The 576,716-nt window shown below is 38.5% G+C and overlaps 3 protein-coding genes across 5 annotated transcripts; 2 read left to right on the top strand and 1 right to left on the bottom strand.

The window, feature by feature from the left end:
* Positions 1-82,752: 82,752 nt before the first annotated feature.
* On the bottom strand, positions 82,753-90,184 carry CCDC59 (coiled-coil domain containing 59). Its single transcript, XM_074902783.1, has 4 exons — positions 90,014-90,184; positions 88,394-88,616; positions 85,907-86,006; positions 82,753-83,434 (listed from the first exon to the last, which is right to left on the bottom strand). Exons 1-4 carry the CDS (start codon positions 90,135-90,137, stop codon positions 83,273-83,275), a joined length of 609 nt encoding a protein of 202 aa, XP_074758884.1. The 5' UTR covers positions 90,138-90,184; the 3' UTR covers positions 82,753-83,272.
* A 16-nt stretch (positions 90,185-90,200) lies between these two features.
* On the top strand, positions 90,201-159,786 carry METTL25 (methyltransferase like 25). Of its 3 annotated transcripts, none has more exons than XM_074902781.1 (12): positions 90,201-90,483; positions 96,943-97,107; positions 101,880-101,980; positions 107,506-108,039; positions 110,763-110,907; positions 136,069-136,163; positions 138,660-138,689; positions 139,803-139,876; positions 142,342-142,435; positions 157,214-157,288; positions 157,908-157,979; positions 159,517-159,786. In XM_074902781.1, the coding sequence occupies exons 1-12, from the start codon at positions 90,201-90,203 to the stop codon at positions 159,613-159,615; spliced, it is 1,767 nt and encodes a 588-aa protein (XP_074758882.1). In that variant the 3' UTR covers positions 159,616-159,786. The 3 variants fall into 3 exon arrangements, with proteins under 3 accessions (XP_074758882.1, XP_074758881.1, XP_074758883.1); XM_074902780.1 differs by having other exon boundaries at positions 107,506-108,138; XM_074902782.1 differs by lacking the exons at positions 157,214-157,288; positions 157,908-157,979; positions 159,517-159,786 and adding an exon at positions 152,142-155,364 and having other exon boundaries at positions 107,506-108,138.
* Positions 159,787-224,311: 64,525 nt separating this feature from the next.
* On the top strand, positions 224,312-516,467 carry TMTC2 (transmembrane O-mannosyltransferase targeting cadherins 2). Its single transcript, XM_074902779.1, has 12 exons — positions 224,312-224,670; positions 333,201-333,771; positions 389,181-390,009; positions 410,431-410,545; positions 422,246-422,331; positions 423,184-423,368; positions 425,422-425,500; positions 436,653-436,774; positions 458,193-458,274; positions 472,061-472,175; positions 484,024-484,087; positions 513,467-516,467. Exons 1-12 carry the CDS (start codon positions 224,588-224,590, stop codon positions 513,644-513,646), a joined length of 2,511 nt encoding a protein of 836 aa, XP_074758880.1. The 5' UTR covers positions 224,312-224,587; the 3' UTR covers positions 513,647-516,467.
* Positions 516,468-576,716: the final 60,249 nt, after the last annotated feature.

Below are 576,716 nucleotides of genomic sequence, written 5' to 3'. Positions count from 1 at the left end.
TAATAAAACTACATTTGGAAAGAATATGTCAGACCTGAGAGTCTAAAATGACTAATTTGAAACAATTTGATGCATTACATGTGATTTTAGGCTTATCCTACAGGTATTTCAGAATGTATTTTTTATAATTCTCGGGTATGAAAAGTGTTATGAAGCTACTTTGAGAAATAACGGTAAAGCAAGTTTGAAATGTATCCTTTAACTAAGACCTGTAGAATTCTAGGCACTCCAAAAATACACAATGGACACTGAGATCATTGAAAATACAGTCTTATCTGACCAAAATTATCTGGGAATAAATGAAGAAAAAAGGGCCTAGAAGTCTCAAACTAGGTAGTCAAAATTAAAGGGGTACCTCCCCACTTGGAAATGTAAAATGTAACTTCCACCAGCTAACTCACTAGTGCATTATGTAGATTAACTGTTATTGTAATTTACTGTTGTGTTTAAAATAGTGTTCAGTAAGCAGAAAAAGGCTACACATTTAACAGTATTAATAAAACAAGATATCAAGTAATTCTTCATTCAGATATCACCACCCAAATAGTTCTCTGAAAGTAAAGAACTTAGTATGAGATCATGGGCTTTATTTTTAACAAAATTCAACACGGAGCCAGTACTGTACTTGTGAAAGCTTAATTTCACAACTCTGGTCTTATAATATAGATTTAAAATAGTAATAGGGTTAGTTTTATTTAAAAGCAACTGCTATTTTGATAAAGCTGTATGGACTGGTTTTTACATCAATTAATACTTTTGTGTGTGTATGTTTATGGACATTAGGCAGAGCCTACTATTTTCATCTGTTTAGCTGTATTTTTATCAGTTTAGTCAAATAGATTCAGTAACATCGTTAATAGATGCTAACAGAAGCTGCAGTTAGTTTGCCAAGCAGTACTCAGCTGAAAGTGTATACAGGCATAAGCAAGACCTTTTGGAAGAAAGCAACTAAAATCAAACAAAATCATAACTATATTTTTCAGTTTAATTCTACTGCCAAGAGCAACAATGAAATTAAGTGTAAATTTATAAATATATTTATTTTATAAAGGGTTATTAAATGATTACTATTTAAATGATTTTTAGATTGTAATAGTGTTTACTTCTAAGTAGCTTAGAACACTATAGATTAAAATATCCTAGTTATAGTTTATTTTATATCTTTGAAGATTAACCTGTAAAGATATTTAACTCATTCCACTGATACACTTTGAGTAATACAATGCAAATGGTTTGTCAAAAATTAAAGATCCACCTGAGCTTTGCTGGTCCGTTCAGAGAATACTTTCTTGTAGCTACAGCTCAAATGGCCATTATCACATCTATAACAGCTTTTGTGTACCCAAACCAAATGACTAAATTTCAGCTTAATGAATTAAGTTCAGCCTGTAACAGAAGTCCAGCGTGTGTCTCAAGATGAGGCCTCTGAAGCCAGAACAAGTTTCCTTAACAGCTCAGCCCACGTTATGCTCTTACAGCTAGTATTAATAATATAATAACTATTTATAAATTATGTATAAGTGTCCTCTTACTACAGAGTATAATCTTTATGGATATAATGAATTTCACATATATATTGGAATTCCAGATTAGGCATTTACCAAAAAGATAAAGTATACAAATAATAAAATGGCTATTGCCTGGCAGCACCCTCAGTGAGTACAGGCTGCACGTGCCTGATGGGAGCACCAGGGAACGTATTTCATGGCAACTCCATGACGGGGTAAGGGCTGAAACAGACTGACTGCACAAGTTGCATGTTCCAATGCTGGCAGTGCAGGGATGTCCCTGATCCGGACGCATTCTGCAAACAGACAACCCCAAGCAGAACCGGGGGGCCAAAGGTGTTTTCCTGTGACTCAGTGACACCACCAGATGCTGCACATCATGTCTGTGATGGAAGCAGCTGTGATTTCACATGAGGATTTTTCTTTGAATTCTCTGAATATTCTACTATGGTCGCTTAAAAGATATAAGCAGTACATCTTTCTCTTAGAGGACTTACCAAGATTATAATTTCAAAGTGGCTGTAAACTAATTCAGCCGTGTGCCCTGGCAGCAAAGATCTTCCCCTTGGGCTGTGTTGGCAGGACTGCAGCCAGTAGGTTGAGGGGAGACATCCTTCTTTTTTATTCAGCACTTGTGACACACATTTGGAGTCCTGTATACAGTTCGGGGCTCCCCAGTACTAAAAGTACACTGGCAGACTGTAGCATGTCCAGTGAAGAGCTACCAGGATGGTGAGGGACTGGAGCACACTAAGTACAATGACAGGCTGAGTGAGTTGGGTCTCTTCAGCCTTAACAAGAGAAGGGTAAAGGGAGACCTTACTGCTGTCTTCCACTGCTTAATGGTTAATAGAGAAGACAGAGTCAAATTCTTCTCAAAGGTAACACAGTGGTAAGATAAGAAGCAAAACACACAAGTTGCAACATGTGAAATTCTTTCAAATATAAGGGAAGACTATTCTATTATGAGAGTGGTCAGACACTGGAACAGGTTGCCCAGGGAAGTTATGGAGATTTGAACTTTGGACATATTTGACTTTGGCTTAGACAAAGCACTGAGCAACCTGATCTGACTAAAGCTGCTTTGAGGAGAATGTAGAACTAGATGACCCACACTGATTCTTTCTAGAATGTATTAATATATGATTTCAAAAGAATACAAGTACATTAATAGGCTGCATCAAGAGAAACGTGGCCAGTAGGTCAAGAGAAGTGATTACCCCCATCTACTCTGCTCCCGTGAGACCCCACCTGGAGTACTGTGTCCAGCTCTGGGGCCCCAAACATGAGAAGGACGTGGACTTGCTCAAGTGGATGAAGAGGAGGGCCATGAAGATGATCAGGGGGCTGGAACACCTCCCTTATGGAGACAAGCTGAGAGAGTTGGGGTTGTTCAGCCTGGAGAAGAGAAGGCTCCGGTCAGACCTTATAGTGGCCTTCCAGTACTTAAATGAGGAGGGACTCTTTGTCAGAGGGTGTAGAGATAGGATGAGGGGTAACAGTTTTAAACTAAAATAGGGTAGAATTAGACTAGATATAAGGAAGAAATTCTTTAACGTGAAGCTAGTGAGACACTGGAACAGGCTGCCCAGAGAAACTGGGACTGTCCCCTCCCTGCCAGTGTCCAACGCCAGTTGGACGAGGCTTTGAGCAACCTGGTCTAGAGGAAGGTGTCCCTGCCAATGGCAAAGGGCTTGGAACTAGGTGATCTTTAATATCCCTTCCAACTCAAACCATTCTATGAGTCTATGGTTCAGAGTTTCAAATACAGAGAAACAGTCTCAAATGGACAGATGATATCCATACATATGCACAGAAGTAATAAAATAGAAACAAAAATTATGCCAGCCGCTTACCATAGGTAAAATATCTACCTCATTACAACTGAAAATAATCTCACAGTTTGTCTATTATTTTATATAATATTACTCAATAGAATGCAAAAAAGTAGCAACAATATAATTTGTTATTATTTTGAAAATATGCAGATTTCTGTTTTGAATGGCTGCTACAAAACTGAAAATTAGGGCAGTCTGTAAATTCCATGGCTAATATAAAGTATTAAATTCAAAGCCAAATTCAGTTTAATCGTCTTAAAATGTTGAACAAATAAGCGTATTCTGAACATCTGTCATCATATCTAAGCCAGATGTGTTATAAACTTGCAGCCACTGAGGACTCCTGTAGAGTTTTTCCTTTGCTAGTTATGCAATGTTACACAGACCGAACCTCTCAAAGGTGTATATGTATATGGCCGGTGCACCCGCACAACGGGAGCAGAGGTTCCTGGCTGCTGAGGTGCGGCAGCTCGGGGCTGCCTTTGCTCTCGGGGCCTCGCGGTAGTTGGGGCCTTTGGTCAGTGGGAGCCGCCGTTGACCACAGGTCAGATCGGGCCTGGGCATCAGTGGAGTCCCTGGGGCCATTCTGAGCTCGGCCCCTGGAGCAGCAGCTGCGGTGAGGACTCTCCCCTTGGGTCAGGACGCTGCCCAAGGAAACTCCTCCAGGGGCCTTGGGTCGGGACGCTGCCCGGAGCGGGTCCGCGAGGCTGAGAGCCCTCGCTTGTCAGGTGAGTGATACAGTGCTTTGGGTTGCCATTAAACCCCAGGGAGTGGGGCTCTGTTCTGTGTTTTGGGTTGCAATTAAACCCTATAGAGTTCTTTGTTATGCGTTTTGGGTTGCCGTTAAAGCCTAGCAAGTTATTCTGTCCTCTTCTCACAGACATTTGAACCTGTAATTTACAGAGAGCTAGTTAATTGTATAATTAGAATTTTGGTAGTCAATTGTTTAAGAGCCTTTGTAACAATGTATGTATATACAAACATTTACACTGATAGACACCAGACTCTTATAGAAAAGTTGTGAGCTGGAAAACAAATTGCTTGCAAGCTGTCAGTATTCCATATGAGCTTGGAACCATACTCAGGGGGCAAGTTTCTTGCAAGAGATAAGTTGTGCTCAATTTATCACAAGTTCTGAAATTACTTACAGTCACTAAAGACATAATTCAATAGCCATCAATCAAGAAAAATCAGTGAGAGATTCCTCAGTGTTGTGTCCATTGCTTTTCAGTTACATTAATGGAAAGGTGGTTAAGTAGTCATGCAGACTGACCACACCCCAGCAGCAAGGCCAAGGTAGACCCCCATGTTGTCCTGCGTGGCAACACTTCACATACTTCACTGTCAACACTGGAGCAGATTTATGCCAGTTTTCAGTTACACTCTTATCCTCTGAATGTTCTGGATGTTGGAATGATCCATTCCTAAATCAAGAGTCCAGGTGTCATTATAGGACAGCACTGAGAGGCTATCCAATGATGAACAGGTCTCTCACATGTAATGTTGCAGCTCCTTCTATAACAACCACCTAAATTATGGCATGTCCCTTAATAGGAGATTTGCAAAAGGGACATTGGGAAGGAAAATCATACTACATCTCCAACATAATAGGCTGTCTAGCACAATGAGTCCCAGTTACCACATTGAGAAAGGAAGCGAAGAGTAGAAGTAAAGTAAAAAAAAGTGTCTTTTCAGTCTTGGTATTTAACCTTAAAGCTATTTTCCTGTAATAGGCTTTCTGTTAAATATGTAAACTGGACAAAGATATAGCTAAGGGTTGGAGAGAAAAATGTATTGCTAGTTCAATCTATCCTAAAAGGAAATTGCAATTTTCCACAGAAGTGGAAGCCTGTCAATAAGTAGTGTACTGGGTCTGGCTGAGCTGGAATTAGTTTTCCCCTATAGCAGCCCTCACAGTGCTGTGGTTTATGCTATGAGCTGGCAGGGTGTTGATAGCACCCTGGTGTTGTGGCTGCTGCTGAGCAGTGCTTACACAGCACCAAGGCTCTTTGCAACATTTTTTTCCCCCCACATGGGGATGGGGTGGGCAAGATCTTGGGAGGGGACACAGCCAGGACAGCTGACCCAAACTGACCAAAGGGATATTCCAGACCATGTGACATCTGCTCAGTACAAAGCTGGGAGAAAGGAGGAAGGGGGTGGGGGCACCCTTGGTCCTCCGAGGCAACCACCACGCGTATGGGAGCCCTGCTCCTGACATTGCCTTTTCATGGGGAGGAGAGAATAAATCTGTTTTCTTTTTTGCTTCCATGCGTGGACCTTTGCTTTGCTTATATTAAAACTGCTTTTGTTTTACCCACAAGGGTTGGTCTATCTTATTTTCTTTCCCCTCTTTGCCCTGTTGAGAAAACAAGGAGAAAGGGGGGGAAGTGATAGAGTAACTTGGTGGGTACCCAGCATTTAGCCAAAGTCAAACCACCACAAGTAGCTATGCAAATCTTTAAAGAACATATCAGTATTTGAAGCTCAAGAAAAACTCAGATGCTTAAATATCTAAAAAGAAATTACAAAAGCCAAGTTCTGCAAAACAGCAATCAAGTGCAGTAAACGAAGAGTGGCATTTTCTAGACCTTTCACTAGATTTACCATGCCTATGATTTACCCTGCAAAAGGGATGTCTTTTTACTTCATCATCAGTTTGGCAAGGGAGTAGTGTGAACTGTCATAATAATTTCCAAAACCAGCTTCTTCAGCTCTGTAATGGGGTAAATATGCCACATCCCTAGGGAAACAATGCTAGGATTATGCCGGTCCTCTACAAAATTACTCAGCTGCCTGGCTTTATTATAGACATCTGCAGAAGAGTACAGCTGAGCTTGCTGAAGGGACTTCAGAGTGCTACTAGTCTCCTTTAATAGAATAAACATTGCTTAAATGAATATGTGCACGCAAATAAGGAAAAAATGAGCTCTGTCTCTTCCCTACTCCCATCCCATGGTATGGTGAGTGCATCACTGATTATTATGACCTGATGCAGACAAAAGAGAGATTGGTGATCCATAAAAGAGTAAAATGAAGATAGACATCAGTAGCAGGCTCAGGACCAATGTTCAGCACCCCAGACAGGACCTCCATCTCTTTAATGTGTGGGCAAGGCTCTACTGAAGCTGATATGCTATCTGGGAAATGTGCTGCATTGTCCAGGTTTTTTCCTGTTTAAACTAAAGGCAGTGGGAATCTGTGAATGGATGTCTGTAAAGCTGAAAACATAAAACTAACACATGTGAAATTGGAAAATTTCAATTTTCTTTAGTAAAAGACAGACTTGTAATGGCACAGACAAGTGTGGGAAAAAAACCAAAACAGTTGTATGAGGTATAGACTGTCTCAAGAAGCTAATTTAATCTTAATATGAGCCATAGACATCTGTCAAGCCAGTAAAATTGGAAACAGACGCAAGTTCTAAAAAATCCACTGTAGGATGAACAGCTGGTTTACGTGACATTGCTCCAAACACACAAATTGAAAAGCAAAAGGTAACCAGAAAAATTAAATGGATGGATTAGGAACAAAGAAAATTCTTATTTCCTGATAGGCTCAAGACAAAAAAGATAAAATGGAAAATAAAGTTTTGTGGGATGTAAGGCATTTCTTTAACACCAAGACTATTTCTTCTCCAGTGGAAATATTAGCGCAAGCCTCAGATGTGTTTTTTTAAATGGGTACTATGATGAGATTCAGAATGGGTCTGTAAAACCTTCATTAAAAAAACCACATACAATATCCTGAAGCTTTTTTCATATAGTCAAGTGAAAAAGCAGACAAAATACAGAATAGAATAGGGTGGCTCAGGAACCAAAGCCAAGGAGTATATTTAAAAAATTGCTAATTTGGAGCTCCACGTGTCTAATTTACTAAATTTCCATCCCATACTGATTATGTTTAATCCCACGCTTTCATATGATCGGAGATTTTCCCATTTTACAGTCTTTTAGAGAAAATGGGATTTTTAGCTTCATGCTTTAAATGGACCGTGAAATGTCTTTATTTTTTTTACATTTTACTTCTAAATAAGTTGGAGCAGGCATATAAGTCCAGATACCAAGACATTCTATTTATTAAAAAACTGTGTTCAATTTCTTCTAGTTTCCTTCAAAAGGTAAGGCTGGAAACAAAAGATTATATAGCTCTTCTCAGTGCTTAAAAATGTGATTTCAGGGAACAAGTAAGTTGTGTGGTACATCCTCATTTGTTCTCACCCTGACATTATGCTAACTCTTCATTCTTGCAGAGGTTTTTAATTTGTTTACCTTGAAGTCGCCTGCTACTCTTTCAGTCACAGATTTGTGTGGGTAAAACCTTGTCTGTTTATTCCAGTTACTCCAGTTAAGCTAATGATGTGTACTGCTTTGCCCCATTGCTAAATCTGACATTTTGTAACTTCTGGGTGTTTTATTCTCTACTTTTAATAACCTTCTTTTAAGATAGGGTTCCACATGTACTAATCAGCAGAAATTCATGTTAGCAGTTTAGGTTAACCATTATAGTAAAGCAATAATTCTGTGGGTTGCACAAGAATATCATACAAAAGCAAGTCCTTACTTCTATCACTGACTGCTCTTTATAGATTTTATGACTGCTTATTTACATGCACATCTGTGCTTGAATGTCACCCTATAGCATTGTTACCCTGAGCTCCTAACAAACAATGGAGCTTTGGCAGACAAACTGAAATCGGTAGTTTTCTACATTGCCATTTATAAAATGATAGCTAAAATAAAAAACAAATCTTTAATAGACCTAAAGCCTTCCATACTCAAGCCTGCATCTTCTCTGAAAATATTTTTTGGAGTAACTCAATTTTTTTGAAGACAAAACAAAAAATTATACAATATAACACAGGAGAATACTCTTTGTTAAAATAAAATTAAAATTGAAAGTATATCTTTATAATTAATAGATTAAAGAATACAAGATATGCATAATTATGCAAAAAAGTAGCACTAGAAAACCACAAATCTCAAAAATACAAATACTCTTGAGTACCATTGTTAACTCTGACATGGATTAACATCATGATGGGGAAAGTGTTTCTAAGATCCATTGTTGTTTTAAATTAATCTACTTCAGAACTGTCTACAACAGATGTAAATAATTGAGTAAAAATATTATATTTTGTCACTGCATGGAAGATTTATGGAACGTTGATGTGTTATCAAGCATTGATATAATGATATTCGTCCTTGCATAAATTCTGTATTTAGATTTATATTTTGCCTAGAAATATATTCATTAATAGCTTCTGAGAGAATACAGGCAATGGAGGGTGGTACCCAGTGACAGGACAAGAGGCAATGGGTGCAAACTGAAACACAGAAGGTTCCCGCTGAACATCAGGAAACACTTTTTTACTTGTGAGGGTGACAGAGCACTGGCACAGGCTGTCCAGAGCAGTTATGGAGTCTCCATCTTTGGAGATATTCAAAAGGCATCTGAACATGGTCCTGGGCAACTGGTTCTAGATGGGCCTACTTGAGCAGAGGGTTTGGACCATACACCCTCCAGAGGTCTTTGCCAACCTCAACCAGTCAGCAAATCTATGATTCTGTGAAATCACACACAAAATGGCAATTCCTTGGATGCATTAAAAAAAATAAGTACTTAATGATATTGTAATTCAGTGTTCAATTCTGGTCTTTGTAACTCAGAAGTAATAATCACTGAAACTAAAAATAGAAAAACAATAATAAGAGTAATGGAGAAAATCTGGATACAAGGGTCAAAATGATTCTACTATTTGATCCATAGAAAAAAGATAATAGGAAAGTGATAAAGGGGATGTTATTTATATTTTCATGTAATACAGGTCCAGAGTTCTCAGGCACCTCTTTACATGTTGTAGAGGACACTGTTCCCTCAAATATAAATTCATGTTTGGGACATTGAGTGCAGCTGTTGTAACCTTAAGTGAACTGAACAGCTTTAGGCAAATAACTTGGATAACTACAAAAAACATGACTGAGATTTCCACAGTTAGGTGGATGTTAAGAAAAAGCAGTTAGATACTACACATCTGTATGTATAGTATGTAGGTATGTGTGTATTTTTATATATTTAATATGTGTGTATATTACATACACACAAGCATGTACTCCTTTGCTATGGGTATGTAAATTGACTTTCCAGGGATCCTAAAAAAATCTGAGAACCTTCAATTAAGAAAGTGAACAGGACAAAGAATATAATTTATCCTGAAACAGACAAAAACATGGGTAAAATAGAAGATAGATCTAGGTTTGACTATAACTTGGATGAAAGAGTATGTGGAAATTCTCCATGAAATCATTGTAAGAATACTTAGCAGATAATGAATTGTGAAAAAAGAGTAAAATAGATGTGGTATACAGTGGAACATGCAGCAGCTGAAGTGAGTTGACAGGAAGACTCGAGGGCAGAAGGTGTCCACTAGAAAATTTCTTATCATTCAAATAAGTAGAAAACATGATGAGATTAATTTTCTCCAAACCATTCTACTAGCCTTTATAAATAGGGCAGGCTTATTAAGAAGACTGCCTGTAAACAGGCATCCTGATGTCCGTTTCAAATTAAAAATCTAATTGTCTATCAATCATCTAGATGATGTAAATTTATTTTAAAATCAGAATAAATAAAAACTCATTTACAAATTCACTGTATGGTTCATTGTATATTCTCTGTCTACATTTTACTGATATGATAGTTGACAAAAGCAATTTTTTTTATTTCCACTTACCAGAATACAACTCAGCATCAGTTATGATTCTCTTCTCAGGGACAAATGGTGCCTTTAACTTAAAAATGATATGTAGAATAACAAATATTGGTAGCTCTGACTCCTCGTTTCCCTTCAAAGTCTTTTTAATATAATTTAGATAATCTACTTCATGCAATCAGTTTTAAGCCAGCGCGATCTAGTTTATTTACACTTCACCATTGTCACCCTTCACAGTGCTCTGTAAATGCTCATGTCCAGCAGCTCATTAATGTAAAACCGGCAGCCAAACCCTGGGAGTTAGACCCACATCACTCTCCCATTTGGGTTGACGGAGTCACGCTCTTTCTCTTTTTCTGGCTTAACAAAGCTACCTTCCCTCTGACATGAGACTTTCCACAGGGAAGTTGAAACTCCCCTATCCTGCCTTTTCACCTGGTGGTTATGGCACTTCATCAGAAACAGAAAAATACAGATTCAAATTCCTGAAGCTTAGAGGTTATAAAATCTAAACTTACTAGTAGTGCCTATTGCCGCAGCCTCTAGAGCACAGTAATTACGGACAAGGAGTAAAAAGAATTAGATCAGCCCATTTGCTAGTCTCTCCCACAGGAGACTTGTACACTACCCATATTTGCAGTACTGCGGTTTTGCTCTGACTCCCAGGCGTTATTTACCAGATTAACAGAGCCGGAGAAAAGCTGCAGAAGGGCTATGGAGATGTAAATGCGGCAATAAAGTGGCAAGGGAGGTGGGGGATGGAAAGGGCACAGAAGACTCCCACCAGGAGGAGTGCCTCCCTCCCACCCACCTAAAAGGCAGCCTCTTGCTGTGTGCCCAGAGGGAGCTGGGGAGGGAAGGAAAGGGAGGAAAGCAAGCTCAGCACCCTCCTCCCTCCCACTCCATTAATATCAGGATATTTTTGTGCCCACAGCTGTGTTACTATACTTGCTCTTTCTTGTGTTGAGTCTAGGGAGAGGCACATCTCCTGGGACATGGGAAATTTGTCATGTAAAATTAGCAGGGGCATCAAAACCTAAAGCGTCCTGATTTGAAAAACCACAAATATTAAGCTACTCAGTTTTAGAAAAGAATGGTGAATAAAATGTCACATATCTACTTTTTGGTAAAAGTCCTCAGACTAGACCTCCATTCTGAACCTTACTCCTTTATACAAATTTATCTTTGCAGTGAAAGAGGAAAGACATCTTCCAATGGCCACCTTCATGCCTTCCTTATTTTCTTCACTGCAGATTTCACTCACTGTTTTGCTAGTTATTAGGCCTAGCATAAAGGACACAGCCAGCATAAAGATAAACCAATAACCAAATTGTATTGGATACAAAAGGGTTAGTACATGGGTGAGCACTGGGGGTACAAACAAGTCAGTCAGATTATACATAATCAACATCAACCCCACTGACCCCAACAACAACACCACACAACCAACAATGGGTGGAATAAATGGTGAAATGCAGTCTCCCATAGAAGGGACAGGAGACAACTGAGTCAACAAGCCAAACACATAAGACCAAGGAAGCCACATACTGAATCTCTACACAGCCCACATTTACAAAAGCCAGACCTGGCTGGAGCCCAGTCCCAGGGAGGCAGGAGGTCCTTCCCCAACAGGGAACTCTGCACAGGGCATCCACCTCACAGACAGACACTGCCCCTGCCTGCAAGTGGTCCCAGCTTTTATCCCCAAGTGGGACACCTGACCTTTGCTTACTCAGTGCAGACACCTGGGGCTCATTTACCCAATGGCTCTCCCTGCAAGGCCGGCACCACCCTGGAGGGAAGCCTAAAGGTCAACTCACCCCCCCTTTGTGAAGGGCTGTGGGAATCACCCATATGTCAACCTTAATTTGGGGCTTGGGGTTGAAACCCCAGCATTTCACTCACTCAGAAAGTCCATACTATGTTTTAAGTACTAGATCAGTAAAGATTTGTATAACAGTATGTTATAATCATACAAAGCCAATTTTTATAAAAATATATATATAGTTTTATTTGGGTTCAATCGATTTAGGGTGGGAAACAATAGGCAAAGCAGCGCTGGGTGCGTGAAGAACCGCAACTCTGCCACACGCACACCGAGTTCAAAAAATAGTGGTTTTTTTATACTTCTGTGCCACCATCTTTAACCTATCCTCTCTTGTCAGATGATTGTCCTGCTCTTTCTCCATTGGGTCCTTTGAGATGCTTGGGTCTTTGTCCTCCTCCTATGGGGTCTTTTGAAAGTCTCAAAGCCTTGGGCTCTTGGTGCGCTTTTCTCCTATTGGATCTTTTAAAAGTCTCATGATTCCATCTTTCAGCCGGCTTTTCTTCAAGCAGCAGTTACATGTTATCTCAGGGGGGGTGGGAGTACATACTATCTCTAGGTGAGAAGCGATTGCATACCAGCTCTAGGTGGGGCTTCTGAGAAGCGATTACATTGTTTCAAGCGAATAGCACACTTTATATTTTATCCATAGATATTCAAACGTTCATCATAATTATAATATAGGTTATAGTGATCACAAATCATTTCAGATCCACACAGGGTACCATATTCTATTTTTACAATATTTTAGACAGCAGGATATTATGGTTTAACATTTACAAATCATTTAAGCATAACGTACGCTCCTTGCTTAACTTAGCAAATTAGTTACAATAGTTTATTACGAGTATTTGCAGCATGAAGTATAAAAAATTAATCTGTGAAAAAGCATATCAGTCTATCCTGTTTTACAGGAAGTACATACCATTATAAGTAAGCTGTGGGTTCTTGGTCTGTTGTCCTAAACATGAATTCCCATCATATTGGATACAAATCATATTTCAGTAATCCAAGAATACAATTTATTATGGTGAGAACTAAATTGATAATTATTGTATGTATAATTCAATATTTAAAGCCTTATCCACATATAAGCACAGGTTATATGCTTGTGAATGTAAGGAGCGCTCACAGATGTCCTTAGTACACATACTGATGTTATTAGTTTGCTAAATTAAGGAACTACACGGTTGTTTTCTTTCAACAAGTACCTGTGTGCACCTGTCACCAAACTCCCTTTGTAAATCTTTCCTAGACTACTTATAGCTTTCCAGCTTTTAAATTATGCCATATATCTAACAGTACTTTTCATACAGTTGTCAAGACTGTAGGTACTCAGAGATATGAGTAATCTTCAGGAAAAGTCCCCACAAAGCTTAACCTTTCAAACCACTACTTAGATTTAATAGGTGCAGAAAAAAAGCAGAAAACAGTGGAATGAGAATTATACCATGTAGAAATGAACACGAATACAAGTATCCAGATTATGCTCATGCATATATCATATATATATTCATAGATGCATATATAAATATATGTATGTAGATATGCATGTACATGCATACATTCTCACTTTCTGTGAGTTATGATGTACAGTTATGAAGCTGATGTACTATTCATGCAAAAATATAACTGTCATTCTAAAGCCTAAATTAAAGGTTTTAGTGATTAATGAACTGGTTTTATTGATCATACTTACATTTATCTATACAGAACATTTTTAACAGGAAAAAAAAAAAAATCTGTAGAAGAGGGTGAAAACCATTGCTACATTGAAACAGCCACGATGTGAAAGGAACCTTTTGTTTTCTGCATAACATCCTTTAACTTCCATTGAACCAACCTTCAGTTCATGCTTGACCCATTTCTGACAGAATTTCACATCACAGGATGCTTAAAATGGCTACAGCCCAGAAAGGCGCTTTAACTGCAAAATCTGTATCACATGTCTACAGTACTATGAAAATAAAGGAGAACGTATGTAAACAATATAAAGACTAACGCTTGTCATTTATCTACAAGACTTTTACCCTATAGAATTTGACATCTTTCATGTATTTGGATTCTGTCAGATTGAGGAATATGTTTGCTGCAACATCTAGGACCACTTTTATCCTATATATGTAAATATCCTTGGAAAAATGTAGGGAAGATCAATTCACTGCACTGAAGCACTGATGAGATCTTAAAAATACTTCATTATACTTATGTTTTTGTCAAGGTTAATATTTTGTTATTTGATAGAGAATGCTAAATTCAACACAAATTTCTCATCAAAGCTGTGTACTTCTAAATGTATTCCAGTGCCTGCTTTATCTAAAACTTTGCCAAGTGCAAGCAACCTGTCAAAGAGCAACACACAGGAATAAGCGGGCTTTTCATTTTCTGCCTAGTCGTACTGCATCTGCATTCTGCTTAGCTGGTGTCAATTAAGCCAGCTTCCTTTAAAGTTCCTTTCTAAAGCAACTTGATTCAATTCCAGGTTTTTCTGTGAGAATGTTTTAAGATGACATCTTATAACTTTAAGCTGAATTTTTTAATTTTTTTTTTTTTAACTAAAACAAGAGCAGGCACTGGAGCATTAATTGTCTGTTTACAAATTTTGCAACTTGCCTTATCTCTTTCTGAAAGAGATATATAAAGCATGGACTCTTGATACTAATAAATGTTTCACTTCACTATTAGCTTCATGTTAACAAAACTTTTCTTTGCTCCATTTCTCTTTTTAGCTGTCCTGGCTGCGTAACTAAAGTAAAAATGCCTTTGAAGTGTGAATATAATATTGCCTCACATTAGTTAAACATTTTTAAATATCATAAAGTGACTCAAAAAATTAGTTCTGTAATATGTTCGCTTCCGTGATCTTTTAATGTGAGAAGCTAAAGTGTTTAATCACTGTGAACCACACTGAGAAATTATCCAAAGCTTTACTTGTACTTTTTGCAAATCATAAAAATAGAACTCGTGTAAACATGGGGCAACTTCTGATTTTGCTTAGTAATTGTTCATTGTATTAATAAGAAATACTTAAGAAGCTGCCCAGCTCCTCCACTCCCAATCTATACTTGAAAGCAAAGAAAAAATTGCTGTTGTAAGTTATTTGAAATCCAAACTGAGGTGTGAATTGACAAGATTTTAATTCAAATGAATGACCAATCAATTAGCCTTCCTTACAACTGTCCGTAATATGAGCTATGTTTTAACATTTAAGTAACCAAGGATTAAATAAATACATTGAGATAAACACTGAGACCAGAATAGTTATGACGGAGTAAGAGATTATCCAATCTGGAGGGAAAAATAGGGAGAACCTCTTTTTTTGCAAATATCACAGATTCACAGAATGGTTTGAATCGGAATGGACCTTAAAGACCATCTAGTTCCACCCCCCCTGCCATGGGCAGGGACACCTTCCACTAGACCAGGTTGCTCAAAGCCCCGTCCAGCCTGGCCTTGAACACTGCCAGGGAGGGGGCAGCCACAGCTTCTCTGGGCAACCTGTGCCAGTGTCTCACCACCCTCACAGCAAAGAATTTCTTCCTTATATCTAACCTAAATCTTTCCTCTTTCAATTTATAACCATTACCCCTCATCCTATCATTACACTGCCTGATATAAAGTCCCTCCCCATCTTTCCTGTAGGCCTCCTTTAAGTACCAGAAGGCTGCTATATGGCCTGTCCCAGATCCTTCTCTTCTCCAGGCTGAACAACCCCAACTCTCTCAGCCTGTCCTCATAAGGGAGGTGCTCCAGCCCCCTGATCATCTTCATGGCCCTCCTCTGGACCTGCTCTAGCATGTCCATGTCCTTCTTATGTTGGGGGCCCCGGAGCTGGACACAGTACTCCAGGTGGGGTCTCATGAGAGTGGAGGGGAGAGTTACCTCCCTCACCCTGCTGGCTACACCCCTCTTGGTGCAGCCCGGGATACAGTTGGTTTTCTGGGCTGTGAGCGCACATTGCTGGCTCATAGTTATTTTTCATTCACCAGTACCCTCAAATCCTTGTCCACAGGGCTGCTTTCAATCCACTCATCACCCAGCCTGTATTTGTGCTTGGAATTGCCTCAACCCATGTGCAGGACCTTGCATTTGACCTTGTTGAACTTCATGAGGTTTGTATAGGCCCACCTCTCAAGCCTGTCCAGGTCCCTTTGGATGGCACATCCCATCTCTCCAGCGTGTTGGCTGCAGCACACAGCTTGGTGCTGTCAGCAAACTCGCTGAGGGTGCACTCAATCCCACTGTCCATGTGTCCAACAAAGATGTTAAACAGTGCTGGTCCCAACACCAACCCCCGAGGAACACCACTTGTCACTGCTCTCCACTTGGACATTGAGCTGTTGACTGCAACAATTTGAGTGTGACCATCCAGCCAATTCCTTATCCACTAAGTGATCCATCCATCAAATCCATGTCTCTCCAATTTAGAACCAAAGATGTTGTGAGGGACTGTGTCAAAAGCTTTGCACAAGTCCAGGCAGATAATGTAAGTTGCTCTTTCCTTATCCATCAGTGATGTAACCTCATCATAGAAGGATATTTGTCTGGCACAATTTGCCCTTTGTGAAGCCATGTTGGCTGTCACCAATCACCTCCTTTTTTTTCCATGTGCCCTAGCATATTTTCCATGAAGAGCTGTTATGTGATCTAGCTGGGCACAGAGGTGACACTGACTGGCCTGCAGTTCTCCGGGTTTTCTTTTAGTCCCTTTTTAAAAACTGGGGTTATTAGTCAGTACAAACTTCACTGAACTACAGCACCTTCTCAAACATCAAGGATAGAGGCCCATGGATACATCTGCTCAGGTCCTATGGACTTGTGCACCTTCAGATTCCTTAGATGATGTTGATCCTGATCTTCTACAGTGGGCAGTTCATCATTCTCCCATCTCTGACTTTGCCTACTGTGACTTGGGCGGTGTGGCTGCAGCACTTGACGATGAAGACTGAGGCAAAAAAGTCATTGAGTACCTCAGCCTTCTCCATATGCCAGGCAACCATGTCCCCCATTTCCTTTCAGAGAGGGCTCACCATTTCCCTAGTCTTCCTTTTATCACTGACATACCTATAGAAACTTTTTGTTGCCCTTAACATCTCTGGCCAGATTTAATTCTATCAGGGCTTTGGCCTTCCTAACCTCATGCCTGGCTACTCATATGGTTTCTCTATATTCCTCCCAGGATACCTGTCCCTGCTTCCACCCTCTATAGGCTTCCTTTTAATGTCTGAACTTAAGCAGGAGCTCCTTGTTCATCCATGCAGGGCTCCTGGAGTTTTTACCTGACTGTCAGAATGCATCACCTCTGAGCTTGGAGGACGTGATCCGTGAATATTAACCATTCTTCCTGGGCACCTCTTCCCTCCAGGGTTTTATCTTATGCTACTCTGCCAAGCAGATCCCTGAAGAGGTCAAAGTCTGCTCTTTTGAAGTCCAAGCTAACAAGCTTGCTGTATGTCCTTCTCATTCCCCGAAGGATCTTAAACCACCTTTTCAAGGTCACTACAGCCAAGGCTGCCCTTGAGCTTCACATTCCCCACCATCACCGCCTTGTTGGTAAGAACAAGGTCCAGCATAACACGTCTCCTCCTTGGTTCCTCTATCACTTGGAGAAGGAGGTTACCATCAATGTATTCCAGGAACCTCCTGGACTGCTTGTGCACTGCTGTGGTTGAAGTCCCCCATGAAGACCAGGGCTTGTGAATTTGAGGCTGCTCTTATCTGTCTATAGAGAGCCTCATCCACTCATTCTTCCTGGTCAGGTGGCCTGTAGCAGACCCCCACTATAACATCTCCTGTCCCTGCTCTCCCTTTAACACATAAGCTCTCCGTCGACTCCTTACCCATCCCCACGCAGGGCTTCATGCACTCCAGCTGGTCATTGCAACAGAGGGTGACACTGCCTCCTTGTTTCCCCTGCCTGTCCTTCCTTAAGAGCCTGTATCCTTCCATTCCCACACTCCAGTCATAGCAGCCATCCAACCACATCTCCATGATGCCAATAAGATCATAGTCCTGCAGGTATGTGCACGCGTCTAGCTCGTCTTTCTTGTTCCCCTTGCTACATGCATTTGCATAGAGGCATTTAAGTTGGGCCCACACTGAAGCTGACATACTGCCTGGAATTCCTTTATGCTGCTCTTCAGATGCTCTCCTGCTGACCTGTGATCCCTCTCCGGGCTCTGGGCATCTATTGCTGGCACTGGCATCAAACTGGTAAGAGTGGGATGGATTTAGGTTACCCTCCCCTAGAAACTTTGGTTTAAAGCCCTCTTCACTAGCCTGGCAAACCTATGACTAAAGATGCTCTTCTTTTTCTCTGACAGATGGACCCCATCAACCCCCAATAGGCCAGGCTTCTTGAATATACCTTGCTATAGTGGCACAAAGTGTATTTCAGTTTCATGAAGGTATTTTGAGGATCTTATTTTAAAATATCGGCTCTACCTCTCATAGGAGCCACTGTTTTTTCATAAAGAGTTTGGTCTAGAATTGTAAACTATAACTCTAACAAATTGCTCATGAACAGTTTTCCCAAGTCATGTCAGTAGGCATTTTGGTAGACATGCTGATGACAGCTGAGCAAAGACTTTTGGTCAGAAACAATTTAGACCTGAAGAAGTGAGTCTGCTCTACAAGTTTCTTAGCCTATCCTGAGCTGTTACCATTTGATACACCTGCTCATTTAGCAGCCTGTCAGCAAATCTGCCTAAAAAGCGAAATCCTGCAAGTCCTGGGAAAAAAAAAAAAAAAAAAAAAGCGCCCCTATCTCTGAGCTTCCTAGTGTGAAGCCTAAGATCTCTTAATTTTTGTCTGGTGATAAAAAGAAAATTATATTTTAAAGGGTGAAACTAATGGTATCATCTTTTTTTTAGTCTCTTAAAACAAATTCTGACAGTATTTTGTGTCCACTCAGTGCCCTGATACAAATAGTGCAGATACTGAATAACATGCAGAATAAATTCTGACTATACCTTAATTTCATAACTCTGAGCAAGCATTGAACTTTGGATGAGATTTGCTTCCATCTAACTTTAATATACTCCTAAATTACAGAATCACAGAATCATCTAGGTTGGAAAAGACGTTGAAGATCATCCACTCCAACCATTAACCTAACACTGACAGTTCCCAACTACACCAGATCCCTCAGCGCTATGTCGACCCGACTCTTAAACACCTCCAGGGATGGGGACTCCACCACCTCCCTGGGCAGCCCATTCCAACGCCTAACAACCCCTTCTGGAAAGAAATGCTTCCTAATAACCAGTCTAAACCTTCCCTGGTGCAACTTGAGGCCATTCCCTCTTGTCCTATCACTTATCACTTCGTTAAAGAGACTCATCCCCAGTTCCCTGCAACCTCCTTTCAGGTAGCTGTAGAGGGCGATGAAGTCTCCCCTCAGCCTCCTCCAGACTATCACCCCCAGTTCCCTCAGCCGCTCCCCGTACGACCTGTGCTCCAGACCCTGCACCAGCTTCGTTGCCCTTCTCTGGACACGCTCGAGTCATTCAATGTCTTTTTGTAGTGAGGGGCCCAAAACTGAACACAGGAATCGAGGTGCGGCCTCACCAGTGCCGAGGACAGGGGTAAGATCCCTTCCCTGTCCCTGCTGGCCACGCTACTGCTGACACAAGCCAGGATGCCATTGGCCTTCTGGGCCACCTGGGCACACTGCTGGCTCCTGTTCAGCCGGCTGTCAATCAGCACCCCCAGGTCCCTCTCTGACTGGCAGCTCTCCAGCCACTCCTCCCCAAGCCTGTAGCGCTGCTGGGCGTTGTTGTGGCCCAAGGGCAGCCCCCGGCATTTGGCCTTATGGAAACTCCTCCAGTTGACCTCAGCCCATGGCTCCAGCCTGTCCAGGTCTCTCTGCAGAACCTCCCTACCCTCGAGCAGATCAACACTCCCACCCAACTGGGTGTCATCTATAGAGTGAATGAGGGTGCACTCGATCCCCTCATCTAGATCATCAATAAAGATGTTAAACAGGAGTGGCCCCAAAACCGAGCCCTGGGGGACACCACTCGTGACCGGCCCCAACCGGATTTAACTCCGTTCACCACAACTCTTTGGGCCCGGCCATCCAGACAGTTTTTTACCCAGCAAAGCCTGTGCCCATCCAAGCTATGAGCAGCCACGTTTGCCAGGAGGATGCTGTAGGAAACAGTGTCAAAAGCCTTACTAAAGTCAAGGTAAATAACACCCACAGCCTTTCCCTCATCCAATAAGCAGGTCACCCTGTCATAGAAGGAGATCAGGTTTATCAGGCAGGACCTGCCTTTCATAAACCCATGCTGACTGGGCCTGATCCCCCGGTTGTCCATTATATGACTTTTAATGGCACCCAAGATGATCTGCTCCATGACCTTCCCTGGTACCGAGGTCAGACTGACAGGTCTGTAGTTTCCTGGATCCTCCTTTCTGCCTCTCTTGTAGATGGGTGTCACATTTGCCACCCTCCAGTCCAGTGGGAGCTCCCCAGTTAGCCATGACTTCAGGTAAATCATGGACAGCGTCTTGGCGAGCACATCTGCCAACTCCCTCAGCACCCTTGGGTGTAACCCACCTGGTCCCACAGACTTGTGTGCATCCAAGTATTGTAGCAGGTCTCTGACCACCTCCTCTTCAACTGTGCTGACCTCAGTCTGCTTCCCCTCCCCATCTCCCAGCTCATGAGGCTGGGTGTCCAGGGAACAGCCAGTTCCACTGCTAGAGACTGAGGCAAAGTTGGCATTGACCACCTCAGCCTTTTCCTTATCCTTAGTTACCATGTTTCCCTCTGCATCCAGTTAAGGAGGGAGATTTTCCCTAATCCTCCTTTTGCTGTTAACGAATTTATAGAAACATTTTTTGTTATCCTTAACAGCTGCAGCCAAGTTGAACTCCAGCTGTGCTTTGGCTCTCCTAATGTTCTCCCTGCATAACTTCAGTACAAGTTTTCTTTATAACATTGTAAAATTGGATTCATCTTCCCTAATGTTTACCAACTGAAAGCATAATTATAATTTTTATAAAAAATATATATAACTAAGTTGTCTAGTCTCCTACACAGTAAATGGAGAGGAACAGGTGCTTCTGAAGGACAATTCATCCCATACTAAGATATGTAAGACATATTGCACTATGGAAGTTTTTTTCTGCTCCACTGCAACATTTTTTCTATCTTTCAAACTACTGGAAAACTAATTAGAATCAATTTGGGCTTGATAAGCATGAAGATCCTACAACATGTTTTAAAATTCTTTTTCAATAATCATGTACACATTATTTGTATTAAATGCAGAGACATTTCAAGTCATCTTGAGAGATCCACTGGTGGTGGCTTTGAGGCTATGTCACAGAAGCTTATTCTTGAAAGGTTTGCATTTTGCTCTATGCCATATAGTCATACAACATGAAAGCTTCATCCCAGTAATGAAGAAGATCCAATAAAGAATGCAGTTAGCTAATCATAATTCAGGAATTTAATTGCCTATGAGCAGCTGGGGTTAAAGTGGAAGAGTCATTTAATGCAAATAGTCTTCTGGTGACAGGATGACTTAGCTAATGTTAAGTGAGAGAAAATATACCTCCTTACAGATCAAGAGCAAGTTCTAAAAATATAGAAATTGTGGCATTAGTAGCTTAATAAAATACTATTTCTAACATAAGTCCTGTCCCCCCAGTACTTTAAACAACACGTCAGAAACCTTCTTAGTGGTGTAGACAGATACGTGTGTACCTATGCATGTGTAGATTTACCTCATATTCATCTTTCAAGACCAGGCATCATTTTTTTTTTTAATGAGCCTTAAACTGCAATTTATGGATCACATTAATTCTATTTGGGTATATTTGTTTACATACAAAGTAAAGATTTTTCTATAACATGACAATATTTTTTTAAAAATGAAATCTTCCTCTTGACAAACTTTTCTGATGTTACAACAAAAATGACAGCAGTGATGGGCATTTATTTTAATGCTACATGATTAAACAATCCCAGAAACTGTGACAACAAATGAAAACCATATCTAGCAGCTTCTGAGATAGCCGTTACTTCAATTCAATGCAGTTTGAGACCTATGCATGATTAAATTGCCTTACCATGCCTGCAGGAGCATGAAGGGACCATTCCAACACAGCTGAAATGAATACTGATGAAAATTATTAAACTTCTCTCTTTAAAGATCAGAAGTAATTTATGTGTAAGTTCAATAGTCACTGAAAATTTTGGGTAAAGATTTAGCTTTAATTAACACTGGTGAAGTAGTCAGGACCGTATTAACTTCTAAAAAACCATAGTTATTAATTTTTATCAAGACAGGTACATACAATTTGCATATTATACATGGAGCATGCATATATGCAAGGACTATAACATTTGGCAGGTGATTTTAATTTAACTATTTATTTCATAATAAACATGTTCGCTAAAGTAAAGGAAATATTAATCTGTAAAAGGAATCCTGCATGGAAAATAAATCATTAAATACTTGAGGTCAGATAAGTTTTGGTTGGTGCTAAAATTGGCAGAGGCATGATAGAATTCTTTACTATTCTCAGAATGTCCAGGTAGATCCTGGGTAGCTTCACAGTAGAAGTACTAGGAAATTAAGGAAGTGTGAAGTTTCACCGTGCCACTGAGAAGTGGGGAACCTAAGGACATATTCAATAAAATGACCTTTTTAGTATGTCAGCCCTGTCCCATGTAAAAGACTTAAAGACTGAGGTGAATCTTATTGGTATGTTGAAGATAATTAATCTCCAGAAACACATATTACAATACTCTTTCAAAATGGTTTAATTTTCTGATCTTACTGTACTTAAATGAAAAATGCCTGTCACATTAATTTAATAAAATTACAGACTGCTGTGTAAAATCTATCCTCTTGTCTATCCAGTCACGTATATTAAGTTCATTTCAGAAATGTTTTAAGTGCCTATTTTTATTTAGATTATGTTATTTACAGTTTATAAGATGTTCAGGTAAAATGAAATGTGTTTAAGATCATTCATTTCATGTCTTTTTTCACCCAGAACAATCTTTTTGGTCACACAGAATTATGTTACTTTTTGTTATATATCAGTGTAGTGATAGGACAAGGGGTAATGGTTTTAAACTGAAAGAGGGTAGATTTAGATTAGACATGAGGAAGAAATTCTTTAATGTGAGGCTATTGAGACACTGGCACAGGTTGCCCAGTGAGGTTGTGGCTGCCCCCTCCCTGGCAGTGTCCAAGGCCAGGTTGGACGGGGCTTTGAGCAACCTGGTCTAGTGGAAGGTGTCCCTGCCCATGGCAGGGGGGGTGGAACTAAATGATCTGTAAGGTCCCTTCCAACCCAAACCATTCTATGAATCTGTGATATCAACACATAAACCAATTAACTTCCTTTTATAAGGTGTTTCCAAATTACATATTTTTAGTAATATAAATATTTGTTATTTCTGTTTTTAAACATTGTGCAAAGCAAAACAGTAAGTTGATTAAGTAGATGATTAAATAGATATTTGAAATTCTGTTTTAATAATCATATACACATTATTTGTATTAAATACAATGACATTTCAAGTCATCTTGAGAGATCCACTGGTGGTGTCTTTGAGGCTATGTCATAGAAGCTTATTCTTGAAAGGTTTGCATTTTGCTGTATGCCATATTGTCATACAACATGAAAGCTTCATCCCAGTAATGAAGAAGATCCAGTGAAGAATGCAGTAAGTATGTACAGGAAAAAAGGCCTTAATTTATGAATGAAGACACGTATGCTATGCACACTGGAAGATATATTGCAAGTTATTTGTGAAGTATATACTAAAGTATATAATACTGATATGAAAAAAACTTGTATTAATAAAAGGTTCAAAATAATCTTTTAACTTAAGTTGGAGTCTAAATTTACCATCATTAGTACAAGCAATTACAAATGTACATCTCTCTATATGATCCTGAACTTGCATCCTGCCTATGTTTTAAATCATCACTCCTTCCTAAATTTGAAGGCATGCCAAGCTTATATGCAGGCACACCTAATACATGCATAGGGTATGAACGCATGCATATGTATAGGATGTACATGTAGATGAGGTTGTAGACCATGTGTTTTTAATATCTACATATAGCAAATATGTGAAGTATCTTTTAAAGGAAAACTCAAATGAAACACTACGGTGTGGGGACGAGTTCCTGTGCAGGCCACAGGAGACAAGACCACAGACAATCAATATGATTGGAAGTCAAGCCCAAACTTTATTAGCAAGTCCTTATATATTCTTGTGCATCCTAAAAATAGTAGCAAGCCCTTATATACCTGTTGTGCATTCTAAAAATAGCGGCAAGCCCTTATATACTTGTTGCTACCTTGCATTACTCTTGCACATGCTTATTTCAAAAAACAGCTCCCCTCAGTACTTTCCACAAACATTGCTACCCGCACACAACCAGTAGATAAGTTTCTGCTTTTGTAATTCCAAAGAGTTCCTTCTCTTAACAAGCACATTCTTTTCTTCTGGCCTTCTTGCTTTTAGACGTCGTAAATCTTCTGACCCTAACGCTGGTTGTACTTTTGCATTGTCAGTGTGAGTGAAAAGTTCAGCAAGCCAGCATACGCACCTACAGTGCAGTATATAAATGTCCACCATCTTCTAACTTAGATATCCCACTGATAGCCTGAAGTTACAGAGTGAAACTACACAGCACTGACAGTGAAGCTGCTACAAGCCTACGCTAAACTGTACATTGTGTCAGCCAAGGGACCCACCGATGTCTGCCATAGGACAGTAAAGTTGTTTTTGAAAACAATTAACCTTTCCAATGAGAACCATACAATTAAAAGTTCTCTGTCACAATGTTCTTATCATCACCTGATCTCCATGCTTGTCCTTTACAGCTTCCAAATGGATTTTATGTCCTGTGAAGAGCCTGAGTTTGCAGATTTTTTCCCAGAAAATATATTTGTTTCTTATATTAATAATTCCTGGAAATCTAATGCATGAGATGAATGGGAAAATATATGTTATATTATAATGGAAAGCTTTTTTCAGAGTCTATAAAATATGGATAGCTAAGTATTTTATGACTATAGTTTTGTTTTCCAAGAACATTTCCACATAGGTACAAATCCATTTTATTTTAAGATCTCTTCCTAAATTTTCTGTCTTAAGATTCACAACATTTATGCAGAAAGATATATTCAGCTAAAAATATGCCAGAGATAAACCTTCAGGTATATATAAATTCAGTTAAATTGTATGAATTTTATTGACAGGACAGTAATATTGGTTGTGCCATAAAGCTACTAAGGAAGCAGAACTTTTAACAAGTATTTTGTGAGCTTCTGATGGAGTGTGAAGGATAAGTATTTCCAGTCTGATGACAAAACCACTATGTCTGATGCTGAAAAGTAAATAGAATACAAGAATGTAGTACTTTCAGTTACAAATATGCGTTCAGGTAGATCAAGATTTACTGTCCAAGGTGTAGGGAGGAGGTAGCATCATCTATTTGCCAACAACTGTGTTTATATCATTCTACATCTCTTCCAATCCTTACCACTCTGTGTCCTCATCATTTTTCAGTGTAATATACTCAGTGCATCTTGCATTGCTTTAACTGTAATGATATATACAAAGAAATATAGTCCTCTTTGCTTTCATTACAGCTACAATTTCACTTATATTAAAATAACTGTCTCGGCATAGTTTATTGCCCTGTCTGAACCACTGTACTAATACATAAAGTGTCTATTAATGTAACTACATTATTAAATAGAAAAAAGGAATATAAAGTTCCAGTAGTTAAATGGCCCAACATCACTATATTCAAACAAAAACAAACTTCAGAAATTGTTCTGGATTAGTACCTGATTTTAAAAGAAGGAGGAGGAAAGGTGGAAAGAGACATGAATATATCTCAGTTCTGCACTAGTTAAAAAAAAAAAAAAAAAAAAAAAAGCTATAACTCTCTGGTGCTGTGGACAAGTTGTATGGCACTGCTTGCTTGTACAGCCAGATTTTTTTTTTTTTTTCCCAAAATGGGTTAGTTTCCTCTGTACTGCCCACTAGTCTGAGCTATTACCCAAACTATGCCCAGGCATTGCCAGCAGCTTTGGCAGCAGCCTGAGCAGAGCCAGGCTCAGCAGCACTAAACCACATGGGTGACAACAGGACAGCATCCCCTCATGTGCCACAGCCCTATTTAGTTCACTAGTATGAATGTAACTTACTACTATATAAGGGCCAATATTTACAAAAACTTGCATACAAAATTGTTTTTTCTATAATCAGAATAACTTTAAAAATCATATAGTTTACCCTTGTGTGAAGTTTTTAAATCAATACAACCTAAATCAAAAATATTTAGGGGAGATTCACATTGCTTTATTTTGACTATCCAGCTTCAGGGCCAAAATTATGCGCTTAGAATTATGCAGTGTAACTTGTTTGAAGTGTCTGAGTGGGGGATTGCATTGATTTAAAATAAGTTTATTTAAAAACAAACCAGCTCAATGACCTTGTGCATGGGTCACCTTAGAATCTTAAATTCCTGTATAAGGATCAACCTATTTCTTCATTCTGAGCAGACACCAGTTTCCTTCCACATCAAAAGAAGTAAGAGTGATTGAAATCTGACGCTTTGCTATTGCTACACATGCTTTCAGAAATGTGATACCAGTTGCAACTGAAAAAAATGTTACCCTGTCTTCTTCATTGTATACCTAAGGACAAACCAGATTCATCACATGCCCGCAAAATTTTATTTTAGTTTTCAGAGTGTGGTTCATCTGAAATCATGTCTGGGAGTCCCTCAGACTGCAGGTTATTTTTCATTCTCTTAAACCAGATGTTTTAGCTCTGTGGTGCACTGCACCCAGTTATGTCCTTGCACAAACTGACCGATGTGACCAGACAGAACTATCAAAGGGAATGACTATTGAGCCTGGAAAGTCTAAATACAAACCCAATGCAGACATCACCCTAATTTCCTGAGGATGTAAACAGAAGAGATTGCAAGAAGGAATAAGAGTTCATAAACTAAAATTGGTTTCTTTTTTGTATTGCTTTAATCATTGAATCTATTGCTTTAATCAAAATTTCTCCTCTTAAATAGCAAGAAAACAATTTTTGTGGAATTACCTACTTAGCATCAGTGATAATATGTTAAACAAGCATTGATTATATTTCCTTAATGATAAATTATTGCAAGGTTTTGCAATGCTTTTTCTTAAGTCTCATTCAGACCTCTTATAAAGCTACATCTTCCCAAGCTTAAAAGAAAATTTTACTGAAACATTTACAGAATGACACAATGATTTACTGAAAAAAATGCCTTGTATTATGTGTTTGAAATGCATCCCTCCGTGTACAATGATTATCCATACGTCTATGGATTTCAGAAAATGTAGACAGTCATGCTTCAAGTAAGCATGATACTGAAAAGGAAATCAGAGTATGTAGTTTAGAAAAAAAAAAAAAAACCACTGCGTCTACTCTGGATTAAATACTCCCCCCTGAATCTCTCTCTTCTACATACACATAGAAACATTCTCACGTCCCAAGATGAACAGAGATCTTTTATGCAACAACCAGCAGAGCTTTGAGACACGTTTTGAAAAGCAACAAAGTAAATAAGGCCTAAGGACAAAGATTGATATTCTGCAACAGTTTTAAGGTATTGCTGATCCTTCCTACCTGCCATGGCTGCTTCATGATACTGCTCCCTCAGACACCCCAGCACAACTGTTTGGGGGGCTGCGCTCTCAAACAAATTAGGCTCAACTTTAAATCCAAACTGTCTGACTTACAAACATTATCGTTGATGAAAAGAACGATTCTTATTTTCTTTGGCTGTATTTTGGCTTTGGAAATGAGTTCTTAGAAAGCAGGAGGAATAATGAAACCTTTTAAAACAGCACTGCCACTGAAAAAAAAAAAATGCATGTGGAACTATATTAAAGTCCTCACTTAAAAGCTAAAGTGCACAGCTAAGGACCAACTCTTAGAGACATTTGAGCACCTAGAGGCAAAATTTTCAAAGTGCCACTAGGTATCTACTGACATTTTCAGGTTATTAAGTAGCTTTACAAAATCTGTCATGGTGTGGTCATGGAAGTGAATGACACTTAAGCTTCTCACTGAAGAATTTTTGAAAATTTTAGAATTGGTGTAACCTATGAGTAATCAGATATCTCCTGTCAATTTCAGATGATTTTAGATCAGGACTGCATTTCTTGGCAAAGCTTGATTTTGATGGCTAGTTTGAAGTTCTGCCCTCATATTATGAAGTCAGTCTTTGTCCCATAGAAGCTGACAGATGTTAGAATTGTACCATAAATTTGTCATTGATAAAACTATGGCATAAGCACTGAATACTCCCTAGTGTCCAGTTACTTTCAAGAAAAAACAAACCAAAATAAAAATACATCAGTACTTCTGCAGTAAAGCTCTTTCAAAGTGTTAGTTTCGATAAGCTTGAAATACACTGTTGCACACTAATCCTTCAAAAGTGGATATATTTAGAGATGCACAAAATTAATAAAATATTGTTATTGGCACTGGATATATTAAATTTAATTCATCTAGAAGTTCCGCTGGGCTTTTTATGTTAGACAAGATTATGAAGCTGTACTTGAACCGACTTGGTGAAGAGAGAGTGTGGTTGTCATCCCCGCCTTGCGGGGTACACTGGAGAGCAGCCTGAGCCTCCTATATCTATAACACTCATTTAGGCCATTCCCTAAACACTGTGAATGTTTCTGGGAGGGCAGCTTGTCAGGAATACCTGCTCCACAGGTCCTCGTTACATGGCCTCACTGGCATTCACATGGTATCCAGCTTTTCAAGACACTGATGGGCTGGTGATTCCATCAGCTGTTCTGTCATTAGGGAAGACATCATCCCCTAGGTCACCAGCTAGAAACATACATGACATCCTCACATCTCTGATGATTAGGAACTGTCTCCAGCTTCCCTGTGACCTCTCTGAGCCTGTAGTGCAGCCCAATGTGAGTTGTTTGATGCCAGCCCATGGGATTGGATTGAAGCATAGTGTCAAGAGCACCCTGTGACAGGACCCAGTGAAATGTTCATCTTCTGGTCTGCTGCTCCTCGTGAGTAGGCATGGCTCCTGGAACACTAGAGATACCAGCAACCTTCCAGAAGGCACAGCACACCCAAACCTGCTTGAGCCACAATAGCTCAGCTCATCACAAGGTTGAAAGAGCCTATCTATGGCCATTATTACAGCCGTAAGATATAGCCTATCTTCCATGGAAGAGTATAAATCTGTGTGAAATAAAACATGCTATCAGATGGGTGACATAAGTAATTTAACTACATCAAAGAGGCCTTGTATTGTTATTCAGAAAAATTATTCTGGCTCCTATGTTTAGACAAGAATGTTTAACCATGAAATGTGTTTCTGTGTGGTCATCCATTATAGAGGTCAAAAATGAATGCCTGAATAAGTTAAACATTTTCTCCTTTTATATGACAAATTTGAATTACTTAGTTTCTTTACTTAAGAAAATTAAGAACAAATTCTTCAGCATCTATATATACATTCTGTATAAATTACTTACTGATTCTACTTTGGAAGCTACTTCTGTTCACAGTAATACACTAAACAGTGAATTTATGTGTTTTACTTTATGCCTTTTTATTCTAAAATTATGTTCATAATCTTCTATAAGTCTGTGCTTCAAGTGATTATTGAATTTATGAAGTGTATGAGTTTGGAGCACTTTCAAACTCTACATAGTAATTTGACATGTTTTAAGGATCCAGATACAGTTCCTGAAATGTTGACTTCTAGGCACTAAGATGTTTAAAAGAAAACTTCTGTTGACTCCACTGACTAGAGAAATTATGACTTAGAATTTGCAGAATATGCCACAGCACAGGGAATAAAAAGTTTATTTTTATAAACAATTATTTTTGAATCTCAGAACACATCTTATGCTGGTGTTTCAATGAATATGCTTTGCTCCAGCTTCACTATATAGTTTAGCATATGACCTGCAATACACTAATTATACATGTCAGTATATAATATAGGTACAAAGTCCTTTACATGTCTAGCTTAGACGATTCAGTCACATATGGATATAAAAAATTTCCATGATTGCCCCCAAAAGATATTATGTCTTGTTTGGGCAAAAAGACAGAAAAGTTTTTCAACGGTATTTTTCTATCTTTCTATTTTTGTATTAAAATTGCTTGTACAACATTGTTTTATAATTATTGTTTGTTTCTATCTCATATAATTTCCAAACAAATTCCTTTGTGGTTAGGAATAGCATTGCAGTCATCATTTAAGAGCCAAGAATGTAGGTTACCACATCACAACATTATTTCTTAATGGGTTGCAGAAGCAATACAATACAATAAATTAATTATGAGAAGTTACTTTAGGGAGTAGAACCCAAAGTTTCCTAAATAACTCCATTAGCTGGAGCCAGCAACGTGTCTTTGTAGTACTCAATCAATGCAGACTTCCTTTTATTCTGTTTCCTCTTTTCAGTCAGTGTAATTGATAACAACTACACTTTGTAGTCTGATACACTCCTTGATCTGTTGTGTATTTTGCAGCACCCTTGCAGTTCTCTTAAAGCCCAGTAGCAATTAAAAGCAGAAATAACTAAAAGTATGGGTAGTTCTTTGAATATCCACGTAAGTTTGTTAGCATTTCAGACAGAGGAATCTGAAAATCTTTCTTATCTGTGGTGTATTCTTCTCCCTTGTTCTTTGTGGAGGAGATGATTTGTATGTTTACAGACTCACCCGCACCTGCTCACCCAAGAGAGCTAAACTGCTTCACGGCGTTTGCCATTGTGCTTCTGTAGCTTTCATCTGTAGAAAGAGCCTTGCTCCACAGAGACAGGTTTTCCATGTCCATTCTGCCTCTTCCTGTCTAGCAATAGTGAAGTCGATCACAGTGGTGGAGCTTACTGTGGTTGTACATAACACCTCCACAGGCAAGAGCATCTATCACATTTTAAAAAAACAAAACAAACAATTTATGCAAACTATTCTTAAGATTAACCAGATCTAAAATGTTCCTTAAATCTGTCAGATGGTTAACAGGTGACAGTGCATTTCTGTATTTCTTGCAATAGAAAGAACGTAGATATAGGTAGGCACCTTGGGCTGGAAACTTAACTTTTAGATGGCTGAAATTACATGCACTCCTCTCTCTCTTCTGTTCAAAGATATAAATCCAAAGTGTACTGAAGTCAATGCACTTCTAGCTGTGAAAAGTACCTATGCAACAGGGGTTTAGAAGCAAAAAACCCCAGGCAGTCACTCCAAAAGATTCAGCACAAGATCAGGAATCCATCTAAATAGGAAGTCTTTAAATAGTTCAGATTAAAATGACATTGGATCAAGTAATATTTTGTATTTATGGATTCAATGGACTTGATGCAGACTTTTGATCTGTCAGAATAAATGCAACCAGAGAACAGGGTTTGGATGTCTGTTTCTCAGTGTTCAGTGTTGTTTTATTAGTACTACAAACTGCATTTCACATCATCCTAGTTTTGAACAGGTTTTCATCGCATGTAATCTCTTTTTTTTTTTTTTTTTATTCAGAGGTTGACCCTTAGTAATTAACAGTAATTTTCTTCTAACTAGCACATCAGCTTCATTAACTCGGTTGGAATTAATGCAATCTGTCAGTTACTTACCCTGAACCTTCTCCTCCTAGCACAAAAATAAAATAAGTTTCATTAACTGGATTTATTATACACCAAAACCAGAAAGTAAAGTTTCCTTCATTTTACAATTATGCAAGCATAACAGAAGTTATTTTAAAGAGATCAGTACTGAATATATATAACACAAAAGTACAATTTCATAGGTAATGAAAACTGTGGAAAAGGTGAGTTGACTTTGACGTTCCAGCAAGGCCTGCAAGGGAAAATGCATGAGGAGTGAAGAAGGCAAACAAAAATACCCATTACAAGTAATGTATTGATTACAATTAGAAATGTTTCAAGTGAGAGTTGCTAGTTTAGTTTTCTTGGAAACCAATACATAAGAAGTAATAATGCAGATGGTTAAGACAAGTATCAGAGCAAATTATCTGGTGAAAGGAAGGAGACATCCATGAACTAGCCACTGCGGTGATTGTCAGAGTCTTCATGGTTCAGACCTATTTGCTGCCTGTCACATTTGCTGTTTGGTAGCTATTACATTAACCCAGAATTTACTTCTGTTTTTACATTCTATTTTGGTTCAACCACTGTATTTCTCACTGTCTTTCTTGATATTTCTCAAAGGATTCTAATTATATCCACGCATCTCTAGGTATTTTTTCTTTTTTTCTGAAGTTGTTTCATCTCATGCCAAAGTACTGTTTACATGGTACTCTATTTTGTTAATTATTTCATGCCAGTAGTTCTGATTCTTTCAAATGGTTCTGAAGCTGAATCTTCTGATCCTGCTTTCAGCTGATGCATATGACCATATTTCCACTAACTTTGATGGGCTATAGTAATTTTTGGCAGCTGACAGCAGCAGCTTTTCTATACTGAAAAATACTGTTGATTTATAAGAGAATCACAAATCCCAAGCGCTTACAAAATTGAGTTATCCCTCTGAAACTAATACACTGCTCACTAAAATAGTGATATCATTGCAAATCTTTTTATCTATTCATAAACAAGGACAAATAAAATGGTTAAGTATAAGGTGTATTTTTAATCTGTTTTTAATGGTACAAAGAGTACTTTCAAAGTTAACATAAATAACTTTTCAGGATGAATTTTTCTGTTTAATGTTTAACAATAGAATGTGATTAGAATTATTGTCTAGCATGCTTAATAGCCTGATTTTTGCCTAATCTGCTGCAATGTATAATGAATAGCTGCACTGACAATAGCAGCTTATTGTATGTAAGATGAGAATCAGGCCTGAAAACATCAGTCTATGAATGTCCTATTCTGACATTTTCTGTAACCCAGTGTATTAAACATCACAAGTCAATTTGTGCATTAATTGGATTAATTTACTTAACTATAGTTGATCCTTTTATTTTTTAAGGAAAATCTTGATAACAATGTTATTTACACACACACACACACACATACACACAAGAAGCATTTAGAAAAGCATGGCTAGAAAATAGTATCTAGTTTAAAAACAAACCACAGAATTTCAATAATATACTATGTCATATTTTTGAGCATAGATTTGGTTTGCATGGCAAGGTGGGGGCAGGGTGGGTAGGCTACAGAGGTGGCCTCCGTGAGAAGCTGCTGGAAGATTTCCCTGTGTCTGACCGAGCCAATGCCAGCCGGCTCCAAGATGAACCCACTGCTGGCCAAGACTGAGCCCATCGGCGATGGTGGTAGCACCTCTGCGATAACATATTTAAGTGGGGGAAAACCTGCTGCACAATACCAGTCGGAAGAGAGAAGTGAGAAAATGTGACAACTCTGCGAACACCAAGGTCAATGAAGACGGAGGGGGAATAGGTGCCTCAGGTGCTGGAGCAGAGGTTCCCCTGCAGCCTGTGGTGCAGAACCAGGTGAGGCAGGCTGACCCCCTGCAGCCCATGGAGGTTAACACTGAGCATGGGGGCAATCCCATGCTGGAGCAGGTGGATGCCTGAAGGAGGCTGTGAACCCATGGAGAGTCCATGCTGGAGCAGGCTCCTGGCAGGACCTGTGAACCCGTGGAGAGAGGACTCCATGCTGGAGCAGGTTCCCTGGCAGAACTTGTGACCCCCCATGCTGGAGTAGTCTGTTCCTGAAGGACTGCACCCCGTGGAAAGGACCCACATCAGAGCGGTTCATAAAGAGCTGCAGCCTGTGAGAAGAACGCACGTTGGAGAAGTTTGTGGAGGACTGTCTCCTGTGGGAGAGACCCCATGCTGGAGCAGGGAAATAGAACGAAGGGGAAGAAGCAGCAGAGACAGTGTGTGATGAACTGATTGCAACCCCCATTCCCTGTCTCCCTGTGCCACTCAGGGGGAGAAGGTAGAGAGATCAGGAGTGAAGTTGAACATGGGAAGGAGGGAGGGGTGGGGAGAAGGTTTAGTTTTATTTATTATTATACTGCTCTGATTTGATTGGTAATAAATTAATTTCCCTGAGTTGAGTGTGTTTTGTTCATGACAGTAATTGCCGAGTGATCTCCCTGTCTTTATTTTGACCCACAAGCTTTTTGCTGTATTTTTCTCCCCCTGTCCAGCTGAAGAGGGGAGTGATAGACCAGCTTTGGTGGACACTTGGTGTCCAGCCAGGGTCAACCCACCACAGAGGACTTCTGTGTGGAAAGTTGAAGTTTTTTTATTTCCAAATGAACTTTTTAAATTAAAATAACTTTTACTGAAAATTCTTAAATCTCAGGGTTTTGTTGGTTTTATTTTTGTTTCATAGAGGGTACCATAGTATGGTGGGGTTTTTTAGGCTGGACATGCTAGTTCCTAACCATCTCTATATTCAAATGCAGTTTATCTAACTGAACTATAATTATTTCTATAAACTGTTCTGTGTATCTGCAAATATCTGAAAGACTTATTTCTGAACTACTACCAGTGAAACCAGTTTTCATAAACAGCAAAGCTTGATAATTCTGGCAAGAGTATCTTGACAATAGCTAGTGTCCTTTCTTCAGTAGACTAACACTGAGCACTTTTCATAATATGTTACTGTTTTGCCCTTTCAGGTCTGTAAGTCAGCCAACAGTAGTGATTCTGAAGCAGGTAAATTCCCTGGTTTTTGATCAGTATCTGCTCTCTGTAATAGTACCAGTGATCTCTCAGAGACTCCCTTAGACAGTAGAGGTCTGTCCTCTGTAAAAGTTCATTAAATACTCTGCACCAAAGCTTGGAAGCAAACAAGCCAAATTAAGCTGGTAAAATACAGCTGAGAAATGTTTAAAGAAACTGCAGGTGTCTGCTTACCATTTTCCTCAGTATTCCTCCATTGTGTCTGACCCAGGCCCATATCTATTCCCATACAACTTGATACCAAAACTCCATGGCAGAATAGAGTCCACAGTGTTTTATGAGAAGTAAACATGATCTATATTTAGACAGTCCTGTAAGTAACAGTTGACAGCACAAAGTAGTATGATCATGCATGTAAAGCACCAGGGACCCGTAAAGTACGAACCATAGTTTGCAGGCAGAGCTTCAGTGTGAACACTTAAAACATCACAGTGAAATCCTACTTTAAAAACTGTTATTTATTGTGACTGCCTACCACCCATAAAGATCTTTACTACGTAGATTAACAGAAGTATGTTCATCTTTTTATTGCCGGGACAACACTCTTAACAAGGTAGATAAGTGGAGTTGTAATACCTGAAAGGAGCTGTAACAATTTAAGCTCCTCTTTCCCTGGGAAAGCAACTATGTGGTCAGATTGTTTCTGTAGTTATAATCATTAAGTATTGTGGGGAAGCAAAGCCTGGTATCAACTGAAGGGATAAGGCTGGTGTAACAGTTCTTCATAGCTCCTTGTTCGGCTGGCTGTCCCTTGAACAGCTAACTCTTCCAGCACTGGGCTTCATGCCATCTTGTACTCTGTCCGCCAGTCCTGCAGCAGTGCCTTACCACCATCCTGGCTTTCTTGGTCATGTCTTGCCTCACTCCTCTCACTTGCTTTTTCAGCCACTGCTACAAATTTCTCCCTCCCCTATCTGCTCCACTACTGGCTGAAACAGAAATTCAGTTTCAAAGGATGTGAAAATACTGCTTTTGACCTTTGAGAAGAATCCAAAACCAGCCTTAATAGGTACAACTTTTTCCAGTAAGAAAGGTCAAGTGATAGTGAGTGTGTCATTTTGTTTACTGACCTTTTTTTTTTTTTTTTCTGTGCATATTCATATCCATTGGATGTAATCCAGAGAGAGAAATAACTTCTAGTCAGTTTTTATTAATTTTCTGTTGGTTAAGCAGTTTAGTCTTCGAAGAGTAAGCAATACAACCATGCTACGGCCTTCAAGCTGAAGAGCACACTCATTCTTTCCTAAGTTTCCATCTCAAATACGTAATGCCATGCCTTGTTGGTGCAAGTGTGACTACCATCAAGTTTGTGATATCAGAGAATCAAACTTACTAAGCATGATCTAAAATTACTCAGTTCCTGGAGGCAGCACATGCTGAGTGTTTTTTCCCCAGTGTACAAGAGCTAAGTTCAGTCATCCAACAAAACATTCTGTTCCAAAGACGTGCTTTTGATGCCTTCTCAAATGGTCAACTTGTGTCTCAAACACCAAGGGAGTCCCTCAAAGGCAGCCAGCAACCAGCTGACTATAATTCCACTTGCTCTGCTCAAATATGGGTAGTTATGTGTTTAGGGCTGTATGTGTCCTAAATCTCCACCATTCAATCCTCTTCTTCCCCTGAGCACGTCATGCCCTTAAGTAGTGGAACACAAGCAAAGTTTTCACACAAATATAGATTGAAAAAATACAAAAGGTAGCTGAGATACTATTTATGTTAACTAGCAATAGTTAAAATAACACCTATAATATATATCGTTCATATCCCATTCAGAATCAGTTATTTTAAGCAAAGTCCCTAGTTAAATTGGTATTGAGTTTTGCTGTGACAAGTAATATATTATGGAATTTGACAAACTGATAGTGAAAGTTCATAGCTAAAGCTTGGGCAATTGGGGTTTAATAATGAGATAAATAGGCTATATTCTGTCTAGCTATGGGAGATTTACTGAAGAAAAGGGTAACCTAGATCATCCTACTTTTATTCTAACGGAAGCACTGTAGCACAAGCTACTTAAGAATAATTGAGCTTGCTGCACATTAAGAGAAAAATCTTTGTGGCTAATGAACTAAAACACAATAAATTAAATTATTTCATTGCAGGTTTAGTATAAAAATTCTTACTACATGCATTTGGTTTTGACAGCCTATTTTAACTGTGTGATTTGGTGGTGTTACTAAAGATACAAAGGCTATGTATGGCTAACAGACAAATGTGGTTTTTTTCAGCTGTTAAACAAATAGGGCCATCTTTCTTTTATGTCTCTTTTAAGACCATTAAAATGGCAGGAGGCATTTATCTGACTCCAATGTTCGTGGTTATATGCATTATTGCTAATTAATAGCATTAAGTGTCTGAGCAGTAGAATTGCTCTTCCAGTGCAAAGTAAATAGAATGAGAAAATCGCTAAATCAGGGAATTGAACACATCCAAGCAGAATGAAAATAACAAGTGGAAGCAGTTATTCTTCTCTTGTGAAGATTTTTTTCTGTAAAACAGATTTTTGAGTACTGAGGATACAAATCTGTAGGACTGTGTTCCAATATGATGATCTCAGTGGTTTACTTAGCATGCTACATTAGTAGAAAGAAAGCAGTATGAGCAGTCTTTAGAGAGGTGGAACTGGCTAGAATGATCCCCAGTAGGTTAGAGACAAGGAGCTACCAAATTCAGGTTCCTAGGGCTAAATCAGATGTCAAAATGTAAGGCATCAAGTGAAGCCTGTGCTCAGCAATCAAAACCAGAAGGAAACACACCTATTAGCTGTAGGTAATGTTCATAGCAATAGATATTTTACAGCAATAATAAAGGGAAAAAATTGAAGAGTATTATGTGCTATAGAAAATCAGCCCATTACAATAGAATATAATTCATTACTGAAAAGACAATTTTAATTTCAGTTTTCACTCTACATTTTAAAAATTGTAACAAAATATTTATCTTCAACCTTAAACCTTAAACTTAAGATTTTGAATATTTAGATTTATAGAAACGTAGCTTTGCAATTCTTAAGCACACAGTTAATTTTGTGTCTTCTGACTATAAAAAAATAAAAACCTAGGCTCTTAAGACAACTATGTCTCTCCTTCCTTCAAGCTACTTCCACAAGAAGTTCTGTGTTGGATGTTGGTATTGCCTACAAGAGAGTTCTCATCAAAAGGCCCCAAGAATTCCTGGTCCTTTCACTACTAAGTTTTAGGAATACTATCTCAAAGAAATTGATTGTGACTGCTGTGCCAGATTATGGATATCAAAGAACTAGTGATACAAAATCATAGTGCAGCAAATATTAGAACAAGTTTAATGTACTTGCTTTGTGAAGTTTCACCGAGAGCATTACTTTAAAAATTAATTGGGAATTCTGAGATATGTTGCAGCTCAGATGCACAGACAAAATTTCCTATTTGAAAACCTAGCTCAAATAACCTAAATCCTTCCTTGCTCTTTCATCTCTTTCTCTAAAATGTTTTATTATCTCAACCTCAAGATCCCCAGTTAGGATACTTTACCAAATATTATCATAGCTATGTACTTCAAGTGACTTACAGTTTCTCTCTTCAAAGTCAGCAGTACAACTTTTAAGAGTCAGCCTGTGTATTTTAAGAATGAGCTAATTTAAAAAGTATAAACGGCTTTAAAGCAGATGCCAGATGTAATCATTAGAACAGCCAGCTCCTTCCAGAGAGCGTATGCTTAGCAGCAACGTAACCAAGGCACTGTCTCTTAAGAACATGTTGATTTTTGATTTCTGGAGCAATACATTCTCAAGTTAAGGCATCAGTACCACCTTTTCTTTCTTGTTAATTATATATTTATCTATAAGAACCAGTTTTCCACAAAGACCACACAAAGTCTGGATTATATCTCTCATTCAGCAGGAACATTTCTTGTCTCTCATAAAGCACTGTTTGAGAGCATAAACAAATTTCTGTGGCTTTCCCTGTGGACCAATGTCTATCACATAGAAACATCTGCTGAGAAATATGCTGCAAAGCTATCTTCATATTTTTCCTTTCTTCCTGGAGATAAGTTTGTCCACTTCTGGGAAATTCATCCAACATCTTCACCATCACTGTTACATTCACAATAAACATTTGAAAGTGTCATGTTACAAACAGGCAGCTGGCATGTATTTTGTACAATACCCTGACTAATATAACAGAAATGGAATCAATACTGAATATAAATTCTCTATTATTTGCAAGTACAGAATTTAGCAGGAACAACCTTAGAGCAGACTTCTTAAAAGTTTAGTCTTGCTAAATGTATCATTAGAAGTTCAAGATACTAACAACTTGGCAGAAAGTCTTTAGTACCTAGAAAATGTCTTTACCTTGTAAAATATGGCAAACCAGATTTAAAAAAAAAATAAATAAAAAAATCAGCAAACAAGATAAAACAGTGGGATTAAACTAATCTGACTCCCTGATCTGTTTTTTTGCATAGTGAGCAGCCCTCAACACAGTTACAGTAGTTAAAGCCACACTTTCATCCTCCTTAAGGATAGCTGGTATGGCATTCATTCAATGTTCAGTATAGAATTACTCCTCAGAACTCAGTCCCTTTCTCCTCTGCACCAGTTGTGTAATTCCAGTATCCTCAAGGGAGTTTTTTGTGGTATACATGCATTTATGGGACCAAAGAGAATTCTGATTTCAGAGTGCTTGCTATTACAAGACAGATTTGTCTGTAATTGTTTTCGTACTTCAAGCAGACACTTCTCTCTATTTACTGAGAATTCACTTCAGAGGAAAATAACCATTAGGTTGTGTTTGGTATTTACAATAAACTTTCAGTCATGTACAGAATTATCAAAATGGTTAAATGATCATGCATGAGATATAGGAGAGCCAATTGTTCTACTGCAATGACTACTATCTGAATCAATACACTAATGAATGTATATATGCATTGTTTTCCAGCAAATCCACTTTCTTTGTGGACGTTAGAGGAAGACACAAGCCATGAGCTACATCATTCTCATATAAAGCTATATTTTGCTCTGTCATTTAACACCTTAACACCTCATAAAGTGGGGAGTAATTAAAAATAACTGCTAATAATCAAAGCACTAGAACAAAAAATAGTCATTCATTTCATAAATATATGTTATATAATTAAGCTTATATCTTTAAGACAACATTGAGCTCAGTCTTATCTGACCATAGCCCAGTCATCTCTCAACAGATGTTTAAGGAACAATTAATAGCCCAAGAGCCACCTATCTAAAGACTGAAGTCCAGTCTGTGAATTAAGGACCCAGTTCTGCTCTCCTATGACGCTTCCAATGACAGAGTCCATATGATGGCAGTTAATAAAATGTTCTTGACTGAAAGGGCTGACTCAAACAAAGCAGAAAGAGTTCAGTGATTATTTACATCACAGAGTTCTGAAAAAATATGGTCTGTAAGGTGTAGTGACTTTAACTGGAGTTTCACTGGAAAGTATAGAATTTTAACTGGAAAGTATGAAATTTTAAGAGAGGAAAGAAAACATTATATTACAGTCTTTGACTTAATACTGTGCAGTCTGATTTCAATTTTATGAAATATATTAGAACAAATTATGAAAGCAAGAAAAAATAATACCTGGAGAAAAAACAAAATAACATGCAGCAGAGGATATGTAGAATTGAATTATGCCAAATTAATCTGTGAGATGCTTTTTAGAAACAAAAGAAACATAGTGAGTCCTTTCTGTCTGAAGTAAGCCATGGAAAATATTTCACATTACTTTTTAAATCTAAAATGTATATTGAATTGTAAAAGTAATGAAGGTAGTTAAGGAACTACCTTAAATAGTGACTGCAAGTAATGCTGAAAGGAGAATTTTCCTGGTAGATGTTAAGAGGATACAACACCTTAAATTTATTATACAAGTCCCATTGAGTATGATGTCCAGAGTTTCTAAGATTTAGGTAAAGGGAGAAACATTCAAATGAAAGAAGGTAAATCTAATGCACTGTGCTTTGCAGGAAAAGCTACAAAATCTTTCTTGAGAAAGTTTTTCAAACAGAGCAAGACAGTTTTTGCAACATGACTATCTTGTATATGTTACCCACTAAGCCTGAAAAACTATCAGTAAAAAGATAGCAAATCAGTCAAACTAAACATGTAATCCTAATACAGCAAGACTATAACTTGAAAAAGAGGCAAGCTTGAATATAAATATAGAGCAAATGCCAACAGAGTTATAACAAACCAATTTGCAGTGGGAGATAAAGGCAAAATCTGGTAGCAAAAAAAGCAAAATCAATTATAAAAAATCCATTACTATTTATAATTATCAGTTCTAAGCAAGGAAGAATAGAAAAAATCCTTTACATTTATTTCTGAAGAAACAACACACCCTCCTCTCCAAAATGACTAGAACAAGAAATTTTTCTACACTGTGCACCATGGTTATAGTCAAACTGAAATGTAATGAATATAAGTTAAAAAAAAAAAAAGTCTAAACCCCTGTCATTTTACCTCTTCCACCTCCACTAATAGCAGTACCCATTTCAGGGCTTCATAAAACCTGAGAATTTAGGACTATCTACAGCATAGAAATATTCTGCTCATGTGCATCTTTGTTCCAGCCATATTCCCTTTCCCGTGTTATGACAGATAAAACAAATTTGTGTGTTTCAGTGTTGGTTTTGATCTATCAAAACAGAAATTATTTGAAAGTGAGGTCGTTCTATCAGTGATTCAGTTGTGGCCCTGGCCAGATTCAAGAAGCAGTTTAGCACACAAGAATATAAGCTTGTCTTCTTGCATACAAAAAAAATTAACCGACTATTAAACCGAGCTACATCGTCCTCAGGAAGCCCCTGGAAGGAATTTTGCCTCTAGCATTTATTTCTTCAAGAATTACTATAAACTGTCTTTGGCATGTTCCTGTCAGTGACAGCATGTCTCACTGTCCCATTTCAGGAAGTTATAGTGCTGACACATATATATGTGATAAAATATATAGCAAAAGTCAACAGAACTGTACTGAAATAGTTTTAAAGCAAGGAAAATACAAAAACTGAAACATAAATAGTTCTATTTGACTAGTCATTACTTCATTATTTTTCTGGAGTTTTATTTACTTTTTAAATAACATGTTTGTGTTAAAAATGTAATAATCAAGAACTGGTCATTAAAATTCTAAACCCTCACAGAATTACAGAATCATAGAGTCGTCTAGGTTGGAAAAGACCTTGAAGACCATCTAGTCCAACCATTAACACTGACAGTTCCCAACTACACCATATCCCTCAGCGCTATGTCGACCCGACTCTTAAACACCTCCAGGGATGGGGACTCCACCACTGCCCTGGGCAGCCCATTCCAACGCCTAACAACCCCTTCTGGAAAGAAATGCTTCCTAATATCCAGTCTAAACCTTCCCTGGTGGAACTTGAGGCCATTCCCTCTTGTCCTACCGCTTGTTACTTTGTTAAAGAGACTCATCCTCAGCTCTCTGCAACCTCCTTTCAGGGAGCTGTAGAGGGCGATGAGGTCTCCCCTCAGCCTCCTCTTCTCCAGACCAAACACCCCCAGTTCCCTCAGCCGCTCCCCGTACGACCTGTGCTCCAGACCCTGCACCAGCTCCGTTGCCCTTCTCTGGACACGCTCGAGTCATTCAATGTCCTTTTTGTAGTGAGGGGCCCAAAACTGAACACAGGAATCGAGGTGCGGCCTCACCAGTGCCGAGGACAGGGGTCAGATCCCTTCCCTGTCCCTGCTGGCCACGCTATTGCTGACACAAGCCAGGATGCCATTGGCCTTCTTGGCCACCTGGGCACACTGCTGGCTCCTGTTCAGCTGGCTGTCAATCAACACCCCCAGGTCCCTCTCTGACTGGCAGCTCTCCAGCCACTCCTCCCCAAGCCTGTAGCGCTGCTGGGGGTTGTTGTGGCCCAAGGGCAGCCCCCGGCATTTGGCCTTATGGAAACTCCTCCAGTTGGCCTCAGCCCATGGCTCCAGCCTGTCCAGGTCTCTCTGCAGAGCCTCCCTACCCTCGAGCAGATCAACACTCCCACCCAACTTGGGGTCATCTGCAAACTGACTGAGGGAGCACTCGATCCCCTTGTCTAGATCATCAATAAAGATGTTAAACAGGAGTGGCCCCAAAACCGAGCCCTGGGGGACACCACTCGTGACTGGCCCCAACCGGATTTAACTCCGTTCACCACAACTCTTTGGGCCCGGCCATCCAGACAGTTTTTTACCCAGCAAAGCCTGTGCCCATCCAAGCCACGAGCAGCCAGTTTCTCCAGGAGAATGCTGTGGGAAACGGTGTCAAAAGCCTTACTAAAGTCAAGGTAAACAACATCCACAGCCTTTCCCTCATCCAATAATCAGATCACCCTGTCATAGAAGGAGATCAGGCTTGTCAGGCAGGACCTGCCTTTCATAAACCCATGCTGACTGGGCCTGAGCATCTGGTTGTCCCGCATGTGTTGTGTGACGGTACTCAGGATGAGCTGCTCCATCAGCTTTCTGGGCACCAAAGTCAAGCTGACAGGCCTGTAATTTCCTGGATCATCCTTCCAACCCTTCTTATATTTGGGCGTCACATTGGCTGATTTCTAATCTGTAATCTTCATCACTGGGGAATATTAAGCACGAAATGTTTTAGTGCACTTTTTAATTGTGAAGAACCAAGATTAAACAAATAGGTCATAATAACTATAAAAAACCCACCAGCAACAACAGCCAACAATGAAAACCTTTTGAGAGCTACGTATTTCCACGGATCCACACAAAATACAGATGGTAAGAAACTACATCATTAAGCTATACCTGTCTGCAACCAAGATAAAGAGAATAAAAATCACATTAGATGATCATCCAGAAACCGACCAGCTACTCACAATGAGAATACTGCAATGTGGTCCTTCAGCTGCTTAAGGAATGCTTTGCATACAACTTTACATAGAAGTTATTATATTTCATTGGATATACAGGAAGGCAGAGTACAACATATGGAAATCCAGTCAAGCAAAGAGAAACATTGAAGAAGGAATGGTAAGTGTATGGTGGCATCGTGAATGCCTGTATGTAAAGAAACATTCTGTGTCCCTTACTGTCCATATCAACAGTGCACAGGCAGGTTAGCAGTGCTTATACATCTGATGGATTTTTTTGTACATCTGTCAAGTCCCAGTTTCTTGTGGCAATCAGCTCATGCCATTCATTATTGCTGCTCTGAAGATGCTGGTGGAAAGTTGTTTGACTGGGATATTTTGTTTTCCTTTTCTCCTCTCCCAGCTTTTCTCTCTGCTCTCTCCCTCTTACTCTCCACTGGTAGCAGCTGCCTTTCCTGCACCAGTCTTTTACCCAGACAGTCCCTATCCCCACACTCGCATGTGCACAAAAGATTTGAGGCATTTCAAGCAGACATGTTTTAATGAATGTCTTATATGTGTGATAATGCCATGTTATACTTTAAAGAATTTCAGCTTTCAAAGTGAACTGGTTAGATATTTTGCAGGTCTTCCCTGCTCTGTCACTGTCTAAATAAAATTTGGTTTTATTTTAAAATGACACTTGTAAATATTGAAGTGTCCACAACCAAAGACTGCTGTTTGAATACCTGTGAATATGAATGTTATTGATGAAAATGTAAGCATTTTAATTGATATTATTAAGAATGTTTACTAAGATACTGGATATAATATGTATTTGAGTCTGGTTCTTGAAGCTATCTTTATTGAAATGGAACTTCATACAGCTGAAAAAACCCAGTTAGAAGACCACTGTGTAAGGTAAAAGTTCTTCTGTGCAGCAGAACTCTGTTGAAGACAGTGTAGTGAATAAATACATTATTCATATTATGATAGCATTGAAAAGCCGAAAGTCCATCCACAGCCAACAAAGCTTCAGTTCCTGTTGAAGGATTTAATCATGCTCACTCATACGAAGGATGAAATATAAAAAAATAACATAACATATAAGCAAAGTGTCAGTAGTGTCAAATGGAATGCATTTTCTCATATTTTTCCAATTTCTTTAAATACAGTTTTAACAAGAAAACAAAGAGAAACAGAAAGAATTAGAAAGTAAGGAAAAATTATATTAAAAAAGAACAAGTTTGATAAATGGAACATAGAAAATTTTAGCATAAAGTAATCAGGTGATATATATTCTAATAAATCAATAAAATGTGCCACTGGACTTCTTTTGGCACTGGAAATTATGTCCCTGATTTATTCAAACATATAAACATTTGAGCAGTAGAAATCATCCCACAATGTGTGATAAAATAGAGAAATGTGGATAATAGAGGGTAGGAAGGAGGGAAAGGATTGAGGGAGAAAGGGTGGGAGTGGGGAGAAGGAAGGAAGGATGGGAAAAACGGACAGCAGGAAGGAGGAAGGGACAGTCAAGTATGGATCATTGGTCCTGAAATATGTTCTTTTTAGATTTGACTTCTTTAAAAGCAAAATATTTACATGGGCAAACCTTGACCAGATTTTTTAGCCATAAAACTATCCATAGGTGGCAGAATCATATTTTTCTCATGTAAGATTTACAGGAACAAGATCTCAAAGTCTATTTGAACAGCCCAACCTATTAATTTTTACAGTTTGGAGATTAGCCAGTTCCAAAGATTGAACACTATATGTAGGGATTACCTCACCCATGTTGACAAGTGGCCAGCACTGTTGGTAATAAGCCACTTCATGACTGCAAAATACTTTTAAGATGGGAAAGGAGAGTAACCTTAAATCTGAAACAAGAAACTCCTTTTCTATATTGGCAGCTCATAAGTACCTTAGTTTTAATTTTGTCCATACCATTTGTGGTTCAAATGAAGAAATTAACTGTTGCCAGGTCCACATTAAAGAAATGAGGGAGAAAAATATCCACAATCAGTGATTTACACTTCTGGTTTTCCACAAGCATTCAAATACCTCTTTTTCAGGATCAGGGGAAAATATGTACAAACAACAGCAACACACATAGGAAAGCTCATTTTGAATAGAGGAAGCAATAACACTGATAGCAAGGACTTTACCATATCTCAAATTGTGAAATAAATACTGGGGATCCATGATGGCTTTTATCTGCCCTCTCTGCAGACTCACCTTTCATTTATGTTGATGTAAAAAATAGTTAGATAAAAAGTAGTCCCGCTGTGTCAACTCAGACTACAATTATAATTCCCATATCTATAAAAGAGTTTGAGCTTTTGACTGACAATTATTTATTTTTAAAAAAAAAAAAAAGTTCATGGAGTGTTGGTAATTGAAGAATGGAAAGAAGTGAAACAGCCACAGCCCAAGAGAATATTTATTTGCTCTCAAATCTCTGGTGGGTTGCATTAAAGTCTGGAGGTAGCCCCCAAAGAATGATTGCTCCTGGCTTTCTGAAACTGGTGTGTCAGCTTCGCCTGGCTGGGTTCTGGCCAACCATCTGTCAACAGAGTTTCCTTTGTTTAGACTAGCAAAACAAAAGCTGAGAGGGAATACAGTCACCCTCTGTAAACACTTTGGGGATAAACAAAGGAGAGGAATAAGAACTATTTAATCTAAGGGACAATGCTGGCATAAAACCAAATAGAAACAAACTGGCCATGAATAAATTTTGCTTAGAGTTTAGAAGGCCTCCCTCAGAAGTACAGTTCCAGAACAGCATTCCTACAGCTGTAATGGGAGTTAAACAACTTCAGGATTTTCAAACTTGGATTTTACTCCATTTATGAAGGAAATTTACAATATTGTCTCCAAAACTAAAGCAAAATACAGGGGCTTCCTTCTAGTCTGTTCCTTCAATAACACTGGCTACAAATGCAAGCTTATAAAAAAAAATTGTTCATTCATGAAATAATGATGCCTTCTCTGTACCAAAATATTCACCACTGATCATTAATTTCATTCATACTGTCACAAAACAGTTGGCTTTGCAAAGCCATATGAATATTAGTTTCATAAGACCATTAACTGGATGCATTTCTGAACATATAGCTTTGAACTTTGCATTATCTATTTGTTTTAGCACAAATTCTGGGGAGCAGCTGAAGCAAAATTACTTCAACTGCAAATATGAATTTTGTCAGGTAATCAGAGTTCTGGTTTTCCTCGTGCAATTGGTGGTGTTATCACAACTAAATATCACCTTTAATGCAAATCCTGTGGGGCTTTAGATGATCTTCTATGTCATATGACCAAGAAACACATGCAGTATGATCCAAAATAATGATTATGAGGGACTGGAATGAAGATACATATTCCATTAACTTTCTAGGTAAATCCTAACTCAATTATATGAAATCTTGATCTAACTCAGTAGGTAAATCCAGGCTTGGATAAATCTGCAATTAAGGTAGAACTCCAGCACTCTTTTCACAGAAGTTGGCTTTGGCAAGGCTGCTGATAGACTCACATTGCAGAACTGAATGCATCTATTAGTTTTGTGCTGTAGCAATAGTGTTGCTGTGATAAAGGTTGCTGCTGCTTCTCGGATTTAACAAGGATTTGAGATTATTTCAACTAAAATTTTTTGTTTCAGGTTTATTAATATTAAATTATAGCATTTGTTTTATTTGTATGATATCTGTGTGTCTGTTACTTTCTGTACATGTCCAGACCTTTCTTTTGCTGTGTTGTGCTTAGTGTTGAAGAAAGGAACTCAGTATGCAGGTAACTGCACAAAAAAATGTGTAAAAGCAGAGGATGACCAACACATCATCTTAAGAAAAGATGTTATTAACTCCACAGCCATACCCTTTTTCTTCAGAAATCTTTTGTTATAATATTAATCTGAATTAACTAAGATCAGCCTTATGTCTGTATTTTACTTTCACTGTGCATGATTTATTTCTCTAACAGAAATGTGAAAGTACTAGTTGGATTATTGTTACTAGGAGTTTCAAACTGTCATCCCCAAAGCTTAAATTCCTAATGTCCTATCCAGTTATACTTTTCTGTATTTCTTACAGAGGAGAACCACTGCTATTGAATCATATATATTAATAATTTATATTGACAGGACATGACTAGAATAGATTAGCTATGGAGATTCTACCTTAAAGGTTATGATGAAACCTTATTAGGAAGCCAGTTATTTCCAGACCATGACTGAATCATCATATGTATCACATACATACACATACTTGTATATATGAATCCAAGTACACATGCAGACTCTATTTGTATATAAGTATAGTTGAGAGCATAACACCCTTGACATTAAGAAATGCAACCAAAAACCAAAATGGCCAGATAACAAATAAATGTTATGCCAAGTTCTTCCACTTAATAAGCTGTGCCATTCGCTCCTACACATCTTGCCTCCATTCAGGGAGACCCTGAATGCATAATTGTTTAGGTGAAGAGAAATGACTGTTTATAAACATCTTATAATATACCGGAGCTTATTCCACAATATGAAACCTATGTTAGAGGGAAAAAAGGAAAACCACTGTACTTTCTTTAGGGAAATATAAATAGTAATATTTAAAACCATTTTAACATACCTGTTTTGAACACTACTCACCAAAAAAATCCAGTTTCCTTAAAATTTAGGAACTCAAGTGGCATGTATTCAAACAATCACATTCCTTGAAGTAACATAAAATGGCTTTCCACACACAGGACAATCACCATCTTGCGGGAAAGCATGGACATTTCTGGGTAGTTTGGGATCTCTACTTCCAGCTACGAGCCTCCTTCAGAAGATACTCTGGGTGTTCTTTCTTTGCCTTGGAAAAAGTGATAACAGATGCAGACCTAAATCTTGCCTGTTCTTGGCATTAGGCTAGAACAGGAAGGAAGGAAGTTTTACAATTAGTAATGAATGTCTGAAACCGTTCAAAGATTTGGGGTGCTATGACACATCCAAATAAGTTATATTTGTGTCCAGAGACAAATAATTAACTTTTCTATTATAAGTGTCTGTGATCTTTCATATAGAAATCATCTTCATGCATAAGCTGCTTATGATAAATTTGTATCTTTCTTATTTACTCAATACAGAGGTGTGGAAGAACAGAAGACTTGCAGATTTCATGAAATTAAAAAATAAAGTGTTCTTTATTTGTTTAAACAGTTTTATACCTGTCCTTTCCAATCTCTTGTTCTGATCCTGAAAAGGCATTTTCATAGAAAAATCTTTCACCTGACTAGATTTCTTCTCCTACTTTACTTACTGTGACAGTAGTCCTGCAAAATTCCATTTCATGTACACATAGCACTATTCTTGAAGGAGGCAGCAGCCACCAGTTAATACTGATGTAGACAGCAATAAATGTAGAGAGAAAATGATGGCCAGCATTTCCTGGGCCAACCTTAGCTCTTAATGGAAATCTGTAATAGTTCTTCAGAATTTAAGTTTAAGCCAATGTTTCTCTTTAGTTATCAGATCAGATATACTCCAGAAAAGTCTTCATCTGCTGGACTACTACTGATTACTTTTTCAGTTGGCAGGCAAAAGTTACATTGCCGACACCAGTAAGACTCCAGCTAGAACTGCAAGAATAAAAAAGATGAATTAGAGTTTGACCAAAGCCCTTTCAGATACGAGTAACTCAATCCAGCATGACTGTTTTGAATCACATTTGTAATTTGTAAGACATTTACTGTTGAATTTCATCAGTGAGTCACAAAAAATGCTTTAATTAAGCACTGTGGACCTCATAGGAGCTAAAAGAGTTGGAAGGTGGGTTCAGTGATGACTTCATACTTGAACATAAGTGAACTTGAATTTACCTATGGATTTCCCATTTGGAAATACAAGGGAAATCACTTTTTGTTGTGTTAATTAACATGCAGTTATTTGAATTAATTATAAAAATTTAAAATATCAGATAGAAAGCAGGTGTTTAATGGAGCTAAATATGCTATGTGGAGTCAGTTTAAAATGTCTGACATTTCAAACTGACTGATGAAAAGGTTAAAATAATCTTTAGAACTGTCATGTGAATCTCATTTTTACCTATCTGTGGATTTCACAAAAATACTCTCATTTTCCCATGGTGATGAGGTGCTGCTGACAGTCCCAGATTTGGAGAACGTGCTCATTGTTAATGAATACTATTTTTTTTGCTTGCACAGTCATCACGTAAAGAAAAAAAATGCAGACTCTGCATACAGTGTAGTAAAAAAACCCTATTTTTTGTTTAGAAATTCATTATTACAAAATAATCCAGACACAGTAGTGAGAACATGTGACTCTAACTATAGATGTTTACCAACATCACTGCCAGGGTCTTGGGGAGACCAGGGCTTCCCCACTCTGCCCATGGCTCAGGACTGTGTGTCAGCCCCCCAGGGCCATCAGACCCCTGCTCCAGCAACGCCACAGCAGGGCCAGTCTCCAGCTCCCCATAGCCCTGCCCTAACTGGCCATGAGCCCCACTGAGCTAGGACAAGCCACATCCCAGCCTGGCTTCAGCCCATTGCCACCCCATGGCCTTGCTCAACCATCCTGGGGCTGTGTTTGCCCCTGGCCTGATGTCCTGGCTGACCCTGGATCCACACCATCACCATTTTATGATGTAGGCCCTTGGTTAGGTCATGATCTCTGGTTCTGCCCCTCTCCCTTGCTCAGCTGTGGGGCTGAGTCCTGACTTTAAGCCCTTGCCTGGCTGGCACAGGGACCTCTGGGCTCCCTGACCTCATCCCTGCTCTGGCTGCTCCCTGACAGCCATGTCCTGTCCCTAGCCCAAGCTGTGTAGGAAAATACAGAAAATTTACTGCTTGGCAGCTCTTACTTTTTAAACAGAGGAGATATTTTATATGGTCATTAAATAGTTAAGACAGTTTTCATTCTACATTCAGTTTAATCCATATGTACAAGCTATGTACACACAAGAAACTGGAAGGGACAAATGCCGTTGCTCAGCAACAAGAAACTGGCAAAAGCTCAAATATTCCACATTTTCAGCAGACAATGGCTCTCTGAGCTCAGCAATCAATGGCATTTGATGCAAAGGAAATGCCCGGTTTATCACACTTGCCATCTAATAACACCTCAAGTGTATTTGTGGCTGACATGCATAAAAACATATCTGAACTCCAGCTGTTTGAATAATGTATTGATAATTTCACCCTTTTTTGCTTGAAAGACAGTTACAACAAATGAGTTTGTTATTTGTAGGTATTCAGTGAATAATTTATGGAAACAAATGTCACTCTATAGGTTATTCAAGAGATTCACTTTAACTATTCACCAGCCAGGCTGCCCAAAGGTGACTCAAGTCTGTTATAAAAATAAAATCTGAATTATGTCTCCTTCTTTGTTCCAACAACCTCTTCCTCTGTTGTTCTTTATATATCACCTTGGTTTTATGCATACACAGTTAAGCTCCATATTTTATTTCTTCAGCTACAGCTGTCCCCTTCTTGTTTCTACATTTCCCTTCAGCTTTTTTCCTTCAGGTTCTCTCTTGGCCATTCTATAATTTCTCCTCTCCCCTTAGGGACTACTAATATCTCCTTAGAAGCTGAATTTGTGCAATCCCACCCTCTCTATGTAGCAAGCTGCTCCTTTGAGGCACAAGTTTCTCGCTTGGCACCTGGCAGAGGCAGGCATGTCCCCACAAGCTGTGGCAGAGGTGGATCTGGGAGCTGCCGGCCCGCAGGGAAGAGAGCAGGTAGCAGCACCAGCAAAGAGCCATGGAACTAGGAAAGGTGCTGCTACCAGTGCCACGATACAGCCCAGAAACATGCTTTACAGAATCTGAATTCCTTGGTGTTAGAATACTATGGTGATGATAATTTCACTACAAAATGAGGTTTAATGCCCTTCATTTTACTGATAAAAACTTAGGCATCATCTGCTTAACGCTTGTCATCCAGATGCAGTCTGCAGACTGCAATCCACAGTCAACTCAGGGGGAGAGAGGGAGAGGCATTCCTAGAAAGCACACTACCTGTCCTGCCTTAGACAACTGTCTTATAGCAGGAGGACGCCCTGTGTGACATCTTTATGGGATATAGAGGGATCCTAAACAATTAACTTAGTTTAAGTGCCTAAATTTAAGAAATTGAAGGTTGGATAAGATTAATCCACTCCAGTTTTCAGAACTGCACTAACTGTCTACAGGGTTTAATTAATTTTTCCATCCAATCACATAGTACTATTTGAACAAGAGTATACATTTAAAAAAAAAATAAATCTTGAATTCAAAATGTTAATTAGTGATGAAACGGAATTGCAGGTATTGAAAAAGATATTAAATACAGGGATATGGAGTAATTCTTTCAGGGATCCTCCTGGAAACTTACAATGGTGAAAAATGAGCTTTTGCAAAATGTTCCAGTGCTTACATGTAGATCCCTCATTTGATCTGAGATATGCCAAGATACATTTATGATTAGATGTATTGGTATATATTCAATTTAATTGCACCCCAGAATAGTGGAAATAGTTATGTCCATGAAAGAAGAAACATGGAGAGTAGAAGGTTGGCCTTGTAGGGATTATATTTTCATGTTGTGCATAGAATACTCCTTACAAATATCTTAATGTCTAAAAGCCTACTTGTTCCTTTTACTTCTAAAAAATATAAGACATCCAAGTCATTCAGCTTTTGGTCATTAAATTATCAATATTAGAGATAATATCATCCCGTTAAACATAAATATATGTGGTCTTAAATCAAGCACATTTTGGTTTGTGAATATAGAGAATGCCTAAAGTGAAAAAATATCTTTTAAAATTTGCTACCTTCATAAATTGTCTGGAAAGTGAAAATTATATGCAGGATGTAGCCTAAGTTAGCAGTCCTTATGTCTTCATTCTTCCTAAGGTTAAACAAAGGTCTTGTTTCCTTGTTTTTATAATGAAAAAAAACCATCCATATGTAAGACTTGGGGAGCTTTTTGTTTCCTTTCACTGAAACAAAATTATATCTGTCTTGAAAAACATAGTTGTTTCCTACATATGTCTTGAGTTTTGGATGCTATAACACTGAAGGTATAACCTCAAAGAGACTGGGTCACAAAGAACTGCTATAAAAAGAACCCTTTAAGGTTATTTTTATTTGTTTTCTGGAATGTGTGCCTTTATGGGCTTTTTAAGTCATATTTTCTAGTTTTTATCTGCTTCTATAAAGACAGGATACTTAATAAAGAAGGCACACAGAAAAACCTTGCAGCTGACACTTAACTACACAAATCCAGGAGATGGTTCTGGAAAAACAATGGGATTAAAGCAGGAGATTTGGCAAAAGTATGATTTAGGGAAAGCACTCGAACATGTCCTTCAAGTAATCCTGGCTCTAGGTTTCAATGACAGAGTTAAAGTTGAGCATGATTTGAATCAGGATGAACAACTCTGGATAAAGTCAAAGTAAAGTCAATGAACCTTAAAAAGTAAAATCCCAGCTTCTTTGAAAGCTATACAAAACTCCAATAGGTATGAATTGATTTTTCTTTTGCACTTGGTATATTTTTCATTCATTTTTAAATCACCTATCCTTTTTATAAAGAATGAATGGAACAGTTTTATTTTTGCACTCTTGTTCCTATGTTTTATCTGCAAATACTACCACTTGCATTTTAATATGAAATATGATTCTCATGGAGAAATGCATGAGAATTTCATGCATTAAAATACCTTTTAATGGATTTTTAGTTTATGGAAGTTATTTTTAAGATTCAGAAATTGAAATTATACATTCTATTGTATTGTTTTATTTATTCTTATCATTTTTTCTTATTCTTATCATTTTTAGGGCAATCATTTATTTAGTACTTGAGGGGAAAAAAAAAAAAAGCTTTGAATTAAGCACTTTGCTTATAGAGTTGCTGGGATGAGTCAGACACCTGAGATGGCCAGTGCAAATTTGCCACAGTCAGCAGACAGCTCCCCAGACTAATCGGGAGGCAGAAGGCACAAACCCCAGCATAGCAACCAGAAAACAGAGGTGTACCTTGTTGCTAGAGCCCTCCTCTCAGAAATGCTTCTGCCATACATTCAAAATCTTTTTAATGAAAAGTTCAAACAGTCATAGGAGTAGAGGGTAAAAATCTTTGATTACTCGTTCACATGGGAACACTCAAACCATCATGGTCTTGCTGTCCATTGATTATTAAGAGAATAGGTTAATTGCTACAGAATGCACAGCTTCAACAGAAAAGCTGAGGGTATTTTCACCCAGCCTCTAAAGAAGTTCTTAAATGACTTTCACAGAATGAATCTTAGTTTATATTTGCAATTACTTTACGTGGAAGAGGAAAATTAACCCAAGATGTTAGATATATAACCAGTGCTCTAAACATTAATTTATTATATATAAAAGGGTATCACGTTTTAAAAGGTGGGGTTCATCATGACTGATTTTTAACTACTATGAACTATATTGGTTTGTAAGGTAATGAAAACACATAACATTACATTTGTCAAAACAGATAGTTGACAGTACTGTCACCACCAACTTCAGAATGCCAGTGCTTATGCCTGGACTGAACTCTCCTTCCTTCCTTCCTTCCTTCCTTCCTTCCTTCCTTCCTTCCTTCCTTCCTTCCTTCCTTCCTTCCTTCCTTCCTTCCTTCCTTCCTTCCTCCCTTCCTCTCTCTCTTCCTCTCTTCCTCTCTTTCTCTCTCTCTTTCTTTTTTTTTTTTTTTTTGAGATGTACATATCTACTTAAGTATTAGTTTATAGAATAATTGTAAAGAATCCATGGACAAATCCCAGATTCTTTAAGATTATTAAAATAGCAATTGCAATGAACTACATTTTGCTGGTAGTCTTTGTGAGAAGTCTATGAGGGTTGGAAGTTTGTTTTCATTGAAGGAAACAAAACTGAGATGTCCAATATTTGCTTACAAATTTTCCTTTGACCAACAGAAGATAATATTTGCCTGTCAAATCGCAAGAAAATATAAGCTACAGTTAGGATTTGAATTGATGCCCAACAAACATCTGTACAGATGTGAAGTACCTCTGATTTGAGTGCTTCCCTGATGATACAAGATAAGTTGGTCTAGATGATTACCAAAGTAATATGCCCATGTTAATGAACTGTAGGAGTACCCTAAAGGATTTTTTCCAGAAGCCAGTTATAGATATAATTAAGGCCATAGCTCTAAACTGGCTAGACCAATTGACCCAGAGGGTTTTGTTGGGCTGATCCCACAATACAGCTCTTTTAAACAAAATACATGCTTGATTTTGTTCAGGTGATTCATGTTGTAGGAGACAGTGTATTGCTTTTTTTCAAAATAGTTTTATACACTAATCTTGTAGAAACAACAGCTGAAGAATTTTTTAGTCCTATAATAAATGTCAGTTAACTTTTAGAAAGATATTAATTCCCAATGGTAGAAACTTACAGGGATTTGTGGAAAAATAATTTTTCATCACTTAGATCAAATTCTCTTCCTACTGTTTTCACTGGTAAATTTTGAATAATTTCACTGGGATTAAGATGTGTAATATTCTTCTGTAGGATACTGATTAACAAACATTAGTATGCTCCAGTTATGCACATAACTATTCAGTTAGTCTTCAGCAAAACCCCATATTGTTCCATCCTTTGCTCTGAAGTATTTACAAATAATTATCTATGTTAAGGAACATTAACAACTCCAAGAGTTATAGGAAAACTATGGGAGGCATCTTCAGCTTCTTTCATTCAATTTTTCATAACTTTAGTTTCCATGACAACAAAGGAGGTAATTCCACAAATCCAGAGGCTCATTATTTGAGAGAGTTTGCTGTTTTCCCTGGAGAAGTGAGACACTTTTTTTAAAGTCTCTTGTAAGAAATTCATAATTCAATAGATGAAATCTGAAGCAAAAATAATTAAAGTCAAGCCTCTCTTTGGAAACAGGGTATATTTTGCGAAGAACACTTACTGAGCCTTATACTGATTCTTTCTACACTCCCAACTCACTGACTTATGCTACTAATATTTTTTTCCATTCACTTTCTGTGACAAAATCTGACATAATTTGAACTCTCACTAAGAAAGAAATACTTGTAAAGTCAGGAAGAATTTTTTTTTCTATTTTTCTGCTAAAACACAGCATCCAGAAGAACTCCACAGTTCTCTGGTCAGTGACTGAAAGTACTGTTGATCTCAAATCATGTGTAAACTGTCACTATATTAGGAAATACAACCTTTTAAAAATGCAACTTTATTGCTGAGCAAGGTCCAAAGTTCTGCTAAGAAATCTTTCTAAGAGTTGTTTATCCTTCTCTGTTACGTTTAAGGAATCCACGTAAAGGAAAAGGTGTCTAAAGAAGGCCCAAATTAGGTTTGTTATAAAAATACAGACAGTGAAAGATTTCTTTGTCAGTGACCTGGTTCTATCACTGGAAAAATGCCCTTTTAGGAAGGGCATTATTGCAGTGAAGAATCTAATATGCCTTCCATATTTTCCACTAGTTCTCAACATGTTCCTCATGCAGGCAAGGCAAGAGGAAATATAAACCAATGTGAACATTTGAAATGTATGCAGAAAATCTTTTAAGAAACATTTTTTGTTAGTAACCCCATATAAAATGCAGAATCACAGAATCATCTAGGTTGGAAAAGACCTTAAAGATCATCTAGTCCAACCATTAACACTGACAGTTCCCAACTACACCAGATCCCTCAGCGCTATGTCAACCTGACTCTTAAACACCTCCAGGGATGGGGACTCCACCACCTCCCTGGGCAGCCCATTCCAACGCCTAACAACCCCTTCTGGAAAGAAATGCTTCCTAATATCCAGTCTAAACCTTCCCTGGTGGAACTTGAGGCCATTCTCTCTTGGCCTGTCACTTGTTACTTGGTTAAAGAAACTCATCCCCAACTCTCTGCACCCTCCTTTCAGGGAGCTGTAGAGGGCGATGAGGTCTCCCCTCAGCCTCCTCTTCCCCAGACTAAACACCCCCAGTTCCCTCAGCCGCTCCCCGTACGACCTGTGCTCCAGACCCTGCACCAGCTTCGTTGCCCTTCTCTGGACACGCTCGAGTCATTCAATGTCCTTTTTGTAGTGAGGGGCCCAAAACTGAACACAGGAATCGAGGTGCGGCCTCACCAGTGCCGAGGACAGGGGTCAGATCCCTTCCCTGTCCCTGCTGGCCACGCTATTGCTGACACAAGCCAGGATGCCATTGGCCTTCTGGGCCACCTGGGCACACTGCTGGCTCCTGTTCAGGCGGCTGTCAATCAGCACCCCCAGGTCCCTCTCTGACTGGCAGCTCTCCAGCCACTCCTCCCCAAGCCTGTAGCGCTGCTGGGGGTTGTTGTGGCCCAAGGGCAGCCCCCGGCATTTGGCCTTATGGAAACTCCTCCAGTTGGCCTCAGCCCATGGCTCCAGCCTGTCCAGGTCTCTCTGCAGAGCCTCCCTACCCTCGAGCAGATCAACACTCCCACCCAACTTGGGGTCATCTGCAAAATGACTGAGGGTGCACTCGATCCCCTCGTCTAGATCATCAATAAAGATGTTAAACAGGAGTGGCCCCAAAACCAAGCCCAGGGGACACGACTCCTGACCAGCCGCCAACCATATTTAACTCCGTTCACCACAACTCTTTGGGCCCGGCCATCCAGACAGTTTTTTACCCAGCAAAGCGTGTGCCCATCCAAGCCATGAGCAGCCAGTTTCGCCAGGAGAATGCTGTGGGAAACGGTGTCAAAGGCCTTGCTAAAGTCAAGGTAAACAACATTCACAGCCTTTCCCTCATCCAATAATCAGATCACCCTGTCATAGAAGGAGATCAGGCTTGTCAGGCAGGACCTGCCTTTCATAAACGCATACAATATCATAATACATGAATATCCAGTTTCAGGATTTGGTTTCAAACAAATTCTTCCATGGGTTTTAAAAGGTCACACTAGCTGTGATCAGATCTTGTAGGAAATTATTATATTCTTCAAAGTCTTCATATGAACACTGAACAATCCTTTTTATGGCGTGAAGATACCCTTATTATGACAACGTTATAAATACTGAAAGACTGACACCATTGTTGAGCAGTAAATGTATTACTTGCTGTTGCCTGCATTTCCTAGTTTAGAATAAAACCAGATTAGTTTCACAGAAGTTTTGGGTCTGTTAAATCTGAATTCATCCACAGCTTGTGTTGTGTTTCCTGATACTGCACAAGGTTCTTGGATCCTGGAAATTTTAGTTAGGTGCCAGAAAAAAGAAATCACAAGCTTGTCCAAAAGAGAGGAATTGTCAAGTATCATGTAGTAGCACATCAAGGTCTTTCAACAAATCAAACAGACAAACAACCATTTAGTAAAGAAAAATGGCCCATTCAATTGGCAGGATGGTCTTAAGTGAAGTAGTGCAGATGTATGTATGAGGGAATCAACTCTTCCCCTTCTTCAGCAAAAATATACATGTTTCCCTGTAAGCAATCCCAGACTTCCCAGATTATTTCCTGATGTAATGAAGGACTGCTAGAGCATAACTGGTTCTTCTTCCTTAGACTGTTTCTTATCTTCCTCATGTGAGTGTCCATAAATAAATCCTCCTACCTGGAAGTGACTCTCTCTGGACTAAGTGACCCAAATGTCCTCTCCTCAGAAAATCCTGCCTATTGTTCTAGGGAAAAATGTTGTTTATGAAAACACTACATTAAGAAAGGCTGATTTAAAAGGGAGCCATCTGGAAAGACTTCTAGTTAGAAGTCTGATATATTTCCCTGACACTTTCTTTTCTGTCCTTCCTGAATGTGATTTGTAGCTGCTGGCTTCCAACCCTCACCTGCTTTTGACTTGACTTTGGCATCCAGATGCCATTTATGAGGAGGATTGCTCAATAGTAAAGATTGTTTTTTGAATTGTGATCCACCCATTCTGGAGGTTCCATCAGGAAATCTGGATCCATATGATTTCTGCTAAGATTGTATTTCATACTGTACTTCTACTTTTGTATGTAAAGGATACAAGAAGGTTTCATTCATCTGCCTCTAAAGTGAACTGAGAGCATCAAAACTCAGAACTGAGGAGTTGTTGGAATTTATTTTCTTTTCAAAATGCACTGAAATACCCTCTGTGTGCTGCATGAAAGCAGCAAGTTCTAAAAAATGCTTTCCTGTGCAGCTGCCACACCACCAAAGACATGACCCTGGGTACCCATGTGAGGTGAGGCATTTGCTCCTCCACACCAGAGGGGAGGTGACTTATGATTGTTACAGGACGCACTGCTCCCTGTGCACAGATATATGGTATTTCCAAGCAGAGGAAGAAGTCTCTAGCTATAGCTGGTTGAAAAGGGGGTAAGGGGGGGTGGGGTGGGTGAGTAGTGAGAAATCAGTGGTTCAACATCAATTGACTGCATTTTTCTTTGAGGTCACAAAAATCTTTGTGTTCTCTATCACAGAGAAAGGAAGGTCTTGAGGGACTGTGTTGGTGTTACCATCCTCATACACGGTCAAGAAGAAAAAAAATATGATGTTCATCTGGAGATCTATCAAGCTTGCTTTAACCGCTGGAAAATTACTGACACATCAAATTAAGGGCTATGGTCCACAAGATCTGTCAGGTCTTGTGATCTGATTTTTGAACTCTATCATTTCAAGAAATGAAAGACTGGAATAGGGTCAAAAAAAGGTTAACAAAAGAAATAGAGGGGAGAAAATTTTGCATGCTGAAGATACAAGGTGAAAATCCAATTGCCTTCAGTAGATCAAAATTTTATTCCAAGGATCAATTAAATAAAATTAAGTTAATACAAGCTGCTTTAATTATGACTAATCATCACACTTAAGTATATACCTATTTTTTAAATATTAAAGTATCGGGATAATTTTACCACTACTACTACTACTACTACTACTACTACTGCTGCTGCTACTGCTACTGCTACTGCTGCTACTACTATGTTTTTATAAGATAAATTTCATTTTCTTTTAGCAAAATGAATTTTTAAAATATCTGATATTTTCTCATCAGAATAGTTCTAGTGAGTTTAAAAACAATGGAATTATTATTTGTTACTTTATTTTCTAGGAGATATCATAATTTTTATATAACGTGATAAACAAGTTGCTAACTCCACTGGGCATTACTACCTAGTATGACTTTTACAGTGTTTGAAATCTACCCATTATGAGTAATGGCCTGACCTTACATTAAGACTACAGCCACTACAGACTCCTCTCTTGCTCCATGTGTCTATAAAGAGGAGCATTGGTGGATCTGGCAGTGGTGGCTGAAGCCAGGAGGTTACTTCACAGCACTGTTTTTTCAGTCACATTTTTTCAAAGATCAGGCTGTACGCCAGTACATTGCCAAGCTAAAATTGTAATAGAGATCGATTTCAAATGAGTCTGCCTCATTACTTAGAGATTTCTCTTTATTCCATGTCGAAAAAAGGCAGAGGCCAAGAAGGCAGGCTTTGTTGACTTGAAGAGGAACCAAGAAGAAAGCTGTTCAGTCTGGAAAAGATGAATTGTTTTAAGTCTCTCTGGGGAAAATATTATTGCAAAGCTCTGTGGGAAAGGGCTATTATTAGGAAAAGTAGAAAAAAGTTGGTGGTCCTTCTCTTTTACTTTGAAGGCCAGTAAAACCCCAAATCAAGAAGCATAAGCAAGATACTGACTTGGAAAGAACTCTCTATTCAAGAATGTTGGCCAGCTACCAGAAACATCACATAAGATTATTTGGTTTTTTTTTCTGTTCCCAAGGGGCTAGCCTTAGTTTGACAGTTACTTTTCCTCTGGGACAGGCTAAGAAAAGGTTCAGACTAGTTCTTCATGTGATGGTCAGAGTGGAAAAGCGGTATCTTCAGTCTTAAACACCAGTTCTCCTGATCTCCAACAGAACTATTCCAGTCTATGACAAGCCCAGCTGAAACAATCTTACCTTCAATTTTCAGGTAATGAAATAATATAACCAGTATAGTATTAGAGGAAAAGGAAAAAGTATCTGAACATTGCTAGTATTGAGTAGCGCAACATAAATAACAACAGCCTTCAAAATAGATGGGCAAAGAAGGAGATCAAGTACTTCAGTGGTATGGCTTCAACTCGCAGTTTCTTAAGTTCTGTTTTAAAACTTTATTTTATCCCTTTGTGTAAAGAATGCGATTACTTCTCTGGAAATGATCATTCTTGAAACAGATTAATTTATACATCCAGGGTAAAAATCAGACAATGGAAAGTATGTAACAATACAGAATATGTAACATCTTCACATTTTAAACTTGTACACATGCACACGTGAAGCATCTTTTTAATCCGTCTGTCTCTCTCTGAAGGTCAAAACTGCAGAGATGCTGAAGACCAAAAGATGCAATGCTACCAATAATCCTAAAATACTCATATTCATTTTATGAAGGTACACCAGAAAAAGAAGAAAAAAAAAATCATTGCTACCTACTACTTATCAATCATTCTGCTGTTGAAAATCTTTTGGTAGAACAATCAGATTACAAATATAATATCAGATTCAATTGCACTATGAATGGAAGATGATGTGCATAATGTGCAGGGTGAATTGTGTTTCCATAAACCAGTGGTAAACAGTGATGGATAACTAATATAACAGAAAAAAGAAGAGTCACTTATTATTTGCTCCACTGCTGCCCACTAATGGGCTGGTTCTGCTGGATGTTGTTCAAAGACAAAAAGGGTATCTACATCACACAGGAGAGAACAGTGCAGTCAGCATCATTCCTATTATGCTCATCCCTTAATGTTAGCAGGTGCATACTATCTTTCAGGGAGGACAGAGATGGCAACAGAAAGTCCCCTTACAGAAAGGGACTGAGATGGCAACTACCTTAACCTCTCCCCTGTTCAAACTGAGATGACCCTTCAAGCTCCACATGACAGACACAGCACTGCTAGGTTGGGTGGTCTTTCACCATTCCTCACACTAGTTCCGCATGAGTTGATACTTTACTTCTTCAGGTGCGGCCCTAGCCCAGAGATCCTGGCCACAAATAAGCATAATTATCCTGAGTTGGTGTCAAAGAAGTTGCAATCTTTAGAATTCAAATTCAATGGTCTACCAGGATACTGTTTTCAAAAGCCATCTGGAAAAAAAATGACATTTAAAAAATGCTCACCATTATATAAGATATTCCTTGTTGTACATATACTGCTGCTGTTACAATACTGCTCGAGCTCCAGCAAACAAAATACTCCGATTATGCTTTTCGCCTATAACTTATCCATGGTATGTAAGTAATTGTACCGAGGTGTTTCTCAATCAAATACTGTAAACAAGCTCTTGGTGATGCGTTCACTTGGAAAACAGCCATCTATCCACAAAACTCATGAAAAAAATCAAATTTGTAAGTTGCCACAATTTCTGTATACTATACATTTTGTCTCAGGAGAAGAGTGGTCAGGAAAAAAAATCTGCAGATATGCACAAAGGCACTTTTTCTTGTAAGTTTCTGGATTGGCTTAGTTCATCATACTTCTACAAGATAAAACTTTCAGAAATCATAAACAAGCTATCTAGCTATTTTACAATGTTATACTTTAATAATCTTATATTATTTTGCTAGAATTGAGAGATCCCTGAATAGGAAGTGTATGCCATGGTAGTACTGTATCTTCTGAAGTATTGTAAGCTTACTGCCTCCTCAGTATGCATCTTGCATGTAACAAATAGAAACAAGTCATGATCACTGGAGCTAAGCTACAAAAATTTATAATTCTGTGATCTAACTCATCATTGTCAGGATGAAGGATAACACCTAATATTACTGAGCTGAATTAAATTATTTCTAAGCTAATTATATAAAATTTTTAGAATAATCTTGGTAGAGCAGATAAGATTGGTTTTAAAATCTTCAGTTAAAAAGTCTCTTTTTTTCCCCCTGGATACTACACATTTCGAGTTCTCCAGAATGACACAGTGGATTTTAGAAAACAGTGAAAAATACTCCTGAAAATGTTTTTGCACTTTAGGATTGTGAGGTGTTGCATGTATAACAGGTATTACTATTTTTATGTAGAGTATCACTGCCTCTTTTATGATTTAATTATTTGGGGTTTTTTTTTCAGTAATACTAAATAAGCTGAATTTATGCCCATAAATTAGTACTTCTACATTTTCATTTTATTACATATATACATCACAGAGTTATACATATTTTTAAAAAAAATCTTACTATGTTCAAGAGAGCAGAAAAAAAGAAGGATAGTGAAATGAATATCAGTAAGAAATTATAGAAAATCAATAGAGGAAATTAAAGGATAAAAGGAAGCTCTATAGCTGGCAGTAAGAAAAATAAAACTAATTTAAGGTCTATTTAGGACAAAAGGAATCTTGTCACTGTTATTTCAGGAACAAACTGATTTTTAAAAAATCATAAAGGGCCCAAATTTTCAGTAAATATTTCTACTCACTATCTAGGAAAAAATGTAAATGAGATACACATTGCATATTTCCCATTCAAAAAATTGTTACTAAACAGGTTACTAGAGGGGTAAAAAGCTGCTTGGTGACTGCACTCAAAGGGTTGTGGGATGCTACACCTGGAGCCACTGACAAGCAGAGTACCATAAGGGTCTGTCCTAGGACCTGTCATGTTTAACATCTTTACTAATGACCTGGACACCACACTGAGGATACCAACTGACACACTCGAAGGCAGGGCTAGGATTCAGACCTAGGCAAGCCAGAGGAATGGACAAAAAGAAATCTTAGGGGCAAGAACAAAATGGGAGTCCTGGACCTGGGCTGGAAGAACCTGATACCACACTGTATGATCCACTCCTGAACTTGAAGGCAGAGCAACCTTACCTGGATGAAAATGTTGCTTCCATGATTCAAAGCAACTTCAAGCAACAAGAACTTCCCCATCTTTTTGTAATTTACACTGGGCTGTGAAAAGCAGCAGCAGAGTGGAGCCACTAATATGATTCATTCTCCAGAGGAATGAACTCCTGTCCACCTTCCCCTGGGTCAGTGCACAGGCTGAAGTCCACCTCCATAACCCCATCCAAAGGCTGCCCCCACACCCCCCAGTGGACCAGGCACCCAAGACTCAGCTTTCACGTGACACAGCAGAATAACGTGGTGTCAGACTGCCATGGAAGTGCTGTGACTCCCATGAAAGTGTCTGTAAAGAGTGAGAAAAGATAAAAGTCTCACTCAGGGGTAGGATTGTTGAGACAGCATCATTGGTAGCTCAAAGATCCAAGAGAGAAAACACCAGCATAACAAGGTTTAAAGTCCTAATGGGAAAAAAGCAGAAAGGCTAGTCAGGCTGCTCAGTTGGGAACTAGCTGTGAAGCATTGGGCCAAACTGCCAGTGTCCTCAGGGCTGAAGCAGCTGGTGTCAGACAGCAACTTGAAGCACAGAGGATGTGTGGTGGTGTCCAAACCTTTCCCCCTCCTGACTGATGCCAGCTTCTCAGCAAAGATTCTTCATACTAGAGGTGATAGGCACACTGATGCTTAGTCTAACAGCTCATTAACTCCTAGCTATCTCTTACATGTGAACCAATAAATTCTTGCTTTTGTACTTTAAAGGTGCATATATTCTGACTGCAGACTGTCTTTGTGCCTGGCTGAGGATGTCTGAGTGAAACCAGCCCAAAGAAGAGCCGTAACAACACTGCAGCAGCACAGCAGTCACTTGGGCTAAACTTGGGACACTGACTTGCCTCACAGATGGGTCAATAATTGCCAAGACTCCACTTACTAATTGGAATCTCTCTAGAGACCTCCTCCAAGCATTTTGCAAGAAGAAAGAGCACAGAGTAGGCATCTAGAGGCAAAATGATGAAGTCTGACCTTGTGGTACTTGTGCCTCCATTAACTAGAGCTGACTATGAGGCTATTTGTCAAGCCTCTAACTAGGTCTCATCTGACTTTGGGTTTTTTCTTCCCACACAGTTCCACAGAGAAGTTGCTTTGAGATACATCAACAGAGGAATAATTAATGACAGATGTCACTATCATTACAGCTGACAGATAGAGGTCCTGGTCTGAAGCGGCGTCCAAGGCTCAGGAAAGCAGATTAGGTGGAGATTAGCAAATCACAGCACCTCACAGTGCTCCATTAAAAATCCCTATGTATGTATGAAATGGATGTCCATAGACTGCTTCTGGCCCTGCAACCCCAGCTCTGCCTGCAAGGTCACCAGCCCTGTTGAAGCAACTCCTCCAGCTGAACCACCACAGGAGGACGCAGGCACACCCTCTGTGTCATTTCAGGCTAGTCCTCAGGAGCAGAGACTCACCTGGCTAAGAGCACTTGAGCTGCCTGTGACACTGGGGCCACCAGAATGTGCACCCACAACTGGCAGCACCTGTGGGAGAAAGCTGATCCGTGGGAAGTTGCAGAGTTATACTTCTGCTACTACTCTCATTTTCTGTTGCAAGAAAGATTGTTTATTGATACTATTAGCTGAGCAGCAAATTCAGACGAGAAATTGAGGGGTTCTGGCCAAGTCTCTTATTTAGCATGGGATCAGTGTATAACACAGTGGAAAACAAGGTGTTGTGCATCTTACAGTGGCTTGTGGAACAGTTAGCCTTGCAGAACAGCTAGCCTTGCTCAGCTTTGGTGCCCCTACTAAGAGAAAAATATTGATAAATGGGCAATTAGCTCTCAGAAGAGCCTAAGACTTACTGAAGCAGACTATACTGCAAGATTTCAGGGTTTCCTTCTATGCAGATTAGGAAGTGTAAATACCTATGTAACTATTACATTGTTCATGTAACCAACAAAGCTAGAACAGGATATGGCCAAAACTGTAACTGGACAGCATAAAATTAAAAACAAGGGATACATCTGAGATGTTCACAAAAGTTTTCCATGGATTGTTTAATGCCAGAAATAATTTCAGACTTTAATCCGTAGGTTTTAAGGAAGGCGTGTGCAACTTCAAATAATGATCAAGTCTTACAGACTTCATTAAACAAGTCTACCAGTTTATCTCCCTTTTTTTACAGTTATTAATTTATAAATTGCTGTCTCCTCATGAAATTCAGCTCTATGCCTCCACCCAGTGGGCTTTTCTTAACCACGAACATAAAGAGCCCCTGAAAAGTGCTTGCACGCATGCAATACCCGTGGAAGCATGGGTGCTACAAATTATTTCTTTCCATCTCTTCTGTCGTGTGGCTTAGCTGAAATGTAGACAGGTGTTTGATATTACCTTCTGAAGCTAGGTAACCACAAATGTGAGATGTTTAAAAATTATCTTCATAATATGTTTGATGTTGCTATAGAAACAGTCATTGGGAAACAGCCAAATCCAGTTGGCACCAGGGAAAACTTACATTTCAGAGGTGTTGTTTTTTTTTTAACCTAAAAACCTGAAATTAGTTTTAAGTTTTAAAATAAATAGAAAACATACTACAACACTGGATTTTTGTAGTACTTACTTTCCACACTTAAATTAAGGAAAAACATTTTCTAATTTGGTTTTCCCCAAATAAGATTGTTTAGCTACCTGCGACAGCATCCCCATTTTAAACTGAAAATAATAGCCTGGATATATACTCTAAGAAGCTTATAATAAAATAAGTTCTGTAGATGTGAACTTCTCTGTTGAATTACATGAGTTATTTCACTACATATAGGCACTGATTTCAGTGGTGGTTCATAAGTGGTTCATATGAACCTGTATTCTGAATAGTGGTTATATTAACAAACACACAGTTGTTGCGAGTTCTCCCAACTGTCTGTGTCTTCCATCCTTTTCTATTGGGCTCCCAACTTTACTGTGATGTATCACTTTCCATTAAAAAATACAGGCTATGAGGAAGTGCACTCTTAATACATCAAAGAAGAAAAAGTTTAGGGAATCACTTTTGTCCCAAACCATGAAGAAGAACAAGATCTCTTCCTCCATGCTGGTTAGAGAAGTAAAAAAACCCCACTTCTCTGATCCCTGATCACTTTAATGATGGCATCTTCGTTACATCTAATACCAAAACCACTCCAGAATAAACCTCTTCTTTCACATACAAAAGCCTTGCTACTATCTGCAAAGAACTGTTTACGATTTATTAATACTGCCATAGAACTGAAAATAAGACAATGAAATTAAAGGATAATGAAAAGCTTTTCAGCCTGTAATTAATCTGCAACCGTTAACAGATGCAAAAGTCTGCAGTCTTCACTGCAAATTAGATTTTGGTGGAGTAGGAATAATACCCCAGACATATTAGATAATAATTCAAACTGCAAACAAGTCATACCCTAATCATCTACCCTGATATTTTTTTATAGCACAGGTCAAAGAATTATTTCTGTATCAAGTTCAGGATTTTTTGGAGACTACAGCTTTTTGAGAGACACCTAATGCAACCTGACTGACAGAGATGCTTCTAGCTGTTTCTACTTTTTTGTAGCAGTATGATGTTTTGTTTCGTGGTGGTGTAGGGTTTTTTTTACATCTGTCTAAGGCCCAAGGTAGCTTAATTTCACACTAGCCAAATGACATGCAGAGGAAATAAAAAGCTATGACAGTCTTACCTGCACGTTATAGTTTCAGGTTAAGCTCACTTCTGATTACTTTTTTTCCTTTTTTTGCTTTTCAGTTACAAATTTTTCCTTAAATAGTAAATATTCAAACTTCACTGGACCCATGTTTTTGTTTTGCAAATTCAAATCCAAGGAAGGTCATAACCTGTTGTAAAAGAGTTTACAATGCAACCCAAGAACCTTCAGAGAGTTAAAAAGATTAAAAAGTTTAAGGTGCTACTGTGACAGTTGTGCCTATATATTACTTTTGCAAAATACCTCTACTTTTCAGACCAAGGAAATTGGCAAACAATCTTCATTTTCATCATATACACAGCATTAAATATATGTCCACTTTCTAGTCAAAAAACCTTTAGATTTCATCAGTTGTGAAGGTTGAAGGTATGAGCAATATTCAGAATTTATGTGACATTTAAAACTTCTATGAAAATTCCTCCTGCATGCTATTTACTGCCTGTGCTAGCTCAGGATTCCCACAGAAATATGCTTAATTCTGACATCTTCTGACAATGTACTCAAAAATCTGGTGTTTCAGAAAGTTTCCAACGTGGTACTGCTCTTAATGAGCTCCCACTGTGCCTGCCTACCACCATGTAACTGCTCATTTGCTTTTATGGTGTAGTCAGGTCTGATGTAATGAAAAGTACTCTGCCAGAAATAAATACAAATCATGAGAATTAGGTTCCAATTTAAGGAAAAAAACCCACACAACACAGAGGTGAGAGGATGGACAAGGTAGCCTTTTATTTTCCTTTTTAGTTTCTCTTACTTTGTATGATTAATGTCAAGCATGGGCTTAAGCCCCACTGATTTAAGATGAAGCCCATTCCTAATTGAGCTCATTCTGATCAGAGATGGGAAGTAAGAACATGGGTTAGAAGAGCTGTCCTGCCCCCACTTATGCAGCTGAAAATTTGACCACAGCTCTACTACTAAGTACAGTAGTGGAAGGTGTTCATGTGTGTGTTGTAACTGTGCTTTGCCCTCTTCGTGCACTTCCAAAGAAAATAATTTGTTAAATACAAAGTATTTGCTGGTTTTGGCATGATTTATTGCTCTTATTGCAAAGGCAGTGTACCTCCACACATTATCTCTGTGCATTAAAGAACAGATGGCCTTCAGAGCACAATACTGTAAAAAAGGATAGAGGAGCAATAGCTCATACACTTGCAGGTTCAGAAACTGAAATTACCACAAAATTATGTATATAACTGGTTTTAAAATAACGCTGACAAGAGCAATCACTACCACCTGAAGAACAAGACATAGTTTTAAAATAAAAAATTACCTTCTTAAGGAATTGCTTGAAAATCAGACGAGTGTTTACAGGTACCTATGTGTGGGTATGGATATGTAATATTCATTTGCTTTAATCTTAAGCACAGTGCATATGAAATACTGTTCTTTGTTTTCAGATCTGCAGTGCAATTCAACATGATGACACCTATACAACAACTGTAAAAATCATACTTTGAATAAATTGATACTTTAATGTGTATTCACTTGTCAACCACTAAATGTATTTTAATGCATAGGAGACAATTTTAATAGGAACTCTGTCTACCTCATTAAACCATTTTCCACCTAAGGTACCAGCTTTATTTATACTATCTATAAGGGAAGAAAACAGCAAAAAAAAAATCAAAACAAAATGAAATAAGTAGCAGAAAAAATAATTAAATATCTGTAGAAATTGTCACACACCATGAATTAATTATTTTTATACATGTAATTTATACAGATGAACCTTTACTTGGAGAAATCAAAACAGCATAAAAAAAGCTTTTACTGCATTGTCTTTGGAGAATAAAATGCATGTGCTGTATTCAAAAGCAGAAATTATATTCTAGCATATTTCTCTGAGATGACAAAAACACACAATAAAGATTATAGTGAAATATAAAATATCATATATTACAGCTTTATATCTGAGATGTCCTACCTCCAGCAGATATATGCTGCATGATCCAAAGTGCAGAATGTTGCTTTTTTTAGCTATCATCAGAAAATAAGATGCAAACTGAAAAAGAACACTGAAGCAAAAGCAACTGCACTTTTGAAAAAGAAGAGTGGCTTTAAATTATTAACAGACAGGGTTATGAAGTATTTGGTGTTAGTGGACTTTTTGTATCCTTTCCAATGAAGTCTGATGACCTAACATTTTCACATAACTTTTAAATACCCAGTAGCGTGGATGCAGATTTGAGTACTGTTGCCAACTGTCAGGGATGCTGAGCAAGCTAGTTTTGTGTCATGTATGTATCCATGCAGTAAAATTTCTAGAAGCTTCAAATGCTCAATATCTGTACAGATCAGCTGTAAAGCTTCCTGCCATAAATCTGATGAGTCTGGGCCAGATCAGACATACTGCGTGTGCACTGAATAAAGACTTTGTATGTGCACAGTAAATCCTAAACGCTGAGACCAGATGAATTTCCTGCCAATGAGACAGTCACCGGTGGAGGGCAGCTACTCCCATTCCTCCCTGGAAAATCCTCAACAAAAATCCAGCAGTCTTGTCATCAGGGAGCAAACCCAACACTGGTGTAGGTAGGAAACATAAATTATATCAGCCTGAAGACTGTTTTAATTATAAACACTCAATTGGTGTATGCAGCTCTTGGGGAAAGAACACTTAACAGCACCAGCCTGACTAGTCTTGTGGATATTTCTATATACAAAACTACAATCAGTTCTTGAAACTAAGAACAAATTAAGAAATTAATTGTTAAGTATTTAGTTTAGGATTCTATTCTGGAAAAAAAAAAAAAAAAGAAAAAGTGTATTTATTTTACCTTATATTCAACCTAACAACTGGACAATAAAAGAAACTGAACATAAATATTAACAATTGACTGACAAAACGTGAAAGCCTTACCATAATCCAGCATTATCTTGCTACTGTACACATTTCACCACCTGGGTCTCCTTAAAGCAGTATAAACTGTATGTGTAACTGAATTGAGTTTGCTGTTGACCTAAAACATACTACACATTACGGTACACTTTTAATTTTTTAACTGTTAAATAGGAGGAGAATTGTTTCTAGTTTCATGCTAGTATGCCTTTGACTTTTAAATTAGGATATCAGCAATTGTAGGACATACACTTTCCATCTGCTATTAGCAGTCAGTTTAAGTCCTATTACTTTATTATATCACATAAGGAATAAAAAGCAAAAAAAGGAGGCAAAAAAGGAGGGAAAAAAAAGAAAAAAAGAAAAAAAGAAGAAAAAAAGAAGAAAAAAAGAAAAAAAATCATACCTTGTAGCAAATCATTACAGTTTAACTAAAAAAATAAAAATCAAGAGACAGAGAAACCACTATAACAAAATTAACACATCCCTGCTCAAAGGAGCTGTCCTGGTCAGCTGTGTGTGATACATTCAGGACTGTTTTACTGTTCTATTGCTCAGAAAGCATTTTGCACTATGTGTCCAGATTTTAACAGAACTGCACTGTGAATCATGGACTTCTAATTAAGTGCTGTTGCCAAATGACCTGTGCAAAGGCTTCTTCAAGACACAAGAAGGGATTCATCTCACCTACCTCTAGAATTCTTGATGTTAGAACTAGTCACCATAAACTCCCTGTGGACAGGTATGGATGTCTGGGAGTGATACCTGTGATTTATGTTCAGATTAGATTATTTGCCCCTTGATGGTATCCCCACTGACTACAGAAAACCTTAAGAACATTAGAGTGTTACATTTATATTCTTAAAACAGGGCAAATAAAACCACCTTCAGTTTGTCAAAAAATATTTCAGGAATTCCCCAATTGCTGTTTTTACTTACTACTTTTCATGTCTCGGAACACCTTTCACTACATGGCAGGGTCATCAGACGTACAACTGTGATCTCTAAAATACACAGAAATAATAAACAACACTCTTGCAGCTCCCTGATGCGTTTTGTGTGTTGTTTTTTGGTTTGTTTTTTTTTTAAGTAACAAACACAAGAACCATGAAAAAAGTGCATCAATGTCACAGAGCAACCCAAGCCCATACTGTACTATACTCCTCTTTTTGAAACCTCCCATGAAGTTAAATCTTCAGTGCATGAGACTACTACATTAGTCAGCCCTGTATGCTGTATGTCTCAACACTTGTAATGTTAATGGGTATTACAGAATAATTAACATCCATAGCTTCTGAATGCATGTACCTGCATTTATTTCCATAATGTTTTTATTTGTTCACTGTTTCCCAAATAATTAGTGACAGTTACTTCAAAGTGAAACACTGCTGGTAGCTACAGAACCACTACTTTTATTCATACCCATTTTGTAGTTTCTGTCATCTTCAGCATTGTCTGAAGTCACTTCAGATTAAACAGATTATTCCCTTTCTGTGCCCTTCTGTGGACTTCCCAATCAAAAGCTGTATGATTTTATGACACAGGGCACATTTACCACTAAAAATGTCTAGCTAATGCATAGTTCTCAGGAAAAAAAGGGTTTAGTTACTGTGGTCACAATAAATATAAGCACAGGCCATAAATGAAAAGTCAGACTCCGACTACTAATCTCTAGAACTCTCTTAATCCCCTGAGCTATCCAAACATAATTGATAAAAGCAATCATCATACTAAAAAGTACATAAAAACTGGTCACCTGTAGCTTGCTGTTACTTTCTACTATAAATTTATGGTAACGCAGAAGAAAACAAACTAAATTACTTAATCAAATAACTTTATCTAGATGAATTTACCATTTTTCCTCTTGGTACTGTCCTTGTAGCTAGGTATCTATGTTCAGTGATGTGTATATATGTAACAAATAGTACTCTTCTTCCTTTTTTTTTTTTTTGTTTCAAAATAAAATGTTTCTTAGATTAGAGGGACAGTCTTAAAACAATATTAGCTCTCATAATCTGGCAACTATCAACTATCAAGGGTCAAAATAGAAGCATTTCTCATTCAGTTCCAAAGAACAGCATTTATGCAGTGAGGAGCACATCAATGGGGAGTTTAGCCGACTCTGATGCCCCATAAGCAGATCGGTGCAGCAGGCTGTAACCATTTAATCTGCAGATCCTGGATTCCAGCACCAGAGCACCTACTGTGAGCAGAAACCAGAGACTCTCCTTAGGCAAACAGTCTTTCTGCTTTTAACACATGGGGTTTTGTAACACAAATTGTCTCATAGCAGTTAGAAGACAAAATAAAATTCAGCATTTTTGTATCTAAGTAGTTTAAATCTATGAGCCACTTCTTATCACATTATCTAGTGTGCAGTTGTAGACTGAATAGGTTAGCAAAACATTAAACTACCTTAGTTTATTTCTATGTCTGTTTTCTTTTTTAATTTGTGAAGTGAAATCCTCAGTTTCTCAACAGACATGTTTCCTCAACTAAGTTGATATCAAGCTATTAAAAAAACTAGATACAAATGTGGGGATAATTTCTCTCTTTCAGGAAAATATATAAATCAATCCAGACTTTAAAGTAATGATCCAAATTGCTAGTAATCAAAAACTACATAGAAGACAACATTCATGACAAAGCTATTTATGAAAGGTTGAGGAATCAGTGTGTTGTAGGTTCAGTTACACAGCAGCTTTACGAATGGACCAACAATTACTTTACCAAGAGTTCAGACTGAACTGCTTCAGACTTTTTTCCCCTTTTCACATCCCATAAAGGTTTTCTTTAGATGAAAGTCAGCAAACTAGCTACATGGCTCTCAGTTCATTATTAACTACCTACTCAGCAATTTCTAGAAGGCATGCGTGAGTTAATAAAAATTCTACAGGAAACTGCTATTTCAGAGCTCTGTCCTCTCCTCACTGATTTTATTAAATGAAGTGTACTTCCATTTTTCTTATGCTCACAACACTTCTGTCCATTAATCCATTTAGAACTGCTTCTAAACTCTTTGATTAATGATTTAAAACATTACTTTGTGAAAACAGAAATAGATACTAAGATTACTATCAGGTTTTTAACTTCATGTTCTTTACCTAATTCTCACTGCAGGCATAATTTATCAGACTGTAAAAATTAAAAAATCCAAAGTCTACATTGTCCCACATTGCCAAAGCTGTAGTATCTTAACAGATGAATGGTTTTGGTTTGTTTTTCCTATTAGTGGCAGAAAAAAAAAAAATCTTGTGAGGAGTGTATGTGGTAAGTCACTGTACTGTCAAAGCCAGCTTAATGAGATGATCCATTTAAGTTACTATTATGATTTTCCAAGTTAACTGCAAAAGGAGCAAGGGCATCTTCACATTCTGTTCCTCAGAACCAAAAAAAGAAAATGAATGTATTGTACCTGATGCTTTCTTCCCTCCCTTATTTCTCATTCACAGCTTCACTGATCTATAATAAAAGGAAAAAAAAAGATGCCTGAAGTTGCCTACATTCACTGACTATCCAACTTAAAAGAATAAAGTTTCAAACTGTGCAGCCCTATCCCTTCTACTTCATCTTACTCAGAAGATGTATTGGAAAGACATGACTAATTGACATCTGCGGACTTTCAGAGAACAGGAAACAAACTGCCAAAGAGAAGTTAAGTGTGTGACTAGAAAAAGAAAAAAACAACAGCAACAGGACTTACGCTTCTCATTTTCGTATTTCAGTATCTTCACTACCTATTCACAGCAAATTTTAATAACAAAACCAGTGCAAGTTTAATATCCCATTGGACTAACTTCTCATATGTTTCAAATTAAAAGACATAGTTGAAAGTAGCAGCTTTTACAGGCAGCCTCCATAAACTCATATAATTGCTATTGAACTGTCTTCCTAGTGATCACCAGATCAAAAAAAGTAATTAGATCTTTATTTCCTTCCTTAAAACATTCCTCCCCTCCATTCTCCACACTTCTCTCCGTAAAAAGATGATGGGTCAGTTGTTACAGTGCTACTCTGTAAATGAAAGCAAAGGTCCAATTCCCTTCTCTGCCTGTATGACCTTGAGCCACCCAGTGTCATCACTGCTGTACCGCTGCCTTACAGCCTTAATTTCAGAGGCTTGACAGCACAGGAATGCAGGCTCAGGAAGCAGCTAAGACACTGGACTGCACAGGGTTCTCATGACTACTGCCCTGGGCTGCTACTTCATGGGAATCAGCAAAGGACAGTGCGAGGGAACAGGTCATTTTAACTTCTTCCTTTTAGAACTGTTACATCAAGAATTAACTTCTGGTGGAAAAAAAAAAAAAGGTCTCTTGTATGAGAGTCAGTGAGAAGCTGGACTTAGTAATAACTCTATCTCCAAATCAAATAAAGCGATGGAGGTGAAATGCTGAGGTTTCAAGCCCAAATTAAAGTTGACATATGGGTGATTCCCACAGCCCTTCACAAAGGGGGGGTGAGTTTGCCTTTAGGCTTCCCTCCAGGGTGGTGCCGGCCTTGCAGGGAGAGCCATTGGGTAAATGAGCCCCAGGTGTCTGCACTGAGTAAGCAAAGGTCAGGTGTCCCACTTGGGGATAAAAGCTGGGACCACTTGCAGGCAGGGGCAGTGTCTGTCTGTGAGGTGGATGCCCTTTGCAGAGTTTTGTGTTGGGGAAGGACCTCCTGTCTCCCTGGGACTGGGCTCCAGTCAGGTCTGGCTTTTGTAAATGTGGGCTGTGTAGAGATTCAGTATGTGGCTTCCTTGGTCTTAATGTGTCTGGTTTGTTGACTTGGTTGTCTCCTGTCCCTTCTATGGGAGACTGAGTTTCACCATTTATTCCACCCATAGTTGGTTGTGTGGTGGTGTTGTTGGGGTCAGTGGGATTGATGTTGATTATGTATAATCTGACTGACTTGTTTGTACCCCCAGTGCTCACCCATGTACTGACCCCTTTGTATCCAATACAATTTGGTTATTGGTTCATCTTTATGCTGGCTGTGTCCTTTATGCTAGGCCTAATAATTGGCAAAACAAAATTGGTGATGAGGATGGCCCTGTCTGAAGTTCCTGGTTGGGAAGATCCTGTGTATAGTTTGCTGGCCCTGGAATGGATTAAATTTGGGGACCATGTGAATGGTGGGAGAAGCAGTTGGCAGAGGCTGAACTGCAGGATGGATTAGAAAATATTCAAAAAATCTCCAGTAAGGCACAGGATGGTGTAACCTGTGAGAGACAGGGATGGATCCTGTTAACAGCATATAAGAAACAGCACCAGCAAAAAGATCACTTCCTGGCTGAATGTTCCTGTATGTGAGATCAGATTATGACATTAGAATCTATGAACACGCTCCTTACTGATAAACTAGACACTTCTCAAACTGTAACTGAGAAGGATACAGTAGAAGTTGCCCAGTGTAAATGTGGGAAGAGATGGGGACAGTGAAGTCATAAGAAGGTCCACTCAGAGGTTATACAGGTGGATGTACACCGTAACCCTGATGACTCAGATGATGATATCTGGTACCCTGCGGAGTCCAATGGGGCTGGTGCCTCAGATGACTCTGCAGATGTGAGACCAGTCATCAGGAGGAAAGTGGAATTTTCTGAGGGTGAGCCATCAGTAAACAGACGTACAATGGAAGATTTCACACAGCAAGTAATCAGTGATATTCTTGCACGGTGCAGTCAGAGACCAGGAGAGCCCCTGCTTGCTTGGATGGTACATTTATATGATCAGGGAGCATCAGGGGTTAGCCTTGATAATTTTGACTGCAGAAAGCTTGTATCTCTGAGTTCAGACCCTCTGGTGCAGGAAACGTTTTTGACTAATGATGACAGTACTAATCTGTTGGCTTTAGCTGCTGTGGGGTGCAAGGCAAAATACCCCCTAGAGAATTCCTGGCCAGGTTCTGACTGGCCACAGTATACTCTGTGGGATGGTATACAGTGATTGAAGGCAGAAGGAATGAAACTGGCCATTCATGTAGGCCATGTGGATGTGTTGATGTGACTTCGATTGTCTGTGCCTATGAGAAATGCAATCGTTAGAACTGCTCCACCGGCTTATAAGAATGCTCTTGTGACTCTCTTACTGAGTGAAACAGGGAATCCCATTAGAGATGTACTTGAGAAAATGCATCAGCTAGGTGACCTTAGAGAATGGACTCACCAGGAGAGTCAGGGCTATTGAGAATTCCAATGTCAGTGGGTCCCTGGGAGTATACACAGAACTGAGACACACAACGCAGTAAAAATACTGGATATCGGCTATCTTGAGGACAATTGTTTAGAGCTTTATTGAAAGATGGCATATCTCTTGCTAAAATTGATAGTCTTGACACCAGTCAATTATGGAGGTTGTACAAACAGAGGGTTATGGAAACCCCATAGAAAAGTGCGGAATTATCAAGCACACTGGTCAGAAACTGTTCAGCTTACAGCACCCCTTCTGGATCCTCAACGGGATCCTGCCTTTGCTCACGGTGTGCCCTCTGGGAGCAGTTTGGTTGTTCCGGGCAAGAACCACAAATGGCAGCAGTATTCTGACCTGTACCCCTCAAGAGACAGTAGGTACTGTAATCCATATTGAAATATTGGCCAAGCTCTGGTACATTGGGCACAGGAGGACTGACGACCCCATATGGAGTTCCAAATATTCTGGAAAACAAGTCCTCTCAAATAGTAAAGGCTCTAGTAGATATTGGAGTGGAGGCCTCCTTGATTTATGAAAATCCAAAGAAATTTAAAGGTCAATCTGTGATTATTACAGGACTGGGTGGAAAACAAATTGAAGCAGTACAAACCCAAATTGATATGAAAATTGGAAATCTTCCAAAACAACAGTATACAGTCATGATTGTTCCGATCCCAGAGTATATAATCAGAATAGATATTCTAAAGGGACTTACTTTGAATCTTGTTGATGGTTGTTATCAATTTGGGTAAAGTTATATCACTAACCAAGCAGTTATAGTAGGGAAGATAAAGATGCCTCCGGTTCAGATCCCAACTGCGACCAAGGTAGTAACCATGAAACAGTACAGGATTCCAGGCGGTCGTGAAGAAATTTACCAAACAACCAAAGATTTACTGGCTGCAGGGGTTTTAAAACTAACTACCACAATGTGGAATAGTCCAATCTGGCCAGTCAAAAAGGCTGATGGATCCTGGAGAATGACTGTGGATTACAGAGAACTGAACAAGAGCACCTCACCTCTTGCAACAGCTGTACCTGATATGATCACTTTAATAGAAAGAGTTCAGAGGCATCCTGGCATGTGGTACGCTGTCATTGACCTGGCCAACGCATATTTTACGATTCCAATTGCAGAAGAGCACTGGGATCAATTTGCATTTACATGGCAAGGACGGCAGTACACCTTTACCAGGTTGCCTCAAGGATGGGTGCATAGTCCAACTGTTTGCCATAGAATAGTGACTGAGCACCTGGATGAGGTACAGCTCCCTTCTCATATGCAAATGATCCACTGTATTGAAGACATCCTGATTCAGGGGACCAATGAGGGTGAATTACAACAAATGCTCAAAGTGCTACTAACGCATATGAGGCAGAAAGGTTGGGAGATTAATCCTACTACGATCCAAGGGCCATCTCACAGTTAAATTCCCAGAAATACATTGGAACTGTGGTCATTGGAAATACTACCTAAAGCTCGGCAAAAGATTCTTGATTTTGCTATACCATGGAATAAGGAGGTGCAGAGATTTATCGTAATGTTTGGTTTCTGGAGACAACATAATCCACATCTAGGACACATTCTGGCCCCATTATACAAGGTTACTCACAAAAAGCATGAATTCGAATGGGGAAATGAGCAGCAGGCTGCCTTTGAATTGGCAAAAGAGGCCGTTCAAAGGGCTTTGGACTTACGGCCCATGCAGGATGGTCAAGTAGAATTAAATGTATCTGTAAATGGGTCATATGCTAATTGGAGCCTCTGGCAGAAACAAGGGAAGAGAAGAGTCCCCTTAGGATTTTGGGGAAGAAAGTAACCAGAGGCATGTTTGAGAAACAACTGTTAGCCTGTTACTGGGCCTTGATAGAAACCGAGCAGCTCACAATAGGCCACGAGGTGGCCCCGTGCCCCCAAATCCCTATTATGCAGTGGGTTAAAAGCTCTCCAAAGACTCACTGAATAGGGCATGCACAAGAATTGAGCATTATAAAATGGAAATGGTACATCCAGGACAGAGCAAAGGTGGGACCTGGTGGTGTTGCTGCCCTCCATGAGCAAGTAGTGCCTGCCCCCATGCAGGATCAAGAGATAAAGCCTGATCCTATAGTTGAACAGGAATCCCCTGTGCAATGGGGGAAGACCCTGGATCAGCTGTTACCTCTTGAAAGGGAACACGCATGGTTTACAGATGGGTCAGCTAAATATATAGGAGGGAAAAGGTTTTGGAAGGCAGTGGCTTATCCTCATTCAGGGAAATTTCTGGAGACCACAGGAGAAGGGGAAAATAGCCAATATGCTGAGTTATATGCAGCATATATGGCTTTAAAGCAAGAGGATTTAGGGGAATGTCACCTATACACCAATTCTTGGTTAGTGGAAAATGGGTTGGCTACTTGGCTGCCAACATGGGTAGCCAAAGATTGGAAAATTTATTCTAAAATGGTCTGTGGAAAGGCAATATAGAAAGATATTTGGGAATTGGTTCAAAGAACCAAGGTGACAGTATTCCATGTAGATGCTCATAGTAATATAAATTCACTTGAGTGTCTTTACAGTTCTTTCACTGATAACCAGCTAAAGATTTCCCAAGCCGGACTGGAGTTCCCTCAAGAAGACCATGAAGGCTTGGCAAAATGGCCACACCAGAAATGTGGGCATCTTGGGGAAAAGGCCACTTACAAGTGGGCCCAAGAGCGTGGCATAGTTATGTCACTGGATATGATCAAAACAATAATTGCCCAATGCCCTGTGTGCCAGCATACTCATAACCGCCTGGTACCAAATATCGTAAAAGGAGAATTGGGAAGAGGGAAATTGCCAGGACAAATCTGGCAGATGGACTATATTGGCCCTTTACCCCAGGACTGAGGGTGCAAATACAACTGTACTGCAGTTAACACATATTCAGGATACTTGCTTGCTTATCCCTGCAGAAAAGCCACACACCATAGTACTACCTCTACCATAGATATAATAATCCTATACTATGTCATCCCTTTACAAATACAAACTGATAATGGGTCCCATTTCTGAAATAAATTTGTACAGCAATATGCAGAGCAGCATAACATTCAGTGGATCTTCCATATCCCATATTAGGCACAGGCTGCAGGATTAATTGAATGAATGAATGAATGGGCTTCTTTTAAAGGAGCAGTTAAAAAAGCTGGGAAATGGAAACCTATCCCGATGGAGATCTAACCTCATGGATGTGCTCCACACCCTCAACAATAGACCCATCGGGGAGATGGAGACACCCTTGATGTGTATGACTACACCCAATCTGCAAATAAAGCCTCTAATGGTAACTGAAACTTTAACCTACTGGGAAATGGTTCCAGGTGCAATGGCCCGCTGCTGGGCTAGATCTTTATGTATCAGAACTGGTAAAGATAAATTGAGGCCAGACAAGGGTTATTAACACCAGGATAGGAATCCAAATTCCCCCAAGACACTTTGGCTTAACTGCTTGCTCAAACCTAGCCCTAAAAGGCGTTCATGTAATGGGAGGAGTGACTGATGCAGACTACCAGGGAGAGATCAAAGTAATCCTGCTGAATAATGGTGAACAAGATTTGGTTATTCAACCCAATGATAGAGTAGCACAGACATTAATAATACCAATTTTGAAAACAGTGGTGAGGAGGGGGGACCCACCCCAAGTCACTACTGTTCGTGGAGACAGAGGATTTGGATTCACCAACTCTAGTAATGGGGCAAAAGTATGGGTCCAAGGGCCGAGTGGCCCCCCTGAGCCAGCTGAAGTAACAGCTGTAGGAAAAGATAACACCATCCTAATCATGGAGCCTGGACAGAAAAAATGGGAACATGTCCCCACAAATAAATGTTATTTGAGGGAATAACAATGGTCTCAGATTTTGTCTTCTAGGTCTTGTGTGGCGCTGCCAGGAATATGAAATCATTCCTGTGACAAATTGTGTTTGACCTGAATGGGCAGCATACAGACTGGAATACAAGTTGACGCTCAACTGTGCTGAGCAGATGACATCAGCTTCAGATCCACAGTCACACTGATCTTCCAATGAAAAAGACCACAACAGTGAAGAATATGAAGAAACAGCTGAGATGACTGTGGTAGTGTCTGTAACCAAATAAAAGATAAAGATGTCACACTTAGAGATCGTGTGAGGGCTGTGGTCCACCCATATGTGAAGGGGCTGAGTGAAATGCTGAGGTTTCAACCCCAAGCCCCAAATTAAGGTTGACATATGGGTGATTCCCACAGCCCTTCACAAAGGGGGGTGAGTTGACCTTTAGGCTTCCCTCCAGGGTGGTGCCGGCCTTGCAGGGAGAGCCATTGGGTAAATGAGCCCCAGGTGTCTGCATTAAGTAAGCAAAGGTCAGGTGTCCCACTTGGGGATAAAAGCTGGGACCACTTGCAGGCAGGGGCAGTGTCTGTCTGTGAGGTGGGTGCCCTTTGCAGAGTTTTGTGTTGGGGAAGGACCTCCTGCCTCCCTGGGACTGGGCTCCAGCCAGGTCTGGCTTTTGTAAATGTGGGCTGTGTAGAGATTCAGTATGTGGCTTCCTTGGTCTTATGTGTTTGGCTTGTTGACTCAGTTGTCTCCTGTCCCTTCTATGGGAGACTGCATTTCACCATTTATTCCACCCATTGTTGGTTGTGTGGTGTTGTTGTTGGGGTCAGTGGGATTGATGTTGATTATGCATAATCTGACTGATTTGTTTGTACCCCCAGTGCTCACTGACCCTTTTGTATCCAATACAATTTGGTTATTGGTTCATCTTTATGCTGGCTGTGTCCTTTATGCTAGGCCTAATAATTGGCAAAACAGGAGGACAGAATTTGATGGTGAAAAGTGACAAAAAGGACAGATACTGCACTGGTTTTGGTTAAGTGCTCTGCCTCATCAAGTGATCTGAAGCCCTGGGGAAAGAGAGAGGCATTTTCAGGTGCCTTCAGGAAAATCAGATAAACCTGGTCTTTTTCATACTAACTATCACCAAGAACATAGAATAAAAAGACTAAATAGAGGGCAACAATTAAAGTTAGAATGAGGTATGATTAAATTATCAATGCTATGCAACAGATATGAATCTTGAATTTCTCTCAAAATTCTAATTCTTAAAACTAGAGAATAATGCAAGGAAAAAAATGAAGATTTATTTTCAGAGCAGAAATCTGTTCTTTTGCACTGATCAACAACTGAGAGTTCTTGTTGCTAAGGAATAATGGGGGAAAAAAAAAAAGGGTAGTTAACTTACTAGCTCATATTACCTAGCTTAAGCTCCAGGAAGAATCAAGCACATGGAATATTTTGATAGTAAAGTTTTCACTCAGTTTTACACAACAGAAAAAAATCTGATTTCAAATGCATTATTCAACTTTATCCAAATACTTTATAAATAAACACTGTATCTGTATTGTACTGATATAGAGAGATGTGTACTGAGACTGTATACCAGTATTCACAGCAATACCAGTAAACCAGGATGGCCACTGATCAATAGAATTACTGGTCTAAGACACGTTTTTCTGAAATCTTTCCAGCCAGCTGACATCATGGCAAACATCTGCCCTGTAGGTAAGTGAACTGATTGCAAACCAAGGTCTTAAGAAGACAATTCAGAGTATTTGTGTTTAACATTTTCTTAGCCAAAGAATGATAAAAGATCATATAGACTGACATACACAAATAAAAATGGAAGAACTTCAACCATTAATTCAGATGGAAGATGTTTTGTTATTCAGAAGTTACATGAAGCTAGTATTTGAAGTCTTTTGCACTACTGATAAAAACTAGTCACTGAAAATAGAGGTAGTTTGCATTTTTTGAAAATAAAAGCTGACAGCTTAGAATGACAAGAATTGAAATAGACTATGTATACTACAACCTTTTGCCTTTCCTACTTTCTGGGCACTTTGCAGACATGATCTATAATGTTTCAGTGCAGAGCCACTCAAAGTTTGCAATTACAGCAATTACCAGAAAAAAAAAACATAAGGACAAGTGTAAAACAGAATAAAAGTATGCCAAATTTATACTCTCCTAGAATGGACACACCCATTTAAAGAAAAGCTCCCACATTTTCTGCTGGTGCACCACCTTATGACTTGTGTTTTTTCCTAAATGACATCACTGGACAAGGATTCAAAGCCTTGCAAAAACTCTAACAAGATGAGGTGGAAAATGCCTCATCATACTGTCACAAGAAACTTTTTATCCAATTCAGACTTCTAAACTATTCCTCATTTAACAGCACTTGTCATACAATTCCAAACTATCTATTTTTCACATGTATTTTAAATAAGGAATTTTTTGCAGATGACATCAACTTCTAAATAATACTGTAAATAATTTAACACTAATACTGTAAGCATATTGCAAATGGTAGAGCGCATGTCCTGAGAAATTTCTTCCAGGATACTTCTTAATGTCCAACTAGTCTTTATTATATGCAGAAAAACCCTATTCTGTCTTGACTACCACAGCACACTGAGGTAACTATTATCCTGTATAAACTTAAGGAAAATAGTTAACTTGATTTATTGCAAACTTACTAGTTTTACTAAGAATGGGCCAAAAATGATTAGTTGCACCTCCAAATCAAGGTTTAAAAGAATTCTTTTTGTACAGATGTTCTGAAGAACAAAATTAGAAACCTGATATGCTCAACATACAACCTCAACCCATCTACCTGCTCCTTCACAGCTAGAAAGTCTACTTGTTTATGAACAAATCACCAAAGTATAAATCACCAAGCACAAAGTATATGTTAAGTCTACAAGATCTTTACACTCAAACCGTTTTGCTTTATTTTATTGTGAAGACTGATAAATAATAGTCATCCAAGTACAGTTTGTTTTCATGGACAAAACCCTATCCAACATCACACAAAACAAATTCCTACCCTTGGCAGTTCTTGAGATATCAATTATATTGCATGTATTATTTTACTCCTCTCAAGTAAGCCTAATTTTAGTAATCACAACTGTAGGAAGTGTTAGAGCTAGAAAACAAATGCTTTAGATTATGTAGATTCACGTTCATATGGTACTAGGCTCTAATGATTTGGAATTCAGGACATTACACAGCTAATAGAATTTAAGTTTAGAAATACAGACCATTTGTTCTCAAGCTACCAGATCTCTCTCCCTCTCAGCATAGAACACATTTTCAGGATAAATATCCTTCACTATTGGACTAATGAAATAAATCCAGCCAATGACAAAAGTTATATAGAATCAAAAAGACACTATTTATTAAAAGTAATTTAATAAAATGTCACAGGTATCTCAAAACTTGCAATTAACATGTATACAGAGGTTTATGTATTTTGCTGTATTTTCTGAAGAAGAAAATCCATTTGTAAGTTTAGATTTGGCTGTCCTCTTTTTGTCTTCTTACTCAATATCTTATAAGCTTCCATTTTCTTTTGCTTGTACAACCGTTGAGCTGCTTCTCTTTGTTGTTTTCTTTTCTCTGCTTCCTGAAATAGATAAGATTATGAAATAATTACCTACATTCTATAACTATGAAGCTATCTATAAGCAATAAAATTTATTTTGTAAAGATACTGGCACTTAGGTTTTATACTGACAGTAGAAGCACCATTAGTCAGGATGCTCTTTCAATGCATACAGCAATCAAAAGATATTATGTTGCCTAAAGCTTCAAGAGCTAAGTTTTCTTTGGTAGAACATCCTACGATAAGGTTTGTGTACTACTTCCTTCCTGTGAAATGAGCTCCCTGACTTTTCTCAAGTGACAACATGACAAAAATTTCCCACTTTCTCCCCCTGAGTTCAAGAAAGAAAGAGTCTGATCCAGCAGTCCCCATGTAAATGTCTAGCCAATCCAGATGTGCTAGGACACTGGACACATCTGCATGGGAGTGGCAGATAGGATATGGGACACATCTGGAGCTGAAAGTTGGGTGGGTTTGTGATACTGGGACAGCATCACAAGCAGCGTTACCTACAGCAACTTAATACCAAACTATTAGTGATCTGTCCTCTTCAAAGCAACACAGACTGCTGTCTTTACTAAGAAAAAAAAAAAACCACCCTAACTGAATTTTCAACTGTACAAACTTTCTGTGTTGAGGGGACAGCACACATACAATGAAAACATTAATGGAGGCACTTAAGACTACATGGATAATCATGATGTTATGTTCAGTTTTTACAAAATAGCTTACACCCCCTTCTCTACTGTTGTAAAGTAATTTGGGTAAACATCCACAACAAGCAATCTAACTAGCTTGGTTCACTTACATCATGTCTTATCAAAATATGCAAGACATCACAAATCAGGCTGAAGGCCTGCTTCAGTTCACTTGGATGATTTCTTCTCATAAAGCTTATTCTTTAAAATGCTGTGCCATGCTGCCCACAAAGGAAGATGTTTCTGCAGAATGCTCAAGCAAATGATAATTTATCAATTATGTTTTTGTTTTCCATGGCATAGATTGCTTCTGTGATGTACAAAAATTAGTAAGAATGCTCTTTCTAAATAGAAATCTAAGAGGCATGGAGGTGTGGAGGGGAGGAAACCCCTGCAAAGACAGCATCTCTCCATTCAGAATGCTTCACTTATTTTACTGTAACAATGATCAATATTATTAATTCCTCTCTTTTTTTAACCACAGTAGCATCAACCTGTAATTCACTTCCTACTTAATAATTTTACTGCTAATTTTACTGCTGTTCAGCATACTGTTATAAGCAACATCCATTTAAGCTACCGATCAAAGGCTTACTCAAAGCAAGTATGAGATTCTTACTTAGGTGGTTGTTACTTATGTTTTTATTTTTTCTGATCTCTACTAAATCCTAGCTTTTTTATATAGCGTGGAGGCCAAAACTGTGCCTTTAAGCTTATTTCTTTTTCCAAAATAAATACCAGCAAATCCACAATTTGCTAACATATATACATGACAGTAAAGTATATGATCATTGTATCAGCATTCCACACAAATGATTACTGTTACTGTGGCACGTAGCTGCTGTTTGCTTTGTCCAAGTATCTTGAATAAGACCTAAAATGCTAACAACTCCCTCCAGGCAACTCTTATGTGCTGCTGAAAGAAAATTCCTTTCAGTTTTGCTGGGTATTCAATTGTTCCTATTTCCTCTAAGGTAGTCATAACATGCATTTCTTAAAGCATGATCTGAATCTAACATGCAAAAAGGCAGCTCTCAGTTGAACAACCATGTAACTCACCTAGAATCATAGATCAGCTTGCATAAAAATTACTCTAGTTTTCAATACAGCTAGAGTTAATATGTTTTATCCAGCTATATATTTATGTAATATTTATACAGTTACTGAAATTTAGTTTGTCAGCAGTAAGTTATACAACTTCTACAATGTGTGCCATTTTACAAGGCAATGAACCACCTACAGGGAAAGCACACAGTTAAATAAGGCTGTCTCGAATAATTCAACAATGACAATATGAAGATATACCCTGAAACAGTAAGAATTAGAATGAGGGGAAAAAATTACTAAGTATTATGGCCGTGGATACTATTACATTTAATTGTTTCACTGTTGACTAAAGCACATAAAGTAAAATGAAGACTGCATTATGGTAACACCATAAGAAATAGTATGGATATTTCATTTTTCATCACAAGATGACGGTATTGTTATTACTTTCCCTTCTACAACATTTAAGAGGTCTGGTATAATCCACTGGGATATGCAGATCAAACTCAAGTTTTTCTTGATGTACCAACTGACATAATAAAATCCTGCAAGACAGAAACAGTCAGAACAAAGAGAATGATAACTTTGAACACTTGCATGCCTGAATATCACTGTCAAGTTGAAAAAGACTAAAATACTAATACCTGTGTTCCTCTCCCATGGTTCTATTTGGGTCCAGATGGAAGACAGACAGGTAGAAATGAAATCTAGTCTTTGTCTACAATCAAGATGTCTGTTTAAGATTTACCTCTTTTTTTCTAGCACGCTCAGCATTTATTTTCTCATACTCTTCTTTTGCCTTCTGATTGGACGTTTTCTTCTTAAACTTCCCTTCAGGTGTAACGGACCTGTAAGAAAAAATACATGTACTTCAGATACAGACGATCACCAAGCAGACATAACCGTATATCCCACAACCACTGCAGAACCAGTCTCTTCCACTCTTTTTTGCATATTTGGGGAAGTATATTAGAAACACAGATTTCAGAAGGCTCATCCTTGTACACTGAATGGATACCTATTTACACCACTCTTCCATGATACACAATACCATTACATGTAACGTCACGAGCAGCTAGCGTGAAAACAGACCAAACTAAAACTCCTCCAGTGCCAACTGTACCGAAGGCTGGACTGCACACAACTTTTAGTAACACATATACCTTACCTACTGAATCTTCACACGGATTATGTTTCATGAAGTTTAAAGAGTGCCTAAAAGAGGGGTTTTTTCCCCCCATCATACGAGCTCTTCAGATAGAAAAACTGAACACACTAGCTTAGAGCTGTATTATCTCTTTCTAGTTTTGACATGTGGATGCAACTGCAGAGCTTTGAGGACAGCTAGCCATTAGCAGACTGCCTGCCAGAGAAGTCAGGCTGACATGGCAAGGTGAAAAAGCACAGTGGTAACAATGCCTTTCTAAAAGTTTCTTCCTGAAGGAGATGGCATATTATTGTCCTTAATATTCTGAAATTAGGAATTGAAATTACGTTCCTTCCAAATTTCAGTATCAAAAACTGCCCAGGTATTTTTCACTAAAGAAAACAGTAAAAGAAACCAGTGCCATTTGTCTGGCATTTACTGTCACACTACTCTGAGTGGATTTTTCTGATTATTTACTTTTACATTTTTTTTTCTGATTCACAATAAAGCCATTACATAAGCAGTGTGGTAGCACTGTGGTAGCAAAGATATTTCACACTTGAAAAACCTAAGCCTGGCTAGATGTTTAAGTTGAAAAATAGCCATCATCATCTAGGAGACTTCAGGGAGACAATCAAAAAGGAATGAGAAGGTATTTGCTTACACTTTCATTTAAAAAGACCACTCTTCTGGATGGAAAAAACCCCCAAATCTTTGCTTTATTCTCATCTCCATCTTGTGGCAATACTGCGTAATGACACCTCACCCTCTCGAGTACAAAACTACTTAAATTGCAATATATGCTAAAAATATTTACCTAATCCAAGTCTTATTTTACATTCCCATGAACACTGAAGTTCTACCTAACTGGCCCTACACAGCACACCACCTCACAGATTAGCAGTCACATTTTTTCAGAATTATTAATTCTGATTTACATACACAATGACCATAGTTTAAGCAAAATTAAAACCTCCTCTTGGTTTAAAGAAAACATCTGTCCTATTTCAGACATCCCCACGAATTAACTGCCTATTCCAGACAAAAATCTACCTTTCTCCTACTGCTGGGCTTCGACCTGACTGCCTTTCCCCCGCCCCCTCTCCAGCATTTTTCCCAGGAAAATGTAAATTTTGATACACTTCGGAATTCAAAGACTTATGACACTCCTTGTACTGAAGACAAAAGGGCATTATCTCAACACCATACTGTTTAAAAACACTGCCATGACAATGTTAGACCTGAGTGACTATGTTTTTTGTTTTACTGCCATACCTCACCAAGATTTCAGGGGGAATTGCTATCACACAGGGGAAAAAAAAAATGGTTTAAGTTGTCTGACATTTATTGGACTGCAAGTGAGAAACTCCGTTTGACTTCTCCCAATTATAACTAAGTTTAAAACAAAAAAAAGCCAAAAACCCCAAACACCACTGGCAAACTACTATGACATCTTTATTATTTAAAATTATTACTTTGATCAAGAACACTTTATTGCCTTAAGGTTTTATCTTTTTTTTTTCCTCTAAAGTTCACAGTTAAAATCTCCCCCCAAAATAGCCACACCACAAAAAGGTAACTGCATACAATATCCTTTTAGCGGAAAAACAGTGCAATATGAAAATGACAATTTATCAAATTGGGAACAGAAACATAACGCAAAAAATGTTTCTAAAAAGTTACACTAATTTAAAAATACTGAGAATCAATTGAACGGAAAACTGCAGACTCAAAAGCACACAACCTGAAAAGCAGGCTCTTATCTTTATAAATATGGTAAGAAATCGGCTACACACTTAGTGCTCTTGGGCTGAACCTTATCCTTAAAGTACAGTGGTAACTGTCAGATTATTTCTGTGGAATCAAGCCCTAAACATCATCGATTTTGCTTTCTAATTCTGATGCAAACACAACAAAACTCTATGTTTAAATTTTCTAACAATTAGGAAAAAATTTAAGACCTAATGGCTTTTTTTTTTAGTAAAGCAATTCAAGGTACTGAAGTCCACATAAAGTGTGAGATCTAAAATATTTCTTTAATGATGGAAACAATTACTTGGTTTTAGAGACATATTTTTAAAAACTTACTCTACTGCTTTGTTAAGTTTTTCTTCTGATAAAACAGAAACATCTGGAGCCCTGCGCCGCTTCTTAAGCATTTCTTCTTCAGCTAGATAAAGATGTTTCAAGTGCTCTGGATAAGTATCAGTAAATTGATTATCGTTTTGTGAAGGGACCTTTCTTCCCTTTTTCAATAATTTCCTGTATTGTCTTTCAATCTTTTGTTTTCTCCGAAATGCAAATCCTCGTCCTGAAAACATAAGAAAAATGGAGTTAAATACATCTGCACTGAAGTAGTATCAAACCATCCAATTGCTGCCAGGACCATTTCAATCCATTTTCTTCCCAAAACAGAAAAAGCCACTATTTGTGCTAATTTCAATAAGGACCAGTCAAAAATTCAAGGAAAAAACACCGTTAGAAATCTGTTCCCTACTGTAGCACTGCAGCTTGTACAGATTTACTGAAAATTATTGCCTAAACCCTTTAGATGCCATTGCAAACATATTACTTAATGCACATTCAAACATTATACACCTTTGCCAATATTTTTCAAATCCAGTGAAAAGATATACCGACATTTCACTTCTCTCCTACTTTTGACAGCTTCATAAGCAACATCAAAATAGTTTCCTAAAGACAATCTCAAGGCACTAATAATAGCAATACTAGCTGCTTAAGTATATACTTAAGCAATAATAATAAGCAATACTAGCTGCTCTGCAGCTGCAAGGCCACAGGGAAAAAAGTCACCAAATCACCGTATTACACTGTATTTATAGCTTGTCACACAAACAGAAAATTTATCGCTACTACTTTCTTTCTACATCTTCCAGGAAGAGCTTTTCTACAACTTCAAAATTAGGCTGTGTCATAGAATGATTTAGCCTTAAAGGAAACATCAGGTAATGATTTTTTAATTCTCAATCATGATATAACCACTTAAGTTAAACATGTTTTTTCCCTAATATGTTAATTTTTATTGCACTAGTCTTAAAAGATACTGACTTTATAATGTTCATTAACAAAATACTTTCTAAGGGCAGAAAGTCCCAGTTAGTCTCAACTTTTCCTCTGATTCTTTCTCCAAAGTTGAAATTTCAGAAAAGCGATGCAAAAGCCAATTCTCATTTTCCTATCAGTTCACTTTTACATTTACATAACTACCTGTCAATGGTCTGAACCTGCTTTTAAATATGCTTCTATTTTAAATATGCAGCTTCACAGAAAACTAAAAGCGAGTCCTAAAACCGAGAACTATCAGTACGCGGTCTGAGCGTGCCACTGAATAAGAGCAGGCTGGGCAAACCGGGCTCCGGGAGCTCCAGCTCACACAGGCCGTCCCCCACCTGCCTAGAGCCACCGGCCCCGAGCCGCTGACCGACCACTCCCGTACTCCGCGTTTAACCACCCCTCGGGCAGCGGACGAGGACGGGTCTCTGCGCTCCGCAACGCGAGGCCCTTCACTGAGGCAGGCAGGTAGGCCTGACCCCGCCGGGGCCCCAGGCGCAAGGCAGCTCGGCGGCACGGCCGGAGGCCAAGGGCCGCGACCAGCGGGGCCAGGCCGGGCCGCGCCTCCCTCAGCACCGTCTCTCCCACCACGAGATGACCTCGAGCCCGCCGCGGCCGCCCCACCACCCGGCTCACCCTCCTGGACGCTGCCCAAGACGCCGCGCAGCAAGACGGGCCTCCACGGCCGCTTTCGGCGGGGACCGCGGCCCGCGGCGCCCGCATTTTCCGCCTCCGGTCCCGACCGGCCGCACCGCGCCATCACCCTCCCGGCGTCACGCGGCGAGAGACGTCACCGCGCTGCGCCGCCTGCGCTCGGCGCTCGATGCGTCCGCCTGCCGGGCCGCAGCCTCGCCGGGCCGAGCGCAGCGCCATGTCGCGGCCGCCGGGCGCGCTCCCCCCGCAGCTGTCGCCGGCGGCGGCGGCGGCGACGCTGCGGCGCGTGGCGCGGTTCCTGGCGCACGCGCTGCCGCTGTGCCGCGCCCACACGGTGGAGTTCTACACGCGCGGGCTGTGGGAGCGGCTGGTGGCGCCGCGCCCCGCCGCCGTGCTGGAGGCCCTGCGCCGCCCCCTGGGGGAGGCCTCCGGCGCCGCCGCGGCGCTCTGGGGTGAGTCGGGGCGGGGGGCGCCGCCGGGGAGGGGACGGGGCTCGGGGCGCCCGCAGGCCCCGCGGGGGGGCCCCGCTGGCGGCGGGAGCCGCCGGGCCGCGAGCCGGGGCCAGCGCTGCGGGGCGGCCCCCAGAGGTGCTGCGGCAGCGCGGGCTCCCGTGGCTGCAGGCGGCCGCCTGTTGTGCGTGGGCTGCTGGGGCCACCCGTGGGCTCCTCAGTGCCTCCCCCTTGCAGCCACCTCGTGCGCCGCAGGTGTGGCATCGTTTCTTTTCTCTCTCTTAAGACCTCGTTGTCCTTCTGTGCTTGAAATTACTTTCCTTGCTTTAATAAAACAGGAGCTTTTCACACCACTTTGCTGAGCTGCCTTTTTTTTTTTTTTTTTTCCGTGGCCGTTCCCACATCGCTGCTCTATTAGTCTGCCCTCACCTGAAGCCGTTTCTGCTTTTTCTTGCCCGTGTCTCCACCAGCAACACTCATCTTTTTCAAGTTAATATATTTGGAATATATTTTGGTTAATAATATTTGGAACCGTCACGGTTCAGATGAAGTATAGCCGTGGTGGGAGGAATTGTGCTTTAGGAGGCTCTTGGTAGTGGTAGTTATAATGACGGTCTCATAAGTTTCACCCGGTTTGTTTAGAAATGAAATGAAACTCCTGACTGTCATACTCCTTTGCTCTGACTGAGTTCTGAAGAACAGAAGTAAAATTAGCCAAAAAAGATCCCTCCACGTAAGTGGAAAGATGTAACGGTTAATAGTCCTCCAAATGTTGAAACTCTGGAAATGTGGAGGACAGCTGGAAAAGAAGCTTAAGCACCACTTTCCTCTGTATCAGTAATGAGTGTCTGGCAAAGGAAGACAGAAAGCAGTTTTATTTCTGACAAGACCAGTTTAAGAAGCACTTCATATTTTCAGTAAATTCCAAGCAATTCAAGAGGAAGCCAGCTGTGAAACTGTATTACCTAATTTGCTGCAGTCCAAATAGAAGGGAGACATACCAGTAACCTGCCTTCGGGCAGAGCACAGAAATGAAGATAAAGAATCTGAAAGGTACGGTATGGTATTTGGGGGGACTGAGCCCAAGCAAAGAGATCAGTTTCAAAACTATGGTGAAATTTTTGACAAAGCACTTGGCTGAGAAAAACCTGAGTTATGCCAAAGTTTATGGAGCATAGATAGCTCTCTGAAATGCTATGTTAAATGACACGTGAGACAGGAAAGCACGTTGAGTGTAATAGAAGGGTCCACAGAAAGTAGCATGTGGAGCTGTGTGCTTTTTGGCATAGAAGACAAGCTAAGATAATGATTTGGATTTGGAGAGAGACTGAAGAACTGGGAATTGCTTCATCACTTGTAACATTTCTCTCTTGGATCTATAGACCTTCAAAACATTAACTGTAAGACTAATTTTTAAAGGGTTGCGGTATCTGGGAAAAAACCTCACAGTCTTTATTTGTTCATGAAAAAGACACTGGGTTATGAATTAACTTTGAGAGCCAGATGGAAACAAGACAGTGATCCAGTCAGCAACGAAAAGTGTGGGGAAGCATAGAGGGAAAACTCATAATTTGGACAGGTAATGTCAGAGTCACAACTGATTCAGAGCAATGGGACATAAAATTAAATGTAAATAGAAGCTGGAAGAAAACTAATTGTTAGATAAGTCATCAAAAAAACCCTAAAAAACAACCCACTAAAGGAGAATTGCCCTGAACTTATGTGTTTCTATGGGAAAGCCCATGAAATGATTCGTACATTGAAGTGGTGGCCTGTAGAGTAGAAAGAGAATCAGGAAAGCAGAGTATTGTTCATTAGATTTTAAAATCGGAAAGTTATTTAATGATCTGTATTCAAAATGTAAGTTACAGAATCTGATCTAGAAGTTACTGGAACAAAAGACAATTTATGGTTAAAATTAAGCACGTGTTCTAGAAGGGTATGAAGCTTTCACACTGCGGCTAAAATATAAAATTTCTTCTTTGATTTTTGCAGGGATTATTTCTGCTCATTAGAAGGAAACCAATAGAGACTTGCCCTTTTTTTCTAGCCTCAAAATTTTGGTATGCTATTTAACATTTGGAAGGTTTTGAGACACTCTAAAGATGTCCCCAGTATCATGACAAAATTGGAGGCACTGTAATGGAATGGGCATGTGCTCGCTGATTTTGTGGTTCATGCCTGAGTCATTTGACTGCATTAGTGTCTGTCCATCCAGTCATATGATGAAAATACATTGCAGTAGAATCTGAGTCTCTCAGTGAAGATACCTGCAAACATCTACGTATATTTGCAAATGAATGCACCATTAACCTGTATTAAAATTAGGATTGAGAAGCTTAATATTGTAGTTTATTTAAGTACATTAGTACAACTTAATAATGTTAGGAATCAGAAAGCAACCATTAGAGATCTTGAAACTTAAGCAGGAATGACTCATCCTTATATTCCTCTAAAATATTAACTGTATGTGTGGTGGTTCTTCAAAATTATCATAAACATATTTAAATGTTATTTACATTTACCTTGAAATGAGTACTAAAAGGTTTTTATAACATGATATCATTCATAGAACTACCTTTTTTTGGAGTGTGGCTATGAAAATAGTTTTACTTTGCATGCTCAAATGATATTGTGGTTATGTACCCCAAGTACCTTACTCAAAATATGTGTAAAATGACCTTTTGATTTCACATGATAAAACCTTTGCTTCCAAAGAGTTTGAGAAGTTTTACATTTGTACATTCACAATCCCAAAACTATTATGAAAAGTTTTCTTGAATCTGTTCCCATAGAGATCCGAAATTAAATTATAGGGAAACATAAACTGCATTAGACAGAACTGATCTGAAAATGTGAAGTTGTCAGTTCATACTCACATAGCTCTGCACACTAAAAAGTAACATTATTGCAGATTGGCACAAAACATTTTCAGCACAATATTTTATGTTACTATAGGGATTTTGACAATTACATATGCTGAATTGTAGTTTTAGAAGCTAGCAAGCAAGAAATTACAATTCTGTTGTATTACACGCAAGAAGATAATCATGTTACTACAGAATACATCGCATGTTCTGTAAAGCAGTTTCAAAGAATATTTTCGGATACTCATCAGATGATAATGACTGTATAAAGGGTGGAGCCCTTGTTTTCAGTTGTACCCTATAGAAAAGTTTCAGATCCATTTTTAGATCTAGAAAACTGGTTTATATTTTTACACATAAAAAGCTGACATTTGCTATATTGCATCTTGTTTAATACGTCATTGCTCTAAATTGGACATAGGCAGAGAAAAATTTGTGTTTAATTATTTTCATATTTTACTGTAAATTACTGTTTGTAATATAATTCCCATTTTTTGGCCCATGTGTCTTTCCTCTGAAGATTTATTTGCAAGTATATGGACTGATTGGTTAAGAGACCCCCTAGATTTCATCTTGTGAGCAACCAAAGTAGAAAAATTTTGAGAAAACTAACATTTTCAATATTTATAGATAATACATAGTTAGACAACTGCCATTCCATAGTTTGAAGTCATGTGTTCGATACCTTAATATTGTTGGGTTTTTAGTTTGAGTTGGCAATCCGGAACAACGATTTAAATTTGGTATGAATGTTATTACAGACGATATACTAGTGATCCTACTACTTCTGTTTGTGTTCTTAATCAGATAGCCGAATTCAGGATTGTTACAGAATATGGGTATTACTAAATTTAATTTCATTTAAGTGAGGTTTGTCAGGAGTGTTAGTATCTTTTACTGTGTCAGATGCTGAAAAAGAGAAAGTCATGCTTTGGGTTTATAAGTTTTTATGAGTTCTGACAAAGAAGCAGAAAACTGTGAATTTCAATAATCAGTCTGTAACCTAGGCAAATTATGAAGTTTCAGTATCAATTATATTTGTGCGATGTAGTGAGATCACAAGGAGGTAGGGTGAAAGAAGGATTAGGTTGCTAAATATTGTAAACTCAATAGATGTATTCTTTTATACCATAAAACCAATTTACTGAGTACACAGTTTTAATACGCAGTAGAGTTCTGAATATTATTGTTCATGCTTGTATCCTGAAGAAATTAAATTGGCTCCCTCTAAACTCAAAACTGAGAGGCTGGTTTTGGTTCTGTGAAATAATTTATCTCAGTGACGCTGATTTTTCTTAATTGATGATGTGAGTTCATTCTGATGTGTTGTGACAGTTGTTTTCACTTACATAATTTCCATGAGAGAAATTTGAGGAATAGGAAAAAACAGTTTGACGTTTGGGATGAGTGTGAGAGGGTCAATGGATCTTCATACTCCTTTTAGTATGGGGAGGGTCTGGTTGTGAGGGCTGCAGAGATGTGTTTTACTTCTTAGCATGACAGGACATGGTTTCACTTGGTATTTGTTAATCTGCAAAATATTTGCTGATGTTGTTGATCTTGGTGAGCTATTTGAAAGTTAGATGGGAAAATTAAGGAAAAATTTCTTCAAGGGTATAGGTTTAATGATTTTCCATATCACTGTCAGGGTACTGTGGTGTAAGGTGGGTATTTGTATGGTTGAGGATAGTTTTCTGTTTGTACCGTAGCAAGTTTGTATATGTAATTCACATGATGTTTATTTCCACAGTGATTGTTGGGTGGAAGTTGTTAGTGAGGTATATAATATGTATTCCTTACAGAGGAGATGAGAGATACTGGTTTTGGTGTGTTTTGGATGATGCTGCAGAAGTGAGGTGTCTTAGGTCATTGGCATTACATTTGGTCATTTTGTAGATGGTAAGGGTATGGCCATTACAGTATCCAAGAGGCTGATGTTGATTCAGTTTGAAGAAAGGTGACTATAGACCTTGCAGTAGATACTGATGAGAAAGCCCTAGCTTTCATTCCAGATACAGCTTCAGCACGGTATTGATGTAATTATCTAAAAACCAAAATATTTAACTTGTGGTAGCTTGTGCAGACATGTCATCCTCGTGTGCATATTTGTGCCCATTTTTGAATTAGCTGTTATCTGATCAGACTGACTTTTCTGCATGAAGAGATATATATGCTGGCTTCAGCCTTGTAGAAACTTCTGTTGGGCCAGGATCCCATTCTGGGTTGAGGTGGTAGGCAAGTCTGATACTTTGAAACAAACCTTTTCAGTTATCTATTTCCATACATGCCTTGGAGGGCTGGTGTTAACATTGGCATAGTGAGGTTATTTCCAATAAAGGAAACTAATGCACTTAAAAGATGCTGCCTGTTGTAGTTAAACAAATGTATCTCAAGTATTGAAATAAATCATGTTTGTAAACAACATATAGGTACCTAATTTGTCAGTAACATTTGCATTATTTTCTTCCTTCTGAACTAAAGCAAATACATAAATATAGTATCTGTGACACCTATATTAGGTGTCAATATTAGGATATTTCAGGTTGGTTTATATCTTTTCTGTTTATTTTTACTAATAATACTAGAAAGTTAAGAACAATGCTAAGCTGCTTAATATTACGGAAAGAATGCATATATTTGTACACTGGGAGTCAACAAAGGCATCTTCTAATAGACTTGTTACATGAAAGTGACATGTTTTTGTGAACTTTATTCCTATTCAGTTATATGGAGGAAGAGTGGCAGTATTTCTTGCACTCCCAAGTATCTGATGCTACTGTAATGATAGAAAGCACTTTTTTTCCCACTAGTGATACAATTCATGTATTTAAAATATAAAGGTCAATTAAAAACACCCAATATCTAGCCACAGACATTTTGAAAAAATACTGCTTGTAAACCAAAATGCAGTTAATAGATCTGTAATACATATGTATGAAAATGAAGATTTTAAAAATCAGATTTTATTCTGATGTTTCTTATGCATCTCGCATATGTTAAAGAAATATTTTGTAAGAGGATAACATTCCAGTCTATTTTCAAATCTTCTTTATTTCGTATAATGCATTTCATCCCGAGTCAAACAAAGTATGTGTTGGAATCTAACTTTGGCACACATTTGATTGGTAACAAAAATTAATTTAATTCTCCCAGCAGATTCAGCAGTTACAAAGCAGCTAGAAAGTATGTGAATATAGTGATTGTAAATCAAAACATTTCATATATTGAACAGCTGCATTTCTTAAAAAATGTAGTAGTGTATATTGTCAGATGGGGGTGGCTAGGAAATGTATAATGAGTTTGTCAGCAAAAGAGAAGTGATAATGTTGACTGAATTCTCTTGTCGGTTATACTAAAGTAACTCTGCTAAAACAGTAGATTTTTCTGCATTTAGAGTAGCTCAGCTAAGAGCGAAATTTGACCTTGGTTCTGAAGGGGGAATACAGCTGAAGAAAAATTAGTTTTCCCACTTATGAAAGCAAAATAAATGCTTACTTCTTCTCTAAGTATTTATTGCTCGTAGTTCTCTGTCAGCTCTATTACGGACATGTTAAGCACTGTTTACAGAAATCTTTTCTTTTTCTTTTCTCTACAGATGATGACACGTTTTCCAGTGTGTTTTGTGAAAACTCTAAGAAGCTTATCAATGTACATTTGTTTGCCCTAGCTGCTAAGTATTATTCTTTCTCTAATGTTGGAGTATGTACCCCATTAGAAGACCTGCTTGAAGCATTGAGAGGAGACAATCAAGGAACAACAGGTATAATTAAATTTGCATTTAAATTTTTACTTATTTATTATAGGACCTGCAGAGTTTTGGTTTTGGAGGGTAGTTTGTTGTCTTTTTTCCCTACATGCTTCTCACTTCGATTTTCATTTGTTCCTAGATTCTTTGTTGCCTTTGTTTGGAAGATGGATTCTCTTGCTAAAATTTGAACAGAGAGGTCACAGCATTCAGTACCTATAGTCCCTTCCTAAGATTCAGTTTTAAAGGAGATGAGATAGACAAGCAGGCACATCATTTTTTGAGATTTCTTGTTCATTCCCTTTGTTTTTCTTCTCCCTGAACAGCAATCATGGTTGCTATTCTTGCATTTTTTAAAAAGTCTCCCCCTAAAAACTGGCAAGTGGGTTTTCTTGTTACATTAACATGTGCTTTGGTGTTTAGCTGAATATGGCCCAATAAGTGTTTGATGTCTCAAAAAAAAAAGATATTTTATTCATTCTTTATGTTTTGGACCAATACCAATTATATGGCATAAAACTGGAGTAATTTAATTTTCTGTAGTTAAAGAAATTGGATTAAAACACTCTCAAGTTGGCATGAAGTTGGACACTGGAAGTCTTACCCCTGATTATATTTTTTGTATCAGATAATAAACTGGCATTTGTACTTACTTGGATTGCTGTCATTTTCACTGAAAATGTGCTCTTCATGGAGTCCTCAGTCTTTATAGATTTGTCACTGTCTTTCAGATTTCTCATTAGTTTTTCAGAGACAGAGCAGCCTTTGCCTTTTAGTGTGCGTTTTATCTCTGTAATACGTTAAAACTTTTACATTTCTTATCCTAAGTGATAACACTGTTTTATATATATATATATATATGTTGGGAATCTCCCATTTTCTATAACAATCTTCTCGTTCCAACTTTGGCATTTTCCATGGTTGGCTCCCCAGTTTTTAATTTCTTCAGAAATACTAAAATTCCATAGCTAAGATAGTCTTAATGCTTTGTTGTGCATTGTTCTTGCTTTCTGGCTTCTTTCCTCCAGCTCTTCATTTATCTGAAGCCCTTTTTTCTTGTTGGACAACTGTACATTGCTTTTTTTCTGCTTGCTTTTTAGCTCTTTTCATTTTCATTATGCTCTCATTCCTTGTGTTCTGCATAATTTTCTGTAATTCTCCAGTTCTACCTTGTTATAATCCTATTTGAGTTCATACCTGGATTAGCTTTCTTAAGCAAAACTACAAGGATTCTTTCATCTTCTTGTCATGCAGAATGGAGCATCAGGAATAAGGTAATTGCTGACTATTTTGTTCTGTGTCTTGCAGGAGAGCTGCTCAGTTGAGTGACTGGGGCCTGGGTTTGTAATTCTAAATCATACTTCATAGGAAAAATAAAATGTGTTCCAAATGTATACAATGGTATTATAATTCAAAACCTTTATGTTGAATTGGCAATAAGTATCAGTTAAATTAACTTAATTGAAGTTCCTGGCAATCACTTGGCAGAAGCAAAATACCAAATTATGGATTCAGAATGTGCAAGTTGCCAAATAGAAGTTGTGATCTTTTAACTTTAAGCAATTTTAGATATTTTGGACTTAATTCTGTATTTCAGAAAATATGTTAATTTCCTGACATACTAAAGCTTGCAAGTCAGGAGAAGTGTAAGTCTGAGAAAACTGGCAACTTTACAATGGCCTTGCTCATATTCTGAAACGTATGCATCCGGATAATTCCATTTACATTTCAGATGTTTTTAATACATTTTCTTGTTCTAAGACAAACATGCTTACGAGCCTATTCCCACAGTTTGCATACTTGCATAGTTCTCTAATTTCTTTACCATCTTAATGTAGACATCTTGCTATCCTGCCTTGGAATAATTGGCAAGCACAGACATTTTAAGTGTATTTTGGACACAGCTACGCAGAATGGAGTTCTGAGTCTAAAGGGCTTTCTCCACTGCTTCCTAACAAAGGTCACTGTGGTCCTTACCACACCATCAGGTTGCTTGCACTGAACACACTGGGTCCAGAAGAGCTTGGCCAGCAGGGAGAACTTCTCTTGTTACAGGCTTCATATCTGTTGTAAGAAGTGAGGGTTGCTCTAGAGTACTGGATTAAGAGTACTCTCTACCTTTACCAATGTGTTTATGGCCAAGGTAGTAGTCATGCAGTGACTGTTAATGAATCCAACTTTAAATTCTATGTGCTGGAGTATCACTCTGCCTCAGTGTCTTTTTAGTATATGGTTATCCCAGTCCCTCACTCTGGCTTATGGAATTAAATGTTGGCAATGTAACTTCCGTATAGGTGACACTGAGTTTCTTTATTTGGTGTGTCTGAATTTCCACAGATGGCTGGGGTATAAAATCCCTGCACCTTGCTCTAGGAAATTTTAGGGAGATCTGCATTAGCACTGTGTAAAAGACAGTTTCTCCTCAATTTGTTCAGCTTCCCAACTAAAGATATAGCTGTAAATGGCATTATAGAGTTGAAGCAGTTTTTCAAATGGGAAACAGCTACCTGTGGTAGGGGTTCACAGTGGAAATAAGTAACATTTCAGTACCAGCTAAAACTAGTAACATTAAGCTTTCTGTTACTCTATTCTACCCAGGGTACTTCTGTGAAGTATTCGAACCACACTTTTTCTTTTCACCACAAAAGGAGATGGATCTCTACATTTCTTACGGTTTTTGAAATTAGAACTTGTTCTGCTTGCATCATAATGAGATCTACATGTATAATTATTTGTTTCAAGAGAGTAATTTTGTGATAGAATGAATTTACAGTTTGTTTAAAATTAGTATAGGTATTTTTTCAAATTTGCAGTTGTCTTGGCAATATAAAGTCACCAGTACAGTTAGATTGTAGTATGTCTGCTTGTTTTTCAAAATAATGTAAAAAAATCTATCAGAATTTTGCAGAAAATGCAGCAGCAGTAAAATATTAAAAAATCCTTAGATTTTTGCAAACTGTATCATCTTCCCTGAGCTGAAATATAAGCAGAGTGTTCATTCTGCAACAAGTAGGAAAAGAAGTCTAAAAATGGTTAAGAAACTTTTAAGAGCTAAGGTGATAAATACATTATATATGTAGGTATAAGCAAACTGTGATTTTTCTACATGTAACCTCAGCTTTTGTAAGTTATGTCTTGTTTCTGCATTTCTTCCATATTGGAAATACTTAATTTGTTTTAAGTGCTCTCTGAAATGGTACTTCATACAGCGCTACCCAATTCAGTCTTTGAGTTCATACTACAGCAAGGAGTAAAAGGTGCATTATGTGGTGATAGTTCAAAGTGACAGGGCTGCATTAGAGAACAGTCAAACAACTTTTATTTCTGTCAAGAAGTTAAATGTCTGTTTCTTTCTGTTCCCATTCTGCTGCTTCTTCTGATAAGCCTATCCAGACACAAAAATGTTCAGATTTAAACAAAAAAGGAGACCTTATTTTAAAAAAAAATATTTTTGTTGTTTTCAGTTTTTTTCTATTTTTCTTTCATTTGAAATGCTTACAAATGAAGAGTTTTTTTAGGACACCATGTAGATCTTCACAATTTTAAAACTGAGGAGAATCTGTAGTGAAATAACAGACACTTGTTTCTGCACTTTGTTTTGTTTAAAAGTATTTGAGTATTTTTTCTTTTGTCAGTTCATAGAGTTTATATTAGATTTCAAGTATTGTCATAACAATTTATTATAAAAAAACAGATGTTTAAGAAATAGAGAGATCCTGTGGGTTTTATGAAAAATAGAGAAAACACTAGGTTTCTCATGAGCTCAGTTAAATTCCCCACTCGCTTTTAAAAGAAGTAACACTCTTGGCTTCATTCCCAGCATGATCTGATCAAGGAATGAGCATAGTTTTTGCCCAATGGTCAGTTTCTGGACAGATGAAGACATACTGTGCAAAAAGCAGAGAATGGGGAAGTTTATTAATCTGCCTAGATGTGTAGAGAAAGTCTTGTTTTCTAGGAGCATGCTTGTCAATAATGGTACAGTTTCTTCTACCCTCATGCAAACTTAGAAAAATTTCCATCAATTTAAGTAGAGCCAAATGTCCTGTAGTATTGGTGGTGTAGGAGAAATGTGCGGGTTTTCCCAAGGGAGCAACTTCTAACTACTCCTTTGGTCTGATGATATAGAGATGAGGAAGTGAGTGTCTGGTATTCTCCACAAGCAGTAAACCTGTGGTAGAGATTGACTGCATCTCATTAACACATTCTCCAGCAACACTGAAATGAGTGATTTTGTACCATAAAGCTGTAGCAGTTCTATAACCCACCCATAGGGTAAAGAAAAGTGCATTTTCCTTTGAATTTCCCCAACATCGCTCATATCTTTCTTTTGAGGTATCTCCCACTTGATGTTGTGAGCAAATCTGTAGTATTAACAAGCTGTACTGTGTGATTATTAATTGTCCCTGCCCTTATATTTCATATATGTAATAAATGTGATAAACAGCGCAAGAATAAGTATTTTTTAATGGGCAGAAAGACATAGCCCAATTCTGTAGTGGTAGATAATGCCTAATGCCTGGTCAGGTATTAGATATGCTACATTTTTAAAAAACTACACCAAGAGTACTAAGTTTTACAGTGTGTTGAATTTTCCTGATCCATCTGTAATTTAGAAGTTAGTCTTTTAATAATTTAGTGAGTTTTTAATTAAAAATTACTATCCTTATAATATTAAAATATTAAAAATATAAGCATTTTTTAGGCTGGTATTTTTTCTGTTTGATCTCAAATCTTTATTTTTATGGGTTGTGTTAATGAGTACTTATTTTCTTAAACTGATACAGGTATCAAAACTGATGAGTTTATGAATAATAAGAAATCACATGAAGTGCAGATGATGTCAGAGCTGGTAGACAACATAGCGAATTATTGTGGTGTAAAGCAGGTAAGAAAGCTTCTTACTGTGCTACTGTGTACCTTCCAAATTATTCTCCTTATTGTGTTTGAATACATCATTCTGATATTCTGTCACTGCTGTTCTTATTTTTCCTGTAAATATTTGTAGCTAAAGAACAGCCTTTAGGGCCAAGCTGAAGGACAATTTTGTTTACAAATGTATTGTTTCAAAGGAGCTGCCTTTCAGTGAGTCATAATCATTTTATGACTCATGAAAAAATCAAGAAATTACAGTCATCCTCCATATGTTGAGCAGCTAAAAATTGCACTGCTTTTTGCTATACACAGGTACTTCCTTGTTTATCAGTATTATATTGCTGGCAATTTACCATAAGCTTCAGTAGGAGAGCAAAACTTGATTCTTCTTCTGTCAGGCACACAAGAGTGCCGCATAGAGACCAAAGCAGAAAATCTGAGAAATTTTGAAAGCTCATCTTATTGTGGCACAAGGGATTTAAATTGTTTCTTGTTGTTTAATGCTGTTCACCTTTATTTAACATGGGTTGAGATCTATCAGTTATGACCTTTCTATTTTGAAGAGAGACCAGATTAAGCAGAGTCTTATGTAGCAGAGTGTGCATGAAGTACATTTGGTAGAACACGCATAGGATCTGGACACCTGACACCATTATCACCCAGCAGTTACTTTTGAATTGGATGTTTCATACATCAGATGACAAGTTCATCCTTGGAAGGTGAAGAATTGCAGGATTCCTTTATCGAATTTGATTGTAACTTACCCTTGGTTTTTTTACATGTAATTATGATTACACAGTGCACTAGATCACTGTTGGATTAAAACCTTGTAGATATTTGCTTATGGATCTGTTGACAAAACAAAAGCATTGCAACAATACTTGACTTTTTTGAGTACTGTATTTCACATTCTATTAGACAAAAGTACACCAATACCATTTCCTTGGTTTACATACATGTAATTTTTCTTTTTCAGTGTTAAACTTTCCGTTATATTCCTTTTAGACCTTCGTTGCAGTGAGACTGAATTTTTAAGTATCTGGGTGAACGGAGTTGGTTTAATTATTTTAATCTCTATAATGCTGGTGACTGGCTAATGTAGCTTCATCCGCGCTTTAAACTGTAGATGACTAGTAGCTCTGGACACTGCATTTGATTTCTTTCTACATCTGAGCTGCACTTGCTTTCTGTGCAAGGGGCTGTAAGTGTAAATGGAGACTAATTTTCACCAGCCTAATATTAATTCCCACAAAGATTTGTGGAGAACAAACTATATTTGTTTAAAAACAAAGCTTAGTAAAGTATCTACCCAGATTTTATGCTGAACATATTCCCTCTGAGCCTGTTTTTTTCTTAAGTAAGTATGTCTGAGCATAGTTTAATGTATCAGGTGTGGGCAAGGGGAAAGAGACAGCTGCAGCTGGGCAGGCTGAGTCTGTATTAACTGTGGTCTCTGGTATCTCTTGAACCCCATATTGTGCCTGGCCTTTGTCATGGGAGAGTGCTAGCTGGCCTGCTTCATATCTGCATCAGGGGCATGGCTAAAAATTAATGGTATGGCCAGTCCTGTGCCAGGGTAGAGTACATTGCCATGTTCTGTTCAGTTTAGTGGTAGAGACATAACTGCAGTGTCCCGAGCTGCTGCTGCCATAGATGAAAGGGCAAGCCCCAAAACTTGGATTCAGCTCTGAGTTGCTGAAAGTGAACTTTGATTTAGAAGTTATTTGGCTCAGACTGAGTTTAATTTCGATAATATAAATGATGCAGTACTCTTGATAAGTTTGGGTCAGGCCTGTGGCATCCTTGGAAACAGAGATCAAAACTCTGAATCCCAACCATCTGTTTTGTGAAGAACAACTGATGAAGGCAAAGTTTTAGGCAGTCTTCTCTTTACAACTGGGATTACCAAGTAAAAAGAGAGCTGCAATTAAGGCCAGCTATTACTCGATGAGATGCAATCATTTTGTGAGCATCTGCAATCGCTTACAGCAATGGAAGGCGATCTCTCCACCAACAATTTCAAGAGCCAGCCGCAGTTACAAGTATGGGTGCCCTCAACAGTTGTAAAGTGGATGCACTCTGTAAAGAACAGAAATACAGTAGCAGCAGATTTGTGAAAACTAATTTCTTCTATCTTTAGCATGGTTTTATCCTTGCTTACCTTTTGCTTCAGGCAAGTATTAGGTTTTCAAGTGTTGAAGATTTTAATGTACAGAAAAAGCTAGGAGAGTGTAGTTAGCTTATAATGCAATACTAAATGTTCTCTGCATTTGCTGGAAGGTGGTGTTTCATATAGCATTTTCATTTAGATTTTAAATAGTTCCTGTGAGATTCAGGAATGAAAGGAAAGGAAAACCCATATTCAGAGAGTAAAAAAGTAGAGCCACCTTAATGATACAACCTAAGTCCCGATGTAGCAGGTTACTAGTAAAATCTCAAACAGATCATTATTAAGTATGTGTCAATATGCTGCAATTTCATTCAGTGATTATGCACTTTTATCAGATGGCTTGGAGTATGTGTAGACAAAGGATTATTTTCTGTTTTTTTTTTTTTTTTTAATGGTGCCATTTAATGAAAAATATTATTGCAGTATATCACTGAATATGAAATGCCAACTGCTCTGTATTAACTTTTTTTCATCTTAGTCATACACTGTAACAAAATTTATTTGTGCAAAGTTACAAATCCCTAATATATGAAAAGAGCTTTCCAGTTACACTTTAAAAAAAAAAAAAGCCTCCTTCTCAGTTATTAAAAAAGCAACTCCTTTTGTTTTGGTTCCCTTCAACTTAAAAAAATACAGGAATTGTAAAGTTTTAGGGGAGTTTTTTTCTTATTGATCTTTTCTATCCTCACAAAACAAAATATATGCAGCATTTAATTAAAAAATCTAGAGCTCTGAAAACACAACACATGTTTTACAACAGCACATGTCCTCAGGGTGTTTCTTTCAGATATTACAGATCACTGACAGCTTGAAAAATGCCCTCCATTTCACCTCCATACCCATGATGTGTAATGGGTGGTAGAGTATATTACTTTCTTGCGGTATTTCATAATGTAGTATAATAAATAGTAAAATGAGAATAAAAGTTAAATTTATATTACTACTGTAATCACTTCTAAGTTAATGATTTGAATTAAAACATTAAAGCAAACTACCTAAAGTGGGTTTTTTTCAGTTGTTACTGCCCCCTTTAAGCATTGTTCCTATAGTAGAAATGGAACTTTATTTTTTAAAGAAGTTCTTGATTAAACTCTGAAAAGAAGCCAGTTATGACTCCTCTTTGCTTAAATGCATATTTGTTTTCTTTAATGTATTTGTGAAAGTTTTTCTTGGAAATTGCAGCATGAGCAGCAAGAGTTGCAATGTGTAATTTAAGTGTGATACAATTCTGCATTCAGCATCCATTAAATTTGTGATCTGGTGCTGGGTAAACTTCTGGAAGCATCTTCTGGAAACAAAGTTCTTGATTGCACTATGCCACAAACTGTGTTTAAACATAGTACCCAACTCACTATGGACAAGACCTTTGGAGTTCATTATATCATGGAAATTTCATTTTAAAAGTTCATGCTTGGCAGATACACTGTGGATTCCTGATTACTTATGTAATCAAGGAAAGGTAAAGCAGGGGTTAATTTAATGCAATCTTTTTGTTTAGCACAAGATCATTGCCTGGTTATTTCTACTAAAATTCTCCTTTTCGTTTTAAAACTATTCTCCCCGTGCTAATTTAACAATATGCTGCTTTGTTTTCTTTTTACTTGGAAACAGCTAAAGAAACCTTACCCAAACAGCAGTTGGTCCTTACAGCCACTAGAGGTCACACGTAGGAGTTAGGAATAGTTCACTAGCTGACTCTCATGTCCAAATGCTGCCTTTCACAGAAATAATTTAAAACCTTGTAGAAGTTGAGGTGTGCATATTATGCATAATAGTAATATCTGCTACATAAAATAGTGGGTAAAATTGTTCCTTGAACATTTTTTTTCCTTCACTTTTAAATAATTTAGGAGAATATTGGTGATGTGACAAATAAACAAAATTTTCAGAAAGTATGCTTAGATTATATCTATGCTATTTCACTAAATCCACTCCTGTACTGATTTCATTCAAGAAATTTGGATTGTGGCATTACCTAGATGGCAAATGTGCAGCAATATCACATGACGCGTGCTGATGAGAAAGCCACGTGCAGCCTGGGTAAACAATTTTTACCTAATAGTGTATGCTCTCCACTGTTTTATGTAGTCTTTAGTGACATTGGTTCAAATTTTTATTTCTAGTTCCATGGCTGTACAAATCTTTAACTTTCTTAGAATAAGGAATAAATCTTTCTTTTTCATTTGAGTAAGAGTATTGTTCTACTAAGCATTCTTACCTGATGAAAAACATTGCAGTTGAGTTTAAGATGGATCCATGTAGTATATGCTACTATTTTGGCTTACAAATAACAGTGTAAGCTTTCTTATGAATGTGTGACAGACCAAGAACAAGACATAGATGTTTTTGAAGCAAACATTTTCAGGAACATCTACAAGGAAGTCATTATATCTAGTCAGTATAATTTTTGGTAGATATCTGAACAGAAGCAAACATTATCATTTTCTTTCCTTACAGAAATGTCACTCTGCCTATTCTTGTAAAATATTTTATATTTTTATTACAAATTCAAACACACGATATAAAGCTGTGATTATGTAGTTGTAGTACATAATACTGTACTACTGTAAAGGTCTCAGGTTACCCTTGATTCTGCTACTACTCTGTATAATGTTTTTCCTCCTGTGTTATATCAATCAGTGGACTAGTACATGCTGTCAACTATGAGACACACTAAACTGTCACATAGTTATCCCTTCTGTTCTATCAGTCCTCCAGAGCAGGCAGTGGAAAGCACGTGGCATATGAGCCTCTGTTTTACTACAAAAGCATTCCCATGTTAATCAAAGCTGTATGGAACATTTTCACAGAACAGAAAAGTGTTATAAATGAGCATTCTGACATAAAAGAGGGTATCAATATCACCTGTCTTTAGGTCACATCTGAAGGGATTAAGTTGGGCACTGAATCTGAAGATACTCATATCTGTACACCTAGTGTCTGTACACCTAGACACCTTAGTATGGCAGTTGGGTGCCTAAAGCTCAATACTGTGAACGCTTTCTTTGCTCTATATCCTGACCCAGTTTAGCAAGGGCAGGTGGTGTTGTTAGTGGCTTATGGTTATTTTCTTTAGCAGAAGGAAGTTCTGTGTCAAAAAATACACTGAAAGTCAGGACAGGTACATTGCGTAAGCGTTGCAGTGTCTGTTTTCTGGACCAGATCAGTTAAGACTTAATTCTGTGTTGTAGAGTCAGGAAGTAGACCAACAAAGCAAAAGAATTAAGTGTATTAGGAGGTATGATAATGATAAAGTAGCTATTAAATCCATGCTTAAATATTTAGGGAATTATTTTGCACTTGATTGAAGTGTGTCTTGTTGCTCATTAATATAGCAAATTTTATTTTCTGTTTTCCCTGTTGTCTAGGTGATTGACATAGGTTCTGGAAAAGGCTACCTGAGTTCATTTTTGTCCATGCAATATGACTTAAAAGTTTATGGAATTGACTCCTCAAACACCAACACTAATGGTGCTCATGAAAGGAACAGAAAATTGAAGAAACACTGGAGAGCGTATCAGAGTCGAGGAAGAGCAAACCTCAGAAGACAGATGTTGGAAAAGGCAAATGACAGGCTAGTGGAAAGTGAAATTAAATGTAAAGCAATCAGTGAAAAGCTCTTAAATAATGACAGCAGTCTTCAAAGTCAGGACCAAGTGACTATTCAGGATTTAGTTCCTTCTTGTGGTTTCACAGAAATAGCTACATCTGAAACCAACAACCAAGCTGGAGTTGATTTGGTGGCTCAGACAAAATCTGATGAGAGCAAACTTTTGGAAGAGGTTCTTGCTATTCTAAATGTTCTGCCTGCTGATGCTGTAGAAGTTTTCTCTTCGTCTCCATGTAACTGTGGGGAACTCTGTGAAGAGGAAAAGGTGCAAAGAAAAATGGCATCTCTCAAGGTGAAAGAAAGCAAGTCAAGTGAATCAAACCTGTATTTTCCATTGACCTCTTGCATCACTGCAGAAACAGAACTCAGTGACATCATAACAGATTTGGAGGTTATTTCACTTAATATTTGAAGTAGATTGTCTATTGTCTTTATATTGCTATTTTCATATGTACATAATATTTGCTGAGTGTACATAGAGTGCTGTCAGGGGTGTGAATGAATATTCTGGCCCAGTAACGTTTCTCAGACAGCAGAACTATGTCTAGCAGATACAGAATGTTTTTCTATTTTAATATATGTGTTGGGATTAGTTTGAATATATAAAGCAGCCTTTAGAATTTATGGGGTAGCTAATAATCAGCTGTAAAAGTTGACAGTATACATATTAGCACATTCAAATATTTTACAGTTGTGGTTATAGATAATATCTAATTATTATGAAAATATTTATATTTACCGTGTAGATGGATATTTTAAGCACTGGAACTTCAATTTGCCTGAAATTTCTTGGGTTTTAAGTTTCATATTTTTGTAATTTCAGTTTAACTTTGAAGGCATTTGAGAATTTATTGTGTATAGTACTCAATATAAAAGTACTATAAAAGTTTGTAAAGAGCCCCGTTTGCAAATAATGTTTTTATATTTTGACTTTTCAGAGTTACTTTAAGTTTGTCTAGTAATTTACTAGTGGGCAGGAATTGTGTCTGCACAAACAAGCCCAAGCTCAGCTGCCCAAAGACAGTGACACAAGTCTAGAAACTCTGTGGCTGTTTAGTTCCTATGCCTGAGCTAACGCACATTGATTGAGTAGATACATTCAGTCTTTTATGGAAAGATAAAAACTTGTCTGTGTTCAGCAGTACCTGAACTATTATATTCAGGGGTGTAATTCATCTCTGATTCAAGACCATAGGTTTGTGCTGATGGCCTTCTAACTTGAGCTCAGAGATACTACTGAGTATCTGAGAACATGTGGAACAAGCTCATGTCTGTCTGCAAAAGACACGCTGAGCAGCAGGGTTTGTTGATGAAGCATACGCCTTTACATTTGCAGAGTTGGATCTTGTATCCTCTTAGTATGTCATTTCTATGACGTAAAAGGTAGAAGAGATTCTATATTACTGACTTCATTAAAAAAAAATAAAATGACTGTCAGAAAAAGTAAAAGCTTCACTGTGTTAAAAAATAGTAATAACTCAACTGCACATTATTGTGATGAATGTCTGTAATTAGAAAACATTAACATGTGCAATCATTTACATGTTTTTAAAGTATTCTGAGAATTTTTAGAAATAAAATACTTTTTAGAAATAGTTGTATAAATATTTAAATTTTTTCTTGGAACCATAAATTGATATTTTTTCCACAAATTTTCCTAAGCTGGGACAGATGGGGAATGACTAAATTATTATTTACTGATTTATACTGTAAGTTCTTTTCTTGTGCTGGGGTTTAAATGCTGCCCTTGCAAATGCATATCTTCCCTTAGCTTCCAAACTTCAGTCTTCTTCCACTATTTCTCTGATTGCTTGTCGGAAAAAAGCTTTGTGTAATGCTGACTGATACAGGAAAAAAGTCTAAAAATTAAGTTGGACTGAAACTGAACTTTTGCCACCTAAAAATTTTGCATCCTGAGAGAAGGAGGGGGCAAGCACAGAGAGGCAGCACAAAGTGGAAGGTGAGAAGAGGGACAGGAAGAATTAAAAAAACAGGAAAAGGGAGGTTTTACTGTTCTACACATACTGTATAATACAGATGGGTGAGAAAATCAGATACAGAGGAGCAAAAATAGATGTGCATATAAAGTCAGAATGTTTATAGAAAATCCCAGTTGAATGTCTTGGGGCTAATTTCTTGTTGATAACCTTGTTAATAAATAAGGCTGAAATTCAAAGCAACACCATGTTTACTATGTAGATTCCAACTCATAAAGCCAAAAGGGAAATATCTTATTATGAATGGTGAGGGCTAATTTGGATGGAGATATAGAGGGAAGGGGAAATTGAGGAAAAAGGAAATCAGGAAATAGAACAGACAGAAGAACAGAGCATCTGAAGCTGAAATTCTTTTTTTAGTTCTCACTGAAGTTCTTACTTGAAAGAAAATGTCCATTTGTTGTTGAATAGTAGGGGGCACATTGCAAAACTGCAAGCAGTACTACAGTTCTGGAAATAACAAAGCCTGCTGTTCACATTACATCTATATTTAGGAAGCGGGTTTTATTTCAGCAACTTAACGTAGCAGAAATTACATAGATGTGTCCAACCAGATTTACAGCAGTAAATCTGAAGTAAGAAAAGAAAGTAGCAGTAGTAGTAATAACAATAACAGGAAAGCTAGAAAAGACAAAAAAAATGGCCCATCTCCAGTCACCATGTAGATGTTCCCTTCCGTGCAGGTAAACCAGCTGCTATCCATAGTCTGGAACTTCTGGTTCCTCACAGCTGGTGAAGGTAGAGTGCAGAGATGTATAGTTCCTTACATGAACAAAGTGATGAGCAGCCTGCCTCTCCACAGAGGCGACGTACCATGTTTTCTTAGCACTGAGTGCTTTTATTATGCATTGAAAAATTCTGGAACAGAACAGCAGGAGTCCTCACAGAGTTGTGTGTTTAAACCTTAGAGCTCAATAACCATTTGCAGCATGTTTGGGTTTTGGAGTTTGTTGTTGTTATTCATGCTCCTTCAGTTGAAGAGGGACATGCTTTATTGTTGCTTTTTTTTCCTTCTTAGGACTGTATGATGGTGGGTCTACATACATGTGGTGATCTTGCTGCAAATACACTACGAATTTTTACAGCCAAGCCTGAAATCAAAGCAGTTTGCAGTGTAGGGTGCTGCTACCATCTGTTGTCAGAACAGTTTGAAAACCAAGAAGGTAATTCTGAGCTTAACTTGTGGCTGCCAGTTTGCATGTTGAGAGTATTATACCTTTTAATTAATAACCTCCTTGTGTTTGTTCTTTTCCATTGGCTTATTTAGTGCTGGTTTTAATTACATCATGTGGGTCATTCACTCCCGGATGCCCTGTAGCTTTTCTGTTATGCCATATATTCCGAATATTCTTACTGAAATTAGGAACATAAATGCAGAATGTTTTTATGTGTTTATGAATACAGCTGGTTTTATTCCATTACTTCATTTGTAAAATGGCCTTTTTAGTCCAGTATGTTTTCATCCTTTTGAAATATTTTATACCAGATTTTGCCCTTGGCTGTCACCATGCAACATACATTTATGTTGAGTTGTACATATACAACTATGAGCAGAATTCAGTCCGTGTAATGTATGTTATTACTCAAAAAACCACTCATCTGAGTACTGTGCTCTGGGGCATTGCCAGTTTAGAAGATGATGGAACAGGACATATATAACAGTTTTTCTTGGAGAGGCAACCTGAAAATTATTTGGGGATTCACACTATTGGCAAATTTTCCTTCAAATGTGTTTTTTTTTTCATTTTTGATAGAAAGTTGGTATCTTTACTTGAAAGGTAAATTCTGCATAATGAAAATCATTAAGTAGCTGTCTTTCTTGAGACAAGAAGCTGAGCTGTCTAAATGACTATCTGCCAAAGTCCTAGAACCTGATCAGCCAAATCTGAGAGAGAGGTGTATGGGCAAAGTTTATTTCAACTTTTTCAGGGAACTTCATAGACAGAAAGGTGGGTGAAACCCAGCTGCTGCTCTTTAAGTTTGCTGCTCAGGCAGCTAAGGCGCAGCTCCAGACTGACCATGACACATGCTAGCTTTTGCTTGGTTTAATGATCTTTTAATGTTTTTATCTTGCTCTGTAACAATTTTAAGAATTTTTGCAGTGTATTAATTTCAGTTATTTCACAATACTCCAGATCATCACAAAAACAAAGAAGTACAGTTGGAATTTCTAAGTTATAGAAATGTGATTAGTAAAAACCATAAAATTCCTTTTACATCAAGAGTTTTAAAAAATTATGAACTTTTCAGGCTTTTATCATTAAGTTAATGTGTCTGAAGCATTTGGTTGTTTCTTACTGCAAAGAGCACACGACTTCCTGTTCTAGCTTTAGGATTCTGGAAAAAGAATGTGCATAGGGTTTTACTAAATTATTGTTACTCAGACACCACCAAAAGATCAAGTGTGATAATCTAAGTTCAAACAAACAGATGTACAGGCACAGTGGTAAGAGATACTGCAGTTTCACAGCAGTATGGAAATGAAGCCAAATTGCACGTTGGAGTTTCTAGCTGTTTGATTTTTCTCATCTTGAAGGATAAAAATTATTCTCAAAGAAGAACCTTTAGGCAGAATAAAAGAAAATTACAGTATTCTTTTTTGGGGAAAGAACAGGTAACTAGTTCCAGTGATGCTCAAAAAAAAAGATTTTTTTTGCTATTATTATGAGGGTATGTATTCTAAAATCTATAATGCTGTTGTATTCCCCTGGAAAAGTCATCTACTATATAGTTTGTCCATAAATGCATAGTCGAGGGGTAAGAGCGCAAGGACTGACAATATCCAAGATCTAAAATTTCTTGAAAGGGAAAATTCAAGAGTTAAAACAATAGCTTGTGTCTACACTTCCTATGCATGGATTTCAAACTGACAAAGCGTTCTAGAAGATGCTAGAGAATTCTGTAAATAATCAGATGGTATGGGTCCAACAGTTCACTTGTACTAGAAGTAAATTAATTCCTCTTGCATCTCTCTGAGGCAAGTGAATTTTGGTACTGCTCCCAAAACAGACCAAATCATCGAACTGGGATGAAATAATTTAACTTGTAAGTGTCTTCTGGAGGTCATCTGGTCCAGCTCACAGTGCAAGGCAGGGCTAACTTAGATCAGGTTGTTCAGGGACTTGTCTAGTCATGTTTTGAGTATCTCCAAGGGCAGTGATTCAGCAACCCATTCCAGTGTTTGCCCTCACCACAAAGTTTTTTCCTCATATTCCTATTGTCTTTTCATTGTGCACCTCCAAGAAGAATCCAGCTTAATCTTTTCTGTTCTCTTTACCTTAGGTAGGTGAAGACAGCTGTTAGATCCTTCCTTGACCTTCTCTGCAGCCCTATAGTCCTCTTTCCACCACTAAACTAATTTTATTAAGTCAGTGTGGCGGGCTGGAGAGCCCAAAGAAGCATTCTAAATACTCTCACTCACACTTCCTAAAAAGGGGGAATAACCGCATCCCTTAACTTGCAGGCTTGACTGCTAAGCTTCAAAGTCCTATCGGTTTTCTACAAAACTGTGGAGGTTTGATCTCAACTGGCAGCCAGACACCGGCCCTTCACCTCCCCATCCCCCCTCTGCTAAGACAGGGGAGGGACAAAAGAAGAGAATTCGTGGGTTGAATAAAAAGAAAGAATTTACTAAATATAACAAGAGAACAACAGTAACAATAGTGAGTTTAAACAGAAAACAGATAAAACACAGCAGTGGCTTACCGAACATAGCAACTGCCCCCCACAGCAACAACAACCAAGTAAGCTCCAAAAAGAGGAGGCAAAAAAAAAAAAGCGCCCCAGAGCGAGACTGCCCACCTGGGCATGACATCACATGGTATTAAATACTCCAATGAAAATTAACTCTATCCTAGTCCAAACCAGGACATCACCCTACAGTCTACCTGTCTAAGCCTCATCTTTCCAATTTGACTGTAAAGATACTAAAGAAACTTTGCTGAAAACCTTGCTAAAGTCAAAGTAATCTATGACTATGCTCTCCTCTAGTTCATGGAGCCAGTCACTGCATCACAGAAGGCAATAAAGTTTGTCACTCCCTGTTAAATTCCTGCCAGCTCTTCTTAATCTCCTTCTTGTTCTTCATGGGTCTAGGAATGATTTCCAGGAAAATTTACTCCATAATCTTATAGAGAATTGCCATTAGACTGAAGATGGGTGTGATGTTTGCCTTTTTCTTGTCATCAGGAACTTCCCTTTATGGATGTGACCTTTCAAAGATGATAAAGTGTGGCCTTCATGTGACATCAACCAGTTGCCTCAGCTTCCTGTAATGCATCCGATTTGGTCACATGCACTTGTGTATTTCCAGTTTGCTTGTGTGGTCCCTGAACCAATATAATTTCCAGTGTAGGTACTCCTTCGCTTGCCCAGGCTCTAACACTATGCTCAGGGAAGCTACTGGCTAATCTAGGCATCAACCAGGGATTGCAGAGACCTGTAGAAGCCTTACATGGAGTGACTAATTCAGGTATTAGGATAGAGACTCAGAGCTAGATCTCTGCAGGGATGGATTGAAGATCTTCCTAAGAAGCAGAAATGATTGGACAGAATTTGCTGCAGCACAAGAAATCACTTATTTGTTTGAAATCAGTCCAGTAACCAAGGGCTTGCCTGCAAGGACACAGTGTGAAGTTCTGTTATAAAGCAATTTAAAGTTGTCTTGACTTAGTAGCTTCAAGGCTTAGAAATTTTTAAAAATGTGTTTTTGAAATGTCATTGCTTTTTTTTTTTTTCTTCCATAGAATCAGAGAATGATTTGTGTTGAAAGTGACCTTACAGATCATCTAGTTCCACCCCCCCTGCCATGGTCAGGGACACCTTCCACTAGCCCAGGTTGCTCAAAGCCCCGTCCAACCTGGCCTTGGACACTGCCAGGGAGGGGGCAGCCACAGCTTCTCTGGGCAACCTGTGCCAGTGTCTCACCACACCCACATGAAAGAATTATTTCCTTATATCTAATCTAAATCTACCCTCTTTCAGTTTAAAGCCGTTACCCCTCATCCTATCATTACACTCCCCAATAAAGAGTCCCTCCCCATCTTTCCTGTAGGCCCCCTTCAAGTACTGGAAGGCCGCTCTAAGGTCTCCCCTGAGCCTTCTCTTCTCTAGGCTGAACAACGCCAATGCTCTCAGCCTGTCCTCACGAGGGAGGTGCTTCAGCCCTCTGATCAAATTCATGACCCTCCTCTGGACCTGCTTCAACAAGTCCATGTCCTTCTTATACTGGGGGCCCCAGAGCTGAACACAGTACTCCAGGTGGGCTCTCAGGCAAACAGAGTAAAGGTGGAGAAACATCTCCCTCTACCTGCTGGCCACACTTCTCTTGATGCAGCCCAAGATATAGTTGACTTTCTGGGCTGTGAGTGCACATTGCTGACTCAGTCAGTTTTTTATCCACTGATACCCACAAGTCCTTCAATCTTTGCCTAGCCTGTATTTGTGTATTTTTTCCAGTTTAAAAGCTTCTTTATTTTCTTGAGGTGTGCACCCTTAAGGACAAGGTTGAAAGAAGTTCACTTCAACCCTTTTCCCCAAAGTAGCACATTTTCCATCTTTGCTGCTTCTTTAATGTAAATGCAGATGGTTCTTCTCATAAGCCTAGTTGAAACAGATATGCCAGCTTACAAAAAAGATGCTGTGGGCTGATGGTTGCTGTAACTTGTGGTGTCTGGGCTGCATGTTGTTTGGCAGTTAAGTTTTATTTAATACCAAGATCGGTCTTGTTTGAGGACAGTGAAAAATTGCTTTTTCAGTTCATATTACATGGAATTAGCTGATATTAATGGAACAAAATTTTACCTGTTTTGATGCCTAACGTAGTGTTTATAAGTCTGATGTGGTAACGACAACATATCAACAAAGTACATTATTTTTGGTGGGCTATTGAATCACCTTGGTTACTGCAAGTTTGGATTTTTTGTCTCTGAGGAGCTGACTACAGGGAATAATGCCTTTTCTCATATATTCTAAAAATAGTAAAGATATTGAATGTTTGCTTGATTCAGTTTGCCATTGGACCTGCTGTGAAAACTTTGGGAGTATTTCTGATGAAATTAGGTGCCATTAGTCACAGTCTTGAATATTGCAATCAGTACACAGTGTCCTATATGTCTATAAATAAGCTAAATTAATCTTGAAATTTTTATAATGGGACCACATTTCCAATTATCCTGGGAATAATTTTCAACTCCTAAGACTGTGAAAGCCTTTGTTTTGATTTATTAGTAGCTACAACAACCAAGAGGTGCTGTGTAATGTCAAATTTCAATTCAATTAAAAAAAAGTTGAAGCCTGTGACTTTTAACGTGTCTTTAAATTTCTCTGCTGTTAGGAGCAGTACCAAATACTAAATTTCAGTTAATAAGGAGTATTATGACAGCTCTTCAGAAATTCTAAGTAGTTTTACTTTGGCTTTCTCTAAGGAGAATTAGCTGTTTATACAGAGATTCTTCTATGGATAAAATGCACTTAGCCATTAGTATAATTGATTCTTTTGGGGTTATTCTTCACTGTTAAATTATCAGATAGTCAATAACACCCAGGTAGTAAGTATTTTACTATTTATTAGAGACTTTTTACATAAACCTATTTACATAGTGAGCCATTATGGCACTTTTTTCTAGAAAAAAAATCAGTTTGCTAATGATTTTTAGGATAAAACAAATTCTGTGCTTCTGTTCAGGAGCTGTCCTTAGGATTTTAGAGAGCTGTTCTATCTTACATTCAGCTAATACATTTCTGGGGCAATGTACCAGCTGGACTATGATTACAGACAGTAACTGAAAATTTAAGATATTTAAAAAAAACTTGACTTTCCTTAAAAAGAAACTGATGTGTTTCTGTATTCTAATTCTCTTCCTTCCATCCTCCATACCACCAAACACATCCATACCAGTCTGGAAGCTCTTCAATATGGTATCTTGTTTTGAGGAAAAAAACACATAAACATTACTCTTGCTAAGTATTTAGTAATGGGAAGTAAGATATAGGTGTAGTTGTATAGGTAATTTCAGTGATAGCTGTCTGATAGAAACTCTTCTTGAGGTTAACTTGAATACTGTAAAATGTGAACGCCAGCTTTTGTAAGGATTTCCAATGTCAGGTCACTTCTCTAGGAAGAAGATACAAGCTGGACAGAGGAGTTCTAGAGATGTCCTGGAAGCTGTGGAGAGCAGCTTCTTGATAAGGCACTCTGGAAGAAGTCAGCAAACCTTTTGCAGAAGAGTAAGAGTCTTGGATCCTCAAGTTTCATAAATATAAACTTTGACTACATTTGTTAAGCTCTAACTTTTAAAAGCTAGTGAACATAATTAAGGGAACCAAAAGGGATACAAAAGGCAGTCAAAATTCACATACAGAATTTTGTCAGATTTGTGAAAACTGAAAAGGCCTTTGTGGTGGTTTAGGCCCTGATTGGACCCGAGACCACGCCGCTGTTGTCCCTCCCCCACCCTCGGACCGGACGGGGCAGGGAGTGAGATACAAACCCCGGGGTTGAGATAAGGAAAGATTTAATACAACGGTGTAACAAATAATAAACCGAACAACAACAATAGCAATAACGATAAACAGTAATAACAATGAACAGGACAAGAGATATACAGAGATATATCGCAAGGATACAGCAGCAAAGGGTAAAAGCTGCCGCTGCCCTTTTCGCCCTTGGGTGCCCGGACCTGACATCAGCATGGTATTGAATAACTCCCCCCACCCCCCCACCTCCCGCTAGAGCTCCCTCCACACTGCTGGGGAAACTTAACCCTATCCTAGCTGAACCAGGACAGCCTTAAATAAGGTGGATTCAGTGGACAAAAACTTCAAAATTGAATTTTCTGAAGGATTCCTTACACAAACATAATGGCTTCATATCACTCTGTTCCACTGAAATATGGAAATATCGGTCACTGTTTTAGAAGTATTAGAGTACAGCTGATTTATGTGTTGCCTAGGTATATTTTCAAAGATATTCCACAGCCAGTGTCTTAAAATAACTATCACTGATACCATGATAACACAGGAAAACACTTCCAAGCAAAAGATCAAAAAGCTTGATTTCCTTTCCGAGGCATCTTTAGATATTGCTGCACAGAGCACATTTTCATGAATTTGTGACAGAGCTAACTAGTCGCTAAAATCCAGATGTTTTCTATCAAAATTGGTCCTGAAAAAAATATGAAGCTTGAAAAAATATTATCTAGGTAAGTTTTACAGATGTTAAATGACAGCATTACCTATTTAAGTTATTGAAGTATGTTTCATTAATAAATGTAACAAAAATGTATTAAAACCTGGAACTATCTTACATTTATAATTTTGTGTGTGTGTAAACAGTAAGAGATTATAATAGAGAAAGCCAAGGTTTCTATAATGTGCAGTACCTAAACCGTACCCTACGTTTGGGTTTTGAAAATTATTTCAATGACAGCTGATTCTGCTTCCTGAAATGGAAGAACATTTTTCTTCCCCCCTGCTCCCTGTTCGTCCTGGAAAAATCCAAACTCAAGGAACTGTGAAGTCTTTACGCCTTAAAGATTTAGTCTTTTCCATGAAGGAAAAAAGACAGTGTAAGTAGTTTCTCTCCTTTGTTTGGAATCCTAGAAGTAGACTGAGATACTACAATGTCATGGAAGATAGATGCTATGGAAGACCTGAAATAGGTTAGGTTATTTGTATTTCAGTACTGCCTTGACTGAGTTTGGCAGTGTATACAAAGAGACAAAGTAGGCTGTGCATGAAGGATTTTGATGAGGGTAATAGAGATTACTTTCCACTGAAAAATCTCAGGAGAAGGAAGAATGACATTTAATACCATTTAATTATGAACTCAGAAGATGCTATCAAGAATTCTATATCATTACTTGGAATTACTATTTCATCTTAAATAATCTTCACTCCATAATTATTCTGTGTTTGTCCTAGTACTGGAAAGTGCATGCAAGATTTTGGTATCACTTTGTAATATGAATCCTCTAGGATTTCAGAATTGCTAAAGATAAATAATTGTCCCTTGGTTATGATCCAAGCTTAACACTTCTGAATACAGATTTGTTGTCATTTCATTAGTATTAATGGCAGAATCAAAAAGTTGAGTGATTATTTCCATGTTATATTTATGATTGAAACACACCATGAAACAGATCATCTATTAGTTTAAACTGGCATGAATCCACTGAGATAGACCCAAATTTGAAATAAGCACCAAACTTTCATCATATTCATGATGTTATATTAGAAGCATCTTTAGCTGACTTTTTCAAGGTACTTAAATATCTGAGAATTTTGCAAACTTATTTCTGTCTCCCACTACTACAGGTTATGATATCTGTAATTCTTTGCTGTGCTGTCAAAGTACAGTTTCATATGGTAATGAATTAGCTTGCTTTCACACTGTCTGCTGCATTGGTAGACCTGAGAATGTAGGGGTTTTTTGACAGATGTGACATCAATATGTGAAAGAAGACTAAGCCATTTTTTTATAAAATAATATTTTGATAATAAAGTAGAATGAAGATACAAAATAAACATACAGCCCGGCTTCAGTATCCATAACAGAGACATGGAAATCAGGTGATCTGTTAACATCCTCTATTCCAGTATCTTGTCTTCCATAGAGGCCAATAGCAGGCAAATACAAAAGAGTATAAAATCATAGGGAGAACACAGCAATACTTCCCCCAGATACTCTCTTTGCTTTCAGCATGCTTTGCTTATGAACTTGGAACAAAATGGTATATTTCCAATAAATAACCCTTGATGAATTTTTATTCCTTAAATCCTTCAGGTTACTTTTGTACATATGTAAACTTTTAGCATCTGTAGCATGTTACAGTAAGGAATCAACTGCATGTTGTTTGAAGCATTTCCTTTTAATTGTTTTAGGGCTGCTAACTTCATGGAGTTTTTTTATACCCCTTAATTTTGGGTGTAAAAGCCAGTAAACATCTGTCCCTATTTATTTTCTCCATCCCATTCATGATTATGCAGATTTTTCATTCCCCTTTTATCTGTTTTACAGCTTTAATTTTTTGTATTACTTGCTCCTGTTATTAAAATTTTCCTTACTTAGGTCAAAACTGTTTCTCTTCTCTGCATCTTTTTGAGTGGTATTACTTGTTATCCAAGGTGAATAATATCCAAACAAGAATTCAAGATTCAGGTGCAGCATGAATTTATATAACAGCATAATAGTGTTTCCTGTTTTTTTTTTCTTAGTGCTGGACTGATCTTTTCATTGAACTGTCAGTGCTCAGTTCAAAGCCATTCATTGTGTGCTTTATGTTAATATTTTTCCCATTTTGAATCACTTTCATCTACATTGAATTTATATGCCATTTCATCTCTAGTTTTTATTAGAAATGGCTCTGATTTTTATTGCCTATAGGATCATTGGCAAACTTTGTTCTACTCTTCATTAACTTTTTCAGATCATTTGTGAATTTGATCAACAACCTGTTCCAGCACAAGTCTCCTTAGGCCTCTGCTGGTGATCCCTGTCCTCTGTGAAAAATGGTGTTTTATTCCAGTCTTTTGTTTCTGTCAATTTCTTATCCATAGGAGTACTTTTTATCTTACTCTGTGTTTTAATAGTTTCTCTAATGGTCTTGTTGAATGCCATTTGGAAACCCACTATATCATGCTTGCCTAAGTGTTACTTGAAGCCTTCAAAAAAAATTCCAGTATGTTTGTGAGATATGACTTCCCTTTAAGAAAGTCACACTGACTTTTCCCAAATATATTTGCTCATATATCCAGTGACTCTATTCTTTAAAATACTTTCTCTCTGTATAAATGTGAGGCTTCCTGTTTGGAAGATCCCTGGACCTTCCCTTGAGCATTTCATAGGCATTAATATTACATTACCTGCTGTTCAGATCTCCAGAACCAAAGACTTTTAATCAAAAAGTTTCACACTGCAGCTTGGCAGTTTCAACCTGGTTCTAGTTTTTTGATTAATGCCATATTGCCTTGGCAATTTTTTTCTATTTACAACTTCTGTTTTTCTATAGCTTCTTCTAGGGATCCTTCAATTTTAGGTATTTCATCTGATGAGTTCCTTCTGTGAAGCAGGACTGTGGCTTAAGAACTGAATTTACCATTTCTTCCATGCTTTGTTTCCTTGAGCAATCCTTTATAGCTCTATCATGCTGAAGTGTGTCTTAAGAGCAATTAAGCTGATGAAGTATGTAACTACTATCTATTTATAAGAAATTCTGTAGACACTCAGATTTCTGCAAAAGATCAAAGAGATTTGAAATTAAAGTTAAAGAAAAATTGAGGCCTATACAAATTATTATCAAAGAACATGCAGAATTATTTACTTTTATAACCATTAAAAGAAAAATGTTTTTTTGCCTGTGCCAATTACACTACTGATCTAAGAAAGTTATCTGTTAATAACCTTTTTTCGTCTCTCACCATGCAGAACACTGTTAAATAGCTTGTGCTCTCTCAAGGAGATTCAGAATAATACCCTAATAATTTTGTGCTCTGAAATGGGGTCAGAATATTTAGAACATAATAAAAATTACATAGCTGAGAAAAAAAATCTTCACTTTTTTTAATAATTACTATTATTTAGAGCAAGTGCAAAAGGACTAATTGTACTGAGAGCAGAAGAATTACTAAAGCTATAAATCTGTGGTAAGCAAGATTAATCTGTTTAGATGGTAGTATTTATAACATTGTTGAGGCACAATGTCGCTGTATATTCTCTGCTGGTCTGAATAGGGTAATTCCTTCCCTGACTTCTGTTAAGAAAAGAGTCTGTGCATAGTGACAGCTTGTTTCTCAAGAGCAAAGAGCTTATGGTAAGTGAACTAATGCCTGTTTCTCCAGCAGTTCATAAGGCCTCTAACATGAATTCTCTGAAAATAAAATATCATGAAAATGATGGACTACACATGTTCAATATACCACTTATTTCAGTAACATCTACAGGAATGTAATAGTAGTCTTCTGAAAAAAATAAAGTATCAAATAGTTGTCTATTTGCCTTTTTTGAAGTAGAAAAAAATGGGTTATTTCAACATAAAATCCCTTACATTGTGCATTTTATACCAAACTAAGCAAATAAACACACTGTCTTATTCAACAAGGGAGAGCAAATAAAAAAGATCTTTCAAACTAAAATAAGACAGAAAAAACTTTCTTTTGAAAGAAAAGGCCATTTTTAAATAGAGAACTAAAGAAAACTTTTTCCCATCTTGAAATACAGTTTCCAGTAAGTCATTTAATATATCTTCCATAGTTTTAGTGATGATGATTGATTTTTATAAGTATTAGGATATTGCCTTTTTACACATCTTTGTAGCATAATGTCAACATAAATATACAATTTTACATGCTCTGATCCTTCGGTCTACAGCATAAGTAGGCTACACAGTTTGTAATATTTGAATGACTTCAGCAGGGTTCCTTTTAAGAACAATATTCTGCACTGAGTATTGCAATTTCAAGGCCTTGGTGAGAAAAAATCTAATGTACAGTGTGACGAGTGTTGATTCCAACTTGGATGTTGCAAGGTTTGTTGTGCAGAAGACCTCTGTTGCATTATAATAATGGTATATCCACTTCTGCAGTTCTTGCATAGTCATGTCTCATGTTTGTTACAGAAGACATGTTTCCACTAAGATAATGCATAAATTTGCCAGCTAATAATGACTGTGCTAAGGAGAATAAGAAGTAGGACATATGAAATATATTTCTGTTAATATTTCTGGTTACCTTAAAAAATATATAAGGATAGCTGCATATTCTGTCTATGTATATATTATACCTCTTTCTCCTTCTTTGGAAATGGGATTTGTCTGATTTAGGATATAAATTCTTTTCCTTTTTAAAATTTGTGTCATGCCTTGCTAACTGAGTGCTGTGAGAGGTGTCCAATAGTATGGAAAGGTGGTAATTGAGTTCAGTGACAGTTTTCTCTAAGTGAAAGAGGTAGACAAGTTTAGTGTATAAAATAGCCTTTGTCAGTGTTGAAATTCATCTCCCTTTTGTTTGGAGTTTATTAAAAGCAACTCCAGGATATTCCATTGTCCAGTCTAAGAACTAATTTTTTATACTTAAGAAAATTCAGAAAAATATTTGATCACAGTATTAACAGTTTATATAAAAATACTCCTCCTTTAGCTTATACATTTTTAGGGCAGTTTATAGATTTTGTATCCTATAATTCAATTCTGGTTTTGCACTAATGAGAGTTTATACATTTACAATGTTTACCAGTAAAGTTGAGATATTTTCCAGGTAATTTAATTTACAAAATAGGGGTCATTTTCCTTTCCAGTTAATACAGGTGTAATTAGCACTTTGCAGAAATGTAAAATTTTTAATATTAAACAATTTTGAGTACCAGAATATATATGTTCTTTTTACTGGTAAATATTTTGTTTGTGCATTTGGAAAATGACTACTGTCTCTTGAATCATCATATAAATGGAAATGGCATAGTATTTAATACACTAGCTATATGTCCAAATCAAAGGCCATCTTTATATCTTATTCACTGGGTGTTTGAGTTGGAGTTTCATGTTTCTGTTGTTGATTTTTAATATGGCTAGTGCTAAGTTTTTAGAATTAGGTAACAGGTCTAAAAAGCAATATCTTAATACAGTGTGGGCAAAGGATTTATTTTAATTTCCTGTTACTAAGCTCAACTGTTATGGCAGTTCCTGGGTTTGTTGGTAGTACTAGAATGAACTGTTTTCTCCTGGGAGACCAGGCTGCTTCTTCATCTCAAGTGCATGTATACCAATGCACACAGCATGGGTAACCAACAGGAGGAACTTGAAGCCATGATGCAGCAGGAAAATTACGATGTCGTGGCTATCACAGAAACATGGTGGGATGTCTCCCATGACTGGAGTGTGCCAGTTGATGGCTACAAGCTCTTTAGGAGGGACAGACAAGGAAGGAGATGTGGTGGAGTGGCTCTGTATGTTAGGGACTGTTATGATTGCTTTGAGTACAAGTGTAGTGAAGACAGGGTGGAGTGTCTTTGCATTAGAATCAGGGGAAGGCCAACAGGGCAGATGTTGTAGTAGGAGTCTACTGTAGGCCACCCACCCAGGACAGAGAGGTGGATGAAATATTCTATAGGCACTGAGGAGAAATCTCATGATCACTTGCCCTTGTTCTTGTGGAAGACTTCAACTTCCCAGACCTCTGCTGGAAATACAACACAGCAGAGTGGGGCCAGTCCCGGAGATCCCTGGAATGTGTGGGAGATAGCTTCCTGACACAGCTGGTGAGTGAACCGACCAGAGAAGGTGCCCTGCTGGATCTCCTCTTTGTGAACAGAGAAGGACTGGTGGTGGATGTGGCAGCTGGAGGCCAACTAGGGCACAGCAATCATGAAATACTAGAGTTCCTTATTCTTACAGAGACCAGGAGAGGGGGCAGCAGAACTGACATCCTGGACTTCCAAAGGGCTGACTTAGTCTTGTTTGGACACCTGCTTGACAGAATCCCTTGGGAGATGGTCCTGAAGGGTATAGGGGCCCCAGAAGGCTGGACACTCTTTAAGAAGGAAGTCTTAATGGCACAGGAGCAGATGTCCCCAGGTGCTGTAAGAGAAGTTGGCACCAGAGAAGACCACCCTGTCTGAGCAGGAGGGAGCTTTGGCTGAAACTCAGAGAGAAAAGGGGAGTTTATGGCCTTTGGAAGAAGGGGCTAGCCACTCACAGTGATTACAGAGATGCTGTGAGGGTATGCAGGGCAGAAATCAAAAGGTCTAAAGCCCAGCTGGAAGTTAATCTGGCTTCAGCAATCAAGGACAACAAGAAACTTTCTTGTGTCAACAGCAAAAGACCAGGGAGAGCCTCCATCCCCTGCTAGACACAGGAGGAAACATGGTAACTAGCGACAAGGAAAAGGCGGAGGTGCTTAATGTCTTTTTTGCCTCAGTCTTTAATAAGAAGACTAGTTGTACTGAGAGAATCCAGCCTCCTCAGACAGAAGACAGAGACTGGAAGAATGACCACCCCGCAATCCAGAAGGAGACAGTCAGTGACCTGCTGCATCACACAGACACACACAAGTCTACGGGACCGGATGGGATACACCCGAGGGTGCTGAAGGAGCTGGCTGGGGTGCTCGCCAAGCCGCTTTCCATCATTTACCAGCAGTCCTGGCTGACCGGGGAGGTCCCGACTGATTGGAAATTGGCCACTGTGATGCTCATCTATAAGAAGGGTCAGAAGGATGATCTGGGAAATTACAGGCCTGTCAGCTTGACTTCGGTGCCTGGGAAGCTGATGGAGCAGCTCATCCTGAGTACCATCACACAACACATGCAGGACAACCAGATGCTCAGGCCCAGTCAGCATGGGTTTATGAAAGGCAGGTCCTGCCTGACAAACCTGATCTCCTTCTACAACGGGGCGACCTGCTTATTGGATGAGGGAAACGCTGTGGATGTTGTCTACCTTGACTTTAGTAAGGCCTTTGACACCGTATCCCACAGCATTCTCCTGGCAAAACTGGCTGCTCGTGGCTTGGATGGGCACAGGCTTTGCTGGGTAAAAAACTGTCTGGATGGCCGGGCCCAAAGAGTTGTGGTGAACGGAGTTAAATATGGTTGGCGAACAGTCATGAGTGGTGTCCCCCAGGGCTGGGTTTTGGGGCCACTCCTGTTTAACATCTTTATTGATGATCTAGACGAGGGGATCGAGTGCACCCTCAGTCAGTTTGCAGATGACCCCAAGTTAGGTGGGAGTGTTGATCTGCTGGAGGGTAGGGAGGCTCTGCAGAGAGACCTGGACAGGCTGGAGCCATGGGCTGAGGCCAACTGGAGGAGTTTCCATAAGGCCAAATGCCGGGGGCTGCCCTTAGGCCACAACAACCCCCATCAGCGCTACAGGCTTGGGGAGGAGTGGCTGGAGAGCTGCCAGTCAGAGAGGGACCTGGGGGTGTTGATTGACAGCCGGCTGAACAGGAGCAATGGCATCCTGGCTTGTGTCAGCAATAGCGTGGCCAGCAGGGACAGGGAAGGGATCTTACCCCTGTACTCGGCACTGGTGAGGCCGCACCTTGATTCCTGTGTTCAGTTTTGGGCCCCTCACTACAAAAAGGACATTGAATGACTCGACCGTGTCCAGAGAAGGGCAACGAAGCTGGTGCAGGGTCTGGAGCACAGGTCGTACGGGGAGCGGCTGAGGGAACTGGGGGTGTTTAGTCTGGAGAAGAGGAGGCTGAGGGGAGACCTCATCGCCCTCTACAGCTGCCTGAAAGGAGGTTGCAGAGAGCTGGGGATGAGTCTCTTTAACCAAGTAACAAGCGATAGGACAGGAGGGAATGGCCTCAAGTTACACCAGGGAAGGTTTAGACTGGATATTAGGAAGCATTTCTTTACAGAAGGGGTTGTTAGGCGTTGGAATGGGCTGCCCAGGAGGTGTTGGTGTCCTCAGTTCTGGAGGTGTTTAAGAGTTGGGCTGACAGCGCTGAGGGATCTGGTGTAGTTGGGAACTATCAGTGTTATGTTAATGGTTGGACTAGATGATCTTCAATGTCTTTTACAATCTAGATGATTCTGATTTACTGAGATACTTCTAAGCCTCAGCTTGTCATCTCCATCCTCACTCTGCTTCTCTGATTTTTCTAAATTGTAAGTCATTCAGTTCCTTCCAGCTAGTAATGAGTCTAGAAAAATGTCCCTACCATACTGTGGCCCCTACTGAAATGCCAGTACTGACATAAAACTGTCAGTAACCATTTATTCATCTTTCACTTAGTGTTGCCCTTCAAGGTTTCCTTTTAGTTTTCAGTTATATGTTTGTATTATTAATCATGTTTTACTGTGTTCGGAGTAATAGATGCAAATATCCCTTTCTCTACAAAGAGTATTTTAAGAAGAATATTTTTAAATAATATGATTAATGAAAAAAAAAGGAGAATAAAAAGAAATAGTATCACCAGCAGGACTAGGGAAGTGATTGTCCCACTGTACTCAGCACTGGTGAGGCCGCACCTTGAATGGTGTTTTCAGTTTTGGGCCCCTCACTACAAGTAACACTGAGGTCTGGAGCGTGTCCAAAGAAGAGCAGCGAAGCTGCTGAAGGGTCTAGAGAGCAAGTCCTGTGAGGAGCAGCTGAGGGGACTGGGGTTGTTTATTTTGAATTAAAGGAGGCTCAGGGGAGACCTTATCACTCTGCCACTTGTAGCGAGGTGGGTGTAGGTCTCTTCTCCCAAGTAACAAGCAATAGGAGAAAAGGAAATGCCTTCAATTTGTGCCAGAGGAGGTTTAGACTGGATACTAGTAAAAATTTCTTCACTGAAAGGGTTGTCAGGCACTTGAAAAGGCTGCCCAGGGAAGTGGTTGAGTCACCATGCCTGTGTAGATGTGGTGCTTAGGGACATGGTTTAGTGGTGGACTTGGCAGTGTTATTTATAGTTGTACTTGATGATCTTAAATGTCTTTTCCAAAGTCAATTTCCATAGACTAAATGAGTCTATGTTTCTATGATGAAACTGAGATCAAAAAATTGAAGAGAGGGAAAATTAGTTTACATTTATAATGCCATTTTCAGTTCTCCCATGTGCCCTGCTTTTTCTTTTCTTTAATTTTACACTTCTAGGAATGCTGGCTATATTCCTTGGAAGAAGGAAGGTTCTAGTTAGACAGAAGGAGATCCTCCCAAGGCTTTTTAGATCACAGCTTTTTATATGGGTAAAGATGCAGTTTTGCTATTTACCATATACTCTTGAGGATACATTGATTTTATAACAACTTCAAATACTAAAATAGGAATGAGGGGACAGAGGATAACTAGGAACAAGAGGAAAGGGAATAATTTAGTCCTGTCAATTATAGCATTTTTTTATCCGACCATCAATATGTCAGGAACTACCCAAGCAAGGACATGACTCCTATGGTTGTTATCTCTCAGATACTGCTTTTTGAATTAAATAGCTGAAGAGCAGATCTTAGTGTCAGCCTTGTGGCTTCATCCATGTACAGGTTTTAGGTGCCATGTTGTTACCCTTATCTACTTTGGTGAGAATCCCAAAGCATTTTTGGTCAACAGGTATATGATTAATGAAGAGATTTTTCAATGTGCTTGGCATTCCTGGCACAGTTACCTCACATGGACAGCTTGTCTGATCTTCAATGAATTGTCCTTTTTCTGTACAGTTGGTACTCCTTTTATTTTAGCCTTGAGTATTTTCTAGCTGCCCAGGAGTGGTTCAAAATGGAGCCTTCACATAGTCTTGCATTTCTTTTATTTTTATGTTTGTTTTTCTTTCATGATCACAAAAAGATCATAGACACTCAATTGCTCTGGATGTGAAGTACAAAAATGCAACTGATGTTAATAAGTTAATAAATGTCGAACTCCAGGTTTCTCATGCTTTAAATTGAGAAAAGTGGAAAAAAAAAAATCAGTAAAAGCTTTGAAAAAAACATCTCCATGAATCAGGGAGAATTATCATCATAAATACCTAAATCATACACTGAAGTAGAGAGGCAAATTGGGGAATTATATACTTCATAACTGTAGTGGAATTTGGAAATTGGGGGTAAACATGAGTCACTAAGATATCAGTAAGGAATCAACTGAAATAGATATTAATATCAAAATAATAGCAAATGAGTAGGAGTTGTGACTGTTTTAATGTTATTAAAAATGTTAGAAACTATAAAAAGGAAATTGAAGTTCTTTTAGAAGTACTTCTACATTAACCAATTATATTGCTACATGCAATATTTTACGTGGGCTGATATTGATCACACTTCATAAATAAATGTAGATGTAGGTGTTTTTATCCAAAGCAGTTTTTAAGTGATAAGAGACAAGGATGTATTTAAGCATTTAGAACTGAGAAGATTATACTGCAGTGATAACTCACTGAATGATATTATTAGGAACTACTGCTAATACTATACAATTTTGAAATACATTTCAAATAATATTTTAATATTATATTTTCAATTCATTAACACATTTCTATATTAAATGACAAAAAATGATAGGTGAATTCAATAGAGAAACTGATTTTAGTCTTAATGGTAATTTTTAAAGGAAGTTTAAGATATCTGTCACTAAAAACTACAGTGTGAGTGGTTTCATACAGCACTAGCTGTGGGTGTGCTATCAGCATAACTGTACTAAATTAGAATAAGCTCTCTTTCTCTTGAAGCTTTGTTCTCATGCCGAGAAATTTGAGACTGATGTTTCACAACATTTCAATAATAAATTGCCTAAGTAAAGATAAAGTTTAGGAATGAAATAAACAATGCTTGTTTTTCTAAGGAGAAGTATGATTTCTTACACAAAGTACAATGAGGAGAGTGGGAACTTCAGCCTGTTCACTAAAATGATATTTCTGTCTTTGCTTTGCCACATACAATCTGATGAACTTCATTATTAGAAAATAAATTTCTTCTGTTGCCATTATGTATATAATAGAAAATCTTAAAATCTTAGAATAGAAAGACAAAGTTCATCTCAAGAAAATCAGAATCCTCTATTTTATAGTACTTTGCCATTTTTCATAACTTATTTTTGTTACTTTGTTTTTAAAGAGCAGATGAAAAATTTCAAACAGACATTATTATCATCTATACCGTACCACAAAAGTCAAACAAAACCTTGGTGGTGGTGGTTTGTTTTTGGTTTTTTTTTCTACCAGGATGAATTTAACAAGTAATGTTCAATACATTCCTTCAATAAAACTATCTCTTCCAGAAGGTAAAGCTGAAAACATAACAAATTATTTGTCATATTAGTATCTGCAGTTCAGAACAGTTGGGAATTGCAAGGAAGTAAAAAGATTAGAAGTGTAGATGCAAATGGGTTTTCATGAAATGTTAGCAAAGGAAGATAAACAAGAAGCTGCAAGACTACATGGAACCCTAGTTAAGCTTATTTGTCTAGTAACAATAAGACCTGTTGGTCCTGTTTCATAGAAACTATATAGTGCCGTGAAGCTGTGTAAATTTTAAATGTTAACACACTAGAAATTGTAGTATCTTGCTTAGAGATTAAGAACTATGGAAGGCCTAATATTAAAGATAGCAGAGAAGCTTGTCCCATTCTCTTGAACGTTGTTGGAAACCTCTGTGCACATACAGAAGGATTAGCTAGTAAAATCCTTTCCTTATAATTCTACTGCCAGATATTTTTTCTATAACTACCAAAAAAGAAAACATAAATAGAAAACATTCATTATTCTATATTTTGAAAATCCTGTTTCCTAGCTACACTTAATTGTTTTGTTAGTTAAACAACTCTTTTAAATAATGTATTTGACACAATGCTGAGCCAGTAAGAATCTTAATATACCTGTGAATAGGATGGTAACAACAATAAGGCTGCCTGAAGCTTTTCTTTGTATCCAGACAGAATTAAAGCATGATGAGGGAAGTTGTAGTTGATCTAATTATTAATACATATTTATTGTAATTTATACTTTTTTTACACTCAGTATAATGTTTTCAGTGTATCAGATGTCCATATGTATTGCCATTTTTTTCATTTGCAAGTTGAATAGAAAGGAAGAAAATCCTTTACAAACAAAGTTCAGCATTGTCCAGATGCTCCAAATGGTATATGCTGCTATTATTGCGGTATTAAAAAAATTACACAAAATGGAAGTCCAGTTCCTCTACAAAACTTAAGAGCAATTTACTGAAGGTCTTACAAAAAGGTCTAAATAATTAGAGGACAGGAAATAACATGTGGCTTCCAGGGCTAAGTTAAGAATTAAGAACTTAATTCTGAGAAAATATTAAAAAACAACAGTTATACTGGGTTTCCAGAGGAAGTGGAAAGGTAATCTGACATACTTTTTAGAAAATTTAGCCTTGTTCAGTTGATGATAAAGTATGAGACTTTACATTTACTTAAATATAAAATGTTTTACCAGTATAGACCTGTGGCTTTGTATGTTCCTTTGCTAGACAGCGTCGAGTGAAAAATTCTATGAATATTTTTCAGTTGTGGCTGGCATCTGGATGTATTTGCACTTGTTTCCCAAAGTGTTAATCTCCTCCACAGGATTTCAAGTATGTAATAAACCAAAGACAGCTTTCCCATATAGTATAGTCTCTTCAAAACATATAACATTTCTGCCTGTTAGAGGAGTGTGAGAAATTAGCTGCTGAAGGGTTAGTCATGAGACATCTATGTGGTCACAGGAAGTTAGTAAATCCATTGAAGGATTGCTTAAAGTATGTGAATATTTAAAAGGACTCTCCCACCTATGTTTTAAGATCTATAAAGTTCCTTTTTTTTTAGAGAGATGAAAAAAATTGTGATAAAAAATTTGTATGGAAAAAATCAGTGAAAATTTGGAAAGTTCTTATTAAAATCCTTTTCTAGAACAGCAGGTGTTATGGCTGTCAGAAAAAATTTTCTTTAGTATCAAAAAAAATGGTAAGGACAGGAGTAGTTTGTTTAAATACATATATTTAAACAACTCTTCCATGAAAATATGAATGTTACTAAACTCAAGTCAAGGGGAAATAATAGGAATTTGTTCCTTGGCTAATGGCTGGAATTGTTCTTTTCTGTTTTATTCAGCATTATACATTTCTGTGTAATCTACTCTTTCTCTTACCCTGCTATGTGCAACGGGGTGATTTTGATGAGAATGTTTTCTGACTTCTGCCAGATGTGTCCAATTTATGGGGACAGTGAACAATAACAGCAAGTATCCTCAAGCTGCTTAATTGGTATTTTTCTGCGTAGGTTTCCAAAGATACATATTGTTCCACAAAGTTGAACTAGGATACAACTTTTCAAGTTGGACACCCAGCCTTATGAGCTGGGAGATGGGGAGGGGAAGCAGACTGAGGTCAGCACAGTTGAAGAGGAGGTGGTCAGAGACCTGCTGCACCACTTGGATGCACACAGGTCTGTGGGACCGGATGGGTTACACCCCAGGGTGCTGAAAGAGTTGGCAGATGTGCTCACCAGGCCGCTGTCCGTGATTCACCTGAAGTCATGGCTAACTGGGGAGCTCCCACTGGACTGGAGGGTGGCAAATGTGACACCCATCTACAAGAGAGGCAGAAAGGAGGATCCGGGAAACTGCAGACCTGTTAGTCTGACCTCAGTGCCAGGGAAGGTCATGGAGCAGGTCATCTTGAGTGCCATTAAAAGTCATATAATGGACAAACAGGGGACCAGGCCCAGTCAGCATGGGTTCATGAAAGGCAGGTCCTGCCTGACAAACCTGATCTTCTTCTACGACAGGGTGACCTGCTTATTGGATGAGGGAAAGGCTGTGGATGTTGTCTACCTTGACTTTAGTAAGGCCTTTGACACTGTTTCCCACAGCATTCTCCTGGCAAAACTGGCTGCTCGTGGCTTGGATGGGCACACGCTTTGCTGGGTAAAAAACTGTCTGGATGGCCGGGCCCAAAGAGTTGTGGTGAACGGAGTTAAATCCTGTTGGCGGCCGGTCACGAGTGGTGTCCCCCAGGGCTCGGTTTTGGGGCCACTCCTGTTTAACATCTTTATTGATGATCTAGACGAGGGGATCGAGTGCACCCTCAGTCACTATAGATGACACCCAGTTGGGTGGGAGTGTTGATCTGCTCGAGGGTAGGGAGGCTCTGCAGAGAGACCTGGACAGGCTGGAGCCATGGGCTGAGGGCAGCTGGAGGAGTTTCCATAAGGCCAAATGCCGGGGGCTGCCCTTGGGCCACAACAACCCCCAGCAGCGCTACAGGCCTGGGGAGGAGTGGCTGGAGAGCTGCCAGTCAGAGAGGGACCTGGGGGCGTTGATTGACAGCCGGCTGAACAGGAGCCAGCAGTGTGCCCAGGTGGCCAAGAAGGCCAATGGCATCCTGGCTTGTGTCAGCAATAGCGTGGCCAGCAGGGACAGGGAAGGGATCTTACCCCTGTACTCGGCACTGGTGAGGCCGCACCTCGATTCCTGTGTTCAGTTTTGGGCCCCTCACTACAAAAAGGACATTGAATGACTCGAGCGTGTCCAGAGACGGGCAACGCAGCTGGTGCAGGGTCTGGAGCACAGGTCGTACGGGGAGCGGCTGAGGGAACTGGGGGTGTTTGGTCTGGAGAAGAGGAGGCTGAGGGGAGACCTCATCGCCCTCTACAGCTCCCTGACAGGAGGTTGCAGAGAGCTGGGGATGAGTCTCTTTAACGACGTAATAAGTGATAGGACAAGAGGGAATGGCCTCAAGTTACACCAGGGAAGGTTTAGACTGGATATTAGGAAGCATTTCTTTACAGAACGGGTTGTTAGGCATTGGAATGGTGTTCTGGTTCAGCTAGGATAGGGTTAAATTTCCCCAGCAGGGAGAAGGGATCTCCAGCCGGGTTATTCATACCATGCTGACGGTCAGGTCCGGTGCGGCAGCACGGGAAGTTTTCCTTTGTGGCTTTTGTCGCGGGAAGCACACGCGGCAGGCTGGCTGTGTTCACTGAGGTATTTCTCTGTGTATCTTTTGTCTTGTTTACTGTTTATTGTTGTTATTATTGCTATTGTTGTTGTTCAGGTTGTTTATTACACTGTTGTATTAAATTTCTCCTTATTTCAACCCTGGGGTTTGTGCCTCACTTCCAACCCTGGACCGGCTGAGGGTGGGGGAGGAACCACGGCAGTGTGGTCTCTAGTCCTGGCAGGGCCTAAACCACCACAAATGGGCTGCCCAGGGAGGTGGTGGAGTCCCCATTCCTGCAGGTGTTTAAGAGTCGGGTCGACATAGCTCTGAGGGATATGGTGTATTTGGGAACTGTCAGTGTTAGCTTAATGGTTGCACTAGACGATCTTCAAAGTCTTTTCCAACCTAGACAATTCTGTGATTCTGTGAAGTTGTTCAGGATGCTGCTTTAACTGTATCTTGTTTCCTATGTTCTGTTCCTCTGTGTTTCACATTAAAATTATAGTTTGGTTTATACATTTTTTTCTAGAAATATCAGAATTGCTTTTTTTTTTTTCAGTGATTTATTTTTGTGCAATGTTTGCAGCAATTAATTTTATTAAATGTGTAATTTAGTCTTTTTAAGTGGTTAGCTTAGAGGTAAAGTCACAGCTATTTAATAGGTTCTAGGATTATGTCCCAGCATAGCTTCAGTTCAGCTCATCAAATGATTACCTAGAATTCCTCATTTTGTGAATTCCTCATTCCACCTTTCATGGAAGGAATTTTGTCAGATTGGCTCCTCTATGCTGAATTATAACATTCATGAGCTGTTGAACACTTGAGCTGTTTGCTGTCAAATCTTCCATAGAATACCCATGCTTAAAATGTTGCTTGAATGTTTTCGGAGATTTATACAGTTTAGAACAGCTGCTGTGTTGTCAGATAGAAGCTCAGTATGGTAATTATCAAGCTATATAATATTAAGTATATCTGAAAACAGTTGCAGGCTTTGGAAGAATTTCCAGGTTTTTAAAACGTAGCTGATAAATAAATGAATTTTACAGCAATATATTTATCCTACATTATTTTTTTTTTAATCAACAATGTGCTTAAGAGTGGACATGATATGAAAAATACATAGTATTCAAGGCAATATTGTAGATGTGTGGTCAACTTCGGATATACAAAAGAAGTTCTAAGAGCATTAATGTTTCTCCCTTTTTCTCCTACTTTACAGTTTCTATAATTTAAATGAAGATGGTGCTTTGCCTGATTATCTTTTTCAACGGTGTCATAAATTCTTCAGAATTATGCATGAGTACAGTGCACTAATATTGAGATTGCAGCTCAGCAGGTAGCACCTTTAACCTGCATGGATGATTAGGTTGCCTAAAGGACAGGGTGTAAATTAGAAAGGATTACTTGAAAAGATCAATTATTTAATCTTTCAGATTCAGTTTGCAAATTTTTTTTGGAAACATTTTAACATATGTATTAGAAAGACTTATTAGTGTGAATCATATAATAGGAACCATGGCAGTCACTGTTTCCTTTGCAAAAAATATATTTAATACGTTATTACCTTCCTTGTCTAGAAATACTCAATATTATTCCATGTACTCAATAATCAGACTTGAAGTTAACTAATGTTTTATAGCTTGTCATAAGGGACTCAAAATTCTTAGTACATTCCTAGTGCTGAAACAGGTTGCAATCTCTTTTGTCAAATTTCATCTTTATATCTTAAGGAATTTTCTTTCTCCTCTGCTGATTATCCAGGATTAAAATCATATTCTTAAATCACGGTCCTCAAACCAGTGTTCATCCCCTAAGAGGATGAAATAAGAGCCTTATTTCTTAAGGCTAGAAGGAGAACAAAGTGTGAGGTTGCCTGCAGTAGATTAGCTGCTTGCTGTTACTTTCTAGAGGTCAGCAAAGGCTGGGGACTACTGCTAGATATCTGAGGGCTTTTGCTGTGGGGAGAAGGGTCGTACCCTTTATAGTTTCCTGTTTCCCTTTTTCATTGCTTAACTTCCATGAAATGAAATCTGCTTACATGTATGTATCTCAGACTGTTGGTAAATTTGAAGAATCATATTTCTGCTGTCCTTTTTTTAACCCCATTACATGATTTATCTTTAAATATGCCTGAGTCATCTTTCTGTGCTAAAAAGCCAGGATCCTAGCCAATTTTATTTTTTTTTTAAAGAGTGATTTTTATTCGGCATTCTAAAAAATCAGCTGACAAATGTGCTAATGAAAATTCAAAACATTATAAAGTTTGTCTACATTTAAAACTGGGTATTATGAACATCTATAACGTAATCCTTGTACTTTAGTTTTCCCACATTTGCATTAATATTAAATAATGAAGAATTGTGTTGTTATTCAAAATATAAATTACACTGAAACAAACTGAGTGCAGACTGTGATGCAAATGCTTCTCTGTGTTTTGAAGAAACAGCAGGAGCCTTTGCAGCTGCTCTTTTCTGGAAAACAAACATTCTGCAGTACAGCAAAGTGTGGGCCTTCAGAACTGAAATAAACAAATACACATTGTTCTGTGTGATGTTTAAAAGATGTTTATGGTGGAAGAATAACCCAATGAAAAGCAATATTTAAGTCCTGCTATATTGAGCAACTGCCCATCTTACATCTTGTAATTCATGGCATGGCAGGGGGTGCCTTGAGTGTCTGCAAACTCTTGTCCCTTGGAACTTTTTTCAGTGGCTTTTCATAAAAGACATTCACTTAAAAGCATTTTGGAAAACGTGAAATTATCAGAAATTCTGCATTAATGCAAAACATCAGTTATGGGGAAAATACATCTTTTATAACACTGGCATGGTTTTTGGTAGTAGGCTAATAGAGGTGTTTCTGCTACCTTTAACTCCTGTTCATCTTTCTCAATACACTGTGCATTCTGTAAGTAAAGAGAAAAGTACACAATGAAAGCTGTGCTATTTTTTTTTTCTCTATTTTGCAGAATGCCTGGAGGAAGTGTGGGGGTTTCCCATGTGTCAGTACTTGAAGGACATGGGCTGGTGCTGTGGTCGCAATGCTAGAATGTCAGCATGCTTGGTATGATTGTCCTTCTTTTCCTACTTAGAGCTTTATCCAGATGTTATAGAATTCATAGGTTTTGGCCTCTAGTCCTAGAGCCATGACTTTAATCCAAGACTCTACAGTATAACATCCTTAATGTTGTAAGCATGATGAATTACATCATAAAAAAATAGTACTGACCTTCCAGCTTTGTATATTTTATACTTGCTGAAGGCATGAAAAAATGAGTATTGACAGAAATGTATTTTAAGAGTGGACAGAAAGGCCAAACCTTTCTTGAAACCTAAAGGAGGTAGCCCCTCAGGGTAGTAGTTCCTGGCCAAAGACTTAGTGGGGAACGAGGTAAGTGTAGAAGGATTGCAGTAAGTAACTCCCCCAACACCTTCATGATTCATAATATTGAATGTTCTGACTGTTTAAAACCTAAACAAACCTGCCTATTCCAAAAACTAGAAGAGCTCTAAAATCCATGTGGCTTAAGAGGCTGGAAACACCTTTTTAACATTGCACCAAGAGATGAAGTGCTTTTAAAGACCTAACCTCGTCAAGACAGGATGATGAACTGTTGTCTAATTTGAAAAAACAGATATGTACTGAAAATTTCAACTGTTTCGGTTAGAAGACCATTACTACTTTCCTCTATTAATTTTTAATTTCTGGTATCAAGATGAATCACATCAGGTTCTGGCTAGCCTCTGCTGCTAACTCTGTACCTGTGTTACAGAGAACAGTGTAGACTAAAGACTTGGTATAGGCTAACATACCAAGGTTATGTAAACTTGAACTAACATGATAATTAAATGCTATCAGGAGAAGGTATAGGAGTACAGTTGTTTAGTATTCATAAGGCTTAAATGTATTACCTTTGGCAAAGTACAAGAAAGAAATTGCTCCTTTTAGAGATGTGGCTGTAAAACTTATCAAAAAGTGCTTTCTAAAAGGGATTTGCCTTTTCTCTTTTTCTTGTCACTGTCATAAAATACCAATTCTGCTGACACATTAGCTATTTCCTTTCCCATTCCATTTCTTCTGGAAAGGAAAAGTTCGGACTGTTTTTCAGCAATGGTAGGAAGATAAATTTTGTAAGCAAATGACCCCCAAGAGACAGTACTGATCGTGCCATATATCTTATTTTAGATTTCGCAGAAATCACAGCAATTTGGCAGTTCAAAACTTTTTTTTGTTTAAACATTCATGAAAGGCAGAGTTCTCCTGTGTCATTAGATACTTTTACTATTATTATGTTTGTAATTCTCTATTCATTTTTCATTACTAGGATTTTCCTTGCCTTCTTAGAGGTACAAGGGAGACAGCACAGTGAAGCTAGGCACCCATCTTCCTTGGGGAAATGGCTGGCTAGAGGAAACTGAATCTGCTGAGCTATGGCACTCAGCATTGTTACTGAGGTTCATTAGTACATGTCATTCAAACTGGTTAAAGTGCCAAGGGCCAATGTTTCTGGACAAGAGTTTCAATTTCAGATCCTTACAGTACATGTTAGAACCCATGTTCATCTGCTAAGCAGCAGCAGATATACGCTGGTATTAGACCTAGAGCTTATACAGCAAAAGTCAAACCTGAGAGTTGGGCAAAGCCATAAAATGGAGGAACTGCAACTACTTGGATGTTGTTTGAAGAACAGTCTGAAATACAAGATCAGTTCTAAAACTAGGAGAAGGAGAAGTGGGTGGTTCAGAGACAAGCAGTCCTGTTGACTGTAGTGGAGTCTGGGGGCTAAAGGTGCTGATGTCCTATAAGTGGTGAGGCATTTTTGGTTTGCAGTCTGATTTGTTGTAGTGTCAGATAATTTATTGAATTTCTATCTTCATTTCTACTTCTGTCATTAATATTCAGCTGAAATTTGTATAGGTAGAGTATCTTTTCAACTGTGGAAAAATATGCCATGCTTCTAATTATTTGTCATTCTATGTCAATATGGATCATAAATATCAAGTACCCTCACACCTACATCAGAATTTATGGTATGAAGAATCTAGTGAAAGATAATTCATAGCATTATCAACTGCAGTCCCTCTGACATCTTTATTTTATTTAACTTTACATGTGGAAGTTCATTTTATCTGAACACTAGGGACTAAAAGTATTTAAATATGTGGTATGTAGAACTAATATTTATTTTAAAATAGTTGAATATGCAAAGTGAATTATTTGTATTTCGGTAGGAATAGACTCAAGAATAATGTATTTCTTTTTAGCACTTTCACAAAAAGTAATCCTCTGAAATTCTTTTACAATACTAAGAAAAACAAACAAATTTTGCGTGCATGTTTCCATACAGTTGGTTATCATTGCTTCTCCTATAAATAAACCAAAATAATAGTGAGCTGATATGTCCCTAAAGTTATTAACACTTTAAAGTGTGCAAGCTCATGTTATGTCACACCATTAATCTTTTAAAATATCATCTCCTCTGACTTTTATACAATGTGTTTATAAAATGTTCTGATAAAGAATAAACATATCAGCAATTTAATTCCTCCACTCTTAAAGGCTTTGGAGCGAGTTGCAGTTGGCCAAATGGTAAGTAATATTGTTTATTTTAGCCATTCTAAGATAAAATGTGTTCTTCCTCCTTGAATGCACTTAATCCATGACCTTTTATTGAACTTCTGCATTTCTGGAATCTAAAATACTAGCATACGCTATATCAAAGCCTGATAGATAACATGTGTCATCATGAAATCACATTTTTATTGCTGTAATTGTAGTTAGTGAATCTATTTTCTTTTGACAATTAAAAGTCTGGGAAAAAGGACAACTTAAAATTTAAGGCATTAAACTGCCCTTTCTAACTTCTTTTGCTATCTTTCAACTAATACATAAATTCAGTACAAATGCCCTTCTGATATCCCTGGTTTGGATCACTCTATCCCAGTGTTTTATGAACTAATGTAAAAATAGCAATTGTTATGACAAAAGCTTGAACCTTTTAGGAACATCATCATTCTAATTTTTAATCCCTGTATATTTTTTCCCTGTGAATACTTTGAATTATTGTTGTGCAAGTTATCCTTTCAGGGTTGGTGGACACTGATTGTGCAAATATTTAAAAGGCAAGGCTGAGAGACCTCTACTTTCCGTGTGTAAGCCCACTGCCTCAGCAATCTTTTACTGTAAATGCATTTTGTCCTGAATTTTTAACTGGCAATCATTAACTTTTTTTATGCAAACCCATCTTTCATATGCAAAGATATGAAGTTTTCAGTGTTTTCTGCTTTTGCGAGCGTACGGCTCTATGCACGGTTCAGACTACAGTGTATGACAATTCAGCTAGAGAATTACTCCGTTTGTCTTTTAAACAGCTTAGATAAATTGTTATATTTATTTTCCATAGTAGAATTTGAATCATGATCAGTACGTTTTTCCTCTGTTCTTTTTCCCTCTGCCAACCTTTGAACTTCAGAGTTTGGGGTTCTTTTTTTTTTCCTTGCGTTTGTGATATGTTAGAATCTGGCCCAAAATGTAATTTTAACTGGATGCAAGAACATTAGTAAATTGTCCTCTTAAACTTGTTATGACTGATTGTAAAGATACAAGCCAATAAGTAGTTAAGGAAACCAATATTCTTTTTGTTACTCTGATCTTAATTTCAATGCCAGTTTTAAATCCTTGCTGTTGTAAAAATTTTTGCAGCTGCCTACAGAATCATTGTTTTATCGAGCTGTTCTTCAGGTTATTATAGAAGAAATTTATGGTGTCACCAAAAGGTAGGAAGCTCTGAATTCACAGAGTATGAACCAAAGATCTGATTCTCATCCACCTCTATTCTGTAGAGAAAGTATTTCTTAGAAAGCAGAAGGGTGTAAGAATCAGTCTCATCAGACTGTATATACATATTGATATTAAAATGAAGGACAGATTTGTTTATCCTAAATCCACATCACAAATGTACTGCCTTTCCTTTACCTATAGTTGAAATAGGTCCTCTTTGGTACTGGATGTGTGGATAAAACATATCTTCACCAGAGAACTGACAGCAAATTCACTAAGAAGTCAACACAGTCCTGGGTTACCCTGTTATGCGGAGGTCCTGGCAGCTTTAATACTGCAGAAGACAAAAAGACGTTTCCATTTGTCCTGAGAAAAACTGCTGAAAGCCCAATGGCCAGCATGGCTGTGAAGAGCTACTTCCTGCCCATGCCCATGCCCACACTGACAAGTACTGTGCCCTTCTGGGGTGGGATTTGGGGAGCTGCTGCTTAGGACCTGACAACTGCACTATACTCTCTTCTGGAGTTGTAGCTGGATTAGATTTTGTCTAATTCTGTGGGTTGTATGCCTTTTAGGACTTGGAGCACACCCAGAAGCACACCTTCCAGTTTAATTTCATTTTTAAAATAATCCCTTTTTTTGAGCTCTGATCTTATTCCACAGTGCGAACCAAAGCATGGGAGGTGGGCAAAACCAGAAATTTCACTTCAAAAGTATACTCCTGATCTAAAATAATTCCGATCTATAATAATGCAGATACACCCAAATCTTTTGCTAGATGTAGAGCCAGATATCTTACCCTTCAGGTCAAATTCATGGAAGAATAAATGCTGGTTTATTTTAAAATGACATAAAATATAACACATAAAACCATGGCTACTAAATTGTAAAAGGAGAAAAAGTGTGAGACAGGTGATAATATATTTCATTTGTTAAAGGAATCATAATTTAGAGGAAATATTTAAGATTATACTTTTGATGTAAAGCAATGGCTACCTTGGAAATACTGCACACACACACACCCCCCAGTTTTATTGTTGAGCATAATGTTACATGTTGTGGAATATCTATATGGCCCATTTGGGTCAGCTGTTCCTGCCATGTCCTGTCCCACTTCTTGTACACCCCCAGCCTACTCCCTTGTGTGCAGAAGGAGAAACAGAGGCCTTGATGCTGTGCAATCACTGTTTGGAATATCCGAAACATTTGTGTGTTACCAGCATTGTTTTATTCACAGATCCAAAGCACATCACTACATGGGTTGCTGTGAAGTTAGCTCCATCCCAGCCAGACCCAATCAATATCTTTCTCCCAGCAGCTTGTGATTAGGACGACAGATGCCAGTCTTCCAAAGAATGACATAATGACATCATCATTAACTGATTTTCAGACTGCATCAGCCCAAATGTTTAAGTCCATCTGAATATTAAATATGACTACAGAAATTAATTCTTTCTTTAAAAATAAATGTCACTGTTGATTCTCAATGAGTGGGAATCCCTGACAGCGAAACAGGTTTAGAACTGGCACTGAGTGACATCTTTTTGTTGACCTCAGTATATGTTAATGATTATGTTAATTAAGGAGTAAGGTGTTTTATTAAGAATAAAGAGAGAAAAAAAATTAATTATATTTCTATTTAGTATTTCATGGGGGAAAGGTAATTCCTCTTAAGTAATTGCATACTCACAAACAGCTACTGTAGCTGAAAATATAACTCCTACACTACACAGCTAGAAGAGGAAATACATCAAGACATAGTCAAGAAAGAGCATTCAGACTAACAAAAACTTTACATGTTGTTTCTCCAAGATATTTTAAAAACAGAAAAGAAAAAGAATGTAAGTGGCCTGTTAGGATTCAGTCTTCCTATATATTTTTTCGAAGTTTTTGTGCATATTTTAGCATGTTTTCTGGAACAACCCACATTTTTGGCTGGCTTCAAAAGTAGGCCATTGAGTTGTAAACAGGAGACAATTCTGGCATCAATTAATTAAATAAAATTATGAGGATACGAACACAAGGTAACAAGTGAAAGTGAAATCTTACTCCAACTTGGCATTTGCTCAGTCCAGTGGTTGATGATATATAAATTACAGCAGTATTATAGTAAATTATTGAAGTATAGAAGGAAATATCTGTCAGCAGAAATAAGAATTTTGTCATTCATATAGGGAAATAAAAATATTAGGGAAGAAATTAAAAAAAAGTTTCAACTCTCAGGTTTTTAAGTAAATATAACCATAGTACAATTGTACAGTTGCTGTATCTAGAAATTTCTTCAAGTATTAGCTAGCTTGTTTTGTTTTAAGTAGAACTGGGAAAAAAGAAAATTGTTACTAACTTGGCAGTAGTAGCTCTCCAACTGATTTATTTCTTCTGAGTTAAAAACTAAATTAAAAATGTGTAAATTTCTGTTGCTGGATGTATAAAAGCCTGAATCTCAATGCTGTATTTGCAGTGATCGACATGTTGGAAAAACTTTCTCCAAATCATCCTCCTTCACAGATTATGTCAGAAAGTCTCTGAAAAAGCTGGAACTGGATGATTCAGAGGTGAGTCACTAAATAGAGACTGCATGAAATTCTTATATCTATGTAAATTCTTGAAGTCAGCACCACAGTGCAATGTTTAAGCCACTGAATTGATTTGGTGGCTGTATAAATATAAAGCTTTCTCATTTTTATTAATAAAGCCAATCCATACTTATTTTTATGTATTAAAAAAAACCATGTAAAAGTTGTGGTTTTGGAAACAGACTTCCATGTATAAATTCTTTAAAAGGTTTTGCTTTAAAATTACTTTATTCTAATGACTTTATATAAAATATCCCTTTTTATACATGGTGCTCATGATCGGACTTTTTTTAAGCTTTTACAGTATTTCTGAAGTTAATCCTACAAATGTCGTTTGAGGCAAAAAAATTTAATACATATTCTATTTTATATATGCTGTCATTTAGAGGTAAATATACTTTTCAGATAGTGAATGAAACAGTCATGAAGATCTTCTTGCCTGCACTGATACTATACATCCTGATAAAAGTAACTCTTGCACCTTTTAAATCCAACTGAAATGCTATCCTATGCAAACATGTTACTTTTCTGTCTGTACTTAAGTTTATACTGAAAATGATCCAAAACCCCATGAATAATAAATCACCTAGTAAATACTCTGGCCCTTTCGTTTTCATTTTTTTCTGCAGCAATATTATCTTGATCCCTTTGGACACCTTTTGAAACTGAAAAATGTGACATTATAGCAAGATAGACAATTCTGCCCATGCAGTATGTTTCCCTTATAATTTAGTTCCCAAAGTATTTTAGCCTTTAGACAGTCTCCCTCAGTAGACTTTGAAGATATTTGAAGGCCTAATATATTTTTTCTTTAAATTAATAAATGTTAAAGATAAATATTAAGATTTTTAAATCACTTTCCTAGATAAAGAAAAAGAAGTAAATACAAAATTGAGGTTTAAACTTATAAAATTTTCCAGAAATTTTTGAATGTTTTTGAATGTCTTGTCTTAGTACTACAGCTGCTAAATTGGTCAACAGATGGCAACATAGCATTAGGCATGGAATACAACTGTGTGGCGATCACAACCACTCTGTGAGAACAAGTTGTTCAATGCAGACGCTAGAGAATGATAATTAGAAAGTGTAGTACAAATCAACGAAAAAAGTAGAAGTAGCAAGTATGTGAAATATTTGAAGTAAATGTTGTAGCAGTCTTTGATAAAGCAGCACTTAAAATCTGTAGTCAAAATGTCAAATCACTTAAAATTTGCCATGCACATCAAACCATGAACTAGGACAAAAATGCAAAATCAAATAAAGTAAATGCAGATGACACTGGAATCATGCTTATAGCATTAAGAAAAAGACTTATGCCTGGAGTTCACTGTGGTTTAAAAGGATTATATTTAACTCTGTTTAAAATTTGAGTTACCTGTTTGTTTTTCTGTATAAACTGGCACTAACATGTATTTACACCAGCTGAAACTAACTACTAATATGGTGTCTTCCTCAGTTTGTGTACAGTCACCCAAAAGAAAAAGTTTATTGTTTGTGCAATAGTCAGTTTACTAAATCATTTAATAAACTCTACTGGTAGAGAGTTATACATTCTTTTCTTTAAAACCACTAAGCATAGAAACTTTATGTCAATATGGCTGATTTTAGACATGCTGCCTTTTTCTAGAAAGGGCCTGCACGATCGCAGGTTTCCCTGAGATAAAGATGTCTGTCGACACTACTTCAAGCTGTATGTGTTTGTGTCGTTGCTAGAGACCTGACTCAAGTAAAGTGCTCATTTTTGCTTATATTTCTCCTCATTTTCATGTCGAGCTGGCTGCATACCGAAGACTGAATTTTATGCTGATCTAAACAATATTATTTTTTATTTCCCAGCTATGTTGAAATCTGCAGCAATACAAAACTGTGCTATTTTGATACTACTGAGAGGAAAGTTGTTACTGCTCCCTCAACAGTGGTTCTGACACTGCAGTTTTCATGGTGGAATCAGCACTATATCTACACAATATTGAAGATTGTGTTAAATTCCTCTCTTCAGAAAAAAAAAATACTTACATAGCTAAAAATGTGATGAAGCCTAAACATTTGCTCTCAAAGACAACAAAAAATCAAAGAGAAATGTATGCAGAATTTGTTTTCTAGCTCTCTTTTTTTAAAATGAACAAAAGAGCAGCTGTGCTGCATAGACCAAATGTCTACTCTGTCTCCGGCAGTGGCCAAAAACTAATGCCTTGGGAAGAATATAAGGCAAGAGTAAGCATTTATGAAATATACTTCCAGAATAATCCAAAATGTGCCTCTCATTCACAAAAAAAAGGAGGCAATCATTGTCTTCATGCATAAATTTATTTAGTTTATGTGAAAAAAAAAAAAAACCCAAACAACTAGAACTTAGTAACACAGAGAACTATGAGAAAAAAACAGTTTGCATATGAATCTCTGTTTTACTTGTGCAAAAATAGTTTCTAAAGAACAGAAGTCAAGAAACTGCGAGTCTTGAGTCTTTTACTGTGCTTATTCAAAACCTGAAGAGAGTTTAATCTCTGCATGATAATAAATATACTGGAAAGTAGAGGGATAGCGACACCAAGTTTTTAGGATTCACAGCCAGGGTTTGGTATCTTGGCATGTATGGAAAAGTCATGGATGTTTTTGATTACTGTGGCTGAATCTGGACTGTGGGACATAAACATCCTCCCAAACTCATGGTTCATGATGAGCATCATAGCTGCACCTACGCCTCTGCTCCTGTTCAAGGAATAGCCCTGGTGCAATCCAGTCTTTTTCCAGTCTGGACAAATGTGGAGTCAGGATAAGAGTGCAAGTGCAAAAAACACCTAACCTGCCTTGATACTAAATTTTGTAAGTGTATGCTTTTTGCTAGATGTAGAACTGATGAAGACTCTTACCAGGTATAAATATCCAAACAGTATGTTCATTTTTGCTATTATTTTTCAGTAAAAATAAGTTCTTTAACCCTGCCAATTCTTCATGTGAACACATACTGCTGCCTCCTTTATTTGTGAAATAGATGTAAAGATATTTGCTTATTTGAAGAAAGAACCAGACCCTTTATGAAAAGATTGTCAATCAGAAGTGAGTTAGAGCGAGACAAAATAATAAAATAGTTTTTCTACCAAAAAAAATAGCATTTATCAGCCATTTAGGACCATTCATTGTTACAAGTTACTGTTCAGGGACTGAAGTTTCCAAGTAGTAACCAAATAATTGAATGAATGAAGTAACCAAAATAATTTCCTCCATTGTGTTTCTTTTCGGTATGGAAGTGCCTGTCAAATCCAGATTAAACACTTAAATGCAAATGAACTATTTTTTAGTGCCTTTTGGTACAGGACCATTCCTTTCACACATCTCTTCACCTCAGTAGTAAACCTGAGACATGCACCATGATTACAGAATGTCTGACAAAATATTCTCATTTTGTGAGGGCAGAGAGAGGTCTTTTAGTATGAGCTTGATACTACACAGGTATAGTTATATTGCTTCTAGCTTCAGAACTAATGGAATTGCTTTGTGAGCCATGAATCCGTGTACAGGGCTTCAGTAATTGGTCTGGATACACACCAAGGCGATATTTTATTCCTGGTTGTTTTCTTTGTCATAGCTCACTCTGTTCCTATACAATCCATGTTGTATGGGCAGAGCATTCTGTGTTGTGAGAAATTCTTTCTATCAGAAGATAGAAAAAAAAAATTGTTTAAAAAGCTTTTGACAGTGTCCCACATGGCATCCTTGTTTCTAAACTGGAGAGACATGGATTTGATGGGGGGACAACCCGCTGGATAAAGAATTGGATGGATGATCAAATTTAAAGAGTTGTGGCCAACAGCTTGATGTCCAAGTGGAGAGCGATGAAGAGTAATGACTCCAGGGGTTGGTGTTGGGGCTAGTGCTGTTTAACATCTTTGTTGGCAACATGGACAGTGGGATTGAGTGAACCCTCAGCAAGTTTTCTGACAACACCAAGCTGTGTGGTGCGGTTGACATGCTGGAGGGAAGGGATGTGCCATCCAGAGGGACCTGGACTGGCTTGAGAGGTGGGACCATGCAACCTCATGAAGTTCAACAAGGCCAAGTGCAAGGTCGTGCACAATGGTCAAGGCAATCCCCAGCACAAATACAGGTTGGGCGATGAGTAGATTGAGAGCAGCCCTGCAGAAGACTTGGGAGCAGTAGTGGATGGAAAACTATGAGCCAGCAGTATGCGCTCACAACCCAGAAAGCCGACTGTATCCTGGGCTGCATCAAGAGAAGTGTGGCCAGCAGGTCAAGGGGGGTGATTCTCCCCCTCTACTCTGCTCTTGTGAGACCCCACCTGGAGTACTGTGTTTGGTTCTGGGGGCCCCAACATAAGAAGGACATAGACCTGTTGGAGCAAGTCCAGAGGAGGGCCATAAAGATGATCGGGGGGCTGGAGCACCTCCCTTATGAGGACAGGCTGAGAGAGTTGGGGTTGTTCAGCCTAGAGAAGAGAAGGCTCAGGGCAGACCTTAGAGCAGCCCTCCAACACTTAAAGGGGGCCTACAGGAAAGATGGGGAGGGACTTTTTATCAGGGAGTGTAATGATAGGATGAGGGTTAATGGTTACAAATTGAAGGAGGAAAGATTTAGATTAGATAAAAGGAATAAATTCTTTCCTGTGAGGCTGGTGAGACACTGGAACAGATTCCCCCCCCTCCCTGGCAGTGTTCAAGGCCAGGCTGGACAGGGAGTTGAGCAACCTGGTCTAGTGGAAGGTGTCCCTGCCCATGGCAGGGGGTTGGAACTAGATGATCTGTAAGGTCCCTTCCAACCCAAACCATTCTGTGATTCTATGATTATATGTCTTCTTTCCCCTTTTATTCACTGATTTACCTAATTTAACATGAATGTGGGACTCTCACTTAATGCAATCAATCCTTCATCCCTGTTCCTTCTAGAGGAGCCATCCACCTTTACACTGGCTAGCTTTGCTTCTTTCAAACAGCAAGAGCAATCACTCCTTCCTCTTCATCAGAACATGTTTCATCTTTTTTTGGAGCCATATTGCAGATGTATTTAAAATGGAGCCTCTTTATTTGGTTGCTACTTAAGACAATAAGTGCTACAAATGGCCTTGTCACAGCAAAGAGTCCTTCTACAAGTATTTCTGTATTTCTAGTCTTTGAAGAAAAAAAAAAACCAAACTTTCTTAAATTGCCTGGTGTCCTGTACTTATTGGAGAAGATTAGCATAAGATCTTTCATAGGGCTTGGGTTTAAGGTGATTAAAGAGATAAAGTGTTTACAAGGCTAAGTAAGGCCTGGATGTGTGTCTGGTAGACTGAGATCAATGACCCACCTAGGATCCATTTCTGCTAGTAAGTGAGAGCCTCAGCGGATGGAGCTGTTTAACAAAGAGAAGCTGGCCAGGATTCATGTGCAGTCTGGGAATAAGGAGAGAATACTATTTAATGCCATGTCCGATTGCATGAAGGCTGGAAACAGGCTGGAAACACTCCTGACACATCTGCATAGAAAAGCTATTAGTCACTTCAATTTGAACTCCTGCTATATTTACCCTATAGTTATTGCTTGGGCTAATGGCATATAAGGTAGTTACTTTGTCTTAGTCAAAATACTTTCCAAATCACTTAACCCTTTCAGATGCAGACATATTCTGGGGAGTTACAATAGCAATTCCAGAGGTACAGTCACCTTAAGCTTTCACACACGAAGAGAAGTTGCTGTGCCTGTCAGCAACTGTGTTGTTGCAGATTTACTTGCTTTTGTTTAACTCAACTTCCAAGTCTCCTGTGACTGGTGTGTTTCAGTTTCAAACAGTCTAGTGACTGCACATAACCTGAAGTTGCTGGGGCTCTTCCCCTGGCAAAAGACGTTTATTTGGCAGGTGCCCCATCTAACAACCCAAGATGAGATCTGTGATAATAAATGCTCAGTTTCCACCATCCCAGTTTGCTGTAATCCTGACCAGACTTCTTAGAAGCAGCTGCTCCCCATTTGTCTTTTTCTGATCCTGTGCTTCAGGTAAAGCATACAAAAAGATTTACACCTGTCAGATCTCAGCTGGTGGATCAGTAAAGGGCACTCGACCCTTCTGTGAGGCGTTGTACCCATCACAGTAGCATTACATTAATAACACAATAAGATAAACTCATGTCCTGTAAAAAAGCTCGTTTATCATTTTAACTAATTTAAACAACTTTGATATTTGATATATTATGTCTATCAATTCTAGACTCAAAATATTTCAGAGACTTGATGTAGCTATGTGGCTAATTTTAGATATGTCATATTGTCCTGTATATTCTGCAAATGTATGTATTTAGAAATATATTTATTTAAATAAGCATGTTAGTGCATTCTTTCTCTACCATAAGCAAAACTCTTATGTTTATTTATAATTACTGTTATATAATTTAATCTTATTTTTCTAATACAAAAATATTACATATATTAAAATATTTCTAAAATAATCCTTTTCCTATATTAACATAATTTTATTGCATTTTTAACGTAATTAAATAAATCCAAAGATATCTGATATATATTGAGCTTACTAGATCAGTTTTACTGGAATTCCTAAATTACTTCTCTTTGCTACATTGACTTTGTGTTTTTGTAAATTCCAGCCTGTTTAATTTTGAGTGATAAAACTGGTAGATAATACTGAAATCAGAATTTGTGTGAAAATATAATTTTTTTTCACTAATTGCTTATTTTTTGTCAGATTTTTTTTTTCTTATGTCTTTGGACACTTTTTATACAGTTAGTGTGAATAGTTGATATATTTTTCATATAACAGTAGTGATTTTTTAAAACAGTGCTACTTTTTAAGAAAACACAAGAGCATGCATATGTGCCTTTTTGCTTTAATTTTGATGATGCATATGCCTACTAATATCATTAGTATACATGTAAAGCCTGAAAACTAAGAAGTTGAGCTGAATGATCCCTCAGTGATATAACTATCAAGTAAAAAATAAAGTCAAAGGTCTGAGTTTTTAAGACAATAATAAATAACTGATTTTGTTGATTTTTTAAAAAATAAAATAAGGTTATGTTAATTTTAAAGATAAGTGGTTTTACAGTTCAAGGATAAATATAGTTGTATTACAGGTTTCAGTGATTTATCACTGGTTTAGAACTGCAGTTTTAATGTTTCCTTTTTATAATTGCTCAAATGGCAGAGTGAACATGGATTAAGGAGAAGTCGTCTCTTATTTTAAGATGAGGCAGTTATTCATGTTAGCTAAATCTATATTTAATTTATTGGGCTCAGTCCTGAATAAATTTTCAGCAGACATATATTATGCTGTGCTTGCTTGCATTTATTTATGTGAAAATAGTGCTCTTTTTTAAATGAATGTAAAAATCGTTCCAGTTTGCTTTGTTCAGATTCCTATAGTGTTAGTTGGAAACACTTTAGTTAAAGCACTGCAAAGCCAAGGACTTAAGGATGGGACTTTCAAAAACTCCTTCTAAGAGACTCAGATGTCCTGATTCCATTAATGCTTTGTGAAAATGCAGCAGTAAATGTACATTGCAGATAACTTCAGAGTCAGTGGCTGGGAAAATGTTTGGAAACACCTCTTGAGTTTCTTGGGATCCATTCCTAAGACCATATTTTCCCCCTTTCCACACCTAACCAGGAGCCATCTGACAAGCCATTACAAATGTTGTAGTCCCTCTGAGGAACATGCAAGTGGAAGCTCAGTCCCTCCATGTTGGCTCTGAGTCCAGCCTGTGTCGTGAGCTGTACTGGTTTTAGTCACTAATCATTTTCTTTTCATGTGATGGTGAGCAGGCTTTGAGAATATTTCTTCCCATTTCCACATCTGTGCTTCTCATACAATACTATTTGCAATTTATCACATGTATTTCCTAGTTTGGTCCTACCGCAGCTGTTTTAGATGTTTTCATGTTCTTCCGATTCATTGAATACGACTATGTCAAGATATGTTGAACAGAATGTTTTGCATATTTTTTCATCATTTTAAACCATATAATTAAGAGACACTGTGCTCTGTACACATCATTGGCAAGCAGTGTTCTAATTGAATGAGCACGTAAGCTTGAGACAAGATAAAAAGAATCTGTCCTTATGGAGTTTGTCAGGATAGGCTGCATTACAGTAATTAGAAAGCTGCTCTTCTTTAAAACAAGGTGTTTGGGCAGTTCCATTCTTCTTAGAAAATGCTTAATAAGGTTTCCATGGCCATGTGAGAACCTTCTAATATAATACACTGATCTTTATTTCTTCTACCTTTAATATAGATGATAGGTTTAAATTTTTGCAGGCAAAAGTAGTTTTTCATATGAATTTCTGATTTACCGACCTGACAAAATTTTGACCAAAGGAGTATGGCGTTCTCTAAAACATATCCCAAAAGATCAGCTGAGTGAAGAATTTCTAAGCTTAAATTCAGCACTGATATGAATTCTTTAACTAAATGGATTTCTTTCACTTCCTAAATTCAAATGGCTTAATATTTTATTATTTCTTACCTGTAATTTTTCTCAGTTTCTAAAAATTGAGTCTTAACTAGAGAATTACTACTGGCAAATTCTTAATTTCATTTTTTTTTTTTAGTGTATGCTCTTTGAGATACCAATGGGCTAAACCAATTTTGTTTTCAAATAGATTTCTTGAAGAATGCTAACTGCCACCAGAATGTGTTCTGAGAACTTGGTGGGCTTTGTGATGGTCTTTTTTTTTTTTAATTTAATTTCTGTCAGCTAAATTGCATTGAAAGAAGCTACATTCTTGGAATTGAAATATTAAGGTAGACAACACTGTTGTTACTGTGAAAAGAGTGTAACTGTCTCTTTTGCAATGACAAAGCATTTAAGAGCACCTTCTCCCTTCTTTGGCATTTGTCAGTGTTTTTTAAAACCATCATTGCACTGTGTTCTATTATGAAGTTAATAAAATTGCCGCTTTGACTTAATATGTTACAACCCTCACCACTTGAATCCTCCCAAACTACGGTGCTTATAGGAAGTCATCCCAGGGTGATACTGAAAGAAAAACATACACGTAAACTGGCGGTGCAGTAAGATTGTGCCACGTGTCCTGTGGGATCTGCACTGGATTTTTCTGAGCTTCTGTAGATCACATAGTGCCTCCTGTTTCCATGCATGCCTGAGAATTTAAATACTGATATAATGTGAAGTAATGATCAGTGTGCTGAATGAGAAAAGATGCAGCCGTCATTTTGGTCAGCATTTCACACAGGACAATTCTTTATAACTTCTTTCAATAAGACAGAAAAGAGGACACTGGGTAAATGGAGATGTGCTTCTCTTAGCTTACCATAGAGTGTCCCTTGACTTATAATATCGCCTCAGCAAGGACTAGTGGAATAGCATAACATGTGGTTTTTAGATGAAGGGAAGCAGGAGGAAGAATCTTATTGTATGGCTTAATTTTACTGTTGTTTTAAAAAGTGTTGAAAAACTACATATCTAAGACTGCAGAACTGTCAGTAGTGGAATTGTATAATACATTAAGACATGAACTAACCTGAATATCTGCAGCTATCCTGGAAACTAAAAAGGAAAATTTCGGTGGAAACTGGGAAAGAGATGGACTTTTAACCTGAGATTTCTTATAATCTTAATGTCTACCCCACACTAAATTCAGTATTGATATCTTTAAATATCTAAATTGATTTGCCTTTGCTAAGATTACTTCTAACTTTGATGCTTTTTATTGTGTACAGCCATTGGGCAAACATGGAGCCAAAGCCAAAACAATTCTCTCCACTTTCCCATGAATTCTAACACAGCAATTAGCTGAGTCTAAACAGACAAAAAATGAAGGCGCTAACTGGATTTACACACATACTGCATTTTATAATTGTTGAAGAGATTACTTTCTCGACTGCTTTCTTGGACAGAAGGAATTTCAGCTCATGGATTTCCTGTTTCGTATGTTAGTTGGGGAAATATTGAATGAAGGCTCAGGTAACATTACAGCCTATAAAGTGTACGTGCATAATGCTGGTTTCAAGTATAATTGTTTTTCAAACTGAAAAAATACTATCCCAATTAATGGTAGCACAACATTATAGTCTGACAAGGAATCTTAAGAGATGTGACTTTTATTTCAATTAGATATAATTATAAATAATACAGATTGCATTCATTTGAAATGCATTTTAAACAAACTTCTAAATAAACTTATGTTTCTCAGTAATTTAATTATTGGTTTTACATTATTTTACACTGTATTACATTACATTATTTTTAACTACCTTGGTCATGGGAAAATTGTGAAAATTTGCTGTATGGTATGGTCTCCCAAGAGTTTTGAACTAAGACACTGCTCTGCTAAAAGGGCTGCCTTACTGCTCTCTTATACTCTTGCTAGCGTTCAGGATAATGCTGGTAGAAGAAGAGAGAGGAAATATGGAAATGTGCAGTCAGTGCAGGGCAAAGCAGTCCTTTTGAGGCAGCAAAAAGGAATTACAGCTGTTTAAACAGGCTGTGGAACAGCATCCTTAGGCTCTGTCTCTCCTCTGTAGGGCATGTGCAGCACTGGGCAGTAAAAGAGACTATTTTAGTCAAAATACTCAGTCTAGAGAAAGACACAACTCTGAAAAAGTACTCTCTGGTGAAATGTTAAGTGTGGTTGTCACACACCTTGTGCCTGAATGTTTTCAGAGCATGCTCAGTCAGCATGTTTGTGGGACTGCAGTCTAACCTGAGTGTGCTCAGGTGTGGGGTATCTCCTGCGCTCTCTGCGTGCTGTTGTCAGTCTCCTCGTTCACAACAGATGAGTCTAGCCTATGGTATAGTTTTAGTGCCACCTCCAGCATATGGTATAGTTATAACTAGGTCAGTGGAGACCTTGCTGCCCTCTAGTTCCTCTAGTTATTTCAGCTATTTGAGCAACTGTACCAATCCACAAAGAAATTAAAGAAAGCATGCACCACCATCACAGTGGAAAGAGTCGAGGTGCTTTTGTTCACAACTTGATAAAGACCAGGAGACATTGTAGCTAAATCTGCAAGAAATACTGGCCAAATCCTCTCTGTATGTACTGAAGGTTACTTGAATATCAGTAGCATAAGCTAAACCTTTGGGTGCAGAAACATTGTTAAGACAATTGAATATGTATTTAGGCTTTTTCATGCATTTTCACTCAGGGCATAAGTTCACAGTATCAACATCATAATGTAAGAAAAAAGTTCAGTGCATGAATTGAAAGAAATTTTTTTGGATACACAAATGTGTGGCAACCCTGCATTAGAGACAATTTGCATGGACAACTCCAGTGGGTAAGTGGGGCTTGCTTTGTATGTGTAAGTGCAATTCTGTTCATGAAAATACAAATAGTTTACTCCTACTTCACCTTGGAGGGATAGCTGAAGATTGTGTTAGGTACCTTTTAAGAACTGAAGCCAGATGACAAGCTGTTTGTTGCATTTTCAGACAAAGAGCGACACCTGGATTTTAGTCTTCCAATAAATTGATCACATAGCTAGCTACCAGTTACCCTTTTCTATCAGTGCTTTTTAGTGGACACTTTCTCTCTTTTCCGGCTGGGCTGTTGCATTAAATTAGTTCACTCACCAAACTTTTAACGGAGGCACAGTTCAGAATAGTACCCAATCTATCCTTAAGAGTAGGATGTGTTCAGTCAGAATGTTTAGTAAGGAAGGAAGGAGAGTAAAAGCATTTGGGCTTAGTACTCGAGTATGCCAACATCCAAGGGTCATTTTTGACCCGGCTTTTTATTTGCCAAACATTTCACAGCTTGTTTTCATTTAATTTGAATGCTTCAAGTTGAAAAATGAAGAACATAAAAGAAGCAAAAGCAGAAAGGTTTCATGATTGCATTATTACAAATGCAGATCTTTGTATTTTAATTCCAAATAGCTTGTAATTTAAAAAATCCATTATACTAAACCCCTTTTAATTTTCATTTGAAATGAAAAGCTTATAGGATAGAGGTAAAATAAACTATTTTGTTTATCTCATGACTGGTATATTTTAGTTGGTTTGACTCTTTAGAGAGGAAAAGGAAAAAAAAAAAAGGTCCTCAGATAGTTGCACAGCTTTACTGAAAATAAACCCCCAAAAAATCCTGTTAGTCCACACTAGTACTGCCAGATCAGCTACTCAACCTTGCCTCTGTAGTTGGGAAAAAGAACTTCCTAAATTAAAAAAATATGACTAAAAGACTACAAAAGTTTTTCTAGCCCATCCCCTTGTTTTAAGGCAGAGTTAGAATTTTGCATCATTCCTGAAAAATATTTGTCAGATCTTTTTAAAGTTTTCTGTGGTGGAGACTGACAACCTCCTCAGTCCTTCATTAACCTCAAAGAGAGAAAGTTTCTGACTGATTTTTTTCTGATGCAATGCAAGCCCAATAGCTTTATCCTATCCACTATAGACACAGTGAACAAACTGTTCTCTGCTTCTTGGTGATAGCCTTGTAAAAACTGTTATTATGCCCACTCTCAATTTTCTCTAATTTAGCATGATCAGCTCCAGTTCTTGCAGTCTTTCTTCAGAGGTCATGTTTTCTAGATCTCTGATCTCTTTTCTCTCTCAGGGCTTTTTCAGACAGCTAATTTCTTTCTTTGAAATCTGATGCCCAAAAATGGATGCAGTATTCCAGCTAGAGCTTTGCCACTGCCAAGTAGAGTTGAAGGATTACTTCCTGCGCTTTGTGGGCTGCTCTCCTATAGATGTTGCAGAATGGCGATTGCTTTTTTTTGCAGTCACTCAGTTGTGATATGCTGTATCTCCCTGACTGTCATTTTGTGTTCCCCATCCTGAACAGCTGATTATTTCTGCCTGCGTGTAGTCCCTTCTGCTTTTCTGTACAGCATTTCAAACTTCTTTTCTAAGCAGTACTCCAGTTTCTGGAAATTATTTTAAGTTCTAGCAATGCCTTCCTGTTGCACATCTGCAGACTTAGTTAATCTGGTTTCTGTTCTATTGTTTGAGTTCTTAATTAAAACATTGCATTTTGTAATAGACCTCCAGTCAGCAAGTCTTTTCAGTTGTTCAAAGACTCATTAATAACTACTCTTTGATTATGGTCATTCAAACAGTTTTTGCTTGCTTTATAATACTTTAAACCTTGCTTTTTAAATTTGCTTATGAAATTTTTATGTGAAATGGTGTCAAAAATGTTGCTGAAATAAAAATATATGACAACCAGTTGTTTTTCGCTGTTGTGAATCCTTCTTACAAGCAGACTGACTTGTGATTTGTTCTTGACAAATTCATGTTGACTATTACTCATCTGCTTATCTTTCATTGTTTTTAAATTCTTTATTTATTCCATTTTTTTCAGTGTACTGAATTTGAACTGACTATAATAAAACACATACATACATCTACTAGCCATCTAACATTCCATCTTTGAGAACTACTCAGTGGCAATGAGTAATAGTTCTGAGGTCACTTCATTCCCTTCTTAGCTATCCTAGGATGAAGTTCATAATACTTATAAAACTTATAATTTGTGGAAATGTTCTCTAGTTTGTTTCCCTATTTTAGGCTGGGATTTTACTTCTTTGCAACTGGATTAGCCCCATGCTCTTAGTTGATTCTTCTAATAAAAGTGTACAAAAATTTATTAAACACTTCAGCTTTCCTAACCTTTTGTCATAGAATCATAGAATTATTTAGATTGGAAAAGACTTGTAAGACCACTGAGTCAAACTGTAAACCTAACACTGCCAAGTCCACCATTAAACCATGTCCCTAAGTGCCATATCTACATGTCTGTCAGTACCATTACTGTTCTGCTAAGTTGTGGACCAGCTTTTTCCATAGCCACAACAGAGTAGACATACTGCAAACTCCCGATACTGAAAAAGCACATCAGGCTCGCTCAGCTCTGCTCTTTCCAGCAGCCTCCATCACCAATAACACTGGAAACCTACTTCCCACTCCTCTAACAGCTTTCTTAAGTGGCCCAACTGTCTTGTTTAGCATCCAGGACTGTGAACAGCAGAAGAGTAGTGACATCATGACCTTTAAAAACTGAAAAATGTTGCAGTCTGGCTGTCCTATAGAGAACATACATTGTGAAGAGCAGTTGTGGTTGTAGCTCTAGCTACTCACTGTGGTGCACTGGCCACTAAAGGCTGAAAAGAGAAGTGGCATTTGTCTTAGTCGAGTTCTTGAGCTGTCTTTATATCAAGTTCAGCCCCACCTCACATCATTTCCAATCATAGTGGCAGTGCTGGCAGTGTTGCATCAAGTGATTAGGAGAAGAAGAAGGGAACACGTACTAGTTCAAAGTAAAATAGCAAAAGTTTTATTTTAAAGATGCGTAACCTGAGGCACAGAGAAACAAAGTATTATTTCCAGAATCTGATAGTAGGTTTTGTAATGTGAAGTACCATCCAGGAGTCCTGACTGAAGCGTGTTACTCTCACATCAGAATTCACTCCTCAGCTGCTTAAACAAATCCCTTAGAGATGGGTGTGAGGAGAGGATAAGATATATGGGAAAGGAAATGAGAATGTCATCTCCACTTTATTGTGTAATACTCATTTAAGAATGGCTAGAGCTTTCTGAATAATGAATGTATCTCAGTATTTCATGTCAGTGCAGAATGCTGTCTGAAGAACAGTTATTGTAAATGAGAACTGAGAAACTGCTACTGGAAAATTATTATAAACCTTAGGAAAGTGCTAATTTCAAAAACAAAACATGGATTTCATTTTATAGTGTGACTTTCCATTAGGAAAAAATATTTTATTTTAAAGTTCTCTTGAAAAAATAACGAGAATAACTCTGATATTTTTTTTTTCATCCCTTGCAGCTCCCAGACAGCTGTATAATGGATTACTATGAAAAATACAAGCACAGAATGAATGAGCTTGAAGCATTTAATATGGTAAAAATTATAGGATTAATACTATTTCGTTGTATATATGTGCTAGTCTAGAACAAAGCCCTGTTAAATTTTATGTGGAGATGGACTGTCTTACGCTATAGTATGCAATCTCAAAAACAAAGCAGCTCCCCCTTCCAAACTTTGGAGCATATCCTATTCCCAAACTATATTAGGTGTCAGTAAAATAATAAAGTGAACACATGGAAGATTCTTTTTCAAGAGGGACTATTACCCTGGAAAATGAAATGTCAGTCTCCTTTTAAACCTCGACTGGTCTCCGTGCAGTTATTCCATAAAAATTCTTTTTATTAAAATTCATTATTTCCCTCTTTAAAATTGTTCTGCTTCATATAATATCATTTTCTTGTTGGACAATGTCTCAAAACCAACTAAACAACTTAGTTTCCTGGCCTTATGGCATTCCATGGTTTTTTGATCTGTAATATAATCTGTTCTGAAGATGTCCATCCCACAGGGAAAATGGGCCAGGTGACATTTGTACAACAGAACCACTAGAAAATAATTGACCTTCCTGGAATTGTTCTGTGGAAGTGTAGCCATTTGCAAGTATAGTGTCTCTCTTTCCCAAAATTGTTATAGTATCTAATCTTTCTTTCAGTTGAAGGTTGTTCTGGCTCCCTGCATAGAGGTTTTGATACTTCTGGATCGTCTTTGCTACCTCAAGGAGCAGGTATTTTTACATTATATTTTATGATACCTAAAGGGTACATCAGTGAAATGAGACTATTTCAGCCAATTTATTACTGTGTAGACCAAAAGTCTCTGTTGCAGTATTATTATTCTCATCATATTTGCAAAAGTATAAGCATTCATTCCATTTAGTATAAACATATGCCCAGCAGATGTTTTTATTTTCAGCAAAGCAGCAACAGTAAAGTTTATGTTCTTTTAATTGTATGGTAATTACTAGTCAATAGACAGTAAAAATAAATTAATTAAATATGAAAGAAATCTCATTTTATACAGCATATTGAGATATTTAATAATTAAAAATAATATTGGAAACGCTAAAAAACATTGTGCTGTACATGCTAGAGCTTCTATTGAATATGTTTTAGAATATATAATTCAAGAAATTTTGAATTAGGTCCAAAATGTTTACAATTTCCTTTTATTGTTTCTTAATTAAGATTAATGATGAGAGAGGGTGTACTTTTTCCAACTGTATGGGTCAACTGAGGTACATTTGACTAACATACAGCCTGAATATATTTTACAAGTATAGACCTGGGATATAATAAGCAAATGCTACTACATTTACTCCATAATGATTTACGTTACAGTGTTTCTTTTAACACTAATTTTGAGCTTGGCCTGATTAACTCAGAAGCAGCAGTCATACTTTCTCTGTACCAGTAAACATTTTTCAGACAAATAATAATTTGCTAAGGGGAAGTGATAGTATCTTCCACCTTCTGCTCTGGGCCATGGTCAAAATAAAATTTTAAAATAAAAAAAACATTCATATGGATAACTCTGTTTTTCCACAATAAACCTTTCATTTTAACAGCTCCATTTTGTCAGTATACTCTGCCACAGTGCACTTGGAACAACTGAATTGTAGTAAATGCATGCTTTTGTTCTAAAGTGGTATTTTTACAGAGAGGCAATTTAAAATATTTTAAATAATGATGTATTTTCCCAAATGCCAACCAGTTATAAATCACAGAGATCTGAATGATTTCCAAGACGGGAGATCAGACTTGCTGTATTTAGCACCAATTTACCTTTTCTAAATGTAATATACGCATTGATTTCATCTTGTACTAGTTGATTCACAAAATGTGTTTAGGAACAAAAAAGAGAAATGATAAAAGCCATATGCAACATGAAGACCAGATCCAGCTGGCCTGATTCATTTGAAAAGTCAGTTAATTAGCTTCAGTAGTAGAACATGCTGCATAAAATGAGTAGGACATGTCCTTAATTTCTTTGCAATAGTTCAACTGAAAAAAAGCTTTATTGATGAAGGGGGTGGTAATAGTGCTAGAAATAATTTAATGACTTGAAATACATCCTGCTTTGGATGTCCTTTTTTTTCCACAACAATCTTTCCGTGATTTTCTTTTTAGATAAGTGTTTTCCCTGCTTGGCATTAAGGACTTTTTTTTTTTCAATTTTGTATTTCAGAATGTGAACCTATTACAATATCTTAGCTTTTAAGTCAAACACGTTTTTATGTACTTCAATCATATATCATTTTACAGGACAACATTGCCTGGTCTGGACTTGTGAAGTTATTCGATCCTGTGAAATCCCCTAGATGCTATGCAGTCATTGCTCTGAAGAAACACTTGTGTTTTTAAGTGGAAGCAAATTGCAGATAGGTTGAAAACTCTGAACTGATAACTGCCATTTCCTCACTTTTAATTCTGTTACTTTTAAATGATTCCTCAAGTACACTGCTTTTCAGCTGCAAAAGTAAAAAGTGTAGTACCTCTTTAAATCATGAGAAATAAATATCTCTTTTATAAATACCACTGCTTCCTTATGTCAGTTATTAAATAATGTTGAACATCTGATGTTATTGTGAAAGTTATGACCTGTATTATGTGATTGTTGGTTTTTATGTTTCTTCTTTTTAAGTCATTATACTCGGTATACTATGTATCAATACCACTTCTCTTGATATTTCTAATCACAAAATCATACCTTCTCAATTCTTACCAGTGGCTGGCATCAGCAGTCTCAGACTAGCCTCACCTTTTCTTTTACATAGAATAAAGAGAAGAACAACCTGCACTGTAAACAAGAGGTTCATAGACTAAATAGGATCTTTGTACTTCCCTGTTCAGGTCATCGGGACCAGCTCATTTATAGAGCAACTGAGAAGAGCCTAGACAGTAACAACCTGCAAAGAGCACTTTTGTATTATTAACCCCTTCTTCCTTCAGGCGTGTTCCTGGTTTGCACTTGTTTGCCTGTCACTCTGAAAGAAAAAATGTGAGTGCTTGAATACAGTGGGAGATTTCCCAGTGCTTAAGAATCAGCTGCCCTGCTGCGGTTCACTCTGTAATCCTTGGGTTGTATCAGAAAGCTATTATCTGGCCCAAATGTGTTGGGTACAAATACTTGGTACCCAAGTGAATTGAAACTTGCTAGGCCGTTTCTTGTTGGCTCTACTGCATTCATGAGTGGGAAATTTATTTGTTGATGCATTTATCTCAATGGGTTGCCTAATTAAACTTGCAGATTTTCCACCAATTATAAAAGAGAAAAGTTTCTATTCTAAGTCCTAGTGCTTTTATTAGAATTTTCCAGCATATGTAAAACAATTAACTACCAGTGCACGAAAAAGGACAACAAATAAATAACAAAATACAGCATTAAAGGAGAGAATGCAACTTTGGTGTGCAGAAGATAAACAGTATTTTTATATTAATTGTATAGTGACAGTGATAGTCATGGGAATCTGATAGATTCAGATGTGAGTAGGAACATATCCTACTCTGTTTCAGTCTGCAAAATATAATGAGAGCTTGTGAACATGGCCATTCAAGAAAAGAGAATTAATGTATTTTTCTAACAAGTCACATCTATATTGATGTGTTCACTTGGAAGGAAAACTTTTATTTGGTGGTGTAAGTTCACTGCTGTGTATTTTTAGGACTCCCAGTACTTACTAGCTACATGGATCCAGTGTGAGCTTCTCACATTTGTTTGGTCCCACTATGTTCAATCCTTAGAGCTGCTGAACACCTGCAATATTCATGGAAATTAACAGAAGTTGCAGGTGCTCACAGCATCTTTGGAGTAGAGCTAAGAAAATGAGGCCTATATGTGCCATTTTTTGTTATACAGAGAGTATTGAGGAAACTAACAAGCTGGTAGATTCTTTTCCCAGGAGAGGAATCAAAAGAAAGGAAATATTTTCCTAACCCCTAAGCATCTGGAAGGAAAAAACTCACCAATAATATATGATGTAAAGAGGCAATCTAAAGTACATGATATTAAAAAAAGGATAAAAAAAAGTCTTAGAAAAATAGAGTTTATTCTATTTTGTTCTGCTAAGACATAATGACTAATTACTAGTAAAGTGTTAAGAGTGTTGTCATCACAATCTTATGTGCTGCTGGAAAAATTTACCTGGGGATGAAATTGCACTTTTTGTGTTATAAGCTGATTCTTCAGCTTTTTCAGACCAAATACTAAAAATGGGGCATATATGATGTCTAAACAAAGATGACAGTTTCTCACTGAGAGCAAGTGCTTAAGAGTACCCTGTTATGGCCCCAAAATATTTTTAGCAAGCCCCACCTGGTTTAATGTGAACACAGTCAAAATTGCATAGGGTATACATACTATTGCTAATTTTGTGTGACATTTTAACACATGTAGTGCTATCTAAATTCTAAGTTAAATTCTTATTACTATCTTAAGAGGACATTTGCAACAGTTTAGGATAAAAAGCACATCTGTAGGATCAGCACAAATGCTTTTCTACTGATTCAAAAAGGTCTGAATAAATTTGCATGCCCCCCCTCCCCTCAGCAACTTCTCAGGCTCTTTTAGTAGTGTTCAGGCACTTTGTAGTCTGTGCAGGCAAAGACAGACTTAGAATAATAACTATCAAGAGGTTTATATGACAAGTTTGCATTCAACAAAGTCAGTTGCTGTCTGCTCTCAAAGCTGTTTCAAAGCTCTGGATGCCTGAATACCTATGAGCTTTTGTTTACATGATGGAAAAATCCCTGACAGTAATCAAGATGAATAAAATTATTTTTCTTCATGGTTATTGCCAGAAGTTCTTCCATAATGTAAACCATATCCTAAGTATGATGCACTCTTGTTTTGACAATTATTAGGCCTAGCATAAAGGACACAGCCAGCATAAAGATGAACCAATAACCAAATTGTATTGGATACAAAAGGGTCAGTACATGGGTGAGCACTGGGGGTACAAACAAGTCAGTCAGATTATACATAATCAGCATCAATCCCACTGACCCCAACAACAACACCACACAACCAACAATGGGTGGAATAAATGGTGAAATGCAGTCTCCCATAGAAGGGACAGGAGACAACTGAGTCAACAAGCCAAACACATAAGACCAAGGAAGCCACATACTGAATCTCTACACAGCCCACATTTACAAAAGCCAGACCTGGCTGGAGCCCAGTCCCAGGGAGACAGGAGGGCCTTCCCCAACACAAAACTCTGCACAGGGCATCCACCTCACAGACAGACACTGCCCCTGCCTGCAAGTGGTCCCAGCTTTTATCCCCAAGTGGGACACCTGACCTTTGCTTACTCAGTGCAGACACCTGGGGCTCATTTACCCAATGGCTCTCCCTGCAAGGCCGGCACCACCCTGGAGGGAAGCCTAAAGGTAAACTCACCCCCCCTTGGTGAAGGGCTGTGGGAATCACCCATATGTCAACCTTAATTTGGGGCTTGGGGTTGAAACCCCAGCATTTCAAGTTTTTTGATAGAAAAGAATCTCTATTTTCTTTCAGTGTGATAGAGAGCTATCTATCTTGATGTGCTCCTTAAGAAATAGTGGGTATACCTGCTTTCCCTCAGGTGTTTGCTTGATTCCGTTCGTGGCACACCTATGCATTCTGTAGCAGATTTGGAGTGGTTTATTTTTCTTAGGACTGAAACCTGTTCTTGGATGGATGCAGGGTATGTGTACAACCTTAATATCCAAGAGTATGTTGTAGCCCTAAGATCTCCAAGCCTGCTTTTATGACAATAAACTTTAATTCTACAATTCAGATTCATGTCTTAGAACATCACACCACAAAAAAATTTTGCACTGTTTTAGTTTCTGGGATTTTAGTTTCAAATTTTTTTCTGATTAAATATTAAGGGGTTTTTATTATAAATTATCTTCTTCATTGGCATGATTTGTTAATTTACTGTTAAAAACAACTATCAGCTTAGAGGTAAAATGCTTTACTATGTCATGATGGAGTTAAAATCTTGAGACTCAAAATATGTATGTCGTATGATGGTGTAAAATCTGCACAGGGGAAGCATGCTAAATATATTTGGCTTGGTAGCAGCTATATGTCTTTTTGATGATTGGAGTATTCTTTCCTATCAATATTTATTGGTTCAGATATACTTTTTTTCTAAAAACCATCCTAAGTGTGTCATTATATTGCCAGAGACCACTGATACTAAGGGCAAGTGGTAAAATAAGACCAGCACCAAGGATGTCTTTCCTGCTTATGTGTGAAACAGCCAACTTAGTATGGTGCTTCAAGCTTCCTTTTCTTTGAGAAGTAGCCAAATATGCAAACTTTGTTAGCATCTTTAAATCTCTTTATCCCACGCATCTTATCTTACTGATATATGTCCTCCTTGCTGATACAGCAAGATTTTCTAGTGCTCTGAAAGGAGAGAAATCCATGCTAGCCTATGAGCCATTTTTAGTGTCCATAATCAAATCAGAACAGAAATATAGTTGCCCAGACATTTAAATTGGCCACCTAACCCTTAGAACTGTGACTTTAGCTTCCTTGGTTTCTGAGATCTATTCAAATGTTGCAAAATTCCCATACTTCCTGCTGGATGGGTCATGGCCTAAATCTCTGGGATCCAGCTGCAGTTCCCTCACCATCTGAAATAATCAACTCAGTTTGGTGGTTCTATATTCTGTATCTCCAGGCAACTGCTGAATAAGTTTGTTTCTTTGAATGTGCTTATCCCTGGTTGTTATCTTTGTCAATGTAGTATTTCAGCATACCATAAGAAAAGGACTAAAATCTTCCTGAGATTTAGAATGCTTCAGAGAAGTTGCACTGCAGTTATGCTTCTTGTTGCTTTCTTCCTTAAAGTCTTGAAATGAATTCCTGATGATCAGACAGATTAATAAGCACCAGACAGCCTGAGAGGCATAGGTTATTAAAAAATACTAGGAACACAAAGATTTCTCCATGTATAACTATTGAAATCCATTTATCAGACGTCTTCAGTCAGTTCAGTCTGTAGTTACTTCAGTCAATACTATCATTAATAGGTCTACAAAATTTTGTCCAGTGGTTTATGTTCCGCAGGTGGATTTTTCTCATAAAATAGTTTTGATACTCATCAAAACAGTAAATGACTTCAACTAATTGCTATGAGTGGCAGCTACTTCTAGATTTATTTATTTTTGATTTAACAATTTTAAGTTGTTTTATCCAAGTGGAATCCTACTATATACCATAATTTCCTCAGAACTGTGGATTTGAAAGAAATCAGAAAATGGTTTGTAGATTACCAATGAAACTTAGAAGAAATTGAAATTGTACTGAATAAGTGTGATCTTGGGTAGGAAAGCACAGTATTTGTACTGATTACATCATGAGGCATACAGTTGTCCAGAATTTGTTAAACTCACAAATACGAAACACACAGGCAAGATTATATGGGCACAATATCTCAAAGATTTGCAGTTACTGTAAAGTATATTACTATTCTTTATAAACTGTAGGAAGAAATGTAATTATCTTATTCAATGGAAATACAGGAAAGCAAGAATTTTCAGCGGGTAAACAGGAGATTCATATTTTAAACTTTCCTAACAATCTAGGAACTAGCTGCAAAGGTCAAAATTTTTTTGAGGGCAACAACATGATATATTTTTCGCTATAGGAAATTAAGTTCTTTTCTACACAACATTTATTTTGTACCTATTGTATATTCCATAGTTTTGGTCTATGCTTGCTTTTTTTTTTTTTTTTTTTTTAATAGTTTATCATTAAATTATCTCTTTCAGTCTTTTGCATTTACAGTCACAGTGGCTATGTATAGTAAGAAAGGACTTTTCATTTCCTCTTGTAACATGATAACAAGATACAATTATTTAATAACTTTGTTTAAAATTAACAGACTGTCCAAAAGCAAAATATCACTTCTAAATTTAACTGTGGATTAAAGAATTCTGCATGTGAAACCTGCGCAAACTTTTAACTTTTCGGTACAAAATTCTTAGTTTTATGTAAGTCTCTTTCTCTTTGCATCTGGACCAATATGAACTTACTCATGTAGATAAAGATGTTGTCAGGGCAGCAGGTACTGAGTTTCACATGGAATTTATCAAGAAAATCAAGATGCAGTAAATCTACTGAGCCAACAAATCAGACTGTTAGACGAAACCTCAGATTGCCTTAACACACCAACTGTCAACTCTTTCATGAATCGCTGATGAAAAGAGCAAAGCTGTCTGCTTACTGAATAACTCAGTAGTGTTTGGCACCAAAAGAGAAAATTTCAAAGAAGAAGAAGCAACAGATCACCTCTCCTGATTATGTAAACCTTCAGAAACAATAATTAAAATGTACTGTTGTAAATCTATGTTGTTTATTACACCTCCTATTATAAGAGTAATGAATAAAGACTGACAGCAGAAGCAGCCATGCTGTTTCTCAACTATAAATCCTAAATTCACTTAGAAAGGCTGAAGTCATCAAGAGGACACACGCAGATTTTAGAAAGTGTAGAATGAGCTGTACATTCCTTGGCTAAATGTGCCGTTTTCTAACCTTTTTATGCTGTAAGGCATGGGTATCAATTCAAAGAACACAATTCACAAAATATTCAGTGGACAGCATATAAACCAAGTTTTATCAATTTTAAGCTCTTCAGTGGTTATTTATTAGCAGACTATTCTTAACTAGCAAGGGTTATAAGGTTGGTTTCAGCAAAATTCTTGCTATGCTCTTTATGATTACAAATTTTAAATAAAAGCAAATTAAAAAATGTAAACCCTTACCTTCCCAGAAATTTTAGTTTTAATTTGAAAATATGAATAATGGTACAGTCACCTAGTGAAAATGTATGTCATTAAGATTAGCCCTAGACAGATTCTTAAGTAAAAAATATCTGGCCAACAAGAGCTTTAGAGAATTGCTCATTAGCTTGTCTTAAAAGTCACACTTCTTTTTAAAGCCACACTTCTGTAGTGATGTTGAACTTTTTTTTTTTTTTTAATAAACAGAATTCTATTGAGTTTATTTAGAAAAAGAAGGTATTCAAAGAAAAAAACTTTGAGAAGTGCCACTTTGTTTCTGTGTTATCCTCAAACATTATTGCAGGAGCAAGAGAAAAATGTAACAAGTGTATATAAAAGGTGATTTTTTGGATAACCATTCCATTTGCACAGTTAATCACATGAATCAAGTTTAGTGTCATCTATCAAAGCACCATCTATTGAAATCATGAGTTATGGAGAAAAGATTCTAAATCAGACATTTAAATAGCATTGAAATTGAAATAATCAGTTTTCTGAAGACATCCACGTCCTTTGAATAATTGTAATTTGTCTATGTAGAAAAGAAGGACAAGTTCAAGCATTCAGCATTATACAAAAAGTCCATAGATAAAACATTAACAGATATTAATATGAAACAATCCATTGCGTACACTTACATGTGAAGACCTTGTTTTCATCTGAGTCACTGGCAAATTTCTGTTGATTTCCATGGGAGCAGGCTTGGATACAAAAGCATCTATTGAAGACAAACAATGTGAAAGATCAAATATCTTTTGTAGAAAGACAGTTCCAAATTTACATTTGTGAAGGCAAAGAGATTATGTACACTTCCCTTATCTATAGGTGTTAAAGTTGAACAGTATAGAAATTTATCGTGAACACTGGTTCATCACTGAAATCTTCCTGACATATAGTAAGAGAAGGTTAAAATGGCTTTTTGCTTATTTTTAATTTCAGATATGTTTTTAATACATAACAATTCTCAGGATTTTATTTTCTCCACTCACTGGCCCTTTAACAATGGGAGCGCTGATTACAGAGTTAAATGGCAGTTATTGTTCCTAAGAATAACTCGTGTCACAGCTTGTACTTTCACTGAAGCCAATGGTAAAATTCCCATGAACTCTGTTACAGCTGTTTTTATGAATAAGGAAAGTAAGATTTAGCCTTAATTCTTCAAAAGGCAACATTTGTTACAGTACCTTAACAGAATATCTTCATAGCAAGATTTGACTGTAAACCTATATTGCCCTTCGTTCCCTTCTTGTGTGCAGAAATTTTATATAATGTTGTAAAGCAAAGAACTGAATTTATAAAAATGGTATGTTTCCCCAATTAGCCTCTTCTATCAGCACTTTGCAGGAAGTGCATCCCTTATTCATGAACTACGTGTTAAAGAAAGTAATGTTAATTACTAACTCTTTCTGCACAGTCCATGAATTCAATACAGAACCTATAAATGTAGACTGTGAGATGTAAATTTTGATTGATTTTTACAATTCCATTTAAGATGTATTTTCAGAATGGATTTCTACGAAAAACATTTTAAAAATATTATTTTACTGAAAATATTTTCCAGCAGGACTTAAAAATTATGTAACTGGAAGTAGGATCTCAGTGAAGAATTAAAATAATATTTCAGGTTTTCAGTGGGAATAATTTCTAAAAATTTACCTGTTTGTTATAATCTAGCATTTAGCCTTAAGACAACATAAGTTAAGTGTAAAATGTATCACAGTTATTAATTCACCTCTAGCATATTATTGAAATATTGCAGTTTCATATGTTGCTAATTTATTTTTCCTTGGCAAACTGTACCTAAGTTTCTGGAAGAGTAAATCTAGGAACATTCAAGTTTTTACACATTAGTGTTTTACAATTGTATTGAATGAAATAGGAGTATTGTGGTATGGTAAATAATGTAGTGTTTCTCTGTTAAAACAGCTGCCAAAATAAATCTGAATACATACAAGAGAAGATTACAGTTAACAGTAAGCACTTAATTTCTTACCAGTTTGTCACCAGAAGTTAATGTCAACTTAATTCACTGCTTTTTAGTCAGTTAAAGTTTGAGACCAGCTTTACATTCTGATTCTCCAGCTCAGGAAAGGAAAGACAGATCCACTCTACACCATGTGAAACTTCAGTATTATTACCTTGGGTCCCAAAGGACACATAAGCCTGTTGGTATGGTATCACCCCAAACTAATTCTATGCTTTGCGGTATCGCCAATTGACTCTGGTGAAGTGCTGCCTTGGTATGCCTGTACTCCTGCCTAGTCCAGGGTACGAGCAAGTGTATCCTCTGAGAATCAAGTCCGAGTTTTTGACACAGGAGCATGATCTAAAGAAGTACAGAAGGAAGAGCTTTGTTGCTTCTGTTTTCCCACTCACTGCTTGTGTTACACGTACAAGCACTTTGGGCTAAGAGTTTTCTCTTACTAACAGTAGCATGAACAGCGATGCTTGTGGCTGATGAGCAGGTCAATCATGGCTCCTGTAGAGCTGTTTCATGTAACTAGTGTCTGGGACACGCTGCCACCAAATGCTGGGTAATTCCAGTTATGGAAGTCAGCCTGATTTGTACCTGATGTGTCCAGTCATTGTAGTGAGTAGCCTTATTAATGCAGGGCAGTGGTCTGTCATTAAGGGAACTGTTGTGTTCTACAGTAAATTTCTCCAGGCTATACCCGTCCCCAGCTTATGTCAAGGATGATTTGCTTTTTGTTCATCTCAGCTCCAGGAAAGTTTGGGCATGCAGTTGTTAAGGTCCTGAAGACTGAGGACTTCACTCACCTGCTGATGTTGTGGGGTTTTTTCTATATTTTCTCTCTATGCACACCAGTGATTGGGTCCAGATGGTGAGAGAACAGTAAAACACTGTAGACAGAAACACAAAAACAGTGTAATCAAAAAATCTGATGATCTAAAGGCTCCTTGTTTTATTCAAATATCTTCAATTAGAACACTTTCCAGGTCTGAGTATCAGATCTCTTTTCCGTCACTAAAACTAAAACAGTGTTATATCGGAAAACAATTCTGTTCCTGCAACAGGTGGTTAGGATTCAGATGAAATACACATGCTTTGGTGTATCCATTCGAAAATATGGGTCTGAGAACTCTTATTTGAATTTTCATTGTGGAGATTGTTTCTCATTCATTCTCCTTTCTTCCTCCATATTTCTTCTACTTACTTTCTTCTTCCACCTTCATGGAAGGCTGGGGAAGGATATGAGCACTACTGCGTATCAACAGCAACAGCCAAGAGCTCAGTGTGCAAAATGCAAGTGACATTTTCTGGAAAGGCCCGTGTATCATGTATTATCAAAACTAAAGTGTGTGCACAGGCCTCTTCTAGGAGCTAAATTACAATACTGTCTAAAATTATTAAGTTTTCATGGCAAAGAATGGATGATTTTTCATTTTCTTTAATTGTCTTTTTCTTTCCCAAGAATATTTTTCCAGGACTTCTAGGAGAAGTGACACTGTGCTTTGCAATACAGTGGGGCATACTATTCCAGACTGTTCAGAGCGTTTTTTTATTGAACTATAGTGCTTCCCTTGAACAGCAAATTCACAGGCTTGCCATTGGACATTGCAATGCATATTATCATTCCCAGGTTGCCTGGAGGACGTTATTAAAAAGAACCAAAAAATAGATAAATAAACCCAATTTCTGTTCAGACAGGTGAGTATTATTATGTGTGATAAACCACAAACATCCTTCTTTGTTGGCAGAAAATCACCTTGGATGTACACTATCTGCATTATCACTACATTTGCATTCTGACAGTCCTCTTTGAAATGAAATGTTCTTTAAAGTGTTTTTCAAACATTGACCTCTCACTTGAAACATCTCCTCAGGGAAACTATCCTTTTGTATTAGAAATGTCATTTTTATCTTTAATTTTTAACTTCCATGGACTTTTCACCCATTCTTTCTGGTTAATTTTCTTTAGCTGTGTGATAATGGAGTGCTGGAGAGAAGTAGCATTTTCCAGTTGAAGTTTGCAACATATACTTTCAAGTAATCTAAATAAGCTTTCATATAGAGAAGAAATCTGAAATTTATTTTGTAGATGCTGAGAATGTCTGCACTTACTACAGTTTTAGACTTACAAAGTTCCAATGACAATATACGCAATCACTTCCTTCAGTTTGGATGGCATATGAAAACAAAACAGTGATGTACTGAGCAACATGAATTCCAGTGGTCTGCTCTCCTAAAAACTGAGACAAATTATTCTAGACAGGCAGTTTTATGTAAGACACAACTTATCAATGAAAACCTGAAAACCCTAATGTTTGTTATGAAAGCTAGCTACAGCCCCATCAATATTTTAAAGTTCTCTCTCATTCTTTTTGTGTCTAATCAATGTATCTTCTGTTGAAAGTGATTTTAGAAGTGTTTACATTCAGTTCCTGAAAAATTCCGTATTTGTCTTGGGTCTTAAAATGCCAGGGTTTTTTACTCCTGCAATTTGTTTCTGAGAAGATGCCCTAAAATGCACACAGGTAATAAATTACTGCCCATAACAAAACAAAACAAGCATACTTGAGTAAACACTATCAGAAGAATACTACAAAGCATTCTCATTTTCTGGACAGAATGTCATCTTTCTTTTTACAAAGAATACTTTTCATTGAGTGTGTATGTGCTACACAGAAGAATAGAAAAACAATGTGACAGATGAATTGATTTACTTGTTTTATGTGAATTCTGCTAGTAGGTGTAAAATACACAAATTACTTATATCTAATTTAAACCTTATTTGAAGAGCTAAAAATCAGCCTGCAAGATGCCTACCTGATCCTGCCTCGTTGCTTGCTGCTGAAGTCCCCCTGATGTGAATTGTACTAGCAGATCATATTTATCTCCCATATTTGTTGTCTTGAAGTATACATTAATTTCTCCAGGGAAAAACTGTTGTCTTGCAGATGGTTCACAAATGGCATGGAATGATTATTTACATTTTCCACTGCTTTGTTTTCTGACTGGATAATTTCTGCAGCAAGGCAAGATCTGTTTCTGAGACATTGGTTCATCTGCTTAGCCTCACTACTCTAGGCGTGTTTAGGCCACAAGGCATTTCATTGTAGTAAAAATAAGTGGAGAATATCTTAGAGGATCATGAGGTAGAACAAGAATGGTAAATTGAAGAAGAAGATTATGATGGAACATGAATTATGAACTATACTTCTGGCAACTATTAGAGCATCTGATCAAAATTAGCGGTTGTAACTACTCGTTTAATGTAGATAATTTATGAAAGTATTTATGGAACATGTACACAAAACAGGCACAAACAAAGCCAAAGAAATCTGTTCTAAAAATCAAATCGATAGTTAAAGTAAACATTTCTGAAACATATTTACCCCATACTTCTCTGCAAGATAAATGTGGTATGCGTAATATACACATTTAATATTTATACTCATATCATGATCAAATTAGTATGCCATGAACCAATAACAGAGGCTAGGAAGGAAATTCAGACATTTGATGCCAGAAAGAACATTGCATGATATGCAGATTGAACATTCAAAGCAAGCGCACGAAAAATAGCCAAATGTATAGTGAATCGGACATACCACAGGCTGTTTTGGAAACACAGCAACAGCAACAATGGAAAATTTTTAGACTTTGTTTAGCTAGAACAGAAAACAAAAGCAAGACTAATTTAATTAATTAATGAAAAAAAGATGTTGACCATTTGGAACATAGCAAATGTAAACCAAAATAATTGAATAGAATGGAAAGGAGAATTGTTTCCAGTTAGTGTATCTATTTTTACACATTGTATGCTCAACACACACAAAGTTTTATAAATAATTATCTCTAATGGGAAAACTCTAAGCCAACTCAGTGGGCGTTAAAGATGTGAGGCAACATGTCTGACTCAAATGTGCTTGAAGATGACTATTTGTTTTACAAAAATTACTGTGCTTGTACTGTCATGGTGTGTAGATACATACCTTGCAGCATGGTGCTCTGAACAGCACAGAGTGGTGAATTTCTGTCATTGATTCTACTGTGCCTAGATGGATATTTCATGGTTTTCACAAATGTGTGAGGATTTGATGAAAGTTGCAATTTAGACAAAGTCATAGTAATGTTTCCATTGAGTTTTCCCGTGTTTCTCTCTTTTCATTTTCAATTTCATTTTTCATTTCTGGAAAAGAAAGTCATCTTGTCTTTTTGTATTGTTTTAGTAAATATTCCCACTGCTCTCTATTGAATATGAGATGAGGTAATTCTGCCATGCAAGGAGTATCTTCTCAATTTCGATCCATTATATCAATCATTAATATGAATCTAAAAGTCATTACATAGTAACCCCAGGAGCCTTTTTCTTCCCATTTCCCATCCCCTTATGCAAGCCTGTTTTAACACTGGAATGCTCAGGGAAGGAGCAGTGTTGAAAATCTTTGATGGGATTTCTTAGAATGCATTTTCTGTCTGCTGTTTTTCCTAATAACTCCTGTGATAAATCCAAGGGTAATGTCTGTGCATGGGGTTTTTTTGTAATTGATAGAGAGCCCTTTTGGATTATCCTTCTGCACTAACAGTGTGAAACACCTAAGGAGGATCTGTTCCCACTCACATCTGAACTGAACAGAGACTGCTTCATCCTATCCTCTCTTTCTGGCTATCAGGCATTCAGAAGTCAATATTTTTAATGGTGAGAACAAAGATTTTATTTATTTATTTGTTTATTTTAATGTACCTTCTGATTTCGGAACTGCATGGTTCAGCTGAGTCACCATTTAAGGAGGGTGATACTTTTTTAAAAAGTAGAAGAGATTCTCTTGTAACCTCTTGACTCCAAGTACTGGCATTTGAAGGAAAACTGCCAAATGTGATTTCATAATGCTGCACCTTAATGCAGAAAATACTGGCAAAGGAAGAAAGGATGGAGTTCACAATGTCTATGGCTCTATCTGCTCTTGTGCTAAACAACTTAAAGTCGCCTTGACTTTTCTGATGTATGAAGTGTTGTGTGTTAGAAAGTTGCAGACTTATGGTAATATTTTATAACCACTTCTACAAAGGATACATGAAGGATACACATTAGTTTCAAAGTTTTGACCAGTTACAAAGATTTTTGTAATTTTGGGGGGAACAGAGATAAGCAGTTGAATTCTGCAGTTCAGGTTCTTTCTGTAGTTAGGTAAGTACTGAAAGGAGATTTTCTGAACTTTATGAAAGATGTTCATTTCATGTAGTTCTGTATGCATACTCTTCTTCAAGAATTTGTCAGAGTTTTCGTGAAATATTTTTAGATTTTCCTTTGTTAGTGTGAAAATTAATTACCAGTCAAATAATCAACATTCCTACCTGTATTCCTACCAGTCCAGGATTTCCTGTACAGTCTACACAAAAAGAAAAAATGAATCAATGAGGACATAATTCTTCTCTGTGTGACCTATAAACTCCTTTACTCAGTGTTAAAGAAAAGGAATTTTCCTGACCTGAATACCTTTTATGTGGAAAGTAGCAAGGACACCAGTACATTTTCTATTAAAAACAAGTATCAACAATCTAGTCTAGTTCTCATGCATTTTTCCCAGGAAGTTATATTAAGGATTTTTTTTTTTATTTATTTATTTTTTTTAATACAAATGCTCCTTTTATTGTAGTAGTAAGTATAAAAAAGTAGAAAATCAATCCATTGGCACAATATCTTTTTCACCATATAAAACAAATCTTGAATGTCAGAGTATCAAGCCTTCAAGGCATCAACTTTTAAAGTCACCACCCCACATTAACTAAGGAATGTTACAGTTATCTTAAAAGAATATTAAAATCCTTACATCTGCCAAGAAAAGAAGCTTAGATTCTGTCTGCTAGGTTTCCCTTCTTTCAGACATCACATTTGTGCCTATGTTATGTAACCATGTGTGGTATTATTATATATTTTTAAAGTCCTACCTGGACTTTAAAAGTCTTACTGGAAAAGAAAACTATGAATTCAAAGTATTGTACTAGAGGTTGCTCTTATTCCACTGGAATTTGTACAACTATGGTCTCAGGTTCCATGGAGCCCTCTGTTAACCTCGTGGCTTACTCCAGTTCAAAGCACTGTCTACATTGCAGCTTTCCGAAAATGGAAGTGCTTGACAGAGGCTTATTGTACAAGCTCAGTGTGGATTGTTTTCCCCTCAAGAAAACTTAAGTTATGTTATAGCACTGTAATTGCAGAATGATGATGACGTCACCTTGCCATGTTTCTGGCAATTTTCCAGTCTTCTAAACTTGCAGACCTCGGAAATCCATTTAGCTCCCCACAGAATATAAATTTTAGCATTTGCACATGGATTTAGTTCGCAACTGAAAGTTTCCTGTTCAATATCCACAAATTCTCTCCCCCAGATCCAGGCAGAATACCTGTGAAGGTTCAGAGAAAATATGCAGAGCTCTCCTCTGAGAGTACGGAAGGGAGATGTTACAGGACCATCTAACAGGGGTTGGAAAGAATGTTTTTTACAGTGATGTGTGCAGTAGATCATTGATCATCATAGATAATCAGCTTTCTCTATCCTACCCTCCAGGCCTCCCACATGTCTATATACAGTCTGGCTCCAAAGATGTGAGGTTCCACACCTCTCATCCCGTATTTTGTAAGATTGTCTTCCAGGCCTGTCCACGGTAACTCACAGTTTACAGCCTTTCAAAGAATACACTACTGAGCACAAATCCAGTGGGAAGGTGAGCGTTAATATGGGATACTTCACCGTAATCCAGTTCACACATTCCACTCATTCTCTGCTCCCTACTTGCCACTTCCCTTCTATGCATGAGACCGCCACCCTTCCATCCTCATCCCCCACTCAATTCACTACCTACACATCCAAGGGCACTCAGACTCCACTGCATTAGGATGCCTTTATGCAAAAACAATGGCACTGAAGGTGACAAGTTCGGACAGAGCCAACACAGCTCTGGGGAAGCTTGATATCCTGTCTAATAGGTGACTTTTCCAGACCCATATTTTCATGTCTCTGTCCCAGTGTATCACCTTCCAAAAGTTTTACTTTCCTTGTCGAAATTGGAAGCAGAGATTTCTCCAATGTGATCTTTCAAATCTTCCCAATCCCCCAATCAACTACAGGATTTTTGCAATTTATGAAATAAGGTTAGTATTGGAACTCATAGTGACATAAAAAATATACTCATAGGTGTTTCCTTCCAGATTCTGATTATTAGCATATTCAAATACATTTCCACACCTGTTTTGTAAATGAGAGAATGCAGACAAATAAACTCTGCTCTGCAGAAGAGACAAGAAATAGACACTTTCCTCCTATCTGTCAGCTTGTTCACTTTGAGGACAATTACATTAACCTTTCCATGACAGGATTTCTAAAGTAAGGTGTTCTTTGGTTAACCTGCAACCTTCTCTCCATCTACAACAGTAACTTCGTAGATTAAAGCTACAATGTACGTTAAAGGCACACCTCACAGGAAAGATTGAAACAGTAATATTGGAAGAGCATTTTAATTATTTGGGGTTTAAAGCCAATTTACATACATACGGACATGCATTTAATGTATATTTAAATTGTCATTCAGACCCAAAGCTTATTGTGATGATACAAATCTGGACTCTGAAACATGCAGGCAGGGAAAAAATTGACAGACTCATGAGAAACACAGAAGAGGATAAAACAAAATGTAGAAGGTTTAAGTTTAGGATCAAAATGTCCTTTATCATTGTCTATGGACAAAAATACATGGTTACACATCTTCATCTTTGACCATGTTCCTTTGTGTAACTCACCCGAACTAGCTGGGAGTTACATCCTTCAGCTATCTTTGCAGATGCTGCAGGGAATGCATTGTGCTCTGCTGAGGCTCACATTATGTGAAGCTGTTAGCTTACAACTCAGGTGCTGAGGTCATGGCCTGACTACACATTAAAGACAGGTTTAGAGACTATAGTGCAAGATCAAAAATCCCACAGTGTAAAGATAGCATTAACACCATATTGTGTACTCTTAATTTTATGAAACAGTAGTTGCATTCCCACACCTGATCTGGATCAAAAGTATATAACTAACTGGGTGATCTGGAAGTGCACTGATCAAGTGTTAATGACTGAGATATTATAGCCTAAACCAGATTTTTGTCAAGCACTTTGATTCTGATGATTCCTGATCAATGCAGGATGCCAGGAGGGATGCAAACTAAAAAAAAAAAAAAAAAAAAAAAAAAAAAAAAAAAAGCCTGAATGATAAATAGAATGATTTTAAAATATCTGAAATCCTAGTGAGTTGTGGAGTACTTTAAGCAGAACTTGAATGTCTTCACAAACACTGGGACAGAGAAGGCAGGCTCTGAAACTTTCACAGAGATTGGGGAATACTCTGCTCCATGTTACATGAAATGAGAGAGATGTTCTTAGTCACAGAATGAAAAGAGAAGATACAAAACTTTCTGATTTACAGAGGGCTAAAACACCTCAGATTTCAGAGGTCAAGTTTCTGTATAGCAAATCATGTTTGAAATCTTAATTAGAAGACAGTAATTAATCAGAGATCCAGTTTCATCTTTTTAAAAATTTACTTAGATTTTTTACTTTGGCAAAGCATGCAAAGCTATCATCCAGCCTGGGCTGAGTTGCATGAAGGGGTGAAGACAATTTTCACACAGAAGATACAAAAGAAGATGAATTCCTGCGATAAGGGAGAAGGAAAGCATGTGGAGTTGAAAATCAGCATAGGTGAAACAGTTCCATGCATTGCAATAAACAACACAATGCCTGGCCTTCAGAAGAAAATGCAGAAACTGTAAGTTATTACATCACTTTCTAAGAGTTAACCTGTGCCAGGAGAGTCTGAAGATAGAATGAAGAAACAGGAATTTTTGGACATCATTGCAACAGAAGATGAATTAACCACCAGTCCAAAAGCAAATAAAACATTTATTCATTTTAAGTTGGACAGAGGTGCACAAGCCTGTGTGCTGCCAGAAACCACAATATTATCACTGAAAGAAAAGCCACAGTTAGTAAAAGGTAAATAGTTAGATTCAGGGTTTTATAGGAGTGATCTTTCCCTTATTAAGAAAACTAAGTATGTCCGTAAAAATAACTTGGAAATTTCAGTTTCTGAAAAAAAAAAAAAAAGTTTTTCCTTTTTTTAAATGATCTTCTCAAGAAGATTAATTGTTGAGAGAAACAAAATATTGAGGAAGAGTTTAAGGATGTTTTCCAGGAGATAATGGATTTTGTGAAGGAGTACGTGTCAGGCCTGGCAGAACTAACAGTTCACACCTCCAGCAAAGTTCTTCCTACTGCTAGGGATCCATGCAAGACAGCCTGCAGAAATAGACATGTAAGCAAGACCAGAAGCTTTGTACTGTTCCAGATGGTTCCAAAGATACAGATCTAAAACCCCTCAGTTTAAATTGAGCATAAGGAACAGAAGCAAGGAATGAACACAATAAAGCATACAGGCAGCCGCTTGCAAGGCCTTGTGAGACACCATGGGTCTCCTGTAACTCCCACAGGCGTGTGGGGATCAGAGGAGGAATCTGTGCCTGCTCGGCCACTCAGAGCCACAGCCCAAGGGCACAGCTATGCCATACTACCCAATGGCCAAATGGAAATCTGATCTCTACAGCAGTAGAGATTAAAAGCATGGTGTTTGAGGTGGCTATGGAAGAGGCACATCTCAATAATAAGTTAGAAAAACTATTAAAGACCCTGGTGTAGGGTGCTATGAAACTAAGGGCAAAAGCCTTTCAATTGCCCAAAGATGCTTAAGAGAAGGTCATTTGTTCACATGTATGAGAGGATAAACTTACAACAGGCAACAACTGTTGTCACAGGACATGTCCACATGATCTCCTGAACTATGTTTATTGTTCATTCTAGTCAAAAGGGGGAGCTCAGACCTGGGGAAAAGAAGGTTTGCAAAGCCTGGAGCTGCAAGTCTGGCTTCTCTTCTGCCCCAAAAGAAACAGCCGCATCCATTCTTTTCTATCTGGAATGGTCCATGGCCCTGTTTCAGGGTCCTGAGGGAACCAGAATCCTCCGGGTCATGACTCCCTCCCCAGGGCTGCCCCCACCCTTCCCATGGCCCAAGACCCCATATCAGGCCTCCAGGCCATCAGCCCCTGTCCCAGTCATGCGGCAGCAAGGCCGGTCTCCATCTCCTCACAGCCCTGCCCTGCCCAGCCATGGGCCCTTGTCCCCACACCCCAGCCTCAGCCCCATCTCCAGCAAGGCGCCCGATGCCTGGGGCTGGGGCTGCCCCGGTGGCCCTGGCTGCCCTGCTCCTGGCTGAGGGTGGGATGGGGCCTGGTGCCAAGGCCCTGCCCTGCTGCCCTTGGGAGCCCAGGCATCCCACTGCACCCTGGCATCCTCAACAGTAGCTGAAACCATGACAGTTGGCTCAGTCCAACACTGCCCCAGGGCTACTTCATTAAGAGTTTAGCCTGAACCTATGTCCTCTTACTGTTTCCTATTAATACAAAGATGGTCTCAAGTCTAGTTGTGCTCTGCTGATAGTTTACAGATAGGCTGGACAATAATTGGAATTTTTCTGCTGCCTTAACATGATTTTCAGTTCTTCAGTTTACATTCAGCTGGGGAAGAAGAGATGTGAGAAATTAAAATTTAAGTTAACTCTTTTATAACCAGAATCACAACCTCTGGGCACAGGGACTTGGTTCATGGCTTGCTGCTTGGCTCAAAATGGGGCAGGAGTGAAAGAGCTCTCTGCCAGAATTCCCTGCAAAATCAGAAAAGGACTTGTTGAGTAATGGATCTCTGTGAGAAACTGAGCTGTATTAGCTGGTACCAGAGCAGCTGGAGTTGGAGTTTCCTTTTCCCAAAGGCGATCCTGTTGGTGTCACATCTGAATTCTAGGGACTGAAATTTTGGCTCATGAATGTCTGTCTGGTGTGCCTAAGCAGTACTCGAGAAAGTTAAGGGATGCCTGAATCATACACTCATATGCACAGTGAATCATCTAGAGGTCACCAGTGTGAAAACTCCATGGACAGGATTTGCTTTCCTTATTCTATCTTATTCTTTTACTCATACTTCCCCCTTATTCGTTTCAGATACACCTCACAAAGTAAGTCTACAGTTTTCCTTGCAGCAATTAGCAAGGGCTGCTGCTGTTTTTTAAAATGCAAATAGCAGATGATATAATCATGTAATAATTTAGGCTGGAATCAACCTCTGGAAGTTTGCCCCCAAAGCAGTGCTAAGGCCAAAGTCAGATAAAATGAAAGACAAAAAAGAAGCAGCAGTCTCCATTTATAATGTGAGTGGCCAGAATGCTTGAGTTCTGCAGGAGGTGGTGAGAATTCAGTCTAGCTTTCCTCACATCTGCAGGGCTTCCACAATTGCCAATCAATGGCAAAAGAAGAGGAAGGGGAGAAAATCAAGCACTTCTTTCTCCTAGCCATATTCTGAGCGGGTCTCCTTCTTCATCTGTGTGCTGTGCAGAGTGCAGGCATTTCAGATGTGCTCTAAGAATGCCTCCCAGACCAGTGCTGGAAAGGGCAGGGTGTCCAGATCCCATCCTTCTAATCCTAATTTAGATCTAGCACCAGGCACAGGCAACACTGCTCAGCTCTGCCAACATGAGATACATATGCACATGCCAAGAATAAGAGCTACAGATACCGATGGAAAGTCTGGGTTGAAAACAAGAGTGCCTACAGAGTTTAAGCAAGTCCAAGGTCTGTTAGCAGCTGTGTGGAGATTGACAGGATTATATTTTTGTATATTGGCACTTGATTTCACGTGAAATTGTGCCCTTTTTTGGTGCTTGTGGTGCTGCATTTTTACTGCATGTGGGAGCAGAGCCCTGTGTTTGTGCAGATTTGTCTCTGCAGGTCATTAGCAACACTTGAACGCTGCACTTGCCCTTCCAAATTCGGTTTTCAATATATAATTTACAAAATATCTTTCTGACCTAGTACATGCTGAATCATTTCTGTGAAATACTACAAATAAAGACTGCGGTTTCTCTTATAGTCGTCAAATTGCTTGAGGAAGATGTTCTCCATTTCTCTTAATTATTTTATCATTGCAAAAATTTATATCAGTCTTTATTGGAAAACCAGTAGTTGAAATCTTTTAAACTGCTTCTGCAAAGGAATTGTATATTGCTTTCTACACCTCTACCACCTGATTTGTGCGCCCAGAACACATGCTTCATTAGCCCCTTTCACAAGCTAAATGTCTGCTGTTCCAAATGTAATGCAAATCACTTTTTAATGGTCACATTGACTAGATAGGAAATGCTTTTGTTGGAGCTATGACTTGTAGTTAATTAAGCCAATTAGCATGTGATATAAGCACTTCTCGAAAGATAAAGCCCAAGAATAGCTCTCTAGAGATGGTGGAAGACTTTCATGTAGATAGAAATGTTACAGAAGGGAAAGGGAATGAAGAAAAAAAAAATTTATATATAAATTAAAAATAATTTATAAATATATTTGCTACTTTTTCTAGTTTATAGCAGTCTCAGCTGAACTTCTGTGAGAAACGTGTTTGTGGAGGGAAAAATCGACTTACTATATCTTTGTGTAAGGAGACAAAACTGGACTTTTGACAATAACGTTTCTACTGAGACCCTGATTATATCATTAAATAATCTGTTTTATCAATTGCACTTTTGACTTCCTTCCAAGAGAAGATATTTGTCTGCTTGACGCCTGAAGAGACAGCAACTCCTTCTTTGTAGGCTGGGTCTCAGAGTCTAGCTGTGAGAGTCAAGACTGTCCTTTCAGCAAGTTAAAACCAGAGATTCTTGAGCCTTTAAAATGGAAATGTATCACATTCCTTCTAGCACTGTTTCTCAAAGAAATGGATAACACGGAAACATTTTATAGTTTAACTGTGCTAACCTAGAAGTGTGCAGTGTATATAAAGTCTCGGGAATAAGTTTTTTCAGTCTTTCAAAAATTCTACTAAACTGGCTCCATCCATGATGTGAAGCATGTAGGGACTGAAGAGTAAGTTATGATACATTCATTTCTGAGTGCATGATACTTGACTTTCGTTTGCCAGGAATTTCTCGATGCTTTTAGGGAAAGCTGTCATTACTCAGTGTAAAATAATAAATCTTTTACAGTCTGTCCTAATACATTTTGAACCTTGTTATTTTTTTTTGCCACTTCCTTCTCTTGTATTCTGGAATTAAATATTATTCTCAAACAAAAATAATCTTATTTTCTCAGATAAAGTAGAACTTGTTTAGGATACTAAACTGTTTAATTGCTATTGGTAGTCTATTTTTTTTATTTCTAATTAAATTAATAAGAGGAAAAGCATTAAATCAGCTGTGAGAATTTTGAACAAAGGAAATGAGATTTTATGTCTACATTTCACTCTTATGTTTACACTGGAAATTTGCTAACTTCTGTTGCAAACTTCAGTGTAGAAAATTGCTGCAGTATTCTATTGTATCTTTCCTCTTTCTCTCTGTTTGTACTCTCTCTCCCTCCCAACCTGAATATACACATTACAGTCTAGCTTAATTAATCAGAAGTTTGCAATTGGCTTTATGAGACTGGACCTGACGTTCCCTATCTGCTGTAGGATTTCATGCAAATATAAATGCTTGTTTGTGTAACAGACATCTTTTCCAAGAGGAAAGCTCGAGCAATTCTAGTTCTTCCAGTCTTCATCTCAAAAAAAAAAAAAAAAATAGACTCTGCTGTGGTTCTTACATATATGTAAGGATGCTTGCAAAGAGATTTTTTTGGGGGGTCATTTATCACACCATGCTCCACAGTTGCTTCACTATTTCTTTATATAAGGATGCCAGAATGTCCATAATCTTTTGATCCATAATATTATAGTACTCAACAATGTAGTACAATGTAGTACTTCAACAATGGCTGAAGGAGTTGCTGTTTCTTATGCTTGATTTGGGTTTAGCAAAGGGGTGTTTCTGTTTCTCTGACAGTAAATAAATAATTATTTATAAGAATATGTCCTCATCAAAGGGTTTACACTGAGTGAAAACACTTGTAAGTTTTAAACCCTCGAAACACCTCTATGTTTATTATGCAACAGTGAATTTTCTTTCCTCACAGAATAATCCTTCACCTTATCATTCAGTACTGCAAGGAGCTAAATACTCTTCACTTATATTGACTTGAACAAAAATGGAGGTGACTTACTGCATTACGGAATTGTGACCAATATTTGGAAATTCACAGCTGCTCTCTTAAACTTCACCTATACACACAGTTAAATTGGTTTTAACTTTAACTCAAGTTAAATTCAGTAGCTGACATGGTTCTATCCATCAGCATGATTTATTGATGTTCTGATGTACTTTATATTATCTACTAGATAAAGTCTTTTCATTTTTAGAATGATTTTTAGTCTACAAAGTACTAAGCTGAACCTCCATTCTTCACTAAAGGATCACACAGTGCAAATGAGTTTGGAGATTCTTCCCATGGTGCAATTATGGTGGCAAAGCAGTATGCTAAGAAATATTGTATTTATATCTGGTCTGTACCTATTGACAATGCTACTGTACAAGCAAAGATGTTTGAGAATACTAATGATCTGCATGAAATTACATTAAGGAAGAAAATTATTTTAATATCAGCTTCAATTAGAAACAGATTTATATAATTAAGGAGAAGAAAAGACTGGAAGAAAATATTTCAGCCTGCTGAGTGGGAAAATAAAATCAGCACAATGTAAACATCACCAGCAAAATAGCTCACAATATTCAAAAATACTAACTTTTATGTTGACGCTGTTGCATATCCACACTTAAATTCTTGCAGTAGCCTATGCCAGCTACTGCCATAGTGCAGCAGCTGCACATCCAGATGAGATATGCTGTAGGATTTGTGTTGGGCATGAGTGGGGAGTAGGCATGGGCCACCCTCATGGAATCATAGAATCACAGAATCATCAAAGTTGAAAAAGACCTTGAAGATCACCTAGTCCAACCATTAACACTGACAGGTCCCAACTACACCAGATCCCTCAGCGCTATGTCGACCCGACTCTTAAACACCTCCAGGGATGGGGACTCCACCACTGCCCTGGGCAGCCCATTCCAACACCTAACAACCCCTTCTGGAAAGAAATGCTTCCTAATATCCAGTCTAAACCTTCCCTGGTGCAACTTCGGCTATTAGCTCTTGTCCTGTCGCTTGTTACTTGGTTAGAGGCTCATCCCCAGCTGTCTGCAACCTCCTTTCAGGGAGCTATAGAGGGCAATGAGGTGTCCCCTCAGCCTCCTCTTCTCCAGACTAAACACCCCCAGGTCCCTCAGCCGCTCCCTGTACGACCTGTGCTCCAGACCCTGCACCAGCTTCGTTGCCCTTCTCTGGACATTCTCGAGTCATTCAATGTCCTTTTTGTAGTGAGGGGCCCAAAACTGAACACAGGAATCGAGGTGCGGCCTCACCAGTGCCGAGTACAGGGGTCAGATCCCTTCCCTGTCCCTGCTGGCCACGCTATTGCTGACACAAGCCAGGATGCCATTGGCCTTCTTGGCCACCTGGGCACACTGCTGGCTCCAGTTCAGCCAGCCCCCCAAGGTCCCTCTCTGACCCTGCTGCTGGTTTCCTTCCTGCCTCTTTCAGGCCCTGCAAGAGGCTGAGCAAGAAAAGGCTCATGCAGATGTCAAAGATCATCAGCCAGACAGAAGAGGTTCAAGGATTATGTGAGTGATCATGTGTATTTACCAGCCCTCCCCACACACATACACCTCCCCTGGGAACGGGTGCTCCGACAGCTTAACACACCCAGCACCTGCTGTTTTGGAGAGTTTGCAAACTAAATTGCATGCCTCTTCTGCACATAAACAAATGTGTGCCATTAAATTGTTGGCTCTCTTTCCCTATTGACTGGCTTTAGAGACAAAATGTTGAATTAAATAAATGTTTTATTCCACTGTGGCTTACACCACTATGATATCTTTACTTCCAGATGTCTGTGTTTTCTAAAGCTTCCTACTTGCCATTAATCTTTCTTTTACAGGCTTTCCAGAAGAGGAGGTTTGAGTCAATCTGAAATGTGGACCCAGCAGGATAACTGGAGCCATTTGACTGTTCATAACATGTATCTATATCTAGCGAAGAATCTGTATTTGTATGTAACAACACTTAAGGACCAGAAAAAGATGTAATGTTCCACTCAAGCCTACCTATCTTATCTGTACAGAGGCTGAGATGAACTCTTTTCATGCTGACTGAGAAGTCTGAATGTGACAGTTTCTCAGATTAAGATTTAAGAATACGACAGATGAAATTTTTTAATGGCGTTTTTCAGTTTATTAGCAACAATCCTCATCCCCAAAGAGGAATGCTTCACATACCTATCAAAGATCAATGCTTGATAAAGAATTCTCCTTCTGAAGAAACTGGATAGACTATTAGATGTTCTGACTGCTGTTTTCTGATTAAGGACACCAATTAAACTCAGACACCAGCGTGAAAAGAGTAGGTGTATTTTACTGGTGATAACCAATGTAACAGTGTAATACAGAAGACATGCAGTAAGAAAGAGCAGGATAGCGCACTTAAAGCAGCAAACAGGAAAATACAGGGTAATGCATCAAATCATTACTGCACGAGAGAAAGAATAGTGATTAAGAAAGATCCATCACCACTTGCATACGTTACCATCACCCAGACCCGCAGTGGCTGGGCAGCCCCGGTTACAGCGAGGGTTTGCAGAGCCTGTCCCGGCAAGGGGGAAATCCTACACGGTGCGTCCACCGTAGGTGAGGCTGCCAAAGTCGCTGTGAATAATAGCTGGCACCTTTGTTTTGAGCGGAAAATTTCTGTTTTCATTCTCCTGTTGGATTCCACCCAAAACCTGGCCAGGGCTCAAGGGGGGAAACCAAGGGAGTTTCTAAAAAGGCCAGATACTTGGGTTCTCAGCCTTGAACAAGGCTAAACAAGGGAAGCTGGATACATTCTCTCAGCATTTCGTCCTCACTACTGATTATATTCTAGGCCGCATCTTTCACTAGCGAGCTTACATACTTTGGTAATGATTTCATACTAAGTTAACAGTGTTGGCTTGGGACCTGTTGTTCAGGCTTCAGTACTTCAATGCTTTAGCACTTCTTACATCAGCATAGGTGAGTTGTTATAACTTAGTACATTACCTACTAGCACAATGGTTGTCAGTTATAAAATATACAGGATTCATCTATAGGTCAACTCTGGCTTGGGCCTGTTGTCCAAGCCTTAGCACTTCAACTGCAGAAACACAGAGTAGAACACAATAATACAAGACACAGTTTGGTTTTAAAAAAAAAAAAATCAAACAAAACAATCACAGGAAGACTATTTTTTAACTCATGGACATATATTTTCAGCAAAATTTCTAATTGCTCATAGAAGCTTTTTGGTTCATCACAGCCTATGAAATGAAATCTTTCATTCTACACAGACAAGTGATGAAAAGTGTTTCACTGTTCTGTAATCCTGTGCCTTCTGCCATCATATTTTATATACATATTTATTTACATTTTATAACTCTGTACATTTCACTTTCCATTAATCCTGAATTTGTGAGTTCTCTCAGGAAAGATTGACAGCTGAATGACTGACCTTTAATTACTGACTCACTGCACATTAGCAATTGAACTGCTAAAAGTCAATAGACAAATTAGAGCTTCTTTTTAACTGTTGGGTGAACCTACTTTTAAAGAATTCTATATAGGGTAGGAACATGAGACATGCAGCTCACTCAGGACCAGTTTAACTTCCAGTTATGGAACTTGGGTGTTGTACAAATATGCAATTCTTTACTTTCTGTTATAGCCCAGAAAAGAAAAATTGGGAAGTGGTAAGTTGGAAGAAAAGAATTATCAACACTATTTATGCTTTTACGTGCAAACAGTGCAGAGGAACAAAGTGACCAGAAGGTAAGAAAGTGTGTTGAAGCCACGGAGCAAAATGCTGTTCTGCTGTTCTGGACATGTAGCTTTGGATAACGCATCAGCAGATGAGATTTTCAGGTATACATATGCACACCTACTTTTGGGAAGAATGTTTTCTAGCTCATAAATCTTTTTAAGAGGGTTAACTGGGAACCAGATGCCCAGAAAGATAATGTGGTCAGGTCCCAGGTGATTATTTTCTTAGTCTTCACTAGAAGCGTTCATCACTGAACACACCTCACACCATGAAATTGTTATACCATCCTTCCTAGCTATCGTTAACTAATTGGTTTAGATAAGATTTCTACCTTAAGGAACTTACAGTTTAGATCAGATCTTAATTTAACTGAAGGTACAAATTTAAACTTGTGGGACCTGTCACAAAAGGCTAGGTGTTAATTTAAAATGGTGAATTAAGTTCACAATTTTGAATTAATGTAAGATGAGCCAAAACAAAGAGTAGGAAGCTGAAATAATAAAGTTCACATAGGTTACAAGTGATCATTAAAGGAAGGATGGTGGAGTAAATCAGTGTGACTTTCTCACATGACAAGCCCTGCCACCTCATCTAACTCAGCTGGCCTAACTGGAATTAAGAAATGCCATATTGAAGGGGAATTTTAATGCAGAAGGTGGGTTTTTATATGTACTGACAATCCCAGATACAGTTTACTTTTTTCTTTTACTTTTTTTTTTTTTTTTTTTTTTTTAAGAGGAGTGAAGGCTGCAAAAGGGATTCACAGACTAAACTTCTATTTCTATTTTCTGGCAAGGTAGGAAGTTTTGGCTGTGGGCTGAGAGGCACTCTGCTTACATTTCTGTTCCTGCAGGATCATATGATATATACTATAATTTTTTAGGGCCAGAATTCAGACTGTGAAATCATCTCTGGAGAAGATCACAAGGGAAAGTTTCTCTTTTGTATATAAGTATATATCCCAAACAAAGGAGTGCAAATATCTTGCTAGTACTCTACCACTGATGTTACAAGTGATGTTTATGTTCATGAATATTCATTGCCTATACAGTAGCAGACATGAGCAAGCCTGAATGAGAAGCTTAACAGGAACAGTCTTGGTATCTTTTTTAAAAAAATGTTTATATAAGAAGTGATTTTATTTTAAAAGTTACTTAAAATTCTCTTTAAAACTATATATTTGTTGAGTTTAACTATGAACACTTGTATTATGTTTTTTTTAAATTATTGTTTATTAATGAGTTTTTTCCCCAATTGATGTGCAGATTATTATTAATTAAAAGTAACTGCAGTGTCTTAGAGCAGTGCTTTTACACTACCTTGTACAATGTTTCATGGAAAACCTGGAATAACTTTGACTTATATTATGAAAGACAGAGTCAATAACAATCATGCAAAATTTTGCTTAGTATTCTGGTTAAACTATCTATCCTCTAGTAGTCATACTGCATGTTTGCAGTATGTTTGACTAAAACAAAGTTTTTTGTCAGTTTTCATTTTCATTTGCTGCTCAGAGGGTATCTTGATATGAGCAGTTTCTTCCCAGTTATACCTCTGTACCAGTACAACAAGCCTTTTTTCCCCCTGTACCTCTCACGACATGATATGCCCTGTATATACCCAATCTATGGGCAGAAAGAAGTGCTGCAAAAGCACTCCTTTCTTTCACTAAAGCCTCTTTGCAGGTTCTTTAAAGAAAATATTACTTTATGTCTCTCCTAGTGTGAACATTTTCTTTTTAAGAAAACAAAACAAACTAACAAACCCACAGGCAAACTCTGGGTACAGTACATGCCTTGAAATTTTGTCTTTATGTGCTCTCATCCCTGGGTTGCTCAGTTATGCCATAGCACACAGAGATTGAGTAGGCTCTGCATAGCACACACACGGCTAGGACCCCTGGGCCAGTCTTTCTCATGAACCATGGTGCAGCCTGGAATCATCTGTGAGATTCAGTTTTGTCCCAGACACTGATAATTAGATTTTTAGAGGTGCTGCCCATTTGAAATCTCCTTTGGGGTCTCAAAAGAATCTTGAGGTGCCCTCGGTGTAATCCTTGAGGATTATTTTACACTGAATGAAACGAGGTTGGCATTAAAGCACAGACGAAGGAGTAACCTGCAACCAAGTTGTGGAAATGTGCACACACCTCAAGCTCTTAGCCAGGCTGGGAGTTTCAAGATTTAGAAATGTTCTCGCTTTTTTCTGTTTCTTTCCCTGTCTCCCTTGATTTTCTGTTTTTTCACTTGAAAGGGGGAAAGAAAAAGGTAGAAGAAGAAAGCTGGCAAATGTCAAATCTAAGAATTTAAAGGGAACATCATTTCTTCACAATATTTTGATCTGAATCAAATTTTATTCAGTTCTTTTTATTCCTAGGGCTCTACCAATACCAGATGACATTGTCCAGGCCTTGCATGACATAAAATGTGCCTGAAAAAGATACAACATGTGAGAAGATATTTTTAATCTTGAGTCTATCAAAGGGTCCTAGACATATGTCACAGTCCCAGCTACTGAATCTGACTCAACATTGGGTAATGTCATACCTTCTGTAAAAGGATATAAATAACTTTACTAACTGGACAAGAAAAAAGAAAGATAGCTTGGGAAAAATCTCTTGTTCCAGGAAAAGGGTGAAAATGGCAGCACTGTTAATATTGACTAGAGTACTCCCATCTTCTAATACAGCTGTCATTTTAGGTTTAAAAATAGAAGTCTGAAAGTTGCAACAGAACATATGTGAGTGCAAGTCATGGATCTGGCAAGAGTCACCTTACTATGTGTTGGATTTTGTATTGGTACTTGGTGTCCTACTGATACAGTTTTCTTTCCATGACAATATTGTGAAGTGAAAGTGAGGGTTGTATGAAGGATCTGTGGGTTGTGGTTAAGGTGCTGGTAACATTTTGCACAGAGAAAAACACTTTCTAGCATGCTCCTATATCTTATTGTATGCCAGATCTTGGCATATATAACTTAGAAATTAATATTTTTTTTCCCACAAAATTAAATTACAGATAGTATATTTCAATTAATGTGCACAGCGTTCACCCAGGTATAGGGTGTTCACCCAACACAATAGATGGGGCCATACATCTGGAGTTATAAAGAGCATTTTCAGCTGAAATTATATAACACCATTATAAATCTCTGAAAGAGACACACGCCCTTTGATATATGCTGTTTTTTCTAGACTCAAGTGGTTTATTGTGCAGCTGGTTATCTGAGACTGACCCAAAGTCCCCCAAGCTAGAATTGCAGAGGAAGTATTCTGTCTATGTTTCCAAAAGGAAACATGTACAGCTGTGGTGCCCCGCTTTTTCTGAGCCTTCCACGACTATAGCACTGCACAAGCAGCAGAGGTCACCATGCACCAAGCTCCACCAGCCTCCAACGCTTCCTCTAGGAACCGGGCTGGGCATCAGTTCCCATCATACTGGCTCATTGAAGAGTTCTAGACAGCAAATGGCCGCATATGGTGGGAGGAACATTATAAGTGTTGCAGCAATAACTGGCTTCATGAAAAAGAATACAGACATTAAAGTACTTGTAATTAATGATCATTTCAAGATGCTTGCCATGAATTTGAAACTTTTTTGAAAACTACCCTGCTTAACTAATCATTCTATACTAGTCCCTGTAATTTGTCCAGTGCCTCTGGAAGGAATTGTAAAATGACTGATCCATGCCCTTTAAAACTCAATAATAAAATGAAATCGAAATGTGTTCATTATATCTCTGAAGTAAAAAAGCTCAAGCTCCATGCTGAGCACAATTACAAATAATATATGAACTAGCATGATCCTAAGTACAGATGTCCAGCTGGTGAAGAAGAGGGTAAACTATGTTCGCCAGCACATACACTTGCAAAGTTTAAGACTTATGACATCTCCTGTTGTACCCTGACTTCTGAACAGTGTACAACTTCCCGCTGATACCATGATGTACTCAGCTGTTTGGATGTTTCCATGGATAGTCCATAGAAGAAACGTTCTCAGGCTAAGGGGCAACAGTAACCATAGGACTTTAATATATCTACAAATTACAGGGAAAATTCATGCCTTCATACCTTCCATTGTAAATTGTACCTTGATGCTTTCACATCTGTAACAATGGCAAAAGAGTGTAGGTTATTTATAAAATTAATAGGATGGCACATGGAGCTCCTCTGAACTTAATAGAAGCTTTATTGACTTAACAGAACTGTAACTTGAACTTTATTCTTTGCATGGATCATAAATTTGTATTAAATCTTTTATCTTCTCATTTCAGAGTCATTTCAACATTAGAACATTTTTTTGTTGTGGACTGAAACACATAACAGTTTTGAGCAAGTTTAAGCATAGAAAGAATTTTTCCTCTAAAATTAGGTAAAATGAGTTTGGCAATTTTAAGAAAGAGTGAGCAGAAAAAAAGAAGGTTAAATCATTGTAGCTGTGATTTATTTCCTTTAGTCTTATGTTATGTAATAATTCCCGATTTTGATACTATGCCAGTTGTTAAGGTATAATGTCCGTTATTCATTATGTTTTGTTTGAGGGGGTGAACTCAATAATTTAAATGCAATAGCCACGAAACACTATATTATCCAAGTGGTATGTTGTCTGAAAATACTGGAGTGAAGCTTTTTCTATGTAATCTCTTCTAATTCTTTTGATTGAAAAGGCTTCTCTATTTGTCTTTTAAGCAAGCATAAAATGAAAAATGATCTAGCTTGAAAATGAAGTCAAGGTGCAGCTTCATCTCATAAAGACGAGGAAATTGCAAGTACAGCTGAAATTCTGTCCTTAGGTTATGTTGTATTTTGACACTGGCGCAGAAGCACAGCAGTCAGGCTGAGGAAGAGGGAGTGACCAAGCAATGCGTCAGCGAGGAGCCTTGAGGAAGTGGTTGCAGAGACACAGAGATTAATTTTGAGATTTGTAGCCACGGCTAATTTATGGCTTATTTTTTGTTTTAAAGACTTGTGTGTGATGTGTTTGAACAAAGACTGCTGAGAGTGGAAGGATGCAAAACGCAATGTCTACTAACAGTTTGCTTCCAGCCTCTCTGAACTTCTGTCTCCAGTGTTTTTTGTTGGCCATTGCAGTAACTCCAGGTTGCATGCCGCTGAAACATTCCTTCAAATGAAGGTACAGCTGGGATCAGCACAGAGCCTGTTAACAGTTTAGAGTTCTAGAAATTAGCTAGTGGGATCTCTCTTCTAAAAAAGAAAGGCGAGCAACATGTCTGTTTTTCCACTGAAAAACTCTGATTGGATACCTACCGTAAGTACGTGGGGTCTCCATGGGAGGTTTTCTTCTTTAAGTGATAGGTTGTCCTGCACACTCATTTGCTGGCAGGGTTGACAGAAGGAGACGGGATTCCTAGATGATGATTAAAGAAAGATAGGACAGGCTAAAGGAGGAGTGAACTGGATGGGGTTTAGGGAAACGGCAAACATCCATTCTAGCCACAATTTCTTTAGGGTTCTGGTATTGTTATTTCTGCTCTGCCTCTTTCGGTGTTTATTAGGGTCAGGCAGAGCCAGAGGAAATCCCATGCAGCACAGGTACTATACACCAACGTTGCCAATAAGCCAGAAGGCTTGCCTGAGGCCAAAGCAGGCAGGAATAGACAAAATCAGCTGCTTAAGAATCAGAACAACTTAATAGTACAGTGCCCTTTTTGGACAAGAAAACCTGGGCCCTCCAGTGGGAAAGCATGCGTCTCTACAAAGAGGTTCTCGTCAAGTCTTCTTCTAGAACTCTTTCCTGAGGATTGTAGCATAGAAGGGGATTATGTGGTCCAGATGTTGTACGACATAATTAAAAAAATAATTATAATGAATCTAATGGGACAAATGCAGTGGAATTACATGGAAATTAAATTACTCCTTCTGATAGAATTTTAAAATACTATAAGCTCATTTCTAAAGATATCTAAAATCAATCTAAAGAATTTAATGGAGAAATATGCCCATTCTCTAAAAGTATATGCTAATTCTACAGACTGTAACAGGACTTTTCTATAAATAGAGAAAAAAGTTAATTCATATCTTAAATGGTCCTTCATCTTTATGACAGTTCTTGTAGCTGCCTAGAATTTCCTACAGTTCCACCCTTTCTCCCCAAACTAGACAATATTAATGCAGCTTGCGTTCATGTACTATACACTCTATCTCATATATACACATTATATTTACAGGCAGAACATTCTACTTAACTAGAAATCTAAAGTTTCACAGCTAGCCAAGAAAACGAAAGGTTTTTGAGTAGCAGAGATTAAAAAGAAGAAGAAATCCCAGCACTGTAAATTGTAAAACTTTACACCTTACAGCTGCCAGCTGTAATCCACAAGGAGACAGTGTTCTTAGGCTCCTAGGAACATAGACTGGGCTATTGTTTTGCAAATACTCGTCTTGTTCCTTCAGAAAGGGAAGGAAAGACAGACAAAAGAACCCCTTACATACAGAGTACATAACACTGATGAGGAGTTTTTTTGTCCTTGAGTGTAGAAGGATTGTGGTGATTTGATAAGATCTGTTAAGATTACATTTTGCTTGTTATTACAGTTGAAATATAACAGCTGAAATGTTACACAGGCTAAATCAGACTAAGCCTGAGAGGATTTTCACAATGTAACATTTACATAAGATAAGAACATGGTGATTTCTGGTTCTTTTTAACTGGAATACCTTCATCTTAAAATTATCACGTTACCTTTATCTTAAGCCATTTTTTTTCTGTAAGATTAAATGTATCTGTTTTAAAGACATAACAAGGCAATTTTAATAATGCAGTTTCTTAATAATTTTAATAAATTAGCATCAGACAGAAACTGACGTGCAGTAACTATTCCTGAAGTTACAGCTAACTTGTAAAGGTGAAGTAATGCATTTAGTGCTGAGGGATGCAGGGCAGCACACTGTCATGTTGAGACCTTCAGAAAGGACAACTACATCCTCTTCTGAGTAAATGAGAGAGAGGTCCAACAGCTGCCACTTTTTTCCTCTAACAAAAGAAGAAACAATGGAAAACCATTTTGGGCTGCTCCAGGAGAGCCTGAATTTAAGAATTGTGGCAAGGAGAGGATTTGTCACATGTGTGCCTGCCTGTGTCTTTGTAATCAGAGAGAGGAAAAGGGAAGAAAGAAGCATAAGAAATACTAAAGAATCAGTCGAAGGTCAAATCTGAAGATGAAATAAGCTCAAGTGCAGAGCTCTGAGGAAAAACTGGAACAGGAGAGAGAAAAAAATCCTCTCCTGAGCAAACCTGGGTGAGGGCATGCTCCTTGCTACTGGCTATTGTTTATAAAGAAATATCTGGATCCATCATGAGTTTGTTTTCCTAGTACAAATATCCCAGAGAAACCACTATACGATCTAGCTACTCGAGGCAAGCAGCATAACAGTATGAACCTAGTTTTGTAACCCTTACAGTTCATTGGACCTTGGAAAAAAAATCTATATTCTTAACAACATTAAATACGTTCATTAGACAGGATAGGGGTTTATTTATCTATATGTTCACTTGTTTAAAAATGGTGGTTATTTAATTTATTCAACTATTTATTGATTGTGCCTTTTAATTGCACCCATGTTTTTAACTGATTTTGATTTTGTTAGAGATTTCTTCCGTGTAGATTTCTATGGGACATACTTAGGTCATCTCTCTAGTCCTATATAGGTGAATAGAATCACAAAAGATAATAAATTATGTTTGCTATATTTGTGCTAAGTTTGCACACACTACAGTACTCTTCTCTTTCACACTTATTCTCGTCTCAGTTGGTACTATAAAACACATCTGCAAAATGAAATAGAAAATAAATCCCTTGTATTATGGAAAAAACATTAAATCCCTGGACTTTGTCTGCTTTAATTCAGATTCACATAGGTAGGTTTAGTGCTAGGCAAGTCTGTGAGTAGAATTAGAAGAGAGATATTTCCTTAAACCACACTTAAAAAAATTATCATCTCCTCATTTATGATTTTCAACATGACTGTCACTTTATGACGATTTCTTCTAGTTAGGAAAGGGAGGCAACAGTCATATGGAAATCTACTCTTACTCTGTGGTTCTTTTGGTCTGAAGCAAGCCCCGGGGAAATGGAAGTAGTAAACACAAGAGAAATTGGTGCCTGGAAGTCGTGCTTGTATTAAGGATGCATTTACTTGGTTTGACCCAGGGATAAGCACATGAAATGTAAGATCCAAAGGAGACTTGACTTGATAATTCTGGAGACAGGTCATTAACAAGAAAAAAAGTCTTCACTGGACATGGAAGGCGCTATTTTCCCCTTTTAGCAACCCATATGGTGTGGTTGATAAAAGGTGATTCCACCATCAGGAAGCCTGGCTATCCATAGCGCCAGCATTTGGCAAAAAATATTTTCATTGTAGACAGTGAACTAACCTGCAGCAATGTTCTAATGCTGCAGTGCAATACTTTCCAGAAGTCAGATTTTTATACTAACTTCCTATCACTATCACTCTAAGAGAATGTACAGTGCATTTAGTGTGAGCCCTAAAAAGCATGAGCCAAAGTATTATTTGAATCCCATGTCAAAGCCAGTGACTTAGTGAGGAAGCATCTCCCAGAAATAGTAAAAAGAAATATAAGAGAGACCCGGATTTCAAAACACTTCAGGATAGTTATGCTTTTCACATTTTAATCTTTTCTGACACAACAGAACCAACCTCCCTGCCATCACATTTTATCACTGAGTTTCTATGGCAGGAAAACTGCATACAGAAGAGCTCTTATGCTCTAGCTGAAACCATGGATAAAGGGGCTTAGTTGGAATCTCTTAGACTATAAGTATTTTCCTACTTAGATATAGAGAAAAGCTCCAGCAAATGCATTCACTTTGAAATAATTTTGTTAAGGAGCTATATGTGTTTTATAGAAAGCATTTTTAACAAGTTAACTAGATTTGTGAGGGTTTGGGAAAATATGCTTTTCTTAAAGTTTGCCAGGCTTACTAGTTCAGCAAGAGCTGTTGAACATGTTGCTTTAATAAGTGACCACTCCTGCTCAGCTCAGTAAAAAAGAAAGTCATTATTCCTCCCTTTATATTTTGTCTCTAAAGTGCAAAATTCTATCCAAGTTTAAAAGATTAATTAATTTATTATTATTATTACTCTTGACTGTTGTGACTATTATTTACACTGGCTACATAGAGAACTTTTACACTATTGAGGTTCATGGTGTAGAAAACTGCTATTAGTTGAGACACCTACAGTACTTTGAGTGATGAAGAGCTAGAAGAAAAGAGGTGTGACATACAAGCATGGTCAAAGGAAAGGAGACTGATACACTCTTTCTGATTTATGCATTCAATATAATTTAAGGGTTAATTTGCTCATGTACCAATAGTTTTTGCATATTTTTCAAATACAACCTTATTCAAAATATTTTCAATTTGTCAGTAACTATGCTTCTGTTTCATTTGCTTGATCACCACAAACTGATATCATATAGCTACATTTTAGAAGTGACCCTGTTATCAATTTTTCTTCTTTTCAATAAGAAGATATAAAAATTTACATATATACATTCTAGAGAAGTTCAGTGTGACACACACAAAAGACAGGTTACTGTAGAAAGAAGAGCCTCACAGCTGGCTCTCTCTTTAATAATCTTTATTAGGGTTTCCAGTATGTGAATATTTCTTGGTTTTTTTTCAAAGGAAGCATGTTGTCATGCTAATTTCTTTTAACATTTATTGTTAAGGTTTCTTCATTAGGTTTTCTGGGGTCATGTGTTTCCTCTTTTCCTACAATTTTTGTTAGTCACAAGATAAACTTGCAAGTTACCACAATATCCTGCTTGAGTCCTGGTTAATTTGTTTTCTCCAGTTTCGCAAACTGGGCATGGATAGTTTAAGAGCAGTCTATATATCATATCTTCTTTGAAAATTTTCTTCTTTCTTTGACTTCTTTTCCTCCTGTTCTTAACACTGTAGTGGTCTAACATTGTCAGCTTTATAACCATTTTGCGCATGGATGCCTCTTCCTCCTTTCTATTTCATCATGTATCATTTCCAAATGCTTTGGAAGCACTCAGTAAAGCTGCAAAATATCCCTTTTATGAAGACTTATTACATGCAGGTTCTTGAGCTGCACATGTTTTATATGGATGCTTGAGTGCTTTATTACATCTTCCTCCCTTCCTTTTTCCTCCTTTAGTTCACCTGTGGCCCAAGCTGTCTTATTCAATGCGCATTTGTTGGGCCTCATTACATTGACATTTGTATTTTTATGGATGTTTTCCTTTGATGTTGACTGTGAGGTGAGTAGGTTTCCTAATGAAAGGTACATCAAAGAATTTGTTCAGTCTTTCACAGATATTCTTTGGAGAAAGATAACGGGGACAAGTCTTGAAAATTAAATTTAAATTACTCATGAAAAGACTTAAGCTGCAGGCTACTCATCTCAGTAAAACTTCTGGCCAATGCAAAAGGCCAGCTGGAAGAGAGAGCCAGGATCAGCCCATGCGAGTGGGAAGATGGAAGGGGTTAGTCAGGCCCTTCCACAGCCAAGAGTTTTAGCAGGAGATTTTCGCGCCCATTGTCATCACTCTTCCCTCTACCCACCTCCTCCAGCTATCCCACCTTTTTCCTTGGGCTCTTTCCAGCCACTGCCACTTTTTCCTTGAGCAGCAGAAGCCAGCAAGCCTTAGCCATTTGTCCCTTCTGGTTATCCTCACTCTCCCTCGGCTCACATGCATCATCACCTCTGTGGAGTGCTACCTCCCTTCAAAACTCACCCTTTGCTTCAGGCTGCCCCTTTATTAAGTTTCCCCTTCCTCCCATTCTTTTTGCCCTGCACTTCATATTCACCAAAGATTTTATTCTCATTGACACAAAGTCTTCTTTATGTTTCCCCTGGCGAAAAAAAAGGATTCACTGTGTGAATAAAAATGAGTATCTGAATGCATGTACATGAGATACAGTGAGAGGAGAAAAAGACAAGTAAAGAACAAGGAAAGGTAGAACAAGGCATGATGGAAGAAAAATACCCCCTAAATCCCTTTTCTGACTTCACTAAGCTAGTGTGCAGGAGACACTGAAATAATTCAAACTGGGAAGCAATAGGAGAAAAACTTCAATATGAAGGGAAAAATTCAGCACTTCGTTGTCCCAGAGTGGTGCATAATACTACATGGAGGACTGAATCAGGGATTTATGTTGAGGGAACACAAATTTAAAGGAATATTTTTAAGGGTATATGAATATGGGAAAAGGGAGCATGATAAGTGCATTATTCACCTGGAAGAATAATGCCTTTAATAATCTGCCATTAGACTCTGATCTAGTATGTAACACATTATGGAAAAATCAAGAATATTGCTAGATACAGAGTTTCAATAGCATTTTTACAAGGATGCAAATATGTTATCTGAAATATACTTTCAAAAGAAAGTGAAGAATTGTGCAGGTGATTTAGATCCACCATTTGTACTTTATAGATAATTGTTTAATTACCTGATTACAAGTGACATGCCTGGTAATTTTGTTATGTTAAACTGTAAGTGCTTTATAAATCTGTGGAGTGAATTATAGTAATGCCATTCTCCCAAAATTATAGACTGGGAGACTTGCAAAAATTTGTAAAAGTTGTTTTTATGAGGATCTGCATCAAGTATTAAAAACCAGTTGTATCACACATTGCAGCAAATAACTTCAGTGAGAATTTATAATTTAGTGGTGAATACTGTTATTTTTACACGTGGAAATTAAAGCTCTTCCATTTTAAATCTGTTTAAAATAGGCCGTTCACAGTATTGTTCCATATAACAAGCTGGACAGTCCAACTGTGTTTATGGAGAGCCTCTCAGTGTGTAAAAGCCTTGAAGAGAGAGGTCCAAATCTTGGGACATGTTGAAAATTTTGTGCTGTTCCATTTGCAGAAAATTGCCCCAGCAGTGCTAACTACTGGTTTTAACTAAGTTTTACAACTGCTCCTGTCTGTGCTGCTCTCATTTGGATCATATCTGAGTGAAAGGTACTCCATCAGTCTCCTGACTTTTACACAGACTTTGATAGGCTTTAGGAGACAGAGCTGTTGCTGAGGAAGGGGACCAAGCTGACACAGGCTGAGCTATGGTTTTGAAACAAAGAGGTTTTGTTGCTTCAGGGTACTGACATGTGATAAAAGCACCTTAGCAATTGTGCATTTATAGTGACAGTAGCATCAGAATAAAGAAAGAAGTAACGTATAATGGTCAAATGCTGGGCTAGCCTAACACCTGTAAAGGAATAACCTCCTGTGAAATGCTGGTGGCCCACAAAGAGATGCATATAAAATGCTTAATTCAAAATACAAGCTTCAGATAATGGCTGAAATATGTCCCCCAAGGATCTCCTTTCCTAGAACCAACTCTGATAGCCTGTGAAAGGGAGGAAAGAAACACAGATCAATTTTACAGTGCTGGTTGTGAGCTGAGCATCATCAATGCATGAGACCGTTGCAGACCTACTGTTGTTATAGGAGGATCCAGGACTCAAAAATGTTAGCAATGGCACAAATGTATCTCATAAAATACATTTTACTATTAAAGGCTTTGACACAAAGGTGAAGTAATTCCAGCTGTCCTGCTGGACCACATGAAAGTGATATGTGATAGCTAACCAAGATATTCATACCAGGTGCAAGTAACAGATGCAACCAACATGACGACAGATCAAGAGCTTTTGTAAATCTCATCAGGAGGGTCCATTTATTAAGGGCTTCAGCACCTCCAGCTGTTTCATGTCAGCAGATCTGACTGAGTTGCTCTGTTAATAGACCTTATAAAGTTTCTGTGATTATCTTACTCAGTCTTTATTCTAAATTTTTGGTTGTCAGGCTGATGTCTATAGGAAAGAGAGTTTAAAAGTTCCTTGACATAGACCTGATTTCCACCCCCACTTTGGTTTCTATTTGGCTGTATTCAGACGTTTTCTGAGGCAAGTCTTTTCCAGCTGAGGAGTAGAACACAACACAGGTACTTTGAAGACTGGCAGGAAAGGAAAGTATATGTGGAACTGCATTTATGACCGTGTGTCCCTTTCCACATGCAATAGTGATCCCGGAGAGCAAGGTGATGAACTTAGATAAGCTGCATGAATCATCTTTTTCTGAACATGCAGAGAGTAGTCTGAGACATTAATTCATATCTTCCCCAGTGAAGTTGTACGTGGGAGCTGTGGGCTGCATTAGTTATTAAGTGTGCCTCCACAGACACTTTCTCATAGTCTCTAGAGAACAAGTTTCCTCTGACCTGGGTATGACCTAAATATCCACTTCTGTGTCACTCAGTCATCTTAAAACATGACAAATTAATGATAATCCAAGCAAAATTTAGTAAAGCAACCAACCCAGTATAAAGTGCACAGCTGGGTTGAAAAATTGGTTTCTCAAATGGTATTCATATTATTGTTATACCCATTATCTGAGTATTATATTATACATGACACTATTTATATAGAATGAAACAAATTTGTTTTGTTCCCAGTGTTCAAGCCTGTTCTGTGTTCTCAGTTAAAAACCTTAGTTATGAGAGCATGCATGAAGCAACAAGGGCTGACACTGCCCAGGACAATGCAGGCTTATCTGATGTGGATGGCACAACTTGGTATTGTGAATCCACACTGCAGTACCAGCCATGACTGGGTTATGCCAGCTGTAGACCACCAGATTTCCCTAGGCACAGGCCTGGCATGGTATCTCTCTAGGGCTACAGAAAGCAGCTTTAAGGGCCCAGTGAGAATGCCATAGCAAAGAAGCAGTAAAGGCTTCAGATGCAGGAGGAATAGCCCCATTGGTCACCGTGAAAGTCAGTCCTTCAGCTACACTGAAGTAGCTCCACTGACAGCTGAAAAATAAAGGTTAGAAAACTAGGTTGCATCTCTAATGCATATAAATTAGTATTCTTATTTATTTGGAGTTTTTGAACAAAGAGTAAAAGCATGTTGGTTTATATACATGAGGCTGTAACATGTGAAGCAATAATAAAGGAAAGCAACTGAGATGCAAAACTAGTCCATTATGCTGATTTTATTCTAACCTCCTCTGAGTCTGGTGGTTCTTGACTAAGGATTTGTTTGGAAGCTGGTGATGCTTCGCTCTCAATACTACTCCAGTATCTGAGATATTTAAATTAAAGTTAGCTTGCCTACCTCAGCATTATCTTGCAGTCTCGTCTATGATGCCAGTGTAGACATATACATCTCAGGTCTCCAACTTTCATGGTCAGTTATGGTTTGTCTAGGAACTGCTATAAGAGAATCCACAGTGAAAGAACTGTCTTAAAAATGTCTTCTTTCATTTCTGTTTTTCCTTGCACAAAGTTCAGCCTTGTATTTTCAGTCTGCATAGCCTCAGGCAATTCAAGCAGTTCAGAATAATACTATTCTACTGAGAAAAGAATTACAGTGAGACATATTGGAGGGCTCTGTAACCTCAGAGAGCATCAGAAAATCAGTGTTTCACAGAGGCATTTCAAAACTCCAGGTGTTGAAAACCACGGTTACACATCTGTGAAGAAACTTTCTTATTATTCACTGAGTACCTCTCCAGGCTATTCAGGAAGGACACAGGCCCATGATCATATCTGTACTGAAACCTCAGAACTTGGGAATGGATCTAAGTGTATCAGGACCCATTACCTGCATGATTTCTAGCCACATTAGTAGCTGTAGCCCTGCTTCTGCTCCATCTTAAAGTCTTTTTGCTCTTGGGGTCTTCTGCCCTCCTTCCTTTTTCAGTGACTTGAACATCTTTGTCTGGGGAGAATGGGAGGGCAGGTGTTCAACTGCACTGCTGTTAAGCCCTAACTTTGTGCATCTACTGTCTTTGGCCAATTAGGGGCATGATCATCAGGACACCAACTGTGTACTCAAAGCCTAACAAGGATTTGTGGACCATGCCTTCAGGCATACTGCTAAGGGGTGTTAGTGATGCCATCAACACTGGCTCAAAACCAGCTTGGACAAAAAACCACGATGTGACCACCTACAACTGTTGTAGACCTTGTGCAGATTAGTGGGGAGCTGTTTCAGACAGTTTCACTCTAGGAGGGTAGATGATAACTTTGCATAGCTCTCTTCCAGATGACTCACAGCTCTTTGCTGTTTCTATACCTGGCAGGTATGCTTTAGCCTTGATGCACTTCCCTCTTAAGACTTTGATTTTTTACTTCTTATAACTAGACTCTAGGGCACACCATGATATTGCAGAGAATTATCCTATTTCTTTTTCATTTTTATTTTCTTCCTTGCCCCCAGTTCCCAAAGCCCTCTGATTAGCATTTTAATGTATTCCTTTATAAACCGTATTTTGCACATTATAAGCTTTAGACTGCGTTTCTCACTTGCAGCCTTCTAAGTCACACCAATAACACCTTATGCATTATATCATGAAACATAATAAATGAATAACATTCTTATTTGATTGACAACTGTCTTGATTAGCATCATATAAAGGATATTTGGGCAATAAAATACTTCTGATTAATTCATTGTCCCTCCCCCTGATACCCCCTGTTAGTTTTACAGGGATTTCTACTGCAGAGTCTTCATCAAGGACCTCTTTGGGCAAGGCTATGGACTAAGGTGTCTTGCAATAATTAGGCCTTAGCCTAATGTTTTCACAGTCACAGACTCTCCTCCCCTCTTTCTGTGAGTTCCTAAGGTGGATTCACCCTCTGAGAAATCATTTGTATTTATTGTATGCAAAATATCTGTCTAATAATCACCTGCAGATGAACCTGGAATGTCCCTGACCCATTAGGTCATTGTCTTTCTCCAGCTGCTGCAAACAGGGATTTTCTTCCTCTATCATCACCTACAGCCATTCTCTGTCAGGGCTACCAGATTCATCCCTTTTCCTAGTTCTGTAAGAATCCCACTGGAAAAAACAGTGACACTCTTCTCTTATCAGTCAGGATTGTCAGTACAGGAATAGCTGGTAAATATTTTAATTTATTGTAGAATTTTTTGAAAGTGTTTCTTAGAAGAATCTCTGATCAAACTGCCATAGGGCTTCTTGTCCCCAAAGCTCTAGTTTGTTTTTCATTGTCCTTGCTAGTGCCAAGTTTGAGTGGCTGCAGTGGTAAGGCAGAAGTGATGTGTTGAGGTAGCTGCTAGCACACTTTCAATCTGTAATGCAACCCTCAGCACTGATAGCAGTCATATGCTCTACTTTCAGCTCCAACAGCGCTTGTACCTGCAGATGTCCATCCCCAGGCTCTAGGACAGACTGTTATACTTGTCTACATACTTAGTTTCTTCATGGGCCTATCCTAACTGGCTTCTTCCATGTCTCTTAGGCCATAGAAAGGGAGGAAATCTTAGGCTGTTTCTTCCATGGGAGAATGGTGTACAGAGGCTAGCACCTTCTGTCAGCAGCTGACAGCCCAGGTAAGGACAAAGTCCTGACAAGGGGCTGCCAAAAATAGGCAGGATAAGTCCTTACTGAGCATATAAAACCCCCAAAATGTCAGTTCCCATCATTGCTCCATGCCAAAGCCGGAAGGGTCTTTTTTCTCCACCCTCCATTACAGGGCCCAAGAGCCCAACACTGTGATTGAACAGACTGTCTCTCACTATCCAGACGTTCGCCCACTCCTGGGCAGGGACATAGGAAAATGTTTCGTGTAGCAGGAACTTTAGTGGTTCCTGCACATTCCTGAAAGCTTGTAATGAGGCTGAGACTCATTAAAACACACCCAGCTCTCACACCATGGGAGCTGAAGTGAGGGCATAAAATGCCAGAGCAGCTTTACTGTGAATAAGGAGGGTATACCAAGCCTGGTCTGGAAAACCAGGTCCCATAACCATTCTGGCACTACAGCAATTAAGAAGTCTGGCGAAGCCCCACTTGGCTGCGTACTCGGGAGAGAGAGAAGTATGATGGAGGCCATAAGCAAGCAGCAGTACGCCAATGAGACAGCCTGGCTGTCTTCTCCTTATGCACAAAGTGCAATATTTCTTTCTTCTCCCCTTCCATCAATCCTCACCACCACCTTTAGCAGATGAGCTACTAAAGTCTACAGATCATTCACTGTGACCCAAGTACACGGCCCCTCTTATCAGAAATGATTACTCTCCTTTTTTTGTCTAGTCAACATGTGCAGAGATCAGCACAGAAAAGAAATGCTTCTTTCAGACGCTGCTTCCTGGATGAATGAGTTCAGAATAGGAATATCAGTTCACAGGTCTTGTCCAGAAGAAGGACTTCAAGGGAAGTGGATAAGCAAACTATTCTATAAAGACTAGGAGGTCCAAAAAGTCTACAGATGTAGACTTGTGTCAGTTATTTTCTACTCAGAATCTGCTCCACATGGGATCCCCTCTTAGGCCTGCTCTGGACCTATCTTTGTGCCTGAGACAGAGGAGCATGAAGGACAGAAAATACCAGGTTCTGGAGTGAGGGAGAGGGCTGAGAACTTCCACCATGACACTTAAGCCCTCTTTGTGACGGAGGTGCCACGTTGGTGTACTTTATATTTCACCAAGGATAACCAGGTGTTCCTGTCACAAGAGGTTAATGATAATTAAAACTGGGAAAATATTTGCAACCACATTTTTCTGTCTTTCCTACAGTGCCTGCAATACCTCCTCCTGTGCTGAAAGGGTACTCCTCAGCTGTCTTCTCGTCTCCCTAGATTGTCACCATCCTGCACCTACAGACTGTAAGTGATCAGCCATATATATTGTACTGCTGCAAGCATGTCCAAACTGAGGGGGTTCATACCACACTGATGGGGTAAGCGTAGAACTATCCGTTGCTTGAAAATCTCAAGCTGAAGACCTAGATATTGAAGGTTAAATTTTAGAGGGTGTGCAGCCTTCATTCCTGAATCTTCATTCCTGCCCTGGAGGACACAGTGGACTAAAGTCACTTATTAAGTCTTGGTTTGTTTTGTTTCTGAACAAATCCTAGTGCTTTAAGCACTCTTTTTGTCATATTACTTTAAACAGTAAGACAAAAGGGGCTGTTTTTATGTTCCCTGTATATCTTTCAGCATTTTGCCTAGCCCAAGCAGGAATGCTAGTATTTGTATTCTCTATATTTCACAGAGTATTCTGTGGCCAGAGGGTCTATGTATTATTGTTATTTTTGGTCCAGTTTTCAGGGCCTGCATATTGCCAACAGCTTTTTCTGAAAGGAGACAGTAAAAAACTTTGCATTTGACAACATGTCTGTGTCTCTTGACTCAGTGCACTTTTGGAAAGCCCTCTCCTCTGGTATTCACACTATATCATCCCCACCACAAGACAATTTAAAGTAAGATATTCCCACTCCTGCCAGTTTTCTCTAAACAAAGCCTATGAGCTGAGAATGAGCTCAGTATATGCATTACGTGTATTGACATAGACATGCCAAAGGGAGGGGAGCAGTTATGGTAATTTGGGATATGCTAGGACACTTTGGGGAGAACTGTGGATCTCCCCCTGTCCTCCAGCTGGCCTTTCTTCAGGGATCTTTCTTCCTTCTCCATTCATTTCAATAATGCACTTTCACCCTCAGATCATCAGCCTTCACATACCCCAACATTGAAACAAAATACCTGGATAGCAAGATTTCTCGACGAGCTGATGGTTTGAGCTGCATCTGCCTCTGGAACATCCAATGCGTGTCCTCTAGCAAAGGTACAATCGGGGTTCTGATGCAGTAGGGAGGGAGCTTCCTTTTTTGTTTATACCCAAAGCTGGCCCTGAACCTGATAAGGATAAATGTGACATTCTTGGATCTTTAGAATGGATAAAATCTCTATTTATTGAAGATATGAGTCAGCTAATGTGAATAAAATCTACGTTAGAACACACAACTTGGAAAAATCACTAATCAGACACTTTTAAAATGCACGTAAATGAACAACAGAGGAACCTGAAATTCTTATTTGGAAGTGTCCATATAACATAATTTAAATGCCATTTAAATAGCACTAACTCTTTGAATCTTGTATGATATTTTAGAAGCATTCAGGTGCTTAATTCCCTTTAATATCACAGACTATGAGGCACACAAATATCTTTGCAATTTGTGCATAAGGTTTCAAATTTATGTTATCTCTGAAAATAGAGCTTCAGCTTGTGGTTTTGTTGTGAACTTTTATTCACAGACTGCCTGTCTTTACCAAAAATTTGTCTACCAGTTGTTAGCTTTTTTTATGTTTAAGCATTTTGAGAAGTTTTGTTTGTCCTCAGTGTAACTCATCTCACAGATGGATTATTAGGGTTGAAGAATTTATTTACATTTATAAATTGTTTCTCTCATAGCTAAAATATTTTTTGAGGGAAGAAGAAAGTTTATGCTGAAAAAAATAATTTTCTTTATATAAAATGTACTTCTGTTTTGTTAGGAGGCCATATGCCCTGGCTAGGCTGGCATGAAGAAGTGTATGTCTGCACATACAGTACACAATGTACTTTTTTTGGTAATTTTCTTAATCTCTCCCAGTCTCTGCTCCTTTTATACACACAAACTTTAATGAACTGAAAGAGAAATCCTGTGAAGACTGGAACTTTCAAACCGAAAATGCAGTGCTTGAAATGAAACAGAATGATCTCATCCGTCCCTAATTTTTAGTGCCTTTTCTATGCCTCGTAGACAGCTTTACTTTTACAAAACTTGAGTCCTTGTCAGCCTTGAAAATACTACTTATTGACTTTAAGTCACTTGTATTTACTTTAAGCAATTGCCTCCTGTGTATGTCCTCACACAATAACTTTCCAAACAAAATGTCAAGTATTTTTTATGTTGATCGAGATCTAATTTCAATGTCAAGCTATTCTCCAACTGTGCACAAGTGAAGGAAAAGTTTTCAATGTACAGTTTTGCACTCCTATACATCTGACATTAGAATAATGCACACTGGACTTGATCCAACAGACAATGGCTTTTGTGACTGTTGATCCTGGACATTTCAAGGGCCCCCCAGGCTCTAGTCAAAAAGTCTACTTTTGATGGCTGATGGGAGAAAAGTTCTTCCTTCTATGGCAGCACACTGCCAAATTATTCATCCCATGCTGGCTCTTTCTTGACTGGCACTGCATAATAGCTGTGGTAAAGATTTCAGTCTTTACCTCTAAAGCCAATTTGGCATGAAAGACTGATAAGCAGATGACTCAAAACCAAATGTTGTATTTCATAAAAGAACATATGCAGGAAGAGCTGCTGAGTGTTTTCCCCTTTTGCACAGTAAATGAACTAACTATCTAAATGCATTGTTAGGTATCTGTTAAAGGGCTTTTGTTTTCCCATAAATAACCCCTGCAAGTTTTGAAAATGAAAACAGCCATCATAAGCAAGCTTTTGAAAATGTCACCAGAGCTGAATGCCGTCAGCATGCTCATGAAATCATTTATCATGATTCGATCAATGTGCCAGAGCAAAAATCTTAATAAAGACTGCAGTAGAATAAACCACCTTCAGGTTCCATGCATACAATCAATTCAAAACATGATTAGTCCATCAACAATTGCATATTTATAGTGCCCTAAACATTAAAGAAAAAAATAATTACTGAAGTGAGAAGAATATTATATTTATCAAAATAAGCAGAGCATAGCTGCAGCCAGGGATGTAGGCAGCAACAGGAAATTGCTGAACTGCCTCTGTAGATACCTTCCAGTGCTGTGGATCCAAAGCTGGAATAGGTCCCTGATTCATTGAAGTACTTAAGCATGTGTTTCCTTCCCAGTGAGTTCAAAGAGACTTAATCTTATTCTTAAAGCAAGCATCTGCTTAAATATTTAGTTGAATAAGAGTCTACTACCTTGATCCCATTTTTATTGGAAACATCCACTGACTTCTATGACTGCAGAATTAGACTCTTAAACAGAACTTGAAGAACTGTGGATCTGGGCCTTAGTCATTCACCTATTTTGCTCTAAGCATCCTTCCTGAGTAGGGGATGTCCTGTCCATCAGCAATACATGCTTATCCAGTCTTGGGTTAGTTAATGGATCAAGAAATATCCTTACCAGAAATCTTCTCAGGTGATTAGGATGCTGGAGCCTAACTCAGCAGAGTACATGAGAACAATTCCACAAACTGGATAATAAAATGAGGTTGCTGTTGGTCTAGGAATGCTCTGAATAAATAACATGGTTCCCAGTTACCTCCAGTCCCTTTTCCAACACACCAGATACAGCTACCAGAATACAATTAGGTGGAAGAAGGTCATAAGGCTCATGGAGTCACAGAGCAAGAGAGGTTCTGGTGTTTTGGAAAGATTCAGACCAAAGGCCATGCTACAGGGGTGAGCGAGGTGGAAGCACTCATGAAAGCGTCATGCACAGCACACAAGATTTGACAGGTCTATGAGTATCCCCATTAAAGTCAATGAGAATGAAACACACATTTTGCTCTACAGAGATGGGATTACTCATGCGCCTAAAATTAAACATGTGGTTAAGTGCTTTGCTGAATCAGGGCCAGAAAGATGGAAAATGAGTACTGCCAGTACTGATTCTCCCCCATCCTCTTTTCCACACAGCTGCCTGCTGACGCCTGCTGACTTTTTTGGTAAATAAGTACTGTGGCTGTAGTACTTTATTAATTACTAAAATAAACTGGGCCATATCCAAAGTCCTGGCCTCACTGAGATCCTACTTAGACAAAAATTTCATTAATGCCAACTTAAGATTTGACTCCATGATCATAAAAATGGGATTCTATAGTGTAAGAGTGGAGTTGTTCTTAATACAATGGATCGAGATGAGATTTCCTATGGTAGAACAAAATTGGTGGGAAAGTATAACCAGCAGACAAGTCCAAAGGAAAAGTAAATTTTCTATTGGGAAATATACAGTAGACAGCTTCCTCTACACTTCTGTGTACAGTTACTCAGTTAACTCATCAAATCTTTTAGCAGGAATTGTCTTTTGTTTTACCATAAATACTCTTATGATACCTGAGAAAATGACATGTTTGTGCACAGAAGATTTATTATTAACACATTTGCTCATTTAACAGGTCTGGTAATAATTACTAATTTGATTCATCATACAAAAGATTTGTGGTCACATCAAATTGTTTTGTTGATAATAAAACAAAAAATGCAAGCTAGAGTGTGGAATCTCTGTTTGAATCAGAGAAAATATCGTATGTGTGTTTGACATAAAAGACTGTTCATATGACAAGCATCTGGAATTTATGTTACATAAATCTGGCAAATCATCATATTCTTACATTTTCTTACCACTTTCAGAATGATATTACAAGAGTTACATTCAACCTTTTTTAGAATAGGCTGTATTTCCTCTGTCCATGTAAACATCCCATGGGAAAACAATTGAGATAAAGTATATCATATAAGAATATAAGCAGTACTGCAGATATTGTAGCTTAATAAACTAGGTGTTTTATTTTTGTGTAATTTATAAAGCTGTAGATTTTCTGATAAACACAGAAGACGGGGCTTTGATGTACATTTATTACCTTTGGAAATGTGTGTATTTGATCTTTCTAATTGAAATAGGCAATGAAAATAGACAAGATCTAAACTTTTAGAAAGTGTTGTCTTCCCCTCTCACAGTGCAACTAAGTTAAAAAGATTTTAATACTGCATAGCATGTGATTTGTTCTGTTAAGTTAAATTAATATTAGAGTTAAGACTGAAGAATTCTGAGCATTTTTGCACAAGTCATTGAACTTATGTTTCTCACTTGTCAGTCTATAAAATAGTGTATTACTAATAACTGCTTTTGAACCAATGCAGTAAAATGGCATTAGAATTATAAAAAGTTTGAAGATACTATATGAAAAGTTATATGTAAGTACAAATTATTATATCTAAAATACATAAAATACATAGTGGACAATATATAAAATCAATGTTAATAGTAATAATCTCAATAATAATAATATGCACAACAACCTTTTGAGAAGATGGTATCTTTCATTACTGCCAGTAGATCTGGTGTACAAGAGGAGATATTACAGCTACTTGCTTTTTAATAGAAAAAGCAAGTTGCCAGGCTGGAAACTTATCAGTAAGGTTTTGCTACATATGGACTAACCCCAGGAAATACAGAACTGGACACATCTGCCATGCCATAAAGCCTCTACAACCATACTTCAATGTTTAACTCCTTCTTTCTTGGTTCTTGCCTTGACAATTGTCATGGAAAGAGCAACCCTAGATAGTTGGTCAGGTCTGTTTTTTGTAAATCCTCATACATTATTAAGTGCACAAGTATTAGGTCTATGGTGCTTTAGGTGTAAGGAAGATGTGTGCACATACCATACACATCAGAAGAGAATTAATGGCTCTTCTCAAAAAAAGGACAGCCCAGCTCTCACAATGTCCACATCTCGCAGAAGCCACTCATAATTAGCCTTTGTGCCCATGCTTACACTTTCCCACTTGAAATCTGAACATGGAGATAAACAGATCTGTGTTAAACCTTTTGCCTCTAACTGGTAGCTGAACAACTCGGTGGCTAAAAACCTAAAGGGCTGCTGTCTATCAGACCTCCCTGTGGAAGAGTAGACCTGGGAGCTGATGTTTGCTTTTTTGGCTGTCAAAAATCCACCTTAAGCTGAGGTCAAGTAAAATGCAATTTAAAAAAATACACGGTTTTTGCTGCATTACTCTTTGTGAGGAAGAGTGTTTAAGGAATTTAGTCCAGGAGAGATGGCAGAGGGGTTTTTGTGATTGTTTTTGACTAAATTAATATTAAAGTGACTATAACTTTTACATGACCAGCTCTGGAAGACAGTGATTTTTGGACGAATCAGCTGAAAGGCCTGGAAGGAGATAAAAGGGAACAATGCTGCACGGTGCCAAGCAGCAAGGGATGCCCAGGCATATCCCAGTGGAAGAACTCACCTGTGACAGCTTACATCTGGCACTGGATTATGTAATTTTTCTCTGCCTACATCACCATCATCTTCTTCCCCACTTCCCCTAATCCTTTTACAATGCTGGTGTGATGATCTGAGAACAGTTTTTGGAGTCCTGGGCAAGGACATCCCAAAGTGGCTAGGCAGGACCAGCATGCAGTGGGAGGTGAGGTGTCACAGTAGGTGAAAATCTACTGCATGGTGGCCAGGATCAAGAAGCCTGCATGATCTACCCACCCCACCAGGGAAGACTGGAAGCTGGAGCACCTCTGCCTGTCAGTACTTAGAGCGGTTTCAAGAAGAAGTGTATCTAATCTAAGCTATCTAATGTAGCTGAAGAAGCCATTTGGCCTGCAAGTCAAAAAGGATATGTCGATTAAGAATGACTGAGTTTCAATGGACTGTCTGGGACTATGGGTATTCTCCGAACTATGCTGGAAAGCAACCGCAAGACATAGGGCTCTGCTTGGGAAAACTGTCCATGGAACAGTGAGCTTAATTTTGGCCTGAAAAATGAAGTTCTGACAGTTTGGACTGCTATTGCACAGAGACAGTCTAGTCTGTGCCTGTGGCAGCCTCAGCCTACCCAGTAGTAGGCGTTGAGCTGAGGCATCACAAAGCTGGATTCAAATAATAGAAATAAAGATAGTTTCACGGCTGGTCACTTTAGCTTCCTGATGAGGGGAGAGCAATACAAGAGCAGGAAGCATGAGGTAAGACCCACAAACAAAGCCTGGGGGGATGATTTGTTACGGTTTAGGATCATATGAGAAGCCTTGAAAGAGTGTCAAGAAAATCTGGGTGTGGTAAAAGTGCATCCTAGCAGAAGGTCTTAAAACAGGCAACAAAACAATAGCAAGAGTTCATGTCGTCTAGACCAATGGCCAAATATAGGAAACCACAATGTTTGCTTGCTTGAGCAGAAGCTGGCAGAGAGGAAGAAGTGCCTGAGAGTGGAAACTCACTGCGACAGCCAAGCGATGTCCAGGAGGGACCCAGACACTTCCTGACATAGCACCAGGAATTGTGTGGGCGACCCTGGCTCTGTGTGCTAAGGATGGACCAGGAAAGATGTCAGCAGTGAAAGCAGCATCCTTAGGGGAGTATATGCAAGGGAGGAAAAACAGAGTGGCAGGAGGGAAAGTCAGAGTTAGACAAAAATATCTGTTCCACAGATCCCATCACACAAAATGGTCTGTAAGATCAATTGGAGACTGAAAACAGCTTGTCCTGCAAATGACCTTATGAAGGAGAGCAGCTGGCAAAGGGCTCTCTGTGTTAAAGAAAAAAGTTCTTGGGATTCTGACAGAAAGCAATTGGAGTCTGTAGATGGTCACCCCTGGAGAACCTTCACCCAATGATGAAGAAAAAAATCCGAGGGTCACACTGGCCATGGCACATGACTTCAGGTGAGCCTGATGACCCAACACCTAAGGAAAGCACAACCCTTCCTGAGATGTCCACAGACAGCAGCGGTCTAAGAGCTGCATGAGGCTGAATGGAAGGAATCACTAGGTAGACCGGCACAAGATAAACTTATAGCACATATGACTTGCATGCTTTTTTGGTAAAAACTGGCATATTGCAAAAATGAGAAAAACAAGAAACATGTAACCTTGTTGTACAAGTTTTAGGTAATCCCACTGTTCCCAGTGTAGGCAGTATATGAAGTTAATCTAATGATACTACTTCTAGTTGGCTTCTCTGAGGGGGCTATGGCTGGCAGGCTGCAGTGTGGGATCTGTCAGAACATCCCTACAGAAAAGCATTGCCTTTTTTGATTGCCACTAGCAACTTAGTCTTGCTTGAAACCATGTGCAGCAGAAGCATTTGGTATTTCGCCAAACCAAAAAGGAACGGGTGTTATACCCAAACTGCTTGGAAGAATTTACCTCTCTTTGTGTTTCATGCATACCTCTACAATGTATCCAGAGTGCCATGGAGGCAAAGGAAAATCTGTATGCGAGTCAGAGAGGAGACTGACACTGAAAAATTGTGGAAGCTGGCTGGATTTTGCTGTAAAAACGAGGTGGAAATGGAAACAGACACTAGCACCCGGTCATGTGTCAGCCATCAGTGATAAGGAAGAAGTGACCACCAAGAGGCAGCATTTTCCCAATCGTTTTGTCATGTTGCTTCTGAGAACTGCTGCCCTACCATCCCTACATCACCATTCAGGTATCTGAAAGTAAAGTGGCATTTGTGGAAATGGCCCTGAGAGCCTGTAAATGCCAGTCAGCATGAGAGTGCTTAGTACTGGCCTCTTCTCTAGGGGTAGGACACAGTGGAGAAGTCATGGAGTCTGGAGAAGATTTGTAAAGTGCCCTGACTAACACTGTGAAGTTTGACCAATGGAGAGTACCATTGATCAATATTTTATACTTAAATGTGATGAAGTGTAAAAGTGTGATTAATGGGGCAATTAAATTCCCTTGTTTCCAGCAGAGACCTGAACCTGCATTTTGATTGTTTGGTTGGGGTTTTTTTTCAGTACCATAATGTTTAGCTAGTTTAAAGGTACTCCTTAATTTAATTTTGAGCTTTTATCCTAATTTTACAGAGGTATGGTAAAAGATTTTGTCACATTGTCAGCAAAAGTTATTAGATTATGATCCTTTAATCACCCATATTGAGCATTAAGGCCCTGATTCAGCAGTGCATTTAAGTGTGTGCTGCATTTTAATTATGTGTGGAGACCATTGTTATTCAGAAAAGTGTTTAGGCGTGTGCTTATATGTTTTGCTGAACGGAAGCTTGAGAGCAATAAGAAGGCATCTGGCACTTACCTAAGAGCAGTCACGGGTGAGTCATAGTAGTGAAACTGAAGCTGTGACCACAGAGAGTTATTACATAGAGCAGTCTCCCAACCCTCTACTTTAATAATCAGGGAAGGGGCAGATCTGCTTATCCCAGTTTTCAAACTACTGAAGTGTCTTTTTTTGCATTATTTTCCCAGGGTCCTTTCATTTCTTGTCAATCAAGGATGATGAATATGGTTATTTTTTTTTCATTGCACTTTCTGCTGGACAAATAATTCCCAGCATGTGATGGTGACTGTTGAACAAACTCCTGCTGTAAAACCAATTGAAAGGCTCCCATTGATTCTAAGGAAAGCTGCTTCAGGCCCTGGGTGAGTCACTGCATGGGCAGCTCTGACCTTAGCAGTTCTTGTCTTGCCTCTGTAATGCAGCAGCAGATCAAGGTCTCCCAGACAGTGACTAGCAAATGCTTAGATATGAGAATCACTTCCCGACCCTAAAGTCTGCTGACAGCAGGCTGCTCTGTCTTTCTAGATGTTTCTTTCTTTATAGAAGCTGTAGTCATCAGTGCAAGTTACCCCAGGTAACCCCCAGGATGGCAGAACTGTGTCTGACATCACCTGGCACAGCCTTTGGGGTAGACTTTGCTCTGGCAAGAACTGTAGCTGGATGCAAGGCACCACTGCTCCACTTGCCTTAGCCATCATGACAAGGGAACAATTTAACCCCCTGTCAACTCAGAGTAATAAATGAGATAACTCCCCAACTGATTATCAGCTGTTTTACCTGCAATGCCCAGAACTGTTTAACTCTTACTATGACTGATTAAAAAACATAATGGAAAATTGATTTTTTTCTGCTTTATAGGGGGAAAATCAATGCAGATTAAGAACAGGATAAACAGTGAAAGGGAGGAAATATGACTGCAAATTCCACTGCACCCAAACCCAGATACAAGGGTGTATATTCTAAACTACAGGAAAACATGCTTTCTAAAGCCTCCTAAGTCTCTGCACCGGTAACATAATCTCAAACAAACTTGAAAGCAGATTGAAAATAGATGGGGTGTCTCTAAGTGAAAAGAGACCGTTATCTTCTGCACCTGCTAACAAACAGTCCCTTTTTGTTATGAAATGTCTCTAACTTAAAATACCTCCTGAAGGTAAACTACTTCATCAATTCATCACAAATTCTTCAAAGGCATTTTTGAAATCTCTCTAAACCATTGGTTTTATTTAGGATTTGTGGAGAGAGAATGCTGCAATCAGTAAAAAAGAGAGACAGACAGAGGAAATTATTACCTTTCAATCCCTGTGACTTAGAAAGAATAACATGCTTCTTTCTTGATCTGTTGTATTATATACTCTTACAGAATAAGATTTGACAGTGTGACATTGAACTGTAACTCTCTACTGAAGTGGTATCATCCTGCATTGTATACCAGGGACTTCTGGACCTGGGACTTTTGTGTCCTTCCTACAATGTCATACTCCCACTGCTTTTGGATTAATCACTGTATGCTCCCCTCTGTACCTTTCCAGCAGAAGTGATTAATGCAAAGGGTAGGCAGCCATTTCCTCACTCCTCTGTAGTCACTTTTCTTCATTTGGAATAAAGGTTAGTTTTGACAGCAATACTAAATTTTTTTAAATATTATTATTTTTCTGTGCTGTTTTTAAGTTCCTCAAAGTCTTTCAAAAAAGCCTACATAAGTTTTCCTCCTTTCTGAAGTTGTACAGCCACACATATTATTCCTTATGTAAAGGAGAAAAAGGTTGTTGCTGCAGAGCAGTGCTCCAGTCATTAAAGATCTTGTACAGCAGCAAGTAGCTACATTTTCTGGTGGTGGTGAGTGTACATGTGTTTGGGGATGAAGAGCTGAGCTTGCTGTTCAGTTTTGTAAGCCTTCTCAAACAATTCACCACCTCACCTCATAAAGAAAGTAGGCTGGGAAAAATGCTAGGCATTAGTTGTGGCAAGGATGTTCCTGGCTCCATTTTGACAACAGGATTAAGAAAACATAATTTCTAATAGCTACACAGTAAATTAGGGACATTTGACACTTGTTTCTGTAATTCTGAGCTCCCTAAATGCTCCCCAAACCATCCAGAAGCACTGGTTCCGTGACAGGAACATGAGAAGACATACCTTAAGAGGAATATAACTGGGAAACTGGGTATTGGGTATAATGGGTATTGGTCCCATACAGAGCTGCCTGCAGCTGGAGGACCCTGAGCTCAGCATCTCAGGAAGCCCACTCCAGCCCTGTGCTCCCTCTTTTTCAAATCACATCCTCTTCTAGGTGTGTGTTTTTGTCTACCCAGTTCCAGACTTTGAACATCAGAAAACTTATAAATTCAAACTAAACTATTTGGCTTAAAAACCTGCAATAAAAGTATCACAGGAGAATATGAAACAGATAAATGTGTCCCTGCAACAAAAGTTTATTTTTTCTACTGAAAAATAATTTATTATTCCATATGTTTTGCCACTGAAGGTTTTCTTTTAGAATGCACGTTATACAGACTTTCAGAATTTTTCTCCGAAGCCGAGTTCAAATATACGCAAAAATGAGACATTTCTCTTTGTTGTATAAATACTGCTACAGCAGTTTCCCCACAGAGTATATGGCAAAGATGGAAAGAGATACATTTATAGACATCTTATGTGAGACAGCCAGCTTAATTGCTGTGTCTTTGCACCAAAGCAATGCTGACTGAAGTGAACTAAGGATTTGACCCTGTGTTCACAAAATCAGGCCCATGACTCAGTTCCTTCTGCTGGTAAAGCTCTTGGGTTGCTATCAACATTTTTGGAGCCTTGTGTGGTAGCTGTTTCCTGGCTGGTGCTGCCCTGTAGCCCTGGGGCAGTGCTTATCTGGCAGTATTCATGACTAACTTTTGTCAGGACTCTAAAACTTAAAGAGAATTTTTTATTTAAGGAGAGTTGGAAATGCAAATAGAGAAACTTCTTATCTGATTTCAGCTGTGACCAGAGGAAAAAAAGTACTTTGTGGGTTATTTGTACACACAAAGTATTGTGTCACAGGAACATTTAAGCCAACTACCATCTGCTGCTGCTAATGGAAACTGTCCAAATCGGCACAAATTAGGCAAGTTGCTGAGACCAAACCGGATGAAAAATTAAGGGTTTGCAGTCAGTTAAATGTTCAAGATGGCATTCTAAAATGTCTGGTTTTCTCCGTAGCGTCCCCTAAAATACGCCACAACATACAGCAGTGCAATGTTGAGCGTGAATCCAGGGAAAGAGGGATAATTCTGAGGTAATGGAAAAGGCAGTTTCCTGGAAACAGTTGGAATATGCCCTAAACTTTGGATGGGTCTATGTGTTGTGGGTGCTGGGAATGGGGTGGAGAGGCAGGAATCACTCGGGGATATGTATTTCAGCAATGGACTGATAAGAAATACTAGGCCAGAACAGGGTTATTAGAGCCTTTAATAACACAAGAGAACAAAGCAGAGACGGAACCCACCCCTTGCAAACAGCACTTTGCAAACAGCACTTTGCATGTGCATGTGATTAATAGCTGTGGTGAAGGGCTAGTGAGTAACAGCCTGATGCCAAATGGATATCAATGGGATCAAACCATGCGTTTGGCAGATATAGGAAGGAGTATTCATTGTTGTACACAGAATAAAGGAGAGTGTGCAGCAACTCCCTGAACCCCTGGTAGAGCTCTGGCACGTGGACAAGAATCTGGCTGTAACCCTGTACAAGGACCACGCATGTACACATGTGCACACAATTACATGGCATGAACGTAACAAGAGAAAATTGAATATAAAATATTACAGAAAGCCAATAATTCTGGTTTATATCTTTCTTTCTCCTTGAGGCAGAAAAGAACCTGGCTATTTTAAAATCTGGGATCTATTTACATAGCCAAATGTAATGCTCTTTCTGGTGCAAAATAGCGTAGGAAGGAATTTAAAATGTCAACATTCCCTAGACCTGTTTATCTCTTTTCATGCCTCCCTCTGTATTAAGCGTTAAGGAATAAACACTAGATGATAGAAACTGTGACAGTTCTGCTGAAGCTATGACAAGTTATAGCAGCTGCAAATATGATCCAAAATCTCTGACAATGTACCTACACTAGAAAATAAGGCTTCAGCCACATGGTAGCTAGCATATGGGAAAATCCTTTTGTTGATAGAGCAGGTTGCGTCTTTCACTTGTTAGCAGATTTAGGAAACCAAATGAGAGCTTTAACACAGAAAGTCAGTATTTTCCATGAGATGTATTCAGTAGCATATCTTTGTTTTCCAAAAATTCCCGATGGAAATGGAAAGTGCCACATGCTTTTTATCAATGTTATCTACAAATTATATTTAAAAAAAAAAAAAAAAAAAAATCTCATGATGCAAAATTCTCCTAAAGGTCACTAGAGAGTGATCAGTGTCCAAGTTTGTTGTTACCAGTGCACAAAGACCTTGGTATAAATGGGCCGGTATGGTGATGGTAAAGTTTATGGGAGCTAAAGCAAGGTATATTTTCCCAAGCAAACAAAGTAAACAAACACTACTAGAAAAAAATTAGGAAAGATTAAAAAAATAGAATGCTGCTATTTGGCAAAACACAGGGAATTCTCTCCCTTGTGCCAGTGGGAAAAAAGGTGTCCTGGGCAGGGTCTCCAAGGAATTTTATTTTTGGTGTGTACACTGGAGATTATAACATACCCTTCATTGTATCCTATGGCACATGCCAATGCAACTAGAATCCGGCATCTGTATGTAACAGTCTGTAGCCAAGCAATTGTCTCACCGATCACAGAAAGTATACAGTCCTACATCTATCTGTTTGTGTGACACAGCAGGGGAGAAATCTGGGTCACCTGCATATTCTGAGTCAGTGCAGTCAGTTAAAAGCTGTGAATGCTCCACTGAACTGATTAAACTTCTGCTGCAAATCTTGTGTACAAAAAAATTCCCAAACAGTCCATGTTTTGTATTTTTCCATACTTGCAAATAAAAGAAACAATTGCCTTAGCTCTAAATCAAACTAGCAATGTCTTTAATCCACTAAAAAGAGTAGTAATATCTTTAATCCACTAAAAATTAAATTTAATGCGACTTTATTGCTGGCATGTGTTAATTATATTTTAAAGTATGGAGACAGAGGCCATCTGAGATTTCCATTCAAGATTTCATATATACAGAGAAGAAATTTCTCAGATTGAGCAAGCAGAGGAGAAGAAACAATTTAGTTCCTGCTAATTTAGTTGCTGTTTCTGCTTTATTGTTCATTAAGAACCTAGAACTCCTGGCTATCCTCTCTGGACTTGTCTACATTACAGTACAAAACGTCATTTGGTTCCAACATTATTATGAAAAATCAAACTGACTCTGTTTAGAGAGATTCAAAGGTTTACTCCTTATAATAATTTCCCCTTGTTTATTTAACTCTTGAGAATTGTGCTTGTGCTGGTGTTAGATATGTTTCAGTAATGTTGACACATTCTCTCTAAAATAAGAGTAATCATGGTTTTCCTGGCTTTACTTCATGCTTGTACAGCAGGAAGCCAAGATTGTACTGAAGTAAAGAAGTAAATTAGGTTATTCCGTAGAAAATCTGCAGGGATTGAGGTGGAAATTACACTTGCATCTTTGGCTGGTTTTGCTCTACTGTGGGACGAAGGTCTGATGTTGCTGCCATAGAGACATATCATTTTTTTGTCCAATTTTCACAGTCTGTATCCCAGGTTGTACATTTGAAGGACAAATGAAGTAGAAGTAGACAGATCTAGACTAAAATTAAACTGTCTTTCAACATCTGCATCACAGGGGAAATGTCAGTACCCTGAAAAGTAGAGGACTGATGGACAGCATGATGACTCACTTCTTTCTGTGGGAAGGAAGATGACAAGAAACAGATTTTCAGCTGTTGATGAAGCTTTTCCATCTACTGGGCAGTACATCTGCCAAGAAATGATGAGAGGCAGGATATGATATACCACTCATACTCCCTATCCTCCACCTGCACAAAATCCAGGCTGTGTGCCATAGACTTCTTGGTTATGTTGCAGGCATCCATCAAGTAGGACTTTTCTCAGAATTAACATTTTTAGGCCAAATTAATCCCTGGGATAATGCCATTGTGTTTTGTCTAAGGAAATATCAGTTACCCTGAATGGAAGGATGATCTCATGATGAAAGCAAATGAATGACTGGGAATCATGGCTGGGATCTCAGATATATTCCTCTTCTTCTGTAGAGTTCCCATATGATCTGGATAAACCCACAAAAATGCCAGTTGCCTTGATTTCCACTTGTGTAAAATGAGGTTAATTCTAACTTACTTCCAGAGCCATCTTTTAAGGATCTGTATTTCTTTGAGCTGTTTTGATAAAAGGAACTACCAAAAAAAAAGAAAACTGGTATGTTGCTATTTTTATAAAATGTGAAAAAACAAACAGTAAAGAGGCTCATGTTCTGGGAGATGACAAGTTGACATGTCTGCAATTAGTAAATTTACACTGTCAACTTATGCTGAACAAGAAGGATTAAAAACTCTTTTCGATCTCACTTTGAGCTATCTCAAAGGACAAGGGAGATAAACATGTAAAGCAGACTAGGATTAGTCTAGAATGGAGTAACATTAAGAAAATCATCCTTGAAACTTCAGAAGAGACTAAAAACTACCTTTTGCTGTGTCATTGCTCTTTTACTTCAAGCAGTAATGAGCATACCACCAAAGATCAGTAAATGAGTCATGTGTCCTGCAGCAAATTAATGGACAGTTGGTACAGTATGGAAAACTGGATCATCCTTCCAAGATGTGAGATGCATCATTGTTTCCTGCTGCACATGAGTGAAGAGAACACAAATTGTCAGTTCAGTAGAGACTCCTAAATGGGAAGGCTCAGGTGTCTGAAGATGGAATGGGCAGAGGACAGCAAGTCTAGACATCTGGAGCGCTGGGTAGGAAAAAAAAAAAAAGTTTTTTCATTAAGTGTCTGGAGTTTTTTAATCACAGCAGAGCAGAACCTAATCTGACCATTTACTTCTTGATTATAACAGGACATTAAACCAAAAACTTCACAAAAATGGTGGAAATAGATCATATTCAAATGTTTAGCTCCAAGGAACTACCCCCTTTTCCTTACATTTTTTACCAGTGAACATATTTTGGAGGCAGGTGACTATATACATTTTTTTCATAAAAATAATCAGCTAGGACTTAGCCCTCATTACAAATGTTCTTTACAAGAGCTGTCAGTGTTCAGAATCTGCCCTTCCTGATTTGGAGGATCTGATCTGTGCATCTGATTCCGAATTGCACAAATGCTACATGAATGTCCTAATTGCCAGTGTAGAAACAATTACTCTTACATACAATGAATAAATGAATATTGTATTGAAATGAAATAGTTTGGATGGGAAAGCATTCTGTCATAGACTGCCCGATGTTGGTGCAGTGAGTTCACTGTTACAACATTACAGCTCAAATACATTCTCCAGATTAGGAAAAAATATCTTGTGTCTCCTGTGTCCTTGGTTCAGGTTCCAGCTGAAAGAGAATCATCTGTGTATTGTTTTGCACACTCCTGCCTCAGGTCTCACAGGCGTTGTGAGTCGAGAAAAGGCTTGTTTTGCTAACTATGATACAGCTTCAGGATATGCTAAAGCTTTAAGTGACACAACAGTGTGGGTTTTTTGCGTGGTTCTGAACGCATCAAGTGACAATCTAGATGCATAGGGACTTTAACTGTGTAGAATTAGGTACTTTGAAACTTTAGGTTGCCTGATGTCAGCTGAACACAAACCCCACACTGGCATCTACATCTAAGACATGCAATAATTTTCTGAAGAATGAGATATCCAAGTCCCTTCACAGATTTAGGCTTTAGTCTTAAAATTTTCTATAAAACCTGTTATCATTTGTAATCACAGCCATTTGGAGTAATCATCTTCCTTGAGATATGCTCACCTGTGAGTTACACAAATGCTTGCATGGTTTGTGCATATAAGAAACTTCCCTATAACTATCTTTTTTTCTTCCTAAAGAGAGTGCATAATTAGATTAGGTCAAGTTAAAAAATGCGTTGGTTCTCTCTCCCCCCCTCTCTCTCCCCAGCTCTGCAGCAATACTCTAGCTCCACTGACTGATCTAAAGTAGGAACTGGTGCCTCCTGGAAATGTACTTAGGAAATGCATTCAGTTAAAATCTCTTCCAAGTACTGATGCAAGTCCTGCATGTACTTGGTTTTTCTGCATGTGTTTAGTTTTTACTGTCCTATTTCATGCACATTTCCATGAGATTTTACTGTTTTACCGTTGCAACTGATTTTTACTTTGGTTGTCATTGTTGATGTTATTATCACAGCACTAGTAAAAGGAAAGAAAAACAACCCAGCAATTTCTTAGAGAAAGAAGAAATACTGGTCTCTTTGAGAATTAATATGATCTTGTCAGCATGACAGAAAACTAACAGCTTAGATCCTAGTCCACAAAATCAAACAACTTCATGAATTAGTGAGTAATTCTGAAAGAGGCACTTGGCTAAAACATTCTTCTCCGCCCCCACTTTCTCCACTTTTGATGAAGTAAGGTCATTGTTCATGTATGTGTTTCACTAACTTGATTTCCTTCTTTAGATAACACCAGCTTATCCTTGATTGTTAACAACAGCAAATGTGTGGGTGTTTTGAAATATACCAAAGTTTACATTTCTGAGGCTCATTTAGTCACATCTTTGGATATAATTTAGGTCGCTCAAAATTACGCACAATGTATTATGACATTTATTTGATGGTATCTGAGTGTAAGAACTGGTGAAAAAAAAATCTCACTTGATTATTCCTATAGTAACATTTAATATCCAGTTACCTAATTCTAATAAAAAATCCCAGCAGCTTTCAGGGCGTTAGCCTTTCTCTTCTCAGAAGCTTTGAGGAAGTTGGCACAAATATTTTCTACAATCTCCAGCAAATGAACCCAGTGTACAGAAAGTGAAGTGTCTAATCTAATCTGTTGAGAGATCTTCACCACATGCATCACCCTGACATTTAAGGTCTCATAGTCAGTGACCAGTTAACCAAATCTGTCACTGTGACAGACATGTATTTTTACATGCTGTTCCACAACTTAATCTTTCAGGCACAGTTTAGGTGAAGTATATTGTACCACTGATTCAGAGTCTATTAGTCTTTAATGACGAAATTTCCAGACCGGTGTTAAAATAGATCACTTTTGATTGCCATATTTGCAATAAAGCATGTGAGTTTGTCTACTAAGCTATACACAATAGATCAACTGTCAGACTGCATAACGCTAGTTATCTTTACAATTACTCTTATTATTATGTGTTGTTACACCTGTCCACCTCTTCCCTTTTCCCTGATAACCAGAGTCTGTGACAATGACTTTCTGGAAGTGAAGGTTATTTTGGAAATGGCTGCTCAGTGACACATCTGAACTTCTAAATTACATCTTTTGATACCTTGTGATTACTGTATGTCACACTGTAAATCTGCTATGAGTCAGAATGTTATTGGACATCTCTGGATGATATAGTAACATGTACTGTTGTTCATAACTCCAGTGCATTAATTACTTTTAACTAACTGAGGAACAGAAGGAATTCCTCTGGTACGTTTTGATTTCTACCCTCTTGTTTTCTTCTATGGTGTTGTTTGCTCAACAAGGCCGATAAGTTTTATGTTGAACTTGTCTCTGGCTCTCTGCACTGGCACTTTCCACTTGCTGCCCCCAGTTTGGCCTCAAGTGCCGGGTTCCAGGGCTGCCAGGTGGGTTGATACTTGCACATGTTGCCATCTGTCTCTTTCTGCAAAGCACGTTTTCTGTATTAGAGAAAGGTCTTGCTGTTGGGACGACCTTTGTTTATATGGAGAAATGTTTTTGCAAGATGCAGACTTTGTAGACTCCTGTGAGTGTAGCTAAATCAACTTGGACAGGCTGGTGGAGCCCTAATGCTACCTCCAGCCACCCTGGAGCACTGAGGATATGCAGTGGAGCCGGGATTCTCCGCACAGTCTACACATTTCATCCCAACCTTTCTTGACATTCGTTTTTACTAGCCAGTGTCAGGCTTTGTTAAACTTTTTCCCGGGAGGACTTGTTTTGTTTCTAAAGCTTTTCTGCCAGCCCTCATCTACCTCAGTCAGTAGTCCTGCCTCTTTGAAGAAAAAATCCATATACTTTTTATGGAGAACAAGAGACTTCTGCCACCGTGACTCAGCAGCAATTACACTGCTTTTTATGCAGAGTTTATTAGGATGTTCCAGGGAAGGAGCTGTGCAAACCTGGTGCGTAAACTCAGCAGTTCCGCTGCAGCAAGGACTAAGTCACGATGATTGGGATCTTGGCAGTAGGTCCAGGAACACATTGAGAATCAGCATTTGAAAGGATCAGAGTTCTTCTGACAAAGCCGACCAACTCTTTAAAATCTAGGTTACTATGTTCTGTGCTTCAGGCTGAAAACTTTAATGCCAGATCAATGTGCTCCACTAATGGCTTCAATAAGGCCCCTCAAAGCTTTAATATTCTGAACAAAATGCACCCTGCCCCCATGTCTGCAATTACTGCCACTGATGGTGATAACACACCCCTCGAATCTAAATAAAAGCAGCTGAGATGTTTGTGACACTTGGGGCAGCCTTAACAGGAGCACTTTAAGCTTTCTTGAAAGAGGTCTTAATGCACTTAATATATTTTGAGGTTGCAAAGAACAGCATTAAATGATCACATAGGGGAGAAAGAAAACCTGTTAAAAGCTCCCCAATTTATTAGGCACAGCTTGAGGTACAGACTCCCATTCTTCTGGGACAGCATGATGTACCACTTGAGGGAAATCATGAGGAAACAGTTATATGAAGGGCTGGGTAGCAGAAACAGGAGGCAACATATTAAAAATCCTCTTAAGAAAGGTAACAGTCAGCTTGATGGACTCAAGCCCTTTCCATAACTTCATGCCTCTATATTCCATGAATTATTGAAGATGGTTTCAGTGCATGATTTCCCACAGCTGGGTTTCCTGCCCAGGCCATTTTTTTGTCCCACCCACATCTTGCGACTCAGGCTATGCCCACTTCGCCCCTTGTGGGCAGCACAACGTCGTTGCAGGGCTGCCCTGAGGGAACCCCAGTTTGCAGCGCTCCTTGCCTTGGGGTGTGTTTGTTTTCAGCCCCCTCTGCCAAGTTTCAGTGGTTGTGCTTTGGTATTGCTTAACTGGAAGCTGAGCTAAGAGCTCCCCATGGATGTCCATGATGACAGTGAGGGGAAGACCAGGCTCAGGGAAGTGGGAGTGTGGAGCCCCCGGCTCTGGCACCCCAACCCCAACAGTACGGGCCTTCTCTTTCCTACTGAAGAGTTTCCATCTGACCTATTCTGGCAGGCACGGTCAAAAGAAGAAAAGGGGGGAGGGGAGAATGGGAAGAGGAAAGGAAAGAAAAGAGAGATGGGAAAGGGAAGAAAAGGGGAACAGGGAAGAGGGGAAGAGACACTGAAAAGAAGAAACTGGAAAGAAAGAAAAGCGACAGAAAGAAGACGGAAAGAGAAAGAAAGGAGAAAGAAAGACAGGAAAAAGGGGAAAGAAAAAACCCCTTGAAGAAAAGGGTTGCGCCGAGCCAGCGGCAGTAGCGGGGCCAGCCCTGCCCAGCGCACGAACCCGCCGGGGCCGGGGCCGGGGCCGGGGGGGCAGCGCCGCGCGGGGGGCGCGGGGCGGGGCGGGCCCGCACGCAGGCGCGGTGGGAGCCCGGGGCGCCCCACGCGGGCGCTCCCAGAGCCTCGGCGGCGGCGCCCGGCTCGGCAGCGAGGGGCGCGCGGGCCGGGGCCGGAGTCGCGGCAGCGCCGAGGCGCCGCGGGAGGAGGGCGGCAGCCGCTGCCGCCGCGCCCCGCTCAGCCGCGCTCTCTCCGCCGCTCGCCCCGCTGCCATGGGGTAGGGGGCGGCGGAGGCGCGGCGCGGTGGGGGGGGGGACACGCCGTCAGGCTGCGGCCGCCGGCGGAGCGCGGAGCGGCGCCCCGCGGTGCCGGGGGACGTGAGGGGCAGCCGCGGCGGGGCTGGCGCGGGAGGCCGGGCAGGGGGGGCTGCCCCGGTGCGAGCGCAGCGGCGTCGGCGGCAGGCGGAGCGATGATCGCGGAGTTGTTGAGCAGCGCCCTGGGGCTCGCCCTGTACCTCAACACCCTGGGTGCCGACTTCTGCTACGATGACAGGTAGGGTGGGGAGCGGCGCGGCAGAGCGGACGGGCGGGCGGGGGCTGCCCACCTGCCGGGAGCGGGGCGGTGGCCGCCCCACCTCGGGGTGCCCGGGGCGGCGCCGGAGGGTCCCGGCGGCTCCTCGGCTCCGGGTGGCCGCGGTGGCGCCCGCCGCTCCCGGGGCTTTGACAGCTCCCACGCGGGATCGGTCCCCTCCGGCCCTTCCCGCAGGGCAGGGACCCGCCGCTTTGACTTCGCCCGTCCTGGGCTGATCCCTGACGCGCGGTGCCGGCGCGGCGGCGGGGTGCCCGGCCGCTTCCCGCCCCCCCCCCCCCGCTCCGCCGGGACCAAGCCCCGCGCGGGAAGTTGCCGCGGGCTGCCGGGTTCCTGCGGGCGGCCGCGGGGACCGGCGCCCCGTGACGGGGAGGGGAGCAGCCGCGGCTGGGCTGGGCTCCCGCCCCGCTCCTCTCCCGAGCGTACCTGCCTTCAGAAGCTGCTGCGAGGCGCGGTTAGCAGTCGGGGGGAATTCCGATTTGTGCCTTTTCCGGTGACTTGATCTGATCGCAGTTAAAAGAGATGCATAATTAACATGCATTAGGGAGAACGGCACGCCTCGCTAAACTTATTAACCGTCCTGGGGTGTTTCATGCTCCGCTGGAATTAAACCATCCAAAAAGTGAGCACGGATTGACTTTGACAGGTTTTCCTCAGCCTCTCTTCTCCGTGGCGAGCGACCGTCTTCCCCGGGGCGCGGGCGGGCAGCTGCCCGCGGGCCCGCGGCGGGGCCGGCGCTGCCGAGGCGGCGCCGGTCGGATCCTCCCCGGCGGTAGCGACCGGCCATCTCGCCGCCCGGCGCGGCGGAGGGGAGGAGGGGTGCGGGTGAGCGGTGGGTCCTTGCCTCCCGGCTCTGGTTGGCGGCCCTGGCTCCCCCGCCGAGCGACTGCCAGGCAGGGCTAGCGCCGCGGAGGGGGGTGTGCGAGAGGAGGGACGCGGGGAAACACCGTGAGGTGGGATGAGGAAGACGTTACTGGAGGAGCTGAACTTCTCGGCGCGATGATGGGATGGGGAAGGGTCAGACGAAGCATTTGCTGTGGGGAATAACCTGCCTGTCCCGGAGTCCATTAGCTACTAAACTTGGAATTTTCCTCCCTTATGCCGTATTACGGTGCACCTGCCGTGTCTAAGGATCTGTCACCGCTTCCAGAATAAACCCCCCCGTTTTCAAGGGTTGCTACTATTAAAGCAATTATACTGGAAGTAAATGCCAAGTGTTAGTCCAGGTTCAGGTCTCCGACTGGGAACAGTGTCGGCTGCAGGATGTGGCGATTCAGGCTTCAGTCCGTCGAGTCATTTACATGCACTCGAAGCCTTGTGAAGCTATTAAGTGTTTTTAGGTTTGTGTGAGCCTTTCAATTATCTCGAATGATTTTTCTTAAACCTATTTTAACGTTTCAAAACATCTTTCGCAAACAGTAAAGGGAAAAAATTTGCTACTCTGAAATGCAAGGTCTGAGTTGTATCCATAGAAAGTAGTGAGTATACTGACACACTGACACTATTTTAAACCCGCTTGTTATAGTTAAGAACTGCAGGAGTTGTGGAATATTTATGTGACCCCAAGTAGCACATGTTGCAATATTTAGGCAAAACTGGGTTGTTTAAGGACATGCTTATAAGCCTGTCCTGCAGGCCAGTTCAAATTGGCTAGGCATAGAAGGCAATTTGAAATACTACCTGGTGTTATTGTTGTGGAGGTCAGGGTTACTCTTGCTCTTGCCTGAGCGCGCTTTAATGCGGTTAGCAAATAGTGATATTTGAGTGTCATCTCGGTAAGAGTGGAAAAGATAATCACATGCTATCTTTGCCAGTACTAATCCCAGACTGTTTAAAAGGTGTTCTACAATACTGTTTCATTTGTGTTTACCTCTGAACTAAATAAACTACTTGGTATCGTTGTATCTAAGGTTTTGGCATTCACTAGGGTGTTCTGAAAGCCAGTTAATGACATTTCTGTACGCAGGGTCGTCTAATTAGGATGTTTTTCAACTGCAGGACTGGAAGGGGCAAGGCAGAAATGGCTGTTGCATGCTAGTAATTGTTGAACTAGAAGGGGTTGTCTATTCAAAGAGGCAGGCTCTCAGACCCAAAGTATTCTTTTAACTGTAATCACAGAATCTTGCTGCCCTGCAGGAGCCGGCTTGAAACCTAACACTAGAAAAGGAGGTCGATGCTAGAGCTGCAGGACACAGCCCTCCATGTGGGAGATGGATCATGCTACTAACTTTAAGTGAATCAAGATTGTGCAGTGAAGCTGGGAACCTGCAATGTTTTGTTTCAGGAGGGCAGCATATTGCCATAGCTTTTTCTGCTTCCTTTGCCATTATATTGAAATTACATCAGACTGTTCTTTTTTTAATATAGTGATCAAGCTTACTATATAAAGGGTGTCTGTAATTGCTTTCTGTATTTTTTTTTTTTTAATGTGGGTTGGGTAAGATTAAGTGGCATCGTAAAAACTTCTTATAGCAAAATCAATTTCCCAATGGTAAAACTTAATATTTTAGCAGCAGCATGGCACCAAACCAAAGACTGTATGGACAGCGATATAACAAACTTGCTTGTAGTCTGGGATTTATGACTCAATATCAAAGGGTTCAATATTTTATTTCCCACCTTTCACCCAATTAAACTGAAATTGAATGAATTTAAAGCCTGAGGAAGTTGAGTAAGCAAATGTATACATTCTTACTTTCCATCATTAGTCTTCCTGGCTTCTTGTTTCTTTCAGGCTAGACAGATATGTGGTACGCATGTAATCAGTGCAAACACGTGATCTTTTTGATCAATTGACTTATTGATTACTTTGAAAGTGACAGACTCTAAACCTGAGAGCCAGTGTAAAGAAGCACTGCTTTTTTTTTTTTTTTTTCCTGTGGACCTATAAGACACAAGCTTTTGCTGCCCTGTTCCCTGCTACTGTAACTCTGAGACAGCTGTGTAGTTCAATGTGTAGATTATTAGGGGGAAATTCTCCTTCCCTACTCAAAACCTCCTTCATCTAAGAACAAAAAAAATACACTTTTTTTCCCCTCTTTTTGCTTATTTATTTTATTTGAAGCTGGATGCAGCATGAAACCTAAAAGAAGAGATAAATGCAGAAGGGCTGGGAATGTTTAGATGTTGGTCTAATGCCCCAGTGAGCTCAAATTGCTGTTAATAAATGTTTGTTTATTGCTGAGCAAAATAATCTTGGAACTCATAACAAGGGGTAGGGAGAGAGGTAATTTCCATTTCTGTAGATGTATTGAAGATCTCGCTTGTTGTACTGTGTTAAATCCAGTTTCTTGCCAGATTAAGAGGGGCTGATCTCTGCGCATGCAGTTCATGTTTCATGCTAATATCTAGCGGTATTACAGGAGGGAAACCCATGGCTGCAATTAGCCTACACATGCACGTAATTACTTTTCCCTGCTGTTTAAGCCCCCCCAAAAGCAGGCAATTTGACCTGTGGGTGCCTTGCCTTGAAGTTGTAGCCATTCATGTGACCTGTGCTAAATAGGACAGGTCACTGTCAGTTTATGGCTGGGGTGTGGAAGATTTAGTGCTCAGTGTATCTGAGGTCATGCATTGCTACAGTGAGCACATCAAAAGCTACTCATCCATTGAGGTATTCCTTTCTTCTCCCAAATGTCAGAAGAAAGGCGTATTTTAAGGAGAGTATTAGTAGGAAACTTTAACCTCGAGTGATACATTTTATCTGTGGCACACTGACAAAATAGGTGCTTGTGAAAATAAGTACTGATTTGTCTGTATCTGTGTAGGACTCTTCTGTGAGATTTGGTGGCACTGACCAACTTTCTTTAGCTTGTGCTGCATTTTATTTAGCAGGCCGTTAATGGGGCAGCCTTGCTGATGGGAGAAAATATTCAACAGCCATGTTTCAAGGTCACAGGGCAGTATTGCAAACTGTGTTAAAGAAATCCTGATAAATGCCTTCACCCTGTAGTGTCAGACTTGCATCATTTAAAAATAGGCCGAGCCCATACACATTCAACAGTACCTCTGTTGGGTCTGTCACATGAGATTTAATCTAGCAAGTGACCCAAATACATGCACTAGAAGAACAAGTATAAGTACACTGGGGAAAATTGCTTGCCATCTGTCTCCTTGTTGTGTGTGTGTATTTGATTATTAATTTACATCTGTGTTTTTTATGGCCCCTTTTTGTCATTATTCTCAATTTTTCAGCTCCAAGTGCGCATCTCCAGTAGCTTTCAGTACCTTCAGTTTGCAGGTGGCTTCAATCTTCTGAGTTCAGCAGTGAGGCTGGTGGTGGGGAAAAGTGGGGAGACAGGGACTGGTATGCTTTCTCTGTAGTGTTTTCCCTTTGTCCTTCCTGTTGCCTCTTCTGTGTGCTAATTTCAAACCACCATAAAGATAATTTGTATATGAAACGGGAAATTTAACATGCTGATAAAGAACAATGTAACCTGGAGAAGATGCCTAAGTAACTGGGGCTATGTAGTTTTCAGGTTGAGTATTAGTCAAGTGAACCAGTAACTGATTATCTAATGGCATGAACCTGGCACGATAATATTCTATTTATATGATAAGACTTCCATTTTTAAATGCTGAACATAATCTAAAACTGTATTTGGCTTTTGATTTAAAAAGCGTTTCTACATAAAAAGTTGTGTTGAATGAAATGCTTTGATCAAAATGTGAAATCCTAGTTGCATCAAAATAGTGAGGATTTTTTTGCAGTGGAGATGCTGTACTATAGAGAATTTTGGAAGCAAAAAAGAAATTATGCCCCTGCAGGCTTTATTTTAAGATTCTTGTTGCATATATAGCACTAACATAAACCATGTCATTTCTGGTAGCTGGTTCAGAGAATAAATTCATGACTGTTAGCAGACAGAGAGTCTCCCTGAGTCACTGACGGGATGCGCCTCATCTGCAGGAAGTTCTTCCAGCACACAATGGAGTTACAAATTCAAATGATCCACTTTCTCCAGCATCTGCCATATGTATTCCAGCTGCACTTCTGAATCCTTTAAGTTTGCCAGAGTGAAAGTCTCTCAAAAGGCTTAGAAGTCTCTCATCTCAATTTGTTAACCATCTGATAGCTGCAAGAGTGCTGGATTAGAGCTCCTTTGCCTCCCTCATCTGGAAGTTTGCCTTTCCGTCACTGTTGGCTGCTAGGATTTTTTTTTCTTTTTTTCTGTGAAGTTGACTGAATCAGACTTTGCTGTTTGTTTATGGAATTTCTTCCTTCAGCTGAAATACTTGATGCTGAAGTTGTAGATGCAAGTCTGCTGGCAACCTGTGTTGAAAGTTTCTCCAAATACACAGCTGGAGAAACAGACTAAATCTGAAGAAAGAGATGCTTATTCTTACTGTAATTTATGTAAAAGTAAATCTGTTCTTTGGACCAATGTTTTAGGTTAGATTTTTAAAATTTTAATTTCTAAATAATAGGCTTTACATAGCATTTGAGTTAACTGTTTTTGAAAAAGAAACCTTTTAAACTGTCTGTTTCCCTCAATGTTTTTTTAATCCCTAATTTTTGTCCAAAGTGGTTATTTGAAAGATTTATAATTTTATCTGGACACCTGAGCTTTCTGCTGGAAGTACTTCGTTCTCCAATGCTTTGGCCCTCAGATTTTTATATTAATTTTGGAATTTCTCTTGATTGTGGGAGCCTACTCTTTGCCTTTGAAGCTTGGTAACCTTTGAACTCTCTGTGTTTTCTCACTTGGGGTGACTGATCATATAAGCTCTCCTTATCTTCCTTTAAAGTGAGGGCTTGTTCTGTGTGCAGGTTAAGTCAGTCAGGATGGCAGTAGGATTTCATTTCACTTCTAGATCAGGTTCTTAGGTTGTATTCCTGCAGTCTCAGGGTAGTCCTCTGGACCTGAGATATTTGTTACTGCTTGCATAGGCAGTCCCTGTCCAGTAAGAGGGAGAGGGTGTAAATCCTGTAATTTCTCTCCCAGTTTCACCCTTTGCAGAACTCCATAATAAACCATTTTCCCCTGAAGGCCAGCCCGTTACTGAATGAAACTCAAAGAGCCAGAGGAAATTGATTTTTGGAATTGCACTTAACATGTCGACTCTAGTGCTCAGTTTGCTACTTCAGGACAGTTGAAATATCTTGCAGACCTGTGAATGTCTTGTAACAGGCATCTCCAAAGAGCCCTGTGTGCTTTGTCTCTGTCTTTGGAGGATGCTTCAGCCTAGCACAGGGTTGCTGTTGTTTGTATATGACAGTTTACTGTGAAACAAAGAAGCATGCTGGATCATGGGGGCAGCAACTAAGGAACAAGTAATCTGTCAATCTCTATTTCACTTCAAAGAAAAAGAAAACCAGTAAATCAGATCGTTTGAAGCTGATGAAACTTGGCCACCCGGACTCCATAACTGGGGATGGCTAGTCGATGTGCTTCGATGCTCTGCCACCCCAGCCGTTCCTGGCCTTGTTAAACTTCAAGGGGGAGAAAAAGTAAAAGTGATGTCCTTGAATACTAATCCTTGTGTTCCCTAGGACACTGTGGATTACTCTGTTAGCCTTCGTTGTCCTATTGGCTTTTCAAGAATAGCGAGAGGTTTCAATTGGGTGTAAATAATGCTCATTTGCTATCTTCATGACCCTTTCCTTCATTTCTTCATCTTTTTAATTGCTTTTTGTTTTATTGGAAATACTGTGCTTTCAGCATGAGCTGTTTTGTCTTTTATGTGTTAATTATTTTGGTATTGTTTTTTCAGTTGGCTCATATTCATGCTTCAGAAACTGTTAAAAATCAAGGTAATCTCTAAAAGCACATGTAGGGGAACATATCATCACTGCAGTAAATAGAATAGTGGATTTTTGTTGTATGCCTAAAACTTGAGTCAAGTCTTTTGGCATCTGTCTTCCAGCAGAGAGCTGGACAGGCTTCCCATTAGTCTGACACAAAGGCTCCTTAATTTATTTGCGGGGGTCACTGTTGACTGCCTCGGAGCACTTCCTTCTCTCCAGGAGTTAAGCACATCGGCCTCAGCAACTTTCCCAGTACCAGCTGGCCCAGGAAGCCAGAGACTGACAGGTGGTTGAGGATTTTCCACATGACGGTGCAAACCATTACTGCTAGATGACTGGACTGGTCTGTGCCTTCCCCTGTTATTCACCAACCTGTCAGTAGACCCAAAAAAACCTGCCCTCACCTCTGACCTGTGGTTCTAGGAAGGGCAGGTTTTTCTGAATTTAGCATCCTGTTTTCAAGGTGAGTTTTTATAACCTTAGAATTATTCTAGACTGTTTTGCTAATGAGAAGATTGTATGATTTTAACTCCTGCATGCTTTAGTCAGCTAGTCCAGTATTGGTTCAGAGGAACAACACAGTAATTGGTAGCAGAGCTATTGCTGTAAAGTCTCTGCCAGTGCCTGGATGCTATTTTCATGCAGCTTGGTAATTTGCGTACTTAAATCCTAAAAAAGGACTTGAACTCTTGAAACAAGGTCACGATTCAGTGACCAAAATTGTCATGGAAACAAACCCACTGAGCAGCAGCCTAAACCATTCCTAGATCTCTGACTTGTCTACCCTTCGCAGCTCTGTGGCTTTTTACATAAAACAATTAATAACTGGTGCGGGCCCAGGAACCAGGCTTCAGTGTGCCACTTCCCCATGATTGCTACAGAATGACCTGCACCCTTCTGGTGGGAAACCAGTCTTTGAATCCTTTCAAATACCTAAATAAAAGGTAGATACACCCCAAGTGTTTGTGGTCCCAAGTTAGAGATAGCATTTAATTCCTATATGTAGTGTTTCCAGTTGCTTGGCTACCTGCTCCATGTAAGTGTGACTTGAGTTTTTAATTGCTTTTCTGAGAATTTTCTCTCCCTCTGATGCAAGGAAATGTAGGTTGGAGTTGGATGGCTCTGTGTGAATCAGATACTTTTCTTTAGGAGGCAGTGCCTGGCTGATAAGTACGTAGGCTGCCAACATTGTGGTGCATCAGGAGTACCTTCACAGCATCTAGCCTCCAGCTTCTATGTGGGAATATTTCTCAGCTGATGCTGTTTGAAATAGCTCTTAGGTTTTGCTCAGTGACTATTGAAGCTGGTAGTGGTTATTCTTTGGTATTAAAAAACCCAGCAAATATGAGTTCTAGTGTATGAGTAAAGCACTAAGAAATACTCTTCCACTGAAGGCAGTCTCCTTAAATTGATGTTTGCAGTGGTTTTAAGATGACAAAATTACTTAGTGGGGAAAAAACCCCCAAGGCACTGGATGTTGTCCAGTATAAAGATCTTTAAGAATTAATACTGGTATCAGGAAAATAAACCTTTCTGTACATAGGGGTCAGTCAAGGCCCTTATTGTGGAGTATAATCGTTAAAACCAAGTCCCAAAATCCACCCAACTAGCAACAGACTTGACGTTATCAGAACCCCTGGATACAGTTTGATCCAAATTCCAACAGGAGATGACAGACTTCATGAGGAGACAAGCACCTGTGTAAAAAAAGATTGCTGTTCTGAAGTTGCCTCTATAAGGTAGGCAAATGTGGTCTGCCCCATCATCCTTTAAACTAAATATTCAGTATGTGTCTGGTCTCTGTTTTGGACCCATGTGTCTTGCGGCAGTTCCTGTGCCTGCCTTCCAGCCTGAGGTTTTTCCCTGAGGTGTGTTTTAGCACACTCAGAGTTTAAGCTGCTTTAAGTGAGAACATGAGTTGTCCAGTTGAAGTTCTTTATAGGTCAATATCTTGGAGGCAGCATGGTAAGAACTAGAACTCCTAATCCAGAATAATTTTATTTTCTGCAAATGATTTATTTGTTCCAGGTCTTTAAACATGAAACCTTGAAGTGGGAGTTAATTCTGAAAATCAGCCACGTCTAAGACTTTGACTTTGGTGTCTTTGAGTCTTTTGTGTGTGTGGCTTCATTTCATAATTTTCAGAGTGTGTTTTCGGTGGTGGACCTTTGAGAAGGCACAGGAGGATCTCACTGCCCAATGTGCAAAGCAGCACATTAAATGATACACTTAAAAATCTGCTTTTAAAGCACATAATGCCTGTGCCTTTTAGGCAGTTTAGTACTGTGTCATTTCTCTTCCGCAGGCTGATCCTCTTGGTGCATATTCCTTTATGTGATATTGTAGCCCTGTGATAACATAGGAGTGAATGCTCTTGCTTTCATTTTGCAGCCTGACAACGTTCCTGGGCCGGGATCATTTATATTTGGCTGGCTCCTTTGAGTGGACTTGTACTGGGCTACTTTGAGAAGGGGATTAAGTCCAGTTGGAAATTCAGATGAGATGCCTGCAGTCACTTCTGGCCATTAGAGTAGTTTTCCTAACCCCAAATAATACTGAGGATTTTTTTTACTGAAGTGGAAGGAGTCCACACTACGTTGGGTATGACTCTGTGGGTAGAAGAATTCACTTGTAGCTGTTGTTCTGTTGGTTATGAGCCTTCTCCTAGATACTCTTTTTTCATGCCTCACACACTTTTTAAAAACAGGGTTTTTTTTATTTTCAAGTAAAAATATATTTGAAGGAATATTTTTCCTCGTCATACCCTCTCATTTCCAACAGTTACGTGAAGATGAAGGTGCTGTCATGTCTTCTTTTGTACTTGATACTGTATCTATTTGGTTAATTATTTTAATGTTGATTGTTTTAATGATTTTAATAAGAAGGTAGAGAAATTAGGCTCATAAATGCGGCACAGGCTCAGATGCCACTAAAATAGAAAAAATATTTGTCTTGGATTAAGCCTCTCTGTATTGGCCTAGCTGTCCTTGTTGGTGCCAGAATTTGATCAGTGAATGATCTTGGGCAAGTCTCTGAAATAATTTGTGCAGCTTCATTTGGAAGTTTGGTTTATGAGTCTAGCGAGGTCGCTCTCATTCTACCATCCTTTCTTTGGCCTTCCATGCCTCTTCCCAACTGCCATCCCGTAAAGAGCCACTATAGAATCCCTGGGAGGATACTTCTAGGTATGGTATGCATCTGTCTGTATCTTTTTGCTGTGTGTCCTGGTTCAGCTAGGATAGAGTTAAGTTTCCCCAGCAGAGAGGGGGAAGGGATCTCCAGCCGGGTTATTCATACCATGCTGATGTCAGGTCCGTCATGGCGCGGCAGGCAGCGCGGGAAGCTTTCCTTTGTGGTTTTGGTCGCGGGAAGCACGGGGCTGTCTGTATCCATTGCGGTATTTCTCTGTATATCTTTTGTCTTGTTTACTGTTATTACTGTTTATTGTTGCTATCATTGCTACTGTTGTTGTTCAGATAGCTTATTACACTGTTGTATTAAATTTCTTCTTATTTTAACCCGGGGTTTATGCCATACTTGTGTCCGAGGGTGGGGGAGGGACAACGGCAACGTGGTCTCTGGTCCCAGCAGGGCCTAAACCAACACACTGTGAAATCTTGAATTGTAACAAGAATTTCCTTGTAATAAATTCCATGAAGATTTGGTGTATGTGCTTCATTTTCTTCAAACAAGTTCAGTTGTACTTGAGGAAACTTAAAGGTTTTTTGTGGTGGGTTTTTTTTGTTTGTTTTAAGGAGTAAAAGGAGGGATTGGTCTTGCAAAATTAACGTTAGCTGCAGCAGAAAGGTTTCCTTTTTTTAATTAATTATTTTTAATTAAACTTCTGATCTTTTGTGTTTTTATAATTAAAGCAGAGAAAACTTTTTTAAAGGCACTTTGATCTGAATTAAGCTTCCAGTGCCAAAAAAATAATTTAAATGCTGCATAGCTGTATAAATAAAGCTTGCTGAAAGAAAAAGTGCTAAGAGAATGATGAAAAAAAATTAATCAAATAAAATAGCATTTTTCTGTGTGGCAGCTTTCATTTTGCAGCACAAACAGTTCTTTATAGCTTCTTTGTAACACCAGTATACTTGAATAAATTTTCTATTTGTGTGAAAAGACATAGCTGTATGTTCTATTCCATTTCACAGTACATTACTCATCTCTTGTATGTAAATCACTTGGCTTGTTAAAAATGCTAGTTTTTCTCTTTAATAAACATCATGCTTCTGGAAAGTTCTCAAGATGCACTTTTTTTTTAGAAGACAGAAGGTTTAAGTATGGGGAAAGGCCATAAAGAAAATGGTTCCTCACATTGTTGGCCTCATGCTAAAAAAGCAAAACCTAAGCTGGATCACCCCAGAGTACAGTCAAGGCTGCTGTTTGCTGCCAGATATGTTTGTGCTCTTCCTGGGCTTGAAATGACTGCTGAAAGCAGCTCTGCACCAGCACTGTGTAGCTTCAGCTAGCCTTATGGGAGATGGTTGTGGTGATGTCGTTTATGGAGTATTGCTGACAGGTGGGACCCCGAGATGAAAGCCTTCTCCACCTGAATGGGCCTAGGAGCTGTGTGTCTGGATGTGCCCCGAGCTACTGTGCAAGTCATTACATCTCTTACCGATTCTGATTTCTCTCTCCCTGTTCCACTTGCAATGTTATTGCAAGCTCCTGGAAGGCCAGATTGTGTCTTTAGTGGATCTGTTGCACTGGTTGGTTTAGTGTGGCTTGAGCCTTGATAAGGGCATCTGGCTCTTTTAAGATGATGACTTGGACTTAAAGAAGGTAAGTTTAATGGAAGTTGTTTTATATAGTATCCCCTTCCCATAAAAATTCTAGATATCTACATGCTGTTTAGCCAGAGCAGGTTGGCAGTGGTTTCTCTTGAGTGTGATCTGATGTAGCAGTGTACTTGTTTTTCATTTAAAAAAGTCTCACTAATTCTGTTTCAATTAATGTTGAATGAGTAGTTTTGTATGCATTCAAAGCAGAACCCTGAATTACCCTGATTTATGATAGATTTAGGTGTTTGGAGCTTCATGCCTGGCTGATACAGGGTTAAAAGCAAAAGGAAGAATTGGAAGTCCAGGGAGCAGGAAGCTAGTTGGTCCTCTGGAATTTAGAGCCTGCTTCTAGCACTTGGCAAAGAAAATCATGTAAGGATATTAGTTAAAAAGTTGATGTTTATAAGCAAACAAAACTGATCTGCTGAGGTACAGTAAACCTTTGAGAGATTTTGCAGGAAACTCCTCAAGGGGACAGTCAGCTCTTTCATTTTTTTCTAAATGTTCCAATTTCAGTCAATGTGTGCAATCCTTTCTGAAAACAGTTAAAGGCTGCTTCGTTTAGGGGCTGGGAGAGTGTCTGGTGAGGTGTGGACAGAATCACACAAAGAGAAAGGCCTTGAGGAATACTGGCTTCCACCTGGTTGTGTGCTGCATACCTAATCTGCTAGCTTGTAATACTAGTAAGTGTTAATATTTAGTATTTTACTCTTTTGAAAAATGATAAAAATACTGTCCATACAGGAATACCTGTAGCATTGTGTCCATCTGACACTGCGATGTGTTCAACCAACTGTAATTCTGAGCTGTTGACTTGATGTGTATGGAAATTGGCTAGTTTTGCAGGAAAATACAAGGTTTGCTGCTCTTTATGTAGCTCTAGATCTCAGTGCTCTCAGTGTTGGTGAAGGAGTCATGTCTAAGCAGGAAAATTGAATGGTACAGGTCTGCAGGTACCATGGTGATGAGTATGAAATATATATCTTGAAAGGCTCTGATGCAGTAGCTTGAAGCAAGGTACCACCCTGTTATGCACCAGTTTCCAGAAATCACATGCTGTGTGTGATATTTAAATCGACCAACTTGGCTCTGTGCTTGGCTTGTTCTGAAGATCTTGCAGACTGAAATTTGTAGATTTTGTTAAGGCTCTACTTGTATTCTAGCTTATTATAGGCAGGGAGTTTCAGTTTATATTTGCACTATGCTAATGATGTGAAAAAGTGTATGAGCTTATTTTACACAAAAAGATGTAAAACTCACTTTCTTATTACTGAATCCTAATGTTATGGTACTGTTGTCTGAATGTAAAATTACTCTAAAGCATGACAATAAAGAACTAAGACACAGATAAATGTTAAGTATGGAAAAGATTACAGGATTCCAGAATAAAGACTATTTTATTAATGCCTATGCCTCATTCTTTCTGTAAATATTTAAGGAAAAATGTAAATGACATGGATGAGAATTTTCAGTAATGGGCAGGAATAAAAGCAGTTTACTGAAATTTTATTTCCTTCTGGTGTAGTGTAATTTAAACAATTCTGCTTAAAAGTATGAAATGCACTGGATCCTTAGTGTGGGCAAGAGTGTAGGGACATCTGTTCATTGTGTAGCACAGTGGGAGTGATGGCTGAATGTTTTTTGCTTGAACAAGGGCACTGAGAGCACTTTGTTTTTCATGCCTCTCTCAAGATAAGAAATTGTGGGGAAACATTTGTGTGTAGAGTATGAAAATGCACAATATTATATGCTGCTACATATGGCTGAAAAGATATTAGTGAATGGAGAGTATTTGTCTTCCATCCTTGTGTTTTGTGAACTGAAATCCTATATAAAATGTGTGAGGTAGCAGAGCATAGTCTTGTTAAGAAAGAGCAGATATTGTGATAATTCTTAGGATGAATGTGAAATTGTACCAGTGAGTCCTTTGCCATGAGTGAGCACACTTGTAGAATAAGCTGCTTAAGGAAGACTGCTTATCATGCTGTATTTTGTACTGTAAAATACAAAATAACCATGTTCCTAACAGGATGGTTGCATTTAATACGCATATTTTATTGCACATATAGCAACAGACATAATATTTCATCTTATCTGTACTTGCAATACTATCTTTTGTCTGCACCAGCAATGCAGGTCATGGAGAGAGTGAAGGGATGACCCTGCAATCAGTGAATCTTCCAACAGAGTGATTAAATTAGTATCAAATTATGCCTTTGGGAATTTCTAAGATTATAAATATAGTAAGCAGTATGGTAATCAGAAACTGCAAGTCGGTTTTTGTATTCAGGGAGTCTTCATTTCTTTAGTCATTGTTCTGAATTTCAGCAGGAGCTCTAGTACAGCAGGAACTTCTACAATTTTACCTTCTGCAGCAAAAGAATCTGTTGACTGTGTGATTTTTTTTATTCCTTTTTTTTTTTCTGCTGATGGTCAGAAGTTAGGTACTTGAGTCACCTTACAGTATCCATGCTAAATAAAACTAAATGAGGAAGCAAGTGCAGAGTTTATAGTTCAGCTATTGCTTCAGGAACTGACTAAACCTTGATATAATTGAATTCAGTTTAAATTGGTTGAATACTGCTGCTGTTGTAATTAAAAAAAGAAAACTGCAGCTTACTAATCTGTTTTTCTATATGTCTCTTGTACCTGCCTGAAATTTATTTTTTTTGAAGCACAAATGGAAAAGTGGACTCTCCAACCAATCAAAGTCAGTGTTTGTGCCTAGATGATTATGCATTAACTATTTCATGCTTAGTGGAATGGAAAAAATGAGCAGATTGGAGAGGATGAATAGCCTGTTTAGTAATACCCAAAAAGGAGGAATATTCCCTAATAGTCTGCTTTAGTGATGATCTGTTTATTGTGTCCTAATTTAGTTAAGGTTAAGATAAAAGCAAAACATTTATAGGTTCTGTGTGCCAGTAAGAGAGAAAATGGCAGTGTATGCCTTGGTTTTGCCGCCAAGGCTTCAGTTTTACAAAGGTTGGACATGTGTTTAGCCTTTCAGATGTAAATAGTCCCATTAGATGAAATCAGGGTCCAACTGGAGTCAGTGGTAAAATCTGTGGCAATTTAAATAAGGCTAGAATTTCATGAATGAGTTCAGTGAGACTGCTTGTATACATAAACACGTGGCTAAGTGTTTGCAGGACAGAGGGCCTGCAAGGATATGAGAGTAAGGTTCTTGTGACTGTCTGACCTGTCTTGCTGTTGCATGATGGAGAGCCACAGTGAGGAAGTAGGTGAACTTTTTGGGCGTAAACAAACACAGAGTATATAAAACACCATAAATAACTACAATTCATAAAATTCTTGGTTGGTCCTAAATAATGAAGCAGTGAAAATGTTTATGGGCTGTGCTTGTTCTTGTAGTATATTTTTATTTTATCTTTTTTGGCACAAATGCATGTAAGGAATTAGTATCATTATTATGTTTTGTTATTCAAAAGAACTTAGTAGCAGGAGATGCTTTCTTTTGAAAGGGGGAGGTAAAATAGAAGTTACAGGCCAGCCCCTCTGCCTCCCCCCTCAGTCCACTACTCAGTCATAGGACTCATGCAATTATTTCATAATTATGTCGACTGTTGTAATCATCATGTATATTAACTACTTAATTTCATATCACGCTTGGTAAAGAAGCACTGTGGGTATTACCATAACCGTGATGATTCTCACCATCTGAGGCTCTCCCCTCCAGATGTTTCACCAGTTTGCAAATTTGATTTGGAGCTGCACATGCAGCAAAACAACTGCCATATACACTAACAGTTCTCTGTCTCTTTGTGCAGAACATCTTTGCAGGGCCTAGTTTCACATTTCTTGGAAAGAAATACTATTTGAACAACTGCCCCCTTAATCCTGTGGGATTTAGATAAGTGCAGTTTTCCAGGTTTTTGGGGGAGTCTGAATTTACATTTCATAACACAAACACAACCAAGCAATTAGCATTGCAGCCTGACAGTCCTTTGTGCCTATGGAAACAGCTACACCATAGTGCATGTGCAAATAATGTTATCAGGTGCCCTTTGTGTGTGCTCACTCCTTTTACCTGGAGCATACTAAAAAGCTGCAGCCTAATTCTGGTTTAAACTCAGCCTGCCACAATGAGCTTGTGTACAAAGAGAAACATTGAGGTCTTAAGAAAATAATAGTTACTATTCATTCTTTTAAATTACTTCATTTTGGCATACTGTTGAGGCTGTTTTTTCCTCTGTGCATGGCTTTAAATGCCAGCAGGAACATGACCCCTCTGGTGAGGTTAATTACAGGCTCCAAACTTGCCTTTTGTCTTTGCTCTCTCTCCTTACAGGTGGGTGCAGAACCTTGTCCCCTTTCCAAGTTGGAGACTAATATTGCCTATGTGTTTGGGGAATGGAGGAGAACATACCAGCTCAATTATCCTGCTGATTGTGCAGTCCAGTTTTTGTTGGGAAATAGGGAAGACTTGTTGGCAAGTAGGAAAAAAAGTAAAGCAGCAGGAGGAGGTTCAACACTAGTACGAAGCTCTTCAGCTGTTGTGTGCCCAGATGTCTGGGGCATCTCACTCAGTGTTTGTAGTTTTTAAGGTTTAAGGGGGTTTTGTTCTGGTCTGATAAGATGCTGATGCAGTTCGAATCATTGTAGTCTCAACTGTTTCTGTTGTAGCAAGCCAGACTGGGTCAAACTGCTTAAGCCAAGGATGTTTGCCTCATTGAAACAAACCCGAGATGGATCACACCATCAGAGAGCCAACAGGTCTGAAAGGGATAATGGCTAGTACTGTAAGTGGGGACAAGCAATGGGTGCTGATAATTTGGTCAGAGGGTACCAGTGCGGAGAGTTCTCTATGGATTTCACTCCTGCCTTTCACAAGTTTTCAACTTGCTCTTCCAACCTTTTCTCTCTCCATCTCCATGGGTGGTTTTCTCCTCTCATGTTTCCTACAACGGAAGGCTAGTAAGACATATACAGAAAACAGATGCTGGAAACAAAGTAGGAAAAATGAGCAATGGCTTAGTTAATAGAGTTAGGCCCATTCAAGGAGAAAGACACAATGCAGACTAAAAAAAAGAGATAAATTGTTTGGGAAAGAAAAATGGATAAAACAATGTTGCTGAAGACACTTAGCTGTTGCTGTGCTAAAACTAGATTGCTGAAGAAGCTACAGTTTTGTTGCTGCCTTGTTTGGCTATTCCTCACACTAAGTCCTAGTTTGGGACAGACGGCAACGATGTGAAGCACTGCTGCTTTGAGCTGGTCCTTGCCAAGGCTGCTGTGTGGCTAATGAAGCGCTAGATTTTAACCTATTCTTGGCAGTAGTGGTTTGGATGGAAGGCTGAACTGAACTATCAGCAGAGACAGTATTATTTTTAGGGCTATGTATATGAAGAAATCATTGATATGAAGCTATAGAAACGCTTGGAAAGTGGCACTGTGCCTTGTGCTTCGAGTACTTTACTCTGAAGAAGTTTTTAAATTTCTCTCAGTGGGACAACTGACTGTGAGTTTCAAACAGCATTGCACAGCATGTGGCATTAATTTATTACCCCATTATTAGATGTTACAAATCAAACAAGTATTCTTTTCCCTGTGTTTTCCTAAGTTATAGAAGACAAACAGACATCTTTAATTCCAGGTAAATAGGCTTTTCTCTTTCTTTTTGGACTTCATATTTTCTCCTATCCATATCTTACTTTAAAGGACAAAGGAAAATAATTTTTACATTAAAGATGAAATAATTTGTAAAGACACATAATACTACCAGGCCTCCAAGACTTGTGGTCTGAAACTGGAAGTGTAGCCACGTATCTTCTGAGATCACCTCAATGTGGAGTTTTACTGAAATGTTTGGTGGATGCTCTCAAGAATGTTGAATGAAGCTTTGAAAGCTTTCCTGAATATTACTTGACTTCTGATGTTGGCCCAAGTTTGGTAGAAATGCATTATGTGATTAGACTGTTAACAGTTTATAATGAAAAACAGAATAGTGGTAGATCTTCCCATGCCCACTTACTAGTTCATCTATGTCCCTCTCTCATCCTAAACCAGGAAGAAAATATTCTGAGATTTTGATGTTAGCATTTTATTTTTTTTTAGTATACCATTTTCTTAGATGGGAGGAAGTGCTTGGATGGCTTCAGAAGTGCTAATGGCTATGGCCTGTGTTCACCTTTAGCTGATACGGCATTCCTTATAATATGTCTGTATTCTGTGCATGGTGAGATCGGGCTTTGTGCACAGTGGCAGAACAGGACTGTAATTGTCATGGGACAGGCTGCTCATTTAGCTGAGCCAGTAACAACTACAGAGAAAGTTGCCTTGTACCTTGGCAATGCTGCTCTCACCACAGCTATTGGTCAAGGTGGTATTACAAAGCTTATTCAAGTGGTAGGTATATAATGGCAATATTCAGAAGGCAATAATAAGACCTATTATATGTGAAAGTAAAAAATGTATTGTGAGCATTCAGAAATGCTAATACCTTTCATAGCAGGAATTCATCACTCGCTTTGATAACTATCTTAAGTCCATGTGGCAATAATAATCCTCTTTTCAAGGGAATTTAATTGGAGTTTTGGAGACCATGCAAATATGAGGGACAACTGCAATTTCTGTCCAAACTAACAGGAGACTAAAAGCAGGAAATCGTCCAGGGTAAGGCTGATATGGGCAGCTCATACTCTTTAGTTCCTCTGAGGTCTGAATAGCTCAGACTCTGCGACTGTGTATTTTTGCCTCAATGTTCATCTGTGTAACTTGGATTTAGATATTTCTGGCGTATGCTAGGGTTGTGTCTCTGTCTTCAGGGCAGACATAGCCAGAAAGCTGAGATGGTGACCAGTACCCAACTTAGTAAATGGCTTATCTGCAATATGGGTGGTTCAGAAGTATAAACTGTATCCTTTCTAATTTATTATCATGAGTTTTGAAGCAGTCAGATCTTTCTAGAGTTGGGTCCTCGCTATCTGAGAAACTATACAAATAGAAACTGTCCAAGTGCTAAAGTGCTTGTTGTTCAGGCCCGTATTCTGGAACAAAAACCCCAACCAAAACTAACATACTTCATATCTACCCCTGCCCATTTTTTATTTTACTTAGTAGGATTGCTTATATAAACCTAAACATTGGTATGACTATCTTATTTTTTTTAAGAACACAAAAATCTTAGAGATTTTGCTCATGTTTTATTTCTGATTACTTCATGCTGTGGGTATTGATGAGGTAATGAAAATCTCTATCTGGAACTTTGGTGTGGGGAAAACAAATTCCATGCAGTGTTTTTCATCAATGATAATTAAAGGAATGACTACTACAATCAAAGTTAATTGCATTTAATAAAAGATTGCTTTTTTTTGATGATGTATCCAAATTGCACTCATAATTTTCCGTTCATGTTTCAGAAAGCTGTTGGAAACTTCTATTTTGCTTATTCAGTGTACCTGTCTCTAGGAGAAAAGGGGATTCAGTGCTTTCTGAAGGTAGTTATATTTCTTAAATCACTGAAAAAAATGCAATGATTAATGTTAATAAATATTTACTTTGGTTTTAAGCTTGGAATGATCAGCAGTGCCATGAGCTAATCTGGATTTGCCTGAGGTGATGATGTGAGTCTTCAGAGTGATATATTTGAAATTGAGCCCATCTGTTGATTTACTGAATAAAATTTGCACCTTTAACAAAGACCTGCCTATAGCCTTAGCTAGGTAGATAATTTTATGCATATTTCTGAAGTGGTATTTTATGAAGTCTTCTCCCTTTTAATTGCTTTAAGATCACTTCCTTCCTATGTTGTTTTGTTTTTTTCCTTATTTTTTATCTTCCCGTCCTAATCATCTAGTATTGGGAAAACTGTTTTTTTTTAATATCATTCAAAACCCAAACACCACCAGGAAAAAAATGTTGGGAACAAAAGCAGTTCCATATCATCATCATCACATGAACTGTGAAAGTGATATAAGATCAGCTAATCTTCTCACATGTCAACATTAAATTTGTTCTGTTTCCTGTTTGGGTTTCTTTGTTTTGTTGTTGTTGTTTACTTTGTCCATGTCAGCTTGTTCTTTCCTACCTCACCCGTAGATCACACCTTCTGTGAGCTGAGGACAAACTTGCTTGGAGTTTGTATATTGTCTTGCAGGAAGGTGTCTTCAGTGATAGGTTTGATTCTTCGAATGTTGTTACCCTGTTCTCTGAACTTGATCTTTTTTTGTTGATTCTTATAATTCATGTAACCTGCTACCTCTTGTTTATATAAATATTTGGTAAGCACAAGTGTCAGGATTTTATGTTGGTGAATACCAGTAACGATGTCTCTTCTATATTACGTGAAGTTCTTGAACGCTGAGAGTGTAAAATAGAAAAATAATAGGAAATATGCATATGTAATAGGGAACATGCTTATGTAAAATACATGCTACTCTTGAATTTTGCTCATGAGCTGCAGTATACCCTTCAGGACACCTTTGCCAGCAGGGCAAATCTGTGAGCGTCTTCCCCTTGTCAGGGGCCAGGGCCACATTTAGATCTGGGGCATTGTCATGGCAGTCTTGAGGATAGGTTGGTTTTCCAAGAGTGGTTGCTGCAGGTTGGGCAGGATGGCCTCACTTGAAGGCCTCTGGCTTTTCCTCCCCTGCCTGTTTTGCTTGGAGCTTCCCTTTGATGCCTCTGGCTTCAGCAAAGCTACAGAGGCACTAGAAACCTGGCTGGCCCTGACCCCTGCTGAGCTGATAAAGATGAGAGCAGCACCATCCCCAATGAAACCTATTTGCCATTGCCCTATATCAGCTAAGTGAACCCTAGACATCTGTTGTTCGAGTGATAGGCACTCCTCCCCACATCGCTGGTCCCAATGATGCCAGCTGTGTGTACCCTGTCCCTGGTGACCTCACAGGTGGGGTGTGGTTTAGTGATGTGCTGTCAGCGGTTTCCCGTGATTGCATTCTTGCTAGGGAGACCTGGAAGGAGAAAAGTGGGTGTTTGTAGGTCAGATTATGCTAAAATTTGATTGGGACCTGCTGTCTGTGTTGTTGTGGTCCAAAAAGTGTCATCAGTTGATGTCTGTGGGCAAGCTGGGGGCTAGTCAGCAATGAGATCAGAAATACAGAGCTGCCAAGTTGGTCCTCTGTTATTTGGGGCTGTTTGCCGGGCTCAAGAGAACAAACATCCTTTATTTTAGATGATGTCTCACTATTGCTGAAGCAAACGTGTCTCTTAAATGTCCCTCTTACTATTTCTAGCTTCAGCATGGATTTGTGAACGATCTATGCATAGGAAGGGTGCTCCGCAGTTGATCCACTTCTTGTCCTACAAAGCACCCCCAATGAACAGATTTGGAAATGGCTTAATGTGTAATTTGCAGTGTGAGGAGGCTGGCAGTGAGAATGGTAGGCGTCATTTCAGGTGATTAAATAATTCCCTAAATACTGATAGACAGTTTGAGCATGTACTGCTCAGATTAACTGCCTCCACATTGTAAATGTACCTACTTATCTGTTAAAATAATTTGTTTTCCTACAGGTAAAAAAATTAATGTTCGAATTCTGAATTAATCTGGATTAATTTTTATTAGCACAGTCTACATTCTTTTTTTGTTTTGCTTTGCCAGGTAGATTCAATAGTTTTTAGAAGGTCTCACATGCCAGGTTCAAATCCTAAGTGTATAGGTATTGCTGATTTGCCTTTTCTAGAGTTTCCATGTCACCCTGTTTAATAATAACATTTTTAATGCTTAGAAATGTAGAGGGGTGATACAAAAGGTGTTATCCCTTATTATTTCAACCTACAAACACTCTTCTTTGAGGAGCTGAACTTTGCAAAAAACCCCTCATCCTACAGCTCCTCTAACCTGCTAACATGCAATATTAATCCCAGCATAACTGCTGAAGTGTACGTTTAGAAGACTTACAAATGTATTTCTGCACAGATTTGTGATGTCATGAGATTAAAAATGTTTTTTTTTAGGGTTTTTGCTGTTATCAAAATGTCAAGATCATGGCTTTGTCACTACACGGGAGGTGTAAGCTTAGCTTTGACCCTTCTGTGAGGTGTCAGAAATGACTTTCTGAAAACATTATTTAAGCTCCAAAGTCACTTAGTCTCAAAGTGTTTCTCTTTGTCCTGATGCTGCCAGTGCTGATCTGACAAGTGTGGGTGAAGGCAGCAGCCAGAGGGTCCCTGTTTGTGGTGTGGCTGCGGACTGTCTCTTGTCTCGCTGCCCAAGAGCTAATCCAAAATCCAGGTGTGGGAGCTTGCGTATAGACGCCTGATCTGCTGGTGCAGCCTGTAAGAATTAGTACATAAGTGATTTTTGCACAAAGTTTTATGAATACCGTCATATCAGTGTTTAAAAAGCAGAGTGAAACAGAGCCCTTCCTGACTGTTGGCTCCTTTGTGTGCCTCATGGCTTCCCAATAAAAAAACCCCTACCACCTTAATGTGTCTGTTCTTTTTCCTTTTAAAGCAGTCGGAAATCTGCATTTATGTGTTGGAAAGGGGAGTCTGTCTTTTATCCCTTTTCTTTTTCATCTCCAAAAGGTTGTAGGAAAGAAGGAAATACATATGCAGTGTTTAAATGAATTTTTCCTTGTTTTTGAAAAGGGCTTATCTCACTTAGTGACTGCTCTTTGAAAAGTGATGTTGTGTGTGTAACTTCTAGCGTGCTGCACAGTGACTGTGGGAGTGCTGGGCAGGGACTAAAATCAAATCCTTTGACCATTCTTTACTCAGCCTAGTCAAGCTTTGCTCTGCTCTGAGTTCATCTCTGCAGACCTTCCAGATTTACAGCCCCTAATCCAGGGCAACTTTAAAGAGTTCCAGTCTGTAGTAGTCCTTTTTTTTTTAAAAAAAAAAGTATTTTTCCTAAATGTTAAACTTTTATATTCCTATAAATTCTTCCTGTTTGAGGAGATAATGTAGTGGTGAAGAAGGTCTTTTTAGCCTTAGTAAAAAGCAGTTTCTCTAAAGCTTTGCATCCTGGTTCCAGTCTGATATTCCATAATGTTTGGTTGTGGGTTTGGTGGTTTTTTTCTTTTTTTTTTAGCTGAGTTTATTCAGATTTTTCAATTGTGTTGCGTTGTGTTTTTCTACCTTCCTCAGATTTTTCTCCTTTACTGTAGAAAAACTAATCGATAATCCCCTCTTTTCTACAACAGCAAATGACGCTAGAACAAATGACTCAAATGATACAGAAGTTCTTTTGTTAGGCATATTTGCCTGAGTCATTGATGTGGCTGGGCAGTGCTGGCTGTAATGGAGGCAAATGATCAAGGGCAAGATTCCCCCCCCCCTTCTTCAGGTGTTTTCTAGTTTTGTTGTTTACTCAGACTCTACTCAGATATTTCTTCTTCGTAGTGGTTTTAATTTTGGATTGCTGAGTAATATTACTGACAATGTAATGCCTGAAGAGGTCTGCTTAGTTTCTAAAGTATTGTTGTTAATAATTGACTATATATTTGCAAGATCAGCTTTTTGCAGAACACTTCTGTTTGTTTGTTTATTTGTTTGTTTCTTTTACCTGCCAAGACAATAGGCTAAGCACACTGTCAGTTTTAAACTAGTGCTAAATTGAATGCAGAGATGGAGAAAATTTATTGGGTGCCTATGCTTCAGGGTGGGTGTTCCCCCAGTACAGATGTGTTTAAGCAGAAGCCACATTTGCATTTGTTCAGTTTGAGCTTTGTTTCAAATTTCCTTCTGTTTAAGGGCCTTCTCTCTAACTCTGAAGTGTTTCTCTCCTAAAGAGGTGTGTAGAAGAACCAGGAGGTGAACTACTGGTTTCAGAGTAATGTAGTTTTAACTTAGTGGTGTTGTAAGCTCTTAAATTGTGTATGATCTGTTTGGTCTTTCAAATCCTTTTGAGAAGAGAGATTCAGCAGATGCATTATAGCTAGATTCTACTGGAAAAGGTTACAGTCTGGAGAGGAATGTCCACTCTGTACTTTACATCTCCTTCCATTAAAAGTTTCCTTTGTTGCCAAGGAAATAAAGCAATGATTATGTTATAGGGCTGACAGTTTTGCTAACAATTCTTATTCCCAGAACAAAGGCTAACCTTGTTAAACTGTTGAGGATGATGTAAAATTCGAGGACTGTTATTAAAGTTTTTGATGGGACTAAAATATAAATTTACACCCCACCCCCCACCCCCCATTCCTTTCTCAAGGGGATAGAGGAAAGGACCCCTTATTTTATGGATTTTGGTAACTGTAGCAAGTAATTAGTCTCTCTTCCCCTCTGAGGTAAAGAGCTCCACAGATTCTTTAAGCTGGGCTGCCTTTCCTGAGGATTAAATTATGTTGAGGTTCTCCCTGCTGCATTTCTTGCTACTTTTTACTGCTTCTTTAGTGTTGTAGGTCTTCACTAGGAGAAGGAGCTATTACCCATGCGTCCATAACCATCTTGTTCCTACTTTATCTCTTCATAGTCAGAGGTGTTATTTTCATCCTCTTTTTTTTCCTTTGGTCCATGTACTTGAGAAATAGGATAGAGACTATGGTTGCTCTCTCTCTTGCAGTTACTGATGCTTGTTTAAGGGCACTGGACTTAAAGTTTTACTGTGTGCACTAGGAAGGAGGAGGAAGCAAACAGATAGCCATGCTCCTGGTAAAGTGATGTTAACCCAAATACCAGTCACTTCCTCTTCTAATTGAGAACATCAGTTTAATACTCAGGAGTGAGCAATCTCCAGTGAGACCATGATGATGCATTTTCATCATCTTCTCCCAGCTTTTTCTGAGAAAGAGGAAGTGATGTTTTTCCTTGCTTTTGAAGTTGGCAAACTTGGTGATGACTGTTTTATTGAATAAAGAGGAAATGCACGTGGAGGCAGTCTGAATTCCGGTTTTTTTTTCCTGCTATGCTTGTTCTTGGTGCATGTTTGGGCAGGTGGTCTTCAGTGGTATCAAATACCAGAAGCCTTTGAGATTAATGGAGAATATTGACATGTATTAAACTCTCTCAACAGAGCATGTTACCTGTGGTTGTGTGAGGCAAGAGGAACCTTTCTCTCATTATGAATTATGCCAACCTGAACCACAATGCTGTTTTTGAAGCTATGGACAACTGCACTGTCTTGCTGTATAGCCATTTCTGATTTTAAAACTTGAGCCTGAATAACATACTAGTAGTATGAGCAAGATTAATTTTGCATAACTGTTGTCTTAAAATATTTAGGTCTAATTGAAGGTATTTATGGGGGCAAGAACATTTCTCAGAGGGCATGAGGATAAGCAGTTCCTGCAGACTCAGTGAATTTCCTTATGAGAAACTTCTCTCCTTCTGTCTCCATTCATAATGGTTAAGTATTTTAAATCAAATGTTTTAAAATGTTTGCTTCCCCTACATGTATGATAGGATTCTCTCCTTTAACTTGAGCATAGTTGTTATTAATAACCTTTGAAAATAGTCAACTTGTGGTAAGGAGTAGATACTGACTTCTTAGTTTAGATGACCAAGATATCAGAGATGACTGAAATATGCAGAATGTATCAAATTAACCTTTGTTTAAAGAAATCTTCCTTTGCCAGTAATATTTCATTAGAAGACTGTCATGCAGGAAGATAAGATAAAGAGACTGTCATTATTGCTAATCTATTGTATATACAAATACCAGTCTTTTTTAACCAGGATTACTAGAATATAGTTACAAAATCAGTGGTACATCTTTTATCCTTCTTCTCTTCCCCTGTTTATGTTTTAAAAAAACCCCCAAAACCCAACAAAAAAGCCAGTGCTATTAGCTCTGAGCTAGTTTCAGCTGATGTAAGTTAATATATAGCTGGTAAACAGAATTAGGCTGACTCACAGCAAAGAAAGATGTTCTTTATTTCAGTTTTCAGATGCAGGAAGAAGGCAGACTGATTTTTAAAAACAGCTACAATTATGACAAATTAGAGAAATCAAAATATTCTGTAGAAACATAGAGAATTCATGGAGTTGTCCTGTCCTAGGCATGCAGGAAGAGAGAGACATGATGCAAGTGATGTGGTTAAATTAGATCATGGCATAAGCTTTGGTGGGGATTGCTAGCAAATAATTTGCACAGTGGAGGAGGAGAGCTTCCTTCCTTAATTGTTTCCACCTGATAGCAAGCTATTGTCAGACCAGGGACCCCTCTGCCACTTGGAACAGCACCTTGAATGAAAAATATACAGCGGATTGTGAGTAAGTAGTGTTTAGGTAATAGCTAATTCTGTCTGGCTTCATTTTCTAAAGCTGTTTGGAAATGTGATAACAGCATTCTCCTTTAGGAATACATGCTTTTCCCATTGTAATCTCACTTGGGAGACTGTTTTTCTGGGTTTATGTTTTTGTGTTGCTGCTACTGCAAGAACCATGGTATGATTTCAAAGATCGGTATAAAAATGTTACATCAACCTGTTAAAGCATTGTGACTTCTTTTTTTTTTTAGAAAAATGCACCCAAAAATTGTTTAGGACTATGCTGCCTTAATAGAAGACAAATGAAGTAAAGGGCCCTTTTCTATATTCTTAGTTTACCTACTAGGAAGGAGATGAATACATTAGTTTTATTCATTTGCCTTGCCTAACACAAAGAAAGGAAGGAGATGGCATGTGTGTGAAGTGATATCACTACCCTATCTTGAAAAAATTGTAATGAATTCTAATGATAGCACTCACTCTTTGGAAATTGGCTTGTCTCATCTAGTGCAGCTCATGGAATTGCTCAGAAATTCAGTCCAATTTTAGTAGCTGAAGGCTAGAATATGAAAGTCACTCCTTTTGTAATCTATGCCTCTTTAAAAGTGTACTTGATTTCTGACTTCAGATCTGGAGGACTTAGATGAAGTGAAATGAGATAAGCTTCCATCAGGAATCAGCTGAAATGTGGTATTTCAAGGCAAGTGTATAGTATATAGGGTTACTGGAGACTGCCTGTTTACGCGTATTGTAGTTTCACAGCCTCATTTAATTTCTCTGAAATTATGATACTGTAGCCTAATTAATAGTTTGTTATATTTGTTGATGGGCTTGGGAATAAAAAATTCAAAATTAAATTACAGCAATTAAAAATGTACCAGCAATGAGACTTTTGACTCTCTAGACGTATTAATAAATGCAATCACATAGGTTACTGACAGCCCATTGCTCGTGTTGGACAGATAGCTTTGTCATGATTGAACACCTGCATTCACTTGTATGCCTTCCGTCCCTGACATGAAGCAGGAGGCAGACAAATGTGTACTGCTGTGGAAGCATCATCTGCCCAGACTCCCCTGGCTTCTAGGAGCTTCTTGGTATTAGCTGTGGAATATTAAGCAGGGGCAAATCTGCCTCAGTATGTTGGAATGAGATTGCATATTTCATTAAAGCCTTACTTGTTTTTCATGGGGAAATACGAGGCTTTGGCATGTTACTGATTTTGCTATCAACTGAAATTATGTTTGATTTTAATATGAATATAGAATTAAGAGATATTTTAGTAGAAATTATTTGTTCACATTTGTTGCATTTTATACCAGCAACTGACTGCTACTCTAAAATCCCCTGCACAGCCCCGTACCAAGGCTGAAGGGATTGGTCAAAATTAACTAGTATGAGCATTTGGAACCTAGGTAACAATCACAATGTGATTTATAAACTGATTTATGAGGCATACATAGAACAAGAAGAATGCGTGTGGCTGTCAAGGTCTAGGATTAATGGGAACTGAGGAAAAACGACTGTAACAGCTTGCGAGTACCTACCAAGAAACCATGAACTTAAGTAAAAGGTCATTCCGGCAGGGGGAGATTGCAACCACCGACTCATGGACCACCTACTCACATTACACCCCAGACCCATTTCTAAACATTTCTAGCTTTCACTGCGCATAATCGGAAATAGGGGGAGAGTATGTTGATGATTTCCAAGAAATTATATGTTTATGCATGAATACTTAATGAATATGTATGAGCAAGTTCTATATAAGGTGTATGATTCTGGTGCCTGGTACGTGTTGTTGGTGAGACCACTCCCCTGCATGTCCAGCTGTTAATAAAGAAGTGTCTGCTTATCTACATCACATTGGTGTCGATAAGTTTTTATCCTGGTTTTCGGTGACAGGCAGTTATCATACTTGTAAGACTGGGAGAAAGATGCTTGGATGAAATCCAGCAAACAAGACTGTCAGTGCTTATTTAGTAACTCCTTTGTGAATAATTTTGAACTGAATTTATGTGATTGTAGCGGACCCAGAAAACCTTTTGCAACAATTATCCAGTCATATCACTATATAATCAGCTGGAGATAATGGGTATGCTTCTTCTAAAGCTTTTTCTGCTTCTTCAGGCCCTCCCTCTGTCTCCCTGGGGGAATTCTGAGACAACCTGGTGTTGCCCCAGAGAAAATGTGTGAAGGATGAGTAGGTAGGAAGGAGGAGGGCTGCTGGCCTTTTGACAGAAGGGTAAGATTCTAGTTGTTTAGATTTGACCCTTCATTTCTTGAAATCAGCAAGGACCAAAATCTTGCAAGGGGCATAAATTCCTCATATGGGAGCCTGGACTGAAACTGCTCCATACGTCTTGGGTTCGTGATCTAATCTAGGAACTGAATTGAGCCCATGCAACTGGCATACTAATTTTTGGAATATTTGCCAGATGAAAAAAAAAGGAAATTTGGGAGTAAGTAGTGCCAAGCAAGTTCTAAAGTTGTGGCACTTTTGTCTTTATTTCAAGTAGTGGAGTAGGAAGCTGAGTCTTGAGCTATAATGAAAAAGGAATTTGTGCCTTACAGCTAATATTGTTGGGAAGGTTATGGATTTGTAAATGACAGTTCAAGACTGACAGAGAAAAATACCTTAAATCTGAAATAGCAGTACAGGCATTTTTGGTGGTGAGGGAGTGATGTGGAAAGTGTGCAGGAGCTCTGTGGGACAATGTAATTTCTGTTTCCAGCCTATGGAAGTGATTGGCAGCTGCTTACTGCCCATAACAGTTTGTTTTTAATTGACAAGGTTTCCATCTTGAGAGTTATCAATCATATGCCTGTATCTCATTGGGCTTGGCTTTCTCTATACCGTGTAAGAAGCCTGGCATATTTCTTCCACCATGGTGTCAGAAATCAAATTGCATCAGTTCAATCAGACATTGTGAAGTGAGTTCTTACTGAAGTCTCTTTGCCTGAGACACAGCTGTTTCTCAACCATATGCTACTGTAGTGGCTACATGCCTTGGTAATGCTGCTTGGGAAAGAAAGAATTAGCACTGAATTGCTATTTGAAAGAGGAATAAAATCTAAGTGAGCACCCATCTTCAAAGAAGTTGAAGTACGGCTTGACTCGCACTTACTGCTTTTTGGGTGTATTAGGTTTTTTCATTCTGCAACATAGATAGCCTGAGGAAAAAACTGTTAAATATGCAAAGACTACTTTCAGAGATGGTATTACTGGACTAGATAGTCTGTTCTATGCAGATGCAATTCCAGTATGCCACTGTGCATGTTTGTGATCATGCATATATAAAACTGACTTCAGAAATTTAATGCAGTTCTTAATCCACAGTTGGTATTTTAATCACTTGATTTGATACTTGGTATCAAAGGTGGAAGTAGCTTTGTCAGTGTGGTTGACTAAAACACTCCAAGTGACATATTTTATTTTTAACATTTCACAGATAATAATTTTTAAAGATCTCATCACTGCTATTTAAAAAAATGTGTTGGCTAAGCTAAAAGATAAGGGAAACATTAAAAGTGTTTTTGAAATGTACATTTGAGCACTGTCTAAAATGTTTTAAATGATAATAACTCTTTACCTGCAGTACATCAATTTCCTGAATTTCAATAGCCTTTGGTTTGATCCCTTCATGAACACCCAAGCCCTGCTAGCATCAGAGCAATCTTTTCAAATGCATTGCCATGCTGCATATGCACTTCTGTATTGTGATACTATTGCCTCCAGTAATTTTTCTAAAACCATACTTCCGTATCTAATATTCTTGGTTAGTAATTTAACCAACCTCCTCTATAAATGTGATTTTTTTTTTTTTTTTTTTTTTTTTTTTTGGTTCCACTTCACTGGTGTTGTGTGTAGCTGTGCAATTGCATGGTCTACTTAGCTTTATAGTTTATGGACAATCTGTCTTCAAAGGATTTGGGAATCCCTCTACCAATTAGATTACATCAATTTTGCCATTACTCTCACGTAATTGTGTATAATAACATAGAACTAGACTCCTAAAGCAATTTGATTATTCATTCAGATAAGAAGTCTTACCATAAATCTTTGTTGACAGTGATATGGAAACGGAGTGGTTTTAGCAGCTGAAGTGGATGTACAAGTGCTCCTGCATTCTCTGAGTGTGCAAAAAATGATTTCCTGTAAGGGAGTTCCTATAGAGTCCTGTATGGCTATATGGTCTTTCTTTTTCCTTCTAGAAAAAGATTTCTTGGAAAGATAATGGCCTTGTATTTCTTGGATGAAACTAATTGTTGTTGCTTCCTGGAGAGCAAAGATGTAATGAAGGAACAGGGTTTGTGATGAGGCCTCTGCCATTATATTGTGTTGCAGAAGAGATGGGGATAGGCAAAGTCATTTAAGTATTCGTGTTCTGTAGTGAAGGAAAAGAAAGGTTGCAGTGTATAGCATGAAGAGTGCACTTGGCCTTAATGATGCTCATGTTGTTGCAGAATAAGACAATGATGCCTTTTTTGATGGAAACATCTTTCTCTTGAACCTTTAAGTTTCACATTTGGTGGAAAGGGAAGGAAGCTGCATGTGACTGCTTAATTAATTAGCAAAGAATGTAATTATGACTTGTAGCCTTGATTTGTCATAAAGGACTAATATTGAGTGGCAGCCTGAAGAGTGCTCTTACAAACATAGCCTCTATAAAACTTCATGGCTGGGCTTTAGCTTGTTTTTAGCATCTGTGTTATGAGTGTTGGGTGCATGCCCAGGTTGTCAGGCGTGTTGACTCTGTTCTCTGCATCTTCATTGCAGCATCAGGAAACTGAACTAGAGATCAGGTGACCAACCTGGATTTCTGTCTTCTCCTCCTGCCTTGCCTTTGCTTTTGGTGACTGAAGGCATCCTTGATTACAGCTGCAATTTATGCTCTCTGCTGTCAGAAGAGATGTGCTTGGGTAGCAGGGAAGGTAGTAGCCCGATTTCTACTTGCTGCGTCCTGGAGGTGGGGTGGGACAGAAGAGAGTCAGTTAAGTGATGAAAAGTACTGTTTAAAATAAACTGGCTAGATAAAACTCACAAAAGAATGAAACTATTTTCAGGACATGATGAAAGTTTCAACATTTACATAATTACATTAATGTGTAAAACAAATGCATTTCTTGCCTCACGGTGAGAGAGGCTGGTTTCAAATATTCTATGAAATTTTTGTTTACTATTTGATAGTGAAAGAATTTTTTTAGAGCATGTAATTGAGTTGGATTCATGGATAAACAATTTGAAAGTGATTTCCATCTGTGTTTCTTGTTCCACATAAATCCCCAATTTTCTATGCTCTCTTGAGTACTTTTAGCACTTGTCATGTAAAATAAAGGTTTTACCTGTAATCAGAACTGCTTTCTCAGTGAAAGCAGAATCTAATCATTCCTTCTTCAGTAAGAATATTAATTGAAAATACGGTCTGTAAATACTAATTCATGCTTCCAGGTGACCTCCAGGTATGCTTCTAATCTTATTGTTAGTATAGAAGAAGGCTTAAAGACCAAAGACAAAGAGCATTTCTAGAGGGACCACTTTCTCAGCTTAGTTACCTGAAGATAATTTCTTCAAGTGTCCTTGATATACGATAGTAATATGTTCTTCCAATTTTGTTTTTTTTTTTTTTTTTTTTTTTTTGCAAGACTGTTAATTGATATATTCATGCTAGGCATAGATCTGTTGCATATTACACTTTTACAGGCTTTTACTATTTTGACAGTATTGTTGCCACCAGTAACATAAGATGGATTTGAAATTTCATCTGTATTATGCCAGTGGGTAGTGCATCCAATTTGAACACAAGTAGCTAATCCATTTTTGTTCTGAACACAGGGAAAATACAGCCTTTTCTGAAAGAAGACCTCATCTCCTAGAATGTTAATTACCTTTAAAATATCTTGCAGAGCTGCATGAACACAGCTTAATAATTATGCAGATTTAATCAGAAAAAATAATGTTAACTTTCTTCATCCAGGAAGCTTTGCATAGTTCTTGAGCAAAGAGATTTATATCACACTCACTGTCCATCAGGCTAGGCCTGGATTGTTCTGAGCTGCAAGCACAGGGATCAGCTTTGTAAAGGTGTAAGTTTCACAGTTGCTTCAAAGGTAGATTGCAAATGAAGTGGTAAATTTTAGTTAAGGAGGGTACATCAGAGGCTTACTTGCTTAAAAGAATCTTGAAATTGCTAAACTCTGTTGTTTAGGGATAAGTCCTTGCAAGTGATTAAAAAGTTAACCCTTACTAGCACTTTGGGTTGATAGGCAAGCCCAAATCCTTGCCAGTGTATCACATTGCCACTGTTCAATGTGGAAGTATTGGAAAGTGCCTTGCTTAAGAATTAGTTGGTGTGGTGTAGTGTCTTTGGAAATTGCTCTTGCTATGTACAGTAATTTTCTTGGTGAGGAGAAATGATGTGCTATAAGGAAGTAACTGAAGAAAAGTATATAGTATACCATATAGAAATTGTAGGAGGAGGCAAATTCTTGGCAAGAAGTTTAGGTATGTTTCCATTTAAGACTGTAAAGATCCAAACAGTTTCTGTTTTGTTGTGGTTTTTTTTTTTTTTTTTTTCCTCTCCATGAGGGGAAAGAAACGGTTCTCAAAAATTGTTAAATGTTTTGTCCCATTTTTTTAAGTAATGACTGGTGTTGACTCTCAACTGGTGAATGTAAGATCTTGCCTCTCATGGATATGGTACTCAAGATACTGTGTACTCTACATGTTAGTCACAGTTAGAAGTTCCTATCAAGGCAACCAGCAAATGAGGAGATAAGGCTGTGCTTAAAAGTGTGCAAAAATTATTATAGGCTTATTTATCTGACTGCTCTGGTACCTACTGCATTGAAGTACATAATGAATAACTACATCATGGTTCATGTAGGGTTTAACATTCTTAGGTTAGGCTTTTATCAAAGGCATTAAAAGAATGAATAGTTATCGTATGTATAAATCATATGGGTAAGCAGAACATAGAGCAAAAGTGAAGTATGCTGCCCCCCTTAGTGGCTAATCTGCAAAAGTAAGACAATACTTAGCCAGGAGGATTGTATAGCTACCCCTTCAGTTTGCATAGGTCCTATGCTGAATCTTCAAGCTTCAAATCCTAATTGTTTATTTTTATTTATTGTCTGAATTTGAAATTATTATATGAGAATAAAATCTTTCTCTGTTAATGGCTTGTACATAGTTAGGAAGAGTAGACTACAGTGCTGTCTCTGTATCTCTGTATTGATTTCCCCCCCCCCCCCGCCTTATTTTCCTTCTAATTTTGTACTGGGTGAGAAGAGATCTGATTAACTTGTCTGGTGTATGCTTGGAACATAACCAATTAAGATACTTCTCTGGTAGAGTTTGAAAATAAGAGAAAACACATTAAAAGTATGGATGGATGGTTAACTGATTTTCCAAGGCACACTGAGAACAATGAAGAGTAGTAGCTGTAGTAATGTATTTTCTTTTCCTTCGCTTTGGGTTAGGGAGCCATGACCTTCATTTTTGACCGGTGACCTTTCAGCTGTGCTTCATGGTTTGGTCATCAACTTTTAATCAAGATCTATATTTTGGTCTTGATTTCTCTGTTACTGTACTGCTGTACTGAGCCACTCCTTGAAACTCTTGAAAGAGTGAAGATAACTGCAAATATAATTTATTTGTTAATGGTGTTCCTTGCCATTTCTAGGTGGTCCCTACTACTATGTACGAGTGCAAAAAGTAGCTTGTATTTGTTTGTGCGGTCTGCAAGAGAATCTGCAAATCAGTTCTCAGAAGCAGGTGTCTTCCACTAGCCATTACATTGAATGTGTTTTCAAGAGAAGCACCCAAAAATCACTCTGCTTGGAAGGGGACCAGGCAACTTGATTCTGAGATTTTCTTCACCTTGGAATTTACTTAGATTCTTTTTCCCTTTGACTGGTGTGAAATAGTCCAAACTAGGATTAGCTCTGAAGCAGGCTGTGAAGTTCTGTTTTCCCAGGCTTTAGGAGGAGATGGTTATGTTGAATTTACTGCCCCTAACCTCTGTTCTCATCCATGGCCAGTGTATTCTGTGGGTTTCTGCCAAGCAACATACCTTATGGAAGAGAATTTATTTAGCCAGTAACCTTTTTCATGAAATGCTGAGCCTCTGGCTATGTTTAAATATATATTCTCATACTTTATCCTACCTGGGGCAATGTCTGTCTGAAAATTACCGGGGAAAAAAAATTATCTTACAAGTCATTGGATCAGGTTTTGATGATAATAGAAAGTGAATTATATTGAAACAAAAAGAATATAGAACTTAAACTGAAAAAGGAAATAAATTAATCAAGAAGAGTGGTATTCTTCCTTCTGCCTCTGATTTTAAGATTAAGGATTAGATGATATGAGGCTGTGGGTTGTCTGAAGAATGAAACTGTTTTCTCCTGTACTGTCATTTTTCTCCTGTTTCAGTTAAACACGTGAAATGAAGACTGATCAAGTCTCTAATACTCTCTCTGTAATCAGTTTCTCTGTTTGGATTATTGCAAATGTCATTAAGAGGCATCTGTGACTGTGCTGATATTTTGATAATATGGAGGTGCTTACAATTTGATTAACACATACATTTTTCTTATCTCCTGCTGGGAGTATAAGTCAGGGGCTAATAAAATGTTTCGTGACCTTGGATAGGAGGGTATAGAGTTTTCTATCTTGATAAAGGTGTAAGTATGAGTGCTAATTTTTCCAATAAAATTTGGGAGGCATAGTAAAAAATACGATTTTTTGAGAAAATATCTATAATAAATTTGACCCTATCTACCCTTTTTTCTTTAGAATTGTCAGCTATTTGTTGCTGTAATTGCCCATGAAAGAGTAAGTTTAAAAAATTTTTTTTTCCTTTCTACAGTATGTAGTTATGAAAATAAAAAGCTTGTTTTGGCTTAAAGGATTCTTCTAGTCAAAGATAAGTTATCTATCTTTTTTGTGAATACAGCAGCTGGGAATTCTACTTTGCAGCTTCTTAACACAGGTAGTAAATAAAGACCATAAGGAAATTGAACATGCCTGGCTTCAAAAGTTTGCTAAAAATGTATCTAAAATATTTGAAAACTGTTTTTTTGTCCCATTGTGATTTCCCAAATACTTCATTTAGTGGTGCTTCCAGTCCTTTCGGGCTGTTTCCAGTTAAAGTGCTTTCCTTTTGAACTTGCAGTGACAACATAATGAGGGTCTGCCTACAACATAGGTTCAGTTAGGAAGTGTTGATTCAGTTACAGAGTCAGGAGAAATGCCCAGCTGAAAGCATTTGAGCTAGCAGATTTTTAGCTTTTCATAACAATTAAAGGAAAAAAGTAAGTCATGGTGTGTTCTTCCCTACTGGTTATGCAGCTCAGATTCCTTAAAAACAAAGGTTATCCTGGTGTAGCTAAGGTCCCCTCCTAAAGAAACAGTCAGCTGCAGATGGTAAGGGATGGGGGTGGATGGAGATGCAGATGCAACTTGAGCTGGGGAGCTGTTTGCCAATTGCTCTGGGTTTTTTTACCTCCCTCACTGGCATCCACTTCTTTGAAGAGCTGGCTCTAGATTCTGTCAGGAGTCCCATCTGGCCTCCATTCAAATCTGATCAAATGAAGATGAGAGAGAAATTTGTCTGTTATATCAGACATTCTCTTGCATGTATTTGTTTTAGTGGTTGGGATACCATATTTGTCAGGAAACTGTCTATAAAATGGTATTTGCACTGAGTGCTTGACATTTTCTAGCACAGCATAACGTGAGTCTTTGACAGTGGCCTTTGAGCTCCTACATGGAAAGTGGGGGCATCTTCCATGTTTTGTGAAACAGTAGGACCTTCCCAGCCCTAAAAAAGGGACTAGTGCAGTAGTCACTGCTTAAAAACATCAAAAGTGTTAGCTAGTACAGCCTCATGGCAATCTTAGAAGTGGGAGAGTGGTGATCACTGAAGGGCGAGGCTTGAAAGGTAACTGGTTTTGTTCTGATGTGTGGGTGTGTGGCCGGTGCACCCGTGCAACGGGAGCAGAGGTTCCTGGCTGCTGAGGTGCGGCAGCTCGGGGCTGCCTTTGCTCTCGGGGCCTCTCGGTAGTTGGGGCCTTTGGTCAGTGGGAGCCGCCGTTGACCACAGGTCAGATCGGGCCTGGGCATCAGTGGAGTCCCTGGGGCCATTCTGAGCTCGGCCCCTGGAGCAGCAGCTGCGGTGAGGACTCTCCCCTTGGGTCAGGACGCTGCCCAAGGAAACTCCTCCAGGGGCCTTGGGTCGGGACGCTGCCCTGAGCGGGTCCGCGAGGTTGAGAGCCCTCGCTTGTCAGGTGAGTGATACAGTGCTTTGGGTTGTTGTTGTGTTCGGGTTGTTAAACCCTAGGGAGTGGTGCTTTGTTCTTTGTTTTGGGTGATCCTTAAACCCTAAGGACTTGTTCTTTGTTCTGCATTTTGGGTTGCTAAACTCTATTAAGTTGTTCTGTTCTCCTCTCATGGACATTCAAACCTGTAGTTTATGGAGGGCTAGTTAATTGTGTTGACAATAAATTTTTAAGTTTTGATGGATGTTTGTTTATTTAAGAGCCTCGGTAAAAGGAGACATGGCTTGTGGCCGCCTCAGAGATGTTTACTGTCTGTGGGTTAAGGAGGGCAGGATGAGAGTAGGAGCTCTGGAAGGAGACTTTTGTTCCCAGAGTCCTCTGACATTTAAGGTTATGGAGAGCACATCTACACCGGAGATGGTAACTGAGAAGGAATTATGACTTTTTTTTGTTGCTATATTGCTTTTAGGATTGGTGGAGGAAGAGAGGAGGCATGCTAGTAAAAGGTGTTTTTCTCCTAGGGAGTATGTTTTTCCTGTCTGAACCTGTGACTACAGCAGGAGGGAAACAGCCTGTAGAGCTTGTAACAGCCATGTTTCTCCAGTAGAAGGAGCAGATTTTTAGGTTCTGATGCAGTTACACTAATATGCAACTATCAGCGGGGCCTGATATCTCCTAAAATGCTGTGATTCCACTCTGATCATTCCTTGTTCCCAGCTATCAATAGTTTGGTGCTCAGCTTCTGTTGTCTATAGGTAATTGTAACTAGCTTGGCTTCTCTTCCTGGGGTGTGTGGGAGATGCAGGTGTGGCCACAGCAGTGTCCTGCTCATGTTTATTTAAACAGTTGAGTTTTTGATAAGGGAGGTCAACATTTACCAGGAAGTTCAGAAAGAGTTTGCCAAATGCCATCAGCTGCCTGTGCCTGGAAAGTGGAGGGAGGGATTATAGAATTCGCTATGGGTGATGCAAACCTGTGCTTCTAGCTGGTTTTGCTAAGGTGAGGGTCAAAGGTTATTTCTGGACACATTCTGGGGGATTTGAAATGGTGGTATTACTTGAGTCGGTAAGTATTGCCCATGTAAAGGTTATGAGTCAATCATGTGACACAAGACTATGTAAATATACATTATTTTATATAACGATGTTATGCCTGGCTTGCTCTTGCTCTAGTCACTGAGAAACCTTTGGTGATAGTCTCGCAGCCTGTTCAGATAAGAAAAATTAAGCCTTTCCTTGCCTCTTCATGGTCTGACACAGTTAATCTGTTTTTTAACCTACTATTATTATACACACCCACAAAAAAAATTCAGATACTTAATGATATGTCTTTGAAAACAAATTTGTAATCATTATTCAGGTCATCATTTATGGCTCTGAAGTTCTAATGTGTTGTGTATTAGAAAACATTTTAATAGTTTAGCACTCTTTCAAAAAAGATATTTTTTTGTGCTTTTCAAAGGCAGTTTTTAGCAGATTGGTAGTTCTTTAAAATCATGCCCCTGATTTCTTGACTCTGATAACTCCGTGCTCACTTATCACCTAACTTTCTGCTGTGTCTTTGAAATAAAAGGTGTTGGGATGGGAGTTACTCTCTGCAAACATAGTATTTCTTGTAAAATCCTCTGAAGTGGTTAAGTGGTTTAAAACATTGACAAGAGGATTGTTTTTCTCATGAATACAGAAAGTAGAAGTAACAATTTTTTTATTTGTAATATTCACAGAACAGTATCAAGGAATTTGATATGTGTTTAAAAAACAAACATACAGAAGAACAAAAATACAGAAGACTTTGGGCTTTTTTTTTTTTTCCCTGTGCTCTTATAGTAGTAGACAGAAACACGGCTCTGGGCCTTATCTTGTGGGGATTTACACCTGATAGGAAACCAGAGTGCATTTTGAAGGACAGAAGTACATTGTTGTCTTTGGAATACTTACTAAGCCTGGTAGCAGTATGACTGTTCACAGGGGATAAATGCCTCCAGGCTTTAGGCAAAGCAGTGTGGAGGCTGTTAGAATAACTGGCCCTGGGAGACACCAGAGAAAGCTGGAGCCTGTCAGATAGACTTCAGCATCCCAAGGCATCTGATCCACAGTGAAATCCAACAGAAATACTAGTACTTTGTAACTCAGGTAACAAGAATTTAGGATTCAGTGTTGCTGTTTAGTTTTTTCCTGAAGTGGTCTGTTGACATTTATGTTGATTCTTCTGTGTGCAGATGTAGCTCTCTGGGGCTATGGAGAAGGCTGGTCCTAAGATATAAATGTGTGCTGTTTACTGTGTCTTTGGTTCTGACATTATCTTATTTAACCCTTTTGAAGTCTTCTAATGGGAATTTTTCATATGAAAGATATATTTAATTTCAGAAATTCAGCTATACACTTGCATTAGCCTTATTAATGTTTGTGCAGTTGTAATGCAACCTGATTTTAATAACAGTGGGATTTGCAGCTCTGGGCTGTGGATTTTAGTCCTGTTGCACTACTTGGAAATAAAGCTACCTAAAATGGTTAGCAAAATTATTTATATATTCACTAAGCATCAGGCCAGAGCCAAGATTCCTGTCTTGTGGACAAGCACCATGCTCCTCAGGCACATGGCTCTCCCAGACGGCCTTCATAGCGCTCCCCCCTCCTTTTCTTCTTCTCCTGACTTTGCATGTTTAGTATGTTTTGGTGATAGTTTGAACAGGAAAGACTCTGTCCCCTGCTGACCCCTGGAAAGCCTTTGAAGCTGAGAGTTAGAGCAGTTTGCTGAAAGGTAAGAGATGGTATTTCGAAATTGGAAAAAACCAAGGTTGGAGTCCAGCTGTGATCTGGGAAGGGAGCACTGGCAGCCCTGCTGTGCCGTGTCCTCCCTTGTGTGTCTCAGCCTCCATGTGCTAGGCAGCCAGGGTGGTTGCCTGAAGGGATTAGTTTTTGTGTAAACTGAAGGAGTTAGACACAGTATTTTATTTAGCCCCCAGTTTATGTTTATCAAAAGTGTGAGGGAAGAATCCAGTTTATGCTGGCCTGGAGTAAAATTGGATGGGGGAAAAATATCTGTTCTTAATTTTCAGTATGGCTCTGCCACTGAATTTGAGTTATGATAGAACCTGCATCCCATCCTTTCAGCGGACTTGAGCTCCTTTGAAATAATAGGCTTTTCAAGTTGATAGCAGTAGTATACTTTAATTCTCTCAGTATTCTGACACCTTGAATTCTCTTGCACGGAATGGAAACAAGGAACAGGTCAGGTAAAGATTTTGATATAAAATGACTCACAGAGACCTTTTACTGAGAAAGCATTTTGCTTTGTTCAGGGGTGTGTGCAAGGTGATTTCACTTCCACCTTGTATTTTATGTAATCTTGTGTGTTTTCACATGCTGATTCCACTGCTTCTTCCTTTTCAACTCTGAATACGTCAAAGTGATGTTTCATTGATTTATCTGTGCAGGTAACACAAGAGTGCTGGTAGGCCTGACACCTAACACTTAAATGCATTCTTTCATACAAAAATGACACTAATGTGAGAATAATATTAATAAGTAAAGTCTTTCTGAAACACTGTTTTGAAATTTGTTTGAACCTATACTTAAGACGAGTATGCTGAGAAGCTCTATGGTTTGGTACACAGCTTTGAACTAGTAGTTATACGCATTCTTCAAAAATAGCTGTGTTATTATTTCCTTAAAAGTAAACCAAAAATCTCATTCTTATCTACGTAGAAAGAGGCACATGCTTCTGTAGCAATGTAAGTCAAATAAAGGGGAGTATAAGGCTGGTTATGCTTTCACGATGGCATTAATTCAGAACTGCATAAAAATAGGAGTGTTTGGGAGCCACCAGAAATTTGTATATTTGAGATGGAAAAGGTCACCTTTCTGCATTTGAGTAGGTAGGGATGCTGAGTACATTTAAACACAGGGTCACTAGTTAGCTGGTGATGGAGAGTCTGATTCTGATGTTGAGTTCTACTGCTGTAAATTAAGTTTATTTTGAGGGGTGGCAGGGTTGAATTTGCACTTGTGTTAGTGAAGGAAACTTCTGGCTCAGCATTTGCTTTTTAATGCCAAAATCTAGCCCACAGGGGGGAAAGCTTCTGTCATTCTGTAAGTCCCCAGATGCTAGTTTCTGGAAGAAAGTAATATGCAGATGCAAGAGAACTGTTCTTGGAGTACCAGCTGCAAAAGTTTGTATGTCAAAAAATGTTATGGTTATCTAATGTATAAAGAAAAAGGGAGGCAAGTGTTCTGTTGCCTGCATGTTCTGCTAGAAAATATTAAACTGAAGCGCTTTCAAAGCAGAGAGAGACTATTTGAGTAAAATCAGAGTAAAAATATATTTTTCACATAAATTCACAGTGTAAGACCAGAAAGGAATGTTAGGACATCCTATGATCTGAAGTATACTAGACACTATTAACTTTCAGTTTTCCCTTTTGTAAGACATTAAATTACTGGACAAAAATTTAATATAGATTTATACAACACTGCTGCTTGAATACTTTTCTATTTTTCTCAGTTTTTATTTTTAATCAAGACTTGCAGTCTGGGCATCTGTGGCTCCAAGAAAGTTGAAGACATCACTACATCACTTCATGCATAATCTCTGCAGTTATGATCATTCCCACCCACCTCACTTATCAGCTTTTTTTCCTATAGAGTGTAAAAGAGGGGAGTAGTTTTCTTGAATGTTTTTCTGTTAAAATCTGGTCTTGGAGTTTTGGATGAGCTCTGCATTCACACTAAGGGACATTGGTGGTTAGGGAGGTGTCTTGACAGGGTGAGAAGTGAGTTTAGGAGGTGGGTTGTGCTTATGAGGGCTCTCCCTGCAATTCTGTCCTCCAGAGGAAAGTCAAATTTTCTTCCAGAGAGAAGGACCAGCTTATGCCATGGGAAAAGTTGAAGAGCTAAATTCTTTCCTCTGCTTCTCTTGGAAGTGCCTGCTCCTCAGTGTTTACTTCATCAGCTTTTTGGGGGAGAGGGAGCAGGAAAGTTAGATTGCCTTATAAGTATAGCTAGTTTCTATTTAGTTGGAGTTGCAGTATCTATAGCACAATTAATTATTATTAATTGAAGTCAAACAATACAGTTAGAGGGCAAGTTTTCACAATCTGACTCTATAGAGGAGAGTTAGTACATCAGGTAACAAATTGATCTCATGCCACATGAGGTTATTAGAAGTCCTACTGATATTTGCAGTTTATTTATGGCCAAAACAAATTCAGCTAAGTCTGGTTTCCACAGAAGAGTGTCAGACTCTAAAAGCAGCACTCGTGTGTAGTTTTGTTGCCTCTGCATTTGTATGGTGTCTTGGTGTCCTAGGAGTTTCTGACATCAGACTGTTTCTTGTGTGGTGATGCAAAATGCAATAATCCTACTGAATCCTGAGAAGGTAAAATGCAGTATTTTATTTGCGTTTACTTCCTATTTTTTTTTTTTTTTTTTTTTTGTTAACATACAGCTGTAGAGTGGGAAACTTAGTGGCTTTCATCAACACTTCTGTAAAGGTTGCTTTCAGGGTGGCTGTAGAGAGTAGCGTATATGACCTCCTGCCTGGGTCCCTGTCAGCTTTTGCTGCTGGAGGGTAGAGCAGGGAGTGTGTGCCTGGGGGCTCTCAGGGTACATGAGCTCTGTGAACCTGCAGGATGTGTCCTGGCTGTGTCAGGGCAGGTGGGCACCTGGTGGGTGAGGCTGGTCAGGAGACCTCTGGTCCACTTCCTTGCTCTAGAGTGTTCCGAGTGTTTCTTGGGAATAAGGAGAAGAGGGAGGATGCTTTGAAAGACTGGGAAAGTGTATATGTGTTGAACTACCCAAACTGGTGGAGGAAATCAAAAGCTGGTGTTATCAGCCAAAGTGGTTTCTAGCTCATTTCCTTTTTTATTTTTGTTTTAACTGGGTTTTAAGATTACTATGTCTTTTTAGAAGATGAAGGGAATCTCTTAGTGATGAGATTCAGCATTGCTGCATAAGTAAGCACTGCAGTGAGGTGTGTTTTTGCTTGTTTTTGAGTAATCTACATTTCTCTGTAGCTGCTGACTAGCCTTCACTTTAAATCACACAGGAATAAGGGCACATCAAATACTATGCAACAGAAAAGGGAAAATAGAAGAACTAGTGTTGAAGACATGATATATATGAAGGAGGGAGTTGCCTCTACTGTTTTACAGTATAATTTTGTGTAGACCTGTTTATTACAAGATATGTTTTTAGCTCTTGACAACGCAGGTTGTCAAAGGCACTCAGCTGAGATTGCCTCTCATCTCTCTATTCTGAAACAAGAGTCTGTTAAAATCACTTGTAATTTTAGACAAGAACTAGAATTATCTATTATAACAGAGCTTTCAGCCAGAAGTGGCCATGGAGCAGAATCAGTGCTTGATACTTCATGTTTCATGAAAAGTAAAAGAAAAATATTGAATAAGAGCACAGATCTCTCAAGATGTGGAAGACAGCATTTGCAACTGTCACATAGCCCAGTGTCTTATTCTCCCAAATGCCCAAAATAATTTACATCTAAGGGATAGAAATGTTATTTTTTTGTATAATGAAAAATGCAAAAAATGTCTAGGAACATTTGTTGTCAGAAAGACATGGTAAGTATTTTTTGCCTGAGTTATTGAATAAATGTTGCTGCACAACACTCAGATTTTACAACACCTAGATTTTACTGATAATCCTTTAGTACATAAACTCTGTTGTGGATGTTTCTGGAATCTCAGCACAAAATCACTGATGTGTGTTGCATTATCTCTATCAAACACTAAGTTAGTCCACTGGTAAAAACTCATGTGACTTGCAGATGAGTAAACAGACTGCTTTATTATCTTGCTAAATAAAAGTTTTCTGTAAAACTGGCAGAAATGCCTTCTGACACTTGCTTAAAATAATCTTTAAAGGTATTTTTCCGATCTTCCTTTTCATCTTGTTTCTCTCCTGGGACAGTACTCTAAGTGATGGTCTTTATTCCTCACTGATGGTGATAAATTCATAATTTGTATAGTGAATCCCATCATCCCGAGCTCAACCACTGGCAAAATGCTGCTTTACAACACCCAAGTGCTATTCTTGTGATCTCATGAAATAAAATCCCGTTTCATTTAATCTCATCAGGATAGATTTTTTGAGTAAGCAGATGGTTTAGTCTTAGCTCTAATTGTCCCTAAGGAAGTGCCTTGCCAGAAATATTTTGCACCTCATGACACGTAAATTTGCTGTGATTTTTGGGTTTTTAAAAGTATAGTCAACTTTTTTGTGACATTTGTCAGGAGGATTTCATTGCTGATCATCATACTCATAAATGGAGACCGCAGTTTTGTTGCCAGATGCCTTTCAGAGCAAAGTCTCTTGGGCAAGCAGGGTGCTGGTTCCATGGGTGCCGTTGCTCATGTTGGTCTGGCAGTCTCTTTGAAAGCCTAATCCTCTATCTGTTTTGAGGATGTGGATATATCTAGTGCAGCTAGAATGAAGAAAAATAGCACAAAAAAGCAACCTGGATCAGCAACACTTTTTTTTTTTCCACACAATGGATTAATTTATATAGAATGATTCTGAGATGTTATTTTTTAATTGCCCAAATAATTACTTTAAAAAATCAGGAAATACTAACTGTAAAGAATGTTGCCTTCTTTTTGACTGATGACTGTTAAGATATATTGGATAGTGACGAAGTATATAACTATTTAGTATCAAATTTAACTTTTTATTAAATATGATTGTTCTTATTCCAGTGTTTGCTAATGTACAGTCTTAATTTTTCCTTTGTTACAAAACAGGGAATGACACTTCTAATTGAAAAAAATTTAGGAAAAAATTTGCAGTCTTTTATCAGACTACTTTTAGTTAAATGTTGTTGAGTTGCAGTATTGTGGATATTTTTGTAGTGTGTTCTTGAGATAGTGAAGACCAACCACATACTGTTCTGTATTAGCAGAAGTGCAGCCAGAAGATCAAGGGAAGCAATGGCTCCCCTCTACTCAGCACCTGGGAGCTTGCATCTAGGGAATTGCATCCAGTTTGGGACTTCCCAGTGCAAAAGAAGGATTATGAAGAAGAGCAAGTTCAGCAGAGGGTTGTTGTGATGGTTTGGGGGCAAGGGTGTAAGTGTAGGAGAAGGCTGAGGAATCTGGATTTGCTCAACTGTAAAATCAGAGGACTAAGTGGGATCTGATTGCTGACTTCAACTGTCTGAAGGAGGGCATTTAAAGGAGATGGATCTTCTTGGAGGTGTGTAGTGAAAACAGAAGACAACAGTCACATGTTGTAGCAGGGAAGTTCTGATTAGGTAAAAGGTTAAAAAATATCCACAGTGTGAGCAGATAAGCACTGGAAGAGGGTTCCCAGGCTTCTCTGTTCTTGAAGCCTTTAGTAACTAGACTGATCCAAGTATAGGGTAAACTGTTCTTTCTTTGAAATTAGCCCTGCGTGGTGCAGGAGCTTGGACAAGATGACCTCCAATAATCTCTTCCAACCTAGGGTACTTGATGATTTGATGAATGACATATGAATAACAGAATATATTTTTTTGAGTTCCAGTTGCCTTGCATATACTGAATAACTCAGAAAAATTACATTTATAAGAATTTTCCCTCTAAAGTCTAATTACCAAAGGGGAGGTATTTGTAGTGAAGGGACTAGGTCTAATTGATTTTTGCTTACCCATGTCCTTCCAGATTTGTTTGTGAAACTAGAAGACATCACACTTTTATTTTGCTGATAACTGGAAAATAAGATCTCCTGTTTTTCCAACTCCCTGTGGGTTCATCAGTTTTGAATAAATGAGTAAATGAATGGAGCTATTTGCATGAAGCAAGATTAAAAAAAAAAAAAATACCTTGCTGTATTAACAGAACATGCTATAGCTGTCAAAGCTGGTTTATCTCTTTAACGAACTACACATGCTTAGGCAGAAAGAAATATTATGTGGGTTTTCTAAGAGCTCACTATAAAGTTTGCTCTCTTGCATCACCATACAGAGAATGTTGTTCTTGAGAGTGTTGGTACATTTTTGCATGCATAAAAATTCATCTGTCTTGGTCTTTTCTTTTTCCTGGGCAGACCAGGTGCATTCTGTATGTAGAACAGAAGTATGAAGAATATGTATAAAGAATAAAAAGTGAAATTGATCTCTTTGGAGGAAAAGCAGCTTAAGACAGGAATTTGGTTCTGAAAACTTCTAGCATCTAGTGTAGTCACTATTTCACTTGGGCTATATTGTTGGATTTTATTATTTTCCTTCTGGGTAGCTTTTTGCTTTGGAAGTTTGAATGTTCGCTGAGATGGAAGAAAAGTTTTAAAATGGTGCCATGAGTGAGGTTGCTGTGCCTCAGCAGTACAGCCATTTTGTTTTTCAGTTGATTGTCAACTAAATGTAGGGAAACAAAACTGGGAAATGTTCTTGGACAGCATTTGTTCGGCAGTACATCACCTTTGGAAACTGATAGGTCTGATCATCAGCTCAAATTAACTGTAATTGGGTTTGGTTGAATCTGTTCCAAATCTTACCTTTTTGCAGCGACTTCCCTGGCAGACTACAGAATATTAAGGAAAGAAATGGGATTTTTTTTTTTTTAGGTGGGGGTGGTTGTGTGGAGGGGAGTGAGGGGTAGAATTGGAGGAAAAAATGCTCATGAATTATTTTAGTATTGTCTGCAATTCTCTTCTATTTTGTCTCTTACCTGTCAACCCTGTTGGTCTCCCTGACCCAAACCAGGGTTTATGTCCTTTCATTTCCATCTTCCACATTCTTCCTACTTCTCCTGGATTTGGATCATCCTCTTTCTCTGAAATGCTGATCAGAGACAATATATGTAGCTCAGACTATATACTATGGCTCAAATGTGCTATCATCATTACAAGTGATTTCCATGGATGGTGGGAATTAGGAGACAGGCATAGTGAAAAATAGTTCCTCAGAAGCAAGTATATGTTGGTTTGTTTCTTATTCCATTTGCACCTTGTGTGCTTCAGAAACAAAATCTGGGGGGAGTGGGTGCAAACAGCACTCCTGGTTTCTTACGTGGACTGTGAGATGGATCTTTAAAAGTATCAGTGTGTACTTAGAAATGTAATAATAATAGAGTCACTCATTTCTGTCTTAACATGAGTAGAGAATACTGGGCAATATCATAAAGCCCCATCTCATTTCTTTCTAGTCAGGCTATTGCCATATATACTCTGAAGATACTGGACTTTACCGGAGAAAAAACCCAAACCAAACCAAACCCTGAAAAACGACAAAACAAAACCTCAAACAAACCCCACCAAACCCTCTAGAAACCCCAAACAAAAAGCCTGACACCAAATCTTTGAGTAGTTGTATTGTGAGTGTTCTGAGGGTTCACAATCTGTTGAGAAAGGTGTATAGGAAGCGGGGTTTGGGTATGCATTGATGTGTGTGGTCACATTCTTCCCAGCCATACATGTGTTTCAGCAGCACGTTTTGCCCTCTGGTCCTGCTCAATGATTCGTTCAATGCTGTTCGTCATAAATGCTCTTTACTGTTAAAAGGTAAATCTTAACTGTGGATGAAACATATTAAGGAGAGAACAGGTCAGCAGTTTCACCCAGCACTGTTTTAGTAAGATTGTACATAGTGGGCTTTTTGTCTGAGACAATCTGTCATTTCTGTTTCCTCTTAGTATAATTAGGAACGGAGTTCTGTTTTGTTTTATCTGCTTTTGGTATATATTTAAGATATATTTTTAATGGAGGTAAATAAACTACATTTGCAGGGACTGATCAGACCACAAGCTTAGAAGCAATGCAATTTAGGTTATAAAGCATATAATGAATTTAAGGCATTAGTAATAGCAGTATTTTTCTGGTATATAGCTTCACAACAAAATGGGAATAATCACAACTACAATTACATTTTTCAGATGCCTCAGTGTTTGTCTTTTAATGAAATCAGGCAGATGCTATTCTGTAGGAAGAAATGGGTTAGGCAGAAACAAAGTATGCGTTACTGTTCTTTGCAGGTGTCTGGAGGGCATTAAATTACAGGCACTGGCCTTGATTCTGGCTTTAGGGGTCAGCAGTGGTGTGACAGGCATGGCTTTGGTACTGTGAGATTTGTATCTAGCTCCACCATTAGTCTCTTTCTGTATGCAGTGGGGGTGGGGGATAATGTAGCTGAAGGTCAGCTGAGAAAGATGCAATCTGCTGGAAATGTTAGCTTACTCAAAAAGCATTTTTATCCTATGATGGCTAAAATTATGGCACCAGATGCAGAGTAGTGGTTTTAAGGTGATTTGTGTTGATCATGTTTGCTGGTCTCCTATTTTACTACTAGGTACTGCTGAGCGTTTTGTCCTAGGTTGATTATAATATATAAGGATTGTCAATAGCTTTTATTATTATTTTGAATTTGTATATTAACACACACACATCATAATTACCCCGTTCGTTATGGCTGTTTGCTGTATGTACAAGGGGAAAGGAAATTTAAAAAATCTGTATTTTTTCATTTTGGTCTGGACAGTAGTCTTGATGCAGTAGCATATAATCGTTAGAAGGGGCTATAGATGGCAGTTTTAGAAACTTTTTTTTTTCCCTTTGTTGTAACGTGTGACCTTTTCATCTCTTTGATCCCTTAAACTGTGGACCGGGTAACCTTGAATTAGTAGAAACAAGAAATTCTGTGCATTGTCTAATGACATATTTCTTCTGACTATATCAAAGAAGGTTAGATAAGATCTGTTGTAGGAAATCTTCTGCATAGTCTACAGGAGTGAAGGTTTTAGCCAGGGATATTGTGACTTCCTTTTGCAAAGAAGGATAAAATTGAAATGGACTGCCATGCTGGTTTATCTTAAAAAGCTTAGGGAAACCTTGAACATATTTTAAATAATGTTGACAGTGCAAGAACAGATCTTCTTAAGTGAAACTTCCCTTCCTACATGCTGACATTGGAAATAGTAGTAAGAAGTTGCTGAATGTTCATATGACTTGTAGCCAGTTTTAGATTGAGCTGTTTAGTTCACTTGTTTCTGATACTGTAGTGTTCAAAATTGTCCTCAAGCAAAGGTGGTGAACAGTATTTTTGTCTTCCATGTGAAAGTGAAATAGCAGTAATATTACTTTTCGATACCTGTTGCTGTTGTTTAGCCCTGAGGTTAAACAGGTTTCATTATATTATGTAGTATGAATGGATGACAAATCTGGCTTTGTTCTAGCCTCATCTGTAAAATGGGAGTAATGTTTTATAGTTCGGAGTTTGTGAAAAACTGGCAAAATGAGTTCAAAGATGCAGTCAGTGAGCCTTCTTTTAACCATATATGGTGCCTTAATCTTGAAATAAAATCACTTCCTCTCTTGAAAGCTTAAAAACGATTGCATTTTCTGCGTAACCTGGCAGACAGGAATGTGTAGGCATGGTGCAGAAACATTTGGTATGTGATGATTTCTTTTAAAAATCATATGTATGGGAGGAGAAAGGGCATTTCCTTTTTATGTTGAATTTCCAAGGTTCTTGTAGTTGGTTGGAGTTACTGTGTGTAGGTACAGCATAGGCAATAGCTGGCTTTGATGTCAGGTTGCATCTTCTGTCCTGTGTTCCCAGCTATTTCCTCCTACCCCTGGCAGAGGGCAGCGTGACACCCACACTGAGCAGGTGTCTCAAGGCTTCATGAAGTGTGGCTAACAGCCCCTCAGTGAAATGGCATTTTGTATCAGTCATATGTTGGTCAATATTATTGGGTGCAACAAATCTATGGTGATGTTCACATTTAATTGATGGCTTTTAAGAAACCTGTGCAGAAGTACATTTTTCAGCTGTACCATGTTGTGAATGAGATACCATGTTCACAGAGATGTTCAGTTGCCTCACTTAAAAGGTAGACTTGATGAAATACAAAGGAAATATCAAGGTAATAAAGTACTTAATATTGGCCAATGAAATGGATAAATTTTGAGTATTTTCCATGATTATAATGGGATGTAACAGGTATTTTCTTTCTCTTATTAAAAAATGTGTAGTGATTGTAATGAGTAGCAGTGAGATGACATTATGAATGTTAAACTTCCTGTGCATAAAGTTGTTTGACAGCTGGCCTGAATCAGCATTTTCCTTTAGTCTCTCAGAGTGTATAAAAGGTATTTTGCTCCACTCCCCCCCCCTTCCCAATGACTAAATGTCTTATCAGAGATCAGTCTTTGCATCTATTAGGAAGAAAAATAACCAGCATGGGAAGGAAGTGACTTTCCTATAGCTGGGCCTTTAGAATAAAAAGAGACAAAAATAGCTTTTAGATGAGAGAGGTATCCTTCAGGATATAGAGGGAAAAAAAATTGACTCAGAAAAATTCAATCATGCAGCCTAGAATTTTTGTAATAAATATTTCCAGAGGTAAAGTAGACAGGATATCAGCTAAAGATTTCAGTTTGAAAGTGTTTTTGCAAAGCTGCTTGTGGGAGAAGTGAGGACGGACTGCTATTTTTGCTCTGGCGTTTTAGCAAGTACAAATCTTTAGCTTTGGCATTTTTTTATCTTGAAAATCTATTCTTAGTTTAAACCTAAATAATGAAACTCTCACACGCTGAAGTATTGGTTGTATATGACAGCTAGTGTGTAAAAGTGCCTACAGTAACAAAGGATTTAAAGTAAATATTTCAGATTTTTTTCTTGCCATTAGAACTGTTACCTCAGAGCGATACCTTTTCATCTCTACTCATTGTGGATGAAAATGCCTCTGATTCTGTGCAATTCATTTCTGAAGTAGAAATTCTCAGTAGCCAAACTGCAATCTAGATATCTGCGATGTGACATCAGAATTTTTTAACAGTTTTTTGTGTCCTTCAAGAAACTGAGTTATAAAAATGATGTGGTGATTCTTCAAAATTTGGCGTTTTGTAGAATTCAATGTCAAACTGTAGAATTTGAGTCCAGTGTACGCTATTTAGTAAGTCTATGTAGAAGCTAATCACATTATGAAGTATTTCTAATTGCTCAAGATATTTGGATTCTTGGTTGTAAACATAAATGGTATTCTTAATCTCCAAGCTAGATCACTGGGAAGAACAAATCAAAATACAATTAAGACTGTTGACATTTAAAGCCTCTTTCCAATGATACTTGTTGAAATGGTGCAAATGGTTGCAGCTGTTGCAAGTCAGCACTAGTTGTTTAGGACAAGTTCTTCATCAGTTTTGGCTGGGCAAGGAACTTACAGCTGCTCAATGAATCTGACTTCAGTATTTCGATTTAATACAGAATGGAATCAAAAAATATTTTGTAAAATACATATACCAAGAAAGGAATTCAAGATGGCTAATAGAAACCAATCTCTGAAAAGACTTCTGTAAATATAAAAAAAGCCCCAAAGACTTAAGAATGGGTTTCTTGGGTATTTGTTGAGATAATTTAGACAAGTTTTGTCTAATGTCCTGTAAAATATCTTTGGCACTTCCTAGTTCACTAACTTTGTACCTTTGCGATACTTGACATGATACGAACAGAACAAAACTTTTGATATAAAATCTTGTAATAAAAAAATATATTTTTTAGCATGAATAACCTTTTTATTGTTCCATTCCCTTTTTTCAGTCTAAGTTCTCTTTGTAGTCTTTCTTCCTTCAAATTAGCACAGAATCACAATTTGATAATTTACTTTCTGAGCCTCTACTGTTTGTTTAAACAGATGAAAAAAAGAAAAAGCAAATACAGGTCTTTGCAGCAGATGACTCCAGCCGGTATGTTTAGAGGGAGCTTAGCTGCCCGAGAGTTTGTTTGTTAGTGATTTGTGTGGAGCAACTCTGCCTGAAGCAATCGTGATTGCTGGATTTGGCTTGTGAGCCTTACTGGTTTCAACTTTTTATCATATACACTGGTAACCTTAACGTGAGTTTTGCAACAACAGGAACCGTAAAAAAACATATGTGCCGCTAATCAGAAGGGTGTAGAGGTACTTTGAGTGGATGAGACTGAATCAAGCAGTTTTAAGAGAGTGGTCAGGGTCTTCGGATTTGCAGATGTCTACCCTTATTGTTACTGAGTGTTATTGATTTGTTATTAATTTGAGCTGATTTTAGTTATTTTTGGTGGTTTTGATAAGGAAATATTAGGCCTGTTCAATTAAATGGAATTTTACAGGAGTATTGGTTTTATAAAAAGATAGTGGTGTGATGTCTTAAATAGTCATGGAAATACTGTATTTAATTTAGAGTAATCATACAACCAGTTATGAAGCTACAAAGTCATTTGTAAGGTTCCAGGCTAAGGCCACATAGGCTGGTAATAATCATTAACCTGATTTCTAGTCAAAGAATAAGACTTATGATGAGGTACCATTGCTAGACTGTTCGGTAAGGGTGATTTTTTGCCCTGTAGACCAGATGTTCTAAAGGTTACACTGTGAAAGGGCTTCAAAGCATGTTAAAATTGCAAAGTGAGCCAAAGTCCTTGAGTCAAGGACATTGTAGGGTTTTTCTTTTAGGTCAGTAGTCAGTGGTGGTCACAAAAGCAGCCCCCGACTCATTTTAGGACTCACGTGTGCATGACTGGAAACAGGTAGGAATAAGAAAATGAATTATGTGAATAGCATGTTTATGTATGAGAACTTGATTAATATATATTACTGTATCCTATATAATACGGGTTGACATAGCGCTTAGGGATACGGTGTAGTTGAGAACTATCAGTGTTAGGTTAATGGTTGGACTAGATGATCTTCAAGGTCTTTTTCAACCTAGACGATTCTGTGATAATCAACATGCTACACGAGTTGCTGAGACGACTCGCCTACCCACCCGGCCATTAATAAAGAGTGCCTGCTTATCTACATCACATTGGTGTCGATAAGTTCTTTTATCCCATTTTTATGACATTATACCCTTATAAAACTGAAGAAATGAGACATAGGCTGTGAATATTTGCAGTAGTCTGTGGGTATGTTTAAGTATGTTGTCAATACAAGACTAGATAAAAATTCCTGGTTATCTTGTGTGATGTTTAGTTGGTTTAATTAGAGCTGGCCATTTACTGATCTTTGGCTGGTAGTTTCTCATTGTGGAGGAAGCCTGCTCACAGCTAGTTTAGGAACTTTGCTTTAAAGTGTGTGTAGGAGTATTTGCCTTGGAAGCTGTGGCCCTCTGAAGGCTAGCACTAGATGATGACAGCATAAAGCCTGTGAATCATGCTATATTGCTCTTAAACATGATACCGTAGCCTGAGTACAGAAACATTCTTTAGTGACTGAGATGAAAGCAAGCATAGGAAATGTTTAATTCTTCTAAAAAATGCATTGCAGCAAAACTCTTAAACTATTCTGTAACTTCATTTTGGAGATTTACAAAGTGATTAACAAACAGGACTGAAGGACTGTTATAAGTCATAGTGATGGAATAGGTTGTACCACTTGCTGTGCAGTTTGCTGACAGGGATGGGTAAGATGCCATTCGACTAGAAAGCATAATTTTCAATATCAGCAGCGTTACTGAAGGCTTTTTGACCATTTTGCTGTCCTAAACAGTCTACCACATAGTTTATATCTTAGTCTTTGGACACCAGGAACATAGAAAAATGTAGTAACAATAGTGTAATATTTCTGAGTAGCACTCTAAAAAATGAAGTTCTAAAATGAGTTCCCATTTTTAAATTCTTAATTAAGAAAATGTGCTTAAATTCTTTCTGTGATATAATTATTTAAAAATTTTTTTCCTCATGGCAATGAGTGAGCTGCTGTCAGGTTTCTTTCTTGCTTTGTGACTTGTATCAATGTGTGGCTACTGACTAGAGCAACTTGCAGATTACCTGCAGAATGCTTTAGTTATGGATTTTACTTTTCTAGTTGACAATAACTTTTAGTTTGTAGCCGATTTATGCCATGAGGTTCTAATGTGGCATGGAAACTCTGATTAAATACAAACTGGACAACTAATTCTCCAAAAGAGGAAGAAGCAAGAGCTTAGTAAAGCTTGCAGAGTCCAGAGCAGATGAGTCTTACAAGCCGAGATATTTAATTTGCAGTTGCAGTGAAGTGACTTCCACCATTCATGGCTGTTCTTTCTTGCTGGAAATGTTGGCCTAAAATCATGGTTACTACAACATTGTGTGGTATGTGGCTGGTCTGGAAGGATTCATCTGCTTTGCATACCAGTATGCAACCACAAACCATATGCTCTTAGCTGTTCAGTATATCTTTTATGGGTTCCGAGAGCTGGGAAGGAATTGTTAGGCTCAAGAAATGAGACTAAAGTGATGGGAAATGTCTCTGCAATGGTCCATTTCATCAGGGGGGTTTTGCTTAGTAAGCATACATACCATCTTAAAGATATGGAAAGATATGTACCTATAAATCTCAGTGCCTCTCTGCCAGTCTGACTTGGGGAAGAGTTTTATCATGACTCAGCTATGGCAATTTGATCCGATATTAAGTGTTTGAGCAGGGCACATCAAACTAAAAATTTCAGGTAAGTAGAAACTTAAGGAAGGCTGGGCGCTCTTCAAGAAGAAAGTCTTAATGGCTCAGGAGCAAGCTGTTCCCAGGTGCTGTAAGAGAAGCTGGCGCCAGAGAAGACCACCCTGGCTAGACAGGGAGCTTTGGCTGAAACTCAGGGAGAAAAGGAGAGTTTACAGCCTTTGGAAGAAGGGGCTAACGACTCACGGCAATTGCAAAGAGGCTGTGAGGCTGTGCAGGGTGGAAATCAGGAGGTCTAAAGCCCAGATGGAAATTAATCTGGCTTCAGCAATCATGGACAACAAGAAATGTTTCTAGAAGTATGTCAACAGCAAAAGAAAGTCCAGGGAGAGCCTCCATCCCCTGCTGGACGCGGGAGGAAACATGGTAACAAGTGATGAGGAAAAGGCTGAGGTGCTTAATGCCTTCTTTGCCTCAGTCTTTAATAAGAAGAATAGTTGTACTGAGGGAATCCAGCCTCCTCAGCCAGAAGACAGAGACTGGGAGAACTACCTCCCCTGCCTTCCAGAAGGAGACAGTCAGTGACCTGCTGCATCACACAGACACACACAAGTCTATGGGACCGGATGGGATACGCATGAGGGTGCTGAAGAAGCTGGCTGGGGTGCTCGCCAAGCTGCTTTCCATCATTTACCAGCAGTCCTGGCTGACTGGGAGGTCCTGACAGATTGGAAATTGGCCAATGTGACGCCCATCTATAAGAATGGCCAGAAGGATGATCTGGGAAATCACCGGCCTGTCAGCTTGACTTTGGTGCCTGGGAAGCTGATGGAGCAGCTCATCCGGAGTACCATCACACAACACATGTGGGACAACCAGATGCTGAGGCCCAGTCAGCATGGGTTTATGAAAGGCAGGTCCTGCCTGACAAACCTGATCTCCTTCTACAACAGGGCGACCTGCTTATTGGATGAGTGAAAGGCTGTGGATGTTGTCTACCTTGACTTCAGTAAGGCCTTTGACACCGTTTCCCACAGCATTCTCCTGGCAAAACTGGCTGCTCGTGGCTTGGATGGGCACAGGCTTTGCTGGGTAAAAAACTGTCTGGATGGCCGGGCCCAAAGAGTTGTGGTGAATGGAGTTAAATATGGTTGGCAAACGGTCATGAGTGGTGTCCCCCAGGGCTGGGTTTTGGGGCCACTCCTGTTTAACATCTTTATTGATGATCTAGACGAGGGGATCGAGTGCACCCTCAGTCAGTTTGCAGATGACCCCAGGTTGGGTGGGAGTGTTGATCTGCTCGAGGGTAGGGAGGCTCTGCAGAGAGACCTGGACAGGCTGGAGCCATGGGCTGAGGGCAGCTGGAGGAGTTTCCATAAGGCCAAATGCCGGGGGCTGCCCTTGGGCCACAACAACTCCCAGCAGCGCTACAGGCTTGGGGAGGAGTGGCTGGAGAGCTGCCAGTCAGAGAGGGACCTGGGGGTGTTGATTGACAGCTGGCTGAACAGGAGCCAGCAGTGTGCCCAGGTGGCCCAGAAGGCCAATGGTATCCTGGCTTGTGTCAGCAATAGCGTGGCCAGCAGGGACAGGGAAGGGATCTGACCCCTGTACTCGGCACTGGTGAGGCCGCCCCTCGATTCCTGTGTTCAGTTTTGGGCCCCTCACTACAAAAAGGACATTGAATGACTCGAGCTTGTCCAGAGAAGGGCGACAAAGCTGGTGCAGGGTCTGGAGCACAGGTCGTACGAGGAGCAGCTGAGGGAACTGGGGGTGTTTATTCTGGAGAAGAGGAGGCTGAGGGGAGACCTCATCGCCCTCTACAGCTCCCTGAAAGGAGGTTGCAGAGAGCTGGGGATGAGTCTCTTTAACCAAGTAGTAAGCGATAGGACAAGAGGGAATGGTCTAAAGTTGCACCCGGAAAGGTTTAGACTAGATGTCAGGAAACATTTCTTGTTTGGCATTGGAATGGGCTGCCCAGGGAGGTGGTGGAGTCCCCATCCCTGGAGGTGTTTAAGAGTTGGGTCGACTTAGTGATGAGGGATCTGGTGTAGCTGGGAACAAGGGCTTTTCCAACCTAGATAATTCTGTGAAACATTAATGCATCCTCTCTGTAGTTGTGATAGATTGCTGATGCTTCAGAAGGTGAAATCTCCCTGCTTCCCATTAATCTAAATTAATTTATCTTCCTTGCCTGTTAATAACAAGTATAGTGGAGCATGGAGGGCTGCCACCTTCCTTTAATGTCTTGGGTAGTGGTTTTTATTGCCTTTAAGTTCTGATCTGCCCCTTCTGTAAATCTTCCCTCTGTTGTGTGTTGGCTGCTTAGGGCTCATATTACCATGTATACCTGAAAATCCTTCTCCTTCCTCTGTTAATAAGTGCAGGGCAGGTGAGCTGCACTTTTCTTTCCTGTACAGCTTAGGAGAGGCAAAATGGGTTCTATATAGCAAGAAATACCTTTAAGAGTAAGTTCTCTGAACTTCTAGTATGTTCCTTAGTCTTCCTGGTGGTTGATGGAGTAGCTTGGCCTGTGTGGAAGAGGTAAAAATAGATGCGACTTTACCCATTTAAATATTTTTAAATGTGATCGGTAGTTCATAGGTGCGCTAAGTCTTAGATACACGGTTGTATTCTTATATTGGTTGCAATTTCTTTACTATGTTTTGTTCAGTGTACACTATGTGCTCTGTTGTGCACACAAATCTGAAAAAACAGGTGCTTACATAAGTATCAGTATCTCCATGTTTTGAGATGTTTAAAATGAGAATTTATAGACAGACTTCTACCTCAAGGTCACCTGTCAGACAAAGCAAATGGTAAAAATGAAGCATTGAGAGATGGCAGAGAAGTGAAAAGTTTGTCTTCATAGCACCAGGTTTTTGTCTGCCTCACAGTGAATGAAACTGTTGTTGCTGAATTGTATGAGTGTTACACCGTACTGTTGCTGGTCTGAATTTTTCCTGGCATATTATAATTTTCAGATTTGCTCTCAGCATGGGCAGAAGGAAGAGTGTTTAGAGTTTTCTTTTTCTTTTTTTTTTTTTTAACATCAGAATGGGGAGATCTAGTGGCATACATAATGTGACTAAAATGAAATATAGGTGGAACAAAAATAGTTATCTTGTACTCAATCAGCCTTTTCTTGTTACTGTATAAAACCAGAATGTTTAACTTCTTTAACTCCTTTTTTTTTAGTTCCTTTATCAAATGCTCACAGTATACACTATTGGTTACGCAGTTCAAAGACTGCATAATCTTTGTACTTGTGTGGGAATATCTGTTCTTGGTTATTGACTTCCAACTCCTGCTTCAGTGTTAAAATGTAATGTCACTGTGATTATCAGGCTGTGTCAACATGGTCACTGATATATGTCAAGATTTGTAAGTAACTCTGTCAGACAGATCCAGGAAAGAACACCTGAGTCGAGTGACTGCAGAAAACAAACATTAGAGGTATTCAATGTTGCCATCTGATATCCATAGTGAGCGAAGGTTCCTGGTTCTTGGTATTCTGTAGATGAGCAATAAAATAAGCATTTGACTAAAAGCTGACAATGGAAAGCATAATGGTTACCAGTTATGAAATATACAGGATTTATCTATAGGTCAACTCTGGCTTGGGCCTATTGCCCAAGCTTTAGCACTTCATTCAGTCCTTTGACCTATAGGTGAATCATGACTCTCAAACCATTTCTATGGTTAGTGACATTAGTTTTAATTCATCAATTGATGTCTTGTCAGGCATGTCCTGATCCAATATCAGGGAGGAGACGTCAGTTTGCGTTGTCCTCAGCGTCCTCACGCCCCCCTCATCCTCTCCACCTGGCTCCTGCGCAAGCGCAGCTTGGCAGGCACTGCCAAGGATGTTGTTGTTCTGGCTTCAGGTGGATATGGTGGTTTCTTTGGTGACAGTTCACCTCCTTCAGAATGTACTCCTCCAATGCAACAGGATGTTGAGGCCAGGTAGTGGCAGTGGTGCAGCAACAATGTTGAGACAACACAGTCTTTCACACCACCCCATGGTCCAACATTGCTGTTCCCGTGGTGGCATGAGGGAAAGCGATATAAAGAGAGAGAGAAAGAAAGGAGGGAAACAGCATGCAACAGAATAACCAACAATACCTCTGGCTAACACATAACCAATAACATCTTTAACAGATGTATAATTTTTCCTTTAATAAATATGTAATTAACAAATCTTTAACTAATATTAATATCCTCAGTTAACAAGCATGCAGCTAATAACATCTCCAACACACACGTCATGCTTAAAACCAACTAATTCCACAAACCCAAAACATTCTACACAGGTTTTAAGGTTGCGAGGAATTGGTAGAAGCACATGACAGCAGTTTACATGGTGGACGTTTACAAGGACAAAAAAAGACATATTAGAAGAGCAAAGTTAAGGTTATAAAGTGAATTGGAATCCCCACTAACATGTGATTCATTATTTTTCCGTGGTTCTGGCAATGTACCACTGAGTGTTTGTGGCCTTTGGCAGTCCACGGAGTCTATTGCCCTGGTCTGCTGAAGTTGGGTTCGGTTTCCACACCCCCTTATCCTAAAGCACATGCATCGTCTAAGCTTAGAAACTTCTATTCCAGATTTAAACAAAGGTAAGTGATCAATAACACTACAAATAACAAATAAACCAGTATTAACACATAACTATGGTTAACAACATTCTAACCAAACATATAATAAAGGTAATAGTAACAGTAACATTGTCAGTTAACAATATTTTAACGGAACATATTTAACCAAAATGTATCTCAGGCCAAGCTGAAGGATGTGCTCCCGGTCCTTGGGGATTGAGGGGAGAAGGTGGTTGTCTACATGAACAAGTACAATTATAAGACATTTTACATGGACATTTACAAGCCCAACACATAGATATCTTAAGGGAAAATATTCTGGGGTTTGTTGTCAATTGTGGAGCTGAAGATAGTGGTCTGACTCACTGGAGTTGGGGGTCTGCCTGCGCAGCAGGAAAAAGGATTTCCGTGCCCCCAGCCCAGAGTGCATGTGTGGTTTAGGCCTTGGTACCTCCATCTCGCCCCAGGCCCCATTAACAAAGAACCTTCCTCTGATTTGGTGTCTGTTGTTTGCTCATAATACTGGCACCAGAATGACCTAAACCTACAAATACATTACATCAGGACAGGTGGTTTATTATAACTTAGTATAATACCTGTTAGCATAATGGTTATCAGTTATGAAATATACAGGATTTATCTATAGGTCAACTCTGGCTTGGACCTATTGTCCAAACCTTAGCATTTCCAAAGAGACGATGAAAGCTGGGGGATTGCTGGAGTTGGGTAGCTGGTGAAGACCTGGGCAGGCTTTGGTTAAATCTGTGTTTCTGTGAGATAATAGCACAACAGACCATAAAAAGGACCATTTCCAGCTGTGTATCTTATAAATGAATCTTCTATACTGCCAGATGTTTAATCAAAATAAGCGGACTAGGAAAAAACTTTTTTTGAAGGTGCTTGAAGACTAAAACTTTGAATATAAGTGTTGAGCTTCAGTGTCTTGAAGCTTGTCAAGTCTTAGGCAGTTTTGAAAATATGCCTTACTAAAAAGCTGCTGTTATGGATGCAGATATTCCTGATCAGCTGTGTTTGCTTGTTAAAACATCATTTGTTATTTAATTAGGTAAGCAATGTATTGTATTTAGACACTTTTCAGTTAAAACCTCTTGTCGTTTATCAGACTCTGATAATTCTGGTAAGTCTGTTATTCAAGGCTGATATTGCTACCTTGAAAATCAGTTCCTATCTTACAGATGCTCCTGTTTTCCCCTCTACTTGACTTAGTCTTAATTTAAGATTTTTTTAATTGCAGGTGCAAACATAGAATTTGCCTAGTATATTTTTTTGTTCTTCTGGAATTTGGGAAAATATATTTTTATTTATCTCAGAATACTAAAAGATATTTCTATGCCAGAGTTGACATACAGTATTTAAAAGAATTGCCATTTCCATAAAATGTCATTCTTTTTTTTTACCTTCCCCCAATAAGATTTACTTAACCAATTAAGTAATTTTCTTCCTGAATAACTGACTTATTTAGTAGGAACTGTGCAAGAATTGCTGACTTCCTAATTCAGTAACTTTTTATTTTTATGTGATTAACAGCTAATCTCAATGCTTAAAAAAAAATATCAAATGCCTTATCTTCGATTTCTATAGGTCACAGAATCTGTTCATTCATCTCTTAAAATGTAGATAACCATGATATGCCTCCTGATAGGCTGAAGACTGCTCTTCCTCCAGATCGAGCTAGTAGACTTTGCTATGACTTCTTATAACTAGCTTCCACAGTGATATACCTGTAGTATTTTGGTGTTTTTAATGCCAAAACCAGAAGCAAACAGTTGGTTCTAACAGTGCTTAGCTTCTTAAAAGTTTCTGGTTTGATACCATGTAATAAATTCTGATAATGTTTTGAACTAAACAGAGGCCTGAGCTTTCTGCAGTTCCTCTTCATTTTGCGTGATTTGCACAAAGAGCTTTGCTAAGTAATTGGTTGAAAAATTTGTGTATACTAATTCTTCCTGAAATTATTGAATGGAATATTAATTGGGTTGTTTCACTTTGACACATGACTTGAATCACATGTGTTGAGCTTTTGTGAGTGTAAGCAGGTTTCCTATGTCTGTAACAGCTTGCTCACAGTTTGTGTGAATTGATGTAGCTTTTGGAGACTATATTTGCCTATAGGGTTTCAAATAAAATTGGTTTTCTACAGCTGTTGGCCTGCTGATGCCAAAAGTCTACAGATTAAACTGTTCCCTTCTGCTGTAGAGTAAGATCTGCAAGCCTACTTGTAATTCCCTACCCCACTATCCCCCCAAATATCCCCACCCTTCATAAGGGTGGTATCTGAGAATGAAAGCAAAATCTGTTAAATTAAAAATACGAAAATATGATCTTCGCCAAGTTAAAAATATATTTGAAGTTGAAAATTGATGTTGAATGTACAGGTTGTGTTCTCATCCGCTGTCTATATTAAATCATGTAGCAGTTTTAGCTTTGAATTTAGGATGGGAAAAAATAGTTCTGTTAATATCAGCATTTATTATATAAATATCCTATAAGCAGGTGCTGAACTTTTTGAACCTTAAACTTAGTTGGGTCAGCTTCTGGTGTTCACTGTGTAAACAGGCTCTCAACAGGAATTTAGGATCCCAGAGTAAGAGGGTGGGAAATAATTCAACCTTCCTGCAGACACCGCTGGAGTATGTATGTGCCAGTGTCTTACAACCCTTCCAAACCTTACAAGCCTTTATGTTAATCTTTTTCAAACTACATGTGCAAGTTAAGGCAGAATAAAATGCGTGTACATGCGCATGGGTGCACATACATTCACTCTCCCCTATGTGTACTTCTACAAAGAGGTTTTGGCAACTAAAACCTGTGTAGTATTTGGAGCAATTTTTATTTTATTGCTGTGTCCAGGTATACAAACCTGCCTTATTAGCAGCTAGATGACTAAGAGAGGTGATACTAAATTTATGTATTGCAAAAGGAGACTCAAGTTGTCTGGTTTCTAATTTCTGCTTCTTTCTCTCTTTATATGGATTATTTTAATACTCTTCATTTCGCAAGTGGGGAAAGCAGCATTGCTTAATACAGCTCACCCATGCTATTGAAGTTGGCAACCAAAGAATTTGCATGTTATAATGAGGTGCTTGTGTACAGTATGTTTTAAAAGAAGAATCTGTTATGAATTGTAATGGAAAAAAAGTATGGTAGGAACAGATAATGTAGTGAGTATGCAGTCTGTAAAGACTGAAGAATGTTTTCACTCTGAGGATGGTACAGTTTCTTTGAAAATTTTAAATTTGCTGTTTTGTAAACTCAGAGTTCTTATTTCTTTGCTGCTTGTCATGTGATTAAATGCTAATCTGTGTTGTATTATATTTCATTACAACAGATTAAACTCTCATGTAAGGCCAAGAAACAGGTTACATCCCTATTGACTTAATGAATTACATTAAATATCAGGAAAAATGGGTTAAACTTCAAATTTGCTTCAGGGGAAAAAATCTTGTGGGCTTCAGAATTGATGTTGTTTGTGAACAGAAGGAGCAGGCAAGTTCAGGAGGAAGATTGCTTCAGCAGAGGTAGCTTGTTCCAGGTTTAAACTTGTTGCAGTAATGTCCAACCACTATTCATTAGAAATCTGAACAATTATGTTATGATAATTGGATGAAATGAAGAGCGATATCATATTGTCTGGGAGGATCTCAGCAAAGCATGGGTGCAAGTCCAAAGGATTTAAGTCTTCATTATGTGCACTTTGCAGAGAGGAGTTCATGCTGAATGGGCTTTCTGAGAGGTGGATGTTCTCCAGGCCAGGTTGAGCCAGGCTGCCTGAAAGACTGTTGTATGCTCATGTTGTAACCTTCTCATTGCTTGAGTATGAGTAAAGCAGAGAGAGCTTTCAGTGTCTTATCAATACTTCTAGACTGAGTGGTAACATTTCATTTGTTTTGTTGGTTAAAAAACCCCTCAAAATAAACAAAAGGGCAGGTGCCCTTGGGAATTGTGAACTGGTGGTATTCACCAGATCATATTTTTTTCTCTTCATTGATCAGTAAATTCCTCAGATCAATCTTGTTACATAGAGTTCACAAGGTTAAAAGAAATGTCAGACCTTGAAGAGGAGATAAAGGTTAGAAACTCTGGTAATGTCTGAAATAGAAGTTTATGACAATGATTTTGATGGTAGAGGTAATACAGAATTTGAAGCCTCATGTTGATGATGCAGAATTCCCTACAAGTTGGCAAGTCTCTCTTGTTTAGGGAAATAAATACCATTTATGATGATATCTAAGTCTCAAAGCATATTGCGTGTTACTGGGATGTCTTCTGATATATCTACAGAGTATCTGAAAATTTGGATACATATATTACATTCTTTGCTGTTACTAAATTAATAAGAAGGAGCGAACATAAAAGCAATTAGCATCTTCATGTCCCCAGTCTAAATTCAGCTATCCAGAGGAACTGCTTTGCATAAACAATATGAATCAAAACTTCTTCGTGTGTGAAGAAGATGACCTGTCAGTTAAATTAAAAGACTGTGAATGCTGAACATACTGGTATGGAGATTTTTGCTCTCTTTGAGGGTAATGAAATGAAATATAAGCAGCTGCAAATACATTTAGGAATTCAGTGAAAGAATAAAATTCTTACTTGCCTACTTGTAAAAAAGAAAGAAAAAAAAAAAAAACCCAAACCATAGCTCCTCATGCCTTACCTTGGTGCAATCTATTTTTCAAGATGTCTTGAGAATTCTGGATATGTTCTGTCATGCAAACATTTCTCATTTTATAGCTTTATTTTGGGCCTGCTCTACTTGGATGCATAAGAAACTTGCCAGTTAAGTTTCCTTCTTGGGGTTGCCGTCTGTCTTTCAGACCTCCTTGTGATCATACTCACCTAGTCTGAATTGAATTGAATTTAGAAGGACAAAGAATTGAAGCTATTTGCTTCCTCCGTAGAGACCTCCCATACAGTGAGGCTGATTTTTGCTTAATCAAAATCAGGCCTCATGAATTTAAGCAAATACTGCGATTTCAAAAGTGGATGCTATGTTGTCCAGAAGAAAAACATGAGTGAAATACTAGACTGTGTTTTCTGTCTTTGAGCTGTAAGATGTAAAATAACAGTTCAGGAAAAGGGTGGGATGGGGTGTGAGCAGTCACAAGGTCAGTTTTGTTAAATAAGTTAAATTCTATTATGGATATTCTGTTGTAAGCCAGTTTCTTTAAGAAAGGAATGTGTTGAGAAAGCTATACCAACCACAAGCAAAATCACTTGGCATTTAAAGAAGTAGAGAAGAGCATTTTCTTGCAGATAAGGGAGAGGTACAGCAGAGTCGTGTTGTCTCTCAGAGGAAAATCCTTCACCACTCAAGTTGTCCATTGCAATTCTTGGTCCTGGAACTCTGGAAAAATGAACTGTACATTTTCTCCCAATAAGTGGCTGAGTGGGATTAATACAGTATTCATACTGTGGAAAGGGAAAGGCGTCATTGAACCTCGGGAAATAACACCTCCAGTATGATATTCTGCAGTCCCAAGAAGTAATCTTGTCATATTGGAATGCATGTATAATCATACATAATAAAGGAAGACAATTTAGGGCTGCAGTAAGGACATAGAACTACCTAACAGTTACTTTCTGTAGCTATCAATATATAAATTGTTTTGTTGATATCTATAAAATACTATAAAAATAGAAAGGGATTTTGTAGTACTGTGTTAATTGACCAGTTAATAAAATTCGCCACTTAAAGTCCAGCTGTAGCTTAACTTGAGTTCTAGGAAGCAGTGAAATGTTTCATCTTGAACCACAAAACGTTCTATTTCCAGTAAAATATACAAATTTTCCCTTTTTTTAATTTAAAAGTGTTTTTGGTGTTTTTCTTTATTTTTTCACTTGTGATGGATTTGATGTGTATTTTTATGGCATGGACAGCTATAGAAACATAGCAAATTCAGACATACTTTGTCTTGGTAGCTATTTGGGTGAAATGGACAGAACTGCATGATATTTAATAAGCTATTGGAGAGGCTGCAATGTGTTGCAAGGCATATTTTCAGCGTGATGTGCTATGAACTCTTGCATGTGGAGATTGTGTGCACATGCCAGCAGTGGAGCTGTCTTGTTTACTTAGATGTACTTGAAGAGTAAGGATAATATATCATGTAAAGTAGAAACCAGTCAAGGTAATGTTACACATCACGATCATCAGTATCCCTCATCTCTTGTATATTTATATGCTTTTACTGCACTTCCCCCCCCCCCCCCAATAACAGATAATCTTGGTATCCAACAGTGCCAGTGGCTTCATTTGTCATCCATGTGATTCATCCTAGTGGGTCCTCTAGCTGCTGGCTTTTCCAGAAATGTTTGGTGATTTTGTGGTGTGGTACATGTTGTTTTGCAGTGCCTGAGCAGTGACCAACAGACTTGTTTCAACTTTTAACCAGAGCCTGATTCAAGCCAATTACCCCAGAGAACAAATCCTGGCACCTTGTGTCCGTGCTGTTACTGCAATAGATATCAAGAACAGATCCAGGCAGCTCTGCAGCTTCAGAGTTAATATTGTTGCTTTCTTGTGTAGCACTGCTATTGCTATAGATGGCATTCTTGTTCCCTCTGCCTGCTGAATGGAAGAAAGGTGAGGACTACTTACCTAAGACTAGAGGAAACATTTTCAAGAGAAGCACTCAAAACGTGATTCACCTCCAGCTTGTTTGCCTCTCATAATTTTGAGTGCTCTTCATTAACTGAACGTGGTGTGCTGTTTTTTCCTGTGTAGACCTCTAGGGAAAACTTAATTTAACTAAGAGAAACATGTTAATACAAATTAGATACTTTTTTTTTTTTTTTTTCCCCTGGATGACATGCTGTCTGCTAATTGCACAGGGGTATAAAGAGTTTCCAAATTCTAACTGTTGATTTATTTTTTTCTTTAGCAGTGAAAATGCTTTTCAAGCTGTTCTGAAAAGTTGAGCTCCTGTGTTCTCTCCAGAGTAGCTTGTGCAGTGGTGGGTTTAACTTTTAATCAACTGATGGCTTGTTCTTGCTTTTTGCTCCACCTCTGGCACTTCAGCACTTGCAAGTTTGACAGTGTTTTGGCGGGACTTCACATGCATATTAGTTCTGTGTGGTCAATAGTCTCTTAGCTGTGTTAAGTTACCTACAGTATTGCCAGTTTCACAGTATCACTGGATGTGTTCCTTGCTGTCTTTTGCTTGCTTTCTCTCCCTACCTGAAGTGATGTACAATGTAAAAATTTACTTGGAAAATACAAACCAAACTTCAAAGTTTAACAAGAAATCCGTATTCCAGAAATAAAACATCTGTAGTCTTATTACGTGTCTGTCTTGTGATATACTACTGAAGACATTTATCATTCTGTTTTGATAGTTACTACATTTCAGTGATGTCATGAGCAACAAGTGTTCTCTGTGCTTTTTTTCTGGCAGAAGTGGCATTCTGGGAAATGTGAGCTAAGGAATATTCATTCTAACATACTAAAAAGCTTTGTAGGGACTTTTTAAATGTGTGAATGCTTACTGTTTTTTTCTGCTCTGTTGGATTGATCCATAGAAATTATGATTCTAAGTCTAAAAAGCAACATATAACTGAAGCTTTATATAGCACTGCCATTGGTATTGTGTGCCACTTGATTATGAAAGCAAGGAGAGAGTAATGTTTGTCCAAGTTTACTGAAGCTGTGCCTTCACTTAAAGAAGGGAAAGTTAAAAATGATCAGTTCTCTTGCCGCACTATGATGACAGACCTTGAGTAAAATGGGAGAGAGTTCTTCCTGGAACTACCCATGTATTTGAACTTCAGATGCTGGTGGTGCCTGAGAGCCTCCTAAGAGAGGCTGGAAAGGAAGGAGCTTGTCAGATGTAAAAGAGCAGCCCTACAGGTCTTCAGAATTTCATCTCTGGATCCTTATTTCCAGTTTTAGAGTCATGGATTTCCCAGAAGGCTAAAAATACACCTTCTTTGTAATATACACATTAAAAGGTATACTGGTAGTGTCAACATTTCCCACTGATCTGCCATTGCAGTAGCCAGCACCAGCTTGTCCTTTCTGTTTGAGGAAAGACTGGAGTTTGATAAAGGATGAGTGTCGTTCCCAAAGTCTTACATTTTGGAAGCTGTTCTTATCCAGGCTGGAACAGATGGCATTATGATAACCATCTTGAAGATTCATTGCACTGAAAAAGGATGTTGTTTTTGTTCTTTATTGTGTTAAATTGAGAGCTCCAACTGAGGTACCTGGGGAGACCCAAAAAGTAGAGGGGGAAGAAAGGGAAACATTTTATCTGGTCATGAGGATGTTGAGTACCAGTCTACCTAGTATAACTTGGCATCTGAGTCTGAAAGTAATTGTGATGATTCCTCCTTGAAGTGAAACAAAATCTATTTTTCTCAAGAGCTTCAACAAGAGATTTGTCTCATGTATTTATTTGCTCTTTAAACCCAACTGAAATGGTTGAGCAACTGAACTGCTTGATACAGTGCTGATGTTGGAACTGTTCAGTAGCTTAAAGTAGAAAGCCTTGTGGGGTCAGGATTGAAAATGAGGGGGCTGATATATATTTCTGCCAGGTGTGGATGAAATAGGGGGCTGCAACATTTTCTGTGGAACACCAACCTCTTCTTGGTGGGTGTTGTGGTTTGACCTTGGCTAAATGCCAGGTACCCACCAAGTCGCTCTATCACTTCCCCCCTTATCCCCCTTTTTTTTCAACAGGGCAAAGAGGGGAAAGAAAATAAGATAGACCAACCCTTGTGGGCAAAACAAAAGCAGTTTTAATATAAGCAAAGCAAAGGTCTGTGCGTGAAAGCAAAAAAAAAAGAAAACAGATTTATTCTCTCCTTCCCATGAAGAGGCGCTGTCGGGCCTTCTCAGGAGCAGGGCTCCCATACGTGTAGTGGTTGCCTCGGAGGACCAAGGGTGACCCCCTCACCCCCTTCCTCCTTTCTCCCAGCTTTGTACTGAGCAGATGTCACATGGTCTGGAATATCCCTTTGGTCAGTTTGGGTCAGCTGTCCTGGCTGTGTCCCCTCCCAAGATCTTGCCCACCCCGTCCCACTGGGGAAAAAATGTCGGCAAGAGCCTTGGTGCTGTGTAAGCACTGCTCAGCAGCAGCCACAACACCAGGGTGCTACCAACACCCTGCCAGCTCCCAGCATAAACCACAGCATCATGAGGGCTGCTACAGGGGAAAACCAATTCTGGCTCAGCCAGACCCAGGGGGACAGATATGAAACACTGACAGCTGTTGGAGTGTCTTCTTGTTCCCCTAGTGATTATCTGAGAAGCACATTTTTAATATCTATAATCATATGTGACTCTAGGACTGGACTGTAATTTTTTCTCTGAAGTATAAGGACTTTATTGTTATTGTTTTATATTCATGGCTTGTGTTATTTTTGAAGTGTGGAATTTTTGGCTTTTGATGATGTGTGGTTTAGGTTCTTGTACACTTACTGGCTAGAATCTGTTTGGGTAGTTTAAAAAAAAGTGTGAGAAGGAACCTTTCTGCTTCCTCCCGTTTGGCTTCTGGGTTTTGGAGTGGTGCAGAAGAGAAGGAAAAGAAATGTTCTTGTTAAAGTTTTTAGCATTGAACAGCTGCCTTTTAAATTATTGTTATTTATTTATTCTTACATGTGGATTCTGGCGTGACTCACAAGTGAGATAGAGTTCATAGGATTCATCCTGTTCCCTCAGGGACATTTTGTCTGCATCAGAGAAACATCACACATTGTGACAGCATTGGCAACCTGTCTACTGCAGAGACTCAGTGCTGGAACTGATGGGTAATCGTAGATCAAGAGTGAGGCCTATTGGCAAAGCTTTCTCATGCTTACGCAGCACCTGCCTTTACTGTGCCTTGATCTATCCCAGGCCCTTAGTCACAATAGCAGTATAGAAACCAAATTAACATTCTGTTTGGCATGAGGGAGAATAGAATTGAGTAATTATTGCACAGTGCTTGTAAACTCAGCTACAGAACTCCACTGGTGACTTTCAGAGTTAAATCTGTGAGCACCTAACATGCAATGTGAGTGCCCTGATGAAGACACTGTAAGGACAGTTTAAAAGGCACAGTCAAGAAAATACTCTAGATGGCACCCAGGAATCCATTTACTCCTTACCTTAATAGGTCAACATGGTAATGAATGAGTGTTGTAGAGATTAGTGTAGATACCTATTACAGTATGTGACTTCTCTGAAAAACAGGCTACCCTTGTAGTAAATAGTCATTTGAATTGTTGTCTTTTGCCACCAGAGCTACATTTCAGAGGAATTTACGATACTGACAGTCAGCGCACTGGCAGGTGAGAGGTGAAGAAGTGCTACAGTCAGTGTTCTGATATTCAGCTTGCTTGAGCAAAGCAGGCTTCTATCCAGATCCATGAAGTCTTTTGGAAGAAAAGTCTCAAACTTTTGGAGGGTTTTTTATGTAATTGCAAAATACTAAGCCTGGTTTTCGTTTTAGAGAATCTTGCTAAAGGCTGTCTTCGCTCTGGTTTGCAGCTTCATTCAATCACATTCTGGTTTTGCTCTTTTAAAGGTTTGGTTTCACTGCAGTATAACTCTCAGCATCTGTAAGAACTCTCTGTGGATCACTGAACAATAGAGGAGAATGAAACCATTGCCAGCTCCATACGAACTGAAGCCTATACTTGAAAATCTTCTGGGCCTTAATGCATCCATCTAACTTCGAGGTTCTGATTGATCAGTGGCTGGGAATAGCATCAAATTCCAGCTGGCTGTGATGTGCCAGGTCACGATTAAACTGTCTTGTTTGGGAAGGGGGGAGGAAAAGGATATGAATAAATCTATATTTTGCAATTCCTTAAAAAGGCAGGAATCCTGTAACTCTACAGGTGTGGAATAATTTTGGCCACTTGTTCCTTAGTGCCTCAGAGCTTTTCTAAACTGAAGTCAGTGAGGAATGGCCTTACGGGATCAAGCTGTTAGAGAAGCTGGGGTATGGTGCTACCTATGATTTTTGTGTATGTTTGAAGCTGGTTTAGCAAAATTCTGAACTTTTGTCAAAGCTGTGCCCTTTCAAACTGCACGGTAATAATTGCAAATAAGTTTTTGTATGTAACTTAGAAAGCAGAAGGATTCTGTTTTGCTTCATGGGAGTAGACAACTTACTTCTTAGTTAAAGAAGAGGCCTGTCCTAAATGAATCCCTCTCAAATGAATTGCGTTAAGGTATTGAGTATGTTAACTCAAAAAATGTTTCTTCAACAAATGCTTTTTTTCTAAAATACTGAAGTTTGGAGTTTAGATATGTTAAATGCAGGTGTTGTGTAGTGAAATTTTAGCTCAGCAAAAAATAATGCATTTGTTTGAATTTCTCCATAGGCATAAAATCTTTAAAGATGGGACTACAGATTAGAATTTGAATTTAACATAATGTTTTGGTGTGGAGATGTGGTGTGACTGAACTCACCAGCAAAAATAGAGCAAGTTTGTAGGTTTCTAAATTACACTTCATTATAAAGATGGTCACTACTTGTGTAAAGTAATAGAAAATAGGAAAAGCTATTATAAAGAAAATGAACAAAAAATATTTTCCTTTATATTGATAGGCTTATTTCTGAAGTTAACTTAAAAATCTGTGGTCTTCCTTTTTGATCATATCCCAGACTGCTATTTTGAAAGGTGCTGATGAATTGCTAAAACCACGGGGTGGATAGTCTGCTCTTGTAATATTTGTTCCTTGATTTCTTTGACTGGAATATTTAACACAACTCGCTACTTGCTTATCATAGATAATGGTAGAGTTAATTGCCACCTCTGTTCTCTTGTCTTTTCTTCCACCTCAGCTTTGCTTAACTTTCTGGTCTAAAGATTCATGAAAATAAATCTCTCTTGAGGCTTCAAAATAATTAGTCTTTTGACATGAATTGTAAGATTTTGTGAAAGGGACTTAGATGGGCTTTCCCTGAAGTTTATTATTCTCCAGAGAGGAGGAAAATAATATATATAATAGCAGAATAGTATGATGTTGCACATAAGCAACCAGAAAACCATATCTTTTTGCCCCATTACATTCAAAACTGCTCCGTAAGGAGAAGCTATTAAAAACAAATTGCATTTAAAAGAAACAACTTTGTTTTTCAAGACAAAGAATGTGCTTCAGAATCTGAACTCTTAGTGACATTTGTATTTTTTTCTTAATTCTAATCTGTGACTGAAATGAGGACTGAATGCATGTTTAACATATTATACATATGGCATGTATTAGGCATATATAGTAGTGTAAGAGTAAGCTGTTTTTTTTCTCCTTCTTAGGAGAGAATTTCCTGAAAGGTTCAATGCTCTCTATTAGTAATCACTCTTAGATGTAGTATTAGACATGTCCTAAATTCTTAACTTGAACCAATAGGAATATAGATCTACATTTAAATGCTACAATCTCTAGAGCATTCACTGTAGTTAAAATAATATGTGAAATATGCCAGTTAATAAGCAGTTAATGTACAGGTATTATTTTAGAAGAGGCCCTATTGCATTGTTCTGTTTGGCAAGGTTATTCCCTTTCCAATTCATCTATCTGTAAACAACATGTAAATATGAAAAAACTGATTTGTTTTAAAAACTGTTGTTCCTGATCTATATTACTCTTGAACATCTGTTACCCTAAAGTTTCAGATTTTGAAGTAGTCTAAAGCCTAGAATATCTAGTCAGGTCTTCTACTGACTTTGAAATTCCTCTTTGATGTTCATTTTCCTTGAATGATTACTTCAGATTTGACTCTTAAAAACAGGTCTTTCACTGTCCCAGGGTTTCTGACAATTTCCTGCCTCCCCTTGTGAATTTAGAGTTTTGTAATTATCTCAGTGTTTTGGCCTGTTCCTCTTGGTCACTCCGGCTCAGTTCATGTGTATCCTACCATCTTTGGAACAGTGACCACCCGTTTACTCTTATTAGTGCTCTCATATTTTCAGGATTCTCATCATGTAGTCACTTGGATATTTTGGAAAACATACTGAGTGATAATTCCTGAAGCCTGCAAAAATTTGGAAATACTTTAAAAACACATTCTTTTAATTACTTTTAACCTAAAATAATTTTTTCCCATTTGTTTAGGGTTTACCGAATTAGCAATGCAATGCAATGTATACTTCCTTAAATAAAATAATTATGTGATGGCTTGCTATTTAGTCATTGCATTTCAGCAAAGTTCCTTAACTGATTAGGAAGACTTCAGTCCTGTGAAGTGTTTTCTTTCTCCAGTTAGCACATGAATGATAATTTTTATTCTCATATGTTTTATAATAGTCAGTGTAAAACACTGAATATGGGAGGACTCATAATCCCTTCTGGATGTCATTTGGTTTCCTATCCATTGTTGGGGTTTTTGTTCATTTTTTTTTTGTTGTTGCTGCCCTGTGTTCTGCTGCCCTTCACTGGTCCAGCTCTCCCCTTGGTTTCCTATTGCCTCAACTCTTTTCCGCTCCCCTATGTGTAAACCTGGTTTTTGCCCTTCAAATCTCCCCAGCATAAGTTTGTTTCCCATTGCCATTTCCTGCCTGTGCTATGCATTATATTGAGGTTTGGTCCACTGGGCTTAGAGTAGTTGGACTTGGTGCCAGGGAAGCCATGAGAAGTGATGGTCTTGCTGGCTGCTGACAGCTCATTCCTGAATGAAGCAGCTGAAGGTAAATTTGTTTCTCTGAGAACAACCTTTTATTTTCTTTTTTTTTTTTTTTTTTTCCATTGGGAAATTTAACCTGTTTGAAAAAGGACAAACGTCTCATCAAAGTTTAAGGAAGATGTGAAGTTTATACAATGCCCTGATTGTAACAGCTTAGCAAAAACAGACAGTGGTGTATTTACCCCACTCTTAAATGAAATTTGTAAAGGAAAAAGAAATACAACAACACAGAGGTCCGATATAATTTTTTAACATCAAAGCTAGTGTTCTGGGCCCCCTTCAAAGCCGGTGGAGTAAAATAGGTACTCTGGGCATGACTTGCTTAATGCTGATGTCAAAAATGAGCAGATGAATGCTCTCAAAGGTAGACACCTGAAGTCTGGAATGTGTTATCTCACTGGAGAATCCCTTCAGGGATGTGGAATGTTTACTCCGGAGGAACAATCAATAATGATTTTGTTTTTGAGAAACAAACCTTCTGATCTTTACTCACTGCCTTTTTTTTTTTTTTTTTTTTTTTAAAAAAGCATCAATGCTTGTAATAAATCAGAGTGGTTGAATAGGTACAATTGATTCTCCTCCAGAAATGTTTCTTTATATTTTCTATCCTCTGTATGATGGGAAGTGTGGAGTTTCATGAGGGAATGTTTGTACTTTCTTAATGCTCAGCTAATTGGGCCCTTATATACAACATAAACATTTCTGGCTGCAAGTGATGTGGATTTGGCCTCTGTTTATTTGTGTTTATTCAGAAAATTGTAACTGCTAATTAGTGATCATGTCACACTGACAACAGAGCCATTTAATTTTGTTCTCCCCCTTTGGAAGGGGGAGGGAGTGAGAGGGAGGAGGAGGATTTAGAGATTTTAGCATAGCTTATTGTCTACACAGATGAGAAGCTTTGCTGCCCTGTAGCTTGTGTATTGTCCCATAGAGTTTTGGTAGCTTGACCCGCTCTTCAGTCTGTTGACCCTTGTCTTTCTGCTCAAGCTTGTGCCTGTCGGATGCTAATTAGAGAGCTGTTTTCAGCCATGTCCTCCTGAAAGCAGGATCTTGTCCAAAGACGGCATTGGTGGTCCCAGAGTGATGCAACGCATTTTCCCAGTTGCCTTAACTGCCTACGCTCTGAGCATTTAGCATATGAGACACATTAAGTTGTTATTAAGGGGTGAGGTTAAGATACCAAGTGCTCTAACACTTGGTAGCATTGGCAAGCTCTCCAACTAGCTAGGTAACACATTCATAAAGGACTACGCTGGTGTCCAGCTTGTCTATGGTCAAATTCTATTTTAATTCTTTTAAACATAGCTGTTGATTCAAAACACTGAGAGTGCTAGATAAAGGACTATTATACTGGAGATTCAAATAGTGCAAGACTTTTTGTGTGCCAGGATGCCTTTGCATTCCTCTTAAAAGTACTACAGAGGAACTAATAGGCATTTTGGTGTCAGGATTTCACAGAATAGCTTGAATATTTTGCAGCAGCTGGATGAATAGACCAAAACCGATGTATAAATTACTCTTGAATGATCTGTTTCTATTCTCTATTTGTCATGGAGGACTTGGTTAAAACTATGAATATTGCCAATAGAATTCTTAGTTTTTGAATAATTACTATAATGTTATGTTGCACCAATCCACTAGACTATCCCATAAATGTATTGTCAAATACTTTGCTAGAAAATGAACTTGCCCAAATCCATCTCAGTAAGATAAGTAGTCTTTACAAGTATGTCCTGAGATAGCTAGGATGTCTTGGAAAGCATATGAACTAAAACTTCTGTTTGTAGTTTTCTGCCCTTTCATTCTGTTGCTATTTTGTAATAATTTGAGTAAAATCTATGATGGTGTTGTTCAGAAACTGCAGATGCTTTGTTGTGTGGGTTCTTGTTTTCTGTGTTTTGTTTTGTTTTTTTTTTTTTCCCCCTGTGGATTTTTTGTTTTGCTTGTTGGTTTTACAGTTCATGGTCAGTATCAGAAATGAGGTGATAAAGTTTGCTTACTAGTCCATCACAGATTGAGAACCACTTTTAAAATCCAAGCTACTTTTCAGTTAGGAAAGGCATAAAAAATAGCTTCTGTGATGTTGAAGATTGTATTATGTATTCATCAAATGAGTAATTCAGGAATACTTGTACTCAAAACCAGCTGAAACTGATTTTTATGCACATAGTTACAGGTGTGTAAAGTTTACTTGATCATGGAAATAGTTTGCAAAGAGTTGAAAAATTTAACAAGTTTTGCTTCCAGAAACTGTTAGTGAGACCTCAGTGCTTTTTTGAGTGAAGTTTGTGAGCAAAGAGTGCACAGTCCCATTTTAATTGGGAGCTGTGGTCTTTATTATTTGGAACTGATTAGACAATGCTAAAAGATCCAATCAGCTAAGATGGAAAACTTAATTTCTTGCTGATTTTTTTGTAAAACTGCAGATAGCAACCTAGAATGCAGCAGACTAAGGGCGATTATTATTGTGTTAAAAGTTGGTTGGTATGTTGGAATATTTAGAGAAATATTATAATAATTAAATTGCCAGTGGGATGAAAAAAGTAATCTCCTGGTCTTGATTAATTTTGTTCATTCATCAGATTGAGAAATTAATACATAGAAGAAAAATTATAGGAGTAAAAGCTTTTTAGCACGTCTATCTGTGTCTTGTAGGAACGTGGATTTCATGTGTGTGCATTTTGTTTCCAGTATCTTTGCTGTGAGTGATTACTGCTGAGCTCTCTGTGATCCTATCACAGCCCCAAATTACTCTTAAACAGGAAACTTGGTCTGATTGTTTTTAAAAAAAGAGTGCTTTGACTTGACTGATGTATTTGGTGTGTACTTTGTCTGTGACTATAGTTGTAAGATACCTTATTAAGTGAACAAGAGGAAAAACTGTAATAGAGCAAAAATGTCATGGCACACAAGGTCTCTTCAGGTGTTTTTAATCACAGCACTGCTTTCCTCTTCCTAGAGCAGCATGGAGTTTTCAGCCCCTTCATCACTCCGGTTTATAGATATCTTCCTGAATGTTACTTTGCTTCCAAACAGCTTCATTTTTACTCTGTTAAAGAACAAAGCAGACCTAGACTCCTCTGCTTAGAACTTGTAACTCTCTAAACTTGGTTCTTCTGTTACCTGAATATTTTTATAAAACATAAAAGACTTCTTAATGTTGATTTCAAAACTAGTATGCTGATGTCAATTGATATAAGGCCTAGCATAATAGCTGATTCGGAAATTTTATGTGCTACTTATGGGGGAAATATAGTCAAATATTTTTTCCCCTAAAAGTGAGCAAACCTAGGTGAAGACTGGTGTGAAAATATTTGGTTTTATGAGGTAAATATGAAGTTAGATTACTTGGAGGTTGTTTAAACTCAAATACTAATAGCATTTGTAATTTTTTTATTTTACTGCTACTGTGGATGTTGTTCTTAGCTATGTTGCTAATTTTTTACAGTCTTACTGAATTATTTGAGTCAATATCTTCCAAGAGTTAATTCCACCTGCTGCACTTTATTGCTTCAACTATGACATTTTTTTTCTTTTAAATTAGAGAGCTCTCTTCCCCAGCTAGTTCTGTGTAAGAGTATTGTTTCATTATTTCTTCTGAATGTTTTATTTACTTATGTATTTCTCCAATGGAGTGGGGTTGGAAAAGGTCACTAAATAATTGGGCATTTTCCATCCCCTTTTTCTTACAGTAAATCAGGTCTTAATGCTCAATTACTCTGTAGCTATTCAGGCTATTACAGAGTAGGTATAAGCCACTACCTTCTAATTTGGCAGTATTTTAGAATTTCTCTGCTTTTTTACTGATGTTTCTGCAGTTAGTATAAATGACTGCATGATGCAAGGCAAAGAAACTTGAGGTGTAACAACCTTTTCACAGAATCATCTAGGTTGGAAAAGACCTTTAAGATCATCCAGTCCAACGATTAACCGAACATTGACAGTTCCCAACTACACCAGATACCTCAGTGCTATGTCGACCTGACTCTTAAACACCTCCAGGGATGGGGACTCCACCACCTCCCTGGGCAGCCCATTCCAACGCCTAACAACCCCTTCTGGAAAGAAATGCTTCCTAATATCCAGTCTAAACCTTCCCTCACGCAATTTGAGGCCATTCCTTCTTGTCCTACCGCTTATTACTTCATTAAAGAGACTCATCCCCAGCTCTCTGCAACCTCCTTTCAGGGAGCTATAGAGGGCAATGAGGTGTCCCCTCAGCCTCCTTTTCTCCAGAATAAACACCCCCAGTTCCCTCAGCCGCTCCCCGTACGACCTGTGCTCCAGACCCTGCACCAGCTTCGTTGCCCTTCTCTGGACACGCTCGAGTCATTCAATGTCCTTTTTGTAGTGAGGGACCCAAAACTGAACACAGGAATCGAGGGCCGGCCTCACCAGTGCCGAGGACAGGGGTAAGATCCCTTCCCTGTCCCTGCTGGCCACGCTATTGCTGACACAAGCCAGGATGCCATTGGCCTTCTTGGCCACCTGGGCACACTGCTGGCTCCTGTTCCACCGGCTGTGAATCAACACCCCCAGGTCCCTCTCTGACTGGCAGCTCTCCAGCCACTCCTCCCCAAGCCTGTAGCGCTGCTGGGGGTTGTTGTGGCCCAAGGGCAGCCCCCGGCATTTGGCCTTATGGAAACTCCTCCAGTTGGCCTCAGCCCATGGCTCCAGCCTGTCCAGGTCTCTCTGCAGAGCCTCCCTACCCTCGAGCAGATCAACACTCCCACCCAACTTGGTGTCACCTGCAAACTGACTGAGGGTGCACTCGATCCCCTTGTCTAGATCATCAATAAAGATGTTAAACAGGAGTGGCCCCAAAACCGAGCCCTAGGGGACACCACTCGTGACCGGCCCCAACAGGATTTAACTCCGTTCACCACAACTCTTTGGGCCCGGCCATACAGCCAGTTTTTTACCCATCAAAGCATGTGCCCATCTGAGCCACGAGTAGACAGTTTTGCCATGAAAATGCTGTGGGAAATGTTGTCAAAAGCCTTACTAAAGTCAAGGTAAACAACATCCACAGCCTTTCCCTCATCCAGTAAGCAGGTTGCCGTGTCGTAGAAGAAGATCAGGTTGGTCAGGCAGGACCTGCCTTTCATAAACCCATGCTGACTAGGCCTGATCCCCCGGTTGTCCATTATATGACTTGTAATGGCACCCGAGATGACCTGCTCCATGACCTTCCCTGGCACCGAGGTCAGACTGACAGGTCTATAGTTTCCTGGATCCTCCTTTCTGCCTCTCTTGTAGATGGGTGTCACATTTGCCACTCTCCAGTCCAGTGGGAGCTCCCCAGTTAGCCATGACTTCAGGTAAATCATGGACAGCAGCTTGGTGAGCACATCTGCCAACTCTTTCAGCACCCTTGGCTGTAACCCATCTGGTCCCACAGAGTTGTGTGCATCCAAGTGTTGTAGCAGGTCTCTGACCACCTCCTCTTCAATTGTGCTGACCTCAGTCGGCTTCCCCTCCCCATCTCCCAGCTCATGAGGCTGGGTGTCCAGGGAACAGCCAGTTCCACTGCTAAAGTCTGAGGCAAAGTTGGTGTTGAGCACCTCAGCCTTTTCATCAACCTCAGTTACTATGTTTCCCTCTGCATCCAGTAAAGGAGAGAGATTTTCCCTAATCCTCCTTTTGCTGTTAACGAATTTATAGAAACATTTTTTGTTATCCTTAACAGCTGCAGCCAAGTTGAATTCCAGCTGTGCTTTGGCTCTCCTAATGTTCTCCCTGCATAACTTCACTACATCTTTATAGTCTTCATGAGAGACCTGCCCCCTCTTCCAAAGGTGATAGATTCTCCTTTTGTTCTTGAGATCCAGCCACAGGTCCCTGTTTAGCCAGGCCGTCTCCTTCCCCACCTGCTTGTTTTTCAGCACACGGGAACATCCTGCTCCTGTGCCTTTAGGACTTCTCTCTTGAAGTATGTCCAGCCTTCCCGGACTCCCATCTCCTTCAAGGCAGCTTCCCAAGGGATTTTGTTCATCAGTCTTTTGAACAGGTCAAAGTTAGCCCTCTGGAAGTCTAAGGTGGCAGTTTTACTAACCCTTCTCTTTGTTTCTCCAAGGATCTAAAACTCAATCATCTCATAATCACTGCACCCTAGACAGCCTCCAACCTTTACCTCCCCCACAAGCTCTTCCCTGTTCACAAGCAGCAGGTCCAGGAGGCACCTTCCCTGGTTGGTTCACTCACCAGCTGTGTGAGGAAGTTACCCTCCACGCATTCCAAGAACCTCCTGGATTGTTCTGTCTCTGCTGTGTTGCGATCCAAGCAGATATCTGGAGGTTCAGGTTCCCCACAAGAACAACGGCAAGTGACCACGAGATTTTTCCCAACTGTTTATAGAAAGCTTCATCCACCTCACCACTTTGCTTTTGGGGTTTATAGCAGACTCCCACAGCAAGATCTGCTTTATTTGCCCTTAACCTAATGCAAACACTAGGTGTTTCTTTTTTTCTTTAATACTAAATTTCTAGATGTGCATCTCTTGCTACGGTGCCTGTGTCTTCAGGTTGTCGTTTGCAGTGCCTTTTGTATGGCTGTGTATAAAATTATGAATAAGCTTTTTAAGTTAAGTAAGTTCTGTGATGGTAATTGTCAGCAACATTTGACTTTTAAACATTTCCCATGTTGACATTGATTTTCATATAGCACTTAAAAACCAGAAGGGCTATTGTATGTGGCAGTTTATCATTTTTTGATGCTAGCTCATACCAATTCTAACCCCCAAGCTGTCATTTCTTTAATAATATTCCCAGCGTTCTTTGTTCGTAACCTTTTTTTCTCCATAATAAGAATGTACAAATGGTCATACTAGATCAAATTGCTTATTCATCTAGTATACTATTTTGTTTACAGGAGTGAACAGCAGGTGAGTGGAGGTATGAGAGCAGAGAACACAGTGATACTGCCCTGTAACCTTAATACCAACAATCTGCATTTTGAAACTTCACTGAATACCTATTAGAGCATGTGTTAGAAACAGTAAAGCAAAAACCTCACTTTGTATTTCACTTACTACATACCATTGAATGTTTACACACTTCTGTGGCTTTTTTGTGGTCTTTTTTTCCAGTTTGAAGGATGTCAGTCTGTTTAGCTGCTCCTGGGATTGAATATGTTCATCTATTTCCTATCTGTATGATTTCTAGTTCCCTCTTTAAGAAAAGGAAAACAGAACTGAGCATGGGGCCTCAAAATAACTAAATACCTAAATGAATAAATACAATAATTGGGTGCACCCAGAAGTACATAGGGTGAGGTGATGATAATAAATTTCAATGTCAGAAGGCTGCTGAGAAGCTGAAGACCTTGTCTTTTGGCTTCATTTCCATAATTCTTCATAGAGACTGTTCTTTTGGGATAATAAGCGAGCTTTATCACATTAGGACATATGTATTAGGACTTGTCTGTTTTAGTGAGACCCCACCTGGAGTACTGTGTCCAGCTCAAGACCTCGAGATGGGTGCTAAGAATTTATTCTGAACCTTTCATAAGTCTTATGTGTTTCTTCCAGCTGCCATGCTTTAAATGAAAATAACATTTTCTTTCAATTCCATCCTTACATGTCAGCACTGACCTCTTGATCTTTTTTTCTAAACCAGTGAAATGTAGTAGAAATTGACTGTCTTTTTAGAAAAAAAAGTCACCAAAGTTGAATCTGTTAGGATGAAAACAAACCTTTGATTTCCTTAGTAGTGCTATTATACATCTATTTTTCTATTTTAATCTTTCTTCTGTTGCATTTAGCTTCATTTGAAAGTATTAGAAGATCTGATTCTCATTTTGTTGAATTTTTGTACTGTAATTTTCACCAACATAAATGGTACTCCCATATTATACAAATTCAAGTGAGATGACTCACTATCTTACTTGCAGAAGACATGCTAGTGAACATGTGAACATTTTTGCGAGATAAACTCTAGGCCTAGGAGCATACAGGCAGTTTGTCCTTCATTAAGGTACATGTGCTTTATTTAAATATGCCAGCAGTTTTACCTCCAACTTAGTTTTGCTATGCTGCTTGGGAACTTCTCCTAGTGCTGTTTCATCTTGGCTAACCTACATAATTTCCTGCCATCAGCATTTTTTCCATCTCCTCTAGGTCATTATTAAATACATGGAACAGTATAAGTCTCAGCACAGCTCTCCAGGGTACACCACTGTTAAATTCTTTCTGTGCTTGAGAGTTGGCCATTTATTAATATTCCTTTGCTTCCTACTTGTTGGCCAACTTTCAGGCCATGACAGGACTTTACTACTCACTCTGTGGTTGCCAAGGTTGTGGGTTTTTTTTGTTTTGTTAAAGCGGCCTCTGATGAAGGACATGTAACCTACATTTAGTGCTTCTTCCTTATCTGCTGTTTCCTTAACTCTCCCGAAGAGCTCTAACAGCAGAGAGGGGCAGTATTTAACTTGTAAGCGCTATACATCTTTTCATCTCTGTAATGCTCATCAAAATGCTTTATATCTCCATGTAGATTCAACCTCATGGTACTCAACATCCAGTTATTTTTCACTTTTAAGTATGCTACATCTTACCCTTCAATAAAAGAGGCTAAGCAGAAAATCATAATTCAAGTTGACGGTGTGTGGTAATGATGCAGCTAGATGTTTTCCAGTGAATGTGTAGCACTGCTGTCCTTTTATTCTGATGCCTACTAGCAGAGAAACTGAAATTATATTTACATAGGTTAGGGGTTTTTTTTTTAGTTACTTTTTTTTGTAAAACATACACATTTAATTAGTTGAAAGATGACTGAAATTGCACCCTAAAGGTAACTTACAGAATTTTATTCTTACTGAATTAAAAAAGCCTCCTTCCTATATACCAGAATTAGTTCAGCATATTAAAAACTTTAAAATTTTTTTTTTTTTGGTGTTTACAGTAGCATATCTCTTGTATGGTATCATCTGTTTGGCTTCCAATTTACCTTCTTTTGCTTTTCACTTCTTTCAACAGTTAACATAGTTATTATTTTTTATTTTGGGTTCATTGCCCCATTTCACACACACTCCTGATTCTCTCAAATGTGAGAGCTAAATAGGCTGTTTGCTTGTTTTATTATAAAAAGAAAAGCTTTTTGCTTAGCAGCAAGCATAGATATAATAAGTTCCATAGCTGGTGTGTAGAAAAGCAAAGCTGGGTTTATCTTTGTCTAAAACATTTCAGGATGTTGCCACTGTAACTTCAAATTCAAAACTATCAAAGTTCTGTCTTCAGTCTATTCTAATTTAATGTAAACTGTTGTTTAAAAAAAAAAATAAAATTTGCAATGACATCTGCCATGTTGGTACTTCAGTGATCATGGACAAGAGCTCTGCTATCACAGGATTTGTGTGTATGCATAGACTAAAAGTTGCCACATGAAATCTCTTACTGGCTTAATATGTAGAAGTTTGGATTATTTTGGGGCAGGCCCTGGATATTTTAAAGCATGATGCATGTGTGGCATACTTTATTTTCTCAACTGATGTTATTTAGATTATAAACTTTTTGAAGTAAGAAAAAATTCATGTGGATGAAAGGAAGATTAGCTGCAACAAGATGATGTGCTGGTGTACTTGAACATATCCTTGTGTTCCAGTATTTAAGGACGTTGTTGTACTAAGTACATGGCTATCTATGGTGTTACAAGTGTGTGTATCACGCAAAGCTTGCTTTTATTTAGAAAAATACTTCAAAATCAGAAGAAAAATGATTGTATACTAAATATTATGATTAATTCCTCCCTGAAGAGTGTGTGTGTGGAAAAATAGCTTTGAAAAGGGGGGTGTCTAGCTCTATTAATAACCTGATAACAAATTTCAATGTCAGAAGGCTGCTGGGAAGCTGAAGACCTTGTCTTCTGGCTTCAGTTGCTTAATTCTTCATAGAGACTCTTCCTTGGGGAAATACTTAGGTAATACCATTTATTTGTGTTGGAGGTAACAAAGTAAGCACTTATAGCTGACTGCTTTGATTGATGATGAGTGCAGCTGCTTTTATTCTTGACCTGCCACTTGAGCAGTGAGATGGTGTCCTGGTTCAGCTAGGATAGGGTTAAGTTTCCCCAGCAGTGGGGAGGGGGCTCTAGCCAGGTTATTCAATACCATGCTGACATCAGGTCCAGGTGCTCAAGCACAGGAACAGTTTCTGTGTTGCTTTTGTCCCTGATGATACCCGCGATGGGACTGCTCTATCCTTGTGGTATATCTCTGTGTATCTTTTGTCCTGTTTGCTGTTATTACTGCTTATTGTTATTGCTATTGTTGTTGTTCGGTTTATTATTTGTTACACTGTTGTATTAATTTTTTCCTTATCTCAAGCCCGGGGTTTGTATCTCACTCCCTGCCCTGTCTGGTCTGAGGGTGGGGGAGGGAAAATGGCGGTGTGGTCTCGGGTCCCAGCAGGGCTTAAACCACCATAGATGGACAGAGATTCATAGCTGTGCTTTTCCACAAGAACTAGTTTCTTAAAGCTTGAAGCTGTTCCTTGGCACCCTCTCTTGCTTCCTCTTAGGTCAGGTACCATGTTCCAGCTGAAAACATCCAACCTTCTCACTAATTAAGAAGAAAATAAGAGAGGTGCTGGGTCTTCTGTCACTTGCAGTTTGCTCTGGAGTTGAGGGGTTCTATTTGAGAGCAGGCTTTGTCGTGTAGCATCTAGTGTGAACACACAAGAGAGAAAGACCTTGTGCTGAAGAGATCTGTCCAAATAGAGAAAGGGATGGATTAGTGCAAACTAAATTCCTTCATCTTTTTTCCGGGACATAATGCTGTTCCTCAGCATTTGGAGATGACAAACTACCATCTACATCCTGTGAGCATAGTCAGGAAAGGGGGTTCACCTTGCAGGAGAGCTAGTGCTTGAGGGGGTTGCTACATATGTATGGAAGGTGTGAATGTTAGGTATAAGCATTGATGCTCTCAAATGCTCCTTCAGAAGACCCAAGAGGTAAGCTAGAGGAGGGTGGTGAGATGTTTTTTTCCCCATTGTGGTGGGAGCCTAACAGTAGGGTTGAGAATCCCTGTGGCCTGCGAATGCTGAGCTGCAACACATGAATGATAAGTCTGGGACACCATGTTCTTTTGGACAGGCACATTTGCACTGCTTATGTCCTGAGAGCTGTTTTAGCTCTTGTTCTTCCTTCATCCTAATTAAAAATAGATTTTTCTCACTTGCTTGCATTATTTAAGACAATTAATGATTATGACTGTGCAATGAAACCATAGTTAATGTCTCAACCATCTGAAAAGTGTGGTCTCACCTCTGCTGGACTTTCCTATCCTGAGTGACTCCTCTTGCTGCACTTCCCTTTTCTCTCCCATTCTTACTCTGTATCCTTGCATATAAAGCAAGGCTTGTTAAGTCACGTTTAAGGCTTATGGGGTATGTTATAAGATCTGCCACTAGTCTGTTTAAGTTTAATGCCTGTTGCAGAGGTCGCAAAGGTTACTGACAAAGTTTCATGCCAGTTTTCTGTTGTGAGTGAATAAAAATTGTTTTGTGAATTGAAGAATTCTTGGTGTCGTTTCACCTTAATCCTGACCTGGGAATCAGTGAATCTGAGTTATGGTTCTGAGAAACTGGGATGTGACAATGATTCCTACTCTTCTCCCTCCCTTGCCTTTTATGGTTTTATGGTAACAAGGAAAGGTGGCCATGCAGGTCTTTCCAATTGTCTGGGCAGTCCTTGTTGAAGTAAGATAATTGGGCACATGTGGTTCCAAGTAAGTGGCGATTTATTTTGAGCTGTGCAAGGAGGTGTCTGTGTTGAGGGGTGGTACAGTGCTTCATTTGTTCAGCTGTTAAAAGCTTCTAGGATGGGCATGCTTTCTGCAAAGCCTTTGTCTGTTGTTTTTCACTTGCTGTCGCTGTAGAATTTGCTTCATAATTTTGTTTCTCTGAAAGGTCTCAATAGGATATGCTCATTCACGCCTAAATCACCCCATCTTTCCAGCCAAAAAGTAATTCTGCATTCTCACAGAAAAATATAAAAAAGCAGCAGCATATAGTCCTCTGGATCATTTGTTAGAGGATGACATCTTATAGGTCAGGGCAGGAAAAGAGCTGCTGCTATATTGATTTGGAATGCCACAGAGTATTTCTTGAAGGCTGGAAGTCATTACTTTTACAGACCTGTTATGTCTTATGTGCTGAGCATAAGCTTACTCTTTTGGCCCTCGTTGTATGCTCTCCTGCTGTGGTCCAAATGTTTCATACACTGGCTACACAGCCTTGCTTCCGCCTCATATCAAACACAGCTGATTCACAGATCTGTGACCTTTCACTGATCTCCTGGTGTATAGTCCAGAAATGTGGGAGGGACAGAGGAGCTCTGTTATGCTTTGGAAAACGTGTTATAAGAAACAGATTCTCAGTACCAGCTTTAGAAAATAGGCATTCCCTTTCATAGGGTCTAATCTGCCTTTGGTAGAACAGCCTCACAACTCTGTGCATGGGTCGTGTTGTGAACCCATGCATAAGTGCATGTTCATCGTGTGAATAGATGCCTTTTTCCCTGGATGCTGCTTCTATGGAATGATGTGTTAGACTTTCATGTCAGACTGCTAAGAACTGGAGACATTTGCTTTTGTATAAAATCATTTGGGTAAAAGTCCTTTAGGTCTAATCTGGGAAGGAATTGAACAGAGATGTCTTTACTGCTTATTCAGAAAGTACTGAGCTCCAACTTCTTTCATAGTCTGAAGAGAGAGGTAGGGAATAAACTTCAGAGAAAGTTTAAGAAAACAAAGCAGGAATTTTCAGAAGAGTTACTGGCATAATTCAAGCTGATTAGCTCAAAATTGTGAGAAATTAAGGGAGCTAGTACTGATAGCTTCTGCTTACAAATGTAGATCATTAGGATAAGTCGTTATCTGTGTGCACTCTGTATTGCTTTCATTACATTTAATTTTGATGACTTGAAAGCTTTTGCATTCCTCCACCTGCTGCTTTGCACAGGCAGTCTTTAGACATTATGAAAAATTCAGGTGTCATGTTTCATGCTTGAAAAGATTTTCATGTGCCATCTCGCTTGGGCTGTCATAAAAACTTTAGTGGATAATTTCAGACTTCAAGTTACTTCAAGTAAGCATTGAAACATGAACATTTCAGATAGCTGGCATGTAAAGGAGCAAACAAGATATGTTTTTCTAACAGTAAAGGTGACACTTTGGTATTCTAAGTAATGTACAGTCCAATATTTACAAATAAGGTGTATACGTGTGAATAAAGACTACTTCCGTACATACAGGCAGGCACTGGACATATTTGCTCAGTAGCAGCCACTTCCACATTTCTGTCAAGCAAACCAGAGTTCAAAGACATTCATGGGTAACATACTTATATTTTGTTTTTGTATTGGTCATAAGCACAGAACAGCAACTCTTGCATTATATATGGTATTTTTAAAGCCTATAGCCTACTTTGTGTCCTAAGAGGACACAAGGAACCTTTGAAAGGAGAAGTGGGCATGATTGTTTGCAAAGCTATCTGATTCATTGCTGATCTTTCATTTTTCATACTGCTAAGGTTATTCAGATAAATCCAGATCTTTCTGAAGCTAATTCATCATTAAAATCCTATTTCCAGCAATGCACTTTCACTTAAATCTTAAAAGCTCTTTTACATATCTTTTCAGTTTCTCTGCCCTGAAAAGTTGTTCAATGAAAATATTAACACCTAATATTTTTCTTCCAGGACTATTATATTTGCTTAAGTAATCAGTAGAATTTTATTCCTTCCACCCACAACAGAAGAAAGAAAATTCCCAAATGGGATCATCTACAGTGATGAATGACTTCAGTGCAGAGCTCAAGCAGAGGCCCAAACACTGAGCTGCTATTTTTCTTTTCAACTGGAGAAAAACGTGTAATGTCTTAGTGATATTACTTGTACACTTCTCACTAGTGATGTAATCCCTCTCCATTCCATCAAACTATTGTTTTCCAAAGAAAATATATAAAGGAAAAAAAGGAGGAGGTGGGACTATTTATAATTATTTTCATTTGTCAAGCAAGTTAGTGCTTGTTCTGCCTTTATTTTAAATAACTTCTTATGCTTGAAACAGAGTTCTCCATTAACAGAATCTGTGTACCCACATCGCTGTAGTATTTGAGTTCCTCACAGTCTTTGTAATATTCATGTTTACAGCAAGGTAAATAATTTTTTTCATTGCTTTTCTACAGACAGGGAATTATGGGGTAAGAAGTTTTTTAAAGTTAGATCCCTAGAGATTTCTCTGTATTTCAGTGATTTCAGGAGGCATTAGATTTCTAGTAATTTGAGTTATGTGATGCCACCAAGGCTACAACTGCATCCCCTTTGCTTTGAGGTGAGCATGGCAAACAGTAGTGATGGGTACTGATCCTCTAAGCTGTGTTTCATTAGACCACAGAGATAACATGTGTGGCAAAGCCAGCTCAAAAAGCTCCTCCAGCTTGAGGCATCTATTAGTCTTTGGGACATAGAGGCATAATTTCCTGCTTTTCCAGATGGTTCAATGTGACCCAGAGCTGTAGCAATCAGTTAATGTTAAGAGACAACCTTATTACCCATCTCTAACAAAATGTACAGCACGCATTATTTAAGCAGTGAATCAGCAATACATTAAGTAGTTGTATTAGTCATCACAGAACCTTAATTAATAAAGTCTGAGTTAAAGTAAGCAAGTCTGCCCCTAGGCACATCAATGTGATTAGATATTTGAAAGAATCGTGCTAACTTTTTTCGTATGTTGTTGTTACTATAATTACATATTTGGTCCTGTGATTCTTGCTTTCAAGAGTACTGAAAGTCTAAAAACTTAGGGAGGAAGGAAGGAATAGTGTACTGTTGTGTGGTAAAGTATTGCCCACGTTGTTCTTTCTGTCTTTAATTCACAGGAGTTTTATTTATTCCACTCTGGTTGCTTACTGCTTTATTCCATGCCTGTTGATACTTTCAAAGGGAGGCTGAGGGTGAAGTAAGCATTGACTGAGGATAGATAAACTCTTTCAATAGGAATCTGAAGTTTTTTGACTTGTCTCTTTGGGGCAGGCCTTGTAAAAAGCCCGGGGAAGGTGCACTGAACTGTCGCTACTGCCAGAATAGTAGCATTGCTCAATCAACTTGAAATAAAATAAAATATTTGTATTAAAATGCAGAGATTCTATAGAGATCTTAAAATATGATTTTTTTTAAAAAAATGACATTGTAAAATGAACTTATTTTTAGCTTAATGAGATAAAAGCCTTATCATTGAACGGTTAGCTTTCTGTGTTCAAATATCTTCAATTTTTCAAGTAATTTTTTTAAATTGTGAAATTAGAGTGGAAAGCTTTTGAGTAATGTAGTATTGTGGGGAGTATTCTAGAAGTAGTCTAATTGCCATTGGAATATGGCAATGACTGTATTTTCAAATTGCTTAGATGAGCAATCTACTTTATCCTTTTTTAAGGGAAATTTTATTCTGAAAATGAATCTGGCTTTATTAAGTTCTGTTATTTGCCATTTTTGGCTCTCTTCTATCGTGGCTATAGTTAATAGTGTTCCTTTTGACAGGCTGTAATTTGGACAGAAATGTGAGAAGGCCCTGGAGACTTAGAGGTGCCAATAAGATGGGACCCATCAGAAGTAGAGGACTTAGTTGGGCTGTAGAAATCAGGTGTGTAAGTAACGTTGCTATTGGGAACAGAAAGCAGTGTGCATGGCTTGCCTGAGTTGTGATGGCAAGACTCCCGTTTGTGTTCAGATGTCTTTTTAGGTATGGGCCCCTAAACCAACATCTGACTGACTACTATTGCTTCTTGTGAATATAAAACTCACTAGTGATGAAAGTTGCTACTAAAGTCTTAAGAACAGAACTGATGTTCTGAAATGAAGTCATGACTCTTTGAATGTTACTGTTGAAGCCAAGCATCTGGAACTAGAGATTTAAGTGAAATGTGAATGCCAGGAACCCTTTTCTTGTGGATGTTGCATCAAATTTTGACATTGCTGTAGTAGTAGTACCAGACATTTGAACTTTGAAATTTATCAACTTCTGCAGTGTAAAAAGGCCTATTTGTGTAGTCTGGAAGTGGTAGAAAAGTGAATTGTGTTGATTGCCTACTGATCTTATGAATGCATATACTAGTTATGATTTTTCTTTTTAATGCTGTTTTGAAAATGTGAACTGTTCAGACCAGCTTGTTCAGTGAAGCTTATTAATACACAGGTATGAGAGGTTTAAATTTAGGTATGTTTCTCTGCAGACTACCAGTACATTTACTGATCTCTATGCAGGAAATATGATGACAAAGATCAGTAATACTTCAAACTTCTGTATACATATATAGAACAAAAGAAATGTTTTCAGGTCTTTTTGGTTACACAGGTATTAGTATGACTCTTCCCCTTGTGGCTCTAGCAAAACAGTTATATTTGGATATCTATTCTTAAGTAAGTTCACCTGGTTTTAGTAGACCATGTAAATTTTAATGGAGGCTATTTTATTTTGGAATGGAATAAACTATCCTGCTAGAGGGTGAAAAAAACGTTGTGTAAATAGTGTAGATCAGAGTGTTGGTTTTTAATCTGTCTGTTGGAAGCATGGGCAGGTGGAGGGCCATTGACAAGAAAACAGGACAGTGTGTTTAACATCCAGTGTTGGTCCTCTTGGCCACAGCCATTTCTTCTGTTGAAGAAATGTCAGTGCTGTTCAGAAATGATGTACTTCTCAAACTGTACCATTTAATGAAAAGTTGATAAACTTAATTCTGTTCTTGATTTGATTATGGATAGCAGGATCTATTTTTGACATCGGTAATGGTTATGTAGGTTGCGTATAGTAGGGTAGGTGCAACACGACATGTGCTTATTCCAGGTGGCCTTTCATGCTTCAGAACCTAAAAATTTTTACAGTGTAGTGTGAAAACAACACAACATCATGTTTTACAGAAAATGAGGGTAAGATGGAGCTGTTACATGACCTGCTTTTCTACTGCAGTGAACTTTTCAGATAATGAACGTGCCAGCTTTTTTTCTTTGTTACTCAGCTAATAATTGTTGACCTTTACACCGTGATTCAAAGTTCGCAGTAGTTAAAGCAATCTCATTGTCCTCTATGCGTTTTTGGGGCATGGCAGCAGAAAAGGCACTCAGACTCCTTGCCCTTTCATTTGGGACTTGTGACTTCATGTGGGCTTCCTGTTTCTGAGAGATGATTGCTTTGAGCTGACTTCATTCAAAACCGATTACAGAAACAAGTTGAGGCTGTCTGTGCTTTTAGTGTTCTCTTCAGTGCCTATTAAGTATTTGTCAAGCTTTTCATAGACGGTCTGCAAACTTTAAAAATATAAAATGCTTCCATTCAGTTTTGTGAATAGGGATTTAGCTTAACTAATCTTACTAAGATTAACTGAATGCCACTAATATTTACGTAGTATTTTATACTTTTGAGGTGCTGTACTAACATTCATTAATTTCAAAACAACCCTGTGCAGTAATGTAGGTGAGAAATTTGGGGGCTAATCAGCATTACTGAGAATGTCCCCACAAGGTTACAGCAAAATGACTGAACAAGGGCATTCTAAATTAAAAACCAGTTTAATTATCTTAACCTAATGTGCTGGCTCTAACTTTTGTTCATGCAGAACAGTAAATGACTGTGCTTGCTCTTAAGGCTCCTGGCCCTTCTGGGCATAATGGGACAGTAAGATGAAAGAAACAATTCCATGTTTCTTTGTTCAACACCCCCCACCCCACCCCCAATTATGCTGACTGTTTTTTTCACAAATATATTACCGGGTTTGTGGTGCCTGCCTAGAGGGACATTAGAAAGTGTGAAGTTCATATGTATGTTAAAAAAACCCACAAACATAAAACAACAATGTACTTGATAGACCTGTTGATGTAATTGGAGAAAAACAGAGGGTGCATATTCACAACAGCTCACAGTCAGATTTAAACGTTTTCTGATCTTCATTTAGGAACAAGATTTCAGAATTTGGCATGAAGAAATTCTTAGACTGTTAAAAGCTGACATAATTCAAAAAAGGCAAATTATTTGAAATCTTGATCACCTGCTTAATAGAATGGTTAAGTTCCTAAAAGCCAATGCTGCATTGCAAATCAACACTTGGGAGAAAGTGAGGGCAGCACCTGTATCACTCCACCTATCAACAAGGAGAAAACATTGTTTTCCTGTAAATTGTTAAATTTCTGGATTATACCATCTGTTAAAAACGAGCCCACCCTTACCCCACCTTCAGTTGTCCATAAACCCACCACTAGCACTAAGTAGAGTAAAAAGAAAACATGAAGAGAACTTAAAAAATTGCTATTCCTTTTAGTTATACTAAAATGTCTTTGCTCTTTTTTTTTTTTTTTTTTTTTTTTTTTTTTTAAGGAAAATATGGGGCGAAAACTGCCTCTTAGTAGTGGAAACGAAAAACTGTCCAATGTTTAGTTTCAATTAGTCAAGCCCTTACTCTTCTTAAACTATACTCTTTCTAAAATGAAGTCTTTTTCCTGTAAATACTAAAAAAACTACCATACTTTGTAACTCGCTGCAGAGTGAGGTGATAATAGCAATGAATATCAAAGGCAGTTTTGTTTAGATTTATTTCTAAGCTCTTGGGCTGAGGAAGCCACTGTGTAATTTATCAGGGAAAGGTTTTCTGACACACAATTTCTCTTCTGTCCAAGCTCATCTGTGACTTTTGCAGCCACTTCCTCCTCTGTTTCTGAAGGTGCACAGGAAAGCTATGAAGTCTAGCATCATTTTGTTGACTAAAAGGAAGTTTATACATAGTTATTTCTGAATGGTTTTGCAAGGGAGGAAAATGGCATAAAGGCATCTTCCCCCGCTTAATTTTGCCCATTTTAAAAACAAGCCTTAGCTTCGTAAGTGCTGTTAGAAGCTAAGGGCTTATGCAGAACAGCTAAATTGGGAAATCGTGCTCAGGGAAAGCAATACGTGTCTGTGACTGCATGCATGTGGCTTTTTTTTTTTTTTAGACCAGCTAATTTCACTCAGTGGGGTATTCAAAGCTGAAAAAGGGAGGTGGAAACCTTCTTTTAAAAGTACATAATTTGAAAAAAAACCCTAAAACACTTACTGGCTGGAGTTGATGTTTCTGACAAGGACTGTCATTTTTGGACCATTTAATGCATTTTTACTGAAATTTTATTTCTTTAGCAGGGGGAAGTAATTGTATTTGTTACTGGGTGATTTTTTTTCCCAATATGTTTTAGTAATTCCGCATTCTTAGATGGAAATGGGAGAACACAGAAGCCATGAGAGAAAAAAAAGTTGGAGAAGGGAGAAGTATCTTTTAATCTGATGTACAACTGGAGAAGTGTTAAAAGTTTTGGCTACTTAGAGCAGAACAAATCTAAAATCTTATAGCAGCAAAATACTTGAGACTCAAACTGTAATTCTCAAAATTACAGTGCTGAAAGCCAGTTTGTGCCATTAAAGTATTGAATGTTGTCGTGCATGAAAGCATCACTTATACTAGAAAAATGTTACTGAACGTTAGATTTCTGCTGCTGCTGTAATTATCTTCCTTTAGATCTTTGTTTGGCTAGAGGACTCTTAAAAGAAGAAAATCATTCAATAAAGGATCATTCGTATAAAATAAATTATTTACAGGAATATTTGTCTTGAAATGGCTGAACTTTTTATTCTTACCACTTTATCCCATCAACTAAAGATCTCTCAGAAACCTGATCATTTAGACTTTTTCTCCTGAACACTAGTTTCTAGTGGCTATTAACTTATTGTACCTTTCCCTAGAAATCAGAACTAGGATATTGGTGACTATTTTAGTTGTTTGGATTTAAAAAAAAACAAAACAACAAAAACCAACAAACCCCTACAGATGCATTTAAATTATTTTTCTGTAAGACAAGATATCTTTTACTGTTAGAAAGAAGTTGACAGATTAGACAGTGTTAATGGCAAAACAAGGAGATGTGAGTTTGCATCATGTTATCCCCTTGGATGTGAATACTGAAATTCAAAATACGATTCCTGTCATCTGACTGTAACCATGCTTCCAAAAGGGGTAAGTGGTTGCTTAAAAAATAAACCATGTCACTTTATTGAGGGTGTTGAAAAGTGGTGTTCTCTATGATTCTAGCTGTTATGTTAGTTTTGCTACTGCTAGCCCTGCAGAACAGGTACCGTCATGGGAGGCTGAACTGGTTCATACATCACCTAGAGAACTGCTAATGAAGTTCCAGCTGCCAAATTCTGCCTGGACATTAAAAGCATAGCACAGTTTCACCTTGTTTATGTGGCTATTTAATATTCTGCTTTGCCTTTTAATTTCTAATGGATCTGCTTGATTCTCCAAAGCCTAGCTGTTGTTTTTATGTTTGTCTCAAGATGGTTGCCCTGTACATTAATTTTGAATGTAACTCTTTTGGGCACAGTAGATATATTCTTATACATGTCTTGTTGAGATCTGTAATGATTAGCTCTTCATTATATAAAATGTTACTGCAGTTGGAATTAGCCCACCAAACTTTTGCTCCTAAGTCATGGCAATATAAGCTTCAAAGGGCAACAGTTTGATTTGAAGACCCATGGCTGATTTTGTGGAGCTAGCAGTTAGACAGTGGTAGCTGCTTTTTTTTTTTTTTTTGTGAGCACACTAGATCTGGATTAGAAGAGTATAAACCTAGAACCAAATAGTCATTTTCACACTTGCTTTCACAAAAGGAAGTGCTCTTTGACAGGTAATTAAACAACTCTGACAGATGAGAGGATATATCTATGTCCAATTATGAATTCCTCTGTTTTCTGAATAGGAGCTATGATTGCAGCCATCAGTGTGGATTAGAATTTCCATTTTGTAGCAGAAAAACAGGCCATGCCTCAGGATCTGAAAAAGGGTCACAAAGGGAGTTGTCATCAGTGGGTATCTGTAAGTTTTTAGAACATGGATTGCTCGAGGCAGTCACTCATTTTTACCTAATTTCTGTCCCTATTGGGCTCCAGCATGGGAAATCCTAACAGAAGGGCAAGAACAATGATAGGTATGTTAGACTGTTTTTAAAGAGGGATACTGTCATAACACAGGTGTTCTAGGGCTGGAATCCAGCAACTCTCTAAGAGAAATAGGAGCAGACAGAAACTGGCATTCCTGAATTGTAATTCTAAGTAACAACTTCAGAGTCCCTTCCCATCTTGTCTTTCCTTCTGCTCCCAAATTAATTATGTGTTTGATGAAGGGAATGGATGAAGTTTGAGTGATTCAGGATTAGTTCTGGGATCAGGGATGGGATTACATAGTTCAAGGAAGGATGTGGGAACTAAGCAGTGGCTGGGTTCTGCCTTGGCCCAGCCGATAGGAACATGCAAGATTAGTTGCACTTGTGCTGTTCTCCAAAATTAAGACTCTCCATTAGAAAGACTGTAAGAAAAATCTTCTCCTGCTTTCCCTCCCTAACCTCAGTTCATAAAATGAGTATCAGTGACGCTAGGTAGCTGTTTATTCAGAAGAGCTTAAAGTACATGGCTTTAGGAAATTAGTCGCAGTACAATACTTTTATATGAGGACCTTCTTAATGTATGATCTAATTAATCATAATAACTTCTGGCTCTTTTATCTCTGCGATATAGAGCTTTGCACCATCATCTTCACTGTAAATCCATACCTGTAAAAATAATTCAAATGTTATTATTGCTAAGTGCATTGTTCTTTCTCAGTTGCAGCTTCTCTACTGGACTATTTCTGGCTATATTCAAAAAACGGTTCATCCACTTCAGGTGGGTTTTTTATGTTAATGCTAAGTAGACAAGCCACTGAAATGCCCATGATATATGTACAAAAAATACTTGTATAATATTATATTTAGAGAGACATCTTTCTGTATTTGTGAGAGTTTCAGAAGTGCTGGGGGAACATGCCAATATTTGAATACTCTTTTTATTTTTTCCTATAAAATCACTCTCCTAAAGCCAAGGAGTAATTTTTTTGTATATCAACGCCAGTGACCAACTTGCTTTGTCTTCTTTCCAATCACAGATATCTGGGAGTATATACTTAGACCTGATCTGAATGGTAGGGATGAAAAGGGCTCTGCACTCACACATCCATTTGTATAGGAGTTTGTACATCACACCCATGAAGTTCATCTACCACAATTGGAAAAAATAAAATCTATGCTTATAATTTCCTAGTAGAAAAAAAACCCAGAAGCCTAAAACTAAAAAGCCTAGTTATAATTAATTGAAAAGGTTTTCTGAAGAAGCTTGTGGCAGTGATTTGCATAAATTCTCATTAAGGTGAATAATATATTTTTTTCAAGATCCATTAAACAAGCTTTAATCAGTTGAGCTTGAAAAACATCACTTTAGTTTAAAAGTAATTACACAGCATCTAAAATAAGTTCTGAAAAATACAAAAATCTGTCTAAGAGACATAAGCATCCTTCAGACAGTAAGAAGCCATGTAATAAATATCAAGAGGAAGGGTGGATTGTTGTTCCTGGCTTTAAATTAATTCCACAAAGACAAAACATGCCTGGTGGGAAGGAAACCTTGTGTCGCCAGCACAGTGGGGTGTTGTACCAGAGTGAGGTATCTTCAAACTAGTTTTTGTGCTAGTTTCAAGAAGAGAACACGATGGACTGGCAGGTATGCTACAAGCTGCAGTTACCTACCACCTTTACCTTATGTAGTGGACATCAGGTTTGGTTTTGGTTTTTTTTTAAGCAGTTAAAGTGAGCTGGCCATTAAAACATTTATTTATATATGCAACTGAAACATTTTTGTATATTTCTATCCACTTTTACTTTTCAGGATTGAGACACAGTCTTTCACATCACAGGTTGAATGCACTGCCTTTACCCTGTGTTTACTGAACAACTTTCCTTTCTGAGTTAGTCCATTTAGTGACAAGAGCTGTGCGAAATTCAGTTTAGAGCAACCATTATCTTTTAGCAATCTTTTGGGTGCCAGGAAAAGTGGAGTGGTAGAACTCAAGAGTTCCTGCTGTTCTTAGCAATGCTTTCTGCTCTCTGAGACTGTAAAGGGATGAGCACTTTAAAAAAAATACTCTACCAATAAATAATAATTCTGGTTTATTAATTTATTTTTATTATTGCTGAGAGGTAAACTGAATTCTTTCCTTGGCATTTAGTGAGCAGTCATGCTTTTGTACCCTTTCCTGTTGCAGGAGGCAAGTTTAAAGCTTTAGACATTAGCACTGAATCAACTTTCTAAAGCAGCAGTTCCTATATTGCGGTGCATGTATATACGCACTTCTATAAGTTATGACTCTTCAAAGTGGTAGTTGGCCAGGCTGGAACTGGAACCACTGGAATTGGTACGTGCCAGTCTTTATTGTGCTTCCTGGTCAAACTAAAAAAAATCCGTATTTGGTCCTTATTCTAGGACATTTTGCTTGCTACTTTCGTTTGATGTTTACAGTCTAAAATATAGACATGGGGCCATGAATTCCAGGATGGATCAGGACAACTGCTATTAGCGAGTTCTAAAAACTTTGTTCTCTTTATCTGTATCAATTTAATACTTGTTGTATTTGAGAGAGCAAAGTTTTTTATGGTAAAAAGCAGTACCAGCAGCGAGAAAACAGAGCAATAAGTATAGCTTTTGTGTGATGTATGCTAGCAGGTTTGACTCATACCCTGCTCATCATTAGGCGCAGCATTTTTTCCCTTGTGAATTTGTGTTATTTGAGAGAGCTCAGCTGTACAGGTGGAAATAGGATACACTGATGTTTTCTTATATTATGGAAACCTCCCTCAATATAAAAAAAATTAAATTTTGAAGCTTCTGAATCAAAATGTAATTCATGATTACTTTTGTGGCTCTGGAGCCAAGACTGAGAAACTGATTGTTTATTTAGTAGCAGGGTGTCCTTAAGACTACAGGCAAATGCCAGTTATTTTTGAATGTTCAAGTCTGAATTCCTGATTGTGTGAGTTAGCTGTTACACTTTCTTTTTGTGACCCTGGAGAAGAAAGAAAGGTTCTTTTTTAAAAAAAATAAATAAAAATTACAGTATGGTGACTTGAAGTACTTTATTTGTTTTCTGATAATTGTCTCCATTATTTCTTATTATATTATACTCGATAGTTTGTATTTTAGTGTGTATTTCTTTTGGCTTTAGAACAGCATTTAGGTTCCTTATTATTGTAATTAAACTGCACCCAAAATGTTGCACGACTCATCTGTAGAGGAAAATACACATTAAAATATCCCAAATAAACTCTCTTTAAAGAGCTAGTACCCCAAGGCTGACTGGTGTATGCTAAGATTCAGCTGAACAGTTCCATTAAATATTATGGGAGGTCTGTAAGTGATGGGTGGCCCAAAACCCAAAGTCACCATTCTATTCAAATAAACACACAAAGAAAGTATGTGCAAGACCTTTAACTCTTACAGAAGCTTGGCTGTGTGCCATGCTTCTGACTTAATGGAATGGCTGATTCCAGTGTTGCCTGGGGCCACAACCACAAATAAGCATATATATCTCTGAGGTCATTGAAACCAATTTTTTTTTTTTTTCATAGCTATTGGAATAAGTCACCTGGCTTGATTTATAGGTAAAATTGCAGAATATCAGCCCACAGGAGTGGGCTTCCATCTGTTTTGTTGGCCTGTAATACCAAAATAACATCAGCTTGTGTCTTTAGAAATACTATTTTACCTTTCTCAGTAGCTGCCTAAGTTGGGATTCAAGTTGAATGTCTTCGTATGAAATGATCCTCATACTGCTGCAGTTACCAGTTAGACTCAGTCCAGTTTCCAGGGTGGGAGTTCCAACTCCCAGCAAGTTTGAAAACATGATGGTGAGCATTTGGGTTTCCTGTGGGCTCCCAGTGCCTCTTAGGGAGAAGCTGCCTCTGTTCAACACTGATTTCTACAGGCTTTTATCCTACAAGCCTAGAATTGAGAAGGAACTACAGGGGGTAATGAAATTGATTTGAATGAGGTACATATGGCAGATTACATACATCATTAAGGTAACTTTTTCTAAAATAGTTGGATAGCAATATCTTACTATCTCAGTATTTCTTCAGATTTCATTAGAATATGGCAGTCTACACTGAAATCTTCATATACATCTTCATATCAGTGCTACATTGTCTTAGTGGATGGGACGTGTAGGTTGGATAGCTGTATTATTTATTGGCTGTATGTCATAATTAATTTCTCAGCCTCTTTCTGTGTACCACAACATATTAAGAACCTGAGAAGTTTATGATGCATACACAGGACTGTATTATTCCAAACAACTAATTTTCTATGAGGAGAAATAAATCTTGAATTCACAGATACTTTGTAGCGAGAGAAATATAGAGCCCTAGAAAAAGAAGTAAGCTTTGTATAGCAGAAACTGCTTATTCCTTACATTACCGTAGGTTGGTTTTAGTATACAGAAATAAATGCATCCTGCTATTTTATATGGTCTGGCAAATTATAATTTTCTTCATTAACCTTTTGGGGGCCTGTAATGACATGGGACACAGCAAAGAGGGAGCCTGGACTCTGAAGAAGTAACCTTTCTCAGCTTTGTAGGTAATAGGTATGAGCTGTAGTTTATGTAAAGATTCAAATGGACTTGCTCTTTGGAAGAAAAGAAGGGTACTACAATACTCTTAAATATATAAAGCACATGTAGTTTCCTAGTGGCAAACAGACTCGGTTCAAGCTCAGGCATGTGAAGTTGAAGCTTTTTCTCTCCAAGGTGAAATTCTGTATTTCTTCCATCCTTATGTGAGAAGCTGAGTTACTTGAAGATAATATGCTTGCCTTGTCAACATATGCAACAACACAATAACCAATGTTTTACTCTTTTTGAAGTTTGAAAGTGCTGAAAGATCTCTCCAGGCAGTATGTTCTCTGGTTCATCTGGATCACCTTCATTGCACTGAGTTGCAGGTGTTTCTCTTAATCTACCCGTGATGTTTCCCCATGTTTGAAGTTTCTTCGTATTGTGATCTCAATCAGTCATCCTTCTTTGAATAGAGAAGGCAGAATTATCTCGATCCTTTAGCAATGCTGGAAATTTGAAAGACAATTTACAATTTCTGTCTTAATAAAATACTACACACGAATTGTTTCCCTACAAATAATTTCTGTGTTTGATGTACGCTACTGGAAGAAGTAAACTATTCACTTTTTTAAAGCTTTGTGTTCAGTGAGCTTTCCTCTGTGGGTCTCCTTAGGCAGAACTTACAGTTGTTATTGTCTAAAGGCCAGAGTTATAAAATATCATAACTTTTGTGGCACTTGGGTTTCTCAGCTACCAGGAAAAATGCAGTCCTTCATTGTGCTGCTGTCAAGAATGGTTGGACTTAAAGTAGGGGCATTAAGCCTAGCAGTTACAGATTGGTTTGATCTTCCAGTAGATCTTCAGACCTTAGTTTTTTAGAAGCATACTTTTTCTTAGGAAAGTTAAACCTGCTTAAAAAAAATAAAACGGTACACAAATCACTAATGGAGAAAAGTGCATGTGGTTGGCTAGCATAGAACTGGAGAGACTTTGAAACCTGGCAGTTTCAGTTCGATGCTTTTTGTAGTTCGTCTTGACTTGATGTAGCTGTAATGTATCGTCAGGAAGGCTGATCAGGTATGTGATTCTGGTAATGGCTTCAGTTTACCTGAATTGCTATCTGAGATCCCTTTTACTTACTGCCTGCCTTCCAACAAACAGCTGCTCTAAAACATAGAAAGCAATGGCTTCTGGTTGTTTTGGTTTTATGCTTGAAAGTCTAAAAAGTCTACTGAAAGGCTATAAAAGCTCATGCCAGTTGCAGTTGATTATAAAACCCAACTGGTTTCAGTGACATAAATTGGAGGCTATTCCAATACAAATGTGGATTAACACTAATGTAGCAGAAATCAGAATTTGATCCTGTGTGTTCTGATAACATAATTCAACTAATTTGTGATTTCCTGGCTTTTTAGCTCAATCTTTGACAGCATCCAGTAAAATCCTCAAGGGTGTGCTTGGTGCAGACTTACATATAATGGCAACTATAAAGCCCGTATTTTCTTTTACAAAGTAACTGTGATTAGTCCTTCCGATGTCACTCCCAAACAGTTGCCTACTAACTGGGTGCTTTTAACCAAGGAATTAAGAGAAATTAAAATTTATTTAAAATGCTGCTGTGGTTTCGATTTCTAGTGTTTCACAATTGCTATGGCATGCCACAGAACTTGGTTTACTCTAGTGGGTTCCCGCATTTAGATAAGCTATTGAGATAGAAAGGTTAAACAAATTAGTAAAACTCATTTAAACCTCTTTCAGTAGGATCAACACCTTCCAAATGGGTGGGTGCCAGTCTGCTCTGTTATAAAGTATGTTTATGAAGGGCATTCCAAAACCTTCCTGTTAAGAAGTTAGAGAGCTGGAAAGACAGTAATTGTTTCATCCAGGACTATGCTGAACAGTTACTCTATTCACTAGAAGTCATTACACATCTTTGTGGGACCAAATATTGTTTTTAATTATTTGGGTTGTTTTACTTTTTTTGGTAGGATTTAGCTTTCATAAAAATTGGTTTTGACAGAACTTTGTAGCAAGTTCCTTTTTTTTTCCTAAAAAAAATTTTAAAATATATATAAAAAGTGTTTCCAGGAATTTGTCTGACATGTCTATGGCAAGGCTTGAGGATGAAGTCTAACTCCCTTCATCACAAATGCTTTCTAGCCAGATTTTAGCCCCTATATATATTCTGGAGGAATTTTGTTTAATAGGAATCTGAGAAGAAGTGCTGCACTATTTTTTCATTTGGAATCCTCTGAGAAGGTATACCAAATATTTTGCTGCATTCACTGACGAGTAAACTATCACCACAGAGAAGTGTAAGCCTTGGGTTTTATCTTAAGTTTATGTTAACATTTCTTGCTGTTTTTTCCATCAAGTTAAGCTTTATGTGCTTCCTCAGACTATTTCAGTGAAATGGCAGTACACTGGCTTTGGTTCATGATTGTGTAGCTGGACTTTGGAGCTAACTCAAAATAAATTAGCCTTTTCTAATCCTCAGGGAGTATTTCCTTGCCCTCCTAATATTATTTAGTATCTGGCTGTAAATAGTGCTGTGACCACGGTAACCTGTGACTGTGTATCAGAGAAGCTGGTGAACTAGACTAGGAAGATAGTAATGATTTTGAAGACCAGTGGCATCTCTTGGGTTCCACAGACCACACTGATTTCAGGAAAAAAAAGAAAAAAAGTATTGTGTTTTCACTTACTCCTTTATTTGGAAGTTACTGTCTAAAAATGGTGCCTTTTATAGTGTGTTAAGTTTTATATATTTGTAGGTAATCTTTCATGTACATAATTGGGCAACCTTTGAGAGCAGTTATACTAAAAATGGGCAACGCTACAAGAAAAAGATACCCAAGAGTGTTTTAAGGCCTCAGCATAAATATTTGTAAGGTACCAAAATATGCTTAACCTAAATGGAAAATGCTTATTCTGTACAATATTATTTTAAAGAAACCACCCCACAATCTGCTAGCATGATATCCTTTGGGTAGGAAAAGTGATGAGGGGTGTACATTGCTGTGTGTGAACATTAGTTTTATGCATATATACATCTTATGGTGGGGCTTGAAAGGAGGGAAGAGGAGACTTTTTGGAAACAGGAGAATTTTGGTTGGACACAAATTCCACAGCTGATAGTTTGTTGCATGCTGGGTGTCTCTGCTTGGTGGTTTGGTGGATAATGAAAGCTGGGGTGGGTCGGACTGCTCTCTGAATCACTTGATTCTTACAGTGAAAAATGTGAACATGACCAATGATAGCTGGTTCTGGGATTGTGGGGGGTTTTTTGTCCTCTCCCCCATTAAGGGCATTTCTTCAATTTCTAAAGCCAGTCTGAAGGTTAAATTGACCTCTGTGGATATGCATATACCAAATTGTTTTCACTAAAAAGATTTTGAATAACACTTTTCAGTTAAACCAGTAAAACTTTAAGTTTAGACCAGATCTTGGTTAATGACGGGGTTTTTTGGTGCTTAAATAAAAGGCTTGAAGAAAAGAACTTGCACAAAATAACTTGATGTTTTTCTTTATTCTTCCCCCCCCCCGCCCCAATATATAAAAAGTGTCTGCATGTTATGTTGTGGTTCAGTAATTTCTCCTCTACTCATTATTTCTATATTTGTGCATGTACATGTTCCGGGGCATTCTCTTCAGTGATTCACTAGAATGCTGCCTAAAATTCTTTCAGTCTTTAACGTTAGAGTGCACAAGACATTTGGGTTTAGGCACAATTATGTACAATCTCCTTGAACTTTCAGAAAATCCTGTGTCAAAAAATAGATGGAATCGAAAAAAAAGAGTAATTTTAAAAAAATTAAAATTACTGAGGTTTTTTTCCTCTGTATAGTCTGCCATGTACTGAAAAGAACAGAAAAATGGATAGTCATGGGACTGAAACTCTGTTCTGTACAGTATGTGGGCCTCCATTTTCAGAGAATGGCTTAAAATGTGTGTCCTTGGAAAGGCTTTATATGTATATTCAGAAGGTGGCTTGTCAAAAATGTAGTTTAATATCAGTACTATTAATCTGGTTAAGAAACTCAACATGTCTACTTTACTGTTATTCTCAAGCCTTAAAATTTCTTCCTTGTACTGTTGTGAGCTGCTATATGGTGAAATGGCAAAATTATTTATGTTTTATTTTTTCAAAGGAAAGTGGGGAAGAGAAATAGTATACTGCAATATTCTACTGCAGAACAGTAAATCTAATAAGGCCTGCTGGGCCCACTTTTATCATCTAAAATAGATTTGAAAAGGGCAGCAGAGGTTCTAACTATGAATTTTGACCGTGCTTCAGAAGCTCATATTACTATATATATATATATATGTAAAAATAAAAAAACAAATCTTGAGTTATTTCCAGGCAGTAGTTTGTCACTGAAGAATATTTTAAAGGATAACTTTGAATGTGTATTTGAAAGAACATGTTATCAGGTAAATAGTAAGTATCTTGAAGTCTTAGAGAAACAGAATTAGCAGTTTTGTGTTGTATGGTGTAGTTGAGAGAGAAGCTAGTTTATGAAAAAGCTGTGAGAATTACAGAAAGCATTTTCTGGTTTAGGAGTTGAAGGGGTTTTTTAGATAAATGTTTTTTTAGAGACCTGCCATACATGCTGTGGTGAAAAAACTCAGGGAGCAGACACAAATACAGGAGCTCTTTTTCTCTCTTTGTTTTCATCTGCTCCCTCCTGAGAGGAAACTGATGGTATCCCATTGCTCAGCATCAGAAAATATTAATTATTTCTCTTGCTTCCCTCCAGTGTGCATTTTTTACCTGTGCATGAATAATCAAATCATACTATGCCAGGCAACTGGTATTAATTAGGGTTTCAAATTTCACATAGTCCATCTTTTACTGTTTGTTATGTTAGGCGAAAGCTTAAACAGAGAGGGAGTGAGGTGCATGTAGGGTTAATATTAAGGCCAGATTCTTTCAGCATATGAGGACACACTTAGAATTGAAAGGCTTATACTATGGAGAAAGATACAGCTGAAAGCCTTTATAGTTAGCTTTTGAAATATTTGTGTTCCAGGTGGAAAAGATTTTTCAGGCCATCTCAACCTTCTTGTAACCAAAATGTTTTGAACCTTTAGTTACTTAAAATTTTCAAAGCACTTTTAGTCAATAAGAAAATCAATACATGCAGCATACTTCAGTGTAGCTAAGGCAGTGCCCAACAGCATTCAGTGCTATGTGTAACTACTGCCACGGCTTCGTCCTTCCAAATAACATGGTGTATCTTCAGTCGCAGAGGTATAAAGTCTAGAAGTCTGCAGCTGATGGGCTGCTGAATCACAGCCTAATGGTGGATGAAGTCAAGGAACAAGTTACCTTGCTTAGATGTCTCTTTTTTTTTTTTCCCCCATTGCATTCTGCAAATTTATGTTGCTTATTTTAAAAGATCAATTCCTTTAAAAGACATTGTGAGGCTTAGAAAATCTTACACAGTCTGTCTTTATATCGTGCTACAAGACCATAACCTTTCTCTGTAATTTTGTTTGTTTTCTGGAGGTGGTTTCTTTGTTTGTTTATTTCTTGGTCTTAATTTTTGGCAGTGCTTGCAGTTATGTGAGGCTATAGTTACAGTTGTCTCCTCCATCTTTCCACTCTGTTTATCTAATCCAGGAAAGTCTCACTCAAAGCTTTATGCATGAAACAGTACTTAACAGTCCTGCTACTTGTAGTTCCTCACTGAAGTTGTATGAAATTACTGCTATAGGACAGTAATAGTCTGAAATCTATAAATAATATTTGTGTGTATATATATATTATCCTGAGGCCCTGTACTAAGTATTCAGTTAATAGCTTTCACCAGAAGTTACATAGGATAGGAATATTATATTAAAAATATATATTGTCTTCAGTGATTGAGCGCTAAGTTTGATGCATTCAAGTATTTCTATACAGTTAGAAAAGGGCCATATTAACTAGCCACTAGTTCACTAGAACTTTGTTTCCCTTTTGTGATACTAAGTTTTCCTTTAATTTAAAACATGATTTGAACCTAGGTATTTCCTTCAATCTGTTTGGTATGTATAGCCCTATTCTCAGAGCCTAGCCAGCAGCTCAGGATCCTATACATCACCTAGCTAGTTGTTACCCAGTATTTCCCATCTGAAAACAGCTGAGTTATTAGCTGTTCCTTAGAGATGCACTGAAGAAAATTTGTTCTTAAGAGAAACTGAAAGCTGAAACTTGAAACCCAGAGGATGCAAAAATTTGGTCTCCTGCAGGTGTCCCTAGTTGATACACAATATAGAGATATTTTTTTAGAAGGGGCATGGATACAACTTTACTGCCTGCGGGATTTGTAGATAAATTCCACTTTCACAACTTTCAGAAGGAATGAGCTTTAATATAGAACATGTAAGACATAACTGCTACCAGAAACCTAACAGAATGGCAACTAGTTCCTTTGAGTCTATAATTAAACATTTAAATGAATGTGTTTTCATGTACTTATGCTTATTACGTAAGACATCTCTATGTACTAGACATTTTTTTCTGATTTTTCTTTATCCTATCAGTACAGACTGCACGAGACTACATGTATATTGTAGTCTGCAGGCAAGTATGAGACTTGTCCAAAGTATGACAAGCTCTACTTGCCTGCTTTCTGACCACGCACCTGCCTAACTGATAGCCTGTAAGTAGTCTGGAGTGTTGATTCAACTGCTGTATGTTTTGGGGTTGTGAAGCTGTTTGCACTCCAAAAAGTAGGCTCTGGCTGTGTTTTCAGGCTTTCTGTCTATACAAGTACATATAATCTTGAAAGCATCCTTAAGATGACTAGGTAAGATCCACTGTAAAAATACTCTAGGGTGCTTTCCCGTTGCTATTTATGAAAAAGGAGTAAATGAATAATATTCAAAAATGATCTTGAGGAAGCACAACAAAGAACCTCCAATTAGAGACCTGCCAGTCCATCACTGCCTATCTCTTTTTGAGAGAGGGCTGGTCAATGGCTTCCTGTGTGCACATCTGGGAGTTCTCCTTTTTCCTTAAAATACGTTCTCTGCTTCAAATGCTGATGTTCATTTTCAGCATATGGGGACCATTAGCAATATTTGAACCTGGACATAAGGCTTAACATGTTAAATCACTTTAGAATGTTGCATCTGTTTTTTTTACCCTGGTGTTAACACCTGGATCAGTTTAGCACTAGTGCAGAAGTTTAGGAATAAATAGCTGTAAATTTTAAAAACATCTGGGATTTTTTTTGTGTGTATATGCACGTATATATGCATGTGTGAACTGCTGAATCTCTGGCATTTTTGAGTTTGATGAAAAAAATCTTAGTGAAGTGTGCTTGAGGTGTGTACCGACCTAGGCAAACAAGTGCTTATGGCAGGAGGCAGAAGGATTCTTTCAAGTGGATTAGAAATTATGATTTTGCCTTTATGACTTTTTCTTCAGACTTCCTGAAGAATTGATAGCTGGCTCTGATTCCTTTTTTTCCCCTACTCTCAAACCCATCCATTTGTTCTACACTGAGTAAGAAGATATCCTGCTCTCCCGGGATGTGTGAAATGGGCAGGCATTAAAAATTGAAGAAAGCAAGTTCCTTGACTGAGTCTGCAACCCTTATCTGAGGCTGCTTGAAAGTAAAAATGCCAGTTATGTTGGAGCTTTGAAAAATTACTTTCCCTGGTGACCCGCTGCCTTTTAGCGAGAGCAGAGTTTACTGCTCTGTTTTGAGAGTGATGAGTGCAGTTGTAGAGTTTCTCTTGTTATGCCCATTAGCAAGATTGGAGTAATCTGCAGGATGTAACCTGAAGGTAAACTGTGACTGAAGGAGAAGACAAGGCTAATAAGGCGTTTTGTAGTTTTCCTTATCCCAGAGTCTTTCCCGGAGCCAGCAATTAATATTATTTTCTATCTGTGGAGAGCCAGGGTGGCTGCCAGCGCAGCAGGCTGTGTAAAGGACACATCAGTGCTACCTGCCAGGCCGTGAACAGGGACTGCCTTCAAACTTGCTGTTGAAATTGGCGACTGAGCATCAATACTGCAGCAGAGTTAACAGCTTGTTAATTTAGTAATTAAAGGAAAGCAAGGTCTTGCCCCAGGCAGGAGCAGGGCAGCTGGGGGCAGCCCCAGCCCCGGCACGTCCCTGTGGAGGGGGCTGAGGCCGGGCCATGGGCCCAGGGGTAGGCCCAGCTCGGCGGGGCCCATGGCCGGGCAGGGCTGTGGGGAGCTGGAGACCCGCCCTGCTGCCGCGTCGCTGGGGCAGGGGCTGATGGGGGGTCTTGGGGCCGTGGGCGGGGCGTCAGAGCTCTCAAGGCTTATTTTAGTGCCCTCAGGGCCCTGAAATGAGCGATTTAGTACTATTTTTTTAATTCTTTTATTTCATTAGATACAGAGCTTCAATTTCTCTCCCCTTCACAGAGAAACATTTCACTTCATGTTTTTCTTGCCAGTGCTGTTAAGACAGCCAGGCTGGGGATGCAGATGGGCACAGCCCCGGCTGGTTGTGTGTGGGCTGGACTCAGCCCACGGATGGTTCTGGCTGACCGGCAGTCATGGTGTCCACGGTGATCCACAGTATTACTGAGACCTTGTTCACTTTTACTTTTGAGGGCAAAATGACACAGAGCTGCCTGGCTCCGGTATCTCAGACCCTCATATTCCTGCATCCTCCTCTGCAGTCAAGTCTAATGTTGGCCAAGTGTGTTTTTTCTTAACATTTTATAATGCAAAACAGTAGTTTAACAAGGAACCAATGGGATACTTGCTTCTTTGCTGTAAGAAATATAGCTTTGCTCTTGTATTTGACTAATATCTCAAAGCATTAGCTAGACTTTTTTTTTTTTTCCTTTTCCTTTCAAATATTTAGCGAAGAAATAACCATATGAAGAGAACTTTCAACTGTATTTAAAACCTGACCGAGCCACTCAGTAAGCTGGAACCTGGTAGTTTCTGTATTTTTCATGCTAACTGGCAGGTACTAGAATCTGTTGCCTTGACATGCATGAGAAACTAGGAGCTTTTCAGAATTACCTGCTGAAATCTCTACCCAAATACAGGGTGATCAATACTGTATCTTCAAGGCTTTATTTTGATTTTTTTTTGCTTGTTTTGTTTTGCTGAGGTATTTTTTAGTATGAAGAGGACAACAGAAAAGAATAACAGTTGCATCAAATTTGTGGCTAAGGCTGTGAATAAAATTTGACTGAATTAATGCCTTCAGAATGTACAATAGGTTTCTTCATGATTTAGAGAAAAACAGTTTACTTTTGATGGGGAATAGTCCAATATTAGTATGTGCTGCATGAAAATGCTTAGAGGGAGAGTGCTGGTCTCTTCGCAACCGTATCAGTGTACTGTGGAGGTGTACTGATAGCTGCAGTTCCATTTGTGTTTTTTTTTAAAGTTGTTGCATGGTTTCAAGTATTGGAAATGCCCACTTTTGCAAAAGATGTAATAAAAGCTACCATTTCCTGGGAAGGACCTGTGCCCCATCTAGGCTCTTTGTAGCAGAAGGATCTGCCTCAGGGGAGGGCAGTTGTGCTGGCAGTATTACTGCCACTTATTTTTTTAGTATTTCCCCTAGAAAAAAACACTTTTTTGCAGTTCAAGATTTCAGCTCTAAATCCTGACATCTGATAGCCATTCTTAGAGTTTGGGAGTCTGTAATCTAACATATTATGTTTTTCTTAGAGAAAGGATTATTTTTAGCCTAACACCTGCTTTATTCTTGCTGAATTCCTAGTTTTCTGATAGTGGTTCTGAGAGTGATACTACAAACTGAAATCACAAACAGAGGAATTATATTTCAGGAAAGGACTACATGGAAGGACAAGATAAATAATGCGAAAACAAAGATCTTGTTTTGTTCCAATGTTCTTTTGTGACTGGACTAAAATGAGAAAAATGTGTAGGGGATTGGGAAAACAAATACAAGCAACCTGATCCACTGCATAAGCGGAAGTCAAACTGAAAACTTTCTAGCGTTCTAGAAAGCATCATCAGATCTTTAAAGGATGTAATCTGACCTCTCCGTAACCTCCATATACTCAGAGACAAAAGGACATACTGAAAGGAAGCATGTCTGAAAGCATTACAGCAGTGTTCTCTGGACAATGGAAATGCTGAGCTGGGTGGTATTTAGAGTATTTGCATGGAGATTCTGTGGCACACTATATCAGCATATGAGCATTTTTCTTAACAAGACAACATTCCTGAAAATAATACCATACAAAAAAAAAGGGGGGGGGGGGGGGGGATTGGATACAGGTTCCAAGGGAATGGAGAATGTGATGAGAGGCTTGGAATATGAATTAGAGTAGTGCATTTCAAACATAGGCCTGAATTTCATACTTTTTTTTCCTTCCTCGTATGACTTGGAAAATCGTTAATTATGGGAGGATATTTATTGGAAAGGCAGAAAGAGGGAACAAGTAAAGAACTGGATATAAATCATCTCTCTTGTTTAATATTTTTAATAGAAATGTCTTGAGCTGGATTCTTAATTACCCTGATAAAATAAATGCTAAATGAATTAAGCTCAGTAGTAGCAACAGTGCAGCTTTAAAGAATTGCTTAAATACAACTTTGGTTATTAAGGCAAGTAACTAATTAAATTCTCGTCATCTTTTTGCGCTAAGCAGGTCTCACACCTTCTCCCACAGCATAAATTTTAAATGCGAATGATTGGATTTGTACAAACATCATAGAGGACAGATTTTTACAGTACTGAATTAGGCATGGAGACTGCTAATGGCTGGCACCAGTCCTTGCCAGGTTGGTTGGAAACACAAATGCTGAAAGCTGCAGTGTTTTTTTTGTTTCCAGTCAAGCTGATAGATACTTTAGTTCTTAAGCTAATATAACTTAAGGATGGTTTTTCCTCAATTGTAAATATAGGGAATTTAAAGAGAAGCTGTATTTTCATCTGTAAAATATTCTGCTGTCTTAGCAGAAAATGTTGTCGTATACAAGACAGTTGTAGGAGTGCCCCATACAGCACCAGAGATATGCATGCTCCTACCAACTTCTGTACTTACTGTTTATCCATGTCAGTGAGATTCATTCCAACATCTAAATTAAAATTTCAGTATAAAAGGCCAGTTGGGGTTTTAGTTCTGAATTACTGGAGGATGCATTGTTTCAACAATAATGTTTGTAAGTTTTTCATATTTCTTTTACATTTTAATTATAACTCATCAAATCTTAACTGATTATTCCTGGGTTAGACTCAGAAGAATGTCACTGAAGGGTGTTTTAATTTAATGGAAGCAGTGTAACAGCTGTTTCTAATGTTTTAAAAGCCAATTTATATGGAAATTTTGCTTTAGCAGGAAGTCAATAGATAGGTAGTTTTCTAACACCTCATGTAAAATTTCAGAACTTGAATTAAAGCAGCACCAAAGCAATGCCATTCTTTCTTGTGGTGTGTGATTGCATTTTCACAGCCTTTCATTTGTATCCTTTTCCTTCTGTTGAAATGAAGTTTTTATTTGTCTTTTGTAGTCGAGCTATCAAGACAAACCAGGACCTTCTACCTGAGACGCCGTGGACCCATGTCTTCTACAATGACTTTTGGGGGACACTGCTCACTCACAGTGGGAGCCACAAGTCCTACAGACCTCTCTGCACGCTCTCCTTCCGCATTAACCATGTTGTTGGAGGGATGGACCCATGGGGCTACCACCTTGTAAACATCCTGTTACATGCTGCAGTCACAGGCCTTTTCACAAACTTCTCCAGGATCTTGTTTGGGGATGGGTACTGGACGTTGATATCAGGCTTGCTGTTTGCATCTCATCCGATCCACACGGAAGCTGTAGCAGGGATCGTAGGGAGGGCAGACATTGGAGCCTGCCTCTTCTTTCTGCTTTCCCTGATGTGTTACGTGAAGCACTGCTCTACCAGAGGTTCCTCACCGAGTACATGGGGCTGGATCTTGGGAGCGGGGCTGTGCGCGGGATGCAGCATGCTGTGGAAGGAACAAGGAGTGACTGTTCTGGCCATTTCAGCGGTGTATGATGTCTTTGTATTTCATCGACTGAAGATGCATCAGATCATTCCTGCTTTATACAAGGTGAGTTGCCTTTCTGTAAGCTATTTGTAAGGCACCAAGCACTGTTACACAGGTGCTAAATGAGTTTTCAAGTACACAGTAATTCTTAGTAGTTTAGTCAACTCCCCAAAATAAGCACAGATGTCTAATGCTGAAAGCACATTTTATTTAAACAATGTGTTGTTATCTATAGCTATTGCTTCACGCTGGGGATATATATTTTTTAATTACTTTCCTGGCTCCCAGCAACTCCCTCCTCATTCTGTGCTCATCGAGCACTGGATATCTGACTGTCTTTTGCAAAGAATTCATTCATGCACTTATCCTCTTGTATCTTGCAAACTCAGCTTAGTTTGGTCAGGCCTGCAAGTGCAGCAGTTTGTCATCTACAGACTCCCTGAGGCAAAGATAGGGATCTTATTTTTCCAGTTCAACAGAGATGCGTAGGACCTGAGTGCGTGTCTTTGGCATGTATTTTTTCTCACCCTAGTAGGAGCTATGACTCAAATGTATTATTGCCTTAATATTTCTCATTTTTTGACTTCCTACCCAAGAGCAAAAAAATAAAATAAGTAAACAAACAAGCTCACAAAACCCCCCTAACTTCCCTCTCCCAAACCCATGTGTATTTTAGTGGTACCTAGAAACGCCAGCCAAAGTCAGGACTCATTTACATCAGGTGCTGTACAAATGAGTAAGCTGAATGTATGTAATTTTATTTTCAGTGAAATGTCTGTCTTCCAGAACAATACTGACTAAACAGAATGAAAATGTTTCACAGGGATCTGTTGTCACATTTTCCAATGAGATATAACCAAGAAAAGCAATAGAGCAATATTGCAATATTGCAATCTTTCTCAAAGACTGTGATTTTAACATTTTGATTTCTTACTCAAATGAATTGAAATGAATTGAAAAGAAATTGTAGATTTTGATAAAGAAGTGATGATTTCTGCTTGTATACAATATGTATCTGTAGTATACAAGGAAAATAGAGTGAAAAAAACAAGTAGTCTCTGGTGCTTCTCTCTTAAACTATTGTGACATGTTGACTTAGTTTTCATGTTATTTTCTGACAAAAGTGGAAAGAATGATTTTTTTTTTTCCCATCGTATATTGGAGTATGTAAGACCTCTGTTGAGTATCAGTAGCCAAATACTGTATGTTACACTGTGTACCTAAGGCTGAGCGGAAACAAACAGTAAATGGAGTAGTGTGTGTGTGTGTGGGGGGGTTTGTGTTTTTTTTTTTTAAGTGCATCTGTAAGAGCAAGCTTTATTCTGAAAGATACAGGATGAGGTTTTGTAAAGTGCTTCAGGGAGTTTGGTTCATCGCTCCAGGGTTAGCCTATTCTACAGAATTAAACAGTGGTAAAAACATTCATATGACACATACAAAATTCTGAACATCTTGTGTGTGACTTCACACCAAATCTGAACTAGTGTTCCTCACAACCTCTCACCATTGCAGCCTGCAATGGCCAAGATACAGTTATGGAGCGGCTAGGAAGTTAATACAGAACATTCATGTCTCAAAACCAAAACCTTTGCAGATGTTTCTGATGAACTTCTTACAGAGAAAAGCTTTTTCTTCCCTTTTTTGCCCTTTTCCACTTCAGGGCTATGATATTATTGGTCTGGAAGAGACCTAAGTGACACAGGTCAAATCCAAGCTTCCACATACTAACTCTTTGAACACGAGGCCTCTCATTCTAGGTGTGGAGCTTTGTATTTGGACACCTTGGCTTGTGTGGCTTTTTTACCCAGCATCAGACTTGTCTTGGACAGCAAACTAGTGTCAATGCCTCAATTTTTTTTTCCATCTGTAATGATAGAAATAATAATTCTGTGCTTTGTAGATTGCAAGCCTTTATGAAGATTGGATTTTAGCTGGAAGGAATTTTATGGGGAGAGACCACAGTGAACAAAAATATGAATATTTAGCTTAATCTGCCAGGAATGTGTTTCCTAATTCACTGAATTACTAGGCTACCTTTTACTTGTACATCTGTTCAGGCTGAGTGCTGCTGACCAAATTTTACCTGGATACTAAGGAAGCCTCTGTTCATTTGCAGTGATATGAAGCTCAGCTGGGAGTTTCAATTATAAAATATCTCAGCTTCTTTTTTACTGAAATTTTACAAAAATAATTCACAAATTACATAATTTTTTATAAGAACATATCATCCTGCAGGGCAGGAATATCTTCATTGACCTTGCCTGTTATGGAAAGTGTTTCTTTCTGAGTATTTGTCGGTATACTCTTTTGTCCTCAAACTTTGCATGGCCTCTGCCTTTAGCATCGCAATTTGCTGTTCCCAAACACTCCATGGGAAGAAAATGAGTGAAATACAAGCCTTTTGTAAGGATTCATTTCGTAAGTCAAAAATAAATATAGATAGACAAGCATCTCAAAGAGGAACAAAGTTAGCACCTTAAAAGCAAATTAAAGCCAATGCTTCAGTCTTCTGGAAAGCTTCATACTGTATAATAAGAACATTTTAGAGCAATAAAAATATTATGATTTTCCTCAAAAAGATACTGAAAATAGTTATTCTAGTGTACTGCCTTTTTTTCAGTTGGTATTTTCTGAAGTACTTTCTCACTGTGTTTGTTTGCTTTGGTCTTTGAATTTTACCTTTTCGCATAAAATGCTGTTTAGAGAATGTTCAAGTTAGTGAGGCTCTCTGGCCTGCTCCATCAAAGACTAGAAATTGTTTTCAGAGGATACTGTTGATTGGTATCAATGGATAATTTGAGAATGACCAATGCACTTGGAGTTGATAAATTTGGATTTTCTTTCTAACATGCCTGACCAATGTTTAACAAGTACTGACCATGAGGGCAAACAGGTGTTGTCCTCTTGATTTGAAATTACTTTTTAGATTGATTTGCAAATAATTTCGAGATTATTATGCTGTAACATTGGCATTTTGAAGTGATAGCCTGGCTTTTCTGAATCATTATTAAGAACAGAGCGAAGTTTTCTTACTAAAAGCCTTGGTTTTAGTTTAGTTTTGTGTGTTTATACATACAATGATAAAGACAAGCGGGTTGGGTTGGATTTTTTTAGTGGTTTTTTTTTTTTTTTTAAATTTAAAGTATGTAGCTAACATTAATTTCTGCATTGTGCAGAATTAAAGCACAGGCTCAAAAATGGAGAAAGTTTTCAACTCTTTGGGATCATTTGGGTGTTGCCTTTTTCTTGCTGCTGCTTAGGCATTAAATAAAATGTGTCCCTAGTAAGAACTGACAAATTCTTTCTTCCTAGGACAAACTGTAAAATCTCCTTAAGCAAACAAAATTAACTTTTGGATTAGAGATTTTATTTATTTTCTTTAATGTCGTTGCCCACACTTTTTCTTGCTTGAAAAGACATTCCTGCATTGCAAATTGCTTGAGACCGAATTAACCATCTACAGATGAGTCATCCTGTGTTATCCAACTGGCTTGAGCATTTAAAAAACTGGAGTATGGTTTAAACTGAAACAAAAAACCTCCCACTAAACAACCCCCCATCTCAGCAGAGGACTCTTTGTTGGAATGTCTGGGCAATTAGAATTATGTCCATTTACCTGCTCTGGAATAAGTGCTTTGTATTTTTGCAATTTATATCCTGGGGGAGGTCAACTACAGGAGGAAGGTGAAAAAAAAGGATACCAAAAAGGGCAGTCTCAGAAGAATTTAGGGTCTTTTGTAGTGCATTGGAGATGAAAAATGTAGAATAGAGCCAAGGAAGAAAGGAGAATAATTTTAAGAGGTGGTTAGCTCAAATCTGCACTAAATAAGTAAGCAGTAACAATATGAAACCAAATGCTTTGTAACAGAATGTGAGAAAGGAACTATCCCTTAAGCTAAACTCTGTCCAGCTGAGCTGACACAGCTGTTTCCTAGGTTGCAAACTGGAACCAAGAGGAAAAACGGTAAAAAGTAACCCTTAAAACACTCCCCCTTGTCTTCCCCGATATATCCCAGATGTATCTTTAGGAGTTATTGTAAACCTGATTCAATTCAATTATATCCTGTCCTCATCATTGTCCTGCCCAACAGCTGTACTGGCAAATATTGAGAGGAAAGGTGAGGTGTGAGGGCAGAAAGAAGGAATGGAGAGTAAGGGGTTTGGGGGAGTGGGTGGTTAAGGATGTGGTCTGACTTGGTGCTAGACTATGGCTTTCGGCTTTATAAGCTTTTTCGTAATATACCACTGGGAAAACTGAGACGTGATTAATTATGCTTAAAGAATAGTAAAAGTACTGACCACCTTCAGGATGGTCAGTGAAGGATGAGCTGGTAAGAGCAGCTTTAAAAATGCTTCGGCAGATGGTAGGATATGACATTGGGGTGACAAGCCTGTTTTTTCCATTTTGTTCTTATCTTTGGGCTGAGCTTCCAACAAACGAAACGGTGGCTACTACACAAGACCCGTAGCTGTCTACTGGACTCACACCTATTATGTGAGTCCTGATTTGTCACATCAAGTATATGATGGCATCTCAGTGCAATTTGAATAGATTTGCAGAATTTATGAACAAGGCAGCTGCAGAGCAGGACCACCAGCAGAGCAGATGAATATTACCCCTTATTTCCAAGCTATTCTTAATGCACTTTAAAAATGTACATTGTAGCTACTTATTAAACTATCCAGCCCTTTCCCCTGTCATCTGCATATTGGTTATTCAGTAGAACTTGGCTGCTGATTTTTTTCTTTTGCCAAGTCTTGTATTCCTGTCTGCCTGTGATGTTCTCACTCTGGCTGGCAAAGTTGTCGGTCTGGACCCCATTTCATTTCGTTAGCTCTATTTTATTCTGTCTGACTGGCTGACAAGAATGTATTTGCTATCTTTAAGTCAGCAGATTTTGATGGAAGTGTATTTATTGTGGTTGTAAATGAGTTGTCTGAAATGAGAACAATTAAAAAAAAGTGGTGCTGTGATGGGGCAAAGCATTCCTTATGGAAGAAAGTCAGGCTTTTGTTTGATTTTTCAGCGGTTTAGACCTTGAGTCATTTCCAGTGTAAGTTGTGTAGCAGGTATGCAGGTTGATTGAGTTGTCATGTATCATAGGTATCAGATGATTGTACCCATCAGCAGCTAGATTTGTGCAATTAAACCACCAAAAGTGTAGGGGTGGGAGAGTGGAACCTGAATATGGGAGAGAGCTGTGATCAAGTTTGTAATTATAGAAAATATGCTAATTCAGAGGCCTAATTTTTTTGTATTTGCAATCTCCATGTTGAGAGTAGAACCATTAATCAACATTGCAGTACACAGTCTTCTGTCCAATTAGTACTACAAAGCTAATATAAACGCCACTGTGCTGCCCTTCCTTCTTTTTTTTTTTTTTAAGTGGGAATGGAGATGGACAGCGTTAGTAGTTAAAAAGATGGGGCAAACACATTTAAAGCTCATTTTTAATATAATGGTAATGACAAAACATTTATTGCTCTGTGGTTTCTGTGTACAAACTGCCTTACAGAAATAACTAAACCAGATGTATATTCTACTAATGTTCCACTGCTACAGTACAGTAACATTTTACCAGATCAACATATTGTTAGAACAGGGGTTTGTTATACTAAAATAAGAAAACCTTTCTTTTCCCATCACTTACTTGATTAAAATATCCCTCCAGGAGGTCTGTCTCACATGTGGAATTAGTTATTGATATCTATAGCTTAATGTGAACCACAAATTGGATTGCAGCATGCATTATCTAACCTTCTGTGCTATTATAACAGTATTGGTTTTGTAAAAAGGAATTTTAATGGAGGTCTATATTTTATTTAAGGTAATGATGTAAACCTGGGGCCTCCATGGATGACATGGTCAACCACCAAACCAAGTTTTATAAAACACTACTTTCCTTTATGGTCTTGGAACAGCCTTAGTTGTGGGTGATATGTATGATTTCTGCTCAGAATACTGAGCTACTGATTTTTGAGAACACTCTAAACTTGAAATAAGCCACTTCCTTCATTCTTTACTCTTTGAAGTCACTGCTTTTAGAACTATTGTGCTTTGGAAAGCAATTTCAAAATAAAATGCTGCTCTTGATTTGTATTTTCAGTTTTATCGTTCCGAGGAGCTCTAAAGCTTTAGCAATGCGGTAGTTGGTCTTGTTGGTTTCTTACCTCTTCTCCATCTACAGTTATGCCATTTTGCAGTAGTGTTTTATCACTATTTAAAATCTAGCTTGATAGTTTATTTTCTGCCTGTTTTCTACAGTCTAGGGAATGTTCATTATGCCTGAACATGCCCACAGGCCTGGATGTTTTGGCAAAATCGGTAAGCTATTATTTTGTACTTATTTCTCTCAAACATTTGCATGGGTATCGTCAAGCCTTAATTCCATGTCTTTGAAATGCAGTGTATGACTGATAAGGCACCAGCTGCTCCCTTGCAGGACGGACTTCATTCTTGGAATCAGATATTTAGTAAATGTGCTTTTCCTTGAGACTACTTTTGTCCCAGTTAAAAATATTAAATAACGTACAGCTTCAAAACATGTCCTGATCTCTTGCAGGTTCATTTTGTCTAACAAGAGCTTCATATTCAAGTGCACTAAGCTGTTAAATGTTGCGTTTGTGTGTCCTATATATAACCTTTTGAATTTCAAGAGCTGAAGAAAAGATTGAGACCTCCATTGCCAGCTGGGGCTCAGTCTGTTCCCTAGCTGTGATCTCTTATTCTGTGGTGGTCAGCTGGGGGTTAATTTTTCTGGCAGCTTTAAGCCTCTACGAAATTGTGGAAATGATGAGATGAATGTGCCTGCACATACATTGCTCATATTTGTGGATGAGCAAGCCTGGTGCTTTTCACTCTGTTGGATGGCAGCAGCATGAGGCCTGTACGGTCTTGACCATCGCTCCCCATCCCCCCAGCAGATACTTTCTAGACAAAAGAAGCTTTTTGCAATTTACTTCTTTCTTGACAATTTCAAGTAGCTAATACTGCTGTTTCCTGTAGTTTCCACAGCTCCTTGCTGCTTTTCCTTTTGATCCTGAAATAAAAAAAGCAAGATTGGCTTCCACTATCTACTCAGAGTTACTGTTCTCCTGCAGGTCCCTGTGATGTTACTGGAGTGGTACTGAATTGGACATGAATATGTATAAATATCTGTTGTTTCCTGAAAATATTTTCATGGGGTGATTTAAACCACTGAAACAGGTCGTATATGACAGAAATACATCATCATAAGGCAAATATAGCAAATGTATTTTTTTTTTTAAATGAGGAATCATAAGCTATCTTGCCAAGTCACTGACTTAAAATGGATTATATTTTAATATTAAATCTGTAATGTCTTTATTGAAATTGCTACTAAAATCTACATTGCTCTTGTCTACCCACTTAAAGTCTACAATAATATTTTGGAGACTATATTTGAGAATTCCTCTCTGGAAAGAAGGAAAAGGCAAAAGATTCTTTGGTAAACAAATTGGTAAATTTAAAAAAAAGAGAAGTCTTTTCATATTTACAGAGACTGAAGACATGAAGAACCTTCAGTTTAACAGGTTAGTTTGCTAGAGAAAGGTTGTCAGTGTCTTCAGTCTTGCATAAGATTTATACTGCATGGTAGCATGCAAAGTATGCTGTGTTCTTCCATTCTTCCCCCTGGCTTGAAAGGGATCTCCTTTGAGGCACAGGGTGAAAAAGCTTCCAGGAGCTTTGCACAGTTGGTGTTAGCACTTATTTTTCATTCTGAGATTACATGCCATGTACTAACATCAAACAGAGTGTGAATTTTTCATGGTGTTTAATTATAGGGTGTTGGTGGGCTTGCTGCTTGCCAGTTTACAAAACCTGTGCAAATAATATCAATCTGACAATGTTACTCTCCTAGCTTTTAATATTTTCAAAATATTTAACGATTCAAGTGAAAGCACCAAACTTACTATGGTGTGTAACAACTGTGTTTCAGAACATTAGGAATTTTTGCAGGTGTTGGTTTTTCTTCATCTTTGTGATTACTTTAGCTGTCTAATTAATTGAAGTGGCTTTGCAAAACTGTTGTTTTTCTAACAACTGACAATTTTCCTGTTTAAAATACCAGTATCAAAAGCAGTTAAATTTCATGCTTTTTGGTAGGGATGGTCAATGTATTAAGTAACTTATGCTAAGGGACTTGGCTACCTGTGAACTTTGAGGGATAAGAAATATATGTAGCTTTGGCCCATCTTCAATTTTCTACTTGCTCATGAGCTGAAAAACCATGTCCCTTTTTGCTCTAGCTCTGCTTCTCCCATGAGTCAGTTGTCTGGGTATTGGCCACAACATGAGAAAAACAATATACAGTGCTAAAGCTAAATAGTGTTTTAATGAATTGAACATCTCCTGGTGTAAATCCTTTCCTGTAGATTTGCTTCAGGAGTCACACCTTTGTACTTACGCTTATTTTGGCATCTTGGCTAAAATGCATGCATTCATGTCTGTCAAGTATTTATCCCTTTTCTTTGTTAAATGCCAGACAGAAAGTTTATACCTGTGCGTTGCCTGCAAATCTTCAATCATGAGTATTTTACATGAGCCTCCTAATGTCATGTATAGGCACCTAAATGATTTGCTGAAGTGCTGAATGCTCGTAGGTCCTGGTGGGCTTTGCTGAGTGAACTCATTGCACTTGGTCGATCACAGCTAAATATCAAACTAGACTGTCTGCTTCTAGCAGTCAGGGGACATGCTAATAGTGTCAGAAGAGAAAAACCTGTAAGTGTGTCCCCAGTCAGAATCAAATAGATTAGGGAGCAGGTGCAGCTTCTGGATGCTCCGAGTTCTGACTCCCAGTAGTGCATTACAGCACCTTTGGGAAAGATAACACAGCTGAGAGTATGTGAAGATTAGGCTCCAGGTTGTTTTGAGCATCTTAACTGTAGTCACCTAACTTTGAGAACTGTAGTGCTGGGAAATCATTGTCTGAGTCTGTTCAATAGAGCTGTATTTTCAAACAGTTGTCTTCCTAGAGTCCTATGCAAGAGAGCCATTCCTGGCATGTGAGCATGACCTCTGATTCCAGGCTCGGGAGAACGTGTTTTGAAGGAGCAGGAACGTACACAAACCCTGAGCCATGAGGGAGATTTTTCTCTTGGTATTAGGTTTAATTTTGAATTTCCTGGCTTATGCTCATTTTTATTCAAGTTGTAATGATTTAATGATTATGTGCACTCTTTTTCCAAGCTGAGTGTTTCTAAACATTAACCCAGGTAGACAGTTACAATATTAAAAAGGGGGAAAATACAAGTGTATGAGACTTAAAGTAGAAACAGCCAGTTGGGATAGAAAGCAGCAAACATTTTATGTCATATTTACTGAAGGAACTGAACAATATTTTGTGTATATGCCTGTATTTTTTTTTTCCAGCTGTAACGTAGATTGCGTACGGGGAGGAAAGGAACCCAGGCTTGCAATCCCGTAGCTGACTTTATGGATCAGTTGTTAGGAGGTAAATTTCTCGCCTCACTGATGTTGAATGTCTCTTGGAAAAGAGAGAATCCCTTGATGCTAAGGGTAGTTCACACTGGGAAGAGGGGGAAAGCAAAATAGTTTTTGTTTCTAAGTTTCTAGAAAACTAATTGAAAATGCCCCTGAGGAAATTATGTTAAAATTATCCAAAAGCTTTGGGGGAAGGGAGAGAATTTGTGTACCTGGCTTTAAAAATGCCAGGTAGAACATATGTACCTTTTTATGATTAGAATGGCAAGACTTTCAGACACATACACAGATTACTTCTGAGGCTGTAGACTTGATTGGGTTGTGCAAAAGTCAGAGCTTCTGTGACATTTAATCACAAAAATATTTTTTTTTTTCTCCTTGACAATAAAATATAGAAATAAATTCCCATAGCAACAAAATCTTCAAAGTGAGTGTAGGGGCATATTGAGATAATAAAGGCACTGAGGAAGCAGGGGAAAACAGAGGGTAGATTTATATTGAGTCTCTGTAAACTCTTTCTCTCCCAGAAAACAGCAATTTTGGGGGTTATGGATAATTTTTTTGCATGTTTTAGCCTGCATGTTTTAATCTACATGTTTTAAAAGTATCTTGGGCAGTTTGTACTGCTGTGGAGCACAATGAAGCCTGCATCAACAGCAGTGTTTATTTAGTAGGGATTGTGAGATTACAGTTTTTTAACTATACCTTTACTGTAGTTCTATCTCTCACTTGGAGACTTTTTCTCCTTAGAAGATATTATTAGAAGCGGCAAAACACCGCCACAAAATAGCTTTCATGAGCTTTAAAATAAAAGCAATGCCATTTTTTTTAACTTCAGTTCTTGCTTCTTTGGACTACTTTATATATAGCATTTTTGGTTTCTTGTAATTTGAAATATGTGGAAAGCCAGCATTAGCAATTTTGTAGAGTAATTTTTTTGTTGCTTTTATTTTTTTTTTGTTTAAACCATTGCATATTTTTACCTCTTCTGACCTGAGCTGTTAACCAGTAACTTGATTTTTTGTGGGTAATTCTGCTTGAGGATGTGGATTAAAAAATACCTGGTTCCATGATTATGCAATCCTGTTTATTTACAAAAAAAATCCCAAGTATAATTTCTTCCAGAACTAAAAATATCAAACTATGTATCTTTATCCCAGTTCTAAATCCCTTTCAGCTAACACTGCAGAGCAGTCTCTTGCATCTTATTCAAGGGGAAGTTATCTCCATAATGTGTATTTTAACCTCGATTCCTTTGCACCTTCTCTGATTTCTTACTGATTCACATACATATCTCTCTAGGGGAGGTGGGGGTGAGAGGTGGATAAAAAAAATCCACCAAACAAGCTAGACAGAAAAACCCGCCGTAACACAAACAAACCAACCATCCCAAACAAAAACAGGAACCCCCCTTAAAACAGAAAAAAACACTCTACCTTCTGGCCATGCATCTTTGTTCTGGTAGCGACATCGTTCCTTGGAAGAGGAAATCGACTGAATATTTCAATCCAACTTCTGTAAAAGATTGGATCTTAGTAAGATACTCTTATCTCACGTTAGAGCTGTACCATACTACGCATGATAATGGTATAGTATGAAAGTATCCAAGCTAGGCTCAAGGGACCTCGGTATAAACTGCAAATATAGGTCTAAAGACAAAGTAAGTAGATGGGTTCCTTGTCTGCCTGATACTGGATTGGTAGTAGTTTGAAGTTGGCCAGGGAGATACATATACACTGCTCGCGATTTGACCTGAGTATCTATGATCCCTCTTTTTATCAGGACACCATGTAGTCAAAATAAGTTAGCACTGTCATTATCTGAGGCCTTCCAAAATTGTAAGTAAGTGTTAATGATCAGGAGGTAAACATTAACTTTTCATTTGCTTTCTGTTTTGCGAATTTACAGATGAAATCCCGATGAGATTTAACTTTATAATCCTGAAGTTTGAAAAGGGGGAAGAAAAGTTCCTTGCATGATGAAAGTTGTGGTTCCTACTTGATGTTAGGGTTCTGTAAGACAACTGTGACTGGCTGCAGTTGTGGCAGATTCCTTGATCTCTGAATAGTCCCACTTTTTACCTGCAATTGCACTTGTAGGTATGCAGAAAAAAAAAAAGGCACAATTCATCTCTGTTGATATTTGGTAGCTCTGTGTGGATGTATTTTGAAGATGTGTAGCTTCTAGATACAACTTTAAAAAACATGCCTTTTAAGTCTATCAATTTCAGTCTAGAAAAGTATTTTCACTCCATCATAGATCATGACATATATGGTACTACATGAGTGCTAGATACTTGCAAATAACCATTTCTACCTTGGCACTGCCCTGCTCATGATATGGGGTGTTGTCAGCAATCTGTGATAGCACAGTAACATAAAGGTCGATGTGTCCTTGTGCTCTCAGGTTGGTCTCCAAGGCTCTGCAGTACCCAGATGGCTCCACTGTGCTCTGATAATCTGATAATAACCCCCGCTATCATCAGGTGAAATAATGAAGATACAGGTGTCAGCATAGCTTCTTCACAAATATCTGCCTTACTCATATTTGTGACTGCAAATCTACATCCAGTAAGGATTTATTTGTGTAATAGCTACATGGCATAGATCTCTCAGTTATAGCCTGGTTCCATACTAGAAATAAATTTGGTCTGAAATGATTCCCTTACTCTGAAGCAGCAGTGATTTAGTAGGTTTATTAATGAAAACAGTGCTCTATGACATAGTCCTTAATGCTCAGTGTTTTTACCTTCAATACCAATCCTAATTAAAGTGCTTTTTTTTTTGGTCTCTATATTTGAATGAAAAAATTTCAGTGCCTGCTTAAGTCCAACTCTTTGGGCTAGCTGCCTGAAGTGTAAGGAAGAAAGGGAGAAGTAAATAATGATAATGAAAAAATGTAGAATTGCTTCAAAAGCTGGGCATGTGATACAGAAACCAAAATTTGGCAATCTATACAGACTAACTATTCCTATATTAATCAACACAGCTCTTCTTATCAGCTGGAAGATGCAGCACCTGTCCTTTATCCTTATTGTAGGCAATGTCTGTATGTTTTCTTACAGTTTTGGCAGACTAATGAAAAGTGAAATTTTATAAAATCTTATTTGATATGTGACCTTGCATTCTGTGGCACTTAATGGTTAGGAACCAACATACTGCCTCACTGGGGTAGTAAATTAATGTTTTAATACAGTTATTTGTTTTACTTTTAGTGTAGCAGACAGCTTCAAACCCTCATGTGGAGGTTTTTAAGTCTGTCTGTCAAATGGTCTGCTTTGCTATTTCATCTTCTGGGTTTGATTTACAGTATTTTGATTAAATGTTACATTACCGTGATACACAAATAATTTAGAATACTCAGATTTGTTTTTAAAAAAAAGTATTTTAAAAAGCCTAAACATACATGTCTAAAAACCCACTGCAGACTTAAACTTTTTGTGAGTCTCAGAGCCATGCTGCTCGGCATCAACAGACTTCTTAAAAGCCTGTCAACAGAAGACGTGTAGCAAAATGGCTTAGAAATTTTCTCACTAAAAATCCTAGAACAGCTTTTTAAAATAATGCATATTTGCATCTTGAATCATAACATGTCTTAAGTTTTTGTGGACTCCTTCCAGGAAACTCAATGTTTAGTGCAGTAAAGGAACTAAGAAAATTGTTTTCCATTTTTTTTCCCCCTGTTGATAATGTTGATGGTTGTGGAAGTATATCATGTTTTCTATGTGTAGTGTTTTGGCTAGTACAGGTAACTGTTAATGACACAGGCTGCTTGCAGAAATATAGAGTCCTTATGAAAGTACTAATTAAGTGTGAATGTCCAGTTAACATTATCACAACTCCAGCAATTCTGCACTTGAATATTATATCCTTATTCTGTGTGCTGTCTTTAAGAGTGAAGGCCACATGTTTTGAAAATGGGACTGTTGACTTTTTTTGGGTGCAGTGTCCTGTGAAGGTCTTGCTGAACCCTGAAGCAGGGCTTCACGTTCAAAAGGTGTTTTTTTCCATTGAGATATTTGGTGATCTAATAGAAGCTGCTTTTGTGATATGCTTAAACCATGATGGGTGCAGCTCTACTTGTATGAGGGAAATTATGATGTTCTTCCTGGTTGTGAAAATAGTTTGAAATCTATTTCTGATATGCTAAACTTCTTATTTGAATGAACAAACTTATTTGCAAGATCATGAAAGTTCTTAAGATTTGCTTCACAAATTTTTCTTTGGTGGCTGTTTGACCAGGTTCTCTTGGTATGTAGTCCACAAATGACAGCCTGAAGAGGGAGCATCCTGATCCACTGTCAGTGGAGGTTTTGACATGATCCCAAGAGCGAGATTAAGACACAAACCAGGTCAAATGCTATACACACAAAACAGTTTTTACTATTAAAAGTGAAGAGGGATAGCGATAGGACAGCATGGAAAGAAAGAAATCAAGCAAGCATCCAGAATAGAGTCAGAAGAATAGTCACCACCACGGACCCAGCAGTGTCCAGTTGGTCCTCAGTTTTTTGGTGGTGCGTGCACACAGATCTAGCAGCATCCTGTTGCTCCTCTTCAGTGCAGGGTGCACACACGGCAAAGTTCTCTTTTGCCTTTTAAGCTAATTTTATCAGCTGATTTGCATACTAGACAAAGAGAGGCAGGTATTCCATGAATTTATTTCCATGAGCAATTGAGTCGGTGGTTGTGCTCGCCCTGCCCACCTTTTTTTTTGCTTCAGTTCCCATCTATCTGCTGACTTCATGCTTCTTGAGCAATCACCCAGTTTCTCGGGCAAAAATGATCACCTCTTATCAGTTCTTATAATCTCCTCACTGGTGAAGTCACAAAGTGGTTTGCAAGGTATGCATGGCATCCAGTGTACACAATACAGCCACAAAGTATGGGCTTACATAATGGATCAGCTGTCCTTCTGCTTAATGAGAAACACCTGGTTTCACTCAGGCCACGTTTCCCCCCCTTTGAGGCTGATCTAAGGAGTTTGTCAATACAACTGCAAGGGAGTGGGAGGGTGCTTCCTTCCATACACTCCTCCTTCCTTGAGTGACATTCCTTAGACTAATTAAAAAGGCCACAGCTGGTTCTTGATGAATGTTCGGGGCATTACTGACACCACCCCATGACTCAAAGCACTCACACAAAAAGCTTTGAGACAATCATTTGACATTTTTGTCTCTTACAGGGAGTATTTAGAGATACTCCCCCCAAAATAGGAGGCTGGTTAAACAAGATCTAAACTGGCAAAGCATTGTTAAAAAGGCTTTTTGTTTTCTGACAAGTTAACGTGTGGTGTTCAAAACCTGTCTGCAACAAAGTTCTCTTGATTATTTTTCAAGTTATTGGAGGAATAGCAGAAAAGGGAAAAAATGTTTGTGTTTTGGGTAGCTTTTTTCTATCATGCAGAGACAAAATCTTTCATTTGTTGGAAACTAGCGTGTCGTTTGGATGGTAGAAAATTTGGTGGTGGGTAGTACAGGTAAATAAATCCCAAATATTTACCACAGTTACTTCAGATAGGAAATGTTAATGCAGCTATGGCTACCACTCAATTTCGACATTAAGTATACCATTTGGGACCCCACTGGACAACAAGAACTTGCCATCTGAAATTAACAGCAGCAACATGACTTGTGGAAACAGGACTCCACAATCTCTAAGGTTATAAAGTAGGTATGTTTATTCAGTGCTGAGGCTCACCGGGGATCGTTCCACCACAAACGTGCACACCTCTTGTGGCACCTTGTCTTGGTTTTATGCTACAAAGCATCACATATTCATAACATGCCTATACGTATGCATGACCTATCCCCGCTTCGTATTATAATGAGCTTGAAAGTCTTTTTCATATGTTCTGCCCTGGTCTCTCTCCTCCTAGTTGCGTCTGCGCAGTGTGTCCCAGTGGTCATGGGCTGGGGTCGCAGAGATGAAGTAGCTCCTCTTCCTCACTGTTGAACTTTTGACCTCAGTTTCTTGCACAGTCTCTGTAGCCTTCTGGACTCAGGCCAGACCATAGGGTTGGTTTTGACCCGTTTTTAGGGCTGTCCTCCTATTCTATCAGGAAGCATTCCCTCACAGCTTCTATTAATCAAGGTTTCCATATTGTTCTGCTCTCTGGCCCATCAACTATGATTTATTATCCTATTTAATCTTAGTTATCTTTTAACGAGTGGGCCTCGAGCCCCTAGCCTCATCTCTAAGTCTTCCATCTTTATTTCTAAACTAAGTTATACCTTCATTTCTTGAGTGCCTAATTTCTATATCCTATTTTAATTTCCTAGCTCCTCATCTCAAATGGACTTTAAAAGATTATAGTTCTACTAGAAGATTTCTCTGATACCCAAGTATGGGATTATTGTACATATGCCTTAATCTACGAGTTTAGATTAATGCAGATCTATTTTATGTATGTTGTCCTTTTATTACAACAGAGGATCTGAACAGGGTGCTTTTTTGGTTTTGGCCTACTAAACTCAACCCCTCTGCCTCTGCATCTTGTCCATCTGTTGCGATTTTTATGTTGCCAAGTGTTTCTTTAATAGGTGCACTGTTGTGCTCAAGTATCTGTTTGGAACTGGACGGGGGGACCTAAACTTAATGATGTGAAATTTCAAAGTGGCTTTAAGAGACTGGTGTGAATTTGCTTGTAAAAAACGATAATCTAAAACTAATGATCACAGATGTTCACTCAGGTAAGAAAAATAATTACCATACCTAAAGTTAAGATTCAGCTTTGCCCTTCCTATCTTCCGCTTATCATTTCAAAGTATTGCTAATTTATGCTATTAATTATTACTTCAGAGGAGTGTCATTGGGATTGAATTAGAGAGTGTTTAGAGCCATGTAATTTATGAGGATATATTTAACCATTTAGGAACTACTAAAAATGGATTAGAAATGTGCATATGAAAATTTGTTTGAAAAAAATGATAGTAAATGCAGTGGATTTGTTTGAAAAAAGGCCAGCTGTGTAAAGAAATTTTGGGTGGTGATGTTATAAAATACAGACCAGATGTTAGTAGAGGAATAATCTGGAGATGCTAATTGTGGGTGTTTTACCTCTTCTTCCTAAAGATGATAAGTGAATTCAACCTCAATGTCTCTGTGCTGTGGTATGAGAGAAACCATAACTGAAATAGATTCTGTGGGCTATGTCATTCTGTCATAATGCAAGAAGGAAGCTATTTCTTGTTATTGTAATGTTTTAATATTTGAAAGCCCAAACTTTTTCAGAATTTTCTTCACATGAGATAATTATGGGTAAAAAAAGTTAGAAACCAGATAAGAACAGCAGAAAGTCAGGGGCTAGATGCTTTGATATGTTTTTAATAAGGGAAGCCAGAAGAGAAAATATTTAAGTTCAGCATAATAATGACTAATAGTTGACTGTTAACTTTTAAATAATTAAATAATAAAAATACAGTGCTTTGAAGGGACTTTTTTTTTCATGTCCTCTAGCAAAGTATGAGCCTCTCTCATATCAGATTGTGGGAATATTCCTGTAAGTTAAAGATGGAAGCCTATTATATGGTATGAACAGAGCCAGGTTGGAAAAGTTTATAATTAGGAGGAAAAAGTTAGATAAATTACATAAGTAGAAGGTGTTATTAATTCATGTGAATTGTCTGATATCTTAAGATCTTGGTTTTACCTTCATGATTTGTCAAAGAAACACGACCTATAAAAATGTAAATATTAAGAAGAGAAAAGAGAAAATACAAGTTGGCTGTGTAAGCTTATTGGCAAGACAGGTCAGTCCAGACTCTGCCATAACCACACAACAGATTGGGCCAAGACTTGAACAAGACTTTTCTTCAACTATTTTCTGTGAAACAGTCCTTTGCTTTAGAGCACCTTACATACCAAACCTAAACACAATTCATTTATACATACGAAGACAGTATATTTGTCTTGGAAGGCTTTCTTTTAGTAAAAACAAACAGAATTGCTCTTACAATACCTCTGTACTGTCCCAAGGACATAACTGTTTATTGTTGTTTTAATGTGACCAATGATAACCTTCAAAAATTCAAATTTCAAAGTCTTACCTAAATAGATAATTTTTTATATTTCAGCAAGAAAATGAAGTAGCCAAAAATCGCTGAACTTTAAAGACCTGCTAATTGCCCATGCATCTTTATCAACCATGTTGAAGAGATACTTTGCCAGTGAGATTGAGTGGTATGCATGTGTCTCTAGGTCTAGTAGAAATTTTTATTATGAAGAAGGATTTTAAAATGCATGTGACCAATCTTTTTTTTCTAATTGTCAACTATTGTTTAGATAAATGTTAAGCAGCAACTAATTAGCTGAGACATCTGAGTGACAACAGATCTTTTGAGTTCATCACATAAGGGTGAAGAGCTTTTAGCATATTTTAACATTTTTTTTGTGTATCTCTGGAAAATACCAACCTCTCAGAAGGTTATGCTGTCATGTCGCTCCCCAGTCAAGTAAACAGTCATAAAAAGGTGTGTGAAGCACCAGGGGGTTCTCACTTCCTCTATCCATCAAACCTAAAAGGGAAAATATAATTCATCCAAATTAGTGAATGTTATGATACATTTTTACAGAAAGCTGAAGTCCCCTGCCTTCTCTTTTATAAACTACTTTATGTATGATGCCACCAAACTTGTCAGTCTGAAGATAACATCACTTAATAAAAGTTGATCAGTCAGTATATTTATAATGAGTCTTCAGACCCCAGGGTGCTTCTCAGTTATTAAACAAGAGTAAAACTTGTTGAGATCTACATCACTGAGATGGCTTAGGAGAAAGCCATCTCAGTGATGGGAAAAGACTTAAACTGACAGTTTTAGCATTTAATCCATAACTGCACAGATGACTGCTAGTAGCACATTCCAGGCATGAACCAGGGAAGTACAATCTCATCAGCCTAGCACTGTAGGGTGTACCAGGGTATCTATCAAAGCCAAGGAATAAGGCTGCAAGAATCAAGGGAATGGGCTGCTTCAGCAGCATTGTCCCTTATTCAGAGGGGCGAGGAGAAAACACATTTTGGATCTCACTGCACCCAAATCAGAAACAAAGACCTGATGCCAAGTACTGGAAATGGATTGATTGTTACGAATCTCAGAAATAGAAATATATCAAACCCCTTGTCTGCTAGTTACAGGTGATTAGTGCAACATTTTTTCCTTCTGTGTATATTCCTTTTCTAATTCATATTCTATTTTGTACTCCAGAGGGAATTTAATTTCAGAACTCTTCCTGTTTACTCAAACCTCAGCATTTTTAGCCATCTCAGTGTTAACTTCTCACACACCCATTCAAAAAAAATAACACCGTTAATACTTTACTCCCAGTATCCTCCTAAACTGGCTTCAGCAAGCAGGTGCTACTTCCAAACTTATTTCTAGAATTTATAACCCAGCTATAAAAATTGTCTAGGTCAAAATTTATCTCACAGCATAAAGTATGATTCTTTGGAAAGTGACAAAATACAGGTTTAGTATTCTTAAATCATAGATATAAAATTAGCAAGTTTTAGCTCTCAAAAGATTTTTAGCAAGTTAACAATCTTTGGACAGTGTTGTAACAAAAAATGAGTAGTGGTGTCTTAGCATAGGCTTTTTCTAAAAGACACACAGCTTGCATTTCCATGCTTGATATTTCTGTCCACCTTTCTACTCATTTACTTTAATGTCTGTCAGTTGAGGAGAAGGGAATTTGACAGAGGAAGAACGCTCTCAAAGTTAGAGCACCTACAAGCTTCATTAAAGCTGTGCTCAGAATAGAGAGGGGACATTAAGTTGCCCTGAGAGAAAAATAACTCAGTAGCATCTTGTTAGACATTGAATATCCAAGTAGCAGCAACATGTTCTGTGTTTTGAAAAATAGCATTGTAACAGGCATGAAGAGTCTGGTCATGGGGTGTGCATTTAGTGGAAAGCAGGCTTCATTAGCGCTAAGGCTTTCAGGCTAATTGTGTGTAGATGTCTTAATTTTTGTTTTCTGTCCTTTCTTTCTCATTCCTCCAGAAATACAAAAGCTTTTAGATTTGGTGTGATATTGATATGTATTCCTGTTGTTATCAGGCAGAAGTAGGAAGGGATTCTGTAGGAACATCTGAATTGGGTCAGCACAGTTGAAGAGGAGATGGTCAGAGACCTGCTACACCACTTGGATGCACACAAGTCTGTGGGACCAGATGGGTTACACCCAAGGGTGCTGAAAGAGTTGGCAGATGTGCTCACCAAGCCGCTGTCCATGATTTACCTGAAATCATGGCTAACTGGGGAGGTCCCATTGGACTGGATGGTGGCAAATGTGACACCCATCTACAAGAGAGGCAGAAAGGAGGATCCAGGAAACTACAGACCTGTCAGTCTGACCTTGGTGCCAGGAAGGTCATGGAGCAGGTCATCTTGAGTGCCATTACAAGTCATATAATGGACAACCGGGGGATCAGGCCCAGTCAGCATGGGTTTATGAAAGGCAGGTCCTGCCTGACAAACCTGATCTCCTTCTACGACAGGGAGACCTGCTTATTGGATGAGGGAAAGGCTGTGGATGTTGTCTACCTTGACTTTAGTAAGGCATTTGACACCGTTTCCCACAGCATTCTCCTGGCAAAACTGGCTGCTCGTGGCTTGGATGGGCACACGCTTTGCTGGGTAAAAAACTGTCTGGATGGCCGGGCCCAAAGAGTTGTGGTGAACAGAGTTAAATCCAGTTGGCGGCCGGTCACGAGTGGTGTCCCCCAGGGCTCGGTGTTGGGGCCACTCCTGTTTAACATCTTTATTGATGATCTAGATGAGGGGATCGAGTGCACCCTCAGTCAGTTTGCAGATGACCCCAAGTTGGGTGGGAGTGTTGATCTGCTCGAGGGCAGGGAGGCTCTGCAGAGAGACCTGGACAGGCTGGAGCCATGGGCTGAGGCCAACTGGAGGAGTTTCCATAAGGCCAAATGCCGGGGGCTGCCCTTGGGCCACAACAACCCCCAGCAGTGCTACAGGCTTGGGGAGGAGTGTCTGGAGAGCTGCCAGTCAGAGAGGGACCTGGGGGTGTTGATTGACAGCCAGCTGAAGAGGAGCCAGCAGTGTGCCCAGGGGGCCCAGAAGGCCAATGGCATCCTGGCTTGTGTCAGCAATAGCGTGGCCAGCAGGGACAGGGAAGGGATCTGACCCCTGTCCTCGGCACTGGTGAGGCCGCCCCTCGATTCCTGTGTTCAGTTTTGGGCCCCTCACTACAAAAAGGACATTGAATGACTCGAGCGTGTCCAGAGAAGGGCAACGAAGCTGGTGCAGGGTCTGGAGCACAGGTCGTACGAGGAGCGGCTGAGGGAACTGGGGGTGTTTAGTCTGGAGAAGAGGAGGCTGAGGGGAGACCTCATTGCCCTCTACAGCTCCCTGAAAGGAGGTTGCAGAGAGCTGGGGATGAGCCTCTTTAACCATGTAACAAGTGACAGGACAAGAGGGAATGGTCTCAAATTGTGCCAGGGAAGGTTTAGACTGGATATTAGGAAGCATTTTTTTCCAGAATGGGTTGTTAGGTGTTGGAATGGGCTGCCCAGGGAGGTGGTGGAGTCCCCATCCCTGGAGGTGTTTAAGAGTCGGGTCGACTTAGTGCTGAGGGTTCTGGTGTAGTTGGGAACTGTCAGTGTTAGGTCAGTGGTTGGACTGGATGATCTCTTTTCAACCTAGATGATTCTGTGAATTTGAAGTAATTCTCTTTTCATCTTCATCACTTACATGGGATCTGGTTTTATGTAGCACAGTATTAGCTGATATGAAAACCCTTCCTCATTCAAAATATTCAGAAAAAAAAATAGGATTTGTCAGGCAATGTGTTTTAGGTGTCACTGGGAAAGGATTACTACCGAACTAGTCCTCTCCATATACACCTGTGTCCACTGTGACCCATGTCATGTTATTCTCTTGTCATTTTGCTTTCCTTTGATTTTGTGATGGGAATTCCAAAACCCTACTCCATGTACAGTTTTTAGGAGAGTCTGGATGGTATGCATATATAAAGAATTTCATTTTAATATGGTATCAAGAGAAACGCACATCAATTAACTGAAAGATTATTCAGTTTGTGGCCTAAGTTTTAAATATTTTCACTAGCTATTCAAATGTTCTTCAGGTTTTCTGTTATTTATTAATTGCTGTTAAGGAGTCATACTTCATCTTTCATTTGACAGAGTCACTTAATCTTTTGGTTTTGCTAGTCTGCTTAAAAATGTTACCAAGAAGATAATTGGCAATTCTTTTTCCCTCCTTTTCTTCCCTCCTTCATAATATTTAAGATATTCTCTTTGGGTACTTGATCAAAGTTCTCAATCCGTTATAGGTTTTCTAAAGCTACTTCATAAAATCATGGAATGGTTTGGTTTGGAAGGGACCATCTAGTTCCAACTCCCCTGCCATGGTCAATGACACCTTCCACTACATCAGGTTGCCCAAAGCCCCATCCAACTTGGCTACCTAAGAGCTTTCAAAGAATATGTGTTTATTTTTTTGTTTTAAAAGTAAAACAGATGGAGTTGCAGAAAATGATTCTTAAAAATGTTCTGCAACAACTTAAATGCTTTAATATTTAAAAATATTTAATTTTGTTTTCTTTCCTCAATAGTTATACAAAGTCTATAGAAAATGTGACTAGGAAAGGACTATACAATGCAATTACTATTCTTGCAACTGGTTATCTTACAAATGGTTCAGAATAAGGAACAGAATGTTTATCTCACAAGGCAGTGCCTCAAAGTCTAGATTTTGTTCCCAGAAATCCGATAATATTTACCTTTTCTTTTTTTTTTTTTCCTTTTTCCCTATTAGTATTCTCTACTAAAATATTTCCCACATACTGTTTTTACCAACATGTATCAAAATCCTGGTGTGGCAAGAGAAGTAGGAGTTTTGGGTGTGTTGGGGACTGGCAGGCTCTAACATTGAACCAGTATTAACATAGAAAATTTCATTATTCTGTCTAGATTCTTTTGTGGATTAGGAATAATAGTAGACTGTTTCCATGATTTTCATGTGCTGCTGTCCTCTAAAAAGCTTCATTTCTGTAGGCTGGTTTGCTATAACTTTATTGATGTATTTTTGGAAGTAGTCGATTTCAGGGTGAGAAATAGAAAGGAATGAGATTGTCTGTAGATGGTATTGTCAGCAAAATGGGATAAAAGAACTTATCGACACCAATGTGATGTAGATAAGCAGACACTCCTTTATTAATGGCTGCATGCGCAGGGGAGTAGTTTCACCAACAATGCACACCTAACTCGTATAGCATACTGATTATATCGGATACAGTAACACATATTAATCAAGTTGTTATACATAAATAAGCTAATTCCTGTAACTCATTTTCATATTCCCATCTCTTTCCAGTCATGTGCACTTGAGTCCTGAAATGAGTCGGGGTGGGGGCTGCTTTTGCGACCACCAGGGACTACTGACTCGAAAAAAAGACCCCCCAAATGTCCTTGACTCAAGGATTTGGCTCACATTGCAATTTTAACATGCTTCTAGGCCCTTTCACAATACAACTTTTAAAGCACTTAGTCTACAGGGCTATAAATCATCCTTACCAAACAGTCTTAACAGTGGTACCTCGTCTAGCAGCGTAACTGATTGTATGGTTACTTTAAACTAAATACAACATCTCTATGACTACTTAAAACATTACATCACTATCTTTTATAAAAATTGATATTTCTGTGTGATTCCATTTAATTGATTAGTCCTAATAATTTCCTAATATCCTTAATAAACCTAATAATTGAAATCACCAAAAATCATCAACTCAATAACAATTCAGTAACAATCAGTAACAGTATTTGTGATGTAAGTTCTTCTTCCTTGAAAGACATACTCTATTTGTAGTTTCAGGTTTCAAGTATGATTGGAGTCCCCTCATAAAGTTTCCAAGAGACCAGCAATTTTGGAAGACAGTCTCTTTTGTCTGTGAGATTCTTTTACTGAGAAACTTTCTAAATAAGTCTTAATCAGAAAAAAGATACATGGAATATCCAGTCTTAAAATTTTGAAGATTAATTTCTGTCAAGAGAAGGCCTGGTGTTAGAATAATTGCAGAATATGATCATTTTGTCTAGTGGCAAAATTGCAGCTCTTCAATTTGTAATTTTACATCCTGAATTGAACTCCATCAGTGGAGATGTTCAGTAACTTTTCTCATCTACCCCTCTATCAGAGTACATTAAGCCTTCATGTCTTTAAGAGGAATGCCAGTTAAATTAAGTGGTAGATCTTCCCCTTTTATGTGTGTTAACTTTATCAGACTAATCAGTTCTGTCACGTATTATTTACAATGGCTGTGAAGACAGCAGTGTAAAGATAGGAAAAATACCTTAGTCTTTAGAGAAATGTTGTGATTTGCATACGGATCTCATAGTTTATGGAGGAGATATCTATGCTATTAAGTGGTAAGTTTCTGCATTCATGCTTTAACTGCTTCACTGGCTATCATAGCAATATGAGAACTTGCTCTCCCTCCCTGTTTCTGTTAGCAGGTCCTGCAGTTACTCATCAACAGTTGACTGTTCACTGCATCTAAATTAGTTTGGCACAATGGAGGTTTTCTCTTAGAGAGGTGGTCATTTCCCACCTGTGCAGGTTTCATTGCTGGCCTGCAGATTCGTGGCCTCATGTGAGTTGTGTTTGCCTGTTATGCCAGATGTGCACTCCATTAGGAACTTGCACTGAACACTTACTTAACAAAAGATTTCTATAAAATAGCATGACTGGCTACCTGGGACAAGGCCAAAATCCAAGGAGGTGCCCAAAGCGGAAGGTCAGATTCCACAGGTTTGCCCAGCACCTCCCCTGCTGATTCCCTCCTCTTGCTTTCAATGAGTGCTACACCTGATAAAGCCCCACCCAGCATTTCCCAGCAGGGTCATGAGTGCTGAAAACCTGTCAAGAGATGAATGACAACTTGATGGAAGTGCCCCAGCTGGACCATGATGTCCAAACCAGGCAGAATTCCTCCTAGACATATTTATCTAGGAATTAATACAATTAATCCATTGGACAAGTCTGATCTCATACGTTTACATAGCAGAGAAGAAGGTGCCCATAAGAATGTCAGTATTGTCAGTATGATTACCATATGCTGATGATTTGCAGTAATTGTGGAAAAACTGTGTGGGGTCAGGAGATCACTTCCTAAATAATTTCTGAAAATCTTTTGCTAATCTTTCTAGGCTTTCACACAAGACCTTGTTTAGTGCTTACAAAGTGCTTGTTAAATGATGTGGAAACAAACATGTATACCATTGCTTTTAAGTTATTAATGAAAGTTTTTCTCCAGTAGCAGACTGTTATAAATTTTTGGAAGGTAGCGACTTCTTGTATAAGCTATTTCTACTTGCCCAATGGCTGTACAAAGTAGCGTCCAAGACAGACATGAGAAGGTAAGAAAAACTGAGCTGATTGCTAAAATAGGCTTTACACTCCCGGAGATGCACATACTATACTTTCCAGGCTCATATTCCTATTTGAACTTTGCTTCCAGGGTAAAGCACTATGAGTTGTCTATGAACATTGCTCCATGACCCCAGTACAATGTGCACATCTCTGTCTAGGTATAAAGGTGGACCCATCTCTGTCCCAGAGATCTTGGCCTGTAAGAACAGCTGACTGGTCACGGAGAAGAGAGATGCTGCCTTACAAAGTACAACTCTTATAAACATTCAGTAACTTTGTTTGCATATCAAACACGTATTAACTGTACCCAGTTTGCTTTTCATATTCTTCACTGATTTCTTCTAGATGCAGTGGAGGAATGTGAGGGGAATTTGAGATCAACTGTATGTTTGGGTGAATGATGGGGACTGCTCTGATTTTTCAGTTGCTCAATCCTCTAACCACTTTTTTATGGGCGAGACTGTTGAAAAGGCATGTGATTATGGCTGTGAAAACTGCGGTTAGGCGTATTCAGTAATACTTTTTATTTATCAGTCTGTTTACAGTTCAGACACACAAACCAGTGAAGGTTTAGGAGAAGTTTTTTACTTCAGATAACATAAAGTTGATTAGGCAATCAGAAATATCTCCAAGTAGCTTCCTTCATTCTTCATTTGTTTATCCACTCCAAACACAAAGATTGGATTTCTCAAAGCTGTTTTAACCCTCTTTAGACTCTGCTGGAAACTTTCAGGCTTATCCCTAAGCAGTTAATGTTAATGAAGCAATGAAGGTAGTTAATTCACAAAAGGAGATCGGTTTGTGTAAGCTGGTGGTTATTGTCAGTTGGAAACTATCATGATCATCTGAAGAACAGTTGATTTATTCAACCAAATAAATTTACTGTTGTAATGGTAAAGAAGAAAACAAAAAACAACCAAACACACTGAAATACCCTAAGTCTATGAAAAATTATGCAGCCTCTTTATGTGTTGTGGAGACTTTCCATATGTCTAGCAGGATGGGAGAGGGTTTAATTATTATCCAGCTGAGTCCCTGCCCATTCACTGTATGAGTTGTGCTCTCTCTGCCTTTAGTATTTGAATTTTTTCTCCAGTCTGAACAAGGATAGTGTATGAGAAATGTCACTGCTCTAAACACCACACCTTTAGTCCACTTACCGGCTCATTTTTCTTCAGGCTCAGTTCAGGCAGTGTTGTTTCACTGTCTCACAGGTGCCTTGCAAAACTCCTTCTGCCTTGTCTTTCTTCCTACCTCTCTTCCCTGCTCTTCACTTACTCCCTGCTGGTCTGCAAACAAAAGGTGTCCCAGCTGGCTGGTAAAGAGGGAGTTTTCAGGTGGGATGGCTGGTGGGAAGGGTGAGAAGAGGGGTCTGTATCTCACTGAGTCAAGTTGGACAGATGAGGAAGAGCTGGGGCTGACATGGGGAGGGCAGAGAGGGAAAGCAGAGTTTGCTGGAGCAAGCTTTTAGCTGCTGTTTCTGCTCAACGGGAAAACACAACGAGTCTCGGGAGGAAGTTCCTGTACACCCGTGTTTTCTTCAGTGATGTTTCTTACTCTTGAGAATACTCTTCCTGAAATGTCTTGCATTGTCCTTCGAGAAACCTGACTATTAAGCTATGGGTAAAAAGCTTTACTAAGTATGTGGAGGGGAATTAGTTAAATTTTAGCAAAAGAACAACATAGGGACAAAGGGATTAAATAGTGAAAGATTATCCCACAGGAGAAGTAGAGAGTAAATTTATTGCAGAATTATCTAGTAGCTACATACGACCTTGGTACAATGTTCCACAACCTTCTACTTTGTGCTTCTGCAGCTTCTTGTGTTTTTGTTTTTTTGCTTGGGGTTTTTTTTGTTTGTTTGTTTGTTTTTTTGTGTGTGTTTTTTTTTTTTTTTTTTTACTTGACTAGCTGAGTTTTGGAATTGCTGGGTTTTTGTTGTTGTTTGTTTTGTTTTGTTTTTTGAGAAGGGTATTGATTTTGCATGCTCTTACAATCTGTGATCCAAAATGCAGTTACTGTGTAGTGGAAAAGAAGCATGGTTTTGGTTAGGTATTTATTCTTTTCTGAGATCTTTCAGTGGCATGACCCAGCAGGTATATGCTGACTATTCAGGTAGTTTGAAGAGGTTTGAATGGTACACTTTCAAGCACAAAGACTTAAAGCTGGGCCATTATGATTCAGTTATGGGTTTTAGAGGATATAAAAAGATATTGCTGAGTCAAAAGAAACCATTTTTCCTTCCATCTATTTTGGGCCGGAGTGAGAAGTGCTAAAACTGTCAAATTATTTTAATCTGGAGAATTTTCATTAAAGTTCAGAAAGAGCTTGCACATATTTAGTTGGTGTTAATACAGTCACAATGACATGGTCAGGACTGCAAATGTCTTTTATCTGGAAACCATTCTATGGAGGAGGAGGCAAAATGAAATTTGAGAGGATTTAAAGCAGTGTTCCACTCTTCAAAATATGTTCTTCACTTGCTCTTACAAATTTATTTTCTTTAGAAATCAATACTTTTTCCATTTATTAAAACAAACTGAAATGGTCTTCCTTCTTTGCTCTTCCTTTTTGTCTCGACGCTTTCACTAATGTATGGCTCAGAAAAATTGAACAGAATGGTTGCATAATGACACCGAATATGTTTATACTTGAAAGAACAGTATTTAAAGTACTCAGTCATGTGGATCTGTCCAGATCAAGAGCTCAGTCACAGCATAAAGGGTTTTGGGGTTACATTTTTAACATTCCTCACATAAATACATCAAAGCTCAAGTATTTCAAGAACAACTCATGGTTTTTATGCTTCAGCTTGCTGATGGATCTGAAGCAAAAGCAATGGGCCACTTCTCCATTTGTTTTTTACTGAAGAAAGGATATTTGCAAGAAAAAAAATCTCTGTAGTGATGCAAGTTACCTTGAGTGTTAGCTAGATGGCACTGAAACATACTGCTGCTGCTGTATTGAAGTGACTTGTTTGGAGCACAGTCTTTGTTAAATGAAATTTCAGGAATAAAGTATCTCTTAGCTGCTTCTTTTCAAACCATACATAAATATCTGTAGATCTTCATCTCTATGTATTTTTCTTTAAAGCATTCCCTTGATTGTACAAGACTTTTCATATCAACTAATTATGTTGTCACAGAAAGACAACATGAGACAAACTGCTGGAATTTTTGCAAGCCATATTACATTTTTGAATCTCTATTTCTTTTCAGAATTTGAAAGTCTGTATTTTGACATATGAAGGATACCCTTTTGTTTCTCACTGTTCTGTAGAATAACCTTTTCCAGGCTACAGCTATAGAAGGACAACATGCTTAGCATTAATGACATTTTAAAATACAAATTCTGTATGAATTGCAATTGTGGGATAAAAGAGAAAAAATACTCTAAAAAGTTACCAAATGTTCCAGTAATACTAGCTGCATCATCAGAAAAGGTTAGCTACTACTCTACTGGGGGACCACTGTTGTCTGGCTTTGTAAATAGTTCGGAAATACTCAAAAGACAGGCGAATGGGCATAAAATACTGCTTTCGGATAGCTTCAGAGTACAAATGAACAAATCATAGCATTCAAAAAGCAAAGCTCAAGCACTTTTTCCTCATCTGTGCTCCATTCCAGGAAAGAACTTTGTTCCTGCAAAATCATTAGACATCCTGCATTATTCCATACTCATTGATAGTGAGTTAAAGAACCTTAATGCATGCTTCTGCTATCTCCTACCTATCTCCTCATTGAGCTGCCACTGTGTCACCCTCACATTTTTAGAACTACTCTGATATGCTGAACCACTTGTAAACACATTTACTTAGAGATCTTTCTAGTTGTACTTTTTTTTTTCTTTTTTCTGTATAGCTGGATTTTGCATAGCCAAATTGGTTATCAGGTTCCTGATCTCAAAGGAACTGATTAAAAAGTAATAATTGAATCTGGTGGGGAAGTGGCAGGTCGTGAGCAAGCGTACTTAACATGCTGCACACTCAAGTTTCATCCTTGGGCTGGAGGAAACCCCTCTGGTACTGTACCCTAGCTTAGATCACAGGCAAAAACATCCCAGCTTTCTGGGCACTCTTTAATTTCTTCTATGGAGCCAAATTTCCTCCTAGGTTGGTCATGCTCCTGACCTTAGAGAAATGCTAGATTTTTGCTGTTATTTGCAAAATGCTCTATGCTGGTTGGTCTTTTCCATTTGGAAAATCAGAGTTAATGCAAAGAGAAGTTGCCCTTTTATTCAATAAGGTTTCTTTCTGTCAGGATCAGTGATATTTTTTAGAGCAACAGTGAACCTTTGTATGCAAAGAATAATCTATTGTCAGTACTTTCAAAAAGACATCTTACACAGTTCCAATTGATATGTTGGTTTTCTCAGCTAAATTTTAAGCGCTACATTTTAGGCCAGTGAGGCCGTCTATGAACTTTTGAGATGTGTCCTGTCTGGATCTTCTCCTTAAAGAGGAATACACCAAGAATGTTTAAATCTTTTATGGTTTTTTTTTTTTGAATACAAATATTAAAGCAGAATCTCATTAAAGAGAGAGACAGAACAGATTTGCTGGGTGATGTATGCCCAAATAGTTGTGTTTGAATGCAGGTTTTGCCCTTGCCTACTTTTGTCCTTGTAAGGGCAAGGCCTCTTGTTTTTCCCTTGCTTAGATGGATCTTTGTGGTCTCCTGCAGGTCTCTAGGAAAGTCTGCCTGTTGTCTCTGAGACCTGTTTCCCTACTTTTCTCAAGCCTCCTGTTCTTATCCTCATGGCTCGTTGCTTCCCACAGCTTTCCCTGTTGTTCCCTACACTGCAGCAGCAGTTCCCAGTTTGTTGCTCTGTGAGAGTAAGCTCTCTTCTCCTTCCCAACATCTCTCTTGAACCAGTGGGAAGCTGTCTGGTAAGACAAGCGGTCAGCCGAAGGCTCTTCGGACAAGCCACAGCCCTTTAGCAAAACATATGCATACTGTAAACTGTGAGTAATGAATTACACATTTATAACATCTGTCCCAGTGAGAATCTCAGCTTTCTTGGAAAAAAAACCCCAAACCAATATACATAGTCCTCATGGTTTTGGATAATGTTTAAGAATGTAAACCTTTTTAATCTGGGATTTCAGAAAGCAAATAAGAATGAAAATGAAGTGGGTTTTCTGGCCTTCCAGTTGTTTTTGTGATAAGATTCAAAGGCTGACTGTGGGTTTGACAGGACTGAGGTCAGCCCCAGCTGTTAATGTTCTTGTCTGAGGGAGGTCTGTTGCAGGTGGCAGGAGGTGTTTTTCATAATAAAACTGTTGGTTTAAACCCCTCTTCATTTATACTTGTAGTATGTGGAAAGCATGTAAATCTTTTATACAAGCACTCGGCCCAAGATAAGAAGGAGGAGCTAGGGGCACAGTTCATTCTAAACTATCATATTTGCCCAAGTCCAAAAGGTGAGTCTTCGGATCCTGTTCATCTGTTGCCTGCAGTTAAGGATGGTGTCTAGGGACCCTGTTCAAATCCTTAAGCAGCTGCTTTTAGGCATACACTCACAAGTTCATTTGCAGAGCACTTGTAAAACCTATGCAGGTCTGCATATACCACCCACTTTCTGTGCTGTCAGGATTTCAGAGTGCTTTGTCCTGCTTGTGCTTTAGCACACTAGGGCTGCCATATACACTGTGAGCTCTGAGGAATGAGTGTGTGCTCAGACAGATACTAAATTAAATACTTATTCAATGAGATACCAGAGCTCAGGTCTCCTCCAAAACAAAGGACTCAAGTCGTGTTTACTCACGCTTGGTGTTGTCAACTGGGAACTTAATCATTACATTGCGTGCAGGATTGATCAACTTTGAGAAAAGAAAAGACAAGACAGTCTTAGGAAGAGAATATCTGTGTAATCTGGAGTCTATCACAGGTAACAAATACAGACTGACATGTGGAAATTCTGATTTTCTCTGGAAAGGAGGGCATTTCCATGATTTGGGAAAGTCATTGAGCAAAAGGAAGGAAAATACATTGTCTTTTAAAAAAAGTTCAAACTGCCCAATTTCTCCATTTGTGAAATTGAGACTGGAGTAAGGTTTCTAAGGAACTTAAAAGACTAGCCTAGATAAAACTTCATCCAGAGTGCTGGTTTCTGTGAAGTCCATGCTTTAAGACATTCCACTTTCAACCATTTCATGTTCATCCTTCCAAGCTGGTAGGTAATTAAAAATGGAGTCACTGGAGTTTTCAGCATTGTGATGGTTTTATCATTTTCATAATTTTCATAATTTTAATATTAGAACCATTAATCTCAGAAATCACCTCAGACAAACAACCCAGCAATATTGAAACTGTTTCAGAGAAGTAAAAATACCACTACAGGGTAGTTTTTACAGTTTAGTTCCCATTGAAATATGTGAGTTGTCAAAGATGTAATTTTTAATAACTGGAAAAAGGTCTCTTCAGAGGCATTCCTGAAAAATTGAGTGGTTGTCATTTCTGTCCCTGCATGTATTTTTGTTAATGATTTTTATGTTCTTGCACAGATAAGAAGGAGTTTTAATGAAACTTGGAGGTGTGCAATTTAAAAATGTTAGCCTTTTCAGTCATATTTTTCATCACTGAAATGAATATTACTAGCCAGATAAATCTATAATACGTGAGTACTCCTAGTCTTTAAAGGTTATCCTCATTTTTTCTCTAAGCAAGGTCAAGAAATTTATTTGCTTCACTGATTGGCAAAGTTGAGAAGTGCATAAATGATTAACAAATTCTGACTTTTTTGCAGCCTAGTTGCTGTCTTGAAAAACAATTGGGTATGGTCAGTCCATTTCAGTGACATTTCAGAATGCATAATACTAAAAAATCCCAGATAACCTGCCATGCTGTTTCTTCCTAAACCAGAATTCCATGCAGAAAAGGAGGTTTGGAATTAATTACATGGAAATTAGTCTTGTTCTCCTTAGGCAACTGGAAAAAAAAGAACAGGCTATAAACCCTTGGCACACCAAAGGATGCATGTGGCACAGCATGTGCCCCACCCACAGGAGGTGTATGTAAATATATACACGTGTGTCTGTATATTTATATATGTGCAATGTTGTCTAGGAGTCTTGGCATTTTAGTACAAATTGTAGTAGTCCTTTTTAAGTTTTATGTTCTCTTTTAGATCTCCAATTGTCTTCTCTGGAACCACTTTTTTAGAGACTGTACAGATTTACAGCCTAGTAGGTGGAGAGGAGCTGGCTGTGGAGCTGGCAACAGGAGGATCTCATCATGTTAAGTGCTGCGGTTACTTCTGTTGCACCCTCCCAGGATAGGCAGAGTTTGGGTCTATTTTAAAAGACTGGGACCTAGACAAACTGCAATTGCTGGCAACCATTCTGATAGCAGATATTTTGCAAGTTCAAAGACAAGAAGGGAGAAAAGAAGGAAGAGAGGTCATGGAAGCGGTTCTCAAAACAAGAAAGTTGTCCTAATATTTTTGTTCCCATGTTCAAATTTATGTCAGTCTCTTTTCCTTTACTTAGTGATTTATTTTCAATAACTCTGCTATTAAAGATTTTTGTGCACCCTTCCACTGCACCCCACATTTTTTTTTAACTTCATACCTTTTTCTTTGGGAAAGGACAGGATAAAAACTTGAATGTCTTCTTATTTTAGCTGTTACTGTTCTGTATATCTGTGTCATCACGCTTTCCTTCTCTTGTTTTATGATCTTTGTTTCTCTCAAATTATTGATTTCTCTATTTGTGATATTTTCTTCTATTCCCATTGTATTCATAGCTTTTTACCCCATATCTTCCTCTCACTAAAGCAAAAACAGTTGTCTGAAATTTTCCCATTCAACATTATTTTATTTTAAAGGAAAGAGAATTCTGTGATCATTTTGGCTATTCCTGTGTGAGGCAAGAATTTCATAGAAGTCCTGTGTATTAAGAAGAGAGCAAATTCCTTGTGTCTTTTGGCTGTATTGTGCTAAAAGCCTTGTTTCTGCTTTGCACACTTTAGCTGAAAACTGTGCAATGATGAAGAGACTTTTCATAGCTAAAATTGCCTTAACTTCTATAGGTTTTTTTCTTCCTTAATTAGCAAACAGCACTAGTATAATTGTCATTGTGATGGTAAAAAATATAGCAACCTTTATTAGAAGGAGGATAATATCTTTTATCAGACTAGATGCCCAGTTTTGGCCTGTTTTATACAGTTATAACATGTATGTTTTTCTAGCTAAGCTGATTGCTCTAATAAAAGATGCCCTCTCTCCCTTCATAGCTTGCCTCATATATATAAGTACAATAAGTCTTTTGTCTTTTTTCATAGTGAGATTCTGGCAAACAAGATAACTGATAAAGGTTCAAACCTGATTAATTCTTTCAAATAGATTTCTGTGTAGTAGAGAAATTTCAGCTAAAGGCTACAAAACCAGTTTAGCTGGACTTGCTCTATATCTGTCTACCTCAATATTTAAATTATTCTGGAATAGTAAGTGGTAGACAAAATCAGATGGGATGCCATCCAGAGGGACCCGGACAAGCTCGGGAATTGGGCCCATGTGAACCTCATGAGGTTCAGGAAGTCCAAGTCCAAGGTCCTGCACCTGGGTCGGGGCAACCCATGGTATCCATACAGGCCAGGGGATGAAGGGATTAAGAACAGCCCTGTAGAGAAGGACTTGGGGGTACTAGTGACTGGAAAGCTGGACATGAGCTGCTGATGTGTGCTAGCAGCCCAGAAAGCCAACCGTAACTGGGGCTGCACCAACAGGGTGTATCCAGCAGGTTGAGGAAGGTGATTCTGCCCCTCTACTCTGCTGTGGTGAGACCCCACTTGGAGTACTGCATCCAGACCTTATTGAAGCCTTTCAATACTTAAAGAAGGCCTACAGGAAAGATGGGGACAGACTTTTTAGCAGGGCCCATTGTGATAGGATAAGGAGTAATAGTTTTAAACTGAAAGAGGGTAGATTCAGACTAGATATAATGAAGAAATTTTTTACATTGAGGGTGGTAAAATACTGGAACAGAGAAGTGGTAGGTGCCCCATCCCTGGAAACATTCAAGGCCAGGTGGGATGGAGCTCTGAGCAACCTGATCTGAAGATCTCCCTGCTTATTGCAGGGGGGTTGGACAAGATGACCTTTAAAGGTCCCTTCAAACCTGAACTGTTCTGCGTTCTATAAATATTGTACCTGGGCTTCCCAGGATGCAGTGTTAGTTCACGTTAGATTTTACAAGATACTAGGCATACAGGTGGACACCACTATTTACAAAGACAGCATTGCATTTGTGTGATACTTGGCAGAAGAAATGATAAAAGAAGTTAAGGGTGAAGAAAGATGAAAGTCATTGAAAGCTGTTACTTAAGTTGGGTATATGTGCAGCAGAAGCATTTTAGAAAAAAACTTCCAGATTGCATAGTAAGAGGTCACTACTGTCTGTAGTGCTTAATTATTTGTATGATACTTACATGTTTGATACTTACATGGGAGGAGAACCTTCTTCACCATTATTGCGGATGAAAGTATTGACATGGTAACGATTTAGTAAAAATAATCTAGATTTATTAATAACTAACAACAATTAGTCCATACAAAATAATTCAGAGAAGAGATTTATTCAGATTCTAAAATGACAAGATTCACTCTAACTTACTTAACGGTACCTTAATTTATACATATATATGTGCGCATACACAAAACAGACATATACATACAGAAACAAAGGTATTTGGATTCAGTAAAATGAACACAAAAGGGACAAACACACACAAGAAGAAAGGGCAAGGATACATACCCACACACACCCACCAATAAACAGGTGAAATAGAAGCTAGCTCAAAGAAAATTTCCCTCTCAAGTTTAGAGCAAATACTCACAATGCCTTGGCATTCCTCAACTGGCGATAATTGAGACTCGAGCGGGTGGACTTCGCCCTGGCCTTCCGTCTGGAGCAGATGACACCTTAAGGGTTTTGGTACCTGAGAGGCGTCCCAGCTCAGGGGAGATGCTGGTCGCAGGCCTGCTGCGATCCAGGAGAGCTCAAAGGGTCTCTGGTGGTCGCGGTTTATAGGGTCCAAGATAAGTGACCTCTGTCAAATACTATCTGGTGCCGTCCAGCAGTTGCACAAGAACTTGATGAACATGCAACCCTGTTATTGTTCCATCTGACCACATCCCAGGCACAGGTGTGCCAAGCCATCAGGCGATGTTGGGCCATAATAGCCTTTTCCGAGCAATCAGAGAGGGGGCAGGAGCCAGGCTCGTTAACGTTATCAGTCCTTATCTCCATAGATTGGTGTATGGCTTGGGGGAATGTGGACGGAATCACACCTAGCACCAAGCAGCCCAACAAGGAGGGCAGGGAGGGATAAGAATTGCACCACCACAACCATATAAAACATCATTACAAACTCCTACTTTTACAAATATAACATCTGAATTCAGAGGCAGTAGGGAAGGATTAAAGCAAACAGAGACAGAAGGTGGTTAAGCAATCTGCTTAATATAATTCAGCATATCTGTGTCAGGAGTGGTGACAGAAGAAGCATCTTGGTCTGGTATCAGATGCATTTCATCATAGCACTTGTAGCAAAACCTTGGAAGAAATCTCCGCTTTTTGGAGTGATTTGAAGATAGTTATTCCATCCATGAGGGAGAGATGGAGAAGGTTTCAGAGGGGAGTCTTAAGGTGCTTTTGACAGGAGAATGATGAGCTGATGGTAGATCTGGGCAGATAGCTTGAGGCAGTGAAGTTCATCTTACTATCTGAAGGTTATCAAAGAGCTGAAGATGTGCATACTTCCAAGGGACAGTAAAATATGTCACACAACTTTCTGCAAGACTGAGGAGATTGGACTTTTACTAGCATGACATCTAGGTAACATGTACTGACTGCCAGGAGGGAGGGAATTTTGTGGCCATGTAATACTTACTTGTTCATGGTAGCTCAAGGACCTCTTGTTTCAATGTAAGCAATGTATTTTATGCTTAGTGGAATTTAGGGTTTCTTTCAAGACTTAAAATTAAATGTTTCTACTTAAGGTCTAATAGATGTAACTGCTTTCATGTAAGTATTACCATTACCAGTCTCAGTTTGATGAAGCAGGGATGTGTGTGTTTTGCTACAGTGCATGGCAAGAATACAACTGTCCTAGTGATGTTCTTGGAAGTGACAGTTTGATAGTCATCTTTGGTAGAGCTTAACAAAGTAGCACCACTTCCTTCAGTCTTCCATCTCTGTATGCGTTCCCTCCTTTGGGCTGACACAGTATCGCTTTGTGGAAGGAACCAATCACCCTGAAAACAACAGGAAATAAATAAACGAAAAATTCCTAAAGCGTCATTACTGTCTAAGTTCACACAAAACATGTGGGACAACCAGATGATCAGGCCCAGTCAGCATGGGTTTATGAAAGGCAGGTCCTGCCTGACAAACCTGATCTCCTTCTATGACAGGGTGACCTCCGTATTAGATGAGGGAAAGGCTATGGATGTTGTTTACCTTGACTTTAGCAAGGCCTTTGCCACTGTTTCCCACAGCATTCTCCTGGTGAAAGTGTCTACTTGGGGCTTGGATGGGCACACGCTTTGCTGGGTAAAAATCTGTCTGGATGGCCGGGCCCAAAGAGTTGTGGTGAACGGAGTTAAATCCAGTTGGCAGCTGGTCATGAGCGGTGTCCCCCAGGGCTCGGTTTTGGGGCCACTCCTGTTTAACATCTTTATTGATGATCTAGATGAGGGGATCGAGTGCACCCTCAGTCAGTTTGCAGATGACACCAGGTTGGGTGGGAGTGTTGATCTGCTCGAGGGCAGGGAGGCTCTGCAGAGAGACCTGGACAGGCTGGAGCCATGGGCTGAGGCCAACTGGAGGAGTTTCCATAAGGCCAAATGCCGGGGGCTGTCCTTGGGCCACAACAACCCCCAGCAGCGCTACAGGCTTGGGGAGGAGTGTCTGGAGAGCTGCCAGTCAGAGAGGGACCTGGGGGGGTTGATTGACAGCCGGCTGAACAGGAGCCAGCAGTGTGCCCAGGTGGCCAAGAAGGCCAATGGCATCCTGGCTTGTGTCAGCAATAGCGTGGCCAGCAGGGACAGGGAAGGGATCTGACCCCTGTACTCGGCACTGGTGAGGCCGCACCTTGATTCCTGTGTTCAGTTTTGGGCCCCTCACTACAAAAAGGACATTGAATGACTCGAGCGTGTCCAGAGAAGGGCAACGAAGCTGGTGCAGGGTCTGGAGCACAGGTCGCACGAGGAGCGGCTGAGGGAACTGGGGGTGTTTGGTCTGGAGAAGAGGAAGCTGAGGGGAGACCTCATCGCCCTCTACAGCTACCTGAAAGGAGGTTGCAGAGAGCTGGGGATGAGTCTCTTTAATGAAGTAACAAGCGGTAGGGCAAGAGGGAATGGTCTCAAGTTGTGCCAGGGAAGGTTTAGACTGGATATTAGGAAGCATTTCTTTCCAGAAGGGATTGTTAGGTGTTGGAAGGGGCTGCCCAGGGAGGTGGTGGAGTCCCCATCCCTGGAGGTGTTTAAGAGTCGGGTCAGCATAGCGCTGAGGTATATGGTCTATTTGAGAACAGTCAGTGTTAGATTAGTGGTTGGACTAGGTGGTCTTCAAGGTCTTTTCTAACCTTGATGATTCTGTGATTTTATAGGGGGAGGACTCAGGTTTGTTTGTAATTGAATTTGAGTCATAAACACACTTGGTGCTTCCCTGAAGGACGGAGTGCTGTAAGGATGCAGTAACTTCCACAGGCATCTGCTGAATTTGTTGAGGAAAGTTACCTTTCTGCTCTTCTGTTGTTGCTTTGCTAGGCGGTGTCTTGCTTTAGGGTATTATTTTTTCTTGTTTGATCTATGGAGTGCCTGACCTTAGGCAACCTACTTTAGTTCGCTAAATCTTGGTAACTTTTTTATACTATATTATGTCTGTCTAATCACTACAAATCTGTGTTTTACATTTGAAAGTGCTTATTAAAAAGAAGCCAAAAGCTCAGTATAGGAACAACTTGAGAATTTTTATTTTGATGGTTTTACTGTAGCAGAAAATGTTAGTGATGTGGGTATTTGCATAATGTAACACATCCTCTTCCAAATCCTGCATTTTTTGAATTCTTGAAGAAATCCCACACTTGTTAAATAGCTTTCTATTATGATAACTTGTAGAGAGAACTTCTGTACTTTGGCCTTCCCACTGAGTGAAGTCTCATTATAGATCATCTCTTTATGGCTCCAAAATGCTGCACTTCCAAACTTCACTTGTTATTGAGACTGGAATGGATTTTATAATGGCTGGCTGTTTGCACTGGAGCCATGCTAAGGAGAGACTGTGGCGTTTACTTCCTTGATGTCCAAAACACGTTTGCAGTTCATTGGACCTACAAACCAGGAATTAATAAGGAAGGCTTGTGTGTGAATATGGGTAAGTATGTGCAGGCAAAATGATTTCTATTTGCACCACTTTTATTTCTTCCTCTTTTGTTTTGTCCAAAAAGCCAAGAAACTTATTTAAAATAAATATTTTGATAATGGTACTTAATGTATTTAACAGTAAATAAATTTGTTTCTCCTAAAAGAATTCCTAGCAGGAACTATTAAAGATCTTATTTTAAGCTAAACAAGATAACTGTGTAGGCTTTCAAGTAAGTTCAGTGTAATTGGTTAAGGGGCTTCATCATACCTCTTACAGTAGTAGTAACTGACCTCTTTTAAGTACTTCACTCCCTAATTGTTTGAGAAGCATCTTGGTACTGATTCGCAGGAGATTGCTAACTGCCTCAATTTTTCACATTAGCTTAGTAGAGAGTAGTGATATCCCATGACATGAAGTAAGTTTTGTCATCCATTTTCTGCTTCACCATTTTTCATCTCTTTATTTGGTTTTTTAAGGATTCAGTTTTGCTTTACTGAGGTCAGTAAGTGCTTTACTTTTAACTCTGTCTCTGATTCAGACCCTAGTAATGCAGTTTGTGTTTTTAAAAGGGCTGTGCTTAACTATCTTTTACAATACCCCTTAAAAAGGTATCTAGACTAAGAGTAGAAGAAATTAACAGTAATTTTAAAAAAATATTTTCTTCATATTTCATGTGTAGGGAAACAAGATAGAGGACATCTTATTCAAGGTATTCTATTATTTTTATCAAATGTACTTTTGTGGTAATTTTCTATTGAAGTGTTTGCAGCTTTTATTATTGGCTAAATATTCTTATATTTGTGCGTTTCTATTTCTGTGATATCTTTGCAATCATTGGGCAGTGATTATGTAGCTAGCCAGTTCTATTTGCTGGAAAAAGTTTAATTTGTTGTCTCTATTCATTTTCTAATAGGTATTAATTCTCATTTCAATTTAGTATATTCAACAGGGAACAAATACAGAAATTTTCCCCGGTAATTAAGATAGGACATAGCAAACTTTTTCTTTCTCAAATTAGTCTTTGGGCATAACTTATTCTATAAGAGACTAACATGATCTAATGAAAAAGAAGAACAAATGAAATCGTTATTAGAATGTTAATTTTCCCAGTCTTCTCTGAGATCACAGTACTTACAGATCAGGTCTTACAAAGGTTGCTCATTTAATTTCTTTTATAAAGTTTTGGGTTTTTTTTCCCCCTCCAATTGAGCATATATCTGCAGAATGTTATTGTCAGTGCTTCATAGCTATCTGGTTAGCTATGGGAGGTAAGACTAGGTTAGATGGCAAAGAGTCATGTAGATGTTCTTCAGACTATTTGTTTTGACTAGGAGTATGAGAGCTGTTCCTGTCAATATACTTGGAAACCAAGCTTTTCATCACTGGTGGTGACCTACTGTTTGTTAGCATTCTCTGTGAATTACCTGTTGTCTGCTGTTGGTAGTGACTTTGAACCTTGAAGGTATGTAGTTCTCACTGTAAATCACTTTTCTGAAGGCTTTCTGAGACTGATAGTCATTGCTGCATTGCCTTCATTTTCAGCAGTTCTTTGTGGTTACCATTGTTTGAAATGTGGTGCTGGTGTAGCATGGAATAAGTAGAAATTATACAGAGATTGCATCCAGACCACAGGAGATATCCTTTAGGCTTTTATTTATAATAAGCACTGCATCTGAAATAAATAGCTAGGAAGTGGCTGATACTGTGAAATTCATTCCTACTTCTGAAGATCCTGACTTCAAGCATAACAGTTGTGCTTCTTGTGAATGTCTTTCAGCCATCATCTTGTATCACCTCATAAATAAACGTATTTCTTGGGTGGGTGGGTGTAGAAGGGGAGGTGCTTCGTTTTATTTGTTTTTAAATAATTTTGTTAGTGACAACATAGCCTGTATTCAGCCATCATTCAAACAGCTTCTGAGTTACTTAAAAAATTTTTATGCCTATCTTGCTGAACCTGTGGATCTAAAAAGAAAATATCTGCACCAAAACTGACTTTAAATGTTATTTTTTTGAAAGTAAGTGGCTACTTGTATGATCTTAAATGAATCTTTCTTGATAATATACAGTGCCTTCTGAGTTGATAAGCAGGTTCTGTATTTCACATGGACTTTCAATATTTTCTGATTTTCTCTTTGAAAATGTTGTAGGTGTTTAAGCTTTACTTTGCTAGAAGAATTACAGTTAAGTGTTCAAATTTGTAATACATTTTCTTTCTTATGGGTATAGTTTCAAGATAACTTTGCTTTTTCTTTTGCTATGTTTTAAAGGTACAAATAAACCAACACCTAAATTTTTCAGTTGGCAAAGGGAAAAACAAAAAACCCACATAAGATGCTGCTTGTTATCTGCTGTAGAAACTGACTTCTGCAGCTCAATGGGCTTCCAGCTGATGGATTTCTATTATACCTAGATAGGTTGCTCAGTCAAAAATAGAGCCAACTTGCTATTTATCCCATGTACAGAAATTGATTATTGATTACTTCCTTCTGCTGGATTGATGAACTTGCTTAGTCATTGCCAGAGGTGTAATCTGATACTAATGACATTTTTGCTCATAAAATTCATTTTTATTTGCATTAGTCAGTTAAAAAGTGTGTGTCTATTGCCATTCTTATAGTGTGTGTTTTTCTCCCACTGCATATTAAACCAGCTCTTAGGCTTCAATTTTCCATTATTGCCATCTTATTAGTGTAGGAAACATGTGAAATGTGCTGTAATAATTTCTGGTGGTAGGTTTATAGGTATGTTTGCTTTTTTCATTAAGCATACCTGTACATTATACAGAAGAGCACAACAAACTTCCTTTAGAAGAAAAAATGCATATTATCATAGAATGGTTTGGGTTGGAAGGGACCTTAAAAGATCATCTAGTTCCAGCCATGGGCAGGGACACCTTCCACTAGACCAGGTTGCTCAAAGACCTGTCCAACCTGGCCTTGAGGACATCAACAGCCTTTCTGGTTAACCTGTTCCATTATCTCACTACTCTCACAGTAAGTAATTCCTTTCTTATATCTAATCTAAATCTACTCTCTTTCAGTTTAAAACTGTTACCCCCCATCCTATCCCTATGCTCCCTGATAAAGAGTCCCTCCCCATCTTTCCTGTAGGCCCCCTTTAAGTGCTGGAGGGCTGCTATAAGGTCTCCCCAGAGCCTTCTCTTCTCCAGGCTGAACAACCCCAACTCTCTCAGCCTGTCCTCATAAGGGAGGTGCTCCAGCCCCCTGGTCATCTTTATGGCCCTCCTCTGGACCTGCTTGACCAGGTCCATGTCATTCTTATGCTGGGGGCCCCAGAGCTGGACACAGTACTCCAGGGGGGTCTCACAAGAGTGAAGCAGATGGGAAGAATCACCTCCCTTGCCCTGCTGGTCACACTTCTCTTGATGCAGCCCAGGATACGATTGGCTTTCTGGACTGTGAGTGCCTGTTGCTGGTTCATAGTCAGTTTTCCATCCACCAATACCCGCAAGTCCTTCTCTGCAGGGCTACTCTCAATCCACTCATCACCCAGGCTGTATTTGTGCTTGGGATTGCCCTGACCCATGGGCAGGACCTTGCACTTGGCCTTGTTGAACTTCCTGCGGCTTGCATAGGCCCATCTCTGCAGCCTGTCCAGGTCCTTCTCAATGGCACATCCCTTTCCTCCAGCATGTCAGCCGCACCACACAGCTTGGTGCTGTTTGCAAACTTGCTGAGGGTGCACTCAGTCCTATTGTCCATGTCACCAACAAAGATATGACACAGCGCTGGTGCTTATACAGACCTCTGATGAACACCACTCATCATTGCTCTTCACTTGGACATCAAGCTGTTGACCAACTCTTTGAGATCCATCCATCAGATATTTATGTCTCCAATTTAGAGACAAGGATGTCATATGGGACAGTGTCAAATGCTTTGCACAAGTCCAGATAGATGATGCTCTTCCCTTATCCACCAGCGATGTATCCCTGTCATAGAATGCCACCAAATTAATCAGATAGGATTTGCGCTTAGTTGTCCTGGTTTTGACAGAGTTACTTTTCATTGGAGTATTTCATACCATGGGATGTCATGCCCAGGTGGGTAGGGCATGCTCTCTCTCTCGTAGGTCCATGTTGTTGCTGTGGGGGGGTGGTCGCCACGTTCGGTAAGCCACTGCTGCTTTTTACCCGTTTTCTTTTTGTACTCACTATTGTTACTGTTGTTCTTTTGTTATATTTAGTAAATTCTTTCTTTTTATTCAGCCCACGAAACCTCTTCTTTTGTCCCTCCCCTGTCTCACCAGAGGGAGGAGGGGGAGGTGAACGGCCGGCCATGTGGCATCTGGCTGCCACCTGAGTTCAAACCTCCATAGTTTTGGTGCCCAATATGGGGCACAGAGGCTTTTCTTTTTGTTTGAGATAACAACAAAACAGGTAAAACATGGATTGCTTGGCTCTTTAAGATCTTATCACCTCATATGCAATACGTGTTTCCCATGCTGTTGCTCGCCTTCCATGAGAGGTGGGTTAAGGTTTGGTTTCTGTTGTACTGTGTGATGCTCAGCTATGATAGCATGTGGTCATCGGTCCTGGGGCTATTTACAGCTGTGTTTGGGAAATTTGGAGGGTTCAAATATCTTTGGAATGTTGACAAAAACATGTTTGCCATGATGTTTGGAGTTAGTATTTTCCTGCATGTGGTTCAGATTTTGTTTATGGTTAAGCTACTATTTAAGAGTAACCAAGTAACAAAGACTGCAGCCACTACAAGCCCGGGGACAGGCACTGCAGTTGAACCAGAGAACCAACCCATGACAGTGTCAGTTGCTCCCATAGAGCAGAAGAAATACACAAGGAAATCCCCTGGCAGTGTGCAGGGTGATGATGAACCAGGCCCATCAGAACAGAGAACAGGAGGAGGCAGAGCCAGTGATAGTCACCCAATCCTTGTCCTTGAGTGAGTTGCAAAACATAAGAAAACATAAGAAAAGATTACAGCCGCCAGCCAGCTGAGCAACTCGATATCTGGCTGCTGCAGTGCTGGGATAGAAGGCAGGGAGGCGAGGCAGCTGGAATCCCTGTCTAAGGAAAGGGGCACTGACAAAGCCATTGGAAAACAGACACAAAATCTTGGTCTCTGGAAGTGATTTTGGTCAAGTGTGAGGGAGAGGTATCCCTTCAAGGATGACTTGACATGTCGACCAGGTAAGTGGACCGCTATGGAAAGAGGCTTTCAATGCTTGAGGGAGCTAGCTGTGCGGGAGGTAGTTTGCTATGACCCAGATAATGCACAGCTACCCACAGATCCAGATGACGTCTGATGCACCCGGCCCATGTGGAGGGCTTTTCTATGGAGCACACCCCCATCATATGCCAGTGCATTAGCACTGATGGACTGGACAGATGAAGAGAGACCAACAGTGAATGAACTGGTTCGCTGACTACAACAATATGAAGAAAGCGTCTCTTCCCCCATCATCGCGGCTGTGAAACAATTATCTCAAGATGTCCAGCAACTTATGGAGAACATGTCCTACTCCCCACCTGCATGGACCAGAATCTCGGCTATTAGGAGCAGTCGTTTCTCTACTCAAGAGCACCAGTACACACCACAGAGGAAGCTGTGGCATTGCCTGCGTGACCATGGAGAAGACATGAAAAAATGGGATAGAAAACTACCTCCTAAAAAAGGGTTATGTGAGCTGGAAGGAAGAACAAGTACAGAACGTCATCCTTTCAGAAGAAATGCTATCTGGTTGCCAGTAATCAAGATGAGGCTGAAACCCATCCACACCACACTAACCCATTTGTTGTTAGCGAGTATTATGACCCACATTAGAGGGGCCCTGCCTCCAGCCAGGTGGAGGACAGGGACAACTGACTTTACTGGACTGTGTGGATTCAGTGGCCTGGCATGTCTGACCCCTAACAGCATAAGGCTCTAGTGGACACTGGTGCTCAATGCACCCTAATGCCATCAAATCTTAAAGGAGCAGAACCCGTTTGTATTTCAGGAGTGACAGGGGGGTCTCAGCAGTTGACTGTGTTGGAGGTCGAGGTGAGCCTAAATGGAAAAGAGTGGAAAAAACACCCCATTGTGAGTGGCCCAGACGCTCCATGCATTTTTGGCATAGATTATCTTAGAAGAGGATATTTTAAGGACTCAGAGGGGTATCAGTGGACTTTTGGTATAGCTGCCTTGGAAACAGAAGGAATTAAACAGCTTTCTGTGTTGCCTGGTCTGTCAGAGGATCCTTCTGTTGTGGGATTGCTGAGGGTTGAAGAACAACAGGTGCCAACTGCCACTACAACCGTGCACCGACGGCAATATTGCATCAATGGAGATGCTGTAATCCTTATCCATAAACTGATTTGTCAGCTAGAGACCCAAGGAGTCATCAGCAAGATGTGCTCCCCCTTTAACAGCCCCATATGGCCAGTGCAAAAGTCTAATGGAGAGAGGAGATTGACAGTGGACTATCATGGCCTGAATGAAGTCACACCACTGCTGAGTGCTGCTGTGCCAGAGATGTTAGAACTGCAATATGAACTAGAGTCGAAGGTGGCCAAGTGGTATGCCATGACTGATATTGCCAGTGCATGTTTCTCCATCCCTCTGAAATGCTGGGGTTTCAGCCCCAAATTAAGGTTGACATATGAGTGATTCCCACAGCCCTTCACAAAGGGGGGGTGAGTTGACCTTTAGGCTTCCCTCCAGGGTGGTGCCGGCCTTGCAGGGAGAGCCATTGGGTAAATGAGCCCCAGGTGTCTGCACTGAGTAAGCAAAGGTCAGGTGTCCCACTTGGGGATAAAAGCTGGGACCACTTGCAGGCAGGGGCAGTGTCTGTCTGTGAGGTGGATGCCCTTTGCAGAGTTCCCTGTTGGGGAAGGACCTCCTGCCTCCCTGGGACTGGGCTCCAGTCAGGTCTGGCTTTTGTAAACGTGGGCTGTGTAGAGATTCAGTATGTGGCTTCCTTGGTCTTATGTGTTTGGCTTGTTGAGTTGGTTGTCTCCTGTCCCTTCTATGGGAGATTGCATTTCACCATTTATTCCACCCATTGTTGGTTGTGTGGTGTTGTTGTTGGGGTCAGTGGGATTGATGTTGATTATGTGTAATCTGACTGACTTGTTTGTACCCCCAGTGCTCATCCATGTATTGACCCTTTTGTATCCAATACAATTTGGTTATTGGTTCATCTTTATGCTGGCTGTGTCCTTTATGCTAGGCCTAATAATTGGCACAACACACTCTGGCAGCAGAATGCAGGACACAGTTTACTTTTACCTGGAGGGGTGTCCAAGACACCTGGAGTCGGCTGCCTCAGGGTGGAAACACAGCCCCACCATTTGCCATGGACTGATTCAGACTGCACTGGAACAAGGTGAAGCCCCAGAACCTTTACAGTACATTGATGACATCATTATATGGGGTAATACAGCAGAAGAAGTTTTTGACAAAGGGGAGAGAATAATCTAAATCCTTCTGAGAGCCGGTTTTGCCATAAGGTGTAGTAAAGTCAAGGGGCCTGCACAGGAGATTCAGTTTTTAGGAGTAAAGTGGCAGTATGGATGTTGTCAGATTCCAGTGGAGGTGATTAATAAAATAACAGCTATGTCTCCACCAACAAACAGAAAGGAAACACAAGCTTTCTTGGGTGTTGTGGGTTTCTGGAGACTGCTCATTCCAAATTACAGTCAGATTGTAAACCCTCTCTATCAAGTGACTTGGAAAAAAAATGATTTTGTATGGGGCCTGGAGCAGCAACAGGCTTTTGAAGAAATTAAGCAGGAAATAGTTCATGCAGTAGCCCTCGGGCTACTTTGTACAGTACAAGATGTTAAAAATGTGCTCTACACTGCAGTCGGGAAGAATGGCGCTACCTGGGGTCTCTGGCAGAGAGCATCAGGGGAAACTCAGGGTCAACTCCTGGGGTTGTGGAGTCGGGGATACAGAGGATCTGAGGACCACTACACTCCAACTGAAAAGGAGATACTGGCAGCATACGAAGGGGTCCGAGCTCCTTCAGAGGTGATCGGGACTGAAGCACAGCTCCTCCTGGCTCCCCGATTGCCAGTGCTGGGCTGGATGTTCAAAGGGAGTGTCCCCTCTACACACATGCAACTGATGCCACGTGGAGTAAATGGGTGGCATTAATCACACAGTGGGCTTGAATAGGGAGCCCCAGCTGTCCAGTCCAGGGCTATTGGAAGTGATCACAAAATTGGACAGAAAGCAAAGATTTTGGAATGGCACCAGAGGAAGAGGTAGCATGTACTGAAGAGGCCCCATCACATACTGAGCTACCAGATAATGAGAAGCGATATGCCCTGTTTACTGACAGGTCCTGTTGCATTGTGGGAAAACATCGAAGATGGAAAGCAGCTGTGTGGAGCCCCACACGACGGGTTTCTGAAGCGGCTGAAGGAGAAGGTGAATCGAGTCAGTTCACAGAGGTGAAAGCCGTCCAGCTGGCCTTGGATATCGCTGAGTGAGAAAAGTGGCCGGTGCTCTACCTCTATACTGACTCATGGATGGTGGCAAGTGCGCTGGGGGGTGGTGGTTACAGCAGTGGAAATGGAGCAACTGACAGCTCAGAGGCAAACCCATCTGGGCTGCTGAATTATGACAAGATATTGCTGCTCAAGTAGAGAATCTGGCTGTGACAGTACCCCATGTAGACGCTCATGTACCCAAGAGCCGGGCCACTGAAGCACATCAGAACAACCAACAGGCAGATCAGGCTGCCAAGATTAAGGTGTCTGAAGTAGATCTGGACGGGCAACATAAGGGTGAACAATTTCTGGCTCGCTGGGCCCATGACTCCTCAGGCCATCAGGGAAGAGATGCAACATATAGATGGGCTTGTGACCGAGGGGTGGACTTAACCATGGATGTTATCGCACAGGTAATCCATGAATGTGAGACATGTGCTACGATCAAGCAAGCCAAATGGTTAAAGCCCATTTAGTATGCAGGACGATGGTCAAAGTATAAATATGGGGAGGCCTGGCAGATTGATTATATCACACTCCCACAAACTCAGCAAGGCAAACACTATGTGCTTACAATGGTGGAAGCAGCCACTGGTTGGTTGGAAACTCATGCCATGCCCCATGCCACTGCCCAGAACACCATTTTAGGCCTTGAGGAGAAAGTCTTATGGCGGCATGGCACGTCAGAAAGGATTGAGTCAGATAATGGGACACATTTCTGAAACAATCTCATAGATGCCTGGGCCAAAGAACATGGCAGTGATTGGATATATCACATTCCCTACCATGCACCAGCCTCTGGGAAAACTGAGTGATACGATGGATTGCTGAAAACTACACTGAGAGCAATGGGTGGTGGAACTTTCAAACACTGGGACGTGCATTTAGCAAAAGCCACCTGGTCAGTCAATACCAGAGGATCTGCCAAGCAAGTTGGCCCTGCCCAATCAAATCTCCTACATACCGTGGATGGGGATAAAGCCCCCATAGTGCACATTAGGAATATGTTGGGGAAGGCGGTCTGGGTTACCCCTGCATTGGGTAAAGGTAAACCCATGCGTGGGATTACTTTTGCCCAAGGACCTGAGTGCACTTGGTGGGTGATGCAGAAGGATGGAGAGGTCTGATGTGTGCCTTAGGGAGATTTGATTTTAGGTGAGAATAGCCAATGAACCAGACTGTCAATAACCCTGTTACTGCATTTAGTGCCTTGCAGCATCCCTGTGCCACATCCAAAGCCTCAAGCTCTACTGACTGTGCCTACTCTGCCTCATTCCTCCAGCCTTATAGACTTTCATAACAGATGGAGCCTAAAATTATGGACCAAATGAACTCAGCAAACATTGTGGAAGGATGTGCCATAGACTAAGGGGATGATATCTGTGAGACCTGAAAAAAAAAAAAAAAAAAAGATGGGGTGGTGATTCTTTAAGATGTATTTGGAAAAGTGACCATAATGTCAATGATATGGAATAAGGGGTGGAGACTGTTCTGGTTTCGACTAGGATGGAGTTAATTTTCATTGGAGTATTTCATACCATGGGATGTTATGCCCAGGTGGGCGGTCTTGCGCTTGGGCTCTCGCTCTTTCACGCGCATGCCGTCTGCTCGTCAGGCCGTGTTGTTGCTGTGAGGGGCAGTCGCTGCGCTCAGCAAGCCACTGCTGCATTTTACCCATTTTCTTTTTGAACTCGCTATTGTTACTGTTGTTCTCTTGTTATATTTAGTAAATTCTTTCTTTTTATTCAACCCACAAATTCTCTTATTTTGTCCCTCCCCTGTCTTACCAGAGGGGGGAGGGGGAGGTGAACGGCTGACCATGTGGCATCTGGCTTCTGGCTGAGTTCAAATCTCCATATTAGTGAAGCCATGTTGGCTGTCATAATCATCTCCTTATTTTCCATGTGCCCTAGCATAGTTTCCATGAACATCTGTTCCATGATCTTTCTGGGCAGAGGTGAGACTGACTGGCCTGTATTTCCTTATGCATTCCAGTGAGCAGGGCTTTAGTAAGCTGCCAATACTTTATATAGGACGATTAGTTCAAAAGCATTGTCAGGTGAGGTTTACTTAATAGTGTGTAGGAGATACAAATGACGTGGTGGGCTTCAGCCTTGGGTAATCATTTTCAGGTGTGTTTGTTACTCAAAAGGACAGCCTGTCTATACAGCTGCTACAGCCTTTAGTTTCCCAGTAGAACCAGGAAAAGTCCTTTTTCCTTGGGCCTCTGAAAGCCTCTGCATCAAGTTGCTCAAGCACAGTGCCAAGCCATTCTGCCCACCTCAGCCATGCCACTCATCTGTAAGGCTGTCCTGCTTCCTTGTAATCCACAGGGCAAAGTTAATCTGTTGCTGTTTTCCACAACTGGAATTTTCCCTTGGTTTCATTTGAATTTATATGAATTTTTCAGTCATGTTGCTCTATCTAGTTTCTAAATTTATTTCTGAAAGTTCTGTGCTGGAACCAGACACTTTTAGGATTTACGGAGAGTGGAAAGACTATTTCACAGATCTTGAAGGGTGTGCTTTCATCTGTAGTCTTGGTATACTGTTTACCTTTTTAGCAGTGGTTTAAGAGTTGCTTGTGGTCTGATAATCCCTGATGCTTCTCTGAAGATAAGCCAACTACTTGTTCCGTGTCTCAAACTCATGAAGCTTTAAGCAGTTGGAGTTGCCCCTGCCTTTTATACACGTTTACTTTTGTGAACACATCTCTGTTTTTTTAAGATCATTTTGAATTCCAGTTCTGCCTTCCAACATACTTGGACGTTCACTGAACTCTCAGTGTTTTGGCTAGTGCAGAAAGTACAGTGCCTTCACTGTACCTTCCTTCGCTGCAAAATCTCTTGAATGAGACAATGCTTGTTGAATGAAATGCAGGTATGACAGTTGGACCACATCTACCTGTGTGGTGGTAACAGTAGTGCTGGACAGCATTTCTGAGCAGTCTAGCTGTTCAGGAATGTCTTTTGGTCCCAGTTGGCTTCTACCCTCCTGTGGTAAGTTCTTGCTGCTGCAGATAGATGTACTAACCCTGGGTAGGTATCCATAGTGTCACCATTGTCACGCTGCATTTGACTCTGTAGACTTATCCTCAGATAGCGCCTTTTCTGTTACACTGATCATGTGCACAGATTTATGAAGCTAATATAGTCCCTTCTGCCTTTGTACTACCCCCACTCATTCATACTGTTTCTGCTCTTAATGCAATTTATCTTTTCCCCCTCTAGTCCTTATAACTATATTTTTTCATCTGAGAGATTTGAGGTTTTGTTTTGCCCTTTTTAAAAAAAAAATAATTTCAAGATTCATATTAAAGAATTAAATATTTTAGAGGAAGACTTTGGGCAATTTTAAATACCAGTATTTATAACTCAATTTAAATTGAGTTATAGTAAGGCAAATCAACAGCAGTAAGGACTGTTTAGCTTGTGTTACTTGCTAATTGCAATAAAAATATGTACACATAATCTCCAGCTGTTTTATGAATGCACTGACTTCTTTGTTGAGGAAGAATTGTGTGGGTTCATAACACTAGAAATTAAATAATTATGTCATTAAATAAATACAGTTGTTCACAGTATTTGATAAGCTACAGAGTTCCAAGTCAGACGAAAAACAGACCTTCAGGCCAGCTGTTGTATCACCAGTGTAAATGAGTGAACCTCATTTAATGGGTCATGGAAGCAGGAACAAACTGGGCAAGTGGAGAGGGAGCTGTAGAGGCCGCTTCCGGCTCAGTACTATGACCCAGCAGGGGTTGTGGCAAATAGTTTCATCCCTGGTGGAGACACATTTTTTGAATCCTAGTTCAGCTAAAACTTGGCTGAGCTGTGATCCAGGAGCCTCTACCTACCATGGAAACAAGATACTGCTGGTCTAGTGATTTCGCAGCTGGTTTACTACTTTGGGAAGCCTTAGTTCTGAAGCATACATGCTTTCAAGGAGATTGAAATTGGAAAAGAAATTCCTGTGAGTAATGCCTGGTGAATTACCCGTTTTCTTTTCTGCATTTCCTGAGTTCTAAAAATAACATTTTATGTGTGGTTCGCCCCCAGTGATTTTGATATCTGGACTGTCTCAACCATGTGCCATATTTAATACTTCTTTGTGAAATGGACACGGTGAGGTTAAAAGAATAGTGTCTTTTGAAACTGCTTTGGATACCGCCTAGGTGATGATTGAGCTTTGGCAGGGGCTGCCCAATCAAGAAATCTGCTCCAGTGCCTTATTTAAGAGCAGTATAATGGAGTGAGGAATTAGGATTTAATGCAAGGGAAACGTGCAATGTGGGTGGGTCATGCAGATAGATTTTGGTAGGGAGATGAAAAAGGTTTCTGTAGTCACAAACACTAAAATTGCAGTGGTGGTACTTGACTGTTAGCAGGCAGGAAAGATGTTAAATCTGATCTAAATCAGTGCTCATTTTTTACCCAAATGAAAATGACTACTTATGAAAGATTAGAGGATTTATGGGAGTGTCAAAACATATGGCAGATGGGCTGGATTAGGACTCATGAGTATAGTAATCTAAATCCTTTCTGCCAAGCATTACAGAGGATCTCTTCCTGCTGCTGGGCTACACTAAATGTACCCAGTCAGAGGAGCACAGGCTGTCAAGAGGCTCAAAGGAAGAGTTGCTAGTGAAAATGCTCGTCTGAGTAGAAAGCACTTTCTTTGCAGGCAAAAGTCTACTGGGGAACTGATTATATTATTTAATTTTAATAAATTGCTGTAACCAGGTTGTTCGGGGTTTTGGGTTTTTTTGTGTGGTTTTATTTGGGGGATGTGTGTTCGTTTGTTGTTGGGTTTTTTTTGTTTGGTTGGTTGGTTTGTTTTGGGGTTTTTTTTGTTGTTGTTTTTTTCCCTTTGGTTTGCTATACAAAGCCTGGAAGAAAGTAAAGCCAAAATGTGACTTAAACCTTTCTAATTATCTCTGGCTATATTAGTTGTCCTGGTTCAACTAGGATAGGGTTAAGTTTCCCCAGCAGAGAGGAGGAAGGGATCTCCAGCCGGGTTATTCATACCATGCTGATGTCAGGTCCAGCGTGACAGCACAGGAAGCTTTCCTTTGTGGCTTTTGTCGCGGGAAGCACACGCAGCAGGCTGGCTGTGTTCACTGCAGTATTTCTCTGTGTATCTTTTGTCTTGTTTACTGTTATTACTGTTTATTGTTGTTAATATTGCTATTGTTGTTGTTCAGATTGTTTATTACACTGTTGTATCAAATTTCTCCTTATTTTAACTCCAGGGTTTGTGCCCTACGCACTCCAAGGGTGGGGGAGGGACAACGGCAACGTGGTCTCTGGTCCCGGCTGGGTTTAAACTATCACATAGTACAGAGTGATAAAAGCTGTGGAAAAGTCACAAATGTTGAGAGAAGAACAAGGGAAATTAGTTTGTCATTCCCCTTTTGAGCCAGTGCTGTGTGTGATTTAAAAAAAAAAAAAAAAAAAAAAGGAAAGAACAAAAGACATCCTACTTCAAATTTTTATGACAGAATTTTAAGTGTTATGGACAGTTTTGTCTTGGTTTTAGACTAAGTTCAGAGGATCTCCTCTGAAATCTGAAAATTCACAAGGGCATTTCAGGGTTCCGCAGGTTATTGGTAGCTGTAGTTAACATGTAGTTAATTTCAAAAAGATGTAAAGCTACTGGCTTTTGAGAAGATTCATGTCCAGAATAGTTTCTGAGAAGGATGCAAACCATTTGTGTCTGAGTCAGCAAGATGATATTCGCACTCCACTCCTGTACTTAGTTAATTAAACTAAAGAATCCACCAGAGATCCTTCTCTAGTTAGCTAGTATTTTACAGCATGATAAATTGATATCCTGGTGTGGAAAACCACCCACTCAGTATCTCAGAGCTCCAGAAGTGAATGCTTAGATACTTCATTTGACACTGCAGTAAAATGTTGTGTTTTTTTAAAAAAAAAAAATTAAAAAATTAAAGCATCAAACGCAATACTGTATATAGATAGATAACCTTTCTGCGTTCTTTATAGAACCAAGGAGTGTGAGGATCCGGACCTTACAGATCTTAAATTTAAGCTTAGTAGAGACTGCATATAGTTACTCTAGCAGTGAGGATAGATTATCTCTGGTGTACAGATTGTTTGCATTTTTAGGGCTAGGAGCAAGAGGTGAGATTTTAATAGTTACTGTTTTATGATGTATGAAGAAGATCTGAAAGTTTTTAGCAGGTTTCGCTATTGTCCATGAGGAGTGGCATATCTGCTCTAGCATGGTATTGTCAAAGAACTTTGTAATGTGAACTTTCTCAGCATTTAATTGAAAAGTGCAGTGGTCAGATCTTTAGAAAAGGGAGATTTGCTTCCAGTTGTTAGGTAAGTATTAAAAAAATAACAAAGCAGTCTAAGCAATCCATGAGAACTCACTTCTCATCTGTTAATCAAGTTTCACTTGCTTAGTATTTGGGATGTCTTAATCTTTTGAGTGGTATATAGCCTTCCAGCCAATATCTGCTCTGAATTTCTAAATAAAACAAACAAAACCCCCCATCTTCTACTTCCTAGCCTCTTTCTGTCTAAGCAGTGTTCTCTTAGAAGACAGTAGAAGGGTGTATAAAAAGAGCAAAAAAGGTCACATTTCACATTTGAGAGTTATTTATATGCATGTTTAAAGGAGATGATTTTGAAAATAACTGAGCCAGAGGGGTGGGCAGAAAAATTTTCATGTAGCAAAATATGACGTGAGTGAAAGAACAAGTTGAACCAGGAACAAAAGATTTTACTATGAGGTCATACAAGCAAATTCATGAAATCTGAATAATATTTTTATTCCAAATATAATTTAGTTGGAAGTTTCAGTAATTATCAGTTTACACATCTTTATAACATTAAAAGCATTTAAACAATCCTGGCAGGCAGGGATGAAACGGTATCTGAGATGAGTTGTGAAGTATTACCAAGGTTACAAATAAAAGTAGGTTGTTGCAGTAGGCTTTCCAGGGAATATATTCATCATAAAGTGTAGATGTGGGTTTTGATTATTACCAAAATAATTTTTGATTTTTCAGGATATGGAAATAATCAAAAGCTAATAAACTGGAATTAATATAGCAAATGAAATATGTGGGCTCAGGCTCAGCTTCATGTAAAAAGAAGTGCAAGCATTTTTTAGGTGCTTCTGATATGATATGTAAATATTCTCATTATAAATTTGTTCCCTACTAATGCCTCCATTAAATTCTTCCCTATTTCCTCAAAATGGAATGAATTAACCTAGCTGCCATTAAATATTTTAAACTTCACAAGGAGAAACTCTATAGAAATGTGAAAAGGAATAAATTTCTTCATGAGATAAGCAGGTAAGTTATGGCTAGACCATGTCTTGTTACTGGAACATCAGTAACCTGGTGGTAGAAATGTATTAATAATTGACCTAAAATGGAGGAGCACAATCATTGGTATTTAATGATATCAAGGGAAGTCTCCCCACAAAGGAGAAAAATGAGCTGTTTGAAAGAAATAAGATAAAACATTCCAGTGTGAGGTCCTACTTCTGAATAACTGAGGAATCACTGAATAACCATCTCAGGCATGTGTAGTGAGAGACAGAAAAAAAAGACCTAATGAAAAATGATTGACAAATAATTCCTTGTAATAATGGGGGGAAATATTATCAAAGTGCTTACACTGTGTCTGGAGCCATTTGGCAAATAGTTTTTTCTTTTCTTACAAAACGCATCAGAGAGATTGAAAGTGAAAAATACACATATTTCAGCTTTTACTGATTCTACTGCAGAAAGAGAGTAATCCAACCCAGCTTTCATTTAGGGTGCCTGTGTAATTGAGAGCAGAACTTAAGTTTATCAGTCCTACGAATAGGTGAGAAAATCTTGCTTCCTGATTCTCATTTAGGCAGAAGTGTTATATTTTTGCAAGCATTTGAATAAGTAAGTGCTTTCGGATGCAGCGGGGGGGCACCCAACAAGCAGCTCCAGCTGGGAAATGTTGAGTTATTCCATAAATAAGTGGGGGTTCTTCAAGTTGCTAGCATGATGACATGGGTAGGGGGAGGCAGCTGCATGCTTCACATAATATTGTTTAGATGGTTATGAAGATGTGAAAGGTTTTAAATATGGTGTGTTTGAATTACCATGTTGTTTGGTTGTAAGATACAAAATGAAGTGGGGCTTTCAACAGTAGGCAGATCTGAAGGCTGCCAATGATCACTGTAGTTAATAGGAGCTGGAAGACCTAAACATGGAATCTGTGTCTGTTTTGCTCTCTTGCCTTCTTGGAAAGTTTATTTAGTTGGCAGGTGAAATACCTTAGGAGAAGGACCTTCATTAGGGAAAATGGAACTGGAAAGTTCTTTAAACTTTAAATCTAATTAAGGCAAACGTGTTTTGGTCACAGCCAGGAGCAAAGAAAGGATTTGGGAGGTTATGTAAGAACCACTGTAAGATTTCATAAATTCCTCTTAAAGGGTTACAAAACTAAATCTTAAGCAAGGACTGTCAGCCTTCACCTCTCTAAAAGCTTGACTCTGATACAGGCTTGATATGGCTTAAATGAAGAGCCTGTTCTTTAGTCTATGGTCAACAGCATACCCCAACATTTTGTGATCCGAATGTCAGAGACCAAAGATCTATAGTGCTTGTTTTCATTACAAAAAAAAAAAAAAAGTTGTATCAAATATTTCTTGGTTCCTTTTGTTTGTAATTTATAGAATTAAACAGCTGGTGTTGATTTATGCTGACATTTTATTTTTATTTTTATTTTTTTTTTTAGAAAAAGAATTTGACCCTCTTCTTCAGCATTGGTTTACTGACCTCCTGGGGGACTACACTGCTGGGTGTCCGCTTATACTGGATGGGCAACAAACCCCCAAGTTTTTCCAATTCTGACAATCCAGCAGCTGACTCAGACAGTTTGCTCACACGTACGCTGACCTTCTTTTACCTGCCAACCAAGAACATCTGGCTGTTGCTGTGCCCAGATACCCTCAGCTTTGACTGGTCTATGGATGCCGTGCCTCTTCTGAAAGCAGTCAGCGACTGGAGGAATCTACACACTGTGGCCTTCTATGCTGGACTCCTCCTCCTTGCCTGCTTTAGCTTGAAGGGCTCCAGCAATGAGAGAGAATGCAATGGGAAAACTGTAATGAATGGCAAGCAGAACACTAATGGGCATAGCTACCACTCGGAGATGGAGTACAAGACACTGGAGGTGAAGTCAAGCTTTGTATCAAAAGAAGAGAATGGTATAAAAAAGCATGAAATGCAGAAATTGCAGCTTCCTTCAACTGAGAACATTGTCATTCTGTCTTTGTCTTTGTTAATAGTGCCCTTTGTTCCTGCCACAAACCTATTTTTCTATGTTGGCTTTGTAATAGCAGAGCGTGTGCTGTATGTTCCTAGTATGGGCTTCTGCCTGCTGGTTACAGTAGGTGTCAGGGCCCTTTATGTCAAAGCCCAGAAACGCTTTCTGAAGAACTTGGTTCTTTGTTCCACTGCTGCATTAATTGTTTTCTATGGACTCAAGACTGTTGTCAGGAATGGGGACTGGCAGAATGAGGAGATGCTGTATAGGTCAGGGATAAAAGTAAACCCTGCTAAAGGTAATTTTTGCTCTTTATGGTGAATGCTTTATTTACTCCTATCTGTCTTTGCCTTTGAATTCTCTGATTTTATCAGCTTTATCTAGAGAAGATACTTTAGGAAGTGTCCTTTTAAATTGCAGTAGAATGTAATTAGTAAAAAATGAGGAAAAGCAGAAATGTGTTTTGATTAGGTGTTACAGGTTTGGCATTAACATGGAGAAAATGAGACCCTAAGGTAAGAGGATACTTTCTTCTTCATTGATCTTAGTTCTGTATTTTGGAATTAAAAATGCATTATTAGTATTACAGACCCCACCCTGGTAATTTTCCATTTGAAGTCTGGTATCTGTCATGCTAATGAAGGTTTTTGATATGTTCACTTTATGTTCTGTTCTCTATGACTAGAAAATAGCCAAAATAGAAAAAGACAGCATCAGGGAGCTGCTGGTTTTTTATTTCATCTGATGCAAATAACGTCAATACTACATAATAAAAATGAGGAAATGAGGTCATATTATTCAGCCGAGGAAATTACTGTAGTTCCTTCTGCATACAAGTACTGTAAAGAGTTATTGTCAAGTACTTATACCTTCCTGTTAATGTATAAATGTCAGATATTCGTAACATTGCCCAGCTGCTGCTCTCAAAGGTTGTATCTATGCTGTAATGAAACGTGACTACAGCTAGTATAAGCACATCCAAACAGGCAGTAAACTGGCTAGTTTAGGGATCAGTAACAATGTTTAGCTGTGGGTCTGTGGTTTCAGCAGATCCAGCTGGGATCCTGAACTCCGTGGTGCCTGGCTGTACTGCTCTTGGCACATGAGCAAGTTTATATGAGAACGGTCAAAATACCACCTGTGAGTGCAGTGTAGTCATCAAGTAAGCCTTCGTTATTCACAATTCATCAGAAGTGAGAAAGGATCACTTGATTGCTTTGCCTGTCTGTGAAAGAAAAATTTGACAGCACTTGAACATACTGCACTTGAGTTTTTCTAGTTGTCTACTCAGAAGCCCATTATATGATGCAAAGTCACCTGCTGACAGAGGTGTGCTTTTTGGTTAGACAGTTATATCATGCCATAGTCTAAAAGCTGTGATAGAGGCAAATGCAGGTGTTACTGTGAGCTGATAGAGAGCAAAAAAGTAGATTTGGCAGATAAGATGCCTTGCAAAGCAGCATTATAGTAGCTTGTCAATCGCCAGTCTGCTTTTGTAACTCTTCTTCATATAATTTGTTGCCTTAGGTAAAATTATTGCTGCAGTCAGTGACTTTCTGTTAACTGAACAAGCACATCCCATTTCTTTTACTTTTTTTCAAAACTAGTGCAGGAGGGCAAGAAATGAAGTAACTGAACAGTGAGACAGCACACCAGAGTGATTATATGATGCTGTGAGATTTACCAGTTTAGTGGCAATGTAAAGCTTGGATTAAAACGTTGACATTCCTTGGAAAGAAAAGAGTGTGTTTGCACTTGCTTAAGTAATTAATGTCTGTCCCATTTTTGTCCTTTGTGGAGATCCCCAGATATCCCAGACTATATTAATTGCTCTCTGCTTGCTTTGAGCCAGTTTTGTGACTAAAAAAAATTTAAAAATTCTAGTTTTTGTCCAATAGTAAGATTGGCTGCAGTGTTGTCTGGAAATTAGACTACTGGGTGTTATGTTCCCAGGACACAAGGCAAGCTATTTTCATCATACATGTCTCCATATGCACAGACATTTATATATGATTGTCTGTTTTCTTGCTTTATAAGCTGACATTACATTTCTTGTAAGATATGCAAAAGCAAAGCCAGCCTGTCAGTGTGGTGATATAGACATGACTGAGCTGACTGTAAATCTCCTTAAACTATCCTGTTAAAAGTACCCCTGAATATTTACTAGCCCACACACATTGTAACAAGGCTGGGTATCAGAGGCTCCCAGCTAAAGCGACCTGTCACCCAACTCTATTCATTATTGTGAATACTTCCTAGATTATCCCTGGCTTTGACTATGCTAATTTTATTTTCTGTTTCTCATACAATCAGGCAAGCCTGACTGGACTAGACTGGCTGCCAATCCTGCCAAAGCATTAGGAGATCAACAATTCAAACTACTCTTCAGTAATTAAATGAGGTTGACGTAGGAAAAACAATTTATTTTGTTTCACTCTTTTTTTTGTTGTTGTTGTTTTATGAATGCTAGTGATAAATAGGCTATTCAGACCAACGAGACAATGGACTACTCAGTCAAACGGTAGAGAAGTGTTTTCCTTCCTCTTAGGCTGCTAAGAAGAGTCTGCCACTCTTCATTTCTGTTTTTGTCAACTCGCAGCCATTTCTCCTCATGAGTATTTTCTTACTTCTGATCATTTTTGAGTGGTGGGTTCATTTTCTCTGATGGTTCTGCTTTTCCTCTCTTCTGCAAAGAGCTTCTGAACAAGAGCTTCTGTCCTAGGCTAAAAAAGCAAAGAGAGATCCCTTCAAAAGCTCCCCGTGTGGGAACCACTAAAGAAGTAGAAATCTGTGAAGACTGGCTTTGCAAAAGCAAGGAACTGAGTGTTTTGTTCCAGATCCATCTGTATTCTGGCCCAGCAGGATGAAAGCCACTCTGTGGCTGGATCCTGTGCGACAACATTGAACTGGTGTGCTGTACTAATAAGGTCATTTGAGAGGCAAGATATTAGCACAGGTGCATTTGTGTACTAATGTGGCTGAACTGCTTCAGAAATTGAGTGATTGTTTATACTCAGGTCCTCTGTGTTGCAGTACGTGTAAAAATGATCTCCTCTGCTGCTGTGGGACTTCAAGGCAAATTTGATCAGCACCTTCTCTGTCTTTAATCCTCAGTGAAGAAATGGGCGATAAGCACCTCGCCAGCACTTTCTTCTGACCCCCTCACAAGCACTTTGCAGGCAGTGCAGGTAGAGAAGTAGTGTTCTGCTTCAGGTGAGAAAGCCCCTAACCCCTTGCAGGCCGCCCACAGCCTTGCTGCAATTTACATTTCTCCAGGCTGTTCTTGTCAATCACTGACAATGTGGAAAAAATACTCAAAAGCACGGTGCATGGCTCATCTCTCAAAAAACCAAAAATACAGCATGGGAGAGCCAAGTGAGTAGAAGGGAGTGATACTGCCTGCAAGCAACCATGCACGTGCTGTCTTTCCTGGCTGCCTTGCCTTGCTGTGTGGCAGGCAGCTGCCACCCCCTTGGCTGGCGGAGGCGTAATGAGGACTTGGGATGCCTTAGCATCATCTGTTACTGGGCTTGTTCATCTGCAGTTTTGGTTATGACTAGTATTTCAAATATGTTTAAAATGATCTGAGCATTGCCTCTTGAAGTTTGTCAGCACTTGAGGGAAAAATAGGCAAGATTGATTAACATAGTTTATGGATCCTGAAGTGACTGTATACATGTTTCAACTTTAGGGAGGGAAAAGCGAAAAGTGTTTCTCTGTGCTGCCTTCAACTTAATGAGCAGCCCAATTAATATAAAACATCTCACATTATTTGAGTGTTCTTTTACAGTGAAGGAAGCCTCCCAAAATGTAAAAACAAACAAAAAAGTTAAAATTGGGTGGTAGCTGTCACATTTTTTCAATTACACTGAGAATCATTCTGTAGTGATGATTACTTCATGTTTAATATAAAATTATAATGGTACACTAATTGTTCTCATTATGCCTTGTTATCTCTAGTTTCCTCTGTAGTACCAAAAGTAGGCTTCAAAAACCATAATCTCTTTCCTCCAGGCCATTTTGTACCTTGCAGTCCACATCATAATGATCTTTGATGTTCAGATCTATTTGTTGTACTCTTATAGACACTGATTAAAGAAGTGGAAAGTAACAGAGAGGGTTAGACTGTTAGACTGCTGCAGAGGTGTTAGTTGCTTGGTCATATTTATTGATGAAATTTTAGTCTCCTGGTGTTTGCTGGGATGTTTGTATGTAAGCTTTGAAGACCCTGCCTAGAAATAGTTGGCCTGCTACACCAAGTGGGGGCTTAACTTTAACCATGCATTCAAGTCTTGCTGAATTTATATATGTGGCTACTGGCTTTACAGTGGAATGTACAGCAAGAAACAGATACTAGGCTGTTTCCAAAAACAGTATTACCAGATTATTGTGGTGCTATACCCAGTCTGATGAGGCCTGTCTTGCACATGATGCTGACTTAAGTTGACCTTACAGTTTTTGGCTTCAGAACCAGTTCTGAATGTTGCTCAGATGTTTGTCCTTATTCCATCATGTATTAGTGTTAATGAAATGTCATACATGACCATCTTGGGCAGGTCAGTGGAACCTGAATATGTGCTTCAGTCCTTTCCAGAATCAGTTCTGTAGGAAAAAAAAATTCCTTATTACCTATTACACAAAGACAAAGTTGGGGTGAGAGTGTTGAGTTTCTTGGTTGAAATAGACTCTACTATTGAGTCAAATTGCTTAGATGTTCCTGATAGGTGATTGACACAAAGACTAAAATAAATAAATATTCATTTCTTGCAAAATCATTCAGATCACCTGTGTTTTAATATAGTCCTACTTTGAGTTAAAAATCCTGTTCTTACCATCTTGCTTCTTATATCAGTTACCCTGTTGTTCTCAGTGGGCAGCAGTAAGACCAAGACATGGTGTTGACAGGGAAGAATATAGAAGATGTTCCATATGAATATGAAAAGCAGCTTTCCTTCCGTCTTTCCACTTTTCTTCCTACTCTCAGTTCTTATGAATCATTCAATTTTGCTTAATGTTTTCAGAAGTTACTCTTAATACTGAAATACTCTTCTGGACCGCAATGTTCCTTTTTAATTTTCTGCCTTTTTTTTTTTTTTTTTTTTTTTTTTTTATTCCTTTACAACAGGGTTGTGAGCTCTTCCTGCCTCATTCTTCTATATTTGTGCCTGCAGAAGATTTAAAGAACTTCCTTTTCTTTTTTGACATCTTTGGCATAGCATTCAGCCTTGATCAGTTTTACTCGTTGGAACTTCTTGGATAATCCCCCCCTTTTTTTTTTTTTTTTTTATTTTCCCTCCCCATATCATCAGTTTAGCATAGGATTGGTAAGGACTGCTTCTTTATGCATGTGTGAATGTCAAGATACGAATATGAAGTTTGGATTGTGAAGTGTCTTAGTTGAACAACAGTGTACGGAGTAGCTGTATGCTCATATGAGCAGTCATTAAAAAAGTAGCAGTTACATTTTTGTTTTATTTATAGTTTTAATGTAGTTTTATGTAGTTTACTGCTTAGTTTGCAAATACCATCTGCTAAATAAAATTAAAGGAATCCTTAAAGCTGAATTTAGAATTTAGGTTATATAGTCTCATCTATGCAGAATAGCACTTGCCTTTTGATCTGAAGTGTCAAAAATGTACTCTTTGTTTTTAATATTTTTAGAACACCAATTTCATTTTATCTATGTCAAATAGTTTGAAGTGTTAATTTCTTCTTTATTTTACCATTACTAATGCAACAAGCAAATGTATTTAGTATATGTACTGTTTTAAGTGTTAGCATAGGAGAAAATAATCGTTTGTTCCACTTACATAAATTTATTATTGTTAAAAAGGCACCCAAATTTGTTCTCACCAAAGAGTTGCTCCTCTGATTAAAAAAAAAAAAAATCCATGCCTGTCATTGTAGAGATTGTATGCTCTAGTTCTGTTCACTTGAGTAGAAGTAAACACTAGAAGCTGTTTCCATCTGATTTGACAGCTTGCTGCTCTTATCCTTATCTACTCTTAGAAAATGATTTCTTGCTAACAGTAGCAGTCAGTAAGAGATCCCTTCTTAAGCAGACAATGAAAATGCCAACTAATAGTGCAGTGAGGAAAAGCAGTTACAATAGCTTGTATAAAGGAGGTAGAGAAGCCATATTCTCCTCAAACAAAAAGGATGCAATAAACCAGTATTTTCCATGATTATTAATATTTTTGTATCACTAGTGATGACTGGAGATAAAAGTTGAAGAAACGCTGTAAGGTATGGCATTCTTCAAATATGGTTATTAATTAAGAACTTATATTATGCATACAAGAAGCTGGGTTCTCTTGTATTACTTTTAGAACATTGTTTCTGATAGCTATTGCTCTCGCACACATATTGTTGCTCACCACACTTTTTCTATGCCTCCTAAATAGAGTAGTGTGTATTTTAACAAACACCACACTGAGCATTTAAAAGTACTTTGAGCATTTGGGATTGTATTTCAGTGTTTTGGTGCACATGTTCTTTTTATATGCAACTTGGTAGTAAAATTCCAACTTGTCTTTGGGCCAATAGCCCAAAATATCACTCTGCATAGTAATTATGTCTTGCTCCTTTGGTTCATTTAACTTCAATAATAATAAAATCGCTCTAAAAGTGGTAAAAGTCTTACTCGGGTAACATTGCAGTGAATGGAAAATGCTGGTTTTGAAAAACAAGGCTTAAGAGAGAAAGTAATTTCAGTGCTGAGATTACCATAAACCAGCAGACTTTAAAAGTCTCAAACCTGATAATTATGCATAAAAGTTTTACATGTTATCACTGTTAAGAAATACCAGGGATATAAGCATAGCATCTGGAATTAGGTATTCATGAGTTTGTTTTAATTTTGCTAATGAGCTCTTCTTTAGCCTTTGACACTTTAATCTCAATTTTTCCCTCTGGAATGGAACTCATAGTACCTATTCCCATTAGATGTTGGATCATTTAAAAAATATTTTGATGATTCATTATTGTATTAAATCTATTGTATGTCATTTATGATGGTATATCACCCCTACAAAGCTAGCTGCTAAGTAAATATCAGGATACAGTCATTATAGTGATTCTTGGCATACTATATAATCAACTTTTTTAGAAGTAATTGTTAGAGAAACATAACATCAAGTAATCATCAATTTTCCCAACACCTTCACCAGAATTTTCTGGTATTTAATCTTTTGACTAAATGTTGCATGGATATTTTCTTTGAATATTATTATTGTTTTCAGTGTTAGTCAGAAACTCAAGTTTGGATTTTTTTTTTTAAGAAGTAATTGGTGTAAAGGTAGTATACCTTGTGTCAGTGCTGTAAAATGTTTCCAACCATCAGTAATAACCCTTATAACAACTACTGTATGGGGAAATGCACCCAATAATGAAATTCCTATATAAGTAAAAGATTCAAAGGTTATAATTAAATATTTAAAAATATAATTAGGAATATATAAATTTATATGGCTATATAAGTCTGTTATTCCCATATATAAATTATGTAGGATATACCATGATAAATTTGATGTCTTTTTTAATTTAAAAAATGGCAGAATTTGAAGGATAAAGGTACAGGATGCTTCAGAGTTCTTGAAATAAATAGGAAATGCTTTTTCTATCTGCCACTCATAATAGTTTTAAAAGAGAAGACTCAACTGGTAAGTGAACTGCATAGAATTGTTTGAAAAATAAATAAAAAGACTACTCTGAAAATAGTGTAGTGCCTTCTAAATGGGTGGTACTGCCGCCCTGAATGATTAGAAAGTCTAGAAGGAATGGCCATTAGTAAGTTTGGGCAACAGCCATAGTTATCTGGAGCATCTGAGCATCCCACAGGCAGCCTAGCATCTGCAAAACAGTCTGGTTATGCTAAATATGTTGGAGAGCTGAAAGAAAGTGGTTTACACTTCAGTTCAAAGTCTGAATTTATTCTCCAGTGACAGTGCGCTCTCAGTTCCTCAGTAGTGCTGTAATTTCCTCTCAAACCCATCACTGTGGGATGTGCTTCACCTGCAGCAAGATACCAGAAAGCCCAATATTCTTCCTTTATATATTTAGAGGACTGGAAACAAGGATACTATTTTTTTTTTTCCTTGAATGTAGTCCAGCAGCATCTCTAATCTGTGAATCCTAAATAGCAGTGCGATAGGAAGAGAATCTGTTATTAACTACTAGCTAGACTTTCTCCCTCTTTGCATATACTAAGAAAGTAAAGAAACAATTTTGAGACATGAACTGTACTCTGTTTTGAGACGTGGACTCATCAGACTGTTATTTCTTCTCTGCCTTCCCTGAGGTGCTCTGCAAATCATTCAACAATCTCATCTGTGCTAAAAACTACAGTGCAAAAAAAAAAAACAACCCACCCCAGTCAAGGAGGGATTAGTTTTGGCAAGATTTTTTTTTTTTTTAAGCATATCAAGTGAAATGTGTTAAGTTTCCTGTTTTCTGTGCCAGAAAATTATAGATTTTATTGTCCAGTGTGATTAAAAGTCAAGACTTAGACCATATTTGTGTGCCCTGTGGAACTAGCCTGTTTTTTTCCAAGGGAAAGCTGAACATGTTTGTTTAAATGCATTAGATAGTCATCCAGTTGTTTCATTACTTTAGCTTGTTTTCAAAATATGTCAACTATGAAAAAATTTTCTTTACACAGTGATTTTCACCATAGATTACATGTCTTAATTTTCCTGTCTGTAATGGATTTCATACCAGTACACACTGAGGTTTCATTACATAAATCTGATAGAGAAACTAACCTTTAATGTGGACAGGACAGTAATTTACACACATGCCTCAGTACCTCTTCTGGCAGTGTAAAATCCCAGTGTACATAGATAAATACAAGTATTTTATTAGTATTTCCAATACCCTTCCTTTGTAACAGGGAGTGTATTAACACTTAAGTTTGGACTGTTATCATTGCCAGCCCTCACACATGCAAAAATTAGATGATGGCTGATGCAGTTATAGTATGCACAGAAGGCTTGCTTATAGTTTTGTTTCAAATTACAGAAAAGATCACAAAATAGAGGGACTGAGTGCTCAATGTCATTTCCTTCTCTTTGCTTGGAACTCTAGCACAGTGAATGTTTCTGTCAGTTCATAAAACACGGAAGATATTTGGAGTATGGACTATAAAAGATGCTAGTTAATAATTGTAGTGTCTTTAATTTGTTTCACTACTGGCAAAAACTGAAGGAGGTCATTTTATGACCCACCTTCCTCCCTGCCACCTATATTTCCTTAACAGTATGGATATGTTTTGTCTGGCAAACCTTCATAGGTTCTGTCTTGCCTTAATAAGTGATGTAAAGCAAACCAAACAAAACCATACAACTTGAAGTGTCATGAAAAGCCTGCTTACTGGATACGCATTAATTTGCCTTTTCCAAGTCTGACATTGGAAAGTCTGACTTTGACTTTTGAGCACTCTGACCATTCCTTTGGTTTGACAAACGATAGTGGTGATTCCCTGCCTGCCTCACCCTGCTGTGGCTCCTCTGGCACATTTCCAGGACACTATCCTCTCTGTTTCTCTTTCCTGAAAATGAGCCAACATGATCCATCTACTTTTAGCTTTGAGTAACAGGGCTGTCATTTCAGTCAGTCAAGTGCACCCTTACATTTCTGCAGGAGACTGGCTTACAGTTCACCTCTTGGGACATAAGTGATAATTTTGGAATGTATCATAGATTATTTTTTTTAGAACCATGCCTGCTGTTTAAAAAGTTATGTAATTTGACAGATTTAGTACATGGTCACCTCCTTGCCTCAGTTAGTTTGGTGCTGTGAAATGTTTCTCAGGGCTAATCCTGAGGTGTCTGGGGTGCTGAGAGTTCTCCTCTTCTTCCACTTCTATTTTTGTGCTCCTTTGGCCTCCCTCTTTCTTGAATGATTTAAGTCCATCACCTTCACAAAATACAATTCCTTATTTTATGAGAGTTTTGGGTCAGCACTGTTCACTGCTTTGTTCTTGGCCCTTACGAAGTGTCATGATATGGAACTTCATGGCATCAATGGTTTATGGTGTTCACACACTCGCAGTTTGCAGTACATGAATAGCTAAGGAAGCTGTATGAACAAAGGTGGTGAATGCGCTCTGCTGTGAACAGAACAGTGACTAGATTAGATTTTAAATGTACCTTTATCTGAACTTCACTCGTTTTCTTTTCTAACCTGGATCAGTTTATTTGACTGATTCATACTACAGCCTTCCCAAAAATCATTTCAGCATGAGGGACAGGGTGGCAGAACTAAATGGCCTGGAAGATTGTAGGTGCAGGAATTCCTTAGAATGGCAATTCCATCAGAGCTCCTGTATCATGAAGCACTGTCCTGAAGTAACCTCCAGCAGTTATCTCCTTTGACAGTGGGATTTCCGTTGAAATAAAATATAATGTGTTTATCAGTCTTCTGTTTTTCTGTCAGATGAAAAGCTATTTCCTGATGTGTTGGGGTGTGCCAGCACAGCTCAGAAGGTAGAAGAGTTGTATGTCAACAAGTCTGTGATCTTGTAGTAGTGATCTTGTAGTAGTTTTAGCTTAATCAGAACATCTTTGTCAGAGTTGCAGCATTAAACAAAACCGAATTGTATGGAGATTGGGAAATAGGAGGACATATCCAGAGCAATGTGTGTGTTGGTTAGTGTTGTGTTTGTTTATTTATTTATTAAGAACAAAGTTGCAGTGAGGTTGTGATTTTTGGCATGAATGTTTTCTAGATGTTCTGCAGTATGAGCACTGGCTTTATGGGCTGAATCTGGTTTACAGGACAGTTTTTTTCCAGAGTATTGTCTTTCTCTTGTGGGAGAAGTGGGAGGACTGTCTATGTAGCACACTGGCTGCACTGAAGCAGCTCTTGGGAGATCTGAGATGGTAACTGCATCTGAGAGATGAGTGGTTGGGAAGCATGTTTCTTCCTCAGCTTTGTTGACTAATACTGAATGAGGGCTATGCTGTTAAGAGTTTCTATATTACTCTGAAAATATCTTACATTGTTGATACATAACTAAAACCAGTAAGGAAGTGTTATTTGATCCTGTGGCACCTCAAGCAAAGGCACTGGCAAGAATTTTTTCATACGGTAGTCTGTCACATGTAGTGAATCAGGGTGTCTAAGAGAAGTGGGAGTATGTAAGTATATCTGTAATTTTTCTTTGATGGCAGTCTTTATTCTGGGTGCTTGATAAAGACTCCATTAATGTGATGTTTTCTATTGAGCCAGATTGTGGAGCCCTCACACACTTGAGATTAGGTTCATTAATGTAATTGGATTACCAAAATCTGCAAGTATGTCCTAGGCAGAATGAGGAGTGCATACTCTAGACTAAACAGAGTAAATGGTAAAGCCTAAGGACATTTTACCAGCTGCTCAGTCTCATCTCTCAGGTTCATTGAAATGACAGCCACTGTGCTATCCTTTGAGGAGGAAAAGTTAATTTTCTGTAACATAGCAAATGGAGCAGGTATATCAGGCAGTGATCCTGAGCATAGTAGAGAGTGTCATGCTTTCATACCCATTTGCATCAGGGTTTCAAAACTAAGAAACAAAACTGGAGCACTGCCTGCCAAAAGTCAGTTGGTTCAGTGCCCATGCTGACATGGTGTTGGATAGCTTTCAGAGCTCTGCATAGTTTTCAATTACGTTTTGCCTTCACCTGCTGTCATTCCAAACCCTGGAATTGATCAAGAAATGAAGTGTTGAACAAATGATATAAATAACATTCTTAATAAAAAGAAGAATAATATATAAAAGTTAGGAGGTGGTAAATCTCAAATACAGTCTTTCTCAACATTACCACATACCCACTGATATATATAAAAAAATCCATGTATAAAGTAGATTAAGCTCGTAAATTATGGGTGTATGGAAACCATTTGTCCCTTTAGGAAACAAGAAACAGGGTACTTTTGCTCAAGTCAGCAAAATGAGGCAACTTGATCAAAATGTGTCTATTAACAAGTGAAGTTTTTAGAAGAAAATCATTGCAAATGATATAAATGAATTTGTGACATATTTAAAAACATACATTATTGCTTTGGAATAATAGGAAAACTATAAATACCTTTTACAAACCATAACGCAGAAGTTAGGCAAAACCTGTTCCACCTTCAAAGTAGTAACCTCTAACATTCACATGAACTTTACTGTTTTCAAACCACCTAACAAAAATTATCTGGTTGATGTTCTGAGTGTCTTTGTGAGAGATAGTGGGTCTGTATTGTAGAAAAATTATGTAAAACTTTGATCTCTCTTCATTACCTTTTTTTGAGTGTGCAACTGAGCTGTCAGAATTTTTATTGGGGAACCTGTCATGCCTCCTTTCATGAAACTCTTCTGCCTCTAGAACAAAGTGATTGCCTGATGAAATGTGAATGCTAAAGACTGGAGCACCAGTCTGCTTTATTAAGTAGTACCTTTAAAAGGAAAAAGCCATAAGCTGCTGCTGAATCTAACCTTTTGACAAGGAGGAAAAGCTGTTGTTCTTTATAGCTATGGCTATAACCTTTCAAATGTGAATGATACAACTAGTCCTGTGCTCTTTCTTCATGTATTACCCAACAAAAGTAATTTGGAATATTTGGATATTGGAAACTTACTGACTTCTGTAGGATGAATTTTCCATTTACAGACATTGGCCTTAATGTTTCAACTTACTTTTCACAAAGTAGGTCACACTCAGAAGTCCTCAAAAGGCTCAAAGTAATGTCAAATTTTACAGCTTTTAAAAAATTTATTTTATCCATATGCAAGCTTTGCTTATTCCCAAATGTGTTTTAGGAAGGATGACCCTTTAACAGAAGTCAAGAACATAGATCAAAATATAAATTGCATACTCAATTATCAATGTTCCCACAATGTTTAAACTGTGACTTCATTTTCATGGCCCTCGTTTTGTGACAATACTAATTATATGGTGAAATGTTCCTTACATCTCTTCTGTATTGCAAGAACACTTCCTCTTCCTTTACTTAATTCCTCCAGAGGTGATCCTACATTTATGTTCCAGTAGTGTCTAGCTGAATTGTTATAGTAGGCACTATGCAAAACCACAGTGAGTTACAATTCTTGGCAGAAAAAACTTGCAATTAATGGATGAGTAACAAATGTCAAGAATGCAAATTAAAAGGCATGAGGAGGTGAAACCTTCTGAATAACAGATCTGAACAAAAGACCAGCAACAGAACTGGGAATAGAATATACCTCTTTTAATTCCCAATTCAACACCTTAATTTCAGCAGGAGGGAGCTGAATCTAATGACAGGTACGTATCTGTTTTAAAGGTATAAACTTGAGAACATTTTTTCTGTGCAAACTATATACAACATTAAGTGTGTTTTTACTGAAGCATCCTCTGCCATCAGCAATGTTTCACAAAGTTCTCTAGTTTTTGAATAGTCTGTAATCTTAACAGTGGTCCAGTGCTCTCTGCAGGGTAACATTGCTGAAACAGCTGTTAATATGGAGCTTCAGAGAGGTGGTAAAACAAAACAACTTGATTCATAGAATATCTGATCTAGAAATATTCAGTGTCAGTGCTAAGAATGAATAGAAAAACATACTTAGTGAAAATTCCAAGAATATGCAATATTCTGTTTGCTCCCCTTTACTGCAGAGCTGAGAGGTTCGCAACATGCTACTGCACTTGACTGCCTACGTTGTGGTGATATTGCTATAGGGTGAGGTGGCAATGTGAATGCTTCTAATTCATGACTTTCATACTGATAGCTGTAAAGTAGTGATTTATAGTGCAAAATGAAAAAGTGTTAAGAACAGATGGTAAAAAGGAAAAAAAAAAGAGCCCTAAACTGGAAACCTGGGTTGTCATGCTCCATGAATTAAGTACCCATAAAAGTTAATAGCAAAAGAGAAAAGGTTATTTCACTTTGGTTTTGGTTTTATTTTATGCTCCAAACTTTTAGAAGTTAATTTACTGTTCATCAAACCTATTATGGTGACAGTGCCATATAAACTGACACTCTGTAATACTCATGGTGTAGTAAAGGCCAAAGGCATCTTCCCCATGATATTTTTGTCACTCTACCAGAAGCATCACCTGGAAAGTAGTAAAAATTCATAGTTTTCCATAAAGTTATTTTAGTTCTTTCAGATTTGACTCCAGTATACTGGTAACTACCTAAGTAACTAATTTGAGGAAAAAAAAACCACTGAAAATAAGTCATACTGTGATTAAATTCTCGGAAAACTTCACATGTCAAAGTAGGAAGTGTAATTAGTACCCTTTCCTCCTTGTAATGTTTTATAATTTTGTCATACTGTTCTAACCGTTTTTCCTGTGATTTTCTTAACAAGTGTGTAATGAATGAAAACATAAAAATTTGCACCAACTGTAATGCAAATTTCAAATATTGAAGCTCTGACCAAGATATTATTAGTGTGCTGTACCGAAGAATTGATTTCTCTAAAATGTGCATAGCTTACTTTTAGTTGATTTGTAAGCCTTGGAAGGGGGAAGAGAAGCAAATGGAAAATCCTTTTGGAAACAGAAGAAAGTGTTTAAGAAAAGTAAAATTAGAATTCTCACCTTTTAGTTATCATCCAAATAAATGTCTTACCAATGATAGTGGCTAGGAATTTCAACAGGTTTTGAGAAGGTTGCTTCTTCGGAGCTTTACAGCATGTATTTAGCCCACATGTTTAATCATCTTTAATGAGAGTGGAAATAAAATGTCTGCAAATTAAACAGAGGGTCAGAAATAACTTTTTCATGGAGTTCAGAGTACTGATGGTTTAGGTGTAAAATAGTTGGGGAATGTGGAGGAGGGGCCACTGTTCATCAACCTGATATAGCATGTTTTGATAGCAGTCAACGTTACTTTCACAATGTAAAGTAAAAGCATCTCTAAAGTGTTGATAACTGTGTTGATAATCACCATAGCTCTCTTTTGACCCCAATTTTGGCAGAGGTACAATGACGTCTTCCTTTTCTCATTCTTTTATTTGGAGGGAAGGGTATTTTATTTTTATATTTTTATTAAACATATTCCTCAAAAGCCCGTCAGATAAAAGCCTATTTTATGCAATGCACAGAATGACCTTTAAGAATTAGACTCAAAAATACTTTCTTTTATTGTCTTTTCATGTAATTTAGAATTGTGGAATATTTTCAAAATTGCACGTCTTTGCTCTTTAAGGGGTTTTACATAAGTTAAAGTGGGTTGGTTGTTATGTTCTTAGTCATACTTGCTCTCCACTCTTGTCCGTTGCCGTATGTGTCAGGTAGGCTTTCCTTCCAAAAGGGAAGACAGAGATCAATACTACTCAGAATTAACAGAAAAAGACAAATGCTGTTTCTGTACGGAAGTTAAACATGAAAAGAATTTCTAAGTGTTTTTTTTACTTCCACTTTAGTTCGGAGTAGGACAGGATTTTTTTTTTTTTTTAATTACTTATCCTGTCCTTCTCTGTAATGGGATCATGCAAATATTTACATTGGTAAAGAAATTGTTACAGCTCTAAAACGGGTTATTTTTTCAAATATCAGATTCAGATTTTCTGCTGTGCTGCTGTTTTTTTACAGTCAAGTATTCAGTTTCTGAACTCCCACTGTATTGAGATTCTTGTGTTAGTATCCTTTGTCATAAATATTGCCCACGAACATCTTTTTCACAGCTGTTACATGGGAGCATAAATGCAACTGTGATAGTAGAGAACAACAAACCTCTTACAGTACTTCCAAAAAACATATGTAATTGCCCTAAAAACGAATTGAAGGGTTGTTTTTCTAGACTAGCATCTCTTCATCCCTGAAGTTTGTTTATGAAAAAAAGAGATAATTGTTATGCATTCACTTCTTTTTCATAGATGAGTCAGGAGAAGTGTAGAAGGATTGTAAAGAGAAGGAATGCAACCTGGAACTGCTGTTACTAATTTCACAAGCTAAAGAACAGTAAATAATGCACAAATATCTGTAAAGCTTCATAGAAATTTTCTTGGCTTGATGTGCATTTTTCTGTGAATTAGAGTTGCTAGTTTTGAACTGCTGACAAGTTTATTACAAATGACTTGACTGTACCCTAAAGGCTTTAGTGTTTTTCAAGTAGTTTGTTTCACTTAAGTAATAATGTTCACATTTTTTGATGCATTCATCAGTTTGTGATTTAAGTTTATTTTGTGACTGTCTGATAGTTTAAGGTGAGAACAGTCCTACAAAACTTCAATAATTTGTTGATGTGAATTGTGAATTTAATATATAATTTTTTTATACTTTTAGTCCTACATTTTATTTCATCAGTTTTCAAGTATGTTTCCTCCTAGTAAGTTTTTCAAAAGGCAGTGCTTTGCCTCCTGGCATAACATACTGGGAAAGACAGCATTTTCCTTTTTTTTTTTTTTTTTTTTTCTCTATTATTTTTAAGTGTGCTATGTTGTATTTCAGTGATTTAATAGGGGATTTTAGTTGGATTTTTTTTCCAGTCTGTGTTTGACAACAGATACATTAAATAGGTGGTGAGTTTCCAAATGGATTTTATTATTACCTCATTTTTCATGGATTGTATAGGTGTGATGGGCAGGAAGAAGACTCCTCCTTTAATACTTTGGGTTATCTTTGGTAATGATTTGTGATATTTTTTTTTTTTTTTTGGTAAGCAAACTATTTGATCAAGTGATCAACATACATGTTTTTATACCACCTGAGTGCTTTTCTCTGAAACTTTGTTGCTTTGTTATTTCCATTTCACTGAATAGCATGGCATGATCCTCAATTCAGTAGACAGGGAAAGATTCATTTAAATGAAGATATTTGCACACATTCATTTCCATTTCTTATTTGTTTTCATAATTTAATCATAAGCTGAAAGTTCCACTGTTCTTTTTGTAAAACATACTTCTTAAATCCATGCAGATTAGATTGGACAACATTGTTCCTGCCTCACTGTTGTTTGTCTTGCTCTCTTCCAGAATGAAGGTGGTTAAAGAAGGTTGAATATGCCAAACCTGGTATTTTTCAGGCTTCTTAAATCTTAATCCTCAGTTTCAGTGAGATAGTTGAGAAATTAATCATGTTCAATTTTAAGCCAGAATTTCTCATATTCATTTTCATCTTGAAAGCAATTAAATGCCTGAAAACTTGACCTGCTCTAACCGCAAGGTGACATGTCATCTTTAAAGTTTAATAGAAATCTATTTTGATATGACCAAAGTGATAACACTTAGATTGATCTTTTTCCTACTTAATGCTGTGTATTTTTTTTTTCTGCTATTTATTAAAAAACCCACACAACAGCAACAAAACCCCTTTAAAATGTTCCATTTTCGTGCGAGGAAATGTAACTAGCATAGGAATTCTCAAGCATCAGGACATTTTTCAGTTTATAATTGACTTAGGATACGAGACGATGAAATGGATTTAATTTTTAATGTGTTCATTTATATTGAGTATGATCTATGGAAAAGTAGGCAATGAAGTGAAGTTTGAATGGGTTGACTGTTTTGTAGGTGTGTGAGATATGTGAATGTTACCTTTGTTCCCATGCTATGATGGAGTATTATTTCTAAAAGACCTGGGACTGTTTTGGTCTCATTGTTGGTGCACAGGGAATTAAGCAGCAGGCCAAAAATAAATATTACAAAGCTGTTTCATTCACAGCTTGCTTTTTCCTCTTGAGCTGAATAGGGTGTCCAATAGGGGAAAAAATGAAATTTGTAATTAAAGATTAAATTGTGGTGTGTATATATATATATATACTTTAGTGTCTTCTGAATATTAAATGTTCCCTTTTGCAATTTCAGGTAATACAGATTTAAGATGAAAAATATATATACAAAAATAAGTGAAATAAAAATCAATTTTAAATTTCAGAATTACTGCCCCAGTTTCTTTTGAGAATATTAATTTTTATTTTCTTGCCACGTACAGATTGAAACGAGTTGAGTGCTGAAATTTGGCTGTAGTCATAGGGTATGTTTTTAATAGGCGTGTGGCTTCATTCAAATGTAATTTTGTTTTTATTTCTGAATGAGCACATAGTTGAACCCATGTTGTTACAGTTTCACAGGATACATTTGTCCTGAGATATGGATTGAGAAATTGGATGCTAGGGCTTTAGTTAATAATTAAAATTCTTTGATTTTCCTTAGTTGCACTATTTAAGACAAAACAGGAGTGAAGTTCCTTGAGTAGCCGATGTAGCCTTATTTCCATGTTGACCACCCTCTTTTTCTCTCCCTCATACACCAACAGCCACAAGGATGTGGTTGCTGCAGATAATAGCTTTTTGTAACTTCCAGAGCTATGAGTATGATCTCTACAGATAAGCATTTATTCTACAAAATGTTCCACGTGTTATCTCCATCCAGAACTAGGTCATTCATCTAACTAATTCTGTATTTAAACAGATGTGAAGATTTATACCAAGCTTATAGTTTGGGGAGGTAAAAAGACCTTGGTTTTCATGTTTCTTTTAATGATAAATTGTGAGATTATTGGGGTCTATGTTTGCTATTTTCTGCTGCTATTACTTCTTCTTGTGCATCACATTTAATTGAATTAATAATTTGCAGTTTTACAAGTTTAGACAAAAGTCAAAATGGAATAAATTTCAAATAAGATAATGCAGATTAAATATTGACTGATATTTAAAACTTGACCCATTATTTTCTAGAATGTAAAATAAAGTATTGATTTAAAATTATATTAACTCAGATAAATAATAGAGGGTACAGCATGAGATGAAGTGTAGAGAAACCATTATATTTAACAGTGTTATTAGGGTTTTTCCAGCCTAACAGAAGAAAAGATGAACCGAATCATTCTTCTATAGATCCTTTCATTTACTGAGCTTCAAAGTGGTGGGGAGCAAGTAACTATATAGCAGGAAGTTGTTATCCATAGTCCAAATGGTCGTTTGATGTAATGGGATATCAGAGTGAAAACAAAAGTAGCTACAGATTATATGAAACATACAACTATGGGAAACTGGATGATCATATGCTGAAGAAGCAACAGCAGAGTGTTTTCGCAAATGAGGGTTTGGTTTTTTTTTTTTTAAAAAAGCTCTGTTTTTCTCACAACTGTTAATGCCTTACAAGCTGATTAGTCTTGTACCTTAATGGCAGCTTCAGAAATGTTTTCTATGTGTAAAAAAGAATAGTAGCAGTAATAGGGAAATACATTCAGAATTCTGCACACATGCTAGCAAAGAGTAAAACTGAGTAAATCTGAATATTTTTAGCAGCTTTATTTCATTATGCAAGAGCATGATGGAACATTTTTGTGACATTTGTCAGTTTAGGGATAAATAGCTTTTGAATTATTTCTTTTATTAAATTCTAGGCTAAAATGAAGTGACTCACAAAAGTAATAACTTCTTTTCTCATGGAAATATTGTGGGTTTTTTTTCTTTGTGTTTACAAAATATGTTGTGCACAGTTGGGTGACATTATTTTTGTGAATCCTAAAAGAATTCCATCATTTTTTTTTCCCCAGAAATGTTTAGTTTAATCTGCTCACGGGAAAAAAAAAAAAAAAAAAAAAATCTGTGTTTGCTGCTGTTTCTATCCCTGTGGCAGGATGCTTCTGCAGCAAACCACAGCAGCTTGGAAGCAATGCACTTTCTAAGGAAGTAACACGCATCTGAAATAATTATGAACCTCTTTAGCAGTGTTATGTTAAAACTGCATTCAAAGTTTTCATTACACAGGATTGATACAAATTCCTGTAAAAAAAGGGCTTGAGTAACTGCAGCAGCAGCTTAACTGCTCCTTGAGCCTAATGTTTATAGTTAGTGCATCTGGGGGGAAGAATAGTTTGCCATATATTGTGTTTAGTTGAAAGGACATGCATAATCTTCCCATTGTTCCTGCTCATAAAGAAAAATACTTGTGAAAGTAGAAATATTTTATGAAACAACTTTGATGTATTTATAAGCATAATGTGTTTTTTCAAGTGTACACATAGACTATAATTACAATGCCAGTTAAATTAACTTCCTAAATTATGAATAACATGGGCTGTGTTTCCTATAAAACATTAGTTCCAGTTTCTTTTGTAAGTACAGTTTTTGTGCCACTCAACAAAACTGCAAACAGAACACATGTGGAGACTTAAATATTTTTTTACCTCAAGTTTTTTATAGATGGGATATAAAAGCACATAATAAATTGTGGGGAAAGGAACCACATGTTTTCCAATAGAAAAAAATGCATTTTAGTATGTTTATATCCATATGGCATACTTTTAATCCTGGTTACTTATCTAACCGTTATTTCAATTCCTGCATCATTTGTCAGTTTTCATACTTCAGTGAGAGCTGTGTCTACTCTGGGAAAATTTCTTGCTGTTTAGGGTAGATAGGCTTAAAAAACCACTAAAACTACAAAGATGCCCCGGTTCCACATTTTACTCTGGAGATTCTTATTTAGAGGTGATATAAAATAAAATGGTCCTTTCCCTTTGCTATAGTAGTTTCTAAAGCATAGAGATGTATTTTGTTTTTAGAGATCCTTTTCCCACCCTAAAGCTATGTATATGAGAATGTATGTAAATCACCACTACGAAATGGGAGTCTTACAGTAAGATGCAGAGATCTAGAGAACTGGAAGGAAAAAAACAACCAACCTCTCCACTCCTTTCATAAAAATAGTTTCTTTGTGGAGTTTGTCTCCCTGAGGAACTTCCTGATACTCAGATACTCTGTCATGTGTAATTGGATTGTAGCTCTCTCTGAATACTGTTTTCTCCTCTTGACAGCATGGGGTAACCTTGGAAATGTTCTCAAGAGCCAGAGCAAGATTTCTGAAGCTGAAAGCGCCTATAGAAATGCCTTGTACTACCGCAGCAACATGGCTGATATGCTTTATAATTTGTAAGTATGCATGGATTTCCTGGGGTTGGATCATCTGTGAAACCTGTTGTGAATGGAGCTATTGATTTACTTGCTGGAAATGGAGATGATGTTAGCTGTTGCTTTGTAATAGTAGTTTTGTTAATTGTGCTTCTTAAACTGTGGGGGTGGACAGAACCTACTCTTGGTCAACATTATTATATATGCATGTATTGGGTATTGAGAAGGTAAACTTACAAGTAAATATGTTTGCTTTAAAGAAGGAGAAAACCCCCACACTGAACAAAGTACAGATAGATGAGCTGGCAACAGTAGCACTCCATCTGTTTCTGACTCGGCTAAAATATAGAGGTGTTATTTAGACTTCAGGTCTGAATAACACTTGGTAGGGGGAGTGGGTGTAAGCACTTCGTAGCATAAGCCAGTAACCCTCTGTTAGGTCCAGAGGCCTAAAATCTTAAAATAGAATATTTTCTCCTGTGACTGACTTAAGAGCAGTGTAGGTTCAAGAAAGATGAATGACTAGAATCCTGTTGTAGGTAGGTAAGAGAACAAATACTATGAGCATCAAAATAATTAAATAGTGGGGAAAAAGATTTCCCAACTCAACATATCAAATAATGAACACAGAAGCTAGTGTTGTGCTAAGCTTCTCCCTGAGGTGTGATCGTGTGGCATCCCTCAGTGGGGAAGGGACTGATTCTCCAGGTGTCCGGGCTGTGCATCTTACCGGCTCCCTGCTCAGTATGGCTCTTTGTGCCAGTGCTCTCCCTTCCTTCCCCTCCTGCCAACCCCCACCCAGCCCCAGCCCCCAGAGCAGGGCTCTGATGTGAGACAGGCTCATCACTTCAATAGCCGTATGCTGTTGTTCCATGATGTGTGCAGAGAACAAAATCCAGGTGATTGCCATGCATTAGGTAGTAGAATGAAAATAATGTCCCGTGTGTCACAGAAAAGTATGTGTGTGTGAGAAACAACGTGTGTAAAAATTAAGTGCAAATAGTAAGCCTCTTTAAATGAATAAACAAAAAATATTCTGCCTGTAAGTCCAATTTTAAATGGTCATTTACAATATCTGAAAATGAAGTTTAATGTAATAGACTTTTTCTTATTTTTCCTTGTTTAGCAAGAAGTTGCCCATTTCATTAATTTGCCTTACAGTTAGACATACTAGAAACTCAAATTAATTTAACAATAGAATTTATTTTCCAAAATCAAATTAATATCTCAAAATATATTTTTAATAATCATGCAGTTACACACATAGATGTATGCATGTCATTTTTTTGTCTCTGCTAGGCACTGGAGAGTGTGAAAAGTATATTTTCAAGAAAAAACTACTTCTAACATTTAAAAAATACCTTCTGAACTCAGCAGAAGATTGTAGGAAAAAAACCTGACAAGATCGATACTCTTAAGTTTCTCATATGCCATTCATTTTGGGATGAAAATTATAAGCATTAAAATATTTTGTATGCCTATGCAGTACTTCTGTCTCTTACTCACTCACTGTGTCATAGAGGGAAACTGAAGTTGTTAATGGGTAAGAAGAGGAAAGGGGATTGGGCAATAAAGACAGGGTAAGGACAGATATAAAAGAAATCAAATTTCATTAGTTTTTCTGTTCTCAGATAATCTTCCAGCTTTCCACTGATATACAAAACCTTCACTGCTGTTGTATAGAAAATTTTTTACACAAATTCTACTGAATTTGTGTAAAAGGATTTTAACTGAAATGCTGGTTGGAATATATGGGGCATAAAGTTACATTACACGTATCTGTGAAATTAAAGAAAGTATATTCAAAGGGAAGTGTTTACTATATAGTATGTGTATGTGTATGCATATGCAAAAAAGAATCATTTGCATATGCAAAAAGAAATTCTTAACCTTTCTGCTACTATCTTGAATGCAAGAGAATCCTTTGTTTCTTGGGGTTTTTTTTAAACTTCACAAAACCATTAGTTAATCAATAGAATTTGAAAAATCTTAAATAAGTTTTTTGGTTTTGTAGTCTTTTCCTGTGTTGGATACTTCCATATCCAGCATGAAAACTGGGTGGTGAGTGGAGTGGGCTTTGATATTACAAGACCAGAAATGAATCGATTAATTTAAGCATAAATTCTTGCAAGTTCAGCCCATACTTGGCATGCAGTTCTATGGGAGTCTTTTACAGAAAATACTGTAATGGAAAAATGTGTCTTATATGTGCTCACAAGAGGCCAGTTAGATTTGTTTTTTAGTATGTGTCTTCGAAACTGAAAAAGTAATTTGGTAGAACTTTAGGAAAAAAGTACCCTTACAGTAATTTCTAATTACTGTATTTTGGCCATAATATATCCTAAGTATATAGTAGTCTCACATGCTCTTTATTTTTTCTTAGCACTTCAAAATTTGATAGAAATGAATTGACATATGCAGCCCCGTGTTCACACACAGCAATAACAAATCAAAGTTCTATTTGGTTGAGGAACAAATTATTAAAGATTAACTCACAATTTTTAATGAGTAACAATCAAAGAAAAGAACTACATAAACAGAAGCATTTGATGATCTCTCCTTTTTCAAGACATTGAAATGTGAGGTTGGCTTAGCAGTTGGCTTATTAATGCATTAAAATCTAGAGAATTTAACAGATGGATGGCCTATTTCAGTGGTATATTTTTATTTTCTGACTTTACATCTTTATTTACATAAGGTTATACTTTCTGGCTCTGAGTTACAGCTACTTTTGCCATTTAGGACAATTCAAACTGCATTAATTCAGATTACATAATTACATAATCTCCGTTTGAAGGTTTGTCTGATTCTGAATGTATCATTTCCCATAATGTTCAAATGTGTCAATTCTGTAACCTTAAATAAATTCCTAAACTTTTAGAGACCAGCAGAAAATTTTTTGTTGTTATTTTTATTTATAAAACAAAAAAGGGGAAAAAGGGGAAAAAAAAAAAAAAAAAGGGAAAAAAAAAAAGCTCTTGCTTACATTAATACTGGGGTGGTGGTTCATCACTGCATTAGATATGTTCTGTTGACATTTTCTCAGATCCAATAAGTATGGATTAAATTTATGCATAGCTTATACCTCAGGATAGTTTATGACCCAGACTGTCTTGAAGATAGGATCTATGGCCTGGAATTTAGAAAACTTAAGCTCAGGCTAAGGACTTGAATTCTTGTTTGGAAGCTTGTTTTCTGAAACTCTCATGAGAAAGTCAGGGGGTAAATTTCTGGCAACTCTGAAAGCATTTGAGATTTTCCTAGCTGTTTTACACTGTAGATGAAGAATGTGTTACAATATGACTAATAAGGTAGTTTGTAATTCAAAAACACATACTGAGTGGCCTCCTATAATAAATAACTTCTGTCACGTCTTGAGACTGCACTGCAGTTAATTGTTACAAATAAATCTCAAAGCTAAGTAACACTGCTGATTTCAGCTAGATTTCATAGGCTGGTAAATCAGCATAAAGTGAGATCTTTTCCCGTGCCTTTTTTTTAAACAGAGAAATCCAGTACAGTACATGCAGTACAGAAATACAGTATTTTAATATTGTAAAGTACCAAGGACAGAGCTGTAGAAAACCAGTAGTTTGTTCTCCCAAACTAGGCAATGGTCAGTACACTAAAACCAAACTAGTATGTTTAGGGTTTTCAGTTTTTGTTGCCTTATGATTGTTACTTAAAGCTTATGTTTTTTTTTGTATTGTTTCAAATTGCTTCTAATTAAAGCCTAAAATAAAATTGCTTATCTGTTAAAAGACAGTTTCTTATGCATTATTTCTCTTGTATTTAGGCCTAGCTCTGCTTAGAGTATTCTTTTGTCATCTGTTCTGTATTACCTTGAATTTCAGCTGGTCTTAAGCATGTTTGCGTCTTACATAGATATTGAATATTACTTTATAATGGTACTAGTTACCTTAAATGTTGTATTTTTTGAGTATACAATGACCTATAAAGGATAAATTTCTACCAAACAGCCATCCCCTTGCTCCTCTCAAAATATCTCATTTTGCCTTTAATATAGGGCTGTGTGTGCAAGTTTATTATTCAAATAATTTAATTCATTTGAATAAGTTCAAAGTATGAATTTCAATAAACTTTATTTTGACAGACTTAGGGGATTATGTCTGTAAAGTGGATTTCTTAGATTTCTGTTAGGTAAAGTCTTCAACAGTAGCTGAAATTTTAATTCTGTAAAGTCTGGGATTGCAGAAATGGTTTATATGTGGTTTATATTACCCACATCCTTGGGTAAAAATCAATGTGAGCAACGTTCTTCCTTGTCTGTTGTTGTTAGCCTATATAACATCTGAAATTGTATTCCCTCTGCTTCTGTCTTTTAAGGGTGCTGGCATAAAATTCTCCTTTGCTGAGCTATCAGAGATGAAAAGCTCTAAAAGCTGGCTAACCTAACACAAGTTGAACTGTATTTGAGCCTGCCCCGGACAAAGTTGCTGCGCCACTTGACGTAGCAGGAAATGAGTCAAGGTTATGGTTCCTCTTCCTTGATAGCCCACAAGTTTTCATAATGCAGATGTCAAGTTAAAAAGCAAAGAGGATGTGTCATCTGCTGTCTCAGTACTTGGGTATTTTTTTTTCTCAGCTGTGAATGCAAACTTTTTACAAACTTGTTTGGAATTAATCTCTGCTTTGCCAGATAGCTCTTACTCTGTCAAAGACAGCAGCTGAAATTTGTGTCTTACTGTAATGAAAGTTGCCTTGATAAAATCTTTCTATATTGTGAGACTGGCTTTTGAGGTAGCACCCAAAGGTGGCTTTGGTGATCAGTGGTGTCCTGTAGTGCAGAACTCTGCTCTGGGACTTTTTGTAGGGCCTGTATGAAGTAGGTATTTTTGTTGGTAATATTGAGAGCTGAAATACATACAGTGACCTAACTATTCAATGCCTCAGTGTTTGAAATTGTGGTGGTTCATAGTCCTTACATAAACTTTGTCCATTTTATAAAATTAGGAAAATAATTGTCAGACTCCCAAACTGAATGGGAGACATTGGCATTCAATTTTGTACAAGGCCCCTCTTGTAAGAGGTTCTCTCCAGCCCTCAACCTACGTTGCCTGCTGGGGCATGTGAGGGGGGGAATAAACGTCTTGTCTGAGGGCTGCTGGCACAGCACACCACTGCCCAGTGTCCAGAGGTGAAGAAAGGCAGGAGCAATGCTACTACTTGTCCCTGTGGCAGCCCTCCCTCTGTTAAGGAAACAGGAGTTGTGAGAGTTGATGTGGTGCTGAAATGGTAATAATCCCAACCAAACTGCCCCAGTAACAGCGAAAACAAGAGGACTATATTTGCTGACCAATTTGCTTGCACTTGGAAGGCTCCTCCCTAGAAGTAGGAGAACATGACAGAGTTTTGACTACGCTGTCTGAAAGACTAGAGATTGTTTTGGGGGTGATTTGTTTTTATTTGATTTTTCTTACTAATGGGGTTATGGATGACTGTGCTTAGTGAGCTCTGCAAAGGAAATGGTCATTCTGTGTTAGTGTCTACTGGGTCTGTTTGGGTTCTTATTGATTAAAAAAGTAGGATTTATGTTCCATTTACATATTTGCTAACAGGTTGTTATTGGAAATTAAACATGTTCCCTGTTTGTACTGCCTCTTAATGATTGGCTTTCTTGTTAATGAAATCTAGCTGTAGACTCTTACACAAGGTTAGTACTCATTTGGCTGTGTAGCTAAATGGTTCACGTAAAAAACCAAACGAACAAAAAAGCCTTAATTAAAGACCAAACTTAATGGTTTCATGCACAGGGCTGCTGTAGAATCCATACCTGTCTTTCTACCCACTAGTTTTGCAAATGACAGTGAAAGAGTTGCCTTAGGCAAAGCACATCTTCCAGTGCTGCATGGCTAGAGACACATCAGTGTGGGGAATAAAAGAGGATTTTCTTCCATTTCTTTCTCTGTTTGACAGTGTAGCATTTAGTTAAATACAATTTTTTTGTAGATAATACCTCCTGAAATCAGTGGGATGAAATGAGGCATGGATGAACTGGAGTAATGGCAAAATAATAGCTAATTGGCCCTTTATTAGCTGTTATCCTCTACCAAAAAAAATTGATTAAAATATTTTCATGTAGCCGGCTTGAAAATTTAAAAAATATTTCACTAACATGCATATTTGCCATGATGACAGTTATGGTTCCTGTCTGTTGTACTTCGTCAGTTTATGCCAGCTTTAGTTACTGAGGAGTTTGCTTTGTAAGAAGACCAGCTGGCTTTAATAGGACTATAACAGGAAGAAATTAATATGTAACTTGAGAAAAATGGTAGACTGTCTACTGCCTGTTTATATTTTGTGACTGTTTTCCAGTCCCCGAAAATAGTTTTGTTCCATTCAGTATTCAGTGACTTCAGGTCAAAACCAAGGCAGACAGGAAGATTTTTCAAGTTATTGGTCAGACAAGATAGGTAAAAGGTGGCAGCTTAAGGAATTGAGCATGATTGCAAAGAATTCTTTTTGGGGAAATGTTTTCCTGCACATATTTAAGTAAGCAATTCTATTTATAGAAGTGATGTGCATAATTTCCAGATAGCCAAAACTTTTTTCACTGTTTTTTTTTATTTTTTATTTTTATTCCTATTAGACAGATAGGATTCTGAGACACTTCTTAAGTCACTGGGTGGAGTCTGCTACTCTTACAGACAATCAGCACATATCCTTCATTTCTTAAATGATTCACACTTCACTGTAAAATTAGCTAAAAGCAATGCAAGGAAAAAAATCCTGTTGTAAGCTTATTCCAGAATATTGCTACTGTGATAGTTAGAACCTGTCTCCTAGTGATTTCTAAATTAATTCATGGAGAATTTATAATAATTTATTTGGTGTCCTATGGTTCAAATAGCTTTTTCTTTTCCAAGTAGTTTCATCTTCATGTGTTTCTAGGGAGAAACTTTATTCTTCCACAGTACTTTTCTTACTAGGCTAAAGGAACCACTGACTTCCTCCCCACCCTACGTCCATCTGATAGACTTCACTTTTTCCCAGTTATGTCAGTAAATTTTCTTTGAACGGAAGTTGCATGTTTCAGGTACCAATTTATGTGCCTTACAACTGGGAGGTGGACTGGAGAGAAAAAAGTGGTTTGGAATTGCAAACTTGAAGCAATTGCTCCTTTGTGGGGTTTTTTTTGGGGGGGACATGATGTTTTGGGGTTATGCTTTTTTATTTATCTAGATTGGTATTCTTAGCAACTGTAGAAAGTTTATTAAAAAGTGACAGACGACTTCAAGCTTTTCATCCAAGTTTATCACTTGAGCTTACTCTTCTGTATCAGTCATCCTTATTTCAAGGACGGGCTTTCCTTTTCATCCTTGCATAAGGAAGAAGGAAGGCTTTGTGTCTCTATAACCCCAAAAGATAGGTATGTACTCAACACATGCCAATTGCTCTGCTCCACCACTGGCTTAACGTTCAATGCTTTGCATTATATCACTGCTTTCATATTCTTTCTGTCTGCTACTTCCCCATCTGCCAGCAGTCTCCAAAGAGCAGTTACCATTTTGAAGTATAAACAGAGAAGTGGAAAGGCATGTTAAGAACAGATCCATTCCCGGCTACAGGAGGAACTTGTTTATGCAGCCATCTACCCCAGCCCCTGGGAGGGGTGAGCTACTGGAGACTCCGCAGAGCCCACAAGGTGGGGACTCCAGCTGAGGGACGTTCTTCCTCTGCGCCTAGAGATTGTTCCTTCAGAGCAAACATTTTTTCTGCATTTATTGTAGACAAAGGAAGTGGCAATGTGAGATGAAAATCAGCTGTCTCCTTTAAGAGGAAATACAGTAGAACTGTGTATTTCTTGAGCTTTACAAATGCACCCTGAACTTTTAAAGATTACTTCAGTGTAATAAAGCATAATAATAAGCATGACAAACAAACTTTAAATTGTTTGATTGTACAATTAGATAAAGTTACTAGCCAGATTGGAAAGTTTTGGCTAAATATTTAGTCTTTTTTTTTTTTCCGACACAAAAAAAGATGAAAATCTGTGTGCACCCAATCTTTTTTAGAAAGAGTTTGTGATCTTTTTACAGACTCACCATTATCCCTCATTGTCACTCATTATCACCATTATCACTCATCCATTATTACTCCTTTCCAGGTGAGTGGAAGGGAACTAGTCTTTGTCCAGAAGGTTTGAGAGTCCTTAGACAAGGAAGTACAGACTCCATCTGCCATTGCCAGTTGCTGACTTCAACCCTAGCAACCAGCTAGAGGGAAACGGGTGTCTAAGGAGGGAAGGAAGGAATTGGGACAATCAAAATGGGGCTGAATAAGCAGATGCTAAGAACTCCAAGGAGGTCACAGACTTCCATTGTTTCTGTCTGGGTTTCACTTTATCTGCCTCTGTCCATGCTCCTCTGTTCTGTAGCTAGTCAGCTCATTTTTTGGAAGCTTAGCTGACTATGATAATTATGCAGCTATTAGTTCCTAGCCTATGACACGACAACTCCTTTCTGTACAACCATGGTCAGTTTGCTTTATAGACATTTTGCAATTCTCTAGTTGAATTGGCACAGAAAAGTTTCATTTCAAGTTTTGCCCTTAATGTATCTTCATAAAGACACTTCAGTTTTATTTCTAGTGATTTTAAAGTAATTTTGAGTATTTTTAATAAAAATTCTCTAGCTGGAATATAGTAAATGCTGAAGCATGTGAAAATAAGACACAGGAGGCATACTGGAATTTCCTCTGGTGGCTTTGGCTTCCATTCTGAAGGGAAGGACACTAAACTCCAACGAAACAGGAAGTGTTTCTGTGACAAAATAACCTGTACTTCACCTGTTTCTGAAGGAGAAGGAAAAAAATTATAATCAAGCTTTCAGCTGAAGCTTGTTGAAGAGCTGTTAATGTAACTTAACAGACTGCATAGGTAATTGAGTTCACCTCTCAGCTTCTTTGGAAAGAACAGACCTTGATGGTAGTATTTAACTCTAATGATCTCTTTGCAACCATGTAATGAAGGGCACATTCCCTTTCAGATATTACTCACTTGAGCCCATCTCTTTGCTTCATGTTTGTAGTGACAATGGTAAACAATTTTTAGGGCCAGCCACTTTCAGTGTCAACCATGGGATTTGCTGCCTGAACTCAGCATTGCTGGAGCAGCCAGCAGAACCTCGAGAACAAGATCCCTGCTCTGCTCCCAGGGCCCTTCCCTTAGGCTGCTGTTTCTTCACTCTCTCTGCTGACCAGGTCCACTGATTGAGCAGTGTGGTAGCAAGGCTAAACTGTGCTTTCCCTGAACCTCGGGTTTGCCTCTCGGATGTAATGCCTAGCTGAAAATCAGCATAATTTTTGTCCTGGGAATTGCTTAGATGCTATGAAATACAACAATGCAAAGATGAATATAGGACCTGAGGACTTGAAGATTTTCTTGAACTAATTTTGAAGTAGCCAGTACTTTGTAGCTTCGTCCTGAGGATTATTTTGTGTTTTGCTCAAAAGGTAAATATTTATAAGAAGGTGGTGGTGTTTTACTTGTAGAAATTGGAGACAAAAGCAAATATTGAACTACTGCTCATTTATATTCTTTCTGTGTGGTGAATGAGACAGTAGACCTGTGGAAGTAATAGTGAGCAATAATGTAGTTTGAGACCAGGATTATAAGACATGCTGTTAAAAGTAGGACATTTCACAGGCAGTATTAATTTTAGCAGTAACTAAATTTGAAGTGTTTGGCTTTAGTTTTACTGTTGCATCTTGTGGGTAATTGAATAGAGGTTGGTGATCGTATTTATATGCCAGCATTTTTTTGAGCTTAAAGCTAGGGAGAACCTGATGTTTTCGTCTTGGAAGTGAAATACATCTGTTCTTTAAACTCTTCTAATATTCACTGTAAATTCAGGAATACTTTGTCAGTTTAATGCAATGTTCATCATCTTTTTATCTATTCAAATAAGTATTTCTCCCTTCATGAGTTACCATTCAAGCCAGTTATCTCTCAGAAGCCCTTAATTGTATTGAACTAAATTTACTATTTTTTAATTTTCCTTTAAGCCTTTTCCTGACTTTGTTTAATCTGAAACTAGAACTAGAGACTCATAAATACAGTATATTTTGTACTGTCAGAAGCCACAGGGATAAACAGTGATCAGTCAGGACATTCATAACAAATAGAAATAAAAAAATAATTATTTTCTGGAATTCAGCACTCAATCTTTCATCTGAGCAGCTTGGGTTTATATATATAACTACACACACATAAAAATGTGTGTGTGAGAGAATATCTGTTAATAGAACAACTTTTAAAAAAACCCCAGTCTTCTGGAAGAGGAGTAGAAAAAAACAAACACCTAAAGTATCAGGTAATTGAGTGCCAGTACTAGAGCATGTAGTGTACATAGAAGATTAATTTGGTAATAATTATAAATAGAAGTTCTTTCAATCCAAAAAGCACAAATGTTGTACCCTTACCAAAGTAATTTATTTTGGTCAAGTTACTTCTATAACTTATATAGAAGAAGTAACTTCTATACCTCTTATTATGTGAAATTAGTTATTCTAGAACTAAAATAAGAATGGAATTTCTTTGATAAATTTGTCCCAAAATTGTGTGTAAGAATTTGTCAGGGTTTTTTTTAAAGAAGCAGTTTAAATGTCAAACCACACAATCATTTATTTTTATGTTAATTCTACTGCTGTCATCAGAAAACTAGATCAAAATGCCATAATAACAGTAATTTTACTTGGAGTAATTGTAGTCTATAAAATTTTTTAAAGTAAAGAAAATTCAGGTTCTAGAAAATTTAGAAAATGTTATCCTGACAATAATACCTCTTTCTACCTGCAAGACAGCAGTTAAAAACTTTGGTGCCGTGCCAGAAAGTATCCTGAATGCCGTTCCCTCATTGCTCACATTACTGCAGGTATCAACTGAATGTTAATATTAAAAGTGATTTACTACCTAATCTGAGATTAGTTGTGAGACATTTTCAAAAGCAAGACCATGTGGTGCTGATGGAGAGAGAGATTAGGAAAAAAGAGAATATATTTCTCCATTTTGTTAAATCCTAACCCAGCGATAGGAAACAAATAACATAGGTGGTGGTTATTTCTTTAGTTAACTACCCTACTCTTTCCCCAAAGTTGACTGGTTTAATTAAAAAAAATATTTCCTGAGAATCGAAAACAATATCTCTGATTAGAGACTGGAGATGGAAAAAGTCCAACCTCTTCACAGTTCAAAAAGCTATCAGCAGATAAAAGCATAGATGAAGAGAAAATTGCTGTAGGTTAGGGAAACTACAAATAGATAATGATGACTCTCCCACCTAAAAGAAATAGATACATTTATTTTTTGCATGGATACTTCGAGGTGTATGAAGAGTGACATCTACTCCTGGTTGATAAGGTCTGAGTCTGCACTCTGAAATTACTGATTTTTAAATCTTTGTGATATTAATTAATTGAATCTTCTGGTTTCCAAGGAATCCAAAACTATTGCATTTAACATCTTCTTTGTTAAAGTCATTATGGATGCACCTAATGTCTGTGAATGAATCCTATTTTCAGACAAAATAATTTTCCCACTGAATTCTCAAAAATAAACATAGTTGTTCTATCTTTGAAATACTAGTCAGCATATTTTCTTTGTTACCTTTGTGACCTTAGTTTTATCTTTAAAATTTGTTCTGAAGTTATTCTTTGCAGTAACCTGTCTCTTTTTTCCTTTTTTTTTTGGTCCTTATGCAGAGGATTACTACTTCAGGAAAACAGCAGGTTTTCAGAGGCATTGCATTATTATAAACTAGCAATTGGAAGCAGACCCACACTAGCTTGTAAGTATTTCAACTATACAATCTTGCATACTATTGGCTATTGTTTTTTAAGGAAATCTTCCTACTCTATAATAATTTTTTTTTTTCAGAAGTTTTTCATTTGGAAAGCAAAAGGTGAAATTGTGCACTTTACAGCTGAAAGCAAGTGAAGTCAACAACTGCATTTGATGTGGTACAGGGAATAAGCAGATAATGATTTAACACTGGGCAGCACTGGTAGAACCTAAAATGCTTCTGATCTGGGATGGTGAGCCATAGATGCCGCTGCCCAAATTTTCAGACTCCTGTTTGGTTTTTTTCTTACAGCTAATCCCTGATTTTTATGTTATGTGGTATGGGTGAATAATACAAATATTTTTGAAATTCTTTCATTTTTCCTTTCTTGCCTGGTGCAAATGGGAAATAATCCATAGGATTCCAAATAATAATTCAAATAATCCATGGGTTCCAAAATTAAGCGTGTGCTTATTAATACTGCTGACTTTTCTGTAGCGTAAGTATTGAATCTTCTATATATGTATATATGCACATACATTTATGTGTGTATAAACATATATATATTTTTGCAACATTTTAAACAATGATGCTATATGCTTGATACAGTCCTAATAAAAGGAACAAACCAGATCACCCTGCCTAGCCAGTGTTCCCTCCTTCCTCTCCCTTTCCTTGTCTCTGAACTTTTACCACTTATATGTTCCTCTTCACATAGTGATTGATCTATATTCTATAAAAGTCAAGTTAAATAGATAATCACGGGATCTGTTTCAGATATGACTTTGAAATAAAACACAGATTAAATAAAACATGATGCAATCCCATTCCAAGATAACGTTTTTTCCCTCTTCACAGCTGCCTATTTAAATACTGGTATCATCCTCATGAACCAAGGGAAGACAGAGGAAGCCAGGAGGACTTTCCTGAAGTGTTCAGAGATCCCTGATGAAAATTTGAAAGATCCTCATGCTCATAAAAGCTCTGTTACTAGCTGTCTTTATAATTTAGGAAAACTTTTTCATGAACAAGGACACTATGAGGTAAGACTCCAGATTTGTCTACAGTATCATGATACAACCTTCATAAATAATGCCTACTGCTTCTATCCAGACTTTCAAAATACATGACAGACACAAATTGATTGAATTTCACCAAACCAGGATTGATGTTCTTTACAGAGAATATTTATTCTCTACAGCCATGAGTGTGATGATGTTAATTAGTAGTGTTATGTTCTGGTGTCAGTTAGCAGTGGTCACATCTGATACGTGTTAATTCATTCTTTTTGGCTTTGTCTCCATGGCTGGTATGCAAAGGATATAGCCTGATTACAGACCAGCCAACCTAAAGTGTACTGGCCATTTAATTCAAAATAGAGTAAGTCCCTCTTTAGTTGGGAAAAGGTGATTATGTTTGCTTTTGAGTCTCCAGAAATAAAACCCAACTGGAACAATTCAAAACTTCAGTGATTAAAAAAATCCCGTTATGTGCTGTTTTCAGATAACTTGTCCTAATTGCTAAAGTAGGTTAGATAATATGTATGTATGTTGCACCCATCCCATCCTATCTTGTTTACCTGTTGTGGTGGGTCCCCTGCCGGGACCTGACACCACATTGCCATTGTCCCTCCCCCACCCTCGGACTGGACGGGGCAGGGAGTGAGATACAAACCCCGGGGTTGAGATAAGGAAAAATTTAATACGAGTGTAACAAATAATAAACCGAACAACAACAGCAGCAATAATGCTAACAATAACAGTAATAACATTGAACAGAACAAGAGATATACCGCACGGAATACAGCAAGTGAGGGTACTGACCACAAAACAAAATCCGTCCCTCGCTCTTCCTGCATCCGGACCTGATGTCAGCATGGTATTAAGAACCCCCCCGGCTAGAGCTCCCTCTCCACTGCTGGGGAAACTTAACCCTATCCTAGCTGAACCAGGGCACCTGTGCAAATGTGACTCTTGTGATTCCTCTCTATTGTCCCTGATTAAATTACTGAAACTGGACATTCACTTAAGTTTTGACCTTTAGCAGTATTTGAAAGAAAGTCATTGTCTCCTTGCATTGCCAGACATACTTCAGAACAGGAGTTACGCGTGATTTTGATCCATATAATGCTTTCGGACCACAACAGTTACTTCAGCTGTTTATGATTAGGCATGCACAAGCTCTACGGATTCTTTGTCATCCGTCTGCTGAATCCAGCTGTCAGATGGCAGTTACTAATTGGTTAAAACACAGACACAGCCAGCTAATATATCTGTAAAGATAAAAGAAAAAGTAGCATGTTGTTTGCACTGCTGATAGAGTGTAGACTTGGAGTGCAATGCCTGGGGGGTGCAAGGGATTTTAAGAATATAAACCGTCAGATTTCCGTCTGATGGTCATTGCAGTCTCACCCAACCTGGATTTGATCATACACATATATTTTTTTTCAAGCATATTTCAGCCTTCACAAACTGCGACTATTAGATGGGATGATGTAGAAAATGATTCAGAGCTAACGGACTGACCAGTAAGCATCATAAGTGCTGAATGAATCATAAATGTGTGATCAAGGAATTCAAGGAACAGCATATTTGCGAAGGGAATCCAGCTTTGGTCTTCTTGACACTATAGTCCATCTCTTCTTTCTGTGAAGCAGGTTTCAGTTTGAGGATTATGTTTTGTTATTACTTGGCAGTAGACAATTACTTCTTTATTTTTAGGTCACTTACTGTAGCTTAGTCATCAGAAAGTTGTTTGTCTGCAGTTTGATATTATTCCATGTTCTCTGACAACCTATAGAATTTTATATATGCTTACTAACTCATGAGTCATTGAGGGGCTTGAAAAATGTTTCTTTTATTTCCATCTGGAAAAAAGAGTTGCAATATTGGAACTAATTTGATCTCTTGTCAATAAGCTTCACTGAATTTGGTAAAACTTTTTAAATGAGAAATGTTAACTTTTTCTGCTATTTATGATGGAGATGTGTTTTCTTTCTCTCTGCACTTTTCATTTGGGGAAGGAAAGTACTTTGGTTTTACTTTATGTATGAAAGACTGCTTTTATGATTTGTCTCACTTGTGTGTTTCTTTTCAGGATGCCCTTATGGTTTACAAGGAAGCAATACAGAAAATGCCAAGGCAGTTTGCACCACAGAGCTTATACAACATGATGGGTAAGTGGTTTGCTAAGCGCTTCAGAAAGATACTTGAGTCAGGCAGGGTGAAACAAAAGAGCTTAGCCAGGGACCTGGTGTTCAAATGAATTAGCTAAAACAAAAATAATTGCCTTCAATAGATACGAGCCAAACCAGGTTCAGAGCTTAAATGCCGGCAACTTCAGTGCTGAATAGGGCACAATAAATGATGAAACTGTTAGATACTGGATATCTTTAAGTGTGTTCATACAGCACTTGTACATTTAGAATGCATGGTGATTTTCTCTGCCTCCAGAATCTCTCATCCACTATCTTGGAGACCTCATGTGCATTTCATACAGGTTTTTTTAAACTCCCATTTAGTCATCTTTGAAAGTAAGAAGAAATTGTATTTACTTCATTGAAAATGGAATGAGATTGATTATAACATAAAATTTAGTGTGGGTGTTGCATGTTAAATTTCTGTGTAAACCAACAAGATGTCCAAACAGGCCCACAGAGATAGTTGGAAGTTTTTGCAGCTTGTGCCAAAAACTTATTTCCTTGCTGATGTACTGTTAGTTAGACATCTGCAGCGAGAGGATTCTTCTTCCAAGACCAGCCTATCTGTCCTTTGAAATTTTAGCAGAGTCCCTTGACTATTGCAAGAAGCATTAATTTAGCTGAGATGGTCATTTGTTTTTAAACTTTAACTCCAGATCCTCATGTTCTCCATCACATCTTTATACAGGATACATTAAACAGAAAAAAGAAAGAAGATAATATCAAGTATTATTTATAGTATTCAGATCTGTAAGTAAGAAGGCAAGTTCTTCACTCTTCCAGAGATGTTTTTAAGTGGGATGCTCTCTGAAACAACATGTGTTTCTGCTAAGCAACCTCAGTGTCTGGCCTAATAGACTCTGTGAGCTCCTATCTGGGACAGAAAAGGATGTAAGGTGCCTTTAAAGTAGTTCAAAGTAGAGCAATTAAAAATATATGTAGAAACAGTTAGGATCAACAGGAAGCATATGGGGTTTTGTGGCTTTTTTCCCCCCTCCTAATGCCTAAAATACAAGGGAATGTATTGGTTGATACCAATTGGTTTGACACAGTTGTTGAGAGGAGATACCACTCACTCTACTTATTTAGGAAAGTCATCTTTTATTACCTTCTTACAAGTACTTGGACATAGGAAAAAAATATTCTAAACTTGTAGTTGTAACTGATGATATGTGTTTGCAAATCTCTGTAGATGCTAAATTGAGTATTTCTCTTGTCACAGGGACAAAGTACCTAATGTCAATAATAGTATAAGCACTGCCTTAACAGTTCATACAGTTCAATGGAGACTGAATCGTCTATGCATTATCATATTAATGCAAATGGCTAAAATCTCTAAAACGCACAATTGATTATTGCATGTGCTTTTGTTCATAGGGAGTCTTAGCTGAACTCTTGTTTTATCAATTTCATTTATCAGCAAATGCTGATAAATTTGGTGGGGTTATCAACAGTCACCACTCTGTGAATTAAACTTTGCTTACTATTGGTGTCCTGTAGTGATTGCTGAAGTCCTGTAGTGCTCCAGCAAATCCTCCGAAGTTTGACTGCCCTCTTTAGTGCGGATATATATTTTATAATTCAGATAAAAAGTGCTCCTCAGAAGTGCAGAAATTGGAAAAAGCAAACCAGTGCTGTTTCTAGCATGATGGTTGTTCCATCACAAAAGAAAAGGACTGTGCTGCCTTTTCTTTTCCCATGAATAGATGCTCCTTTTAGAACCACTATGATCTGTAAGATTCTTTAGTTTTTTACATTTTTGCCCACTGGTTGCTTTTTTAGGTTCAGGAGACCTTTCTCAGCTTCCTTTATAAGCACAGTCCATGATGTCCAAGTTCACTCTATTCCTGGGATTTGCATTTATTAATTCACAAAGCAATAGTGAAGACAAAGGCCAGCTCAGTCCTTTGCCCAGGCTTGGCTGCTGCTACACTTCCTCCTTCCACTGCTTAGCCCATTCTCTGGCTTCTGTTTCCTTTAGGCAACTGCCAGAACTTCATGGATGTCCTAGTGGCATAACAAGTTAAGGTCAACTAAGCTTACCTTAGCCCCCTTCAGCCTATTGCAAAGAGCAGCAGGCTATTATGAAGCTCCATAAAGTACAACTTATCATTAATGTAGCATATATTTGTATTTTGTTTGCTTTTGTGATGGTAGCTGTTGCAGGGAAACCAGAACTTGCTTCACACTAGTTGCTGAGTTGTGGCTTGTTGGCTGTGCTGCAAAGGCAATTCAAGGGGCTACACAGAGTCGGGTAGTGACTTGAATGCAGTACGGTTATATTAACAGCAGGACTTGGACTGATCTGTTTAAAGCTGTCCTGGGTGTGTCTACATGAGTGCATATGACTGCAGTTAGTTAGGTTACTCTCTCCTACCTCTGATAGTGTAAAGGTTAGATGACATGACAGAGCTGGGTAGCTATGCTCACTTTATAGTGTGGGAAAAAAAAAAGATACCTCTGGAGCATAATTAAGCTCATCTGATTTAGACATGTCTTTTAGATTATACAAATAATCCCCTTCAAGCATACTTCTTCTGTAAAAGTTGCTGAGGTGACTAGCTTAGACTTGCTAGCTCAAGTTGGGCGAGATAAATCCTAAACCCCTATTCAATCATCTCTGCACTGGATGTGACAAGAGAACAGGGCAACCACATCTGTTATCAGGAGTGCATCCGCTCTGCAGCTCATACCATGTCATTGGGCATCAGAAGGCCAACTGGATTCTTTATTTCTGTTTTGAGTTCAAGATAAAATTATAAACATGTTCTCTATAACAATTTCTTTGATAAACAGCATGTGTAAACTTGTCTGCCTATTTCTTGCCTTTAAAAGGAAGACTAGAGGACCTGAAATAGGCCAGTCCTGTCTCATGCTCTTGGAACTGCATGAACCTGACTCTGAGCTGTGCCCACTCACTGTGTGCTGGGGAGGAAGGGGGAGAAACTGGCAAGTGCTCCCCATCTGCTTGAGAAGGAAGGGTCCTTCCCTGTCTCTCTACGTGTGGAAAAAGTCTTCACAGCTTATCATGAAATCCAAGAACAGTTACAGTTTGAGGATTATCTGCTGCAGTTGTTATTGTGATTAAAGTATTCTGGGTCTCTGGCAATCGCTCTACTTGGTTCAGTGGCACACATATTGCCATATATTGGCATATGATATAAGAAAACAGTGCTTCATCTAATTTTTAATAATTAGTCACATCATTGAAGATTTCCTGGAGGCTTTTTTTCCCTGTATGGTATACATGACATACTTGAAAGAGAATAAACAGAAGACGGACTGTTTAAACTGAGTTAAGATTTGAACTCCAGCATTCCAAGTGCGGTAGCATTAACACTCCAGCAGTGTTAAGCCTTTACACCACCTGCTTCCCCTGTTTGTGTTACACTTCTTTTCCTGTGCTTGCTTCTATTGGCCTTTTGCTCTGACAGGCCCAGTAACTCATTCCTCTGGTTTGCCAGTCTACCTGTACCTGGCTGACTCTCGTCCTTCGAAACTGTAAGTAACTTGCCTCTTAAAAGAAGTATTGGGCCTCATGAAGCATGCCATCCATTTGACTTTGCATTTTATTCACGTTACAAAAGGCAGGGCCACAAGACCAGCATCAGATGTTCTAAGTTTGTGCATATGAAAAGTTGCAGGGTAGATTTTGGTCTCCTATTGCTGTGATTTATTTTGCCAGGTGTGTAACAACTCAGCTAAGGAAACCATATGTTTCTCTGGCTTTGTACCAAGAAGTAAAACCTTTTCATTTATTTTTTTCTTAAAAGAACCCAAAACAGCTGAAAATTAAAACTCTAAAACTAGAATCAAAATAATTATTCAACAAGCTGTATAGGGTTGCCTTGGTATTTAATTTCTCTATGTCATATTTCTTTGATGTAAATTAAAAAGTACATGGTAAGGTTACGCAGATTAATTTGCTTGGCATGGCAACATGCACTACAAAGGCCAGAGTCCAGCTCAACTGCATTAAATAGGTAATATATTTTATTTAAAGTTTCAATTAAAACCTGGGGTCAAAAGATAAAATGGTCCCTGTGGGATCTTGAACACTTTAATGCCAATATTAGGATTGTTTAAGGATCAGCCTCTGCTCTGGATGTCTTTTGCGTTCCTTGAAATCTGAGATTGTACAGTTGATTGCATTACATTGCTTTTAAAACCACACTGGCCCACCTGCTACAGTAATTCATACTCCTGCCAGTTAAGTGGTGTGAGGTGGACCATGGAGGCTCTATTTTAATACTGAATAGTAACAAGAAAAATGTCAGGGTGTCATTGTTCAGGTTTAAATTGGCAAGATACTGTAATAAAGACAAATGTCTTGATCGCACTTCATCTGCCCTTGCCAGCTCACATCTGAATGTCTGTTTTCAAATGCATTTAATGCAAAGCCTTACAAACATTTTTGATGACAAATACAGGTCACAAAAGAAGCTAACATTGCAGGAGTGAATACAGTTAATGATGCGCGGATTAGAGTTTAGATTTCTCCTTGATAATCTGCTACGTTGCACATGGACAGAAAACAAATCATACACAAGTGGCAGCCAGGTACAGAACAGAAAAGGGGAGCCAGATCTTACATCTGGTGCAGAGCTTTGCATCATAAGTACAAAGGCTTAGCATGCAGAGAGATGTTCTGTGTTGATGATTATAACATAACTATCACTTTATTTGATTATGCTTTTGGGTGGATGTGGCTATTTATACAAACCTGTTAATATTGTTAAGACTCCTACCCCATTTGCCCCTCGCTCCCATTAAATGCTTTTTTATTGAATTACTTTTAAATATTGTTTAGAAGTCCAAGAAACACTTTTGCTGGTATAGTTTTACAGTTCATGCTGTGCAAGACTTAGCTTTTAAAAGCCAGAGATGATTAAGTTGTGAAATACATATCCCACATCATAACTTATGCAGAGTGTGGTACCTGCACTTGTCTGAGCTCCAGTCATCAGTGTGCTTCCTGTGCATCTCATGAAGCTTTACTGGTAATCTCTTGCTAAATGGACATTACAAACTTTTTTCTTTTGAAACTAGTTTGGTTGAAAAAAGATTTTTTCCTTCCATAGGTATATTTTATGTTGTAGGGAAATAAGAATGGAGCCTACTCCAATAGTGACCGGGGTAAAAAGGTTGTGCTTCCTTTTCTCCCCCTCTCTGCTCCTATCTTGCTACTTTAATTCTTCCCCCTCTGGGACTTTTATGGTAGTTTATATTTGCTGTCCAAAGCTGAGTATAAATCTCTGGGCTTATTGCAATGTCTCCTGTTTTTTTCACTTTGTTTTGTTTGAGGGATTCAAACTGGGCATGAAGGTTACAGCAGTGGATTGCTGAGGGGGTAGTGGATGCAATGTTTGAGAAAAGCATTTTTTCCCAGTTTCTTAGGTTTTCTTAATTTTATCTCTTTGGGCTATTGATCTATCATTTAATTTGAAATGCTTGAGTTTTTCTTGGGCAATATTCTAAAAAAGCTAAGACTCTAAGCTTGAAATGCATTTGTATTTTAAACATATGAGGTTTTGTATGAAAATAAGTAAATTGTAATAGTTGTGGACAAAAATATGACCCAATACTGAAATTGGACTACAGGGATCCCAGTTAGGCATGATTCTAATGGAAAGTGCTTCTGTTAAGACTGTTTTAAAGAATCCTATGCTAGCATAATGTCTATGTTTTACTGACAAGAAAAAAAAAATTTAAAATGTGTGTAAATAAAGTAAAAGGAAAGTAAAGAGTACAATCACTTGTTCAGTTATGAATTTTTAGTTTGTACCCTTGTCATTTACTGCTGGTTGCACATCTGTTGACAAAGAAATTATCTATCTCAGGTGAGCTCAATGCCTCTGTTTGTGTCAATATACTTCTTTCACTGGAAGTCTTTGTACAACGGGAAACAGCTGTGCAAAGTCCATGCTGTTCCATGTTCCAACTGATTTTCTTTTGCCCTTTATATCTGTTTTCCACTTTAGGTACATTCATTCAAAAGTAGCTTGGTGGTCTAATTAAATCACTTCAAAGGCTTTGGCTAATTGAGGCCTATAAGAATCTGCTCAACCAAAATAAATGTGGATTGACTCCCATCCATAAAAAGCCCTCTTAAAATACAGTGCATTCCTTGAAATCTTCAAGGAGATTGTTCTGTAAAAGGAAAAAAATCAAACAGAATATGCTTAATCTGTGCAGAACTTGGTGCTTGTTAGGTTCACATGCTTCAGCTGTTTCAGAGATGTGCATGCACTGTATATTTGTCACCAAGACTGTTAATCTTTGCAGTATATCTGAAACAGCAGTATAGTGTAACATCAAACTGTGCTTCTAGATTTATTGTGTTATTATATGCACTGGTACCTAAGGGAAGAAAGAAGTTACATATCTAGGGAAGTGTATTTATGGTAAGTGCATCTACAACCTTGATTTGCACAAGAAGGCTGCACAGTTGCATTATGAAAGACATAAACCCCCTGTGATATTGTGGTACACAGAGATGCAGACTTCTCCATCATTTTCTAATGCAATGTCTTTATGTTCCCAATTCAGAGAAATGGTGGAAAAATGAAATTTAAATCCTGACAATGTAAATATTAGAGATTTTCCTTTTCAGAGTGCATCTCCATTTTCCCTTCTGTTTTGACTTCTGCTATTGTCAATGCCAAATTCTTTATTTTCTATATTACATTTTTACCATCCAGCAATTTGAATGGCAGATAATTAACATATACAAGGATGATGCAAGGCAGATTTACCCTTTACAGAGATAATTTTTCTTTTGTCTTTTCAGCAATATCTTTTTGGGTCCTAAGAGGAGGACCACAGGAGGGACATATGTTCTTAATCTGAAAGTATGGTTATGTGACACTTAGAGAGGGACAGTGCTTTGACATCCACAGTTCCATTGTACTTGCTCATTGATAAGTCTAATATTCCTGCAAGGAGACAGTCTTTGCTTGATATGACAAAGTGCATCTGAAACAGAAAATATCTGAAATCAGCAGATGAGAGGTTAATCTAGAACCATATAGTATACTTCCATGTAAATGGTACCTCATTTTCTTTTTAACAATGTGAGATGTATTAGAAAATCTTAACTACTTTTCTTTTGAGGATTTGCATTAAGCTCATATTCCACTTCATTATTGAATATACAATTAGCCTTTCAGGGGAAATATCTAATAGCAAGCTGATCCTTATTAGTATTACTATTTAATATAAATATTAATGTTTAATGTGATTGTTATTGTTCTTTAATTATACTAAATAATTTGTCTTGAGATTGTTTTAGTAGGGTGGTTTTGTCGTTTTAGTTTATTGAGGGTTTTCTGGTTTTGTTTTTTGTTTATCTTGAAAGATTATTTTTCCGTCCCAAGGATTTTAGGGAAATATGAGGAAATATTACTTTGGAGAATGGTAGTCTTGCAACGGATCTATCTCTATGGCTAAGAAAATCCACTTCAGTACCAGGATTTTAGTTAGAGTGGTGTAAGCTTAGTTAAAAGGTAGCCCATTTCTCATTTCTTTGTCATAAAGTATTAATAGAGTTAATGAACTATGTATACACTTCTTTAAATAGTGTTTCAGTTGCATAGGAATGTGTTGTCTTGTACAACATTACAATGGGAGTTACATTTAAATAATCTATGTTTCTCCTTTTGGAATGGGCTGAGAAATGGGTGCATAAATAACAGAAAATTTAGCTGAACTGTAAAAATTGAAAAATTTTTGAATGACTGATTTGTCTCCATTTACTACAGTTAGCTGTTGAATTTCTTGCCACCACTCATTGTGCAGGCCATGCTGTACATGGCTGCATGTTGATATGGATTAGGGAACTGCAATAACTGTCAATTTGTGTCTTAAGGTTTCCACTGCTGTGAATTTCTCTTGTTTTTACCATTAATAGAAAAGTAGAATGCAACTCTCTCAAACTTTATACATTGGACAAGTTTCATTAATAAATTGTGAGACACTTTTCAGTTTTTTAACATGAGTTTTGAAAAGATTTTACAAATGAAAGTAAATATAGGAACCAGCTCACATGTACCATTAGCTTGCATATTTTCTGCCAATGGACACTGTTATTTTCCTAATGACCAAATCATTCATGTTGCAAGTTTATAAAAATACATGATTGTAAATGGCAAATACTGTTTTTCTTATTTTAACCTCAGACACACAAATGCATCCTGAATAACAGAAGTCAATTCATACATGCTTTCTCTGTCACTTTATTGGAAAGCTATCTTAAGGTGGAATATCTTTTATTAAAATTCCATCAGTCTTAACACAGAAAATCACTTGATTGAATAAACACTTCAATTAACAGATACTTGATTTTATTCCAGTCTTTGAGTATGGTGGTGGCAGAGCCTTTTTCAGTTTTCAAATTAGTTTACTTTGTTTTATGTAGGAGTGTCATTGTAAATCATTTAAAAGATTAAATTAATAACAGACCCCCAACAGTACTTCCTGCTGTAGTAATGACATGTTCTAACTGCTTATAATAATTCTTGACGATATGAAGCTTATGGGCAGAAAGTAGACTCTTCAGAAAAAAATGTTCAGCTACAGAGAATTTCCTGTAAAGTCTTCAAGGGAATAAAATTCCTTTCTCTACAGTTTGACGTTTAGATTGACATATTGTAGCTTCATTTCTAGATGCACCACTCAAATATACCCTCAATGTTTTAGGAGGTTAGCTTGTAAGTTAGTTGAGCTCTTAAAAACTATTAAAAATTGAATTGGCCGGTACTCTGAAAGATGTTAATCTCTCCTTATATCAATCCATCATGGAAAATAGATGAGAACTTTGGATATTTTTGAAATTTGGCAGTGCATTCAGCATATACCACCAGCAGATAACAACTCGATCTCTTACGGCTCTTTACATTACTTTTTTAAATTATCTTGTTGTTATTTGCTTGAAACTTTGCAAAGCTGTAACAGGTTGGGCTGGAATTTTCCACTTAAAGAAGGGCAATATGGATTCCTCATTTCCTATATGCTAAATGAAGCAGGAGCCTGTTGAAAACTAGTATACTATCAAATAATTAAACATTCTGCCATAAAGCATACAGCTAGGGAGAAGAGTTGAGGGGAGTATATAGCTTGACTTCTGACTTCTTCCATTCTTTCAACACTTGACTTCATGACTTTGTCTTATGCATAACAAGGTATAATGTGAGTGCTTATTTGTGAGTGCTAACATAGTGAAAAAATTGCATGTGACATTGATATCCCTGAACTTGATTATGGGTTTTGTGTGGTATTTCTGTTCTTTTGGCATTTCTTTCCCGTTTGGATTTTTTTTTATTTGTCTTTTTTTTTTTTTTAAAAAAAAAAATTGTTCTTTTAGTTTGGCCCTAACCAACAATAGAATGACTTGAGTACTTCTGGGATTGAAACGTTAGCTACTTCTGTGTATGTAATCGTGTATCCAAGACCAGTACATGAGTACAGAATGCTCTGTAGATCCTTGAATTAGAAATCCTGGTCTAATAGATTTACAGGCTTGCACCCCTTTTTGGAAAAAGTCTATTTGCTCATGAAAATCAGATTAGCTTCCCTTAGCCTTGGCTCAGTGTGACTCTGACTGCACATCACATTCATTTTATCTGCAGGCTGTGGTTTGGTCATTTTGCATGCACTGCACCCTAACTTCTGAAACTCAAACTGAGGTGCTACATTTTGCGTGGGATCTCTATCCTCTGGTGACAAAGTTATCAAAAAAACCACCAAAACCAAAACAACTAACTGGGCCTAGTCCAATTTTCTTGCATCATAAAAATCCTGTATACCCACTGTGGAATACTCAAGATAAAGTAGCTCCCTTGGTAAGAATTCCTTCTGTTTTACTACTTTGAGCATTTGAGTGGCACCATTCCCTCTGAGTCTGGGGGTGTGATAGTTGGCTTGAAGCTTGAATAAAGAACATTGGTCCTTCTCTCTCTCCCTGATGCCCTCACAGCTGTTAATTTCCATGTAATGCAGTACTGTGGGCAGTGACTCACCTGGAAAGAGCCGTAGCTGACCTCTGCTTGGGTCAGCTGCAGTCCTCTCTTGATCCTCCAGTGATGGCGCTGGATACACTGTGACTTCATAATTTTGGGAAGATACTTAGCCATTTATTTGGAATAAATCAACTGGTGAGATGATGAATTAATCTTAACTCTCCTGTAGGCATTTTCAGCCCATCATTGGCTTGGGCAGGGGCACATTTATTTATAGAGCCCTTGTGAAAGAGCTGTGTAAACTCAGGGTATTAATCTGAAAGCTGCTGTTCTTCACCAATGCAAACTTGTTTGATATCGCTTATTTCCAACCTTTAAAAAATTTGATTGTTTGCTTCTTGGAGAAAGAGCCTGTCTTTCTCTGTATGTTAAATTCTTTCTCAGAATCTTCAAGACTACACTTATCTCTACCACAGTATATGGCTTTCTGACATCCCATTCATCTATTGTTCTTCAACATTGTCTGCTTCAGCCTCTCACAGTAAAGGATTTCACTTTGAAAAATGTCCAATTTTAGTCACTTCATATGCAACTTCTTAAGACTAGCAATTTAAAAATTATGGATGCTATATTCTAATTTAAACTATTTTGGAAGATGTCCTAATTTAACTACATACAGAGTTTAGGTTTTTTAATGTCTTGCCCATCCCTCCAGTGTAGTTTCAGGAATGTTTTCTTAACCTTTCCTAGTTTTCAAGAAAATCTAGGTTCTTGATGTGTCATGATTAAATGTAAACACTTTCCATATTCTCCCTACCATTCCATGCTGTGCAGTGTAGACTGATGGAAAATAAGTAACATTTCTACAGTAGATGTGATAAAGTTCCTGATACTTTGAGACTTTTGACTGGAACTTAGCAATTGGAGCACTCTCTTGCAATTCTGTTCCAACGTGACTTTCATCTCAGCCATGCTCTTTCAGCCCTAATAAGGCCATAACTCAATCTCCTCACTCAAGTGTCTGTAAGACTTATTTGTGTGTGTGTCATTGCAATTCACCCTTTTCAGGATCACTGCACATTTAATACACAGCAAATTATAAATGAGATAATAAATTATAGAAGTCTCGAGAAATTTTGGGCATTCTCACTAGTATTTGTTTCACCCTGTAGGAGAAGCCTATATGAGAATGAGCCGGCTGCCAGAAGCAGAGCGCTGGTACGTGGAATCACTGCGATCCAAGAGCGACCACATCCCAGCCCATCTCACCTATGGAAAACTGCTGGCTCTGACGGTGAGTTAATCAGCAGCTCCCGGGAGCTTGTACCACCTTTGAATAGGTGAGGTAAAAGAACAGGAAAACTGGAGGTTTGAACTCAACCAGCAGCCAGACGCCCTGAGGCCAGCCGTTCACCTCCCCCCTCCCTGGTGAAATAGAGGAGGGACAAAAAGAAGATAATTTGTAGCTTGAATAAAAAGAAAGAATTGAATAAATAGAACAAGAGAACCACAGTAAAAATAGTGAGTTCAAAGAGAAACAGGTAAAATGCAGCAGTGGCTTACCGAGCACAGTGACCACCACCCCCAGCAACAGGCAACTGGACCAGAACCAGAAAATGGCGGGTGCCCACCCAAATACCTGGGCATGACATCACATGGTATGAAATACTCCAGTGACTGATAGGGACCCGGCCCTCTAGCTGTACTCCCTCTCAAACCAGGGAAAGTTAACTCCATCCTGCTTGAAACCAGGACAGTCTCCACCCTTTATTCCATACCATTGATGTCATGCTCAGGTTCCAAATACATCCTAAGGAATCACCACCCCTATTTTCCAGGTCTCAGAGATATCATTCCCTTAGTCTATGGCCCATCCTTCCACAATGTTTGCTGAGTTTATTTAGACCATAACTTCGGGTTCCATCTGTTACGAAAGTCTATAAGGCTGGAGGAATGAGGCGGAGTTGGTTCAGTCAGTAGAGCTTGAGGCTTTGGGTGTGGCACGGAGATGCTGCAAGGCACTAAATGCAATAACAGGGTTATTAGACAGTCTGGTTCATTGGCTATTCTCACCTAAAATCAAATCTCCCTGAGGCACACATCGGACCTCTCCATCCTTCTGCATCACCCACTAAGTGCACTCAGGTCCTTGGGCAAAAGTAATCCCACACATGGGTTTACCTTTACCCAATGCAGGGGTAACCCAGACCGCCTTCCCCAACATATTCCTAATGTGAACCACGGGGGCTTTATCCCCATCCATGGTATGTAGGAGATTTGATTGGGCAGGGCCAGCTTGCTTGGCAGATCCTCTGGTATTGACTAACCAGGTGGCTTTTGCTAAATGCACATCCCAGTGTTTGAAAGTTCCACCACCCATTGCTCTCAGTGTAGTTTTCAGCAATCCGTTGTATCGCTCAATTTTCCCAGAGGCTGGTGCATGGTAGGGAATGTGATATAGCCACTCACTGGCCCAGGCATCTATGAGGTTGTTTCAGAAATGTGTCCCATTATCTGACTCAATCCTTTCTGACGTGCCATGCCGCCATAAGACTTTCTCCTCAAGGCCTAAAATGGTGTTCTGGGCAGTGGCATGGGGCACGGCATGAGTTTCCAACCAACCAGTGGCTGCTTCCACCATTGTAAGCACATAGTGTTTGGCTTGCTGAGTTTGTGGGAGTGTGATATAATCAATCTGCCAGGCCTCCCCATATTTATACTTTGACCATCGTCCTCCATACTAAATGGGCTTTAACCATTTGGCTTGCTTGATCGTAGCACATGTCTCACATTCATGGATTACCTGTGCGATAACATCCATGGTTAAGTCCACCCCTCGGTCACAAGCCCATCTATATGTTTCATCTCTTCCCTGATGGCTTGAGGAGTCATGGGCCCAGCGAGCCAGAAATTGTTCACCCTTATGTTGCCCGTCCAGATCTACTTGAGACACCTTAATCTTGGCAGCCTGATCTGCCTGTTGGTTGTTCTGATGTGCTTCAGTGGCCCGGCTCTTGGGTACATGAGCATCTACATGGGGTACTGTCACAGCCAGATTCTCTACTTGAGCAGCAATATCTTGTCATAATTCAGCAGCCCAGATGGATTTGCCTCTGCGCTGCCAGTTGCTCCATTTCCACCGCTGTAAACTCCCCGCCCCCCCCTCAGCGCACTTGCCACCATCCATGAGTCAGTATAGAGGTAGAGCACCGGCCATTTTTCTCGCTCAGTGATATCCAAGGCCAGCTGGACGGCTTTCACCTCTGTGAACTGACTCGATTCACCTTCTCCTTCAGCAGCTTCAGAAACCCGTCGTGTGGGGCTCCACACAGCTGCTTTCCATCTTCGATGTTTTCCCACAATGTGACAGGACCTGTCAGTAAACAGGGCATATCGTTTCTAATTATCCAGTAGTTTGTGATATGGTGGGGCCTTTTCAGCACGTACTACCTCTTTCTCTGGCGCCATTCCAGCATCTTTTTTTTCTGGCCAATTTATGATCACTTCCAATATTCCCGGATGGCTGGAGCTCCCTATTCGAGCCCATTGTGTAATTAATGAGACTTATTTACTCCACGTGGCATCAGTTGCATGCTGTGTAGAGTGGACACTCCCTTTGAACATCCAGTCCAGTACCGGAGCGGCCAGGTAACGAGTTGCTCAGCTGGCTGGTGGCTGTAATCTTTTCTTATGTCTCACAACTCTGTCAAGGACAAGGATTGGGTGACTATCACTGGCTCTGCCTCCTCCTGTTCTGGTGATGGGCCTGGTTCATCATCACCCTGTACACTGCCAGGGGATTTTCTTGTCTATTTCTTTTTCTGTATGGGAGCAACTGACACCGTCATGGGTTGGTTCTCTGGTTCACCTGCAGTGCCTGTCCTTGAGCTTGTAGTGGCTGCAGTTTCTGTTACCTGGTTACCAGGTCCAGAGCCATTTTCTTCCTCTTGAGGGTGCTGAACAGTGTTTAATAGCACTCAGTAAGTGTGGGCTAAGCCCCAGCATGTTGCGGTGAGGTGTGCCTCTCTGCAGTTACCTGGGTGACAACATACTTTTTCCAAATATTTTACTAGTTCTTCAGGATCCTGCACCTGTTCAGGAGTGAAGTTCCAGTACACCAGAGGTATCCAGTGTTCAAGGTACCTGCCCATGCTACTCCACACATCTAGCCACTCATAATTCTCCAACCTTGGAGTAGGTTTCCAAGTGATACTCTTAAATAGTTTCTTAACCCTGAACAAAACCAGAACCACATTCAGGAACACACTAGCTCCTAACAGCATGGCAACTATGTTTATGTCAACATTCCAAAGATATTTGAACCCCCAAAATTTCCCAAACACAGCTGTAAATAGCCCCAGGACCGATGACCACATGCTATCATAGCTGAGCATCACATAGTACAACAGAAACCAAACCTTAACCCACCTCTCACGGAAAGTGAGTAACAGCATGGGAAACACACATTGCATATGAGGTGATAAGATCTTAAGGAGCCAAGCAATCCACATTTATCCAATTTGTTGTTTTATTAAAAAAAACAACACCTCAGTGCCCCATGTTGGGCACCAAAAACTGTTGAATTTGAACTCAGCCAGCAGCCAGTCCCCACGTGGGCTGCCATTCAACTCTCCCTTCCTTGGTGAAATAGGGGAGGGACAAAAAGAAGAGAATTCATAGATTGAATGAAAAGAAAGAATTTACGAAGTATAACAAGAGAACAACAGTAACAATAGTGAGTCCAAAAAGAGAAGGGTAAAGTGTAGCAGTGGCTTACCGAGAGCAGTGACTGCCCCCCCCCCCTCCCCCAGCAATAATTCGCAACTGGACCGGAACCCGAAAACGGCGGGTGCCCACCTGAATACCCTGGGCATGACAGCACATGGGATGAAATACTCCAGTGACTGATTGGGACCCGGCCCTCTAGCTGTGCTTCTTCTCAACCCAGGAAAAGTTAAATCCATCCTGATTGAAACCAGGACAAAGACTTTGACTTGAACATTGCTTATTGCCCTATTTGTCACGCTATTTCGTTCATGCCTTCTAATTAAAAATTTTGAGAGCATCATTTTTTTGCGAAATATTGCATCCATTCCTAAAATATCACCACTTCTGTGCTGGAAGAAAACAGTTATAATAGCGTAGGAACTTTATAACAGGTAGTAAAGAGTTCTCTCATTGATTAAATCCTTTATTATAAGTAGTTTAGATTGCAAGTAATGGTATTAATACAAAAAGGTATTCAGTGTTTGACCCAGGGTGGTTGTAGCAACCTATGGCAGCCTAGGGTGTCACCTATACTTTGTGAATTACATGTCTCTTGCTTTGAATTACACTTCTTTAGGAGTATCTGTTTGAGCATGTGAAAAGAACTACTCAACCTCTAAGAGCTAGTTCTAAAAAAATTAGAAGGGTTGGACTTTTTCTTCAAAATCTACTTTGACTTTCAAGTTTATATGAGCTTTAGCTCCAGCTAAGCTAGCCCCATATAATAGCTGTGGTAGAGCATCAGCCCCTCCTTAGTTTTCACACATTTTGAAGATGAAAATGGATTTCTATTTTATTCACTAAAATAATGCTTTTTTAAAACTGCCTTTAATTTCTTTTCCATTTCTCATTCCAATTTTTCTGATCATATCCTCTTTTCTGTTTCTCTCTTCTACATTTGTTTTCATTGTTCACCCTAGCAGTTTCATATTTCCTTTCTATGCTCTACTGGTACACTTTTGTATGACTCTTCAATCTTTCTGCCTCAGTCTGAATATCTTTCTCAACTTTTCACCTAGCTATAAGATTTTAATCTGACCTTGCTTATGCCCTGTCCAATCTTCAAGCAAAAAATGTCCTTGGACACAGGGTAGAGATCCAGTGAAGAAAAATAGTTCATAATTCATTTCAGCAGATCCATTGCTGCTATAATAAAAATATCTGGACTTGGAAGAGGGGGAGAAATGAGAACAGAAGTTTTCTGTATGAGTAACAAGTGAAAACATGGAAAGAATTAAAATTTGTTCAGTGATATCATGTAATATCAAATACAGAGTGTGATGAAAAACTGACTGGATGGCAATTTTTAGCTTGTAATGGAAGTCAAGATGGCAGTGTTATATCCCCACTGTCTGTCAGTTCCAGGCTCTGGAAAGGCAGTTTTTTGATACAATTCCCAATTACAGTTAAAATTCCTTGGATATTGACAAATACACGTACGCACTGATTACCTTCCTCTGGGATAGAACTGCAAGTAGATTATGCAGCAGATTTCCTACTTAACCTTGCATTTCTAGCAGATATTTTCATATCTTGCACCTAAAAATAATAGGAGAAAGTCAGAATGATTGTTCTTAGCAGATCTTTGACACAAACGTTCTAATTTATTCGAATAGCTGTGGGGAAGGAAAGAGTTTTCTTGATTAACATCCAAACTCTGGTTAATTTTGTACGTTTTCTGAACTGCTGAGTATATGAAATGTGAGGTCTGCTAGGGAAGGTCTTGCGGTTGTTCTGGGAAACAAGGTCTCACAGTTTTCTTCAAAACAGCAAAATCCCCAAGTCCCATAACTCTCTATAAACGTTGTGAGCCACTAAAACCAAAATTTTAATTTTGTCCCCCCATTCTGAAAGTTCAGGTATGGAATTAAACATTAGTGGCATACAACAATTTTGAGAAGGAAGTGATGAAAAATGTATGTGAATCCATATAGTAGAATTGAACTGTTTACTTTTCTCCAGGGATATAAATGCAAGGCATGTTTGGGGTGGATTATGCCTTGAGGATCTGAATTATGTTTGTGAAAGAATGTGTCTCATTAGCAAAAAGGACAGGAGTTGTATACAACTTTGAACACTGAATACTGCACCATGATAGGCAATAAAATTTTCTGTATGTCCTTTCTCCATCACACTTGCTTACCTATATTTGCTCTGTGCTGTAATTGTAATCTATTCTCATCACATTTGTTTGTTATCATCTCTTGACACTTTTTAATTACTGTTGCTTCTTCTCTAATTCATGGCAATATGTATGGATAGGGTTCATGTCTATTCTGTTAACAGCAGCATAAGCTGAAAAGATGGTGCTGACGTCCTGTTGGCTTGTAGTGATGTAGGAATTCAAAAACACATAACAAGGCAACATGTTGATGATGAAGTAAGTAGAAATGGCAGAAAAAATTTCAGGTGGTTATTTCATTCATGAAAAAAAAAATTCATCTTTGATCTATTGAAATTTTGGCATTTATTTAATTTAATTTTTTCAGCTACAAAATGAAAAGACATTTAACAGGAAAATGGATGATGAAGAGGTTTGGCAGTAGAATATGGATTTTTGTCTCCGTGTTGGTCACTTATCCTTATCAGTTTTGCAGCCTGCCACCTTCTCAGTGATTCATCTTAAATGAATTTTGTCTAGTTTCTAGTATACTGAACTGTACTAGTATTAGTTCCCATCGCAAATACATTGTTGCTGTAATTGACATATTTTCTGGAAGTCCGTATATTCTTCCTTGGGATTCAGTAGTATTAGAGCTGTTCCCTTTGGCATAGTTGTTTCAGCCTATGCCTAACTTGAGGTACCACTATGATTTATTCTTCTGTTAAACTTTGTTACCTTGACTCATGATAATTTTCTTCCAGCCTGTATATTTAGGTGAGAGAAAAGCTTACTTCAGTTAGTTTTTGGATGATAGAGTGGAGACATTTTAGAGGCTTCTTTCCTTTCATCTGTTGGAACCAAACCCTCAGACTTTTTGCAGTCCTGCTTCTGAATATAAGTGTTAAGATAAAAAATTTTAACCTCAGTTTTTATGCCTCCTGAAGTTTGTTGCCAGTATTAATGCTCACTAAAAGCAACATGACATAGAATCATAGAATCATTTAGGTTAGAAAAGACCTTTAATATCATTGAGTCCAACCATTAATGTAACACTGCCAAGTCTACCACTAAACCATGTCCCTAAGTGCCACATCTACAGTCTTTACCTTCAGGGATGGTGACCCAGCCCCTTGCCTGGGCAGCCTGTTCCAGTGCCTGATAACCCCTTCAATGAAGAAATTTTTCCTAATATCCAATCTAAACCTTCCCTAGCACAACTTGAGCCTGTTTCATCTAGTCCCATCACTATCATCCAGATCATTGATAAAGATATTAAACAGAACTTGCCCCAGTACCGAGCCCTGGGGAACACCACTTGTGACTGACTGCTGACTGGATTTAACTCCATTCATCACAATCTCCATTTAACTACTTTCACCACATTTAATCCCTTACTGCCAGTCTGGATACCTGGATGCCTCCTTCTACCTTCTGTTTTATTTGCCTTCCCATAAGGAGGAATGAGGGCAACCTATGCCCAGTTTTTAGATTAGAGATTTGTAAAATTGCTTGCTTGTTACAGCAGACTATCCTTTCCCAACTTTCAGGAAAAGATTTTCAGAGTTTTATAAACAGGGGCATAGACAAAAATGAGAGTTCTTGAGTGTAAACTGTTTATTTTGTTTATGTTTTGTGGCCTTGGTTCTGTCAAACACAAACTAGGGACCCTGCATGCTTTCTAAATCTACAGTGACTTGTGCTTCTCTTTCCTTTTTTATTTTAATACTGAGTTCTACAGCATGCTTGAAATAAAGACATCATATACTAGATGAATTTATTAGCTTAGCAATGAAAAATAAGTTTGAGTTGTCGGTTTGTTTTTTTTATTATTTCCAACTTGAACAATAACCTTGTTTTGCTGATTAAGAATACCGATTAAACTCAGACACCAGAGTGGAAAGAGTAGGCATATTTTACTGGGGATAACTAAATAACGTAATGGAGTAATACAGAAAACATGCAGTAAGAAAAGACAGAATAAGGCACTTAAACAAACAGGAAAATACAGGGTAATGCATCAAATCATTAGTACATGAGAGAGAGAATAGTGATTAAGAAAGATCCATCACCACTTGCATACGTTACCATCACCCAGACCCGCAGTGGCTGGGCAGCCCCGGTTACAGCGAGGGTTTGGGGAGCCTGTCCCGGCAGGGGGGAAATCCTACGTGGTGCGTCCACCTGTAGGTGAGGCTGCCAAAGTTGCTGTAAGGGGGTCCAGGTTTATACAGTATTGAATAAACAAGTCCACCTGACTATGGTGTGGTAAACATCTGGCTTCACTCTCCAATTAGATTCCCCCAGAGCCTGGCCAGGGCTCAAGGAGGAAGCCAAGGGAGCTTCTCTGCTTATCTAATTTTGACCACTTTCTTTTCAGAGCAAGGCCACCCATCTGTTCCCAAGGCCAGACAGCTGGCTCCATGGCCTTGTTAACTTGCCCCTACACAAAGAAGGATAAAAATATATTCAGGATAGACATGTTTTCATTACATTCATCATCAGCAATGAGTACATGGTATCTAAGATACATCTTTCATTAATAAGTATACATATTTTGCTAATGACTACATACTGAGTTAGCAGTTTAAGCACGGGGCCTGTTGTTCAGGCTTCAGTACTTCAACGCTAGCACTTTTTATATCAGCATAGGTGGTTTGTTACAACCTGGCACAATACTTATTAGCACAATGGTTGTCAGTTATAAAATATACAGGATCTGTAGGTCAACTTTGGCTTGGGCCTTTTGTCGAAGCCTTAGCACTTCAAACCTGCACGAGCAATCTGATCTAAATAAAATGTTAACTCTACTTTGAGCAAGGGGATTGGACAGGATGATATCTCAAGGTCTCTTCCAACATGAATCATCCTATGTTTCTACGTATCTTTCTTTATTTTCATGCTGAAGCCAGTTCCAGTTTACTAAAATGCAGTGTTTCAAATCAAAGTTGGGCTACAGACATGTATTTGATATTAATACCTATTATCCTCTCTTACTGAGAAGAGATTTTAGAGGAGGATTGGCTTCTACCAGAATGGGTTGCCTTTTTCAGTGTCATGAGTGGCATCTAAAACTGTAAAAAAGGTAAACCACAGTTCATCTACTATGATAAACTTAAAATTATTATAATCATGCTGTAAGTGACAGATACTAATTCATGTCGTCATCTCAGGTTGATTTTTACCAGTTTCCCATTTTCATGTAGCTAATGTCACTACTGTTCCAAAGATCAATTTAAATTTTAAACTTACATTTTGTGAGAGATGAAATGAGCAATAGTAAGCAAAGGCATAATCTATGCTATTTAGTTTTACTTGTGCTAATTCTTTTGGCTTTGTATAATAGCAGAATAGAATAGAATAGAATGGAATAGAATAGAATAGAATAGAATAGAATAGAATAGAATAGAATAGAATAGAATAGAATAATTTCAGTTGGAATGGATCAACAATGATCATCTAGTCCAACTTCCTGACCAATTCAGGGCTTACCGAAAGTTAAAATGTTATTAAGGGCATTATCCAAATGCCTCTTAAACACTGACAGGCTTGGGGCATTGACCACCTCTCTAGGAAGCCTGTGCCACTGTTTGACCACCCTCTCAGTAAAGAAATGTTTCCTAATGTCCAGTCTAAACATCCTCTGGCACAGCTTTGAACCATTTCCACATGTCCTATCACTGCATCCCAGGGAGAAGAGATCAGCACCTCCCTCCCCACTTCCCCTCCTCAGGAAGCTGTAGAGAGCAATGTATTTGCCCCTCAGCCTCCTTTTCTCCAAACTAGACAACTCAGAGTCCTTAGCTGCTCCTCATAGCACATGCCTTCCGGCCCTTTCACAATCTTTGTTCATTCACAATCCTTCTTAAATTGTGGGGCCCAGCACTGCACACAGTACTCAGTGAGGCCGCACCTACACTGAATAAAACATGCTCAATAAAATATACAAACAAAAAATTTAAAAACACTGAATAAAGTATTATCAAGCACATACAGTTTGTAAATTATTTAATTAATAAGTTTCCATATATTCCAGAAAAAGTCTTCAGAAGACCACACAATGTTTTGTTATTTCTGTGCAACATTCTGTTCTGAGATGAACATCACTGACAACCTTTTAGGCTGTTAATAAGTAGTTTGTTTGTTTACTTCTAGAAGTGTTTTAATGAACAGTTAAAATGTATTTATTCAAGAACAGGAGAATTCCCAACAAAAGATTTTATTTCTTCTGAGTTCAGAAGTATGTGAAAATTGAGAGGTATAGAGTGTTACAAGCCCAGTCTGACAGGTGATTAGACAAACCTGAAGAACTAATATTTTCTTGAAAGCCTACACAAATCTTTGCATGTATGTATCTGGGAATATGGAGAGATGCAAAACTAAAGTAACCCAATTAAGTAAAAAATCATATAAAAATCCAAATAAAAGGAGCTTCCCTTCCTTACCCCTAAAAACCTGCTGGTGACAAACTCTTATCCTTCAATAATAATTCTAAATGCTAAACATGGCATTTGTGCATAAAATTATTCTCAGTAAAGTTTACTTCCTGAATAACTTAAAAGATACAATTGTAGAACTCAGAATATGCTGTTCATCTTGTAATAACTGTAACTTACATTGACACAAAACAAACCAACCAACCAAAACCCAAACTAAAAATAGCTCTTAATTTGTTATTGATTCTTGAAATACTTAAGGGCTATAGTTCTAATTTGCATGCAATAAAACCTTTGGAGTAAAAAATTACTTATTAGTGTTAAAACAATTCTGTTTTTTAATTTAATGCATATATTTGTGTTGAAGCTTGTTAGCTCAGTTGGGCTACAAGAAATGCCAGGTGGACTTGAGCATGCTGTGGTATATGCAGAAAAAAACAGACCAACTTAGAAGCTCCAAAGGAATAGCTAATGAATTTACAGTCTTTTTACCTAATATCATAAGTCACAAGTATTTCATAAACCTTGTATTAGATAATGTTATATTTTAATATCTAAAAATTACAGTTCACTAAGCTACAATTTTCCTGAAAATAAATCAGAACAGCTTAATTTAATAGTTGAAAAGCGTGATTAGTATCTTAGCTAGTAGAATAATTAGAAAATAGCCAGTTGTCTGGGGCTTAAGTTTGTGCTTTTCTTTTTCTTGTTATTTATTTTTCAGAAACAACATGTAGCTGTTTAGGATTGCATTATGTGCTTTTCATATCTTTAACCTGTTAAGCTGCATAAATTACTTGGGAAATTTATTTGTCAATGTGACATGTGACTTGACCTAGCCAATCTCCTAGTAGCACAGGTGTTTGGTACCACAACATCTAAGCCTCATCCCATGCTTAGGTAATTTATGTCAATATCACAAAGAAAAACATAATTTTTTGTAAAAGGCTTTAAAAATTGCAAGGCCTCCATTTCTAAGATAAAAATGAGTCTGTCAAAAATGACAGTGGCAGGTGAAGCCTTGAGCGTGTGCTGTAATTAATTTTCCATTTTATGAGCAGACCTTCCAGAAGAGAAAGGGTTGTCTATCATGCTACAAAAAAAAAAAAAAATATTGTAAGTGAAGCTTTTAAATTTATTTCCTCCTCTCACAGTCTTCTTAAAGAGAAGACTAATAATCCTTCCTCCCTCACTCCTAATGGCTGGTCTCTCTGCCATCAGGCAGTGGATGGTTGTTATAGCAGTATGCTAGTCAGAGAAGCTTTATTTCAATTATAAATAGATCTGGTTTGAAGTTTTGTTTTATCTGTTTTGAGTGAGCCCACAAACCCTCATAGCTTGCAGTAGTGCCTGTAATTGCTAAAGTACTTAGGAACAGTCCCATATTGTAATATTTAGCATGCTGTATCTAGGAATTACAGGCTTTGCTATATTTCTTTGGAAACAATTGCAGTGTTTTCTTGCATTTTACATGGCACCACACAGTGCTGTTAATCTCCTATTTTTTACTGGCTTGGAAAAATCACCCAAAGTGCCCTAAGAAAAATTTACTTTGCCTTGTAAAATTTATGTGTTACAGCTCCAAACCATATTAAATTTGTAATAATGACCCTAGAAGATTCCCTAAAATCTAAAATATTTTATTTTAAAATGTTTTCTCCAAAGGGGGATGGGAAGAAAGCAGACAGGCATGATAGAGACTGGCAGTGGTTTGGATTAAAATAAAAGAAACAGGATTGTGACATTGAAGTGTCAACACTGAAGTTAAATACTTTTTTTTTTTTAAAGTTTCAGAATACTGAAAACTTAAACCTCCTCAGTGGGTGGCCATATTTTTGCCTGCAGTTGTTTGTTGGTTATGTTCCTGACAAACAGAAGACCAGAGAGGTATCCCACCATTTTTGGTTAGTTGTGAAATTACCGAGTGCCACTATCAAATACCCTACTGTATGTATTCAGTAATTGGCGTAGTCCTTGAAAGTTATCTCAAGATAAATATAAATAAATTATAACAGAAATAAATGGAAGGTAGGCAGAACAGAAAGACATGAGACAGCAGGGGAAAAGGGGAACATAGTGTGATAATGAATAGACTAATTCAACATTTACCATTTCTGTAATTACTTGCTGCTGATGTTCCATCACAGAAAAAAAATTTGCATTTCTGTTGGACAACTCTGTCATATTGTCATTTTTTTTATGTCACTGGTTGATTGCTATTCTTTTTGTGTCTCTCTAGATATACACAAATTGGAAGAAAGCAGGGATGCAGTAGAACAGTCGTGATGTCAAAAGAATCATGACTGGTTTTAAGACATAGCAATTAATATGCTATAAGTTAAATTTATGTATGATTTTATTGAACAGTGTATCCTTTCTTTTAGTAATCAACTCCTTTAAAATAAAGACAAAATATTTTCAGTAATACTTCTTTTGGGAATTATAAATAAATGCCTACACGTACAGAAATACTTGATTTATGAAAAGACATTTTCTGAATGGGTCAATTTAATTAGGTCAGCAAAGCTGTTAGATATTTCATTTTGGGAGGCTAAATGCCTTGGCTGTTAGTACGGCTTCGAGGAATAATTTTTTAAGGAAAACTGGATATTTCAGTTAAAATCCCATCATAACAATCTATACATGACATTGAATCCTTGAGAAGACCCTCCCAAAGAAATCAAGTTGAGCCAAGCAATAGCCACTGCTATTTTTCTGTCATGTATTCAGTTTGTCTTTGGAGTTTGACACAGACATCGTGATTTTTCTTGCCACTTGAAATCCCCTGAGGGTTAAAACTGATCCAAAGTTTGGATCAACAAACAACAAACGCAAAGTTTGGATTTAGTTCTGAAATTTGAAAAACATCAGAAGTTTTAATTTTTGTTTCCAGTTTACAAGCAATTCGGTTGTAGGGAATGGGAGGAGTGGGTTTCCCTCTTCAATGTGGAAAGTCATGTTTATTAACTTCAGAACCATGAGCCCATTTTTTTAAGATTTGGTTATCTAGTATGTCTGGAACATTAACACCTCCAGGCTGAATGTGAGGATTTCTGAACTGCAGAAATTTCAATAGCTGACAACTACTAAGCTTGTATTTCTTCTGAGGTTGGCTGCATGCCATAAGTATTGCATCCATAGATATACTTTTTGGTCCCCTTAGGACATATGTTTGGCTGCATGCCAAATGTAACAGAATTAATTGTAAAATGGAGTAGTTTCATTTAAAATAACATTCATTTTACTACTTGGTAAATGACTCTGGAACAGGTATTTAGGCACATAACCCCTCACTAACCTCCTTTAGGGATCTCATCTTCTGTATCTTGTTTTTAACTTCCTGTAGACAGGAAAAGGGGACCTCTAAACTTGCTTTACTCAACATAAATTTAAAGCTTGTTACAGAAAACATCACTGACACAGGATGAACTGCTTTCATGAAAGAAAGATATATCTTCGTTTTGCTACATGGTTGAATGTAGCCAGTCGCCTGTAATTACTCTGTGTGTAGTAATTTTGTCAGTAATCATGGAAAAATGCATGATATAGGCCAACTCTGTCTTAGAAGAAATTCACAGGACTCAGTGAAAACAGTATGTCGAGATAGTGAATTCATATTCTACTGACTGTCCACTGAAATATGAGTAGTTATTAATACACTATTTAATCAGAAAATATAAACTGTGGCTTAAGACTGAATGGAAAATAAAGTGCCTAACATGGAAATTTACTTAAGATTTCATTGCGTATTCTTGATATAAAATAATCTAAAGCTTAATGACCGAGATGAACATTCAGTATGGGTCTAGACAGTAAATAAATCACAAGATGTGGAATGAAGCCTTTTTTTTTAAAGTTTACTTAGCACTATACATGATCTTTCTTGGTGTTAACAGTGATGTAACATAAGCTAAACTCCTTCTAGACTTTAGATTGGCCTAAAAGAAAGACTAAAAAATAGGTATATCTTTTAAAAAACCCAAACAAAACCATAAAATGTTAAGAAAAAAAATCCTGTATTTCTTTCCTATATAATTTTGAATGCTTTAATAATGCAAGAATGCTTATTGTGATGAGACCCATAAAAGCTCAAATATATTATTGATTAATCAGGTATGTACTGCTTTTCTTGAAGAAAATATCACCTGAATAGGCTCTGAATCATGCCCCAAACCAGAAAAGTTATGAGTTGTGCTTAAAATTACTAAATCTGTGTATAAGCAGTGGTGTCACATTCAGAAATGCTTAAGCTCCAGTGGATTCCCACCAAAGTCAATGGACAGTACTTAAATCTCAGCTCTCCGGTATTAATGCCATTAATTATCCCCATAGATGTAGACTCAAGAACCCAGTTTATGTTATTACTCTCTACAATAACCTTGGCTTGTAGAGAAATTACACTGACTTCAGTAGAATCTCAGTCAGGCTTAGTCAACAAAAATGCACTGAAGGTTGAAGGAGAACTAACATGATGTGTTTAGATGGAAGCGAACCACTTAAGGTGCAAATAGAGGATTAACCTAAAACAAGATGTTGCATTTTGTTGATCCTACCAAGGCTTATTTCAGAAAATAATTTACTGGACTTTTTTACACAAGCAATATGCATAGACTTATGCATATTTACACAGGCACTGCAATTTACACAAGCAGTATGCGTAGACTCATGTACATGTGAGGATCCTGGTCCAGTGAAATGACTGGGAAGGAGAGCATCAGTCATGACCTCAGGGCCAAGGATATATGAATGTGTCACACTGGACAATAATGAGAAGGTTGTCATACATTTCCTATAAGGTAAAGATTAGTATATGGTGAATTATTGTGGATTGGTAGATACAGGTTTTTACCCTAATTTCCTCCAGAATAATCCAACTCTTGCTCCCATACACTGAGATTAATATATTACACCAAAGAGAAATAATGTTTTCGTGTTCTTGAAGTTATTATAGAGCCAATACTTGAGAAAATCAGCACTACTATTGTTTCTCACTGTGATCATTTAAGGATATGAGAGGAAAACTTTGAAAAGATAGCATCTTTTACAAGCCCAGTGATATTAGTTGGATAAAGAAGGGCTTTGCATGAGTGCAATCTCCTTCCCCCACAATTTTGTTTTTCTGTTTTTTTAATGTGTTTTTTTAATGAAATATATAGTGCTTCTCATTACAAATCACTTTTCATTACAAAACTTGCCTCGTGTGTATTTTTCTGGGCCAGATGTTAAGCTGTAGAAGTGATTGCTTCTCTGCCATGTTGAGCTGTTTTTATTTTATTATAACAAAGATGAGTTGAAGAGACAAGATTTATCTCTTTGCTGCACAGGAAGTATAGAGACTGTGATAAATTTTGGACCTTTGCTGTGAATAATGCAAGTCGCATGTATTTCAGTGGGACTAGAATTTCACGTACAAATTATGGTGCAAGATACATTGTAATTCAGAGTAAAGATGGAAGAGTTGTAGAAATAACAGCAAAATGAGGGGAAATAAAGAATCCGTTTAGCTACTAAATACTACTTAAGTATTAATATTTAGAAGAGGGATGGGAAGTTTGTGTCAGTGACCTCATTGTAAGATGCAACTCTCATGTTTCCCTAGTTCAGCTAGTTTCCCTAGTTTCCCTAGTCCAGCTAAGTAAAAGCTTTCGAAGACTTAATTTACTCAGTGTCACACCATTTAAATTGTTTACCTGTCCTGTCATAACTTTTGTAAGGCAAAAGGAACTGGTTATGAAACAGATATGCAGATCTGCAGTAACTTAAACATGAAATGAAGTCATAAGTTCAGTTCAGACCTTTTTACTATCCTTGCGTAGTCACTCTGTGACTTTAAAATGTCCTGGAGAAGGAAATCTGTAAAATAATAGTTTTTTTCTGTTTTCGGTGTCTGCAGTTTAATCAATCTTCCATTAAGAAATCTTTTCATAATTCAGTTCATTTTATTAAAAATGTGAAGGCTTGCCAAAAAAAATTGAGCAGGTGTGCAGAATGAATCAACTGCATTTGTGATACAAATTGAGTTTGTTATGCAATCACATTATTACCAGTTAGAGCTGGTGAAACTATATTGAAGAGGGAAGTCTCTGCTCTAGTGGTTAAACCCTTGCACACTTTAAGAATGATGAACATTTACAAAATATAAAGTTGATTTAAATTGCAGAGACCACCTAATCTGTTGAATCGCCTTTCTGGTTGCCACTATGTCAATCATAGTTCTACAAGAGGGTTGTTCAGAGCTGCTCAGCTGTATTAATGTTTTCCAATTTTACTAGCATCTCAGGGTCCTTGGGCCTCCAGCAGCCTGAAGCACAACAGCTGCCTCAACATGCATTTGGCACAGTTTGCCAGCAGAGTGAAGAAAAAAATTGGGGTGGATATAAAAACAGTAGTTTTGTCCTCAGTTTTTTAATATATTAAGGATAAATACAGGGTCTTTACTAAGTTATCAACTGCCCTTAACTAGCTCTCTTCCATTTGTTGTGGTGATCATGACAGTCTTTTGTAGGAAATCCCAGTTAAGCAATGTGTCTGACCACATTAGCAAGGTTGGATCCATTGTCCTGTTCTCTAGGGAAGAAGCAACCATACAAACAAAAAATCCCTTGTGGTCAACTTCTACAAAGATCTGGTCTTAAAAATCAAGCTCCTGAATTCCTATTTAAACAATTAACTGTTTGGCTTCCAAAACTGCAAGCCTGATTTGAAGTCTGCATGATTTGTGGAGAGTGGGATATTTCTGAAAGCCAGGACAGTTGGTGTGCTAGGTTATAAGAGCCATGTGTCAGTTACCTTCAGTTTTTTCTTTTTGAATTTGCTGGTGTTGCTGAGAAGTGGTCATTATGGGCAATTATTCTTTATTTAAGCTTAGGGGAGGGGGAAAAATTAAGTTTTCTTTATTAATGGAAAAGTGCTCAATGTTTGTCCTCATTATAGACTTCAGAGTAATGCCCAGGTCCAGTAAGGTGAGTATCAGCCACAGTCTTCCAAATCAATTACTAAAGTGTCTTCATTATGTTGTTTTTTTCCCCAGCAATGAGATTCTCATTCATTATTTTATCATTCTGTCTTGCTGGTCTCTGCACCAAAAAGCCATAAATATTCGAGTGCGTCTGTGCAGAGGATCTCCAGTAGGGCTTGGGCTAGGACCATGCACTCATTTCTCCTGAGCAAACCAGTAGCTGTCAGATAGCACCTTTTCATTAGCTACCAAGCTGGACTGGATGTGAACTGGTGACCAACAGGTGACAGGTATTTTGTATCCCATTATTGATCCTCAGAGCTGTCAAGTCCTTCCATTAAAATCTTACGAATAATGTTTTTATCCTTCAAATAAGTCTGCTATCATACAGTTGTAAACTTATACTCTTTGCTTTGTACAATTGCCAAAGCATATGGTTGTGCATATGCAACTGCACACCCTGCTGCTAGAAACTGGGAGGTTTCCAGTGCCTCTCAATGCCTTCATTTGTATGGGTCAATACACATAACAGTGAGCTTGCACACAGAATGCCTTCCTGCCCCAAACTGGTGTTTTTCAGCTGTTGAAACAATTATTTGGAGTTTATTTCAAAGTTAGGCTTTTATTCCCTTATGCCATATGCTTTATTTAACATAGAAAACATACAATAGGAAGGGACAATGACAGGGATTGCTGTCTTAATCTTTAATTACATGGTGTGTACATTCTGTTATGGTAGTTAAGGCGTACATTGGTTAGTTGAAAAAAGTATATAAATGCTAAATTTTAATTGTGAAACAGTCTAATTCTGTCAAGTGATTGGAATTTATATCATTTGACACAAAAATAATGTGTATTAAATCTATGCTGAGATATTGACATTTTGGCAGCAGGTGATGGCACCAGAGAGGACATTTTAGATAGTGCAATGCAACGTTCCTCAGCATGCAGTTCTGCAAGAAAATGCTTTTATTCTTTTTTTCTAATTTTTGACAAATGTGGATATATGAAAATGTTGGCCAACATTAACAAATGTCACTGTACTGATCTTTTGTAGTCAGATCATTTTATGTCTCGGGTGATGTAGTGTAATATTTTTCTCCCCTTTATCTGTTAATGAGTATTTGAGCCTGTTAGTAGCACAGTCATTCATTCCTTTGATGCTATGTATGCTGACACCTGTCATTGTTATGTACTCCAGGTCTCTTGACTGGTCTGAACTTGAGTGCAGTATGTCATTTAGAAAGTGCCAAAAAGAGTAGAGCAGGTTTGTATTTTTGGTGTTCCCAGTGAATGAAAATTTATCACGTCTGATAAATGTTTGTGGCCTTATAGTCATAGTTCTGTAGGCAGAAGCTACATATTTTGTGACTGTATTCAATGAACTGGCAGAAGCTACGTATTTTGTGACTGTATTCAATGAACTGTCCTTTTATGGTCTAGAAATAGACACAGAGACAGAGTACAACCAGCTAAAACTAATGATGATAGTCTGTTAAAAAAAGCAATGATGCAAAATCTGTAGATGTTAATTCTGTCAGTGATATATATGCTTGGTGCCTGTCATTTTGAAGCCTCAAGGCTGGACTTATATATGTCATGGTAACTTTTATCAGACTAAGAATGCCAACCTTGGAGTTAAATGTGCAAAATTCAGTGTTTAATTTTCACTCTCCCCCCAATTATTTTAATGTGAAAAATTATTTTATACTGACCCAAACACTACATTGTGTTGTCAACTGGAGATTATTTTCTTCTTCACTTTTTGTTCTCAACTATGGTTGTATGCTATTAAAAAAAAAAAAAAAAAAAAAAAGAAATTGCATTTAATCTATAGATGTGTCTTTACTGCACTAGTAGATGAGGAAAAAATCAGTCTGGGCTACATGGACTCATGGAATGGTTTGGATTGGAAGGAACTCTAAAGATCACTTATTTCCATCCCCCCACCATGGGCAAGGGACACCTTCCACTAGACCAGGTTGCTCAAAGCTCCGTCCAACCTGACCTTGAATGTTCAAGGAGGGGGCATCCACAACTTGTGAGCAGCCTGTTCCAGTGTCTCATCACTCTCACAGTAAGGAATTTCTTTCTTATAGCAAAGGTAAATCTACCCTCTTTCAGTTTAAAACTGTTACCCCTCATCCTATCCCTACACTCCCCCAAAAAAGTCCCTCCCCATCTTTCCTGTAGGCCCTCTTTAAGTACGTAAAGGCCACTATAAGGTCTCCCCAGAGCCTTCTCTCCTCCAGGCTGAACAACCCCAACTCTCTCAGCCTTTCCTCATAAGGGAGGTGCTCCAGCCCCCTGGTCATCTTTATGGCCCTCCTCTGGACCAGCTTGAGCAGGTCCATGTCATTCTTACGTTGAGGGCCCCAGAGCTGAACACAGGACTCCAGTTGGGGTCTTACAAAAGCAGAGGGAGATAATTACTGCCCTTGACCTGCTGGCCATGCTTCTCTTGATGCAGGATACAGTCCGCTTTCTGGGCTATGAGTGCACATTGCTAGCTCAGTCAGTTTTGCATCTACTACTAATATCCCCAAGTCCTCCTCCAAGAGTGGAGTAGAGGGGAAGAATCTCTTCCCTTGACCTGCTGGTCATGCTTCTTTTGAGGCAGTCATGTTTTTTTGTTTGGGTGTTTTTGTTTGGGTTTTTCATTAAAAAAAACCAACAAAAAACAACAGAGATGAGAGGCACTGCAGTATAAGATAATGTACTCTACCATGTAGTTGCACCATTTGGTTAACATAAGCCTTGTGCCATGTGAATATGGTTTTAAGGTATATGGATTTACCAAAGAAAGTTTACTAAATAATAAGGTTCCAGTGAACATTCATTTTATGAAACTGGAATATGGTAAATAATAAGCCTGCTTGTATCGCTGCCAGGATGCTCTACTGAAAATACAGCCTCTATGTTAGTTTTGATGGAACCTGGTCTTGATATAGTTCTTGGTGTGCTGCACAACTTCTTTTTCTCTCTTTATTTTATTGTTTCTAGGGTCCTCGAGGGAAATACTAAAATCTGAATCAGCTGGAATCATGTACAGACCTCATTATGATGCCTATGTTAACTTGTGGGATAGTGCAGGATGTATACAATATCTGTTTTCAGACAACGAAACTTGAGAAAGCCTATATGCTTATATCTGTGAAATAACACTTAAGGCAACTCTGAGAGGTGCAGACCACAGTGCTTTCTTCCACAGTGGTTAAGCTTAACTGTTCTTTATTCCTGAGGCCTATTTTATAACACAAACTACAGCAACTAATTTAATGGGGATAGGGATAAACAGGTTACAGGTATCTTACTGAATAGCTGACAGTGATTTGTGTTTGAGTATTAGATGAGGCTAATCCAATACTGCTTTTCTCATCATGAAGAGAGTAGTGACTTCTAATGGATCTGCTCTGTCACTTATATACCATAATGCAACTTTAGTGGCTTGGTAATTTCAGTGATAAGAAAATCTGTGGATTAGAACATGTATGTTCTTTTTACCATCATTTCTGTTATTTTTTTTTCTGATCATTTTGTCATTCCATTGACCATTGTTTTTAAAAATTACCTTTTCTATTTCAGTTATGCTTTGTGGTTGACAGAATTGATTTCTCATTAAACCTTACTTCACACATTAAAATCAGAAATATTTTCTATTTTTTTACTTTCCAAATTAAAATTGAAATATTTTCTATTTATATACTTTCATCTGTAATGACTTTACTGTTGGCTGTGTATATATGTTATTTAGAACATGAGGAAATAGAATGAAGCTGTGTCAGGGGAAGTTCATATTGGACATAGGAAAAGTTTCATCACTGAGAGGGTGTTTGGTTGCTGGAACAGTCTCCCTAGGGAAGTGGTCATGGCACCCAGCCTGTCAGAATTCAAGCATCTGGACAACGCTCCTAGTCATATGGTTTAGTTTCAGGTAATCGTGCAAGGAGCAGGGAGTTGGACTCAATGGTCCTTATGGGTCCCTTCCAACTTGAGATACTCTATGATTCTATGATTTCATAGAACCCAAATATGTTTTCTTCCTTTCATCCCTCTTTTTTGACTAAAGCTCCCTCCTGCCTTCAATTCTGATTTTAGCTTGGGTCTGTGTAAGGTTCATCCTAATGCCTGTCCAGAAAAGTAGTGTGGAGCTTGATCACCCAAAGCCCTTTACAGTACTTTCTGCAGTACATTTCTACCTCTTCCTTACTTCTTGGACACTGGTGATGTTGGACAGAATTCTTCCTCAGTCTGGATATCTGCAGCATAAAGTAGCTGACCACAAAACTTACTGTAACACTTAAACATTCGTCTGTACTTACATTAAGTCCAGTGATAATAATAGTTGTTTTTCTGTAGTGCCTGGAATTCGGAAATTGTAACTGTACATGATTGCTCCATGGTTAAAACATGTTAAAATAATTTTTCACCCACTTTTTTTTTTTTTAAGGGACGCAAGAGTGAGGCAGAAAAGTACTTCGTGAAGGCTATTCAGCTGGATCCTACCAAAGGAAACTGCTACATGCATTATGGTATGTTTCAGATAGATAGAGTTTCCACGCGTATTCCAGGCTTGCTGTTAATCTCTCTGAGTGATTAAGGATTTGAAAATGCTACTGGCAAAATACCATCTTTAAAGGGAAATAAACTAATCTACCGTGTATAACTTCATCTCCATTTCAATTTTTTAATCACTGCAGAGTGAGAGGTGAAAATTTTCATATTTTACATGGTTTTCCTCCTCCGAGGAATATCAGTATTGCTGCCTCTCTAGGAAAGAAAAAAGGTGACTGTTGCCATATGTCAAAGTTTCATGGCCTGGAATATAATTATTAACAGTTTTGGCCTAACTTCGCTGGCTGTTGGTGGGTGAGCAAGTTGAAGTTATACTTCAGTGTGCGTGAGTTCTATATATTGAAATGTCTGCTTTTTTTGAGGACTTATGGGCCTTACATCTACCTCCTTCCCAGCATCTTCATGGCTTGCAATAGATAAGTATTACAAAAGCTTTTGACAGTTTAGCTATATCTTTGTCATACTAAGCCATGCATGTGCGTAAAGCACAGTTGATTTGAAGGTATCTTTATAACTTTGGATTGGTTTTGCTAGATGTGCAAAAAATATTTCCAGATGTGATTAGTCTCAAGGAACCAAAAATATTCAACTGTATGGACTAATTCGTATTGTATTTTAAAGCTGATAATAGACAAATCTAAAAAGGCAAGCTATGTAGTCCCAACTGGAAAATACAGAAAGTAGTAATAAATTTCATTTCATTAAGGAAGAAGGTAGGGAACCACAAACATGCTCTCTCTATATATATCTTTGTATAATGTTTTAATTTCATCTTATGATTCTAACTGGTAAATGTAAAATACATAAAAATGAGTGGCCAAAAGGGGAAAAAATGAGTGGCCAAAAGGGGAAATTAATCTCAAATAATAACCATGTTTTTACTTTGTGCAATATCTTTCGTTTGAATTGCTCACACGTTGTATTTCTGTTTGGTCCTATGCAGTGTAAAATTCTGTATGTTAGATTCCCAGAATCGGTGCAAATGTTGTTACTTAGAACATGTCATGGTATTTAAATGAATGTAGCATTATGGATCATTGCAGCTAGCAGCCTTGTCTATTGTTTATGCCTGTACAGGTAAATCTGATAAGGCTGTTTGTGCACATAAGCTCCATTATTTCAGTTAGATATAAGTATAGTTGATATCTCAAGATAATGAAGAAAAGTTGCAGCAGATTGTTTCTTGAAATCCTACTCAAGCCCTTTCCAGCCTCTGTTATTAAGAAATCTATATTTAGTTATTAGGAAATCTTATTTGCATTCAAATTCAAAGGTAGATCTAAATATTACATCCTGGCAATTGAAGTTATGATTGTGTATATTGTATTACAGGTCTAGACTTTTTTCTTTTACTCTCATTACTGCCTGTCTTTTTCTGCAATATTCCTTCTGTCATTTTCAAGTGTGCTATAAACTAAAAGCAAGGTTATTCAAATCATCATTTATCTCGGATGTATGGACTTCATTACCAGACTACAGTATTAAAACAGTGTGTTGTTTCTTAATTAAGGTTATTCCCTAAAAACTTTAGCAAACTTTTCCTTTACTGTGTCACAGGTTCAAGAAGTGTCTTTGTGCAGAGGTCATTATTGCAACATAAGTGAGTTTCTGCTCAGCAGATTAGGAGTGAAGGGCAAAATTCAGTCATTGGAATACCAGCATAGTAAAATGTGATGCTGAAGGGCTGTAGACACAAGAAGGTTCTCTATACCAGTCACTAAGTCCCTGCCATGAAGTATTATACATAGAGAACTCTACCGAATGCAGGTGAAAACTTTTCTTTTGATTGTATAACTTCTGATCACTTCACCAAATTCGGTGATGTCACTCCATGTTTATATTAAAGTAGGTATGAGAAAGATACAGTTTACTTCTGTTTGGCTTATGTGTCTATGTAGTACAGGTGATCTCAAAACCTTCTCTTTTCAGGCACAGGATTTTGTAAAATTTGAAATACATTATCCTTGCTTGCCTTTGCCTTTCCTTTTCCGTTTCCTTCTCTTTCTCTTCTCATTCCATCTTCTTTTCTTTTCTTTTCTTTTCTTTTCTTTTCTTTTCTTTTCTTTTCTTTTCTTTTCTTTTCTTTTCTTTTCTTTTCTTTTCTTTTCTTTTCTTTTCTTTTCTTTTCTTTTCTTTTCTTTTCTTTTCTTTTCTTTTCTTTTCTTTTCTTTTCTTTTCTTTTCTTTTCTTTTCTTCTCTTCTCTTCTCTTCTCTTCTCTTCTCTTCTCTTCTCTTCTCTTCTCTTCTCTTCTCTTCTCTTCTCTTCTCTTCTCTTCTCTTCTCTTCTCTTCTCTTCTCTTCTCTTCTCTTCTCTTCTCTTCTTCTTCCTCTCTCCCTCTCCTCTCCTCTCCTCCTCCTCTCCTCTCCTCTCCTCTCCTCTCCTCTCCTCTCCTCTCCTCTCCTCTCCTCTCCTCTCCTCTCCTCTCCTCTCCTCTCCTCTCCTCTCCTCTCCTCTCCTCTCCTCTCCTCTCCTCTCCTCTCCTCTCCTCTCCTCTCCTCTCCTCTCCTCTCCTCTCCTCTCCTCTCCTCTCCTCTCCTCTCCTCTCCTCTCCTCTCCTCTCCTCTCCTCTCCTCTCCTCTCCTCTCCTCTCCTCTCCTCTCCTCTCCTCTCCTCTCCTCTCCTCTCCTCTCCTCTCCTCTCCTCTCCTCTCCTCTCCTCTCCTCTCCTCTCCTCTCCTCTCCTCTCCTCTCCTCTCCTCTCCTCTCCTCTCCTCTCCTCTCCTCTCCTCTCCTCTCCTCTCCTCTCCTCTCCTCTCCTCTCCTCTCCTCTCCTCTCCTCTCCTCTCCTCTCCTCTCCTCTCCTCTCCTCTCCTCTCCTCTCCTCTCCTCTCCTCTCCTCTCCTCTCCTCTCCTCTCCTCTCCTCTCCTCTCCTCTCCTCTCCTCTCCTCTCCTCTCCTCTCCTCTCCTCTCCTCTCCTCTCCTCTCCTCTCCTCTCCTCTCCTCTCCTCTCCTCTCCTCTCCTCTCCTCTCCTCTCCTCTCCTCTCCTCTCCTCTCCTCTCCTCTCCTCTCCTCTCCTCTCCTCTCCTCTCCTCTCCCCTCCCCTCCCCTCCCCTCCCCTCCCCTCCCCTCCCCTCCCCTCCCCTCCCCTTCCCTCCCCTCCCCTTCCCCCTTGAATCTTTAGTGAACACTTCAAGCTTTATGTCTACATCTTATTAATTTGTTTTAGCACCTTGTTACAGGTACATTTCCTATATGCCAAGTATTAACTATGGGGAAATACATCCATATTTTGCATGTAAATCTTTAGAGATCACTATTTTTCTCAGCACAATGATGTTGGAACAGAGAACAAAATAGTTGGCATCAGCCCTAAAAAACCACATACCTCATGGAACAGCCAAATGAAAGGCATGATCAGTTGGGACACAACACACTGTTGATGGAGTATCAGGAATAAATGGACTGAAGATTTTCTTCCAAGTACACATGGATGCATACACTTATAATTTGTTCTCCCAGGATTTGCAGATGTTCTTTTTGACTTCTAACCTTTCGGATTTTTTTTTGAGCTATCAGGAAGAACTGTCAATATACCGTATCTTTTAAGAGACTTACATTTGTATTATAATGTGCTTTAATTCAAGCCTTAAGCCAAAGCTATTCTTAGATACTATTTGGTGCAGGAGTCAGCTTATTTGATCACATGAAAATCTGGAGAGAGGTGAAACAGTTTCATGGTTGCTCCTTGGATAATACCACCACAGCACATTTCTCTGATCAACCTAGTCTTATAATTAGTTTTGTATAGGTAATTTGTTGGCTTTGGATTTGAGTGAACTTAGGTTTAAAGCAGTGTTTCTCAAGTTCCTTATGCTTGACGTCATCTGAAGAGAGAACTAGTGAAAAAGCTGATGAGATATAAATCCCTGCTCACTGCTAACATGATGCTACTTCACTGGACATAAGGGGAAGTGGCTTTTATTGTAGTGACCAGAAAGGATGGCAGTCCCCTCTCAGGCTGAAATGCAGGCAGCTGCTCACTTGTCCACATTTCCGCCCTCCCTTCCACCCTCCCTCCCTTCTGTCCTTTCACAAGTGTAATACCTAAGTGCTTGTCTGTTTGAAAAGAAATAAAAATAAATTCTTCAGTATCTTTTCATTGAGTTGGCTAGTAGGATGCCGTGTAGTTGAGGAGTTTGAAGTTGTTGAAGGCTTTCTGTACTAGCTTTCACTTAAACAAGGAACAAACAAAAAACAAAAAAAGCCCATAAATCTACAGTGAAATTTAAGTCGTGCAAACGTTTTACCTCCAAAACTGTCTTATTTCCTTTATAATTTGCTGTTTAAAAGCAAAAAAAAACAAACCACCACCACTAAAGTGGGTTTCGTTTTACTTCTTTGCTAAAAATACGCTTTGCCACCATGCCTCTTAAAGTGCGTATAGTGGCCTCTCTCCAACTTAATGAAAATGGAGTGAGGAAAAAAAGAGAGAGAGAGAGAGAGAGAAAGGAGGAGTGAGGTTTCAAGATAAATATGTGTACAGAGGTCCCTCCTCCATTACATTTGTAATGTCTTAATTGGAATTGGGAAGTCTAGAACCCAACAGGATGTTCAAATTAACTCAGTTTTATTAATCACCAGTGAGACCTCCTTTTTTAATAGTTTCCTTTGAATAATACATTGTTTCTAATAACTCAAAAATGTTTAATGATTCCTTTTTCATTATAAAAAGGGCTTATTAGATTAATTACGCATTCGCTTAATTAGGCAATTCACATTGATCATCTGCCTTTTACAGTTCATTCCCAGTTATAGATATAAAACAAAATGAACAACACGCTGTCAGATTAGGTAAAACTGAAGCTTGTTAACTATTCTCTACTTGAAGGAAGAACAGATTAACATGTTTATAAATATTTTTTTTAACATTATCTTTTACTTTTACAATTATCACTTGTGATAATTTAAGAGTTATTTTTATAGATTTTCTCATATTATCTGTTGAGTTTTTTACACAGGTTTAACTTGTTAGCTGTTGTGTTTGTTTTTTTTTACTTTCATCCTGTCTTTCTAATCATTCTTTCAGCACAGCACTTTCAGCCCTTTTTGATGCCTAAATTTTCACCAGTCTTTGTATCTGTCTTCCCTCCAAGGAGAACTGCTTTACCACTCCTAAGTCCCAGCCTAAAAATTGATTGGAATTGCTGTGGTTTTAAGCTTCTAAATAAATTGCACTGAAATATCATAGCAGTGGGTTTTCAAGCACCATTTATTTTGTCTTTAAGTCATACAGTTGCATGTTTTAGTGAGTGTGAGAATTTACATATGTTTACAGATGTGCATTCAGTTTTCTTCTTAGATGTGATGTATTTATAATATTTCCATGTAGGCACATTGTTCACCGTGCTGGAGCTTTGTGTCTTTGTTCTTCATTGCCTAAAGAGCAGCCTAGGAAAGCTTTACTTTTCTCCCATATATTTAAGGAAAAGATCTTATGAAGAAAACAGTGTAATAATGAAAAATAAAATGTCAAAGTTGCATTGATAAGAAGTCTCAACTATGACCTAGTAACAAAGTCTTACTCATTTCTTCAAGAGAGTTTTATGCCAACAGAAGAAATGTCACCCTAATCCATAGGAAGGTCAGTTTTTATCTTTGTCAATGAAATTAATAAAATTTACTTCACAATCCATAATTTCAGTGAATGAATTGTCCATTTCTGTCTGATGGGTTAGCTAAATTCAGTATATGCTGGAAGATAAATAAACCAGAATGCATGGATCTACTCCAATGGGAACACCAGATGCCACGTGCTGATTACATATTGAGAAACTAATTTCCTTGATGAGATGGAGTCAAAGCCAACCAGATGTGGTATGTCTATCCCTAAGTCACTTTACCAACCTTCCCAATATGCACTTATGCACCTTGCAGCAAATGAAAGGTTTTTTAGCATTTTAAATCTTAAGGAAATCCTAACATTAAATATATAATAATTTTGTAGGGAAACTATAAAACAAGTTTATGATACTCAAGTAACATATGTTCGTTAGAACATATGTGGTCTTTGGAGGAAGGGTCTTTCTGTCTTGAGCATACGGTGCTATCAAATTAAGATCCTCGCTTTAGACTATGGCTTATACCTCCTCCTCCAATATTAATGTAATTCCAGGAAGACCAGGATTCATAGACCCAAAAACAGGAACAGAGATGTAACTGACGCACAGAAAGACTTTATTAAGCTTCTGACCTTTCTGCTCCCGTAACTCTAGCCAGTAACTTTGATGTAAGAAAATCATCAGCTAACACAGACAGTACTTCTTCCAAACTGAAACTGAACAGGAATATACCAGAAACTGAGCTGTTCAAAAGAATGTGCCAATTTGTTTGTGGTTTTCTTGGCAGCTGTGAATGATGAGTGTACAAAGGCACGTGTACATAATCATTAAGTCCTTTTTGTTGTTCTCTAGTCTGTTGCTATCATGCAACATTAAAAGAAGATTATTACAAACCCCTGTAATAACTATTTATTCCAAACTCCCTTTAGAACCAATCACTTAAGTGGAATGCAGTGGAGTATTTCCAAATGAGCTAAGTCACTGACCCTAAACACCATGGAATATACATGTTTCTTGCTTTCCGTTCAGTTTATCCTTAAATCTAATCATTCTGACATCCCAAATAATATGGTTGACTCTGCTTCCTCAGCACAATATACTAGACTGCCTGAGAGATGTGGTATAGAAATTACAGATCAGAGACAGGGTTAGAACTGTGGCTTTATGCTGCTTTCATGTTGCCATAATTCGGGGTTTGTGGGGAAACTGAAAAAACCTATGGCACCAACAGTCCATGAGACTTCTTTGTTAATGATTATATGTTTTGACCTGTGAGTGCCATCTCATCTATGAGGATTTTTGAAGAGATAGCATGGAGCTGCTACAAAAGTGCAACTGGATAGTTCTTTCCCATCCAAATTTCACTTTTCCAAACCTTATACGTCACCAGCTGTCTGGGGAATGACATAGGGTCCAGAATCTTCCTTAGTTTTTCTAAAACAAGAGGTCCTCTGTATTATATGTTTTCACCGTTAATCTTTTGTTTTAGTGAGAGCTTCCAGTGATCCAGATGTGGTCACAAGTTCAGTCATCAGGTCCCAAAGGCTTGCAATTTAATTTTTTCCTCTTATTTCTAGTCATGCTCTGGATAGCATCCAATGGTATATTTAGCACAACTGCAACTGATAAGTTTTTCAGACAAAGAAACAAGCTAATAAAAAAGATTTTTCCAAGCCAGTGCATATATTGATGTTGCAGCATCAACTGGCTTGCATAATCTTTCTATATATTTTAACTTACATGGAATAATCTTCTCCATGGGAACAAACTGAGGAGATAAACTCCCACAAAGCCTTTCTAGCAAGGAAGCCAGAGGACAGCTTTAGATAAAGAGAGTATGGGATATATGGAGGAGCAAAACAAATTGGAATGCTGCTACAATCTAGGTGATCCTGATACAAGTCCTTTTGCTTCCCCTGTCACATCCTACACATTCAGCAAGAAATTGTCTAAACAGGCCTGGAAAGCAGGATCTTTAAGCAAACATTCCCTTGTTCTGGGAACTGCTCATTCACAGCCAATGAATCTGTTTTAAAACTCCTAAAGGAAACAGTTTTGTTAGGTCATATCTGTTGACTTGGCATCTTGCAGCAATACCAACTCTGAGACAAGGTCTCTACTCTCATTTTCTCCACAGAATGCTATTGAAATTTTCCATTCAGAAATCTCTGATTGCATCTGCTCTTTTGCTCTGCATTGTCACAGAAGAGTTGAAGTTGATGGTGGCTTTAGTGGTGGTTCTGCTTATGCCAGTGAGAATGTAGTTCAGTTCTCAAGACATGATCTTGTAGCCTTACTGTGTGCTTCAAAGACAAGGCACAATGTATTGAGTCAGCCAGAATCCAATCCCTGTTCTGGTTTCTGTTGAAACTTGAAATGCTTTGAAAGCACCAACAAATATTCAGCTTAAGATCCTCGATGTTGAATGTGCAGAAAGAACTTCTAGTGAAGTTTATAATAAACAAACTTGACAGTTGAGTCTATGGTCTTGATGTAGCCACTTTTCATGTTAATATAGATGTTTAGGTTGCTGCCATGGAAGGAGAAAACTCTTTGAAGAGAATCGGATACAGAAGACTTGGTGACAAATGTATATTAAAAGAAGCAAATGCTAACTGTGGGATTAGAAGTTTTTTCCTTACTCAGAAGATAGTTTACTCAGTTTTGCTTGGATTACTAAAGATATCAGGACACAGGTGTAAGTCATTGAAGTTTGAGCAAGTGCAGAACCAACAGCATTCTGAGAACATTCTAAAATGGTTCTTTTCAAAAGCAGCAGTAGCAAGATGAGCTGTTTAAGAAACCTACTCTGTTCTGGTACAAAGTACCTTTGAATGTTTGCCAGCAAGCAAAAGAGAGAGCACATTTCAATTAAAGAAAGGTTGGTGCAACTTGCACTTTTATCTAGTAAAATAAAAGCTCATAGTGCCTGTAGGGAATAATCGAGCCCATTCTAGAGGAAGGCACTAATGCCTTTGTGCTCTGAACATAAAAAGTTTGTTACATACAGGCATATCCCAACCAATTATTACTTTGTCATATTACAATAAAAGAGCAGAGCTACCAATTCAGATGTATAGCTTTTAAACTGGTGTTGGCACATATCGTAACAAAATGCTCTACAAATGTTTATGATCATTTCAGAGAGAGAATTATAGAGGACAGAGAGCTGTGTGCATTCATCTCTGTAGAGAAATATTTGTTAAAAATTTTGTCAGAAGATGAAAATAAGTTGGTTTTTTTCAGCTCCTAGGAAATGGAAATTTTTTGTTGTTTAAATTACATATATACTTTTATCTCACTTTTTAGTAGAATTCATATATTGCCTCAAATTTTTTTTGTCAAATATAGCCTCAAAACCACTGTTGACTTTTTCAAGAAAAAGTAAGTTTGAATAAGGCTGTAGGTTCAGAATTCATCAGCTTTTATGATATTTCTGATGTTTAGATAGTTTAGGGAGAAATGACTAAGAGGATAGGGAAGTATTGAATAAGTTCTCTGCTGTCAAAGGTCATTTAAAAAACTCTTGGCTACACATTTACACTCAGCTCTGTGCTGTCCAGCAAGAAAGGTGGAAAATTCTGTTAAAAAAGTAACATTGTTCCAAGCAAAGAACATTGTTGTTGAACATCCTGAACCTGGACTGTGGATTTCCCACTCCCATTTTAGAAGAGTAGTGATGACAAATATTATTTCCTTGAAGAAGGAAAGTCTGGCATTCAGAGCTTCTAGAAAGCTGTTTCTGTTTCTCAAAAGCTGGTTCTGATTCCAAAAACAAAAACCAATCAGGCCACCATAATTTATATTGTTGGCAAGAGTCAGAGCCATGACACCTGTAATAAGAAAGGTCTGTATATGATACTGGGCAGTGTCTTATAAATCATGTGGTTTGCCACTTAACCTGTCAGAGGAGAAAATCCTGCATGTAAATTTAGACCCACACAAGTGGTTCCTGGATCCAGGGGCTTATGGATCACACCTTTTGATCCACCTTCAACACCTTGCCAATATTCTGCCCTCCTAGTGCTCTTCTCTTGGGAAAACACATCTTTATGGATTTGACAAGAGAAGTTCAGAAGTCTGCTTTTTAATGAAGAAAGTGCAGCAGTAAACTGCCAATCCAGTTCGTTCTTGTATGAATTTAGTATATCGTATTAAAAGGAACGTCGGCTAATGTTTTCAAAATGGGATATTTCTACTTATGATGCTTTAAATTAAATTTAGATGTGTGACTAAAGCTAGTCTGCCTTTCAAGAGAACTTGGCAAACCAATTCTCAACTGAAAGTTTCTACCTTGTACTGGGTCTGGCTGGGATAGAGTTAACTTTCTTCATGGCAGCCTGGATGATGCTGTGTGGTTTGGATTTGTGGCTAAAACAGCTTTGATAACACACCAATGTTTGGGCTGTTGCTGAACAATGCCTGAACAGTGTCAAGGCTTTCTCTTTTTCTCATTCTGCCTCCTCAGAGAATAGGCTGGGGATGGGCAGGTGATTGGGAGGAGACACAGTTTGGACAGCCATTCTGAGCTGGATAGATGGATATGCCAGACTGTATAACGTCATGTTCAGCAATAAAAATTGGGGTAGAGGAAGAAGGGGGGTTTTGGCTTCTGAGGTAGCCTTTGTTTGGAGACTGGCTGGGCATCAGTCTACGTGTGAGAAATGGTGAGCTATTCCCTTCACCTCACTGTTTAGGGTTTTTTCTTCTTCTTTCTTTCATCTATTAAACTGTTTTTATCTTGACCAAAAAGTTTTCTTTCTTTTGTTCTTCCTGTTTCCCCCTCCCCCCCGTCACCCTGCTGGTGTTGGGGGTGAGTGAGCAGCCATGTGAGTGCTTCGATACTGGTGGGGGACAACCCACCACCCATCTATATGCTAGTTATTGACTTCTGCGCTAGATTGAGAAGGAAGCAGTCATTTATATTTATAGCCCATCTACTTAAGGAAATGCTTTATCAGCAGCCTCTGATTAAATCACCTCTACCCAGACAATAAGTAAGGCAGTTACAGGGCATCCCCCTCTCCTGTTTGCAGTCAGTATTCTGTAAGGGTTTGGGTGTAAAGGATGCTACAGTCAGCTTCAGAAGGGTGCTACGTATCATCTACTACCTACCCACTCAGCATGAGCTATTGCCGCTGTTATTACAGCCCCCAGTACAGGGGAGAATCTTGTTTAATGTAATGCACAGTCCTAGAATTTTCTTTTCTGAAGAACTGAAAGTTTTACTTGCACTTGTCTGGTGTCACGCGGTGCTTGCAATTGTTTTTACTTAATTTAGGTAATCCTGTAATAAAGATAATATTTTAATATGTAATATAAAATAATAATCCTATTATAGAGAGTCTTTTTAGAGACCTAGCAGTAAAAGGAGAGTGAATTCTGACTTTAACTATTTAAAACATTAGTGTTGTTGCTAACATTTTTGATATGTCTATGCAGACAAAGCCCTAGAAAAAAAAGTAAAAGTTCTAAATTAGACTTCTTGTAGAAATCTAAAGCATGTATGAATTTCATGATATCTTCAGTATATGTTGACCTTATAGAACTCTTAAACAGCTAAGAATTAACATAGTGTGTTGTTTAAGAGCACCAGTAAACTGTTAGCATTGGTTTCAGAAGTTTTCCAATAATGTTATCTTTTCAGAAATTACATGAACGAAGTGCCATTTTACCATTTAGTAAATTTAATCTAAAATCAAGTAACTTGTTGATTGTCACATGAACTAGGATGTATCAGTGCTATTTTATTACATTAGGGTAGTTATAAATATACGTAAGATAACATTTCTGTTGAGCTTCAGTGTTAACTAATTCATACAGAAAACCAAAAGTATGTTTCTAAAGATCTATCTCTAAAACCACTTGAGTAATTGTTATTGAAGACAATGATAGGGGGGTTTTCTCACGTAACTAATTAGCTTAATGACTAGTTGACATTATTTTTCAATCCTAAAATGCAAAATATTTTTCCTAAATTAAATATATAATTGTTTTGAGAATGATCTTGAATGTTCACTGTGTCCTGAAATCTAAAAGGTTATGTCCTCTTTCTTCCCCCTGGATGGATGTATCAATAGTATATCGAGTTACTAGTGTCTCGTTCTGCTAATCCAGTGGTCTCATTAGCAAAAGAACCTTAATGTTAACAGTTTAAGGTTGGTTTGCTTTAGATTAGGAATGCTGTTTTAGTTCATCTGTTGGAAGAGAATTGAAATAATAGTTGGTCAAGCTTGTTCCAAAGATTTCTCTTTAAAGAAAACAGGAATTAGTCCAAATCAAGACATATGGACTGCTTATTGTATTTGATAGATTTACTTGTCTGAGAATTTTCAGATTCGTATCTGGGTTTGTCCTGATACATAAAAGGCATACCCTGATGTGGTACCCAAAAGAAAAAAAAAAAAGAGCAAATATGTAGCTTTTGTCAACTTTTATTTTTTCCCTTCATAAGAGACTTTCATTAATGGCTCAAGCAATGGTTTCTAATTCTGAAGACAAATTTTCTTGTGATCCAAACTGTTCTCAAACTATGTTTTCTTTTAAAGTTTTTCTATTTATTTATTTGCTTACTTATTGTTCTGTATGGGAAAGTTTTTTTGGAAATCATCCACTTCTGGACACAATGAACACAAAGCATCATAATGCATGGAAGGATGGCACATATTAGAGTGTGGATGTTACTGAAGCAAGCAAACCTTATGCTATGAATGCAGAATGACACCTGAATGTTTTTACAAGATTTTTGCAGATCTGAGTAAGAAAGATACAGGTGACTGAGTAAATAATCTTCAATCTGTTGCTAAATTGAAATGCATCCACAGAGAAAGCAAAACACTAGGAAAACTGTCTTTCATCACTTTCTGTATTGAGATAATTCCTTCTGCAAATGTGTTCATTGTACCAAAACATCACTGTATTCACTGAGCCCCTACAGACCTTGCTAGCTCTGGTTAAGTGGATTTTCTGCATGAGTATATAGTAAGTATGTAAGTAACAGGGAACATATGAAGAAATGAGGTAAGAAAAAGCAAATCCCTCGCCATGAGAGCAAATAATTTGCTCATGCCATATTGCTCCTGAAGAGGCTTGTGGCCAGTGACGGCTGATGGACTTTTGGTTGAGTGATCTTACTTTACAAAGTAAGATAAAAAAGGAAGGATGGGATGCCGGAATGTGTAATCACTATACTTCAAGATAGCTTTTCCAGATATAAAGTTAGGTAGACACAGAGTCTAGACAGCTGAAGCCCTTTGAAAAGTTCATGATCCAAAAATAACACATTTTATAAATCAGGTGTGAAAAAGTCATTTAAAGGAGCAGAAATAAGGTGTCTTGAGTGCCTTCCAGACTTTTTTTTCCCTCTTCTTCAAAGGAAAATTCATTTTTATAAAGTTATACTTTTTGTTATGTGTTTTGTTTTGAAAATACTGTAGTTTGTTTAATGCTAAATTATTCGTTCTTTTCAGTTTTAACTTGGTTTAATGATTATAGCAATGACATGCGAAAACTCAAGTCACTTGATGTTAGCAATCTTCTTTTTTTTTTTACATGAAAGGTAAGTATCGTGTAGGAAATGTGTAAAACGCTACCTGTTGTGATTCTCTTAGTGTTACTGAAATACATGATAAAATATCAGTTCGTCAAGGTATACACAGATATAATCCTTTTAAAGCAAAATAGCATTTATAATTCAAAAGCTGAGGAAATACCTTTGCATGTGTATATATATATAGAAATATTTTAATGTCATTCTGAGATATGCTTTTAAAATGGGGATATATTTCATTTGTAGATGATACTTTATTTTATTTCACATTGTTTTGAGGAAGTGAAGATCAGAGTATAGGCAGAAAGGCAAGTTGTTAAATGGCAGGCTTCTCAGGGACTGAGAGTATTGTTCTTTGTAGGCTGAGTTTTACTGTATTATTCTCACTATTCATAAATATGTTCTGCAAATATTGCAGTTAGTAATTACCTGTTATATTTATTACATTTTTAATATATTTACCACATTTTAAAAGTATTGAAATACGGAGCATATCAACAAATAACTAAATATTGAATCTGAGACATCTGATTTTTTTTTTTTTTTTTAAGTCATTCATTTTCCTAACTGTATTGCCTGAAGTATTATCCATCAGCTGGTTTCTGTGGGGTCACATTCATGCACTCCATTGCAGGTCAGTTCCTCCTAGAAGAATCCCGCCTGATAGAAGCAGCTGAGATGGCAAAAAAAGCAGCTGAACTTGATAATACAGAATTTGATGTTGTTTTCAATGCAGCCCATATGCTCAGGTTAGTGCTTTTACATATGCCTTACTTGATTTTCCTCCCTTCTTTTGGAGGAAAAAAAGTCTTTACAACCTTTACTTACACAGGGTTCTTTTTAAAGCCCAGCAACTCTTTTGAATAATTCAGTATTGCTAATAAGATAAAAAGAATTGGAGTGAAACTGTTGCAGGATTTAGTGTTTTCTATTTCTAATTTGCTATGCATTATCTCATAGTTTCTTACCTTTAAAAATACCATCATTCACAAGAAGATAATCCTTTTTATTTGCATACAAGAGCAAGAGTTTCTTTTGTGAAGAACCTTCAGCAGGATTTCCTTTCACCTGTTTTTTAAAAATGAAGGACACATAGCAACTGAAAATAATAGACTGTATTTCTGATATGGTTGTAACTAGAAAATACTGAAAATATCACATTTTATGTTAATATCAGTAGGGAACACTACGATAATTAGAAATTTAAATATTCCCAGGCTAATGATGACTTTGAGACTCATGGGAACTCTTGGTGATATTATCAGAATCTGTGATTTTAAATGTAGTCTTATATTTAATTCTGTTCTCCTATCTGAAATACAATAAAATTTTAGACTTCTTTTTTTTCCTTTTAAAGCTGTCAGACCTGGATATTCAGTAATATTAAGCTTCTGCCTGAACATTATCATTAAACTCACGTTATAGTAATAGGTATTCTCCATGCTTATTTCTAGGATAACTATCTAATTATTGTGTGTTGTCTGCTTAACAGCTAAGAGAATACTTGATTTCATTTAGATTATAGCTATGCCTAGAAAGTGCATGAAAAATAAAATTAAAAATATACTTCATTAGCATAAAACAGATCATTTCTCTGATGAAGATATCTCACTTGGTTATTTATATTTTTAACATTTAGTATACAAAATGAAAGGAAGAGAAAATGGTATTTAATAAAAGGTAACATCAGCTTCATCCAGGTGGCTTGTGTTTCAGAATGAAGCTTTCTTTACCAGGATTTTGAAATAAGCCCCAAAACATTCCCTTTGAGAAATAACTCTCAATGTTTGAAGATTAGAAAGGAAACCAAGACAGATGATTCACTGGTAAACCACAGTCTGACCTGCAACAGGTGTATGAGCTATTTTAAGGATCTTTCACTTCCCTCTGATTTTTTTCTGAACATTATGTCTCAAGGTAGAATTCAGTAGTTTGAAACATTTAGAGTAATGAAACAAATTCACAGACAGAAGAATAGCAAGTTAGGCATGAAGGTTGAATCCAGAATGGTGCAGAGTATGTCTGACTCCTGAATTCAGTCAGTGTGTTGTGGAAGATGGTCTAATGGTGGAAATGTGGGTATTTTCAAATGTGGTGGCTGTGGAGGTTTGAACTCAGCCAGCAGCCAGACACCACATGGCTGGCCGTTCATCTCTCCATCGCCCCTCTGGTAAGACAGAGGAGGGACAAAATAAGAGAATTTGTGGGTTGAGTAAAATGAAAGAATTTGCAAAATATAACAAGAGAACAATAGTAACAACAGTGAGTTCAAAAAAGAAAACGGGTAAAATGCAGCAGTGGCTTACCGAATGCAGCGACCGCCCCCCCTCCCCCAGCAACAACACGGCCCGACGAGCAGATGCCCCGTGCAAGCTCCCAGCAAAAAGCTGAGAGAGCAAGAGCGCCCCCCCCCTCTGGGGATGACATCACATGGTATGAAATACTCCAATGAAAATTAACTCCATCCTGGTTGAAACCAGGACAGTCTCCACCCCTTATTCCATACCATTGACATTATGCTCAGGTTTCCAAACACATCTTAAAAAATCACCACCCTTTTTTTTGTTTTTGTTTTTGTTTTTTTCCAAGTCTCACAGATATCGTTCCTTTAATCTATGGGCCAACCTTCCACAATGTTTGCTGAGTTCACTTGGTCCACAACTTCGGGTTCCATCTGTTACAACAGTCTATAAGGCTGAGGAATGAGGCAGAGTTGGCTCAGTCGGTGGAGCAGGAGGCTTTGGATGTGGCACGGGGATGCTGCAAGGCACTAAATGCAGTAACAGGGTTATTGACAGTCTGGTTCATTGGCTATTCTCACCTAAAATCAAATCTCCCTAAGGCACACATCGGACCTCTCCATCCTTCTGCATCACCCACCAAGTGCACTCAGGTCCTTGGGCAAAAGTAATCCCACGCATGGGTTTACCTTTACCCAATGCAGGCGTAACCCAGACCGCCTTCCCCAACGTATTCCTAATGCGCACTACGGGGGCTTTATCCCCATCCACGGTATGTAGGAGATTTGATTGGGCAGGGCCAGCTTGCTTGGCAGATCCTCTGGTATTGACTGACCAGGTGGCTTTTGCTAAATGCACATCCCAGTGTTTGAAAGTTCCACCACCCATTGCTCTCAGTGTAGTTTTCAGCAATCCATCGTATCCCTCAGTTTTCCCAGAGGCTGGTGCATGGTAGGGAATGTGATATATCCACTCACTGCCATGTTCTTTGGCCCAGGCATCTATGAGGTTGTTTCAGAAATGTGTCCCATTATCTGACTCAATCCTTTCTGACGTGCCATGCCGCCATAAGACTTTCTCCTCAAGGCCTAAAATGGTGTTCTGGGCAGTGGCATGGGGCACGGCATGAGTTTCCAACCAACCAGTGGCTGCTTCCACCATTGTAAGCACATAGTGTTTGCCTTGCTGAGTTTGTGAGAGCTTGATATAATCAATCTGCCAGGCCTCCCCGTATTTATACTTTGACCATCGTCCTCCATACCAAATGGGCTTTAACCATTTGGCTTGCTTGATTGTGGCACATGTCTCACATTCATGGATTACCTGTGCGATAACATCCATGGTTAAGTCCACCCCTCGGTCACAAGCCCATCTATATGTTGCATCTCTTCCCTGATGGCCTGAGGAGTCATGGGCCCAGCGAGCCAGAAATTGTTCACCCTTATGTTGCCCGTCCAGATCTACTTGAGACACCTTAATCTTGGCAGCCTGATCTGCCTGTTGGTTGTTCTGATGTGCTTCAGTGGCCCGGCTCTTGGGTACATGAGCGTCTACATGGGGTACTGTCACAGCCAGATTCTCTACTTGAGCAGCAATATCTTGTCATAATTCAGCAGCCCAGATGGATTTGCCTCTGCGCTGCCAGTTGCTCCGTTTCCACTGCTGTAACCCCCCCACAGCTCACTTGCCACCATCCATGAGTCAATATAGAGGTAGAGCACCGGCCACTTTTCTCACTCAGCGATATCCAAGGCCAGCTGGATGGCTTTCACCTCTGTGAACTGACTCGATTCACCTTCTCCTTCAGCAGCTTCAGAAACCCGTCGTGTGGGGCTCCACACAGCTGCTTTCCATCTTCGATGTTTTCCCACAATGCAACAGGACCTGTCAGTAAACAGGGCATATCACTTCTCATTATCTGGTAGCTCAATATGTGATGGGGCCATTTCAGCACGAGCTACCTCTTTCTCTGGCGCCATTCCAGCATCTTTTTTTTCTGGCCAATTTATGATCACTTCCAATATTCCTGGACAGCTGGGGCTCCCTATTCGAGCCCGTTGTATGGTTAATGCCACCCATTTACTCCACGTGGCATCAGTTGCATGGTGTGTAGAGGGGACACTCCCTTTGAACATCCAGCCCAGCGCTGGCAATCAGGGAGTCAGGAGGAGCTGTGCTGAGCTCGGACCCCTTCGTACGCTGCCAGTATCTCCTTTTTGGTTGGAGTGTAGCCGTCTTCTGATCCTCAGTATCCCCAACTCCAAAACCCCAGGGATCGACCCCGAGTCTCCCCTGATGCTCTTTGTCAGAGGCTCCCAGTAGGGCGATTCTTCCTGGTTGCAGTGTAGAGCACATTTTTAACACCTTTCCCTCTCGAACTGGCCCGAGGACTACTGCATGAACTATTTCCTGCTTAATTTGTTCAAAAGCCTGTTGCTGCTCCGGGCTCCAAACAAAATCATTCTTTTTCCAAGTCACTTGATAGAGAGGGTTTACAATCTGACTGTAATTTGGAAGGTGCAGTCTCCAGAAACCCACAACACCCAAGAAAGCTTGTGTTTCCTTTCTGTTAGTTGGTGGGCACATAGCTGTTATTTTATTAATCATCTCCATTGGAATCTAACAACATCCATCTTGCCATTTTACTCCTAGAAACTGGCTCTCAGAAGGATTTAGATTATTCTCTCCCCTTTCTCTAAAACTTCTGCTGTATTACCCCATATAATGATGTCATCAATGTACTGTAAAGGTTCTGGGGCTTCACCTTGTTCCAGTGCAGCATGGATCAGTCCATGGCAAATGGTGGGGTTGTGTTTCCACCCCTGGGGCAGCCGACTCCAGGTGTACTGGACACCCCTCCAGGTAAAAGCAAACTGTGTCCTGCATTCTGCTGCCAGAGGGATGGAGAAAAATGCTCTGGCAATATCAGTGTCCACTAGAGCCTTATACTGCTGGGGGTCAGACGTGCCAGGCCATTGAGTCCACACAGTCCAGTAAAGTCAGTTGTCCCTGTCGTCCACCTGGCTGGAGGCAGGGCCCCTCTAATGTTGGTCATAACACTCGCTAACGACAAATGGGTTAGTGTGGTGTGGATGGGTTTCAGCCTCATCTTGATTACTGGCAACCAGAGCAGCATTTCTTCTGAAAGGATGACGTTCTGTACTTGTTCTTCCTTCCAGCTCACATAACCGCTTTTCTAGGAGGTAGGTAAGTTTTCTATCCCATTTCTTCATGTCTTCTCCATGGTCACGCAGGCAATGCCACAGCTTCCTCTGTGGTGTGTACTGGTGCTCTTGAGTAGAGAAACGAGTGCTCCTAATAGCCGAGATTCTGGTCCATGCAGGTGGGGAGTAGGACATGTTCTCCATAAGTTGCTGGACATCTTGAGATAATTGTTTCACAGCCGCGATGATGGGGGAAGAGATGTTTTCTTCATATTGTTGTAGTCAGTGAACCAGTTCATTCACTGTTGGTCTCTCTTCATCTGTCCAGTCCATCAGTGCTAATGCACTGGCATATGATGGGGGTGTGCTCCATAGAAAAGCCCTCCACATGGGCCGGGTGCATCAGACTTCATCTGGATCTGTGGGTAGCTGTGCATTATCTAGGTCACAGCAAACTACCTCCCGCACAGCTAGCTCCCTCAAGCATTGAAAGCCTCTTTCCATAGCGGTCCACTTACCTGGTCGACATGTCAAGTCATCCTTGAAGGGATACCTCTCCCTCACACTTGACCGAAGTCGCTTCCTGAGACTAAGATTTTGTGTCTCCTTTCCAATAGCTTTCTCAGTGTCCCCTTCTTTAGACAGGGATTCCAGCTGCCTCGCCTCCCTGCCCTCTAGTTCCATGCTACTGGCCCTGCTATCCCAGCACTGCAGCAGCCAGATATCGAGTTGCTCAGCTGGCTGGTGGCTGTAATCTTTTCTTATGTTTTGCAGCTCACTCAAGGACAAGGATTGGGTGACTATCACTGGCTCTGCCTCCTTCTGTTTTCGTGATGGGCCTGGTTCATCATCACCCTGTACACTGCCAGGGGATATCCTTGTGTATTTCTTCTTCTCTATGGGAGCAACTGACACTGTCATGGGTTGGTTCTCTGGTTCAGCTGCAGTGCCTGTCCCCGGGCTTGTAGTGGCTGCAGTCTTTGTTACTTGGTTACTCTTAAATAGTAGCTTAACCATAAACAAAATCTGAACCACATGCAGGAAAATACTAACTCCAAACATCATGGCAAACATGTTTTTGTCAACATTCCAAAGATACTCAAACTCCCCAAATTTCCCAAACACAGCTGTAAATAGCCCCAGGACCGATGACCACATGCTATCATAGCTGAGCATCACACAGTACAACAGAAACCAAACCTTAACCCACCTCTCACGGAAGGCGAGCAACAGCATGGGAAACACGTATTGCATATGAGGTGATAAGATCTTAAGGAGCCAAGCAATCCACATTTTACTTGTTTTGTTGTTATCTCCAACAAAACGAAAAGCCTACGTGCCCCACGTTGGACGCCAAAAACTGTGGAGGTTTGAACTCGGCCGGTAGCCAGACAGCACATGACTGGCCCTTCATCTCCCCCTCCCCCCTCTGGTGAGACAGGGGAGGGACAAGAAAAGAGAAGTCAAGGGTTGAGTAAAAAGAAAGAATTTACTAAGTATAACAAGAGAACAACAGTAACAATAGTGAGTTCAAAAAGAAAACAAGTAAAAAGCAGCATTGGCTTACCAAACATGGCGACCACCCCCCACAGCAACAACATGGACCTGCAAGAGAGAGAGATTATGCCCTACCCACTTGTGCATGACATCCCATGGTATGAAATACTCCAATGAAAAGTAACTCCATCCTGGTCAAAACCAGGACAGTGATGTAGATCAATATTATTTTGGGAATAGGTTTAATAAATATTTTACTTTCTCTGTGAGGACTGAGGGAATCCTCCCAGGTCTTGAAGGCATATGTCTTTACATCAGGATATGAATATTTTTTCATTCTCAGAAGAAGAGCTAGGCTGCTGTACTATACATCAGCCATGGTTACCCTGCTTGATTGGTTGAGAGTGGACATTTTCTGGGAGGTTTTGACCAGAATTGAGCTAAGTGATTCTAAACTGCATTCTCTATTTTAGTTGTAAGCCATAACCTTTTAAAAAGTAAGAAAACCCACCAAACCAAAACCAACAAAAAAGGCCTGGTGGTTTAGTCTATCTAGAATCCACTGTGCTCCTTTGGGATACTGAGTTGTTCTAATTTTTCACTTAAGTACCCAGATTTCTTTGTATCTTCCTAATATGCTCTGGGAGTCTAAAGTTGTCTGGAGGATTTAGCAAGAGTCAGGGTGGCAAAGTTAAATTCAGTGCTCCCGAGTATTTATTTAAAACAGCATGTCTTATGATCTGACATTTTTACTAAAAGATTTTTGTTTGTTGTCTGCCATTGTTCACTGTTTTTCATAGCAGTTATTCAATATATTACTTACACAATAGCTGTTGGACAAGGGACATGTATATTCATACATTTAAGACAGAAGAGCTACAAATCCATTGTGAGTCTGTGGGACTTCAGAAGAAAATGATTTTCAGGATATTTTGAATGATGGAGAGGTGAGGTAATTCAAAGAGGAAAGCAGATACCGAGATACAAAGGAGGAAGGAAAGAAGGGAGTACTCAGACTGTCATAGAGTGACACATTTAGAAACTGTGGATGCTACAGTCATAAATGAAAGGTTGAAATTATTAAACATAATAGTTTCGTGTAGGTGACCAACTGCTCTTTAGGTACCACAGAGATCTATAAAAACTGACTGGTGAGTAAGAATTTTGAATGAACTGCATAGCTGTGAGGTAGAAAATGCATTGTAGAAGTTCACAGGACATGGAAGTGAATTCACTGTTGTGAGAGAGAAGGGATACGTTTTAAAGATGTTGTGGACTAAGAGACAGAAATTGATATTAGCATGGATCATGCAAAGTGTCCAAAATGACTAGGAGATAACAGCAAATTATATTTTTGTGTAAATTCTAATATTTTTTCACACCAAAATATTCTACCAGTGATCTACTGTTGAATTAGAAAGGAATTATCTTGCCCTCCTGTCATAATCCTGTTTCCACCATTAGCCAAAGCAGTGCTGTTAGATTCAGAAACATGTAGACGTTTGTTCAGAATTATGAGCAAATTTTCAAATTTGGATAACAGTTGGTTTGGCTGGAAAGCAATCACAACATTTCTTCCACATTTTTTCTACTCTAGTGCTAGATTACTTTCCTTCTTTAAATCCCTTAACTCTCTGAGAAAGTTGTTTAAAATGCAACCTAAATAAAGATTGACATGTTTTGAAAATTTTTAACTGGAATACTGCAGGTTAATTTCTTTCCCCTTAAATTTGCAACAAAGCTATTAACTATGTCCAAAGGCAGTAGCTGTATTTATAGATAGCCTGTTCTCAGTTTAGTAGTCACAAGAAAGACTTCTGCTCCTTCTGTCAGGTATTCCAACACTATTTACTTCTGCCCTTTGTGACTAAATCCAAAGTCAGGGAAAAAAACCTGAGTTCTGTTTGTATTATGAGAGACCTCCCTGTTCCTAATTTCACAAACATAGTTACTAATTTTTTGCCTAAATGACTTCTGTAGGATCCTGATAATGCAATGCCAAATGAATCAAGTCACCTGTATTAGGGGTGAGATTTCAGGTGCATTAAATTAATTTCTTTGCAACAGTCTGGTAACTTTTAACTTGCATAGTACTTGCCTGTAAAATTTGTTTTCTTAACAAATTTGTTTTCCAGACAGCTTCATTCAAGGGTCATGTAGCTGTTTGGGTGGTTCTTCTTGAAACAGTAACTGGTCAAGTGTTTTACTTTTGTAGTATTTGCTATGCTCTTGCTTACTAGCAGTTTGAAGTCTTTCAGCAAAGCTAGATACAGTTTAATGGCATGTAGTGAAGCATGTATTTGTAATGCCATATGGTGGCTGTAGCTTCATTGACTGAGTCATGTATTAATAGTGCTAAATTTCAGTGCTGAGGTGAGCTGCCGTTACATAGGTTTTTGGAAATTACTTTTAGAATAAGGAATGGCAGTGTGGTGACACCACTGTACTAATTAGAAACAGGAAAAGAGCTTCATGTTGTCTCCAAATAAGAGCTTTGAAGAAGAGCTTTGCTTAAAAGCACGTTTTATGGGAATACTTGGGGGTTTTATGTTTCTGTAAGTGGGAAACACATTACATGAAGTTACAGCATGTTTATTGGATATTTGAAAACAGAAGTCTAAATTAGAACAATCTTCTAATGGTCTTCATTTTTCTTAAGATTCATTAGTCTTAAATGGTCTTCGGTTTTCAGTGAATTTCTGTGAGAGTATTTTGGCTCTCCAAAGTACACTGACTGTTCAAACACACACTTGCTGGCACTGTCTCACAGGCAAAGGTTTATCCTATGTTACTGTCTAAACAGATTTTATTAATTCCTTAATTACTGTCCATGGTCTTAAATATATATCTATAGGTATGTGTGTATGGCTAAGCATATAGTCTATTTAAATTCTATTAAGAACAATGTGGATGAAGGGTTACACGTATGGAATGTGATTATGATTTGTTGTGACACAAAAAGGTCCATTAAGAATGCCAAGTATAAACATTCAGTATTTTAAAATAGGAATCTCTTTTGAAGAAAACTTTTTTATAGCTGGATCGACATCCATGATTTTACTTTAAAAAAAAAAGATCGACAGTCTGAACCCTATACAGTCAATAGGCAGGTTAAAAATTACCCTTTCCTATTCATGTTTATGTATCTAAACAAGTCAGCATTGGTGGTGTGTGTCTCTTAAAGCAGTATTTTTTCCAGTTATCAAAATAGAGATGCAAAAGCTGGGTGCAAGCTGAATATAACTGGGTGTAAGGAAAACCTAAGAGTGATGTGTAGGTCTGGAGGCTCAGGTTAAGAGATATGAGAGAATAAAAAGATGAGACATTTCTGTCCCTTAAAGTAAGATTGAATGTCAGGTGTTAATGTGGGAAATCGCTGTGTTTTCAAGGTCAGTAGTCATGAAAAGATTTAGGAGAGAGGTTGAAATATAGTTTGGAACTATTGAAAGGATTCTTGTCTTCCAAATTTGTCTTTGCTTCCTTTCCTTCCTTTCTGTTTTATTATCAGCATTTTATCTAGTTTTACTCTAATATGAATTATGTTTTCTTTGCTAGTGTCCTTCCATTGTTTGACATTGATCCAGGGCCCCTTACTGCTCAGTGGCATAGGGTTACTGCAATTTCCTACCTCTGTGCCTTTAATTTTTCTTAAAGGAAAGCAGTTCCAGGGCTTAACGTAATGAATTTCTAGTTTAGATTTCCAGGGAAAATGGGAACTAGAATTCTTCTGTATCTTAACTAAGAAAATGTTGCTGAATGCCCCAGAAATAGAACTGGCATTTTCCTGACCAGATTAGTGTGGTGTTCGTTCATTTCTATAAACAGTTTTAATGGAGAACTATAAATTCAAACTGATTTAAACTTAGGAATTAATGATCCATGTTTCAAGATGTACATGTGGGAGGCAAGCAAGCCATGTATTTCCACTTGGCTAAAAGGGGACAAGATTTTAATTTGCTCCATGTTCACATGCCAACAACACCTTTTGTATCTGCCTTCTGAGTAAGGCACCTTGTTTATGGTACAGAATTTCACCATGTACAGAAATGCTTTCTGAATGTTCTGTTCAAACAGGACAAAAAAAGCTCTGTGATAGGTTTGATTTTATGTGCCTTGTAGTAAATCCTGAATTTCGGAAGTATGAGATTATTTTTTTTTCCAGTTATTGCAAGTGCTACTAATGCCCAGCAGGAGTGATTCAGAAGCATGTTAAATGAATATTTTTAGACATTAAATCGTTTTTAACCACTACAACCACTGAGTTGATGGTACATGTGCAAAGTAATTTAAAACAGTTAACAGGTATAAACCAGGTTCTACTTGGCAAGTTGCTAGTCAGGAAGTTGTTTCAGCTTGTACATGAATTACATGAGAAACTTGAAAAGGATTATCCTTCCCCCGTTTCTCCTACCAAGACCAATAACTGTCAAAATGTGTTGTTTGGGATTCATTGACTGTCATGTAACTGATGTTTAAAATTTAGGAGGAAAATTAGAATACAGGTTGATCACTGAAAAACAAAGCATGTAAAACTCATGTAATGAACAAGGCAAAATCTCCAGATCAAGTATCAGTTGATTGATACTTTTCGAACTGCTCTCGGAAGGAGAAGAAAAAGGAAAAAAACCCACTAACCCTATTCAGTGTTATTCTTGTTTTCTAATTCTTTCATTTTGTATCACAGAAATTAATCACATAACAAACACAAATATGCTGAAGATTTCCTGTCCTAACTCTTCTATGCAGGGACCTAATTCTTCATAGAAAAAAAAAAAAAAAACAGATAACTTTAGCAGAAGATATGTAGCCTGCCTGAGAGTCCTGCTTGGTTGTTCTTAACATCTTCCTCATGATATGTATGCGATGAACTGATATTCATTGGTCCAGTAGCCAAAATGAATAATTGGAGGAAAATTAAGAAGGTGGAGAAAAAGGAGAAGAGTTAAAAAGGGCCTGTTGAGACAAAAATGTGTTTGTATTTCTATGGCAACATACTGCATTTTCATTTGAAGGCATTAAGCTGAAAACTCAGGAGAAGAAATAAAAAATAAACTGCTAGGAGAATGTAGATGTAAGAAAAAGAAAAAGAGTTGAGCTGATAGTGCTTCAGGTGCCCAGAAACTCATTCCCCTGGGATATGAGATCTAAGATCTCAGACTGATGTTGAGTAAATGTTGAAGTCAGAACTCTCTTTTCTAAATCAATTCCCTGAATCATTGGAACCTATTTTTTGAGAAATCATTGTATTCTCTAATTTATTTTCTTTTCTGGAATGATGTTCTTGGGGAGGCACAAAGAAAGGAACTGCATTATTGTATAATCTATAGCTTCATAATTTACCGTGAAAGTATGTCTATTACAAACAACAAGCCAGATTTTTCCTCTGGTAAAGACTAGTATGTCTCTGGTTTTGCCTCAGATGAGTGTTTGGCCTTCTGCATTTCTCTCCAGTGTGTACTCATATTTCAGAAATAAAAAGAAAATAAGGTACAAAAAATAGGCTTGTGATAATGGATCTTCTGAACTATAAAAACATCTTTTAGTTTGACATATTTTGTACACTTTTTTGGGTAGTATCCTTAAACACTGTGGAGTAGTTGCAGTATTTTTGTTTTAGCTGTGCTTTTTTAGGTATGATTTCTTTTTTAACCCAGGGAAAATGAGGTGTAATTATATTGTTTTTTCTGTCCTGATAGACAAGCCAGTCTCAATGAAGAGGCTGAGAAGTATTATGAAATGGCAGCAGGATTAAGACCTAACGTAAGTACCTTCTTAATGATATCCATTACTTAAATTGATGAATGTGCTGCAGTGCAGAACCCTTTGTGTTGAGGAAAAACTTCTTGATGGAGCATTTGATCTCTTGGCCTATATTATATTTGGAACCTTGAGGTTTGGAAAGCTTGCCTAAATTTAGCTATTTTCACTAGTAAAAGAGAATGAAAGGCTATTCTGTGATCCACTGTTTAAGGCATTTTAAATAATAGACATGCCTTTTTTGCTGTCATGAACATTTGGCAATCATTGTTGTTCAACAAACTTAAAGATGATTTTACCTCAGAGGTACTTACCTCTGAGGTTGTTGTACTTTGTCAAAGAAAGGCTTATTCCTTGAAGCAGAAATATGTAGGACTATGTGACCGTCCCTTTTTAAAAAGAAATGCTCATTTCAAATTTTATTGCATCAGGAACTAAAGGGATAAAATATATTTTTAACCGTTTTTTACTCAGTGTTATATTTCTTTTCAGTTACCTTCACATTTTGCAAAAAAAAATCATGAATACAAATGGGGCAGAATTTATTTTAAATACCTAATACTTTGTCTATGTAATAAACCAAATCTAAAACATGTTCCTGTCACAGAAATCTATAGTGCTAAATTTGAGGATACGTGTTAGCATTTTCAGTCAAGAAAAAAAAAGAAAAAACCCAAATTTAAAAAAAAAAAAAACCACACACACAAAACCAGAAAAAAACCAAACACACAGAAACCAAAAACCAGGCTTAAAAGGGAAGACCTTTTCAAGTCTAAGAATCAAAATAACACCAGCTACAACTCAAAACAAGCTAACAAAATATTATCCAAATCAACAAAAAAACTTATTCATATGAAATTACACACTTTTCACACCGTCTCTTAAAAAAATCCTCTAAAATGTATTTCTTTAATTTATATTTTCTGAGATAACATTTTAGACTTTTTGATTCTTTATGCTTCCAGATGCAAGACTATTTTATTTCTGAGTGGATACCTTAATGTTGAAAGAATTCCCTCAGTGGCCTCAAAGTTAGTACAGTTCCTCTTCTCTTTTCTGTAGTTCATTGTACTCTCAAAACATTTTTCAGGAACTCAGAAATGTATTTATTCTTGTATAACCATGTATGAATATAAGCATGAGGTTTTTCAGAGAGCTTTGGGAGTAACAGGACTTCTATCTCATGGCAGTGGCACTATGAAAGTTAGGTATTTCTAGGTATTGCTGACAAGATTTACATGGTAAGTCCTAAGTATCTTTTGTAGGATAATATCATCAGGACAGTTTATTATAGCAACTTTCTTATAACATATTTATTGAATCAGTGCTACTGAACAACACTTGCCCAGCTTGACTCCCAAGCACATGCCATTATCACCATATTACTGTGGAAATAAACAGGAGAAAGCACAAAGCACAATGGTTCTGTATGTATCTTCTTAAGCAGTGTAGTTCAGAGCAACTGTGTGCTTTTGAAGCACATCATGCAGACATCTCCACTTACTGCATTCTGGTTCACGTCATAAAGTAGTCTTGTATTGTACGAATGGGATTCCTTTGGTAGGAAACTAAACCGAAGATACATCCAGTATACTCTAGCAGTTAATGGGGCGATAGCCCAGTCCAAATTAAAACCAATGTATTGCTTGGCCATGGTTACCTTAGCACTAAATTGTTTTGATTTTTATTGCACTTTTTAGTGTAGACATATCCTTTTGTCTAAGTAAAAATTCATAGGAGGTCATGCAGCTATTTCTGGAGGTTTGTTGGCCCTGGGAATTCCTCGTACGGAGAGCAAAACATGGTTTTAACATTAAAGTGAGTGGTAAGATGATCATCTTGCATAGAAGTGTAATATTTTACTGATAGTGTAAGATATGTGTGTTTTGGAGGTAGGAATACAGCTTCCTTCTTTCCTCCCTCCCTCCCCCATTCCTGCTTTTCTTATAAGGATTTAATTTCCTTAATTTCTGTCGACTCTGAGGGTTCTTCAGTATTTTCTTTTTTAGAGAAAATATGTAACAGTTTTTCCGATCATCAGTCAAACTTGTTCATAATTCTTAGCTTATTATTCCACATTAAAATAGTTGTTCTCTGTTTAGACATAGTTGTATCTTGGTATAGATTTACTATGTACTTAATCAGAACAAAAATTAATCTTGCCTTTTAAGATTAAGAACTAGTAAGTACTGCTGTTCAGTTTTCTTTAAGAGATAATTTCACTTTTATCTTCAAGATGATAAAGTTTAACTTTCTGGTTAAGCATAGTATGCATATGGTTCATGAGTTTTTATAAATACTTTAATGATGCAGACTGGGAAAGAGATATCTGTTTTCATTGCCAGCATCAAATGTTAGAAGATGACTATACAAGGGCAATCTCTTGAGAATGCAAATCAATGGAAAATTTGTCAGCTTTCTCATACATACCTTTTTTCTTCTTATTAACTCTCAGATTTACTGTAGTAGTTTTGGAATGTGAGGAAAAGAAGCCACTCGAGGAGATTTTCTAAGTAGTAAGCAGTAAAATGCAGACATTGTAAGACATATTTCGATGAGTATGGAATGCAAACTAGTGAAATTCTGTGTACTTAATAGCTATTATACATTTGCAGTGGTAAATTAAATTTGCCCAGGACTATTCTCTAGTGTTGATCCAACTGTCTTCTCAGAGTGTGCCCAGGTACTGTCTGAGACTGCAAGGTCCCAGTCCAGAACTCTATAGAAACCAGTCTCGCAACTTGAAAATGTAGAGAATGTATTTCTAGTAGACTGAAATGTTCCTTGCCCACAGTTTCATTTATTTTGGATATAGCTTGTGTATCCTCCCATTGCCTTATGAATATAAAGGATCAGCAAAATTGTCTGAGTCAAGTTGTTAAAGAAATACCTTGACGCAAAATATAGTGCTGAAGGATTTTTTTTTTTTTAATGCATCGCTAATGGTCTGGCAACATTCCTTTGCAGAAAATTCAAAATGCTAGATGTATGAATGTGGTGTAATGTACAGATGCATGCATACACATAGTTCCATATATATGGCATGTATCTGTATGTATATTTGTTTAATATTAGTTGCCAAGAGGTCTCTTCCCAAATTCCATCTCAGTGAGAATACTGTGGCAGCACTGAAATCTCATTCTGTGCAGTGTATCAGCCTTGTTCCTAGAACAATTAAGTGCTAAAAGCATCTATTTGATAAGAACCTTCACCTTTCTGGTGCTTGAGACTGTACCTGTTAATGTTAGTGAATTTTGGATCAGGATGCCACATAAACTGGCTTTCTCTACTTTTTTTAAGCATTTTTTTCCCCCCAGTGGTTCCCCAATCACTCCTTCATATCCCAAGCTGAAGATCCATTTCTCTGTTACCAACTCCTTTCTTATTCACTGTACCAAGACACCTAAATTATCAGTTATTCTGTAGAATTAGATCCATGCCTAGCTCCTGAAAGATTTTCAGTTAGTGCAGCCTGAAATAAAACTCAGATTTCCACTCTCTTACAACCATTTCTTTACAAATGTTACATATTGTGTAGTGCCTCTAATATCACTATTATCAAATACCATCCTTAGCAGCAATAAGAGATGTTAGTAATACTACAAACTCTATCTTTTACAGATAATTAGTGAATTCAAATGCTCACTGAGCCTTCATGATACAATTTTGTTCTTGGCATTCTCACTCTGCTTTGCTTTCGCATCCCTTTCTTTGATTTTTCAGCTGTTCTTTTTGCTTTTGGAATGAAGCAATACTTAATATACAATACTTCCTCACCTGCTTCCCATTGTATAAACTCTTTGGATCCAGAAGTTGCCCTGCTGAGCTTTTCTATGCCCAAGTCCAGTTTAAATGGCCATCTGAGTTATGACTTTCAGAGCTACTTAGTTGGCTATTTCAGTGTTTATTCCAGACAGCAGACTCCACTCTTGCTTTTGTCTCCTAAACAAGCCTTCTTCTATTTCAGTGTCTCAAGACTGGAGTGCAACGGTGAGCAACCAACATACCTTCATGTCTGAGTCACTTTCTCATTTAACTAATCTATCTTTATAAAATTTGTGAAAAAGGAGGCTAAAAACATCCCCAGAAAAGTAGTATTCAGTTACAGGAGAAATAGAACTTCTCTGAAACATGCAAGCCCTTGGTTTTAAGAAAGCAAAAGTTTAAGTATTTTGGTTTTGTAGTATTGGGGGTGATTCATTCATCATTGAACTAATTCTGAAAGGACTGAAAAATACTGAAAATGTAATTTAATTTCTCTGTCAAAAGCTTTTTTACAATGAGTAAAGTATTTGCAAAATAATTATACCTGGTAAAAGAACAACTGACCACAGCATGGGTGTGTTCATAGAATCATAGAATGGTTTGGGTTGGAAGGGACCTTACAGACCATCTAGTTCCACCCCCCTGCCATGGGCAGGGACACCTTCCACTAGACCAGGTTGCTCAAAGCCCCGTCCAACCTGGCCTTGGACACTGCCAGGGACCAGGGATCCACAACCTCTCTGAGCAGCCTGTTCCAGTGTCCCACCACCCTCACAGTAAAGAACTTCTTTCTTATATCTAATCTAAAAATATATCCACTTCTTGAACATCATCTTCACTTTTGGATACAACTTCATTCTGCAAAGTGTTAAAAGAATTAAAGCACTTTGGTACAATAGCTGCACCAGCTGAAATGCAGCTTGGGTGCAAAGAAAAAACAAATCTAACTAGTATCACTAATATTCCAGATTTAGACCTGTTCTCTTAATAGCGTTGATTGGCCTTATTTGCAGTAGGTGCATATTTATCCTCTATGAAAGTAATTTCTATTAAAAATTCAGAAGAGCAGTATTTTCTGTATAGTGCTGCTGTGAAGATGGGAATAATTTGTCTTAAACTTCACTGAGGAAGTAAGCATTTTCAAGATTATGTCTATTTATTTCCAAATGGGCTTCACAGAGTTGACTTTCCCCTGGACAGCCAAGGAGGAGAGAGGAACCCAGGAAGCAGTTTGGAGAAGGAATGTACTTTTATTTGCTAGGAATCAGTTGTTACAGGACTCTCTTTTCCTCCTTTGACTCTGTAGGTAACCTACAGAGATTAGCTTCCCTAGCCCCTGGATCTTTTTGAATACTTTCAAAAAAATGCATTCCCACATTGTGTGTTTACCATGATCAGAACAAAATCATTTCAGAGCCTTCTTAGTGAGAAGCATGCATGTGTTTGTTCTAGCAATGTTGGCTTGGATGTATGTTAATCACATTAGTCTAATTTTAACAAATTCAGTTGCATGAAGAAATGAAAGTGTTAGTTTCTTGGACAGCAAGAGCTTTATGCAGTAATTATTCTGAGTGGGAGTATTGTTGAGGAAAGTATGTATTCAGGGATGGTTTCTAGGTGCCCTATATCTTGTAATACTCACAAAACCAGAAAGTTGTTTTAACAAGTTGTTAGACACTCTAAAATGTGAGCTTTAAGCTCACTTTGTTGTGGAAAAAACAGTCATCCAGAAACTCTCTTTATGTTGTCATTCTTTACAAGAATGTGAGATATTGACTTAAGCTTTAGTTTTTATTCAACTTTTAAGACATCGTTTGTGTAACAGAACTGCATTTCTAATTTTTTAAGCCTGAACTTGAAGCAGCCAATCTTTAAAAAGCTGCTCTAGAACCCCCACATATGGCCAGTGGCTCTTGAGAAGAAAGGGCACTTTGAAGTGTGACCTCAAGAGTATTAAATGAAAGAGAGCTCACTAGAGCCTTAAGACCTTAAGCCACCACCTTGAGCTGATTGGCTTAGAAGCATTTCTCAAGGAGGTGCCATGACCTGCAAGTCACTACCATCCCAACCACATATTAGTGCTGCTTGCAATCTGGAGCTCATGACAGCTTTAAGCCCCATGTCATTGGCACATTGTTAGAAACAGCTGTTTCCACTCTACCACTTCAAAAGAGCTTGATTAAATGTCTTACTGTAACAACATACATAAAGACGCACACATAGAATGAGGGGGAAAGGAGAAATGTACCTATAAGCAAAATAAATACAGTTTCCACTAGATGGTTTAATCACGATGTGGGGGACTAAATCATTTCTTGACTTGAAGGGTTTATGTAATCAGTTAACACGATATCATATTAAAAATCAGTTTCTACAAGTGCTTCTTTTATTTTTTTCCTCAGTGCTGTAAAACAGATTTCTTGTCAAACCCTACAGGCTTGCAATAAGCTCTACCTCAAGCTGTCTAACAATTGAAAGAAGAATGCTGGTGATTTCCCGATAATTGACTGTATTTTTATAGCCACCTTATAGATAACATGCTTTCAGTGCTTTCTTATGGAAAGTATTCATAATATATGGGGTTTATTCATGACAAGACTTCGAAAAATGAACATACTTCCAGTAGAACATGCATATTTAAAAAGTAAAGTCAATGCTGGATTTTGTCTTGAAATATATGTAACCAAGATCTGCTTTATTATATATTTTTTCCTTAGGTGTTTCCATGCCAGATTTCTCTATTTGACTTTCTCCTGAACATTAAGTAATTCTTTCATGTACCTTTACCAGTCTAGGAGTAATTGTGAGGGAGATGGCTTTAGGTCATTTTGCCAGCTCTGTTAAGGGCATGTCTTGTTATTGCCGTAGAGAATTTTCGTAAAACTTCTAAGAGCTCCTGCTATGTTAGTTCTGCTGCTGATGGCAGCAATGGATGGGTTAACAGTGATTCTTAAATTGTCTGCAGCTCATCCCAAGTTGACAAAAAACTGTCACTGTTTCATGCCTCTCTAGATCCAATGTCATCCTCACACTGCTCCAGAGATACTGCAGATCTCTCACCAGTGATGAATCTATTGCTCCTGCAGCAATTTTGAGCAGGTCTACCTATTCCTGTTATCCAAACCCAACTAGAGTGCCTTGTCATCATACTCTCATACTCTTGTTTTCTGGAGCATAGTACAGATAAATCTGACATAGTCTTCTAGAGAAACAGTACATATATGATTTTTACACCATGTATTATTGCCAGCAAAGCATCACACTTTCCAGTGAGAATCATTGTTTTAAAATGTTCTTCTGTCTGTTTACTTGTTTGTTCGAAGTAATGAACAGATGGCAATCTTTTATCTTTATGTATTGATGCCACGGAATGACTACAGAGCTGTATTTTTAGATAGTTAGCATGCATGAGATTCATCTGCTCAGTTGTCTTCCATTACTTCTATCTGCCTTTACAGAAAATACAAACATGAGGCAGGTGGAGCTTCTGCTGATTGCCTGCCTGCCCTCCGAGCTGCTTCCAGCTTCTCCTGACCTGTGTCAGGGCTGCACAGCTTCCCACTACCAGCACCAGCTGCTGCTAAGCCTTGCATTGTTTAAGATTTCCTCTCAAGTGTGCCAAACTTTCTGCCTCAATGATATGAATGGCTGTGGATTCCTTCCAGCCCAGCAGCACTCTTGGCCTCCTGAAAATACCTCCTTTCATTTCTTGTGGTGAAGGTGTGAGGAATAAGAAAACTTTCCAGGATCCAGTTCTTCCTTTTTTCCTGCTCTGCTGCTTCCTTGTGTTGGTTTAAGCCCTGCCGGTACCGGAGACCATGTTGCCGTTGCCCCTCCCCCACCCTCAGCTGGTCAGGCTGGCAGTGAGGCACAAACCCGGGTTAAAATAAGAAGAAATTTAATACAACAGTGTGATAAACAATCTGAACAACAACAGTAGCAATGATAACAACAATAAACAGCAATAACAGTAAACAAGACAAAATATATACAGAGAAATACCGCAAGTGGTTACGGAACAAACCCACCGTGAGCTCCCCACCACCAAAGCCACCAAGGAAAAAGTTCCCACGCTCGTACCTGACGCCAGCATGGTATGAATAACCCGGCTGGAGATCTCTTCCCCCTTCTCTGCTGGGGAAACTTAACCCTATCCTAGCTGAACCAGGACATAATCCACCCCTTTATTCTATACCATCTGCGTCATGTCCAGCTGCCATTTAGCAGTTAACAATAGCAAAATAACAATTAACAAAGGCACAGCATAATTCACGGCATGTTCTCACCCAGAATCAAGTCCCCCTGTGGTACACATCGGACCTCTCCATTGTCCTGCATCACCCACCAGGTACACCCATGTCCTTGAGCAAAAGCAATCCCGTGGGTGGGTTTGCCTTTACCTTTGCCTGGCGCAGGACTAAACCAGACCATTTTTCCCAATATATTCCTCAGGCACACCACAGGGACTTTATCCCCATCTACAGCACGTGGAGGTTTCGACTGAGCCGCACCAGCTTGACTGGCAGACCCTCTTGTGTTGACTAACCAGGTGGCCTTTGCTAGATGCATGTCCCAGTGTTTGAAGGTCCCACCTCCCAGTGCTTTCAATGTGGTTTTTAACAGTCCATTGTAGCGCTCGATCTTCCCAGAGGCTGGTGCGTGGTAGGGGATATGGTAGACCCACTCGATGCCGTGTTCTTCTGCCCAGGCACTTATGAGGTTGTTTCGGAAGTGGGTCCCGTTGTCTGACTCAATTCTCTCTGGGGTGCCGTGTCGCCACAGGACTTGGGTTTCAAGGCCCAGGATGGTGTTCCGGGCGGTGGCGTGGGGCGCTGGGTAAGTTTCAAGCCATCCAGTGGTTACTTCCACCATTGTGAGCACGTGGCGCTTCCTGTGGCGGGTCTGTGGCAGTGTGATGTAGTCGATCTGCCAGGCCTCTCCATATCTATATTTCAGCCATCGCTCTCCATTTTCTCTGGGGCTTCACCCACTTGGCATGTTTGATTGCTGCACACGTCTCACATCTGTGGATGATCTCTGCAATGGTGTCAATGGTGAGGTCCACCCCTCGATCTCGAGCCCACCTGTATGTTGCATCTCTACCTTGGTGGCCCGAGGTCTTGTGGGCCCACCGGGCTATGAACAGTTCACCTTTGCGCTGCCAGTCCAAGTCCACCTGAGCCACTCTAATCTTAGCAGCTTGGTCTGCCTGCTGGTTGTGTCGATGTTCCTCAGTGGCCCGACTCTTGGGGACGTGGGCATCCACATGGCGCACCTTCACAATGAGGTTTTCCACACGGGCTGTAATGTCCTGCCACATTTCAGCAGCCCAGACGGTTTTACCCTTACATTGCCAGTTGTTCTGCTTCCATTGCTGCAACCATTTCCACAGGGTATTCATCACTGCCCACGAGTCGGTGTAGAGGTAGAGCCTTGGCCACTTTTCCCGCTCAGCAATATCCAAAGCAATCTGGATGGCTTTCACCTCTGCGAACTGGCTCGATTCACCCTGTCCCTCAGCAGCTTCAGTGACCCGTCGTGTGGGACTCCATACAGCAGCCTTTCATCGTCGATGTTTTCCCACAATGCGACAAGACCCATCAGTGAACAGGGCATATCGCTTCTCCTCATCCGGCAGCTCGTTATATGGTGGGGCCTCCTTAGCACGTGTCACCTCCTGCTCTGGTGACATCCCGGAATCTTTGCTCTCTGGCCAGTTCATGATCACCTCTAATATCCCTGGGCGGCTGGGGTTCCCTATTCGAGCCCGTTGTGTTATCAATGCAACCCATTTACTCCATGTGTCATCTGTTGCATGATGCGTGGAGGAGGCCTTTCCTTTGAACATCCACCCCAGCACCGGCAGTCGGGGTGCCAGGAGGAGCTGTGTTTCAGTGCCGACCACTTCTGAGGCAGCCCGAATTCCTTCGTACGCTGCCAGTATCTCCTTCTCAGTTGGTGTATAATTAGCTTCAGAACCTTTGTATCCCCGGCTCCAAAAGCCTAGAGGTCGGCCTCGGGTCTCCCCAGGTGCTCTCTGCCAGAGGCTCCAGGTAGGGCCATTCTCCCCGGCTGTGGTGTAGAGCATGTTCTTAACCTCCTGCCCTTCCCGGACTGGCCCGAGGGCTATTGCTTGGGCAATCTCCCGTTTAATCTGTTCAAAGGATTGTTGTTGCTCAGGGCCCCATTCAAAACTGTTCTTCTTACGGGTTACATGGTACAGAGGGCTCACAATCAGGCTGTAGTTCGGGATGTGCATCCTCCAGAACCCCACAGTGCCCAGGAAAGACTGAGTCTCCTTTTTAGAGGTTGGTGGGTCCATGGCTGTGATCTTGTTTATCACCTCCACTGGGATGTGGCGACGCCCATCTTGTCATATTATCCCTAGGAATTGAATTTTCCATTCCAGGCCCCTTAACTTGCTTTTGCTTAATGGCAAAGCCGGCCTTCAGGAGGATCTCAGTTATCTTCTTCCCTTTCTCAAAGACTTCCTCGGTTGTGTCCCCCCATACAGTGACGTCATCAATGTACTGCAGGTGTTCTGGAGCCCCACCTTTCTCCAGTGCAGTATGGACCAGTCCATGGCAAATGGTGGAGCTGTGGTTCCACCCCTGGGGCAATCGATTCCAGGTGTACTGGATGCCTCTCCAAGTGAACGCAAACTGTGGCCTGCACTCTGGTGCTATCAGAATGGAGAAGAACGCGTTAGCAATGTCAGTCGTGGCGTACCACTTGGCTGCCTTCGACTCCAGTTCATACTGGAGCTTGAGCATGTTCGGCACTGCAGCACTCATTGCTGGCGTAACTTCATTCAGGCCACGGTAGTCCACAGTTAGCCTCCATGTGCCATTAGGCTTTCTCACTGGCCATATAGGGCTGTTGAAGGGTGAGTGAGTTTTGCTGATCACCTTCTGGCTTTCTAGTTGACGGATCAGCTGATGGATGGGGACCAGGGAATCTCGGTCGGTGCGGTACTGCTGCCGGTGCACCTTCCTGGTAGCAATCAGCACTCGCTGCTCCTCAACCTTAAGCCGCCCCACCACTGAGGGATCCTCTGAGAGGCCGGGTAAGGTGGACAACTGTTCAACCTCCTCCAGGGCAGCTACACCAAAAGCCCACCGGTACCCTTTTGGGGCTCTGAAGTACCCTCTCCTGAGACAGTCTATGCCCAGGATGCACGGGGCATCTGGGCCAGTCACAATGGGGTGCTTATGCCAGTCCTTCCCAGTCAGGCTCACTTCAGCTTCCAGTAGGGTCAGCTGTTGGGATCCCCCTGTCACTCTGGAGATGCAGATGGATTCAACCCCACTGTAGCTCGATGGCATCAGGGTGCACTGTGCGCCAGTGTCCACCAAAGCCTTATACTCTTTTGGGTCTGACGTGCCAGGCCATCGGATCCACACTGTCCAGTAAATCCGATTATCCCTTTCCTCCACCTGGCTGGAGGCAGGGCCCCTCTAATCCTGCTCATCATCACTCACTTCTTGTAAGAGTGATTTACTGGTCCCCTCAAGAGGGTCAGATATAACGGTCGCCATTCTATTCTGTCTGGGGGATTTCTGACTGGACACTGGAGTTGCGCTTTTCTTAGAGGACTCCCCTTTTGTGATGGTCTTCCCTTTCAGCTGCTCTACTCGTGCAGCTAGGGCGGCAGTGGGCTGTCCATCCCACCTCCTCATGTTTTCTCCATGGTCGTGGAGGAAAAACCACAGGGTGCCTCGTGGTGTGTACCTTCTGCTGCCTTTCTCTTGGGTGGGGAAACGTTTACTTCTAATGGCTGAGACATTAGCCCGTGCAGGTGGAACGTAGGACATGTCCTTTTCCACTTTCTGGATCCTCTGAGACAGTTCCTCCACAGCTGAGACCCAGGAATGTTGAGATGAAGGGAGATTTCCCTCCTATTGCCGGAGCTTGCCAACCACTCCATCCACTGTTAGAGTGTGGGTGTCTGTCCACCAGGACACTATTGCCAATGCTTTCGAGTGTGCTTCTGGTGCACTCTTCAGGAACTTTCACCACATCAGGTGTTTGCAAGGGGCCTGATCTGGGTCCATGGGTGACTGCTCATTATTCAGATCACCACAGATCATCTCAAACACAGCCAGTTCCCTGAGGTTCTGGATGCCTTTCTCAATGCTGGTCCATTTGCTTAGCTGACATAGGATATCATCCTTGTAGGGGTGCCTCTCCCTTACACTGAGCAGGAGTCGCTTCCAAAGGCTGAGGGTTTGAGTCTGTTTCCCTATTGCCTTATCAATGCCAGCATCCTTGGCCAAAGATCCCAGCTGCCTGGCCTCTCTCCCCTCATCTCAAAAGCACTGTCTCCATTGTCCCAGCATCGGAGCAGCCAGGTGCAAATCTGCTCGCCTTCCAGGCGGCCGAAATCTCTCCGCATATCTCGCAGCTCAGTCGGGGATAGAGATCGGACGATCACCTCTGGTCCTTCCTCCTGTTCCCGTGCTGGGCCTGGCTCATCCCCATCCCCCACTTTGCGAACTGACTTTCTGGTACATTTGGTTTTCTGTGTCAGGGCGACTGACACCGGCACTGGCTGACTCTCTGGCTGAGTTGCTGTGCTGGTGGAGGCGACTGATAGTGACTCTGCCTGTACCCTCGGCCCAGATACTGTACCAGTAAGTTCACTCTCAGGTTCTGTAGCCTTTTCTCCCCCTTGAGGGCAGTGGGTGGTATTAAAGAGGACACGGTATGCATGGGCAAGTCCCCAACACATTGCAGCGATTTGTGTCTCCTGGGTTTTGCCAGCTTGGTAACACACCCTTTCGAATCACTCCATCAGCTTATCAGGGCTCTGCATTTGTTCGGGAGTGAAATTCCAAAGCATTGGAGGTGCCCACCGACTCAGGCCTTTGCCCATCTTTTCCCACACCCCTTGCCACTCACTATTATCTGACCTCGGGGCAGGTTTCTGGGCACTGCTCTTGTTAGAGAAATGCCGCATGGCCAAAATCGAAATCAGGCAGACATTCAGAAAGCATTGTGCCACAATCACACCGGCCTGCAGGCTCCAAGGATAACTGAAACTCCCCAAACCCGAGAGGATTTCTTCCCCTGGCTCACCCATAGAGGGGATGAAACCCCTAACAAAAGCCCAAACGGCAAACAGGTACCGGCCCACCCCCACCAACAGCGATACAAAAGCATTATAAGCATTCCATAGCCCATATAACAACATAAGACCCTTTATACATTTTCCACTGATAACAAATGCCAGCACTGGTATCATATACTGGATATAAGGAAAAATCCAGCCCCACCACGCAAGTGGGCCAGCATTGCAAACATTATTACATAGTACAAATACAAACAGAAAAATCACACAAAACAGATTGCTCTATCACACTCTCGTCAGGGTCTGTCCCTTTTTGATTCTTATTTCAACCCAGTTCGTGCCCCACGTTGGTGCGTCCAAAAAAAGTTGTGGTGGTTTAAGCCCTGCCGGGACCGGAGACTACGTTGCCGTTTCCCCTCCCCCACCCTCAGCCGGTCAGGTTGGAAGTGAGGCACAAACCCCGGGCTAAAATAAGAAGAAATTTAATACAACAGTGTGATAAACAATCTGAACAACAACAGTAGCAATGATAGCAACAATAAACAGCAATAAGAGTCAGCAAGACAAAAGATATACAGATAAATACCGCAAGTGGTTATGGAACAAGCCTTCCGTGAGCTCCCCACCACCAAAGCCACCAAGGAAAAAGTTCCCGCACTCGGACCTGACGTCAGCATGGTATGAATAACCCGGCTGGAGATCCCTTCCCCCTTCTCTGCTGGGGAAACTTAACCCTATCCTAGCTGAACCAGGACATTCCTAAAGACTGAACCAATTGTTGTAGGGCACGCAGGACTTTAGGAACTAAAAAGGGTACAGTGGCTTCACAGAATCATGTAGACCTTGAAGATCATCCAGTCCAACCATTAACCTCACACTGACCATTCCCAACTACACCAGATCCCTCAGTGCTGTGTCAACCTGACTCTTAAACACCTCCGGGTATGGGGACTCCACCACCTCCCTGGGCAGCCCATTCCAAGGCCTAACAACCTGTGCTGTAAAGAAATGCTTTGTAATATCCAGACTAAACCTTCCCTGGTGCAACTTGAGGCCATTCCCTCTTGTCCTGTCACTTATTACTTCGTTCAAGAGGCTCATCGCCAGCTCTCTGCAACCTCCTTCCAGGTAGCTGTAGAGGGCGATGAGGTCTCCCCTCAGCCTCCTCTCCTCCAGACTAAACACCCCCAGTTCCCGCAGCCACTCCCCGTACGACCTGTGCTCCAGACCCTGCACCAGCTTCGTTGCCCTTCTCTGGACACGCTCGAGTCATTCAATGTCCTTTTTGTAGTGAGAGGCCCAAAACTGAACACAGGAATCGAGGTGCGGCCTCACCAGTGCCGAGTACAGGGGTAAGATCCCTTCCCTGTCCCTGCTGGCCACGCTATTGCTGACACAAGCCAGGATGCCATTGGCCTTCTGGGCCACCTGGGCACACTGCTGGCTCCTGATCAGCCGGCTGTCAATCAACCCCCCCAGGTCCCTCTCTGACTGGCAGCTCTCCAGCCACTCCTCCCCAAGCCTGTAGCGCTGCTGGGGGTTGTTGTGGCCCAAGGGCAGCCCCCGGCATTTGGCCTTATGGAAACTCCTCCAGTTGGCCTCAGCCCATGGCTCCAGCCTGTCCAGGTCTCTCTGCAGAGCCTCCCTACCCTCGAGCAGATCAACACTCCCACCCAACTTGGGCTCACCTGCAAACTGACTGAGGGTGCACTCGATCCCCTCATCTAGATCATCAATAAAGATGTTAAACAGGAGTGGCCCCAAAACCGAGCCCTGGGGGGCAGCCACATGTGCTGTGTGACGGTACTCAGGATGAGCTGCTCCATCAGCTTCCCGGGCACTGTAGTCAAGCTGACAGGCCTGTAATTTCCTGGATCACCCTTTTGACCCTTCTTATTGATGGGCGTCACATTGGCCAATTTCCAATCAGTCAGGACCCCCTGATCAGCCAGGACTGCTGGTAAATGATGGAAGGCAGCTTGGCGAGCACCCCAGCCAGCTCCTTCAGCACCCTCGTGTGTATCCCATCTGGTCCCATAGACTTGTGTGTGTCTGTGTGATGCAGCAGGTCACTGACTGTCTCCTTCTGGATTGCAGGGGGGTCGTTCTCCCAGTCTCTGTCTTCTGGCTGAGGAAGCTGGATTCCCTCAGTACAATTCGTCTTGTTATTAGAGACTGAGGCAAAGAAGGCATTAAGCACCTCAGCCTTTTCCTTGTCACTAGTTACCATATTTCCTCCTGTGTCTAACAGGGGGTGGAGGCTCTCCCTAGTCTTTCTTTTTTTTGTTGACAGACTTAGAGAAACATTTCTTGTTGTCCTTGATTGCTGAAGCCAGCTTCCTAATGAGAAGATAGGCATGACTGATGTGAACTTTAATTCCAGATGTCATGCTTCTCATAGTTCGACCAGACAGATCCAGGGGTGGGAGGCTTATCATGGATTAGTTCCACTGGGAGAGGAGATAGTGGAACACCATTAGGGAAAAGAGGACGCCACTCCCTGATCTCAAAAGGATAAGAGTGCACTTCCCTGGTTTCTGTAATTTGGGTAGACTTTCCCCACTGACAGGCACTAAAAGACTCACTCTGAGAATTGATATGAGAATAGCTGTGACATTTTTCAGCCTGCATAGAAGACTGACCCAACTTAAAGGTTGTGCAGAATGGAGAAATACAAGAAAATTAATATTAACTGAATGCAAGCTGCCCTTCATTTCAGGTAGAAAATCTTTTCAGGGTTTGCACACAAATGGTAACAGTTCTCCATGTAAAGAGTTTATCCATACATGAACTCTCTTTAGCCCTCCTGCACTGGAAAGCTTTTTAAATCTAATTTTGACCTCCAGCTCAGTTTTCTTTTATTGTTGTTGTTGCTTTACCCCTTCCAGGTCCTTATACTCAGTCTTGTCTGGGGCTAAGTGCAAGGCAGATATATTATCTCTGTCCAGCTATTTGGGGGAAAATGTGTTTATTCTTTTGGACAAAAAGTTATCTTTCTATATTTGTAATTACATTTTTTCATGGTCCTCCAAATTATTTTAAAGATATATTTAGGGGTTTTTTGTTGTGCACAGTTGTCAGCTTCAAGACAGGCTTGTGAACAGGCTGTTGTTCTGAATCTTAAAGTATTCCTACTACAACAGAGATTAGTGCCTCCCCCCTTAAAAATAACAACAGACAAAACAAACAAAACCCCCCATGTAGCATTTCCTATCCATATGATCTCCATGAGGGGACAAAGAAAAAGCACAGGCTATTGGAATGGGAATATTTACCTGTAATACTGAAACACAATATCAGAATGAGTTGTACAATTTGAAAAACAATTAACTCAGTGGTGGAAAACACTGATTTTCCTTTGGGAAATACATGAGAATAGTTTATAGCCTCACCCCAGAAAACTCTATGTATGTTTTCTCATATGTTGTAGGAGTTCTGTGAAAGCAAAGATTTAACATGCTTTTGGGTGATTATGGAGTACTTAAATCAGGTTTCGTTATTGTGATCCATCTTCTTGTAAGATGCATGGGAGAAAGCCGGAAATCATGTCATTACAGTTCTCAGCTTCGGTTTTGTGAGAGTTAGATTATGGGGAGTTCAGTTGTACTCTTCTGATTATACAAGCAGTTATGCAAATAACTGTGATCGATTGGCTCACTTAGTGTAATTTCTAAGTTTTGGAATTGATTTAAAATGCCTTTAAGTTGCTCTTTATTTCCTGTCTAGAATAATTTGTTGTGCATTGATATCCTGATCAATACATAAATATTTTGTCTGTGCAAGTTTTAAATGACTGAAATGAAAAAAAAAATTGAGTTTCTTCTGCTTGCGTAGATATTGCATTGCAGTAACACCACTGATTTTTTTAGAATTTCTTGTGTTTCTCCTGCACATGAGAGGTAAATTGGGCTGTGGCATTCCTGATTTCAAGTGAAGTTATGCAAGCAGCCATGAACTCTTCTTAATGTAAAGTTTTTAAAACATTAAGCTGCATACCCAGAAACACTCTGCAAAGTAAACCAGAAAATGGTAATTTGGAGTGCTTTTTGTTTCATTTCTAGCTATGAAAATGTTTATAGTTTTTCCATAAATATTAGTTCTTCTACAGTTTAATTATTAGCATAATATATTTTCTGAGTCATTCATCTTTGTAAACTGTAAAATGTATAGACATGCTTTTCTTTAATGCGGGAAACAAATGTTGGAAATAATCACCTATATACCAACTCTTCTTTTCTAATTTAATTAACATTTAGGTCTTAATTAAATTGTCAAGTACTCTTACCAAGAACTGTTGAAACAGTAATATTGTGCTTAACGTGTAATTTGAGATAAAGAAATTCTCTGATAATCCATGTGCTATTCACTTAGAATATTGGTCATATAAGGTTTTCAGTATGTCTGATGGCAATCCCTTGTGCTGCTTGCAGCTGCTGATAAAGTCTTTTCTTCACAAAAAAAATACCCCAGAGTATTTCAGTTTATGCACCCATTTTCTATTATAGGCTCTGTTGCCCACAGTGTTCAAAAATGTCTATGTGACTGAATCTCCAAAAAGTAAAACACTATGGTTTCACGAAAATCGTGCATATTTATTTTTAGTTCACTGACGTTTCCTAAGAAGTTAATCACCCAAGTATAGGTCCTGGTTTCTTTCCAGGCACCTACCTCAATAGAGAACACTGTTCTTCTGATCCATCAGATGGTTGTAATTCTCAATGGATAGGTCATAAATTCTCCAAAGAGAAGAAATTCTCGTACCAAATAACACATGAGCTGTTTTATTGTCAAGACCTTAATTAAGAAATTTTATAGAAACGCACCTTAGTTAACTTGAATGGAAATCTTATTGTCCTTTCATTTCTTTTTCTGTTTTCTGTATACATTTTCATTATGCAAATCTGAGCCTTTATCTGGTATATAAATATGTTCAGTCCACCATCAAAATTATTTGATGAAAAAAGGATGTGAGGTCAACCAATCCTGTCTCTTAGAGTACAGATTGGTTTCATGTAGCGTTTTTCTTCCACATCTTAGTAGACAGAAAGCTTTTTTTTCTATTATTACTTTTCAGTATGAAACGAATATGCAACAGTTGTACTTAATTATTATGTTCATTTACTGAATAATTATAAAATAAGTTTGCAAAACTAATAGGATGTTGCAGCCTAGATTTGTACTATTGATTTAAATAAAAGGAATCATCGTACTTTGAAATGAGGGGAAGTAGTACTTTGTAAAGATACAGTCTCTTTGCTGAAATTGTGGAAATGAAGATGATGTATCATGGCTAGACCTGTGCACTTGATTATTATTCACAATCTGATAGTAATATGGCAGGGGGTACTATGCTGCCTGCATCAGTTCCTGGAGAGAGCAAAATTGGCTTTGCCTTGTAAATGTAGCCCTCAGTGTCAATCAGAAATAAAGTGCCATGAAATATAGAACTCACAGCAGTAGATTAGCATTTCAGAAATTAAACCATCTGCTTGAACTCAATTAAAAGAGGATCCAACAAGGTTTTTCCTAATAGAGTATTCTAGTGCTGATTCTGGAAACAGTGCAATTTATTATGCAGTCAGAACTGATAAGGAATTGTTTTTAATGCTCATTAAATAAACCCAGCAACAGTACATTCTCAGTAGGATGTTTTGCAATAACTGACTTCCTAATTTTCTTCCTAATCTATAGTTCTGATGTATTTCTCATTCAATGTATGATTTTTAGTTGCGGGTTGGCATATCCTATTAGATTTTTTTTTCCCCACGAGTTCTAGAGAACTTACATTTCTGTTTCACAAGATGGTTTTGATGCAACTGGTAATCTCCCCACCCTCCCACACCTCCAGGTGTATCTAGGTGATGGTATAGAGGAAAAATGCCCTACAATTAGGCTGTTTCTGGTCTGAGATCTGCCTGAGAAGAACTGTATGTTTGCAGACTGCTAGAAAGGGGATGCATGGCAGCTGTCTGGCCTAAGTAGTTTTCTTGGAATTTGTCTTTAAGAGTAACTTCATACCAGTTTGAATTTATTTTTCCCTGGGGAAGTTACAGTCTAGAGATCAGATGTCTACTAATGAGAAAAATGCAGCGAGGAGGAAATGGATAGCTTTTCATTTCCCCCAAAGAACAGTCCCTTTTTGTTGCGGCATTCGGAACCCCTGTATATTGGTCAGCTTTGCATACTGCATTTACATAATTCTGATAGTTTTACTGGAAAGCAAATATACATTCAAGTGTACCTATCCTTTTGCAACACATCTTCCATATAATGAAGAGCTCTACTACTAAACTGAGGAAGTTTCACTAATTCTTCAGGTGCTCTAGTAAAGATGGTCTTCCCGTAACAGTAAGTAACTTTAATCTGACATTATGGTTTGTAACAATGCCAGTTGCCCCAGCATCTGGCTGCCTCAAACTCACCGAAAACAATTACAGCGTGAAAGAAAATAGAAATCTTTTCCAATATAACAACAACAGTAAAAATGAAAATCCACAATAAAACCCTAAATTAAATTCCATATGAAGGTTTGCTGTATGTCTCTTAGATTCCATGGAGTAAATGACTGATATATTTATGGTGGAGTTTTTTAGTGGAGTTTTATTGTAACTCAGTAGTTCCACTTCATTTCTTCACATTCTGACTGCATTTGAATACACTTCAAATTATCAGACTTAGTTTTAATCATTTTTGAAAGATCAATACATGATCCTTCATTAATTCTGTTTGAAAAGTTCTGTTCTGATGGCTGCATTGATGGAGTTTTTTGCTGATTAGTTCACAAATTGGATGTTCTACCCATAATAGAGGAAGAAGATATTTTCTTAACAGAGATTATGGAAATTGCACAGGAGGCAAACCTTTTGATTTTGGGGGAAGAATAAGCTTTAACAAAAACATTGCTGGTAGATGGGACCCAAAGTTAATTTCTGTAGGATGGTGTGGTGTTCATATAGAATGGGTGGTTATGTATAGTGAAAATATATAATAAGGCAAATTACCCTGAGCCATTGACTACAGAACAGCGTAGAAATTCTAGTGGCCCTGGATTATAGTTTGCCTCGGTCATGGAAGGCTTTTTCTGGGGCAGTTTGGAGCAAGCATCTGGTTTCACTGAGTAATTTTTGACATTGAATTTCAGAGGCAGGAATTGAACTTTGATTTCTTGGTTCTAGTCCTGCAAATATTAGTTGTCTTCTTGTTCCTTTGGAAATAATTAATTAAAACTTGTCAAAAAGGAAAATATTCACAGTGTTGATTTGTGTGTTCATCTCTTAAAAATGTAGTTTGAAGAATACAGAAAGCTTCTGCTCAATAAACAGCAGTTATTGGCATATGTAGTATCAAGTGCAACCTTTCAGAGTATGATGTGTAGATCTACCACTGAACATGTCTTGCTGTTATTGATATTAATTACTTAGCACTGTAAACATATGTGTCACTGATCAGATGTGGTAAATAAGGCTGCCCTAGAAGAAAGTAATTTTATTTCTTCACAAGTCACAACCTTATAAAAGCCTAGTGAGCAATTAGTACCCAGTGATCTTACCATTAATGATCAAAAGACCAAATTTTAGAAGCTACAGCCTTAAAATCTTTAAGCTACAAGAATCAAAAAATTAAATCCTTGCGCTGAAAGTTAATAACTGTAATATTTACTGTAGATTTAATTGCTAAATAATGTATAGGGAACACCTGCAGGTTACTGGCTGCCAAAAAATAAGGCATAAATTCTTATGAATTACATGAAGCACTGTAATTCAGCAGTTTGCAAGGGCCAATAGTATGTGCTGCTTTTCTCAGCTGCTCTCATAATCCTGTGGGTAAAACCAAAGTCAGGACAGTGTGGGCATAACATTTTTGCACTACACAACAAGCATGGAAGTGATCAGAGCCAGATGAAAAAGGAAAAAGGAAAAGAAAAAAAAAATATTTATATGCAAATACTTATGTTGTCCATGCAGAAATTCCAGAAAAGAAAGTATTGTGAACAAGATTATTTCAAGCGCTTTTTGTTGTGTCTACTCTGTAACAAAAATATAGCTCCTTGAACCATACATACTCAAGAGTTTTGTTATATACTAAATTATGGAGTTACTTTTTATTTGCAAAATTGCCTTAGTAACATTTCCACATGCTGAAGTTGCATTTTTTGAGCAATTTACAGATACCTTCAGACACTATTGGTAAACCACGTTATTATGGAAATAGTATCACTTCATGTGATAGACATCAGTTGTACTTTCCTGTCAGTGAAATTATTACCAAAGGAGGAATAATGATTGATTCTGTTGTTTAGGGAAAGTTAGCCAGAAGAAATAGTGTCAATAGAGGGGTGGAATGAAAGCTAAAATTAATCCTAAAACATCCTGCAGTGCCTCATAATCTCCTAGTGTTTTCTTTTTTCCTGTTTTTCCTGCTCTAATATCACACTTTTTCTGTTGTCTGGCTTAATAGTGATTGTGCTTGAACAAATTAGCAAGATCCTCATTCTTTGTGCTCAGAACAAGGATGTCACGTTGCCTAATGGTTTACACAATGTGCCTGAAAGCTATACCTTAGAACTTCAAATACCTAAACAGTTTTGGAAAACATACAGCAATATCAATATTAATCTAGTTCTCAAGCATTTAATTCAGCTTTGACTATCTTTGTCAGCCAAACGTGAAAAGCCTTGTTTGACACTTAACATTTCATCTAAACATCTTGAGTCAAAAATACTGGAAATTTTGTGAGTTTGAGATTCCTAATTAAAACTTCACTAAACTTTCAAGGCCAAAAATGAGCTCTCTTTCTTTCTGAAATTTCAGTAGTTGGCTATTCTACTAAAAAATTGAAGCTCTAGTGCAGTACTTGATATGCCTGTGACCAGCATCTTGACTAGCATCTATACAACCTTCTCAGGGTACTGATGTATTTGGACAGTATTTGGGCACAATCAGATAGATGATGTATTCGGGCACAACCAGATAGATGATGCATTCATTCTCAGCAGGCATTTTTATTTTCCAATGACATTTTATTTGATGGAAAAAATGAACTTTTTAAATACTAGTAGTATATACTGTGAGTATAATTGTGATCATAATCTCAAATGATCTGTAAATTAGTTTTCTCTGAAGATCAGGCAGTTTTGATTGTGTATATATGGACAGCTAATCTAATCAACGCTGCATGTGTGCTGCTGGGTGAAGTAAGAGTATATTCATTTCTCTTTTAAGACTTTACATTTCTTTTAAATTGAAAGGGGGGGGGGGGGGTGGCAGTAACACAAAACCTTTTATTTTTCTGGTTTCCAAGGTTTAGAAAGAAAGTACATGCAAAAATACATTTACTCGCAGATTGAATTTAAGTTTTTAAAACTCTTTAGTTTTTCTTAATAGGACAAAATTCTGTTACTGAAAGGTATTTGTCAGTATGGTAGTACAGATGACATTTCTATTCAGCAAGTTTCTCATTTGGTGGGAGTACAGACTTCCTACTTAGCACACAGTCTACTTGTGTTAGATAAGGTAAAGAAGTTGTTAAATGTTATATAGCATAATCATATCTATGTATTAGAATTATCAAATTTCAGACATTAGAGCACAGTTGGATTTCTATTTTAAAAATTAAGTAATTTGAAGTTTTTTAATGAAAACCTAAAATAATGGGAAAGTTGGATAAGTCTATCATATCCTATACTGATGAAAACGTTTGAGTTGGAGAGCTAAGAAGTTTAATTAGAAACACTTTGAGGTCTGGAAAATGGTTTGTTTTTTGTTTTGTTTGTTTGTTTGTTTGTTTTTAAATATAACTATAATATTAAATACTCGTAACGTATGTTCCTGCTTAGCTTTTATTATGGTAATACAAGTATGTTACCTAAAAATGTCCATCACGGTTTCTATATAAACTGAGCGATTACTAGGAAGTTTTTAAAGCATAAATCAAAGCAGTTCATGCATGGTCATTGGGGAAAAAAATACAGATACACAGAAATTACAAATGTAAGTACATTTTTGTGGGACTTTTTCATCTGTTGTTATGATCTGCAGCCTTTACCAGTTGTAACACATGCTTTTGTTAACTTGCTGATATATAAAACGGTTTACTCTGAATTTATACAAAGACCAATGGTAAGGAGCTTTTTAGCAGCAAGATGGAACATATATATATATATATATATATATATATATACTTGTTTGGGTTTGGATAACAATGTTTTTAAAATTCTGATCAGTTTGTGAAGGTTAAGATGAAAAAGATGTTGAAGGGAAAAAATCTCTGCTGGCTGGATAACACTGATGCTAAAATGTCCCCTATTGATGTGTTAATTTGTGAAACAAAGTAGACTGCTTGATGCCAAGTGTAGAACTCTTTCCTGACTCACAGCTCTGGGTTTCCTTAATGATGCTGATGTCTGAATTACAAGAAAACTGAGTAATTTCATTGTATGCTTGTGGATGAAAACTCTCACGTCTGCCACCCATAAATACAAAAAAAAGCTAAAAACCCCTTCCTTCACTTTTTAATTTCTGTTTTTAAATGTACATATCCTGCAGTTTGCCGTTTTAGGCAGGATAGTCTCCAATGTTTGAAAGCACACAAGATTAGATGCCTACCAACAATTTACATGTATATTCTCCTTTCACCAGGCAGGTTAAAGTGTCATCTGCTTTGAATGTCCAGATGAGAGTGTCCAAATGTAAAATAATAAAAATGTAAATAATAAATATTTTTTTTAAAAAAGTACATGAACTAACATTTCTGTAGTATCATCAGTTGTTAAGGTGACCAGATATTATCTTATGCTATTCCTCTGCCTTATTAACCTTATTATATATTAACTTGATATATTACCCTAACCTGAGACTATTACATAAATAGTATTCAACAGAAACTAATTTTTTCCTATCTGCTTTATCTTTTATGTGTTTTCTTTTTTGATGTCCTTTTTTTCTGGAGGGTGTTCATCTTCCCGGGAGATCAACAGTTTGTTAGTTTGGTGAACAAAATATGAATACAGCATTAAATGAAGACTCTTTTTGTTTAATGAGATTAGTAAATAATAACTAAGATTGTTCTCTATCAGCATTAGCAAAGTAGTACTCTTAAAGATCATGGCTGAATCCAGGGATCCACTCCCCTCTAGAGTCTAAGCTTGTTAGTTAGATTTATATAGCCATGTATGTTATTCAGTCTTAAAGTAATTAGATTGGGACACAGGCTCCCTTTGCAGAAGAGACATTTAGGTCTGACTAATACAACCATGGAAACTGTGCTCTTTGCAATGTTTATTCAAATTAGTACTTTCAGAGAGAATGTTTTTTTCCTCCATTTCCCCTCTTCACTATTTAAGCTGAAAGCTGTTGTTGACACAAAAGCATATTTACTGAAATTGTTCCTGAGCAGGCTTGCAATTTAAATAATGTTATAGAGGAAAAGTTGCAGAGCATTCTTCCATTTTAAGTTTGCAAAGGTGCTGGTTTTTTTGTTTTCCAGCAGAACTGAATGGTTTGCTGTCTGGGCTGATGACACAGGAAATCCCTCTCAGCTCTGAATTTTATGCTTTTTTTATTCTCTCTGATCCATACTTTGCCATACATCCTGTCACCTTGTTCCAAAATGCTTTTTGCACCAAGTTATCTGTTCCTAGACAATTTACTCTTGTCATCTTAGCCAACTTAATGGAGATCATTGTCTTAGTTGTGATTCATGCGCTGTTTGGAACAAAATACCAGACACAGCATATGCAAACTGAGGTTCTTAAGAAACCTTATAGCATAGAGAACCAGGTAGAAACATGAGACTCTGGAAGGGATAACTGGCACACGACTTATCTGGCAACACTTGGTGACTCCTATAAAAATGTCTACTGCAGTGTGTCACTGCTGAATTTACAGTGTTGCCAATGTACAGCATTGGAGAGTAAGATCCAGTTGGCAGCAACCATCTGGCCGCATGTCCCTCCCTTGCCTCTCCTACCTTCTCCATTCCCCCCCCCCCCCCCCCCCCCCGCTTTAAAGTAGTATGCTTACATCTTGGGGCAACTCCTAGGTCATGGTTTTACTTAAAAGTTGTGAGGTCTGTCAAAACCAAGCACCACTCCTGAAATGATTCTGTTGTCCACAGTTATCTTTAGCAATAAAAAAAGAGCTGTTGCCATTTTGATTACTTCAGAAGATACTATGCAGTGCTGCAGCAATAGCACCAGTAATAAAATTTCAGGTGAAAATTCTTGCCATCCCTGTAGGAGGATAAAGGCGTGACAGCATATTATCCCATGGTCACTGATAAGCTTTGCTTTTGTGCTTAGTGAGCCATTCTACAACTAATATTCTGCTGCTTCACTACTCAGTCATTGTATCTCTATGTATCTTCCGTTATCAGAGAAAGATATGAATTCTTCACCCATATTTAACTAGAAGTGCTGGGATGAAATATTCACATGTGAATGACATTTTGTGTCCTTCTTTAAGTATGGACTTTACTCAACAGGAACCCTTAAAACAACAAGTGTCTTTAATTGCAGTGTATTAAAACAAAACACTTAGCCTCTGTGTTTCTGGTGGGTTGGCCGTGCTGATTACAGTATTCATTAAACAGTCCTGGGGTTGTTTTGAAACATCTACAAGGTCACACACTGTAGTAATTCATGAAGAGCAAGATGAACACTGGCAACATCTTTTCAGTGACCTTTTAAAATGTGCGAAGTAGCTTGCACTTGTGATTCTTATATTCTTATTCCTTATAAGTACCCTAGAAGCAACAAAATGTGCTTTCATCTCAGAATCTTCTGCCCTGTCCTCTGTGGTGTTGAGCAGAGTAGGTCATCTGTAAGCAGAGCTTTAAGGAAAACCATTTCAGATTTCATTACTTGTGTTTGGGCCATTATTTGTTCGTACTTGTCTGCCATGCAAGAGGTGTTTTGGAGCTAGTCTAAGTGTTTGTGTATTTATTTCTCTCTCCATAACTTCTTAGGCATATATAGGAGTAAACTTGGGTTCTTCTGTTTGGGACTATTCTTCTGATATGGCATTTGCTATATGCGGAGCCAGAGACGATTAATCAGTTCATCTTCTGTGTCATTAAGATTTGTTCTATTTGTAGGTCCAATACTCGTTACATTAGTGTAATCCTGAAATACTATAGTTCTCTTAATTTTAGAGGACTTTAATTTACATTAAAATTTTTGCATGCCTCAAGGTTCTCTTTTTATTTTGGTAGTATACAGAAAGTTTGAAAGAATTGTCATCAATGTAAACCAAAAACACCTCAGGCCACTAAATACATAGCTTTTGCTATTTTGTTATTCATTAACTACTCTGTTATTCCTCTCCCCTCCTCCTCACGAGCACCTCCCCTCCCCAAAAAACCCACTAAGGAAACAAGCTCACCACGATAAAAATGCTAATAAAGAGAATAATTCTCAATAGACCCTGAAAGACATCATTTATAACCCCGATAGAAATGCAAGTCAGCTTTTTTTGATGTAAAGCATCTGTCTTCAAAAGGAAATGAAGGCAGGCCTGTTTCTCCTTTCAAGTCTCTGAAGTAGTAGGCGGTGTCATTTGTTATACAGTGGTACAAGTCCCATGTTATTGCACTGGTAGCTGCTGACTGCCTTTGTTAACATACTGAAAAGTTTTATCAGCTGTCTTTAATAAAAGACAATATATGTGAAGAAAAACTGTAGCAAATGGTTGTTGATCTCTTGTCCTCAAACCATCATTTATAGTTGTCAGAGAGCGATGGCACTGTTATATAATCTTGAAGTCACTCAAAATTCCTGTGACTCTTACAATAAACCATAGATATTGGGGTGGCTGGTACCCTAGAAAGTTAGGGAGCAGTCTTTCTGAAATCCTATGCACTTCCTCATTTGAAATATGAAGGAGTTGGAATGAACTTTCAGCACTACTTGAAATGAGTTATTAGTTAACATTTTCCATGGATACATTTGATTAGAGTGTTAATGGTCTAAAATTTGTTGGGTCTCCAGGAAATCAGGAATGATGTGTAGAAATTAGAAAATTTCAAGTTCAGTTAAAAGGCATGTGGTTTGTTCTTTTTCTAGATGTTTTTGTTGCTCGCTGTAGTGAAATGATATACGAAATTAAAGGCATGGCACAAGTATTTTCTTAGCTAGGCATATAGTCTTACGTATATGATGTTCTTTAGAGTACTTGATTAGTACCATACACATAACATATTTTCAGGGGGGGTATGAAGAAAATGAAGAATAATTCTGGAAACCATATGAGACAACTGTGTTAATTCTCACACAGTAAGTTTGTGGATGCTGTAGAATTAGCCCTAAGCACATTTTAACGTGTGTCTTATTTAATACGAGGTTTAAGGTTTTTTAATCCTTATCCATTTTCTAGATGCAAACATATGCACATAGTTATATTCCAAGTGAGAATACAGTTCTGTGTCTATAACTGCTCTTGAAAAAATCTGTTTGATTCATAAACTCTCAATAGACAAATGAAGAGCGCAATTAGTCAGAATAAACCATCCTTCTCATGGTTTGAAAGAATTCTCTGAAACAGTCTTGTCTAAAAATAAATTAATAAATAAAATATGTGGATATTTAGATAGACATCCATACACAGTGGAGCTGTTTTCTGATCATTCTTCACTTACATCACTTCAGTTATCACCCAGAACATCTGTAATTAAGGAGTGTATTATTCCATTATAAACTAGTATGCAAGGCTGGCACCGCAAAGGTGGAGCTATGATTATGTGGTTGCTGATATGTGTTGTCCATAGCAAAGATTACATTTCAGGGACTTAATTTTCCTTCTCTGTACAGGATATGATTTCAGAGGAAATTTTGGATAATATTTAACTGGGAAAACTTTATAAAATCCATTTGGAGTGGGGTTTTTTGTTTTGATTATTAGTAGAACGAAGAAATTGGTTTAGGGGTGGTAGAAATAATCTGTCAGGTTAGAGCAAGAAAAATTAAATCTAAAAATAGCATCTTCAGATTCCACTGCATTAGCATTATGATGTTTACAATAGGGAGGGTTGAACTCGTATTGTTTTGCTTTGCTTAATTTTGAAACTCTGGAAGCCAGTTGCTCTGAAAATTTGATGTTTGTGAGGTTTTGTGATGCATGTGTTAATAGGTGAAAAGAAGCAGGAAGAAAGTTGAAAAAGTATGAAATATCTGTAGGATATGAAACTAAAGAATGTTCTGAACAACATTTCCACCACAAAATTTAGGTTTTGGACACAAGAATTATGGGGTGGGGGTTTTTTTGAAGCTTGATTCAGAAGGATAAGAGTGTAATGACTTCAACTTGTTAGTGGAGAGGTTTGGAACCTAAGTCTTCCTCATCCTAGTGACTTTCTATTACCACATCAGTCTGGGAGACCAACTCTAGTGTATATTTTATTGACCTTCTACCTACCATATTTCCCTGAAGTTATTGTCACTGAAGGGCTTCTAAAGCATACCAACACCCCCACACAGTAGACTGAAGCTGAGTTTCCATGTGTCTTCACATTCTGAGTATTGCATTTTGATCAGAACACTGGTGAGTGGTGTCTTGAAACATTTATCCTCTGAGGCAAAACTATGTGACTTTGAAAGTGAGTGTTTCTGAAGCTTAATGGAAATGAGAGTGACTTGAGAGAGAGAGAGAGAACCATAGTGAACTTTGTGTAGTATTTCCCCCCCCCCCCCCTTTTTTTTTTTTTTTAAATGCAAGGTACTGGTTTGGCAAGTGCCTTTACTGTGCTCTCACTATCATGCGAATAGCTTAGATATTTGCAAAAAAAGGTAGGTTAGACTGTTCAGCTTCATAAATCAGCTTTTCTGCCCTAGTACTATTTGTTAACTCCAGTAACTAGGTATGTTTCATTATCATGAACAACCTATTATTTCATAATGGAATAATCTAAAGATGAAAAAATAAAAACAAGAAGCATTTTGTCTTAGCTAAAGATGGAAAAATTGTTAGCAACATAAGAAGCATTTTAATGGATTTGTTATGAAATTTTCACATCCTTGTTATTAAAATAGCATGTGTTTCCACAGCCTGATTCTAAATGGATATCCTAGGACCCCTGAACATCCTTAGAATCTGAGAACAGATTGTATTTTCTACTAGTTATAATTAAGACAGAGAGAAAAAAGGGATGAGTTCCAATGTGTTAACTATTCCCAATGATTATAAACTCTTTATTGGCAATGGGTTGAATTAAAATGAAATTCCTGTCTTTAATCCACTCTTTGATTATTTCAGTTTTCTCTTGGAAGCTGTGCTATGCCGGCATTACCACATGTAAAGCTTTATGAGTTCTGTGTTTTCTCATTAAAGAGAGAAGTCTACGTCTGTAGACACCAAAGCTTGCCCCGTTTAAAGCACAGAGTATACAGCAGCTGTTCAGAAAATTTTTCTTGTTATCTCTATTTGCTTAAATCGCTAAATTGCTTCCATGAAAAGTCTGCAAACATAAGGGAATAATTTAAGTGGAAGAAGATTGTCTGAAAAGAAAACTTGAAAATATGCCTAATATTTCTTCTTCCCTTTTTTTTTTTGTATCAGTATCCAGCTGCCCTGATGAATCTTGGAGCCATTCTCCATCTGAATGGTAAACTGAAAGAGGCTGAAGAAAACTACCTCCTTGCTCTTCAACTTAAACCTGATGATGTCATCACTCAGTCCAATCTTCGCAAATTGTGGAATATCATGGAGAAACAAGGTCTGAAGACATCCAAAACATGATGATGAAAACTCTGAACTTTTATTTCTTAAATTGATTAAAACCACAAACTAGAACTTCCACACAGTTGTCTGGTTGGAGAGCTCATTGGACTTGACTGCAAGGATCAGAGGTCTTAATTGCTGCTAGAAGAAGCTATCCTGCTTTTTTGGCATAAATCTTTTTGCTAGATAAACAGAAAAAGGGAGACTTTGAGATACTCTTGAAGGACTTGTTACCCCACAAAAATATTTAGAACGATAGCACTTGAGAGAAGGTGTTTTGACTTATTTGATAAATCATTTCAAATCCCATATCACTCACTTTTGGGTGGGTACTTGAAATGTATACTGTCGTAAAAATACTAAGAGAAAATTGTACAGTATACAGTAAGCCATATGGGAGTAAAAGTGGTAATAGTAGGTTAAAGTATTTTGCTGATACTGTAACTCATTAAAATGTATACTAAATCCAGTGTGTTTGCAGTTTGTCTTAATGCTGCTGTATCTCACTTTAGGACCACTTGCTTACCAATTTCACAGCTTATATGGTCAATTTTTTTCAAATCTGTCACTTGTGATTAGATGACATCATTCAAAATGTTTGCTGAGAAGATGCATATTATTTCTGCTTGTTAAGTTTTAATGCAGTTTTCTTGAAATACACAGCCAAATGGCTGTGGGCTAGACAGAATGAGCAAGGAACTGCTCATATTCTACATCAGTACATAGTACATGCTACATCAGATGTGTATGTAGAGTGGTAAAAAAAAAATCCAGAGGTGTGATTTAGTAACAGAAACAAGACTGATGCTTTGCCCTGTTATCAGATGAGTGTGGCCAAACTGTCATCTTAAGGAAAAAGAAGAAAGCTATTTTAGAACAATGTGTTTGATTCTTTTTACATTGCTGTCAGATAAGACCAGCTTTAAACTGGACTCTGCATACAGTAGTTCTGCAATAACTCAGCCAAGTGAAATTTGAAAATATTAGTGCTTAGATATGCTACAAGTGAGACTTCATGAACAACTTGGAGAAAAGGGAATGTTATACATTGGTGAGGATAGCAAACAACTGAAGGGACTGGATTAGGTCATGCTTAAAACAGTGTAGATCAAGAGAAATCTGTAAAGGTGGTTGCCAGTTACTTTTCACAGTGGTGGTGTTTTAAAAAATATTACTATTCAGTTTCTAACCAAATATTAGCATTCTGTTTGTATTCCAACTTGTGCTAGCAGCAGAGCTGTCAAATATCTAAATATGCTTTTGGTGAGGTTCAGTTTATTTCTGTTTCAGAAGGATTTGGCCTAGTTGCTGTTTCAGCCTTTAGTTTTTAAATGTAAAAATAATTTATTTAAAATTACAGTGTATTGAAGCTTTAGTAATTTTTTCCAGGCCATGTGTTAACTTCTTTCTTTCTTTGAAATAAGTATTATTGCTTGTAAGAGGATTTACTATTTCATTTAATTACCTGTTGCTATCTGCTTCAGTGTTCTTTTCATAATGGTAGATACAATGTTAAAGTGGTAGAGCACCTTGAACTGAAGCTTCTTCAGGTTCTCCTGTTAAAAACTCTTTATTTACCGAGAAAGGGTTTGGGGTTTAATTTGCTTTTTAACTGTTGAGCACCATTCCAACAAAACTATAGAGCAGAATACTTTGCTGTATTTATTTATTTATTACTTGACTGCAGCAATGTTACCTGCCATTAACACAACAGTCTGTAAGTGTTGCTGTTTCTTTTATTTGGTTTTCCTTGCTAATTTTTTTTTGTGGTTAGTGTGTGTACCTAATGGGAAAGAGGACCCGTGAGTTACACTCTACCTTGTTGGTCATTCTCCCTTTACATTTGGATTTTAAATCTGTATTGAAATAGATTGGGGAATAGATGTTTCAAAGTCAGTATAGTAAAAAATTGTAGCAGTGTGTGTTTTCCTTTCTTTCCTCTTGCTCACTAAAATACCTTAAGTTGCTAAGTTTACAACTGGCCTACTAGAAGGGCCAGAGGGGCAAGATTGTTTGGTTTTGTGGAGTGTGTCAAGTTTTTCTCAAATAATTCTATGGCTGGAAAAGCAAAATTGAAGGGTCAAAAGTTGAATTTCTATGTCATCATTGAAACCAGTGTTAAAATACAATGGTAGCTTGAACTTAGTCTCCTGCTTTACTGACTTTCTAGAAAAAAAGTATAGAAATAAATTAGATAGTAACTGTAACTGAACTCAGCATAAAACTGTGGTATCCTGCAGCTTTATTTGCTCAACAGTCATCAAAATTTGATGGCTTCTTGGTTTTAACCATTTACTATGTTATTTGTCTCCTTCAACATGTATTCATTCTTGCTTAGTAATTTTTATTCATTGCACAAAAGGGGGAAAGGGGGAGCACCCTGTGATGCAGTGTTATGCTTGCATTGATAACTGTTTTTGTTTGTTTCTTCTTTTTAAAAAAAAAAAAAAAAAAAAAAAAAAAAAAGAGAAAAAAGGACTAGCGTAAATTTAACAAGAATGTCCCTGAATACATTTTTTTAATATAGGTCTGGGCTTGATAACTTTCATCTTTTGGAATAAATTTAAAACATGTTTAAAAGAGACTCTCTGCTCAGGGATTTATGGTGGATTATTGCAGACAGTGCTAAAAAAAAAAGAGCACAAGACAAGTTTACTAAATTAAAATTTTATTTTTTGAAAAACTGTTATTTGTATAAATTATCAGATTTGTAGGCTTTCCTTTTTGTAGAAATAATTGTTTATGTGCCAGATAAGAGAATTTCAATTTTGTTTTCAATAATAAAGCATTGATAACTAATACACTGTGCATTCCTTTATCTGTTACTGTAACAACACTTTTTTTAAAAAAATTATGCTGATTAATGAGTTGTATTGTCTGTTTTACATATGGAAGAACTAAATAACATAAGTAGAGTATAACAGCTGGCTTTCTTCTATACTTTATTGCAATTATACTTCAGCTATTTTCGAAAAGGTTCTCTGGAAGCATTTTTAGTATTTCTACTCACTAAATCTAGCCAAAAGGGTATAGTAACTGTTACACTTGATTGTTGTTTCTAAACCCTGTGGGAATAAAAGCTGATAAATAAGATATATTTATAAATTATTTTTATATTGACACACAAACATGATGTCAGTAAAAACGATTCTGAAATGTGTAGTTGGCTACAAAAGCTGGAAAGACTTTGCTTACATAGTCATTTAGATCCTGATATCTCCTTTCTCTCGTGCTGCAATGTCACATGATCAGTTTCAACTCTGCTGCGTTCCTGCTCAGGAGATGTTATGAAGTGATGTGGTTCTTTCACCTTTTGATTTTCTTTTAATCTTCTGTGGACAAAGCCTTCTTATCTCAGTGAACCTAACACTAATATTCTCATACCTTCCTCGTTCTGTCGCATTCAGATCCTATGCATTAATAGATTTTCTCTACAGTGAAAAACGTTGCTGCGTATGAGCAGAGCACTAGAGAGGCTTTGGGTCACTCACTTCCAAATTCAACTGTCATGCCTTATTTTCATCGAAGATCATGCCTTGCCTTCAGATGTGGTCATTCCTTACCTAATAGGTTTTGATGAAATGGCAGATGATGAATATGGAGGCTGCAAGGAATAATCTGATCTGGGTCCCTCTTTTCTTAATGGAAATAAGAGTCTAAACATGTGCTTGAACTCCTAGTATGGCATCCTATCCCTAAATCCTTTGCTGTGAGATCCTGTTCTGTCTGCCTGGTGCTGTGCTTCTGATATTTCTGTTCTTCCAAGCATGGTACTTTTCAGGCAGCAGGTACCTGATACATGTCCATTTCCAATGGAGGCACACGGCAGCTCTGCAGTGGCTTTTCAGTCCTGCTGTCTTATACAGGCCCATCTGAACTTGCCCTCTGTAGCTGTCCCAGATGGCTGTATTATTTCTGGAATTTCAACTAGTATAAAGGTAAGGCATTAAATTATTCTGTATATCAGCTCATTTGGTTGTGGCTTAGGACTCTCTGTTGTAGGCATTCCCATAGCAGCTTTCCCTGACAGGCATGAGTGCAGGTTGTGTACAAGAGACTTTCCCTCCAGTGCAAGTGTGAGACCAGTCACTGACAGCTGAATTACTGTGTTTATTTTACTGCATCCTTAAGGATTACAAAGGAGAGATTTTAGTGAGAGAATCTAGGGATTTAGAAATAAATTGTAGGAACTCTAAAAGAATTCCATACAACCACTTACCTTGTTGAAACTTCTATTTCTGGCCCTTTGAAATAAAACAGAGACTGCACTCAGATGTTATATACACTCCCTCAGTCAGACTGATTCTGCAATTTAGAAAAGTCCCTACCTTACTTCACACAGGTACTGAATATTTAGTCTCTTGGAGATTCAGCAGTGTGACGTTGGAAGAATGTGTTTAAAGGAGTAGAATATATCAGATGTTATGCAGGGGGTGGGGAGGGAGGTCTCAGGGAGGAGATACAGACATTTTTGTGGAAATGAGTAAGAATTTTAGAGGGACAGACTTTATTACAACGACAAAGAAAGAACCCCCATGATCAAGTTATGCTAGGGTAAGCTACAGGAAGGGATATACATCAGTAAATTCAAACAAACAAACAAACAAAAATCCCAAACAAAACTAAAGCAATACAGACTTTTAAAAGTTCTAAGTTCTTTTGGTATAATAATAAATCAAAACCAAACATTACTAACCAGAGAGGCTGGCCTTGGAAGACAGTATAATAGAGTTCAGGACATAATATATTCCCCGTGAAAGACTGAATGCATGCCTCAAGTTACCGCACTTGATTAGAAAACCTTTATGGTTGCATTTGTTTTAAATCTCTAATTGATGTTTCTCCCTTCCTTGAGTACTCTTTATTTTATCGTATTTACCCGGTTGTTGTTCACTGGCTCTTTGGTGGTTCCACAGTTCTAGAGTCAGACAGCTTTGAAGGTTACATATGAGGAAGCATTTCAGAAGGGTAAAGAAACATCAGAGTGGACCTTTCAGAAAGGAGTAAGATAAAATAGATTAAATCATTCATGCTTGCTTTATATTAACTTATTTTTAATATAGTTTCAGTTACAAAGCAGAGTTACATTTACTTACTGAAATTACGCGTCTTACAGATAATTCTGTGCAAGGTTTAAAGATTGGTTTGTTGTTTGTATTTACAAATTTATGTCAATTTTTGTGCATTTGAGCAAAATTTATGTTTTAAAAAGCTTTAAAATTCCCTTCTGAAGAAACAGGTGTGGAAGCCACATGCAGCGAGAACAGTTGTGGATTTTCTTTTTCATTTGATATAACTTGTGCATAAGCCTATCTTTCCTTGCATCACCAGTGTCTTAGCTACTGACATTCTACCTTTACGTGGATATTTTTATTTTTCTGAAACTCTGACCCTGATGGTATAACGCAGTGTTCCTGCAGAGTTTGAACAGTTTGAACGGGTTCAGTTTTGAGCTAAGCAGAAATGGAGCTTGGCTTTGATGGCTAAACGAGTTCAGTTTTGGTTTTAGAAATTATTTAACTCAGGTGAACGGATTTTTTAACCCCATAATACCACAGTTTGCTGTACCAAGTAATCCCAGAAAGTAGAGATTATTTGAGAGGCTTTGTTTCTTCTCTAGATTTTTTTCCTATCACCAAAGCTTTTTTTATCCTTCTCTGGAGAAATATATTTTGTCTCTAATTTTCTTGAAAACAAATATTCCCGCATATCCAGTATTTTTCTTTATTACAATGGGAAATTACATTTACATAGAATTGTTGATTTATTATTTTGTCTTGTTTGTTGCAACTACAACCGTAAGTTTCTCTACAGTACGTAAGCGTATAATACAGTGTATTGTTCCTTATATTAAATCAATTCCCTCTTCTGTTTTCTATTCAATATGTAAAGCCAGTCATTACAACAAAGAGACACTTTTGCACACCCACAGTTCCTGGAATCCAGCATTGTTCTTACTGTTGTGGCAGTGAATGCTTTTATATGACATGAATATGTAGGATGCTAGAAAATATTCCTGCTTTAGAATACGACCTTTCTTTCTTCCCAACTGTAGTTAATTTCATAGCATTTCTTGCCCTTTGCTACTCTATAATTAAATAAAGTCTTTAAACATTGAATTTTTTTTTAATATACTATTAATAATGAACTCTATAGATGGCACTTATGCCTTAAAATTAAGGGATAAAGCATAGTGGCTCTGTCATTAAAAATAAACACTATTAATTTAATCACTGTTCCTACCTCTGAAATATGCAGTTTCCCTATGAAGTTTCAGTGGCAATTAATCTTTTAGCTATATAACTGTAAATTTGTTTGTGTTTCTGAATTTTTGTATGGAATAAGTCTCCTGATTGTTCTCATTAGTTGAAAGTCTCTTTAGGATATTCTTGCATAGAATAATTGTTTCCCCTTTCTATTCTCCTTTACTAGTTTTATGAATGATTTGGAGACTGTAGAAGAGGAACTGCTTTCCCAGAAGCTAAAGGCAAAGAACAGTTCTGGGTGTGAATTGAGCTTCTGCTTCAGTTTTGTGCCTTACAGCCAAAGATGTTAAAAAGAAATATAACTTGTTTTGCTTTTTTGCAAAGACCATAAACTATGGTCTGTTTAGGTCTGAACTGAGTCTCCCGTTTTAAGGCTTGATGGAAAGATTCAGGAATTGAAAATCTTGTCCTCCTTTTCTAACTGTATCAGCTTGTCTAATGAGAGAGCACCTTCCCATCTGGATCTCTTCTGCCTTTGCTGCCTGTCGTTGTTCAGTCTAAGAAGTACAGATGGGTCAAATGAAGATATATCACAGCAAAGTCTTCAGATGGGTCAAACTCTTCTGCCTTCAGTGCTGTGACTAAAAAACTACCGAACAGTTTCTTGCCGATTTTCAAAAACCAGAAGTTTAAAAATCCAAATGAAACTACTTAAATTAAAAGATAAAATGGTATAAACTATTCTGTTTTTTCAAGTCCTTTTTGCAAGCTTATCTCATAAGATTATGATTGATTTACAGTTGGCTTCAACATTCTAAAAATAACTTGATACCAAGTCAACAGGTTTTGCATTTCATCGTGCTAAAGACATGCTTTATGCACATCTGTACACATGTATGTCCCATTGGCACCATCACAGCTGTTTTGATAATCTTCCTTGTCAGCACTACACTTATTTACCCAATTTTGAAATTTTACCTATTTTGAATAAATTCTTTAATGTAAAGTTTATTCTGATTGATATGAAAATTTTGCTCTGTTTGGCATGGGAAGAAGAAAAAGGGGTCAAGCCATGTGAAATAAGATGTGTACTGTTCAGATTTTTTGTGATCTCTCAGTAGTGATATATAAATGTCAATTAGAGGTGACCATGTGAAAGTATGGGTTTTTGTTTAACTCAGTGAAGTTTGTAATTTTGAAAAGAGAAGGAGTTCTAGTCTCTGTAAATAGGATTGTTAATATGTAGATTTACGTATTTACATTAGACAGATTAGTTTACTCAGATTCTTTTTTATTATCAGTGTAATAATATTTGTTAAAAGACTATCATGTTTTGCTGTTTACTTACCTTGTTTTTTCATTAGAATTTCAGTTATAGTGCATTTTTTAATCTAGTGTTTATAAACTAAGGTATATTTGAAATAGTTTTTCGGATTAGGAAATGACTAATAGAAGATGATATCAAGCAGATAATCTTTTTAATGTTTCATTTACTCAGCGGGAAATTTAGGAATAAGGTCAAGGAAGGAGAAATCTTGTGATTGTATTTAGTTACTTTCTTAGCTTTCTTCCCATATAAACATATAATCAGCTGTAAAAAGCCCACAGTGATCCACAGAAAACTGATGCATGCACCTAGGCCCAGGTAACTCGAATTGAAGCTGTGGAAACATATCTCACATTTCCCTGGAAGAGGCACAAAAATATGAAGCAGGATCTTCATGCTATACTTATTCCAACTGCAGCTTGTTTGGATGTTTACCATAATTTTGCTAATCCTAAAATCAGGTGGGCCTATCTGAGTCTCAACTTCAAGTCTATTTCTGAAAGTAATACATAAGTAAAAGAAGGTCATGCTTGGAACACCTAGACTATAATACACTAAGTCTCAAAAAGGAGTACTAGCAGGAATTAGATGAAAAAGTTTTCTTTTTTTTCTGCATCTTCTGAACTGTTACAGCCTTCTGGTGTACAAAGTGTGAAGATAACCTTCTAATGGCTGGTAGGCTTAGATTGTCCGATTGCCTTGGCTGTTAGTGTGTTGCACATATGTGAAGATTTGATCTTTCGTATGCAAGATATGCTTGAAAAAGGTACACAGGGACTGCAAAAGCATGATTTCTACTGTCAATACCTTTAGAAATTGGGAAAGTGTTAAATGACCATAGGGAGAAGCTGTGCTGGGAGAAGCAGACTGGACCTTGACAGTTACCCAGTGAATTGTCAGTAAGACAGGAGGGAAGAGCAAATGCAAGTTCGTGACCATGAATAGATTGCATGCAGCTCATTTAAAAAATATAGTATGGAAAAGACCACCTGTCTGGATTATGTGAATTTTTTGCTTTACAGAGGTGGAATCCCAGTGACCTCATTAGGCCTGAGAGACACAAAATGCAAAATGATAGCAAAACTGGACCAAAGAATCCTGAAAGCATTTATAAACAAAGTCTGCAATTTTAAATGGCCTCTTGTTTCATGTTATGTATTATTAATTTGCAAAGCTATGCGGTAGATCAGACACTTACCTGTCCTCCTTTACTAAAGGGTTCACAGACATGTTTCCTTCAAAATTAGGAAGTAGCCATAACAACTCACTAACAGCTAAATGAAAATGAAATGGGGGGGGGGGGGTGGGGTGGGGGGAATTCTCCATTTCAGTCCTAGCCCTAAGGGAAAAAAAATATTTCTGAAAGAAAGTCTGTGAAATTTGGTGTGAGAACAGAAATGATTTAAATTCAAATTTTGATGAGAAATTAATTAGATAGCAGAAGTGTCATGATGGAGAAATGTGGGTTTTTAAAACTGAATTGAATATAAACTGCAGAAAAGAGGCATTCAGTGTCAAAACAAGGGGAAACAAGAGAAGCCTTTTAATAAAGTCTATAGGATTTTTATTTTATTTTTTTTTTAACACGATTCCTGGGGACAAGTCTTGTTACTTGGGGAAAAAAAAGGCAGACAAAGTGTGGGAAGCTGCACTGCACGTGATTGCCTTGTCCATTTTAATTTCTTTACTCTAAAAATAGCAACTGATATTTGGGCTCTCAGACATTTGGGTTAAATGGGACTACATGACATTTTTTGGCAAATCCCAAATTGTCACACCCTTCTTGACTGCTTCCTGTTTAGAATCTCTGAAAGTGACAAGATGAAGATACCATCTCTCAAACTTCCCTAACCCCAATCTTCCCATAACCTCACTCCTACTTTTGGCTCTGTCCCTGCTTGCCCTGCTATATTCATTGCAGACAGCACTGTCCTGATTGCAGAGATTTGTTTCTTCTAGTTGGCTGTAAAGTACTCTAATGGGACTGTATAAATAAAAGTAATTAGTTTTTCTGCCTCATTCAGGGGACTGTAAGTAAGAATAACAGGGTACACACATCTAACTATTATATAAATTACCTATTTGCAGGGTTAATAGATATGCACTTCTCTTTTTGCCTCTTAAATGACAAGAAAAGTCAGTAATACTTAAAACATAAAATTACCTTAAACATTTCAGATCAGAGAGACTCAGCTGTGGAAATGATAGACTGACTTTACACAGAATAAACAGCATCACTTGGTGTTGGATTTCTACTTTCAATTCAACACTGGAAATGATAGAACCATACACCATACCACTTAAGAGGAATTGTACAGATTCCAACCATCTGTTAAATTAAGCATTCATGATTACTATGAATGTCTAAAGCAGACCCGCTACAAGAGGGACGGTAACTGTGCATATGGCCAAGTCCTAGGAGCTTCCTTAATTCCCAAAGTTGGATCCCAATTAGAAGAATTCAAGGGTTAATTTTTTAGTGCAGTCTCACTCACTGCAAAGTTCAATGGCAATGATTCGCTCAAATCCTTCTGTATTTGATACAGTATATCCTGTGTCTGAAATACTGAAATACTGGAAAAGGTCCAAATAGTTATGTCTTTTAAATAGATGCTTTAAAGTGTTAGTGCTTTTCTGGCAGTCATTTCCCCTGGCCAGCCATTTCTGTCTTGGTGCTGCTTTGAAAACCAGGGCAGGGGGCAAGGAATCAGACTCTCTTGAGAAGTTTTGATTACTAACTAAATCCAAACAGAACAAGACATAGCATTATATGTGACAAACCTGGAAAAAATAAACATACTATTTCAAACAAGAAACTTCTCAAGGGTCCTACTGCTTGAGGGCCTCTTCCCAGCCAACAGATTTTGTTGCCTTAGAGTTTCTGCTGCTTTTCAGACAATGTACCCCTATTTTTCACCTCCTTTGCTTGTAAGGAAGAAATCCTGTCCCAGTTGAAGCTGATAACAGTTTTGTCATTGATTTGGATGGCTAAAATTTTACTGTAGGAAACTGTTTGGGACAAGTACTTGTTTACATTTATATGACGATTCCTCTGATTATTTTTTCTGGTCTAGCACAATAAAACTATTCTTACCCATACACTGTTAAAGAATTTTTACATAAGAACCCCCCCCCAAGTACACTATACTTTTCTGTTAGAGCCTACTGCCTCATTCAGGCAATGGGAAGCTGTGTTATTAAGAACATCAAGACAAGCTACTTGAAAGCACCAGTCCTGGAGCAGAGCAAGTGCTGGTTGCTTACGGTGAGTTGTTTTACTGTGCAAGGTCACATTATCAAATTATAACAGGGATGTTTTGCAAAAGGAATTTTTTTATTGTATGTTTAGGAAAATACAATTTATTGGAAGATATATTCCCTCAAAATGCCTGGAGAGCTTTTGTTATAATGGCAACTACAGTATCCAACTGAGAACTAATTCATGTATCAGTTTGTCAAGTGCACAATTGTAATTATGTCAGTACTGTATTGAATTAATGTTAAAGCCTAATAAGAAGGTGATCTCTCTGTTATTCCTATGTATAACCCCTCCTCCCAACCCGCAAAAAGCATTATTTCTGGTTGTTTTCACAATGACCTCTCTTATGGTGGACTTCGACTGTACTTCACAGTCCACTGAGCAATGTTGTTTGAAAATTGATTAAAAATTGTAATTACCGTAGCATGAATGTAATCATGACTGATAGGACAAAGCCAAGTAATCAAGAAGGGGAGAGGAAGCTCACCCCCAAGTTTATTTTTGGTCTAGCAAAATATAATTGAATTAAGAAGCTCTAATTTCTGAAAGTTAGGTAAGGTTATTTACTGGTGTTTTAAACATGAAAAAGGGATAAAAATTAAAATACAACCAGCACCCCTAATAAATCCCAAGCCTCTTGAATTTATGTGGGTTTCTGTTACCTGGAGTTCAAATATAAAGGGCAGATTCTAGTTCTAGAAACCACAGAAACTAGTTCTACATATGATATCTCATAAGGATGAAGGTAAAATGTACACTTAATCTTTGTTATTGTTCTTCATTTGTAAAGTCCAGTTATAAGAAATCTTGTATGTTAATAATTAATCTGTCACAGGCCGTGTCAGGTGCACCCGCGCAATGGGAGCAGAGGTTCCTGGCTGCTGAGGTGCGGCAGCTCGGGGCTGCCTTTGCTCTCGGGGCCTCTCGGTAGTTGGGGCCTTTGGTCAGTGGGAGCCGCCGTTGACCACAGGTCAGATCGGGCCTGGGCATCAGTGGAGTCCCTGGGGCCATTCTGAGCTCAGCCCCTGGAGCAGCAGCTGCGGTGAGGACTCTCCCCTTGGGTCAGGACGCTGCCCAAGGAAACTCCTCCAGGGGCCTTGGGTCGGGACGCTGCCCGGAGCGGGTCCGCGAGGTTGAGAGCCCTCGCTTGTCAGGTGAGTGATACAGTGCTTTGGGTTGCCGTTAAACCCCAGGGAGTGGGGCTCTGTTCTGTGTTTTGGGTTGCCATTAAACCCTAGAAAGTTGTTCTGTTCTCCTCTCACAGATATTTGAACCTGTAATTTATGGAGAGCTGGTTAGCTGTGTTAATAATAAATTTTTTATTTTTGGTAGTCGGTTGTTTGTTTGAGAGCCTTTGTAACACAGACTTGATGAAAAACTTTTTCCTCTGAAATGATAATACTTTTATGATTTGCATGATGTAACTCAATTTATTTACTAAAGAAAATCCAAAAATAACTTCAGTAATGGTTGTCTTTTTCTACCCTAATTTCAGTTTTTTCAGGGATTGGATTCTTAACAATTACGTTTGGCTCTACCTTCAGTGTCACAGCTGTGATTTATTGCATGCTCACTTGATTCTTCTAAAAGCATCAACTCCCTCCCTGATTTTTCTAGCAGCCTCACCATCTTCCTCTTTGAAGAGGTTTGGTGTTGTTTGCTAAGCATTTTTTGCCACAGTGCTAACCATTCAGCTGGCAGATTCCACTTCTACAGGCTAAGGCAAACCAAACAATTTGTCAGTTCAGTTGAAAGATTCAATTGAGGAATGACTGAAGCATGAAACTTGCTTTTTTAAAAATTTGTGAGTCGTTGTTTACTAGGTAAGGGGTTTTTTAAATAGAAAATACAATCTTTTAATCTTACCTAATCGTCAGCTTTAATACCGCTTATACATTGATGAAGTTTGCCTTTTCAAAGAAGGTGTTGGAAGGGTTAGTCATTGTTTTTTGTGTAGATTACCTCTTGGCTTCTCAGCAGCTTCGCTTGCACCTGACTCACAGTCCTGAAGCTTTTCCTTGCTTCAGTGCAGGTCTGTGCAATGGTAGGAGTGAGCTTTTATGGAGCTTAAAGATCTTAAAGCTTTAAGTTCTTGTGGCAGTGTAAAGATTAAGCATGTATACCTGAAAGATAAAGGCTTCCTACTCCAAATCTCAAACTCATTAATAATGACAGCACTTTTGATTACAAACTTGCTTGCTAGATTTAGAATGGACATTTTGGTGTTTGAAGCTCCCAGATGGTTTTATCTTTCAGGACCACCTTACAGCGAAAAAAATGTCTGGATTTTTTTGAGCTTCTCCTTAAAAGACATACCAAACAAAGAAAAACCAATGAAACCTCACAAACTTTGCAGTTAATTGCAGGGTCCAAATGTGCCTTCGAATTATTGTGGCTATTACAGGATATTTATCAGCTGAGGCTTAGTCATTGCCAGTAGTGACTGCAAACAGGCTAATTTAATTTAGTTAAGCAGTAATACAAGAAGCTTAATTTAAGGCTAGCCACATTAAATTAATTTTTTTCCATGGATGTTTACTGTACATAAGCTGGCCTACAGTAAGTTGTGTAGTATTATCCACACTGAAAGCAAGAATCTACTTTTTGGTGAAGTACAAGTTAGCATGAGTAGAAGTGGTAGAGCCTGACTGACCTAGAATTATATTTGAGAGGTTTAACAAAGCAAACTGATAAGTTCATTTTGTCTAAGCTGCTTCTATAACTGTACCAGACAATGTGTTTCGTGTTTACAGCACATAAATGATGACAATTATTCCATCTGAGAAGCCAGAATGATTGGATCTATTGATAGGCCCTTCATTGTCCTTAATGTAATTGATTGCAATACTCACTCTGGAATATGTAATCTCTGATCCTTTAAAAACTTAATATTTAGGAAAGAAACATGAAACATATTTTTGCATAAAGCAGAGGACTGTGTAAACCAAATTCATTGCAAGCTTCCCCATTTTAGGTGAAATTAATGAAATCCAGTAAGACCAAATACAGAAGTAAGGTTGGGAAAGGCAAGAGGGTAGTGGAACACTAACTGAAATACACAGATGATTTGAAACTGGCCAAAGAGCTAGGGATGCCTCCTACAATCCATCATTAGTAGGAGGAATAGGATACCTCAAGGACATAGAATGTCACATGTGAATATATTAACATAAGAAAAATGACCTCTTTACCATATCTGCTTTTCAGTCCAGTGCTGTAAAAAGAATTAGATGCATAAGCTTTTTGAAGGCTAGCTGTCCATTATAGGAAAGAGTAACACGCACACCCATTGCACCCTATAAAAATACTAACATATTATGCTTTCATAATTGGAGAAATCATAAGACCCCACTAAAAGCTCAGGCACATTGCTGTAATTGTAAATAAATTCCACCAAAGAAAAATGGAGTTGCATGAGCATATATAAAAAAAGAATTGAGCCCTAAGACCCCAGAATTTTTCTTGTTATGTCACTTGTTCTTCATTAAAAAACAATATTTATGGAGAACAATAATTATTTTTTTGTTACAGAAAGCTTGATAAGGAAAACATGCTAAAGAATGAGTATTAGTAAATAGGCTATGATTTTATTTCCAAACAAGACCTTCACAAAAAACACACAAAGTTAACAGCATCCGCTGTTCACTACAAATGAATTGGTGATGACAAACACATGTCACTTTATTTGAATAGCTACCAATTCTGTGTTTGATTCTGTACTTGCTAATTCTTGTTTCATAATTTCTGCATGGAGATAAAAAAGGAAATTACCTGCGGGAGAGCTGAGCATGCGCACGACCAATGTGATCAAGTAATGCCTGTTTACTACAACTAAGAAAGCCCTTTTATAATGTTGTCCCGCACACGTGAGTAACATGCAGTACAAGTCCTCAAGATTGGACAGTTAACTTAGCCCGCGCTTTAAACCTTCTTATGATTGGATAAAAAGTGCCACATCAGCCTTGCCAGGCTTCCTGCCTTGTGGAACTTCCTCTTCCGTCCCAACCCCTTCCGGGGGTTGTTTGTCTCCTCGAGTTTCTCCTCCCTCATTCAGGGTCACATCCCTATCGCATTCTTGCTCAGGCTGAGGCTCTTATCAGTCTTGTTCTCACACAGGATTGCTCACATGTCCATTCTCTCGCAGAAAGTCCTCTTGAATCCCAACAATTACCAGCTTTAAATTACTTCTTAAAGTGGGTTAGAGACACTAATTTTACTAGTCACTGCATCTTGCAACACTCTTAGGTTGCATCCCTGTTTTTCTTATGTTTGGACTCCAGATAGTTTTGGCTGGAACTGGACATTCAGACTACAGAGATGGAGTGGTCACTATCTTTGGCGATAGCTAAATGCATTCTGGAACTGGAGATTTATGACAAAGCTGAGTCTGTGAAAACTAACTTTAAGGGAAATTGCTTATTTCACAGTAAAAGCTGATCTGATTTCACTCAGAGGTCTAATCCTCTTGTGTGGTTTAATGGTACCTGACTTCAACTCTCTGTAAACTAACATAGCAACACACAGCTCAGAGGAGTAACACTGGATTTAAATCTTTTTAGAAGTTGTTTATACTTAGGACTTTCCACATAATCAATTCAGATTAAAGGTAATGCATGAACATTATTTCTGAACTGAGAATGGATATTTTTTTCTACTTAAAACCTTTTATCTCAGTGATAGTTCTAGCACTGATACTTAACAGTCTCGCTTCTGTCTCCAGCTTGGAGGACATCAAGCAGGCCATCTCAATAGTAAGAGAGCTGAGATGAAGCACTGCTGTCCCCATGACAAAACATACAACATCTCAATTTCTAATACAGACAGGACTTGCTTTCAAAAGAGTTAAATACTCTAGATTTTTCCTGATCCCTCTTGTCCAAGATTGTGTAGGTGTTTTTTGGCATGTATGAGATGCTGATGCTTCATTTTTCATGTTTAATTCGGTCTTTAACTGTGACATTTTGTCATGCTTTGTTTAGTGTATTATTAAACTGTTCTTGCTCACTTGATAGATTTTTTTCAAGTGCTCTTGACTTTGACTGAATTATTCAATTGGTTGAGAGGCAATCCATTTCTAAGATGTTAAGTTCTGAAAATATTCTCAATTTAAAATTGCTCAATAGATGTTTCTTTAGGAAGTTTATGTTCTTTCTATCACTTTAAAGTAGCAAGATTACTAATCATTATGCTGTTCCATTACATTGAACTTAATTGATTTCAAACGTTTGAGAAAACTATGTACTCCTCCTACTACTTCAGAAGCCTCTAACAGCAGAGTCTAAATCGTGATTTTGAAAGTAGATTTTATCTTTGTGGTTAACCTGTCTTTGAGCTTCCACATTTAACAGTTTGATTACATCTTTCATTGTTGCTACCTTTTTTTAAAGTGATGGACAAAGTTGAAGGAATTGCATTTCCCCAGAACAAGTGAACTTACCTAAACAAAGACTATCAAATACTGACAGAAATATAAAGCAAAGGAAAGAAAGAGGGAAAAAAATACCTGATGTACAAGCATATAAAACAAATAAGAAAAAACCTTCATAAACTGCAGAAATCAAAATGGCTTACCTAAAGTCAGGTAGAAAAACAGTTTTATCAACTGTCATTCACGCAGTTTAGCTTGCTTGTCTCATTAAAATTTTGCATAAGCAAACATATTTACTTATTCAGGTGGATGTTTTCTTGGACATACCTGAATCACATACTCTTATGATCAGTAAGATGGAGAATAACAGTCTAAACAGAAACAGTGGTTAAGGAAGAACACTCTAAACTAGCTAGTTTTGGAAAGAATTTGCTGAAAATACAAAGATATGGATAAAGTTTGCCTTCTCTTTTAGTGAGATGAGGCTTACGTGATGTGTCTCTGTCTATCTCACTCCTACCAACTTGTGATCTTTTTTGGCCAAATTCTACCAGGAGTTACACGTTATATACGTAATATATGTAATAGCTGTCCTGTTAGTAGCCCAAAAATATCAGCTGGATACAGGGAAAAGACTGTTATTGTGCTTTCCCCCATCTTCTCCCTCTCCCAGTCCTGGGAGAGAAATGTTGAAAGCAAATCCGTATTGGAGAGTGAGAACCTCGATGTGGGAAAACAGGAGCTTGCACCTTTTTAGACATCAGGGGATCTGACCATTAGACACAGCCCATAGGAAACCAGGCCTCATTAGTTCTGCAGCCCACAGAACTGTTTCTCTAATGTGAGAGACTCAGCTGTGCAAGCAATTTTTTTCAGACTTTCATTCTGGGTGCAGTTTTAGGGTATATGACAGAAGGTATTTTGGACCGGATTTCCGGTAGTGAAGGAAAATTCTACTGAGATAAATGATTGTGCATTTGATATTTTTAAAACTCCCATTCCTTGTATGACAAGCTGAGAAATACTAGCAGTCCTCTCATACAGTGTGTGTTCCACAGATTTCAATGTCAGATTAGAAGCTCTGATGTAGAGAGATGTAGACCACTGCTCACTATTGTATTAATACTGGTGTTTTCCTTAATACCTTTTCCTGAGACTATCAGAATATTTTAATGTCCCATCAGTCTTGCAACACACAGAAGGGTCATAGAGCAATAATTTTCCCATGGCAGTTCAAATGCCTTTGAAGAAAACAAAGCAGTATTTAACATTTAGGAGTGACTCTCAAAGGCAGGCAGTTTACAATTGCAAGTGAGAAACAGTACTAAACCCAATTGCATCTGCCAGAGGAATGTAGGCCAGGAAGATGCAATTATCTGGCTAGTAATTTTAAAAGATGGTGAGGTTAAACACCCTACTCTTGTACCAAAGATACACATAGTTTTTAGGAACCACAGTTGAGAAGACCCTCTGTCTTATTTCTTCTTGGAAAGAGAGGGTTCCTGTGAAGTTTACTGATTGATAACATCTTGTTCAAGGTGCTGTACAGTATTTGCTTGCTCAGTGTTACCCACTTCCTATTGTAATAAGGGTACCTGGGTTCAAGGGAGGTTATGAGATTAGCATAAAGTACTATAACAAAAATCCTCAATAAATGAAACTATATTTTGAAGCTGATGTCAAGGAACAAAATGTCAAAAGCAGTGAACTAGGAACTGGCCACCCAGTAATACAGTATCTTGACATTGTATCTTTCATCTTAATGTATCCCAAACTATTTACAATCATAACAAACGGGGATTTCCTTATTTTATGCAGCTGCTTGGGAGGTGCAAAAGTGTAAACGCAGTGGGAGCATGCACCCTTGCTATTTAATATTATGTTTATTATACTAGCTTTAAACATTGGCAATACTCCTCCATTATCTATTATTTTTTTATATTACTTTGTTCACAATAGTATTTGAGTATGTTCCAGTAGTTCATAAACTGCACGCTGAAAAGCTGACCTGTAGCTCATTTTAATTTCTTCCCAGAGAAGAGAGTACGAATGTACGTGGATGAGTTAAATTTATAGTTAGTGTCTGCTTGAGAGTTATTGTTCTAATCGCTTTTTGATATTATTATTAACCTATTATTAATTATCCTGTTGCGTGCTTATGCTGGACATCTTTGGCACAAAAAGATGTAAAAACCCATCTTGTACTCAGGGTGGAAGCCAGTGAGGGCTCTGTACCTTAGTTCATAAGGAAGTCTGTTAAAGAGTTTCAGGCCAGCCTGTGGAAACGTGGTACCTATTGGTTGGGCAAGATTTATCCTTACTTTCAAATGGTCTATTGAGCCAGAAGAGCAAAGCTGTATACCATGTTTTTTATCAAGGGGTTTATGTAAACTATTTATATGCTAGCCATAGGTATATGAAAGCAGTTTTGACCTGAAACTTGACTCTGTCCACTGAAAAGAATGTAGAAAGCCAAGGACAAATTAGATATGCTTTTTGCTAGTCTATAGTTCTTAGTGGTGTATATTTAGTATTAATAAACATTTCCATAAAAGATGGTGATTCTACAGCAGAAGAACAAAGGGACATTATATTGGTTTTCAGATGTTGCATGATAGCAGCATGTGGCAATGAGCCTTTTTGATAAAATACAGATCATTGATTTTTTCTACAGTTTTGGAAATGGAAGAAATGCACTGCTTTTATTAGGTAGCTTTTATTAGGTCTAAATCATGGGTCTGATTTGTGATATGCTCAGTTCTGACTACTGCTTCCAGATCAAACCTGAGCTATGATGGTCTGTGTATATAGTAAGTTAAAAAGTGTAGTTAATTTCATTTGTAAGTGAGATTCAGTTAAGACAAGCTGGTCTTTAGTAAAGCTAACACTGAGTCTTTATCAGTCACTGGTATTTTTTTGCTTGTGTGTGCTATGTGCTTGAATGGGCATTCAGCTTATGGTCTGATTACTTAGAGCCTTTCCAATAAAAGAGATGGAATCTCTGCTGACCACCAGCACTTAGCTTTTGAGGCCTTAAGAGAGCATGCATAAATAGTTCTAATGGCTTTAGTGTGTTTTCATTGGGGAGCATCAAAAGCAGCCTAAGCAGGATGAGTCAGAGAAAGCAGCTGAGGCTTTGTCTGCACAGACGGGTGCAGACAGTCGTGCGTTTGATCTCCTTGCACACTGAGCTGTCTGAATGCAAGCCAGCTCTGGCCTGGAAGCCATAAAGACATGTTAATACATTGCCTTGCTGGAGCTCAGAAGCCTTACCAGTGCTAGGGCTACTTTTGTTTCAATAACCTCTCTATAACTGTTTTTTTAATGAAGTTGCTCCCATGGTTTGTTCCAACTACTATATAAAATACCCTGTTTTAACAGGACCATAAATCACATTCTCAAAGAGAGAAAACATGAAAAGTTTTATATGCTGCTGGACCTGCAAGTTGATCAGTAGTTATTATTATTTGGAAAGTTTTATCAGCTTCTGGTTCTACAGGTGAAAAAAATGTAAAATTTAATGTCAGGCACTGGTCTGGTAGGAGCATACAAAAATGCGGTAAACCTAGAAATCATGACATTTGTTCTAGTAAACAGCTAGTGATAATAGTTTTCTATCTGAAGTATCTTGAGGGATCGTAGAACTGTATAACATGGCTGCAAGCTCTAATTTGGTGCTCTAGGTTAATAGCATGCATAATTTGGAGCAGCCATCTGGCATACAAAAATTCTGTATCCTGCCACGTTGATTTCTCTGTGTACCCCTGCACCAAGGGTAGGGATGGCAGGAAGGAAGAGTTTGAGCATAGAAGCTTGAGGTTTCTTTATGAGGAGGCGATGTTAAGTTAAAAAAAAAAAAAGCATAGAAGTCGTGGAGTATGACAGAGTGAATGTGATAAAAACAGAGTGAAAAAAGATGTGAACTAAAAGAATAAAATCACATTGTCATAACACCCACAGGCTTTCCTTCTGGAAAGGACAGGGAGTAATTGTCAGGAGCTAAACTTGGTGTGCTGCAAACTATCATTAGTAATCTTGAGAAATGAGTCTGGAGGATAGAAATGAAACTGGCAGTATTTCAGAGGCAGAGTCGACACTGGCTGTCATCCCATTGAGAGACATACCCTGTTAGGGCCTGTTAATGTTGCACTCCTGTCAGAATGACATATAACATTACATGTTAAACAAGTGGCAGATGAGACAGAGTGGAGGCAAATTGTTCAGCAGATGGCACAGCCTACTTTACTTACCATCTGAAGATAGAAAATAGAGCAAATGCCATTTTCTGCATTCATTCTCATTCTTTCTAAATACTAGTCTGGGTACTGCTCAGCAGCTTCCTTTGTTGTGGCTGTTGAGACAAGAGGAGCTTCACAGTATGCTTATAATATATTTCAAGTAGAATGCTAATTGTGTGTGTATGCACATACATACACATTGAGTTGAAATTGCAGCAGGGCTGAATATAAGGTTCTGAGCCATAGCGAGGGAATATTTTGAGTATTACATCTCCACATACGTTTTGAGCTGCGAACTACTTGTGTCTCCTTTCTTTTTAAAGCCTCGCTATTTGTAGACACACTAGACTTACACCATCCATCCACATTCTTAATCCTTGAAGGAGAAAAATTTTCTTGGGGAGCTGGGAAAAGAACAGCCAAGCAACATGATAACTGTTTTTCTCTCACAGAGTTCAATTCCCATCCTTCTGAAATAAATTATAATCTTCTCATTGACTGGTGCTGTTGGACTGCGCTCTTACAAACCAATCAACTGACCTCTTAGAAAAAAGAAAAAAAGAGTCATAAGAGTCATCAGCCACCAGTCTGGGGCAGTCTGAATGGAGTAACGATTTGAATCTAACCAGGTCTTCATATTGATCACCTTCTAAATACTTCTGGTTCAGTTTCCTGGTTACATTGACTTTCTTCCTCTAGCCTGGGAAAGGGACAGTGAAAGACAGGTTATTGCTATGCAAAGTGACAGACATTTGTTACTTAGTAAGGATAGTTATTTGGTGCTCTTCACATACAGACAAGATACAAACTCTTCTCTAAGGAGTTTACAAGCTAACTAGAAGAGCCAGTAGTGTTCAAATACCTCTTGGTCATTCAAGAGAAATCCCAGTCAATGTTTTGAGAAGATTTAGTAAGGAAAAGTAGAACCAGTAGCAAATTTTAGTTCTGTAAATTATTTTATGTTCTGTACAAGGAGATGAAAATAAGAAAACCTCAGCTTCACAGGTACAGTATTCAAAGTCGCATTGGGTAACCAAAAAGTATCCTGCCATACATGATTTTCTTGGGTGGAGCTTATGAATTTATGCACTTACACTTCAGCAGGATCCAATTCTGTGTTACAAGACAGAAAAAAAAGATTAAACCCGAGAGTATTTAGGGTACATTAGCTTATGTTATGCTTATCCAGAAGCTCACTGATAATGTTCTATATCTGGTATTTTTTTAGAAGGCTTATTAATATACATATCACAATCATGATTAAACAAGCACAAGCATAAAACTCAGTTCTCTAATAAGCTTCAGTTTATTGTTTTCTTGAAGAGCCATGTAATATTGGCTTTTTCATTGAAATCTTATATAGTTGACCAAAAAATAAAATTATTTCTTGTCACACATGGAAACACAGCTGTTAAGAGAAGAGCCCACATCTTCCTTTTTATGTCCAAGGTACAGGAGGACCCTTTTCCTCTGATATAGTGAATATTTTATGATTTAGCTTGCATTTCTAGGTTATTACCAACAGTGTTTCTTGGAAAAAAAGAAGTATATGAAAGCAATGAGAACTGCTATTTGAATTCATGTCATTTTAGTAACATTTTTATAACTGCCATTTGTTTGGCAGGTGGCTTCTGTTTGCCAGTGTGACCTGTTGCATACTCCACCTGCCAGGTCCAGTGTATTTCAGGTGTAAGTTTGTATTTAACTTAATATATGTACTAAGTTTGTATAAAAATCTGAGGCTATTTTCTTAACATCAGCTGGCAGTTTATGGAGATGGAAAATTCTGATCCCTTTGTTATTTTACTGTGATTATAAAAGTGTGTGTGAGTGTATGTGTATGCGTGTGAGAAGAACACATAACTGAAAACCCTTTTATGGTAGAAATGGGCTGGGTTTTGAAAAAACCTTTCAAAAATTTTTTGTTAAAACTTGGGAACATTCTTCAGTATCATTCATAGCTCATGAAGCATAGGTATGAAATAATGCATTTAGTATTTGCTGGAATTTAGTATACCATTAAAATCATAGGTTGATTTTCAGTGGTGACATAATGCTTTTAATGCACAATAAATCAACTTAACAACACTGTTATGTATTTCAGTTATTCACAGTAGTTCACAAACTCCTTGGGTATTTTATGTGCAGAACTTCAATTTGAATCATGATAATTTCTCTCTTTTATTCCCTGGTGATAATCATCAGAAGTGTAACTGAATGCAGATATATTTCAGAGATTTTTAAGATACTGGGCCAAATATTGCTCTCATCTTAACAAATTACTTAATACAGATACTTATGTTAAAGTACAGGGACCCCTCAAAGATGGGAGCTTTCAATGTGTAGGAGTTATAAATTCTGTATCAATGACAAAAAATTTCCATTTCCTTTTACCACCAATAAAATTCACTCACCAATTTTACAACTATGTTTTAATGAAAAGTTCTAACACAACTGCTTTCTACCTATGGCTGCTGATTAAGCTTAATTTCTATCTGTTCCTTTTTATTATCTTGACCATGGTTTCTTATAATTCAGTACATTCCAACTCATTATAAAACTTTATTTGGCTCTGCAACATGTCTGTTAATAATCAACTGCTGTTTTGCTGCTAATATGTTTCAGAATAATACGAGATGTATGAAAAGAAAGACAAATGGCCATTGTAATTAATTTATAGTTTACAGGAAACAGCCTGAAATTGTTACAGTTATTTTTACATGGGAAAATTTTGAAGAAGGATATTCACAAGAGATGGTATAAAACTCCCTAGACTATTGCTACAATTTAACTGGGAAAGATAGACCTGACATAGCTTTTCTAAAAAACCCTCTGTCTTTTTGAATTGAATATAGAGGGAGAGATTAGACTTATTAAGATAACGTTGGCCTTTATGAACCACCCTCACAAAGGTTAGGGATGAAAGAGAAATACAGCGCTTATGAATGTGTAATGCTCTTCAGAAAAGGTCTGAAGTAGGTCCAGCAAGGCCAATAAAATGGCAAATGCTCAGTTTCCCAAAATGAGGTCATATAGAATGTAATAGGGATGATATTGATCTCCAGGGGTTTTAAGTCTTTCTGTGTGGTTTTCCATTAATTAAGTAGGGCAATTAAAATAATCCTGTGAAATTAAATTTCATTTCAGCTCCAGTTTCCTTAACATGTTCTGTCCTTTCCAAAACCCACCACTACTCTTTTGGCTACCTGACAGCAGCTATTTGGATATTGTCACACCGAATACTGAGACTACTGGATCTATACAGCAGACATTTGAAGTGGAGAGATCAAAATACGACTGTTCTCAGGAACCTATCTGAGAGTTTAACACAACAAAAACTCCATATGGATGATGTGGAGCCACTACTTGTGTGAAAACCCTTGGTGAATGGCAGAAACAGAATGAAAGTGTGCCCAACACCTTTCACTGAATTCTGGTGGCAAAATCCATTGAAAACATGAGAATACAGCTATAAATAAAACTAAGTCCAAATACTCAAACTGACAGATGATAATGAAGGCAAATAATGTTAATAACTGCTTTCAGATAAGGGATCAAGGAAAGAAATTGAAAGGAAAGAAGATTAATTGTTTTATCTCAAGATTATCTGCCATCAGTTGTTGATAGAATCACAAAGGGTGTTTCAAAGCTATGGTTTAATTAAGAGATAATCCAGAATTAACACATTTAATCATTTTTCAGAGGTTACTATGTCTTCAGTCTTTTTCAGAAATATAACCACAGTGAAGTGGGCTATTAGAATAAAAGAAAAAGAACATGTTAATTCAATGGGTAAAATGACGCTGAGCAGTGAATACTGACATATTTGAACAGCTGACATTCTTCATTACATTGACCATTTACAAACTAAGTTATCACTTTCTTGAAGAGACAAAAGTAATTAAACTGTATGATTCTGGATTATTTTATGTAATCCAGTGTTTAAGAATGGTTGTTACTGCAGAATCAACCTGATCTTCAATAATCTCTAGACTAGGCAATTAGTCATTTTACCTCACATGTGTGATTGATGTTTACTTTTAAGCAGGACTCATTTTCAGTACTGCTTCTTTTCCTTCTCCCCTTTTTCCTCTGGGAGTTAATTTAAAGCTTTTCAAATAAAGTAATCAGAATATCTTGTAAAACAGTTATGATGAGGTTTGTGCTTTTATTTTTCTTTCCAAATGCTGGATTTCAGCATCTCTTTGAAGTCCCAAAGCAGTTCTAATGTTTATTTGCCTGTTATCTTCTTGATGTCTCTCAATATCACAACATATTTTTCTACTGAATCTTAAAAAACACCATTAATCATCCAACAGTAAGAAGAAGAGATTCAGCTGGTATAAACAGGCTCCACTGACTTCAACAGAGCTATGATAATTTATGACATAAGAAAATCATGCAGTAAATAGCCTATTAAATCTAAATGAAATGTATAGTTAATTGTACATGCCATATGATTTATAGCACTATTTGTTCTAGGAATTTCTTGACATGATATCATTACTATTTGGCAAAAGATCTGAAATTTGTTGTTGGAAAATTGGCTTAATTTTAACCATAGCCAGTGGATGTCTAAATAGAGTAAGTGATTAGTTTTGTTGTTTAATCTGTGTTAAATGTAAAGTATTTGTTGTATTGTTAGTTTAATACTAGATAATAATGAAGTACAATTTATAAAACAATGCTTTTAAATTTATTTTTGATTTAAGTTTAGCTGAACAAACTGATAATGCTCTGTTCACCTTAATGAACCCATTCAATATTGGAATCTGATTCCTCAGAAAACTGTGGCCAGTAGTAAGCAGAAACAACAACTACTTTAACTCTGATTTGCTTGTGTAATGACAGAATTTGTATTGCATCATATTCCTGACATTTCCATTGTTTTTTATTTTAGCTGGGTGCCAATTTTCATTTTGCACCAGTATAACCATCTTAAATAGACACATAAAAGTGGACAGAAACATTTAGCTTTTGAAAATCAGGCCTCTGGTACCAGGATCTACAATCATGAGAAGCAAATTTCTATTTGAAAAGCAAGAAACAACAGCCAGATTGTTTCTTCTTCACTTACTGTGCACAGTGTGTGTTGGCACTTCACTGCAGTAGCTTAGAAATCTCAAACTGTCAGGAAAAACAAACCATGCCCTACAGACAGAATATGAGGGCGAAGAAAAAGCACAACAAGGAAACCAAGAATTAATCTTCATTTAACAAAAGCATGCTGTATTTGCAACAGTGTGGTGGAATCTACTTCTCACTGATGAGTTGTGCATTCCCAGTTTGTCCTTTCTATGCTGCTATTCTCTCTTGTAGTGTACAATGGACAGTGAAACAAAAAGGGAGGTACATCATTCCCACTGATGTTCCTTAATTGGATTCTAGTCTGTTTTAAAAATTCTCTTTCAAATTAGGAAATGAAAAGCTATTCTGATTATCCAACAATCCAACATTGTTTTACTTGCATGCCTTTTCTGCATATTTTTAGAACAGTTTATTTTTACAGAATGTTGTCTTTGCTCTTAATTTTAACTAATTATCATTTCTTCATTAGATTACTTTGTTTTTTATTAAATTTCAAGCAAAATTAATATTATCCTGAATATCACCAATTTGGAGGTCTGAATCATGTAATGTAGTAAGTGGCAGGCTTGTACCTCAGCATTATTCCATCACTTAGTAAAACCAGGCCAATTTTTCATTACTCTGGGTTCTTCCTTGTGAATAAACTTGATTCTTTTTTCTCTGCTCTTTGTGCATGATAGTGCATATTTGCAGTTATACCTAGATATAACACAGGCCAAACTGTGTAGAAGAAAAATTGGCTGATCAACAGAATAGATTGCAATTCTCAATTTTTTGTGCCCACTCTCCACAAAAAACACACAGGAAGAGTCAGGTTCTTTGGCATGTCATCCAAAACACTCAGCATGGCCACTGGGAAGCTGCCAAATACATAAAGTGTGACACAGGGAAATGCAGAGAACAACCTATACCTGGAACTTTGTGAATGAGCATCCATTATATGATGCTATCGGGAAATTCTTTCCTTATCTCATTGTTGAGCCGCATCCATGAAGTTTGGTCTTGTGTCCTTTCTTGATAGGAGCTATGTAGTGCTCGTGTTTTTCAGGTAAAGGAAGATATGAACATGATACTGGTGCCAAGCCTTTAAAACTGACTCTTTTCACAGAATCACAGAATCAACTAGGTTGGAAAAGACCTTCAAGATCATCCAGTTCAACCATTAACCTAACACTGACAGTTCCCAACTACACCAGATCCCTCATCATGGTGTCAACCCAAGTCTTAAAAACCTCCAGGGATGGGGACTCCACCACCTCCCTGGGCAGCCCATTCCAACGCCTAACAATCCATTCTGTAAAGAAATGCTTCCTAATATCCAGTCTAAACATGCCCTGACGCAACTTGAGGCCTTTCCCTCTTGTTCTATCACTTATTACTTGGTTAAAGAGACTCATCCCCAGCTCTCTGCACCCTCCTTTCAGGTAGCTGTAGAGGGCGATGAGGTCTCCCCTCAGCCTCCTCTTCTCCAGACCAAACACCCCCAGTTCCCTCAGCCGCTCCCCGTACGACCTGTGCTCCAGACCCTGCACCATCTTCGTTGCCCTTCTCTGGACACGCTCGAGTCATTCAATGTCCTTTTTGTAGTGAGGGGCCCAAAACTGAACACAGGAATCGAGGTGCGGCCTCACCAGTGCCGAGGACAGGGGTAAGATCCCTTCCCTGTCCCTGCTGGCCACGCTATTGCTGACACAAGCCAGGATGCCATTGGCCTTCTTGGCCCCCTGGGCATGCTGCTGGCTCCTGTTCAGCCGGCTGTCAATCAACCCCCCCAGGTCCCTCTCTGACTGGCAGCTCTCCAGCCACTCCTCCCCAAGCCTGTAGCGCTGCTGGGGGTTGTTGTGGCCCAAGGGCAGCCCCCGGCATTTGGCCTTATTGACACTCCTCCAGTTGGCCTCAGCCCATGGCTCCAGCCTGTCCAGGTCTCTCTGCAGAGCCTCCCTGCCCTCGAGCAGATCAACACTCCCACCCAACTTGGGGTCACCTGCAAACTGACTGAGGGTGCACTCAATCCCCTCATCTAGATCATCAATAAAGATGTTAAACAGGAGTGGCCCCAAAACCAAGCCCTGGGGGACACCACACGTGACCGTTCGCCAGCTGGATTTAACTCCGTTCACCACAACTCTTTGGGCCCGGCCATCCAGCCAGTTTTTTACCTACCAAAGCCTGTGTTCATCCAAGCCACAAGCAGCCAGTTTCACCAGGAGAATGCTGTGGGAAACAGTGTCAAAGGCCTTACTAAAGTCAAGGTAAACAACATCCACAGCGTTTCCCTCATCCAATAAGCAGGTCGCCTTGTTGTAGAAGATCAGGTTTGTCAAGCAGGACCTGCCTTTCATAAGCCCATGCTGACTGGGCCTGATCAACTGGTTGTCCCACATGTATTGTGTGACAGTACTCAGGATGAGCTGCTCCATCATATTCCTGGGCACCGAAGTCAAGCTGACAGGCCTGTGATTTCCTGCATCATCCTTCTGGCCCTTCTTATATATAGGTGTCACATTGACCGATTTCTAATCTGTCATGACCTCCCCGGTCAGCCAGGACTGCTGGTAAATGATGGAAAGCGGCTTGGCGAGCACCCCAGCCAGCTCCTTCAGCACCCTCGGGTGTATCCCATCTGGTCTCATAGACTTGTGTGTGTCTGTGTGATGCAGCAGGTCACTGACTGTCTCCTGGATTGCAGGGGGGTTGTTCTCCCAGTCTCTGTCTACTGACTGAGGAAGCTGGATTCCCTTAGTACAATTTGTCTTCTTATTAAAGACTGAGGGAAAGAAGGCATTAAGCACCTCAGCCTTTTCCTCATCACTTGTTACCATGTTTCCTCCTGTGTCTAGCAGGGGATGGAGGCTCTCCCTGGACTTTCTTTTGCTACTGACATACTTGTAGAAACATTTCTTGTTGTCCTTGATAGCTGAAGCCAAATTAATTTCCAGCTGGGCTTTCGACCTCCTGATTTCCACCCTGCATAGCCTCACAGCCTCTTTGTAATCCTTTTGAGTCGCTAGCCCCTTCTTCCAAAGGCTGTAAACTCCCTTTTCTCCCTGAATTGCAGCCAGAGGTCCCTGTTCAGCCAGGGTGGTCTTCTCTGTTGCTGGCTTCTCTTAGAGCACCAGGAGACAGCCTGTTTCTGAGCCATTAAGACTTTCTTCTTAAAGAGCGCCCAGCCTTCCTGGACCCCTATACCCTCCCGGATCATCTCCCAAAGGATCCTGTCAAGCTGGTGCTTAAACAAGACAAAGTCAGCCCTTTTGAAGTCCAGGATGTCAGTCCTGCTTAGCTCTCTCCTGGCCTCTCTAAGAATAGAGAACACTGTCATTTCGTGATCGCTGTGTCCTAGTCATCCTCCAACTGCCACATCATCCACCAGTCCTTCTCTGTTCACAAAGAGGAGATCCAGCAGGGCACCTTCTCTGGTCGGTTCATTCACCAGCTGTGTCAGGAAATTATCTGCCACACATTCCAGGAATCTCAGGGACTGGTCCCACTCTGCTGTGTTGTATGTCCAGCAGAAAATTTTCTTAGGATAGAGTTGTGTGGGCAGGAGCAATACTGGGCAAGCTCTTAAGTAACATCAGATCGAAAATGAAGTTGCCAAGGAAGTTTTGTTTTGATTTATTTTGCTGAGCAGGAGACTGGACCCTCACTTACAATTTAATCTGTTTTCTTCTTAACAGTAATTTCAGTGTTTTAAATCAGCAATATGGATGCTAAAAGACCCAGGCAAAGCCAACAAAGTAACATTTCCTATCATATATTCAAGACTTATAGCCCATCAACAGCTTTTTTGCCTGGTAGGGCTCCTTCCCTGTCCCAAGCATGGGCTGTAGCTTCCAGACCTCTCTTGTGCATGTTCCCAGCAGTTCCAGGATCGATGCCAACAGCCTGCACCATGCTCAGCACAGCAGGGAATTGATACTTAGAGATTCAGGGGGCTTTAAAATTCAGATGAGGATGGAACCCATTGTCTCCCATTCCTGCTGATCACTATCCCTAAAACTTATTTAAGGACAAGTATGAATTTCTTCCAGAACAGGAAGGCCCAGACAAATATGTTTGCCAGAGGGGTACTGACAGAGGTTTTAAGTAAGTGAACAACAGAAGCACATGTATAAGCCAAAAAATTAAACAACAGTGGTTTGATTTTTGTTTGCTAAACTGTTTCCTTGGTCTTCTCTTCTGGTCAGTTACCATAGTCCCAAGATTGATTAGTAAATCTGTGTGTTGCATGCGTTTTCTATATGCAATTTATTTTGTAAGTATAACACACTCTATAGGGAGTCACTGGCTGTTGTTGACTCTGCAAAAGCTGAGGGAAAAAATGAGCAGAGACAAGCAAATATTGCCATGTAACTTAAATTTTTAGCCCAGCTTATTCTTGCGTACATAATTATGTTTTCCATCCACTCTATGATCTTAGCACTTAATGTAAACCTTTGTATTTCCATGGGATGAAAACAATTTTCCTTTGAGGCAAATCCCTCCCATCATCTCCAGCTGGCTCCTTTTCTCTTCCTTTCTATTCCTATTTTGCTCTCAGTACAACCACCCACTTAACCCCTTATATTTATTTTATTTGTAGGTTTAGAGTACTGGGATAGGTGGAATTTCCCACAGGGCGGTGGGATGACTGTGACTGTCAAGTCTCTTCCCTGCTCACCCCCAACCATGGATTGGGAGGGCTCTGCCAGGAATGGACAGCCCTTGGCTCTGCTGTTGCTGTGGTGTCCCTGAGCCTCAGCGGTGAGACCTCCATGAGAAGGTGGTGCTCTCACAGCCCTTATGATACATCAGTAATCAACTGTTCATCCTTGAAGACCAAGAATCTTGTCATCTAGTTGCCTGTCTCGTTAAGTCTTGAATGCCTTACACTTATGGTGTCACTTAAATGAATTATTTCTTAGACTGTCATCAAAGCAACACAGCTTCTGGGGTTTCTAAATTATTGTTTCACAGTATGTATACATGATTGATGAGAGTAAATTCAAGTAATGGCACTGAAGGATTTCTAAATGAACCACTTGATCATTTTGATCTGGATCAAGATCTGGTAAACAACAAATGGGCAACAAAGACCATCAAGAGTATGAAATGGCTTCTACATGAGGAACAACAAAGTTAGTAGTCATCAGTCTGGAAAACATGTACTTAATGGAAGGGAGGGGGAATAGTACAGATTTACAGACTCCTTAAGTTGCATACAGGGGCTCAACTGATATTTCATTCTCTTTACCACAAGGGCAAATCAAATAAAAATGATGACAGGCTCAAAAAAGGAGGACTCTTGGTAAGTATAATGTGAATTATAGTTAGAGTTTACTTGGCATGCAAGGAAGGACTAGCTAAGTTCAAATGAAAAAAATATTGAGAGTTACTATGTATACAGGAAAACCATCTAGAACCTTATGAAGTCAACAAGGCCAGATGCAAGGTTTTGCACATGGGTCAGGCCAATCCCAAGTACAAATACAAGCTGGGCAGAGAATGGATTGAGAGCAGCCCTGCGTAGAAGAACTGGGTGTGTTGACTAACAAGAAGCTCAGCATGACCTAGCAATGTGTGTTTGCAGCGCAAAAAGCCAACAGTATCCTAGGTTGCATCAAAAGAAGTGTGACCAGCAGGTTGAAGCAGGTGATTCTCCCCCTCTACTCCACTCTTGTGAGACTCCACCTGCAATACTGTGTTCAGCTCTGGGACCCCCAACATAGGAAGGAGATGGACCCGTTCAAGCAGGTCCAGAGGTCCATGAAGATGATCAGAGTTCTGAAGCCCTATGAAGACAGGCTGAGAGAGTTGGTCTTGTTCAGCCTGGAAAAGAGAAGGCTCTGGGGAGACCTTATAGCAGCCTTCCAGTACTTAAAGGAGGCCAACAGGAAAGATGGGAATGGAACTCTTTATCAGGGACTGTAGTGATAGGATGAGGGGTAATGGCTTTAAACTGAAAGAGGGTAGATTTAGATTAGATATAAGGAAGAAATTCCTTACAGAGAAGTTGTCAATGCCCCCTCCCTGGCAGTGTTCAAGGCCAGGTTGGACGGGGCTTTGAGCAACCTGGTCTAGTGGAAGGTGTCCCTGCCCATGGCAGGGGCGGTGGAACTAGATGATTTTTAAGGTCCATTCCAACCCAAACCATTATATGATTTTATGATCAGTATGACCCTGACTTGAAAATAATCGGAGTTTGTGAGTCTAATGGGGAAGTATTATTTTTATTTGCTCTTATAGTTGTATCTAGATAAACATATCTGCCTGCTGTTGAAAGCAGGATACCAGCCTAGATGGCACTTAAGTTTAACCTGGTACACTATTCTTACTTTTTATTGCTTTTTTATTTAAAGATAAAATAAGAAATATTACACAGTGGTAAAATAGAGAAAAATTAATTTAAAAAAAATCGACTCTTCTCTAAATAGATTCTCTTAATGGATAAATGGGCTAAGGCCAACTGGAGGAGTTTCAATAAGGCCAAATGCCGGGGGCTGCCCTTGGGCCACAACAACCCCCAGCAGCGCTACAGGCTTGGGGAGGAGTGGCTGGAGAGCTGCCAGTCAGAGAAGGACCTGGGGGTGTTGATTGACAGCTGGCTGAACAGGAGCCAGCAGTGTGCCCAGGTGGCCAAGAAGGCCAATGGCATCCTGGCTTGTGTCAGCAACAGCGTGGCCAGCAGGGACAGGGAAGGGATCTGACCCCTGTCCTCGGCACTGGTGAGGCCGCACCTCGATTCCTGTGTTCAGTTTTGGGCCCCTCACTACAAAAAGGACATTGAATGACTCGAGCGTGTCCAGAGAAGGGCAACGAAGATGGTGCAGGGTCTGGAGCACAGGTTGTATGAGGAGCGGCTGAGGGAACTGGGGGTGTTTAGTCTGGAGAAGAGGAGGCTGAGGGGAGACCTCATCGCCCTCTACAGCTCCCTGAAAGGGGGTTGCAGAGAGCTGGGGATGAGTCTCTTTAACTAAGTAATAAGCGGTAGAACAAGAGGGAATGGCCTCAAGCTGTGCCAGGGAATGTTTAGACTGGATATTAGGAAGCATTTCTTTCCAGAAGGGATTGTTAGGTGTTGGAATGGGCTGCCCAGGGAGGTGGTGGAGTCCCCATCCCTGGAGGTGTTTAAGAGTCGGGCTGACATAATGCTGAGGTATCTGGTGTAGTTGGGAACTGTTAGTGTCAGGTTAATGGTTGGACTAGATGATCTTCAAGGTCTTTTCCAACCTTGATGATTCTGTGATTCCATAATAACTAAGAGATATTTGATATGTTGTTGAGAACTTACAGTTTGGAATGATGAAAGCAGTCCAAACAAAGAAAATATAACTACTCTGCCTTCTTATAAACTTTCAAATTCAGGAGGCCAGTCTGACTGGAGCATATGACTTTGGATGGCTTATACATTTCACAGATCACAGTAATGGGATTAAATGAGAAATAACTCACTTATCAATCCTGCTTATTGTCACGAGCAACCTGGAGTTTGTATAATGGTGGCAAGTACTTGTATGGCACACACACACAAAACCTTTGGCCCATAGAATGACAACACTGAGAGAATTAAATGAAGAGAGGTTTCATGATATTTCTGTGTAACAGCTTATCCTTATTTCCTCTTTTAATCCTGAAATATATCTGAGTTTCCTCCTGTTGTTCGTTGTCATCTCTCTGCAGGACTGTGATAGAGTGCACAACAATCTTCCTCCTGTTATCCCCCTGAACTAAATACACAATTTACATAGCAAATATGATGATTTATTTTCTGTATGTGCTTTTAATCTACTACTATTTTAAGGCAGTAAACAAGACTGCATGATTATTCCCCCCTGCTGTAACTATATTAGTATATTTTTTTTTCTTTAAATTGTTTCTATGTACTTCTCAGAATAACTTTTCATTCTGAAGAATAACTACCAAAGATTTAGAAAAAATGCATCTATCTCTCATAAATGCAACTAAACCACAAATGAATAAAAGCTGAGATAAAACTAAATTGTATTTTTAGTATTGTACTCCGCTTTCTTAGATAGTATGTATGCATTTTAGTGAAAGTAAAATCAGTGAAACAGTTAAGCTAATCACTGAATGAGACAATGCTTTCCATAGTGTCTTTGGTCTAAAACCTTAAAATAATTAAATTGCATCATATTATTTTAAATGACGCAATATGCCTAATATGATTATGGTTCACACTTAGGAACTAAAATGCAATGTATCACATGTGAATAAAAAAAAAAATTGTCCTTATATGTACATATAAACACAGTTTCACCTCTGATTTCACCAGACATGTTGCATATTACTCATTAGTGAATGCTGAAAATGTCACTGTCAGATGGGATGACTGCGGTTTTTCCCAGAATGGAGGTAAGCAGAACTGGCTGTTAACAAGCTGATCCTGTTGACTCCTTCAGCTTCTGCAGGGTTGTTCACTGAATGATTACTCATTCGGTGAACAGGCATTCTAAGGAGCAAGGCTAGTACAGATTAACCCCAAATGGGTGCTTTATACTTGCTTCCACATCTCTAACTCAACTGCAGGCCAAAAAAAGCATTGCATAAATCCAGTTATTGGTTGAGGTGTACAGTATGATGAAACAATTCAGATATGCAGGAACTAATAATTTAGTCTTGCAGTCTAAAAGAAGAAGGACCGATTACTTTCTTGTGCTCTCAGAAGGCTGTGATGAAAGAGAGGTTCTAGCCAGGAATAAGAGGTTTTTAAGATGCTGTGGTGTTAATTGCTAAAGTGAGAGCAAGCCAGTGTCCTGCTCTGTGATTACTGTTGTATCTCCACAAGCTAATTGTTAGGGCAAACGTCATCATTTGTACGTCTAACTGAGCACTGAAAAGGTGTAAGTGCAATTGATACCTGCAATTATTGCAAGTGTAGAATTGTGCCCATAAAACTAGAGTTCTTCTAAAACACCTAGTTTAGCAAGAAATCTGTTATACAAAATAAAATAAAAAACCTCCTAGTACATCTCAGATCGTATCATAAAAGGTGCCATTTAAGGGTTCCTAGCAGGTATTTTAGTGGAGTAATGCCTGACTGTCGATGTCAGACCCTAAATAGTGCAGTGGAAGATTGTCCAAGTTCAAGAAAATTCCTTCAAATTGGCTAGGCTCTTTTAATATCATCTACAGTTTTGCATAACATTTTGTGACGAAGAGTAAAAATCCAACAACTAATGTTTTTAGCCATGAACAGGTACTCTGCTGGATTTGTGAATGACTAAGTAGGTGTTGGTCAAAAGAAAAAACTTTGAGAATTTATGCTTAATCTGAGGAATAATATTAGTTAAAAACAAAGAACCCTAAAAAAAGAGCAAATAACAATGCTTCATTTTGTCAATTTAAAATTTAATTCTTTTAAGGTTTGCTTCAGAGTCAATTTTCACTTTGGAATGGTATTTGAAGAGTAAATGACCCTACATTTGTTTTACAACTAATAGTGAGAAAGAAAAGCAAACTTCCAGACACAAATGAGTTACTTCATCGGTAAAACAGTCTTGCTAAATCTAAAGCAATATGTTGTTTGTTTACAGTCCCGAGTCTTCCTCATGGGGCAATAAGGCAGATGTTCTCAGACTGGGGCTGCTATCAGCCGAGGGTTCTGAACCCCCAGGTGGTCATTGGTCCCACAGTACAGTTTGGGACTGCACTTAGGGCTGAAAAAACAAATTGAGGATGTTGAAGGAAGTCACCTGTCTGAGAGAAGCTGGTCAGAAATCTTTGAGCAAATGCTTTCTCTCAAAAAATGAGAATTTGTCAAGACTAATATTTTTACTGGAATTGTATGTTTGAAGAAAAAAAAAAGTCTGGAGTTTCTTCTCAAGGAAAATTCCTGAATAGTCCAGTGGTTAGGCAGGATGTGAGAGACCTAGATTAAAATCCTTGCCTTAGTCTTATTTTTTGTAGTCCAAAGATTTAATTATTTATGGAAAATGGAACAGTTCAAACAAATGAATTAGGGTTGCTGAATTAAGACCAAAGATCAGAGCCTGGATGTCATACAAGGCAGTCTACTGACTATTTATAGTGGAGAAAAAAAAGGCTTTAATGCAGATCAGGAATTTCTGAAATCTTTCCGTCCCTTATAAGAAGCAAATACAATTCTGTCTTTTATCTGGCTGAGGTCCAGGTCTAAGTGGAACTATGCCGGCCTAAACATCTAACTCAAAGCTTTCAGTGTGGTATTACTAGAATGAAAGATTTTTACTGTGTTCAAAAAATGGGATGTAGCAGGGTAGAAAGGAGAAATTTGTGAGTAAAGAGAGTATCATCAGTCATTTATTTCAGAATTACTTGGCTTCACAGGTCACCAGTTGCTGTGGATGAGAAAGAGTTAAAAATACTTTTGTAAACTTTCAGTCGGGCAAGGAATAAATCTATTAGTGCAGCCAGATGGTATTTCTGTTTTCCAATACTGTTGTAACTTATTTCAGCTTAAATCAATACTACTCTGGGAAAATAAATGATCTATTTCCACCATGGAAAGTTTATTTGTGCAGAGTAGAAAATAGCATTTGTTTGTACTTTGAAGGCCCCCATGGGGATTCTAAAGTTATAATTAATATATTGTATTTATTATACTTTTTTTTTTTTGGGGGGGGGGACGGGGACTGAGTGGTGAAGAAGTGGGGGGGGGAGAGACAGGGAGAGAGAAAAACGGAGAAATAGAGCTTAATATATTGGAATGTGTGGATAAAATATTGAAAAGGACATTAAAAATATCAACAGTCAGCACAATTTCAGGTTAATCTCAGGAGATTTAACAATAGCAGAAGGATGAGAAGATAAATGACCCAGAAAAATGATGGGAGAGAAAATGTTGGATTTAGCAGTTGCAGTTCTGTAAGTCCTTCTTTTACAGCCCTGGGGTTGTAGTGGTGAAATTTGCAGTAATAATAGGAAAATAATTTTTGCTTTATTTTTAGGAGAAATAACTTGCAAAATGAGCATTAAATGTATTTAGAGAAGACAGCACTACAAACTCTGTCAGTCAAGCCAAAAGAGAGCAGGAGTAGTAAAAACAATCCCATGTGTGCATATCACAGACCAGGAGAAAGGAAGGAGGTACATTCTTTCATGCCACTAAGCTGACAGTGGTCATGTTCAGCTGCACACTGACCATCTTTCCTGTCTGATCTTACAAGCTTGCCACAAAAAAGCTGAGTAAATAACTGCAACTTTAGATTTTCACTCAGCATAGAAAGCAGGAAGGCATTTGATTGGAATTCTTCAGTCAATCCTCTCTGCTGTGATAAATGAGCTACAAGTAAAGTCAAAGCACTGAAACACATCGTTGTTTGTGAGAATTTACCAGTTCAGAGGAAAATTTTGGTTCAGTAGAAAGCAAACTAGCATGAAGCAGCCTTCGTAGACAACATAGCCATAAATCCCCCTGCTTTGACTTGATAGTCTTGGCCAAGGAGAAAATCTGAGACACTGGGAGACATTTTTCTTTTATTAATATAGGCTCTTTTACAGCACCATGTGTTGATAATTTCTTGTCTTCTAGTTACTTTATTACATTGCATTTGTCTGAGGAATACTGTTCAGGACTCTGACTGCTTTTAATTTGCAATATGCACCTCTTTATTTGTACTGTAAGAATTAGTGTTAACATAGTACTGTGACACCAGAAGTGGCACCAGTACTCTTCAATTTCCTTTACTGTAAGGCTTCTAGGGTTACATTTACCTGGACCAAATAAATGTTGCTTCATCACATCGCATCACATCACGTCACATCACATCACATCACATCATCACATCTGAAATAATTTTAATCACCTTAACATTATTGCTTCTTTGTTGGTTGCAAGAAATTATTATTCCCTGCAAACTCTTGAAAAGACGATGGAGACTGATATGTTCTGGGCACTCATAGCTTGAGCACCTCCCCATTCTCTCCCTTTGTCTTTCTGCTAACATTTTTCTTGTCCCTTAACTGAATTGAATTAATATATTCCATATATTAATGTATGGATTTTATTTGCAGGGAGGAGAGATTATTTCTCTTGTTCACATTCAGAGTTCACGTTACAGAAAGAGTCTGAGTGACTGAGATTTGTTTGTAGGTTTGTATGCCATTGAAATTATTTGAAGCTTGGTAATATGAGTGTGAATATTTCTAGAAATTCTGGTGAAAATTCAAATTCTGCTATGCATTCATCACCTATTTCCTACTGTTTTGAAACCAGAACAGGTGCAGGAGGTGCAGTATATGCTCGTATGCACAAAAATCTGTATTTCTGTCAATAAAAGCAATGATGTGATAAGCATCTACTGTCAGTTTGGTCTACTGAACCTGACACTTAGAAAGCTCTTACGTCAGCAGTCAGATTTTTTTCATTACTGATGTGAAATGTTACAGATTTTACTGATCTGCCACAATCTGTCATATGGAAACTGTTATTTCTAAGTGTCTTTAGATGTTAGAAGGTAAGCAATAACAGGAGTTTCAGGGCTTTCTACTCATCAAGCAGAAAAATTGATCTGAAGACATCAACACCCAAACCCTTTTCCCATGAATGAAATGGGGAAATTTTACTGTTTAATGCTGATGGTTAGACAAAGAAATCATTCTCCACAGACTTTGTGGAAGGGTAAAAGTCTGCTATATGTTACACCATTACTCAAAGTAGTGGAATGATCACCTTCGTTCTATTTACCATATAGGGATCTCATTTTCATATCTTCGATATGAGATACATGCTTCAAGCGTGATACTTTTGGAAAACTGACAAGTAATCAGACTGTTGAGCAACTAGTGTGCTGCTTCAGTGAAGCATGCTGCTTTTCAGTTCTTGTATCAGTTATTAGAACTTCACTGTTGTGGCTCTTCTAGAGAGTGCAAGTTAATGGTCATTTCTTAGCACTCCTTTGCTTCTGTTGCCACGCTGGAAAGGACTGGTTCCTGTTCCAGAACAATATAAAGGGATGCATTAAATGGATATCAGAACAATATCTTTGCTATGCCAGCTGCTGGGCCTGCTTGCTTAAAAATCATCCTTCTCAGTCAGTTTCAACCATTTGGGAGACCAGATTATGCTGAGATCATTATCTATTTATACTTCCCTACATGTCCTGGATTATTTTTGTGTGTGTGTTTAACTGCTTAAATTTGTTTGAAGCCTTGATGATCTCTTATTTTACATGTCGCACACAACTCCAATTTGATAATTTTCCAGAGAGGTTTTCAGCATTTTATGTGAAATAAAAAATGTCATTTACCTTTCTATCTTTCTGCTTATTACTTGATTCACAAGGGTTATCAGAGGTCTGAACAAGTAACTTTCTTGTGTCTCATGCTGCATTTCTCATGAATACATATTTCTTTTCTGTTTAGCAGACTATCAGATGTAGTGTTAATCTTCATAATTGCACTGGGTCTGGCTGAGCTGAATCGGTTTCCCCTACAGCAGCCCTCACGGTGCTGTGTTTTATATTGGGAGCTGGCAGGGTGTTGGTAGCACCCTGGTGTTGTGGCTGCTGCTGAGCAGTGCTTACACAGCACCAAGGCTCTTGCCGACATTTCCCCCCTGCAGTGGGACGGGGTGGGCAAGATCTTGGGAGGGGACACAGCCAGGACAGCTGACCCAAACTGACCAAAGGGATATTCCAGACCATGTGACATCTGCTCAGTACAAAGCTGGGAGAAAGGAGGAAGGGGGTGGGGTCACCCTTGGTCCTCCGAGGCAACCACTACGCATATGGGAGCCCTGCTCCTGAGAAGGCCCGACAGCGCCTCTTCATGGGAAGGAGAGAATAAATCTGTTTTCTTTTTTGCTTCCGTGTGTGGACCTTTGCTTTGCTAATATTAAAACTGCTTTTGTTTTACCCACAAGGGTTGGTCTATCTTATTTTCTTTCCCCTCTTTGCCCTGTTGAGAAAACAAGGGGAAAGGGGGGGAAATGATAGAGCGACTTGGTGGGTACCTGGCATTTAGCCAAAGTCAAACCACCACAATAATCAATGGTGTTTTCTCGGGAAAACAGTTAATATAATCATGCTATTTACTTTGTCTCTTTAGGAAGGTGGTTAATGAGTGTGACATTTACCCTGATTGTTATGCTCTTTAAAGAGCTTAATAGTGAACTTCATTTTTGGAGACTCCAGCTGGAACTAGCAATATTAGGGAGCAAATTAAGCAGACTCCAGTTTTCCTGAGAGGTTTCTGAACCACGGAGTCCTGTTCACTGCTAATATAATCAAGACCCCAAACAAGTTACAAACATGCTTTGAAGCACACTAGCACCCTAAGTGCTGAGACCTATATGACTGTTTTCTGAGTTAATGGAAGATGCTAATTTTCTGCCACAGATTAAAGTCAGATTATCTGAAACATTCTAGGAAGCCATTGCTGGAACAACTTCAGCACTTGAAATGTGGATGAAGTTAGCCAAGATATGAATTTCTGAAGACAGACAGACTCATCTACTCCAAAAAGGTTTCTACTGTATCACTTCTTAAAAATGACATGCCCTACCTGGAAAAAGTTTTCTCCAGAGGAATTTGTCAGTAGACACTGTGATTTTGTTCTTGAGCCACTTTGTCATTCAACAAACCTGGAAGCTGGATTATGGCACTTACCTCTATTTATACTATTCGTTAATACTGCAATGTTTTAAGGGTAGTTCTAGGAATTCCCAATAGTATTTTTCAAAAAATATACTTTGAGGTGTCCAGAGAAATTCAGAAATTTAACTTTTGAAAAATGCTTATGTCCTGGTTTCCATTTAGTACAAACATTAAAGAAGCTGAGGGAGAACTGAGTGCTTCTTTTTGCACGTCCTTCCTTGACAGCCATCTCGTGTGGGAGTGAGATTAAATTTGATGCAACCTCTAAATTCAGAAATATGGTAAATCTAACTTGAGACAACTAACACAGGATCAAACAAGCCCAACTCAAAATGCCAGTGTAGGATAAACTCCTTCTGCTAGACATTATGTTTTTCAATTTTTTTGACAAATCAGCTTTTATATCAGAGTGGTATTGTCTGTCTATTCCACTCTATTCTGTATGAGATACTGGCCAGAATATCCTCTAGTTCTATGAAAATACAACATGGTATTAAGGTTTAATTTGTACGTTTGGATGCCAAATCTAGTGTAAGCAGTTTTGAAAATACAGATCCAGCCAGGAAACATCTAGGGTATAATGCTCTTTACACACTGTGATGGTAATGTGGAACTATTTCTCTGCTCTAAGTAAATCTTAAAATAGATCAAGGAAGTCATACTATGCTGATAGTAATAATTAGATATTAGGTCTTTTCAGGTGTCCCTATACTTGGCCAATAGCAACAAAGTTTCTTTCCCAGTCCTTCAGGTTGGCAACAGGCTTATATGTTCAAAATTTCCTCCCAATATTTTCACTATGAGCTCACAATAGTGTTTTCAAGTTTCAATTTTTATAAAGAAAAGATGAGAGTTGAAGGAGTTGTTCCTTCCTTCTTAATATCCATATCAGATCAGGAAAAACTCCACTGAAATCAATTTGGTCAACTATCAGGTGAAAATAAGAAATATCAGTGTAATATGATGCTGAGCCATGCCGCTGAGCCATGACTGTAGGTGCTGGATTACTTAGCTTGGTGATGGACATTCATTTTATATTGCTGAAGCATTGCAAATGAGATTGGTGGGGGCACCTCTGAAATTCCTTAACTATTCCACCAAAAAAAATCCCCTCAAATATCCATAGCAGTTTTAGAATCTCAGCCTTTTTGTTCAGTCTGTTTCCATGTTTTGAGATTAATAAATGTGGGTTTCCAAAAATGACAGATGCATACAAGTTACTTCCAAGCAATATATTACCTAGTTCACAAAACCAGAGTTGAAATTAACTTCCCTAAAACAAATAGACACACAAAAAAGAGTGGTGACAGGAAGGATAAAACCCTGAATTTTAAAAATTTATTTAATTTCTAATAGTTTAAGTTAGGCAGTTTTCAAACAGTACTGGTGTATTGTTAAAGGCATGGGAAGTCTTTCAAAGTATGTAGCTGGTGCAGAGCAGGGAGCTGCTAGTGATTTATTGCTGATGGTGACGTTTACCAAAAAGTCTATAATCCCCTTGAACATACTTTACTGAATGCAACTAAATAATAAGACCTTTTATGCATAAAAGAGCTATTTTGCAAGTGGTTTAGATGTTAAAAAAGTACGGTATATTTTATGTTCTATATTAGTCATGATGTTGGGAGTTTTTGTAGCCTCTTTCTTTTCTTCAAATGAGCAAATGTAGTCCATAACTACCCATGCTTTGATGACTGCTTCTTCCAAAATGTTTCTTATGACATCCTCATTTTGGGTTTTCTTCTTATGCACTCCTTTTTTTCCTTGTCCATCATCTTCACTTCCTTATCTTCATCATCTGCCCATGTAAATAAATTCTGGATGCAGCATTTACTGCAACAAGTAAACTTTATTTACCACTTTTATTTACCTCTCTAGTTCAACCACTTAGACAGTTTCTAGACTCTCCCCCACTTAAGAACGTAAGGTTTTTTGAGGGGTCTGGAGACAGTGAGAAAACTACCGTAAAAGAATTTTCTGTGTTAATAATTCAGTTGTTTTCATTACTTAAATTAAAAAGAAATATCAACTGAAATTATTAAAATATGCTAAAACATCTGTCAAGGACAGATGATATAATTTTCCCATTTTTTCTGTTATCTTTTCCTATTAACAGGCAGTAAAACTGACAGAGTGTATTTTAGCTGTAAACGAAAAAATGACTCTATATTCATGTAGATCTTATTTTCCAAGCATTTAGTACACATGAATAAGGAATTGCAATTATCCTGAATATGACAGCTAAGAAATCTTTATTCTGTTTACCCTATATATTTCATCACAGAAATAAAAAGAAAGATGAGACAAGCAAAAACATAGAAATAAGAGTAATATAGCTTTGGAGTAACTATGGAATTCCCACCACAGGGATAAATATCAGCATCACTTGTTTTAAATTGCAAGAGTAATAGTTCTTAATGTAGTTTAAAAAAATGGATTAGTAACTAAAACATTTAAAAAAACATGCAGTGTAGACTCTATATGTGCATAAAAGAAACAGTCAGTGCAAATGGATATAACAGAAGCTGCTTTTTAATACAGTGGCTTTTTCTGGTTTGGTTTGGGGTTTTTCTTAGCAGAGGATATTTTTCCTTGTTCTATCTTCTCTTTAGTTGGTTTTGAGACAGAAAGATATAAAAGAGTATAAAAATGTTGTATAGCTGTCAAGTGAACAAATACATTTGGGGTAGAGGGAAGCTGCACACATTATTAGCTTTCATATGCAGGAGCCAAAGTGGTCAAGGAATGTTTATCGTTCTATAAAAGACAACTTATTCCAGTGTAAACAGTCTACACCCACCTACCATTATGAAGGGCTGTTTCTTTCAAGTTTCCCCTGGAATGTCATATAGATGTATTAGGGACACTTCTATTTTTGATGACTTAATTTGCCAGCTGGAAAACAATTTTATCAGTTTGCATGGTCCAAAAAATATTTCTCTGGTCAGGGACAGTGGAGTTTGTATAAGTAGTACAATGGAGACACTATCTAAGCCTATTAAACTGCTTAAACTGGTAAAAACTATGTCTTCCCATATAATATGTTGGTCTGCTATAGCTGTTTATATTTTCCACAGACTACTGTGGAGAAGCTGTTTCTTAACTGAGAACTTTGTCACTAGCTAATGTTCATGATTCCTCAAATCTGTGTAAAGCGCTGCCACCATTTCATAGTGCTAAGTGTCAAGTAAAGACATGCAAAAATATTTGGGGTTTCCTAACCATAAAAATCAGGCCCTTTAGGGGAAAAAAAAACCCAAACAAAGCCACAAACCCGAACAATTTTAAGGTGAATTTTAAGTGGATATAACTATTGCCTTTTTTTGCAAAAGGAACGCAGTCAAGGCCATGATATGGACATCAAAAACTTTTGGTCTTTGCTGTCTTCAGAAGTATTCAGGAGTAAGATCTTCAGGTGCTTCTTATTTACAAACAGTTGTATAATCAGCTGCGAAAGTCTCAACGAAGCAGTCTCTTGTAATTGTTACTATGAAATGAGAAAATTTAGAGTAAAATTTGTGCCTACTGAGGATGTAAAATATTTCTACATCTCATTCTTAATGCTAAATGCATGTATATGAAGATACTTGGATTTCCTGTGAAAAATAGATTTAATTATATCCCAGAAAAGCCTTTTTCAGCATTCTCACGTGTCTGAATGGAAAAAACATTCATTCCAGAGTCTTAGAAAGGAGTAGTTTTCAAGTGGAAGTAGTATTGCTTAAAGCTGGAATTTTTTTTTTTTTTGTTCTTCATAGGCTGTCTTCAGTATAGGTAAGACCAATCATTACATGAAAAGTCTTTTTCAAAGAGAACCCTGTCAGTATATAAGGGGCTGATATTGGAAGGATGTCTTGGTGGAACATTATGAGTTTTCCTAACTGACATTAAAAAAAAAAATAGGATGGTGGACAGTGGAGCTAATTAAGCCTGTTCTGCTGAATTTGGCTAAAAATTACATGACAGTTCTCACCTGGGAATGGATGGATAAACCCCTGAGTAGACAGACACAACAAGCTTTCAGAAGCCTAGCTTTAAAAGGAACCAACATTTAAAACATACAAGCAAAAGTTACTATATGTAATACATAATACATAATGGTTCTTCCATTGGCGTCTGCAGTTTTCAGGAATACTTAGCATTTTTCAAATTATCCACAACATTTTATTTTCATTACACCTCTAGTAGCCAATAGCTTTGCTGTTTTGTTTTGTTTTTTCTTTTTTTCCCATGTCCTGTCTTTCCTTACTATGTCAGATGCATGTGAGGGTGAACAATCTGCAGTCCTCGTGAGTTGGAAGAAGTACCTCTCCAGGAGAAGTGGACCTGTAAACCACAGTGCCCTGTCTGATCAAAAGAATGGATTCGGCAGAGCACAGAGAGATGTTTCACGATGTTCATGCAAAATGTTTAGATCTAATTGTACGGGCAGTCCAAAAAGACTCTTTTAAAAATGGTGCTTTTTTATTTGTTTATGAAAAAAGTGAACATTTATAGCTAAAAATTTAAGGTGGGGTTGGGCTTCTATTTCTTGTAATTACCATTTGAATACAGAAGGGCTGTTAGTTTCTCTGAGTCCTGTCATGTAAGCACTAGCTGTGGTCTGAAAAATATAACCTCTTAACAGTTTGATATTGAAATCAGGGGATTTAGTCTCTGGAATTAGCAATTTATATTCTGTGTGGATGCTACAGTACTTGCTGCATTTAAATTATTTATACAAAGAAAGAGTATGGTTGTGTTCTTTATTACAAATCACACCAACTGCGTGCTCAAAAAGGATAGAGTTTCCTTCTGAAATTCTTCTCTGTTTTCAAGAGCATAGCTTTATCTTGTCACTGGCTGCCTACTGTGATGAAGACGAATTGAGATCACACAACACTGCACCTTTCATTGACTCTGGAAACAGTATCAGCTTTGTGCAGAGATAGGAGAATCTACCAGCAGCAGAGAATTCCCCTTCAGTCAGTAATAGTACTCCTTGTAGACCATAGAACCAAATCCTTCAGGGAATGAAACCAAGTTCAGAGCATGATGTGTGCCTGGCAGTACAAATCTGCTTTTAAGAGGAAGAGAAGTTCAGAAGAGGAATCCTTGTAATTCCCCATGAAAAAAGAAAAAAAATAACAACACTGGCAGCTCTTTGAGAACTAGTTGAATAGAAGTAATGCTTGTGGAAGTAAGTAAATAACAAACAGACTCTCAGTTTTCCAGAATGGTTACTCAGTTTAGCATGCTAAGTTCTTCAAGCAGAGAAAATTCATTGCCATCTGCAATCTGCAGCCACTCCCGCAGTTCCATACATAACCACTTACAATTCTATGTATTTCTAAAAGACTTAAATACAATTCTTCCTGGTTAAATGGCATCAACCATGTATAAGTAAGAACAAAATTTGTCCCCAAAAAATTACAGCTCTTTATATGTTTTCCCACACCCTGTGCTCTAGGCTGCTCAATTAATAATGATTTGCATTATTTTTAGATCTCCTTTTTCTTAGATCAAATCTAAGTAAAATTTTGACATCCATAATTGGTTTGATTTTTTATGTACGATCTGACATAAAATTAGCTTTTAAACTTAACTCATTTGAAATTAGCCCTTTAATTTGCACAGGTTGATGGCTGTCTGTCACCTCTTGTAGTCTCTTTAGAAATGTTTTATTTAGAAAACTGTACCATCTTCTTTAAAAAAAAAAAATTGCCTAAGTTCTTGCTCTCCGTCTGTGGGATGTATTCTAGGATAGGAGCATCATAAGAATAAGAGTAAGAATAAATGTTCCTGGCCAAGACTATGTTGCCAAGTCTCTCTGCTCTGGTCTAGTCCTCTCCAGCTATGTTCCACTCTGAAGAGCATATAAGCCCTGAGTGAGTACAATTATATCTGCTCAGCTGTAACTGCTACCTGTTTGATAATCGATGCTCCACTACTGATCTTGATAGCACAGACCTTGTTGCGCTGCTAAATTTACCTGTCATGTAAATTTCTTTTATCAATATTTTTTTTCTCCACTTTATTTCCCTTATCAAAGTCTTATCTATATGACTAGAAATCCCAAGCTGTAATAGTTTCTGTTGGTAAGGCTTTATTACCAGCCTCTGGATAAAAAAAAAAAAAAAAAAGAGAGAAAAGCAGGAGTGGGTGGGAAGGATTTGAGAGCTCAGTGGTAAGTGTGATTAGAGAGGCCACAAAAATCTAACAAGGCTAATAACATGGAAGTTCAGCTACCCACTTGTACCATGTATAAATGTACAGTGTTTGTGAAAACTATTTCTTGACACTCTAAGTGGATGCTGCTTAGAACAGACAGTTGCAGAGAATGGCAACAGAGGCTATACTTGTTTAGTCTGAAATAACTCACCAGAAAGCTCATTCATGTAACAACAGTAACTGAAAACCATAATAAAGTTCAACATCTAAAGGACAGCAAGTGGCACAAGCAGAAAATGTGCTATGAAAAGAGATTTCAGTTAAAGGAGGCATTTAATAAAAACAAACAAACCCCATGTGTATAAGTAAATCTTTAGAAGTAGCCACAATTTTGTAAAGAAAAATAACAACCTTTTATGGAGACACGTAAACAGCATGAAACACTGCTTGTCACAGCAGTCATGTCATGCAATGTGCTTTGTCCGAGCTGAGGAGTGGGGTTTACTGGTTTAGATGTGATATGTCTCTGGTGCAATTGCATTGTTTCTAGAAGTGATCCAGTATCTCAGCATGATGCTGGCCTCTGTTGTTTTAGTGTACCTGTCTGCGCAGGCTGAGTTCAAAGACTTTGGCATAACACACAATTTTAGCATAGTTTAGACAGGCCATGTAATGATATGCATAGTCCTGGGTGTGAGGGGCAGAAATTAAAAGGTAAGGATTATTTACCTTCAAGAACAGATAAATAAGATGCAATGTGACAAAGCGCACAGATGTTCAATTTTACTTCCATTTGAATATAGCAGCTAAGTGCCAACAACTAGGTTGAAATCTAATGAGGAGAATGAATCCTGAGATTGTTTGACAGCATTTCTGATCTATTCTTTTGCAGTCCTCTGTAAAAACAACAGAGAGGTATATTATGGTCCTGGTAGCAGGACCGTATATCTTGTATAGCCATTTCTATATTTCTGTACCAATATTCTTTAACTAGGTAAGCCTCAGGGTGGCATAATAATGGTATTACTGGATGTAGGGCACTTGCTGCTGGCCCTTTGGTGCAGAGAATTTGCCAAGTCAGAAGGAAAACAAGCCTAAAATGTTCTGGGCTCTTAGGCCAGGAGGATGTCCCAAAAGGAATATTCTGGCTGGTGCAAGAAAGAATAGATCAAATCAGATGCAATTTAAGGGGAAAACATCATCCTGAAATAATCAAGAGGCAAGACAAAATTTTGGGTTTGGTTTTTTTTGTGCTCTCTTTACCGGAATTTTGTAGAGCTGTCCAAGAAAAACAGAAATGTTGCCAAGATGCAATGGAGCCAAAGAGGAAGCTAAAGTTTAGACAGATCTCTTGTGACACTTTTATATTCTCGGCCTTGGGAGAAAGCCTGACCAATGGAAGCTAAAAGAGAGTTGCCATTGATTTCCTCAGGGCAAGGCTTGCATACCTTGTCCTGCTCTAAACAAGTTTCATAAATATGCATGCCAAACTGTGTCCTTGGGCACAGGGACAAAAACTACTCTTAGCATGACTTGAATTCATGTCTTCAGAGGTGAAAGGTTAGACCACTAATAGCTGGTGCCAAAGAGTACCTTCAACCCCTTGGTTCCCCAGGGAAACAGGATATAATTATATGATCAGTGACTCCATTCACATGTTTTAATATTATTTACTATTTATGTAATAATACAATTTCAAGACAAGAATGATCACCATCTCCATCTCTGCAAAATGAGCTGCAAAGGATTCATTCCCACAGTATGTATGAATGTCTCACAGTTTGTGCTGATAGGGAAGGTAACGTTTCTGTGTACTTACTGCTGCTCCACAACTGACAAGAGATACTTCACTATATTTTCACATCCATTCTCTTTTCAGAAAGGAGAAATAATGAGGCTTCTTTTCTCAAAGCCAGATTTTCAACTCCTTATTCACCCATCAAATCACTTAATGATATGAGCAATCTCAATGAACACAAAAGGATTTTATTATGCAAATTGCATTTGTTACTCACGGGTTTAAAGAACTTGAGGTTTAAGAGCCTGAGTTCTGCGTGGTGCCAGTGAAACTGCTGTAGTGTGTGATGGAGTTGATCTTGCCCAAGTACACTGAATAATTGTCATCTGGAGAAAGAGGACACCCACATTACATTTAATTGTAACTAAAAGCAGAAGAACAATTTTAATACCAATAGGATTTACAAAACTTGTGGTAATTTTCTGAATTTTGATTTAATAATTTGTTCAGTTACGAAAAGAAAATAGATATTAAATTGTTAATCCTAGTGAAAGATTAGTATGTAATAATGTTTTGTTCTAATAATATTATTTGTTTAAAGTAAATATATTAGTTTATTCTAATATTAATTGACCTAAGTTAACCTCTAGTTCTAGAAGTGTGTTTTTATTTATTTAATATGCTATTGCAGCCTGTTATGTGGAAAGTATTTGCAATATGCTTTTTAATAATTTATTAATATTCTTTGTATGTAGATAAGGTTAATAAAAAGGAGAAACAAAATATTGTTTTAAGGGCACAAACACAGGTGAGAAGCTATTGACCCTACATCATAATTATGGCAAGATTATTAATTTTTTCAGTAGTAAGAATATGTAGTTACATATGTTAACAGCTGTTGTAGGTTTGTTGTCTCAGAAATGCATATGGCTGGGATTGCCTATCCAAATCATCATCTTTATGCTTTGTTGATTTTTCTGCTTATAAGCAACAATTATTTGAAACAGAAAACCCTTTTTAGTTACAAATCACCAATAAATACATTTGGTAGGGGATTTTTTATATAATCATATGACAATTTTTTATACATAGCAAATCTTTTCATTTCAACCAGACAGTTTTGTGGTTTGTTTCAGCACTTGTGGAAGACTATATACCTATAAAGCAGAGAAGTTGGATAGCTGATCACAAGTGTGTGTGCAAGAATGTCTGGAGATCTAATTCAAGTCATGTCAGTGTCTATTTTCGCTTGGCATTTTGCTTCAAATTCACCATCTGTGCAAAAGTGATAATACTTCCTGCGTCTTATAGGAGCTTCATCAGAGCTTGAAAACAGACGAAATTTTCTGTTCCTGAATAAATCCACCTGATAACACATTTTCAAAGTTAGTTATGTTGAAAGTGAAATGCTTTTCAAAGTGGAATTGCTGTTGTGTGTGAAAAATTCTCTTCCTTAATACAAATAAATTTTTAACTGGGCAAACACGTTCATTCATTAAGGTTATTTTGAAGTGTTGAAAATAAAATTCAGGAGATCACAGAAGCACATCTTATTCTTGTCTTTTCAAAATGCCATATATGAAATCATTTAAGAATGCCCAGCTGATGCCTACAGAATCTTCTAAATGTGTGTACATGAATATTGTCTTAAGTAGTGATGTTCTGCTGAAGCAAGACATGTATTTGGCAGGCTTTATTATTCAATTTCTAACAAAGAAGCTTTATGACAACTTTAAAAGAAATGTTGTCATGTTAATGAATATTCCTGTGACATTATCTTAGTAATTTTAAAATAATTCTCTAGTAGCATTATGATGTGGTTTTGATAGAGCTTTTGATGGGAAAACAACTTGTCAGTTCTGTGGAGATAGTCTTGAGAAAAATTTAAATGTCACTGGCAGTTAATACTGCAATAAAGTCAATGACATTATAAGTGGTTTATTTGCATTGCAGTTCTGATAAAGCTTAAAAAAGCAAAGATCTTATCCAAAGAGGCTGTTGAAGTCTCTTTTAATTCAAGGTGCTACCACCTTGGCATTACTGCACATGTGGCACTGTGTGGATCCGCATGAGGTTACATAACCCTGGGCCAATAACACATTGCCAGAAAAGCTTTTATTAAATCAATGGGAGCTAAGCTTGCAGCTGAATAAAACTATTTTCACTGACATCTACTTTCTATTAAGAACTAAGATTGATCCAATGATATGCAGTAGCAAATCACCACATGTACAACACATCTGGACACTTGAACAGATTTTACTCCTAGATTTCTATTGTTGCTGCAGGTCAATGTAGATTTAGAGGGTCCTTTGCCATGGGGGGGGTCTTCTCTATAAGGAAGTTATAGCTGTTATAAGTAATGGCTATTCTGAAGTAGTTACTCATAAAGACTCTGAAATCAAAGCTTTTGTCCATTTACTTATTGAGATGTATGAGAAAATGGAGATTTAATCCAGAATAAATGCATGACCTATTCAAATTGTACCTGAGTGAGAACTGGCAGGTGAAAGATCAACCATCTTCCTGCAAGGTAGATAGTGGTGGCTTTCCTGCAAGGAGACTTCTATCAGTTCAAGACTTCTGACTTCCCTATTTCACACACTGACACAAAATTTTGTTCCACACAGTTCCACAGTAAATACCTATCTAATGCTACCTGACACATGGTGACAAATTGAGGTAGAAATGGTCCTGGTACCTCCTGGTACTGAGACAGTGCTCTGTGCCATGCACTTTGAACCATGGTCCCTGGGTTGTCCTGCTGGCAAATGTGGCTGGAGTGGGCTGGGGCAGACTTCCAGCCCCACGGTGGTGTCTCTCGCCATAGCAATTACAGCATGTGTGGAAAAATAGTGGGTACTTATGTTTCCCCCTGATGCAAGCAGCTGGGAAGTGTTCTTGGGTCTTGTAACGGTGCAGGGCTATTTGAACATCAGTAGTATTTGTGATCTGAAATCATTCAGGGTTATGTGAAAACCTACCAGCTTCCCTCTGTTCCAGTGTGTGAGACATTCTACCATGGGTCAGACCTCACCATTGTCCCTGCCTACCACATCACAGTCAGGAAGGCTGCAGTTGTTTGTTTGTTGGCTTGCATGACAAGAGTGCCTGGCAGAGCAAAGAGCACAGCTTTTCATGGGTGTACAGTGTCCTGGCCTCTCTTCCTGCTGGAGTCCACAGGTCATGTGTAAGTAATTGGCAGTTTGAAGAGGGCAAAAGGAAAAGCTGCCATTTGTGAGTTGCAGATACTGCAGCAGGCAACCTGAGATGGAGACAAAATTAGCAGGTCAGACACAAAGCAAGAGACTTCTTAGAGCTGCAATTGCCTGGAGCCTGTTTCCCACATTACTGGAAGAGAAGGGAAACCCTACAGCTTGAGCCTGTGCACCTATTGTGCTAGTATCTAATGTCTTCCCTAGTGACTAAGGAGGCAAAACAGGACCATTATGCATTTTTTTTTCAGGTGTGTTCTTTACAGTCCCTTCCCTTGGGCAGAGATTTTTGTTGGATTTTTATATCTGGATTTTTTATTTCACTGTGAGATATAGGATTGGCAACTTTAATTCTAGGTGGGCAGTTGGGTAAGAATAGGGATTTAGTGAATGACATCTGTAGGGATGGTTCAGGAGACTTCAGAGGATTTTGAACCAAGTGGAAGATTTGATGAGTGACAGATGAGTTAGGCATTCACAGCAACTTTGATTGGGGTATTCAGTGGCATGACAGATTGAATTTGAAGGAACCAGATAAGAAATAATACCAGGCTGCTTGAGCATGTTCTTTGAAACAGAAGGCTCAGGACTGCACATAAGGCTGCGCATAACCCTAGGTCTGGAATGAGAAACTTCAAGAAGAATTGGGAAAGGAGACAAGAATTATTTGGTGGACTGCTAATAGAGAAAAGTGGGGAGTCGTAGCAGGGTGAGGCATTTTCAGCCCTGGAATTAGTGGTTGGATGGGTGTTTGGAGGGATGAGGCAATGGTGATCTTTGTTACATCAGACATCCAGCATGTGCTGCTTTGAAGATGCAGTAATGTCAGAGGAGATTTTCTAGAGTCATTCTAAACCACTCAGGGGTAAGGAGTCATCCACAGGGAGGAAAGCAACAGGGTCCTGGATCATTTGTAAGCATTGAGAAACCAGGAACAGTGGATGGGAGAGGGGGCCCATGGCAAAGAATTGAGGGATAGAGAAGAGGACAATTCCTGTGTTTTCACAACAGGAGATGGTCCCAAAGACCTTCAGGTTCCCTCTCTCCTTCCCTATCATCTTTTTCTTTAGACTACTGCTAGAAAGAATTAACAAGAACAATAAAACCTGGAATGAGATTTTAAGTGTGGGGAGACGGAGGAAGTTCGGGATTCGGAGCTTCTGCAGGAGGGTTCTGGGATTTGGAGGTCTTCTGGTTTTTCCCTTCCCTGACCAGGAATCCATACAGCATTTAGTTGTGTGTGGACAGAGAAAGTGGGACTGTTGCCCTTTCCTGTTCCTCTCTCTGCTTTCCGAAACACCACAGCTTCAAACTGTTTTTCAGAAAACTTGTTTCCCCTGTATGCTCTAGTTTATGACTTAAAAAGTAATCAGATTAAATACAAACCAAACATCCTCCAACATCCTTCTGTTTCTCTAGGTCAATATTTAAAGAAGGAAAGCCTTGAAACTTCACAGTTCCGCTTTGATCTGTTTGTATGCCTTAGACTTCATGTCTCTTGGAGTCCGAGGGCTCAGAGGTCAGACTGGACTCGTTGGACCTCCTGCTGCTGCATCTGTACACTGAAGTGTTGCCTCAAAAGAATTTACTGTAATTTGCTAGCACTGTTTTGAGATTAGGTATTCAGCAATTCAGTGAGCAGGATGTGCTGTGAATGTGTTCAGCACCTGTCTACTCTTCAGAGATATAAGATGAGCAAGAGTTAAGTGGGCAGTCCTTCATTGCTAATATTTTTATTAGACTCCACCTTGACATTTTAACTACCAACTTACAGACCACAGAAGTGATTCTCCCTCTGCCCCCAAACCACCCACATGTGCATATTACCTCCACTACTAAAATATTAGAAGTGCAGAATCCCAGTCAGCAGCCCTGACTTTGGAATCACTGAAGTTGCACAAATTGAACAAGTGCTTGATAGCATTGACAGAGTTGGTACTTGCAAAAACACATCATGAAAGTTAAAGTGAAATCTTGTCTTTGACCACAGACACTTTGATAGTTCTTGCTATTGTGTGGAAGGACTTTTTTAAGGCACTTAGTACTTCAGTAAAATGCTTGGACCCTGAGCTTCCACAATCTGAAGTGTAGAATGCACTTTGTTTGTACAGAAACCTGATTAGTATTCTTTGGACACCCTCCATCTCACTAGATCTTATTGCAGAGCTGTTGACAGGATGTGTTCCTGTGATCAGTCAGGTCTAATGTGATTTTTTTTTTTTTTCTTGCTTTGAAAGAAATAATTTGTTTTAGAAACTGTTCTGCTTTGAATTAAATGAATCGACAGTAGATAAAAAGACTAATTTACTGGTTAGGGGAGCAGCAGTATAGTGTTCCTGCTCTGAATTTAGGGGTGTATATTAGATACTTTTTATTTTATGTGAGTTTGTAAAATGCCATTTTTTTTTTCCTTTAAATATGAGTGTTACGGCAGAAACCATAATTCTCCTTCAACAAAAGGCTTCTATTTTCTATGGGCATCTAAAAAAGTCATCACAGAATAGAGTCCTTGAATATCAGTTGTACAAAATACACTTGGATCAAATAGGATATTTCCAGATTTTAAAACAAGTGATGGTGGCATGTTAACAGATGATATTTTTCACTGTGAGTCAGTATTAATTAAATTAATTTCCTGCCTAATGTTCCCATGACGTTGGAGTTGAATTTGTTGGCGGAAGGGTATAATCAAGATATTCATTACTTGTGGTGATTAAAAATAATCTCTTGATGATATTTTCAAGAGGAAGAGGGATAGCTCCATTGTTCTATACAAATTCCAGCTCTGCTAATTGCATTGTGCTTATCTAAATTACGCCATCTGTATATTCATATGAAAACGTAGGCTGACTGTTAGTGACTGATATGTTCCATCTTCCATATTTACAGGTAATGCCCAATTGATGTCTAAATGCTGAATTATGTTCTTGGGCCCAGTCCGCCTCATTCTGTTATTCGGGAAATGTCACCTGGCTTCACCCCTGCAAAGAGTGTTTCTATGGCTAGCAAGACAGAGAACAAGGTAAGAGTTATTCCTCCATTGCACACATTAAATCACAGCAGTTACAGAAGATAACTTTTAGCAGCAGAAAAAAACAAAACAAAACTCACTCTCAACCTAGAAAATTAAGGAAAAAAATCTCTGATAAACAAGTATGAAAACTGTAAATATAAATGTTAAGCAGTATCAAAAGTAAAATTATACCTGTAACCTTAATTCCTTCCTCTAAACAACTGCTTTTAGATCTTGGATACATTTGATGTGAAGAGTGAGGAGTAAGTAAAACAGCAAAAGTCAGGATGGTAAGAAGGTTTCTGTCAAGCTTAAGGCTATTGGATATTAGAAAGATTGTTTTCATTTTTCAGAGTGTTTAGAAATACACAGACACCAGTAATGTGCTTATGACATGATCTGTTTTCAGCCAAGCAGTCACATCTTCAGGGCTAGGTGTGTTGGACAGGATTTTCTAGTAATTTCCCTTCGTATGCCTAGGTTGCAACCCTTAACTCTCATTTCCTAAATTTTTAAAGCAGATATTTCCTACTTCTGTATATAACTTTATATCTACATTTGGAATCAAATAATCTTCCTAGCTAAGTGAAAAAGTCATGTTGACTACAATTACTATATCAGTAGGAGAAAAACATTAGATTGATGGATTCACAGTCACCTGCATATCACCTCTGTAATTGTGTTTCATAATGAGAAATGTTGAACAGTTAGCTTAAACTGGCTAGACTGCTTCTATGACATCATCTCTTTCAGAAATAATAGCAAAATGGTTTAATGATACTTCTGTCATCAGGACACCTTTGCAAAAAGTTTTAGTATTCAGGATATTTTGCACAGACCCTTCCACACTTCTCTGTGTACCCTAGAGAAAACACCAAAGCAAAACTGCAGTAGCTTCTAGGGAATACACTTCAAAATGCACAACATTACTCAGGAGAAATACCTAGCTGTGTGTACCTTTGAAAAAAATCCCACTTTCCTGTTCATTCTTAGTGCATGAAGATGATTTTCCGTAATTATACGTAAACCACAACCAAGAATTATACTGAAAAAATGTGAGTAGACTGTTTTAACTCCCTAAAGATCTTTAGAAGATTTTTTAAGCCCTAAATAATTATAAGGCTCATGTGGCTTCCAGCTATTGTTTTCTGAAATGATTAATTTAAAAAAATAATCTACATTTCCTGGAAAACGTGTCCTTGTTATACTGTCAGGCATAACATTATCTGGTCAGCAGGATAAAAATGAAAACAGAGCAGGTGTAACACCCTGTCATATAATTTTTTCAAATGGCAAGTTAATAAGAGAAGCACACTGTAGTTGCTAAATAATTTTAGCAGGTTTTGTGTTCTTTTGTATTAAATCTTGTGTTGTCTTTGGGTGCCTTTTAATAATCACTAAACTTGCCAATTTATGAAAGAACCATACATACATGCATGTACGTGAACTATCAACATCATAATTGCCCAAGCCAAATTCTGATTATTTCACTGAATTTTTTTTAGCACCTGGCTATCAACTCTTCCTTTTGCAAGCCCTGACATTTCCTTTTGTTATGTTCCATCAGGAAAAAACAAAATCACAAAGCAGCTTCTTCCCATGCATGTCACTTCCTCACCTTTGCGAAACTCTAGAAAACAGAAGAAATTCCAGCTCAAGGTTTCTGACATTCCTTCTGAGTCATATTCAGAACAGAAACCCTTTCTGTACGCAGATGCTGCAAAAATATAATTTAGATATTTTTATTCATCCAAAAGAAAATCTCTCAAAACCTGAGAGACTGTGAAACCCAGGTGCTTTGCCCTTCTCCAAATTTCCACATACCTTAATATTTTAAAATCTTATAAAAAATTTAAGTCATCTGGAATTCCTGGCTCTTTTCCAGAAGTTTTCTGGTTTTAAGTAACTAAAGCTGAAACTTGGGCTGTGCTTCTGGTGACATTCTTGACCAGAGAAGTGGAAGGGCCTGATAAACAAACTGAAAAAAGGAGGAAAAGCAAGTCACAGGATAAGGCCATTTTCACTGCAGTTCAGTCTCCCACGAGTTCTGGGCTGGGGGATTAATCTATTTCTTCTAACTGGTGAGTTACTGTTTGATAATAGTTCATCCCTAAACCATCAGTTTAACATAGGGAACTGAATTAAAACATGTATAAATAATACCCTTCTCTCTTCTCTTGCCCCAGTCTCTCTAAATTCTGGTCCCTACATCCCAAGTCTGTTTTGTCCAGGCTGTAAGTTACAGTGTTTGGAACTGATACAGTTTTACACTACTGGAATCAAAGAAGAAACAACTATATTGCAAATTCCTCCCTTTTTAATGGCTTCTTATTTTAAAGTTGTGTATATATATATATATATATATTATAGTATTTAAGAAAAAAAAATTCTTAGTTGGCAATGGGTGATATAGAGAAATGATTACTTGTTTTGAGACTTACTTACAGAAAACTGCTTAGCAACTTATTTACTTACTTATAGCAACTTATAGTATTACTTATAGTATTTTGGAATATTGCTAAGAATCCTGCTTGCCCAGACTGTTCTGTGGAATTTTACCTAGGACTACTGTGCTTATCAAAACAAAGCAGTTTACTGTGAAAATCTACCAAGAACTTCAGTGTTCAACAAAATATCATGTCTTTATGCTTGGGGAACAGATGTGCTCTAACTAGTTGAGTTTTGGTAATGAGTAAAGATAGCCATATACGGATAGTAGAAGTTCCATTAGTTCTCTTAGAAAAGATAGAATGAATAAATCAGCTGAAAAACATTCTTGTTATTCAAGAAATTGGCCAAGAGAATCTGCGCATGCTCCAGGGAAAAGTAAAAGGTGAGAAAGACTGTGAGCCTTCATCCCAAAGACCCCTGGAGACACCCACCAGGAGGCAATGCACAGGTGCAAAAAGAACAGGCCTTTTGAACTAACCCAGCCTTACTCATGCACATGTATGTTTGTGTTCTGTAACCCAATGAATATGGATATTCACACTCTAAGTTTTTTGTAAAATGTGCAGTGGGTGTGCAAGCTTTGTGGAGAAATCCCCTTGCACCCCAGCGATGGAGTAAACATACCTGCTGTATAACTCTATTCGAGTTGTACAGTCTTTTTTCCCATGAATCACAGGGAACGAAATGAAAATAAGGACATAACATGAGGATTTTGACAGAGATAAATGGGGTACTTGTTACTTGAACCCACGTGAAAGAAAAATTTGAACTCATTTTGTTAAAGGCATGTCTGTTTAGATATAATTACCATTTCTGACAGGTTTTTTTAGCTCTTAGCTAAAACATCAGTAGATTGGGTTCTAAGACTTTTGTCTTAATGAAACAAAATTGAAAAACAACCCAGAACTTTATGTTAAATCTAAATTGCGAAATTCATCTTTCATATATATTCCCATTTTAGTGCAACAACTTATTGTTTCCCTAGAATTATGCCTTTTCATTAAAACTCTCACCTACTTAGTTTTATCTGCATGAAATTAGTTGCCAGTGTCAAAAATACACCTCCATGTCTGGTAGTCTGCATTACAGACATATTTTAAATCTATGAACACATGGCTGAATATAAATGAGTTAGAGCTACTGAAAGGACGAAACGGTCTATCTGTCCACCATCACGCTTTTAGCATGCCTCAATGCTGAGCTAATTCATTTATCTCACAGGGCCAGGGCAAAAGCACGCACAACTTGTCAGTATGTCAGCTCAGCTGTTAGCATGCATATAGTTGACTCAGAGGGTAGTATTTAGTCATGAGTGCATAAACTTAATTATGAAAATCTGGAAGAATAACTGCTATTACGAAAGGAAAATAATCACATTCTAGTATTAAAAAAGTCTTAAATCTGAAATAGATTTTCATGACATACAGATTAGTGAATGGATTGGTCATTTGTCTGCCAATCAGATAAGTGTGGGCTTTTTTATACCATGTCCGCACCCACATTCATACCTTCTCTTTTAAATCTAAATGGAGAAAAGAAGGAATGTGACCCTTTCAGCAATATTACTTTTCTTACCTCCAGCTTCCACAAGCAGCTGTATTTAGTAAGTACTTAAAGAATAACCTTTGCCACAATGTTTGATGTGGTTGTGAAGATCGAGTTCTAGAAAAAGAAAGCCTGCAGTAAAACACTCCACTTCCTGAAATGTCTTCTGTGGGTCTGAGCTTGTTACGCAGCAGGTTTCCTTCACTGACAGTGATTTAAAGCCAGGCAGTACAGTGTATTAAAATACAAACATTTTGATGGAATAAATACAAATCAAATGTGAAAGCATAGCTGGCACCTTTGAGTGTAAAACATTATATTGCTGCTAAACTGGTGTAGATATTAGAATAAAACATGTCTGACAGTGAAAAAAGTCCTTAGGCAATGTAGCTGGCATCATGTCAAAGGGAGAATGAAACCATCTTTCTGTTACATATGGTTATTGATCACTGAGGCAAAATTTCTGTAAAGAAAATACATTGACTGTGTCAGCCTCTCCTGCCTTATCTTTTACAAGCAGGCCACTGACATCTCTCAAGTGTGTGTAGTTTGGCACTTGAAAGCTATGTAAGACTTCAAAGGAAATGTTGCACTTGAAAAGAGTCTTGGGAAACAGAAAAAATCTGAAAAAAATTCTAAGTGTCCATTTTAACAAGCAGTAAGACATATACTGCATAGCTTTTCACTTCAGTTTTAATGATTGCACTGTTCTGTTATGTTGTGAATTTAGATAGGATGTTATGTGGGGTACCCTTGAACAAAGAAGCAACTTTTAACTTTAAGCCTGGCTTAATGTTATAACTTTGCTGTCTCGAGAAGATAATGAATTATCTTACTGCCTACTTGGTGCCTTGCTAGAAAATACCACTCTTTTATAGCTTTTAATTATTATTTTATTAGATATCTTAATATGGTTTTGTAGGTTGTTAGAGTCAGAACTAGTAATAAATATACATACACCTTGCATGTAAATATGGTGCACAGTTAGAGTGAATAAATACATATTAAGAGAGGGAATAGCTATTGAGAAAGGGGTTTGTGGCAGAGAGAGACAGAGATTACTTTAGAGGACCAGAACCAGCAGGATTCCAGGTCAGGAGAAAGAACAACTTGTTGGGACCAGGAAGGGACCTTTTATGCTGAAGGGGAGAAAAGAAAAGAAAACAAACTCCTAGAAAGGCAAATTCAACCCCCTAAACTAAGGGTGTGGCTTTAACATATTTATTTTTAAATGCCTGGGTTTTAACATGTGCATGAAATTCACAGAGTTAAACCATGTTTCCTCATCACATACCACTGGAATTTTTGTGGTTAATTAACAGGTGATATTACCAGTGTGAAGGTTTTAAAGGTCTTTTTTATTCCTAAGCAAGACAGATGTTGACAAAAGGTATCTTATACACTTTTTTTACCAGATACTTTAAAAAAAGTTAATTGTTAGTATATGTTATTAAAAATAATTTAAAACACATTCGTATTCTATTTGCTTTACATAAATAAAACTCACAATATAGTTTTAAGATCAATGATAAAATAAAAGTTAAATGCTTCCTATTTCCTAATTTTAATATATTCACCACCTGAACTGAAAAAAAAAAAATCAGTTTCCCATAGCTTGTTAGCTACTGTTTCATCCATACTTTTCAAACTATAAACCAATCTGTTTTCCGTGTTGTTCATGAACATTATTGTAAAAAAGTTTACAGGTTAAATCAGTCATTAAGGAAAGAAGGAAGCTTAAGTAGCATTTAAATAACTTGTCAAATTTTCTTCTTCGGAAATATCTTTCAACTGTTTAAATTATACCTATTAATCATTAGGTCATATTTGCCAAAATTACTAAATTGTATGAGTTAAACATTTTCAGGGAACAGTTCTTACCTCATCTTCTTCTTCTTCTCTTGTATTAGGCAAAGAATACACAAAGCTTCTGGCTAATGCTCTGCTTTTTTATCAGACAAATTTTCTACTGGAATCAGTGTGAGGTTTTGCCAGTGAAAGAATTCATTGCGAGGTTGCACATGTGGCTTAAACAGGCTCTGTTTAAGCCACATGTTCATTAGGCTCTCATTGTTACAAAATGGAGTTTTCCAAAGACTGAGTTTGATTTGCTCCAAAACCACCTTACATTTTTGTTTAATTAGGTCTGTCAAGGATACCTCAGATTCAAATAAATGAATCTGACAATGATATGTGCGGGAGATATGTACACGCACATGACCAATATGATTAAGCAATGCCAATTTATTGAAGCTAAGCAAGCCCTTTTATAATGTTTTCTCCTGTGCACGCGAACAGTACGTGATACAATTCTTTACAATTGGATAGTTAACTTTGTTCATGCACTTCAAGCCTTCTTGCTATTGGATAGTAAGCACCAGCCACACCAGCCTTGCTTAATGTCTTTCTCCACCCAACCCATTTCCTGGAGTTGTTTGTTTGTCAAGTTCTTTTTCCTTCCATCAGGACTATGTCCTTGTCATGTCCTTGCCGAGGCTGAGGCTCTTCTCAGTCTTGCTCACGTGCAGGATTTCTCACATGTCCATTATGTCACAGAAAGTCCTTTAGGATCCCTATATATCTCTCTTTTTGGTTTTGAGCAATCCAAATTCCTTGTAGGCTCTTTTGTAATGATTGTCTAATACAAGAAACTAAGCATGGCAAAATAATAGCAAACATAACAATTACAACAATTCCCCCTTGTAACAACTTCTTAAACTATCCTGTGAGCATAGTTAACTTTCCTTTGTAACATGGGCCCCCTATTGATTTGGAAGGGATTCCAGTAAACACATTCGGAATGTCTCTATATATGGGCAATTATATTAGCTATAGTTACCCATATATTTGGTCGGTGTCAGAACCATTGCAAGGTTTAGGATTGCAAGCTTGACCTTCTTTCCAAGGCCGCACCCAGCGAGATGGAACCCACCGTAAGCCATGATCTGTAAGCAAACACATATAACCTCTGCCTGTTAATTGTACTTTAACAGGTCCTTCCCGTTGCCCAGTATTTAAGTTTTTGAACATAACTAACGGTTGCTGTGTGCCCATAGATTGCTCAGCATCACCCTTTATTGCTAAACTGTGAATCATCATTGGTGGTTCCTGACATTCTCCTGTAAGCCTCAAAAAATTTAAAACATATAAAACTTTGTTTAATCGTTCAGCTGGCATCATAACTGACATTCCCCCTTTTTGTTTTTGAATAATTTGCTTCAGAGTTTGATGAACTCGTTCAATGATTGCTTGTCCAGTGGGAGAGTGTGGAATTCCTGTGCAGTGTTTGATGCCCCATAAAATACAGAATCTTTGGAAGTGTCCAGAAATATATGCTGGACCATTGTCTGTTTTGATCTTTCTTGGCACCCCAATTACAGCAAAAGAACTATATAAACGTTTTTTCAACATGTTCAGCTGTCTCTCCAGCTTGGGCTGTAGCCCAAATAGTCATGGAGAAGGTATCAATAACAACGTGTACATATTTTAACCTACCAAATTCTGCTATATGAGTAACATCCATTCACCATAATTGCGAAGGGGATAGGCCCCGTGGGTTAACTCCTGTTCCCAGGCCAAACCCTATTTTTTGACAGGATGGGCAAGAGGCAACAATGCCCTTCGCATCCGCAAAAGGAATTTTAAATTGTTTATGCAACATTTTTGCTGACTGATGCAAAAAATTGTGAGATTCTCTAGCTTGTGCAAACAAATTCAGAGAGGGTCCAGACCAGGCTGGAGCAACGAATTGATCAGCTAGTTCATTTCCATACCCTCATCCCTCCTTGGATTGATGACTTCTGATGTGAGTAATAAAATAGAAAACGTTCTCTGATCGAGTGTGAACTACATTTTGCAACGGTTTTTCTAAGCTTTCATTTTTTACTTCTTTTATTTGTCCACATAGAGTGAATCAGACACTACATTTAATCCTAAATCTGGCTAGGACAAAAATGCCCACAAAACTGCTTGGAGTTCTAGCAAAGCAATTTTATGTTTACTATCAGCTTGAACAGTAGTGTTCAATAATGGCATTAATGGCTTTAGATCATCATTGGTAATACCACATAAATTTCTAACCCATTGGGTGTCTCCAATCATATTTTGGACATCATTTAATGTGTCAGAGATCATGGAAAAGTCATGATTTATTACTTTTCTGGGTTACCCGAGCTAATAAGTAATCTGCTCACTGATATTATGGTTACATCTGCATTAGTATTTAAAATGCCTGTCAGTTTAACAGATTCTTTAGCTTTAGTGAGGGCACATTTTACTAGAAGTTAACCTTGTGCAACTGTCTGAGCTCAAAATATTTGAGGAGTACATGTTGATCTAAATCCTAAGTCACTGCAGATTCTTGGCATACTATTAGCACAGGGGTCCAGGGGTCCAGGCCACAATTATGATTTCCCCTTCATAACTGGCATCTATGACCCCTGGTAAAATGAACAAGACTTGTAAGGTTGTAGATGATTTTTTGACAATATTTTCTTCAGGCAGATGGTACAGAGGTGCACTTTTCAAGACAATAATTAACACAGAATTACTGCCTCCTGCTAGAGGAGATATTTCACTTAAGACACTTAAAACACTGAGCCCGAACAAACAGCATCACTGATGACCCAGCGGGTGAGCACTAGGACCCTCCGCACTAAGGAGTTTGCTCTGCGCTTCGTCCGTTCCCGGCCTCTTCCCTGGCGGGTCAGAGAACTCCACACTCTGCGGCTGCAGCTGGGCTGCGCCTCACACATGAAAAACAATCACTCATGGAAAACAATTACACAAAGAGGCCTCTTACACTTATTACTTACACAACATAAAATAACAAATATCACAAATATCAAAAGATCATTGGTCTGAACGGATTGGTAGCAGGTACTGGAACTGAATACTCAGGTGGTGGATCAGGAG

Source organism: Athene noctua, chromosome 3, assembly GCF_965140245.1.
Source record: "Athene noctua chromosome 3, bAthNoc1.hap1.1, whole genome shotgun sequence".
NCBI lineage: Eukaryota > Metazoa > Chordata > Aves > Strigiformes > Strigidae > Athene > Athene noctua.
Note: the sequence above shows the minus strand (reverse complement) of the source record. Positions and strands in the feature narration are given on the sequence as shown.

Coding starts and splice junctions, on each gene's coding strand:
- CCDC59 (XM_074902783.1), bottom strand. CDS start 90,137: ATGGCGCGGTGCGGCCGGTCGGGACCGGAGGCGGAAAATGCGGGCGCC. Junction 88,617..90,013: donor CTTGGGCAGCGTCCAGGAGG/GTGAGCCGGGTG, acceptor TTATGTTTTCAG/GACGAGGATTTGCATTTCGG. Junction 83,435..85,906: donor AGCGTGCTAGAAAAAAAGAG/GTAAATCTTAAA, acceptor TATCTATTTCAG/GAAGCAGAGAAAAGAAAACA.
- METTL25 (XM_074902780.1), top strand. CDS start 90,201: ATGCGTCCGCCTGCCGGGCCGCAGCCTCGCCGGGCCGAGCGCAGCGCC. Junction 136,164..138,659: donor CTAGAATGTCAGCATGCTTG/GTATGATTGTCC, acceptor CCACTCTTAAAG/GCTTTGGAGCGAGTTGCAGT. Junction 139,877..142,341: donor ATTTATGGTGTCACCAAAAG/GTAGGAAGCTCT, acceptor CTGTATTTGCAG/TGATCGACATGTTGGAAAAA.
- TMTC2 (XM_074902779.1), top strand. CDS start 224,588: ATGATCGCGGAGTTGTTGAGCAGCGCCCTGGGGCTCGCCCTGTACCTC. Junction 423,369..425,421: donor ATGAACAAGGACACTATGAG/GTAAGACTCCAG, acceptor GTTTCTTTTCAG/GATGCCCTTATGGTTTACAA. Junction 472,176..484,023: donor AATGCAGCCCATATGCTCAG/GTTAGTGCTTTT, acceptor CTGTCCTGATAG/ACAAGCCAGTCTCAATGAAG.